The sequence below is a fragment of the Eublepharis macularius genome, chromosome 13, assembly GCF_028583425.1.
Source record: "Eublepharis macularius isolate TG4126 chromosome 13, MPM_Emac_v1.0, whole genome shotgun sequence".
NCBI classification, from domain to species: domain Eukaryota; kingdom Metazoa; phylum Chordata; class Lepidosauria; order Squamata; family Eublepharidae; genus Eublepharis; species Eublepharis macularius.
In genome coordinates, this window is record NC_072802.1 from 62,120,868 (window position 1) to 62,697,583 (window position 576,716).

Sequence of the window (576,716 nt, forward strand, 5' to 3'; positions counted from 1 at the left end):
AAGGGCACTTTCGCCGAGCGGGACGGGAACCTCACCCAAGCCAGAGACGGGCTCTGCTCTTGGGTGAGGCGCAGGCAGGCCAAGAGGGGACGCCTGTCGACAGGGGGGACGCAAGAGGGGCCCTGCCGTGCGGGTCCCTCTGACGCCCCCTCTGCGCAGGCCCCCCCCGAGGCCACCACCGGAGTGCCGATGGAGATGGAGATGCTCCGGTGGGCCCTCGTCCCCTCTGGGGTCGTGAGGACCGTGAGAGAGGATCCGGCGGAGGCGATGGTCAGGGACTACCTCGCGGAGCCCTGCGAGTCGCTCTCCACCGATCCGCTCAGCTACTGGGCCAGGAAGGAGTCGGTCTGGCCGGACCTCTCCCTCGAGGCGCAGCGGCTGCTCTCATGCCCTCCGACGAGCGTGGAGAGCGAGCGCGTCTTTTCACATGCGGGCGACATTGTCGGCCCACATCGCACTCGCCTTCTCCCATGGAGAGTCGAGCAGTTGACCTTCCTGAAGGTCAACTCTCGCCTCTTCGATTTCTCAGGACTGGACTTCCAGAGTGACTGAGGTGAGCCCAACTTGTGGCCTGCATCCTCTATGAGTCCAATCCTTTGGAATCGCGCTCTCCCCTGTATAAAACCCTGTATATACAGTTAAAACCGGCCAGTAGAGGGAGGGTGGTTAGGAACCAGTGGCAAAGGGAAAACACCCAGCAATTTGAAAGCCCCCCCCCCAGGGTATTCAAAACATCTCCCATCACTGAGACATACCCTGTGGGACCAAATTTATTATGAGAAATAATGCCCCAGAAACATGGATTGCTACTGGAGGGAGAAACAGGTTAGATAGGGATTGCTTAGGTGTTTTTATCAGATGAACTCCTTGTAAAAAAAAATTGTAGAAGAATTGTTGTACTGTTTTTTGCAAGTTGATGTTCCGTTCATGTAAAAAAAAGGAAAAAAAACCAAAAAAAAATGTTGTGATTATGTTTTTTAAAAGTTGATTGAATGTTCATAAAAAAAAAAAACCCAAAAAAATGTTGTGATTATGTTTTTTAAAAGTTGATGTTCCGTTCATGTAAAAAAAAGGAAAAAAAACCAAAAAAAAATGTTGTGATTATGTTTTTTAAAAGTTGATTGAATGTTCATGTTTAAAAAAAAAAAAATTTGATGTTAATGTTGGGTTTGCATGGTTGGGGGATGCGGGTAGAGTGGTGGATGGGCACCGGCCAATGATGATCTCTCACAGATGTTCCCAGGTAAATTCTGAGGCTGGTGTGGGGGTGGGGGGAGACCTCTGCAGAACTGCTCCAGAAATACCATTGTCCAGTGCCTTGGAAGTGCCCAGTTCAGCTTTGTGTGTCTGAACTGAAAGCACAGCCACAGGAAATGACATAGGTTCTGCTGGACCCTGTTGCAGTGGTTCCCCCCCCATTTAGTCATGTTATGGAGGGAGAGTTGTATTAGGCTGGTAGTTATGATCATCTTCTGTTTCCATGCCCTGTTGTGCCCGCTCACTATGTAACCTGCTGTAATGTTCAAAACTTTACTGTTTGTCCATTTCAAAAGAAAAATTGTGTTTAAGATTCTCTGATGTGTAGTTAATTGTGTTGTGTTGTGCTATGAGGGACAATAAGTGTAATATGTTGTGATTTGTTGACCACTTGTAATTTGAAAATGAGAAAATAAAGGTTTTTTAAACTTAATGATTGTGTGTCTGTGTTCCCTTCTTTGATGGGAGGTTGGTTCCCAGCATAGGGAACAATGGGGCAGGCTGGCCAGCCTGTTCCTGGGGTACTGGGTGTGGGGCAGCTGAGGGTGGTTTTGGTTCTGAGACGGGCTGAGTGGAGGATTTGGGTCTGTGTGTGGCAGCTGGGGTGGGGGAACTGGGTTTGTGTGGGGCTGTAAGGAGTGGACTATGGGGGATGAGAGCACTGGTTGTCCCTTGTGCCCAAGTAGGCCCCTGCTACTGTCCTGGTGTGGGCTTCCATGCCTCCATCAGTTGCTGGCCCTCCTTTGCCATCTTTTTCTGAAATTTTCCTAGGGCTGCCAAACTCCTGGTTGGGCTTGAGTTCAGGTTAGAGAGAGTAGTTCCCTACAGAGAAACTGGCTGCTTCCAAGGGCAATCTCTTTAGAGGGCAAATGCGGACCATGGATTCTGGGGGAGATCCCTACTCAGATTTTCCTTTCCACAAGTCCCACCCCCAAATTGCCAGTAACTTCCAAGGCCAGAGTTTGCCACCCCAGAGAGATCCCGTTCCCACCCTCTTAGCCTTGGCATGAAAGTTGTAGCCCCCATGGAACGCTTCCAGGTTCCTGATTCCAAGCCCAATGACACCAATGTAAGACAATCCAGACCTCCATCAAAAATGGATTTTAAGTAGCAGTGGGATTGGGCTGCATTTCAGTCATTCACATATCTGGTTGTGTTCCCAAACATTTAGCTTATGTTTTTTTAAATCAGCGTATGGCACTGAAGGACACTTTTAAATGGTTCTAAAAACATTTTTTTATTATGAAGTATTTAATGTGGCATTGATCAAGGGCAGGCCTTTTGGCCAAATGAGCAGTATCAGTACAGTAAAATTTAGACAAAGCTCATAGGAGGAAAAAGCATTCACACTGTGAAGTGGGAAGAAAGTTTCAATTTACATGTACCATGGACTCCGAAAAAGACATGTAAGTGGGATCCAGACCAAATCAGGCCTGCTTTCTCCCTTGAAGATATCAATTGATGATAGTGCTTATGTCACATCATGAGAAGACAAGGTTCACTAGAAAAGACAATAATGCTAAGAAAAATTGAAGGCAGTAGGGAAAAGAAGAATACCCTAGATGTGGTAGATTGACTGCGGTTTGCAATACATGGACAAGGTTTTTGGGATACTGTGGAGCTCAATATAATTCTAAAGTACACCACAAGTGATTTGAATGCATAAAACATACAGACACATACACATAAAATGTATATACCCCCTCCCCACCAAATTAAAGGTTTATCTTATGCCCCGGTTTTCTCCCCCATGGGAACCTAGAGTGGTTTACACATTGCTGTTCTCCCTTGATTTGTTTCACCCTCATCACAACCAGGCTAACAATAGACAGCTGCTCCATGCCTCACATTGGAGTGACTCCACCGATGGCCTTCTTAGTTGTTGGAGGGGGTGGAGGGGGGGGAGGAAGGAAACAACGCACTCCTGCCCACTCTATCTGGGGCCTAGGTGACCAAATTGCTTGGCCTTGGCAAGGAGCCAGTGGTGGGGCGGCACTGGTTCTGGGGCCCCGTCCAGAACATTTGTCCAGGGCCCCAAAATCACGTAGACTGCCTCTGGAAAACACAACACAATTGTTTACTTAGGCTGAGCCAAGAACATCCATCAAGCCTACAAGGCACAGAATCAGAGTCTGCCAGATTCTAGACCAACTCTCTAGCCATTGCACTACAGTGGATATCTAAAAACTGTTCATACCCCCACCAGCAACTTGAACATTTTTCTCCAAAAGGCACAACTTGGCTGGGTCTCAAAAAGGACTATGATGCATGGGCCTGTCAATGCATACTGGTACTAAGGCTCTGGCCGGGGGGAGGGGGGCATTGTGCCAATGCCACCCTGGCTTTGGAAGGGGACAGTAAAATAGAAGAAATAATCTAGCTTCAGTGCCTCCCCCCCTTCTCTGTCTCTCTCTCTCTCTATAATGTGAGTGAAAACATTACTATACCATCACTGAAGCCTACAGGATACTTAGGGTCTGTTCACACACGCATGATCATTTAATGGCAATGCTCTGGCATGATGATGTTTGTTCTAGGAGGTGATGTGATCATCACACAAGGCTGGGGAGCACGCACAATTCACAGCAGGCAGATTTGGGCCACAAGGGATCCTGCTTTGGCCTGTAGGGCCCAAATCAGCCCACTGCAAAGCACAGGCATACTCTCAGGGCAGCCAGATGACATCAGTGACATCACGGCAGCAGCCCCTGGAGCGTACCTTGAAGGCTCATTCACTGACTTTCCCCCTTCGGGGTGATAGGTGAGAGTGGGGGATCCCCCACCAAGGGGAAACGGATCCCTAATTGTGTCTGAGGTTGTGGAAATCAAATGGGTCATTACCTCCATATTGCTTCTGTCTTTGAGGGACTTACATGCACATTATATTTAACTCCAGATTTCTTGATTGTCAAGGAATGCATGTGGTGGGGGGTAGGGGGGAAGGGTGGGAGAAGGGCGGCATTTGGCATGCAAAATGCCACCCCTGGCAAGACAAGCCTCTCCCAGCTGTCGGTGGTAGAGATGAGAGCAGAGCACCCACTTGGGGAGGCCATGAAATGGCCCCCCCAAGTGGGAGCAGGCTGAGCCTTGGTGGGGGGATGGGAGGAAGGGTGGGAGAAGGGCCCCAGAGGGTTGGGGGGGGGATTTTGTTGCTGTGGTTCCCCCCCATTAAGTCATGTTATGGAGGGAGAGTTGTATTAGGCTGGTAGTTATTATGATCATCTTCTGTTTCCATGCCCTGTTGTGCCCGCTCACTATGTGACCTGTTGTAATGTTCAAAACTTTACTGTTTGTCCATTTCAAAAAAAAAATTGTGTTTAAGATTCTCTGATGTGTAGTTAATTGTGTTGTGTTGTGCTATGAGGGACAATAAGTGTAATATGTTGTGATTTGTTGACCACTTGTAATTTGAAAATGAGAAAATAAAGGTTTTTTAAACTTAATGATTGTGTGTCTGTGTTCCCTTCTTTGATGGGAGGTTGGTTCCCAGCATAGGGAACAATGGGGCAGGCTGGCCAGCCTTCTCTGCGGGTGGTGGGGGGGTCAGGGGGGTGGTTGTCTGTGTGCCAGGGCAGGTGCTCTTTCCCAGGGACGATTTGGCACTGCCACCATTGTGGCACCCCTTGTCTGTGCAGAACTGCCCTGGGAAAGAGAGTTTAGGGGTTCCCAAAAGGGGAGGGCAGGCCAGCCTGTTCCTGGGGTTATGGTGGGTGTGGGGCAGGTGGGGGTGGATTTGGGTCTGTGAGGGGCTACTGGGGGGATTTGGGTCTGTGTGTGGCAGCTGGGGTGGGGGAACTGGGTTTGTGTGGGGCTGTGAGGGGTGGACTTTAGGGGCTGAGAGCACCTACTTGGGGAGGCCATGAAATGGCCCCCCCAAGTGGGAGCAGGCTGAGCCTTGGTGGGGGGTGGGAGGAGGGGTGGGAGAAGGGCCCCAGAGGGTTGGGGGGCATTTTGCATGCAAAATGCCACCCCTGGCAACACAAGCCTCCCCCAGCTGTCAGTGGTAGAGATTAGAGCACCTACTTGGGGAGGCCATGAAATGGCCCCCCCAAGTGGGAGCAGGCTGAGCCTTGGTGGGGGGTGGGAGGAGGGGTGGGAGAAGGGCCCCTGAGGGCTGGGGGGCATTTTGCATGCAAAATGCCACCCCTGGCAAAGGAAGCCTGCCTCTTCATTTTTTCCCCATAGGAAATAATGAAGAGAGATCAGCAGCAGCATGCTAACAATATGCTGCTCCTTTGCTTTCTTATGGGGAGGATGGGGGGACCTGCTTTGGGGGGCCATAACATGGCCCCCCAAAGTCCAATCTGTCTGAAACTTGGGTAGTTGTTAGAGAAGGGTTAGAGGAAGGTCCCCACCAATTTTGGGCTTATTTGGTGGGAAAATGCCTCCTCCAGGCGTCCTGAAAGACGGAGGCATTTTCCCAGCAAAAAAACCCGAAAGAATCCCGAAAGAATGCCGAAATAATGCCGAATCCCGAATCCCGAAAGAGATTCTTGTTTCGGCTTTCGGCTAATGCCGGTAGAGAATCTTGTTTCGGGTAATCCCGAAACAAGAAAGCCGAAAGTTTTTTCCTTGCACACCCCTACTCGCTACCCATATAAGCCAGGGGGGGATCTGTTTTAAGGGGGGCAGAATGTCAGGTCCAGTGTATATCTAAACTGTACTGACTCCATTTTCTAATGCTTCTAGTGTTTGAGTGTTTTCTTCCCAGGTGCACCAGTTCCCAGGCAGCATTCCCACCGGAGGAGACTGTTTTGTCTAACACCGTTCCACCAAGCATTGGCCTTGAAGGAGAGCAGCTTCCCAGGACTGAGAGATGTTGTTTTGAGAACTGTGGGGGGAGGCTGATCCAGATGGGTATTGTTACTCTGTATCTTATGCTTGCTCTTCATTGGTAACAATGATCATGTACCATCCTGATTCTCCTATTCAGGACAGTGGACTATAATGGACCTTTTCTGCAGTAAAGTTTCCTTTTCCAAACAATGGACTTGTGTTTGCTTCTAAAGGGAACCCTGTAGTGAGTGCCTTATTTAGCCACAGTCTGACATAATGCACATTTTTATCAGCTGCCCAGGAGTGACATTCTAACCCACATTGGTAGTCATCTCCCCCTCTTCCCAGTGAGTATAAGGATGCAGCCAGAATATTTTTGCATGCAAGAGGGGAAAAAAACTCATTGAGGAAGTGTTTGGGAAGGGAAGGTTAAACTGCAGAAGTGGTCAAAAACACTCCAGGAATTGAAGAAAAATCTTCCAGCAGTTGGAGAAAGACTGGGAGAACGGTGAATCAGATGTCATTTAGCCACAATGGGGAGTGAGACAAACAAGAGCTTTTCAGAAAGGTCCTATGGTCAGTAACATAATTTCTAAGGACACCTTGAACCCGGTTGCCAGTGATGGATCATCAGCTGTCATGTGACACAATTGGTGCTGGGACTTTACTGAACAAATATTGCCGCTGCCTCTGACTGTAGCCAGACTGCCAAAAGGCACTGAGCCAAAAACAGAGGAGAAGATGCTCTATCCGTTCTTCTACTGACTGTATTTCAAAACAGCTTACAATAATGCAGATCTATAGTTATAAATTTAGAGTCGCTCAAAGATCCTTTACAGCATCACAAAAATGTTACTTGAAGAAGGCAGGGCTTTTTTTCAGCTGGAACGCGTCGGGACGGAGTTCCTCTTGAAAATGGTCACATGGCTGGTGGCCCCGCCCCCTGATCTCCAGACAGAGGGGAGTTTAGATTGCTGCTGCAGTGCGGAGGGCAATCTAAACTCCCCTCTGCCTGGAGATCCGGGGGCGGGGCCACCAGCCATGTGACCATTTTCTTCAAGGGCAACCCACTGAGTTCCACCACCTCTTTTCCCAGAAAAAAAGCCCTGGGGGAAGGGGTTCTCCGTAAAGTGATGGTTAGGGATAATGGGTGGTTAGGGATAATGGACAATCCTGCTGCCTCTCTTTTTGGCAACATTGATGGTATATTTGAGGAATGGGGTCTTTCAGCAGGAGATGGCTGCATGCACATGGTGGCTGCTGCTGCTGCTGCTGCTGCTCCAACTGGCTTGGGTAGCTGAAAGCTGGGGGAGAGATCACAGCTGGAGCTCAATCAAGGCATGTTGGAAGGAGGGATGCCGGGCTGCTGCCTCGTCTGCTTTTGGCCTGTCTGATGAGAGCCCTCTGTTGGAGCAGGTTTCAGGCATAAAGGGAGGATGTCTGGCTGCTGCTTCTCCTCTTTCTGGACCCAGGCCTGTTAGAGGGATGTCTGACTGCAGCCAGTGCTCCCTCTGGCCTTGCCGATGGAAGGTGGTAACTGCCAAGGTGGGGCAGTTGTTAGAGCAGCATCCAGACATGCTGGAAAGAGTGTTCAGCTGCTGCATTGTCTCCTTTAGCAGTGATTTGAAAACTACGTGGGAAGTCACGTTAGATGGGACTAGGTGGTCCAAGCATGGTGTCAAGGTGCCTGGTTATTTCCTGCCCTCCTTCTGATGGGGAAGTGTTGAGGGAGGCTCTGGGCTGAGCTGGATTTTGGCATGATGGACGGGTATCTGGCTGCTGCTTCACTCTCTGAATCCTGGTACGATGGAATGATGCCTACCTGCTGCCTCTTCTCCCTCTGGATCCCGGCATCATGTAATGACTGGCTGCTCCCTCTTCTCCCTCTGGCATTACTGATGGCACTTTCACAGGAAGAGATCTCAGCTGAATCTGGATCCAGATGTGAAACAGCAGCAGCAATTCACAGGGTGAGACACGAGGGAGATCCCCACTCCTTCCAATGAACGTGGCTGAAAAGGGAAAAGGAAGTCGGTGGCTTTTCCAGAGGATGCTGGGAGACATTGACAGAGGGCTGTGGCTTGCACCAGTGCTCAGATGCAGAGCTACTGAAAAGATGGCCGAATCTGGTGCGGGGGCAGCTGTTGACATTATAGGTACTGCTGTCCACTATGTAGTGATGCATTTTCTCAGGGCTGCACCTTTGAATCTGTTGGCCTCATCACCACCTCCTGACACCCTGTGGTAAAGGCCCCATCTTTCCATCCCCCTTCAGTGGTGGGTGGAAGTGGCAATCTTCCCTGTGCCCCTCTACGTAAGCAGTGGGTGCTGCTATGATGAAGGGGTGTCTGCCTGCTGCCTCCTCTTATACGGAATCGTTCTGGGCAGCCTGCTTAGGCAAGTCACTCTGACTAGGAAAAAGCAAGAAGAAGAATCCATCTGTCCATCCATCCATCTAGATGGTCCTCAACAGGGACTCAAAGCAGCTTTCCTTTAAGACTAACCAACTTTATTGTAGCATAAGTTTTCGAGAATCACAGTTCTCTTCATCAGATGCATCTGACGAAGAGAACTGTGATTCTCGAAAGCTTATGCTACAATAAAGTTGGTTAGTCTTAAAGGTGCTACTGGACTCTTTTTGATTTTGCTGCTACAGACTAACATGGCTAACTCCTCTGCAAAGCAGCTTACATTATTCTTCCCCCCCTCTGTTTTATCCTCACAACAACAGCCCTGCAGGGTAGTTTAAGCTTAAGGATGCTGACTGGCCCAAGGTCATCTAGTGAATTTTTGAGGCAGAGTAGTGATTCGAACTTGGGCCATAGGTTTAGGGTAAGGACACAACCAGATTCTGTCTAACTGGGATCTAAGCGAGGGATGATTTGGAAAGTTAGTCAGTATGTTTATTACGGTCAGAGACCAAAAGTAATAACATACAACCTACAATCAAGGTAAGTCATATTATTTACAGAGCTGTCCAATAAAATTCCAGAGTTCGGATTCTTAAATATTTAAAACCTTAAGACCTGAGTTCCCAATGATTTGGAAAGTCTCAATAGCTGTGATTTAATACGCAAAGCTTTTCATCTTTCAGTTGTTAGCCAGAAGAACCACAGTAAAAACTGCTTTTGTGTTTCAAACACTTTACAACAGGAAATGCATCTTTTGTACATTTTTTCCAGTGGCTACTGCAATTGTCTTTTTGACTGTTAGCTGAACACATTTGTGTATACGATGCATTCAGGAAGGAGAAAAAAACCAGTAACCAAATGGATACAATACGGTAGCTTAGAGCCAAGCAACAAGTGACAAATGACATTTGCCTGGCAAGTGAACAGACTCACGTGTATTCCTCCCTGTTCACTACGGGCCAAGCTACACATGACGAATGACACTTGAACGGCAAGTGGATTGAGTGGAGGGCAAGTGAACAGGGAGAAATGCACTTGCTGTTCAAGTGTCATTCGTCACTTGTAGCTTGGCCCTACGTGATCAAGTGGAGCACAAGTGAACAGGGAGGAATACACATGAGTCTGTTCACCTGCCAGGCAAGTGTCATTCATCACTTGTAGCTTGGCTCTTAGTGAACAGGAAAGAAAAGAGAAATGATGATGAAGGAGAGAGAAATCAGACAAGCCTGACACATATTGACATCCCTTCTGGAAGCCTGGAAGTAGCTGGGGTCCGGATGGGCTCAAAAGGCTTCAACACCCTAGGCCAGCTGTTAGCTGGCTACACAGAGCCACTGTGCCCAGAAACGAGCCTCTGTGCCTGAACTGCTGTGCCTGAGCCGGACAAGCATGGATTTTGGTGGCAGAGGAGGTGCCGCTGCACTACCAGCTGGTGGGTGGGAAGCTTTGGTGGTGGAAGCAACAGAGAAGCCACCTGCCTGCTCTTCTCCCTCCCTCCCTCCTTCATGGGGGCGGGGAAGACAGGTGGCAGGATGCTGTGGGTGCTGCTGGCCGCCACTGATATCGCCACCCTCTGGCATCCTCAGTAATTGCCTAGCCCAGCCTACTGGGTTGGCTGCCCCTGGTTGGAGTGGAAACCTTTGCAGAATTTATTCCAGAGAATTATCTCCTGCTTTTCTGTCTACGGCCTCCATGCTGGTTTGTGGACGTATTAAAACAAACATAATAAATCAAGCATTTAAAACAAATGTCATGATTAAAAACGACTCATTCCTATAGGAACACAGCCCAGCAGTTCCGCATTAATTAACGTATGAATCTCACAATCACAAGATGAAGCGAAAGCGTCTTGCTCAAATCACATAAGGATAAAATCGGGGATCTAATTGACCGGGAGTTCCAAATAGATGGCCAATCTTTTCCCGGTATTCTATCCCTTCAATCTTGCTGCCATGCCTGCTGATCGGTTAAAGGGTGTGAATTTCCCATTGTCAGGATTCATTTATAAAGGTTTGAAACTAGACCCTTATAACCTTCATTTATCGCTCGTTTCAATATATTCTCCAATTCAGTTACTTACCTAACCTTTCCTGTATTTTTTGGGATGTTTTAAAGTTAAGTAACATAACTGTTTGTATTATTTTAATAAGTTTTGATTGGTAAGATTTATAATTCTAAGTTAGTAGTATGTACGTATATTGGTTAACACTGAATTTGTTTCTGTATAGCATGTTGATAAATAATTTTTTTTTAAAAATCATGTACAGATGAGATGAGACGAATCCATGTCCGTCAATGATAGTGCGGTAAAGTGTATTATACGGTTGTGTACGTGCATATGTGCTGTCAAGTCGCAACCAACTTATGGCAGCTCCAGCAAGCAGCTTTCAAGGCAAGTGAGAAGCAGAGGTGGTGCACCATTGCCTTCCTCTGTAGTCTTCCTTGGGGGTTTCCCATCCCAATACTGACCCTGCTTAGCTTCCAAGATCTGATGAGATCAGGCTATACCAGGGGTGGCCAAACTTGCGTTAATATAAAAGCCACATAGAATAAACCTCAGATGTTTGAGAGCCACAAGACATGATGCATTGAAGTGACTTCAGATGAAGAAGTGGGTTTGGGGCAATGTCCTGAAAGTGACATCACAAGAAGTAACTGTGCTTATATACTGCTCTTCTAGATAGATTAGATACACACTCAGAACAGTGAGCGTAGTTAGTGTTATTATTATCCCCATAATACAGCTGGGGAGCTGGGGATGTGGCTTACCCAAGGCCACCTACTGAGCTCATGGCTGTAGTGGGAGTCAAAGCCAGCAAAGTGCTGATTTGCAGCTCAACCACTCACTATACTATAATTACGGCCCTTACATAGTGCTCTTCTAGACAGATTAGTGCCCCACTTCAAGCAGTGAGCAAAGTCAGTGTATTATTATCCCCACAATACAGCTGGAGAACTGGGTCTGAAAGGAGCAGATCACCCAAGGCCACCTGCTGAGCTCATGACAGTAGTGGGATTCGAACCAGCGGAATGCTGATTTGCAACCCGACCACAACCACTATGCTACAGTCGCTCTCTACAGCCAGTACTTTGGAACTGTGCCTCTGAAACATATCAGAATCTTTCTGCATTGGTGAAATGCGTTCACTGGTGGACAATACTTAATCCCAACTGTCCAAATCTATCCCTATCATATTCAAAAGGCTTGCTTGAGCATTATGAAGGCATAAACCACTCGTGCAATCCTATACAGAGTTATACCCTACAAAGTCAATTGGTTTAGAAGGCGGTAGCTCTATTTAGGACTGCACTGCATGCCACCAGAATTTTATGATAATGCATCAGGGCCACTTCTGAAACTTGCTGGATGTTTCCTGAATCATGAATTGGTGGTATGTTCACCCACCTGCGCAGAGTGGGTTAGGGATAATATTGCCTGTGTGTGAGGGTATCCTTGGACCCAGGGGTCATTTCATAGAAAAAGAGCTGGAGGAACTCATTAGCATAACTCATTAGCACAACTCATTAGCATATGCCACACCCCTTGTCAGCACTGGACGTATGTCATTGGCGTAACTGATTTGCATATGCCACACCCCCTGACATCACCTATTCTGGCTGTTTTGGACCCAATCCTGGCCATTCAGGGCCAAAATTGGGCCCAAAATGGCAAAAAGGGGCTGAAAATGGATGAAAAGGGGCCCAAAATGGTCAGGATTGGGCCGCTGCTGAGCGGGAGAGTGATCCACCACCTGTCAGAGGCCCGATCTGGGCCGTTTTGACTCCAATCCAGGCTGAAATAGGCCCCAAATGGCTGAGAGTCAGGTGGGTGAGGTCACCTGTCATGTGACCTCTTTGGGGAACTGCTGGAACTGTGTTCTCATGCATTCCCCCTCAAAATGAGCCCTGCTTGGACCCCTGCTGTATCATTATCTGGAATGCCAAACAGCTTCTGGTGTGGTGAACTAATGTTTCTGCCAATTGGTTGCCAATGCCAGCTGCAAAGAGAGGTGGTAAAGATAAGCAGAGCTCTGACAACATTCACCCTTCAGGCCCACAGTCGGCTGTGGAGAAAGCACTCAGCTGTCTCCGTCCTTCAGTCACCATCTTCTCCTTCCAGCCAAATCTCTTGTTCAACCCACTTGGGGGAACAGCCTGTTTGAAAGTACAATTCTGTCTTAACTCTGGTTACAAACGGAGATGGAAGAATTAAAGTGACTAATCCTTGTCGCGATCACCACAGTCCCTCAGCCTGTCCTTGACGTTTCTCGTACCCATGAATAATTATGAACTGGATGGGCAGTAAGGGATGCTATCTTCACATGAAAGGCAGTCGGAGCCAGTGTCTTCCCTTCCTCCTTCTTGTAAAAGATAGCCAAATAAAATAGAAATTTAACCTTATTTATCACCTCATCAGGACTCTGAGGAGGACAAGATTTCTCAGACCCGACCAAATCTATTTCCTCGCAGGCTTACAGATGTTATCTCCTGAGAGCTACTTACCCCCTCTTACTTAACACATTCGGCACTTCAGCTCTTTCCCTCTTGCCCTGCATAAAAAAGTCCAAAAGGAGAGGATTTTCCTCCCCATGTCCTCCCGCCCCTTCATTTTTATTTCAGTCACAAGCGGAAAAGCAGTGGATTCAAAATCTCAAGGGTATAAGGGATACCAAAGAACACAGATAAAAAAAACCCCACAAATTGATTACACAAGACACAGCCATCTCTGCTGCACAAAAGCTGCGAAATACAATTGGAAGTAAGTTAAAAAAAAAAATTAAAGTGGATAAATCAAGCAAAGCAGATAAGAGCCTTTGGAGTTTTCAGGGGCTTAGATCAGCCGTGGAGAGGCACGAAAGTTTTGTTGCAAAGGCACTTTGGGACTGTGCTCCGGATTCTTGATGCTGAGCCAGATCCTGTCAGCTCTCCTTGCCTGACCTTGAGGCCGGTAATCTTTCTCTGCTTCAGCTCCTAGTAAAGAAGACAATACATTTATTTGACTCTCTCATTTGCTTAGATAGTATCTCTCTGTCAAGGACAAAGCGTCACCAGCTTCATTCAGCCTGCCATGTTCTAGGGGAACAAGTCTGCCTCATCTTTGGGTTGCCATGCCAACTTTGGAATTAAAAAGAAGCCCTTCACACCTCCACCTGCGTAGGACCTGGCCTTCCCTTCCCTCCACTGGCCATTGCTGACCCCAGGAAAGTTTATCCCTAGGATCACAGGACTCACATGGAGCAATAACTGTCTGTATTGAGAGGCTGCTGTAAGGAGGGGAAAGGGGGTGAGATTGTTCCCTTCTTCCTCTTTGGTCCATGTTCAACTCTCTCAGGTAAGAGAAGAATGATTTTGCCCCCCCTTCTCTCTCCCCAGTACAGTTTCCTCCTGACCCTCATAGTTATTATTCCAGAAGCCCCAGGAATAAACTTTCCTGAGGTCAGAAATTAGGGTTTCCAGCAATGCCTCCCCAAATGTTGAGAGATTTTTACAGTGGCACATGGGAAGGGTGGAGTTTGAAAGGAATTGATGTCACTTCCAAGTGATGCTCTAGAAATTTCCCCTTAAGCTCTATGGTAGATGTTATAGAGACAAGGGGAAGTTCCTAGAGCATCATGATGGAGTCCATTTTCTGCCCTCTTTTTCTCCTCACATTCTTGAGGGTGGGGATTGGGGCCAGGGGCTTACTTGCTGCACCTGGGCAAATGGCAACCTTATTGGAAATGGCTGCTGGTGGGAGGGTAAAAGATTGGAGACCGTTTTGCAATCAACCCGTTGTTCTGAAGCCCCACTTGGAAATGTGGCAGTCTGTTTAGAGAGGTAGGCTTTCTACGGCCTTGGCAGGTCAGGGAAATGGCAACATCAGGCCTGAGGAAAGCAACAATCGATGGGCTGAACAGAAATCTGCCGATAGTGCCAATACGGAAAGCAAGCGCAAAAGGGTGAGATTAATGAGAGTGGACGTTCCTGCGCGAAGGTTAGAGGATTTACGTTGCTTTCAATTCAAGCAAGGAATGAAATGGAGCGGTGCCATTGGGCTAATTCTCAGCTGTTTGGTACGTGAGAGCAGTAAGCACAGAGGAACGTGCCGCCTTATGCAGAACACTTCGAATGCAGCTGCTCGTTTGTAAATGTATCGAGTGTAAAATGCACTTCATAGCCCTGATCACACTCGGTTAGCTTCTCCCATCCATCATGCATTGTTTCAAGTTGGGACCCTAATTGAATTAACTCAGAAGGTGCTCTCGGAGCAGGATGGTGCCAGGCAACGTCGAGGGCATTCTTTGCACCCTTCCCAGCCGCCATCATCCTTGGGCTCTGCAAACAGCAGCGATCGGGTGCGTTAAGAGTCTGAAAAAGGTGACAGGACGGAAAGGGGGGGAAAGATGCTGAAAAGAACCCTCCATGATGGAATGACACAGGGCCAAGCTACACATGACGAATGACACTTGAACGGCAAGTGGATTGAGTGGAGGGCAAGTGAACAGGGAGAAATACACTTGCTGTTCAAGTGTCATTCGTCATGTGTAGCTTGGCCCTCAGAGACACAGTACAGAGAAGTGGAGTTTGCATCTTAGATCTGAGCGCTGGTGAGTCATTTAAAACCTCCCCTAATGTTATGCCTCACGTTTACCCACCTCAAGTACCTACCCTCAGCCCTATTTTTTTTTATCCCTGAGGAACTGAGGAGCAGCAGAAAATGTAATCTCTGCATAAGGCTGCTCTGGGAATTTCTTCCTAGTCTCTATGCTAAAGATCATAGAGATGACAGGAAGCAACCTAGACCTCACGTCACATCCACCCAAACTCCACCATCCCCAGGCATTGCCTCCCAAAATTCCCTGCACTTGTCAAGTCATTGTTAGGAAACTTACCCGATGTCATTTCCCCCATACAAATCATCCCACAAAGTTGCTGTTGGCCCTAGGAAAAGAGGCGACATGTCAATGGAGACGCTGGGCATTCAGAAGGTCAGGGGTCCAATCCCCAGCATTGTTTTGAAAAATGAGTTAGAAGGTTCAAGGAAAACCGTGGGTCCGTGCTTGGGTCCGTGCTTGAGACCCAGAAGGACTGAAGTCAGTCAAAGCTGAAAATATTGGGCAAATGAGGCTCATGGTATGACTCAGCATAAAGCGGTTTTATACATTCTTGTGGTCCTGGTGGGGGAAAATACTTGCATGTTTTCTCTAGCTGGCCAAGTACCAGCTTTGTTGGGGGGGGGCATAGATCTGAAAAACAGTGTGGGGAATAAGGATGCCAGACCCTCATCAGGGGTGGGGGATTCCCCATCCCTGCCCCCACACTCTGTCCCCCCTTACTTGGCTAGCGGAGGGGGGGAACGCACCTTCTGTGCACACTCCACTGCAGCGCTGCATGCTCCCGGGCACTGCAGCTGCCTGAATTGGGCCCATTTGGGCCTGGATTGGGGCCACTGTGGAGCTCAAGAGTGCTCCTGCCCGCCACAGTGGCCCAAAATGTGCCCGTTTCGGCACAGATCAGGCTCGTTTTGGGCTCGTTTTGGTGCAGATTGGGCCCATTTTGGGCCGCTGCAGAGCGCAGGACCACAGCAGCTCAAAACAGGCCCAATCCATGCCAAAATGGGCCTGAAACAAGCCTGATCTGGGCTGAAACGGGTGCATTTTGGGCCACTGTGGAGGGCAGGAGTGCTTCCGCACTCTGCAGCGTCCCCAATCCAAGCCCCTACAGAGAGTGAGTGCACTCCCAGGGGCCGCATGATGATGGAAGTGACATCATTGCACTTGCAGGAGCGCGCACGCTGCCCGCTGCCCACTGCACATTGTGTGCGCATGCTCCCCACCCCCACAGGTAAGTATCAGGCCTCAATCCCCCGCCAGGCAACCCTAGTGGGAAAAGGGGTTAAACCCCACGCCCTCTGCCAGCACCACTGATTTGATCTACAGAGTCAGATTGAGCCTGGGAAAAACCAGGGCCCACCCCTCCTCTTCCATGAATTTCACAGGAGTGACGTTGGGCCAGGTGAGGGTTGCCATCCTGAGGGGGTGGCTGAAGATCTCCCGGCCACAGGATTGCCAGGCCACAGAGATCAGTTCTTTTGGAGAAAATTGCTTTGTTGGTAGGTGGGTTCAATGGCATTATAGCCCGCTGAGACCTCTCCCCTTCCCAAACCCCACCATCTCTAGGCTTCATCCCCTAAATCTCCAGAAGTTTCCTACCCTGGAGCTGACAACTGTAGGCCAGGCCCTCTCAGCCTAGCCTACCTCAAAGGGTCGTTAGGAAATTCACATTTGTAGGAACCCCTTGGATGGAGGATGGAGTAAAAATCTTGTAAATCTAATGAGTGACTCCTGGGTTTGCTTCCAATCAAGAAGATCCAGTGATGGAGTGTCATGGAGCTGTCACCGTCTCCAGGTCTTGATGGAGAACTGGAATCTTTCGACTGGAATCTGCAGCATGAAAGTTCCCTGTTGGATCTTTTACAGCATAGCCTATTTAATGATCCAAGAAGGTTTTGAAAATAAAGCGCAGTCATTATAAAGGGAAGCGCTGGTAGTACCTGTAGGTACATAGAAGCTGGCAGAGATGCAGAGTAGACTTTTGAAGGGTATCTTGGCACCAAAGGCAAGTTTGCTGTTTACACTCTTTTTTAAAAAATATTGTTATTATTTCTCACATTATACACCACATCACAGTCACTGCCCCCCCAAGCAATTTGTAGTGAAACTTAATTTAAAATAGTGAAGCAACTATATGCAACAACAGAAATAAAAACAGCAATTAAATCTACGATAGGAATTATCTTCAATCCAGTTAAAAGAGCACATGAATAAAATGCTATGCAATGCAATGAAATAATATGCAATATACAATACAATACAAACCCTAAGAATGAACAGGGTTCCCTCATTCCTCTTTTCCTATGCATTATACCATGTGCAGTTTGCCCACAGCCCTGAGTTGCTTGAGTACATTTTAATCTCTTTTCTCCTACACATTACCAATCTGCATAAGTGCATTGGTAAAACACAGCCCCCCCCCAAAGCAGATGTGATCTTGATCATGTTACTGTCCTTTTTAGGGTGTTGTTTTGCTGAAGCTCACTTGAACTCCTGCTCCTTGGTAAAACACAGCACAAACAGAATTGTACCTCCACACATCACATCAAGATGGTTTTTTGAGATGTTTTTTTTTCAAATGTACAACTGTGCATAGGCAAAGCAGAGGGGAGGAAAAACTACAAAGAGTTTGGAAAAATTCAGGCTGTGCTAAACTGTGCGTGCACATTGTTTTATACAAAATTTGGAAATAAAAAGCAGACCAGAGAAGGATTTGCACTGATTCCACTTCAGAAGGAAGACTAAAAGTGCAATAAGAACAACAACAATTGTGCTTATTTACTGCTTTTCTAGACAGATTAGTGCTCCACCCAGAGCGATGAACAAGTTAGTGTTATTATTATCACACAATACAGCTGGGGAGTTGGGACTGAGAGGAGTGGCTGACCCGAGGCCACCTCCTGAGATGGGATTCAAACCAGCAGAATGCTGATTTACAGTCCGACCATTTAACCACTGTGCTACGTCAATCCTATGCAATCCTAAGAAGAGTTACTCTAGTCTAAGCCCATTGATTTCTGGGTCAGACTTTCATGTCCGGCTGGGAGATGCACCTGGAGGAAGCAGGGTGCACATCAAAGCCATCACTCCCACCAGGAAATGGAAGCTCATCACAGCGGACTGCGGGACAGCCTCCCATTTGCTTTTAAGATAGTAGATGGAACAAGTATCTCTTAGCAGTAGGGTCCCTGTTATGTATTGGGTAAATAGAGCTTAGCAAAGCCTCTGAAAGTATTGAGTGTTATGCATTGTGTTGAGCCAAGGTTCCTAATGTTCTTACTCTTATTGGTTACATTCTGTAGGCAGCAGCCAAATCAGTCCTCTCTAATAAAGACCAATCACTGGCCTGCCAATCGAATACATTGTATATAGTTCATGCAAATGATAGGATTGTAGACTGAGCGTTTCTATTGGTTACTGGCTATTATTAGGGCGGAGTTTGTATGTACATATTGGCTCACACTTGAGCTTCCGAGTCTGTCTGCTGTTGTCTGTCTGTTCTGGCTTGCAATAAAGCACGTTGTTTTGAGCTAAAATCACTCTGGGCTGAAATCATTCTGAGTACCAGGCTCAGTACATAATAGTCCCTGCTGGGCCCAGAGTGCCAGAAAGTGCCCAATCCTCGCAACTCCTGAAGATGGCCTTCTGAACGCTTGACACAGCACGGTGCTTGGAAAAAAAACTCCCTCCATTTCACTATCCTCAACCAGGTACCATTTTTTTCATTCATGTCCATTGCCCATGGAACATTAAGATTCATTTGCAAAGTCCTGACATGTTCATATTTCAGGCGATAAAGCCACTATTTAATGACACCATTGTCCTTCTTACGTTCGCAGTGGCCAGTACGGCACCGGCGTTGCCATAAATCATGATTTCCACCTTTTGATGAATGCCAATGTCCACCTAAAGTAATATTTTACCATCAAATGGCCGTTCCTTCACAGTGCGTGGGTTTTTACCCTCCTTAAATATTTCTTTTTGAAAACGCAGTCCTGAAGAACGGCGATGATCTTGCACCTCTGGAGAAGAAGGGCAGATTCAAACATGCTACTTCATCACTGCTCATTGAGGAGCAAAAGGTCTTGGGTCTGGTTGACAAGGAACATATTGGTTTTGATTTTATTTCACGCTTGTGGTTCTTTATTTTCACACCAGCTTCTTTCTCCTCCAGTCAATTTTTTCTTCCTAAAATTAATGCATTGAGCACCATTGTTCTTGTGTATATAAAGATATACCAGAGGGCGTCTGATCATAATGTCTTCTGAGCTAACATGGTGCAATGATTAGAGTATCAGATTAGAATCAGCGAGACTTGAGTTCAAATCCCCTCTCTGACCTTGGGTTAATCAGTCTCTCTCAGTCTAACCTACTTCTCAGGGATGTTTTTGTGGATAAAATGGAGTAGAGTGCTCCCTGGGTGAAGGAAGAGATAAAATATAATGAAGTGCAATATGTAAATGTCATTAAATGGTGTAAAATGATACAAAACAAGCAAAAGAATAGTTAACAATGGCAGCACAAATCTGGTGAACCAAAAGCAATGACTGCCTATGACATCAAAATGGCCATACGGTTACTCAAATAGGAGGTCTCCTTGATGAGTTGGGGGAATTAACATTAAGGAGGCAGTGAGAAGGGGTAATTAGAAATCTCCACCAATGTTAACAGGGATTATTCCCTTAGACAACTCTCAAAATAAAGCAGGCAGATATTCCACCTTAAAGTTTTTTTATTAAAAAAGAAATAAAAGAGTAAACGTACAAAAATTACACACAGCACACATACAAGGATAACAAAAATAATAAGGGAGGAAAATGAGTTTCAGAGAGGGTGATAGTTACCAGTCTTGAAGAGCCGAAGGATTCATGGTAGCAGCAAAATGACCAACATTTCATGGAGAAGAGGAGATGCCCAAATGGATTTGGGAGGCATGTGGACGGACACACATGCACACAGAGACAGAGACAGACAGAGACAGAGAGCGCACTAGCCCGGGGAGCCCAGTTATAGGGCAAGCTGATGTCTTTGCCCCCAAACAATGGCTTAATGGCTGTTTCCAGAGATGGATAAGTTGGGAGAGGTTTCATAGTTCCTATCTGAGGTGGACTATAGGTGAAAACATGTTCGATGACCATTTAAGCTCCGGACGGGAAAAATTACTAGGTTTGTTGAATAGCTTTGATTAGGATAGGTGAGTGTAGGGAAGTGAGATCAGGCGTTGACAAGATAAGTCAGGAGTTTCATGGGAGTCTCATTGTTTTAAGTTATGCATCTCTCTCCAGGGCGTGGAGGGGCTTCAGTCAGTCAGCCACTCTGACTTACACTCTGGTAATTTTCCAGGCTCATGCGGGCTGGCATTCACTCTGGGACAGGCAGTGCCTGGGTCTTATGACATATGGGGAAGGAGTGTTTATGATATTCCATCCAGAAACTAACTTCTTAGCATGTCTGAATGCTAACACTACTGCCTGGCTCACTCCTCTCTATCTTGGTCAATGGTTTTCAATATCTCTAGGATATATTTTTAAAAAATCTTCCCCTCCCTCCATTCAGCTCAGGGCAGCACACATTGTTCTCCCCTCCTCCATTTTATCCTCACATCAACCCTGCGAGGCTGCTTAAGCCAAGAGAGAGCGACTGATTCGATGTCTGCTTCATGAGTGACAAACAGTGCAATCCTAAGCAGAGTTACTCCAGTCTAACCCTTTTGATTTCAACAGGCTTAGACTGGAGTAACTCTGCTTAAGAAGATTGCACTGTAAGAATACAAACCTGCTCTCCTAGATCATAGTCTGACACTAATTTCCATATCACATTGACTATATCCACACTGGAGCTCAAGTATTCATTGTGGGTTTTGTAGATTTGCTTGTATTATCAACGGATGTTATAGATTTTTTAAATATATGCAATGCACACATAATATGGTATTGATTCAAATGCAAGACTAGTTTTTTCCACAGATCGGCCATCAAAAAAAGAAGGGGGGGTGACCTTATATTTACATGCCCAATAATATTCTTTTTTAATGCATATAACGTTTTAGGGGTCATCTTCCATTTGAGTAAATCGAGTATTGAAAATGTGTATCAATTCAGCACGAGGAAACAGAAGACGGTTTAATAATAAAGAATGGTGAGTTCAGTTTGCCCAAGGGAAGACTGAAATTGAAACATAGTTTTTGCACTGAAAAAGAAGAAATCTGAAACAGTTTAGTCTAGAATGGTTGACAACTTGTGTGTACAAATAAGCCATCACAGCTTAATTCCTATTGACAAGACTTTCACATCACTCACTGTCAACACAAGCAACATATGTTATGTTGAACTTAATAGAAATGAAACTTCTGATGAGCTTGAACGGATTATTCCATATTTTCAAGGGGAAAAATGTCAGAATATTTGTAGTCCAGTTTCTATGAGGGAAGGGGAAGTTCTTAAGCTGGACAAGAATGTAAAAAAACCCTGCATAGGTGCTAGGATCAGGAGTAGTCCCAAGAAGAAGAAAATGTAAAGGGCAGCAACCCAACAAGCCAGATGATCAAAGAAAGGGTGTAACAGGAAGACTGAAATTTTTCCCACTGTAGAGTGTGAACTCCTTATACATGCAAGATGAAGCTTGCCTTCCATAGAACATATTTTGTCCCTTCTTTGCCTTCCTCCCTCTCCAAAGATCCCCGAGTCCTGCCACTGCAGGCATAGTTCATCGGAACACACAGCCATCTTGACTGATTTGTCAGCCTTTCTGTCTTCAGTGCCAAGATCTCGGCCGTCCGTGGTGTTTCTCCGTCAAGCATTCCTGGATTCTGATGGATGCCTGAGCAAGAAGTTTGAGATGACAGGTGCGGCAGCCTTCAGTTGTCAATACTGTTTTGCCATCCAGCAGATGTTCGCTGACATGCTTGTGTTGTTACTAAACTTTGACTTAAATCCCACTCAGGCCTCTGTGGGGATTGCAATCTGTCAAACTCAAGCAGTTGGGATAAAAGAAGGCCAAGGTAACTGGTCTTGAATACAAGAAGACCAGTGGCCTAACAGCGCAAAAAAAATTGCTCCCATTTGTATGAATGCATTAAGTTGGAATTCTTTCCCACGATATGGATTGATGCTCCTTCCTCACAATGTGGATTGATGCTCCTTCCTCAGAAGCTGCACCAAAAAAAGGTCCATGGTGGCATGGGCCAGCCTCAACATTGGCACTGTCAATTTTGCCCCACACCTGTTCCAACATATGGCTGAAAAGGATGGACACCAGCATGGCAGCTGTCCCTTCGCCCTGTGAGGAAAGAGACTTCACAAGAGACAGATTCAAGTCCAGTAGCATCTTAGAGACCAACTAGATTTCTAGGGTATGAGCTTTTGAGAGACAGAGCTTCCCTTTGTCAGATACAAGGAGTGCAAAAAGGTAGGAGTCTTTATAATCTGGGCAGAGGATGGGAACACTGAATTATAAAGACTCCCACCTTTTCCCACTCCTTGCGTCTGACTAAAGGAGCTTTGACTCTCAAAAGCTCATACCCTGGAAATCTAGTTGGTCTTTAAGGAGCAACTGGACTCAAATCTTGCTGTTCTTGAAACTAACAAGAGACAAAATTTTCACCAGGTTGGAGCGGTTCTCAGAAACTTTTGTGGTCTGATTAGTACTTGAGGGGGCATGTGAATATGTTGCTATGAGCGCCCTACTTCCTTGAGCACTGAGAAGTTCCATTGACAGTGATAAACTCTTTCGTTTCCTACAGATAAAAGAGCACTGGGGATGTAGAGGCTTTGTGATAGGAGATCACACTCTACAATGGGGGGGAAAAACCTGTTACCCTTTTTTTTGATCATCTAGCTTGTTGTGTCCCTGTCTTCTATCTTTCCTATTTCCTGGGACAATCCAGCATTCCTCCTAAAAAATACTGAAGCATTTGGCCTCCGTTATGACCCCCAAAGCAGCAAAACCAGGTCACTTGGAGACAATTCCTAGCTTGCCTTGACAAATGATGATTTCATTGCCTTTGGAATCCCAACCTATGAGGGCAGGGCCAGAGAACTAGCTAGGATTCAGCCAGCAGGGTTGGATCGATGGGAGGGGGGCAGGGGGGTAGTCTGCTCCCAGCACCACCAAAGAGGGGGCGCCGGGCGCAGCTGCCAGCCCCGGGGGCATGCAGGCAGCAGGACAGGGGGCAGCTGGCTTGCCATGCACCCCCTGTCCTGCGGGGCAGGCGAAAGGCAGTGCAGGTGGCTGGGAGGCCGCCTGCACCATTTGCCTGCCCCACAGGACAGGGGGTACATGGCAAGCCAGCTGCCCCCTGTTCTGCAGGGCAGGCGAATGGTGCAGGCAGCCTCCCAGCCACTCGCACTGCCGCCGCCAGCTCTGCGGCGCGCTGGGAGAGCCAGCTTGCCGCGGGGCAGCACGCACCACCCTGTGTGATGATGTCACGCAGTACTGGGAGCATGCGCGGATTGCACACACACGCAAGTGGCCAGTCTTTGGTTGCCCTGTCTTTGGTTGCCCTTCTGGCCCTGTCAGCCAGAAGATGTTCCCATGCATAATCACACAAAACTATAGTCAATAAAAAATGTGGTTAGTATAACCAGTCCATGGTTCCAGATCCTGGTGTGATCTGTGATGTACCCTAACTACCTGTAGCTAGTAGGAATGGCCCATAAATATGCCATACTTAATTTAACTCAGTGGTTCCCAAACTTTTTGAAGTGGGATCCTCCGATCTCACATCAGTTCACTAAACTCTCAGTTTGACACTGAGAGATCTCTGTCTTTTGGTGCTACACCTCTGAAGATGCCAGTCACAGCTGCTGGCGAAACGTCAGGAACTACAATGCCAAGACCACGGTGATACAGCCCGGAAAACCCACAACAACCATCACTAAACAAGTTTACACTTTTATTTTTCATGTTTAGTAATAGAGTGGGCACGGAAGATGGGGGGCATAGAAGCCCGCTATAACATTTGAGCTGAACTTTTGTTCTCCTTTCCTGTTGCCAGGTAAAAGGCCTGGGCGTGGCCAGAGAAGCGTGCCCTTGGGAGCAAGCCAAAGGTCAAAGGTCAAAGGGTTCTTCATGCCCCAGAGCCTTCAATGAATTAGCTCATTGATTCCAAGACTAAACCAAACCATCTTGAGCCCAAAGGAAAGCTAGGGTATACATCTTGTAATAAATAAATATAGTGGTCATTGTGGCTTTTCCTCCTTTGGTTGCTTCAAACTGTATTAAATTAAAACCGTATTTTTCCTATTGCTACAAACTGGTTTGGGTCTCTTTGAAGAGGGGAAAATGGCAAAGAAATCTGTACGGGAAATGCAAATACATCGAATTACTGAGCAACAAGCTATATTTCATACCCACTTTGTAAATTATGGAGAAGCAAATCCAGATTTACCAAATCTGCCTCCTCTCCCAGCTCTTCCTCCCTCCAGGCCTCGTGACCCACCTGCACTTTGGAACCACTGGTTTAACTAAACTATGATTTCATGTGAAGGCTAAATGCATCCTAAATGGATGTGTAACGTTCTAGGATAAGAAATCCTCCTTAAATGATGAATGCCTATGGATTGTCTTTATATGAAGGATCGGTGCTCTTTTACTTTATACACATAAGTCTAAGTGAGGCACCATGTTAGGAGTTAATACTAGAATAGGTTAAGTGATCTATGGAGCCCTGAATGCCTAACCATGTTGTGATTTTGACTGGTGTCGGAAGCAAATGGTTTCTTCAGACTTCTCCGTCTAGATTTTGGGTCTCATTATTTTTGCAGTGCACAAAGAAAGCCCTTTACTGGGATATTGTCCTCTGAAACGTGGCATTTCTGTGCTCTCATTATTCACAGTCCTCCTGAAAAGAATAGCGGAGCTCATCTCCAGGGTAGTGAAGGGTGCTTGTCCTATTTCCTTTTCATGACCTATATTTTCAGTTTGTATATGGGGCAAATGCTTAAAAGTTGTTCCCAATGAACTGGAGTTGGAGAAAGTGGGAAGAGACTGAAGGGCTGATGGTACCATTCTGCTTCAGATATTTTGGGTAGTGTGTGCAAATAAATTATTACTGGTTGAACACAAAGGCAGGAAGGGTTCTGTCTCTACCCAGAATGGAAATTAAGACAGCGAGAGGAAAGTGAGAAATAGAAGGAAACAAGAAAAAAGTACTCCATCCTCCCCCAAACCCCCTAAAATTCAACATTTCAAGTCCATAATGTATATCCCAACCATTTTACTGTTACTGTGTTTTGAAGAGAGTAAGCCAAACAATGGTAGTAGTGATATTTAGTGTAAGGTTTGGCATGTTATAAGGTAAAGGTAAAGTGTGCAAGGACCGAATCATTACTGACCCATGAGGGGACGCCGCATCACAACGTTTTCTTGGCAGACTTTTTACGGGGTGGTTTGCCATTGCCTTCCCTATACATGCTTGAAAACAAAGACTGTAGCACAATTACTCCATTGCTACTACTGAAAAACAAATAGAGCTTGGTCAGTGATGAAGTTCTGAAACGTCTGTGTTCATGGCTGGAGTTTATTGACAGCAGCGGTGTGGAACAGGGAAGTAAGTCTCCCAAACAGAGGTATAAGTTATACACAACTCCCACTTTCCCTTTTGATTCTTGAAAAGTAGCTTTCTCTTCAAATTCTGTATCAGGATTAGAGATGGGCATGGACCGAAAAACGAACCAAAATTAAGCATGAACCAGGCCGGTTCGTGGTTCGCGAACTGCGGTTCATCAGATCCCATTTCTGATGAACCGCCACGAACTTTAGGCTGGTTCGTTTGGTTCATTTTTTAGTTCGTGACTGTAGACAGCCTAGTGCCAATCAATCAGTTTCCTGGGCAACAGGGGATGGACTTCCTGCAGACCTTATGCTCACCCGGAAGTGACCTTCTTCTGGCTTGGAAGTGACCTTCTGCTGACCCAGAAGTGATTTTCTGACCCGGATGTGATGTTTTCACGAACCAAACGAACTGGTTCACAAACCAGGGGCAGGTTCGTGAAAGTTCATGGTTCGTGGTTTGGGAAATTTGATGAACCATGAAGCATACGGTTCTTTTTTTCCGGTTTGTGCTCATCTTGAATCAGGATCTCCATGTTAGAATAAATTTGGATACATTTTATAAAAGTATGCTACCAAATTTCAGGATCACTCTGGTTCAGTTTGAAAGTTGGAAGTTCTGATGGTGTCATGGAACACAATTGTCTTCTTCCATTCACCTTCGGCGGTAGTATATGGTTAATTGTATTCCTAAAAGTGTAGGAGAGGGGTACCTGTTGGATCAATCTTTAACACTGATACAAACTGTAATCCTGCACATGGAAATGGGGCACGAAAATGGCCAGAAGAAATTTGGGCTGAGTGACCCCCATCAGTACAAGGCAATGCTGTTGGGTTCGGACCTGGTCATCAGGGTTAACAAAGTGGATCGACTCAACAGGCAACGATGCAGGCAATGCAGCTGGTAAATGGACATCGACCACTGGAACTGGTCCTTGGCTCTGCTTGCTCTGGCTCTGCTTGCTTCTGGCCGTCAGCGCCCTCCAAGTCAGTGGCTTATGAGAAACTTTCCCTGTAAGTTAAATGGCCAGGCGTCTCCTGATCCTGCTCTGGGGGGGGGGGACACTGGGTCAGGGAAACCCTGGAAAAGGGCCCCAACTCTGGCCTGGCCTGCCCTGGCCTTGCCCCCACCCAAAGGAGGAAAGAAGAAAGAGCCAGTCTGCCTGCCCAACCAGCCTCGCACTGGGCATGGTCATGTGCTATCTTCCCCATGCTGACTCAGGCTTAGCCATGCTAAGCACTGCCTTTTCTGCATTGAATGGGGCTCAGCTGGTCACCCCTGGGCTGGTCTGGCCAAGGTGGGGGGCATGCCATCAGCCCGCTGGGAAAAGTCCTGGAGGCCATAATGGCCCATTCTCTCCTGTCCTGCACCTTACATGGGCAGACAAGATGTGGAGCGTCTCCCTCAGAGATTAGTTATTCTCACCACGCTCTCTTTTGTCAAGCTGTCAGGCAAGGCTCACAATTTTTGTGTTTCCCTAATGTGGGTAAGAAATCAAGTTTAGTTTGGACTGGAGCAGGAGATCCAACATGGAGGCAGTCAGTGTACCACTTAACTATATTTTTCTGCCTCCACTAGTCTCTGTCCAGTGTCTGATGATACTTCTGGGCATTTCTTCTTGGGTGTACCCCAATGGTGACTATATAGAGAATAGCTGCACACGTTCATTTAGCTAGATCTCACTCAAGTGAGATTTGGCTGCTCTATGGCTTCCAGTTTGTCCTTGGCTTCTCCATACCAGTTACTTAGCTGCACCCTCCAGCAACTTCGGAAAGTTATGCCTTTCCACACAATCAGAAGCCTTTCTGCATCTCACGTGGGCACACATGAAGCTGCCTTATACTGAATCAGACCATCAGTCCAACGAGTTCAGTACTGTCTACTCAAATTGTCAGCAGCTCTCCAGGATCTCGAATAAGTAATGTTTCTTATTGCCTGATCCTTTTAACTGGAGATATCAGGGATTGAACCTGGGACTTTCTGCATGCCAAGCAGATGCTCTACCACCAAGCCACTGGCACCTCTCCTGCCTCACTTAGAAGTATCTGGCAGCTCAGCTCCCAGTGCATATATTTGCCCCGGTGCACAGGCCACAGTCAAGAAAAGCAAGAGCAGAACCACACACAGAGCCTGGGGAAGACAAATTACTGGCTGCTCCTTGGGTAGCACAGGAAGGCCCCCAACTGATATGGACTAATTGCCTGCATTTGGGCTGCACTCCACACCAAAGAGCGAGCTTGGCAAAATGGCTGTTTAAATAGCAAATGCTCAGGATTCACATGTATTTCTGCACAAGCTGTTTCATATTCAGTTCTCTGCACAGGATGGTGGCCATAAGAGGTCTGTGTGTTTATGTTTGCAACTGTCAGTTGCACATCTCACCTGCTCATCTAGGTCAAATGTGCCGTACACCTCCCCTGAATTCCTTTTGACTCAGCCTCCTTTGTTATAATACTAGAATTCAGGGTCACCAAAAGAAATGGATTGGCAGCTTATTCGTGCCTGTTCCCACATTAATTTTAGCATGTGTAATGTTACTTAGGCCCTAACCTGGATAGCCCAGGTGAGCCTGATCTCATCAGATCTCAGAAGCTAAGCCAGGTCGGCCTTGGTTAGTAATTGGATGGGAGACCTCCACTGAAGACAAGGGTTGCAGAGGCAGGCAATGGCAAGCCACCTCTGATAGCTTCTTGCCATGAAAACTCCGCCTGGGGCGCCATAAGTCAGCTATGACTTGACGGCACTCTCCACCACCAATGTTACTTAGAGAGGGCTATTGTTGTCTTTGATCAAACAGGCGTTATAGCTTTTAAAGGATCACAAAAACCTTCTGTTTGGCCAGAGATGACAGTGGCAAGAATATGCATACCACAAAAATTTTTTATCTTCACGTTTCTGTATAACTAGCCTTTGTCTCCAGACACAGCCTTTCAGTGTACTATTCCTGCCATAGGATGATTTGATAATTCTGTTTTGACCGGAAAAATCCACATTTTAATTTTGTGTCATTCTTATGAGAATGGAAAACAAGATTCTTTATTTGCCTGCCATTTCCTGAGGCCTATTATGCACCAATAAATCAGCATTATGTATACAAAGGACATATACTGTATATAAAAGCTGTATACTGCATATAAAAAAAACTTAGTACCAGCATACACAATGCAAATAAATCTACAATTCCAACAGTAAAATGCAAAGTACCAAATTACCGAGCAAACAAAATATAAGCCAATATAAAAAGAAATGGAACCGTTCATTTTTGCTTACACCAAATATGTTTAAATCAAACTTCCCCAGGCCTTCCCTGGAATATTCCATTGCGGATAGCAAGGCTGTCACCAAAGTATTTCTGCTTGGCATGGATTGCGCTTATTATAACTAAGCCCTAAAGTTGGCCGACAGTGCCGGGCACGAAAGCGATCTCATTGCCAATTTCAATTGACATTTCCACAATTCATACTAGTTTGTCATATTTTAAAGCACCCATTGTCTAACTATGTATCTAGCCTGGGCTGGGCAAAATCAACTGGCAACTGTGCTGGCATCAAGGCCTTCATGCCAGCAACCTTCCTGGATGTAAAAAATTCCCCCCAACAGTTCTGCTTTCACTGATTTCTGGGGAAGGACAAATACCATTCGTGTTGGCAGGGGGGAAAGAGGATTGCAGAAACATGGCGGGCCTTTTATTTCAGTTGTATATTGAAGATTAATTCTTGTTCCAGCTCTGAAGACCTCTCCTAACTTTCTGCAGCTGCATGGATAGGGTTGTTTACCCATATGCTTATTCAGGGGAGTTGGTACAAATGGCAGCATTCCATATTGGCAAAAGGGACTGATGAGAAATTAAGGTTGCCAGCCTCCAGGTGGTGCCTGGAGATATCCTGGAAATACAACTAATCTCCAGATGACAGAGATCCATTTCCCTGAAGAAAATGGCTGCTTTGGTGTTATAACCTGTTGGACTCCAGCATCTCCCCAAAGCTCACCCTCCGCAGCTCCACAAATTGCCATGTGTTTCCCAACCTGACGCTGGCAACCCTATGAGAAATACAAAACCAAAAGGGGAACAAACTGGGAGAATAACAAGGTCAACAACTCCCAAACTCCCAGAACGGTTCTGAACCATCCAATCAATGAGCAATCTACAAAGTAATACAAAAATTGTTCTTTCAAAAAGCATATATCAGTACTAAGTGAAAACTACATCACAGCTCATGTGTCTATAAGGACAAGCCGTTACAAACACTGTAATCCACAGTCTATTTTTCAAGCAGAGATGGAGTACAGAATACAAAATACATAAATAAATCCACTGAAATACAGTAAGTGAGGCAGAGTACTACACCCAAAGTCCAGGAAATGCAGAGTGTCTGAAATGTAGGATGTTCGAGAAATATGCAGTTGTAAAATCCTTATCGTTATTCCAGAGGATAAAATCTCCTTTGTGTAGCCAACTTCTCTTGCACGGAAAGTGTAGATCAAGTTGGGTAGCCGTGTTAGTCTGTCTGTAGCAGTAGAAAAGAGCAAGAGTTAAGTAGCTCCTATAAGATTAACAAAATGTATTTATGATAGGGTATGAACTTTCATGAGAGACAGCTCACTTTTTCAGATACAGCTAGAATATGAGTCCATCTGTCCTTATATCTTGTTGAGCGGAGTGATTTCAGATGCCGAATGGCAATAGCTGGTGAATGACAATAGCAGGCGTGATTGGATAGGGTGGGATATGTGAAGGGGTAGTAGGTGTGGAGAAAACAGCATTGGTAATGAGACAAGAAGCCTAGGTCTCGATTCAATCCAGGTGGATGCATTGTCTTGAGCTTCGTTATCAGTTGCAATTCAGCAGAGTGTAGGAATACATTCCCTTTTGTTTCTTTTTGTCTCCACAACAACCTTACTAGGTAGGTTAGACTGAGGAAACGTGACTAACTTGGGTCCCCAGAGATGTTCATCATGACTGAGAGCGGAACTACAAGTGACAAAAGGCACAGGTGGGACACTTGTCAGCTTCCCTCAAGTTTTGATGGGAAATGTAGGTGTCCTGGTCTTGCAGCTTGGCTCTCCGACTGCTGTCCAATGGACTTTTCAACTGTCACTTGTCCAACATTCCGACAAGCTGCCTACATTTCCCATCAAAACTTGAGGGAAGCTGATAAGTGTCCAACCTGTGCCTTTTGTCACTTGTAGTTCTGCTCTGAGTGGAGTTTGGAACCCGGGCCTCCAACACTCTAACTACTGTACCAGTCTGGTTTCCATTTATTATAACAGACAATGAACTTCACACTGTCTCTGTCTAATAACACCCTTTAAGCCTTTTGGCAAATAAAACTAGAAGATTCTGGCTGCACTCAAGACTCCGATCAGCCAAGTCAGAAGGTCACAAATGCCTGTAATATGTAAGCTACATACAAGGCAAGGGTATCAATCCAGAACTCTCTTTCCCTTGATTATTTTAAAAAGAGCATTTAGAAAGCATTTTAGGCTAGCGTATATAATGAATACAAGGGAAATGCATTATTTGTCTCTACGGGCAGCTCGTGCTGTCTGGCTGAAAACTCTGTTTCCTCTCTGACTTATCACCAAAAGTGGTTCCTGGCATGGTGAATAATGCAGTCTCCCCTGCCAGGAGGCCCGGCATCCACAAGCCATACATCTTGAAAATGTCAGAGGGACAGAATGGTGGTTCTTGGGGCTGGTTCAGAGGCAGGGGCGAAATGGATGCGCAAAAGATGGAAAGAAAAACTCGTTGGCTGAAAGAATAATCAGTTTGAACTTTTATAGACTTCAGAGAAATAGTTGATCCAGCGAGGCAAATTACAGTAAAAGTGTACTAAACCTTAGCAGTAAATCAACAGAAGAAAAAACCCACTGAACCCTGCTTAGATTTGTGCAGGCAATAATAGAGTTGTCTCATCTTAGAACTGTAATCATAGCCCCAGCCTGTGGTCAGAAGGAACTGCCTTGTCTATAGGGGGGGAGAGACACAAACCTTAAGAAGATGAGACTTATAGGGCAATTTATTAATGATCCCCCCCCACCGTACTCAGATTTTTTTTTCTCATGCTTCGAAATAGCTACTTGCTTGTCCACCTGTGGTAAGAATCTCTTAGTGTGTGCGTGAAACTATCTGTAACTGTGTTCTTTGTTAGTTATCAACCAGCCACAAATAATAATACGCGGGATAATAAAATTATTATGGGAATCAGTAACATTTTTGAAAGTTCTAAAGGTTGAATTAGAATTGAGCAAACTGGCTGGATTCAGAATTGGCTCAGTAATAATACACTGGCCATTTCCACACGGCTTACCTTGTTCCGGAAAACAGCGAAATCTTGCACGAAATCGCGCGAGAAGACGCTGTCGTCACGTGAAATTGTGCGAGAAGATGCTGTTATCGCACGAGAAGGTGCAATAACAGCATCTTGTGTGATTTTGCACGAGATTTCGCTGTTTTCTGGAACAAGGTAAGCCGTGTGGAAACGGCCACTGTCTCAGCAAGTGTTCAGAAAAAGAAATCTGAGTACTTCCTCCCAGCTCGTAATGTTTTTTATTTGACTTGATTTAAGATATTTTATGGAGCTGTGCTGCTTTTAATTGTTTATAGTACGGTTGTGTTGCTTTTAACACATTTGTCTGGCCTTGATCAGGCCTGGTGGAATGCTCTCTCAATTAAGGGTCTCACTGCACAGTGGCCGTTTCCACACGGCTTACCTTGTTCCGGAAAACAGTGAAATCTCTCATGAGATCACGCGAGAAGACACTGTTATCGTGCAAAATCGCGTGAGAAGACGTTGTTATCATGCGAGAAGACACGATGGCTGCTTCCACACACGTTGGATAATCCACTTTCAATACTCTTTAGTGAACATTTGAAACTGAGTTTCCGTGTGTGGAACAAAAAATCCAATTCAAAAGGATTGCGAAAGTGCATTGAAAGTGCATTATTCAACGTGTGTGGAAATGGCCGATAACAGCATCATCTTGCGTGATTTCGTGTGAGATTTCGCTGTTTTCCAGAACAAGGTAAGCCATGTGGAAACGGCTAGTGATGCCTGGCATGTGCTGTATAAGTGTCGAGTTTCACAATTTTACTTGGGAGCTGTAGTTTTAAAAGAGTCGCTGAATTGGATCGCTGTAGAGAGAGAAGGATTCACTCTTTTTGTAAAACTAAGGGGCCGGGGAAGGAGAGACTGTGTAGTTCAGCAACCCCTCTGGGTGGAATATGCCAGATCTTAAAATAAAGAGGGTGGTGGAGACTGTGCAGTTCAGCAACTAAGGAGTTAAAGGCACTAGCCAACCCCCCCCTCCCCAAACTCTTTGTTTTACAAAAAAAGTGAATTGTTTTCTATCCAACAGATTCTTTAAAACTACAGCTCCCAGGTAAAATTGCAAAACCTGACACGTAAACAGCACGTGTCAGGCATCAATGTGTAGTAAGATCCTGAGATACGGGCCCTGCAGAACCTATTACAGTTCTGCAGGGCTTGTAAAACAGAGATGTTCCTCTGTGCCTTTGGTTGAGAGCCAGTGGATTGTCCCCTGCCTGTTCCCGACATTCTGTGCTCCATTGGTGGCTGCCCCGGGTTTGTGCTGCAGCTGTATCCATACCTTTTAGATATTTATTGCAGCCTGCATTGTCTATGGCACCAGTTTTGAACTCTGCCTTGTACTGGACTTTGAAATATTGTTTTAGATAGTTGTTTATGGTTTTAATGCACACTGTTTTCTTCTGTTGTTAGCCGCTCTGGAGGATGGGGTATAAATCTGGTAAAATAAAAATAAAATAAGAATGCTTGAGCACTTGCAAGTTCAGCTCCCAGCTCCCTCGCTCATCACATGCAGGGAGCACATTGTTCTACAAACAACTCAGGTTGCTTTTGAGCATCTTGAACCTGTTTGTTGGGTTGCTCTCTGCTCATGTGAACAGTCACACACAGTGCACTTTAACACACACACACCCATCACCATCTCACGGAGCTCGGGCACCGTTCAATTAAATGAAGAATACAAAAAAGAGTCATAGGCATAATTTTTTAAAAAGTTTTCATTTGTATCCCTCTGATCAACATTAGCAGCTGTCAATGGCTCTGTACAAGTTCACACTTTGGTGTTTTAGCTCTGTCCCATGGGAGTTATAGTTTTGGGCATTGATCTAGAGGAGTTAGACATGTTAGTCTGTACTAGTCGCAAAATAGTAAAGAGTCCTGTAGCACCTTTAAGACTAACCAACTTTATTGTAGCATAAGCTTTCAAGAGCTACAGCTCTCTTCCTCAGATGCATCATCAGCTTTCGGGAACCACAGCTCTCTTCGTCAGATGCATCTTCAGCTTTCAAGAACCACAGCTCTCTTCGTCAGATGCATCATCAGCTTTCGAGAACCACAGCTCTCTTTGTCCGGGGTCTGAGCCCCAGCCCCCAGACTTGACAAGAGGGAACAGCAGGGGACAAAAGGGTGGCAGCAACTCCACCCCCCAAGCCGGCAACCAGGGCCAGAACCTACCTACTCCATGGGGAAGGGGCAAAAGGCCAGTACCTCAGAGGGGTGGAGGGGGCAAGGAGAAACCAGCCAGCCCCACCCTCCAGGGGGAAGAGAGGGGGCTAAGCAGGCCGGAGGGAAAGGGACACAGCAGGGAGAAGGTGGGTCCAGCAGCAGCAACCCAAGCAGAGCCCTTACCTGGCAGGGAGAGGACGCCGCCGCTGCAGCCCAGAGCCACACCATGGCTAGAAGACAGCAGCCTGGCTCAGGAGTTGCTAGAAGCCAAGCCTCTCCAGGGGGGGCTGCCACAGGCATTCTGGGGGAGGAGATGGGTAACCCCGCCCAGCATTGCTGAGCAGGCAGCGCAGAAGCTGGCTAAGGCAGCTCCTCGTGAGCAGGGCCAGGCAAGCCCAATAGCACAGAGGCTGGCTGGGGCAGCTCCTCGTGAGCAAGGCCAGGCAAGCTCAATAGCACAAGGGCTGGCTGGGGCAGCTCCTCGTGAGCAGGGCCAGGCAAGCTCAGTAGCTCAGAGGCTGGCTGGGGCAGCTCCTCGTGAGCAAGGCCAGGCAAGCTCAATAGCACAAGGGCTGGCTGGGGCAGCTCCTCGTGAGCAAGGCCAAGGAGCCCTCAGCTGGGGATGGCTCACACTCAACCCCACCCTGCCAGCATGGCAAAAGGGCCCAGGAGGGATTAGTGGTTGGAGGGAAACACCTGGAGGAATGCACAGCTGGACCCAGTCAGGAGAGGGAACAAGCCTGGAAGGAGGGCGGGGTGGAGAAAGGAAACCCTATAAAGGGTGGCTGGGAAGAGCTCTGTGGTGGTGGGTGTGAGTGAGGAGTGATGATGTGGAGTGAGAGCAGTAGGATGCAAGGGTGGAGGCTTGGAGGAGAGTTCTGGAAGGAGGAGATGGAGGACACAGAGGGTAAGCAGGCCAGGTTGAGCAGGCCAGCGAGTGGACTGAGAGGGAGTCTGGGTGAGGTATACCGCCCCTCCTTCCACAGAGCAGGGTCCTGCAGAGTCCCTGGCCCCCCTGTGACGTCAGGAGCAGACCGCCCAGTGCCACGCCCAGCGGCAGCTGCGGCAAGCCCTGACAAGTTGGTGGCCCGTACGGGGAAAGTCGTTCCGACGCAGGCGCCAGTCGAAGGGATGTATCCCGACGCCGACGCCCCAGCAGACCTCAGACTGTGGCTGGAGGAACGCTTGGACAGGATACGGGGGAAGCTGGAGGCGGCCTTCCAAGCTCAGGCAGAGCTAATGCAAGCTGTAGAGCAGCGGATGCAAGCCTGCGCCCCCACAGCCTCCTCGCCCGTGGTATGTGCGTTGGCTTGGGAAATTAACCCGCCAGCTGGCAAGAGGGTACAGAGTCTGTGCGCCACCGTGAGGATAGGCCGGCAGAGCCTGCAGGCCCTGTTGGACTCAGGGAGTGCAGTCTCGGCGATCCACACCCAACTCGTCCCAGCTGCCACCCCAGTGCACTGCTGGATCCCGGTGATGGATGTGATGGGCCGCACCCTGCCGTATCCTGCGGTCTGGGTGATGGTGGAATACCTGGGGGCGATCCGTCGCATAGAGGTCGTCAAGGTAGCCCACTTACCCCACCCAATGCTGCTGGGAAGAGATGCCCCGGAGTTCTACAGGCTGCTCAGAGAGGCAGCAGGGGGGGTGGCAGGCCCACGAGTCGCCCCAGTTCTGCAAGTGGAGGAGGCCGCTGACCCAGATGAGGGTCCCTCTGTCAGACCAGGGGCAGAACCACAGGTTGAAGACCCAGCGGGACCCCCGGCAGACCGCCCATTCCGCGATGCCCAAGGGGCAGATGAGTCCTTGCAGCGCTTGCGAGAGACAGCCGCTCGTGAGGAGGAGCAGGTGCGGGATGAACGGAGGTCCCAGCGGCTCCCTCGCATCGAGAAGCAAGGAGGGGTTTGGGTTCGCCTAGCTCGTGCCCCAAGTGGCCAGGGGGAGGTCCGCCAGCTATTGGTGCCGGCGGCCTACCGGGCCGAAGTCCTCCGCACGGCCCATGAGCATGCGTGGGCCGGGCATCTGGGGCACCACAAGACCCTGAAGAAGATCCTTGAACAGTTCTTCTGGCCCTCCGTGAATGCGGATGTGAAGGCCCACTGCCGCTCGTGTCCCACCTGCCAGCGGGTCGCAGCCCGCCGCCCACCGAAGGCCCCCCTCTCCCCGCTACCCGTCATGGAGACACCCTTCCAACGGATCGCAATGGACTTCATTGGACCGCTGCCACGCACACCCCGGGGCCATCGCTTTGCCCTGGTGATTGTGGACTATGCCACGCGGTTCCCTGAGGTCATCCCGCTGAAAACCATGCAGACCCCGGGGGTGGTCCGGGCCCTGTCCAAGTTTTTCGCGATGGTGGGGCTGCCAGATGAAATCCTGACGGATCGAGGGGGCCCGTTCCGTGCCACAGCCATGCGCCAACTCTGCCGGAATTTGGGGATCCGGCAGGTGTTCACCTCGGCTTACCACCCTCAAACAGATGGTTTGGCAGAGCGGCTGAACCAGACTGTCAAGGAGGCCCTGAAGAAGATGACACGGGACAAGCCTCACCAGTGGGACCTGTACATCGACCCGCTCATGTTCGCCCTCAGGGAGACCCCGCAGGCCTCCACTGGCTTCAGCCCATTCGAGCTGCTATATGGGCGCAAGCCACGAGGGATGCTCTCCCGGCTGACAGAACGCTGGGGGCCCCAGGCCAGCAACCCTGCGCCCACCCCACAGGAGTACGTGAGCCAGCTCCGTGATCGGGTGCAACAGTCCCAAGCCGAGGCAAACCGCAGACTGACTCGCACCCAGGCAAAGCAGAAAGCCGCCTACGACCGGGGTGCACGGATCAGGACTTTCCAGGCTGGAGAGAAGGTCCTGGTGCACCACTCGGTATTTCCCAGAGAGGGAGGGGACGCTTGGAGGGGTCCCTACCCGATTCGAAGGGTGCTGGGCCCCACTACCTATGAAGTCCAGTGCGGGGTCGGCCGACGTCGGCGGAAGACCCTGCATGTGAACCTCCTGAAGCAGTGGCACGAGCGCCCCGAAGAGGCGTGTGGCATGGCTGAGGACCCATTGGAGCTTCCTGACAGTGAGCTGCCGTGGACCTCTGAAGCCCCGGAGTTTGAGGCGCCCAAGGTGGACCCCCAGCTTGATCCAGCTCAACGGGCCCAGCTACGAGACCTCTGCGCACGGGTTCCCGGGGTCTTCTCCCGCAGGCCAGGCAGCACCAGCCTGATTCAACATGCCATCCCAACCAGCCCGGGGCAGACAGCCCGGGCTACCTGGCGCCCCATCCCCAGGAAGCGGTGGGAGGCAGTGGAGAAGGAGACAAATGAGATGCTCCGGCTGGGTGTAATCGAACCCTCACGGAGTGCCTGGAGGAGCCCGATAGTCCTGGTGCCCAAGCCAGATGGGACCACCCGGTTTTGCATTGACTATCGCGAACTGAATAAGGTGGCCCAGTTCGACGCCTACCCCATGCCCCGAGCAGACGTGCTGGTGGACCACCTGGGGTCCGCCCGCTACCTGTCGGCCCTGGACTTAACAAAGGGCTACTGGCAGGTGCCCGTACGGCCGGAGGACCGGGAGAAGACGGCCTTTGCCACCCCCCAAGGCCTCTTCCAATTCAAGAAGATGCCGTTTGGCCTGCATGGGGCGGCGGCCACCTTTCAGCGGCTGGTGGACCAGGTGCTGGGAGAGTGCCGGGCGTACGCCATGGCGTACATTGATGATATTATTATCTTCAGCCCCGACTGGCCCACCCACCTCCAACACCTGGAAGCCGTCTTAAGGGCCCTCCAACGAGCTGGGCTAAGGGCGAACCCAAAAAAGAGCCACCTGGGGTTCCAGGAACTCCAATACCTGGGCTTCGTGGTCGGGGGAGGACAAGTCAGGCCACCACCGGACAAGGTGGCCTCAATAGCCGACGCCCCACAGCCCAAGACCAAGAAGCAGGTTCGGAGATTCCTAGGACTGCTGGGGTATTATGGGCGGTTCATCCCCCACTTTGCCTCCCGAGCGGCGCCCCTGACGGACAGCTTAAGGAAGGGGCTGCCCAACCAAGTCCGGTGGACCCCAGAACTAGAGGCAGCTTTCAAAGACCTGCGGTCCGCCCTCTCTAATGCCACTGCCCTGTGGAACCCGGACTTTGACCGGCCCTTCACACTGGCCACAGACGCTTCGGACACCGGCGTCGGGGCTGTGCTGACCCAGGAACGTGACGGAGCAGACGTCCCGATTCTCTTCCTGAGTCGGAAGCTACAGCCCGCCGAGAAGCGCTATGCCACGGTGGAGCGGGAGGCCCTAGCGGTCAAGTGGGCGGTGGGGGCCCTGCAGTACTACCTGGCCAACAACCCCTTTATACTGCTGACGGACCATGCACCCCTGCAGTGGCTCCATCGCATGAAGGCGCACAACCCCAGGGTGCTACGCTGGTACCTCTCCCTTCTACCCTTCCAATTTACCATCAAATACCGCCGGGGGGCACGGCATGTGGACGCGGACTATATGTCCCGCATGTTTGAGACTGAGCCGGACCCCCACAACTCAAAGCCAAGCGGGGGGGGGTGTCCGGGGTCTGAGCCCCAGCCCCCAGACTTGACAAGAGGGAACAGCAGGGGACAAAAGGGTGGCAGCAACTCCACCCCCCAAGCCGGCAACCAGGGCCAGAACCTACCTACTCCATGGGGAAGGGGCAAAAGGCCAGTACCTCAGAGGGGTGGAGGGGGCAAGGAGAAACCAGCCAGCCCCACCCTCCAGGGGGAAGAGAGGGGGCTAAGCAGGCCGGAGGGAAAGGGACACAGCAGGGAGAAGGTGGGTCCAGCAGCAGCAACCCAAGCAGAGCCCTTACCTGGCAGGGAGAGGACGCCGCCGCTGCAGCCCAGAGCCACACCATGGCTAGAAGACAGCAGCCTGGCTCAGGAGTTGCTAGAAGCCAAGCCTCTCCAGGGGGGGCTGCCACAGGCATTCTGGGGGAGGAGATGGGTAACCCCGCCCAGCATTGCTGAGCAGGCAGCGCAGAAGCTGGCTAAGGCAGCTCCTCGTGAGCAGGGCCAGGCAAGCCCAATAGCACAGAGGCTGGCTGGGGCAGCTCCTCGTGAGCAAGGCCAGGCAAGCTCAATAGCACAAGGGCTGGCTGGGGCAGCTCCTCGTGAGCAGGGCCAGGCAAGCTCAGTAGCTCAGAGGCTGGCTGGGGCAGCTCCTCGTGAGCAAGGCCAGGCAAGCTCAATAGCACAAGGGCTGGCTGGGGCAGCTCCTCGTGAGCAAGGCCAAGGAGCCCTCAGCTGGGGATGGCTCACACTCAACCCCACCCTGCCAGCATGGCAAAAGGGCCCAGGAGGGATTAGTGGTTGGAGGGAAACACCTGGAGGAATGCACAGCTGGACCCAGTCAGGAGAGGGAACAAGCCTGGAAGGAGGGCGGGGTGGAGAAAGGAAACCCTATAAAGGGTGGCTGGGAAGAGCTCTGTGGTGGTGGGTGTGAGTGAGGAGTGATGATGTGGAGTGAGAGCAGTAGGATGCAAGGGTGGAGGCTTGGAGGAGAGTTCTGGAAGGAGGAGATGGAGGACACAGAGGGTAAGCAGGCCAGGTTGAGCAGGCCAGCGAGTGGACTGAGAGGGAGTCTGGGTGAGGTATACCGCCCCTCCTTCCACAGAGCAGGGTCCTGCAGAGTCCCTGGCCCCCCTGTGACGTCAGGAGCAGACCGCCCAGTGCCACGCCCAGCGGCAGCTGCGGCAAGCCCTGACACTCTTCATCATTTGCATCATCAGCTTTCGAGAACCACAGCTCTCTTCGTCAGATGCATCATCATCTTTCGAGAACCACAGTTCTCTTCGTCAGATGCATCATCATCTTTCGAGAACCACAGCTCTCTTCGTCACTTGCATCATCATCTTTCAAGAACCACAGCTCTCTTCGTCAGATGGAACATCATCTTTCGAGAACCACAGCTCTCTTCGTCACTTGCATCATCATCTTTCGAGAACCACAGCTCTCTTCGTCAGATGCATCATCATCTTTCGAGAACCACAGCTCTCTTCGTCAGATGCATCATCAGCTTTCAAGAACCACAGCTCTCTTCGTCAGATGCAGTTTTTGAGCATTATTTAATTAGCAGTAACCTAACCTAACCACCCACAACTCTAGAGGGAAATCGGTTTCATGTATTGTGTGACTGCAAAAGTGGCCACAAGTCAGAAGGAAAAGAAACAGGGCTATTGTGCAGCTGCACAACCTCTTGGCACACAGTTCGAGTCTAGTGCCAAATGGCGAGGGTGAGTTGAGCCAATCTGAGGACTGACTGGTGACAGTGAGTGACTGCAGCTGATGAAAAGGGTGCACTTGCCTGCCTAATGTGTTTGTCACAAAGTTCTCAGAATCCCTGGTTCCTTTAGATTGTTTCTGCTGTTGGTTTTGGTGAGGTCTTAACATGTTACATTTGTATTTGTATTTTATTATGTTGTGAGCTGCCCAAGTGCCTTCAGGGAGGGGAGGAGGGAGAATGAAGTGCACCTGCTTGAGCTCCATGGGGCAAGAGTGAAGAGGAAAAAATGTATGTGTGGATAGACTGAGAGAAGAGGTTGCATGCGGTTACTTCTTTCCATTATGGATTGTTGACTGATTAGCTGCATTTATGAACAGAGGTGTCACAACTGAGCTGGTAAAGGCCTTTTTAGCAAAGGCTCTAGAACTTCTTGCTGTGCTGTATCACAAAGACTGAAGGGAGCTGCCATGTACATGACAGGGTCTAATCTAACAGGGCTGTCAGCAGTAGAAAAGAGCAAGAGTCCAGTAGCACCTATAAGACTAACACAATTTGTGGGAAGGCACAAGCTTTCGTGAGCCACAGATCACTTCTTCAACTGCAGCTAGAATGTGAGTCCATCTGTCAGTAGTTTAGGCGGGTAGCCAGTAGGGCTGTCAGTAGTTTAGGTGGGTAGCTGTATTGGTCTGTAGAACAGGATTTGAGTCCAGTGGCACCTTAGAGACCAACAAGTTTTTCAGACTGTATCTTTTGAGAGTCAGAGATCTAAAGAAGGGAGCTTTGACTCTCTAAAACTCATGCCCTGAATATCTCGTTCTCTAAGGTGGCGCTGGACTCAAATCCTGCAGGGCTGTCAGTACAGCCCTAAACAAAATTACAACCTTCCAAGTCAGGTGTAACTCTGTTTAGGATTGCAGTGGATATCAGTTCTGTACACACCACTCGACAATCAATGCCAAGTAGTAGTATGAAGATGTATTTGACCATAGATATCAAAAGTGCTGTTTTTAATGATTTCTAATGGGTTCACGTGTGGCAGGATCACAGCAGGACCCAATTCTGAGTTTGACCTGGAACTTTCAAAACCATGAAGGGATTATAACTTCAAAGCCATGGATGAGTCCCACTGGGAAAGCATGGCCTCTGGGAATCAGTTCTGCAGATGGGCACCACTAAGGGCTCGATAGAACATCTCCCAATCTTTGGAATAGGTGACTCAGCCTGCCTTTGGACACTGGGGGGCGCTGCATGTCTCTTTGAATGTAATGTATAAGTCTAGCAATCTGCCAGTCTCCTGTCTAAGGTGGGAACGCCTCCGTCCTGACTCCTCCTCTCTTGCCTCTGAGCCTCTTGGGAAATCTCTCTCTCTCTCTACATGGTTTTCCAAAGAGGAAAGATGTAAATTCTCCATGCTCCTTATGGAGCCCTTCTTTTGTCCACAAACCCGCACCTACAACCTCGCTGCCTAGTTTTCAGGCCGTGGCATTAGACTAGGGAATGTAACTCTTTAGATTAGGATCTTCCCCTTCTTATTACCAGAAGATATTGCTATGGAAGAAATCTGCTACAATAAAATGTAAGTTCTGTCTTTCTATGACTTTGTCTGAAGATTAATTAATGAATGCACGTTTTTAAGGGTTTAAACGCTTCTGACTAAGTAACCCTATGTTACTCTGCTAAGTTACTAAACTAAACCAAACTATATATATATATATTCCCAATACCAATGAACCAAGCAAAAAGAAGGGGCAGAGTTAGACGTTGCCTATTCATAGGCAAGCTTGTTAAAGAAAGCTGACTGTCCTGGCAAATCTTTATCAGCGCTCTTGATAATTGTTCAAAGCTCACGGACCACAATATAACCAATGCCTAATAACAGTGTTCACAATCAGACAATGTCCCAATTGCTGTCAATAAACTGTCGCTGAAGAAACAACGCTGGTGAGTTTCACAGTTCCTTCAACATAACCATTTGGAGATCTGGTTTTTTCTTTCCTTTTCTCTGCAGGCAAACTCCTGTCGGCACTTGACGATGGGAGGACACGCTCCAGGAGAGCTAAAGATGGGGAAACCCTCTCCTGGGCTGTTGGCAACGGGTGCGGCAGCCTTACCACAGCCCGTTTCGCATTGCTTTTTCAAGCCTCATCATGACTGCATCATCAGTTACAAGTATTCATTCAAAGGTTAACTTTGCACTTTCACTGATATATTAAATTTATACTTTATATACAGGATGTGGCCAAAATCGAGAGGGTGCAGAGGAGAGCGACGAGGATGATCAGGGGTCTGGAGACTGAGCCCTACGAGGAAAGGCTGAGGGCCTTGGGAATGTTTAGTTTGGAGAAGAGGAGATTGAGGGGGGACATGATTGCTCTCTTTAAATATTTGGAAGGCTGTCATTTGGAGGAGGGCAAGGAGCTGTTCCAGTTGGCAGCAGACGGTAGGACCTGAAGCAACGGGCTTAAATTACATGCAGAAAGGTACTAGCTGGATATTAGGAAGAACTTTTTCATGGTCAGAGTAGTTCAGAAGTGGAATCAGCTGCCTAGGGAGGTGGTGAGCTCCCCCTCACTGGCAGTTTTCAAGAAGAGGCTGGATGAATATTTGTCAGAGATGCTTTAGGCTGATCCTGCACCGGGCAGGGGGTTGGACTAGATGGTCTGTAGGGCCCCTTCCAACTCTATGATTCTATGATTCTACGACTGTCTCTCTGAACGGGGTCCTCCATGTATATTTGCTGTGTTAGAGACAACTTTCCTCGTGTTGTTTGAAATCTTTATCAGAACCAAGACCTATTTTCAGGCATCATCAGACCATGGTGGGGAAAGGTGTGACTGGGTGGTTTTTAAACCTTTAACTGGGCAGTGGTGATTGCCAGTAGAGTCTGAGAGCGGGACCACAAGTGACGCCTGACACAGGTTGGACACTTGCCCGCTTCCCTCAAGTTTTGATGGGAAATGTAGGCAGCTTGGCGGAATGTTGGACAAGTGACAGCTGAAAAGTCCATTGGACAGCAGTCATAGAGCCAAGCTGCCAGACCAGGATGCCTACATTTCCCATCAAAACTTGAGGGAAGCTGACAAGTGTCCAACCTGCGTCAGGCGTCACTTGCAGTCCCGCTCTCAGTGACTCCACTCTTCCAGTATTCCAAAGCTGCTGAACTTCCGCTCTGCCCCAACTTACTACCTGCTTGGCCTATGATGGGTTAAAAAGGAAGGCTAAGGAAAGGGCAAGGAGGGGGGAAGAGAAGCAAGGAAGTGGCCTTGGAGGTGCTGGAATGTGTACACTGCATAAGGACTGGCAAATGTCACAATGACCTTTGAAGTATCAGGCAAACAGGAAAGATCAAATTGAATCTGAATCAATACGTTATAAAACATTGTGGTTATTGTGACAACGGCATTCTTGCTTGACATGTCCTGTGCAGCCGAAGTGAGAAGGACTTGGATTTGAAAACGTTGGAGTTCCTATTTTATTTTATTTTTTGGAACGTCATAGCAGAAGGAATTCTAAAGGGCATACGTTGGCAGAAACTCCTGATACAGGAGAAGAGGCTATATTGCCCAGAAAGTAGGGTTGCCAGCTCCAAGTTGGGAAATTCCTGGAGATCTGGGGGGTGAAACCTGGAGAAAGTGGGTTTGGGGGAGGGAAAGGATCTTGGCATGTTATAATTCCATAGAGTCCACCCCCAAAAGTAGCCATTTTCTCCAGGTGAAGTGATCTCTGTGGCCTGGAGACCAGTTGTAATTCCGGGAGATCTCCAGCCACTATCTGGAGGTTGGCAACCCTACCAGAAAGCCTTCACACCGGTATAGGTTTCCTTTGCAAAACCCATGATTCAGTGCAACTATGAGAAAACACACCAGCATAAAACACCTACCTTTATTGGAATCTAATTATTATAGAAAGCACGGGCCGGACCAATTGGAAAATATAAACATTTCAAATGGATATTCTGCTTGATGATTGGGTTAGAACTGCAAATGCACATGTGGGGCATCCTGAACAAAACCCTTCCGGGGGTAGGATTTCTAATCAAGTATGTGTGGATGACTTCCCCAGTGTGCAAAAGGGCCCAGAGACCTCTGGACAGGCTTGCGACTATCTTAAGCAGCACCAGAGTCTTGTAAAACTACCTGAGGGGCTCACAAGACTGGATTAGTTCCCCTGCCCCAGTTGTAGGATTGGGTCTGAGGAATGATAGGGTTGGATGGGATCTCTAGGGTCACCTAGTCCAACCCCTTTGGCAAGATGCTGTCCAAGGGGGACATCTCCTAGGTGGGACTGAGACCTTAACTTTTGGGTTGGAAAATTCTTGGAGATTTGGAGGGTGTTGCCTGGGAGGACAGAGGGTGGAGAGGGGGGGGGGAACTCAGGGAGGGTGTGATGCCATAGAATCTGCACTCTGAAGCTGCAGATTTCCTCCAGGGGAACTCATCTAAGAAGTCTGGAGATGAGTTGAGATATTGAGAGAATTCCAGGTCTCATCTAGAGCTTGGTAACCCTATCAGAGGGCAGTGAAATGAACGGCCTCTGCTGCTCTCCTGGTCACTCTTGCTTCTTTCCCATCTGCCCAGGTGAACCAGCAAATATTGTTGCTGGAGGAGTTGATATTGCTTCTTTTCCTTCCCTCTCTCTCCGGTTGGAAGTGTGCACTGCTCCTCTATGCAGCCCTCGCTGTTTGCTCAGGCAGGTAATGCAATGGTAATTTCTGTTGGCCTTCTCTGACTGTCTGGCAGGGCAGGTAGAGGAAGAGCCAGCATCACCACCTGTGATAATGAAATGCAAGCCAAGGCAGGGCAGAATGCTGGGCAACAGACCCCAAGGCATCCCACAAAGGCAAACTTTGGGATCCTACTAGCTTTTTGCCTGGTGCAAAAGGGAGGAGAGGTGATCCGCACAGCCTCGTCTTGCGTGGCTTTTGTCCATGTGGTTTCCCACAATCCCTAGCATAGTCATTTCAGAGGCCCAAAGGGACTCCCCTTCCTTTTTGTACCAATGGAAAAGCTGGTGGGATCCAACCAAAAGAAAGAAAGAAGTGGTCATAACTCGACAGTAGAGTAACTGCGTTGCATGCAGAAAACACACCTTCTGACATTTCTGTTCTCATACCAAGGATCTACTTTGTCCCCTTCTGACATTACACATTAGTGAAGGCTCTACATTGCTTGTTGTGCACTGTATTCACTGGCTTTATTAGGGAGGCTGCAAATGTTGCCGCGAATGTGTTTAGCAGTCTGCCCCAGTTTAGCAGTTGATCACTTGATGTGTTCCATTCATGCTAAAGAGCCGGAAACACCTGCCGAAGTGCTGTGCGTGGGGATTTCACATTCACAAAACTGCACGTGGACAAAGTTGGAGCTGATGCAAACGGATTGGCTGCCATTAGCATCACCTAGATGAACACCTACGTGTAGGATTTTGTTGAAACCCAGCCTTTATTTATGGCAGATGTATATGATTTGCGGGAGATCTAACTGTCTATTTAAATAATTGTCTGCTGAGTGGATTAATTATACAGCAAGGATGGGAAGGTAATGGAAAATCAGGCTGTGGGAGAATGCACATGCATGAAAATAACAACATTCGATTTATATACTGCCCTTCAGGACAACTTAATGCCCACTCAGAGCAGTTTACAAAGTATGTTATTATTATTCCCATGACAATCACCCTGTGAGGTGGGTGGGGCTGAGAGAGCTCTGAGAAGCTGCGACTGATCCAAGGTCCCCCAGCTGGCTTCAGGCAGAGGAGCAGGGAGTCAAACCTGGCTTTCCAGACTAGAGTCCTGCTGCTCTTAAGTGACTGACCCAAGGTCACCCAGCTGGCTTCAAGCGGAGGAGTGGGGAATCAAACCTGGCTCTCCAGATTAGAGTCCTGCCACTCTTAACCGCTACACCAAACTGGCTCCGTACTGCCCGATGAACGAATTGCTCTGCACTGCATGATGAACGAATGTGAAGCAACATGCTGAACACTGAAAAACTGATTGAAAAACGATCAAAGTGATAATTGAAAAATCTGATCCCTGTTTACAACCGTCAAACAGGACATGAGGCAAAGCAGTGGGTGTTCCCTCCTCCTGGTTGAAAACACAAGGAGGTGATTGTTCCTTTTGGTTCACAAAGGGTTAAAGAAAATGTTGCCATACAAAAACGCTGTGCATGTCAACAGCTGCAGCGTGTGAAATGTCAGCTTGTGCTCTGTGGGGTGCCGCAGTGCTCATGGACAGGCATGTACTTGGATGGAGGCTCAGGCAATCGGCATCTATTCTCTGCTCAGAGACTGAACTCCAAGACATCCTGGGGAGGAAGCCAAAGCCTGACTATGCTAACAACTTGGCACTCAGATCATTTTACAAGGTATTCCCTGAAGGCAAGGATGGGAACAAAATGAGAACCACAAAGATTTATTAGGACCAGGACAGACCTTGGTAAACAAGAACAGTGGGTCACATGAGACAGGTTCCAGATTTCAATCCAGTTAAAACCGATAGCAGATGTTCGCAAAGTTCCTTTTCTGCTGAGAACTTTTGTCTGTAGCTTGATGGGGGTCTTTTTTGTACTTTGAGACTTCGAGCAGAGATTAGTCGGCCAGCTGTTGAGGATGCTCTCGGCTAGGATTTCCTGCACTGAGCAAGGGAATTGGATCGGGTGGCCTGCAAGGTCCCTTCCAGCTGGTACCCTTTAAGGTCCCTTCCAGCTCGTGTGGAATAAATGCTTTCCCAATATCTGCCCATAAATATGACACTAACGGGAGTATGAGAGCAGAAGCCACCTCTGTCGGCTTGCATGGGAAGTGACTTTTGCTGCAAGCAGTTTGTTCCTATTACAGGAAGCATACTGGAGAATTAGAGGTGCCGGAAAGGATAACTGGCACAATTAAAGGCCTCCAGGGCCTGGCTTTGAGAAGAGGTTAGGAAAACGAGTCTGGAATTCATTAGAAAGCAGGAGATTACTCGCAGACATGATTGAGATATAAAATGATGAAGAGCTGAGGAATTGAGGATGCCATGAAAGGAGTTGGAAAGTGCCGCCTTGAAACAAAAACACACGCACTGGAAAATGGAACAAGGAGTGAGCAATACGGTCCAAGCCTTATCCACATAGCCGCAGGCAATGTGATAGCTCGGGATACTATCAAAATTCTCTGAATTTCTCCTCACCTTTTGGAGTTCTGAATTAGCTGAGCTTGTGACTGAAGTCGAACTGATACATCCGCTGAAATGTGTACTGGGCACTGTGTATGCATGGTTTGCCACAGTGTCCGTTCGATAATTTCATTTGTGTCTTTTCTAAAGTTGCATCTGAATTTTGAGAGCACCTTTTGTTTTGATCTGAAAGGCCAGGTTTCGTTTCTGGTTTCACCCCACTTGGGACAAAATGGCAGCTGTCTTTTTGCCTGCACCCACTAGTGAAATTTCATAGAGATAGTACTGATAAAATGGATGCCCTTTTTTGTGTCAGAGGCCATAAAAGAAACTAGCAAATGATGGAAACTGGCTCAAGAAAATAAACGAGGATGTAAATTGTCTTCCAAACCATGTGCAACAATTAAACAAAAATGACTTATTTTACCGTCTTTTATATTAAATTTTTATTTTATTTTTATTTATTTATGTCATTTATAGTCCGTCTTTCTCACTGAGACTCAAGGCGGATTACACAGTATGAGATTAGTACAATCAGTATCAAGTATATTTCAATACAGTATCAAGGACATTTCATAAACAATACCATAAGGTAAATAGATACAAGTTTAAAAGACATAGTAATAGCAAGAATCCAATTCAGAGTAGAAAAAATACTGAAGCAGAACATAATCAATGCTAGGACTAACATTAGACAACATGGAGCACTGGTGGTACATAGGAGTACATATTTAAAGCAGCAGAAAATATGTAGGGCAATATAGTGATGAAGTCTATGGTCCCTAACTCATTAGCGAAGCATCTTCCCTACAATACAGCCCTCCCATTTGAGTAAAAAGCCTTTTTGAATAGTTCGGTTTTGCATCGTTTACGAAAAGCCAGGAGAGTGGGGGCTCTTCTGACTTCTTCATATACATTGACAATATGCCAGAACCGCCCCCCCGCCCCAAACCAATCTTGATGTGACCATCTGTAGGACTGCACTGCAATTCCTCTGCTGGGGTGTTTTATTGATGTGAATGTTCACTTCTACTAATACAATCCCACCTCAAGAAAGAAGTCTTGATTAACCACATGTAGAGGGTTGCCAGGTTCCCTTACCCTCTGGGTGGGAGGTGAGAGACCTGACACTAACTTTTACAATGTCCTCACACATGCACTTTGTACATGTGAGCTCCTGGCTATGCGATGACATCACTTCTGGGAAGTGACATCATCACTCAGGGCCACGTGATGCCCTGGAAGTGGTCACACGGTCCACAGCAGCCCGATTTAGTCCAAAACACGCATGATTCTGCCCAAATCAGTTTGCTGCAGAGCACAGGACAGCTGCCGGGGTGGCATAACAGGCCCTGAAGTGCTCCTGTGCTCTGCAGCAGGCTGAATCGGGCCCACTTTGGGCTGAATCAGGCCCATTTTCAGCCCAAATTGGCCTACTGCTGTGTTTGGGAGCACACTGCACCACCCACCTTTTCCCCCATATGCAAGGTAAGCAGGGACAGGGGGTGGAGGGTGGGAGTGGAGGATCCCCTGCCCCCAGCCAGGGACTGATATATTATCAAAGCATATATATGCATTGGTCATGCAGAGCAGGGAAAAATGCAAAAGAACTGAAAATGATAACAAACTGCACATGCTCAAAATCCTGAATTAATTTTGGAGCTTCTCCTAGTTAAACATTCAGAAGCAACAGAATTTCTAAGCAACCAGACAAATCCACCTCTCCTTCATCAGAGCTGTGGGAAATGCATTTGAAATGGATACTTGTGTTGGCTTCTACCAGAGCAATCCGATGTTTCCTGTGGTTCCCCCCATAAACCAAAGTTTGTCAAACTCCCTACTAAACTTATTCTATCTTCTTTCTCTCCCTTCATTTCCAACCATCTGTTCCATAGCAGACTGTTCCGAGATCCCTGCACACAATTCTGTGCATGCAGCTTGCTGCTGTGTGTAAAGACTGGCGCTCTAACCCGACACTGGCATTTGGAAGGGAAAAAGAACATGACATTTCTGGTCCTTCCAAAAACCACATACAGGAAAATATCAGAATGAGGCTCTTTCCAAGTTGGAGCTCTTTCCAAGTTGGGAAGCCATCAACTTCACATATGCAATGCAAATTTATCAGAATTCTCCGCAAGAGAGCATTCAGTCCACCCATGTTTTTGGCTCAGAAGGGGTGGTATGTTTCATCTGCCTCAAGATCCGATTCCTCCCTGGAACTTTGGGCTCAGCTTTCAGAGGTCCTATGCTCGGCCATTGGCAAACCACTGCCATAAGCCATGTCTTACGTGTGGCTTGTATGAAGATACCTGTGGTCCCATTATGGTTCTCTGTGACTTTGTTCTCATGGACAGTTACTTCTTGTCAGGGCTCATTTTGAGGGAGAATGCACAGGAAAGCAGTTCCGGTAGTTCCCCAAAGAGGTCACATGTCAGGTGGCCCCGCCCAGCTGCCTCTTGGCCATTTTGGGCCCGTTTCAGCCTGGATTGGGGCCAAAATGGCCCGGATCGGGCCTCTGACAGGTGGTGGATCACTCTCCCACTCAGCAGCGGTCCGATCCTGACCATTTGGGCCCCTTTTTGGCCATTTACAGCCCCTTTTTTCCATTTTGGGCCCAATTTCGGCCCTGAATGGCCAGGATTGGGTCCAAAACAGCCAGGATAGGTGATGTCAGGGGGCGTGGCATATGCAAATCAGTTATGCCAATGACACACTTCTGGAGATGTCAAGGGGCATGGCATATGCTAATGAGTTATGCTAGTGAGCTATGCTAATGAGTTCTTCCAGCTCTTTTTCCACGAAATGACCCCTGCTTCTTGTGTCCAGATAAGCTTCTATGACCATAGGAAACTACCTTATTCTGAATCACAAAAGCAAAAGAGAGTTACAGTAATAAGCTGACCAAACAAGTAGAAACCTTCCGTGACTTACTAAGAATACAAATTGCAAACACTGTTGTAAGAGGATTTTATTTGTAGTACTCTGTGTTTTATTTATGTTCCCCTTACAGCCAATGACTTTACACAAATCAAGGCACCAAAGGCAGTGATCTTCAAAGGAATATGGGTTTATTTCTTTATATTGATAAATCCATGACACATTGGTAGAAATGTGTAAAGACCAGTTCCATTGGGGGCTTTTTATACCCTTCATCTCTAATTGTTTACAGAATAATTGCTATTTGTTTACAGAATATAAGAACAATGGTTAATACAAATAATTCTTCAGAAGTACATTCCTCCAGGACACATGGCACCCAGCGAGTCTAAGAGACAGGACAAATCAGATCTTGTAGTATAAATATATTTAAATATCTAAAGCCATACTTTTGCTATGGATATAAAACGTAAGAGACTACTTATCCAAGGCAAAAAAGAAAATGAAAACAAAAAAGAAATATTGACATTCTCTCCTTACTGTAGGTTCATCATGACCCACAGCATTATCTGAGAGAAGGAATTTACCCATCAAGGCTGAAATTGCCTCCTGTGTAAGAGGACAGCTTCAGTAAGAGCTCATATAGGTAAAAGGTCAGAAAAATCCCTTTACAACTGCGTTATACAAAATGAATATGCTATATAATCCACAAATCCAGATAGAAATACATTTTCAAACTCAACTAACCAACGCTGGCAAAATGTGCAAGGTCATATTACAAAGGATCTCTTAAAGTGACATTGCGCAGATATGACTCAATGTACAATCAAAGAGTCATACGGCTACGTCAAGTTGATCTACTCAGTATAGGTCCTAAATTTCTCAAGTAAGTCCAGTAAAGTGTTTCCATGCAAAAATTCAAAATGTTGCTAATTCTATTCCTTTTTCTTTCTTTTTTCTTCAGAGGAGAAGACGGCCCTGCGGCCCCACCCAACGAAGATCCGGCTTGCCACCTCGTTTCCAGTCATCTTTCTCAAGAACGTGCCAGGTGAGAAGACTGCTCTTCAAAAGGTGCACGGTTTAGTCCAGAATCACAAGTCACATTGCAATGTATATTTCCAAAGGATTGCCTTACTCTGAATCACATCATTAACCCATCACGATAGGTAGTTTCAGCCTGAGAATGGCTTTCCAGAGCCTCATGTACAGAAAGTCTTTCCCAATACTTGTTGCCTAAAATCCTTAAATGCAGACACTGGAGATTGAACTAGGAGTCTTCTATATGCAAGGCATGTATTTTTACCAATGAAACTCAACTTCTCCATATACCCTCAGAGCCAAGCTACAATTGACACCTGACACAGGTTGGACACATGTCAGCTTCTCTCAAGTTTTGATGGGAAATGTAGGCATCCTGGTCTTGCAGCTGTAATGGAGAGCCAAGCTGTAAAACCAGGACGCCTACATTTCCCATGAAAACTTGAGGGATGCTGACAAGTGTCCAACCTGTGTCAGGCGTCACTTTGTAGCTTGGCTCTCAGACCATTGCTCTGTATAATTCAACACTGTCTTGTCTGATGGGAAACGGCTTCCCAAATTCTCTGGCAAAGATCATTCCCAGGCATTCAACTGTTTTTATCAATGGTAGGGACAGATCCTGGGACCTAGTACATGCAAAACATGTGCTTGCCCACTGGGCACAGAAGAAAAAATGGAGTGAAGCATTTTTTTTTTAACAGAGCAGCTGCAGAAATGGCAGTAAATCAGCTTGGAGGGGAGAGATTTGCAAAAATAAAGCAATAGGTTGTCACAAACTGACGAGCTTCAGGATTAACTAAATGGACTACAAGGTTCCAGTGGTACAGAGTTCGATGCTTTCCAGGCTCACAGTTAGCTTTTGAGTTTCCTGACCCATGCTGAGCTCGAAGCTGCAATACCTCTCTGTGGCCATCCGCTGTGGGGGCGCCAAAATGCAGTAAGGAGCAAGCAGCTCCCTCTTACGACAAACTACGACTGTAGCACAGAGGGTCCCCAGCTTAAGACCCCTGATACCTCTTAAAGAGCAACATACCTTATCTAGACACAAGTATGGTCTTCAATCCAGGCACAGCAAAATGTGACTATCAACTGAAGTCGCAAAGAAGGCGTTTTTTGAGAAGACTGTATTGGTGAGGATGTCTGTGTTTACACAGCTGACAGATCTGATTTGGAAAAGACAAATAGGTAGTTAACATGCCATGCACAGAGATGCCCTGATGGGGTGAAAGGGTTGCTGGAAAGAGCTATTCATCAGCTGTCCTTCCATTGGCCAAAGTCATACGATTCCAAGGCATGCTAATGAGTTTGGAAACAGAGGTACTGCTGGCAATCGTGTTTGGCCAGCAGCTTTCAATGAGCTTCAAAACCTGGCACAGGCCAGCCTGGCTGAAGAACAGGCAGCATTTCCCTGATGCCCTCTAGCTAACTCCTGTCTGTTTCCAGTGGGCAGCACTTCAGTGCCCGGCTGGATAAGGAAACTGCTCACAGTACACACACATACACAGAATCCGACATGTCGACATGAACTCAAGTCCATTGAACTTTGGGTGTGCTCCAGGCTTGGCTTCCGCATTGCCAGCATGTGCTTTGTGATTCTCGAAGCCTCCAGCGGAGAGCAGAGCTGAAATGTCACGGACAAACATTTTTGAAGTGGGGAAAAAAGGAGTTTTGAGGGGGCCAAAATGATCTCTGAAAAAACCACCCTTGCCCCCTCAAACACTAACTTGAGTTGCTGGTTCTTTACTGTTTGTTTGGAAGACCAGGCTGTTATTGTTTCCCATAAAAGCATCCCGGATGCAGCCAAACTCTTAAATCACATCGATACAAGAGCCGGGACCCTTAATGATAAAATATGATCATTGCCTGCATTCCTTTTCTGAGTCTGCAAGATTGGATGGGCGACTCAGCGTCAGCGTCTTCTCTGTTACAAATCTTTGTAACTAAGGGATGTGACAGGGTGGTGCACTTTACATATGAGAGGAACACCCTGTAAATCCAGCTACATTAACCGCTGAGCTGTTTGTTCCTGCTCTCTCTTTTATTTACAATCTTTCAGCAACGGGATCCAGCAGAGAACTCGGGGAGACGAAGAACAGAGCTATTAATTCCCTGTGTCAGCTTGTCCTAACACTTGGACACAGGAAAAAACTGAGTTGTTTCTTTCCCTGGTTCCTTTGTTCAAACCTTGACTTTCAAAGGACATATGTGCAAATGAGTTGTATTAACTCCAGCTGATTTTCTTTCATACACACAGGTGTAGAAGCGGGTTTCTTCACCCATGTTCCTTGCTCTCTAAGAAATCGTCTATTAAATTTTTACCATGCCCTTCCTTCAAGGAAGGCTTCCTCGGGAGGTGGTGGGCTTTCCTTCTTGGGAGGTTTCTAAGCAGAGGCTAAATGGCTGTCTGACAGCAATGCTGATTCTGTGAACCAAGGCAGATCATGAGAGGGAGGGCAGGAAGGGTCACATCAGTGCTTAGTTCTCGTGGCACCTTCTTACATGCCCAGGATAATGCTGATTGCCACTTTGGCGACAGGAAGCAATGATCTCCAGGCCAGGGATCCTGGACATTTTTTGCCATCTTCTGGGCATGAGCAGGGGGTCACTGGGAAGAAAGGACCATGAGAGTCTAGCACCCTGGGCATATAAGAAAGAAAGGGCCATGAGAGTCTAGCACCCTGGGCATATAAGAAAGAAAGGGCCATGAGAGTCTAGCACCCTGGGCATATAAGAAAGAAAGGGCCATGAGAGTCTAGCACCCTGGGCATATAAGAAAGAAAGGGCCACGAGAGTCTAGCACCGGCTCATCCCTTCATGCACGCAATCTCTTGATCTGTGTACATTCATATTAAGTCAGAGAATCATCATAACTATCAGATGATCCTCTAGCCTCTTCTTAAATGAACTATTAGTCTAAATTGCTGTAAAGTGGGCTGCAAATATGGGATGGGCTGCAAAGGGTTTCTCCCCCTCCCTTTCCTCACTGATTGGCGCTGCTGATCATCCAGTCAAGGCAACTTATGACGAGTGCTATTGTTGATGGTATGAACTGGCTTCCGAGCTTGCTCTCATTACCGCATGTGATTGAATCTGGATCAGAGCCGCTGAGTTTATTCTGACCCACGGAAGCCATGAATCATCTTACTGCACAGTGACCACTGAAATGCCAACTCACGCAATCTTCAGAGTCATTTGTGGTATTTCTGCCAATTCAGAATATGATGGATTGATTTTTCAAATTTTGCCGTGGCTTTCATCCCCACGAGGCCCTGTGAGTAGCCCAGCCCTGTGAAAAACCATTTCAGAAGGCCATGAAAACCCCGAGCGATTATTATAAATGACGGGTTGGATCCTGACTAAATCAGCAATTTCTGCTACTACTCCCCCCCAATGTCATTCCTCAAGGTCTCCTATCCCACAGGAGGAGAGCAGAATTTTGTGGAGAATTGTGCAGTGAACTGCCGTGGGAGAGAGAAGGCAGGGCAGTGGTGCCACTGCTATCAGGAGCGAGCAGGAGCACGAACATCACCCCCGTTCTGCAGTCACTCCATTGGCTACCTATCAGCTACCGTGCTCAGTTCAAGGTATTGGGTATCACATTCTAAGCTCTTCATGGCCTTGGCCCAGCATACCTATGGGACCGCCTCCCTCTCTACGTTCCTCCACGGCAGCTTCACTCACCTGAACAGGATCTCCTACAGGTGCCACCCTGCACATGGGTGAAATCAACAGCAGCCCATACATGAGCTTTCTCTTGGGTGCCCCTACCCTGTGGAATGACCTGCCTGAGGAGGTCAAAAGAACACCCAAGCTCCTAGCTTTCCGTAAATGATGCAAAACCGAATTATTCAAAAAGACCTTTATATTGTAGGGAGGGGCTCTCAGATGCTTCACTAATGAGTTAAGGACCACAGACTTCATCACTATGTTGTCTTACGTACAACCTGTTGTCTTAAATACGTCCTCCGATGAGCTACTTGTGCTTCATGTGGTCTAATGTCAGCCCTAGAATTGCTTATGTTCTGTTTCAACATTTCTCCAGCTCTGTATTGAATTCTTGCTAATGCCACGTCCTTGTAAAATTGTGTTTATTTACTATGGCATTGCTTATGGAAATGTCCTTGGAATTGACTGTGTAATCTGCCATGAGTTTCAGTGAGAAATGTGGACTATGAGTGACATAAATAAATAAAACTTCCATCCGATCATTGGGAATTTTAGTCTGGATCGAACCCAACAGCATAAAAAAAAAATCTAAGCAAACAAGCTAGAAACAAAGGCCGAGGGAAAAAATTAAGTTCAGATCAGAGATGGGAGCAGCTGTTGGTGGAACAAAAGCCGTGCAGAACATTTTTATTTAAAAAATCAGCCTTCTACAAAGCAAAGTGGAAATTACATCATGGGCAACAACCCATCAAATCGCTTCCATCTTGCTCGAAAATTAAGGCCTGTCTCCGGCCTCTGGTCTGTGTCAATTCTCAGGTATTATCACCTTCTGAAGCAAACATATAGACTCCTAAAAATGACAAGAGACAGTTGTTAAAATTTTAAGGCCATAGTAGAAAAAAAATCCCTTTATTTATAGACCACTGCGAATACCCAGTGTATGCTCTCAGTCCTGGTAAAATTACTCTCTTCTCAATGTTCCAGCCTGGAAATCCAGATTTCCCCCACAACACTTTAAAGTAGAAGGCAGAAGGCGTATCATGATATGTCAGTGGGCCACTGCTCTGGTGGATTACCTCTAGCCACTGGGTTTATTCATTTACTTAAAATATTTATATCCCACTCTGTCTCCTTTGATTCAAGACAGCTTCCAGCAAGCACAACAAGCTACGAATGCATGAAATCAACATTACAGCCTATTTGCAAAATGAAAGCTGTGCAGAAATTAAAAACACACAAATTAAAAAAAGGTCCATCTGCCCAAAGATTTTCCCCTCTACCAAATGCCCTTTGTAATAAATTGCACCTTCTTAAATTACTATTATTATTTATTAGTTTTATAGTCTGCCCTCCCCGCAAACGGGCTCAGGGCGGATCACAACATACAGATAAAAACACGTTGATAAAACAGTATAATGATGCCAGATTTAGGGGCATAAAAACAAACTCTGTACCATGTTCCTAATAACCCAGGGCAGGATTCACTTCACCCTTCCCTGTCAACCATAAGGGGAAGAGAGGGGTGGAGAAGTGAGTTGGTGCGTGATTTGCCACCATTCCTACATGGGGCAGATTACTCATATAGTCCCCCATTAATAGGAGACAGGTAGGGAAGCCAATCGGTGGATCTGAATACTGGCCTCAAACAAATGCATGTCGGAACATCCCTGCCTTGCAATGCAGCTGCCCTCCACACTCACTCTGGCAGACCGTATCGGAGAAGTCCATTTCCTCCAGAAGAAGTCTATGGCCTAACCAGGGCTTTTTTTCAGGGGGAACGTGGGGGAACGGAGTTCCGGAACCTCTTGAAAATGGTCACACGGCTGGTGGCCCCGCCCCCTGATCTCCAGACAGAGGGGAGTTTAGATTGACCTCCGCGCCGCTCAGCGGCGCGGAGGGCTATCTAAACTCCCCTCTGTCTGGAGATCAGGGGGCGGGGCCACCAGCCGTGTGACCATTTTCTCTGAGGGCAACCCACTGAGTTCCACCACCTCTTTTCCCAGAAAAAAAGCCCTGGGCCTAACTATTACGACAGGAATAATCCGAAGAGAGTGCACCACATGGAGAAGGCTGTCTGAAGAGACGTGAGGGAGTATACCGAACAATGTAGTGTTTGATGCTGAGATTACCACAAGAATGCTAGACTTCCAGCGGGGTGGATTCCAAGTGCACATCAGGGACCTTTAGCCACCTGGCCGGTCCTTTGCAGTGCAGCTCCTGCAGAGAGGGCAGGTTTGAGATGCTCCTATCCTAAAGAAGCAGGTGCCTGGGTGAGGGTTGTCATTGCTGAACCGAGGAACGGGCAGCAATATCACCAAAAAAAGGAGTGCTGTACATTGCCACTCACCTCCCCCAAAGCCTAACAACGACAACAACAACAGCATTCAATTTATATACCGCCCTTCAGGACAACTTAATGCCCACTCAGAGCGGTTTACAAAGTGTGTTGTTATTATCTTCACAACAATCACCTTGTAAGGTGGGTGGGACTAAGAGAGATCCGAGAGAGCTGTGACTGGCCCAAGGTCACCCAGCTGGCTTCAAGCGGAGGAGTGGGGAATCAAACCCGGTTCTCCAGATTAGAGTTCTATCCCTCTTAACCACTACACCAAACTGGCTCTCACACCAAACTGGCATCCGTGCGCCTGCTACAGCACAGAACTCCTCCTCTTCCTGTTTTGAGAAACTGGACGGAGTATGTGGCGGTTGCTTGCCACAATCAGGGCTGGGTCTCTGCTCTGCCTAGCCCCTTACCATTCAGAAGTGGTCTAATTGCTGCAAGTTGGCAGGTCTGGGCCCAGCCCAGTCAGCCCAGTCCTCCCAAAGTCCCAAGAGCTTCCTGACGCTCATGCCGGGCATGAATATGAGGCTCTGATCTAGCAAGGCTTGTCTTGCGTTCTTAAGCAAGTCGGCATGCTCAGAATCACTTAGGAGAGATTAGTTATGCCTTAACTGTTAAGTGGTCCCAAGTCTGCACTCTTTGCTTTGCAAATTTAAGTCACATCAGCGCACTGCAGGGCTTCTAGAAAAGGAGGAAAAAGCAGACCTCACAAGGCAAAAGCCATCAACCCCAGCTGCTTGCATTGATCCACGGCTGCAGATGAATTTTTCTTTTGGAAAGCTGCAGCAGAGAAGCTCCGTTACCTCGTATTTCCTCAAGCAATAAATTGAGATTTCACTTGTGGGGAATTCATTCCTTTCCCCAGCTCCTCTTACGGCTGTGGTGGGAGGCTTCCCTCCCACCCCCAGCTGCCTTCCAAGCAGCCTGCTGTGTCAGGAGACCGAGGAACCATCTGGCTTGTCCTCCTTTTGCCAGCTGTGGGTGGGACCGGAGGGACATTTGCAGGGTTCACAGCCCTCTGTACAATCATGCTAAGACCTTGAGGAAAAACCATGCAGCTCCGCATGAACATACCAGAACAGATGTTCTAATGCATGCCTCAGACCGTATCCTATGGAGCTTAAGCCCCAAGGTATATCGTTGCTGTGGCATACAATCTTGCCAGTACTCAGCTTCTCTTCGGATTTGGTCCTAGATCATGCATTATCCATTTTTCCACTTGGATTTTATGGCGATGCACTGGACGTTCAATTATGATAACTCAAGGTCAAGTTTTAATTTTTTCAACCGGAGCAGGAATAACTTGACTCGCCAGACTGAATGCAGACCACATGTGGTGTTGTGCTCTGACAGGCAATTGCCAACCTCCTTCCTTTTTTTTTTTTGCAAGCTTAGACAGGTAGCAAACAAAGAGCAGGTTTAATGATCCCCCTCTCCGTTAGGGAAAGAGTTACCCCCAATTTTGCAGTGCCGGGACCCAGATGTAAATAGCATTGTTATGGGGAGTGGAATTTCTTGTTTCAGAAATTACACTTCTAAAGATATATCCCCTGATGCCTTTTACTTCCTTTTTCCCTAGAGAATTTTTTCCTTTGATTTCTCTTTGTAGTTTTCTGTTATACTACCTGATGATACTCTATGGGCCCCTTTGTAATTTCAGCACTTGTAGTTTTGTTTACATCACACACAACAGGAGGTGTGTCAGGAGGGTAAGAAGGTTTGGGAAGACATTGCTGACCTCTGAGCATCTGCAGAGTGAAATTCTGAAATTTTACAGTATTTCCCTTCCCGCCCCTCTTCTCTTGAAGTTTCTCTATAATCAAAATGAAATCCATTAAAAAAAGGCTTGAAATTCCTAAAAAGAGGAAAACAAACAGCTGGTTGGATTTCAAGGACAACTCAGAGCCAAGCTACAAGTGCCGAATGACACTTGAACGGCAAGTGAACAGACTCATGTGTATTCCTCTTTGTTCACTTGTGCTCCACTTGCGCTCCACTTGATCACTTGATCACTCCACTTGAGCACAAGTGAACAGGGAGGAATACACGTGAGTCTGTTTACTTGCCGTTCAAGTGTCATTCGTCACTTGCAGCTTGGCCCTTAGATAAAGAGGATTCAAGAGAATTTCTCTTAACAACACTAGATCCAAATTGCCCCTCTGTCTGATTTGGCATAAGGTGTCTAACGGTGAAATCCTAAGCAGAGTTACTCCAATCCAAGCCCATTGTTTCAACAGGCTTAGACTGGAGTAACTCTGCTTAGGTTTTCACTGTAAACCTTTTAAGGGATAATTCCAAAGGGATCACTTAGTCTGCTGCACCAACATTAAATAGGAGTCTAGCAGCACATTAAAGATCAATTAAATTATTGCCCGCATCAGGTTGCTTGAGTCAGGGTTCATTTTCTCAGATGCAGGAAGCAAACGTCGATTAGGTGGATGCATCAATATAGCTAATTCTCAGAGTTCCCAACTGCTGCTGCATTCATGCTGCCTGAGCCCTTCAGGGTGGAGGTGGTGATTTGGGCCCCTCTCAGAGTGGGGCCCTGGGCAGCTGCCTCTAGATCTACCCAGCAGCTCCAGTGATGTGGATCAGATCATCTGCCATTTCCTGGTGGCAGTTCCGGAGGACAGGAAGGGCGAGCTGAAGCCAATCGTTGCTGCTGCCGAAAGGTCCAGGCCAAATGGTTCCTGTGGCATTTGCAGCTGCTGGGGCTTAGCTCTGTTTGTTCCTGTCTGTCAGCAACCCTCCAAGGCGACAGCCCCCTGGGAAATTTCCTAGTCAGTGAAACGGCCAGTCCACCCCTTGGGGAGATGTTACAAACAGAGTCCAGTGGAAAGCAAGAACCAAGCAAAAGCATATTCACTCAGAGTGGGTGAGGACAACTCCCAGCAATTTCCGAAGGAACTCAGGGTCTGACAGCCGACAATGTTTCCCATTGAAATGAAAGGCAACAAAAAATGGAATATAACACTGCAAAAAAAAAATCAACGTGTGTAATAGGGTATATAATCCAAAGAAATGAAGCTTTCAAAATGAAAACCAAACATAGCACATCTCTGGTGTGTTTGTGCGCAGGGGGAGGGAGAGGGTAGTGTTGCTTGGAGGTGCCAACATTCAGGGAGCAGAGATGAACTGGCACCTTCGTTTTCGATTTCTTGTGTTTTCTTTGGCTTCCATTTCCTCCCATTTCTTTGCTGTCATTAATAATACTTTACCCTTTTTACTCTATTTTCCCCCCTGCAACAGATATTGGAGAAAACTGGGGGGGGGAGTATTTTTCTGCAGCAGTCAAGTTCCGATTTCTCCTTTGTTTGCAGGTATTTAAGCCTTGGTGTGGCCAGAGGCACAAGCCAAAGGGCAACAGACAAACAGCCCTTGCCCCCTGGTTCTTAGCCCATGCTCACAGCCAGTGCATCCCCATGTCAGTTTCAGAATGCTTCCCTATATGTTGTAACCAAAGAGACTCCATTTTAATTCTTTCAGTATTCTGAGTGCTTTCTTCACAGGTGCCAAGATGTTCCCTAGCAGCTATTTCTCAGAGGAGGAATGTTTTGGCTACAGCTTTTCCAGTCCTGGGAAACTTTCACTTTCTCAGCTTCAAAAGGATTGTTTTGAGAACTATGGGGGGAGGCTGGGCCTACTGAGGCTGTCGTCACACGGGCTTTTATTTAGCGCTAAAATGGCGCTATTTCCCGGCAAACACCCACCTTATTCCAACACTGTAGCGATTTTCTCTCTTCTGCTTTGTGCTTGATAGTCGCGCTATTTTGTGCCTCAGTGTGAATGCCTCACATGGATGTATTTCACCTCGCAACGTCCTATGCCCTCCCTTCAATCCCAGAATCCATTTCTTCCTGCGACTCCCCTTTTTTTTATTTTATTATGTCCTTATAACGCCATAACGACATAACACGATGCAAACTTTCTGCTGAAGTAAAAATGACTCAATCGCCATGGCAGAGTCTTCAGCAAGGGGGATCACGCCAGACAGGGAGTTTTCTGCAGGCAAAGGGCTATTTATATCATTTCAAAGTTGGAAAGACAAAAGGGTCGTAATGTTTTGCTCTAATGGAATGTTTATATGCTGTTATTCCGTTATAGCGGAATTAAATGCAGCCTTCCCCTGAGCAGTCCTTTCTGATTCTAGAGATGCTTATTCCTGGGGCTGCAGGATTTTTGTGGACTAATAGCTAGGCAGGATAGAAGACTGCATTTAGGAGGGGGAAAGGAATGCAATTGCTTGTTTTTCTCTCTTCCACCCAGTGGAGCTGTGTACATGGAGCAGAAAGGGCAATTTCATCTCTCCTGCAGCTTCCTGAGATTTGTACTATTAGTCCATGTGCGTGTTGTGACCCTGGGTTCCTAGACTCAGAAAGGACTGGTGTGAGTGTGTGTATTGGGGATGAGAAGAGAAATGAAGGGAAAACCATGACAGTGTCTTCCACTGACAAATCATGAGATCCGTCACTCCGCTTGGTTGTTTTTCTGTGTCCATATTGAAATGGCATTTCTATGTTGCCTTTCAGATTTTTTTAAGCCACTTTGGGGCCCTCTTTGTGGAGAAAAGTGGGATAAAAACATACTGAAATCAATAAATGTCAGATCGAAAAATAGGAGGAAAGATGATGACCGCAAAAGACTGGCGGATGCCTCGCTCGCAAGGGCAAAAACTGCATCGAAACAGAGCTTGCTGAGCTGAACCAGGCAGCTTTTCAAATTCGGCCTCATCTCGGAGTGTGGTTTGGAAACACTCGGCTGCACTTTCAGAGGCTGCGTTTTCTGCCTTACAACAAAGGAAGGAGGAGGATGAAATGTTTTCCTTGGTCGGTTCTGACCCGGCGCTCAGTAAATTACTGCATATGGCAAAAGCCCACTAAAGCACACTGTGATTAGCACTTCATTCTCTTGAATGTCAGGGAGCAGCAGAAGCCCGGGACGGGAGGAAGGGAGGAGAGAACGAGTCCAGTTAGGGTAATTTAGTCTGCTCACTTCACCTGCCAGGAACAATTTGTTCAGGATTAATGATTTTTGAACTTGCCTCTCTATTCTATGTGCAGAAGCACCGTGCTTTGTTGCTTGCCTTATAAAGCGGAAGGGTGAACTTCTTGACTCTCAATGAAGGCCTCCAACACAACAGATTGTGAGTTGGAAGCACCCTGTGCATGATTGGCTCTGAGCCTCGCCTCCTCAGAGAGACCACAGGAGGCACAGCACCATTTCCTCTGACAAGCGTCCTTCTTTTCAGTTGCAAGCGGGTTACATAGAATGATCTGCCCCGTTCCTACATGCATCTCATTGGGTGGGAAGAAACTTCCCCCTTCGAAGGAGAGACCAGGTTGAGAGCATGTGGTACTCCTGTGGGGTACCGCAGGGCTCGGTTTTGGGCCCGGTACTTTTCAATATTTTTATCAATGATCTGGATGAAGGAGTGGAAGGGCTGCTCATTAAATTTGCTGATGATACCAAATTGGGAGCGGTAGCAAACACCCAAGAAGATAGAATTAAAATTCAACAAGACCTGAATACTCTGGAGAAGTGGGCAGCTGTGAATAGGATGCAATTCAACAAAGACAAGTGCACAGTACATCTGGGCCACAAAAATGGGAAGCACAAATACTGGATGGGGGAGACACTTCTGGGCAGTAGTATATGTGAAAGAGATCTTGGGGTAAGAGTGGACTGTAAACTGAATATGAGCAGTCAGTGTGATGCAGTGGCAAAAAAGGCTAATTCAATCCTGGGTTATATCAAAGGGGCCATAGCATTGAAATCGCAGGAGGTCATAGCCCCTCTCTATACTGCCTTGGTCAGGCCACACCTGGAGTATTGTGTGCAGTTCTGGAGGCCTCACTTCAAAAAGGATGTGGACAAAATCGAGAGGGTGCAGAGGAGAGTGACGAGGATGATCAGGGGTCTGGAGACTGAGCCCTACGAGGAAAGGCTGAGGGCCTTGGGAATGTTTAGTTTGGAGAAGAGGAGGTTGAGGGGGGACATGATTGCTCTCTTTAAATATTTGAAAGGCTGTCATTTGGAAGAGGGCAAAGAGCTGTTCCAGTTGGCAGCAGAGGGTAGGACGCGAAGCAATGGGCTAAAACTACATGCACAAAGGTACCGACTGGATATTAGGAAAAACTTTTTCACAGTCAGAGTAGTTCAAAAGTGGAATCAGCTGCCTAGGGAGGTGGTAAGCTCCCCTTCACTGGCAATTTTCAAGAAGAGGCTGGATGAATACTTGTCAGAGATGCTTTAGGCTGATCCTGCACTGGGCAGGGGGTTGGACTAGATGGTCTGTATGGCCCCTTCCAACTCTATGATTCTATGATTCTATGATTCATTCCACATGTGAAACGTGGAATGCCCAGGGTAATGTTGATCGCCACCTTGGAGTCAGGTGGAAATTTTCCGCAGACCAGTTTGGCTAGGGATCTTGGAGGTGTTTTGCCATCTTCTGGGCATGGAGTGGGAGGCACTGGGGCAGTCGGCTGGGGGGAGTATTTGTGAATTTCTTGTGTTGTGCAGGGGGTTGGACTAGATGACCATAGAGGTCCCTTCCAACCCTATGATTCTATGCTTCTAAGGTTGCAGGTTCGGTCTTCAACAGGGCTGGGAAAGCTGTTGCCAAGTGGAGGAGGCTAGTCATTTTCTCAAAGTCTCCTCTGACAGTATCATCATCACCAAATTCAGAGGAAGCTTTGAGAAAATGGCTAACCTCCTCCACTTGGCAACAGCTTTCCCAGCCCTGCCGAAGACTGACCCTGCAACCTTTCACATGTGGAATGCATGCTCTCAACCTGGTCTTTCCTTCAAAGGGGGAAGTTTCTTCCCACCCAACGAGATGCATGTCAGAATGGGGCAGATCATTCCACATAACCAGCTTGCAACTGAAAAGAAGGACGCTTGTCAAATCAAATGGTACTGTGCCTACTGTGAGAGGTGCTGTAGCACAGTGGTTAAGTGGTTCAGCTGCGAATCAGCACTCTACTGGTTCGAATCCCACGACTGCCATGAGCTCAGTAGTAGAGATGGGCATGAACAGAAAAAAACCGAACATGATGTTCATTGTTCGTTGCCATCCATGAACAGGGACTCATGAACACTTACGAGCATGACCTGTTCACGAACATGTTTGTGGTTGGCTGTTCGTAGGGGCCAGCAGGCTCTCCTCCAGCCATCATCCAAGTATGGTCAAGATCCCTACCGCACCACTCCCAGGAACCTTACCTGGGCAGGCAGCAGGAAAGGTACCAATAATAAATAATAGCTTGGCCCAGAGCCTGGCAGCAGCCCTGGAACCTGAAGGGGTAGATCCCTATCCCACCACACACAAAGAAAATTCAAGCTCCAATGCACTCTCTCTATCAAAATGCCAACAGCAGCTGTCACCCACTGTCTGCAAAGTCAGAGCTGGGAGCCCCCCTCCCCCCTGGTCTTTGCTTCCTTGTAACAAATTTGGAGCTCCACACTTGAAAGGAAGACCTGCCTATCAAGCTAAATTGGTCTTAGATTGGGGTTTCCAGGGCAACAGCAGAAGTTCAGACAGAGTTCAGACAATCCCTGCCTCAGTTGCCAAGGGAATTGATTGCAGGTGTCAGACTGTCTGGCTTGACAAACAGCAACGAAGGAGGCCTGCAACGACCACCTGTTCGTTTAGAATGGGGCCTCACGGACAGCTTGTTCACGAACAGCAGATTGGGCTGTTCATGGCCTTTTTTTTTAGTTCATATTGCTGTTCATGCCCATCTCTACTCAGTAGGTGGCCTTTGGTAAACCACTCCTCTCAGCTCCATCTCCCCAGCTGCAATAACACTAACTTATTCACCACTCTGAGTGAGGCACTAATCTGTCTAGAAGAGCAGTATATAAGCGCAGTTATCATCATCATCATCATCATCATCATCATCATCATCATCATCATCATCATCATCAGGGTATTGGGGTTGTTCCACCCCTCCTTCAAGGAGCCTTTCTCCAACTTGAATAGCTCTTCCTCCAACAGAAGAGCCACTTAATTTGGAGGAAATCTCCTTAAGCTAGAGAAAAGCTTCAAACTTTGCTCAGTGGAATGGGAGGATAAGGGTTAGATCCACCTCATTGTAAGTATTATAAGCCAATAGTGTATATGAAGTGCGTCGAACAATAAAATGGGCTATTGAAATGCTGAGTATTGTGACTATCAGTATCCGTGGGCAGCTGAGAAAGCAAACATGTTTATTTGCAAGTGCCATGTGTGACCCCGTTGTTAGGTGGGTGCCATACGTTCCCATTCTCTGCCTTTATATGCTTGTTGATGTTTTTGTCGATGCTTTCAGTTCTCTTCTTCACACTTTTGGTTTTGTTGATACGTTTAAATATACTGGACAGTTTTTAGATGATGTTTGTGTGTGCCCATGTATGTGTAAACACACACACATGCATATAGCTATAATGCTGATTTATTGACAGCGTTTAAATTGGCGTACATTTTACGGGCAACTTTCATTGCAAAGAAATGGAAAATAGAGTTAAAAACAAAGCCTAAAAGTTCGATTTGCAAAAAAGGAGAAGCAAAATGGAAAAGGGGATTTTGGGGTCAAAATAGCAAGGCTAAGCAATTTAAAACCATTTAAAATTTCCTTGCAAAGCTGTTCTAATACAAGTGTGGCAAGGCAGACCATAGCTGAATCCAACGTTCTCCATTTCCTGGGGATGCCAATTAGATAGATGGGACATATTACTTTCGGGCCTTATAATCTAATTGTCTAAGTGCTTGTGAGCAAACTATCTGCCTTCATAAGACTGGCACTCATGCCATATTTACTGTATACCTCCATGGTCCAGGTTTGCAGAATGTCCTAGTTGTCGGGATTTGAATAATTTACACTGCACACCATGCAAAAAAGAACATCACTCCTAAATAAAACATGTGCTATTTCAGGACTTCTGCAGACCTTTGAAGGAGAAGGTGAAAGAGCATCCATTCTGCATGGGAGATAATTTAGGAACGGTTGACATTTGCATTTTGCCGTATGTTGGCAGTTTTCCCTTTGTTACCCCTGCTTGCATTCATGTTTATTCATCTTGGCCAATAAATAAATCTGTTGCAGAGGTAGAAACGAGATCACTACGGAGAACAAAACGCTGCCTGGCTCCCCTCCTGTTTGGAAGTAAGGAATACCACCTAGAGTGGAGTTGTGTCCAAGCCACGTTTTCCCTTCTGTTTAATTGCTCTGCTGTGAGCTTTGGAAAATCCACCAGGCTACATATGAACCAACAAATGAGCCAACAAGGGAGAAAGCGTGAACCACGCGGGAACAAACAATATCCTACTGAGCTATCAAACATCAATATTAAATAATATCAAAACACCATTTATTAGCAGAGAAGGCTAGGAAAAATGTATGCGAGGTGAGCTCTTGCTGTGCCCGTGGCGGAGCAGACCCCTCATTTAAAGAAACCTGGCAGCGTTGCATGGAGAAAGAAGGCAGTAAGGAGGAAATCCTGATTACCAAGCCCAGATATCGGAGGCAACACTATCCCAGATTGATGGGGAGCTGGCATTTTTTATGAGAGCCTCTCTTCCGCCACTGTGGCGGAACAGGGAAAGGGGGGACAGACCCTGCTCTGCCTACCCCTCCCTTTTTTGCCTCTGGCCAGGCACCCGAAGGGGCTGTCTCCCTTCCCTGTCTCTGGGTAGTTGCTGCCACCACTGTCCCTGTATGGGGTCCTGGTTAGGCAGGACAGCCTCCTAACCTCCCCCCTCTGCTAGTGGTCCCAAGCGGTTGGGGGACTCTGTGGAACAGAATTGCTTTCCTCTGTCATCAGTTCCAAAACTCATTTATTGAACTGCTAACAGGCAAATATACAGTGAAGGAATAATACAACATAATCAGAACCCCCTACTCTATCTCCCTCATGCCCTAATTAGATGTAGTGTAGGGCAGGCCCAATCCTTTGGTACCTGGGGTTACACTAGAGCTACCTCTCCCCTCACAGCCATCTCTCCCTCCACTCCCCAGCCGCCAACCGCCAACTTCCAACTGCCACTGACTCGCTCTCCCTCCAATCACATTCCACTCCAGAACTCGCCCCTCCCCTCTGCAGCCCATAGAAAGGTCACTCCAGAAACCACAAGAGCATTTTTCCACAGCCACTAACCTCATGAAGTTGGTGCCAGTGGCATGCAATGGCCCTTTCTTACGTGCCCAGGGTAATGCCAATGGAGTCAGGAAGGAATTTCCCCCCCCAGGCCAGATTGGTCAGGGATCCTGGAGATGTTTTACCTTCCTCTGGGCATACAGCAGGGGGTCACTGAGGGAGGTGTTGGGGGGATAGCTGTGACTTTCCTGCATTGTGCAGGGGGCTGGACTAGATGACCCTTGGAGATACCTTCAAGCCCTGTGTTTCTATTTTGTTTGTGGAAAGTGATGGGATAAAAGGAAAGTGGAGTCACCTAGGACAGTTCAGGGCATCTTCTAGTTTTATGCCCACATGAGTGACGGGTTCAGTGCCTTCTAATTTCAGTATCTCAATCTTATTGCTGGTGAATGGCAGGCGGGCGGGCGGGCGGGCGGGCGGGCGGGCGGGCGGGCGGGCGGGCGGGCGGGCGGGCGGACGGACGGACGGACGGACGGACGGACAGACAGACAGACAGACAGACAGACAGACAGACAGACAGACAGACAGACAGACAGATAGATAGATAGATAGATAGATAGATAGATAGATAGATAGATAGATAGATAGATAGATAGATAGAAGGATGACACAGGAATAGAAGAATTGCATCACTGTCCTCCAGAAGAGGAGATTGCTCTTTTATGAGGAGGAGGGAAATGACACTTATAGGCTTCCACCAAAGAAGTAAAACTAACAATGAGTTTAAAACACCTTGTCAATTTGCAATGGATGACTTTATCTGGACTTGCTGAAGGGATTGGACCAAAACTTGTCAGTTTCATTGCCACTCTCTCAAACCTTTATATCCAAATCTTCTCCCTTGTGTGAGAGGCTGCAAGTCCAACACACACCCTCCTCTCTTTAGCCTCCCGCCCAAAAGATTGTGTATTCAACGGCTGATCATTTCTTGTCCCTCCTGGAAATTAAATTGGATAGAATGTGACTTGGGGTAGATCCAGGATATTTCTCCGCACTGGTGGAGTTGCAATGTCTGTATTGAAAAAAGAACCTGATTTGCTTTTTTGCATTGCTTTACCCATGTGCACATTAATTGTGTGTGTGCGCGGAGGGAAGAGACACACAAACGGACAGGGAAGAAGAAAGAGGTAGATTGGGGGAAAGAAACAGGGAGGTGTGGAGGGGGGAAAGGGCCATCTTCCCTCTCCTTCAACTTCCTGATGGAGTTTCAGATTTATTTTTTATGGAGGGGTGAATTTGGGTGTTAGAGCTTGCGTCAGTAACATGAGCACTTTGTTTGTTTGTGGTTATTTTGGTACCAGAATTCGGCACATGGGTTCTCAAAGCTCAGATTTCAGCACATAGGTTCTTAAAGATGTAAAACGGTTACAAAACTGCCAAACTTTTTTTTAAAGAAAGGCAAGAATAAATAAGACCACTCATTATTAATTGAGTTGCTGTCTCCCTTGTTCTGATGGCATCTTCAAAGACAGGTAATAACGGAAGGGAGTAGAATCTTGACTGGCGATATGATTGAAGGATGTCCGGCTGCTGCTTCCCTTTCTACGATGGCCCCAGAAGCAGAAGTTTGGGAGGAGGCATTCCGCTGATCCGAAATGGAGAGGTGCTTGGTGGTTCCTTCTTCCCTCTGGAGATCCATCAATGGAAGCTGCATGCTGTCCCTGAAGTCCTATCCAGATAGTCTGCAGCAGGCCCCTCTATGGCAGAACCAGCAATGGCAGTAAACCCACACAACTTGCCTGGCCTCTACGTTTGTAACATGCATCCCAGCCTCTCAGTTGCAGTCCTCCAGAATTCCCTCTGAGAGTCTCCTTTTGCTTCAATTGTGTTTCTCCCCTGCTCAAATTCTGGGCTTTGCAGTGAAGATACTGCACCAGGCCCCTATTGTTTTATGGCACAAATCCAAGCAATTAGGTGCACCGATCCAAGTCCTTGAATATCCTGGCTGACTTCCACTGCTGCCATTGTGACGTTACACCCCAGACTTATAAGCTTAATTGCACTTCAAATGAAAATAGGAAAACAAGGAGTGTGTGTGTTTTTAAAGAAACCATTATTATTTTTTTCCTATAAGCATGCAAAAGAATTATGATCTTACACGAGGAAAGAAACACAGGTCGACTCAAAGGAAGTCCCGATATTTTCTACAACAAAATATACCGAAGACTTTCCCATACAAATGAGAAAACGAATACTGATGATTCCAATTTGCCCACCCCTGCAGTTTGAACTTAAAAATCCCTCTATTGATTTTGCTTCTCCCGTGTGAAAAATTGAACCTGGAAGTCGTGGCTTTTGTGACAGTCTCTGTTTCTTTGCATCCAGATTCTACATTCCACTTACTCCATTGTTAACATTATTTTTGTATCAGTCATGTAAATGGTGCTTTTGTGCAAAAGGAGGATAAAAGAAACAAATGACAGGAGAAAGGGAACGGCTCAGAATGATGATGTACCGGAAATGAAAAAGGGCGTATTTCTCTTGTCAAAGACTCTCCTTACACCTTTGCTAAATAACAAATAATTTTTTTTTTGCCTTCCAGTGTGCTATGAATACATGCTGATTCAGAAACAAGTCTTTCTGAACTCAAAGGGAAATATCTATTTATTTACTTCACTTATACCCCACTTTATCTCCCCAATAGGAAGCCAAAGTGGCTTACGTCATTCTCCTCTCCTCCATCTGATCCTCACAACAACCTTGTGAGGTAGGTTTGGCTAAGAATGTGTGCCTGGCCCAAGGTCACTTACAGTGTAATCCTAAGCAGAGTTATTCCAGTCTAAGCCCATTGAAACCAATGGGCTTAGACTGGAGTAACCCTGCTTAAGACTGCACTGTGTGCACGTTTCCGTGGCAGAGTGGGGATTCGAACATTAAGGTGCCTGGGACTGAATCGTTATTTCCCATCTCTACTTTTCTTCCTTTTTGGCAACCTGTGTAAAATTTCTGCAGAATGTAAAAAGAGCCCTGCCGCATCACACCAAAGATCTACTTTGTCTAGAACCACTTTTCCAATAGCGGCATTGCAGATGCCTCCTGGAAATCCACCAGCTGAACAAGGGAGCAATGCTGTTCCAATTGTCGCTTCCTAGGAGCTGAAATCAATGAATGCGCTGCCTTTGAACACAGAAGTTCTATCACATCTTTGTGGCTAACGGCCATTGAGAAACCAGCCCTCCACGCTTTCATCTAATCCCCTTTGCAAAGCCATCTATTTATAGCTAATGGCCATGACTACATCCTGGTGTACCAGATTTCCTATATAAATGTGCCCATGTCAACGCACCATGTCTATTTTCCCTTGTCCCTTGGAAGCTTTTATTCAGTACAAGGATTGTTCCATTACCAGACAAAGTATATTTCATCCCCAGAGTGCTTGAGTATCGTGCGCCCTTTGAAGAGGAGGTAATAAAACAATGACCTTAAAACTCCCTACGACTCAAATTTCTGGATGTTGAGGAAGGTTCCTTTCTGTTTTGTCAAACAGGGAATTTGATTTTAGAAGGGAAAGCTTCTGTTACCCCCTCCTTCCCATGTTGCTCCTGCCCAAATTCTTCCCATATGCAAGTATGATTTAGGGATGCTTCTAATATTCACCTTTTCCAAGTTCCTCATCGGCTTTGGCATAACAAACGTTTGTGGCTTTCTTCTGATATTGGCCAGATGCATTAGGAATCTTCTATGGTTGACTTTTTAGCATTTCTGAGTTAGAATAAGGACGCAGCGTCCATTCAAGAAGTCCTGTTCCCATCTCTTCCATTCATTTCTCTGTTTTAAGCATCTTCCAGTTCTGGAATTAATTTTAGAAATTATTCGAGTTAAACTGGGATTAAGTAAGATTGGATGGAAGGATGGGGATGGGATAAGAGAAACAAACTTTCCCCTACTAGGGTTACAATCAAAATGTAGCCTACAAAAAGATCTTTTTTTTAATGGACACGGAAGCGACGATTTTGAATTTCTCATCCTTGCTGTTTCCACTTGAAAATCACCCGAAAATCACCATGTTGGTTTCACTTTCCTCATCTGCAGATTGCACGCTCAAATCTTTATTTTTATGTCTTTTGCTGTTTCCTTGCATAATTTCCCCTACATGTTCCCTTAAGAGAAAAGGGGTCCATCTTAAATTCATATACAAATTATAGTTATATACAACAATTAAAACCCTTTTGCGTATTTCTGAGATGGGAACTGGCCATGCATTGAGTATTATCTTCCTATCTAGGAAATATGGATATCCCTATTTGTGCATCATTAACTTACATTATAGCAGTATTATAAATACATTTTGCATATATACAAAGCACAGGAACTTTTATAAAGGTGTTGTTGATTGAGATATATTTTGTGGATGCTGGAAAAAGGAGAACTTTTTTAGAAGAGTGAATACATTTTCCAAATTCAGTTTGTAGGTTTTTGGTTATCCCCATTTGGGTTTAATATCTCCCTTGTGTCAAATGAAATCACCAAGTCTACTTTCATGTCATGGTAGTACTTCCAATGGAGTGGCCGTGTTAACATGTGTAAAACAATAAACAAGAGACTTGTATGTGCAGTGTCGCTGATCCAAAAGCCATCATTCTTCAGTCAGAAAACTTCAAAGGCAGACTTGGGTGTGAATTAGAATTCATCAAGAAGGCTAATACCGTATTCTAAGAAGAAGCGGGGATTCTCCAGTCATTTGGGGTATTAACAGCAAACCTAGGGATATTGATAGCAGATTTTTGTACTTTTCTTGACTGTACATGAATATCATAGCATTGCATCTGTCCCTGCCCTTCCTCTATTATCATGTCCTTTCGATCATCTATTTACAACACAACCAGTGTATTGGATAATAATAACCAGTGTATTGGATAATAATAAAAACATACTTTGTAAGCCGTTCTGAGTGGGTGTTAAGTTGTCCTTTACAGGGCTTTTTTTCAGTTGGAACATGGTGGAACAGAGTTCTGGAACCTCTTGAAAATGGTCACATGGCTGGTGGCCCCGCCCCCTGATCTCCAGACAGAGGGGAGTTTAGATTGCCCTCTGTGCTGCTCCAGCGGCAATCTAAACTCCCCGCTGTCCCGCGGGGCCACTAGCCATGTGACCATTTTCGCCGAGGACGATTTAAACTTTTAAAAACTCCCCCCCCTGTTCCAGCTGACCCAAAGTGACATCATTGGCCCTGGGAGCATGTGTGCACTTTGCGCGCGCACATGTGGTACCAGAGGCACCACCTCCTGCCAAGAGTTGCCCCCTGTGCTGGCAACCCACTGAGTTCCACCACCCCTTTTCCCAGAAAAAAAACCCTGGCGGTATATAAATCAAATGTTATTTGTTGTTGTTGTTGTTGTTATTGGACTATTATTGTCATTATTGGACTGGGAAAGAGGGGTTCAAATCTCCACTCTGTAGAGTCACCTTGGGCCAATCACGCTCAGCCTAACCGACCTCAAAGAGTTGTTGCTGCAGTTCAGCAGAGGCGTTTTGCCCTTTGAAAGGACAAGGGCAGAGGTGTTTACATTTCTGCAAGCTGCTCATGTCCAAGACGAAAGGACGTCTAGCCTCAGTGAATCTGCAGATTGAAGGGAGTCAACTGAGACTCGTGTGCACTGAGCCTTTGTGCCTTAGCAGGTACGACCCCATTCTAGGAGAAAACAGCAAAACAAGAAAGCAAAAGTTTTCCTTAACGTTGGACCTATTCAGGGTTTTTTTCCTGGGGAAAGAGGTGGCGGAACTCTCAAGAGGGAAACGAGGAAGAAACACACGGGATTCTTTGAAATAATATTATTTTCATGCACTATTGCTGAGTATTTTTAAGAGGTGCCGGAACTCTGTTCCACCACGGTCCCGCTGAAAAAAAGCCCGGGACCTATTTCTCCTCTCCGTTCCTGAAATCGCCCCCAGATTGGCTCTGCCTGGCATTCTGCTCTACCAGCATGGCTCATTTCGAGGGGGGAACGTGCAAGAATGCAGTTCCAGGAGTTCCCAAAAGAGGTCACATGTCAAGTGGCCCCGCCCACCTGACTCTCAGCCATTTGGGGCCTGTTTTGACCTGGATTGGGGCCAAAACAGCCCAAATCAGGCGCCTGACAGGTGGTGAATCACTCTCCTGCTCAGCAGCGGCCCAATCCTGACCATTTTAGGCCCCTTTTCGGCCATTTTTAGCCCCTTTTTGGCATTTTGGGCCCAATTTTGGCCCTGAATGGCCAGGATTGGGTCCAAAACAGCCAGGATAGGTGATATCAGGGGGTGTGGCATATGCAAATCAGTTATGCTAATGTCACATTTCCAGTGATGTCAAGGGGTGTGGCATATGCTAATGAGTTGTGCTAATGAGCGATGTTAGTGAGTTCCTCCAGTTCTTTTTCTACAAAATGACCCGTCTACCAGTGTTCTCCTTGTTTGGTGAGATTTTTCTATCAGCTTTCCATTTCTTTCATTCAGTCAAGTGATTTCCCTCCCCCCCACAAAATTCTGGTAAAATTCCATACCTGCTTTGTAGAGAGCCGGTGTGGTGTAGCAGTTAGGTTGCTGGATCTGAGTCCAGAAACAGATCTCTATTCTGCCATTTTCCCAGTACCTGTACATGTAAACTTTCCCCAGCAGAGCAAGTTGCATTTCCCTGGGGCCATTTTAGGCACGGGAAAGGGTGGGGGAGGGCAATTAAATATCTTTTTCTTTATATCACAGACACGAACTGGACCAAGTCTGCAAACATCTGACGTGTTTTTAAAAATGCTCATAACTCTGTGCATGTAACCCCTAATGTATTGTCCAGCTAGAAGCTCAATGAGCAACTTTAGACCAGGGCCGTTTCCAGACGGCTTACCTGCAGCCGCTCCATGCCGCAACGTCGCGGATCGTGCCGGGGAAAACGCGAAATATCGCGTTTTCTCGCGCGAGTTTTGCGCGACATCGCGCAAAACTCGCGCGAGAAAACGCGATATTTCGCGTTTTCCCCGGCACGATCCGCGACGTTGCGGCATGGAGCGGCTGCAGGTAAGCCGTCTGGAAACGGCCCAGTTGATCTCTTTCTCTACTAACCTGTCCCAAAGGGGATGGATCAAGATGGGTAGCCATGTTAGTCTGGTAGTAGCCTTAGAAAAGAGCAAGAGTCCAGTAGCACCTACAAAACTAAAAATATTTGTGGTAGGGTATGAGCTTTTGTGAGTCACACAGCTCACTTTGGTGTCTGGACAAGTGAGTTTTGAATGGTGCACAAAAGCTCATACCCTACCACAAATTTTGTTAGTCTTATAGGTGCTACTGGTCCCTTGCTCTTTTCCACTATCCTAAAGAGTCGTTTGTGAAAACAAAATGAATGAGGTCACAGATGCTGTCCAGAGGAAATTAACTAATCTCTTCATTTGCCTCTACCATTTCTCTCTTCGATTAGACAGCCAATAGCAGACACCTTTCTGATGTCACAGCAACTTAACCTATCATTGTCTTCTTTCAGCCAGGGAAAGCTTTTTTGTTTTATTTGGCATTTAGGAACCAGTTTGGTGTAGTGGTTAAGAGCACGGGACTCTAATCTGGAGAGCCGGGTTTGATTCCCCACTCCTCCGCTTGAAGCCAGCTGAGTGACCTTGGGCTAGTCACAGTTCTCTGGAGCTCTCTCAGCCCCACCCACCTCACAGGGTGTTTTGTTGTGGGGATAATAATAACACACTTTGTAAACTGCTCTGGGTGGGCAATAAGTTGTCCTGAAGGGCGGTATATAAATTGGTTATCATTATCATTATCATTATTATTTCCTCACTGGCCCTTCTCCACATTTGTAAGTTTATATGCCTCTGTTTATATGTTTTATTTATCTGTATTTTAACATAGGTTTGATTGTCTCTTACCTTGAGGACCCTAGATTGGATGGAAAGATGACATACAAATGTTTTAAATACGTAAATAATTCTTCACTACCTGGAGGAAGCACTATCCCTTAATGAATAACACAAGCAGAGAATTCAGTTCACATGGAATGGATGGAATTATTTAAATCAAGCTTGATGAATGAGAAATTAGTTCTCTTTTATGAGACACCTCTTGACTTGAATCAAAAAGAGTTCAGTAGCACCTGTAAGACTAACCAACTTTATTGTAGCATAAGCTTTTGAGAATCACAGTTTTCTTTGTCAGATGTATGTCAGCTGCATCTGACGAAGAGAACTGTGATTCTCGAAAGCTTATGCTACAATAAAGTTGGTTAGTCTTAAAGATGCTACTGGACTCTTTTTGATTTTGCTACTACAGACTAACACGGCTAACTCCTCTGCATCCTTGACTTGAATGTATCTCATAAAAAGGAAGAAATTTCATATCCTTCAAATCAAGCTATGTTGGAATGATCTGACCAGAATAGACAACGCAGGTGGTACAGCTAGAAATCTGCGGTCTAGGAGCAAATATTTTTGCCTTCCCCTCTGCACATGTGTCCACATGTGTTACCCCTTCCAATTCTCCAGTACATGCAAAGCAAATATATTTTCCAAAATGGCATCCATAAATACATGTATGTATGAAATCTGCCCTCAAGTCATAGTTGACTTATGGTGACTCCTGGTAAGGTTTTCATGGCAAAAGTCTAACAGAGCTGGTTTGCCATTGCCTGCCTCTGCAATCCTGGTCTTTGTTGGAGGTCTCCCATTCAATTACTAACCAAGGCTGACCCTGCTTAGCTTCTGAGATCTGTCGAGATCAGGCTCACCGGGGCTATTCAAGTCAGGGAACATAATGTATTAATGTGACTTACAAGTTTTCACAGTTCCTTTAGCACCACAAAAAAGATCAACAAACCTTATTTCTCTCTGCCAGCTAAGGACACCTTTTGGTACCATGAGCTGGTGCTAGAGTTCTGGAAGGACTATTGGCCTGAAATGCCAGCAGCTGCCTTTGAGAGCAATGCTAAGATCTGCTCAGAAAGAAGTTCCATTTTATTCAATGGGATTGAGTCCCTGGACAGCGTATTTAGGATTGCAGTTTGTGTCAACGCAACAGGCCCAGCTGCTGCACTGGGATATGGATCCACAGCTCCCCCGGTGGTGGAGTTGAGGCATTACAAGACACGGATACATACATACTCCGAAACTGCAGGTGCTCCAAGCTGGGAGGTGATTACACAAATAAATGTAGTGCAACAGTTGTAGACAGGACATGCTTGTGGGAGCCTCTCCACCTAGGTAGCTCCCAGAGACCCTGGCCCTGGTGCAATCACGCCACTTTGCCCTCTGTTCTGCCACTGGGCATAACAGACATGCACAGCTAAATTCTTCAGTCACATTGCATTATTCCAGGGCATGGATTTTTCACCACAATTGAAATGGCCATTTTTTTCTTAGCTGTGCTTTCATTGATTGTGTTATATTTTATTACAGTAGAAGGAGGAACCTTGAGAATCCGACGCCGCAAAATATCGGCCCATTTTCTTTGGCCTTGCTACAGTTTAGTGGAAAATCTTTACCATTTGCCCCTAGAGACAGTACACATTAACTTTAGACCCCCTCTCCCTTTAATAAAAAAGAGAGAACTGTTCTGTCTGATATTCATGCAAATAGCAGTTTTCAAACACCACACGGGGGCCATAAAGGGGATGGAGAGAATTTGCTCAGCTCGGCCACTGGGCATAAAATAAACACCTATGAATATACATTTCAGAAACAAAAGCATGACATGGGAGGATTAAAATAAAATGACAGCTGCAGCTAATCAGTGGAACCAATTACTGTGGTAAGTTGTCAGACAGCCACTACCAATAATATCAGAAGAGTGAGGAGGGGGGGAACTGGTAAAGGAGCCTTAAAGATCTCAGAAACCATCCTCACTTTTTGCTCTGTTGGTGGTTTCCAGTGGTATGCAATCACTCCTCTGCTTGGATTGCAAATTGCAAGCAGCACTTTTGAATGTTTGGGGGGGGGAAGTAACTTTTTAATCAAGCACTCAAAATTGCTCCTTAAACAAGTGATTTCAAATGTTTGTGTGTAAACATTCTCACATACTTCCTGTGGCTCTCTCCTTCTCTTTCTGCCATCTGTTCTCGGCTCATTGGACAGAAACGAATTAACTTACAAAAAAGGTATTTTCCTTAGAGACACTCTACACAAGACGTCTTACACAAGGACACTCAAGTGAAGGGAGATGCAATGTCAATTTCACCTCTCTGCAGGAAAGTTGTTAAAAAGACAGTTGTTCTTCAGAGGGTTTGTTAATTTCATCTTCACCTCCTCTAAGGCTCTGTCAATTTCACCTCCCCTTCAGGAGGTCCCCTGATTCTGTGGGGTTTGGGATAGGGGAAGCTGTGTGTATCTTGCTTTTCTTCCCAATGGGGACCCCAAATAGCTTACAAAATTGCCTCTCCTTCATAGTTATCATCACAACAACAACCTTATAAGGTAGCTTAGGCTGAGAGAGAGGGACTGTGAGTGAGTGTGATCGAGCTTCCAAGACTGAGCGGAGATTTGAATCTGGGTCTCGCAGTTCCTGGTATGGCATTCTAAACCCTACATGTGCTGAATTCTCTCTAGCATTTTGAATGCCTGACTCCTGATGGTTCATCAAGTGTTCTAAATTTAATTACACGTGCTATCTGTGTTCTTGCATTGCTGCCTGGAACTGTAGTTTGGTCCAGAGAGTTATGAGCATGCTCCAAAATGATTAATATTGCTTAATGACAAATACTGCTAACTGCAAAGGTACAGCAGAGCAGATGCACTTGAAATGCATCTAATCTTAATCAATTGACCACCTTTCCCCAGTGACAGGAATTAACCAATCAAACATGAAAGGAAGATTCCATCATCTGTTTCCAAATTTAGATAGATTCCATTTAGGATGTTATGAATAATTGTGGGCATAAGGCTTAATATCCCCTGTTCTCGATATGGTTTTCTACATCTCACTGAACTATTTCCTCCTATCTTAGTTATTATCTTGTTAGTACAACAACAACAACAATGTATTGTCGAAGGCTTTCACGGCCGGAGAATGATGGTTGTTGTGGGTTTTCTGGGTTGTATTGCCGTGGTCTTGGCATTGTAGTTCCTGATGTTTCACCAGCCACAGCTGGCCAGCCACAGCTGCTGGCGAAACGTCAGGAACTACAATGCCAAGACCACGGCAATACAGCCCGGAAAACCCACAACAACAACATTCAAATTATATACTGCCCTTCAGGATGACTTAACACCCGCTCAGAGCAGTTTACAAAGTATGCAATTATTATCCCCACAATAGCAAACACCCTGGGTGGGGCTGAGAGAGCTCCTAGAAACTGTGATGGACCCAAGGTGGCTTCAAGTGGAGGAGTGGGGAATCAAACCCGATTCTCCAGATTAGAGTCCCACGCTCTTAACCACTACACCAAACTGGTGTGCTGTTCTGTCCGTATGAAAATGGATGTTTGCTTCATAAAAATGACTTCTTTGCACCTTAATGACTGTGAATGGGTAACAAGAAGGACTGATAATCAGGGGCGAGATAAAGAAGTCCACAAACAGCCTCCAATACCACCAGGTGTTCTTCTTCAGTGTGGGTAAAAATCATTGGGGAAGCAAGTCAAAGTCATGTCATAGAGAAAACACTCGGTGATCAGTTCCATTCTAGTATCAGCTGCTGAGATGACTCTAAGGTTGCCAGCCTCCAGGTGGTGGCTAGAGATCTCCCTGAATTACATCTGATCTCCAGGCCACAGAGATCAGTTCACCTGGAGAAAATGGCTGCTTTGGAGGGTGAACTCTATGGAATTATAACATGTTGAGGTCCTTTCCCTCCCCAAACCCCACTTTCTCCAGGTTTCTCCAGGGTTCACTCCCCCGATCTCCAGGAATTTCCCAAGTTGGAGCTGGCAACCCTAACACACACACACATGAAATGGAACCCTAATTGGTCTCTGTGATTGTAGTAGCTGGTTTAGTCCACAAAGCCTAACCTAATATCAGGTATAAGGGAATTACATTTTTACAGAGCTTCTATGCCTTGAACACGACTGAAATTGCGTCCGAATTTTGGCGGGGCAACGGGTGGGGGAGGGGAGAAACTCTTCCTTCGGCATTACAAGTAAAAAACTCAGATTAAAATCAGATTAAAATCCAAGGCCAGCAAGAAATGTCAGTTCATAGTACTTGCATATTGAAGGCCATCGCTACTGCTAAAATTCATATTTTGATTGAACTTCGGGAATCTAAACCTTGACAGCATTACTGTAGCGAGATACCTTTGTACTGGGAGGGTTGCTGTTGGGCAACAGCAACTCGGGGGGGGGGCAGGCGGTCCAGAATTCACCCCCCCCAAAAAAAATCTCCAGGAATTTCCCAACTTGGAGCTGGCAATGCTAGATGACTCCCAAGTCAACAACAAAAGCCCCCAGATATAGGACCGATATGACTTTTTTTGTAAAAAAAAATGTGATACTAGAGGCATTCACCAATTCATCATCAAAGGAAGTTGTAAATAAAAGATCTTGATAACCTAGCATCTACTCTTACCATCAGTGTAGGAGGACACCAACTCCCTGACCTTTCCTTAGTTCATAACTTGTCTTCTGACATGGATAGGGTCTGACTAGTATACCACGGAACATGTGGGATTTTAATATTAACTCAACAGGGCTGATTTCCCAAACATTGATGTTGGCTGCGAAGAACTTTTAATAGTTCTTCGTGAAACACAAGAGAAATATGATGATGAAGGATCACATCCTCTCTCTGTGACCGAAAGAATCCCTGATTTGGGATCATAGATACCAACTTTTTTTTTTGAAAATTAAAATTCTGTCAAGTCAGTGGCATTTTAAGTACATTTATCACTCCGCTTAATATGCTCAGTTTCAAAGCATTAGCTACTTTCGATCTGAGGTTTTGCTTTTCTTCATAAGCTGCACAGCAATAACACGGAAAGGGTTTAGCCTGCTGTTGATTGCATTTATCTTCCTGAAATCAGATAAATGTAGGTTATCATTACAGTCTCCAGGTCCATAGAGCTTCTAATGCTCTTACTTTAATCTCCACCACTATGGATTTTGTGATTACTGCTGTGTTCGGGAGATGTGGGCAGGTAAGAAGGAATGAGAATGAAGTATTCCCATCAACTAAGACCCAATGGATTTTACTAGGAAGCTGTGAGGTCTTTTCCAGTCTTTGCTAATGAAGTGTGGTGTGAGGGGTGGGAAGGGTCAGAGATCTAGTGGGATGTTATGGTTAGAGTATCAGACAAGGATAGGGAAACTTGGCTCAACTTCACGTTTGAACCACTTTGGTGTAGTGGTTAAGAACGGTAGGACTCTAATCTGGAGAGCCAGGATTGATTCCCCACTTCTTGAAGCAAGCTGGGTGATCTTGAGTCAGTCACCGCTCTTTCAGAGCTCTCTCAGCCCCACACACCTCACAGGGTGATTGTGGTGAGGATAATAATAACACACCCTGTAAACGGCTCTGAGTCTCCGTTGTCCTAAAAGACAGCATATAAATTGCATGTTGTTATTGTCATTGTTGTTGTTGCTGCTGCTGCTGTTTTTGTTGTTATTGAGGGCCTAACCACATTTTTCCTGAGTATGTCCTTGGGCAGATATGTTCTGAGAATCTATAACTTCCAGGCACATGTGAACCTCAGCTGGACTCTCAGACCAGGGATGCAGAGGCAGGCAATGGCAAACCACCTCTGTTAGTCTCTTGCCATGAAAACTCCATCGGGGGGAGGGAAGGTCTTCATAAGTCAGCTATGACTTGATGGCACTCTCCATAACCACCATAGCTGCAAAGCACAGACTTCCAGATCATATCTGCTGACCTGATCTAGGGGATATATTTGAGAGAAAAATGTATTACGTAAGTAGGCATCCATCACCTATGAAATTTACTTAATGACCTTGGACCAGTCAAAACCTCTTTCTCTCAGCGTACCTCAAAAGGCATTGAAGGAGAGAAGAACCATTGTATGGCGTCTTGAAGTCCTTACAGGATAAAGGTTAAAGGTATAAAATCCCTGACACGGACAAGAAACAGGGATCCCAGAATCAAGTAGGCTAACCAGAAATGAAGAACATGCCTACATGCAACTGTATTTTTCCCACCTCTTGTCTCATGATAAACTCTGGAGAGATGACATAAAATATTTATTATATTTGGTCTCTGCCTTGACCTGGATGGCTAGGCTACCTCAATCTCATTAGATTTTGGAAACTAAGCAGCATAGGTGAAGGTAAAGGTAGTCCCCCGTGCAAGCACCGAGTCACTACTGACCCATGGGGCAATGTCGCATCACAATGTTTTCTTGGCAGACTATTTATGGGGTGGTTTGCCATGGCCTTTCCCAGCCATCTGCAGTTTACCCCCAGGAAACTGGGGACTCATTTTACCGACCTCAGAAAGATGGAAATCTGAGTCAACCTTGAGCCGGCTACTTGAACCCAGCTTCCACCAGGATTGAACTCAGGTCGCGAGCAGAGCTTGGGCTGCAGTACTGCTGCTTACCACTCTGCGCCACAGGGGTCTGGTTAATATGTGGAGACCACGAAAGAAGTCCAGGGTCACTACATGGAGGCAGAGATCCAGAAAAGTTAGCCGTGTTAGTCTGTGGTAGCAAAATAGTAAAGACGAGTCCAGTAACACCTTTAAGACTAACCAAGACTAGCCACAGCTCTCTTCATCAGATACATGGAGGCAGGGAATGGCAAACTACCTCGAAACCTCTCTTGCCTTGAAAACCCTCTGCAGGTCATCATGAGTTAGCTAAGACTTGATGGCACCTTACATACACATCTGATCTCACTGTAGATAAGGAGACTTATCTACACTCTAGCCCATCGCCTACTCAATGCAGGAAATCCAAAGGCTGGCTGTCCATCTTCTGCTTGGAGACTTCCAGGAAGGGAGAGGCTCTCCACCCCAGTCTCTGGTTCCACGGTCAAACTGCCTCTCAGTATTAGGAAGTTTCTTCTACTGTTCAATTGACATCTACTCTCCTTTAATATAAACTCATTAGACCTAGTTTTACACTCTGTAGCAGTGGCGAGCAAATCTTTGCCCTCTTCCATGGGAAAGTTCTTTGAGTATTTGAAGGGCAAATCTACAAATCTATATGTGTTTATTTATGTATTATTTTCTGCTTTTCCTCCCAACAGGGACCCAAAGTGGCTTACAATATAGTTCTCCTCTCTTTCATATTGTCCTCACAATAGAAACCAAGTGACTGGCTCAACGTCTCCCACAGGGCAGTGCGGCTTTTAACCTGGGTCTCCCATATCAGACTCTAACCACTACACCATACTGACATCTTCTTTATAGTGACCCTGGTTAACTAGGTCAAGAGAAGGAGTTATCCTAATTTTTTGAGCATACAGGCACCTTTGGAATTCTGACACAGGTTGGTGGGTGCAACCACAAAATGGCTGCTACAGGAGGAGCCCAACCACAAAATGGCTGCCAGGGGAGGCAGAACCGATGTCAAAATGTCAGGGAGTAAGGCAATGCATAACTCCAATAGCAAATATTCAACATTTCAGGCAGAAACTCTGTTTAACAGGATGTCTTTTAAAATGAACATATCGTTTCAATATTTTTTTTCCCTTACACACAACTTACCTTTAGGCATGCATTGAAGATCCTAGTCCTGTGGTGGCACTCGCTGCCAAAGCAATGTTTTCTTCAAAATCTGTGCAGCTAATCAGATCTCCAATGGCCAATCAGAAGCACAAAGCTCCATTAGGCCCCACCCACTTTCTAAAACCATTTGGCAAGCAGCAGGAAATGTATCCGTGAGCCCTATGGCACCTATGGATGCACGTTGGAGACCCCTGGTGTACAGAGTACAGGAAATAGTCTCTGTATGATGGTGGCTATGCCTTGTGTGGAGAACATACGGACGGCTCTCCTCTTGATTTGTTCTCACCACATGGAACATCTCTGTACCACCTCCAAAAAAAACCAAAAACCTGCCACTGTCTGACTCTTTATGTCATACATATTTTGCGATCTTCTGGGCATAGAGCAAGGGTCACTGGGATGGGGGGCGTAGTTGTGAATTTCCTGTATTGTGCAGGGGGTTGGACTAGAGTACCCTAGAGTCCCCTTCCAACCCTATGATTCTATATGGTGCCACTCCACACTTCATGGATCTTCAAACGGCAATCTCCATTCATATGGTAGTTCTGAGAAACATTGTCTCAAATGTTCCTATCTGGTCATTGCCCTGCCTGGACTGGAGTTGGAGGTCAGGGTTTGTCCTTAAGTAAGGAACAATGTAGAGCCCCCTCAAAGCTTGAAAACCACGGAAAACTCATTCTTATGCTCTATGTGTCCTTGGCAATCTCCAGTCATGGCAGAGAAAATTAATTTTTAAGTGCATGAGTGGGAGGGTAGAACTGCTCATGTCGTGTCGCTGGGGAAGTACAAAAACTTCTCAAAAATCCTACACAGCCTGATTCATTCATGTTTTCTTCGGAATGTTTTTTTCATTTGAAGTGGGAAGGAATTTCTCTTACTGCACAAGAATTTCTAGAAGTACCCCAGTTCCTCCAGAAGCTGCCCTCTATGCAGCCCAGAAAGAACATTGGCAAGGAATGTGCACTCTGTACATATTCATGCCCTTCATTTTGCTGTTACCTAAAATGGTGTGGTGGTTTCAAAGGGGCAACCAACTAGCTAAAGCTTAGAGAAAAAAATGGGGGGTGGGGGGAGTTGAGTAGCACTTTCAAAACTACAGCAAATATATTGATTTGGAGATTCTTTTGGTAGATAGATATTTTGTGTCTTCTTCAAGCCAATGGCCCTTTTCGCACTTACGGTTTAAACCGCCATTTGTGAGCATTCGCCCCGATCGCAGTGGCTTCGGCATTGCACCCATTCATTTCACACTGTCCACTGCAGTTTTCATTTGGCGTCTGTGCTTCATTTCAAACCAACTTTGAAGCCTTCGTGCAGTTTTGGGCTTTCGGGGCCTTGCGATTCACGTCACGCTTTTAAAAAAAAATTCGAGCATGCGTAGTAACGTTGCAGTGTTCGAACCCTTCCCCCCTTTTTGCTGATTGGGCTGTCCCCTGCCCACTGGAGAGGCAATTGGTGGCAGAGTTCTGGGGGGAAACATGTACCACTCTCACTTTTTTTTAATCAAGCCAGGACACAGTGGAGGCGGGGTCAGCCTGTAAGAGGGCCATTCCAGCCGAGCATCTTTAGGAGCAGCTTGTCACCCTCCCACCCTCCCTCGATTATGGACTGATGCGGGGCACTGTCACAACTTTATGGGTTTGGCGGTTTTGAGGCACTGGGCCGGATCCCAACAGGGTGAGTGGGCGTTCGGGACTGCTCACCCCGATGGATCCAGAAGCAAGGGTCGCCAGGCAGGGCCAGCGATGGAACAACGTGTGCCGAGGTGTGCCAGTGGGAGGCTGGCAGGAGATGCATCGGTCGGCAGCCAGGCCTCCGATGCCCGGCCAATGCTCCATCCAGCTGTAATCAATAAAGTTGTGGCTGTTCTCAACCCAAACAGGTATCTGGTGTGATTTATTAGCCGAAATGCAATCTGACATAGGTGACAAAACACACTCGTTACTCAAGAGGAGCCAATTGTACTGAGCTTTTGTGTGTGTGTGTGGAGAGGAAGGTTGTTTGGGGCTTTTGGAAAGGGATCTTTTGTTACATGGGGGGAACTTTTGTGCAGCCATTTTCATCCATGCAACGTCTGAAATGAAAGTCAGCAGGAGTCAAAGTGGCAGCCCAGTGGTTTTCTCCATTACTATTCTCTTTTGTAATTACTATTGCGCATTCAGCTCTTCATCTGCTTTTGCCTATGTGGAGCTTTGACTCAATAGGTTCATTTTATGCTTTTTTTATTAATCAGTTTCTCTCTCTTCCTCTCTCATACGCACACCTTTGAAAAAGAAAATGCAAATCAAATATTAAAAAATCTCACACCGCTCGGCTGGCTCATTGTGGCTTCTTTTTCTCAGTTGTTTCAAACATCTCTGCACCACGAGTCTTAATTTTTTCATGTGACATAGTTTTGTCAGAAATCAGGATTATTTAGCTAAGTCAATGCATTGCGTGAAGGGTTATATTCAGACCCAGGCGTGTAGAAGCAGAGACTACAAGTTCGAGCTTTGCGATTGCTTTTGATTAAAGCATAATTAAAACATGATAATTGTTTTTTTTGTAACAGCAACTGTGCATATGCATCGGGGAACTATCGCTCTTCGTGGCAAAACAATCCCTTTGATGGTAGTGGCAGGAAGAAAAGGGGTTCCCTAGGAAATGTGTCACACTGAAGTGCCCTTAGCTTAGCTGGATGCCGTAAATTAAACTTTGTATTGTGACACAATTACATTTATTGACAATTGCAGCATTTCAAATACTGCTAGAGCAGACCCAGAAGGGCTGATGAAAATGTTTGCTAATTACTGGAGCTTGTCTAGATGTTGCTTTCTTTCTCTCTTTCCCGCTCCTCAATTAGGGGGGAAAATGTGCATTAAAAAAAAAAGAGTCTAAAATTAACTATTCTAATCAAACATTAGAGAATTTAGCCTAACAATTGCAGTAAGTGTGGAAGCATCTGGGGAGGGGAGGAGCTTTTGACTCTGCATTTAAACGTTCTGTCATTTTATAGAGATATTTATATTCTGCTTTACTCCACAATGGGGGACCCAAAGTGGTTTACAACATTGATTTGTGGATGGATTTAGACAGGCCTTTTTTTCTGGGAAAAGAGGTGGTGGAACTCAGTGGTGGAACTCAGGACCACACAATGATGTCACTTTGGGTCAGCTGGAACAAGGGAGGAGTTTTTTAAAGTTTAAATTGCCATAGGCGAAAATGGTCACATGGCCGGTGGCCCCGCCCCCTGATCTCCAGACAGAGGGGAGTTTAGATTGCCCTCTGCACCACTTGGTGCGTAGGGCAATTTAAACTCCCCTCTGTCTGGAGATCAGGGGGCGGGGCCACCAGCCATGTGACCATTTTCAAGAGGTGCCGGAACTCCGTTCCATTGCGTTCCAGCTTTAAAAAAGCCCTGGATTTAGAGATTAACAGGTTCATCCCATTCTGTTCCAAAAGAGTCTTTTCCTTCTTTCGTTAAAGCTTTGGTATCTTGCTGTATACCCCGACTTGTATTGCCCAAGTGAGCCTGATCTCGTCAGATCTCAGAAGCTAAGCAGGGTCGGCTTTGGTTAGTACTTGGATGGGAGGCCTCCAACAAAGACCAGGGTTGCAGAGGCAGTCAGTAGCAAATTATCTTTGAAACCCCACCTGAGGTCGCCGTAAGTCAGCTATAACTTGAGGGCACTCTCCACTCTATCCTGCTGTATGGCGCTTGAAGCCAAGACTGGGGTTTCTATTTTGTCTCTCCAAGCAGGCACATGAACTATTGCAGAAGGGAGCTGATCCTTAACATGGCAGGGACTCGACTTGGATCTGAGCAGTGGCGTCATCAAGAGTTTGGCAGGAACTGATGGTTATGATCCACACCCATTACGGTCTCTTAAGCCAGTGGTGGCTTTCCTGCAAAAATATAGCCTTAGAAAACAGTTACAGAATCTCAAAATCACAGAGTTGGAAGGGGCCATACAGAACTTCTAGTCCAGCCCCCTGCCCAATGCAGGGTGAGCCTAAAGCATCCCTGACAAATATTTATCCAGCCTCTTCTCAAAAACTGCCAGTGAACGGGAGCTCACCACCTCCCTAGGCAGCTGATTCCATCTTTGAACTACTCAGACCGTGAAAAAGTTTTTCCTAATATCCAGCCGGTACCTTTCTGCATGTAATTTAAGCCTGTTGCTTCAAGTCCTGTCCTCTGCTGCCAACTGGAACACCTCCTTGCCCTCCTCCAAATGACAGCCTTCCAAATATTTAAAGAGAGCAATCGTGTCCCCCCTCAACCTCCTCTTCTCCAAACTAAACATTCCCAAGGCCCTCAGCCTTTCCCCGTAGGGCTCAGTCTCCAGACCCCTGATCATCCTCGTCACTCTCTTGTGCACCCCCTTGATTTTCTCCACATCCTTTTTTGAAGTTACAATCCAAGCCCTCAGCGAAAGGTCTTCTCAAAGTGAACGTACCATTCCAAAAGATGGGGATCGGCGATGGAAAAAGCTCCGGAGTTTGTGGCAGCAGAATGCGCCAACTGCAGAAGAAACGCTACACGGTGTGATGATTGAGCTAAACAAAGCCAACATGCAGATTCGTCTAAGTACAATTCTTCAGATATGTCCTAGACCACGAAGGGCTTTGAAGGCAATTACCGGCATCTGGAACTAAGCCTTGATTCATATTGGGAGCTAAGGCAACTATAACGACATTGGGATAGGACAACAGGTGGGTTGTGACTGAAGCTTCCAAGTTGCCTTCAATTTGAAGCTTCCAACTAGCCTTCAAGGACAACCCCAAGTGTGATGGCTAATCAAGTTTAGAAGACCTTGGGCTTTCTCACGTTGAACTTTCCAAGGACTCTGTGGTCCATGCTCCAAAACGTGTCTTGTGAATGATTAATCATTTTGCCCACTCCAGAGAGCACCACAAGTACTAACACATGAGTGCTTGCATAATGTTTTACAGTGGTCAAGTACCAGGCAAGAAGTAATCTGGCTATTGTTAATTGCTTTTTACAGCTACGCTTTAGAATTTTCCTGGGAATGCAATTAAAGCACAAAATAAAACTCTTTGGGCATATCTGAATAACAGTAATAATCATAATGATACATTGGCCCATATATTTACATTTTCAGCATGGTTTTATTACCTCAGGGGCTATTTAAGAGAATGAGAGTCACTGCGTTAGAAGTAGTTTAAGTACAACTGGTAAATCAGAACTTGTGTTATTTTTGGTTTCATACACACACAGAGAAAGCTCAAAGCAAAGGGGAAAATAGTCAGCCAAATGAAAGCGGGTTCCCCTTACTGAGTCATTTGTTTGTGTGTGTGGTGGTGTGTCCTGGTTTCCTTCAAGTCTTGTATATGTAAAGTGCTGTCAAGTTTCAGCTGACTGAATAATAACAATGTGCTCATGTACTTCTAGACTGATTAGTGCCCACCCAGAGAGGTGAACAAAGTCAGTGTTATTATTATCCTCACAATATAGTTGGGGAGCTAGAGCTGAGAGGAGGGGCTTACAGCTGAGCTCATGGCAGGAAATGGATTTGAACCAGCAGAGTGCTGATTTGCAGGCCAGCCGCTATGATACAGTATGCCCACATAAGATGTTCAAGGCAAGAGATATTCAGAGGTGGTTTGCCATTGCCTGCCTCTGTGTAGGGACTTTAGACTTCCTTGGTGATCTCCCATCCCAAGTACTAATCCGGACGGACTCTGCTTAGCTTCGTTGACAGGATCAAGCTACCCTGAGATATTCAGGTCTTAACAACAACAACATTTAATTTGTATAACAGGCCTTCAGGACAACTTAATGCCACACTCAGAAGGGTTTACAAAGTGTGCTATTATTATCCTCACGACAATCACCCTGTGAGGTGGGTGGGGATGAGAGAGCTCGGAGAAACTGTGATTGACCCAAGGTCACCCAGCTGGCTTCACCAAACTGGCAAACTGCACAGTTATCCTCCCACTCTTCTTCCTATAAAGTTTCAGGTTCCAAACTAGCCAACTGCCCATCTCAAGCAACGGTATTTCATGGCCTGTTGCATCATTAGTGAAGCAATGATGTCATCACTTCCTCTCTGGCCCCTCCAACTGCCATGTTTCTCAGAGCGGAACTACAAGTGACAAAAGGCACAAGTTGGACGCTTGCCAGCTTCCCTCGAGTTTTGATGGGAAATGTAGGCAGCTTGGCGGAATGTTGGACAAGTGACAGCTGAGAAGTCCATTGGACAGCAGTTGGAGAGCCCTCAAAACTTGAGGGAAGCTGACAAGTGTCCAACCTGTGCCTTTTGTCACTTGTAGTTCGACTCTCAGAGAGTGCTGATGGCTTCAGAGGCAGAGAATGGAGCCCTGCTTCTTTCCAAGTTGGCATGACTGGGTGAGCTCTGGAGTGGTCCTTCCTCCGGGACCTTCTTTTCTGCCTGCAGCCCATGGGTGAGCGACTGGACTTGGCAAGGTCCTATTAAGTATTTATTTGCAAGATATATACTCTACCTTTCTGCTTTCATCAGGACCAGCAAGGCAGCAAACAGATTAAAAATAGACATAATAAAACTACATCTTACAAAGCCATTAATACCAATGAAACCCCCACGTTACTAAAAACCAAAGCCAGAAAACACATTTAAAAACATAAATACAGCAATTAAAATAAAGGGCAGGAGGGAACACCGAACGAAATGAAAAAGTCTTCACCCACCGGTGGAAGATGGCAACAGGACGGGACACAAGAGTCTCCCTGGGGAGAGAACGCCAGAGTTTTGGTGCCATGACAGAAAAGGCCCTCTCCCAAGTTGCTACCCATCTAATCTCAGGAATCCAAAGCAGGACCTCCAAAGGACCCTTCGGTTAGCAAGAGATTGTGTACTTCTCTTCTATATAGCTTGTCGGTCGCAAGCTATATAGAACTTTAAAGGACATCAGTGGATGGAGGACTAGGGCTGCCAGACCCCCGGTGGTGGATCCCCTGCCCCCGCCCCCACCCCTCCACCCCTGCCCCTACCTACCTGGCCAGTGGGGGGGGCACACGCCTTCCATGCGCACCCCCCTGCGGGGCTGCGCGCCTCTGCGCACAGCAGCTGCCAGGATCAGACCTGTTTTGGCCTGGATCGGGGCCCCTGTGGAGCACGGGAACATTCCTGCGCTCCACAGGAGCCCACAACGGACCCAATCCTGACCATCCAGGGCTGAAATTGGGCCCAAAATGGCAAAAAGGAGCTGAAAATGGCTGAAAGGGGCCCAAGATATTCAGGATCGGGCTGCTGCTGAGCGGGAGAGTGATCCACCACCTTTCAGAGGCCCAATCCAGGACATTTCGGCCCCAATCCAGGCCGAAACAGGCCCCAAATGGCTGAGAGTCAGGTGGGCGGGGGCACCTGACATGTGACCTCTTTGGGGAACTGCCGGAACTGCGTTCCTGCGCGTTCCCCCTCGAAATGAGCCCTGGTTATTATTATCCTCAGTACAATCACCCTGTGAGGTGGTGTGGCTGAGAGAACTCTGAGAGAGCTGTGACTGACCCAAGTTCACCCAGCTGGCTTCAAGCAGAGGAGTGGGGAATCAAACCTGGCTCTCCAGATTACAGTCCTGCTGCTTTTAACCATTTCACTAAACTGGCTCTCAAGTCTGCTATCATATCTACCAGTCCAGACACAATGAAAATCAACAATATATAGCAGCATTTGAGAAAAGGGGGCCCCTTGACAACTGCAGAAGATTCTTTTAACCGGCATATTCTAGTTGGATCCCACATTGCCTTTGATCGGTGATTGATGGTATATCGTAACAACTCCCCTGTGTCCTCATAAATATCTGTGCTGGAGTCCAGTGTGGATTACAACTCCTTGCCTGTGCATGGGCTTTGGAAACCAGACATTTGTCATGATTTTGGTGCTGGGTTGCACTGCAGTGCTCTGTACGCTCCACTGATTGCTCGATAAAGTTTCTATTAATACAAAGACATGAGTGACTTTGTCCCAAGAGCTGGTATTTACAAGGACTGCCCTAGTTATTTGTAAGAACGAGCCATATATTATCCAACCCTACTGTTCAGCAAGTGCTATGAAATCCATTTATTTATTTTTTTAAATAGATATTTTATCATGGTTGGAAATGATGCTTGTTCTCCATTTAAAATAAATTCCTTCCAGAGAGAACTGAGGAAATCTTTTGTTAAATAAATAGTTTGAGGTTTGAGCTGCTATGATATTATCAGAAATGTATCAAACATGAATATTGATGGTATCTAAGCAAAAATGATGGCACAGATCAAGAAAAATCGATGAGTTAAGAATTTTAAAAAATGAAAGAGGTGTCAACATGACCTATCTAATCTCGCCAAAAGCAGACAGTCAGATGGGTACAGCCAAGGTATTAGGGTAGGCCGGACCTGACATGGCTGCCATTTCTTTGCTCCACTCCAATTCCCTTTTTTAAGCCACAAGTTTTAACTTTGTATGTGTAACCTCTGTGTTGCCTTACGTATTATCTGTTGCCTTAAATATGGGCTTCACATTGTCTAATGCCAGTCCTAGAATTGCTTATGCTCTGTCTCAACATTTCTTAAACTCTGTATTGGATTCTTGCTAATGCTATATCTTTGTAAACTTGTATTTATTTACCCTATGGCATTGTTTATGGAAATGTCATTGATATTGACTGTACTCATCTCATATTGTGTAATCCACCTTGAGTCTCAGTGAGAAAGGTGGACTATAAATGACATAAAATAAAATAAATAAAAAATAGCCACCCACTTGGGATGAGTCTTTGAAGAAAGAATGGGCTTTAACTGCAGTTTGTCTTTCCCATTAATTACTCTTCCATTCTTCCCCAGAGAGATATCTTGCCAGGACTGATTGAAACTGTCATTTTTTGCAGAATTTCTGCAGAAGGTTGAGAAAACCAAGTGGGCATCAACGCTCCCTCTTTATATTTTTGTTCATGTTTTCTGCTTTTTCACTGGGGCTCTGTGAGATTTGTTTGCATTGTGTACCCATATTGTGCAGTCATTATATACAATTTATATATACAGTATACTTCATTTTTATGTGTGTGTCATGCCAATTTACTGATGCATAAAGAATGTTGAATAATGTGTACAATTTACTGAGAAAAAAATCAGTGCAGATAGACCGAAGATGCCATGCAAATAAAAGAATCTTGGGTCTGATTTCAACAAGGGGGAAGTAAAATCAAAATGGGGTTGAGACATCAATAGAATTTCAAAATCATCCCAAATTGCAGCTGCAATGTAAAGCAGTAAATTGTGAGCAAGTACCAGCAGAAGCTATGTGCCCATAAATGTCCCAAATGCCACAGTTTCCAATAAACTCAGAGACCAACTCATTTTTCATTATTAAAAAAATAATCTATGTTCGTGTGCAGCAGTGCAATCCTAAAAGGCCCACTGGTCTTAGAATGTAGCAACTAAGGGCCAAGCTACACATGACGAATGACACTTGAACGGCAAGTGGATTGAGTGGAGGGCAAGTGAACAGGGAGAAATACACTTGCCGTTCAAGTGTCATTCGTCATGTGTAGCTTGGCCCTCAGATTTGGCTGTAGGTTCTCAACTCAAGGGAAAATAGACACAGTGAGTGAGATAGGGCTATTTAAGCCAAGGGACATCTCCATACATACGTTGTGCGGTGAATTCCACGTTGATTACATGCTGCATGGAGAATGGCTTCCTTTTGCCAGTCCTGAATCTATCCAAGCACTGAGATAGATTCCTTGCTTTAATTCTTAATAAACAGTATTCGAACTTCCATCTCCAGTGTAGTCAATACCGATATTGACTACACTGGAGACGGAAGTTCGAATACTGTTTATTAAGAATTAAATATTGGCCTGAAGAAGACTGTTCTCAAAATGAGCTGAAAGATATGGGGCCAGTGAAGCTCGTAGCCATCTGCTTGGGAGTACAGCCTCTGTTCCTCCCACCCAGCAGGGGAACAAGCGGCTTCCATAGACTACATGCCAAAGAACTGTGTATGCTCCACAAAAGGCAACCTTGAAAGCAAAGAAATAAGAGAACAAATAACATTTTTGTGAATGGGACTTGGTATGCTGTTGAAATTGGACTTGACTTTTCTGGTTAATTTCATTGAGATATATAAAACTGTCAATCCTTATAAGGTAGAAGGTGTTTATTTCAACTCCCTTCCTTTGCCTCCTTGAGCTTAGGCTCTCAGTGCTTGGGTTGACCAATATGAGGTTTCCCTCACATTTTGGCTTAGTCCTGAATCTATCACCAAGTAGTGGATTGGATCCAACCAGTTTTTCTGTTAGTGAAAACAGGAGGAAGGGATCCCTTTTGACCACCAGAATTCATGGGATGAAGCTCAAGACAATGCTCCACTTGGATTGAATCAAGACTAGGCTTCCTGTCTCAGTGGTGGCGGAGAGTGTCCTGCAGTCAGAGTTGACTTATGGTGACCCCTAGTGGGGTTTTTACGGCAAGAGACCCACAGAGGTGGGTTGTCATTGCCTGCCTCTGCAACTCTGATCTTCATTGGAGGTCTCCCATTCAATTACTAACCAAGGCTGACCCTGCTTAGCTTCTGAGATCTGATGAGATCAAGCTCACCTGGGCTATCCAAGTTAGGGCTCCTGTCCCATTACCAATGCTGATTTCTTCACACTCACGAGCCCTCTGCATATCCCACCCAATTCCAATCACACCTGCTGTTGTCATTCACCGGCTATTATCATTTACCTGCTATTGTCATTCGGCATCTGAAATCACTCCACTTTCCAAGATATAAGGACAGATGGACTCACCTTCTAGCTGTATCTGAAGAAGTAAGCTGTGACTCACGAAAGCTCCTACCCTACCACAAACTGTGTAAGGCTAATTCCGCACATGTTGGATAATGCACTTTCAATGCACTTTATCAATCATTTGAGGTGGGTTTTTTGTTCCGCACACAAAAAAATCTGTTCCAAATGATCTATAAAGAGGATTGGAAGTGCATTATCCAACGTGTGGATAATCACTCTAAGTCTTACAGGTGCTACTGGGCTCTTTCTCTTTTCTCCTTCGTGGGACTTGAATGGGTTAAAATGGGGGTGGGGGAATAGTAAGGAAGGGAATTAGGTGAGATTGAATGAAAAAGCTGGTTGGATCCGACTCAGCCTTCATGGACTGGCCCCTGATTTCTAGTATCATCTTTCCTACAAATACCTGCATTAGAATCTCTTTACACTACAGAAGATGTGCGAGAGAGCAGCATTTCTCACTGGTACTGTCTGTTCGCTTCTTTATGTTTCCAGGTCACTGCTTGAGTCAAATACAGTTTATAGCGCAATGCTACAAAGACATTCCAGCTTGGTGTGGGATAACAGCACTCTCTTGATGGAGCTCAGAGGGTCTACTCTCTGCGCAATGCCATGCTGCGCCATGGGCTGGCTTCCTGTCATGTCTTGTGGGCCTCCCGTCATGTATTTTACTGAAATGCCACTTTGATCTTGGTCAGTATTAAACAAAAAGCCAGGAGATAAAAGGCATCAGAAGTCCAGAGACTCAGAAAGCTTCCCAGCTTGTTCAGGGCAGAACATTTAGTTATGGTTTGTGTCAGATTCCAAATGATGAAGCCGACAGCCAGTTTGGTTTATTTTTTTTCCCCCAGGCAGTCTTCTTTGCAGTCTCCTAAATCAATATCAAAAATTACAGAGAAGAACAAATTTAATTATAGTGTGTTTAACCATGTGTAAAGTGGAAATTCATGCTAATATATTAACAATTGGGTGCATACATATTTTATTTATCTGTATAGACATTTATACCCTGACCTGGATAGTCCAGGTAAGCCTGAATTTGTCAGATCTCAGAAGCTAAGCAGGGTCGGCCTTGGTTAGTAACTGGATGGGAGACCTCCAACGAAGACCAGGGTTGCAGAGCCAGGCAATGGCAAATCACCTCTGTTAGTCTCTTGCCATGAAAACCCCACCAGGGGTCACCACAAGTCAGCTATAACTTGAGGGCAGGATTTCATTTCATAGCCGTTTGTACCCTGATTTTCTCAAAGCCGCATACGCAGTCCTTTTCTCCTTCTCCACTGTTTTCACAACAATCCAATGAGGTGGGTTAGGTTGACATAATGTGGCGTGTCCAAGGTGAGCTTCCATAGACATTTATACCCTGATTTTCTCAAAGAAAAAACGTTATGCTTAAGGGCTGTTTTGAGAGCTAGTTTGGAGGTTTTCTTGGCTGGAGAAATTCCCTCCCCCCCTTTTTGGAGAGGCTTTTCGCTTTTGCTAGCAGTAAGTTATGTATGCTCTGTCCTTGAGTCAAGATAAGCTGTTCTTGCTGGCTAATTGGTAATTAACTTCGCACCTGTAGATTGGGGTCGTGTGCCAAGAGCTGCAGACCTTCCACACGTCCCTTTTCGCACTTGTCAGGTGATGTGGTTAGGCCTGCCTCACTTTGGTTCAAGTGTGCAAAACACAGCTGGTGTGTAGTGGCTACAGTGACGGACTATCGCAGTGATGGACTGAGATGCTCAGGTTCGACTCTCCACATGGCCATAGATATTTGCTGGGTTACCTTGGGCCAGTCATATATTCTCTGCCAAAAATACCTCACAGGGTTGTTGTGAGAAAAAAAAAAGAAGACAGGAGAACTATGTAAGATGTTTTGGCCCCCATTGTAGAGAAAGGCAGCCAGTTTGGTGTAGTGGTTAAGAACGTGGGACTCTAATCTGGAGAGCCGGGTTTGATTCCCCACTCCTCCACTTGAAGTCACCTGGGTGACCTTGGGTCAGTCACAGCTCTCTCAGAGCTCTCTCAGCCCCACCCACCTTGCAGGGTGTTTTGTTGTGGGGATAATAATGACATACTTTGTAAACTGCTCTGAGTGGGCATTAAGTTGTCCTGAAGGGCGGTATATAAATCGAATGTTGTTGTTCTTGTTGTTATTATTATTATAATTAAAGTTAAAAAACACTGGAGTTGGGTCACTGGAGTTGGGTCTTTAACAATGGATTCTTTAATATCGGCAGTAAAGGTACCCATATAAGGCAATTGATCCAATAGTTATTTCCATTATGTATTATTTAGAATTTCTCATCCCTGCTGGTTTGACCGCTCCCCCCACAAGTAATTTCAGTGTTGCTTCTCTCCCTTGTGCAAACTGAACCCATGATTATTTTGTCCCATTTTCTGTTTCCTCACACTACTCCCCACTTAAAATGAGCATTTTAAACATTATTTTTGCATTGATAAATCAGTGTTTGTACATTTGTGCATATATTACACGTATAAGTGATGCACATTCTACACGTAATTACCGTATACATTTCACATAAACATCATATAACATGTATGAAAATATAGACTCAAGATGTTATCAAAAATACAAAATCGAAACAAAAGAATGAATGTTCATTCATCCCTGGCTTCCTTTGATTTTAATCAAACAGACACATTTCAGGAGGAAATATCCTGTAAGCAAAGAAAAATGCTTAGTTCTAGAGCCAACCAAGATGGGAAAATGTTTCTTCAAATCGGATGGAGTTAGATGTAAAATTGGAGAACCAGTATGGTGTAATGGTTAGAGAGTTGGAAAATGTTTCTTCAAATTGGATGGAGTTAGATGTAAATTAGGAGAACAGGTGTGGCGTCATGGTTAGAGAGTTGGAAAATGTTTCTTCAAATCGGATGGAATTAGATGTAAAATAGGAGAACTGGTGTGGCATAATGGTTAGACAGTTGGAATAGGACCTGGGAGATCTAGGTTCGAAACCCCACTCAAATTGAAGCTTGCTGAGTGGTCTTGGGCCAGTCATACCCACTCAGCCTAACCTACCTTGCAGGGTTGCTAGGAGGATAAAAATGGAGGAAAGGAGAACAATGTAAGTCTCTTTGGTTCTCCATTGGAGAGAAAGGGGAGGTATAGATGAATTAAATAAATACAGATAATGGGATGTGAAGAATGAAGAGTTCCATATGGCTCCCCACCTTCTCTTCTTCATGTCCGTATAACTCATAACCATGCTATGAAATGTGTCCTTTTAATCTCCTATGGTTATTTTCAATGAAATAATCACGACAGTGCCTCTTGACCAATTTGCACAGCTTCCTTAAAGGTGAAGAAATCCTTCATGTATTTCCTTTTCATTCAGGCTGCAGTAGCCATTTATCGTAATGACGCCCTGGCATCCAGCAGGCGTCCGGAGCGGTGCTGATAAAATGAGCCAGAATCAATACTCCATTCGCATGAATAAGATTAAGCCGATTGGGAAGTTAGGTATCCTTTCATCTTGGAAAGCAAGATTGATGCCATTTCCAGAAGCGCCTATCTAGCAAGAACCTGAGGTTGATAAGCAGCAAGGAACATGAAGGTCTGATTGGCGAGTTATGTGTGACTATTGGGTTTTTTTTCCAATTCCAAATTGGAAAAAAAAGAAATCCACAGACAATTATCTATTGTGACAATAGGATTTCAAGTTCTCACAAAGAGTTTTGACAGTATGCCATGAGATTGCAAGAACTCCATGGTTTATCAAACTTTTCTCATTTGCTTCACAGCCAACTGCCTGTGTTCTCTGGGCACGCTTAGACAGAATCCTTTTACCCTTCAAGCAAAGCAGTGGTATGAGAATCTTATGGTTTTTGTATCATGTTTTCTGTGAATGACTTCCAACAACAACACCCTTGTTTGCTACCAATAATGCTTCCATTCACAGGATATTTCTGATACCCAAGAGATGATTTGATTATATATATTTTGCCCAGGACCATACAGAATGTTCAAGTTAGTTTGCAATACTTGGGTTGCATGCCATCACCATTACAAACGAGAAAAATAGCCCCCGGATGTTCTGGGAGGAAGATGGAGAAGGAAAGAAAGTGTTGCTCTTCCTCTTCCTGTGGGGGCAGGATTGAGTTGTACAAGTGCGATCAAGAATGGTGAGTTGTACTTCGTTCAAGCACAGCAACTCTGGCCAGATCAGTACATGCAAGCTCTGCTCAGTTGACCAAAACAAAGACTCTTCTGCATAGCCTGCAAACGTACTTTGGAAGCATCCAACATTCATGGAGAGAGACTACCTGCGTGCAAGTTATACAGGCAAAGGCTCTGTGCGGAAGAACCAGATACTTGTGTGTAGGCCAAGGGCAGAGCCTGAAGGCACAGTCCTTTCTTCCTCTCCCCTGCTATGCATCAAACATCTCCTGTTTCGGTCCGCAGAACAGGGCTGTTCTGAAGACCACAATCCCCATCTGCTTCCAGTTCTTGAATCTCTTCCAACCATCCACCAACCAAATATGAGATTCTTGACTAGAGGTGGGCACGAATTGGAAAAAAACCAAACCATGTGGTTCGTGATTTGTTAAATTTCATGAACCACGAACTTTCACGAACCTACCCCTGGTTCACAAACCGGTTCGTTTGGTTCGTGAAAACGTCACATCTGGGTCAGAAAATTATCACTTCCGGGTCAGCAGAAGGTCACTTCTGGGCCAGCAGAAGGTCACTTCTGGGTCAGCAGAAGGTCTACCGGAAGTACATCCCTTGTTGCCTAGGAAACTGATTGATTGGCACCAGGCTGTCTGCAGTCACGAACCAAAAAACGAACCAAACTAACCAGCCTAAAGTTCGTGGAGGTTCATCAGAAATGGGATCTGATGAACCACTTGTTCGCAAACCACGAACTGGCCTGGTTCATGCTTAATTTTGGTTCGTATTTCAGTTCATGCCCATCTCTATTCTTGCCATAGACTTTACACAGATTGGCATAGAATACACACTGCCTTGACCCCCAACTTCTTCTGCCTGACTTGTACTCTCCTGGCTCGTCTTCCATGTATCCACTTCCTTCCTGTGGTACTGGAAACAGAGTTCTATACATTGTCTTCTGGATCCCAGTGCCCTACAGTTTCCTTCTTCAGTCCTCCTTCTCCTACACCCTCAGTCTCCCCACATAAGAGCCAATTTATAATGGATCGAAAGACAACGCAGCAAAGACAGTATAGCAGATGGGTGCCTCTCCTTGAAGTTGGAGGCCAAATGGTGGTGGGTAATGCGGAACAGATGTCCTGTCTGCCCAGATACCGTTGCCATCATTATATACTAGACATGATACAAGAGACTGCCTCCACTTTACATTTACTGGTGCAGAACTAAGTTGAGCATTGATATTTATAGGTTTATTCTTCTAAGTGAAAATAATTTGATCTCATGTGTGCTGACATCAGCAGCTCTGCCAGTTCAGAGGCTTACACGTGCATATGGTGATTAACCAGAAAAAAAAGAAAGAAACTCAAATCAGCATTAATCGCCAAGCGCCAGATCCACTCGTACAACTGTACAGGCATCCCTGTTTAATGTCGACCATCCTTCCTACTTGTCTTGATTATAGGAGAAGCATATGCTAAGGGCACAACTGTCACATTTTTTATGCCTCGGAAAATACGGTTCTCTTAAGACTGCAGAGCTAAAACAGCTTGAGTTAGTATACGGCTGTTCTCTAATGCTTTTATGTGGAATCATTTTGAAAAATAACTCTGTGCTTAGGGCACTGGAAAGCTTCTACTGTTCACTTTATTTCCCTTCAAAGGAGAGTTTCTTGGGCGGAGCCTGAACATTCAAGAATCCTTCGGGACCGCCTCTCACCCTATATACCCCGGAGGGCACTTTGCGCAGAAGGGAAACATCTTCTGAAGATTCTTGGCCCCAAGGAGATCCGTCTTGCCTCGACCAGGGCCCGGACCTTCTCGACCCTGGCTCCAACCTGGTGGAACTCTCTGTCTGAGACAACTCAGGCCCAGCGGGATCTTTTAGCATTCTGCCAGGCCTGTAAGACAGAGATGTTCCACCAGGCTTTTGGTAGTTGAGGCGGGCAGGCCTCCTATCGGTCTCCTACTGAGAGGGGAGGGGAAGAGCCCCCCTCCTGATTTTTAGCTCATTGCTGTGTATTAGCCTCCATAGACCCAGTGATCTTGCAGGACTGAGAAATTCGCTGTCTATTTCAATTTTGCTGCCAGTTTTAAATTGCTTTTAGCTATATGCTATTTATTGTATATTGTATTGTGTTTTAATCGGGTTGTGATCCTCTCTGGGCCTGCATTGCAGGGAGAGAAGACTATACGTCTAATCAATCAATCAATCAATCAATAAGAATCTCCCTTCTCAGTTTCCCCAGCTTCATCCTGCCTACCTGTGCTGAGAAGGTCAGCTGCCTTCCTTCCATATCTCACTGATGAGGGGCCACGGACTTGATCATTGGCTTAGGAACCCAAAATTAATTTCGTTGAGTGGTGCTCTTAGGACAAAGTTGAGCCTGTGGGGGAAACAAGGAGCATGAAGACATGGGGGCTGTCTTAGCTTTGCAGTTACCTGGAATCGTCTATATTCAAACTCCAGAACCCTCTTTGAGCACAGAAGGAAATGGGTGTATGCAACATCAACCCTTCTGACTGGCAGGTGGTACAAAGCCTCTGAATATATTAAGAGAATTGACACCAGTGCTTAGTTCTCGTGCCCCTTTCTTATATGCCCAGGGGAAGATCAATCACCTCTTTGGTGTCAGGAAGCAATTTTCTCCAGGCCAGTCTGGCCAGAGATCCTAGAGGTTTTTTGCCATCTTCTGGGCATGGAGCAGGGGTCCCTGGAGGTGTGGGAGGGAGGTAGTGTGAATCTCCTGCATTGTGCAGGGGGTTGGACTAGATGACCCTGACAATCCCTTCCAACTCTATGCTTTTATTGCCTGACCAACAGGTGTAGCATATATTTAAGACATCTGTTTCTAGCTGTCTGACCTCTGGGCCCTTGAACTGGAGAATACACCTTCCTTGTCCAGATTCAGGCTCCTGTTTTACAAGCAGAGGATTTTATGTTTGATTCTTGACATCTCCAGGTAAAGGGTTTCAGGTAGCAGGTGTTGGGAAAGACTACTCTCTGCTTAAGATCTGCAGCCACAAAGCGAGATTGACCAATGGGTTGTCTTGGAGTAAGGCAGCTTCATGTATCCATAGCTTCAGTCTCACCCTGGCAAGAATCAAGGCAAAACTGTGAAGATTCAATGGAGCTTTCCAAAAAGGCCATAATTTAAGAGGAAGATGAATGGAGAAGGGAGTCCAGTTGGCCTCGCTGAGCTGGAGAGATCGATCTTAACTGGCCTTGGCTCTACAAACTGCCTGGCATCAGCCACACCTGAGATCTTGCAAAAGTGCTTGTTCTCTGGAAAACGTATCTTCGGAGAGGTAAAGGAATAGCTGATGATAACTTCAGCTCACAAAGGCAAATGGCAAAGGCTTGCACAAATTAACTCATCATCCAAGAAATCAATAATGGTTGGAAACATATGTTCAGACAGTGGCAGACCTAACCTGAAGAGATGTTCTGATTCAGCAATTTGACACAAATACTATTACCCAGTAGCTTTCCACCCAGATGCTTAATGCCTTGAAGAATGCAGAAGAAAAATATGGAGTGTGATGCCGTATGGGTTGTACTGGGTTGAGCAAGTGTTTTCAAACATTATGAAATCATTCCCCAATGTGTGGTGCTGAATATCCCTCAGGTTATGCATTCAGGCAGATATTAACAAATTTGGCAGGGTAGATCTTTTGGTTGTTGTGGGTTTTCCGGGCTGTATTGCCGTGGTCTTGACCACGGCAATACAGCCCGGAAAACCCACAACAACCATCGTTCTCCGGCCGTGAAAGCCTTCGACAGTAGATCTTTTCTTCTGAAAAACACTTGGGTTATTAACATATTTAACCTTTCCAGCCTTGCTTGGCATCTTTGCATATCCCAACTGCTGCTTTTCATACTCTTCTTTCACCTTGACTACTGGGGGCAGATTGGAATGTTAAAACAAGCTGAAGCAAGAGTCTTAAGTTATGCTGACAGTCCTACAGAGGTTGCTTGGAACTAGAGATAGGCACAAACTGAAATACGAACCAAAATTCAGCATGAACCAGGCCAGTTCATGGTTCACGAACCAGTGGTTCGTCACAGCCCATTTCTGACGATCCGCCACAAACTTTAGGCTGGTTTGTTTGGTTCATTTTTTGGTTTGTCACTGCAGACAGCCTGGTGCCAATCTATCAGTTTCCTAGGCAACAGGGGACGGACTTTCAGCAGACCTTCTGCTGACCTGGAAGTGGCCTTCTGCTGGCCCAGGAATAACCTTCTGTTGACCCAGAAGTGACAATTTGCTGGCCTGGATGTGATGTTTTGATGAACCAAATGAACCGGTTCACGAACCAGGGCAGGTTTGTGAATGTTCGTGGTTCGTGAAATGTGTTGAACCATGAACCTCTCCGTTCGTTTCTCCCCTGGTTCATGCCCATCTCTACTTGGAACCCATTGTCAACACTGCTGTGGTCCAGGTATGAGCCGAGCAGGTGGGCCCCCTGCTCTGTTCTCAACATCAATAAAGTATGAAGTGCAGTAGCCAGGTCTCTCTGTCTTCCAGTAGGTGGTGCAGCCGGTGTACCAGCCGTAACTTGATCCGTATGAATCTAGGAGCTAAGAGAGGTCAAAAAGCATGCCTAAGCTGCAAAGCCAATCATTTAAGAAAAGTCAAGATAGGCAGCTATGTTAGTCTGCCTGTAGCAGTAGAAAAGAGCAAGCATCCAGTAGCTCTTATAAGTCTAACAAAATATGTGGTAGGGTGTGAGCTTTCATGAGCCACATCTCACTTCTTCAGATACAGCTAGAAGGTGAGTCCATCTGTCCTTATATCTTGGAGAGTGGAGTGACTGCAGAAGCTGAATGATAATAGCCAGTGAATGACAATGGCAGGTATGATTGAATAGGGTGGGGTAGCATTGGTAATGAGACACGAAGCCTAGGTCTCAATTCAGTCCAGGTGGATGCATTGTCTTGAGCTTCGTTATCAGTTGCAATTCAGCAGTCTCTCTAATCTCCCTTTGAAATTCCTCTGCAGGATAACTGTGAGCTGTGACTCACAAAAGCTCATAGCCTATCAGAAATGTTATTAGTCTTATAGGTGCTACTAGACTCTTGCTCTTTTCTACATTTAAGAAAAGTGTGACCCACACCTACCATAAGACATGACTTCCTTCTTCTACCCTTTCACTGAGTTTCCTGCTATCTGAATTTTGTCTGGATTGAGCTTAAACTATTCACTGTCATCCGGTCATCCAAAGCCCAGGTATGTGTTCACAGATGACACTGGCTTCCCTTGTGGAGAATGAATGAAGGAATGGAGTTGGCCATCATTTTGTGTATCGATGACACCATACCCAATAACTCTGGCTGATCTCTCCCAGCAGATATTAATAATTGAGGGTGACAAATTGCTTCTCCAGGATCCTCATAGGACACCTTCTATGAAGAAGACCCAAAGCTGTAAAAAATATATCCAGTACTATCTAACAGCAAGGAGTGGAACTGCTGCAAACCAGTCATCTCAATCTCTGTGTTAAAGATGATCCAGACGGGGCTACTGTGGTCGATGGTACTGAAAGCTGTTGCAAAGCTGAGATTAGTTTTTCTGACACATTTGGACTTAAGCTGAACTAAACATGCAGATGGGAAAATACAGGTTTCTAATGGGCCATGTCTGGTAGCAAGGAACATAATGACCCAATGCGAAAGAGCAAAAGGAAAAGGATCGCTCTCCTAAAAAGCCCTAACCCGTTTAGCCAGCCATTGCAGATCTGCGTTTTCGCTGTTATTAGTACAATTCTTCCGAGATGAAAATGAAAAAAAAAGTAACATTTAAACCCAGCAGAGAGGTTTTTTCCTATATTTAGCAAAGCACATTATTAATAATGTTATAATTGGAATATATATTAGTCACAGGTCATTTGACAAGTGACACTGCTAGAACAGCTGTTTCTTTTACAGTTTCTCATACTGGAGATTACATTGGAGTTGTACTTTTTCCTGGGCATGTTAATGAAATTTGATAGAAATACTGCAAATAAAACCAATCCCTGATTTTGCATAGAAATGGCTTTAAAATAACACTAAAATGCTGTTAGATAAGGACGGGTAGCAGTGTTAGTCTGTCTTTAGCAGTAGAAAAGAGCAAGAGTCCAGTAGCACCTCTAAGACTAACAAAATTTGTGGTAGGGTATGAGTTTTCCTGAGTTGTGGTAGGGTGTGAGTTTCCTGACTAAAATGGTGTGTAATCTGTAAATACTTTTAAAAGTACCATGAAACCAACAAGCAAAACCAGAAAATTTAACAAAGACAAGAAGGGGGTCTCTTCATTATGCACAAAAATGAAAAGCAATGATAATGAAATGAAATATTCATGCATTCCTAATTAGGAATGATTATTTACATTCCAAGAGAAAACCTGGACTGTGCAAGCAAATTACACAACACATTTAATATTATCCATCTTGCCGTTTTCAAGACTAGCTCCTCCTGAATCCTTTATGTGAAACAGCAACTGACCCAAAAGCAGAACGTCTTCCTATATTACAATGCTGCAAAATTGCTGTAAAGCTGCCATAAAGCTTTTTGCATGAACATGCAAGCAGGATTCACCAGTTCACCGAGAACTCCTCTCATTTAGCTTCCCGTAGGTCCATCAGAAAGAAGGCAAGAAGCCACCAGGCATCGCTCCATCATGCCTGTGTCCAGCTCCATCTGAGAATCTCCTCTCCATGGAACAACCTGTACTGAACTTCTGTTGTTGTGTAAGATGTCAAGATGCAATGGGTGCTTCATTATATATAATAATGAACAGGGCTTTTTTTTCTGGGAAAAGAGGTGGTGGGTTGCCCTTGGAGAAAATGGTCACGTGGCTGGTGGCCCTGCCCCCTGATCTCCAGACAGAGGAGAGTTTAGATTGCCCTCCACGCCGCATGGCACAGAGGGCAATCTAAACTCCCCTTTGTTTGGAGATCAGGGGGCGGAGCCACCAGCCATGTGACCATTTTCAAGAGGTTCCGGAACTCTGTTCCACCACGTTCCTGCTGAAAAAAAGCTCTGATAATGGGTACAAGCAGGCCAGCATTTGTTCAACACCCTGCCGGACTATCTTTCTCCCCCTCTTTCTTGTATGTGTGTCTAAAAATCTTTAATGCATCCCTTTTTCAATAGGACGATATAAGTGGGAGCACCTTGCACGCCAGATGAGATAGGTGAGCGATGCATCATGAAGGCAGCCTTAAATATTCTGCTGTATATTAGGATTAAAAACGTATCTTCTGTCCTGCTGTCCAGAAATCCCATTGCACTCTCTTTCATCTGGAAACCAGCATATCCAGAAGTAGTTGCGTAAATTCTAGTTAAAATTCTGTAGGATTGGAATGCAGTTTTGACAGAATTTCCAAAATGGGAAAAATCCATTCCTCAGGTTACGTGGATTCTCTCCTGACCTTTATGATGGACTGCGAGATATTCCTTTTTGTGACGGTATATGGTGAGGTTTGGTTGTGTCATTAGATCTGGGGTATTTTCACCTTTGTTTTGCCAGTTGCTGTAGTGCCAGTTTGGTGTAGTGGTTAACAGTGTGGGACTGTAATTTGGAGAACCGGGTTTGATTCCCCATTCCTCCACCTGAAGCCAGCTGGGTGACCTTGGGTCAGTCACAGCTTCGCTGATTCCGCACACATTGGATAATGCACTTCCAATCCTCTTTATAGATAATTTGGAATGGATTTTTGTGTGTGTGTGTGTGGAACAAAAAATCCACCTCAAATGATTGATAAAGTGCATTGAAAGTGCATTATCAAACGTGTGCAGAATCAGCCCTTCTAGGAGCTCTCTCACCCCACCCACCTCATGGGGTGTTTGCTGTGGGGATAATAATAACATGCTTTGTAAACCGCTCTGAGCGGGCATTAAGTTGTCCTGAAGGGCAGTATATAAATAGAATATTATTATTTGTTATGTTTATTGATTAGAATTTTATCCCACCAATTCTGCTAAGGAGCTTGGGGTTGTGTACACTATTTCCTTTCCCTATTTTATCCTTGCAACAATTGATTGGCCCAGGATCAGCTAGGATCATTCATGGCAGAAGAGGGTTCGAACCCAGGTGTCTTCAGTTGTTGTCTGACATTCTAATCTCTATGCTACACTCTGTTTAGGTACTAGTGTCAGGAGTGGTTTTTACGTTAGTGAGTTTTAATATTCTGCAAATTGCCTCCTGCCATGAAGAGGCAGGTTTAAAATCTTTTAAGTAAATGATTGCACAACTTTAAAAACAAATCTTTCATCATTCAGCAGCAGTCCTAAAGTGCACACTTCTCGGAGCCTGACAGCCCACTGCTGATAAACTCATTTTCTCAAGATGAAGGATAAAGACGATGCTGATCTTTGTGAGCACGCCGCTAACAGCTCATCAGGGCTGAAGATACAAAACACGACGTTAAATCGGTTTTCTCCCCAATCAGATCCCACTTTTCAGAAACGCAGAACATTAATTTTTCAAGAGTCTTACTCAGTTGCCCTCCTCCCTCTCACCAGATGGCGATTGAGGCCTCTCAGGCCAAAACGACGACAAAGAAAATGGCTGAGAGTCAGGTGGACATGGCCACCTGACATGTGACCTCTTTGGGGAAGTGCCGGAACTGCATTCCTGCGCATTCCCCCTCGAAATGAGCCCTGGTCTATAGTATTCTAAGCCTGCTGCATGGCTTTGTCTGAATCTAGAAGTGTACTGACAAGACATGCCTGGGAGCTTGGGGAAGGGGGTCAAACAGAAGGCAGGAACGTTTCATCTCAGTCTGCTATGCAAAAGCTCATTCTCCCATGTCAAGAAACAAAGGAACACCTCAAGTTCTTTCTTGCAATACAAACAACACTGACAAACCTGATCTGGAGACCAAGTCCTATGAGGAAAGGTTGAAGGATGGTGCGGAGTTGTTTTTTGTTGCCCCAGAAGGTCGGACCAGAACCAACAGGTTGAAATTAAATCAAAAGAGTTTTCAGCTTAACATTAGGAAGAACTTCCAGGCAGTTAGAGCAGTCCCTCAGTGGAACAGGCTTCCTTTGGAGGTGGTGGGCTGTCCTTCTTTGGAGGTTTCTAAGCAGAGGCTAGATGGCCATCTGACAGGCAGCAATGCTGATTCTGTGAACCTGGGCAGATCATGGGAGGGGAGGGCAGGAAAGGTTGCATCAGTGTTTAGTTCTTGTGGGCCCTTCTTACATGTCCAGGGTAATGCCAATTGCCATCTTGGGATCAGGAAGCAATTTTCCCTAGGCCAGTACAGCTAGGGATCCTGACAGTGTTTTGCCATCTTCTGGGCATGGAGCAGAGGGAGTGTGTGGGGGAAGAGGTGGTAGACATGAATTTCCTGCATTGTGCAGGGAGTTGGACTAGATGACCCCGGAGGTACCTCCAACCCTATGATTCTGTGATTCTATGAAACAATGATGATAATGACAAACAACAATAACTTCAAAGGGCTTAGACCGGAGTAACTCAACATAGGATTGCACTGACAGTCCAGTTCTGTTAGCATTTGTAGAACCTTCCCTAAACTAATTTGCATTGCCCTGTACTTTTGGTGGAGGAGAGTGCTGTCAAGTCACAGCTGATATGACTTGATGGCACTCAAGGCATTTTCAAGGCAAGAGACTAACAGGTTTGCCATTGTCTGGCTCTGCAACCCTGGTTTTCACTGGAGGGCTCCCATTCTATTACTAACCAAGGCCAACCCTGCTTAGCTTCTGAGATCTAATGAGATTCGGCTTGCCTGGGTTATCTAGATCAAGGTGCACTTCTAAGAGCTTAAAAAAGAGGCAGCAGACATCGGGGGCCCATGACTGAGTGGAGGAGCCATGCATTGCATGTAGAAGGTCCTAAATTCAATATCTCCCATCTTCAGACAGAAGGCAGCTGGGTGTTAGGAAAGAACTTCCTCAATTGGAGATCCTGGACATGTCATTGACCGTTCCGTTCCTGTGCCCACTGCCCTTCCAGGCCCTCACCTGGTAGACAGAATACACAGCATTGAATGAGATGGATGAATGGTCTGATGTGTTATAAATGTGCATAACAGTACCAGACACTAATGCTGAGTAGAGATGGGCATGAACAGCAACACAAACAAAAAAAAAGCCATAAACAGCCAAATCTGCTGTTCGTGAACAAGCTGTTCATGAGGCCCCATTCTAAACGAACAGGTGGTCGTTGCAAGCCTCGTTCATTGCTGTTCGTTGTTGTTCGTCAAGCCAGACGATCTGGCACCTGCAATCAATTCCCTTGGCAACTTAGTCAGGGATTGTCTGAACTCTGTATGAACTCCTGCTGTTGCCCTGGAAACCCCAATCTAAGCCCAATTTAGTTTGATATGCAGGTCTTCCTTTCAAGTGTGGAGCTCCAAAATTGTTACAACAAGGGAGCAAAGAGCAGGGGGGAGGGGGGCTCCCAGCGCTGACTTTGCAGACAGTGGAGAGACAGTTGCTGTTGGCATTTTGATAGAGACAGTGCATTGGAGCTTGAATTTTCTTTGTGTGTGGTGGGATAAGGATCTACCCCTTCAAGTTCCAGGGCTGCTGCCAGGCTCTAGGCCAAGCTATTATTTAATATTGATACCTTTCCTGCTGCCTGTTCAGGTAAAGTTTCTGGGAGTGGTGCGGTAGGGATCTACCCCTTCAAGTTCCAGGGCTGCTGCCAGGCTCTGGGCCAAGCTATTATTTATTATTGGTACCTTTCCTGGTGCTTGCTCAGGTCAGGTTTCTGGGAGTGGTGTGGTAGGAATCTTGACTTGGATGATGGCTGGAGGAGAGCTTGCTGGACCCCACAAACATCCAACCACGAACATGTTCATGAACAGGGCCATGTTCATGGTTGTTCATGAGTCCCTGTTCGTGGATGGCAATGAACAACGAACATCATGTTCATTTTTTTTCTGTTCATGCCCATCTCTAATGCTGAGCTGGGTAATGGTGGATAATGAACCCCGTCTCAATTGCTTTTTTGAAGTTTTTCATCAACACACATGTGCATATAAGCAGTGTCAAGGTGGAAGAAAGATGGAAAGGGACTGAAGGAGAGCCAAGCTGTGGCAAAGGGTGTGCGCTTCACTCAGTACCAGAAGTAAAAAAAAAAATTAAAATAGAATGGAAGAATGAAGGACTCCTAATGCATCCATTCCACTTCAGAAACAAGACCAATTAATTCGGGACTTCATAAACTAGAGAGAAATATGGACTATTTTAAAAGCATTCCTGAAATCAAGCAGTCAAACTGGCCTCTAGCACATTACTACTGTATTTAGAGGATTTAGAACAGTGTATGTGAGGCAGATCTTAACTGATGGGCTGGACAGTATGAGACGAAGTGGTCCTCCAGAAACTCTGTCCCCCCCCCCCCCGCCCCCACACACACACTGCAAGCCATTCCGGCCTTTGAAGGTAATAACTATTTTGAACTGTGCATGCCCTGACTACAGCAGAGCTACTAAGCTTATGTATTTCATATTGTGTAACTGCCATCCATATACTTCAGTAGAGAGCCCCATCCAGTTATCTCTATCCAATATGTACTTAAAGAGAGCTCAAATCCATTAACAGTTTAAATGATCTAATGCAGACAGTCAAAACATCAGGAGTTAATTTTGTGATTCTCCCCCCGAAAAGCAATCTAACTGGCAAACAAAGGCAAGTTCTCACAATGGTAGCTGTTCTTGTTCTTCAATACTCTCTCCGTTAAGTGGTAATTGTCTCCTTTTGTATGGATCGGGGAAACAATAGTGCTCGTTTCTAATGTGCGATGTGCCTCTGTCCGTGCATCCATAGCACATAGGGCATGTTTCATTCGACGCTTCTTTTCAAAATACTCTGATTCTTGAAAATGTTTTTCCAGTGCCTCTGCAGCATTACTTTCCTATCTTATTTTTTATTTAGAATATTTCTATGCTGCCTCTTCAGAATCCTTCTCAAGGTGCCCTACAATTAAAAACCACAGTATTAAAACACAGATCTTTTCAACCTGGAGGTACAGAATTACTTGAAGGTTTACTTAGGCTGTACTCCTACGCTCAGTTACCTGGGAGTAAACTTCATTGAACAAAATGAGTGTTTTCCTCTGGGAACACGCACATGATTTCACTGTTAAGAGTTTCATAGCTCAACCAGAAGCCCATTAAAAAACCTAGGTGGTGGGAACTTACTTCCCATCTGCTATAGTCTATCTCTCCCCACCCCCAAAGCACCTAGAATGGAACTGACTACTGGATATGTGGAAAGTGGGGGTCTGTCCCTACCTTCAGCCGCCATGTAGTCACCCAGTCTGTTACACAAAGAACCTATATATGTACCAGTTGTGCACATTTGCTGTCCATGCACGTTTGCTGTCTGTGCAATGCATGTCCACCATTCATGCATAGATTGTACATGTGTGCATTCTGAGTCATCTCACAAGGTTACACGTCTGTTTGGTGTGAACTCAACAACATACACAATCAAATGGGCATATTCAAATACACAAACATCAGACTCCTGGACTTTGAAAAAATCCTTTGGGCGGGGAGCGGCCCCCCAGAACATGGCACCTAAACAAAGAATCATATGTTCTACTGGAATGGTGGTAGAGAGTGCCCTCGTCAGAACTGACTTATGGCGATCCCTGGTGGGGTTTTCATGGCAAGAGACTAACAGAGGTGGTTCGCCATTGCCTGCCTCTGCAACCCTGGTCTTCCTTGGAGGTCTCCCATCCAATTACTAACCAAGGCTGACCCTGCTTAGCTTCTGAGATCTGATGAGATCAGGCTCACCTGGGCTATCCAGGTCAGGGCACTGGGATGGTAAGGAAGAAAAATTGAAATGGAATTTGGCAGTCAAACAGTAGGGATGAACAATGAAAAGTTATATATAATATTGGTTTAACAAACCAATTTATCCCATTGCTGTTGCTTGCACCTCCAACAATACCAAAGCTAGATGATCGGCTCAGTTTGTCATTGGAGGGTTTCTATTGCTAACCTGTGAACATCTGTTGTGTTTTGTTGAAAGTCCCTGAATTAGCAATCTTTTTTAAAAAGAAAAAGAAATATTCTTGCCAGAAGCATCTTTTGTTCCACTCTGCATTCTCTGTGTTGATCAGCAACACTTGGAGTGTGGGGAGAAAGTATATATATAGACACGCACATTCTTTGAGGGAGCCGCATGCTGGACTATCACTGATGCGCGGAGAGAGCGATCAAACACTGTCAGAAGCCTCTTTAATACAAAATGCCATTCTATGTTCTTCAAACCCTGAAATGCCACCAACGATATATGTCAGTCTGCAAAAGAAACAAAGTAGAAGGCAGATTAATTGACACAAACATAGAGCTGATCAAGGCATTGGCTGATTAGCAACTGGGGGAAGAATAATGCTGAGCATTCAGAGGTCCTGTCCTGTGGTACTGGGGCTGCTGGAGCCAAGAATCCTACATGGAGGGATGGAAATATTCCCATTCTCCATCATCATCAGCCAAAAATGTTGCCCTCTCTGAAGTGGGTTGTGGGGAGGAGGAAAGAGGTTGACCCCAGATCACCTGGTGAACATCATGGCTGCATAAGGGACATGAGCCGCTCTCATCACATTCTTACCATTTCACAGTGGGCAAGAGTCCTACCTATCAGTCCGGCCAGTTGCTGGGAATTTGGAAGGTGTCTCCTTCAAAAGGTTCTGCTCAGAGGAGTGAAACTGCTGCTGCAGAGCATAGCATGAAACGTGGTCCTGAAGGTATGTAGTTTCAAGGCTTTTAATGTGATAATTAGAGTGTATCTCAATAGTCTAGCCTCAAAATAGCCACAGCATTAATCAATCTATGTATTAGGGGTCCTATTTGCCTGGTGGAAGATTCCCCCACCCTGTGCTCCCATCGCCCACCACAGATCTGAGCGGTGCTTTTCATTTCTCATAATAAACTGGAAGTAACATAAGGTAGCTCTAGGAATCCATCTATTAAAACCATATGGGCAACTGGTAGCCCAAGCGGTGGGGCTGGCCCGCTGGATGAGCAACGAGGAAAGACACATTCTTGCTCCCCCCCCCACTGTACAGGGTGGAGTGTATTGCCCAGTCTGGCCCTATGATTAGCCTCCCCAGGATTGTCTCCGATTATTACATTTACTTTCTCGCCCCATCTACCCCACCGTCATTTCGTTCCCAAGTTAATATTTGTTGTAAATACTATTCCCTCTATGTCACCCCTTCCCCCAGCGGTTATTTCCAAAAAAACATTTGTGTGGCCTTTCTTGCCTTCAGGATAAAAGCAAAGGGTGGCGGTCAAAGCACGGTTTGAAGATTTCAAAGTTTCGTCGCTGTTATTGAGCAGGTGCATTCAAAGGTATCTCGAGCTGCATTTTCTCTCTTTAGTTCTCTGCTGTGTAGTCCCAGATAAGAGACTTCAGTGATTTGCGTGAATACCAAAGCATGGGCCTACAGCTAAGCAACATGGGGGGATGGCGGACAGGGGGACGCTTGGCTCTGTCTTTTAATGGGTATCATTTGTTCTCTTTTCTGTTTTGCTGTTTGCTTGCTGCTGTGATCTGGGATTCTTTAAGACACCCTCAGTGGCTGGTTTACACAGCTGGGAAAGCGATGTAGACTCAGAGATACAGAGGGAGCCAGCAGAATCCATTTGATCTGAGGGAACTGTGCATTTGAAGAAAAGTTATGTGCTATCCTTCCTGCTACTCCTTTGCCCCTTTGAAGCTTCATCCCCTGAGCTCCTGTGGCAATTTTTCAGGTCTGGGTGGAATAAACAGCAACGTAGGCCCATTTAACAAGGCTAAATTTTAAAGAAGAGCCCCACTGCACAGAGTGTTAAGCTGTAGTACTGCAGCCTCAGCTCTGCTCACGATGTGAATTCGATCCTGGCAGAAGCCGGGTTCAGATAGCCGGCTCAAGGTTGACTCAACCTTCTATCCTTCCGAGGTCGATAAAATGAGTACCCAGTTTCCTGAGGGTAAAGTGTAGATGACTGAGGAAGGAAATGGCAAACCACCCCATATAAAGTCTGCCAAGAAAACATTGTGATGCGACATCCCCCCATGGGTCAGTAATGACTTGGTGCTTGCAAAGGGGACCACCACAGAGGAGGGTGACCACAATCCAAATCAAATGAAAATATTGATGTGCCGACGGGATTATGCTTGCATATTATACCATTCCCGTTTCGTATACACAACTTCTTCCTGGGCACAGTTATTGGATGTACACCTTCCTAATGGTCTTCAATTAGAACAGCTCACCACATGATATTTTCATTACTGGCATGAACCACCATTTCAGTGCAACGGACAATCCCGTCGGCACATCAATATTTTCATTTGATTTGGATTGTGGTCACCCTCCTCTGTGGGACTGTCTACCTACATTCCTAAGAAGGCTCTACTGCAGCTCTCACCCAGACGTTTCTTTATGAACATTACAAAAACACGGACAAACAACTGTTACCTTGTATAATTGTTACCTTGTATTTATTATAGATTGTATTTATTATAGATTGTATTTATTGTTGACACTTTGCACTTTTGCACATTTTGCACCAATATATTGTTATAAAAATCCAAAAATTTTGACTGTATATTCCCGGTATTGTTTCTTGTAGCTTTTGACTATCCGGGGTTTCCCTGCTTTGTTTCAACCTCCAGGTGATGGCTGGAGATCTTCCAGAATTATAACTGATCTCCAGGCAATAAAAATCAGTTCACCTGGAGAAGTCTATGGTGGACTCTATGGCATTATACCGTGCTGAGGCCCTTCCCCTCCCTAAACCCCACCCTCTCCAGGCTCCACCGCCCAAATATCCAGGAATTTCCCAACCTGGAGCTGGTAACCCTACCTTTCCTGCTTCCTTTCTCCTCCCAACACACCAGCCAACCTACATTTCTCTGCCTCCCCTTCCCTAGTGTCTTCGGTTTTCCTCCTTCCCTTCTCCATGGTGCCGGCTGCTGGGCTGGGCCCAGTTGCATGGTGGGGAACCTGTAAGAAATTTCAGTGGCACCTTACTCCCCCTGTATCTCCCTCCCCACAGTATTTTCTCTTTTTCTCCTCTTGGCAGCCTCCAAATCTTCAGCTTTCCTTGTTTCCTTCTTTCTTTTCTTCCCATCCACTTACCAATCTCTCTTTTATCTGCCCCTCCATCTTCAGTTATATTATTGATTTACTTCATATATACCTCACCTTTCTTCCTAATGGGGAACCAAAATTACTCACATAATTCTTCTGTCCTCCATTTTATCTTCACAGCAACCATGTGAGTTAAGTTAGGCAGACAATGTGTGACTGTCTCAGGGACACCCAGTGAATTCTCACAGCGTAGTGGGGATTCAAACCTGGGTCTCTGAGATCCTAGTCAGAAGCTCTAACCATTACACCTCATTGGTTTTCATAGAGTGGCTCCTGTTGAACAGTAGCAAGCAACAGAGCCTGGATGAGTCATGCAAGTCATGTGATAGCAAGTTGCCTGATGGTTGCTGTGAGGTTTGGCCCAATCAGTCCTCTCTCAAAGGCCAAAATAGCCTGGAAAGGGCTCTGCACTTCCCCCCTGCTTTTATGAACAGAAACCAAGGCTTGAAGCCTGGCAATACTGTTGTGGTTGCCTAGCAACTCCCATAATAGCCACTGGAAGAGCACTCTCTTCTTACAGCTACAGGTGCTGCTTCTATTATTTGGGGGGGGGGTTAACACCCCCCCCCCTTTTTAAAGATTTCAGATTTTTCTGAGAATCCTGGACTTTGTCAGGTTTGCAAACAGATCTGTCTTGTCTGTTCATAGCTCTGATTCCTGGATTTAAGTACCCACAGCTTTGGCCTTGTTGAGAATCAGCTATATTGATAATGTCTGTATAAACACACATATTTTTAATCAACTATATATTAATTCTCAGTGTGCCAAAAATTGAGCATTCGGTGCAAGCACGCCAAAGAACTAATGCACAGTTGACAAACTATTCTGCCAGTAATGATTGCTTCTTAAGAGCTTAGAAATTGCCCCACTGGCTCAAAGTCCTCTCCAGAATGCTATTTTCCAGCAGCTGTTTCATAAGAAAAGGGGATGAGGAAAAAACAGTGATTGGTATTTACAGGATAAACGAATCATGGGGGAAAAAATTCCTCCTAAGCCTTTAGAACTTAATTGGCTTAAGTCTTGAAGCACCTGGGTTTTCCGTTCCTTCCAAAAGGATTGCTTGTTCTTTCTCGTATAGCTACCCAAGCAGAAAGAATCGCTAACATTTTCTTTAGCTTATAACTTGCAGGTCATCCTAGCTTCTTGGCGTCAGATCTTGTGGCAATGAGTTCCACCACTGTGTGTGCTTTTGCAGCCAATAATGCAATTTTTTGGCAGCCGACCTCCGTTCTTGCATCTCTTACTGTCTAAAAAATATTCCCTATCTTTAGCCTAAGGAGGACACACTGTTTTCTAAAAAAGAGAAAGACAGAAACACAACAGTAACCTTAAATGATTGAGTTTACCGGACCAGGCCCCTAACATGCAGAGAACCAGCGTTGTGTAGTGATTAGATTGTCAGTCTAGGATCTGGGAGACCCAGGTTCGAATCCCCATTCTGCCATGGAAGCTTGCTGGCTGACCATGAGCCAGTCATGCAGTCTCAGCCTTGGCTACCTCACAGGGTAGTTGTGAGGATAAATTGGAGGAGAGGACAATAATATTAGCTGCTTTGGGGCAGCTAAATAAAGTAGACCAATAACTAGAGAAATTGGGGAACGGGTGCGACCAGCACTGCACAGTAGGGTTTTTGATTATTATTTTTTTTGCATTTCTTCAAGCTTTTTTCCCCTTTTGCATATTGGCAGCATTGTGATTTCTCTGCAGACCTAGTTGTTCTGTACTCGGTTGGGCATATCATTCATAGCTCTATAGTTGTTATAAATCAAAGTGACATTGAAGCCCATTCAAAAACTGGCATTAGCTTTCCAAAACAGAACACTGGCAGTGTTGGTTCCTCAGGCAAAGAATGTCATAACCCAAAGTGCTCTCTTACACCTCGGTTTTAGGATTCGGTAACAAAAAGTGTCTTGATCTCATGCTGTGTGGCTGCGACGCAAACAAGGAACGCATGAACCAGCCAATGTTTCCATTCTTTTGGAGCATTTTAATGTTCAAAAACTCTCAGATTTCCTTCCTGGAGTTCTTTCCTCCAAAATCTGAGTTTGATGACTGTGCCAAAGTTTAGTTGATTATTTTTGCTTGTTATTTTTATGGCCGTTGGGTAAATTCCATCAACTGTTGCCTAACCAATGAGGGAAATGCATGTAACAATCCCAAACTATTTTTTCCCATTTCCTTTAAACCAAAGATTTGCACACTGTGGAATGAAGCCTTTCTCTTCCTAAACTAAACTAGCGGTTATCAATACATGCTGTGGCAGTGAGTCCCCTAAGTTAACGATGCACTTTGTAAAGAAGGATTTCCTTTTGTTTGTTCCGAATTAACTTGATTAGTTGCTTAGTGAGCGAGGGAGAAAAAAATGATTTCTTACCCACTTTCTCCAAGCTGTGCATAATTTTATAAACCTCTAATCCCCACCCCACCCCTGCCCAAGCCTTTTCTCTAACCTGAACTGAAAACTTCTGCAAACTTCATATGCTCAAGTTCCAAAGTTTATTTCAGGAATTATCTGTCACATTTTTTAATGTCATTCTTCATACAAAGTTCTCTCTGCTTTGATTTGTCCTAACAACAACTTTGCAAATTAGGTTAGACTGAGAGATGCAGACTGGCCGAAAGTTATAGAATCATAGAATCATAAGGTTGGAAGGCAGGGCTGGATCTATGGGGGGAGGTGGGTTGCCTGCCCCCAGTGCTGATGAAGAGGGGGCACCAGGCGTGGCTACCAGTCAGGAGCGTGCGCCGTGGAGCTGGTGGCAGCAGTGCTTGCGGCTGAGTGGGAGGGCTGGGAGGCCGCCCATGAACTGCCCTGGCTGTCTGCCACACCGATGGCTGCACCTGGCCTGCAGCTGCTACCCCTGGCCGAGAGCATGTGCTGGCGATGGCAGGGCGGAGCAACTGAGTGGGCGGCCTCGCAGCCCTCCCACTCAGTTGCCCTGCACTGCTGCTGCCACTGCTGCCGCCACCAGTATGCACTCCCGGCTGGGCGCAGCAGCTGCAGGCCAGGCATGGCAGGCAGCCAAGGTAGCGTGCAGGGCAGCTGCGCAGGAGGGCTGGGAGGCTTTGTGTGCATGCATGAGTGCTTGGGGAGGCGGCAACAGCCATGGAGCGGCCCCCAGGTGCCAGCGATCCTCATTACGGCCCTGTTGGAAGGGACGTCCAAGGTCATCTAGTCCAACTCCCATTAGGTCACCTAATGAATTTCCTGGTTGAGCAGTGTTTTGAACCTACATCTTCCATATCCTAGACTGACACTCTCACCGCTATACTAGACTCAGTCTTGAGTCATAGTAATTGAGCTGCAATCCAGGAGGGGCATAACTTGAGACAGCGTGAAGATCGGGAACAGGGATGCATGCATTCATCTCCAGTGACTGTTCATGGGAACCACAGGTTGAAAGCCAGCTTCCCGGCAGCCTCCCACCACCAGCAACTAGAGAACCAAGATGCAGCTTCTCCATGGCAGATGGGATCCTAATAAAGGAAATTGGCAGGTCTGGTAATAAACAACTGACTCTTAATGGAATTAGGTAACAAGTTGAAGGGATTAATTATGGAGGCCCTAAGCAGGTTTTTCTGGAACATCTCATGAAGGCAAAATGCCCAACTAAGTTTTACACAAGCTGTTTTCATAGAGGGCAATAACATTTGGAGAGTCGTGTATTTAATACAGAAAACGAGCTAGCCAAATTGGCACAGACTGATGAAGGCAGATATTACAAAGCAGCCTTGGGGGGGGGGTTGGATCCCATTGTCTCTGCAAATAGGGTTACCAGCAGGGTTCCCACTAATGTGCTCTCATGTGCAATCGTGCACAAATCGTGCTACAACCTGACAACTTTCCTTTCCCATACAGAAGCTGGACTCCATACATTTTGGGATCTTTGTTTCCTAAATATATGGAATGTTTGTGAACATTCTGTGACATTACGTCCTCTCATTCAATCTCTACCAGAGGCTTTGCCATCCCAATCACCATCCAGTTTAGATCATAGAAACTGCTAAACGTAACAAAGGCAGGGAATATGAAACACAACAGGAATCTAGTACAAAGTCTTCAGGGAGCAAAATGTCATGATTACAGAGAAGGGGGATGAAAATAAGCTTTAGTGAAAAGCTCCTTAGAGGAAGTAAAGTGGGAAGGGAAAAGGCAGTTGGATGTCATTTATTACATTAAAATATTTACATACCCACTTTTCTCCAAAGCATCTCAGGACTCAAAGCACGTAACAACAAAATAAAAACCGTATTAAAGCAATTGGATAAAACAACGAAAGAGCAGATACAAAAGGCATTAAAACCATGTTAAATGCCAATCTAAAAACACCTTATGGCTCAATAGCAGAATATACTCCCTTTGCCCAGGCTAAGCCTGTTGTCTAGAAAAGACTTGTTCCAAGTTGTGTTGCCCAGTAAGTGTCTCAATGCCAATATTTTTAAAGGTCTATTTAACACACCACTCAATAGCCAGCATTGATTTGCCATTTGTATTTCTGCCTAGTTTTCAACTATAATAAGGCTTCTGTGTTATACTCGATTCACATATGAACCTTAATTGAAGCTGGGACCAACATACTCGAGGGACCACCTCTCCCCGTATGTACCCTGGAAAGTGCTAAGATTGGCAAATAAACATCTTCTGGTGGTCCCAGGCCCCAGGGAGGTTTGGCTGGCCTCGACCAGGGCCAGGGCGTTTTCAGTCCTGGCCCCAACCTGGTGGAACTCTCTGTCGGAGGACACTCGGGCCCACCAAGACCTTGTATCTTTTCGGCGGGCCTGAAAGACAGAGATGTTCCACCAGGTGTATGGTTGAGGTCAGTCTAGGTGTTCTGGATATATAATATCTATATAATATCTGCCCCCCACACACAAGTCACAGTATGGGCATCAGTGTGTACCCCCTTCCCCCTTTGTTTGTATTATGGCTGGGAGAATGGAGGGAGCTGCCATCATGGGATTTTAAACGTATTTATTGCTGATCTGGTTTTAATGTATTTGATTGGTTTCGTTCTGTATTAGTATATTGTTGCAACCTGCCCTGAGCCCGCTTGTGAAGAGGGCAGGCTAGAAATTGAATTAGTAGTAATAGTAATAGTAATAGTAATAGTAATAGTAATAGTAATAGTAATAGTAATAGTAATAGTAATAGTAATAGTAGTTTACGTATACAGACTTCTCGAGTCCCATGACTGCTAGCAGCCTGAATCTGAAGGTTTATGCATTTATTTGTTTGTTTATTTACATCATTTATAGTCTGCCTTTCTCACTGAGGCTCAAGGCAGATTATCTATATAAATCAATGCAAGCAACAGGATGTGGCATCCAATAAGCAATGTAATAGGATTAGGAATGCAGAAATCTGCAACCAAGCAGAAATCTTTATCAAAGCGTATGTATGGCCATGCCATATTCAATGAGGCAGAAATTACATAACAGGATAATATATACTATGCACAGTAGTACGGCCCTGACTTGGATAGCCCAGGTGAGCCTGATCTCATCAGATCTCAGAAGCTAAGCAGGGTCAGTACTTGGATGGGAGACCTCCAGCAAAGACCAGGGTTGCAGAGGCAGGCAGTGGCAAACCACCACTGTTAGTCTCCTGCCATGAAAACTCCACCAGGGGTTGCCATAAGTCAGCTATGACTTGAGGGCACTTTCCTCCACCACCATACAGTACTACAGTACACAGTCCCATTCCCCTGATTATACATCTTTCTGAACCATTCCTTTGTAATATAGCCCCATTGCCTGTGTAAAAATGCACTTTTGAAAAAAATGGAGAAATATTTATCAGAAGTACCAGTTAAAAGATTTATATTAAGTCAAGGGCTAGCAATACAAGAGATGAATTATGCTACCAAAAAAACTCAAGAAGGATAAAGCACTTGGACCGGATGGTTTGACAGGAACCTATTATAAACTTTTTGAAGAAATATTATCAATACCTTTGCAAAGAGTAATGAATGAAATACATAGTTTGCGGAAAGCCAGGAAAACTACAATTGATCTTGGTGTTTGGGGGGGGGGGGATCAATGGGAGCTAGTGTCCCTTCCCCACTGGCAGACCTCCTGATGACACCTGTTTTTTTGGCCGCTGTGTGACACAAAGTGTTGGACTGGATGGGTCATTGGCCTGATCCAACATGGCTTCTCTTATGTTCTTAAGTGGAGCCTTCTTAACCTCCTCAGGTAGGCCAATCCATAAGGTGTGGACCACAACAGACAATGTGCTTGTACAAGCGCTGTTGATCTTGCCCATTTGTCGTGTGGCACCAGGAGAAGGCCCTGCTTAAATGAGGGAAGCTGTTACAGCAGAGCATAGAGGAGAGGTAGTCCTGTGGATATGAGGGGCCAAGGTCATGAAGAGCTTTATATGAGATCGCTAATACCTTGAAATGGACCCGGTAACCAATGAACAGCCAATGGAATGACTGTATACTGCCTCTCCAGACCCCTGCTTGAGGTAGATTACAAGTAAAATCATAAAATCATAAAGTATGATTCATAAAGTAAAATCATTAAAAACCATAAAATCATAGAAACATCATAAAATCCCAAACATCATAAAATCCCGAACCATAAAATCATAGAAACATCATAAAATCCCAAACAAGCCTTTGGAAATGAGCTGGGGGGGGGGATCAGCACAAAACTACAATTGATCACCCTAAAAACATCCATAAACAGACCTCAGACCAGAAGCAGATTATAAAACAGCTGAAAAGCTCAAACCCTGTGTTAAAACCTGGGTACCTTTCCTTTCTTCTGATTAAAGCTCTTTTGATCGAATATCTTGAACAGTCAGAACCCCTCACCAAAGAAGTATCGTCACCTAGATTTAATAGCGAAACAGTAAAAAAAAATGCCATAGCAAAGGTACTGTTAGGAGATCTGTCAGATAAAAGGATGAGATTTTCTTATAGTGAGGTAAAAAGGAAGCATCATCCAAAGAATGTGTTAAAAATTGATTTCTAAAAGTTGGCTCAGCTATAGAACTCTTCGTTTCCTGTTTGGGCTCTACTGCTGTACATATTTGGACAGCTCCACTTAGCAGCTCTCTGCTCTCCTGGACCTAGTTCAGTACTAGGTCTGACTGTGCAATCATAAGAATGCTTTCCTAGAAGTAAGCCCCATTGAAAAGACCAGAATAGGATTCTGAGTAGACCTGCTTAGGCTTGCTCTCTTACAGCCAAGCTACAAGTGCTTTTTTCACGTGGAGAACACTTGATTGTTTTTGCAAGTTTTCCTGGGAACTGAAGTCCGAGTGTCCTTCCCCTCTCTGTTAGAATCACTGCCTGAAGAGCCAAAGAACGCCGGCGGCAGCAGCAGCTTTTGCAAATCGTTCCTCCAGTCACAAGCTTGCTGGACAAGAGGGTTCCCAATGATCGTTTGGGGGCGGGCAGCTACTGCTTTCTCCTTGGACGTCCTGTTCCTGGGGAGCTGCTCTGGAGAAAGCTGCTGTGTCAGTGAAGCTCCAGCCACAGCGACAGCGGAAGAATCTGCTGCTGCTCTAACATGCCCTTCCCCTGCCCCTGAGCTCCTGGAGAAAAAGTGGAATGAGGGCATGTTAGAGCGGCAGCAGATTCTTCCGCTGTCGCTGCATCTGGAACTTCACTGACACGGCAGCTTTCTCCAGAGCAGCTCTCCAAGAGCAGGACGCCCAGGGAGAAAGTAGCAGCTGCCCCCAAATGATTGTTGGGAGCCCTCTTGTCCAGCAGGCTTGTGACTGGAGGAACGATTTGCAAAAGCTGCTGCTGCAGCCGGCTTTCTCTGGCTCTTCAGGCAGTGATTCTAACAGAGAGGGGAAAGACACTCGGACTTCAGTTCCCAGGAAAACTTGCAAAAACAATCAAGTGTTCTCCACGTGAAAAAAGTCACTTGTCGCTTGGCTCTCCATTGTTTGTTTCTCACGGGATGAGAATGGAAGTATTTGCTGTGCAAGCCTCAAGGAGAAAGGAAGAAATTCTCCTGAGTCCTTCCAGTACATGCAACTCATGGTGGAGAATGCCTCAGGGTCTTCTCTTCTGTTTCAGCAGTCAGCCATTCATTCAAGAGTAAGGATAATTTCAAGCCCCTCATTGAAAAAAAATCTCATTTCCACCGTGCTTTTCTCTTGTGCAAATAGAGACTGCGAGTCTTGGTTTTTGTGCTGGGTTCTGCTTCCTTGCATCGCATTCCTCCATTTATCAACATGATCTGTGCATCAATAAATCAGTATTGTGTATTAAACATGAATTATTCTAATACCAATGAGCATTATGCATATAAAATCGCATATGAAAACCCACTCAACAAGCCTACACAATGAAAATATCGCTACAAAACCAACAGGTGAAAGCAAAAATGAAATAGAGAAAGAAATAAAAAACAGAAGACATTTGTTTACCCCTTCCTTGGAAACATTTGGAATTCCTTATGTTTGCAGTTTCCATTCAAAAATCCCCATGCGGATTTTAATAATATTAATAATAACATTTGATTTATACACTGCCGTTCAGGACAACTTAACACCCACTCAGAGTGGTTTACAAAGTGTGTTATTATTATCCTCACAACAATCACCCTGTGCGGTGGTTGGGGCTGAGAGAGTTCTGAGGGAGCTGTGACTGACCCAGGGTCACCCAGTTGGCTTCAAGTGGAGGAGTGGGGAATCAAACCCGCTTCTCCAGATTAGAGTCCTGCCACTCTTAACCACCACAGCAAACTGGTTTACAAAGTGTGTTATTATTAATCTCATGACAATCACGGTGGGTGGGGCTGAGAGAGCTTCAAGGAGCTGTGATTGGCCCAAGGTTACCCATCTGGCTTCAGGTGGAGGAGTGGGGAGTCAAACCTGGCTCTCCAGATTAAGAGTCCTGCCACTCTTAACCACAGCACCAAACTGGCTTTATTTTTTTCCGTGTGTAAATTAAATTCCTGATTCTTTATTTCCACATAATTTGATGTTTCCTGGTGTGATAAAATTACCCTGTAGGCCCTTGTTTTTGCCACAGGGGGTTTATTCAGCTAGCCTCGGGCTAAAGCAGTTCTCTAATCCCAACAGGGTTTACTCTCTTCTGCCACCAGCAGGCCATGAGAAGCATTGCAGTCGGATAGCCTACAATCATACCATCTGTTCTCATTTCTCCACCCCAGGCATAAACTCTATCCTGTCTCCCTTTAGGCGTCTTTTTTTCTAGACTGAAAAGTACAAGACTCTCCAACCCCTTATCATTTTGGTTGCTCTCCTTTGTACTTTTCCCAATTCTGCAATATGGCGACCCAAACTGCACACAGTATTCCAAATGAGGCCGCACCATAGCTTTATACAAGGGCATTACACGAAAGGGTATTCTAAGAAATGTAATGAAATATGCTCTTTCTTGTGCAAGCCCCAGCAGTAATAAATCAAGCTATTTATTTCTGTAGTATATTTATATTCTGCTTTGGGTCCCCAGTGGGGAGGGACCCAAAGTGGCTAATGCCACACAGAGAGAAAGAAAAAACCAAACAAGAAATGGAAGGAGGATCCCACTGGTCAAGTATAACTTTTGTATTGGCTGATCTTCTGTCCAGCTCTAGGCCTGATTCTCAAGCGAAGAGCCGAAGGACAGAAGTGCTTTGCTTTGCACCTCTGGGATCACCCAGGCCTTGTATACCTGTGTGCAGACAGAGGGATGGACAAACTCTATGAGGTGTTATTCTGCTGCTGCTAACTAGGAGGGTCTCCCACAATTCCTCCCCTGCCAGATGTTAAGTGACCCTGAATTCTTTTCGAACTTTGGTGCGAGGGCTCCACGTGGACCCTCCTTCAGCATCCTTCATGCTTCTCTTTCCACCTGCCTGTTCATTTGGTTGCTTCATTCGCTGTTTAGTGAGATCACTCAGCATGGATGTCATTGTGGAAAGATGGATGCCAACCTCCCTTCACACTCTCCACAGTCACTTAATGAAGAACCTTCATGTCAAGCAGGGGTCATTTCGTAGAAAAGGAGCTGGAGGAACTCATTAGCATAACTCGTTAGAATATGCCACGCCTCTTGCCATCACGGGAAGTGTGTCTTTAGTATAACTGATTTGCATATGCCACACCTCCTGACATCACCTATTCTGGCTGTTTTGGACCCAATCCTGGCCTTTCAGGGCCGAAATTGGACCCAAAATGGCAAAGAGGGGCTGAAAATGGCTGAAAAGGGGCCCAAAATGGTCAGGATTGGGCCACTGATGAGCAGGAGATTGATCCACTACTCGTCAGAGGCCCAATCCAGGCTGTTTCAGACCTAATCCAGGCCAAAACGGGCCCCAAATGGCTGAGAGTCAGGTGGGCGGGGCCAACTGACATGTGACCTCTTTGGGGAGCTGCCAGAACTGTGTTCCTGTGCGTTCCCCCTCAAAATGAGCCCTGGTGTCAAGTCTTATTTCCTCTAATACCATTGTGATATAAGTGCTTTTTGGACTTGCTTCACTGTTGGACTCATGTTTGATTGTTGAATATGCTCTGTAGACTAATTCCATTACATGCTGCTATACATGCACTTTAATATTTCCATGTGCAATATGATTACTCTTTGAGGACTAGCACCTTAACTATTTGCATCCTGTGTTTCCAGTGTGTATATCCTTCACCAATTTGCAATAGCACTTTAAGAACTTACTCACTTTGGGTACGGAGACCTTATATGACAGACATAGAACTATATATTTCTATAATAGAATATTTTTCACAGAAGGATTTATTGTCTTCTTTGCTTTATTGGTCTATTGACGGTGTCTTATTACATCTTAGTCAGTATATTGCGGGCTATCTTGTTTTTGTTTTTAACAATGTTTGGCATTAATCATGCTGTAATGAGATGTCCTTGTTGAGGCTCTGATAAGTCTCTGGACATCCCATTTGTGCAGCTGCCAGCCCCCCACCAGCCTCTCTTAGCTTCCCCCCCCCCCTTTGAAGTGGGAAGAAAGATGTGTGAATTTACAGTTCTCCCCTCCTCCGTCCTTAGTTTATTGGCAACGAAAAATTATTCTGATCTGATGGAAGCTTAACCCCATTTGACCTTGAGTCTCTGGGGTTCCGTAGCAAGAGCCGATCATGTATCCTGGTACACAGTAGCCTGTAAAAGCAGCATGCAGAATTTCTTTTCAGGCTAGCTCATAGATCAGTGCATTTGTCGCTGAAAGCAGATAAGCTGGCATTACGTTTGCTAGCTGATTATCGCTTTGTTGGGCAGATAATCCAGATTGGTCAGTTATGGGCCGTTTCCACACGGCTTACCTTATTCTGCAAAATAACGAAATCTCGCGTGAAATCTCGTGAGAAGACGCTGTTATCGCGCGAGAAGACGCTGTTGTTGTGCGAGAAGACGCGATAACAGTGTCTTCTTGTGAGATTTCATGCGAGGTTTCGTTATTTTGCAGAATAAGGTGTGTGGAAACGGCCATGGTTTCCTCGATGAAAGCTAATAGCAGGAAATGATCTCCCCAAGACTGGAGAGTGCTGGGATTGGTGGAAGGAATATTTGGAGTACTTGTGTGTGCGCGTGCACAAATAATGACAGAAGGCAGCAGGCAAAAGTCCTCCTGAGTGTGGAGAAGATGAAGCTTTTGAAATGTCTTCATCTGAAGGAAGGGGCCGTGGTTTAGAGCCAAGCTACAAGTGACGCCTTACACAGGTTGGACACTTGTCGGCTTCCCTCAAGTTCTGATGGGAAATGTAGGCGTCCTGGTTTTACAGCTGTAATGGAGATCCAAGCTGTAAAACCAGGACGCCTACATTTCCCATCAAAACTTGAGGGGAGCCGACTAGTGTCCAACCTGTGTCAGGCGTCACTTGTAGCTTGGCTCTCAGTGATAGAGTCTCTGGTTTGCACACAGAAAGTCTCAGATTCAGTCTTCAGGTGTCCAGTTGAAAAGATCAGACAATAGGTGATCTGGTAGACCTCAACCTGAGACACTGTAGAGTTGCTGCCAGTCACAGGAGACCAGATTTGACTCTGGCTGCTTCCACACACATTGGATAATGCACTTTCAATGCTCTTTAATGATCATTTGGAACTGAGTTTTCATGTGTGAAACACAAAATCCACTTCTAAAGGATTGCTAAAGTGTATTGAAAGTGCATTATTCAACGTGTGTGGAAATGGCCTCTGATAGACATGTGCTCTGAATCGGGAGAAGGCAGCTTTCTAAGATAAACCTAACAAAACTGCCCCTGAAACGTCTGTTTAGAAGCGGGGAACATAGCATTCAAAGTCGTGGATCTGGACTAAGTGCAGCCAAGAGTAACCATGACAATCATCTGACCAAGGCATGGCTAGAGCATATAGGGTCAAAGGGGGCAAGCCCCCTTCTCCAATTAATTTTGGAACTGGGCTCAGCTCAATCGAACTATGCGCTGATATGTCCACAACCTCAGTTCTGCTAGTTGCTTCACTGAAGGTGCCATAGGGCTGGCAAAGTGTTCAAGCAATTTCCTCCTTGGCCACACGGCGAATTTATCTGCTGCTGATGAGGCAGGTGTCAGATACGTGTGTCAGAGGTAGGGTTCCCAGATGCCTGCCGGTAGCAGGAGGTAGCAAGCCCCCTGGGGGTTGTCTGCCACCAGCAGGCACCCAGGGAACACGGGCCATGTGCGTGCTCCCTGGGAGCACAATGACCTACTGAGAGAGCGTTCCTGCACTTTGTTTGGGGCCGATTTGGGCCCCAAATGGGCTGAATCGGCCCCGTGTGAAATGTGGGAGTGCTTGCGCTACCAGCACAGTGACATCACTTCCGGAAGTGATGTCATCATATCAGCCCTGGGGCACACATGCAAACAATAACCTCATGCCTGACACGAGGTAAGTACCAGGTACCCTACCCTCATGGCGGGAGGGGACCTGGCAATCCAAGTCAGAGGGTCTGGAGGAGGAACAAGTCTCCATGCCTCTATCTCCTCTCTATTCTACCCCGCCCTCCTGAACTATGCACTCTGTGAAATCTTGTTTCCTATACATGTTTAGTCCCCCTGGCTCTCTTCTGATTTAAGGCCTGCTCATAGAGCAAGCCTGCTGCCATCTTCTCTCTCCCTTGCTCAGCTTTTCCCTGTGTGCCAGACTGGAATGTGGGCATGTGAGCTAGGTCAAGGTCAATTGCCTGAGAAAGCCGAGGTACAGAAACTCTGATACAATAAATATTTGATTTGACGGCCAATGTGGTGTAGTGGCTGCATTGTCAGTCTAGGAAGCGCAGATTCAAATCCCTGCTGTGCCATGGAAGCTTGCTGGTAACCTTGGGCCAATCATACACTCTCAGCCTCACCTACCTCACAGGGTTCTTGTGAGGATAAAATAGAGGAGAGGAGAGTAATGTAAGCCGCCTAAAGTCCCCATTAGGAAGAAAGGCAGAGTATAAATGAAGTGTATGTATGTATGTATGTATGTATGTATGGATGGATGGATGGATGGACGGAAGGAAGGAAGGAAGGAAGGTATTTCCTGGCTCCTAGAAGTCAGAAAGTGACTCTGGAGATGATCCAAGAAGGACCTTGGATTCCTTATCAGTGGTTTGTCAAATGTAACACTCAGGGCCAGATCTAGGGTTCCCGGCGCCTGGGACAACCCAAGTTTGACTGCCCTCGTGCGCACGCACAGTGTGCGCATGCTCCCAGCACTGCATGATGACATCACTTTGTGACATCATCACGCAGGGCGGGCATGCTGCCAGCGGAGTGGTGGCAGCGCCAGCAGCTGGGAGGCCACCCATGCCACTTGCCTGCCCGGCTGAGGGGGCAGCCAGCTTGCCACGTGCTCCCTGTCCTGCTGGGCAGGCAAATGGCATGGGTGGCCGCTCAGCCGCCTGCGCTGCCACTGGCGCGCTCCCAGCGGCTGGCAGCTGCGCCCGGCAGATTGGGAGGAGGAGAGGCAAGGCTTGGGGTAAATTACATTATGACCCTAGTGAACTTCACTTCAAGCCTAGGCTCCTCCATCCCAACATATCCCATCAAATTCCCAGACCTGTTTTCCATCACATATCTGATGAAGTAAACCATGATGACCCACAAAAGTTCATACGGAAATAAATGGTGTTAGTCCTTAAGGTGCCGTTGGATTTCTGCTCCTTTTCACATAGCTTAGGCACGTCTTAAAATGTGTTAACAGGCTTTGCAGTACTTCTAACTGAAGTAGAACAAAATGGGTAGCCGGGTTAGTCTGTCTGTAGCAGTAGAAAAGAGCAACAGTCCAGTAGCACCTATAAGAGCAGGGCTTTTTTTCAGCAGGAATGCAGTGGAATGGAGTTCCGGCACCTCTTAAAAATGGTCACATGGCCGGTGGCTCCACCCTCTGATCTCCAGACAGAGGGGAGTTTAGATTGCCCTCCACGCCGCCAAGCAGCGCGGAGGGCAATCTAAACTGGAGATCAGGGGGTGGAGCCACCGGCCATGTGACCATTTTTGCCAAGGGCAATTTAAACTTTAAAAAACTCCCTCCTTGTTCCAGCTGACCCAAAGTGATGTCATTATGTGGTCTTGAGTTCCACCACTGAGTTCCGCCACCTCTTTTCCCAGAAAAAAAGCCCTGTATAAGACTAACGCAGTTGTGGTAGGATATGAGCTTTCGTGAGTCATGAAAAAGAGAGCTGCGAGATATCTGAAGAAGTGAGCTGTGACTCACGAAAGCTCATACCCTACCATCAATTTGGTTAGTCTCGTAGGTGCTACTGGACTGTTGCTCTTTTCTAACTGGAGTAGTTATATTTCTCTTGGAGGTTTTTTGCAAACCGGTAAGGCAATAGTGCACTCTCCAACCTCCAATTAAACTCACCATTGAAATTCTATCACAAACATTCAGATGCAACGATCCTCCAAACAGTTACATCATATAATAGGCTGGAAATTACACGAGAGGTCTCTCTGCGAGGGATTGCAGGGTGGGCTGGCAGGGCGTGCAACTCTTTTCAAGAGCCTGGATTTCCAATGTATTGAGCATCAGTCGATGCCAAGCCCGCTTTAACGCTGCTGATGACGCTATTAAAATGCACATGCTGCTTTTTGAATTTCCTGCGATATGGTTTGTGCCCAGCTGCCTGGATCTGAGCGGGAAGTCTCAGAGGCAGTGTGCACGATGCAGTCAATGGGAAGCCACCAGATGCCTGGCGCGGGATGCAATCATCGGAAATTCTTCCTAGAAGGAAGCCCAGAAATCTCATTAGCTCTTGCAGAGGATGCTGAGAGGAGTAAATGGGAGTGTGATGGAAATAAGAAAAGGAATTGGCATCGTTAGCTTGTAGGGTACCGTAGGAAACTCACACTTTCCATATCGCCAGAGCTCAGTGCTAGACATGGGTGTCCGTATCCATCTAAGAATAAAATCCTATTTCCCTCTTTTTTTAAAAAAAACCCTCTTGAAATCTCCACTTCTTATTCTGTAGTATTTTAAATTGTTTTTGAGCAAAATCAGGGCTTTTTTTCTGGGAAAAGAGGTGGTGGAACTCAGGACTGCACAATGACGTCACTTTGGGTCAGCTGGAACAAGGGGGGAGTTTTTAAAAGTTTAAATTGCCCTCGGCGAACATGGTCACATGGCTGGTGGCCCTGCCCCCTGATCTCCAGACAGAGGGGCACGGAGGGCAATCTAAACTCCTCTCTGTCTGGAGATCAGGGGGGCGGGGCCACTGACCATGTGACCATTTTCAAGAGGTGCCAGAATGCCGTTCCACTGTGGTCCAGCTGAAAAAAAGCCCTGAGCAAAATGCCTGAAGGGCTGGTGTGTAGGAATCCCAAGGTACCACAATTAAATTCTAAGGAATAATTTTTTGAATTTTTATATTTTATAAAGTGCAAAGTGCTAGTATAGTGCAATGGTCAATGAATCAAATACTGATTATTTACGTGTAACAACAAGAACAATCAATATTAGCAATCAATATTCATCCAAATCCGACTGGTAAAGTTCATCAGTCCATGTTCATCACGATCAGTCAATACTTATCAGCATCCAATCGATGAAGGTAAAGGCTCCAGTATTTCAAACAAATATCAAGATGGTGACCTCCAAGTCCACTATTCAACAGAAGAGCTGTAGCTGACCATTTCTTCAAACCATTGCCAGCATTGTTCCGTCTGTATACACCAACTGAGTGATGAGTTAATGTACAATTTGTGACCATCAGTTAGACACTGTTGCCTGTGAGGAAGTTATGATTACGAAACGGGTATTGGAAACGTGCTGGCTGAAACCCGTAGGCTGATGGTTTGAAGAAATGCTCAGCTACAGTTCTAGAGGGAGGATTCTAGACAACACCATGTTCCCAGTGACATCACTGGGACCCTGGTAGAGCTGATTGGGAATGGGCCTGCTTTTAAACCGATTGAATTTTAGTCATACAGTGGAACCCCTCCAAATTAATATAACTTAAACAGACACAAACCCAGATGGAGTTGAGGGTCTCCATCCATCATCATCACCAACTTTTGGTGAACTCACACATGGCATATCCTTTGTGGCTGCTACAAGGATTTTCTATCAGATGTATCTGATGGAGGGAGCTCTTGAAAGCTCATACCGTGGAAATCTAGTTGGTCTTTAAGGCATTACTGGATCCAAATCTTGCTCTTGTATCAGATGTGTGGTTGGAGTTCTGTATCCTGGTCCAAAACTCACAGCCACTTTCCTCATCAGGAGAAGCCCCCAAAATCATCTGGGCTTCTGGATATCATGCTGGAAGGAGCAATGGTTGCAAAATGGATTGTTGGGACAACCGCTAAAATACACACACGTGTGTATCCACACACTATGTAGAGAAGGATGGGATGTGGATGAAGAGGATGTACCCTGCCTCTCTTCTCTGATGTCGAGAGATGAGATGGAGAAAAAAGGTGACCTGGAACCTTCTCCTCTCCATGGCTGATTCCACAGGGCTTACCTGAAGCTGGGACGTTGCGCTATATTGCGGATCATGCCTGGAAAAACGCGAAATATCACATTTTCTTGTGCAAGTTTTGTGCGACGTTGCGCAAAACTTGCGCGAGAAAACGCAATATTTCGTGTTTTTCCCGGCATGATTCGCAACGTAGCGCGACGTCCCAGCTTCAGGTAAGCCGTGTGGAATCGGCCCAGATCTGATCCTTAAATTTTAAGTACTGCCTCTATTGGTTAGAGTTTATAATCCAATCGCAGAACATTCCATGCCCCAACAACTCCAGTACATCTTTGTTCCCTTCATAAAATTCCTGATGTGAGGACTTCGAATTCCATCATGCACACTGATTTCACGCAAATTATTATTTATTTGTTACTGTCCTTCTGTCGCCTCGTAACAGATGTATACATTCGCTGCAATCTAGAACATGTATTCTATAATGGCTCGTTTCTTTTTTCCACTTAGTTCCTTGCTAGATCCCCTCTCCTGCCGCCGCAATTGCTTTGAGCCCTCTTGTTTCCAATTTCTTCTAGGTAAAAGCTGCAGGCCTGATTTTCTTTGTACTTCCCTGGCAGCAGAAGTGGTTAGTTTGGTATAACCTTTTCATTTTGCTCTGTTCTTGTTCATTAGGAGTGGAGTTGGCATCTTGGCAGCTTAATTATCGTCTTTGCTGGAAGGAAATCAATAATTAGGGTAATAAAATCTCAAGGATAATTGCAAACCTTTTATTGATACAGTTCATAAATGCATAATGGCGTTTCTTTCTCTTTGCGTGATGCGGAAAGCGTGTTTTCAGGTGCTGACTTCCCAGCCCATTGTGCTTGCGGCTGATGGAATTGATGGGCGATAGAGACAGGCTTGGTTTGGCTCTGATGAGAGCGAAGTGGAAATAAGGGGCTATAGCTCAGCGGTAGAACATCAGCTTCAGTCAATGGCATTGATGCTTTAACAGGTGACACGAAAGGCCTGTGTCTGAAGTCCTGGAGCGCTGCTGCCGGCCAGAGCAGGCAATGCTGACTTTGGGGAGGAGCTTAGTGGAAGAGCCTCTGCTGTGCGTGCAAAGATCCCAGTCTCAATCCTTAGCATCTCCAGTTAAAAGGACCAGGCAGAAGGTGATGTGAAATCCCTTGACCTGAGACTCTGGAGAGCCACTGCCAGTGTGAGTCGGAAATTCTGACTGTGGGAAGGGGCTTTGGCTCCATGGTACAGCCTCTGCTTTGCATGTAGAAGATCCCCAGGTTCAATGCCTGGCCTCTTTAGTTAAAAGGACCAGACAGAAGGTGATGTGAAAGACCTTGACCTTAGATCCAGGAGAGATACTGCCAGTCTGCGTAGACAATACTGACTGATGAGCTGATTTATAAGGCAGCTTCATGTAGCCAAAGGAAGGAAAATGAGTAAAAAGCGAAGTTATGGGAGAATGTCAGGAGGATTAGAGATGGGCACTGTTATGTATTGGGTTGAGTTAGGGTGAGCAAGGCTTCTAAGCTATTTAGTTACCGAGTGTTATGCACTGTGCTGAGCTTTGGGTTATGTCAAGGTTCCTAATGCCTGCACTCTCATTGGTTACATTTGCCTGCACTCTCATTGGTCACATTCCGTAGGCAGCAGCCAGTCGGCCTGCCAATCTTATACATTGTATATAGTTCATGCAAATGATGGTATCGTAAAGAACATGTTGCTATTGGTTGTTGATTATTATCTGGGCAGGGTTTATGTATGTATGTTGGCTCACATTGAGCTACAGCCTACAGTCTGAGTCTGTCTGTTGTCATCTGTCTGTTCTGGCTTGCAATGAAGAATGTTGTTTGAGCTGAAATCACTCTGGGCTGAAATCAATATGAGCTCCAGGCTCAGTACATAACAGGCACAAACTGAAATATGAACCAAAATTAAGCATGAACCAGGCCGGTTCGTGGTTCAGGAACCAGCAGTTCATCAGATCCCATTTGTGATGAACTGCCATGAACTTTAGGCTGGTTTGTTTGGTTCATTTTTTGATTCGGCACTGCACTGGTGCCAGTCAATCAGTTTCCTAGGCAACAGGGGATGGACTTCCTGCAGACCTTCTGCTGACCTGAAAGTGACCTTCTGCTGGCCCGGAAGTGACCTTCTGCTGACCCGGAAGTGATGGTTTTCTGACCTGGATGTGACGTTTTCACAAACCAAACGAACCGGTTTGTGAACCAGGGGCAGGTTCATGAAAGTTCATGATTAGTGACATTTGACGAACCACGAACCATATGGTTCAGTTTTTTTCCGGTTCATGCCCCTCTCTAGTCAGGATATTGCCTATACCTTCTGCAACCTTTACATTTTCATAAAACACGAAGGCCTGGCCCACACAATCTTGTTCATATGCTCCGCTCCCTTTATTTTCTTTGCTGAAAACTCCTGCAAGTTCCTTATTAGGAACATAAGAAGATTTTGCTGGATCAAAACCAAGATTCATCTAGTTCAACTTCCTCCTGCTTCCAGCACTGGCCAATCAGACACCCCTGGAATACCTGCAGGCTTTATAAAGGCAATGGCTAAGTGGCTCTTATTGGTGAGCTCAATGGCTGGTCTTCAGTCATATTGCCATGAACATGGAAGTTCCATTAGCCATCAAGGTAATTTAGATACTTTCATGAAAGTATCTAAATCCCTTTTAAACTAATTTAAACTAGTGGCTATCACTGCCTGTTCTGGCAGCAAATTTCAAAAATAAATATGTAAATACGTTATATGAAGAGGTCTTATGCTTTTTGTCTTTCCCAAATCTATTTCCTGAGATGATATCTCAAGTTTTAGCATTAAGGGAGGACAAGGTGGAGGGAAGTCCCCTTGATCAATCTTCTCTACATTTTATGAACCTCTGTTGCTTCACCCCATTCTTTTTTCCTCAGTTGGTTCACCCCATTCTTTTTTCCTCAGTCAGTCCCAGTACCACTATCTCCAGTCACAGTGGATTCAGTTGGGATAGCGATGAGTGGATCCTCTCTCATTCCTCCCTGGAAATGACCCGGAGTATTTAATGTTCAGATGCATTTCTAAGATATTCTGTTTGCTTCTAGGAACTGTCATTATAAATTAAGATACTGCAAGGTGATAGACTGCGCCTTTCCTGTCATCTTGGTAACTAATCTTCTCTCTATATAAAGACAAGTGTCCTGACTGACTCCCCAATGCCTGGCCCAAACCTAGAAACATGAAATTTGGGGAGAACATTCCTTTCATGATGTAAATGCCCATTAAGAAGGGATTTTAAGAAATTTGCCCCCTAAGGGGGTAAAAAGGGGTCAAATGTGTTTTCCAAAAGGGATTCAGCATCCCTGTGAGGCCGGCAGGCTGCTGCCTGCTTGTGCCCCCACCCACTGCCAGCTTGGCCACTCTTCCCTGATTTGTCCAGCCTTTCAAGGTCATTTGCATATGCAGGCTGATTGGGGCTCACAACATTCCACATCGTATCCCCCCCACCCAAGACAGTTGAAACACAGATGTCATTTGTGTATGCAGCCTAAGTGGTCCTCACCCCACCCCACCCCCACATTCTAAACAGTATGCAATTGCTCTTGGAAGTCATTGAATGTGTCCTGAGGACACATGCACCTCCCAGTCTTCCCCTCAAAGTTCACTAGGGTTGCCAATCTCCTTGTGGGGCCTGGCTTTCCTGTATGGCTGACAGGCTTCTGCTTGCTTGCACTCCCCCCTCTCTCTGATTGGTCAGCTGTGGAACTCTGTGTTCTGAGGTATAAATCAGGTCAAGCAGACTGCAGACAGTTTTAGAAAGATTGTACAAGACTCCTGAATAGGGATAACATGCTTTGCTTTATTCAAGCACCTTCGTGAAGCTCGGGTACTATGCTATTATACTACAAAACCAACTTTAAAAAAAACACCCACAAACCAAAAAAGTTACATACTCATAAGTATTATAACTGGATTTAAAGTAGTTAAACACCATAGTGCAGCATGGGTATCAAGCTAGTGCTAGCATAAGAATAAGAGCAACTGTGCTGGGTCAGACCGACTGTGCATGTAGTCCAACATCTTCTTTCAAATCATAGCCAACCAGATAGCACCAGAAGGTTCATGAACAAGACAGTGGCCATTGGCTCCCTTTGTTAGGCCTCCCATTTTTCAGTTAAGGTGGGGAATTATTAGTCCTCAGCTGCAATTTCCCACCTCAAGGAATTGAGAAGCAGGAGGAAAAATGGCCTCCTCCTATTGGTGGTCTGGGAATTTCCCCTAGTTTCTATTGTGAAGACCACAGAGACCAGGGGAGGCATCCTAGAGGAAGTCAGGATGTGACATCACTTTCTATGCCCAAACTTCTTCCTCCCCAGGCACCACCCCTGAAATCTCCCAGCATCTGCTGTTGGGAACCCTACCTCTTGTTGTTCCTCAGAAGAGACAAGGTTGTTGTGAGGATAAAATGAAGAAGGGGAGATGGTTGTAAGTTACTTTATGTCCCCATTAGAGAGAACAGTCCCCATTGGGGTGTAAATGAAGTAAATAAATAAGGGAGGGATACTGGATGGTGCAGAGGGTTGTCTCTATATCTCGGCAAACTACGTAAACCAGAATTGTTCAGGAGGAAATTTTTATAAAGCCAGTAACATGCTATTATGATGCAATTTTATGACGCTGGGAACACCACCAACAAAAATAAGTGGAATGAAACGACAGTGTATGAAATGACAGAGTATGAAAGCACAAAGAAATGAAAAGAGGGGCATTAATCCCTGCGGCATCTACTCCAGTGTCTGTAAGGACTCGTTTAGACCTTGAGCAAGACACATTCGTGATGGTTAAAGATCCCTAGAGGAATACAGTGAACTGACCCAAGATAGCTGAAACCCCTAGAACTCTCTGTTCATATAAACTGAGGTCATCCCAGGCCTATTCTTTCGAGAAGAACTTCTCAATTAGTTTTTAAATAAACAGGATTGCTCAGCCAAAATGCAGAAACCGCGAGGAAGGAAGCAATCTTACCAGCCTACCATTTCTTCGCTTTCCTTTTAGCCTCCCTTTACTGCTTTTTGTTCTTAAGGAACCATCTTCTGGTGTGTGTGTGTTACACAACTGCCTGTCATGTATAGTTTGGCCCTAAGAAACCTTCCAATTTCTAGTTCAATTTTTTAAAAAATAGGCACACTTCTTTCTGCCGTGAATTAGAGTGGAAGCACTTAGATCTAATTGCTTTTGATAGCGAGTCTGATTATAAAATTATGCGCTCCTGGGGCAATTGGTTTTTGAAGACTCGTTGCTTCGCTATGTCACTATGGAGAACTTCAGAAGTTGTGGCCAGTCTTTGCCGACAGGGAATCACATGAAAATTAAGTTTGGGGCTCCGCAGAGAGTTTTGTGTGAATTAAACAATCTGGATGCCTTTATCAGAACAATTCCCTGACTGTGTGCTGGAGCATGCTGATGGACGAGGAAATGGGCAAATGTGAGAATTGAAAATTTACGCCATCCTGTTGGAGGAACTCTGTGCCAGTTCCACAAGTTGTTGTTTTGGTTCCCTTTCTTTGTCGTTGCTCTCACAGATAACTCTTTTGTTTCCTTTGCACAGTTTCTATGCACTTTTAAACCAGTTTATATGCAACTGATACCAAAGTCTTGTTGCCATAAAGAACAAGGAGGCTGGGATGAAACTAAAGACGCCAAAGATTTTTTTGTTCACAAGAAAGAAGCAACCTGAAAATGGGATACTCAAAGTGAATCAGACAGCTTTTGAGATTCGGTTTCATCCTACTATATGGAGGCAGTGATACATACGAACACATGAAGCTGCCTTATACCAGATAAGACCATCAGCCCAACATAGAATCATAGGGCTGGAAGGGACCTCCCAGATTATCTAGTTCGACTCCTGTTATCTAGGGATCTCCAGAGTCAACTAGTCCAATCCCTGTTATCAACAGAGTCAACTAGTCCAGCCCCTGTTACCTAGGGACATCCAGGGTCATCTAGTCCAACCCCAGTTATCTAGGCATTTCCAGGGTCATCTAGTCCAAACCCAGTTACCTAGGGACCTTCAGGGTCATCTAGTCCAACCCCCGTTATCTAGGCACCTCCAGGGTCATCTAGTCCAACCCCCATTATCTAGGCACCTTCAGGATCATCTAGTCCAAACCCAGTTATCTAGGGACCTTCAGGGTAATCTAGTCCAGCCCCAGGGTCATCTAGTCCAACTCCAGTTATCAAAGTCAGTATTGTATATTCAGACTGGCAGAAGCTCTTCAGGGTCTCAGGTATTCACATCACTTACTTCTTTATCCTTTCTTTATAAAGTTGGAGGTGCCAGGGATTGAACCTGGGACCTTCTGCATGCCAAGCAGAAGCTCTATCATTGAGCCACAGTGAGGAGACGATTCAGGCTGACCAAGTTCATATTATTACCTAGTTTTCTAATAGAAGCTTTGGCACCACGTGATCGCCACCTTGTATACAAGGGTGAACATTACAGTTCTGAGTCCTTTTCCGGCTCAGACAGGACTGACTTCAGGTTGGGCAAGATGCTGGGCAAGATGCTCTCCAACTGCCCTCCTAAGTATTTCACTTCCTTATGTGAGCACGCATGTGTGCATGCACGCATCCTAGAGGAGGCAATGGCGTACAATGGTTTCATGCTTTTTAAAGGCCATCAGTGTGAACACAGCTAAAATGAGAATGGAAAAAATAGTATTCTGTTGCCTCCTGTGGCTGCTCCCGGCACAAAACAGTGGGAGAATCCTGACTGTTATGGTATGCCAGGCTATCAATTCTAATCTTATGTTGACTACAACGAGGTCTTGAAGCAAGGGCTCTAGGGATCAAGTTGTCGTTACAACCATGCTATCACGTCAGAAGAGGAAACTGGTATCCAGCTGTGTTTCAGCTCTACTTCAGATAGATGGAGAGTGGTATTGCAGCCACCGACAAAAGTAAATGGATAATGATTAATGATGCAAATGGCAAAGTTCCTGGCAAGGGTGATAAAGGCCTTATCAAAACCATCTGCTACAGCTGGATAAACTTAGTATTTTGCCGACTATCTGACTGAATTGCTCAAGTTGATGCTGGTTTTAGTTTAAACTTGTGATTTTAATGATTTGTTATAAAATTGTACGGTATATTAAAGTTTTTACTGTTATTGTGATTATTGTATTATAATCCTGATGCTACCGATGTCAATTGCTAAGGCTGTGAGCGATCGCAATAAAGCTTATGATAATGATGGTACTGCAACCAACTCGGTAGTCACATCATAAGACACTAAGGCCGATAGAGATCCACTGTGTCCCATAAAGCTGCTGGCATTGGCTTCTCAGCTAAGCTAGCTCATCCTTTGGATGCCGACTGAGCTCTCAGATTCCTTTGACTGACAGCCATACCAGCTGTGGCACACAACAAGACTGTCAATACTATTTCATACCATCTGCAAGATTCTGTTAGAGTATAACTGTAGCCCTTTTTGCTGGAGTACCTGTCCATGTCAGCTCGTGCATCAGAAACACTTTGACTGTAATATAAAAAAAAATTAAGTCGTGCCCAACCCAAGCTCGTGGTCCTATTTCCCTCCCAATACCCACACCACCAGGCTTTTGATAGCACTATTTGGGGAAATTGCCTTAGCTTATTTTGTCTCCCCACCCTAAATAGTTGTCCCTACAGATGAATGGTGGGATTGAAAATTAATTGAGATTCGGCAGATGAAATTCATTGTGCTTTGGTTTACCATGCATTGGTTTAACCACTCTGGACTATTTCTTTATTTATGGTATTTCTATCCTACTCTTCAGCCAAAAATTGACTCCCGGTACAGGTCACAGGGAATCAAAAGACAATTTCAACTCAATGGTATTGCTTGGAGGGGGAATTCTCAGCTGGTTGCTTTCTTGGGTCAGGTGCGGGTTCATGGCTCAGAAGTAGAAACTCTGCCTGCAGAAGGTCACAGGTTTAATACTTGTTAACTCTAGTTAAAGGATTTCTGATAGCATGTGTTGAGAAAGAGCTTTCCCTGCTCAAGACCATAGAAGCATGCTAGCAGCCAGAGTGGGCAATTTTGAGCTAAGGGACCAAAGATCTTACTTTGCACATGTGTTTGTGTCTGTACTTCCCTTCCTTTTGATGGTCTTACCAAAGACAAATAGAAGCTGAAGAAAGGTAGGCTGTAGCTGCGATTGGCTGTAAACCACCCAACTATATCCTGCACTCCTTCCAATGGACTCGTTGATGATAGTTGGGAGCAGGAGGGAAGCGGGCTCTCTGCTGAAGCTTAATCTAGTGTTGCCTGGAAGCTCCTCCCAGGACTTGGATATGGACTTTGTATGAACTGTGCACAACTTGGCACTAAGGCCAATCCTGTGCATGGAAGGGGAACTTCGTGGGACTGGCAAGGCACCCCCTCCCAGCCAGTGCCCACAAGCCACCCTTCCTGGGATCTTTCTGGAGTAGCCACTCAGCACCCAGATCAATGTGCCTGCTTGCTGAGATGCCAGGCACTCCTGAGATCCCACCCTGAACCGGGACCGGTAGTGAGTCAAGGAGAAGCCGTGTTGCAGAGACAGTTTAAAAAGGACAACTATTTTCCTGTGGGAGCCATGACACGCCAGCGCTCCTGTCATGCAACGCTTTCCAGGCGTGCCTCCAGGAATGCAGATGTCATTGTCCAGCCAAAGACAAAGACGTGAGGCAAGACGCCTTTGGATTCTGTTAATCGCCCGTCAAGTTAATCGCTTCCTCCCATCAAGTCCAGAACTGTCAGACAATCCAATCATTCCCCACCCGTCCCTCCTCCCTGCCCCTTTTGTCCCTTCTGAGGTATCACAAAGACAAACATTAGATTCTAAAGTGTCCACCTTGGATTTCTTATGTCCCACTAGAACGGCACATTAATTACTTTTGTTAGATTTCCTGAGAACCATAAACAGGGCATGAAACCCACCGTGGGTCTTGCCCCAGGATAGAAATTAGCTATTTAAGGTGACCCTTTCTGGTCACCAGTCAGATGCTCGAGATCTCACTCCCACTCCACCCCACCTCGTGTAGTGCTGGTCACTTCACTAGGCATTCTGCCCCTCGCAGCCGACCCTCTGCTTCTCGACGGACAGGTGCGTATCATCCACCAACAATCTTTCCTGCTAATGCAACTGTCTCTAAACCCTTCCCACCCTTTGATTTCCTAGTCCTGTAGTGAATGTGTGTGTGTGATTCTTGGACCTTGTAAGCTTAAAGACTGTTAAGTAAAGCTGTGATTCATTTTGAAATATTAGTGTCCTTCTTCATTGTGCGTGCTCCGGAAACCCTGACCCTGGTATACACAGGTTATGATCCCATAATATATACCCATTGCCTATTAGTTCCCCATCTTTGAGGCAATTCAGCTAACACTAGATACGATGGAAAGGTATTTGGCTTCTATTGCCCTCCCTCTGATGGTCGTCTTAGTTTACTGCAGTGCAATTTTTTGTTTACAGATTCAATTTAGACCTGAAGGATAACGGAAGGAGTACTGAACGGGGGCAGGGGGCGGGATGTACTTGACTGTAACGGGAGACAAAGTTACAGAAGTGCAGAGAAACTGAAGGGAATAATATTGGAAAGCGATTTTTGAAAGAGATTGTAATAGAGGAGGAACATGTCTCCTCTTCTTGCTTTCCCACTGCGCCTTCCCTTTGAGAATTAGATGAGGATTTGTGACTCAGCTGGCAAAAGATCGATAGTTATTTGCGAAAAGCCAGTGCTAAAATACAACAAGTCGAGATTAGCCAGGTGATCCGTTTGGCGTCCATCACTATGGATTTCTTGTTTTGAGACAGAAGATGTTTATCTTTCGCCCCTTTCTCTCGAGACCAAGGGAAGATCTGCAAGGAGCTACACAGAGTTAGCGAGGATTTAAACGCTGCAACTCAGTATCCTGCAAACAGCGGAGAGATGGGACCAGAGGCAGTGATGGGAACAGTGAAGCACCCTGAATCGTTAAACACTTAATGTGTATTTAAGCTGGTATACATCAACTAAAGAACACCTCCGGCGTGTTTCGAATCCATGGCAACAATATGCATTCAGAGGCAGAGTTGTGTTTATTACTTTATTGTATTCAGAGTCTGCTTACTCCTGAACTTCCTCATAGTGGATAAAAAGTTCAACGTTGCATAAAACAGTGAGACCATTAAATTAAGGCGAGAGAAGAAATCCTTATGATTATATGTCATAACAATGCCCCATTTATCTTCTCTTCTTTATTTAGTTTACTGACTTCGTTTATAAGCTGCCTTTTATTTTTAGTATGCCAAGCCTGATTCCAAACTAAGCCAAGGGGAGTTCAGCTGTTATTACCAAAGATAACTGCAGCTGTGGAACCTGCATCCACCCTCCCATTCTCACAAAAATATTATCATTCTAAGACAGAAAAGGAGACGCTATCTTCTGCTCATATTTACAGTGTAATACAAAACAGAACAAAGATAAGGGTGAAGTCCATGGACTCCACCAGCCTCACTGAGAGGTTGGTACACACTGTGATGACCATAGAACAAAGGTGTGCATATACATTTCTCTTATGAGAACTGGTGTGATACAGTGGTTAGAGCAGAGTTTCCCAAACCTTCCCCCCCCCCATTAATTTTTCAAAACCTCAGGGACCCAATCTATGAAAATGTTTGCAGGCCAGAAAAAGATGGTGGCAGGGAACACAGCTAAGTTATTGTCCAGAAAATTTGTTTTTTAAAAGTGTGTGTGTGTGTGCGCTTGCACAACCTTGATAACCCCCATATTTCAACAGATATTTGGGACTTTTCATGGCTTTTCAAATTATTTATTTATCCCACAATTTCTCATAGAACCTCTGACAATGTCCTGAGGCACCCCAGTGTTCCATGGAACCCTGGCTGCGAAACACCAGGTTAGAGTGCCAGACTAGGGGTCTCTCTACATGAGATGCCTCGGTGCATGTTTGTCAAGGAAGTGTAGGGTCAAACCACACGAGACAAAATACACTCGAATTACACTCAAATACACTCGAATTAGAAAATACTCTTGAATTACCCGTGTAATTCGAGTGTATTTTGTCTCGTGTGGTGAGATCCACAGCTTTAAAAGATACGGCGGAGATCACTCCTCAGAGGATTTGTTAATTTCATCTTTGTCTCCTCGAAGGTTCTGTCAATTTTACCTCTCCAGTCTAAACTGTGTGGGATCACAACCAGAGGGCAGCGAGGAATGGAAATGGGCTGGCACTGCCTTCCAGAGCTGTGCTTGGACCTAGAGAGGTTATAAGTTTCCCTTCTGGCATTTCATAGCCCCTTCACACAGCTCGAGTGCATAGCAAAGCCTTTTCCCTGGTGCCAGCTCTGTCTTTTTAAACTACCCTTCCCGGCTAACATTGCATCTCCCGGCACATGTTCTTCACATGTCAGATGTCTCATGTGGAGAGAGTCCAGGATTCGAGAGATGCAGGTTCAAATCCCCACTCTGCCATGGAAGCTTGCTGGGTGATCTTGAGCCTATCCTATTTCACAGAATAGTTGTGAGGATAAAATGAAGGAGAAAAGAACGATGTAAACACCTTCAGATCCCCACTAGGGAGAAAGATAGAGGATAAATGAAGTAAATAAAGAAATTACCCCAGTCAATAGAAAGACCAACTCCACCAGCACGTTCCTTAGTAGCGTATAATTACACCCAGTGTTAAAGTGAATGGAGCCATTCCGGTGGGTGGGGGAAGCTCTGAAGAATCTCACTGACTAGGCTTTCCCCAGTGGAGCCTTCGTGTCTCCAGCAGATCAAAGGAACTGGGAAGTTGTGTGGCCTTGGGAAGTAATTATCTCCCAGTATCGATTCCCAATTTGTACAAATGAGTAGTAAGAGACCAAAGGTGGTTGTGGAAATGAACGAGACTCATTGAAAAGCACTGTATGATCTCGGGGTGCTACAGAAATGATAAATGGGAGGAGGGTTAATGGAAAAGATGAAGCTTCTATAGCCGAAACAGCTTTTGGAATGAATTCTGCCACTCTGACATTTTTTTCCTCTAAATTTGCCCACCCTTCCAAGTGAGATAGGGCTTTGCAACTGGTCATTTCATGGTCCAATCTGGCCCGTTGCCCATGGCCTATCAGCCTCCCCCAGTTGTCCACTCTAGAGGGTCAATAGGGCTGTAGATAAAAAATGGCAATGGAATTCAGCTGCAGGCCATGGAAGTTCTTTTCCACTGTCCTCACTCACTTGATTACATATTTATTTATTTGCATGATTTTATATCTGCCACTCTCTTATGATGGACTACCGGCAGCTTGCAATGAGAAGTAAACAGAATCAATTAAAACAGTCATCACAGAGTAAGAATCAATGAAGAAGAACGACCATCACTCAAAAAAGAGCTAACCGTTACTTGATAAGCCCTTCTGAAAACTTTGAGTAGCTTGTAAAACATGGAAGTCTTCTTGAACTATTCAGACATAGAAAAGATTGTGAATGGGCAGAGACTTATGGAACCTACTGATAAAATGGAATGTCCGGGGTCCCCAGAATTTTGTTCCCAGCTTTCCAACCTTCTTGGCAGCCTTGGAGTTAAATATGGATAATGTCAGGTTGTGGTGACATATTGAAAATGTCAGACTGACACTGGAACTGTGAAAAGTAATGTCTTGTCGCCTCTAATGGGTCTTTTTTAAAATGGGGATTGAAAGACAAGAACACAAGCCTTTCCAAAGTGTAAATGAATGGATCGAATATTTCCGAATGAAATTGGAACCGTCTGTCCATTATCTTTCGCTATGCAGGGCTGGTGTTTGGAAGGAGGGGTAGAGGGGAAGCTTAGCAGAAAGTAATTTCAGAGCCTCGACCGCTTTTGATTACAATTCAGGATTACTGTTTTAATCACTGCTTATCAAGTAATACCACAAACCTCAGAGCATGACCATCTTTCTCGGGGGAAGGCAGATTTAAAAGCCAATTTTCAGCAACCCTCCTGCTTTTCTCGCCTCCTCTCTCCCACCCCAGCCCAAATGCATCTTAACAATTCATCAGCGTTACTGGAAGGAACTTCAAAGTAAGACCTGAAATACTGCCTTTCCGAGGACCGATTCACAAGTTACACTGGCTAGCTGTACGATCGCCTCCTTCTCGGAAAAGGCAATCTGCGAAAGTGTTTGACATGAGATCAATTTCCCCCTTAATCCTTGCTCTAAGGGGGCTTGAATCAGAACTGCTTCAGATGCTCTCCGGACAAGCAGCTTATCACGTTATACAAACTACTCACTCAATCATACCAGTTCAGACTTGGGGTGAGCAAGCTCTACTCAGCTCAGGTCGGAATCATAGAAGCATAGATTCTATGGGTCATCATAGATTCCAGGGTCATCTAGTCCAACCCCCTGCACAATGCAGGAAATTCACAACTATCCCCCCATACCCCCAGTGACCCCCTGCTCCATGCCCAGAAGATGGCAATACATTGTCAGGATCCCCAGCCAAACTAGCCTGGGGAAAATTGCTTCCTGACACCAAAGTGGCAATCAGCATTACCCTGGGCATGTAAGAAGGGGCCATAAGGACTAAGCACTGATGTAACCCTTCCTGCCCTTCCTCTCGTAATCTTTTTAGATTCAAAGAATCAGCATTGCTCTCAGATGGCCATCTAGCCCTGCTTAGAAACCTTCAAAGAATAAGAGCCCACCACTTCCTGAGGAAGTTTGTTCCATTGAGGGACCGCTCTGTCAGGAAGTTCTTCCTAATGTTTAGCCAAAGACTCTTTTGATTTCATTTCAACCCATTGGTTGAATCAGCTTGATCATTGCAAGATTACCTTGCAAGCATTCAGAAACTCTGAAAATGTATTAAGGTCCAGGTACGCGGGATGTCTGGGAATGGCAAGAATGTCTAACTTCATAGAAACTGGTCATATTACTCAAGGATAGATGTATTGGTTGAGGGCCAAAAGAGAGTCATACATATGAGAAACTTGTAATCCCCAATTTTACATAGCCTTGGTTAAGATAAAAGGTAGCAAGAATGAACTAACTATTTAAGAAAATGTTTCCAATATGGATAATCTTGCTGGGGTTTGTAGTTATAAGATAACTAGCAACAGAGCCCATTTAAAAAAGGGGGGGCCCTAGAAAACAGAGCCTGGGCAGTCCCTGCCCGCTGTTCCACCTGGCGCCACTCGCCACGTACCTGCCAGTTTCCTTTTGCACCACTCGGGAAAGGGGTTGAGGAGCTCAGGAGTAAAAGTGAAAGCACCGGCAGTCGTCTCCGTTTTGCCTGCCCATACTCAACCCAGTGACAACAGATCAGCAGAGGAGTGGCGTCAGAGGTTCAGCCGGTATCGCCTCTGGGCCTGGCATCCAGCAGTGCCTGGAAATGGAGATAGCAAGTCCGACAGGAAGGGGAGCATGGTAGGCTGTGGCCTGAGCTTCCTCGGCGGTGCACATGGCTGGCTAGGCTGAGGCCACACTGATGGCCAAGCCAGGCTCAGGCTGTCTTCCCCATGCAGATGAAGAGGAGGCTGATCATGGAGGTTTGGCCTTTTCGCTGCAGCAGTGCCCTCCAAAGGCCATGTTGTCTAAGACTCAGTTTATATCCTGGTGATTATGCATACCCACACCAGGAAAAGTGAGTCATCTGAAACACGGTTTGCCTTTTATATATAAAGATAAGTTAGCAAAGAATGCAACTCCCTTTGATGTGGGACAGGTAGCTATTGTATGAAGATGGTTCTGAAACCCTACAAATATGACAAGCTGAATTGTTCATAGCTTCCTCTTAGAAGAGATTTGTTGCCGGTGAATTTCTTATTTGGGGGTAAGATACCTTTTGGACTCAAGTAATTGCTCTCCTTCAATGATCTATGCAACTATTATAATGGATGGTACGGGTTTTCTGTTGATTGAGCTGATTTTAAAAATACTAAAGAATTGTGTTGTAATAATAAAGGCTTAGAATGGAAGCAGATATGCCATAACTGTATCACTTGTGTACAATAGCCAGTAATGTACCTAAGATGTTATCTGTGGTGTACCCCTTGCCAGGAGTTAAATGATTTGATACAGGAAAGCTAACTAGACACTCAGGGCTTCTTGAGTGCATGCCTATATCTAGATCAGCCCTAGCCAGAGTCATGAAGAGCACCTGCTTTGCTGCGTGGACTGCTCAGTCAGTGAAAGAAGTTAACATCAAAGAATCTTTCTGCATATTCAGCTATAAAGCAGCCGATTGGAGGCACAAAAGAGGGATTGTGGCTCACTGCTAGAATGCCTTATTTGCATGATCTCTGGTTGGCAGGGGTTGGGAAAGGTTTGACTCTGCCTGAGTCTCCGTCAGAACAGTCAATATTTTACTAGATGGACCGATGGGCCGATTTCATTTCAGGTGGCTGTATATGATCACCTGTGCATTCTTAAGCTGAGCAAAACCCTTCTAAGTAAATGGGTGCAATGGCACTTACAATTTCGCTGTTGTGGGGTTGTGGGCCAGTGGTAAAGCAGATGCTTTGCAAGCATGGACATGAATTAATGAAATGCTGCCCTCAAGTCATAGTTGACTTATGGTGAGCCCTGGTGGGGTTTTCATGGCAAGAGACTAACAGAGTTGGTTTGCCATTGCCTGCCTCTGTAACCCGAGTCTTCCTTGGAGGTCTCCCATCCAATTACAAACCAAGGATGACCCTGCTTATCTTCTGAGATCTGACAAGATCAGGCTGTCCTGGGCTAAGCATGGAGAAAGCTCTAAATTCAACTCGTGGCACCTCAATTAAAGCATCTCTGGGCGCCGTGTGGAGAAATACTTTGTTCTGCCCAAGGCTTGGAAGGTCATTGTCCATCAGAGCAGACAATTTTGAGCATCGTACACGACAACTTCATGTAGTAATACAGACACAGAGAAAAGCTGTGGCTGAGCGAGAGAGTACACGCTTGAGGAGCAGATGCTCTGATGTACAACATGGTCTCGCTGATGAAAGACTCTTGAGGAGCAGCTGTGGGGGAAGGCTGTTTCTTATCCAAGTCCCTAGAGCCAAGCTACAAGTGACAAATGGCACTTGAACGGCAAGTGAACAGACTCACATGTATTCCTCCCTGTTCACTTGCGCTCACAAAGTAATCGAGTGGAGTGCAAGTGGAGCATAAGGGAACAGGGAGGAATACATGTGAGTCTGTTCACTTGCCGTTCAAGTGTCATTTGTCACTTGTAGCTTGGCCCCTAGAGAGCCATTGCAACCTAAACAGCAATTCTCTCCTAAACTGACCAGTGGTGTGTTCAGCAAAAGACAGTTGACTGAATGCTGATCATATATGTGCCAAATCCTGTTTTACAGCTTGATCTTGGGGGTGATGAGGAAATGCTGCTCAATTTGTAATACACCCAACTGCACTTTGTTCTGGAGGTGGGAGACAGCACAACAACATGCTGAGCACTGGGCCTTAGGAGGGACTTGTGTCCTTTGATGGTGTTCCGGTGGCTAGTTTTGTTGAAGGGCGACTGTGTAAGCATTTGATGTGCCGGCAGACCAAATTTAAAAGCACATAATCAGGGCTTGATTGCCTATCTCTAGTTCGAAGTGCGTGTTGCTGTGAAATGCTGGCAGGGCATTTATCCACATACTGTTCATTTTGTCTGGAGAGGTGTAGAGAAGGAGGGATTGGGGCTGGGTTAATGAACTGATAAATGGCTGAGAATTTGAGTCAGCCAACCGTCACAGGTTTTAATTCCTGAAGAAAGTTACTGAGAAAGTGTCGTTGACGCCTGGTGCCTGTAACTTAGTGGCATTCCATTGCTGAGCATTTTATTTTATTTATCTGGCATAGTTAGTTCTACCTTGCTTTTCTCCACAATGGGGAGTCAAAGGGGCTTATGACATTGTTCTCCCATTTTCTTTTTTATCCGAATAGCAATAACCTCAGAAGGAAGGCTAGACTGAGAGAGAGAGACTGACTCAAGGTCACCCAGCAAGCTTCTATAGGAGAGTGGAGAAGGGAACCTCGGTCTCCCAGTTCTTAGTCTAATATTCTAACCATTGCGATCAGTGTCATTGGTGACAACGACGACAACGACAACAACAACGACAACAACGACAACGGCAATGGCAACAACAACGACAACGGCAACGACAACTACAATGACAACAACAACAACAACAACTACTACTACTACTACAAACAATAACAACATTCAATTTATATATCACCCTTCAGGACAACTTAATACCCACTCAGAGCGGTTTACAAAGTATGCCATTATTATCTCCACAACAAACACCCTGTGAGGTGGGTGGGGCTGAGAGAGCTCCTAGAAGCTGTGACTGACCCAAGGTCACCCAGCTGGCTTCAAGTGGAGGAGTGGAGAATCAAACCTGGCTCTCCAGATTAGAGTCCCACATTCTTAACCACTACACCAATCTGGCTATCAGGTGGAGAATCAGGTGTGGAAAGTTACCTTCACCCATGAAACCAGTTCCACTGTTTTAGCAAGTCTCAGAGAATGCTTTTGAGGATCGCTCCCAAAATACTTGGTCACTGAATTTATTTATTTATTTAATTTATTTATTATATTTTTAACCTGCCCTCCCCGCAAGTGGGCTCAGGGCGAGGTACAACGTTGATTAAATACAACATAAAAACAATAAACACAGCATAAAAACAGCAATCAATAAAACCATTCCAAGACGGGGCAGTCCTACACTCCTGCCCATCAGCATACAAAAAGGGGAGGTAGTAGCGGACAGATAGATTACTGTACCCCTTTTTGGGGCAGCCAGCAGTGGACCCTCTATAACCCCTCATAGAGGGAGACCGGTGGAAGGCTCGGCACTGATGGACTAAAATTAGCCTCCACCATATGCCTGGCGGAACATCTCTGTCTTACATTAAATGTTCTCCATTAAATTTTCCACTCCCTCTACATGACATATTAAAGTGGTCTTAAGTGCTTTTTTTCTCCCCCGTTCAGCTCATTTCATCACCTTAGTCATGATGATAGAAAGTACATGTTCAGATCTATCCGGAACAATGTGACCATTTTCATTTCTTCAAAAATGTCGTATGTTGCCATTGTTATCCATTTCAGTTCAAATCGTTTTCTTTGCCGGTCTTGGTGATTCCTTGATTTCTTTTATGCCATCTGTTTGCTATTTATACATTAGACACCATTTATATACAATTGAAACATGCATTAAAAATGTATTCATTTTAACGGGAGATATTTGGCAGGAGGAACAATAAACTCCAGGGAAGTTGGAGAAAACCGTTTTCGGATTTTGTATCCAGTATCTGGTAATCAAAAGCATACTACCTCGGAACATGGAGGCTTCATTTTGGGCTAATGTGACTAATGCCTGCCATTAATAATTACCTTTCATATATTTGCCTTTTTCATTTTTATCAACCCACTTAGGCTATGGCAATCCAAATCTCTTTCAGAATTCCCGAAGGATAACAGTGTGTTGGGTGAAATATTTGCGATTACCTGCTCTGAAGCTCCTGCCAATCATTTTTATTGGATGACCCCACGTTCTAATATTTTGAGAGGGTATTTTTCCCCATTAATCACTCTCTCCATACCATTCATAGTTTGGAACCATTTCCACCACCTCCCTCCACTCACAAAATCAATCTTATTCATGTTCTCCACCTGTCTTAAAGAAAGGCTTTGGAGGGCTTTATAAATGAAGAGAAATACATCAATGCCAGTAGCCTGGTACCCGTGAGCAAATTTTGATGAACCAAGCATTGTCCACGGCTGATAGAAGAGAAAACCAGGTAGAGAAAGATACTACCACTTCAAATGATTGAAAGCATGGCTGAAAGCAACTGGACTCTGCGCTAAGAATGAACAAATTTCTCCTGTTCGGCTCCCTTATGGATTTGTGGGGTTTCTCTGCCCTGTGTTGCTACTTGCCGTCAACTTCACTGCAACTCAGACAACTTCTATGGCATTAGAGCATGTACTAGCTGCTGCAATTCTCACAGTGCAATCCCAAGCAAAGTTACTTCAGTCTATACCCATTGATTTCAAAGGGTATAGACTGGAGTAACTGTTCGTAGGATTGCACTGTCAGTTACTTAGTTAACGACAACGACAACAATAACAACAATAACAACAACATTCGATTTATATACCACCCTTCAGGACAACTTAATGCCCACTCAGAGCGGTTCACAAAGTATGTCATTATTATCCCCACAACAAAACACCCTGTGAGGTGGTGGGGCTGAGAGAGCTCCAAAGAGCTGTGACTAGCCCAAGGTCACCCAGCTGGCTTCAAGCGGAGGATTGAGGAATCAAACCCGGCTCTCCAGATTAGAGTCCCGTGCTCTTAACCACTACACCAAACTGGTTTGCAAATTTCCCCCTCTATGTTACCAGTACAAAGTGTAATAAAACTCAGCCAAAGCAATTTTGATGTGATTGCATCAAAATCCCTTTTTGTCCAGTGTTTCCTACGCATTGGTGAAAATACAGAAGGAATCTCCATACAACCCTAGTGTTAATCACACAAATTGGTTTCTTGCAGTGTTGCGTGGCACGCTCACATATCAGTATAGTCGGGAAGAAGAGGCGACTGTAATGAAAGAGTTGAAACCTGTAGAAAATTATGGATGCAGGGAGATTTGTACAAATAATAATAGAATAGGAAGAATCAAGGATGCTTGAACTGATTCAGTTTAGAGAACACGGCTAGGTAATTTACAGTACAGTTCTAAGCAATGTTAGAACTGCTGGAATGAAAATGTGGACATGAGTGGCGGAAGGGGTTACAAGTGGGTAGAGGAGGGATGCAAAGGTGGGTGGGGAAGTATGTGGGTGGGGCCAGGAAAGAAGGTATGAGTGGGGGTCCTGGAGGTGGGCAGAGGAGAGAAAGGGACTGTAATGATTTTAAGTAAATGTGTGCATGTGTCTTTAAATGCTTGGTGTGGTTTAGATGAAGAGTGGGGTTGAAAGAGAGGGACGAGTGAGTGATATGATTGGTTGATGACTGAGAGTGTGGGCGGAGTCAACTGCAGTTTTAGAGTGAGAGTGGAGAGAAAAGGTTCAGTCAGGGCAAGAGAGGGCAGCTGTGCGCAGCCTTAGCATATTTAAGCATTTGAGAAAAATATTGAGTCTGGTATTAGCAGGCAAGCTGTGTGCAGCCTGAATATGTTTAAGCAGTTCTGAGAGAAATATGACCTGTGTGGTAGCCTGAACTGTGTGTTTGTGAGAGAACATCCAGTCAGGGAAAAGCAGGCAAACTGTGTGTGCGCCTGAGAAAAGGTCTTACTTGTAACTGAGAGAGAAATTAATATCAAAAGCAGGCAAGCTGTGTGTGAAGCCTGAGAGAAGATCTGTGTGACTGGGTTGAAGTAAAGTAACTTTAAGAATGGAGAACTACTCTTTGGAAACCATCGAGTTTTAGAAATAATATGAAACGGATACGCTTCTTATAAAAATAAAAGTTTACTTTGTTTTTTTATATCCCAGATTATCTGTCATTCCTATATCCCTTTCCTCAGGGCCACATAGTACCACTAAGGAGCCTGACGCTTAGGCACATTACTAAAGGGGAAATTTAAATAAAATATCTTGGAATATAATATTCCTGGTGGCAGCAATCTACCCAGAGGGTGTAAGAGAAAGATGCAAGGGAAAATCTACCCAAGAGAAAGAAGGGGTCGTAACAAGGACCCTTGAGCACTCTTTGCCCAGGGACTCTCAAAATCTGGCCCTGGCCATTCCCATGCATGTGAGAAGTGTTGTGCATACACTCCTGTGACTGGCAATGCTCGGAAAGCAGGGATTGCATTTGCAGACTCGTCCTCCACATATTCATACTGTGTAGACCACCCAGTGATCACACAGATGAGCCAGGGGGGCAGGGCCAGGGCACTGTTGCCTGTTGTCCTTCCCCATGCATTGGCTGAGGGCATATAGAAGGCTACAAGGAATTGCAAATGGTTTCCAGGCCACAGAGATCAGTTCACCTGGAGAAAATGGCTACTTTGGGAGGTGGACTCTATGGACTTATGCCATGCCAAAGTCCTTTCCCTCCCCAAACCCCACTTTCTCCAGGTTTCTCCAGGTTTCACCCCCCAGATCTCCAGGAATTTCCCAACTTGGAGCTGGCAACACTACTAGGAGACAGCAGAATCACCTCCCCCTCCACTCCCAGCTTCCGAGAGGGGGGCTTCCCACGTCCCAACACTGACCCACAGGTGGGCATATATGCTCAAATATTCACATATCATTGCATTCCTTATCTGTGTTCCTACGTGGCTCTTTGAGCATTTCTGTTGCAAACTGCAGGAATGAAAACATGTACTCCTTCCACATTGGGAATATTCATCATCATTGTTAGTCTTATTGCATGAGTGATCCATCCTGGGTTTTTGCCACAGTTGGTTGGTTGTCTAAACTAAAGCGCAATCTCCTCCCATAAAACAGAACAGAAGGATGCTGTGGTTAGAAGGAGAAGAGAGGGGGCTTAACACTTCTCCACCCAGATTTCCTATACTCAGGGCTCATTTCGTAGAAAAAGAGCTGCAGGAGCTCATTAGCATAACTCATTAGCATAATTCGTTGGTGTATGCCACACCCCTTGACATCACCGGAAGTGTGTCATTAGCATAACTGATCTGCATATGCCACATCCCCGACCTCACCTATCCTGGCTGTTTTGGGCCCAATCCTAGCCATTCAGGTCCGAAACTGGGCCCAAAATGGCAAAAGGGGGCTGAAAATGGCCGAAAAGGGGCCCAAAATGGTCAGAATTGGGCTGCTGCAGAGCGGGAGAGTGATTCACCACCCATCAGAGGCCCAATCCTGGACATTTGGGGACCAATCCTGGCTGTTTTAGGCCCTATCCAGGCCATTTTGGGCCCAAAACAGGCCCCAAATGGCCCAAAATCAGGTAGGCAGGGTCACCTGACATTTGATGTGACCTCTTTGGAGAACTACCGGAACTGCGTTCCTGCGCATCCCCCCTCAAAATGAGCCCTGCCTATACTCAGTATTCTCACTAACTTCTTTTCCCCATGAGAAGTTTCCCCTACAAGGAGAGAAGCAATTGCTGGGGGTTGGGGGGTTGGCTCGTGTTGGAGGAGACAGCCAGAGGGGTATGTATTTTTCTTCCACTTTTTCATCTGCCTATTATCAGGATGCATTTTTAAAAGATTTGGGGGGGGTGGATTTTGGCTGATTACATATCATATCTATTTTGGGTCCATGACCCTATTTACAGCTATGGTTCAGAAATACCTAAAGACCAGTTAAAGCACTGTAAGCGTTATAGCATTTTATTACAGCAGGAGGGAAAGTGGGAAGAGGGGAAAGAAACATTGCAGAGATGATGCAGTTAATAAATATAAGCCAATGTTCTTCTAACCCAGATAGCCAATCACTTCTGGCAATTGTCGACAGTCACTCTCCACTTTGGATCCGAGCAGCCTATGCTCTTTCCTTATGTCTTCAATCTGAAAGTTAATGCAAAATTAAATAGAAGGATTCAGACTGGAGGGGGGCGGGTGGAGAAAAGGCTGCTTGGCATGCAGCATTTCTGGTGCATTATCAATGTTGTCTTTCTCCTTGGAACCAAATGATTTCTTTGAGAGTTGTACAAGCAAACAAAGCTTTCGATTTGCAGCATGGCTTGTCAGTACATATAATTTCAGGGAGAAAGGGATCCTAGGCCGGTAATGGGCTCTGGTGTTCTAAGAAGCTGCTGTTCTTTGTTGATTTAAGAAAGGGAACTGGGACTTGAAGCAAGGATGGGCTAACATTCCTGTATTCAAGCTGAAAAACTATTTGCATTTTGAGCATCTCTGTCGAACACCTGGAAATGTCTGATGGACATTTATGGGTGTTCAAGAAGAACCTTCCTACCAGTTCTGACTTTGCAACCCACACAGCATATCCTTTTCTGGGGAAGTAATGGTCATGTGGAATGACTTTTTAAACAGAAGATAGATTCCAGGCATAGCCTATCATTCTTTAAATTATTCTTCCCAATCTTTCACGACATGACTTCTTGTTGGGGTTGATGAGATTGCTATCTAATTTCTCATCCCTGCTGGTTTGACTTCAAAGTCCAATTTTCAGTTCCGCTTCCCCCTTGTGCCGATGGAACAACCCGCAAGTTGCTATGCACACACCACTTTCTGTTTCTTGGTGCCTGAATTTTTACCCCATTAAAATGAATGCCTTTTCAATGTTAGTTTTACATTGATTACCCGCACTTGGATGTGGGGCGGGGGGGGACTTGCCAATGGCAAATACTTAAACCCATTTTCTTAAAAAAAACAAAATGAAACCCTGGGGAGTTACTGCAGGTGGGTGGGTGGCCAAGGTCAGGCAGAGTTTGTTGTAGGCTATTGCAATTTAGTTTTGCTTATGTTAGTCGCTTCACTCTTTGTGGATAGTAATCGCATCAGCAAGGGCTGTCCTATCTGCAGCTGGCGTGATGGGTGGATTCAGCCACTTTCAGGATATGCAATCTGAAATCTTCCAGTGGCAGAAAATTGAGAGTTCAGCAGGGCACCCAACTCAGGGTGCTTTGGTAAGCCCCACCTGCAGATGAAGCATGAGTCCAATGAAGCACAAGTATTACACATAGTGTAGGTAAAGGTAAAGGTAGTCCCCTGTGCAAGCACCAAGTCATTACTGACCCATGGGGGGATGTCGCATCACACGACGTTTTCTTGGCAGACTTTTTAGGGGGTGGTTTGCCATTGCCTTCCCCAGTCATCTACACATTACCCCCAGGAAACTGGGTACTCATTCTACCGATCTAGGAAGGATGGAAGGCTGAGTCAACCTTGAGCCGGCTACCTGAACCTGGCTTCCGCCAGATCGAACTCGGGTCACGAGCAGAGCTTGAGCTGCAGTACTGCCGCTTACCACTCTGCGCCACGGGGCTCTTCTACGCATACTGTACATAGGATATAACATAAAACTGTTATAACAAATGTGTAAAAATGTTGTACAACAAACAAACAAATCTGGAACACCAGCAAAAGCAAGAACAAAAAAGGTTGAGAACAACAATCTGTACAAATGAAAAGAAATGAAATGAGATATATTTGTATGTCTCTGCCATAGACTCCAAAGCCTTATTCAATAGGTTGAGGCTCAGTTTTAAGGTCTCCTATTCTCTTGTTCCTTGTGAGCAAAGCTAAGGTCCTTGACCTTCAGAGTCTCCAATCTGACTTTAGGAAGACAACCAAGGAAAGGGATCAGATAAGCCATAGTTAAAAAATAGGAGAAACAGAGGAGGAATGGTAAGGGCAAAGGTGACCACAGTATGAGTGGAAATGAGTGCCTGCCCTTTACTCTTGATGAATTTATTATAACAAACAGTGGAGGATTCTGACTTCCTTTGACAATGTGACTTTAAATGAGGGATCAGCACATTTCCTCTGTTCCTTTGTTGTTGCATATATTTTGGTCTGTACTGCCTTCTGCTTCCTTCTAGCTCCAGTTAGAACTAAGGCCATTTCTAAAATTTATTTGGGGAGCAGAGTATTGACAGGTAACAGGATGACCGGCTGACCAATTTCAGCGGGCAACTCATACACGTGGTCCTCATCTCCCATGCTTGCACAGTGGAGTAGCAGGGAGAAAACAGTGTGTGTGTGTGTGTGTGTGTGTGTGTGTGCAACATCACTGCACTGAGCAACTCTCTAGGAATTCCCCTGATCTCTGTGGTATTTATCATAGAGATCGGGAGTATTCCTATAGCATTGCTTGGCACAGTGATTTCAGTCCCAGCTTTTCACCCAGAAATGACATCGACATGTTGTGCAATATGATATTCCCCATGCCCCTCCCCCCCCAAATTCCTGAGGATACTAGGTAAAAACTAGTTGAATTCTGAATCCGGTTCCAGGTTTTGGTTTTGATGTTCAAAGCCCTCAATGGACAGGGAGTGACATACCTGTGTGACCACCTCTCCCAATATGTCCCTTGGAGAGCTTTACGCTCAGCTGACAAACACTACTGGAGATCCCTGGCCTGAGGGACTGGCCTTGACCAGGGCCAGGGCTTTCTCTACTCTGACCACAGCCTGGTGGAACTCCAGCAAATCCATCCAAAAGCTCCCAAATCTACTCTCTCTCACTCCAAATCCCAGCAACAGCTCCTCTCTCCCCCTCTGTCTACTGGAACTGAAAGCAGGAGGCACGGAGCTGTGCTTTATATAAGAAACACTCACATAGAGCAGAACAGGAGCTCTCTGGTTGGCAGACAGGCCTGCCTAACAGGGTTTGGAGGGATGAGATTGGTTTCCCCATGGTTACAGAAGGTCCATCTTCCCCCTGCTCATTGCTCTCATAGAACAGAATGGAAACTCTCAGGCTGGCCGGGAGAGCTGCCTATCAAAGTTATGTGGGCTAAGACAGGGGTTTCCACAGCAACAAAAAGCCTGCAGACATTCCGGACCAATGTTGCCTAAGGAATCAATAGATTGGTGCCAGCCTGTCTGGCATCACGAATCAGTCATTAATCGAACGAATCAGCCCCCAAAGTCATGGATTTTGTGAAAAATGTGGCCCCACGAAACATGTTTTCATGATACACGAATCAGCCTGATTCTTCACAAAATTTGATCCCCACTCTGCCATGGAAGCTAGCTCGGTGACCTTGGAACAGTCACACACTCTCCAATTACCCTGCTTCACAGGGTTGTTGTGAGGATAAAATGAGGACAGGAGAATAAGCGGCTTTGGGTGCCCCCATTAGGGAAAAAGCCAAAGTATAAGTTAAGTAAGTAAGTAAGTAAGTAAAGAATAGGGCTTGTCATTAATAGTGCTTTAGTGTAAAACACTATTAATAACAAGCCCTACTCTTTACTTACTTACTTACTTACTTACTTACTTACTTACTTACTTACTTACTTACTTACTTACTTACTTACTTACTTACTTACTTACAAAGGGCAGTGCTTTGCACTAACAACTTCTACGTGTTTCCGTTGGAGAGTGTGCTTTTCTGTGCAATGCGCAAGCACTTTGTTTCACGCCCAAGGCAGCCTTTCCATTTCCAGATGCACGCCTCCTTGTAATTCGACAGGGGACTCAAAGGAGTACAGAGAGACTTAAGAGTTCTTGGCTCGTTTGATTTTTCTGCTGACGGTGCTCTATGTACAAAATATCTGTATTGCAAGGAAAACACAGAGATTGTTTAGTTGGGGGAACGGATGCTTCCAAGGCGTGTTTGGTGAATTCCACGACAAATACACTTGATGTTCGAGTGGGCTGGAAGGAAGGTGTTTTTCGCTCCCCGCCCTCTGTTGTTAAATTCCTGCTGCATACAGTGTTTCTTATTCAAATTCGTGCTTGCTTAGGACAATTCAGGAACAGAGCAAGCCGTCTAATTGGAGCCCATGGGACTCTTTACATTCTGCTCAGTTTAATCCACTTATGGAAAACTAATGAAAACCCATTTTTCTCCCCACCATCACCTCCGTTCCTTGCACCCATTAGTTGTTGTTTTAAGTTCTTCTGTCGTTTCCTCCTCTGTTAACATGCCAAGTGGTTATTTAAGACCAGCGTCGGCATGTCGGTTACTGCCATATAAAATGGCCTCCTCCTTCTTACACAGCCGTTCATGGGGAAAATCTGCCCCCAAGAGCAGTGAAATGTGCACGCAGCTAACTTGTGTGAGGTTACCCATACATCACCGTGAGTTAGTTGCAGGAAGGGTGAGATAACAAGATAGTCAATAATATTATGATAGGACATTTCCTACATTACGAAATTACCCACACAGAGGAAGTTAACACATAAGTCCCGTGTTCATCACCACTTGCAAGTCAATTTTTTATTTACGAAAGTGGGATACAGTTTCAAACCTGGTATAAATAACACCACATTTTCACCCTTGGGCCTTAGTCATTTTAGAAAAAAATACTGCAGTTTCCCATTAGATAAGCAATGAAATCCTAAGTAGAGTTATATCCTTTAAAGTCAATGGTGTAAGAGTTTCTCTACACGAGTCATCTTATATGGGGATGCTTAAGTGTAGGGAGACACAATGTTAGCAAGGAAGCGTAGTTTAAAAAGACAGAGCCGGCAGAGATTGCTCTTCAGAGGGTTTGTTAATTTCATCTGTACCTCCCCCAAGGCTCTGTCAATTTCACCTCCCCTTTGGGCTCTGTCTTTTTAAACTATGCTTTCCGGCTAACATTGCATTTCCCTACCCTTGAATGTCCCTGTATAAGATGTCTTGTGTAGAGAGACTCTTAGAAAGGCATAACTCTGTTTAGGGTTGCTCTAATATTTTCATAAGAATAGAATCAAATCTTAACTTCGTCATTTTTCTTGCCTTTCCTGCCATGTATTATTGTTTTTAAAATATACCACCTCCCACTGTGAAAGAGGAAGAACATTAAGAACTGTTGTTCGTACTCCAAGCAGAAAGGTTTTCTCCTGCACCAGGTCAAGGAACTAAGTGTGCTTTGGCTTGCTTGTTTTTGTACAGGAGTCATTCAAAAATAGCCTCGTCCCTATTTTGAATTTTAGAGACGTTTGTGCATTTTCTTGGCACCGGTAGCATAACAAGAAGCTCCGGTCAATAGAGATGAAGTAAAGAGGCACCTCTTTCAACACAAATATCAGCAGTAGAGCCTGGAATATCCAGGTCAGAAATAGCTGCCTCATTTATTACACTCCAGCTATGGCAGTATTTGGAGAAATGCCGATGACAAAGAGATTAACAGCAAGGAAGGACTGGTTCTGTCTTGGAATGCTTCCAGCTACCATCTTGTTTAAATATATAGCACCTTTGGCATGAATGGTTTCTATCTGTTCTCTCCATTTTTAGCTCAGCCTTATTCCAAGTTGCTCAGGGGAGACAGACATAATCCACCCCCCCTCCTCCATTTTATCCTCATAGCAACCCTGTAGGATAGGTGGAGAAACAGAGCACGACTGGCCCAAATATGCCCTGTGAACTTCATGGGAGGGTGAAGATTGGAATCCATTACTCCTCGCACTAGAGTTGCCAGGCCTAGCAACCACCGAGAGGGTTGGGGGCAGGGACATCATGGGGGGTGGCATTGCAAGCATGATGATGTCACTTCCAGGGGAAACCTGGAAGAGATAGCAGTAGCTCTAGGAATCAATGGAAACTCTAAGGTAAGCCCATTGAGTTTCCAGTTATTCTTAGAGGTATCGCTGTCACTTTTGGGTTTCCGCCAGATGTGACATCATTGTGTTTGCAATGCCAGTGATTTTTAAAAATTTTCTCTGCTTCAAGTGGCAGCGGGCAGCAGGACTTCAGGGTGGGGGATCCGGTGCCCCATCTGGGGGGATTGGCGGGACTACATTTCTCCCCCCCACACACACACACATAGTTCACTGATTATTATGCTTCAGAGAGCTTGCAGTCTTAAAATATGTCAACAGAAGGAAGAGAGGATAGAGTTGAGAGTAAATGAGAAGAAAATCTATCCCTTTCAAGTACATGTACACAAACAAATGAAGCTGCCTTCTAATGAGTTGGACTATTATTTATTTATTTATTTATTTATTTATTTATTTATTTATTTATTTATTTATTTATTTATTTATTTATTTATTTATTTATTTATTTATAATCCGCCTTTCTCACCGAGACTCAATGTGGATTACGTTGTGCGAGATCAGTACAATCAGTAGCAAGGACAAGGGTAGGCATTTCCACACAGTGTCAAGGACATTTCCATAAACAATGTCAGAGGGTAAATGAATACAAGTTTACGGAGACATAGCATTAGCAAGGATCCAACCAATACATGGTTGAAGGATTGCTGAAACAGAACATAATCCATTCTAGGATTAACATGAGACAACATGAAGCACAAGCAGTATATACAAGTACATATTCAAAGCAACAGATAATATGTAAAGCAACATAATGGTGGAGCCCATGGTTCCCAACTCATTGGTGAAACATCCGAGACCCCCTCCCTACAATACTGCTCTCCTATCTGAGTGAAAAAGCCTTTTTGAATAATTCAGTTTTGCATTGTTTGTGGAAAGCCAAGAGCGTGGGAGCTCTCCTGACCTCCTCAGGCAGGCTGTTCCATAGGGTAGGGGCCACCACAGAGAAGGCCCGTGTATGGGCTGCAGTTGATTTTGCCCATGTGCAGGCTGGCACCTGCAAGAGACCCTGTTCAGATGAGCGAAGCTGCCATGGAGGGACATATGAAGGTCAGTATTGTCTACTCTGACTGGTAGCAGGGATTCAGGGTCTTATACAGAGGTCTTTTACATTATCTACTACCTAGGATTGCCAGCCTCCAGGTGGTGGCTGGAGATCACCTGGAGATCAACTGATCTCTAGGGCATAAAGATCAGATCACCAGGAGAAAATGGCTGCTTTGGAGGGTGGGGACTATGGCATTAGACCCCACTGAGGTCCCTCCTCAAACCCTCTCCAGGATCCACCCCTCCAAATCTCCAGGAATTTCCGAATCTAGAGCTGGCAACCTTACAGTGCTACCTCATCATTTTAACTGGAGATGCTTGAAATTGAACCTGGGTGCCAAACAGATGCTCTACTGAACCACTGCCCACTTTAAGGTTAGAATCAAAAGAGATCACCGGTGGGAGAATTGGTTACTTGCTGCTGTAGCACAGAGGCTAAGTGGTTCAGCTGCGAATCAGCACTCTGCTGGTTTGAATCCCACTACTGCCATGAGCTCAGTAGGTGGCCTTGGGTCAGCCACTCCCCCCAGCCCAGCTCCCCAGTGGGGATAATAATAACACAAACTTGTCCACCTCTCTGGGTGAGGCACTAATCTGTCTAGAAGTACAGTATAGCAGCGTTGTTATTGTTGTTGTTGTTGTTATTATTATTATTATTATTATTATTATTATTATTATTACCTGCATGTTTTTCTTGCGGGGCGAATAAGTGCCCCATTCTCTTGAATGGCCTGGTATGCCATGCACCAGAAAGAGGGATGCAAAGTTTTCTTCAACACTGTGACAACTGATGAGCACTGCAGGATTAGTTGGCTGCAGCCATATGTGTTGTTATGATACCTCAGGGCTCATTCGGAGGCGGAACGTGACGGAACAGCGTTCCGGTAGATCTGAAAAGAAGTCACATGGGTTTTGGCCCCACCCACATGATTCCTTTTCCTCCTGGCTGTCCTCGTCTTTAGCAGCAGGCTCTGCTGCTTTATTTTCATTTGTGACTCATGAGAGAGAGGGAGTGAGAGAGAGAAAATGAGTGAGTGAGTGCAAGCCGAGTGGGGCTGGGCTCCAAAGGAACGTAAGCTGCTTTGAATTCATTCTGCTGCTTTATTTTCATTTGTGACTTGTGAGAGAGAGTGAGTGCGTGCGTCCATGCAAGCAAGCAGGGCTGGCTCTCCAGAGGAGGGTAAGCTGCTTTGAGTTCATTCTGCTGCTTTATTTTCATTTGTGATTTGTGAGAGTGAGTGCGTGCGTCCATGCAAGCAAGCAGGGCTGGCTCTCCAGAGGAGGGTAAGCTGCTTTGAGTTCATTCTGCTGCTTTATTTTCATTTGTGACTTGTGAGAGAGAGTGAGTGCGTGCGTCCATGCAAGCAAGCAGGGCTGGCTTTCCAGAGGAGGATTAGCTGCTTTGAGTTCATTCTGCTTTAAGGAAATACCTGGAGATTTTTGGGGAAAGGGGCCTGAGGGGTAGATGGTGCCTTCTGACACACTTCCAGTGATGTCAGGGGGTATGGCATATGCTAATGAGATATGCTAATGAGTTCCTGCAGTTCTTTTTCTAGGAAATTACCCCTGTGATACCTAAACCGTGCAATCCTGTATGGAGTCATGGCAGTCCCAGGAACTTATTTCCAGTTGTTTAGGCTAGAGAAACTCCATATAAGATTACAATTTGTGCATCTTTCTTAAAAGTGTGGTTGTACTCAGATCAATATTTTACACAGTGTAATACGAAAAAAAAATAATAACCTCACACTCTTTACATTCCAAGACTCAACCTTTCACCAGCCTGATGGAAAATGCCTATCACGTTTCATCTATGATGGATTATATTTCTATATTGGGAAGGGCTTCAGCTCAGAAAAGCCAGTTTTGATTAACTTCCTAAGTTTTGTATCAAACAAGGAAAGGAACCACACATTATTGATTTAAAGATTTATGCCCCGCCTTTCTTTGAAGATTTGGCAGCTCGCAATCTCAGTGTATGGTTGTCATTGCCAATGCCGTCTTTGGATGTCCATGGAGATTCAGGGACGGTGGCTAGGGACAGCAAAGGAAACGGGTTAACAAACAAACTCAGATGGGGATATTCAAATTGAGCTGCATAGCTTTAGAGATTCAACATCGTCCCTAAATGATCTCCTCCATACACAAGGATTTAAGTCCAGTGGCACCTTAGAGATTTTCAGGGTATAAGTTTTCAAGAGCCATCTGGAATCTGAAGAAGGTTGCTCTGACTCTCGAAAGCTTATACCTTGAAAATCTTGTTGGTCTCTAAGTTGCCACTGGACTCAAACCCTGCCGCTTTGCACACCAACATGGCTACATACCTGAAATAGCCTCCATACCCAAGCCACTTTTATTTTATTTTATTTTTTTTATTGAAAATTTCCACTTTTAAATGGGTTCCAAAGGACTGGTAAATAAGTACATGGCCCGATTTCTATCCATCTTTGAACAACTTGTTTTATTTCCCAGCTTCCCAGTGCATTCCCCGGGTTTTGAAAAATGAGGGTGTAATGACATCAACATACCATTTATTAATGCATTCATCAACGCCCGAGATGGTAAATGTCAACATGTCTTCACTGAAGGATGCAGCTGTGAAATCGACAAATTGCTTTGCATTTTGCAGCCTCCCACACGGTCTTCCCAAGCCTATAGGATGAGTGGGAAATGTTTTATATTACATCAAATGACTGTCCAGGCGTTCTGAAAATGCATGACTTGAAACAGGCATATCTGAAAGTGAGTATCTCAAAGAGAGAGGTAAACGTGATTGTTATATGCTTGAAGTCTATTTCTTCTGGTTCTCTTTGACACTCTCCTCTAACCCTTGATAGGGTTGCCAGCTCCAGGTTGGGGAATTCTTGGACATTTGGGGGTGAAGCTTGGAGGTGGTGGGGAAGGGCATCCTGCCAAAGTGGGGGCAGGGGAAAGGAAAAAACCTCACCGCCTTTGCAAGCATGATGACATAACTTGCGGGGAAACCTGGACTCAACGGCAGTAGCTCTAGGAATTGCCAGAAACACTATGCCCCGCATGTCCCTACCCCCAGACTTCTTGCCAGTTGCCGGGATAGGCCTGGCAGCCCTACCTGTGAAACAGATTAGGCAGATGGAGTGTGCCTGGTCAAAGATGACACGCTGGGCCTCATGGCTAAGTGGGGAAGTTGAACCAGAGTCTCCCTTGGCTCAAGAACGTAAGCATAGGATCAGCCCAATGGTACATCTAGACCAATATCCTGTTTGGAATAGTGGTCAGTCAGAAGCTACAGCATCTGATAAGTAGAGGCATTTTGTCCCTAAACCTTCAGGTTCCCCATTCAGCCATCAACAGACTTATCTTTCCAATCTGATGAGGGCATCATTCCCTTTAGTACGGTCTACTTTGCTAGGCAGTGGATCTTCAAGACCTCAGGCAGGGAGGGGGTCTTTTCCCAAGACCTGCTACTTGAGAATCTTTACCTGCAGATGCTGTGACTTTCTGCACAGAATGCAGGAGTTTGGCCTCAGATCCAAGGCCCCTCACACTACTTACGATTAGACATGGGCACGAACAGCATTACGAACAGAAAAAAACAACGAACAGCCTAATCTGCTGTTCTCGAACAAGCTGTTCATGAGGCCCCATCCTAAACAAACAGGTGGTTATTGCAAGCCTCGTTTGTTGCCTTCGGCAGCTGTTCGGCAAGCCAGACAGTCTGGCGCCTGCTGCAATCAATCCCCTTGGCAACCGGAGGCAGGGAGGGACTGAACTCTGTCTGAACTCCTTCTGACTTTCCTTCTGGCTTTAACCCTTCAAAGTACTTCCAGCAGAGAGTTCCGCTTTTGCCTCTGTGAACAGAAAATGACAGCCAATGGGGGGACCTGTGGATCATGCCTTTCCCAGGTTGCAATCTCTCTGAAACTTGGGGGGGGGGGGGGCTGCAGAGGACAGTGAGGACTATGTCCCCTGCAAATTTGGTGGGTATTGGACATTGGGAAGGTCAGTTTGTGGGGTGTTTAAAGGGCCCTGCCCCTTGCACATGGCCGGAAAGGGCCCATTAAACTATCAGCTGGAAGGCCGCAGTGGAAATAGTTTAAAGGGATCTTTAAAGGGCCAGGTAAGTGGGTTTGAGGGGAGGGGGAGGGGGGCCTAAGTGGGGGGGTTGAGGGTGGGGTGGGGGTTCTGGCCCCCACGAACAACAAACAACAAACATGTCCAGGAACAGTTCATGTTCGTCCATGTTCATTGTTCGTTGTTCGTGGATGGCACTGAATGACGAACAGGGTGTTTGGGGGTTTTTTTCCATTCGTGCCCATGTCTACTTACAATGCTACATTGGCTTAGGGGAAAAAAAGGACATCAAATGTTCTGCACTTAAAAAAAATGGTTCCTATTTATCTTCTATGTTTCTGATGCTACCCATTTGTAGACATGACGGCTGCCGTTTTATGACTCAGAAAAGGCCTCCAAGATTATTTCAGAGAGAGCACACTCAGATAAAGTTGTTAAGGAAAATTATCTGTAGCACTGAAATTATACAACTCTGATTATTGCTTGTTTAAAGGATTATTTTAATTTAATTGCTCAATTAAACTAAATTATATACTAGCCTAGCACTGGCGTGGACCCAGGATGGAGCAATCCCATTTGCTAATGTCCACCGTATCAGCCGGAGCACCCTTTAAACTGATGGACTTGCTCGAAAATAAGTGTATTTAATTAGAATATTGCATGTTTATCTTGAACTGATTATTTAGGCTAGCAGTTAACATGCTGGACAGGTAATGTTCTTCTGATGAAATATTCAAACTACTTTTATGTTTTCTAGATCCTGAAAAGCGCCCTGTTTGGATTATGGCTCCACACAAACACTTATAGTGATTAGAAATGAAGTCACCCCGGGAGTTTTAGCTTCGATGTATGGTTTATTGTGGTTTGTTTTCCATCTGCTTGAACATCCTGTTTTTTAAATAATCCTTGTGGCACAATATATATCAAATGGTTAGGTTGAGTATCCAATATAAGAAGGCATTTCATGAGCCCCTTAAATCACTCAGACATGAGTGGGCTGATTATTGCAGGGCTTATAAGTAGAGTTTTCCACATGGTTAGAAGCCTCTAGGTGACTGTAACAGGTACCAGCTGCTCACCTACCATAGAGTCCCTTTTAGCTTGCTCAACAACAACAGCATTGCTTGCCTACCTATTTTCCAGGACTGCCTGTCTTCCTCTGCAAGCATAAAAACAAGGTCAATGTGATTTCCCCTTTTTTGTGCCTCTGATATTCCTCTTTGCTGATACAAGATGTCCAGCACTGCAAGAGAATTGGTAGAGGCTGTCTGCAGGTAGCTGTAATATCTGGCACAGCCACTACAGTCACCTAGATTCTTCTGGCTCACTCTATCACACAGAAACTCCATTTAGGTGTCTGGGTAAAGAAGCCCTCTTGGTTAAATTCCAGATTTCATATGGAATTGAGTGGCTTTGGTGCTGTGTGGTAAGGAAGTAATGCCCATGGTGTTATTCATCTAACACTCATTATTTTAATGTGTGTGTGTGCTGTCAAGTTGCAATTGACTCATGGTGGCTTTCAAGGTAAGTTAGAGGCGGTTGGCCATTGCCTTCCTCTTCAGAGTCTTCCTTGGTGGTTGCCCATCCAAGTACTGACCCTGCTTAGCTTCCGAAATCTGACGAGATCAGGCTATACCTTCCCTCTCTCTTGTTCAATAGACAGAGTAAATTAATGCTACAACCAGATGTGTGATCTAGTTGGCATAGAGGGGAAGAAGCTCTTTTTCCTGAGGTGGGACAATCTCATGGGAGGTATCTTCCATTAGAAATACATCTGAAGCCCACCCTGATTAAGTGGTGGGGTCTTCGTACAGAAGGTATGATTGTTGTAGTCAGGAAGGACTTCTGTGTTGAATGCATATAAGCCCTTGCATAAAGTGTCTATGAGCAAAGCTACAAGTGACTTTCTTCATGTGGAGAACACTAGATTTTTTCTGCAAGGTTACCTGGGAAGTGAAGTCCGAGTGGTCCTTCCCCTCTCTGTTAGAATCGCTGCCTGAAGAGCCATAAGAGGGCTTCATTTGGAGGTGGGCAGCTGCTACTTTCTCCCAGGGCGTCCTGCAGGCCGCCTGCCCCTAGGGAGCTGCTCTGGAAGCGGCAGTGTCGGTGAAGCTTCAGGCGCAGCGACAGTGGAAGAATCTACAGCAGATCCTTCCACTGTCACTGTGGTTGAAGCTTCACCGATGCAGCCACTTTCTCCAGAGCAGCTCCCCGAGTGTAGGCAGACCACAGGATGCCCTGGGAGAAAGTAGCAGCTGCCCGCCCCCAAACGAAGCCCTCTTGTGGCTCATCAGGCAGCGATTCTAACAGAGAGGGAAAGGACCACTAGGATTTCACTTCCCAGGTAACCTTGCGAAAAACATCTAGTGTTCTCCACGTGAAGAAAGTCACTTTTAGTCACACTCTAATTCAGTCTTTAAGGGTTTGTGCAGACATCCTGCAAAACCATAGTTTAAATAGTACATTGATCCTCTGACATTTAATCCTTCCCAGTACCTACTAGAATTCAGGAGCTGAAGCCACAATTATTCATAACTATGGTTATAGGTTACAAATGAACATGCCGATACTCCAGGGCTGTCCCTGTTACGGAGACGCTTGGCAAGATCAGCTCAAAATTGAAGCTATTCTGCTGTTCATGACCTCTCATTAACCCTTCTCTTCCCAGCCCACACTTATCTTTTCTCACTCTTAAAGGTGCAAAAACATCCTTCTATGCAATGATCCAAGGATGCTTTGTTGTTTCCTGCTCCAAGCAGAGTGGTGGCAGAGGTGTGCATCTTCTCCCATTGCCATGCCACCCCCGCAGAATGTGGGGCAAGGTTGCCAGTTGTGGGGTGGTATTTGGATCTTTGCAGTTCTTGGAAGTTTGGACAATTTCGCAGCCTAATGATTCAGGGTCAGGAAAGGGTTAATGTGAAAAACTGCTAAGGGGTTTGGGCCAGCGGCTGCTTTCTGTGCTCAGAGTTCAGCTTCCTCACCTCACCGGGCTACCAACCAATGAGAAATGGCTTGGTGACATAGTGAAGCTTTGCCCTTCAGCTAGTATTGTGGGGCTTGTTGGGATATCAGGCAGGTGTTTGCAAGGAAGGAAAGGAGGGGGCGTGGCTCAAGGAAGACCACAAGCTTGGCATGCAGAGGGCTCCAGGTTCAATCCTTAGCATCTCCAGTGAGGATCTGGTGATCGGTGATATGAAAGACCTCTGTTGAGGCCCAGGCGAGCAGCTGCCAGTCTGAGTAGGCAATATTGACCTTGATGGAGCATGGCACTGATTTAATATAAGGCAGTAGTATGCATTCCTGTGACAGAAGTTCTATAACTGAGACTTCTCAAGACAGGCCAGTATTGTATGATTTACAGTGCAATCCTATGGAGAGTTAATCCAGTCTAAATTCATTGACTTCAATAGGCTTAGACTGGAGTAACTCAGCATAGAATTGCAGTATTAATATAAATCCCGATATTACAAATGGAACACAGTTACAACAAGCCATTGCCTTATGTTATTATTTTTTATTGAATTAACTCCCCCTTTCTCCCCACTGGAGACCCAAAATGGCTTATACGGTTCTTCTCCATTTTATCCTCACAACAACCCTTTGAGGTAGGTTAAGCTGAGAGGGTGTGACCGGCCCAAGGTCACCCAGCAAGCTTCCATGGCACAGCAGGGATTTGAACTTGAGTCTCCAGGTTCCTAGTCCAACACTGAGCCACCGTCTTTGGCCCAAGACTTATTCCAAACATTTCATCACACTCAAGCACAGCCAAGAAATGGAACCCAGGACAGGTCTATTCAGATGAAGCGGCAGAGCTGATTCTGAGGGTGCTGGGATCAGGGCTTTTTTTCAGCTGGAACACGGTGGAACGGAGTTCCGAAACCTCTTCAAAATGGTCACACGGCTGGTGGCCCCGCCCCCTGATCTCCAGACAGAGGGGAGTTTAGATTGCTCTCCGTGCCACTCCGGAGGGCAACCCAGTGGGTTCCACCTCCTCTTTTCCCAGAAAAAAAGCCCTGGCTGGGATCATGGAAAAGTTTTGGTCCCAACATTACTCCTGCATACAATCAGCCTTTTTGTAATTTACTTACTAACCCTCTCTGGCCTGAATTCTTCCTTTCTTCCTCATATTCTCAGTTATGTTTGATGAATACTGCTTAAGACTTATAGGTCAGAAGAGGAAGGAAGGAAGGAAGGAAGGAAATACCCCTGCATACGACTTTATTTTCTCCCTTCTCAATAAGTGTAAGATTGCTACGAGCATCCATGGAAAATACACCAGAGTATTTGAGGAATGGCACTGCTATGGAGACAGCAAAGTCCAGCTCCCTTCTGTTGCTTGCAGATAAAGGCCGATTCCACATGGCTTACCTGAAGCCAGGACATTGCGGAACATTGCGGATCATGACGGAAAAAACGCAGAAGATCGTGTTTTCTCATGCGAGTTTTGCGCGACGTCGGGCGAGTTTTGCGCGAGAAAACACGATTTTCTGTGTTTTTCCCAGCATGATCCGCAATGTTCCGCAATGTCCCGGCTTCAGATAAGCCGTGTGGAATCAGCCATGAATTCCATGCATGGTCAGGTGTGTGCACAAAGATGCATTGCACTCTGACTCTTGAAAGCTCACACCCTAGAAATCTAGTTGGTCTTTAAGATGCTACTGGACTCAAATCTTGCTGTTCTACTACAGACCAACATAGCTTCCCTCCTGGAATGCCCTTAAACCAGAGGTCTTTGCCATACAGCAGCCCCCCTTTCCATGTGCACTCTGCCACTCTTAACAAAGGAAATTTTGCTTCAACATCAGTATCACCCATAAGTGTCCTGTCCCTTCCCATTATGAGTCATGCTATTCAGGAAAATTTAAACCAAAGCCCTCTCTATGTACGAACCCCGGAATATGTCTGTTTCTTAAATGATGATATCAGTAGTTTCTGATTTATGAAAAATGCATAAGTGTGACTTGGGAACAGCTTGCGCTTTCACACTAAATAAAATGAGAAGACAGAAGAGGGAACTCAAAATGTCTATGAATATATTTGTGTATACAAATGACTCTCATAAATCTTTGTGCATGATTGCTTGGCTTTGCGGTATGTCCTGGGGGGGTTTCTTCAGGGGGAAAACAAAGCAAAAGAAAACCCACAACCTATTTCTACAGTTAAGAGGGGGGTTCAAAAAGGGAGCAAAGAAATGTATTTGTAGATGCAATTATGCAATTCATGTAGAGCACGTTTGGTCTATGACAGAAAAAATATAGTGCTCAAGTGATGTGGACTTTGTAGATATACTTTATAGTGTAAATCTGTCACTGGATCACTAAATATACACGTATTTAAAAAGAAACTCAATCATTTTGGGGATCCAATATTTGCAGGGAGGGTGAGCAATATGCATGGCATTTATCCCTTCCTCCCATACTCATTTTCTGACTCTATCATGATGACCACTAGAGATGGGCATGAACAGAAAAAAAATGAACATGATGTTCGCTGTTCATTGCCATCCACAAACAGGGACTCACAAACAACCACGAACAAGACCCTGTTCATGAACATGTCGTGGTTGGCTGTTCGTGGGGGCCAGAGTATGAGAGTATAGGAGGAAGGGAGGAAGAACCTCTACATGCTCTCAGTTTGCCCTAGCATTTCTGCATGCTCTCAGTTCTCCCTAACATTCTGGACACACCACATGAAGAACCTCTGCGTGCTCTCAGTTTGCCCTAGCATTCTGGACACACCACGTGAAGAACCTCTGCGTGCTCTCAGTTTGCCCTAGCATTCTGGACACACCACATGAAGAACCTCTGCGTAGTTGAAATGAACTTCTAGATTACAGGTCTGGAAATTAATCCCACTGATTTGAAAAATCAGGCTCAGGGGAGTTCTGTCTATTGCTGTTTTTAGCTCCCTTGGGAAGTTCTGCTAATGTTTTTAATCCGAGGAGAAACTTCCAATTTCAGATGGATGTTTAAGTGCAATTGGGCAACTCTGCTAACTTGCAATGCATTTAAGGAAGGGTTAAGAGCACCTGGGCTGGCAGAATGTCATATGTAGAGTAAAAAGCATGTCCCATGGCTTTGCACACTGGAGACGACCTGAAGATGGAGATGTATCACTTGAGGGACGTTCTGCAGCAACTGCAAAATGCTCCTTAATGGATGAGAGGGGACAATAAAGGGAAGGCTCGACCCAGCTATTCATTAAAAGCGCAGCAGTTGCTTACTTCCAAATTTTTGCAGGCACATATTTTCTGCTGCTCATCTCTCATGCTGCTTGGGACAGGGAGCTAATTACTGTTGACTCAGGCCCTGTGCTCAGCAGACTGATGAACTGAAGTTAGAAACTACGCCATAAGCAAAGTTTTATTTTATGCTGATGTTGGCTGATTTCCATTTCCTTACGAGCACCAGGGCCCTTGGGCATTCAGCCCAAGCTTGCTGGATTGGTATCTTGTCTAAGGAGCCAGGCTTGGGAACATTAGATTACCTTCCTCTGATACTTCCTATGGTGCATCGCTATGGTTGAGGGTCTGCTGGGCATGCAGGAAGAACCATATTCAATCCCCGACATCTCCCATTAAAAAGATTGCATAGCAGGTGATGTGAAAGAGAGCCTTCCGGCCTGAGAACTGAGATAGCTGCTGCCAGTCCAAGTAGACAATACTGAGCATGATAGATCAGGAGTTTCTCAGCAGAAGGCATGTTCATGCACTCACTTCCTCCCCTAGAGGGATGGTAGGCTAGCTTTTGGCCAACAGTTACAGGCACGCTTATTGGTTCTTTCCCATAATAAATATGGCTCCTCCCCCACCCCCGACATACCATGTGACTAGTCTGCAAACTAGCTGTGGCTCAGGAAGGAAGGGTCAAGCATATGCAGAAGGAAGATCCCATTGTCAGCCCAATCAATATACAGGCTTCTGAGGTTTTGCTTGGGCCTCCTGCCTTTGTGATATCTCAGGCTTTTTGTTAACAAACCTGTACCCCCCTAAAACTGAAAATGCAAACACTCATTTTTGACATTCGAGTTATTTTCAGATTTGTAAGCCAGCTTTGCTAGTTTTTTTAAGCAATTCATTTAAAGATGTACAGATGCGTGCTTTCTTTTCATCCGTCTATTACATTGTTATTCCCTCTTTCCTCCCAGGAGCTCGGGACGATCTAAATGTTTCTCTCTTCACTGGAAAAGACAATAATACTAGGGAAAGTGGAAGGCAGTAGGGAAAGAGGAAGACCGAAAACGAGTTGGCTGGACTCAATAAAAGAAGCCACATCCTCCAGTTTGCAAGATCCGAGGAAGTCTTTTAATGATGGGATGTTTTGGAGGTATTTCATTCATAGGGTTGCCAGAGGTCAGAAGCTACTTGATGGCACTTAACACACACAAGAACCCTGTGAGGTACACCAGGCTGAGAGAGGGCAACTGGACCAATGTCACCCAGTAAACTACATGGCAGAGAGGGGATTTGAACCTGAGTCTCTTTTGTCCTATTTTAACAACTACACCACACTTCCTTTCTATTTTGGCACGTTGTCACTGTTGCCCTTGACAATTAACCCATTTTAATTACCAGCATTCCCAATCTGTTTGTGTCTTTTACAGAATCTTATCAGCATTTTCATTCCCTTTTTAACCTCATTTTACACCATTTACGGCATTAATTTTCAACGGATGCAAAAACAAGTGAGGATTTTAATGGTAATTATCCTATCGAATGCCATTAGTCTCATGGAGGGGGGAGGTGTTTTCGTTTTCGTCCCAAGCAAGAAAAACCCATGTCGGAAACTGGCGCTTCTAATCGAAATGGTGCGGGCCATGCAAGTCAGCAATTCCCTTAATGTACTTCAAAGAAAAACTGCATTTAATGTCTAACCCCAACTGACGGCATCTGTGCAGTGCGTCTTTTCCAGAATGGTGTGCAAAACGCTCCCCCAAAAGGAAGGCGTAATGAACGGTCTCGAAAGAATAGGTGGAGAAATGTTCAACATCTGATTAGAGATTTGTTCGGGCGAGCAAACTGGAGTCTGCTATAATCTCCGCCTTTAATCAAGGGAAAGGATGATCCAATAAACCTCTGGCCCGTCCCTTCTCTCTCCAATTCCGCTCCTCCAGGTGATGACCAGTAACCAGTTTTGCCTCATTTGATATTTATAACAAGCTTCAATCAAGTGGCAGATAAATTTATCCCGCGATTGATGTCTTTTTACCCTGTTATTATGATAAATGTTGCCATCAAATACTCTGCTGCACAGAGCTTGTGAGAAACGGTTGCAGCAGAAAACGAGTGGAATCACAATATCTACTTCAGGGTGTTTTTTTGTTTGTTTTTAGTGCCTTTTATTCATAAGCACAATTTCCTAATTATACTAATGTGCTTTTGGATTAGGCAGTGACTTGGGGGAATCTCGTTGGTTGACACAGGGACAATGTTATTATACTGACATTCGAGAGTGTTTTGATATTGTGAAGGCCAATGGCCATATACAATAAAACGAATCTGAATCTGAATCACAGGGACAATGACGCATATCCATGCAATGGTGATTTAGGCTTTGTAGCGTGACATGATACAGGGGCAAAATCGGTGGATAGGGAATATGACATTTATTTAAAACATTTTTATGCCACCTTTCCACCTAGTTCAGGCTCCCCAAGATGGTGGACAATCAGAACTTTAGAACTCTTTAAAATAGATAAACCATAAAAATCATGAAGCAAAACAGAAACAAACATGTAAAAACGGTAAGGAGGGTCGTTGAAGGTCACTGAAGCCAGGGCTTTTTTCAGCTGGAACGCAGTGGAATGGAGTTCTGGCACCTCTTAAAAATGGTCACATGGCCGGTGGCCCTGCCCCCTGATCTCCAGACAGAGGGGAGTTTAGATTGCCCTCTGTGCCTGAGTGGCACGGAGGGCAATCTAAACTCCCCTCTGTCTGGAGATCAGGGGGCGGGGCCACCGGCCATATGACCATTTTTGCTGAGGGCAATTTAAACTTTAAAAAACTCCCCCCTTGTTCCAGCTGAACCAAAGTAACGCCATTGTGTGGTCCTGAGTTCCACCACTGAGTTCCATCACCTCTTTCCCCAGAAAAAAAGCTCTGACTGAAGCAATGCCAAATGGAACAAAAAAAGCCTTCACCTACTGGCAGAAGACAGTGTTAGAGGGGAACAAACCAATCCCCCTGGGGAGGAAATTCCACAATTTCAGTGCCATGCCCAAGAAGATCCTGCCACCTGCCTAACCTTAAATGATGGAAGCACCTGAAGCACAGTCTCTGAAGATGACTGTAGGGGTTGGGTAGGTTCATATAGGAACAGGCAGGGGTCATTTTGTAGAAAAAGAGCTGGAGGAACTCATTAGCTTAGCTCATTAGCATAACTCATTAGCATATGCCATGCCCCTTGACATCACTAGAGGTGTGTCATTAGTGTAACTGATTTGCATATGCCACACCCCTTGACATCACCTATCCTGGCTGTTTTGGACCCAATCCTGGCCATTCAGGGCCGAAATTGGGCCCAAAATGGCAAAAAGGGGCTGAAAATGGCTGAAAAGGGACCCAAAATGGTCAGGATCGGGCCACTGCTGAGTGGGAGTGTGATCCACCACCCATCAGAGGCTCAATCCAGACCGTTTTGGCCCCAATCCAGGCTGAAACGAGCCCAAAATGGCTGAGAGTCATGTGGGTAGGGCTACATTACATGTGACCTCTTTGGGGAACTGCCAGAACTGAGCCTTGGGAACAGGTAGTCCTTGGGTGCAGCTTATCTTGAGCTAGCACCTTCCTCTGTGCTCATTGGATACCAGTGTTGTAGCAAGTCATTTGTATTCACTCATCAAACGTTCCATTATATTTTTATCTGAGTCTTCCTCCAGGAAGCTCAAGGCAGCATAGACAGTTCTCTTTGCCTCTGTTTCACACTCACAAGCAACTCTAGGAGGAGGGTTAGGAGGAGGGAAATTGACTAGCCCAAGATCATCCAGTGAATTTGAGCCTGCCTTAAGTCTCGTACTCCAACCATACCACCATGCTGGTTCTCGGAGCACAACAACTTGGGTTGCTCACGATTTGGCAGTAGCTGAAAAACAAGCATACCTGGCTCATATTGCATAATTTGCTGGAGTTCATGGCCACCCTAGTTGTGTGATGACCTTAAAGGGGGAATGAAACAAAAAAAAAAAGATGGGGGAGTCCCTTCCCATGAATAACAATCAATGCAGCCAGTAAAGCTGTTTATACAAAGTATTCAAAGTGCATATTTAAAGTGCAAAGTGTCAAAGCAATAAATTCGGAACAAATAATCAAACAACTCTACAGAACAAATGGTTATAAATACAACCTCCAGCACAATACAAAATGGGCTCCAAATACACAATAATATATAATTATGCTGAACTCTCTCCAAATGCTGTTCCTAGTGAATAATATCAAATGGATGTTCCCAAACCAAGGTAGGTATGGGATTTCAGTGTTGTCCCTGCCAACTGATAATATTGTCTCTTCTCTCTTACAGCTGGAATTTATCACTTTGACACTTTGCACTTTAAATATACACTTTGAACATTTTGTATAAACAACTTTACTGACTGCATTGATTGTTATTCATGGGAAGGAAAACCCCCCCTACCCCCCTTTTTTGACCTTTTATATCCTGTGACTGTCTTTCTTGTTTGGCGGGAAATGAAACAAATCCATATTGGATGACTCTGCCAATGGCTATCTGTCCATATAGCTAACTGGAACCTCCATGCTTAGAGGAAGTAACTAGAAGTTTAGGAGAAAGAGGGAAAGCCGTTCATGGGCCCTTTTCACACTACTTACTTGCTTTCGAAACATTGCAAAATGTTGCGCAAAAAACGCGGAAGATAGCGTCTTCTTGCAAGCCTTTTGTGCAACATCGCGCAAAACTCTTGCGAAAAGATGCTATCTTCTGCAGTTTTTGCGCGACATTTTGCGACGTTTCAGAAGCAAGTAAGTAGTGTGAAAAGGGCCATGACCTGTGGGAGAAAATATCTTCCTCTCACTTTGGGAAGACTAGAAGGACTAGTTGGTCTGATCAGTGAGGTTCTTTATATGGAGATTCTCACTTTTACACTCTTCTGCTCCCAAGAACTGAGTTATGAATCATTGTAGGCTCTTAAAGGCTCTATGGCTGAAATAGTTGACCTTCAGACAGACAACCCCTGCTTAGAAACTGATGTGCAAGAAAAAAAACCCTGCTGGTCTCCACTAACTAATATCCTATCTAATATCATGTCTCCAATTCCACTCCCGCCCCTGCATTAGTCAGTGAGCTATTCTAACCATTATGCATGGTCTGCTACCTTCATTTTCCCTTAGAGCTAAAGAATATTCAGTAATGCATAATTTTTTTTCTCTACCAATGCACTGGGACTTATTTTGTACCTTTGTGCTGGTTGCGCTGGGTGCAAGTGTCTCTCTTTGCCCACTCTAGTTACATGACTGTTGGGGATATTTTAATAACAGCAACAACAACAACATTTGATTTATATACCACCCTTCAGGACATCTTAACACTCACTCAGAGCAGTTTACAAAGTGTGATACTATTATCCCCACAGCAAAACACCCTGTGAGGTGGGTGGAGCTGAGAGAGCTCTAAAAGAGCTGTGACTGACCCAAGGTCACCCAGCTGGTTTCACGTGGAGGAGTGGGGAATCAAACCTTGTTCTCCAGATTACAGTCCTGCCACTCTTAACCACTATACCAAACTGGCTGTTCTCGATGAGTTACTTGAGGATCTTACCTTTCTAGATTTGCTGCCAAATGTCTAACAACATTCAAGACATATTGGAAAGTCCTTCTTAGGTGGTACATCTATAAAAATTTTGAAGAAAGTGTGTTATATGGAGCCTTTCCCCCAGTTTTGCTTCTGAAAGCAAAGCCTCAGCAGAGGGAGGGGATAGATGGAAATCAACTCCATGTCTTCTGCAAATGGAAGGTTGGATCCATGCCAAAGGGTTCAAATCACCAGTCTGTTGTAAGGCTCAGTAGGTGACCCTGTATCAGTCCCTCTCTTGTCTTTGCCTGTAAGCTTTTGAGAGGCACAGCTCCCTTCTTCAGCCACTGTCTTCTTCATTGATTTGCTTCACAAATTAGTTAGGATAAAACTGAGGTGGGGCTAGCCATGTGTGGCACCGTGCATTTGTTGGAAGAGTAGAATAACAATATGATAGAAAGTAGGGTATTAATTTCTGATATGCTCTTCCAGAATTATCTACCTACTGAGATTTGGCATGGAATCTCGTGACCTTATAAATACTCCCAACACTAGCAGACATCCTTCGATAGGCAATAGTCTCCTCGGTTCTATCCAGAAACATAGGTTCTGGATAGGGCTAAAACAAGTTCTTTGTATCAATTGGAAATTCAGTAACATTTCCAGAACATGGCATTCCAGATCTTGCTTTTCATTTCAAATGCTTACAAAAGTTGACTTTGCAATATACTTTGACAAATATTTTTCAGACATTAACTATAATATTATAATAATGCAAATCTTAAACTTTTGGGGTGGATGAAGCCTAGTTCACCCTTGGGTATACTGCATTATTACCAAGATCTATCTTTCTGTGGTTTAATGTTGTCTCAGGCCCTTAATATAATAATAATAATAATAATAATCAATTTATATACCGCCCTTCAGGACAAACTTAGTGCCCCCTGAGAGTGGTTTACAAATTATGTTATTATTATCCTCATGACAATCACCCTGTGAAGTGAGTGGGGATGAGAGGGCTCTGAAAGAGCTGTGACTGACCAACGCCACTCAGCTGGCTTCAAGCAGAAGAGCGAGGAATCAAACCTGGCTTTCCAGAATAAAGTCCTGCTGCTCTTAAGTGACTGACCCAAGGTCACCTAGCTGGCTTCAAGTGGAGGAGTGGGGGATCAAACCTGGTTCTCCAGATTAGTGTCCTGCTGCTCTTAACTGCTACACCAGACTGGCTCTCAGTAATATGCTGGTTTTCAGTGTGGAGGGATACTATATTCTGTCTGAGGTGGAACAGTCAAGAAATAGGATTAGACTCTCCATAAGAACAAAGTTTGTGCAGAATTGGGACTCACACACACATGAAGCTGCCTTATACTGAATCCCCCTAGTCTCTCAAGGTCAGTTCTGTCTACCCAGACTGGCAGCAGCTCTCCAGGGTCTCAGGTGGATGTCGTCTGCATCACTTATTGACTGGTTCTTTTAACTGAAGGTGCTGGGAATTTAACCAAGGACTTTCTGCATGCGAAGCAAAGGCCCTTCCCGGAGCAGGTCCAGCACAGACATGCATAGTGAAATGCACTCATACATAAACATGACGCTATCAGAGAGAGTAATCAAGCTGAGGGCTGAAAAAAGATTTAGCACCAGATTTCAGCCTCTCCAGTGTGATTGTGGCCTGGTTTGAGACTGTATTTCCCATTTTTGGTTTATTTTTCATTACCGCTAGAAATTTTTTTGTTATATTTGTTTTCCTGAATGATTTGCAGTTTTATTAAAGCAATCTGTTTGTATTAGGGCTGAGGCAGAACTACTCACAACTTTTCATGTACATTCTCTGCTGCAACAAAAAAAAAATCTTGCTTTCGACAGTTTTTAGCATTCCATTGTCCACCTATTTATTAATATTTCCCTCACGTTCTCTTGCTCTCAATGCACTTCACTTGCCCTCAATTAAGTCATCATGTAGCTAAGTTTCTTTGACTGTTATATTTATTATTGTATTTATATTCCACCTTTCTCCAGAGATTCAAGGCAACTTATAATATCACCTTATTTGCTATGTAATCCCTGACTGGCTGGGATCAATCGTGTGACTAATGCAGTAAACTTTGCCCTCACCTTCAAGACCATGAAGACAATATGGATCTAGATGCATCAATGATCTAAGTATAAGTCAACTTCATATAGTCACACAGGTTTAGTGGCTCTCATATGCCCTTCTCATATGTCCTCAGTGACACCATCACATAACCAATCAGATTTGGCATGAAATCTTTCTGTCTATACTTAATCCCTGATTGGTTGGGCTCAACCATATGACTAGGCAGAGAAAGGAGGTACAGCCAGGTTTGGGGAGGAATACTGCTGAATAGGATTGAAAATAATTGCATTGTCTGTTGGGGGACGGGGGAGACTTCTAAATTACAATATCACTTTTTTACAGAACCTAAACCCGAGACAACAGAAAACTCACTGCAGCTTTAGTCTGTATTTATATTTTATGCAATAATCATGTTCTAACTGGTTCATATTTAATGCACAAAAAGTTTGACCAAATATATCAAATATATTTAGTGGAGAGGGGGATGAAATGTTTGCATAAATAGCTTTAAATTGTTTTTATAATTACAGATTATAGGAACAGATATTCCCACTGAGAGTGCAAAACCTCTGTTTAAGAATTCTCTGAGATTTGCATCTACTGGAGTAATTGAATTTGGCAATGAATGGTTGATATGCTGAAGGTGTATCTTTAATAGATCCAGCATGTCTCAGTTTATAGGAAAAATCTTGCCCTGGAGCTGCAGAAGTTTAAAAGCTACCATAAAAGGACTTCGAGTGATAAGCATCCAAATTAAATTTCTTAGGAGTTTATTAGGACGTAATGGGAGCATGCTACCTCCAGAACAAATGCTGCTGCCTGCTGGTACAGAGTACAAGACTCTCATTCTAATTGAGGCATTTCAAGGGAGTGTGCCAGTGCTGGATATCTTTCCTTTGCATGTATAAGGTACGCTTCAGGCCTCATCGTCCAGTATATTGTATATAGACATGGGCACAAACAGAAAAAAAAAGAACATGGTGTTCGTTGTTCGTTGCCATCTACGAACAATGAACATTGACGAACATGATCTGTTCCCGAACATGTTCGTTGTTTGTTATTCGTGGGGGCCAGCAGGCTCTCCTCCAGCCTTCAAGATCCCTACCACACCACTCCCAGAAACCCTATCTGAGCAGGCAGCAGGAAATGTACCAATAATAAATAATACCTTGACCCCAGAGCCTGGCAGCAGCCCTGAAACCTGAAGGGGTAGATCCATATCCCACCACACACAAAGAAAATTCATGCTCCAATACACTCTCCCTGTCTCTCTCTCTTCCTTGTAACAAATTTGGAGCTCCACACTTGAAAGGAAGGCCTGCCTATCAAGCTTAGATTGGGGTTTCCAGGGCAACAGCAGGGCACTACTGCCCTGAGCTCAGCAGGTGGCCTTGGGTCAGCCACTCCTCTCAGTCCAGCTCCCCAGCTGTATTGTCGAGATAATAATAATGGTGATTTTGTTCACCGCTCTGAGTGGAGCACTAATCTATTTAGAAGAGCAGTATGTAAGCACAATTATTGTAGTACAGTGAGTGGTTGGGCTGTGAGGATAGCTCATTGTGGGGATAATAACAACACTGACTTTGTTCACCACTCTAAGTGGGTGGCCTTAATCGGTCCAGAAAGGTGGTATATAAGCACTGTTGTTGTTGATTATGTTGTTGTTATAGCAATATGGGCATTTGTATCTGAGTCTTCCAGATCCTAGTTGGACATACTAATAACAACACTGTGTGTCTAGAAGAGATACCATGAGCTCTCATTTTGTGGCCCTTTGCTAGTAGCTTGTGCAGGAAGTAAGTCTTGCAGAGAAAGAAATCTCCGAGCGGAGTGTCGCAATTGGTTTCTTCTGTTAAAATACCAATTTATCAGAACTCTGCTATAGATGCTTTCGCAAAGAACAGCCCCGTGGACATTTAAGAAAGAAAAATCGAATGTTAAGGAACCAGAGATGCAATAAACTACGGGCTTGATTACACTCTGATGGAAATCAGTGCAGAATCATGATTCTCAATGGGACATTTGTGGTTGCCAGTTTCAGCCAACGTAAAGACAGAGTTCCTCTATATTTTTGCAACTACAGCTAAGGAATGGCTGCCCTGTGTATTATTAACCAAACAGATGATTTCATTTCTCTCCTGTCTACTTGTGCCATCTGTGTTCCAAACTATATGTTTGGACAGCTACTCAGGAAGGCAACCCAACACAAAGGAGAGTAGCTTTTGAAATACAGGATGCCGAACCTCTAACATTTTAGCTGGATCAAAGCCATTCCCCAAAGGAAAAGGGGATATGGAAAGAACAAGCATTTTAGAGCTCCGAACTGATCGTCCCTGACAACTTATTAGGAAACACAAAGAAGGAATGACAGTACAATTCGTAAGACTGATATGTTTTGTTAGCCTACAGATAAAAGTAGAGATTGTTTTGAAGTGAGAAAGGAGAAGAAGATGAAGATCTATTGAAAGGACAAACCAACTGCTAAGGAGGCTGGTAGCTAAAGTGAGCTCTCCAAACCATAGTTGAGGAGGCTGGTGTACTGTCTGTCCCTGGCTACTTTCTTTACAGATAAACTAGCCTGTCCATCATCTCAGAATCAGCTCATTTTTTAATTCAGCTTATTTATTTATTTAGCTTATTTATAGCCCGCCTTTCTCACTGAGACTCAAAGTGGATAACAGAGTACACAGAGAAGGGAAAATATTTAACCATTGAGTATGGGAGGGAAGGCAGCATGATGTGGCTTGGTCTCGTCAGACCTCAGAAGCTAAGCAGGGTCAGTACTTAGATGGGAGACCACCAAGGAAGACTCTGCAGAGGAAGGCAATGGCAAACTGTCTCTGCTTCTCACTTGCCTTGAAAGCCCCTTGAAGGTGTCACCGTAAGTTGTTTGTGACTTGATGGTACATACGTAATCATACAGAATAGGGAATTGAATGAAAATGCAATAGGGATATGAGTACAAAACTGAACAACTCAAGCAACGGCATGATCATGCAGTATATGATACCTAATAAACAATACAAATAGACAATGCAATAGGATTAAGAATGCAAAAGTAAATAATAATAATAACAACAGTGCTTATATCCCGTTCTTCTAGACTGATTAGTCCCTCACTCACAGCAGTGAACAAAGTCAGTGTTATCATTATCCCCACAACACAGCTGCAGAGCTGCAGCTGAGATGTGTGGCTTCCCCTAGGCCATCTGCAGAGCTCATGGCTAGAGATGGGCATGGAAAGCAATACGGACAAAAAAAAAGCCACAAACAGCCCAATCTGCTGTTCGAGAACAAGCTGTTCGTGAGGCCCCATTCTAAACGAACAGGTGGTCGTTGCAAGCCTCCTTCATTGCTGTTCGTCAAGCCAGATGGTCTGGCACCTGTAATCAATTCCCTTGGCAATGTAGGCAGGGATTGTCTGAACTCTGTCTGAACTCCTGCTGTTGCCCTGGAAACCCCAATCTAAGCCCAATTTAGCTTGATAGGCAGGTCTTCCTTTCAAGTGTGGAGCTCCAAATTTGTTACAAGAGGAAAAGACCAGGGGGGAGGGGGGCTCTCAGCTCTGGCTAGTCTTTGCAGACAGTGGAGAGGGAGAGACAGCTGCTGTTGGAATTTTGATAGAGAGACAGGGAAAGTGCATTGGAGCTTGAATTTTCTTTGTGTGTGCTGGGATATGGATCTACCCCTTCAGGTTCCAGGGCTGCTGCTGGGCTCTGGGGCCAAGCTATTATTTACTATTGGTACTTTTCCTGCTGCCTGCTCAGGTGGGGTTTCTAGGAGTCATGCGGTAGGGATCTACCCCTTCAAGTTCCAGGGCTGCTGCCAGGCTCTAGAGCCAAGCTATTATTTATTATTGGTATCTTTCCTGCTGCCTGCTCAGGTCAGGTTTCTGGGAGTGGTGCAGTAGGAATCTTGACCAAACTTGGATGATGGCTGGAGGAGATCCTGCTGGCCCCTACGAACAGCCAACCACAAACATGTTCGTGAACAGGGTCATGGTCATGGTTCTTCGTGAGTCCATGTTCGTGGATGGCAACAAACAACAAACATCATGTTCGGTTTTTTTTCCTGTTCGTGCCCATCTCTATTCACGGCATGGGAGTCTATTCACTAGCAGAGTGCTGATTCGCGACCACTTAACTGCTATGCTACAGTGAACTGGCCAGGCCAGCAGAGTGCGTGCAATGTAGAATGTAGTGTTCAGCTATGACTTCCTCCCTGCTCAGCGCAGGGAACACTCACTCATTAAGAAGCTCATCATTGGACAATATTTGGCATATAATTTGACTAATTATGTTATCTGTATAAAAACAGGCTACTTAAGGTGGAAGAATGGGAGACTTTTATACATCCTATATATTGAAGTTTGCTTGAATACATGGAGCTGCCTCGTACCGACTCAGACCATCGGTATACTAAAGTCAGTGTTGTCTACTCTGACTGGCAGTAGCTCTTCAGGATCTCAGGCAAAAGAGTTTCACATGGATTCTTGCAACTGGAGCTGCTCTCTTGACTTGCAATCATGATAAACTTGCCATTGATACAGATAAATCTTTGCCCCTTTTTTCTTACTACAGTGAGGGGATTGGGGATGGGGAAAGGAAGGGTTTGCCACCATTTGTTTGGTGATGGGCAGGGGAAGATAGGGTAGTGGGCAAAGAGTCAGCCGTGTCTGGGAAAGGTGGGGCTAGATTTCAACAAAATACCCCTTTCTTTGTTCTGATTCTTCTTCCAGCTTGCAGGATACTGGCTGACCTGTAATCCTTTGAGGATGAAAGTCCTGTTACAGAATCTTTGGGAGATCATTTACCATCCAGAAATTAATCTTGGATGAGGAGGAAGATCTGGTATGAATTAGGGAGACCTGGCTGGATGAACTGAGAAGAGATCTGATGTCTCCTTGCTTTGTCTACCAAGTTTCTTATTCTTTATTCAGTTTTCCCAGTTTTATAATCTTGGTCCTACTGCACGGTTTATTGTAGGTCTTCGCAGTTTGTTTGAACTGATTTTTTTTTTTAGCCTCAGCTAGAAAAGTGGATGATAAATGAAGTAAATAATATAAAACAAACTTTCTGGATTTGGGAGGTTTCATGGCAGATGGTTCAGATATGAAACAGTTACTGCCAGGATTGGCGCTAGCATTAAAAGAGCAAAAGCAAGCTGTAGTTACTAAACCAGTTCAAGAACTTTTAAAGCCAAGACCCCCCTCTTGTCATTTTGCTTTGCTGAGCCACGATGCTTTCTGGTAACATATGAGCGTGCCACAGGAGAAAACAAGAGTGAATAATACTTTCTATTAAAATACGGCAGTGTAATATGATAAAACACATTGAGCCATTATTCAAGGCAAAATCCTCAAAAAAATCGCTCTCTCCATTTGTTTTCAGCAAGAAACAATTGAATCCATCCTGAATCAGGTACTTAAAGTCAGAGCTGCCATAAATCAAAGAGGAGGAGAATTAAGTTTCAATTGACTTTCCTGACCTTGAACATCAAACGGCAGCCCACTTGAAAAATGGAGGCGTTGGGCAATCTAAAATTCAAATGTGCTGCGATCAATAGATTTTTCCAAGCAAAGGGATGTTTGGAGCCCTTTGGTTGCTGAAATATATTAGTCTCTGAAAGCTTGTTTGTAGCATCAAGGGAGTTAGACCAGCTGCTCAGTAGTAACTCTGTTAGCAGCCAGAGACAATATTTGCCTGGCAATGAACAACAACAACAAAAAATTCCCATACAAATTCCTAAAAACAAAGCTGTCCTTTGCATTTTCTGTTGCTTGCTCATCAGTATGAAAAAAAAGCAATTCTTGGAACTCTTTGGGTAGCATAAACGTAAGTCCAAAAGCAACAGCTAGAGCCAAACAGAAGAGCTATTTAGTTGCATATTCTCACAGACGGAGCACTTCATGCAGAATCTGAGGCAGCACCTGATTTTTCCTTCTTCCTCTATTTTTTAAGCTTTGAAAATTGACTTTCCGTTTCCCGGGGAGCTTCTCCTTTACTCTGGTCAGTAGGATTTATACTGGGGCCAAAAGATGTACCTTATGTTATTTTTGAAGTACTGTCTTCCTCTTTTCCTCCTCCTTTAATTGCATTTAACTAGGAGGATTACAAATATTGATTCCAGAATGGTAATCTATGCAGTTTGTCTCCACTTTGAATTCCTTCCTTTATTTGCATCTTTTCTGTCCTCTGTGTTGCCAGAGCACATGTGCATTTGTCATGATCTGGCTGTGCCAGGAAGACCTAGCAAGGCCTCAGAAGCCTGTTAGCAGTGAGAGTAGGCCTGCCTACGATTCCCAGGAGCCCCTGGGCTGTTTTGGAGCCCTTTTTGGCCAATCAGAACACAGGGGGCTGGTGCTATATAAGTCTGGGAGGGGAAAAGCCTGCATTCTTCCTCCCAGGGAGCAGGCCAGAGGAGGCATCTGCTAGGGGGTGAGGCCCTCATCCAGGTAGGGTGAGAAGACAGGCCTGGCAGACAGAGGGACACTGAGTTCAGTCGCACTAGGGCCTCTGGTTTATTTTGCTTTCACCCGTCTACTGTTGCTAAGGTACCTTGCTTCTTTGTTTGTTTGGTAATAACTGACCTCCTTGTAAATAAACCCTTTTGTTTGTTACTCTGCTGGGTCCTCGTATCTGTTTATTGGCCAACCTACAGAGGTCAGAAGGGTTGGGAGGGTACTCTGGGCCTTCCCAAGGGACCTGAAATCCCAGAGTGGTGGCAGCGTAAGGTGGCTCATCCTACCAGAGGTATGACAGCAATGATGAAAAATGACATACAAAACCCCCTTGTATGTAGGATAGCTTCAGTATTCTTTGTGCATGGAAGTATTTTATGGATTTGCTTCTGAACATTGGTAAAACAATGTCAGTATATTAAAGACTGAGATGTTTTTGTTCTAGTATAATTTTCATGGACTGCAGCCCACTTTGGGGGAGGAAGGCGGCCTGTTATAGCCCAGTCTTGTCAGATCTTGGAAGTTAAGCAGAGTTTAGTTTAGTTTATTTTATTCTGTGTTTAACCCGCCCTCCCTACAAGCAGGCTCAGGACGGGGTACAACAATCATAAAATACAATTAAATAACAAATTTTACAATAAAATGCAGCAAAAATCATATATACACAAAAACCTCAGACATTCCTGCCCCCTGCATACAAAGAGGAGGGAGACAGATAGACGAGATGGAATCGAATATTGGAGACCTGTGGGAGGTTCGATGATGGTCCTGACGCTGGCCTCAACTGTATGCCTGGCATAATATCTCTGTCTTGCAGGCCCACCGAAATGATACAAGATCTCGGCGTACCCAGGTGTCTTCAGAGAGTTCCACCAGGTTGGAGCCAGGACCAAAAAGGCCCTGGACCTGGTCGAGGCCAAATGAGCCTCCCTAGGGCTAGGGATCACCAGTAAGTTCTTACCCGCTGAACGAAGTGCTCTCCGGGGCACATATGGGGAGAGAGACGGTCCCTCAGGTATGCAGGTTTCAGCACATTTAGGGCTTTAAAGGTTAAAACCAACACCTTGAAACGGATCCAGAATTCCACGGGGAGCCACCTCTGCTTCTCACTTGCCTTGAAAGCCTCTTGCTGGGGGTTGCCAACAGTCGGTTACAAATTGACAGCACATACATATGTTTGCAGAGCCCAGTTTGTCAGTTGTAATACTAGAAAAGAGCAAGAGTCCAGTAGCACTTATAAGACTAGCAGAATTTATGGTAGGGTATGAGCTTTTGTGAGCTGTGACTCATGAAAACTCACACCCCATCACAACTTTAGTTCGACTTACAGGTGCTACAGGACTCTTGCTCTTTTCTACTGCTACAGACAGACTGACATGGCTACCCATCTTGATCTAGTTGTAATATTGTTAGGGCTCGCTAAGCAGACCCTTGTACATGAGAGCGTGAAGGAAAAAGATGCTGGAAACTGCAGGGTCAAAGGGCCATGAAATGCAGAAAAGAGGTGAGATGTAATTATGCAAAATTCAAATGTAATCAGAGCGAGTATAGGGACCTTTCACAGCAGCAGTAATTAGCAATAATGCAATTTCCCTTGTTTTGCTAGTCAGAGAGTCATAGAATGTAAGAGATGGAAGGAGTCTTGGAGGTCATTGAGTCAAATCCTCTGTTCAGTGCAGAAATATGCAACCATAATGATCCTGACAGATGGCCATCCAAACTCTGAATAGATGTCTCAATAAAGGAGAATCTATACCCTCCCCAAATTGTAAAGAGTAGCACCTTTAAAACTAACCAACTTTATTGTAGCATAAGCTTTTGAGAACCACAGCTCTCTTCATCTGACGAAGAGAGCTGTGGTTCTCAAAAGCTTGTGCTACAATAAAGTTGGTTAGTCTTAAAGGTGTTACTGGACTCTTTACTATTTGCAACTACAGACTAACATGGCTAACTCCTCTGGCTCTATACCCTCCCCAAGGCAGTCTGTTCTTCTATTCAATGGCTCTTGCCGTTAGCAAGTTTCTCCTAATATTTATTTGAAATCTACTTCCGTGTAATTCCTCCCCTGCCTCACTTAATACTAGTCCTGCCCTCTTGGAACAAGAGTAATCAGGTCTGCTCTGTCAATGTAAGCCCTTCAGATATTTGAAGATAACAATACTTTTGTCCTTCCTGTTATCCCGGCTAAATATGCCTAGCACTTTCAACCTTTCCTTGGAGAGCTTCCTTTTCAGGGGACACTTCAATCCAGCGATAAACAGCTGTTAATGGTCCCTGGTCCCTGGCCCCAAGAAGGCTCACCTGGTGTCGACCAGAGCTAGGGCCTTTTCGGTCCTGGCTCCAACCTGGTGGAACACTCTGTTTGAAGAGATGAGGGCCTGGCCGGATTTGCTATCCTTCCACCGGACCTGTAAGACGGACCTGTTCTGCCAGGTGTACGGTTGATGCTGGCTGGGCCTCCCCACCAACCAACTAGAGGAGAATGTGCCCCCCTACTGGAAGCACTTACCACCCAGCCTTGTTAAATACTTTTGGAGATGGATGGGTGGTGGTCTTTGGAGAAGTCTGCTGCTGTATGTTTTTTAAAAAAATATATTTATATGGTTTTATTGGTTTTAAAGCTATTTGTATTTTAAATTATTATACCGGTTGTAATCCGCCCTGAGCCTGCTGATGCGGGGAGGGCAGAATATAAAGTGAATTAAATAAAAATTAAAACATAAATCCTAATCACCTTTCTTTGGTCAGACTGTATTTTGTTAAGGACCTTGTTTAAAGGTGTTGCTTGGAACTGGGAACTGTACTTAATGCAGGCGAAGACTATTAAATTAAGAACAGAGTAGATCTTTCTGTGAACTGGGCAGTGTGTTTCTGGCAGTGCTGCCCAAGACTGCATTAGCTCATCATGCCAGTACCACATCCCACAGGAGAGTTACATGCACCCTTCTAATCTCGTTGACTTTAGTGGATTTAGAAGAGTGTGATCGGGGTGGGGGTTATGACAGTGAAAATGAATTTGGTTGTACCGACCGTCCTTTGGGTGCTTTGAATGAAATGCACATGAGATTTTCTGTTGGAATTGGTGAAAGTCTGTTATGGGTGGATTTTCTGTTGGCTCCTGAGGAAGTTCTTGTGGGACGAAACAAGCTGAATAACGTTGCCGGCCGCTTGTAGAGCCAGGTCTGGCATCTTTCAGGATCCTACGTTCCATCTTCTTTTCTCCACCTGCAGAAGAAAAGAAAGACATTGATGTTAATTATTGTGTGTTCTACGGTCTACTGAGGTCTGTTGAGATTCGCACTAGGCTCTAGATGCCTGCACATATCCTTTAAATTTACCACTATGCTGGACCCTCTGGCATTTGGATTATTGTGATAGTTGGGAATAAACAAACATTAATTTGGAGACTTGTTCCAAGGCTGAGGGACTTTACTGGAGGTTTCCGGTCTGTTCCATGGATTTACATCTTGTAATTATCTGTATTGATGGAAGAGTGAACTTTTGTATTGTTGGATGAATATTTTTGTACTTATCTATTGTACATTTATATAATTGCACTGAGCACTTTAAATATAAAAATAATTATTCATATTATTCATAGATTGTCAAGTCATAGTTGACATTTGGCAACCTCTAGTGGGGTTTTCATGGCAAAAGATAGAGGCGGGTCAGTAGATGATCCTTCTGTTCACCATCGAACGTTCTCACCTCTTGAAACTACAATTATAAGTTCAGATAATTTCCGTATTAATTTACTTGGTGGTGGAGAGTACTCTCAAGTCTTAGCTGACTTATGGTGATCCCTGGTGGGATTTTCACAACAAGAGACTAACACAGGTGCTTTGCCATTGCCTGCCTCTGCAACCCTGGTCTTTCTTGGAGGTCTCCCATTCAATTACTAACCAAGGTAATCTCTGCTTAGCGTCTGAGATCTGACAAGATCAGGCTCTCCTGGTCTATCCAGGTCAGGGCATACCAGCATTTTTTTTAGGGCTCTCTCAAGTCCGGATTCTAATGTGTCAGCCTCCCCTACTCCGCCAGAGAAAGGCCAATTCCTCAAAATCTACTTACTGTTTGTCTGCATTCGTTTCGTAAGAATGCAATTCGGTTTGGCTTCCTGTGATGGCATCTACTCGAATTTGCATTGGGTTTTGCTCACTGCATTACGATCAAAGTGCCTGTACTGTGTCAGAATAAATAGGGACATTGCCTGCGTCAGTGTTTACGTCTTTCCTGCCATTGTGCTTTTGGAATAACTGAAAGGTGGTTGGCTGAGGGTCTCTGGAGGGAAAGTTGAAGAAATACATTGTGAGAGCAGGATCTCCTGTCATCAGGGATTTTTTTCAGCAGGAATGCAGTGGAACGGAGTTCTGGCACCTCTTGAAAATGGTCACATGGCCAGTGGCCCCGCCCCCTGATCTCCAGACAGAGGGGAGTTCAGATTGCCTTCCACACAGCGGCACAGTCTAAACTCCCCTCTTTCTGGAGATCAGGGGGCGGGGCCACCGGCCATGTGACCATTTTCGCCGAGGGCGATTTAAACTTTAAAAAACTCCCCCCTTGTTTCAACTGACTCAAAGTGACATCATTGTGCGGTCCTGAGTTCCACCACCTCTTTTCCCAGAAAAAAGCCCTGCCTGTCATCATTCACTTTCAGCCAGGGGAGCACTTCGTGTTCTCTGCTTTTCTACTTGCTTGCATTGAGAAATTATGAAATGGCATATTTGGTCAGATTGGATCACATGCAGAGATGGGGTTAACTTGAGTCTTGGAGAGCCAATCATGAAAGAATGTCGGTGCTGTGCAGAGAATCATGCAAGAGTTCATACGGATCGCTTGTGTTATCATTTCATATTTTAAAAAAACAAAGGAAACATCGGAAAATCAACACATGGTTCAGTATTAATAGACAGATGGTTGCAGTACTGCAATGTTGCACCATTGCAACTCTTTAAAAAAATTCAAATGCCCCAACACGCCTGGGAAAAAAGGACCTGAAGAGAGGAGATCTGATTGCATGCTCTACAGAGTATTCAACATGATCACAATCAATTTGCAGTGAACTGAATTTATTTTAAAATAGATGTTGTGACATTACTGTTTTATCTCTTTTTTAAAAAAAGTGGTGGTGGGGGGGAAATGGCTACAGTTGATGAATGTTGCTTCACTGGCTGAAGATGATTTAATGCATACTACCATGACAAACACACAACACACACCTCACAGTATGATAGCAATCTTGAAGTGGGCCAAAAGCAGAGGAGGGAAGAAAGGGGTATGCGAAAATGGGATGCCAAAATGTTGCTGTTCAACCAATCAGGATGCAGGGAGATAAAGCAGTAGGAGAAAGGCAGGGCCAGAGTTTACACTGATGTAAATATTCTGCATTTCTGAAAAGCCACTCTGCTGTAAAAAAAAACACACACACAACAGGGTATGTGCTCAGGTAGAAAAGCCACGGAAACACCAGGGAAAGATACATTCTGTGGCACATTCAGCCTTTCTCTGTGCAGAACTGTTTCCACAATACAAACCAGTTTGAACTCTAAACCAAGGTATTTAGGCCATGCGGAATTGATTAAAAAAAAGGACAGACCATCAGGAACAGTCTAGTGGTGATGTGCAGTGGTGGTGGTGGTGTGTGTGTGAATTTATATTTATTTACTTCATTTATACACCACTTTTCTCCCCACTAAAAAAAAAAGGTAAAGGTGCAAGCACCGAGTCATTACTGACCCATGGGGGGGGGGATAGGATCACAATGTTTTCTTGGCAGACTTTTTATGGGGTGGTTTGCCATTGCCTTCCCCAGTCCTCTACACTTTACCCCCAGGAAACTGGGTACTCATTTTACCGACCTCGGAAGGATGGAAGGCTGAGTCAACCTTCAGCCGGCTACTTGAACCCGGCTTCCATCAGGATTGAACTCGGGTCGTGAGCAGAGCTTGGGCTGCAGTACTGCTGCTCACCACTCTGTGCCACGGGGCTCTTTATATTTATATTTATTTACTTACTTCATTTATACACCACTTTTCTCCCCACTAGCAGTTTGCAACTTTCTTCCCTTTTCCATTTTATCCATTTTAATAGCGGCTTTATGTTTGGAAATGGGCACACAGTATATTGAATGGGCTTTTCATAGCACGTAGGTAAATAATATCACGTGTTCAATAGCACTCCAATGAGTTTTTATTCAGGGGACAGGATATTTTTCTCCAGCCCAGTTGGCCTGTCTTCTGTAATGTAGAGGAGGGGGAAGAGTCAGAAGTGAACTGGAGGGACCGAAAGTTGCAGCAAATAGTACAGAATTTCATAATAAAGAATGGAACAATACGTGAGTCTTAATACACAAGTTCCACTACAGAAAAAAAGAGAACGCTGAGCTCCTTGAGCAGGCTTCTTTGCAAACTCCAAAACTTACAGTGCAATCCTAAGCAGAGTTACTCCAGCCTAGGCCCATTGCAATTAGTGGGTTTAGACTGGCGTAACTCTACTTAGGATTGCGTTGCAAGCCTAGCCTGAGCTGAGCTGCTAGGAACTCGGCAGCTTTGGAAATACGTTTTGATCACCTGGACTATTCAGGCATCACACCCTGATAGCAGGGTTTATATTCTCCTTTTGGTAGAAAACGGAACTGAAGACGCTTAAACTGTGTGTCACTTACATGCAGACAATATTATTTCTTACTCTTTATTCTCTGTTTTTCCATCATGGGTTCAGAAGAAGAGTTTGTTTGGAGTCACCGAGTGGCAAATGGCTTCACGAGGAAGGAAGGATTTCCGTAACATTCAAGTCCAGCATTCTGTCCTCAGGGCCAAGCTACCAGTGACGAATGACACTTGAACGGTAAGTGAACAGATCCAGAGGAGTTAGCCGTGTTAGTCTGTAGTAGCAAAATCAAAAAGAGTCCAGTAGCACCTTTAAGACTAACCAATTTTATTGTAGCATAAGCTTTCGAGAATCAAGTTCTCTTCATCAGATGCATGATACAAACAGATGCATGATACAAACATGATACAGTTTGTATCACGCATCTGACGAAGAGAACTTGATTCTCGAAAGCTTATGCTACAATAAAATTGGTTAGTCTTAAAGGTGCTACTGGACTCTTTTTGGTAAGTGAACAGACTCACGTGTATTCCTCCCTGTTCACTCAAGTGGAGGGCAAGTGGAATGCAAGTGAACAGGGAGGAATACACGTGAGTCTGTTCACTTGCCGTTCAAGTGTCATTCGTCACTGGTAGCTTGGCCCTCAGTATTACATATGGGGGTTGGCTACTGACATGTTTTAGATGCGGTGCCCCCTCCTGTCCTCCAGGGGGCACATGCACATTAGAAGTCCAGCATTTCCATGAAGCTGGGAAGGCAATGATATGCTTATCCTGAGAAGGGCTGTGGACAGCTTTCTCTTTGCACCAGCACTGCCTTCTTCTTTTGAACAAGCCAGTCGTGAAATGCAAGCCCAAGCCACGTCTGGAGCAGACTGGCTTCTCTGATAGGAGAAAGCTCAGCCACTGCTCAAAAATGAAATTTCTCCCACAGCCCAAAGCCCCCAGCCTTTTCTCCTCTCTTTTGACCCATCATGAAACTGGGGCCCAGAATATTATAATAGTTCTTTCATTCAGTTTCTAACTGTAAGCTGAAGCTTGTTTCGCTTCACCCGCTGCTTTGTTTCAGAAGTAACCCCCCCCCGCCAATAAAATAAAACACTGTTGTGCAATGGGGTTTTCAAGAAATGAGGTGTGCAGCTTTTAGAGCTGAGCTCATTAATTTGATTGTTGGTCTTTTCTTTTTGCTGATTGCCTTGATTTTTATTGATTTCCTCTGAGTGACAGTTGATCATTTCATGCTCTAAACCTCCACGTTGCAAAACGATTGAAAGATAACATGGAAAGGAAGCCCCAAAGGGGGAAATAAACAAAGGTGTAAAATAATGCTAATTTGTACAACATCTTAAGCTGTCGTTTGACCATGGGTATGTATGGATATTTAAATATTATTATATATAAATATTTCAGATGGGCAAGTAAGTGATTATTATGTTACCTGGCCATTTGTTGGGATTTTGAAGAGGGGGTAGATATATGCTGCATTTATTAAATTACAAAATATTTGTAATCCAGTGAGTTTTGATGCATTCAGTGATCATTAAAAAGCTGAAAATTGCAAGTATGCTCATCTGAGGACAGTGGTCAACATATGTCAAGTCCCAAAAATTCCAATGTGGAAGAGAGCCCGTTTGGTGTAGTGGTTAAGAGTGGCAGGACTCTAATCTGGAGAACCGGGTTTGATTCCCCACTCCTCTGCCTGAAGCCAGCTGGGTGACCTTGGGCCAGTCACAGCTCTCTCAGAGCTCTCTCAGCCCCACCTACCTCACAGGGTGATTGTTGTGGGGATAATATAACACATTTGTAAACCGTTCTGTGTGGGTGTTAAGTTTTCATGAAGGACGCTATGTAAACCGAATGTTGTTGTTGTTGTTGTCGTCGTCGTCATTATCCTCATCATCATTATTATAATATTGGAAACCAATGAGCAAAGACCATCTTGGACGCTCAGTGGCATTTCCTCTTGCCCTTCTTTTCTGCTCTGCTTTACCAATGAATGGTAAAAATCCTTCCATACCAGTGTGTGGGTATATATATTTATTTTTATGTATGTGTGTATTTTTTTCATTTTTCTCTCATATCTTTCATTTCTACCCAATAACGGAAAGCTTATTCCCTTTTTTCTAATCAAGTGAGTTGCTTCTCTGAAAACAAGAGTAATGGTGTGCCACAAGCTTTTTGTCTGGAGATTTTTCATACTTGTTAAAAGGAGCATTGTGAATAACTTACTGGGGCCAATTGGGACGTGGTTGTTTTCCCCCCTGGGTTAAAGTTTCCTTTGTTGTAAGTCAAGGGCCTAGGTCTCACCAGCTGTGTCTGGCCATGCCCAGAAGAGATGTAGAACTGGCAGTAAGATAAACAGCTGCCCCCTCCAGCCCTTTTCTGCTAGCAAAAGCATGGGGGGGGGTGGAAGGGAGGGAATGGTGAAGCTCCATGGGCTTCTGTGTGTGCTTGGGAGCGGACCCTCCCCCCAGGACAGTATTTTAAAGGTGAGCATCGGTTATATGTTAAATACGAGTTGGGTTGGATGAAACTCATGTTTAACATATCATCTAATCAGACCCCTAGATCAGTGGGGGCTCTCACAACTGAACGCTTCTTTGTATGAAAAAAATCCAGCCTCATAGAATATTAGGGAGCAATCAGACTAGAACCATTCTCTTGGCTGTCTATGTGCTGAGACAATATTTAGTGGACAGAGGAACTCTTGTTCTTATGAGCCCCTCCTTACAGTCTGAAACAGAACTCCTCAGAAACAGCTTTCTTGCCAAATTTAGAGTGTCTCTATATGAGACACCTCGGTGCGTGTTCGTCAAGTGTAGAGAGATGCAATGTTCGCTGGGAAGCATAGTTTAAAAGACAGAGCCAGCTGAGATCACTCCTCAGAGGGCTTGTTAATTTCATCTTTGCCTCCCGGAAGCCTCTGTCAGTTTCACTTCTCCAGTCTAAAACTGTGTGGGATAGCAACCAGAGGCTTGACATCTTCTTACACACAAAACTATTTTGCTTAAATAATTTACCCATGAAAAGTTTATGTTGCCTTATAGGAGGTAAAATTAGATATCCGTCCATTGGATTCACTCTCCAATGTCTGCTTAAAATTCACTCTGGTAGATGTTTCAAGATTACTTTCACTGTTATCCAGAAAAAAACCCTTATTTCCCAACTATGCCTTTTAACATGGATGGGCCCTTAAAGAGCCTACAGGCTAACTTAATTGAGTTATTTGTTTAAGGAAGAGAATTGTTGTAAATGGGTTGCCAACAGGCCTGGATAAAAATGTCCTATTTGCTTAGGGATGCCATTCCCCCACCTGGGGCGGGGGATCCCCTGCTCCCACCCTTCCCTGCCCTGCATCCACTCACTTGGCCGGTGGGGGGCCTGCTCCCCAGGGCACCCCCCAGGTGGGGCAGCACACCCCCGGGTGGTATGGTGTGCTCCTGCAGCCACAGTGGCTTGAACTGTGCCGTGCAGCACCCTGCAGCAGGCCCATTTCATGCCAAATTGGTGCTGCATGGGGAGCGCAGGGAGCGCCCTTCCACCAGCAGAGCCGGCCTTTGACCCACGTGATGACGTCACTCCTGGGAATGACATCATCACGGATGCCAGGAGCGTGGACTCCAAGCCTCCACGGGGTAAGTACCAGGCTCCCAATGTCCCGCTGGGGGAATTAAGGAACCTGGCAAACCTATATTTGCTATTCCTAACAGATACCAACACACACACACACACACACACACACACACACACACACACAGAGATTGGCTGTGAGTCAAACTCATGAGATTTGCAGCTCAGTTTCTTAGCCATATGGAATGAACAGAAACTCCCTCTTTTGTTCTTTTTCAGACTTGTATATAATTGTACTGATGTTTTTGATTCTCCACTTTTCACAGTTTGTTGTGTAGATTTCCCTCTCTTGAGCATACATGTTGTGTTTTGTATATGGAAGTCATATGGAGTTGATACATGTATGTCATTTTATACGAATAATGTATAGGGTTGACAGCCCTTCAACAGCAAATTCTGGCTGCTTTTGGGGTGGAGCCTGCGGAGGAGGAGTGTCACTGTCACTGTGTGGTGTGTTCCCCTAGAAGTGACGTCACAGCCCCCCTCCTCTAGGAATTCCCCCAGTCTCTATGATGAAGAACACAGAGATTAAGGTAAATTCCTAGAATGTCGCAGTCACCCAGAAGTGATGTCACAGCAGACACAATCTTACTCCCCTGCCACCCTTTTTCCAGTGCTTAGTCAAGTAAAAATGGGCAATGTAATGCAGGGGTGTGAGCTTGCCTGTCACAGGTGGGCAACTGGCAACCATAATAATGTATATTGCTGGTTGACTGGCACAGAATAACTTAGTACTTGCAGGCATTGTATGGAAAATACAATGCAAGCATACAGAAAATGGTGAGGGGAATTGCTTATTTATATATTTAATTTACCATCCACCTTTCTTGATGAAGTTATAGGTGAATTACAGAATTACAAAAACAATGCAATAAAGACCTGTATAACATATGTAATAGACAGTGCGATAAAAGTGGATCACACCATTAGGCAATAAACAATACAATAAAATTGGATTACCCCTTTAGAGATGAAATAAAAACAGTATAATAAAATGTAAACAATGCAGGGGGAGGAGAGAAAACTCCTTAAAAATGCAGACAAAACCACAACCTTATTCTCTATATAAAAAGTTATATCTTGAATGCAGAATCCCAAGTTTGATTTGTGCAAAGGAAGGGCAAAATCAAATGGGGATTTTATGGACTGAAATAAGAAAGGGAATTCAAAATCTTATACTGCACACCCTTTCATTCCCCCACCCCCCATACGGAATGAAGAGATGCACACAAGGCTTATCGCGTGAAAAAATAGGGCCTTTATTGACCAACAATAACTAAGTTAACTCAATTAATGGCAAGGGCATAACTAGCAGTACAGGTCGAGCCAAGGGGTCTACCTTACACCACTTCCCTGACGTGTCTGGGCAAGCACCCATTGCCCCAGGCACGAGCCATCCAAGCTCATGGCTGTAACCCAGCCAGCCAAGCCAAAGTTCCCCCCCTAAAAGCTCCATGCACCCCAAGCCGTGGAGCCCTGAGGGAAGGACTTGTACAGGGGGTCCCACGGGCAGTCTGTCCTCTCAGCTGGCAGCCATGAAGCCCACCAGCCGATCCCAGGCAAACCCCAATTCCCCACCAATGGGGAGGTGCCACCGGGTGCTCACCGGCCCACTCTGTCTACCTCACACTAACTTGCCAGGAACCTATGAGACCTACTCTAAATGATCATCAATGTCACCTTCAAAGGACAGTACAAGGTAGGCAAAAAACACCCCTTCCAATAGGCCAATTTAGGAAAAAGGCGAAAAAATTCCTACCTGGCCCTGTGAACCAGCAACTGGCTGCTCCTGTACTGCCATAGGGTGAGGAGGGCAGGCTGCCCTTTCAGAGCCAGCGGCTGCCCTGAGGAGGTGTGGCTGCCCTTTATAGGGCTTGGCCATGCCCCCTGAAATGCCCAGATGCCCGGTAGCGCAGCATTTGTCTCCCCCTCCGGGGGGTGGGACACCCAGGTAAGGTGCGTTTCTGCGCTCTGGGCGTGCCAATTTAGCACAGCTGCCCCGGCTCCCAGCCTGACCCCTGAGTTGGTAGGAGAAGTTCTTTTAGTTTGGTGTAGTGGTTAAGAGCACGGGACTCTAATCTGGAGAGCCGGGTTTGATTCCTCACTCCTCCACAAAGCCAGCTGGGTGACCTTGGGTGAGTCACAGTTCTCTTGAGCTCTCTTAGCCCCACCCACCTCACAGGGTGATTGTTGTGGGGTAATAATAACACTTTGTAAACCGCTCTGAGTGGGCATTAAGTTGTCCTGAAGGGCGGTATATAAATCGAATGTTATTATTATTATTATTATTAATTCTTCTTTATCCAATGTCCCCCGGAAATCCAACAATCCTTTTCTTTCACTCCGTTTGGAAATTTGGTGTCAGTTTCTAATGAATTCCATTTAGAGCAAAGAGAAATTTGAAGAGAGGAAGAGAAAGAAAGGAGGCTCTGCAAAATTTCAGAATTTCACTCTGGGGATGCTCAGACATAGACACCGTCTTCCCAGACCTTCTTACCCTCCTGCTAGAGAGAATAAGAGAAATAAGAGCCAAACTACAAGTGACGTCTTACACGGGTTGGACACTAGTCGGCTTCCCTCAAGTTTTGATGGGGAATGTAGGCATCCTGGTCTTGCAGCTATAATGGAGAGCCAAGCTGTAAAACCAGGATGCCTACATTTCCCATCAGAACTTGAGGGAAGCTGTCAAGTGTTTTTAAAATTCTGTACAGCCTATCAAATCTCCAAAGGTAAATCAGAAGCCCCGCTGAGCAAAAGCCCCATCTAGCCCCACCCACTTTCTAAAAACACTTGGCGGGCACCAGGAAAAGTGTCGATGAGCACAATTGTGCCCATGGGCACTGCATTGGAGACCTCTGCTCTAGAACACCTCCATGTTTGTAGAATATGGGTGGTTTGGTTACGCAACTCTTTAACTCACTACATTCTTTGCAAATTGTTTTGATCTCTCTATCGGTGAATTCTGAAACCTGATACAATGCCAAGTCCCGACAGAATGCCACTTTATCCTGCATGATTACTTGACCTTCCTTGTCTCTGTTCTGGTAGCTGCTCCAGGTTCTTCTGCAAAAACCTATCAGGTTCAGTGGTGTTTATTCAATTTTCATGTATCAATTTAAAGCAATGTTGCATGCAATTAATAGTAATTTAATGAATTTACACTTTCCCTGAAGAGAGCCGAGTGACTACTAAATCTATTCCTTCCAATTATTTTAGCGTCGTGATCTTTAATGGCAATGTTTCATTCACTTTTTTCTCCCTGTGGAATAGGACATTTAATGTAATTGGCTGTATGATGTTAAGTTGTCCCTTGGGCAATGTTTGTGTGTCTATGCAGATCCCTACTTTTCAGAGAAATAAGAAGATCCAGGAACAGCTACGGCAGAGACTGAGCATTGCAAGTGATTTGGGGACAGCTATTTATTTTGTTTGTGTATAATAATGTGATAGTCTACCTTTCTTACAGACTCTGCATGTAAGCAGGAAAAAATGGTTGGTTTAAAAAAAAAAATAAAAAGTCTACCACCATGTCCTAAAAAAATGAAACCCTGCCCTCAAGTAATAGTTGACTTATGGCGACCCCTGGTGGATTTTTCATGGTAAGAGACTAATAGAGGTGGCCATTTCCTGCTTCTGCAACTCTGGTCTTCGCTGGAGGTCTCCTATCCAATTACTCATTGACAATTAAAGGCAGTAAAGAAAAAAAAGAGAGATGGAAAAAAGTATTTATTTAGATACTTATACCCCACTTTTCTCCATATTGAGGACTCAAAAGAACTTCTCCCCGCCCCCTGTTATCTTCACAAAAACCATCCTGTGCGGTGGCCCAACGTCACCAAGCAAATTGCATGGCAGATTTCCATCATGGATCTTAGGCCGTTTCCAGATGGCTTACCTGCCTCCGGAACGTTGCGCCATCTTGCGTGGAAAACGTGAAATATCGTGTTTTCTCACGCAAGTTTTGCACGACGTCGTGCAAAACTCGCGCGAGAAAACGCAATATTTCGCGTTTTCCATGCAAGATGGCGCAACGTTCCGGAGGCAGGTAAGCCGTCTGGAAACGGCCTTAGTCAGATATCCCAACCCTTGTATTGTACAAATGGGACTGCTCAGTTTCCTGGGAGCTGATAGGATCCTGGAGTCAGGGGGAGATCTGTAGAACGGCATTTGGCTGCCTCCAGTCTGTGATACATTGTGCCTAGCTTGTGTCTCTAAGTCTGCAGTTAGGAAGGCTGTCCTAGGGTCGCTGACCTCCAGGTAGGGCCTGGAGTCCTCTTGCAATTATAACTGATCTCTCAAAGACAAAGACCAATTTTCCGGGAGAAAAAAGACAGTTCTGGTGAGTACATTTTACAGTGTTGCAACCATGCTGGGTTCCTTCCTCTCCCCAAACTCTAGCTTCCCCAGACAGCACCCCCAAATTTCCAGGAATTTCCCAAGCCAGAGACGGCAACCCTAGGCTGCTCTCATTGTTTCCCTTTCAACACCTTCCCCATTATCTGGTATGGATAGGGTTGGCAACTCCAGATTGGGAAATTCCTGGAGATTCGAGGATGGAGTCTGTAGAAGGTAGGATTTGGGGAGGGTTTGGGACATCAGCAGGGTATAATGCCATGCTCCAAAGCAGCCATTTTCTCAAGGGGAACGGATCTCTGTAGTCATAAGATCAGTTGTAATGAGGATTTCCAGCTCCAGGTTGAGAAATTCCTGGAGGTTTGGGGGGTGGAGCCTGGAGTGGGCAGGGTTTAGGGAGGGGATGGGCCTCAGGGGGTTATAATGTCATAGATTCCACCCTCCAAAGCAGCCATTTTCTCCAGGGGGACTGATCTCTGAGGTAGGGTTGCCATTCCCCTGCCTGGGGTGAGGGATCCCCAGATCCCACCCTTCCCCCCGTGCCCTCTTACCTGGCTTGTGGGGGGCATGCTCCCTGGGGAGCTCTCTTCCCGGGTGGCATGGCGCACCCCCGAGCAGGGGGCGCACTCCCGTGCTGTGAGAGCGGGCCGCAGCGGCGGCAGTGGCAAGAGCAGGCCACTCTCACCGCCACCGCTGCCTCTCACTGCCACCGCCTCTTGCCCGCTGCCGCCTCTCACTGCTGCAGCCCCTGTGCACCAAATGAGAGCGGGTCGCAGCGAGAGTGAGTGGTGGTGGCGGCAGCAAGAGCGAGTAGCCACGATCACAGCGAGAGCAGGCAGCAGTGGCAACAGGGCCCCCCTTTGACCCGGGGCACCCTTTGACCCCACGTGATGACATCACCTGTGGAAATAACGTCATCACGTGAGCGAAGAAAAGACGCTGGGGTATGTCCTGGCTCCCAATCCCCCGCCGTGAGACTACAGGGACCTGGGAATCCTCTGCCGAGGGACTCGAGGTCCCTGGCAACCCTGCTCTGAGGCGTGGAGATCTGTTGTACTTCTGAGAGATCTCCAGCCACCACCTGCAGACTGGCAAGCCTAGCTGTAATTTTGGGGGATCTGCGGGCCCCACCTGGAGGTTGGCTAGCATGATTACGCACCTGCAGAAAGTAACCTGTTCTGCATAACAGACAATTACTGAGACTGGAAGGTCCACCCTAATTTTTTTTGTCACAAGTCAAGTGACTTCAGTCTATTACCGTGGCTTCCTTTAACATTCCTTCTGGCAAGGGACCTCATTAATTGTATTGAACAATGCATGCTAACAGGCAGTAATGCGCTCTCTCTTGCTCTCGCTCTCTCTTCCAAGAGCATGTTTGCTAAACAGCAATTGAAACGTCTCTTTTAAGTATATTTAGTGCCTATCGGAAGCGCAACGTTGACAGTCTTGAGAGCTGCTAATCCAAGTGGGGCTTGATTTTGGCATAAAATATTAGAGCCAGAATGAATTTGGGAGGAATAATTCACAAGCAGGGTCTCAGTGCGGATGAAGGTATTTGCAGTGTCTGCTCCTGCTTGCCAGCAAGAGGGCTTCCCTGTTGCCAGTGCTTGAATCACAGGGGGATCACCCCCCACCATTTGAGACAGCCCCCCCCCCACTTAGCTACTATTTTAGGAGGCAAAGAGAGGGAGAAAAATTCCATAAGGAACACTAATACACACACACACACACACACAGCCATTGAGATGGAGCGGTTAGAGTGTCAGACTAGGATATGGAGACTCAGGTTCGAATCCCCACTCTATCATGGACGCTTGCTGGGTGCTGTCAGGCTACAATTATAGATCCAGGTGATTTCCATATTAAGTTACTTGGTAGTGGAGAGTACCCTCAAGACATAGCTGACTTATATGGCAACCTCTGGTGGGGTTTTCATGGCAAGAGACTAACAGAGGTGCTTTGCCCTTGCCTGCCTCTGCAACCCTGGTCTTTCTTGGAGGTCTCCCATCCAATTACTAACCAAGGCCGACCCTGCTTAGCTTCTGAAATCTGACAAGATCAGGTTCACCTGGGCTATTCAGGTCAGGGTATTAATTTACTTAAAGGTAGGAAAAAATGATGTGAATTTCACTCCCGCTCTCTTTGATTCTTGTAATTTCAAGCTTCCCTCTGTAGTAATAAAATTTACAGTAATAGACCTTCCCTTACATTTTACAGTTCTAAGGAACTGGTAATTGTGGACTTGCCCTAAGATTACATGACTGTTGAGGAACAAGGTTTAGAGAGCTGTAGAAGACGTTGTAGTTTCTCTTCTTATTAAAGTTGTTTTAAGCCATTCCTTATTCTGATAGTCTTTATTCCTGGACCCAGAAATATTATTCTCTCTAACAATGAGGAGACATGATCTAGTTAAGAAGGGTCACTTTCTATGCTTCTAAGGCCAGACAGTATGGGATCAGGCAAGGTCTGTGCTTATGCTGTTATTTTCCCCCAGTGGTGTATTGTGTTTATTTTAAAGTATTTGTGAACCTTCTGCATTTTTCAGAAGATGTAGAACAAAATGAAAATGAAATATTACGTAAAACCATTTAAAAAATGAATGCTGTAATACGAATACGGGAAGGGAGGTGGCATGGGATAGCCCAATCTTGTCAGATCTCAGAAGCTAAGCAGGGTGAGTTCTTCGATGGGCGACCACCAAGGAGGACTCTGCAGAGGAAGGCAATGGAGAACCACTTCTGCTTCTCACTTTCATTGAATGCCCCTTGATGGAGTCGCCGTAAGTCGGTTACAACTTGACGACACATATGCATGCAATATACAAATACATTTCATTTTTACTTTTACTTTCTGAAGCTTCTCAGCACACATAAAAAAACAACAACGAAAAAAGGTGGCTTAAACCAGGCACCCTGCAGGCCAAGTATTACAACCTTGTTCTACTGTCCTACACGACAAGAATTGGATGCCAGGCAACAGGCAACACTGATCAGAATGCTCCTAAGACAGAGACGGTGATCACAGAAATCCAATCCTATGCCTGCCATAAATTATCAAGACCTGCAAGATAGCCTTAGTCTGGCCAATTGTCAGTTGCCACAAAAGCCAGCGGTAGCCTGCTCTCATTGTCGTGTTATGAACTTTGACCTTGACATCTCAGCATCTGGGCTACAAACTCCAGTTCTGCCTTTGCCTCCTTTTCAACTCACCCAAAGCCTCACTGAACTTCTGGGACCCGTTCCTTTATGTTACTCAGGTAAGGAGCAGCACCTGCAGTGAATACTTTGGACTTGGAGGCTAGAAATCAGCTGTGCTCATCTGGATCGTATCCCGTTGCCTTCTCCCATCTGCTGGCTAACTCCAGTTGTGACTTTTTCCTCCCATTACCCCCAGTTTTGGAAAGTGAAGTTTCTGCGCCTCACCCCTGAGGTGAATTTACCAATATTGCTCCATCTTTGGTTATCTCTAGAGGCAGGCACAAACCGAAATATGAACCAAAGTTCATCATGAACCAAGCCGGTTCAGGGTTCGTGAACCAGTGGTTCATGAGAGCTCATTTCTCACAAACCATGATGAATATTAGCCCGGTTCGTTGGGTTCATATTTTGGTTAATCACTGCAGACAGCCTGGCACCAATCAATCAGTTTCCTAGGCAATGGGGGGATGGGCTCTCTGCAGACCTTCTGTTGACCTGAAAGTGAAAGTGACATTTTCACGAACTGAACTTACCAGTTCACGAATCGGGGCAAATTCTTGAAAGTTCATGGTTTGTGGTTCGTGAAACGTGACAAATCGCGAACCGCAAGATTCGGAATTTTCCTGGTTCATGCCCATCTCTAGTTATCTCCCAGATAGGGCATAGGCCTCAGTGGAGTTCCTACTAGCTTTTTCTTTCTTTCTACAGTGTAGAAATTTTATTTAAAAAGAAAAGAGATAACAATAGAAAGTGCATTAAAAAAACTTATGCAAACACTACATTTGAAATTAAATTGAGACTTAAACTTATATAAACACTACATTTGAAATTGCTTTGAAACTTATGCAAGCACTGTATTTAAAATTTAATTAAACGAATAGAAAAATACATTCAGAATTTGTCATAACTAAGCTTAATTGTGTAATGGCTCTCCTTCCCTCTCCTTAGTTACTTACACTTTGTATAATATCAGCTTTTTTGGTTAGTCTTTTCCCAGTGTTTTATCTTCTTTATACGAAGTTACCTTAATTAATGTTAATTTTGCCTAAGTAGTCAAAGAAATCCTTCCATTTCCCCCAAAATTCAGCTATTGGTCTGTTATGTACATAAGTAGTTAATTTGGCCATTGATGCATATTCATAAATCTTATCTATCCACTTATCTATCCGCTATCGGTTTTCCATTTTGCTGCATATAACACTCTTGCTGCTGTCACTGTGTAATGGAAAAGGTCTCCCTGTTCCTTTTGAGTTCCCACTAGCTTGTACCCCAAGCCCCTCTCCTCTGAGCACTAGTTCCACCCCAGTTTCTGAAATGGAGCCCCTGATTATCACCTGCTAAAAGTGAAGGTTGAGGTTAATGAAGACTTTGTGCATTTGGGGGACGGTCACTAGTTCTCAATTCTCTAGCCCCTCTCTGTCCTGCCCTACTGTCCCTTATGTCATGTATGCCAGCATACCTGCCGTGACTGCATTCTGCATTTGATTGTTTTCTGCATTTTATACTGGTGAATGCTGTTTACTAGAGTTATATGCTGTATTCTGTACAGATCATCTGAGAGTGTCCTAACTGCTGATATTAATGGCAGGAGAGCCAGTGAGCCTCTCCGTTACCTGTTGAAAATAGATACTTTCACTTCTTCCAGCAAAATCGAAGAGAGTCCGGTAGCACCTTTAAGACTAACCAACTTTACCGTAGCATAAGCTTTCAAGAGTCACAGTTCTCTTTGTCAGATTCATCTGACAAAGAGATGCATCTGATAAAGAAAACTGTGATTCTCGAAAGCTTATGCTACAGTAAAGTTGGTTAGTCTTAAAGATGCTACTGGACTCTTTTCGATTTTGCTACTACAGACTAGCACGGCTAACTCCTCTGGATCTTCTTCCAGCAAGTGTCCACGAGGAGAGCTGCTAGCAGCGAACATTGTAACTTTCCCAGAGACTGGGATATTTTCCTTTGTACTTCATGTAGTCTTAGCTAATCTGTTCCCATGCAACCTTTTTGGAGTTCTGCGCCAGAATGTCAATGGACCCCAAGGGGTGGGGAAGTTTCCTTATAATTAATAATGCCTTTGTTTGAATTGTCACTTCTGCCAAGTGCCACCTTCGGGTGAACACCCGTACTGTATGGATCTCAATAAAGCTACTTCAACTGGAACACCTGCGTGTTAACTGTGGAGGGCTTGAGGGACCTAACTGCTGGGGACTGACACCTAGGTTCCTGGTCTTGACTTTCAGAGGATTTAGGCTGCTGCAGGAACACATTTTCTTGTGGTTCAGCAACCGCTCAATCCAGTTGCAAGCTACTCCCTGCCCTGCTACTCTCTCCCTCTCCTTTGACTGGGAACGGCTGGACAAGCATGGGGGATTTGAGGGAAGTTTTGGGTAGGGGTGTAATATCCAAGCAGAAGCTCCTGAGAAGGCCACAAGTGCAACAGTCTAAACCCTACCATTTTGCATATGTTCTGTGTCACTTATTTTTATAATCCTTGATATTTGTGTTGGCAGTTTTTCTTCTCAGCTTTTTGCCATCAGTCTATCCCATCTGTCTATCACATTTCAATCGCCCCCTTCCTCCAAGGAGCACAGCTGTTGCTGTCGGTTTTGTAGGCTCGTTTTCTGTTTTCATGTTGTGATAGTGGTGGGCAGTTCTATGAAATTTCTATATATGTGCAATGGACATCATGTCTCATAATGTATATGCAATGGGCCTTACACCAACCAGTGTGGAGTAGTGGTTATAGTCTTGGACTTCTGGGAGAACCAGGTTCAAATCCCCTGCCACAGAAGCTCGCTGGACTGGATGACTTCAGGCCATTCGGTCAATTCTCAGCCTAAGCTACTTCACAAGGTTGTTGTGAGAATAAAATGGAGGAGAAGAGCATGATCTAAGCTGCATTGGGTCCATTGAGGAGACAGGTGGAGTATAAATGAAGCAAGCAAACAAAGATATCTTTTAGATGTACATTGGTAGAATGCTGACTTACCCATGTGCAAATAACTATTTTAAGGGGAAAATTTAGTGCAAGGAAAAATAAAATGTCATGAAAACAGACATTGGTTAGATTTGCTTAAGGAGTATGTGAAATTAACCTGGGGCTTTTTCGGGTGGAAATATCAGGGAAGAAAAATTCCAACATTTTCTCTGCTAATCCTCTGTTCCTTATCCTTTAGAAGGGGGTTGAATCTTCTTAGCTTATGATGGGGATTTCACAAGCCAGCCTCCATTTCTCGGGAGGGGTACCACTTTGGGGATCAGGCCACTAGCAGTTCTAACAGTGCCTCGGAATGGCAACTGCACCTCAGCACTGAAAGGATCATTGACCCTTGGATGCTGGAGAATTCAGAGAGGCTGTTTCATCCCAGCAGGTGTTGGATGCCTTTCCTGAAGTCTTTGAGCTTTCAGTTGTTGTAGTTTTTTTAAAAAAGCAGATTCTCAGAATCGCATTATTTGTATTGTTTAAAAACAGCAGGAGGTTGTGCTGTCTTGGTCGGAATAATCCTGAATTCAGATGTTGTGCTCGGAATACTGAATCAGGTGAGACTTTGTTGCCTGGGGGTTGCCGGGCTCCTTTGTTTACTTGCTTTCAAATTTGTCTTGAGGGCCTTGTGCTTCGTCGTTATCCTATATATTACTACATTGGCATTTGAAGATCTCATCAGAACTTGGAAGCCAAGCAAGGTTGGCCCTGGTGGTTACATAGATGGGGGCTCACGAAGGAAGTCCTAGGTTACTATGCCAAGGTGGGCAATGGCAGACCACCTATGTTCCTCTCTTGCTTTGAAAACCCTATGGGGTCACCATAGCTCAGCTGTGACTTGATAGTACCTTACACACACACAATGTCTGCTATGGGATGGAAGGTGACATGGTATAGCCTGATCTTGTCAGATTTTGGAGGCTAAACAGCGTCAGTACTTGGACAGGGGGCCACCAAGGAAGACTCTGCAGAGAAAGGCAATAACAAACCACCTCTGCCTCTCACTTGCCTTGAAAGCCCCTTGCTGGTGTTATCCTAAGTTGGTTGTGACTTGAGAGCATGTATGTAATGTCTTGAGAGCATGTATGTAATGTATAGTAATGTAATGTATGTAATGTCTAGTAAATTGGAAGTCCTGTGTCTTCAGAGAAACACCAAAGCCAGTAGCATACCAAGCAGAAAGCCTACTGAATTTCATCCTCAATTTGAACAGCAAATTCTACCAACCAACTTCTGTGTTGTCCTAGGGCTACCTATGTTGCTACTCTAGGTAGAAAATAATTTTTATCCAACCAGCATTTTCTTCCTTCTGTGTTTCTTTAGTTTATTTGTTGATGGGCTTTCAACTGAAAAAAGTGTTTCTGATAGAATTTACAAATACACTCAACTAGGTAAAATAAAATCACTTCTCAACATCATGTGTGGGTAGCTCTCACAATCAATCTGTATCCCTCCCTCCATGCTAGCATTTAACTCAATCGTCCACCTCCAAAACCCTCTGGAAAAGGCAAGTCTTAAAATCCATCTGAAAGCCTTTAGGGGAAAAGCCGCTCTCAGGTCCAGAGGGACGGCATTCTACAGTTGGGGGAAACAGCTGACAAAGCCCTTCTCTAGGTTCCCAACAGCTGAACTTTGGCTAAGGCTGGTTATCTGAAGAAGGCTCAGGTTTTAGGCTGATTGTGTATTTGTGTGGAGGGCTGTTCAGATACTCTGGACTTAAGCTGTTAAGGGCTTTCAAGGTCCAAACCAGCAAGATGCACTGAGTCCAGAAACGAACTGTAAGCAAGTGTAGCTGGCGTAACATTGACTTGGTACAATTACTCCAGTGGGTCCTTCTAAGTATGCCAGTTGCCACATACGGAACCAATTGCAGTTTGTGAAGCATCTTCCTAGGGAGTTTCAAGTAATTAGGTCAGAAGGTTACTAAAGAGGCAGTAATGCTTCCACGTGGAAATGATTCTCCATGTAGCTCTTGTTGTTGCAAATGCAGAGGCATCTACAGTGGCAAAAGAGCATCTACACAAAAGATTACCCGTATGCTGCCGGCAGAGGGCTTTTTTCTTAAATCAGAAATAGCTAGATCACTATAGCATTATTATAACATTATAACAATGCATTGTGATAATGTATTAGTCCCCAGATTTTTTTTTTAAGTAAGTCTCTTTTCCTTTTGCTAGCAGGGTTAAAAGGAGAAATGTGTGTCCAGTACCTTCCCCCTTATATCTTCACAGTAAGAAGGGCTAGAAACTTCCTCTTTTAAAAAACTAGTGTGTTGTTGCAATTGTTTGTTATAAGCTTATAGCTAGTACCTATTTTTGAAGGAAACCTTGTGGAGGAGGGAGAAATAGTTGCCACAGGGGATGAGGTATGAAAAATGGCATGAGTTGTGGGCAGGACCTGAAAAAGTATGATCAGCAAAGGCCCCCTGCTTTCACCTGATGCTAGAATTAAACATTGTTAGTCTCAAGGTGCTACAAGACTCCTGTTAATAGATCCAAAGACACAGGTCCCAACTTTTAAAATTTCACTTAAGTTGCCTTTTTAAAGGCGGGCCGCAATTTGCCCACCCCTGGTATATGGAATAGTGTTTTAATATATATTTATAATGTTTTAATTGTTTTTAAATTGCATGTTACCAATTGTATGCTGTTACACCGCCCTGAGCCCGTCTGATGGGGGGGGGGCAGCCTAGAAATGCAATAAATAAATAAATAAATATTCTTTGACACAGTTACTTCCAAGCTCTGCTGTAGTGCTGACCCAGGGGAGGGGCAATGGTTCAGCGGCAGAGCATTCGCCTTGCATGCAGAATGTCACTGCGTCATCTCGAGCTAAAAGAATCACGTGGATTTAGCATCTCTGGTTAAAAGCGCCAAGAAGGAGGTGATGCAAAACACCTCGACCGGAGACCCCTGGAGGGCTGCTGCCAGTCAGAGGGCACAATCGGTCTTGGAAGACCAACAGTCGGATTCCATCTCAGGCAGCTTCCTGTGTCCATATAAGTTAGAGCAGAGAGCATAGAGATCACCTGCTGGGGATGCAGCTGTTGTCTGGTTTGCCAGAATCCTTTCCAAACAAACTCTCGATTCTCCCTCATTCAGGCGTTCTCTTTCATGACGCAAGGTATGCGTGTGAATAAAAGATCCATCTGCTGGATCAATCTGGTGGGTCCATCTAGTCCAGCATCTTGTTCCACAGTGGCCAACCAGGTGCTCTGGAGAGCCAACAAGCAGAGCCTAGACACCAACGCCTTTCCTTGATATTGCCTCCTAGCACTGGATTTCAGAGGGTAGCTGCTTTTGAATGCGAAGGCTCCCTTTAGTCACCGTGGCCAGCAACCACTGACAGACCTGTATGGATGGGAGTTGAAGGGCATTTCTGTGGGAGAAAATGCCCCACATATAGAAAGCTAGCATATCAGGGACAAGGCTTCTTCTGCCTGCATGCAGGGAACTTTCGTGGTTGCTCTTTGAAGCTTAAAAGATTCCTCAGTGCAACAGAAAATGATTCTGTTGAAGGAGAGACAGCTGTACCACTTGATTCTGAATTGCACCATCATGTGTAGGAGCTATTCTGTGAGCCTGGAATAGAAAGGCGCATGCTGCAACATTGGCACATATATCTTGCACTTCTTGTGATATTAGATTGCATGATAAGAAGACATTCAATAAAGCACCCTTGATCATTTATTCAGGGTATTTCCCTGTGCCATCCGAATCTAATTGGCATAACAGCTTTTACATGGCATTACAGCTGTATATACACACACACACACTCAAGATGACCATTGTTCTACTGCAGGGGGATGTTTTCTGGAGAGAGGGGCTGTGTTGTGTCTATTGCAAAGAGATGGCACAGTACATTTTTATGCTCAGAACGCAGGCGTGTGCCCTCCCCCTCCGTCTCTGTCAGTAGAACCAAGCTATTCAGTGTCAGGAGGAAAAGGGTATGTTTTCTATTGCTGCAATGTAACCCCCCCAGTTCAACAAGTAGTAAATGGCCTCTTTCATGGGAGAAAATAAAGAGGTACACCCAATTTGGGGGGGGGGGGTATTTAAACTGGTGGAATTAAACCGAAATGCGAATGCTGAACTTGTGTCGCTGCTGTTGACCTCCACAACAAAGGGAAATCTGTTGCAGTCATTCCACAGCAGCATGCCATGTGCTTCTACATCTTGTAGAAGATACAACATAGAGAATGCCCATTCATAAGCTCATTGGGTCCCAAAAAGCAACACCTGGTGAATGCTGTCCTTCAGTCTGAATCACTTCTGCAAGTATCTGCAAGATCCTCCGTCATATGGAATTGAATAATCCCCCTCTACTACCACTCTGAATGCATATAAACAAGGGGTACCGGCTATAGAATTTCTGTTTGCTCAAGAGAGTCAGAAATCTGGAGCCCATCTTTTTGGTGGGAGAGCGGTGCTCTCTCCTCCTCATAGGAGAGAGAGCACATACATTGATGCTCAAGCTTGCCTGAAGCCCTTAATCTTAGTAGTTGGGGAGCAACAGAGTGTGTGTTTGTGTTGGGAGGACATTCTGTTATGATGTGGTGGGGGGAAGGTTCTGCTCTTCAGCTGAGGCTTAAAGACCCAGCCTCTCTTAATACCCTCCCCCACCTCTGTAGAATTAGTAAGCAACAAAATCAGTACAAATTACTGATGATAAACCTCGTCAATTTTTTATCCTGCCTTTCCTCCAATGTACACAGGGCAGAGCATATGGTTTCTTTTCTTCACAACAGTCCTTTAGGGTAGGGTAGGAAGAGAGAGGCAGTGTTTGGCCCGCTGTCAAGTAATCTGCTTCCTGGTTGGAACGTCTAAACCCAGATCTCCCCAATATCTCAAGTATAACACATAGTTCAATCCTATGCAGGGTTATTCCAGTCTGAACCCATTGATTTCAATAGGCTTAGACTAGGGTAACTCTGCACAGGATTGCACTGACACTGTCAAGTACCCCATGTAGACAAATGCAGTAAAATTAAATGGGGAGGGGGATTCCCTCCTGTATATCTGAAGTAGGGAGCTCTGACTCTGGAAAGTTCATACCCTGAAATCTTGTTGGGTCACTGGACTCAAATCCTGCTGTGCTATGTAACAATTAAACCTGCGTGTGCATGTAGCAGAATTTGAGTCCAGTAGCACCTTCGAGAACAGCAATTTTTTTCAGGATGTACGCTTTTGAGACTCAAAGCTCTCTTCTTCAGATATCTGAAGGTATCGGAAGAAGGAAGCTGTGACTCTCGAAAGCTTACACCCTGGAAATCTTTTTGGTCTGGAAGGTGCCACTCGACTCAAATTCTGCTGTTCTACTGCAGACTAACATAACCTACCTGAAACTATCTCTGTGTGCATGTGTATGTGAGCGTGTTCACCGAAACTAGATCCCTTGTCATTTGGATCTCTTTCTGTGCCTCGTCTGTGAGCGCTGCGCCTTGGAGGGGAAGAGGGGGCGTCCAGCCCACTGGCCTCTGCCAGCCCAACCTTGCAGGGGGAGAATGGAGCAGCTCGCCTGTATGAATGTAGATGAGTTTCGTCTCCTCGCTCCCCCCCCATATAAAGCACGTGACTTCGCACCGGCGCTCTGCGAGTGGGAGAAACCGATGCAATTGCAACACACACACAATCGCAGGGAAAGAGGGAGGCAGCGATCCAGCGCGCTGCTCTCTCCCTCCCGCCGGCCAAGAGCGCCTTGTGCGCCTTCAGGCTGCCGCACCAGCCGAGCCGGCCTGGAGGGTCGAGCGGTGGGAACTGCCCGGGCCGCCGTCCTTCCTCCGGCACCCTCCATTCCCACGTTGCAAGCGCGTCTTCCGTCCATCGCCGAGCCGCGGAGAGGGGGCGGGAGGGGTCGTCTCGTCTCTGCCTGCAAAGCAACGCCGGGCTAGGGGAAGGTGACCGGCTCCGCCAGCCGCCGTTCCGCCAGCGGAGGCGGCGAGCGCCGTGGTGCTGAAGGACAGCTCCTTCCGTGGTGCTGAAGGACAGCTCCCTCCGGCTGCCTCTGCTCGCTCCCTCGCCATCCGCTCCTCTCGCCTCCCTCTAAGCAAGTGGAGGGGTGGAAGGGGGTGTGGAAGAGGGGTGAAAACCTGCCCAGAATCCCCCTCCATCCTCGCCCCCGCAACCCCTTCCGCAGGCAGGTTCCACTGCCTTAGATGCGCCTACAGCTCCGAGGGCACCATGCCTTGATGCCCACTCCTCTACCCAGCGGCTTCCATGGCGGTGGCAAGGAAAATCAAAACTTTGTTGACTGTCAACATCTTGGTCTTCGTGGGGATCATCCTCTTCTCGGTCTACTGCAGGATCCAAGACCGGTCCCAGGAGCTGGTGCAGATTGTCCGGAGCGCCGACAGGCGGATGAGGAGCAGGAACGCCAAAGTGGGCGCCCTCTTGGACAGGGAGTCGATCCTCCAGCGGCTGGACCACCTGGAGGAAGTTGTGTACAACCAACTCAATGGTAAGAAAGGGACAGTGGAGGAGGGAGAGGCTGGTCGGATGGGATCCAGGGGATCATATAGAGTACAGTCAAATCTAGCTAGGAGTCAGGTTATGCAGTGCTTGGATCCTGTAGAGTTTTCTGTGTCTTGGATGAGGAACATGGTGCCCCCATTGGAGACTGATAGTGAATTACTAAGAGTTTCTCAGATGCAGTCCCTACTTTTTCAAACAGGAAAAAGGAATTGCTGGAGAATGGAGGAAGGTATGTGACCTTTTTAAAGTTGTGCGCCAGGTAGGCATGGTCTCCAACTGAATGTGAAGTTGAGCAGCTAATTCCAGAAGCTAACACTAGAAGGATGTAGGAGCACACCCCATTTTTATACTTTGCTCCCAGATTTTTAAAAGGCTCCAGAAATCAGTCATATTGAACTATTTAAGAATCTAGTACTGTAGATTAATTTTTTTAAAAAAGACCAATACATGCAAACCAATTGCACCCTACTTAGCAAATCAACTGCACTATCATATATAGTTTCCAAATGGACCCACGACCCAAGGGTTTCATTTTCATCCAGTAGAGCACCAGTGCCATGTGGTCAGAAAGCTCAATATCTCAATATCTCCATCTCCATTCCCCATCTATAAAATGGGTCCGCTGGTTCACATGTGCACTTCTGTGACTTGATTTCTCAGTTATTCAGCACTTGCTATCAACAAGTCTGCACCAACCTCATGACTTAATGGGCCACTGAACATGTGAGCTGAAGGTATGAGGCCAACAGCTACCATGGCATGAAAATGCACGGCGGGCAGTGTTAGGGAGATCATCACAGGCCTGCAGCCAGTCAGAGAGAGGAGCTCTGTTGTCCTGGCAATTGGAACACATCAATCTGAAGCTAGGAGTTTTGGTGAATTGAGGAGTCTATGCCAGTAGGCACAATGACGAGGGGAACGGGATGCAGTCCCATATTGTTGTCACAGGGCTTGAGAATCTTTGCAACACTTTGAGAAGTACCATATAAATGGCCATGAAGCATTCCCAAGAGTGGCAGGCAAGCAGAACTGGGTAGAGGACTTGCTCAGATGCAGGCAGAACCTCTTCCTGAAACCAGAGCTCATGCTAGGAGGTGTTACTACCTTAAAAAGTTCTATTAAACGTACTGGTTAATTCACTTGCAACTGGCTACGTGATTCTCCCGTCAATGAGAACTCGAGAGAAGTGTGCAGGTGAGCCCTTCGAGGCTGGCTGCTGGAGGTGGGACTGGACACCCTAGTGCAGTGAGATGGTATTGAAGTTACATCTGTGCTGCTTGACTTGCGGTGGTTTGCTCTCAGGCCCAAGTCTCTGCTCAGTGCTTTATGATGAACCAACCACAGTGAACTATCTGTTGTGATTGTCAACTCTGTCACACGCTTTTCAAATTGCCATTGAAATAGTAACAGAAGCTTGTGTTGCTGTGCTGGGCATAGATTTCGTCTCCATCTATGATGTTCTTCCATAGCTTATTTCCACAATCTTTTTTATTACTGGCATTGTTGTTTAGAGTTCCCATGAAAGGCAGAGACTGGGGAGAGTTACCAAGAATCCTTTTGATTTTTATTACGCCATTCCCTCAGTTTGGGGGGATTTTAAAAAAATCACATCGGGTATACAAGTGAGATCATGCATATCGGTGGGTTTAAACCAAGTTAGCTAATAAAACCTAGCCTTTCATTGAGGAAGTGGATGATGCTTGACAAGTACTTTTCAAATTTACAGTGATTCATAAACAGTTAAAGACGAACCCTGAGGGATTCGTGGTGAGCAGTAATTAAATTTGCAATAGTTTGGAAGCACAGCATAAACTGCAATGCTTTGTTCTTGTATATTTAATTAAAATACTTGTAACCTCCTTCCCTCCTTCCCAAATTTTAGGGATTTTAAAAAATACATTTAAAATCAAATAAAGCTTCTAAAGTAGATATGATTCAAGCCGCACTGTTTTGAATTAGAATCACAATGCTGGTGTGGACCAGAGTTACCGCAGACTCCAAATGCAGACGAAGTGAAATGCTTTTGTACCAATGGGGACTTTCTGGTATTGCTGCATGATCCAGTGCTACTGAATCCTTGAGCGGCAGTGTTTTAATGCAGTATACTTTGTAGGAGCTCCTAGTCAGCCCGCTTGAAGGGCTTGAAATCAAATTAAATAGATCAAAGCAGGTAGCACGGAAAGCCTAGATACATATTATGGGTCGAGCCCTCCGGAGAATCATAGGCAGGGTCACTAAGCAGGGAGGGGCAACTCTGATAAAATTCCAGGGTCCCCGAGGGCCCCTAAAGTCGGGAAGGTTGTGGGATTTATTTGTATGTTGATTAGAGTTGGTCTGGGCGTTTGAAGAGGGGTCGAGAGGTGCCTCTTGGCAGCATGGGTCCCAACGCACCTGCAGGGAGGTCAGAAGTGAAGACTGAAAGCGAAGCATTTCTGATCAAAGAGAAACTGAGACTGGGGATGGTGTTTCATCCAATGCATGATTCATGTGTGGAACTCATTGACCCAAGGTGAGGGTTGGTCATTCGCTTCAATAACTTTAAAAGGAGTTCTGCTAATGCACGGACAGTTGTGGATACGGGCTGTGATTGCTCTTTGGAATATCTGTTCACTGACCTCCGGATCTGACCTGCAGGAATGGGGTATTGCATTCCTCCTTGGTGGAGACTCTTGGTGCCATCTGGCTCGGAAACAGGATGTTGCCCTAGGTGGCTGTTTGAGTATCCTCTCAGTGGTCCTATGGAACTCACTACTACAGGATGTAGCGGCCACTCATTAGGAACTTTACATGCAGGAGCTGTTCATTCCTTTGGCGTTTTGGATTAAAATCTGGACTTTTTGTCTAATCCCTTTTTATTACCATTGAACGAGTGGCCGTCGCTACATCCTGCAGCAGTGAGTTCCGTAGGTTTCACGTGCGATGAAGTAATTCTTTTCTGAACCACAATGATGTCATTCTCTTCTGGACATCGGCCACAATGATTAAATAGCACCCCTGTGATCGAAAATAGTATGGCTCTGAATGCCAGCTGCTGGTGGGCACAATAGAGAAAGTTCTGGCCACTGTGCCTTTCAAGTGCCTTCAGGTGTATTGGCTTCAAGCTCGGTCACTAACAGAAACAGGATACTGTGCTGGAGGGAACACTGGTCTCGTCTTATGTCCTTACAACCTCGCAGCTTTCTAGTCCTCCTGCTATTGATTGCCAGTGGCTGGAGGGCTCCGGACTTCACGCCTTGCTTGCACACTTCCCAGAATCTTCTTGCGGGCCACCAAGGTGTGTGTGGGAATGAGGGGAAAGTGTTAGATTAGATAGATCTGTGTTCTAATTCAGCCCAGCTGTTCTGAGGAATGGTGCAAACGGGGGCAGTAAACTAGTTCAGTCGGGGTTCAGGTTGTCGGAGCAGCACCAAGTTACAGGCAAGTATAATTCTGCATATTGGTGATAGTTTAGTTTTCAGGATCTAAAGGAGGGTTTGGTAATATCACCCCACCGCCAGCCCTGATGCCCAAGGTACAATGTTATTCATTTTTAACTTCATAGGGAATTTGCAGGGAGAAAAAAATAAATCAACAGGGCACTTGCATTTTGAGAATGCCTTTGGGCTTTAGAAGGGGATCGGAACATTCATGGGTAGGATCAGGGCTTTTTTTCAGCTGGAACGTGGTGGAACAGTGTTCCAGCACCTCTTGAAAATGGTCACATGGCCGGTGGCCCCGCCCCCTGATCTCCAGACAGAGGTCTCAGACCTCCAGACATGCCGCTGCGCGGCGTGGAGGACAATCTAAACTCCCCCCTGTCTGGAGATCAGGGGGCGGGGCCACTGGCCCCGTGACCATTTTCGCCAAAGGTGATTTAAACTTAAACTCCCTCCTTGTTCCAGATGACCCGAAGTGACGTCATTGTGCGGTCCTGGGAGCGTGCGTGCACTTTGTGCACGCGCATGTGGTACCAGGGGCACCACCTCCCACCAAGAGTTGCCCCTTGTGCTGGCAACCCACTGAGTCCCACCACCTCTTTTCCCAGAAAAAAAGCCCTGGGTAGGATCATCAACAGCTGTTTACCTTGGAGGTAAACAGGAGGTAGACATGGAAGGTCTGTTCAGCTCGGAAGGCCAGGTATGTGCCTTGGATGAATACTAGGGGATGGGGTCAAACAAAAGGTGGGTCACCTTCATGCCTGCTTGGATGCTTGTAGAAAGCATCTGTCTGATCACTGTGGAAACCAGGATGCTGGACAAGGTGGACTTTTTGACTGGATACAACAGGCGACCTGACATTTCCCAGCTTCTGAATCTGATCAAGAAAACTCTCCTCTGAAAACGGACAGTGGGGCTGAAATGTTTGCTTTAGCAACCCCTGGCCCTATTCCTAAGTCGAAAGCCCTGCCATCTGTCATGTGTCTTGTAGTACGACTTCTGTAACCTTAGAAACCATTCAGATGAATGCTTGCTAACAAGTTACGTGTGTTCTCTCTCTCTCTCTCTCTTGGCTGATTAAGTAAATCATAAATCCTTGCCTCTTTCTTCTTCCCATTGCTACGTGGGAGCAAAGCTCATTTGAGCCATGCATTCTCTGAATGACTTCTCCGTATGATTTATATGATCTCTGTGACAATCATAATATTTCTAGCAAAATGTCTGTCATTGTGATAGGCAGGTGGGAGGGAAGGCAGCATGGTATAGCCCAATTTTGTCCAATTTGGGAAGCTAAGCAGGGTTGACCAACAAGGAACCAACAGGGTCAGTACTTGGTGCATAAAGAAACACTGCCTCCTTGGAATCTCCAGAAAAGGTCATGCCGCATTGTGCCAGAGGTGGTAGGCAACTGTGCTTTTACCACGATGCACAGCCCAAACTTTTCCCGGAGTAGCTGTGTGTCAACTGCCCTCTTCGGGTTTGCACTTTAAAAAAAGGGTAGATTTGTTTTTGCAGATAGCAGGTGATTGAACGGGCGGTAGTGGAGCAGCTGCAGGCTTTCTTGGAAGGTGCATCGGTTCTGGACCCATTCCAGTCTGGCTTCCGCTCAGACCATGGGACTGAGACAGTGTTGGTCACCCTTGCAGACGATCTCTGTAAACATCTGGATCGAGGAGGGTCGGTGCTGCTGGTGTTATTGGATCTTTCAGCAGCGTTCGACACGGTTGACTATGAATTGTTGACCCAGCGCCTTGCCGATGTGGGGATACAAGGGACTGCCTTAGTGGCTTGTCTCTTTTCTTTACAATCGGGGACAGAGGGTGGCGCTAGGGGAGAGGGTGTCTGCACGCCAACCATTGGTATGTGGCGTCCCCCAGGGGGTGATTCTCTCCCCATTGTTGTTCAATCTGTATGTGCCCCCTCGCCCAGCTGGCATGGAGTTTCGGACTGGGTTGCCACCAGTACGCTGATGGCACCCTGTTGTATCTGTTGTTGGATGGCCAGCCTGGCTTGGCTCCAGAAGCCCTGATTAGAACTTCGGATGCCATGTCTGGTTGGGTGAAGCACAGCAGACTGAAGTTAAATCCCATGAAGATGGAGGTCCTGTACTTGGGCCATGGGGCGTTGGAGGGGGGGATCCAGCTTCCGTCCTTCGATGGTGCACCTCTTGTGCCCGTTTCGCCAGTCAGAAGTATTGGTGTGATGCTGGACTCCTCTTTATCAATGGAGGACCAGGTCGCGGCAGTTGCCCGGTCTGCTTTTTTCCATCTTTGACTGGCCAGGCAGCTTGCTCCCTATCTCTCGATCATTGAGCTGGAAACAGTGATCCATGCAACGGTCCTCTCCAGATTGGATTACTGTAACTCGCTCTACTCAGGGCTTCCCTTGAGTCTGACCCGGAAATTACAGCGGGTCCAGAACGCTGCTGCCCGTGTCTTGATAGGTGTGCCTTTCAGGACACATATAACTCCAGTTCTGCAGCAGCTACACTGGCTTCCCATGGAGTTCCGGATCAGGTTCAAGGTTTTGGTATTAACCTATAAAGCCCTAAATGGACTGGGAGCAGCATACCTGAGGGACTCTTCCCATATGCTCCCTGGAGGGTGCTGAGATCAGCCGGTAAGCACATACTGGTGGTTTCTGACCCCAGGGGGCTCGATTAGCCTCAACCAGGGCCAGGGCCTTTTTGGTCCTGGCCCCAACCTGGTGGAACTCTTTGAGGACACCCAGGCCCGCCAAGATTTTGTCTCCTTCAGGCGGGCCTGTAAGACAGAGATGTTCCACCAGGCATATGGTTGAGGCCATCAGGGTTTCCACCCAATGAGCCTCTCTCCCAGTCTCCTCTATGTCTGTAGGGGGTATTGACCATCTACCCCCCATATATGAGCGACCACACATGGTTAAGCCGCACCTCCACCTCCGTCAGATGTTATATGATTTTTATACGGTGAGCAGGGGGTTTATTAGAAAGCTGTTAATTGATTGTAATTTTATCTTGTATATTTTATCTTCTGTTGTAACATGCCCTGAGCCCGCTTGCAGGGATGGTGGGATATTATTATTATTATTAACAACAACAACAACAACAACAACAACAACAAAAATGTGGAATGCAACAAATCTGGGAAAGGTATGCATCATTCAGAAGAGGTTACCGTTATCTGAAACTCTCAGTTCTGCTTACACTCAGTAGCAAACTTAGGTTTTAAAGATCATCTAGATTTCCAAGGTTTGAGCTTTCCTAAGTCAAAGCTCTCTTTGTTAAACATCTAAGAGAGCTTTGACCCCCCAGAACTCATGCCTTGGAAATCTAGTTGGTCTTTATGGTGCTATTGGATCCAGATCTTGCTCTTCTACTGCAGACCACCTGAAACAAACTTAGGTTTGTTGCTGTGTATATGCAACCTCTTCTGTATGAGAGAAAATAAAGGGGAATATTCTGGGATATAGCTGCCATTGTGATGGTGGCTAAATGTGCCCCTGGTGAACTTTGGCTATTGAGAATTAAAGCAGCTTTTATGTATATAACCCCTCCTGGCTGCATTCTCTCAGCTGTGCTAGGGTATGATGGGATGTCAGGAACCAGCTTTGAGACAGAGATTGTGTGTCACTTCTGATCCATAGGCTTGCTGCATGCATCTGTTTTCATAGCCGGGAGATTCAGGTTCAAGTCCCTGTCTTGACTGAGAATGGCTGGATGGCCTTGGGGCAAGTCACTCTTCCTTAACTTCAGCTCTTTGTGAAGATAAATGAGAAAAAGGCCCATCTCATACTTGATGTGCTGGGAGGGATATGGAAATCACGACGCATTCTTCTCCAAAGGAATGTTCTGTCCTTTCCCCCTCCCGCCATTTGAACAGATATTTTAGCAGAAACAAATGGAGTCAGCTGTGCCGGACGTGCTGCAGAGAATTCGGATGTTTTGCTGCAACCTGGAGGAAATGGAAAAACACTTAAAAGCCTGATTCTTGTGCCCAGGTCAGTCGGGAAAGACAAAAGCAGATTTTATTCTTATTTTATTCACTTTATTCTTTATTCCCAATATGGAACTTAAAAAAAGAATTTTGCTATGGCAGCCTCCTAGAATCACAGAATCTCAGAATCACAGAGTTGGAAGGGGCCATACAAACCTTCTAGTCCACTCCAAACCTCTGCCCAATGTAGGATGAAGCACCCCTGACAAATATTCATCCAGCCTCTTCTTGAAAGCTGCCAGTGAAGGGGAGCTCACCACCTCCCTAGGCAGCTGATTCCACCTTTGAACTACTCAGACCATGAAAAAGCTTTTCCTAATATCCAGCCGGTACCTTTCTGCATGTAATTTAAGCCCATTGCTTCAAGTCCTACCCTCTGCTGCCAACTGGAACAGCTCCTTGCCCTCCTCCAAATGACAGCCTTCCAAATATTTAAAGAGAGCAATCATGTCCTGCCTCAATCTCCTCTTCTCCAAACTAAACATTCCCAAGATTCTCAGCCTTTGCTCGTAGAGCTCAGTCTACCTATTCTAACCAGAGCTTGATTGGGGAACACTTACGGCCTGGCCAAGAAGAATCATTGAGCTTCCAGTGTCTGGACCTGAGGGAGCAATGCTTCCTTTTCTTGGCAGCCTTTCAGTGGTGTTCCAGGGGCCTCCTGGTCTGCATCTGCTGGTCCCTTTTCTAGGAAACTTGCTCAGTGGAGAAAGCAGGGGCAGTGCTGCCTTGCAAGTAGGGTTGCCAACCTCCAGGTGGTGGCTGGAGATCTCCAGGGCAACTGATCTCCAGGTTACAGAGATCATTTCCCCTGAAGAAAACAGCTGCTTTGGAGGGTGGACTCTATGGCATTAGACCCTGCTGAGGCCCCTTCCCTTCCGAAGCCCTGCTCTCTCCAGGCTCGACCCGCCAAATCTCCAGGAATTTCCCAACCTGGAGCTGGAACCCTACTCGCAAGGCTCCCACATGGCTCTGCTCGCCCCCCCCCTCCAGGCATCTCATTCATTTCTCCTAACTCTGCCTGGTTACTTCCGGATCAGCCTGGGATTGCCACCTTTGGCGTTGCCTGTACGGCTCCCTCCCTTCATCCTGGATGTCAGCCCTCCTGTTTGCATATCCCACCCTTTCCCAGCCCCTTTCAAATGGACTTTGCAGCTGCCTGTGCCCCGGCACTCTGCTCCAACTCCTCTCCTGCCCGTCGGATTCTTGTACAGCTTACAATGGAATGGTCCGTTCCCCCCTCTGATATTTTTGTGAGTTGGTTTACTCTCATAGGGGTGGGGGTGGGGAGTCCCTGCCATGTTCTGTTAGTTAGAATTGTAGAGTGCATGAACTCCCTTGTCCCCAAACCAGTTGATTCCATCCCTCTCTCTCCTTGTTAATAAACAGATGTTTTGAGCACTCCTATCTCTTCTGCTTGAAGCTGAGAGCAGGAATTAGAACAAGCTTTTGAAAACCACAGCTCTCTTTGTCAGATCCATGCATCTGACAAAGAGAGCTGTGGTTCTCAAAAGCTTATGCCACAATAAAGTTGGTTAGTCTTAAAGGTGCTACTGGACTCCTTGGTATTTTGCAACTACAGACTAACACGGCTAACTCCTTTGGAATTAGAACAAGTACCTAAATCCAATCTGCAAGTAAAAGGGACTAGAGTTCAGTGTTGAAACTGGGAAAGTGGTGAGATTAATCTAACGGACTGTGTCGGGCCTAAGGGAAGGCAACGGTGACATCTCCATAGCGTCCAGCCTGATCCCTGGATCTCCTACAGTTTGCGTAGGGTTAAGAAGGGGAAGACGCCAAGACTTTTTCATGCTTGTTAGAGAGTTTCTCCCCGGGGTTCAATCTGGCAAACAAGAATGGCTCTTCCAGTAAATAAAGAGCTCACAGGTTGTGCAAAGGTGCCTTAGGGAACACGCTGTCTGCTGCTCGCACCTGCTGCCTATTGATACTGCAGTTCAGCTGTGATCCCGGGTTTTTTCCAGCTTACATTTCACTGCAATCCATGGGACTGATTTGAGATTTCTATGAGAGACTGTGTGGTATAGTAGCTAGAGTGCTTGGATTTTGACCCGTGAGGTTCCAAGTCCCTTTTGTGCTTCAGCTCACTGGCTGACTGTGAGTCAGAGTATCTCAGCCTAGCCTACCTTTTCGTATTATCCTTCCAGTCTTCTGCCTGACTTTCCATCTACCGATCGTCTGCTCTGCCTGAAACCCCTGGGGACCTGCTGCAAGTCTGACTAAACAGTAGTAACTCTGATGGACCAACGGCCTGATAACCTGATTCGGTATCAGGCAGCTTCATGTGTCTGTGTGCTCTCCCCACTGAGCCACCACCCTACAATGGCAACATTAAAAGCTCTTTTGTATTAAGTCAGTCCACAGCTTCATCACTCTAGCTCACCATTGTCTATTCTTGCCGGCAGAGGCTCTCCGGAGGCCTCAGCAGAGAAAAGGTTCTTTCGACTCTGTCTGCTTAGATTCCTAAATCGGACGCCATCTAAGTTAACTAGGAGGCTCCAATTAGTGCCAAATGCTGCAGCTCGATTGTTATCAGGAGCGAGCAGGAGCCTGAACGTCACTCCCATCCTACAGTCGCTCCACTGGCTACCCATCGTTTACCATGCTCAGTTCAAAGTATTAGTTATTCCATACAAAGTTCTTCAAGGCTTTAGTCCGGCATACCTACGGGACCGCCCCCTCCCTACGTTCCTCCATGGCAGCTTCGCTCATCTGAACAGGGTCTCCTGCAGGTACCAGGCTGCACACAGGTGAAGTCAGCAGCAGCCCGTACACGGGCTTTCTCTGTGGTGGCCCCCATCCTGTGGAATGACCTGCCTGAGGAAGTCAGAAGAGCCCCCACTCTCCTGGCTTTCCGTAAACAATGCAAAACCGAACTATTCAAAAAGGCTTTTTACTCCAATGGGAGGGCTGCATTGTAGGGATGGGGTCTCAGGTGCTTCACTAACAAGTTGGGGATCATAGACTTCATCACCATTTTTGCCTCATATATTATCTGCTGCTTTAAATATGTACTCCTATGCACAACCAGCGCTCCATGTTGTCTAATGTTAGTCCTAGAATTGATTATGTTTTGCTGCAGTATCTCTGCTATGTCTTGGATCCTTGCTAATACTATGTCTTTTAAACTTGTATCTGTTTCCCTTATGGTATTGTATTGAAATGTACTTACTTGATGTATTAACCTCATACTGTGTAATCCGCCTTGAGTCTCAGTGAGAAAGGCAGACTATAAATGACGTAAATAAATAAAATAAAATTCCAGTTAGTAGGGTGGCCTTGCTAGAGTGTTGCAATGAAAGAGGGCCAAGCTAGAAGTGACGACTGACACTTGAACGGCAAGTGAACAGACTTGCGTGTATTCCTCCTTGTGCACTTGCGCTCCACTTGCACTCCACTCGAAGACTGAGTGGAGTGCAAGTGGAGCGCAAGTGAACAGGGAGGAATACATGCGAGTCTGTTCACTTGCTGTTCAAGTGTAATTCGTCACTTCTAGCTTGGACCAGAGTCTTGTGGCCTCCGAAAAGAGGATGGATTCAAGAAGGTGCCTTTAAAGTGCTGCAAAAGTCATTATTGCTTTAACCGGAGATGTTAAGGATTGAATCAGAGACTTTCTCCATGCAAAGCATTGTTCTATCATTGGACAACCCTTTCCCCTGCCTTCCTTTCATCAGAAGCTGCTGGATCATGGTGAAAATTGCTAGTTACTGGGTTTTTAAAAAAAACAAAATGCTGGGCTGCATGTAATTCAGACTGCCTGATTTGCATCGTTTATTCCGAATGCCATAATTTGAGCATCCCCGGTTGGGCAATTTAGATTTCTCTCTGCAAGTAGCTACACTGGAAGTCTCTTTTTCTTCCTTCTATTTTGAGAAAAAGTGCTCTCATAAGAGATTTTCCTTGACTAGCTCACTCTGTCTCTCTCTGTTCTGCCATAGCACCTGAAACAATTGTTCCCAGTGATTGATTCTTTCATTTCCTGCATTCTTGGAAAACTCATATTTCTAAAAGCTCCTGACATCTCGGACCAGCTGGTGTTCTCGCTGCTGCAGGAGAAGATGGGGTGGAGATAATCTCACAAGGGTGGAGCTGGCTTTTAGAAGCAGGTTCATAGCTATTTGCTCTTCTTTGAGTTTGAAGATGGCTGCAGGTGGCCATGGCTTTGATTCAAGGTCTATAAGCTAGGACTTGAGGATATATTGGTGTCCAGCCCTCAGCTATGGGAGCTTGGCTGAAAGAACTCTGCTCAACTTCTAATTGCTCAGGATTACCCTTGAACAAGGTAGGTAGCCCCGTGGCGCAGAGTGCTAAGCTGCAGTACTGCAGTCCAAGCTCTGCTCATGACCTGAGTTCGATCCTGGCGGAAGCTGGGTTCAGGTAGCCAGCTCAAGGTTGACTCAGCCTTCCACCCTTCCAAGGTTGGTAAAATGAGTACCCAGTTTGTTGGGGGTAAAGTGTAGGTGACTGGGGAAGGCAGTGGCAAACCACACCATTAAAAAAAAAGTCTGCCAAGAAAATGTTGTGATATGACTTCCCCTCATGGGTTAGTAATGATTCGGTGGTTGCACAGGGGACTACCTTTGCCTTACCTTTATGGAAGGATTACAGAAGGAGGAGGATGCTTTGGTCTGAAGGACATGAGATTGTACCTGTTACCTTCTTGCCAGGATGACACCAGCAAAATCTGCTTAACCCCAACTGGATAGAAATGTTTCCTTCTCTCCCCTATGTGCCTTGCCTTGCCTTTTTCAATTGGTAAGCCTGAGGGCAAAGTCTGGTGTCTTTTGAACACATGAGCTACTTTAAACTGAATCAGAAAACTGGTCCATCAAGGTCAGTATTGTCCACTCAGACTGGCAGCTGTTCTCCAGGATCTCAGGCAGAGGTCTTTCAAATCACTTACTACCTGATCCTTTCAACTGGAGGTGCCGGGGACAGAACCTGTGACCGTCTGTATGCCAAGCAGATGTTCTACCATTAAGCCATTGCTCTCCCCACTTTTGACTGATGTGAGCCACTATGGAAGACAACCATCTGAAAAACCATCTTGCCAAACTTTTACGCCAAGCGTATGGGGTTGGATCAGTGGGAAAGTACATGGATGTGGTTGGCAGAGTGGCTATATACCCCCAGGGCTTTTTTCAGTGGGAACGTGGTGGAATGGAGTTCTGGCACCTCTTAAAAATGGTCACATGGCTGGTGGCACTGCCCCCTGATCTCCAGACAGAGGGGAGTTTAGATTGCCCTCCGTGCCGGCAATCTAAACTCCCCTCTGTCTGGAGATCAGGGGGCAGGGCCATGGCCATGTGACCATTTTCGCCAAGGGCAATTTAAACTTTAACACCCCCCCCTTGTACCAGCTGACCCAAAGTGACATCATTGTGCGGTCTTGAGTTCCACCACTGAGTTCCACCACCTCTTTTCCCAGAAAAAAAGCCCTGTCTACCCCTATTCCCGAAACAGACTGTTTGGGGGGAAATCCTTTTGAAGGGTCAGCCTTGCAAGGAGAATGTACCACTGGAGGGAGGGGGAGCTGAAGCAGCAAGGGGGGATCAGGTAAAATCATCTCCTCCCCCCTCCTCTGCTGATCCTAATGGAGACTTGAACCTTGCTCATCAACAGTAGCCCAACACAGCTACCCACCTGAACTATCTCGGTGGAAGAGGGCAAAGCAATAATGTGACCTGATTCCCCATCATTGTTGCAGTTTCTTGGCAAGGCTGGCTTGAACTTCTGAGGATATTATCAAAGCTCAGGGAAGAGAAAGTCGGGAAAGGTCTGCTCGGGAAAGGTCTGCTCCGCCATCTTTTCCCTTGGACTTTTGCACTGGATCCAACCAAGGGAATGGTAGAAATGGTCACAACTACTCTTGTCACTCTACTCCTCACTCTGAGCTTTCTCCTCTATCCCAATATTTGTCAGGAAGTGAGGGGGTCTGGCTTTTTTCCCCCAACCTCCCCTTTGCCTGAGCTCCAGTAGATAAGCTGCCACCATCAAGAGATCCCTCTTCAGGGTTCATTTTGAGGGGGAACGCGCAGGAACGCCATTCCGGCAGTTCCCAAAAGAGGTCACATGTCAGGTGGCCACACCCACCTGACTCTCGGCCATTTTGGGCCTGTTTTGGCCTGGATTGGGGCTGAAACAGCCCGGATCGGGCCTCTGACAGGTGGTGGATCAATCTCCCGCTCAACAACAGCCCAATCCTAACAGTTTTAGGCCCCTTTTCGGCCATTTTCATCCCCCTTTTGCCATTTTAGGCCCAATTTCGGCCCTGAATAGCCAGGACTGGGTCCAAAACAGCCAGGATAGGTGATGTCAGGGGGTGTGGCATATGCAAATCAGTTATGCTAATGACACATGTCAAGGGGTGTGGCATATGCTAATGAGCAGTGTTAATGAGTTCCTTCAGCTCTTTTTCTATGAAATGACCCCTGCCCTCCTTTATGTTTTTGTCATGGCTTTCTTGCACACCAGACATTTAGGGGTTTATTTGGGTGTGTGAAACTGAGTCAGAGCTCGTGGGTTTCTATCCTACCTTCCATTCTCTTCTCCTGTGTCTCTCAGGCAGAGATAGCCTTTCAACACCTGACTGAGCTGTATAACGGAGCAGCTTGGCTTCACAGACATGGGATTTCTTCAAGCAGACATTTCATACTCCGAAACCATGAGCATAAGAAACGTTAACAACTAAACCTAAATCCTAGAAAGCACAGATAATTGGGAACCGTCAGTATATGGACAAGTCAGGCAGAACGCTGGAAGGAAAATATTAAATGGTATCTTGCTAGCTAAAAGGTATTTTGCTAGCTAACAGTTTGACAATTTAGCCAAGTGGCAAATCGAAGCCAAGATCCTGTCTCCTTTTGGTTAGTTCACATAAGATCACCATATACCTGTCTCTCTCTTTCCTGTGTTGTAACTTCAGGATTAAATTGTCCCCATCTCACAATTCAGCCGATGTTATTCTATGGGCACATATCCTATTGTAACAGATATCTCTATGATGAACTAATAAAGGATGGGATATGCAGAAATACTAATGAATGGTAATACCAATATGCTTGGACAACCCTTACGGAGTGAACTGGTTTCTCATTTCCTGTGCTGTGTAAATTTAAGCGTGTTTTCTCAGGAGAAACCACCACGGAGCTTGATTGGACATACTTTTTATTAGGAATGTTTTCAAACGGATGTGAACTTCTACAGAGAGTCTGGTGTTCTGAATTGCTTGTCTTATTGTTTTCAAAGTGGAGCTAATGCATCGTTAGGTTTTTTTAAAAATTTGTGGTTGCTGGGTCTGTGCCGTATGTCTTATACATCTCTTATGCATCTCTTTTTTTCTTTTCCAAATTGCTGATGTGCACACACATACATTTCGGTTGTTTTAATGGGCTCTATGTGCGGCTGTCATTGAAGGTTACTGGAAGCTTCCATTTGGGCAAAATGCGCTTCTTTTTGACAGGTGTGGGATGGGGTGGCTTGCACAGGAGGCCAGTTTTAAGACCGCTGGACCGGTCATCTATTGTTTCCATGCTCGATTCAAGGGCAGTGGCCTCCTCTCCTGACGGCCAGATGTCCGTTTGCTGCTGGCCCAGATGCCACTTCCATTCAAGACTTGGAGGAGATAATTCTCCTCCTTCCTTCAGGCCCCTTTAGTAGTGTGGCAAGCTGTGTGTACCAATTCCCAAACTCTCACAAGTTATCTGCCTCGACTACCATTTCTGGCTGAATGTTAGCAGGACAATAGATCCGATCCAAGCCACACAGTCGTGTCCGACCCCCGGCTACTCCGTAGATCGTCTCCCTCCAGGCCTGTCTGTCCTATAGCGCATCGAGAGAGATCCGCAGAGTCTCGCAGTGAAGTTTTTACAGGGTAGTTCACCATTGCTTTCCCCAACCCAACACACTTAGCTATACAACAGCCACGGATGGTAAGTCATACGTTGCCACCCCCTTGGCATTTTGAGCCGGTGTGGGATAAGGGGGCAGGACAATAGAAATGGTGGCCAAACCCTCCTGAGAGGAAACACTCTTGCAAGAGTTCAGGAAGTTGTCTAGGCATGCAGAATTTCCCATACTGTTTTCAAAGAAGCTGTGGCAGAATTTCCCATACCGTTTTCAAAGAAGCTATGGCAGAATTTCCCATACCGTTTTCAAAGAAGTTGTGGCAGAATTTCCCATACCGTTTTCAAAGAAGCTGTGGCAGAATTTCCCATACCGTTTTCAAAGAAGCTGTGGCAGAATTTCCCATACCGTTTTCAAAGAAGCTGTGGCAGAATTTCCCGTACCGTTTTCAAAGAAGTTGTGGCAATGATGATTTTCTCCTCTGCTTTTTGGCTGTGGGAAAGAGCAGCAGAGGTGAGGTTTTAGTGTGAGGGGTGAGGTAGACTATTGCTGTTGTCTTGGGGGCAAAATATCTTGAGTTGCCACTGTGTCTATAATGCATAGAGCAGTCCTTTTCCAGATGGCTTCTCAGAGTTATATTCATATGGCATCTATGTGATTGTGTTCTTTGTTGGACAATTGCAAGCCATGTTTGGCTGTTAAACTGGTTGATCTGTTCTATTAACCTAAAACATTGTATTGTCTTTATGGCTCTGGTTCATGTTTAAATTGAATGGGTGTTTTTTTGAAAGTGGCTGTGAAGAAATGTAGAAGGTGAAGCCTTCATTTTTAAAAAATACGTAAAAATACACTGCAAAAAAGCAATCATGGTGCATTGTAAGTCAGTTGCACCAAGATTGTTTTTGTGTTGTGTTTCATCAGATGCTTTGGAGCACATAAGTGCACCCATAAAATGATATCCAAGGAGATCCCAATATGTATTTACAATTCCAGCAAGGTTTTGCAGTTTTTCATCAATACTCAAATGAGCTTTGGTAAGATACAAAATAAACTGCCTTCTGCTGAAAGCTCTGCATAATCCAATTCCAGATTTTTTAAAGAAAATTTCTAATGAAACCAGAATTAAGGAGGATTAGAATACAGTACCTTGACCTGGATAGCCCAGGTGAGCCTGATCTCATCAGATCACACAAGGTAAGAAGGGTCAGCCTCAATTAGTAATTGGATAGGAGACCTCCAATGAAGTTCAGGGTTGCAGAGGCAGGCAATGGCAAACCACCTCTGTTAATCTCTTGCCATGAAAACTCCACCCGGTTGCCATAATTCAGCTATGACTTCAGGGCACTCTCCACCACCAGAATACAGTACAGAAAGAAATTGTAGAACGATAAACAGATAGAATGAGAGAAATCCTGCTCATAACTATGTTTCTAAGCGAGCATGTTTAGGGTTGTGATCTTAATTGACTAACCCCCCCTACCCCCACCTCTTGAAGACTTCTGCACCCAGCAGCAGAGATAATAGTGTAACATCGTGTTGTTTTTTAAAAGCTTAATATGCCCAACTCATGCATAGCCCTTTTATGCCAAAAGCAATTGAAAGGGTCAGCTTGCAATTTTACTGTAATTGCTTCCCCCTCCCCCCCTCCCCCGTTGCCTTCCAGGAACACACAACAATCAATATGGCATGTAATTAGATTTCATTCAATCCAAAAAAGATGAAGAGAGTTTTCATCTTCTTGTTATGCATGCTCGGCTCACGCCTTCCTACCCATGGTTTTCTTATTAGACCTCTTTGGCCTATTAGGGGTGGCAGATGTAGAAGAATAACTTTTTGAAAATTCTGGCAGATTATCATTCTTGCACATCATAATAATTTGATTGTTCTCTTTTGGGGGGAGAAGATTAAATATAGTGGCAATTTTGGGCTTGATGAATGAATTCTAAATGGCCAGCATGGTGGAGAGGAGAGGGGAGGGGAAACATTCAAACAAGGCCACTGTGGAGCTTTCCTTAGGACCCCACCGGTCTCATTTAGCTGGAAGGAGAGCAAGAGAAAGATGCTCAATGGCAGAGCACATCTCTAGGATGCAAAAAATCCTGGGTTCAATTTTGGCCATCTCCATTAAAAGGATCTCAGGGCCAAGCTACAAGTGACGAATGACACTTGCCTGGTAAGTGAACAGACTCACGTATATTCCTCCCTGTTCACTTGCGTTCCACTTGGAGAGCAAGTGAATGGCAAGTGAACATGGAGGAATATACGTGAGTCTGTTCACTTGCCAGGCAAGTGTCATTCGTCACTTGTAGCTTAGCCCTCAGCTAACAAGTGTAGGTAAGATTTGTCTCTACCTGAGATGCTTCAGAACTTATGAGAGTCTGCAATACATGGACCCAGTGGAACTGTAGTAGGTCCTGCAGGTATGGTTGCCAGCTTCCAGGTGGTAGCTGGAGACGTCCTGGAACAGTTCCAGAACAGTTCCCCTGGAGAAAATGGCTGCCATGAAGGGTGAACTCTATGGCATTATACCCCCTCCCTTTCCCAAACCCCGTCCTCTCCAGGCTCCACCCCCCAAAATCTCCAGGAATTTCTGAACCTGGACCTGGCAACCCTACCTGCAGGCCCTTGGTCTCGATGGAGAGAGAGTTCCACCAGGCCGGTGCCAGGGCCGATTAAGAGACGCAATGACTTCACTGAAGAGCCCCACGTGGAAATGGAGACCCAAGAGGAGTGTGGGCTGGTAGCTGCTGCTTGGTTGGGAGTGTGAAAGCAGTGATCAAGCAGCTTCACAGTAACTTTGAGGGGGTCTCCTGTAGCCCCAATGGCTTGATCTTACGAAGGAAACAGTATCTCTTCTAGGACCAATCTGTCTAAAGCATTGGAGACCCAAAGCTGTGATAATCATGGCTTTCTAAAAAGCGTTGAGAAGCTTCCCTAGGGAGTGGCAACTGTTGTCAGGCCAACAGTGGGCTTCTCACACCTTGATCTTCAGCTTCAGTGTATGGCATTAATTTGCCAGGGCATCCTACCTCAACTTAAGCCTTGAGATCTGCATGCTTTTTTCATTGCTGGTGCTCAGATCAAGAACTACAAGCGCCATTTGAGCATGTTCTAAGTATGTCTCCTTTTGCTACTGAAGAATAATGCTGGATTCTGTTCAAACGGGAATTTGTGCCTGATTTATAAATCGCAACGATCGTGAATGAGCCCTGGGACAGAGCACAACTTCATGAAAACCATTCTTGAGGATGCGGCAAGCTTCCTTGTACATATGTGGAGGCTTCTAACAGATTACTTGAAAAGATAATATTGCATCAATACATGATTGTTGGAGGAAAATCTTTGCACATGTGCAGGAAAGCCACCAGTGGCTGGCGGACATACACTCGCCATGCTATGCAGAGGCCCTTGAAGACACAGCAGATTTTATGGTATTATTACTAGGAGGACACGAAATTTACCTCTGAATTTCTTTCTGGAGTGTCGAGTTCTGAGTGATGGGGACTTGCTTCTAAAGAGGAGCCAATACTCTGGGAATTTTCTATTGTTCCCTACTATATTTGCAGATTTTGTACAGAACACTGTGCGTACGTCATTTGCTACAACTTTCTTTTTTTAAAAAAATTTTTTTTTATTGGATTAGATTATAATATTATTCAAAACATACATTACCCCCTTATAGATCTTTTTCTAACCCCCTCCCTTTCCTCCCCTCTTTTTGTTGACTTCCAACAGTTTTCCAACCCTAAGTCTATCTTATTATTTAATTACGTAATATCTCATATATCCTATTATACACACATTTAATACTCTTTTCTCTAAGATTATTTAATCTCTACTAAAATACTCTATAATATAAATTTCCCTTTGGATGCCTCAATTAAACCACATATCCTACATAAAATAATACTGGCATAATAATATATATTAGCAATCAAGATATTAAAAGATATAACATTGTATTCATTTTACTTTCCAATCACCTATGCTCTTTGCTTTCCACCATCATCCTAACTCTAATATTAGCTTAGACTCTAATACTCTATTACTCATCCATCTTTTACTATTTTTGTTCTAGGCTTCTTTTAAATCTATAAGGTAATTGTTATATTCAAATATCTCTTACATACACTTTACTTAAACTATATATTGTAAATAATATCTAACTATCTTAATCTTATATATCCATAGTGAAACATCCATTATTTAGTACTCTATAGTTTTTGATTTTATCATAACTCCATTAATAGCTTAGATTTTTATAATTAAATTCCCCCCTCGGTAAAGTCACTTCTCTCTTCTTCTGTTACATTTCAATAATTCTCGAACTGCCACAGTTCTCCTTTCACGTCCCATTTTTTTCTAAATATTGTTTCAATTTCACCCAGTCTGCATTATACTGTCCTGGATCAAGATCTTTAAGTTTTCTGGTCATTTTATCCACCTCAGCCATGTACAACAATTTATACATCCAATCTTCTATAGTTGGTATTTCTTGTACTTTCCACTTCTGCGCATACAAGAGTCTCGCTGCTGTAGTCATGTAAAATAACAATGTTCTATTCTGTGTTGGAATACCTTCCATTCCCAAGTTCAGTAGCAACAATTCTGGGTTCTTATTTATTTGGGTTTGCAAAACCTCATTAATTACTTCAATTATATCTCCCCAGTATTGCTTCGCTACCTCACAAGTCCACCACATATGATATAGTGATCCTTCATGTTTTTTACATTTCCAGCATTTATTTGACATGTTAATATTTCCTAATGCAATTTTCTTCGGTGTCAAATACCAACGATAAATCTGCTACAACTTTCAATTTGTTCAGTTCATGTACATCTCTCCTGCTCCCATTACTGATAGGTATATGTATGTTGACAATACTGAGAAAAAAACGTCTTGAAGTGATGATACATACAGCTGTATCAAGATTAGTTTTGTGTAGTGTTTTACCAATGAAATGATGGGACATACAGTGGTATCAAGGTTCTTTTTGGGTAGTGTTTTACCAATGAAGTGATGGTACATACAGCTGTATCAAGGTTCTTTTTGTGTAGTGTTTTACCAATGGCCAGTCACGCATATGTAGATCAATAAAAGCCCTGTAGAAAAAGAATCTTGATACAAGTGTATCAACAGCTCATTGCTTTTGCTCAGTATTCTCATTGTTAACCAGAAGGGTGGGGGAAAGATGTATATGAATTTACGGATAAATGGAAAATTTGTGATATTCAAGTACAGTTTAAATTGCATGTAAAATGTATAATGGGCATACCCAATTCAATCTACAAAACCCAACAGCGAAAAGCAGAGAATTGAAACCATTACCAAAACTGATCAACAAATATTGAAAAATGAAATGATCAAGGGAAGATGTATTGTCGAAGGCTTTCACGGCCGGAGAACGATGGCTGTCGTGGGTTTTCCGGGCTGTATTGCCGTGGTCTTGGCATTGTAGTTCCTGACGTTTCGCCAGCAGCTGTGGCTGGCATCTTCAGAGGTGTAGCACCAAAAGACAGAGATATCTCAGTGTCACAGTGTGGAGAAGATGTTGGCAGGTCATTTATATCTACTCAGGAAGGTGGGTTTGGGCTGAGTCATCCTGTAAGAGTTTCCCAGGGTGTGGAATGCTAATGGAGGGAAGCTTCACTGTATCCTGAGGAGGTTCTTTTGCATATGGACCTGCCAACATCTTTTCCACACTGTGACACTGAGAGATCTCTGTCTTTTGGTGCTACACCTCTGAAGATGCCAGCCACAGTTGCTGGCGAAACGTCAGGAACTACAATGCCAAGACCACGGCAATACAGCCCGGAAAACCCACAACAGCGATCAAGGGAAGATTCACACATCCCAAATTCTGGGCTCTGTTTTAAAATCACAAAATGGCTAGTTGAGAATCTATTGGACTCTAGAAATTGTCTTGGAAGTTGCAGTGGAATCCATTAAACGAAACACGTTCCAGTTGGGATGGACCACGTATGCTACTCTGAACTGCATGGAGGAAGGATAGGATTAAAAAGCAAATTTTATTCTATTAGTGAATGAAATATTTCTGGAATAGAACCTTTGTGGATTCCATCCATCTTTGCTTTGGAATCACATCCAGCTTCCGTTCATCTGGGACTAGGCTTTCCGCCAGAGTTCTTCTGAACACGCTAGGACCGTCTCCCTCTGCTTTTAGACTGAAGCATTGTTTTAGAAAGAGATTGATGGAGATAATTTAGAGTCTTTTGGTTATAGAAAGATTCATGGAAATAGTTATAGCTTTTTGGAAGATGAGGCAAATGAATCATAACCGCATGTGTTTTCATTGACGGACTATTAAAGGTTGCTCTTGCCTGGAATATAGCAACACTCTACCTGTACTGGCTTGAATACACACAGCGCAGTGGAATGAAATATCAGCCTAGCGCCCCCTTTTCTGTTGCGGGGGAAGAAGGGGGTGTTTAACTCTTCCCTTACCAATAGAGTGGCCAACCTCCAGGTGGGGTCTGGAGACCTCCTGGGATTACAGCTAACCTCCAGATGAAAGAGATCAGTTCCCCTGGAGAAAATGATCTCTATGGCATTATACCCCACTGAGAGCCAACCTACAAGTGACGCCTTACACAGGTTGGACACTTGTCAGCTTCCCTCAAGTTTTGATGGGAAATGTAGGCATCCTGGTTTTACAGCTTGGCTCTCCATTACAGCTGCAAGACCAGGACGCCTACATTTCCCATCAAAACTTGAGGGAAGCTGACAAGTGTCCAACCTGGGTCAGGCGTCACTTGTAGCTTGGCTCTGAGTTCCTTCGCAAACCCCTCTCTCTCCAGGCTGCACCTCCATATATCCAGGAAATTCCCAACCCAGAGTTGGCAGCTTTACCTCCCAGCTTCCTCTCTCCCCATTTCCCCCCAGTACTCATGCTCTCGATTGGTATATTTACCTTGCAAAGACAGATCTGGCTACTTGGGTGGGGGGAAACAACTGAGGGGACAGGGAGTTTTGCAGAAATACTGCCCGGCAAGGGGATGACTGAGCTGCCATTTTCTCTCACAATCTTTTCTGCCAAGTGTCCCACTGGGCCATCCAAAGGGGCTTTGCGTAAGAGAATTTTTCGGGAAGCCCCCTGATTTCTAGTTAAAACTCATTGATCTGGGCTGCTCAAAGCCTGTGAGAAAATCTTTCTTGCACCCTATGTTGTGCATTTCTGTTCCTGCAATCACTATTATAATATGGAGGCCACGAGAAAGACACAGCAAGTTTACTTCCATTATGCACTGAAGGTTAAGAATCGTTTATATCTGGAGATATCCAGTCTCAGTCTTGGATATTCTTTCCCAGTTATGTTATGAAATTACTGGTGCCATCCAAGAATGTCATTCTTACTGTGTTCCTTTTGATTGCTGGCTGCTATGACCCGTCAATCCACACGGTTCGGAAGATCGTGTACCTCAACTTGATCATTTGAAAGAACTGGCTGTTTGTTTGCAGGACTGTATGAGATCTTATGAACTGTATACAATTTTTTCTGTGTCGATTGAAAAGTATACAGTACAGGTGCTGATGCTTTCGTGTGTGCATTCAGTTACCTAATTGACTGCATCAGGCTTATGGCTAAATAAACCTTTCATTTCTACGATCACCAAGTTTAAATGCCTTGAGTTGTTTCTCAGACTCGTAGTGAAGTGGGGAAATCTGAAATTGGCTAAGGGTGTTAGTTTATTTCCTCCATTACTTTGCTACAAAGAAAAAGTAATCAGGCTAACATGCCACAGCGCTGCAGCAGATGGAATGCGTAACTTGGCACGAAAATACAGGACGCACTTCGGCAAATCAGAGCCAAGCTACAAGAGACGCCTGACACAGGTTGGACACTTGTCAGCTTCCCTCAAGTTTTGATGGGAAATGTAGGCATCCTGGTCTCGCAGCTTGGCTCTCCGACTGCTGTCCAACGGACTTTTCAACTGTCACTTGTCCAACATTCCGCCAAGCTGCTTACATTTCCCATCAAAACTTGAGGAAAGCTGACAAGTGTCCAACCTGTGTCAGGCGTCACCTGTAGTTTGGCTCTCAGACCAAAGGTCCATCTAATCTGGCATTCTCTTTCCAAGAGTTATCTCTGAAAGTCTCCATTCTGAATTTGAAGGCAACAGTCTTTCCCAGTTCTTCCTTCTCAGTATCAGGCATCATATTTTATTCTGAAGTATGCTGTTCCATCTTGCTGTCCTCCTGACTAATGAATGTTGATCCATCCTTTCTGAATTTGGTTCATCTTTCCTCCACCCTAAAACAACTAAACTAGTCGTTGCCACAGTTTCTTTTGACCTTCTACATTTTGTTTCCTCCAGAATAGATCCTGGCGCAGATTCCCCATTCCAGGTTTAATTGGCTGAAGGAAGAGGCGCGGCTGCCTGTCTCAGAAAGCCACTTGGCGCTCCTTGGTCTCATGAAGGAACACTTGCTAACATTTTGTTCTGAACTCAAGTATATTTATAGAAAGGAGCATCGCCTGAAATTTTCTTCTGGGGAAAAGGGCTCTTCCTATAAATATGTCTCAGTGCGGGTTTATTCTGGAGTCCACAGTGACCTCAGTAGGTGTCTGACTGCTTTCACTAGGAAAAAAAAAGTACTGGATAAATCTGTGTACCGATTTCTTTTCCTACTTCTACACTGTATGAAGTTTTATTTATTATATGTGAGCATTCTGGTCCTTTTCTAATAGAAAATTGATCAGCGTTGCCTTGTACTGAATCAGTCCCTTGGTCCCTCAAGGTCAGTATTGTCTACTGGGTCTCCAGGGTCTCAGAAGGAGACTTTTCACATAACAACAACAACCTTCGATTTATATATCACCCTTCAGGACCACTTAACACCCACTAAGAGGAGTTTACAAAGTATGTTATTATTATCCCCACAACAATCACCCTGTCCAGTGGGTGGGGCTGAGAGAGCTCTGAGAGAGCTGTGACTGACCCAAGGTCACCCAGTTGGCTACAAGTGGAGGAGTGGGGAATCAAACCCAGTTCTCCAGATTAGAGTCCTGCCATTCTTAACCACTACACCAAACATCACCTACTGCCTGGTCCTTTCAACTGGAGATGCCAGGAATTGAACCTAGGACCTTCTGTATGCAAAGCAGAGGCTCTACCACTAAGCAATGGCCCCTCCTATGAACTATTCTACATGAGTCAAGACATGGGTACATCTAGCTCAATTTTGCATACACTCACTGGTGGTATTTCTCTGGGATATTCAGCAACAACAGGCTTACCTAAGACCACTCCTTCTCTTGCTATGATCTGATATCTTGGCCAAGAGCAGGCAGAGGGAGCCATGGCCGCAGAGCCAATAGTAAGCAACAACACCCCTTTAAGAAGAGCACTCAGCCAATGAAAGCCAGGGTCCCATCTTCATGCCTCTCCGAGACAAGTTGGCCAATGACAGGCTTTGGTTTCAATGGACTTAGAAGGAGATAACTTTTAGAACTTATTTATTACGGCACCGTGCCAGTATAACATACATCTAAAAAAGCCAAGAGGCAATAGTAAAATAGATTAAAAGTATATGGCAAATTATATATGGTTAAAATATAGGGTAGCCACATACAGACGTATTAAAATTCCCCAAAGAGACTTGCAAACAGGCCTCATCCGCCAACATCAGGGAATTGAAACGATCTTTTCAGGTAATGTAGCAAGCGGCACAGAATTTGGCTACGTTAACAGTAATAGCCTGAGATTCATCAGTGCCATTCAGCGTCACTGTTATCAGTACAAATTTCCTCAGTGGAGTATCAAGCACATGGTTTTCCAATGGAGAATTTTAAGCATGTGCTGAAGTTTCTCCCATTGAAGTCAGCGGGTCGGATCCAGCCAGCTTTTTTCATTCAATCTCACCGAATTCCACTCCTTCCTACCACCCCTCTCCCATATGGATTGGGTCAAGGCATGCTCCAAGATCTTCGGCATTGCTTTTTTGTGGACAAAGGGCAGCTCCTCCCTTTTCCACCAGCGAAAAAGCCAACACAGGAAGATTTATTTTATCTGCATCATGCCCATTATGCTTTAATTATCTGCACACCTAAAGAGTTTTTCTGCCACCGGATGTAAATCGTGGCCGAGCTTTTCACTTGGTTTGTTTTCTTTTCTCTTCTATTCTTTTAAAGGTGAAAATTATATAAATTGATTTTTTTTCCTGGAGACTATAAGTCTTGCTATAATTCCTTGCTTTGACAGCTCAGGGCTCCCTGAATCCTTCAGTGCGGCACCCGTGTGTGAGTTATATTTTTTAATATTCAAGCTTTAATTCATGCCATCTTCCTAGCGGCAATGCAATGATTAAAGAATCCAAGCCTAAGGGAATGTGTAGGTTGTACCACACATTGCCTAAAGTCATCTTTCCTAACTGCTAATGCTCACCCGTACATATTGGCCACCTTTTCATCCTCAGTACAACTTTTATAACAAGTGAGTAGGATCATTTCCCGAGGTGTTCCTATTACCAATTGATTGTTTCCCCTGGATCCTATCTCATGCTTCCTAAGTGTCATGGGAATCTGCTTTCCTCTGAGGAGACCCAACCCATCTGATGTGAAGATCTGTATACTGACAATGCATTGACTGGGATCCATAGGATGTATTCTCCTTACCTGATTATCACCTGGCCAAAGAAAGAGGGTGATGATAGGATGGGGCAATCCTACCTATTTGCCCCAAGCAATTTGCTTATTTAATTTTTAATTTAATTTATTCAATTTATAGTCCACCCTCCCCACACTAGTGGGCTCAGGGCGGATCACATCAAAGCTTAAAAACACACTACACAATTAATCAACATTACCATTAAAAACATAAATAGTACATATCATATTATGTCTGCTTACTGTGCCTGCATGCTGTTGGAAAGTACCTACCATGCCATTAAGGCAAAGTAAGGGATCAAGTTGACATTAGCTGATGCGAAAAAGAAGACAGAACAGTTGAGCATCCTTCCTGTTATGGGAAACAGGCTTCAGTTGACACAACCTTCCATGCCACAGCTTCCTTCTGTCTTTCATTTTGGTGGTTCTGTTCAGAAACCCATGGGTCTACCAAGGACACTGATTGGTAGCCACCACAAGCCGTTCATTTTTATCCCTCATAACCAGAAATCACATGTATTGTTGTGTCCCCAAACTAAAGAAATACACTGGCTTTGTTCAGGCATCATGTAAAACTGTGGTTTCAATTGAACTAACTATGGTTAGTGTGGTTGTCTGAATGCAGGTAAGTCTACCGACTGGAGTCCATGCGATCAAGATCTGGAATTGGTTTATTAGCCATCGTTAGTCTCAATTATGGTTTGGGGGGGTGGTATATATATGCCCTGGCTTAATCCTAGTTTAATCCTGGCTTTTGATGCTGTCTTCCCAGGCAACAGAGAGAAGGAAATGAAATTAGTGTTGTTGCTACTTTGAGTGACTTGAGTAGGATTTGAATGATTAACCATAGTTACAATAATAAAGCTAGGAAAAGTGGAAGGCAATAGGGAAAGAGGAAGACCTAAAATGAGATGAACATAGAACTAAACTTCAGTTCTTAGGAGTTATGATTGGAATTATGTACAATTTTGTGGAGCTGGCAGAATTATGTTACTGTCTTCTAAAATGGGACCTAGTTCAGACATTTTGCAAAACTATGGCTTAATTCAGCATGTCCTCCAGTCTGCAAAATGTGAGTAAGGCTTTTAACAATAAAATATTTTGGAGGTCTTTCATTCATAGGGTCGCCATAGGTCAGAGGCGACTTGATGGCACATAACACACACACACACACAATTACAATAAACCACAGATTCATATTATGACTGAACTAAGCCTCTGTGGCTCAGTGTAGACATCGCGTGAACCCTTCGTTTAATTAAACTATGTTTTGAGTCTGAATGCAGGGCACTCCACATATTATGGTTCATTTCCATCTGTCTAACCAAGATCTGAAGTCAAGTTCTGGCTTTTTTTTTTTAACCACAGTGAATTAACTATGGTTTTATGCCATCCAAATGCAAAGATCCTGGCTTAATCTTGGCTTGTTTTCTGGTAATACACTCCCAGGCTACAAAGAGAAGGCAACGAAACTGCCATTTGTCAAGACAAACCAGAATTTAAGTGGTTGTCTGTAAGCTAAATCCTTCTTTCACAATCTGGCCCTAGTTAAAATAAACCTGAGTTTCATGTTATATCCGAATCAAGCCGGTTACTCACATAATTGCCCACCTGCCATCCCACAGTGCTACATATCCTCTTCTGCACTTTGAGTAGATGGAAGACCCTGCCTCCTTGCTTAGCTCGTGTGGTTGCGTTCCATGGGGTGGTGAGGTTAATTGGCTGTTTTTCATTTGGCTGCATTCTGCTGCTTTGTGTGTTTTATTTGGCGAGAAAGCCACGTTGCCCTTTTCAAAATTGAGTGTCTTTTTCCACCGCTCTCGGAGGCCTGTGGGATATAATGCTTTTTATAAATCAAGATGTATTTTTATTGCATTAACTCGTTTTCCAGTCGGTTTTGTGTTGCGAATGGAGGGAGCTATCTTTTCCCAAACATGTTCAAGCAGCAGCCGTGATAAGTCTAAAAATAGGCTCAATTGAGATGGAATTGTGTAACCCAAAGATTAGTCTTCCGGGGAGATGATTGAAATTTTGCTGTCACTTCTGGACCCCTAGGCGGAGATTCCTGGTTAATCAGCCAAGTGTATGATGAACTGAGTGATAGCAACGCTGTATTTCATCTGAGAGAGAATCAGCAAGGTCCGTCGCTCCTGTACAAGCAACGCATTCTTTCTGTGTCTGAATGGTCTCACTCCCCCACTTCTCTTCCTTTCTTGTTCCAGAATGTTACTCTGCACTGTGGTTTATAATGTGGTTTAAGTAACAACCTAAAAATCTATTAGAAACTGTTTATTATAAATGTGCGCAAATGTAGATTAAAAACAAGTTTAAAACATAAGGCCTGAACGACAGGCTACGTGTGTATGCTAAAACTTGCTAAAACATCTCAAGGTACAGATGATGGTACAGTGCAATGACCAACACAAATAGACCAAGGTACAATAAAAAACCATAAAAAGACGCGTTCCCCTACTTGTTTGGGTTGAGTTTGTGGGGACTTTGCCCCACACCCCCTTTTTCTTCCTTGTTATAATGTGGTTTACCTAGGTGCCAGCGTAGTTTAGATGTTAAAGGATCAAACTAGGATCTGGGGGAACTGGGTTCTGTTCTCCACATTGCCATGAAGCATGCCGTGTCAATTTGACCCAGTTACGTTCTGTGACCTACTTCACAGGGTTGTTGTGAGGAGGGAAGGAAGAGGGAGGGCAGAAAGAGATGCGCCCGATCTCAGCTCTCATCGCCCTTTCTTATGCACCCATGGTAATGCTGATAGCCACATTGGGGTTGGGAAGAAATTTTCCTCCAGGCCAGGTTGGCCTGGCATCCTGAAGGTTTTTTTTTTTCACCTGAGCACTAAATTGAGCAGGTGGGGAGTAGGGAGTGAATTTCTTGCATTGTGCTGGGAGTTGGATCAGCTGGCCCTTGAGACACACCTCTATGATTTTATGAATAATGTATATCCCCTTGTGCAGGGTAGGGTACAGTAAAATTGCACCATATAGGAGAATGTTTACAGCGAATTTTAGAATCGGCATATGTTTATTTGTATCTCTCTCCTTTTTGGCATACATGCTGGGCAGATGTGCTGGGCTTTCCCCCAAATGTGCTTTGGAATTATCATTCCTGAAAGATTGTACTCAAAGCAGTCTCGGTTCATTGCTCATATCTGACGCCACAATTGGCCCCCCAAAAGTCACACCCACAGGGAGAATGCCCAGTGTGCGCTTTCCTGAGTTGCCTGCCGGTGGTGGGCGATTGCTGGACAACCAGGCAAATCCCTGGGAGATTGCCCTCCACCAGTCGGCAACTGATAAGTCTATCCAGAAATGACGTCATTGTGCCGTGCCGGGAGCATGCCCGGGAGGCCATTTCTCCCGTTCCCACCCCCTCCCCCCGCCTGGCCAGGTGAGCAGCATCGAGGGGCAGAGGCTGGGAGTGAAGGATTCCCTGCCCCCACTGGGGAACCTGGCAGCCCTACTCTGTAGTGCTGGTCTAGGGATTTCCCCATGACTTTGTGGTCTTTATCACCAAGATTTGTGGAAATTTCTAGAGTGTCACTTGAAAGTGACATCACATCCTCCCCACACTTGACTCCCTCCCAGCACTTCCTTCAAAATTTCCTAGCGTTTGTTGAGGCAGTACTGACAACAACCTTATGTGAAAGTAACCTAATACATCATTTGATGTTGCAATCATGAAAGGATGAGCTGGCCTGTTATGAATAAGTGGTAGTTAGATGGGCACCTACATAGTGGAGACTTTTTTCAGGCCTTACTGGCATCTAATGACATAAATTTCCCACATGACTTCTTTCTCACTGCTCCATGAACCAGGGCTGGATCTGGGGGGGGGGCAAGGGGATGCTTGCTCTGGGCACCGCCAAACAGAGGGTGCCAGAGCAGCTGCTGGCCAGAAGCAAGCCAGAGATCCGCAGCAGCCAGAATGATGGGCACACTCCCGGGGGCGCCCTGCATGATGATGTCAGGGAAGTGACATCATCACACATTCTTGGGAGCACGCACACACTTTGCACATGCGTGTGTGGGGACAGGGACGCTGCCAGACTTGGATTGCCCTGGGTGCTGGTAACCCAAGATACAGCCCTGCCATGGACTTCCTTCTGTTACCAGAGACATGATTCATGAACTAAGAGTCCCTATTTTGTTTCCATCTTGGTTTTCTTCAGCAGTTTTTGCTTTTTCAATTTTGGTTGCTGGCGGCATGGGTAGGTTTGTATTGCGTATGCACAGTGTATGATTTTGTATACACAGTGCTGTGCTCTATCTATGTATAATGTATCTCATTTGTGTATAGAATATATGTATAATGCTGATTTATTAACAGCATGTTGAAAGGGGCATATATTTTATGGGAAGAATTCAGTGCAAGGAAACAGAAAATGGTGTGAAGACAAAGAACTGCAGGTTTGATTCACACATGGAAGAAACAGAATCTAAAGAAAGATCTGCGGGTTGAAAGAGCAGAGATGAAAAACTACAACCATTCCCAAATGACAGCCCCAGTGCAAAAGGTTGGACGATATGCCCGCTGCATCCTTCTCGTTACATGTTTCAAATAATTTTTATGTGAAGTGTTCACTCAGCCTTGGAGCCTCAAGAAACACTTCTGCACTAAGGAGCATTGAATGCACACCAATGGCTTACCTGGCTACTGAATTAATTGATGTGAGAATAATTAAGTAAGCAGTTTGGGTGTCGTGGTGACAGCTAATTATCCTGAAAAGGCTCATTCTGCTGTTGCTGGGATCCTTTCTCGCTGGGTGGTATGTTTCTTCTGTCCTCCAATCACGAGTAGAGATGGGAACGAACAGCAATACAAACAAAAAAAAGCCACAAACAGCCCAATCTGCTGTTTGCGAACAAGCTGTTCGTGAGGCCCCATTCTAAATGAACAGGTGGTTGTATTGTCGAAGGTTTTCACGGCCGGAGAACGATGGTTGTTGTGGGTTTTCCGGGCTGTATTGCCGTGGTCTTGGCATTGTAGTTCCTGATGTTTCGCCAGCAGCTGTGGCTGGCATCTTCAGAGGTGTAGCACCAAAAGACTTCAGTGGTGCTACACCTCTGAAGATGCCAGCCACAGCTGCTGGCGAAACGTCAGGAACTACAATGCCAAGACCACGGCAATACAGCCCGGAAAACCCACAACAACGAACAGGTGGTTGTTGCAAGCCTCATTCCTTGCTGTTCCTTGCTGTTCGTCAAGCCAAACAGTCTGGCACCTGCAATCAATTCCCTTGGCAGCTTAGGCAGGGATTGTCTGAACTCTGTCTGACCTCCTGCTGTTGCCTTGGAAACCCCAATCTAAGTCCAATTTAGCTTAATAGGCAGGTCTTCCTTTCAAGTGTGGAGCTCCAAATTTGTTACAAGGAAGCAAAGAGCAGGGGGGAGGGGGGCTCCCAGCTCTGGCTTTGGAGAGGGAGAGACAGCTGCTGTTGGCATTTTGATAGAGTGCATTGGAACTTGAATTTTCTTTGTGTGTGGTGGGATAGGGATCTACCCCTTCAAGTTCCAGGGCTGCTGCCAGGCTCTGGGCCAAGCTGTTATTTATTACTGGTACCTTTCCTGCTGCCTGCTCAGGTCAGGTTTCTGGGAGTGGTGTGGTAGGGATCTACCCCTTCAAGTTCCAGGGCTGCTGCCTGGCTCTGGGCCAAGCTATTATTTATTATTGGTACCTTTCCTGGTGCCTGCTCAGGTCAGGTTTCTGGGACTGGTGCAGTAGGGATCTTGACTTGGATGATAGCTGGAGGAGAGCCTGCTGGCCCCCATGAACAGCCAACCATGAACATGTTCGTGAACAGGGCCATGTTCGTGGTTGTTCGTGAGTGCCTGTTCGTGGATGGCAATGAATAACAAACATCATGTTCGTTGTTTTTTTATGTTCGTGCCCATCTCTAATCACAAAGCAAGACAGCAAACTCCCAGAAATCATTTCTTATTGGATGGGTTTGTCAAGTTTCAATCCATCATGGGCCTTTCTAAGAAGAACTGGAGCAGAAATCTGTTGAGCTCCTCCTTTTCCCAATCTCTGCCCTCCTGAGGCTCCACCCCCAGATCTCCAGGAATTTCTCAATTCAGAGTTGGCAAGACCTCTTTTCTCTGTTTTATCCTCATAACAACCTGGTGAGGTAAATTGACCTGAGACTGGCCCAGTGTCACTCAATGAACTCAGGTCTCCTCCATTGTAGCTGAACACCCTTACCATCACACCACACTGGTGCTCTCATATCTTGGTACATACTGAAGGACTTGCCAAAACCAGAATGATTTCTACACATCTGTTGCCTTTCATTTGTGTTCCCTGAAGCTAATTCATATCTCTTTCAAGTGTCGTGAAGTTCTTGAATTTTGCCATTTCATTGGTTTGAACAGAACCAATTTTGGTTCTCGGAAAAAAACCTATTTTGGTTCTTGATTGCGGTGATTGAATTCATAGCATTTCTTTTTTGCATCATTCTCTGTTTCTTCATGTCAAACATCTTTCCTAAAATGTGCACACTGTTCAGTACATTCAGTGATGCGTATTTTCATTTACGCTTGGAGTCCATCAATGCTGAATTCTCATCAAAGAAAATTAATATAAGGAGCTCTTCATCGTCCATTACTCCTGACTTTGAGATAATAATAACATTTGATTTATATTATAACTTTTGATTTATATACTGCCCTTCAGGACAACTTAATGCCCACTCAGAGCAATTTACAAAGTATGTCATTATTATCCCCACAACAAAACATCCTGTGAGAGAGCTGTGACTGACCCAAGGTCACCCAGCTGGCTTCAAGTGGAAGAGCAGGGAATCAAACCTGGCTTTCCAGATTAGAGTCCTGCCGCTCTTAACCACCATACCAAACTGGCTCTCTTACAGAAACTTACAGCAGGATGACACACAGACTTGGGAGAAACAAGTTTCTGAGGGATGGTCTCAATGGCATCCTTGTCTGTTTGGAAGAGTTACCATGTGCATTTGGCTTGTTGATTGCTTGCCACCTCAGGAATCTCCCCCAATGAATCTGTAATACTTTCAAGCCCATGGCATTCGGGATGTTTGCATTTTGTTCCCAGGGAATGAAGCATTTCGTATCTCAGAGTTCTGATTTCAAACTGTCTGAGAGAATGGTGACTATCTAATTATCTGTGTTCCTCGAAAGTAATGATTTCTACAACTCTCTGAAGGAAGCTTGCAATGAATAATGGGCTAAGAAACTTGTGAAGATTCACATTTACTGTGATCAACACTTGTGGCAGGAACTCATTCTAGACACTGTCACCAATGGGAATGTGGTGAATTGTATCATCTAGACCAGTCCTGAGATAACATGAATATAAGCATCAGTGCTACTTGTAAAGCAGAATTGGCAAGTGGGATTCGCTCCTGAAATTTCTCCACTACTGCATAATCTCAGTATTCCTCCCCAGGCTGGACTTACTTCTGTCCTGCTTTCTTAGGGTTGCCGGGTACCCATAGGCTCCTTGGTACACACTGAAGGTATGATCTTTGCATGCACTCTTTGCATGCATGCTACTGGACCCTGATTCAATGATGTCACTTCCAAAAGTGATGTCATCGCACTGCCATGGGACTGCTCCTGCACTTTGCATTGGGCCTGTTCATTTACAATCAGCTCATTTGGGGCCAAAATCAGCCCCCGTGAAGCACAGGAACACTCCTGTGGCTGGCTGTGATGATGTCACTTCAGGAAGTGATGTCAATGCACCCCTGCCGGGAGTGTGCCCAGCACTAGAGTTGCCAGCCTCCAGGTGGTGGCTGGAGATCAGGAATTACAACTGATCTCCAGGCCACAGAGATCAGTTCACCTGGAAAAAATGGCTGCTTTGGAGGGTAGATTCTATGGAATTATACCGTTCTGAGGTCCTTTCCCTCCTAAAACCCTGCCTTCTCCAGGCTTCATGCCCCAAATCTCCAGGAATTTTCCAACTTAGAGCTGGCAACCCTACCCACCACACACTTACCCAGGTTGCCTGCCAGTGGTGGATGATCGCTGGGCAGCTTGTCACCTTCCACCAATTGCCCGTAATTGGAGAGCAACAGGGCAAACTGCCAGGAGTTTGCCCATCACCGGCGGGCACCTGGGAACCTTATGAGCTCCACAGGCAGCCAGGCCCAGATCCCTCTGGAGTAAGGCCACAGGCTTGGTTGGCTAGACAGGAGGATGCAAACTGCAGACTGGAGCTTGAAGCTGAAGGCAAGGGGCTGAAATGCAGATCGTGCACCTGCTGGACCAGTTGACCCAGCAGGGCAGCCTTCCCAAGCCTCAGCCTAAATAGGCTGGGAGTTGATCTGGAGTTATGTCATGCTGAGGTCCTTTCCCTCCCCAAACCCTGCCTTCTCCAGGCTTCACCCCCGAAATCTCCAGGAATTTCCCAGCTTGAAGCTGGCAACCTTTGTCAGAGAGGGTCATATCGACTTCACAGCACTGGCAACCTTCCTTCTGATTTACAGCTTGGTTCATAATGGCTCCCTGACACCATTTGCTGTCCCTGCTGCTGGTTTTTCTCCTGCCCACTTGTGCTTAACTACTGCATGGGTAGGGAGGAAAACTAGTGGGAGAGCATACTGGCAAAAGCTAAGAGCCCCTCCTATGCACTCAGCAGTGCAGCCTTCTGAGCTCAGGCCTCTGTTGTCAACAGAAAATCTAGGACCTGTACCTTTAAATCCTTTTGAGAATTTCTGGACGGCTTCCAGGATTTCCCATTGAGGCTATACAGGAATAACTCAGCTTTCAGCAGTGAACAAGATGCTTCCCTAGTGCTTATATCTTGATGTGTGCACATATGAAGAGATGGCCAATGCCTTCCTACTCAGAGCTGCCAAGGTCAATTTGACTTTATACAACCAACGAGCCAGAAAAGATGAATTGACTGTGCAATCCTAAACAGAACTGCACCTTTCTGTTGAGGGAGTTTAGGATTGCAATCCAGAGACTTCTACTCCTTTTCATTTTTTTTTTAAAAACACACTAGCTTACATATCACTGTTGATTTTTAAGTAACAAGTCTCACACGCAGATACCAATTCTCTGGTTTTATTGTTATCTTGATGATGATTGTGCTTAATTTTCTCCGTTATCACTCTATTTTCCCCTGTGATTTTGATTCATCGTTTTGACATGTCACTTTGACCTCTGAGTGCTTTAAAATATATATTTTATCCACTCCTTCAATTTTCCTGCAAGTATTCATAGAATCATAGAATAATAGGGTTAGAAGGGACCTCCAGCGTCATTTATTCCAACCCTCTGCACAATCAGGAAATTCACAACTACCTCCCCCCCACCCACACACACACACCCAATAACCCTAACACCATGCCCAGAAGATGGCAAAACACCGTAAGGAGCCCCAGCCAAACCGGCTTGGGGAAAATAATAACATTCAATTTAATAATAACATTCAATTTATATACCACCCTTCAGGATGACTTAACACCCTCTCAGAGCGGTTTACAAAGTATGCCATTATTATCCCGTCAACAAAACACCCTGTGAGGTGGGTGAGGCTGAGAGAGCTCCAGAGAGCTGTGACTAGCCCAAGGTCACCCAGCTGGCTTCAAGTGGAGGAGTGGGGAATCAAACCCAGCTCTCCAGATTAGAGTCCCACGCTCTTAACCACTACACCAAACTGGCTCTCAAAATTGCTTCCTCACCCCGAAGTGGTGATCGGCATTACCCTGGGCATGTACGAAGGGGCCACGAGAAGTAAGCACCGATGTAACCCTTCCTGCCCTCCCTCTCATGATCTGCCCAGGTTCACAGAATCAGCATTGCTGTCAGATGGCCATTTAGCCTCTGCTTAAAAACCTCCAAAGGAGGAAAGCCCACCACCTACCAAGAAGCTTGTTCCTATTAATAAAGTTTATCCATTTATTTATTTACATTACTTACTTTTCACAATGCCCAAGGTGGCTAACCAAATACAAACACACACACACACACAAATGATTTTAAATACATCAGGTTACAACAGTAACACTGTCAGTACCAGCTACCAGCGACATTCATTAGCTAAATAGAAAAGAGTCCAGTAGCACCTTTAAGACTAGCCAACTTTACTGTAGCATAAGCTTTCGAGAATCACAGTTCTCTTGCATCTGACTAACAAAATTTGTGGTAGGGTATGAACTTTCGTGAGTCACAGCTGTATCTGAAGAAGTGAGCTCATGAAAGCTCACACCCTACCACAAATTTTGTTAGTCTTATAGATGCTATTGGACTCTTGCTCTTTTCTACTGAGTCATATGGGGAAAGGCGATCCATTAGTTTCATCAGAGAGGGGTTTGGGGTGAGTAGCCATGTTGGTTTGCAGTAGAAGGGCAAGGTTCGAAGACCAACCAGATTTCCAAGGTATCAGTTTCCGAGAGTCAAGTTCCCTTTGTCAGATACCTTGGTTCTCGAAAGCTTATACCCTGGAAATCTTGCAAGTTTTTAAGGTGATATTGGACTCAAATATTATTGGAAAGGGGGTGTCATAAAATCATGTGATTAAAGGTTATTATGATCAACGCTTCTTTTGATGCTTTATGTATGGCAAAGCTGGGATGGTATCTTCAGTTGGGTAGGTGTCAAGAAGATACATTTACTTTACAGCTTCTGGTAAGCATTTTAGTGATGAACACAAGTAGAAATCACAGTTATATGCAGATATAATCCACCCCCCCACCAGTCTGCCTGCCAGACATCCTGGGAAAGAAAAGGAGTTTAAATCGGAAGCCATATGGGATTGTTCACTGCCAAGAGACCCATCTTTGCCTGGTTGGCAAAAGATAAAGAGAAAAGAGAAATTACACTTAAATAAACCACATGGCCTGTCTGCCGTGCAAAGAGCTCTTTACACCAATCCATGTGGTGGCTGTGAAGTTGTGGTCCGTTCATCTGATTGAATGGCCATTTTTGTTCCCCCAGACTACAGCATCCCTTTCATTTGAGGACGTTCGTAGAGCAAGCTGAGCTGTCCATGTGGTGAACGGCCACATGCATGAATGGCTCACCCTGTACTTGTGGCAATTCAAAGCAAGCTCCTTGTAACATGCAAGCAAACCCTTCGGTGGTGGAATGTGAATTAAGTTTGCATTGGAAGAAAGGTAATAGATGTGCGACTCGGTGCCTCTGCAGCCTGCCCCAACATGCTGCCTGCTATCACCCCGTCTTTCCTTGAAGTAAATTAAATCATATTCTTATTTTTTTTTTAAAAAAAATAGGAGGAATAATAGGAGGTGGCACATCAGGCCGGCCTGCTGAGTAGCAGATAAGACGTTTCAAACATGTGCGGGAGCGAGATAGCAGAAGAAAGGTAAAGGAATAAGAGACAGAGAGGTAGGCAAAGAAGGATGAAAGTTCTGTCTGAAGATCTGCCGCTTCAAAACAGCAAACTCTGCGAGGAGTCAGAGACATGTATTGTATTAAAAAAAAAAGTGCACAAATGTATTTTCCTTGATCTACAGAAATGTACAAGTGTAAAATATAGAGTCTGTCAGGGAAATGAGGGTGTGGGAATAACTTCCAATGGTATGAAAGGAAATGGTATCATAAGGATGCCGATGATGAAACATAGAAAGAAAGAATGCCAATGATAAAAACAGGTTCTAGAAGAGCAAGAAATCTTCGATTTAGGAATTCATTAAGATAAGCTTGGAACAGGGCATGTTTGCTGTTATTTTTCCAGGGATCTATTCCAGGGAAGGGACTGTGAGGATCAGACACAAGCGAAGGCTAGGATATGGATGCAGTTGAGTCTCATTCCCCTGCTTCTCAACTGAAAAATCCTCATGCCAATCCTTCTTGTGCAAATCAAACCAGTATGTGCATTTTTTGCACCATTCCCCCCCCCCATTGTATTATTTTAATACAATGAAAAAGGACTTTCATAAATCCCTACACAGGGATCTTGTCTAGCAGTTGCAGACAGTTATAGTTGCATGGATGACGTTCTTCATTTGATCCAGAGGAGTTAGCTGTGTAAGTCTGTAGTAGCAAAATAGTAAAGAGTCCAGCAGCACCTTTATGACTAACCAACTTTACTGGAGCATAAGCTTTCGAGAGCCACAGCTCTCTTCGTCAGATGCATGCATCTGATGAAGAGAGCTGTGGCTCTCAAAAGCTTATGCTCCAGTAAAGTTGGTTAGTCTTAAAGGTGCTGCTGGACTCTTTACGGTTCTTCATTTGAAAATTTCTCCACATTTTGGAGTCCGAAATTACCTGAAGTGGAGCTGGAGCACCAGGAATCATCCCGAGCACGGCACTTGAACATTTTGTCATGCTTTTCAGTTCATTCTGATTGTTGCCTCTGTGCTATTGATTCAAACATATACATTAATAAAACACCACAAGAAAGCAACCTTCTTGTAATAATGTATGATGGAAGTACAGAGCCAGTTTGGTGTAGTGGTTAAGAGCGGCAGGACTCTAATCTGGAGAACCAGGTTTGATGCCCCACTCCTCTGCTTAAAGCCAGCTGGGTGACCTTGGGTCAGTCAAAGCTTCTCGGAGCTCTCTCAGCCCCACCCACCTCACAGGGTGATTGTCAAGAGGATAATAATAACACACTCTGTAACCTGCTCTGAGTGGGTGTTAAGTTGTCCTGAAGGGTGCTATATAAATCAAATGTTATTATTGTTTGTTGTTGTTATTAGGTGCCTTTTTCACCCCAGTGTGCTGAAATACATCAGTGAATCAGTAAACATCACATACCCAAGAATCTTGTTGTAATTATGAATACATTCCATTAAGCGTGGGGAAATTTGGGGGGGTGTTTTGTCCCTGTTCTTTTCTTATTCCTAATAATGACATGCTTTGTAAACTGCTCTGCGTGGGCATTAAGTTGTCCTGAAGGGCGATGTATAAATTGAATGTTGTTGTCGTTGTCGTTGTCGTTGTCGTTATTCTCTGAGGTAATTCAGCTGGGGGTTACCAGGGGTTGAACTTGGGATCCTGTGTATGAAAAGCACATGTTCCATGATCCGTCACAGTGCCACACCCCATTCCTTAAGAGCAAAGTATTAAATTCAGTGAATCCAGGTCATGTTACGCTGCAAGATACAAACTGTGCTTTTGCAGCAGCTCTATCATTGCAGAAAATCAGCGAAGCCAAATGTTAGTGTTTGGGAGTGGCTTTTGGCTTTTCTAAAAAATGCCTTAAAAAGAAGGGATAGATAAACTGGAGCCTGCTGTCAACATATCTCGCTTCCTGGCTTCATCTAATGATATGAGGCAATAGGATATTTTGCTTCAGGGTGAATGCTGTTTACCTATGGGGTTCTAGAAACGAAAGTTCCTTTCTGCCACTGTGAACTTCACTGTTTAATTGGCATGGCTCTTCATTCGGCTTTGCTTGCCTCTGAAGGTCCCAGGTATCAGCCAATCAATGGTACGGCCTCATTTGGAATACTGTGTACAATTTTGGTCACCACCCCTCAAAAAGATATTATAGCACTGGAAAAAGTGTAGAAGAGGGCAACTAGAATGATTAAAGGGATGGAACACTTCCTCTATGAAGAAAGGTTAAAGCACTTGGGGCTCTTTAGCTTGGAGAAATGACGACTGAGGGGTGACATGAGAGAGGTTTACAAGATTATGCGTGGGATAGAGAAGGTAGAGAAAGAAGTATTTTTCTCCCTTTCTCACAATACAGGAACTCGTGGGCACTCAATGAAATTGCTGAGCAGTCAGGTTAGAATGGATAAAGTACTTCTTCTTCAACCAAAGGGTGATTAACACATGGAATTCACTGCCTCAGGAGGTGGTGGCAGCTTCAAGCATAGACAGCTTCAAGAAGAGATTGGATAAACATATGGAGCAGAGGTCCATCAGTGGCTATTAGCCACAAGGTATAGATGGAACTCTCTGTCTAGGGAAGTGATGCTCTGTATTCTTGGTGTCTGGGGGGGCAGTCTTTGGGAGGGCTTCTAGTGTCCCTTCCCCACTGGCAGACCTCCTGAGGACACCTGGTTTTTTGGCCACTGTGTGTGACACAGAGTGTGGAACTGGATGGGCCATTGACTTGCTCCAACATGGCTTCTCTTAAGTTCTTATGTTCTAATGCTAGAGGTCAAGTAGGAGACTGATGGCATTTAAAATGCTGGTTTCCTTAGGGGGGGTCCCTGGTTGCCTAGCAACAAGTAGGAGCACCACTGCATCAGTACCATTTTCTTCTCACCGTTGAGGCCATCACCATCTTGGAGACCTCTGGCTGTTTCGTTATCCTCCCCAATTTGTAGAGAACTATCAGTTATAAATATTTCACTTTTCTGATTCATACGTGTGGTGGGATTTCAAAATGAGCAAAAGGAGACTTGGCATGAATTATTCAGGTCTGAGGGAAAATAGAGGGGAAATTTTCATTGCTTGGCTGTGGCAGATGGATGGAAGCAACCGGGATCGAAATCCTAAACATGTCATGCCTCTAATGAACACTGCATTATCTGTGCCCTAGGGTTGTTAAGAGAAATACTCTTATTATTACTGGGCTTATCTATCGCTCTTCTGGACAGATTAGTGTCCCACTCAGAATGGTGAACAAAGTCAGTGTTGTTATTATCCCCACAATACAGCTAGGAAGCTGAGGCTGAGAGGGAGTGGCTGACCCAAGGCTACCTGCAGAGCTCATGGCAGTAGTGGGATTCAAACCAGCAGAGTGCTGGTTTACAGCCCAGCCACTTAACCCCTGTGCTACAGCAGCCCTATTACCTTTTGCCCTAAATCAGATAGCCCAGGCTCACCTGGTCTCCTCAAATCTTGGAAGCTAAGCAAGATCAGCTCTGGATAGTACTTGAATGGAAGATAACAACAACAACGACGACATTCGATTCATATACCACCCTTTAGGACAACTTAACACCCACTCAGAGCAGTGTGTTATTATTATCCCCACAACAATCATCCTGTAAGGTGGGTGGTGCTGAGAGAGCTCTGAAAGAGCTGTGCCTGACCCAAGGTCACCCAGCTGGCTTCAAGTGGAGGAGTCGGGAATCAAACCTGGTTCTCCAGATTAGAGTCCTGCCACTCTTAAACCCTACACCAAACTGGCTCATTAAGGAAGTCTAGGGCTGCTATGCAGAGGCAGGCAACAGCAAACCACTTCTGTACCTCACTTGCCTTGAAAACGCTACAGCATCACCGTAAGCCAACTGCAACTTGATGGCAAAAATTTTTACCTCTGTAGAAAAGCAATCCTGTATATGCAGTTTTTTGCATGTCAGTGAAGTGCCCTGGTACATATGTGCATGACTTAAAAGTACAACACAGTGAGAAAGATTCCCTTTTTTGGCACTGTGATCTATGGAGCTGTTGCCTTAGTATGCATCACTATGAGACAGCAAAAAGGAAGGTGCTCGTTCATCATTTATATATGATATACTTAAACACTATATTGCATTTTAAAAGTGAACAGTATGCATAGAAAACTTATAAATTCAAAAGTTAAAAAAGAAACAAAACAGGACAAAAATATTAACAAATATATAAAAATAACAACATAGGGAACGTTCACTCATCTTGGGTCTCTGAGTAAGAAGTGAAGGATCTTGACCTTGATGAAGTGAATCGGGTAGAGGATCTCTCAGTGCTTAGAGGAGAAACTTCCTAGGAATTACCTTGTTGAGTCTTGTGGAATAAAGGTCAAATGGTAAGGATTTAAACTTTAGAGGGGGCATGACAAAGGTTTATAAAATTATTCCTGGAATAGAGAAAGTGGAGAGAGAGAACTTTTTCTCATGCTCCCGTAATACTAGAACTTGGGTGGGGGGAACCCAAAGAAGTTGATAGGCAATAGTTTCAGGATGGATGTAAGAACATAAGAAGAGCCCTGTTGGATACATCAACTGAAGGCCAAGCTACAAGTGACAAATGACACTTGAACGGCAAGTGTATTTCTCCCTGTTCACTTGCCCTCCACCCAATCCACTTGCTGTTCAAGTGTCATTCGTCACTTGTAGCTTGGCCCTGAGTAGTTCATCTTGTACAGCATCCTGTTTCACAGAGTGGCCAATCAGTTACCCCAGAGAACCAACAGATAGTTCACAGAGGTCAATACCAAGGAAAACAGGAAGTCTTCTTTCACCCCATGAGTGGGGAATTCACTGCCAGTTAGGGATCCCAGACCCCCCGGTGGGGGCAGGGGATCCCCCGTCCCCGCTCCCCCACCCCGCCCCCATTTACCTAACCGGCGGGGGGCACGCACCTTACTGCAGGCTCCCTCATGGCTCTGTGTGCTCCCATGCACAGCAGCCACCGGGGTTGGGCCCGTTTTGGCCCGGATCGGGGCAGCTGTGGAGCGTGGGAGTGCTCCTGTGCTCTGCAGCGCCTGAAAAGGGGCCCAATCTGCAGCAAAACAGGCTCGTTTTGGGGCACTGCAGAGCGCAGGAGAGCTTCTGCAGTCCGCAGTGCCTCAAAAACAGGCCCATTTCAGAGTGGATCAGGCCCATTTTGAGCCCCTGCGGAGCCTGGATGTGCTCCCAGGGGCTGTGCGCTGACATCACTTCTGAAGTGACGGCATCATGCCTGTGGGGGCGTGCACGCACACCCCCTCTCCCCCAAGGTAAGTGCCAGGCCCCTATCCCCCCCCCGGAGGTTGAGGGGGCCTGGCAACCCTACTGCCAGTGGATATAATGATGGTCTCTAGCATAGTTCATTTTAAGAGACGGTTAGACTGATTCATGGAGGGCAGGTCCATCTACATTCGTAGAGCTCTTCATAGATATTAACTCAATCATTTTTACAACAACCCTTTGAGGTAGGTTGTTACAAGCCCCCCACCCCCATGGTGCAGAGAAAGGTTGAAGAGGATACAATGGATTGTCTTGGGCCGTTTAATTAATTCATGGCTGTGGCGTGATTTGAACTGGAGCTTTCCTGGCTCATATCTCACCTACTTGCCGAATTTAGGCAAACTCTGTGCTTATTATAGTTTGCTGCAATGTGCTTTAAGTATTCTTAGAGCCCTCTGTTAGCAGTATCAAGGTCTCCAAAACCGTGAATTAGTTTTCAGCTCTTGTCTCGATGTGGAAGTAGCATTTAACCCATAATATATATATATAGATGGGGTTGCCAATCGCCTCGTAAATGCAGACTTTAGTCCTACCTCTCAGAGCATCTTTGCCTATTAGTCATTGACCTTCATGATCTTCTGATATTTGTTTATCTTCTTCCAAATTATCTCTTGTAATTAGACTCCATAGTCTCATCTCCGGGGGCAGCAGGCTTCAAATGAGGATTGCTTAAAAGCAATTACATTTTGATATTGGAGATCTGTACACATAAATGTAGTATCGTTTCCAATTAAAAATAGTAATGAATTCTGTGTCCGGAGAGACGGCGGGCTAAACAGCGTGGTTGTGTCTGGTTGTTCTGCTGGGAGGCAACAGAAGCACATGCTCAGACTTGTGTGTGATTTGATCGATTGTGTGGACATTGTGTACACCTGGGAACGGTCTCAGCTGGGGTTCGAGCCAGGAATCGGCTTTGACTACTGGGACTGAACTCTGAGAGATGGCCGTTCCCTCTAAGCTTGGCATTTTTCTCATCACTAATAGGTGAATAAGCATAGCTCACTGCCATGCCTGCAGAAGCCTTTGCTTAGAGCCTGTTGCTTTGCATCTGACTATGGCTGCTTCCACACACGTTGGATAATCCACTTTCAATACTCTTTAGTGAACATTTGAAACTGATTTTCCATGTGTGGAACAAAAAATCCACTTCAAAAGGGTTGTGAAAGTGCATTGAAAGTGCATTATTCAACGTGTGTGGAAATGGCCACTATCTGTGCTCCATTAAGTACAAATGTAGCAGAAAACAGGTTATATAACTGGCTAACAACAACAACAACATTCTATTTATATACCGCCCTTCAGGGCAATTTAACACCCACTCAGAGCGATTTACAAAGTATGTTGTTATTATCCCCACAACAATCACCCTGTGAGGTGGATGGGTCTGAGAAAACTCTAGAGAGCTGTGACTGACCCAAGATCACCCAACTGGCTTCAAGCAGAGGAGTAGGGAATCAAACCTGGCTCTCTAGATTAGAGTCACGTTGCATCAGAACATGGTGGTCTACACAGTGGAAGTTGGTGGCACTTCTGGAGTAGGCTGAGACCCAGTTTCACAGGCAACATTTGAATATCCCTTCCTCAAAGCCCAGATCCAAAATTACAACATCATTTTTCTCAGCACACACCTCTAAAGTACATTGCCTGTGAATTTGGGGCTGGATCTAAATGTCATTTTCTGCCAAGAGAGCCGTTTCCCTAATGTAAGTTTTCTCCCTCGCACTGAGTCTTCAAAATGATTCTCCCGAGCAACAAGAAACTTGGGAACAATGTGGGGCAGACCAGTGAAGTGGGTATGGCAGACCAGTGAAGTTTTCCCCACCTTCTAAAAAAGGTAAAGGTAGTTCCCTGTGCAAACTCTGAGTCATTACTGACCCATGGGGGGGACGTTGCATCACCGTGTTTTCTTGGCAGACTTTTTACGGGGTGGTTTGCCATTGCCTTCCCCAGTCATCTACACTTTACCCCCAGGAAACTGGGTACTCATTTTACCAACCTCAGAAGGATGGAAGGCTGAGTCAACCTTGAGTCGGTTACCTGAACCCAACTTCTGCCAGGATCGAACTCATGTTGTGAGCAGAGCTTGGACTGCAGTACTGCAGCTTACCACTCTGCGCCACGGAGCTCATCCCCACCTTCTAGCAGTGGGAAACAATCGTACAACCCCCGGTGATTTCATTGGACCATCATGGCTAAGAGCCATTGATCAATCATTAATTTATCAAATCATATTTTAAAGCTGTCTTTGTTTACAAATCTGAAGGTATACCTTCTTATTTCTTCCCACAACAGGCTGACGTCCAGTAACTTGCTGCTCCATGGGTACATCCCTAGATGTATTGCATGGGAAAGGTAGTGGTGTGTGGTGAGCACACAGACATATTTTGTGATGGAAAAGCAGACCATTCACTCTCAGCAGGGATGGGGGCTTGGGTGATTCTGGCCAAGCAAAGCCGATTCAGGCACGTGGGTCTCAAGATGGCAGCTCTGGTTAAGATTCGGGCTTTGTGTTTCCATCTCCGTCAGCAAGTTCCATATTTCTGGCTTTCTTTAACTAAGCTGCTCTCTTGAGATTTCAATAAGACTATTTTGCGTGGATGTCGTCAACTGCTCTACCTGTGCCAGCCAAAGGTTTTCATTTTTCTCTAACCGCAATTTCAGTGTGCTGGGCCAGTAATGAATTCCGTGACCCTTCTCCCAATCTCTGTCCTAGGGACTAGACAATTTCTGGATGCCCTCCAATGCAATAATTTCAGGGAGCCATTCCTTAGTTCTGGATCTCTTTTTTCATTAAGCAAAGAGTTCGTGTAAGATTTATGATTCTTGATGGAAGAAGCAGACTGCACAGTTTGAGCAAGCAAAGTTCTTCAGTATCTATCAGGTGACTAGGGGATGGGAGAAAAACCAGATTAAGGGACAGAAGCACCCTATATCATCCTTCATTCTGTAGTACTTTGGACCCCTAACCTTAAAGCCCTTTTGCCAGCATTCTTGTTCTGGAATAAGTGCAGAAAATTGTACTCATTCAGAGCCTTCTATACCATTCACTATGAGAAAATGATATAGAGTTGGGAGCTTACACATGTAGACAGGGGTCATTTCGTAGAAAAAGAGCTGGAGGAACTCGTTAGCATAAGTCATTAGCATAACTCATTAGCAAATGCCACGCCTCTTGCCATCACCGGAAGTGTGTCATTAGTATCATTGATTTGCATTTGCCACACCCCCTGACATCACCTATGCTGGCTGTTTTGGACCCAATCCTGGCCATTCAGGGACAAAATTGGGCCCAAAATGGCAAAAAGGGGCTCAAAATGGCTGAAAAGGGGCCTAAAATGGTCAGGGTCGGGCCACTGATGAGTGGGAGAGTGATCCACCACCCGTCAGAGGCCCGATCCAGGCCATTTTGGCCCCAATCCAGGCTGAAATGGGCCCAAAATGGCCGAGAGTCGGGTGGGCAGGGCCACCTGACATGTGACCTCTTTGGGGAACTGCCAGAACTGTGTTCCTGTGTGTTCCCCCTCGAAATGAGCCCTGCATGTAGAAAGAGGGTTAAGAAGATTATACATGGCAAAGAGCAAACCTTTTCCCCCATATTAGCAGTCCACACAGGACAGACCGAAGAAAGTAATGTATTTATGGAATTTGCTACCACAAGATGATCTGATATGACCATTAACTTAAATGGACTTGAAGGACTTTATAGTTACATTCAAGTTCCATTAACAGCTATTAGCTAAGATGAACGTGTAGTGCTGATGTACCACTGAATACCCGCTGCTAGGAGACAATTGAAGGAAAGGGCTATTGCCCCAAGTTCTGCTTATGGGCTTCCTGGAGGTATCTGGTTCACCTGCGTGGGAAATAGTTTGTGGAAATCGATGGGTGTTTTTTTTATGATCTTATATTCTTACCAGTCTGCTCTGCCCCTGAAGTTTGAAGAGTATTGTTAGACTCGAAATGTTCTTCTTTATGGAATTGAAGTGCATTGCAATTGTAGCCCAACTTGAGGAGCCCTTTCAAGTGTGATTTTCACATGATGTGGTGGCACTACTACCATAAAGGTGACATCAGAAGCCCAGGGCCACGTGGGAGGAGCTCAGAATCCTCCTGGCAGTTCCATCTCTCCTGAAACCTAGAATGATAAATGGTTTAGGAAGGAACTCCAGTGTGACTTTGACATGGCCCAAACTTCTTAGATTACCTGAGAGTTAGCAGAGAAGTGCATGCTGCTGCAGTTCTCACATCCTAAAGGCCCTTTGGCTTCTCCCTCCCCTTGCTCTTCATCTTTCATAGAGCAGTGGTTGCCTCTCTCAACATCACCAACCTACACCTTAGCATCACCACTCAACTCCCCAACATTCTCAGAAACATAAAATCATTGGAGGCTCGTAGTACGTACCACCAGTAGGAGATCTGATATGCAGCCAACACTTCACCCAAGCATGCAAGCATTTCATTGTCTTTTGCATATAGTGATTTCTTTCTTCTTCATTACCTTGGACAAGTTAGCCAAAGACATCACTAGGAGTAAATCCAGATTGTTTAAATTGCTCAAGGAAGTCTCTTCGGTGAGGTTGTGCTGGCGGAGTGCAATATTGCAACTGTATTTCCTTGCCAGTGGTGCCCTGTCAATCACTCCAGGCATTGAGGCGTGCGGGAGCTACGAACAGTGAGGAAAAGCTCCAGAATCTGAATTCAGGCTGGAGAGGTGCCTATTATTTTTTTCGAAGCAAGATGTGATTACCAGCATGAGTGACTCAAACACTAGATTTCGGTGTAAAACACATGAAATCCTCATAATTATGTATGGCTGAGCAAGGCCACCTAGCCTTCTCTCTCCCCAGAAAAATAATAAGCTGCTTGATACCCACTGCAGGCTGAACATTTGATGCATTGTGTCTTTGTTCTTTTCTTGGTACAGCCACCGTGGTGCTGTGAATAGTCTTACACAGTTAAATGTATATTGTTAAAAAAAATTGTTGTTAAAGAGACATTGTCTGCTCTTGGGAAAATGCAGCCAGAATTGTAGGAGCTGATCTACGGGCTACTGATGAGAACGTGGTCTTTGAGGAATTAGACACAATGCACTGAGGTCCCTTCCAACATGGATCTGAACGAGTGAGTTGATCACAGCAAGCAGTGTATCTAGACACTTGCAATATCCCTGGCCCTAGAAAACAGGCATTTGTCTTATTCAAACTCTTTCGACTTCTCTAGAATAGCTCAGCTGTGCCACTTAAGGATGACACATAAGCACCCATTTGCTTTGACCTTTGCAGGGAATGAGATGTGGCATGACTCAAGACACAGTAGTATTTTAGTCTCTTTCTCTTTTGATTTTGTGATTCTAGTGAAACAATTCAACCACTATTAGAAGCCACGTACAACCAAACAACGTCTTTAAAGATGTGGCCATCTAACGGGAGAATTTGCTAATCTCAAGATTCTTGCAACTTCCCTCAAAAATCCTGTAGATGATAGATGGACTCTCCATATTCCTGGTGTGTTTTACATTAGGAGAAAATTTGGTGACTATTGATGGGATCAGTAAAATCCACTGCAGGGTTTTATAGACTGTAATCTTTTTTAAAAAATATGCATAGGTATTCACTTTTCTTTAGTAATAATGCTATAGAAATCCACCTGAGCAGGAACTGCCAAATCTACCTATATTGTTAGCTGATTTTAACTCTTTCAGAATTGGATGAACACCTTTAAATGAAATCAAGTTCTCAGGACCAGATGAATTTCACCCTAGGGTACTAAAGGAACTTGTTGATGTAATTGTGGAGCCTCTGTTTATTATCTTTGAGAATTCTTGGAGAACAGCCAAGGTGCCAGAAGATTGAAGGTGTGCAAATGGTGTCCCCATCCTCAAGAAGGGCGAAAAGGAGATAATTATCATCCTATCAGTTTGATGTCCATACCTGGAAAGGTCTTGGAACAAATCATCAGTCAGTCCTTGAGCATTTAGAAAAAGGTAGCTGTGATTACTAAGAGCCAGCATGGGTTCCTCAAGAACAAGTTAGGTCAGACTAACATCTCCTTTTTTGAGTTACTACTTTGGTGGATCAGGAGAATGCTGTGGACATACTTTATCTTGATTTCAGTAATGCTTTTGATAAGGTTCCACATGATATTCTTGTTGACAAGTTGGTAGGATGTGGTTTGGATCCTATTACCGATAGATGGATTTGTAATTGGTTGACAGATCATACCCAAAGAGGGCTTGTAAATGGTTCCTCATCTTCTTGGAGAAAGTGACAAGTGGAATGCCTCAGAGATCTGTCCCAGGCCCTCTGTTGTTCAACATCTTTATAAATGACTTTGATGAAGGAATAGACGGGATGCTCATTAAATTTGCAGATGATACTAAATTGGGAGGCGTTACAAACACAGACAGAAGCAAGATTCCAGGTGATCTTGATAGGCTGGAAAACGGGGCTAAAACTAACATAATGAATTTCGACTGAGATAAATGTAAAGTCCTGCATTTAGGTAGGAAAAATCAAAGGCACACTTATAGAATGGGGGAGACCTCTCTTGGCAGTAGTACATATGAGAAGGATCTAGAAGTCTTAGTAGATCATACGCTGAACATGAGTAGACGTGGGCATGAAACAACAACAACAAAAAAGAACTATGAGGTTCGTGGATTTTCACGAACTAGGAACTAGACATGGGCATGAATGGGGAAAAAACCCGAACACCCTGTTTGTTATTCATTGCCATCCATGAACAATGAACAACGAACATGGACAAACATGAACTGTTCCCGAACATGTTTGTTGTTCATTGTTCGTAAGGGCCAGAACCACTCCCACCCAACCACCCCCACTTAGCCCCCCTCCCCTCAAACCCACTTATCTGGCCCCTTAAAGATTCCTTTAAACTATCAGCTGGCAGGCGGCAGGGGGGAATCCTGGCAAAAACAGCAGTGTCTGCTAGCAGCTAGTTCGAGGGGTTACAAAAGTGTCCTTCCCAATGTCCAATACCCACCAAATTTGCAGAGGACATAGTCCTCACTGTCCTTTGAAGATCCTCCAAGTTTCAGAGAGATTGCACACCAGAAAAGGCATGATCCATGGGTCCCCCCTTTGACTGTCATTTTCTCCTCACAGTGGCAAAAACAGGACTCTCTGCTGGAAGTACTTTGAAGGGTTAAAGCCAGAAGGAAAGCCAGAAGAAGTTCAGACAGAGTTCAGTCCCTGCCTGTTGCCAGGGGAATTGATTGGAAGGTGCCAGACTGTCTGGCTTGACAAACAACTGACAAAGGCAATGAATGAAGCTTGCAACAACCACTTGTTTGTTTAGAATAGGGCCTTATGAATGGCTTGTTCGCGAACATGGGTTTTTTTTCCATTCGTAATGCTGTTCGTGCTCATGTCTACCAGGAACCGCAAACTGGCACGGAACTGGGGCCAGTTACGAACCATTTTGTGATTCGTGGTTCGTGGTTCATGAGGTTTAAATACCCCCTTCTGGCTGCTTAGCAGCGGCAGGGAAAGGGGCATTTAACTGTTTAAAGGGTCCTTTCCTGCCTTGCAAGCGGCAGGTCCCTTTAAACTATCAGTTGGCCGGGCGGTGAGGGGGATCTCCCCCCTCGCCACCTGCCAGCTGATAGTTTAAAGGGACCTGCCAGTGGCAGGGCTCTTTAAACTGCCCAACATATCAACAAAATTACAGAAGGTCTCAAACAGTGTAATCCTAGTGACTGGGACAACCCAAAAGTAAACACAGAAGGGGCAAAAATTCCAAAGCTAAAACACAAGCCCAAATGCATGGCGTTATTGCAGACAATGATTTCATTGTTTCTTTTGCAGACCAAATTGTCAGGAAAAAAGCTCTATTTGGTCACTTCCTAATTCCTAAAGCATCAACAATGATCATTTTTGATGTGCTTACAGAATGCAGAAACGCACTGCTGATGCCCGTACAGGGCTGGCTAGTTTATTATGAATGCTGTGAGCATCTTCTTTCATAAACAAGAGGACGTATTCAGTGCAGTTCAAGTGGATAAGGGGTAGCTACTGGCAATTTCCTAGAAACGAGGAGAATAACTCAAGGAAACCAGAATGTGTGTCATTACTTGGGCTGCATGTTTGAAAAGGAAAAGCATGCCAATTTATTTCCAGCCAGGGGGAAAAAAAGAGACAATTTCTTATGGGATGCTATTAAGATTTGGACAGCTGAGAAAAGAATGAATCTATGGACAGATTGCAGACAAGTGTGAGCCAGTGCAATACAGTGGTTAGAGCAGGGCTTTATTTCAGTGGGAATGCAGGGGAACGGAGTTCCGGCACCTCTTGAAAATACTCGGCATTCGGCAATAGTGCTTGGAAATATTATTTCAAAGAATCCCGTGTGTTTCCTCCTCATTTCCCTCTTGAGAGTTCTGCCACCTCTTTTCCCAACCCCCACCCCCACCCCCGGTTTAGAGTATCGGTTTGGGATCTGAGTTCAAATTTGCACTGCATGATCCTGAAAATGATGAGTCTACAAAGAATTTCCTTCTGATGTTCAGATACTGGGTGATTTACCTCTGTAGTACAATTGTGTTGGGATGGATGAAAACGTGGAGAAAAATCAATACAAATAGGTTTTATTTTTACATTGATCATTTTGCACGTCACATAAATAAAGCGGAAAGTGCATTTTAGACTTTTCCTTTCCCCTTGATATTGCATGGGGGAGCGTCATAGTTCACCAAGGGCACCAGAAACCCGTGGCTGGCTCCCTACTGAATCTTCCTTCCAAATGTACCGCATTTCTCAATTTTGTAGAATCTAGTCATTAAGTGATGACTATCCATGATTAGGTCAATAGGCCACTTTGTCTAGCCACAGAGGCCAACCAGATGCCCCCAGGAAGCTCACAAGCAAGAAACAAAAGGAATAAGCTCTTCCTTACGTTGCTACCGCAGCATCTAGTATTCAGAGACATTCTGCCTCTCACCCCAGAGGTTCCTAGCTGTCACTGCTAATAGCCATCGATGGATCTCTTCTCCATGAATTTGTCGAGATCATCTAAGTGAGTGGCCGTGATCACAATCTGAGGTGAGGAATTCTTCCTTAACTTAGCTGTGCCCTGGGTGAAGGAGGTACTTCCTTTCTGAGTCATCTGCCCATCGGCTTCTTGTGAGTTCTTCGTAGATCTAGCAATTTGCGGGAGGGAGGAAGGGCACGCCATCCATTTTCTTCACACCTTGTATCTTTTCCTACACTTCTATCATGTCCCCCTGTAGTAATTTGTTTTCTGCATTTCAAAGTGCCAATCTGTTAAGCCTTTCCTTGTAATATCTGTCTGTCCATCCGTCCGTCCGTCGGTCCATCGGTCCGTTGGTCTGTCCGTCCAATGCTTTTTAATATTTGAAATGTTTTTAATGTTTTAATGTTCACCACCCTGGGGACCCTGAAGTGGATGAAAAAGTGCTGATAGAATTGTTTTAAAGAATTAATAAATAACCCCTCAGTCATTTGTTTGTCCTTTTCTATATCTTTCCCAGCTCCGTTGTATTTTTTGAGAATGGACGGCCGAAATGGTTTATCATATTCCAAGTGTCCCACACAGTAGATTGACGTAAGGAAACTACAGTACTGTCCATCTTCAAGTTCTCTGAGTGTCAATCAGCCTCACCTATTGCAGTGCCAAGGGAAACTTTCCTTCCCTTTGCTTGCTGTGCTTGTTTTCAGTGTTCAATCTCCCCAGAGTGTTGTGAACACACTTTTCCTTCCTGCAGTGCTTAGCAACACAATGCATTCTAGGGAACTGGACTTGGAGAATTTTTCACATCCTGCTCGTAGATCGAGATGGGTAGCCATGTTTGTCTGTCTGTAGCAGTAGAAAAAAGCAAGAGTCCAGTAGCACCCATAAGACTAATTTTTAGTCTTATAGGCACTACTGGGCTCTTGTTCTTTTCTACTGCATGCTAGTGAACCGGTAAAGATATCTCAGAATAATGCCTGTGAGGTCTGGAAGTATCTTTGGGAAAGGCTATAGAAGAGCATCGGTTTTGCATGCAGAAGGTCCCAGGTTGAATCTCCGGCATCTCCCAGTTGGAAGGACCAGGATGGGACAACCTCTGCCTGAAGAGACCCTGAAGAGCTGCAGCCAATCAGAGTAGACAATACTGGCCTTGATGGACCAATGGTCTGATTCAGTGTAAGGCAGCTTCGTGTGAATCTGTTTGCTCGGCAAAGCCAAACGGTAATGCCTTTGCCTTGTTTATTTGTCTTGAAGGAAGTGCTGCTGGAATTCATGATCAGACTGACTCCGTGAGGATTTTGCTTCATATTTAGAGAAAGCCACTTGCTACCCTCAGTACCTGATGAGGAAGAGCCCAAGAGGCTCTATACACAGACGGGATCATTTCCTCAATAACATAAAATAAAATTGAATTTATTTCAGGTTGATCGTCACATTTTCCCTGAGTTTATTGAACTGTAGCTCGCAGGCACAGGGGATATACAAAATATATCTCTTGTCGTGTGTTCGTTTTTCATATTGTTGTTGTCTTTTCTTTTTCTCAACAATTTTTATTTTATTGATAAATTTAAAATTCCATTAAAAAGGGAGAAGAAAAGAAAAAGAAAAAAAAACAGAAATAGGGGGGGAAAGTATAAAAAGGAAAAGAGAACAGAAACTAGAAAAAGTGATACATATATACAAAATCATCTCAATTTTCTCTACAACTCCTATAATACCCTTACAAACATTATACTTATAGTCCTAATACCTCAAAATTTACCTTTTCTATATCACGCCCCCTTTCATTTAATTTTCTCCAATTTTATCTTTTTAGAAATCAAATCCACAAATCATCAGTTCATCTTTTCCCGTTTCACACAGGAAGTCAATAAGGGGTTCATAACGTCTTTCTGAACCTTTTTCATTTGATCAATTTTCAGCATTGGTGTTCCCACTGTGTATCTTGCTGCCAGTTTTTCACCAATTTACACCATTGACTACACAGAGCTTATTCTTCAGTGTGACTTGCAATAGCTCTCTGGATTCTCCATTAGAGGACTATCCCATCATTAACTTCCTTTTTAGTTGGAGATGCTGAGGACTGAACCTGGAACTTTGTGCACGCAAAGCATGTGCTCTGCAGCAGAGTCGTGGTGTGGTACAATGTTTTGGACTAGGATCTACAGATCTGGGATCAAAACTCCACAGTGCCACGACGGTTGCAGAAGGATCTTGGGCTTCAGTACCTCTCAGCCTAACCTAGGCCGATTCCAGATGACTAACCGGAAGGCGCTTCATGCCGCCATGTTCCGGATCGTGACGGGGAAAATGCGATATTTTGCGTTTTCTCGCGCGAGTTTGGCGCGACATCGCGCCAAACTCGCGCGAGAAAACGCAATATTTTGCATTTTCCCCGTCGCGATCCGGAACATGGCGGCATGAAGCACCTTCCGGTTAGTCATCTGGAATCGGCCCTACTTCACAGAGTTGTTTATGCAGATAAATGGAGAAGAAAGACCCTGCGGTCCTTGAAGGAAAGGCACTCATCATTGTATTAGAGGGCTAGAAATGAAAGAGAGGGGTGTCTAAAATAAACCCAGCGTAATGAAGGAAACTGGTGGTTTATTCAGAATGATCAGTTTACATTGGAAATGTTGGGAACAGTTTTGATGTGTTCATGTAAACCACTTGAATATGTGGTGTAGAGGTTAGTTTCCCAGACTAGGGGTGGAAACACATGAGATGAATTACACGTGAAGATCACAGTTTGGGTCATGCAAGCTTCCCTGGGAGTGGTAGTCTTATCCTCCCCCCTCTACAAGCTCCTGGAGAGCTGAGCTGAGTGGATTTTCTTACAAAGAACAGCCGCTCAACTGGACAAATTCTCTGTTTCAAAAAAATCCATCCACTTCGGTTTTCCTTCAGAAGCTCAGAGACAGGGAGGGGGGGTGGAATCCATGATGCAATTCCCTGCCAGGAGAAGAAGACTGGGAGGGACTGGGTTCTCTCTCGTTTGCAAAACACCTCGGCTTTTTTCCTGCCTCTTGTTACATCACTCCCCACCCCTATCTTGAGCTCCCAGAGAATTTTTGAGAAAGAGAGAGAGAGAGAGAGAGAGAGAGAGAGAGTCCCTCCAGTTGTGATTCTCCCCAGCTGAGAATTACATTAAGTGGCTGGGTTTTTTTAAAGACTACATTTCCCAGGGATCCTTGCAGGACCAACGTGCACCCATGTGTCTAGTGTGGTTCCACTCTAGGTTTCACAAGACCTGGGTTTAAATTCCCACTCTGCCATAAAGCTTTCTGCGTGACCAGTTGCACTCTCTCTCAGCCTAACCTACCTCACAGGGTTGTTGTGAGTATAAAATGAGGAAGGAGTACAAAAGAGTATAAAATGTCTGTCACCTTGTGCTCCTTAGAGGAGGGGTGGGATAGAAATGTGCTAGACAAATACCTTTTGGTGATGGTGGGATTCCACCAGAAGGTGGCAGCACACAAGACTCCAACCAAATGCTTCTGTGAGCTGTCAGGGGAAACAGGGGTAGTACTAGGCCACCCACGACACTCTTTGGCTGACTTTAAGCCACTCAGTCTCTCAGATTAACCTATCTCACAGGATTGTTGTGAAGGTAAAATGAGGAAGGGAGAACAACATACGTCAGTCTGAGGTACCTGAAGGAAAGATGGGACCAAACACACAAATCATGGGTTGGCTCAACCAGCTTCTCAATTGATGAAAATGGGAGGAGGGGTTCCCCACCGGCTACCTACAAATAATAAATAAACAAACAAACAAATAAATAAATAAAATTCATTAATTAAGGTAAGTAAATTTAGCTTATTTATCCGTTCACTCTTCCCTTGTGAGACCATCTTTCAGTTCTGCATATTTTAGAAGCTTCTGTTTTCTTTATGATATATTTTAATTGCTGTATACTGCTTGGGGAACCAGTCTTGACTGAAAAGCTAAATAATAATGTTTTGCTGTAATGTTTCTATCACTTGTAACTGCAGAAGATGATTGATGACTTTTTAAGAGCCCGAGTCGACCTGACAATGGGAAATCCTTCATCCGATCTAAAGATAGCCACGGAAGAGGGCTGTATATGTCCATGGGCAAGGGTGGCCTAAATTGTACTAGAGCCAGGCTACTGGTTAAGGGGAAGTTAGTAACCATGTATTCTCCTTCCCAGCACATGTTAGCTTTGAGAGGCCTTTAAATTAGGGATACTTTTTAATGTGATTAGATGCCTCAGGATATCAAGATAGACACTACCTTAGTTGGTTTTACAGGGACTAGACATATGCATGAAAGAGATTTCCATCCGAGGATGTTTACCATGATCACAAAATAGAGCTTCCAAATTCAAAGGCTGTATATCTCTGAATATCAGCCCCAGAAGGCTTTGGCTTTTGCTCCTTGTTTGTAGGCCTTTTGTGGACATCAGGTTGGTTATTGTTTGAAACAGAAAGTTGGCCTAGATGAACAACTCGTCTGATCCAGCACCGGCCTGATCTTACATTTTCTTGCGTTCTGCACCAACTTCAAGTTTTTGTACCTGCATTGCACCAAAGCTGAACAAATACAATTTCAAAACAGCTCTTCTTTTCCTACATTCTACTTGTTCTCAATATTTTCCATTGGGAAAGATATATCTCTCAATTTTTTTGTAACATTTTTGGAATGATTTTTCACTGCTGGTACTGCATATTGGCTCCAAAAGTCTATAAGGAACATATAAAACGTATACAGATTTTTAAAAACTGTTCAAGGAATGCAACAAAATGCCACACTGGAAATTAATAGAAAGAGAAATGAAAAGGTTGATGAAATGATGAACAGATAAAGAAACATGGTGCAGTCGACATTTCGTGATTCAAATACAGCAAATGATGTCAGGGGGAGGGTTAATAACCTGTGTTCCCCCCTCCCTTGCTGTGTCCCGATCTGATCCAATTTGGGGTAGTGGCTAAGAGCGGCAGGACTCTAATCTGGAGAGCCAGGTTTGATTCCTCACTCGTCCTCTTGAAGCCAGCTGAGTAACCTTGGGTCAGTCACAGCTTCTCGGAGCTCTCTCAGTCCCACCCACCTCACAGTGTAATTGCCATAAGGATAAAAATAACACATTTTGTAAACCGCTCTGAATGTGGCATTAAGTTTTCCTGAAGGGCAGTATATAAATTGAATGTGATTATTATGATCTATACTCCCCAAGCCTTTTAAAAAAAAATACATGGGAGATCTGATAGGGCTGCCAGACCCCCGGTGGGGGCGGGGGATTCCCTGCCCCCATCCTCCCACCTCTGCCCCCACCTACCTGGCCAGAGGGGGGGTGCGCACCTTCAATGCGCACCCCCCTGCAGTGCTGCGCACCCCCGCGCACAGCAGCAGCCAGGATCAGGCCTGGATCGGGGCCCCTGTGGAGCGCGGGAGCATTCCTGCGCTCTGCAAGGGCCCACAACGGACCCAATCCACACCAAAATGGGCCCGATCCACGCCAAAACGGGTGCAGATCGGGCCCATTTTGACACGGATCGGGCCTGTTGTGGGCCCCTGCGGGGCACAGGAACACTCCCATGCTCCACAGGGGCCTTAAACGGGCCCGATCCATGCCAAAATGGGCCCAGATTGGGCCCATTTTGGCGTGGATTGGGCCCGTTGTGGGCTCCTGCCGAGCGCAGGAACGCTCCTGCGCTCTGCAGGGGCCCACAACGGGCCTGATCCGTGCCCAAACGGGCTGCGTGGTGACGTCACTAAGTGACACGCTCTTGGAGGAGCGCGCACATGCGCGTTCCGCACACGCGCACCCCCCCCCCCTTCCTCAGGTAAGAGCCAGGCCCCAATCTCCCGCTGGGAGATCGAGGGGGCCTGGCAACCCTAGAGATCTGACCACAGACCTCTCACCACCTTGTCTCCTTTGGCCCTAACTCTCTGAAACTCTAAGTGGTCTCATGTCATCGCAAAAAAGCTGCATTTTGTTTATGATGATACTGAATCCAAAATGTCCTGAATGTCAGTAGGGAGCACACGGGGTGGGGGAGAGGAAGCCCGCCGCCTCGAAGTTTCAGGCTCATCATGAACAAATTCTGGCTTGTTTGTGTTGTCCAAATGCCGCTCCAAAGGGTGTACTCTAAGAGGGCCCTTTGTGTGTTACCAGGAATAAATTAAGCAATTAATAGTTCCGGTGGATATTTTAGGATCTACACCCACCCACAGAGGAGGCAGCCTGCTCTATGTCATTTACTGATTTAGCCTTTGAAACACCCTCAGCTGCGGTGGGTGACGCTGGTACATTTGTTAGTATTCAATCACTCCTGCTTCACAGATGGAGCAGAATTATCTGCTGTCTGAAGAGGTTGCCTGTTGCCTCTCTGTATAAGTTTTTTAAGGCTTGCACCTTTCCTTTCAAGCCAAAACAGCCTTCTGTGTGAACTGCTCATCCTTACTCTTCTACGCTCTTCAAATTTTTTTTTCAGGCAGAATAATAAGGTTTGTCTCCAGCTTTAATCAAGAAGAGAAAAATGTGTCTTGGCTAACAGAATTTTGGGAATGGCAGCTGTAAAACAGCTTTCAACTGATAATATATTTCTGGTATTTTCCCTCCAGGTTTAGCCAAACCCATGGGATTAGTTGAAGGTCCTGGAGGTTTGGGTCAGGGAGGAATGGCTGCAACCCTGAGAGATGACAGCCACGAATCTGAGACTAAGTATGAAGAATATGGATATAATGCCCAGCTGAGTGATCGGATTTCACTGGACAGGTCTATTCCTGATTACAGGCCAAAAAAGTAAGTATAGCTTTGACACTGCCGTTAGAGGAAACAATTCTGGTTCTTGTTCTCATCTTGAAATTGTTCTAAAGTGGTGATTCCCATTTGGTAGAAACTTAACAGGTGACAAGCTGGGAACCAATAAGGGGAACGGTGATCAGTTAAGACTCTCCCACATGCACACACTGACTCTATAAACTCACAAGGGCTCAAGCCAACCAACTGCTACCCACCTCTCAGCTTTCTGTGTCTCCTGGAGCATGCTCAGATTATTTTGACTCCCCCCCCCTTTGAGCTAATTTACAAAACTTATATTTTTCAATGTATTTGGAGAGTTCCATGACCAGGCAAGGGGACATGGCCAGGTTCCAGTATAGTTGAACCTGCAGGCTTAATTCTTCCTCTGAGTCACAGGTGCTAACGTGGCATTCCTTTGCTTTTTTCCTCCGCCTAATGAGGATCTGTAAGGCCTAAGCAGGCATAATTCATGGTAGCTAACAAGGCAGGCTGAAGCTGTCTTTTGGATAGGGTTGCCAGTTGCCTGCGGGGTCGCCATAAGTCAGCTAAGACATAGCACTTTCCACCACCACATCAGTGCCGGTGCACATGTATGCTCCTTTACACGATTAAAAAAAGTCCCTTGACTTTGGCTGACTGGCTAGGAAAGGGTCTTCTGCTGTTGGCAGCAATTGACCCCCAGTAGGCTAGCCTCTCTAGTAAAACTGACAGGTGAGTAAAGCTTTGTCAGTTTCACTGCTTCCTGGTTAGCTTGGGACACTACCTCCCTACTGAAACTGACATGGGATAAATGCCTTGTCATTTCTACTAACTGTTGATCGTATTGTATTTTTGCTCTGTGAATGTCCTAGCCAGGGCTTTTTTTCTGGGTGGAACTCAACTCCCAGGACTGCACAATGATGTCACTTTGGGTCAGCTGGAACAAGGGGGGGAGTTTTTTAAAGTTTAAATAGCTGTCAGTGAAAATGGTCACATGGCTGGTGGCCCCGCGCCCTGATCTCCAGAAGAGGGGAGTTTAGATTGCCCTCTGCACAACAGTGTGGAGGGCAATCTAAACTCCCCTCTGTCTGGAGATCAGGGGGCGGGGCCACCAGTCATGTGACCATTTTCAAGAGGTGCTGGAACTCCGTTCCACCGTGTTCCAGCTGAAAAAAAGCCCTGGTCCTAGCTATTGGTTGTATTTATTGGCTTGTAGTATGTAATTCGCCTTGGATCTCAGTGAGAAAGGAGGACAATAAACAATAATGATAAATAATAATTATAATATTTATTACTATTTCTAGGACATACTGGGTTTGGGATGAGTGGTTGGAGGGATCATTGGACTCATATTTAATTGTCATTAAAACATAGTTGGAAAAGTCCTGTGTAATCAGGATATTTACTCTACTTTCAGTACAATTCTAAGAAAAGCTACTCCAGCTTTTTGGAGCTAATTGAAGTCAATGGGCTTAGACTGGACTAACTCTGGTTAGAATTGCACTGTTTGTTTGGAATTGCTATAAAGAACAGAATAAGAGATCCTTAATTATAGTCAGAAAGGCCCTCAAACATTTTTCCCCTACTGCACGACATACGCATTTACAAACCAATGTTACTGTAGCATCGTATTCTCTCTTTTGACATTACAATGATATGTTTAAATTTCTTTTGCTGCTTAAGTACTGCTTTTGCTAAGTGCATTTCAAAATATTTCTCTCCTTCTGATATCCTCCAAGAGAAGCATCCTCCTTCCATCGTCATTGAAATGACAGTCTGTAATGTCTTAATGCAACCAAAGGAATGCAGCAATTCTAAACTGCTCTCCATAGACAAGACTGAAAAGAATACTTAATTAATTTTCTAATAATAATCCTCTGTTTTAAAATCCCCATTGGGGATTTCCCAGGCACAGCTGAAAGTTTAAATAAAGTACCTTATTATGTGTGGAGAAAAGTTAAGTCAAGCACGACAGATCTTCTCAAAGAGCTCGCTCCAATTTAAATAAGATGTGAGGCATTTTTTAGGTGGCTGAGAAGAAAAAGTGCCACACAACAGAATCCAAACAGATAACTCCCTTAGATCCTAGGGGTTAGTTTAAGAATTGGCGCATACTAATATTGACATGCTCCTGGTAGAGGAGGGAGCTGAAGCTCAGTAGGAAAGTATCTGATTTGCATGCAGAAGGACCCAGATTTAATCTTGTGTATCTCCAGGTAGTAAACAATGTGTAAGATCTCTGTGTGAGCATCTGTTTTGCATACAGGACTCAGATGTAATCTTGTGTATCTCCAGGTAGTAGGTGATGTGTAAGATCTCTGTGTGAGCGCTGATGAAGAGAGCTGTGGTTCTCAAAAGCATATGCCTTGATAAAGTTGGTTAGCCTTAAAGGTGCAACAGCTTGTTCGGGTTTTTTTTTTCCGTTCGTGCCCATGTCTAGTCCCCTGTGCAAGCACCGAGTCATATTGACCCATGGAGGGATGTCACAACGTTTTCTTGGCAGACTTTTTGTTACGGGGTGGTTTGTCATTGCCTTCCCCAGTCATCTACACTTTATCCCCAGGAAACTAGGTGCTCATTTTACCAACCTCGGAAGGATGGAAGGCTGACTCAACCTTGAGCCGGCTACCTGGACCCAGATTCTGCCGGGATCGAACTCAGGTTGTGAGCAAAGCTTAGACTGCAGCACTGCAGCTTACCACTCTGTGCCACAGGGCTCCAAGAGGTTGTGTAATAGTTCTGTGTATAAACCACAGAGCAGTAGCTCAGTGGTAGAGCACACACTTTGCATACATAAAGTCCCAAGTTCAGTCCCTGATGTCTTCAGTGACAGGATCTCCAGAGAAAAACTTTTCCAGCCTGAGTCCCAGGAGAATCATCGCCCAGTCAAATTAGACAGTGAGTAAGGCAGTTTCTTGTATGTCATAGGATCCCTATGAAAGGCAGTCATCACTTGATGTTACAGATTTCAGTCAATGAACTAGTTGCATATGTTTGGACTAGACCTTAGTGATGGTTCTGCAAATTGGCTCAGTTGAAATGTTTTGCATTGGAGTTGGCTGGAAAACGCCGTTTCTGATAACCACTGTCCAAGCATCCCTTGGTACAAAAGCCAATGAACAATGAAATTGCAGACAGTCCTTAGATAATGCATGACCGAGGAAAAGTATTGCTTTGAGTAATGCAAGGAATAGTTCTGAAAAGAAGTAAAATCCGCAGCTATACCGAGCAGAGAAGTCTTTCTGGGAAATCACCCTGCACATTGACTCTTTTGGGGGGGGGGAACGCCAGATATTTCACTGGCCTTTTGTAGACCCTCCGCAATAACAAAGGAATTGGATCTCATGGGGCTGTTCCAAAGCATCATCTGTGGCTCATGCAAACCAGGGAGGAAAAATTTAGGCAGACTCAGTAAATAGACTCCTGAATTTTCAATTCAGAGGTTTAATCAAATCAGCCAAAACAATGGATAGTAGTGAAAACCACTCACTAAGAGCTTGTGCTTTAGGGATTGGTATTCTGGCTTGATTCTTCATGATGTTTTTTAAGATGCCATATAGAAGATGGCAAATGCTTCTCCATCCCCACCCAATAGGAACCTATCTTCCACTTTGGTTAGATGGGGTTTCCAGTGCTCAGTTCCTGAATACATGGATGGATGTACTGTAAGTAGTCGGCCCTGGCATCCGCCATATTTAATAGCTGTTTGATAGCTGCTTGTGATACAATAATCATAGGGGCTCCCCAGCCTCAGGACACGTTTTGCCCTATAAGAACCAGGGCTCTGGCCCCATTCAAACCATGCATGCTCCTTTAGGGTCACTGTCCCTAAGACTCTCTCACGGGACATTTGAAGCTCTTCTGCTATGGACTACCCTACTCTCCGGATAGGTAATTATTGCCCTGAAATTCCTCAGATCTATTTCCCCTTCACTCCTCCTTTTCCTAGGCATCTTGTGCATTTGTGAACAATCTCTTGTGTGTGCATGTGAGTTTTCTCTTTTTAATAAAGATAATCTTTTATTTAAGATTGCCAGTCTTGTCTGCTCCTTGGGGAAGGGACCCCATAAATACCGGTGGAGCTATCCCATTGTTATCCTTCTCACATAGCCTTCCTCCTTGCCTCTAATTCCCCCATTTACTTGCAAGGAGATCCATTCCTGGTAACAATATGAAGCTGTCTTTCAGTGAATCAGGCATTGGTCCCTATCCCCTACTTCTGACAGCATCTCTCCAAAATCTAAGACAAGTGTTTTATCCCAGCCCTGTTTAATTGGAGATTGAATTTAGGACCTTCAGCATACAGAGTATGTGATCTGCCATTCAGCTACTGTTCCTCCCTGCATACATTTGAGTAATATCCAGGAAGGAGGTGAGAGGTTATATCCTTCCACTCCACTCAGCTAAGTGTGGGGTTTTCCCTCTGCCCAAGGAGTCTTCCTCTGATGGAAGAGCCACTGGAGGGAGGACTTTTTCCATTGGATGAAGACTCCGTAGACTGGAGAACAGCTCAACACTTAGTTTAGGAGTAGAGATGGGCACGAACCAGGGAAAAAAGTGAACCATGAAGTTCACGGTTTGTCACTTTTCATGAACCATGAACTTTCACAAACCAGCCCCGGTTCATGAATTGGTTCATTTTGGTTCATGAAAATGTCACTTCCGGGCCAGTAAATCACCACTTCCAGGTCAGTAGAAGGTCTGAAGGAAGTCCATCCCCTGTTGCCTAGGAAACTGATTGATCGGTACAAGGCTGTCTGCAGTGATGAACTGAAAAATGAACCAAGCGAACCAGCCTAAAGTTCATGGTGGTTCGTCAGAAATGGGATCTGACAAACTGCTGGTTCACGAACCATGAACTGGCCTGGTTCGTCACGAATTTTGGTTCATATTTCGGTTCGTGCTCATCTCTACTTAGGAGCATGGTGAGATGCAATCTAAAGACAAGTAGATTTTGGCACTGCACATCGGTTAAGGCAACCCTCCCACAGTGTGTAGGAGATGCTACCCTGCCACTTCTTCCTAAGTTGTTTCAGGCTAGGGGAGCTTTCAAGCTTTCCTCATCCCAATTCCCACTGGCTTTTGGAGTTGCCAGTTGGCCTGGTTTCCTTTCCAAAGTGGAACTGCTCCGTTTGGGATGCTCCATCATTCACTGGCTCAGTTTGTGATCTGGCCACAAGGCTCCACTGCCTTGCAACCAGATGCCCCAGCTGCTGCCCCAAAGGCCCCTCCCCTTGTGGAGTTCCTGCTGATCCCCTCTGCTGTATGGCACTGATGGAGGGCAAGTCAATCAGCTGTAGGGCTCCTGTAGCTCCACAACTGATTACCCTCACCCAATACTGGGGGCCCATCCTTGAGTTTTTGCTCAGCCCCCAGCTTCATGTATTCATGTGAGGACCTTTTCCCTTCCTTCTTACTCTCTGCTTACCTATCTGTAAAATACAGCAAATATTAGACTCCTTTGGGCAGAGTGTTCTGCATTCTGGGAGTCTTGTGGCTCTACAATTAGCACAGAAGGAATGCCGGATCACATTATCTTGCCTAACTTTGATGCCTCCCCCCCTCCGCCGAGTTTTCTTCTTTTTTGTCTCTACCTTTTCCCATTAGATACATTATTGATTCCCTTTTGTTTGGCCCTAGCTAGGTTTTCTAATTAAGCAGCGGGGTGGTGGTGGTAATGTAGGCTTCTTGATTAGTAACTGTGGCCATTGGGATTATGAAAGGAGAATGGGCAAATTGATACTATCAAACCAAATTGTAAAACGAAAAAAGGAGTGGCCGTATCTGAGAACTCTTGCCATGTTGTGGTACAGAAAAATTTCCCCTTGCTGCATCTCATGTATATATTTATTATCTGACCAATATTTGGCAAGGCTGCCTGCTTTAACACAGGGGTGAGGTGATATACAGGCATTTTAGTTTCTTTTTGATTCTGTATGTTGCCGTTTGGGTTCTCTGTGGTTACGCTGATATTTCTTTTGTTTTTCTTGTGCTATAGCACAGTGTTTAAGTGATTTGGCTGCGAATCAGCACTCTGCTGGTTTGAATCCGACTACTGCCATGAGCTCAGTAGGTAGCCTTGGGTAAACCGCTCCCCTCAGCCCCAGTTCCCCAGCTGTATTGTGCGGATAATAATAATCCTAACTTGTTCACTGCTCTGCGTGAGGGGCTAATCTGTCTAGAAGGGCGGTATATAAGTGCAGTTGTAGTGATGATGATGATGATGATGATTCACAACTAGGGTATCTGGAGGATTACCTTGTCTTCTATGAACATGCCCAACAGCTGAGCTCCCCAATGAAGGTTTGTTCTGAAGCTTAGTGGATGTGCACTAGAGATACAGCCTTATCAATTGTGCCATCTAGGCTGTGGAACTCCTTCTTTACAGAGACTAACCTGGTGCGAAATCCATATTCCTTTCATCCAAAGGCAAAGATATTTTTATTCTTTCTTCCTGTTTAGACTGCTTCAGTTGGTTGACCCCAAGAACTGTGGAACTCTAGGGTGCAAAAAGCATAGCCGCTTGGGATGTTTTAAACAAGACACTGAGAGCCCAATTCAAATTCGCACTCTGCCATGGAAGCTTGCTGGGTGACCATGGGCCAGTCACACATACTTGGCCTAACCTACCTTACAGAGCTGTTGTGAGAAAAAAAATGGAGGAGGACAATGGACACCTCTTTGGTTTCCCATTGGGAGAATAGAGGGGTAAAATAAACAGAGAAGCTCTTGTTCTTGTTAGTATTATGTTGAAATCAGCATCCTTTGATTATCATAAGGAAAAATGGAGCAAGGAGTAATATATGCAACCGGGAAGCCCTTGGAAGACGGGCATTGTGATAAAAGAGAGAGCCTTCAGCAAGTTTCAGTGGGAACCTATCATATGGGTGCTTAGCCATTCATGTTCTAGAGTTCCATACCTAGGGTTGCCTCTGTTCCCCACTGACACTCAATGGGACAGTGGCGGGGGAGGATGTATGGGAAAAAACAACCCACAAACCAGAAGTGGCATTACAATCTCATATGGTGCTCTAGGAATCCTCTGAAACTCTGTGGGTTTTAACCATAGCGTTTCAAAGTAATCCTAGAGTGTCCAACAATGTGGTGATGTCACTTCCAGTTTTTCAGTTTTTATCATTTCTGCACATCTCCACCTCATCAGTCCTCCTGACATTTGCCAGTCAAGGTCCAAGGGCTGGCAAATCCTATCTGTGCCACCCAACTGAACATTGCTGGTTGAATTTTGTTTCCACCTGCATGGAAAGCTGATTCGGGCCACAACCCATCTTTTGCACTCAACCACGGCAGTCTTTTTATAAGACTCTCTTCTCAAGTTCTTGCTTCGAGAAGCGTTCAATAACTTATTAAGTCCCTCACTGGCACAGAGCCTTTTCCCAGGGATCAGGTATTTTATTCAGTGTGCACAATTCCTGCAAGCTGTAAAGTCCCAGACGGAGAGTCTTATGACTTATTAAAAATATTTACAGCCCGCTTTCCCAAGAAAATGCTCAAAGTAGCTTACAACCTTAATAAGGCACCCTCATAATAAAAAAGGGAAACTAACAATTTAAAAAATGTCTATGCTACAAAATCTGCCGCCAGAAGAGATAAAAGCTAAAGGGTTTTACAGCATCAAACCTATGCATAGGAGCCAGGGAGCTGGAGGGTACAGCTGGTGTATAAGAAGGGGCTGATGCTTGGATATACAGAAGGCCCCGGTTTCTATCCCTGGCATCTCCAGGAATCAGGTAGAAGGCGACCTCCACCTGAGACCCTGGAGAACTGCCGCCAGTGAGAGTAGACAATACTGATATTGATAGACCAATGGTCTGACTCAATATAAGGCAGTTTCAAGTGTCACTGTCTATGAACAGAATTACTAATAGATCCAAACAAATATTTGTTATTTTGTTCATTTGTACTTCTGCCTATATGGTCAATGGTTTCAGTTCTCCACTTTTCATTGCTGGTATTTTAGATTTTCCTGTGTTATGCACTTACGTTATTAACATGCACCCCCTATTGTATTGGTAATGCAGTGTACAGCAGTTCAGTTTCTATGGTTTTATGCTGACTTATTGGTACCCAAGTAAAGTTAACAAAATACATGCATTTTGCAAGAAAAAAATATATGATGTGCAAAATTCAAGAAGCACAGAAACAAAATCACAATGGGAATTTTGAAGTCGAACCAAAGGGGAAAAAATTGAAAATTGTCCCTAGAGATCATGTCTTATGGTTGCAATATATATTTCAGGATTTTGGAATTTTTTTCTCCAGAAAAAGGATTAAAATTTTAGGAGGAAGAGTCAGAATCAAGAGGGATTTAAAGATTAGCTCCACCTACATATGCCTTAAGCTTCACCCATATCCACCTGGTATAGCCAAGCTTTGCCCCCTTATCTGCTAGATGCTGGAACCGCACCTATCTCTACAAGGATCCATTAGATCTCATTTCATCTTTCTATGAGACATAAACCATTCAGCTCCCAGTTCTACTTCCCACATCTCAGAGTCAGATCTGCTGTAAACCAAACCCTAGAAATAGGAAAGAAGAAACAGAAAGTACAAGTTTAGTTTCGTTTACTTTATTCGGTGTTTAACCCGCCCTCCCCACAAGTGGGCTCAGGACGGGGTACAACAGTCATAAAATACAATTACACAGCAGATTCTACAATAAAATTCAGCAATTAAAATTATATATATACAAAAACCTGATATAGTTGGCGACACATTCCTGCCCCCAGCATACTAAGAGGAGGTAGACAGACACACGAGCTGTACGGAGACCGGTGGAAGGCTCAATGATGGTCCTGACACTGACCTCAACCATAAGCCTGGTGGAACATCTCCGTCCTGCAGGCCCGCCGAAATGATACAAGACCCTGGCGAGCCCGAGTGTCCTCAGACAGAGAGTTCCCCCAGGTAGGGGCCAGGACCGAAAAGGCCCTGGCCCTGGTCGAGGCCAAACGAGACTCCCTAGAGCTAGGGATCACCAGTAAGTTCTTACCCGCTGAACGAAGCGCTCTCCGGGGCACATATGGGGAGAGACAGGTGTGCTTGTCCCAATCCGTTTAGGGATTTTACAAGACAGTAGAAGACAGAAAGTAGTAAATTCCTAATCCTGCTTCTTCATGTACTTTGGGTTCTCCAAGGATCAGCAGATACTTTGGGGCAAGGTAGCACAAAAGAGACTTCATCATCATCTGCCATTAGAATATAGTGCTAAACTCTTCCCCAGTCACCACCACCATCTGTAAGGAGAGGTCATCACAAGCAAGACTTTCTTTTGTAATTGTCAAGTTCATTTCAGAGGCAGGCCCTCCTTGAATGATGTCAAAACATTAGGTCATCAGTGGGAGGTCTTGATTTTATATCTCAAAACAAGATGAAGAGAGGCAGCAGCCACTTTAATCTCAGCTTCCCTTTGACTAATAGTTTGCACAAACTTGCATTTTTTTGCTAACATAGCCAATCTTTTGAGTAGGCAAACTAGCAGGTGGCGTATGCAGAATTGCACATCAAGTTTTTGCAGAACATATGCAAGAATTACTGCTTGCGAATTAACCTTCTACATCAACTGCAGAGAGGAAGGCGCTTGTGGCCTATTCTTCCTGCACCAGAAGTCTTTCAGCCAAATAAAATAAAATAGATTTTAAAACAACAATTTGTAAAGCTATATTGAATTGACAGCTGTCCCGGGCAATTTCATAACTAACATGCAAACTCTTAAGAGCCTGTAGCTTTATCAGTGGTAAGTTGATGATCTTAATTGTACATGAAAATCTTCCCGTAAAAGGTTTCTGGAAGACTAAGAGGCAGAAACATTGACTAATGTGTACAATCTCATTATGTCGTTAATGACAAGTAACTTTGTTCAATCTTTTGGTATGGATTGATGTAGCAAATCACTGTCTATTTATTTATGTAGATACATAGATATGTAGATAGTCCAGATATCAATATACATAGATAGATTCATAGTCTATCTACAGAGCCAGCATTGTTAGGGTGTTGGACTAGGATTTGGGAGGCCCAAGTTCAAATCCCCATTCTGTCATGGAAGCTTTCTGGATGACCTTTGGCCAATCAAAACTTCTCAGCTGAACCTACCTCATAGGGTTGTTGTGAGGGTATAAATAAAGTAAGTAAATAAATAAATATGTAGAGAAATCATGTGATGTGTCCTTACTGGAACTTTACCACTTCAGACTAGACACAGGCATGAAACGGAAAAAGCCCGAAACAAGAGTTTCATGTTTCATCATGATCCACGAATCGCAAATCATGAGACTTCACAAAATTGACACATTTGCCGAAATGATTTGTTAGTTTCGTGATCTGTCAGAACCCAGGGCATTTCAATGTCCCCCTTCATACCCGGAGATGTCAAACTCGCAGGGAGACTTCAGCAGACTCTCCTCCGCCCACCCTCCCAGTTTGCAATACGTTGATCGGGAAGAGTGAGAAGGGAAGTGCTGCCAGAGTGCATGACTGAAATGGGGACCAGGAGTTGCTGGATCAGAGGAGGACGAAGGACTGGCTGTGGTGGAGCTGGGCCAGGAAGACAGAGTGAGTGTGGGGTGAGGTGGGGTGTAGGAAAAAAGGCACCCTCACCCAAAGCCCTTCCCACAGCAAGGCCAAGAGCTGTAAATAAGAGGCTTCTTTCAGTCTCTTTAAAGCAGCAGCAGCCAAAAGCACAATCCCAAATCCTTCCATACACTCTCCCACTCTAATCCCAGCAAAACGCTGACATAGATCAGAACAGGAGGCCTGCGGTTGGCTGACAGACCTGCCTAACAGGGTTTGGAGGGGTGAGATTGGTGTGCTCATGGCTACAGGAGGCCTACCTCCTTGGTTGCGTAGGGGACTGACCCCCAGCTCCTGGCTGTATAGGGCAGAATGGAAGCTCTCTAGATGGCTAGGAGAGCTGCCAATCAAGGGTACGTGAGCTATGATTGGCATTTCCAATGGCAACAAAAGGGCCCACTGTTGCCTAGGGAATCAATGGATCGGCGCCAGCCTGTCTGCAATTATGAATCGTTCACGAAGCTAACAAAACAGGCCAAAAAGTCATGAATTTCTTGATAATTTCGTGATAGCAGTGGCCCCATAAAACGCTGTTTCACGACACACGAAATGGCCCGTTTCGTGATGAAATTTGCTTCGTATTTCAATTCATGCCCATGTCTACTTCAGATTGCTACTGAAGGACAATAATACACCAGAAAGAGAGTTAGCCTGTTGGCATGCTTGTTTTGTTTGTACAGTGTTTGGGGGGAGAGCTATTACACCATGAGATCGCTGCATTCTAAAGTAGTATATTCCAGGAAAGATGCAGTGTGCGCTCAACTTTTATTATTTATTTAATTGTGCAGGCATTTCTTACTCCCCTTTTCTTCTCATTGGGGAGGATTAATAATAATATAAAAATGTACAATAAACTACATGAAAGGTAATAACTACAATAAATTAGAATAGACTGCTGAACCTAGATTTACACTCAAGTCAGAGCTATACCCTGCAGGCCACATGCTAAGTGTCAAGGCCTTTTGGCTCTTTGCAACAAGTTTGCGCCTCTGGCCACATCCAGGTTTTAAATCCCAAAAGCAAGAAGAGAAACAAGCTCATCCTAGTTGTAATGCAGTTGGCAGACATGTTCCCAAGAATTCCCCTCCCCACATGTATGAGATCGACACTCATCTGCCCCTAAAGACTCTCAGGTTTGATGACATGACTTACTGGCCTCCGGAACGTTGTGCAAAACACGTGGAAGATAGCGTCTTCTTGCGTGAAATCGCGCCAGGAAGACGCTATCATCCGGGTGTTTTGCGCGACTTTGCGTCTTCCTGGTGCAATTTCGCGCGAGAAGACGCTATCTTCTGTGTGTTTTGCACAACATTCCGGAAGCTAGTAAGTTGTGTGAAAACGGCCCATGAGACGTTCTATATCTCTAAAAATGCTTGAGGTATTAACCCTGTATTGGATCATGTAAAGGTGTACTATCACCCTTCTGAAATTATTCTCTCAGGATTGGTGGCTTCTGAAAAGGCAAAAGAGACCAGGAATTCTAGGAAGGTATTTTAATTGCATCCAGTTACACTTTTAGGTCTTCCATAAGTCACTCAAAGTTCCTATGAAACTGTGATCTTCACACAAATAATAATAACAGTGTGCTTATATACTGCTCTTCCAGATAGATTATGCCCCACTCAAAGGGGTGAACTAGGTCAGTGTTTTTATCATCCCCACAATACAGCTGGGGCTTACCCAAGGCTGCCTGCTAAGCTCATGGCAGTAGTGGGAGTTGAACCAGCAGAGTGCTGATTCGCAACCCTACCACTTAACCACTTTGCTACAGCAGTTCTCCAGTGCTGAGAACCCCACTGGACATTTCATGATCACTTGACTCACAGTAAGAAGACATTTTGACAAACTTCCAATGAGCTATTTTAGGCACGGTTTGTGGGTCTTTGTACAGCAGACCTGCATGGAGTGAACGTTGCAGACTGCTTTTGAAACTCAAATTTCAATATTGGCTTGCCATGTACCAAGGGAAGACAGAGGGTAATGCTGTTCAAAAAACACATGCCCAGAACTTTACAGGGCATTTAGAGCTGTTCAAGCTATTCTTTAGATCTCGAATTTTACCTTGCCAGACGTTACTGACTCCTATGCTGAAATCATTGCAGATTCTAAATCCCCCTGTCCCCCTTACCCTGTCCCCCATTCCTAATGTATCTAAGATCATGGGAAGTATCCTGCATAAACCAAATTACCTTTCTTTCTAAGATATAAGACAAGCCCTGTTTCATCAGATGTAATCTCATTTTAGTCTCACATCCTGTTTTCCATGGTGGCCGGCTCTCTCCCAACCCCTTGTAGCTGCAATCCATTTCACTGGAGATGCAGGGAGCTTCATGGGCTCTTCCACAAAGCTATGGCCCTTCATCATAGCCCCGTTGTCAGTTCTCGTGTCCCCAGATTCTGGTTTCCTTGGTAAAAATAATTCTGAGCCTACAACTGTTTTGCAGCTAAAACCAGTGCTGTGGCATTTGATAGCTCATCTCCTGCATGGTCTCGGGAGAACGTTTCTGACTGTTGCCTCCTATCAGTTTCAGAAAGAGAAAAGGCTCTCCTGTACATTTTCAACCTGTCATGTTATTGTTATGCTCCACTGTGCCACATCAAAGGATGAGTGAGGAAATGGGATGCGGCTGGCTGTGACTTCGGCTCCTATCCCCTCTGCAATGTTTCGAGAAGTACATCCCTGTTACACGCTGGATTCCTAAGCCCATCTTCCCTTTCAAAATATTTCCTTTCATGGTCCCAGGATAAAATTCCACCTGCCCTCCCCCTTTTGCTGGCTTCCTCTTTTGCGTGTAAATTCTTCTGGCAGCTTCAGGCTTAAATATGTCCTACTTCAAAACGGTTTTAACCATTCTTACTGGGACAGACCAATTGTCAGCCCAGCACTCTGTTTCCCACAATAACTACCTAGGGTCCCTCTACGCACTACTTGTTTTACAAGTTCTCCACCGAGCTAACCTGTACTCCGCGCTGTTACATGTCAGCTTGGGCGGGATTGGCTTCTATTAAAAACGAGAGTGCAAATGGGCTCAGAAAGCTGCCTCCAGGGGAGGGAGAGCTCCTACCTTTCTCCCAGGCATTTCCCCCCATGAAAAAACAGTGCAGTGGGGAGACATTTCCCCATTTCTGCTGCTCCACATGGAGGTATTGTGTGCACGTATGGCAGTGGAAATTGGAGCTGATGTGTGACTGCAGGGAGAATGGGTTGGCTCCATAGAGAATTCATAAAACAAGTAACATGAGAACAACAGATACTTTCAGGCAGGGGTCATTTCATAGAAAAAGAGCGGGAGGAACTCATTAGCATAACTCATTAGCATAACTCATTAGCATATGCCACACCCCTTGCCGTCACCGGAAGTCTGTCATTAGCATAACTGATTTGCGTGTGCCACACCCCCTGACATCACCTATCCTGGCTGTTTTGGACCCAATCCTGGCCATTCAGGGCCAAAATTGGGCCCAAAATGGCAAAAAGGGGCTGAAAATGGCCGGAAAGGGGCCAAAAATGGTCAGGACCGGGCCACTGCTGAGTGAGAGAGTGAGCCACTACCCATCAGAGGCCCGATCCAGGCCATTTTGGCCCCAATCCAGGCTGAAACGGGCCCAAAATGGCCGAGAGTCAGGTGGGCGGGGCCACCTGACATGTGATCTCTTTGGGGAACTGCCAGAACTGCGTTCCTTTGCGTTCCCCCTTGAAATGAGCCCTGCTTCCAGGAAGCCCACATTCAGGGTATTAGAGCATTATCAGCCCCCTCCCTAACTTGTATTTACTAGGTGCACTGCTTCTGAATATGGAGGTTCCATTTACCTATCAAAGCAAATACCCAGTGGATGTTTTCAAAGAGCTTTCGTCAAAGGCCCCAAGCCTAAATGTTACTGTTTCCAGTTCATTTCACTCTGTTTTGTTCATATTTATTATCTCTCTCAGTGGTGCCATTTAAAAACAGGTCTCTGTGTTTCATGCTGCTTGTACAATCCGGCCACTTCTCACACCATGAAGGCAAATCAGATGAGACCAACATTTTCTGCCCTCATTCTCAAGGGGGCAACATTTTTTTTGCCTGTTTCTGACCTCCTCCCCAACAACTGACAAAACAGGCAGTACTGATTCAAAAATGTTATGATCTTCCTCCATACACGTTTCAGCTCCACTTTATTTTTTATTTATTTTATTTATATTCAATTTATACTCCACCCTCCCCACACCAGCAGGCTCAGGGCGGATCACAACAAAACTTAAAAACACATTTCACAGTTTAGGCCATTAAGACCATTAAATGCATAAAATACTTACATAACGTAGTTTAAAACGTTATATCTATATAAATATAAAAACAAAAACATAGCAGCACATAATCTGGACGACCACCTTTTTCGCCACCTCCAAAGCATTTTTACCAGGAAGATATGTGGGAGATGGAAGGTGTCACTGGAAAGGAGGGCATATACTTTATTCCCCCCCCCCCCGCTTGGGGGAGGGGCACCGCCTAGCATCAACCATATGCTTTGTCTTGCAGGCCTGGCAAAACGCTAACAAATCTCGCCGGGCCCTGGTCTCATTGGACAGAGTGTTCCACCAGGCTGGGGCCAGGACTGAAAAGGCCCTGGCCCTGGTCGATGCCAGGCAGGCCTCCCTAGGGCCAGGGATCTTTAATAGACGTTTATCGCTCGAGTGAAGAGTCCTCTGGGGTTCATATGAATCATCTACCTGACATCTACAGACAACTGCCTCTCCTACTGAGCACTGGCGCCATAATAAAAGTCCTGAGCACACAACCTTTCCGTTTGTTCAGTCAACTCGTGCAAAGAGAGAGAAACTGGATATGAGTTTAAAGGGCATGCCACCTTAAGAACATAAGAGAAGCCATGTTGGATCAGGCCAATGGCCCATCCAGGCCAACACTCTGTGTCACACAGTGGCCAAAAAACCAGGTGTCATCAGGAGGTCTGCCAGTGGGGAAGGGACACTAGAAGCCCTCCCACTGATTGCCCCCCCCCAAACACCAAGAATACAGAGCACCACTGCCCTAGACAGAGAGTTCCATCTATACCTTGTGGCTAATAGCCACTAATGGACATCTGCTCCAATAGATTTAGAATGGTGTAAGCATGTCAAGGAAGGCGGTATTAGATGCTTACAGTGGCCCAGAGCACATGACCCTTTGCACACTTAACGATGCATCAGACCTAGGCCTACATGTGAAGGAAGTGCACATGCTCATACTATGACTCTGTGATCAGAGATGTTAAGAAAGCAGCATCCCTGATCACAGGGTGGGAGTGTACATGTACACACTTCCTCTATACATTGGCGCAGTGGCCGATCCAGGTTAGCATATGGCAAAGTGGGGCAGCTGCCAGGGCCCATGGCTTCTGGTTGGGGCCAACAGCTCCTGTCTCCCAACTCACGCATCACCTCTGATGTCTGCATTCACATCCTTCCACCACATCACCTCTGATGCCTGCACTCACATGCTTCCACCACCTGCTTGTGAGTGCTTTGCCGCCTCTGCTCCCAGCTACATATTCTGCCTAGCGCTGCTGGAGAAAGGAACATGGGTGGTGCACAAACTATCAGCATTCCTGGTGGCCGTGGCAGTGGCACACCTAACTGCATCCTCCACCCCGCACCATTGGGGAAAGGCATGCAGGCATTGTGGGCAGCTGTGACTGCAGGTGATGGGAGAGCTTGCAAGTGAACAAAGGAAGGACGCACGGGCAGGTGAGGCATATGGGTGGGAGGGCAAAAAAAAAAGACCCTGGTAGAGGGCATGGGCGGCCCTGAGAACTGTTTGCCCAAGATGTCCCCTAAACCAGGAGCCAGCCTTTCATACTGGTGACAAGCCAGCAATAATGCAGAGGCAGGGAATGGGACCAGTGTGTTCATGCCTGCTTCCCCTCTCCATGCAATGAGTAGTGTTCAGATCGGTCATGTGCTTAGGGTCACTGTAAGCATCTAATGCCACCTTCCTTGACATGCTTACACCATTCTAAATCCATTGACATCCATTCCTCTGATTTCACCCTTGCTCTGACTGTCTGTAACAGGTTGATTTTGCCCAGTATTTCCAGAGGACCATTACGTCTTTCGAGAAAAGAAAAGAAAAGAAAAAAGAAACGCAGCTGAACATCATCTCAGTCCTTTCCAGATCTGTCTTTTTTTATGAAGGACATTACTGGACAACACTAATGGGCAGAGAACGATTTTTTAATTTTCTCAGGTAACGGAGATGAGATTTAAAATGCAAATGTTATTTTAAGTGCCTGTGATAATTATGAGCTAGGAAATGGCTCTTTATATTAGCTTCCAAATGCCTGTATGCCTGAAGGCATTTGCTACTGTACCCTATAGCTCCAATTAGCTTTTAATTTATGCAAAGGTAGCAAGTGCCTCTAGACGTGTCCTTGGAGACCCTGCCCTCCCAAACTACTTTAAGGAGTGCTTAGTTTTAAAAATGAACCGCAGCGGCTGGATCAGGGCTTTTTATTATTCTAAAGGAATCAGGATAGCATCAAGTGGGGGCAGAGCAGCGGCATGCAAGCTGTCCTCGGCTCGATTAGGAATTGGCTCAGGAGCGACAAGCTTTCTTTGCAAGTATCCAGGAAGGGCTATTTTCTGAGAGTCTCTCTACACGAGACATCTGACATGTGAAGAACACGTGTTGGAGATGCAATGGTAGCTGGGAAGGGTAGTTTAAAAAGGCAGAGCCGGCCGCAGGGCAAAGGCTTTGCTATACACTGGAGCTGTGTGAAGGGGCTGTGAAATGCCAGAAGGGAAACTTCAGCTCATTAGAACCTCTCCAGGTCCAAGCCTGGCTCTGGAAGGCAGCTCCAGCCCATTTCCCTTCCTTGCTGCCCTCTGGTTACGATCTCACACAGTGCTAGACTGGAGAGGTGAAATTGACAGAGCAAAGATGAAATTAACAAACCCTCTGAGGAGCGATCTCCGCCAACTCTTGACTTTTTAAACTAGACTTCCCGGCTAACATTGAATCACCCTACACTTGACGAACATGCACCAAGGCATCTTGTGTAGAGAGACTCTGAGAGTTCATGTCCAGCTCATAATGGCAGTGAAAACCTTTGCCCATATCTCTACCAAGCACATAATAATGTTATGTGATTGTATCACATGATAGAAGACAATGGGGTATAGCCATTAAAATGCATGGCTCAGATTGATGATTTGATTATTTTTATTTATTAACTTCATTTATACCCCCACTTTCCTCTCCAGTTTAAATCCAAAGCAGCATTCCGTTCTCTTATGTTGTATCCTTACCACAAGTATGTGAGGTAGGTTAAGCTGAAAGTATATGACAGGCCCAAGGTCACTCAACCAGCTTCCATGGCAAAGTGGGGGATTCGAACCTGGATCTCCCAAATTGTAGTCTGACATGCTGACCACTTCATCCCATTGGCTTCTGAGATATGGCTTCACATCTTCACTTAGCCATTAAACTCTCTGTGGTGACATTGGGACAGTCTCTCTCTCAGCCTAATCCTACATTGCAGTGTTGTAGGAATAAAATGGAAGGAAGGAAGGAAGGAAGGAAGGAAGGAAGGAAGGAAGGAAGGAAGGAAGGAAGACTAAACCTTCTTCTGTGAATTCTCTGGAAAAAGCTTGAAAAGGCCAGTGTCCTTCTAAACTGAGATGGGGGCATTTTGTCCATCTTTCAATTTCATTTGCAAATCTTGAACGTTCCGTAACACAAAAATGTGTCTTTCAGTGAAATCTTAAGGAGAGCTGAAATCAATAGGCTTAGATTTCACTCTGCTTAGGATTTCACTATTGGTAACCTAAAGACTTACTGTGCAGTCCTAAACAGAATTGTACCTTTCTAAGTTCATTGAGTCAATGGAGTTTGAAAGGGTGTAACTCTGCTTGGGATGGCATTGTGTAAGATTCTTTTATGTGAAGAGCAAGTCCTTTTGTTGGCTGTTGTAAGAATAATTGACTATTACATTTCCCGATGCCTGAGGGGGTTGGCTTTATAAGGCAGTATATTTGCTTGACGGGGTACAAAACTTTATGTTTCTGTCCGTCTTGTCGATATGATTTGACCTACAGTCGAGACAATAAATAAACACATTCAAATACACACAACCAATTTAGAAAACCGTTCTTGTTCTGCAAGGAATCGTAATTCTAGGGAAGGTTCTGGGAGGACCCTTATAAAACATGACAATTCAACAGGTATCAAACAGACAGAAGTTTGTCCAGAGTCCAGAGAGTACTCAAACAGGACACAGTATCTTATTCCAGGACACTAAAATACTGGACAATACTTCCAACTATTTTGTCAGATTGCACAGGGAAGCCATTGAAATTCATAAGCATAAGCACAACTTCAACAGGAAAGAAGAGACTTTAAGAATGAATAGAGCTTGGTTTCCAGTCCTGAAAAACACCAGGCTAACAAAATACTCTACATCTTACAATAGCCCTGCAGATAAGATTAGCATATCAAACACCAATCCATATGCAAAAGAACCTCCTCAGGATACAGTAAAGCCTCCCCCCATTAGCATTCCACACCCTGGGAAACTCTTACAGGGTGTCTCAGCCCAAACCCACCTTCCTGAGCAGATATAAATTACCTGCTAACATCTTCTCCACAGTCTGACACTGAGAGATCTCTGTCTTTTGGTGCTACACCTCTGAAGATGCCAGTCACAGCTGCTGGCGAAACGTCAGGAACTACAATGCCAAGACCACGGCCATACAGCCCGGAAAATCCACAACAACCATCATTCTCCGGCCGTGAAAGCCTTCGACAATATATCTAAGGAGAGTACTATTTATTCGCTTGAGACGCCACTTTTCTCCCCAATGGGGACCCAAAGTTGCTTACATCATTCTGATCTCCTCCGTTTTGTTCTCACAACAACCCTGTGTGGTAGGTTAGGCTGAAAGAGCGTGACTGGCCCAAGATCCCCCAGTGAGCTTCCATGGCAGGGTGGGGATTCAAACCTGCATCTCCCATATCCTAGTCCTTCACTCTAACCATTGCACCACACTGCCTCTCTAGAGGCTATGCAAAATATGAAGCTGCTGCCAACTCCCCTCCCACCCCGACATATCTTGATGTTGGAGAGTGCCCTCAAATCAGAGTTGATTTATGGCGATCCCTGCTGGGGTTTTCATGGCAAGAGACTAACAGAGGTGGTTTGCCTGCCTCTGTAACCCCAGTCTCCCTTGGAGGTCTCCCATCCAGTTACTACCCAAAGTCAACCCTGCTTAGCTTCCAAGATCTGATGAGACTGGGCTTACCTGGGCTATCCAGGTCAGGGCTAACCTATCTGAATCCATTGCAAATGTTGGAAAGGCTGTGGCTCAGTGGTGGAGTTGTTCAAACATGTTGTGAAATCCTGGAGCAGGTTCCTGACCTATCTTCATTGCGGTAGATAGGCCAGTGGTCTGACTTGGATCATATACACTTTAAATCCTGTAGCAATTTGGAACAGGGACGAAAGGTAAGCACCCTCCCTCTCTGGCTGCTCATCTTCAATTCCATCTTTCCAAAGGGGTTTTGCTACCTTAAAAATAGTTACATGAATTTGTGTGCAGTGTGTTCCCGGTCTAGATAAAGAGGCCCTGTGTCCAGATGCTGGCCGCATCTGCCATACCCATACCTGAGCAGTTGGGGCTGGAGGTTATGATGTTATGACTGTCTGTTGCAGCTGCGTTTCATTACTCTCCCAGAATGTGAATTCTTCTTGCTCCTAGCCGCTGGGAAACGAGCCCATATAACCTTGAACTCCTGCATCCTCCCCTGTGCAGATAGTTCCCAACAGAATTATCAGCCTCTAGGAAGGGGCAGGAGGATGTTAGCCTGTATATGATATATGTTCTTGATATTTGGATGTGCCTCATTCCTGCCAATGAACCCAGTAAGATCATGAACTAGCAACTTTTCAATAAAGCTCTTGCTAACAAACAGTGGAGTCTTTTGAAGGTTACTTGGCAGTTCTTCCTTACACCCGGCATGCAAGGGGGAAGGTTCATGTCATTTCTTTATTGCTCCATGAACTGCTTTTGCTCTGCCGCCGCTGCTCCTAAATTTGAGCTTGTGGTGACATTTCTAAAATTATTTCCAGAATGGAAACTTGCGTGGTTTGCTACACAAGTCAGTTCTTTTCGTTGGTTTGCTTTTCTTCCCTCTTCCATGTTCCTAGTGTGCATGCGTGCACTGATAAAATAGCCTGGATGTGATAAGATGTGTGATTTCATACAGGTTGTTTTTGTGAAGTTTTACATGCACACTGGGGATATGCCAGAAGGAGAAGCAAAGCAACTGAAGAAACCAAAAAAAAAATAATAACGAGCATCCCCAGACCGAATTGAGAAGGGAACAGAATGTAAAGAACATATTTTCAATGTGAGCTTATATTCCCCAAAGAGGAAAGTTAGCTGGACTGTTCGTGGGCTTGACTTCATGCAGTTTATTCCATGGAGTACCCGTGTTCTTTTCTTTCTCAGCTCAAAGTAGGGGCTGCCTTTTTCTTTCTATAGGAATCAGCTTGTCACTTGCAGATCATCAAGTAAGTAAAGACATTGTGCCTCAACAGTTGCTAAACAGGTTAACTAGCAGTTCCATTTCTGAAAGCCACTCGCAGTTACTGTTTTCAGTGCGCAGCCAATTTCAATGAATCATCTTAGCTTTAGAAAATCTAACAGCACGTCAAGCTTTTTGTTTTGCAAGTAATATGACAAAATGACACTGAGCAGATTTGTAGATTCACATACCAACAGGGGCGCAGTGATAGAATTTGCAGATTTGGAAAGCCCTGTAATTGCAGAGAAGGCTGGGGAGCGACACAGGATGAATTAAAGTACCGCTTCTGACATTTTGAGTACAAGTTTCTCCCTGGCTTTTGGAATTCTAATAGAGCAATCCTTCTCAGGTGTATTCAGTGGGAAAGCATTCTTAGAATGGCATTTTTAATTATTTTAGCTTGTTCCCAAGGAGAACTGATGCACTGAGAATCCTCTGATGATGATGGAGAGTGCCCTCAAGTCATAGCTGACTTATGGCAATCCTTGGTGGGGTTTTCATGACAAGAGACTAACAGGGGTGGTTTGCTGTCGCCTATCTCTGCAACTGTGGTCTTCGTTGGAGGTTTCCCATTCCATTATTACCCAAGGCCAACCCTGCTTAGCTTCTGAGGGCCAAGCTACAAGTGACGAATGACACTTGAATGGCAAGTGAACAGACTCGCGTGCATCCCTCCCTGTTCACTTGTGCTCCACTTGCGCTCCACTTATGGAGCGCAAGTGGAGTGCAAGTGAACACGGAGGAATACATGCGAGTCTGTTCACTTGCCGTTCAAGTGTCATTCATCACTTGTAGCTTGGCCCTGAGATCCAACGAGATCGGGCTTGCCTGGGCTATCCAGGTCAGGGCGAGAATCCTCTAATATCATTTCTTTTTTTCATTTCTAATCTTTGTGCAGAACACACCCATGTGTGTGCAATGTGTTGCTGTTTGCTGTTCCTTCCATTCACAGCAACCTTGCAAGGCAGAGAGAAACTGAAGTGTGAGGCTGAGAGCCTCTTTACAGATTACAAAATCCTTGTGTTTGTTGAGCAAGGAAATGAGGGCTCCGAAGCAGATGTTCAATGGGAGGACCGTGCCTCTGAGAGTCACATGTGCCCTTTGCTCCTCGTGGCCAGGGCATGCTGGAAGAAGTGTCAGCTGCCTTCCCCTCCACGCTGGTTTCTCCACCTTAAAGTGCCCCAGGGAGCTGCTAATGACTTTGTTTTTGAAATCATGTTACTTACGTGACTGCACATAAGTTTTGCAATGGAGTAAACAGCTGCTTCACTGGGCGCTTTAAGGAAATGTCAACAGTGCTCTAGTCGGGAGGAGAAAAAGTCTTCCGTGAGTTAGAAGACGAAAACCTTCCATTGAAGGTCTGCTTTAAAGTCCCATAAGTTGGGGAAACAAAAACCTTCAATTGAAGGACTACTTTAGAGTCCCTGCATCATTATTCAATTAACGCAAGTTAGTGAGAAAGGGAGAGAGAGAAGCTTTAAATCACTACGGCCAAGCGTGGTTCTTTCCACATTTCTTGGTCAGCATTCTAACTACTAGCTCATGCTGCCTGGTGCTATTTGGCCTTCAGCTTTCTAGATATAAGAACTGAAAATAACAGGAAAGAATTAAATGAAAACAGGAAGATTTATTTTTATTTATTTATTTTCGACTTTTATTCCGCCCTCCCCACATTTCCAGCAGGCTCAGGGTGGATTACAAAATACATAAAGGTTAAAATATATAAAACAGTTATTATAGTTAACAATTCTAAAAACATCCAATTTACACAGTTAAAATACAATTATAAATATCAACATAGCGGTAGAGAATTCCACTGATCAAATTTAAAACAACTTCAGAGCACCTCTACATTCAATTGGTTTTTTTTTTAAAATGGGGGTATTGGTGCTGGGGAGGGCCCAATCCCTTATCAACCAGCCAGGGGGGCTCCGCCTAGCACTGCCTATATGCCTGGTGGAACAGCTCCGTCTTTCAGGCCCGGTGAAAGGATAACAAATCTTGCCAGGCCTTAGTCTCTTCAGACAGAGCGTTCCACCAGGCTGGGGCCAGGACGGAAAAGGCCCTGGCCCTGTTTGATGCCTCTGCATTAAAGAGTTTTTAAAAATGGGGGTATTGGTGTCCAGTAGCATCTTAAAGACCAACTTGATCTAAATCTAGTTGGTCTTTAAGGTGCTGCTGGACCCAAATCTTGCTTTTCTGCTACAGACCAACACGTCTACTCATCTGAAGCTATCTAAATGAAAACAGTATACTCTTGTGGACGGGTACTCTGATTTTGTGATTAAGCAAAATTTATTGCAGAGCTGCATTTCAATGGATTCTTTTCTCCTGTTTCCTCTCCTTCGTGCCCTCCTCTTTCCTTGAGCTGTTCAGGTTACCTCAAGCAAGCTACCTGCCCAATAAATTATGTATAAGTCTTAATCATCACGGTACCTGAAATATTAATTTCTTCACACCATAACATCAGCAGAGAAAGCAAAAACTACAGGCAAGCTTCTCTTGGTGTTTTCTCATACCGCCTCTTTTTTTCCTCTTGCTTTGATAAACTGCCAAGCAAAGGTCATGCCAACTCCAGCTTAGGAAATTCTTGAAGATTTGGAAACGGCGTCTGGGGAAGAGTTTGGAGAGGGGAAACATTTCAACCGGGAAATGATGTCATAGAATAGCAAGATTCAAGTCCAGTAGCACCTTAAAGAAGAGCCCCATGGCGCAGAGTGGTAAGCAGCAGTACTGCAGCCCAAGCTCTGCTCACGACCTGAGTTTGATCCTGGCAGAAGCCGGGTTCAGGTAGCCGGCTCAAGGTTGACTCAGCCTTCCATCCTTCTGAGGTTGGTCAAATGAGTACCCAGTTTCTTGGGGGTAAAGTGTAGATGACTGGGGAAGGCAATGGCAAACCACCCCATAAAAAGTCTGCCAAGAAACGTCGTGATGTGACGTCCCCCTCCCCCATGGGTCAGTAATGACTTGGTGCTTGCACACCTTTACCTTTTTTAGCACCTTAAAGGCCAACAAGATTTCCAGAGTCAAAACTCTCTTTATCCAGTGTGTTTGTTAGTTATAGGTAATAGCAGTGATAGACCCATCCTCCAAATATTAGTCCAGAGCCTTTTCCATCTGTCTAAGCCAGTGGCCATCACAACCTGTGGCAGTAAGTGCCAAAAACGAACTTCACATTGGCTGTTTCCACACAGCCCATTGTTCCCTCCTTTCTCCCACTTTAGGTGTGCGTGTTTGCTGAGTCGTTCCAAATACTCATCCTCCACATTTTGAGGTTGCAGGACAGCCTCCAAACAATCCAAAACAAAAGCAGTTTTGGAGGGGAAGTTGGGCACTTTCGTCATCATAACCTTAAAGCGCCTGCCCCCCCTTTAATTTTTTTTACGTTGCACATCCGTGATTGCCTGCAGTTCCTGTTGCAAGCAGGCTTCTGTGGTTGAACAAAAATGGGAAGGAGGAAGAAAAAGAACTTCGAGGGAAGAACTGGGCAGAGATTGAGAGGATTAGGAGGTTTCTTCAGAAGTGAACTGTTCATATGCAAGAAAATGCAAAAAAAAAAAAAAACCCTGCACGAAAGAAAACACCAGAGCACGTGCAGTCCCAGTAAAGACAGAAAACGCAGTAACAAAACAATATACATATGGATGCTTGGGGGGAAAGCCATCACAGTTCCAAGGTCATAGATCCAGAGGAGTTAGCCGTGTTAGTCTGTAGTAGCAAAATCAAAAAGAGTTCAGCAGCACTGCAGCACAAGCCCTCGATAAGGACTGTGGTTATCGAGGGCTTGTGCTACAGTGCTGCTGAACTCTTTGATTTTGCTACTACAGACTAACACGGCAAACTCCTTTGAACCTTTACACAAGCAAACTGATCCCCACACCAAAAGGAGCTGTCTGCATCTCCATATCAAAGGAGTTGTTTACATCCCCCCTCTCCCCCTTCCCCCCTTCCCCCCCTCTCCTCCTCTATATTTGGCCAGTTTCCTCCTGCCCTCCATGCATCTGACGAAGAGAACGTGATTCTCGAAAGCTTATGCTACAATAAAATTGGTTAGTCTTAAAGGTGCTACTGGACAGTTCCAAGGGTGAACCATACCACTAAGGATGCATGGAAATGACCATTGTGTGAATAAGTGCTTCCTTTTGTGCCTCTGCTAACTAGTTTTATAAGGTGATGCCTAGTTCTAGTGGTTTTCTGGAAAAGATTGGAGTAAACTTGTAAAGAGCCTAATGACTAGTGATGATTTAATTTTTTTTGCAACTACAGTGTTTTGCAAATCAAATCCTACCAATGCTCCATCTGTGGTGTTGGGTGTCTTCCCTTGTTTTTGTACATCTTAAGAGAAGTTGCTCTCCTCTTCAGAACTGGATTGGTCCAGAGATCAACGAGTGCGTGAAAATATGCAGTAGGCTATTAAAAAAAGGAAAATAGCAAAGAGTCCAGTAGCGCCTTTAAGATGAACCAGCTTTACTGCAGCATAAGCTTTTGAGAGCCACAGCTCTCTTCGTCAGATGCATGCATCTGACAAAGAGAGCTGTGGCTCTCGAAATCTTATGCTACAATAAAGTTGGTTAGTCTTAAAGGCGCTACTAGACTCTTTACTATTTTGCTACTGCAGACTAACACGGCTGACTCCTCCAGATCATTAAAAAACGGAAATTTGTTTGTCAAGGATTCTTACACTGCTTACAGAGGAGAAGCTAGTTAGGGGAACTCAGAGAGGCAAATAATTGACTTCTCTCCGGGCCTTGTGTCTTTTCTCCACCATATTCCTGCCATGAGCCCTCGACAGCACAGATTTAATGAAATCCCTAGTGAATGTCCCAGGTCACGAAAGGCTGCATCTGAAGTCTTTTCCTATTTGGGAATACCACATTCTAGACAGCATCATAGATCCTCTTCATTAACATGTGTATGTTTCGAACTCATCCTGAGGACATGTGGTAGGCGGTAAAGGAAGGGAACAAAAGCAAATACACATTGCAGGTCATTTATACGGTACTTTGGAATGCCCAGCATATCTCTCGTATGTTTTTGAATAAACAATACAGATAATTAGAACTATAATAATATGCCTCTTTTCTGCCCCCAGGGGCGTTCCAGGCTATTTGGTGGTAGAAAGTTCCATCAAGTCACAGCTGACTTATGGCAATCTTGTAGGGTTTTCAAGGCAAGAGGAGATCAGAGGTGGTTTGCCATGGCCTGCCTCCATGTAGTGACCTGCATTTCTTTGGTGATCTTCCTATCTAAGTACTAACAATGGCTGACCCTGCTTAGCTTTCGAGATTTGATGAGATTGGGTGAACCTGGGCCATGGAGCTCAGGGGGTCAAAGCAGTTTACAATACATAAAAAAACTACCAATCCTATACATCGAGCTTTGGAAACATCTAAAAGAAGGGTGGAAGAAGACATGCACCCCTTTATCATTCGTGCTTGAGTCCAGCTCCAGCTCAGTATCTCATCTTGAAGGAACATTTGTACTGAACTTCCATTATCATTTGTATTTTTGTTGGACACAGATACGCAATAGGTATGCATAAAATTTTGTCCAGTATCTTCCAGACAAAAATGGAAAACGTTGTTTTCAGTCAGGTGCAGAAGCGTCTTACTTTTATTGTGTTGTTCTTTCAACATGCTAGTAGGAATGGCTTTGCTGAGAGCCAAGCTACAAGTGACGCCTGACACAGGTTGGACGCTTGTCGGCTTCCCTCGAGTTTTGATGGGAAATGTAGGCATCCTGGTCTTGCAGCTTACTGAAGTTTACAGAGCGGCAGTCTATGGGAGGGAGAACATGCGGTCGGGAGGGGAGTGCAGGCATCGGGCTCTTGCTGGGTGCCCCCCTTCCCCTCCGCTGTGTGTGTGTGTGGGGGGGGGTTCTGTAAACTTTAATTAAATGGAGAGCCAAGCTGCAAGACCAGGATGCCTACATTTCCCATCAAAACTTGAGGTAAGCTGACAAGTGTCAGGCGTCACTTGTAGCTTGGCTCTGAGTCTTTTCCCCCCATAGCACTGGAGTGATGACAAAAGCCAAGAGCCACTGGCCACAGAGAAAGCTTTCGTTCTGCAGGATTGACATTTAAGAAAAATACTTTTTTTGAAAAGAATCTAGTCTAAAGCAAAGAAGCAAAATTCAACCCTTTGCATACTTCTGTTGTTGAACTGAATTTACAATGATCTGTTATTGAATTTATTTGTTGTTTAAGCTGTTGTACATTAAAAAACTCAGAAAATAAAATTAAATAAATTGTTTTTTTAAAAAATAAAGGGCACTTTAAAAACGTGCAGTGGTTGGAATTGGAAAATCAATATTGCTAGTGAAAGATCTTTGAGTGGGGGTGGAAAGTTGGCTAGACAAAGGAAGAGATTTCCCACCACACAAAGGCAGAAGTGGGAGCTCTCTTGTCTTTTGTGGTGTGACATCCTTGTAGGAAAAGCAGTTGAGCTTCTCTTTCACAAGTCTGCCAACAGGCTTAGCAGAGGCCAACTGTTCATTGGTGGTGTCCCTTATGGGATACAAACATTTAGACAGATCCGGCATATCCGGGGGTCTGAGGCTCAGCCTCTGGACTTACCAAGAGGAACAGGCAGGGGACAGCTGGGAAGCAGCTACTCTGCTGCCCTGACAGACCAGGTCCCAAACTTGCCAGCAACAGAGGGAGGTAAAGAAGCACCCAAGCCTCAGAGGGCTAGACAGGGCATGTGGAAGCCAGCTAGCTGCACCCTCTGCAGGGAAGCTGGGAGCCCAGGCAGGGAGAGTGAGTACAACCAGGAGGGGATCAGACCAGAGGGAGAAAGCCCAGGAAACAGGGACAGCCAGCCAGCAGCAAGACAGTTAGCAGCCTTACCTACAGTAAAGGAAGGGCAGCACAGAGCCACACCCCAGCCTGCAGGCAGGCTAGAAGGAATCAGCCAGATTCCTGGTGGGGCTAAAAGCAAAGCAGCCACAGGTGGGGCTGCCTGAGGCCCTTAGCAGGGAAAGCCAAGGCAGCCAGCAAATCAACCACAGGTGTGGCTGCCTAGGACAGCCAAGGCTGTGGGTAGGGTGCTGGGGTGTGGCTGGCAGGTGGAGCCAGGAATGGATGAAGGGATATAAGGGAAGTCCACCCACAGGATGGGGTGGGTTGTGTAGGAGTGAGGAGGTTAGGAAGGATGGAGGAGCTAGAGAGATGAAGGAGAGAAGGAAGAGAGAGCAAGGAGGAGTCAAGGAGGGTGGAAGCCATGGAAGTCTGGAAGTAGGAAGATGCGGCAGGGACCCTGACTGGTTGAGCAGGCACGCAAGTGGTAGAGAAGGAGCAAGGATGATGTATACCTTTCCTTCTTCCACAGAGCAGAGACCTGGGCAGTCCCTGTCCACAGCCAAGGACCGCAGTTCAGGCACACTGATGCCCTGTGCAGCTACTCCCCGGCCAAGGCATGATATGGCAGACAGCACTGAAAAATTATCTCCAAATATATCCATGTGTATTGGCAGAAGGGATGTAATGAACAAGGAAAAGGGAATTACTGTTCTTGGCTCTCTCTCTCTTTTTTAAAAAAAATCAAGATCTGCCCATTAGTGTAGGAATTCCCAACATAGAGTGGAATCACATGAGAGGCATGGGCGTGTGTCAGACTCTGCAAGGATCCCTGGGAAACGTAGTCTTTAAGAAAACCCAGCCGCTTAATGTGATTTTCAGCCAAGGAAAATTGCAACTGGAGCTCGGGATGGGGGTGGGTGGGGAACAACATAACAAGAGGCAGGAAAAAAGCTGAGGTGTTTTGCAAGCGAGAAAGAAACCCAGTTTCTCCCATTTTTCTTCTCCCAGCAGGGAATCCCAGTGCAGATTTCCCCCCCATGACCCAACCTGTGCTCTTCACATGTAATTTGACTTGTGTGTTTCCCCCTGTAGTTCCCATAGGCACCACTGTACCCACCATCACCTTTCCTAGTACCCACCTGGGTAGGGTCAGGTGGGGCTTTTGCCAAGCATGACTACTGAATAGCCATTGGAGATTTGATCAGCTGTGCAGATTTTTATAAATATTGCTTTGCCAGAAACTGTTTCCACAGCATAAGTACCTTCACTCCGTAGCTGAAGGCAAGCTGTGGCAGCCATTTTGTGGCTGGCTCCACCTCCTGCAGCAGCCATTTTGTAGTTGTGCCTACCACACTGTGTCGGAATTCCAAATGTGCCTGCAGGCTCAAAAAGGCTGGGGACCCCTACATTAGTGGCTCCATGGACCAGGCCAGAATGCAAGCATCCTTCTGAATTGCCCCTTCCCCAGGATTCCATTGTTTACTGTATTAAAGCCTAGAGAAGTTTAAAAAGTTTTCTCTCGGTAGTTAGCTTGGGCCAGCAATGAAGGTCAGTTCTATCCCTCAGTCCTATTCCTTTTACATGGAACACCTAGAAAATACAGTACATTTTCTGGGGTTTTCCTCTAGAAATTCTTATTGAGTCAGGGCCAAGCTACACATGACGAATGACACTTGAACAGCAAGTGTATTTCTCCCTGTTCACTTGCCCTCCACTCAATCCACTTGCTGTTCAAGTGTCATTCGTCATGTGTAGCTTGGCCCTCAGTTGCTGAATTTGAGATCTGTGACTGGAAGTAGAATTTTCAAGCGTGTGTCAGTAAGTTTTCATCCTGCTTTGTCAGCAATTTCAGAACTTTTATTCAGTTGAAGATCTACTGCTCTAATATGCTTGCTATTTTGTTTTTGTGGTTTACCACATGGAGTTACTTTATGCACATTATATAGCAGGATTTTAAAAAGGCCCCTTGTTTGCTTATTAATGCAAATGCTATGCTAGTTTTCCAGTAAATTGTTGAAGACCACTCTAAGCTAGAAAATCAGATCCAAAATGTGAACTTCCGGGGCTCAGTAGATTGTCAAAGCTGCTCTGCGACTGAAACCATACTGAGGGGCTAGAGTTGGTTGCCTGCACCCCTTCTCTTGTTCAGACGCTTTTGTAATTCCCTTGATTCATATTTCCAATATACCTTACCATTGTACAGCTGAAGTTAGATAAACATTATGGTGTGACATAGCGGCTAGAGTATCAGAATAAAATGGCAAGAGTCCAGCAGCACTTAAAAGACTAACCAAATTTGTGGTAGAGTATAAGCTTTCGTGAGTCACAGCTCACTTCTTCAGATACCAATAAAACGGGGAGACCTGAATTCAATCACCTGTTTACCATGAAGCTCACTGGTTAATCTCGGGTCGATCATTCTTTTTCAGCCTAACCCAGTTTACAGCTGTGATGGACTCAGCTTCAAAAGCTGGGATTGCCAGACTGTAAAGAGGATGATTGACATGTCCCCCTCTCTTTGTGACTAGCCTGAAATGGCAGTTGGGGGTGGAATGTTGGGGGATTGACAGTTGGAGAAAACAAGAGAGTGAAGAGATGTATTGTCGAAGGCTTTCACGGCCGGAGAATGATGGTTGTTGTGGGTTTTCCGGGCTGTATTGCCGTGGTCTTGGCATTGTAGTTCCTGACGTTTCGCCAGCAGCTGTGGCTGGCATCTTCAGAGGTGTAGCACCAAAAGACAGAGATCTCTGGTAGCACCAAAAGACAGAGATCTCTGAGAGAGACACTGAGAGATCTCTGTCTTTTGGTGCTACACCTCTGAAGATGCCAGCCACAGCTGCTAGCGAAACGTCAGGAACTACAATGCCAAGACCACGGCAATACAGCCCGGAAAACCCACAACAACCAGAGTGAAGAGAGTTGGAGTCTGGCTTCTGACCAGAGAGGGTCAGCCAGAGAATCCTCTGTGATAGGAAGTAATGTTTATGAAGTACTTTTAGTCCTTGGACTAGAGTGGGGGAAACCAGCACTAATTTCTGCTTAGACTTAAGAGATCTGGAAATTATAGTGAGCCAAGGGAGTGGGTAGAGAGGCGTCACAGGATCAGGGTTATCACTGGAGCATAACTATGATGCCTGCCCAGTAATTTGAAAGGGTTTGACTCAAAGGAGTCCCCTAAGGTCTGCTAAAGAGGAGAAGTCGTGCTGTGTGTATATTAGAAGTGGAGCACCTAACTTATAGGAGAGCCAGCCGCCGAAAGCGTTTAATGTAATACCTGTAAAGTCTGATTATAACACCAACCGCTCTAATACAAGCCTGTAACTTAAGAACAGCATTTTGTGCCTCACATCAAGCGTTTTGTGACTCACATCAGTGAAGTGTTCTGTTTAAAAACCTCTATGTTATTTTCAGTTTTGAACACCTGCCTACCTGCCTTCTTATTTTACCTTCTTGTAAATAAACCTTCTGTTACACTTTGAATCTCCCCAAGCCTTGAGTGCCAGTTTCTGTTTAAGAGAAGTGCAAACCCCTGATCTTTCCCCTACTTGGACTTGGCTGGGTAACCATACTACTTATATGTTACTGAAGGGTGGGACAAGAAATAAAGTTAAAGCTTAACATCAACCACGCTACTAAAAGCTTCCCAGCCTGGTATACAGCTTCATAGGCTTAGAAAGGAGAAGTTTTACCTCAGGGTAGGGGAAGGTCAGCCCAAGCCTGAGTTGGACGTGGGTTTGTGAAAATAGCATTCTTATGAGAATAATGTGGAAGAAGAGTGACATGAGCCATACTTGCCACCCTGAGCACCTTGGCGTAAGGGTGAGGTGGAAATGTGACATACAGAAAGAACCATGAATGATGCAATTGATTGTTTTGCAAGATTTTAAAAAATCAATCTGCATATGTACATTTGAGACAGAGGAGTTTCCACATGTCCTTAAAGGGGCACCCCACTCACCCTCCACTGCTGGCTTCTCCCCTTCACTCCACACGTTTCTGATTTCAAAACGGTAGCAGGCTGCCTGTATTCCGTTTTGTCGGCGCCTTTTGGGGGACCACGGGAAAGTGCATTCTCAGAAAAGGCACTGAAAAAATAGAAGCCAAACAACCAGCTACCATTTTGAAATCAGAGACGTGTGGAGTGAAGAGAAAAAACTGGCAGTATACAGTGAGTGTGCCGTCCATTTAAGGATGTGTAGAAATAGCCCTTGTGAAATGATGCATGCACAATGTTCCATACAAAATTCAGATATAAAAGATGGATTTATAGAGGATTCCCAATGCATGGGTTTCACTTTGGAAATGCGACCAAGTAATTTGCCGGGATATTCAAATGACTCTCTCCCTTTTGTGGTGTCTTTCTCATTACTCTGTGGCCATTTTCACATGTCTTACCGGCTCTGGTACATCGCACAAAGCTCCTGCAAGGACAGCATCTTCTTGGCGCAATTTCCCGGTTCTCGCACAAAATCGCACCAGGAAGATGCTGTCCTTGCGGGAGCTTTGTGCAATGTTCTGGAGCTGATAAGACATGTGAAAACGGCCTGTGTTGCTGCAGTGAGCCTTTTCATTTTGCCCAGATTTGTTGATATATTCCCACTTAGGGGTTTTTTTTAATGCCCTCTTTACACCATTTTACACAATTTTTATGCCATGAATATATATCAGGCACTTTGATACACAAGAGAGGCAATATGATGTCAAAGAGTGTATGCTCTGCGAAGGGAGCAGGGCGAGGAGGTAAAATTAGCACAAGAAGATGGAATGGTACAAAAATAAAACTCATAAGTTTGATCTGAAGTGAAATTGAAAGAGGGATTTTGCCCACTTGAACAGCAGGGATGAGAAATTCAAAATCTTCCATCAGTTTTGAGAGCTGGGATATTATCATAGACCAGGCTTAAATTCTAGCAACACATTCTTAAAGGGATTTGCACCTTTCAAAACCCATGCACTTCACTGGACTTAAAAGAGTGTCACGTGGCTTAGATTTGCCTGGCTAGTCAGCTATAAAGCTTTGGGCCAGTTGCTTTTTCTAAACCTAATCTACTATGCAAGATTGTTGTGAGGCTAAGACAGAGGATGATAGAAACATGTATGCTTCCCTGGTTGCCTTGGAGGAAAGGTGGGAGAAAATGTAATTTAGCACACCAAAAATCTAGGTAGAAATTCAGATGATGAGGATTTTAGAAGCAACCCTAATTCCTGGTCCAATGCCAAAATGCTTCCTGCTCTACCTCTGTCACTCAGTTGGCAATTCCAGGAAGTCAATCAAATGTTCTGAAATTCTCTAGAGGTTCAAAAGAGACAGCATCCTCCTGACTCCCCTTTAGATTGTCTCTTGCTTATCAGGAGTAGCAGCATCTTCCATCTTCCGCATGCAGGACCTCTCCTTCTCATTAGCGTCTCATCACGCCAGTTCATTATTTTTCTCCTTTAAAAAAAATCCACAGAATAGAGAAGAAAAGGTTCATCAGTGTTGAGGGGGGAGGGGGAGGGAAGCCCTGAAATGCAGCCATTAACATTTTCCCCAGGAGCAAGAACAAATTCTCATTATGTTGATTAGGAGACATAAAATGGAGACAGCAGGTTTGCCTGCCAGGTTCGGCAGCCAAAGAGCGGCTGGGTTCTGTGTCCTTGCTTGTGGGAAAGAAACAGAGATCAAGAATTTGAATCTCACCTACATAGAATCACATTAGGCTTTCAGCGGAAGGGAGGTGGAACAAGGTGGAAGACGTTTGGAGCTAGCTAATGCAGCTTAGCAAGCCTTATCTGGAAATCTTAAGAGGATACAGGGAGTATCACCTCAGTAGCTCTGGCCTGTTGATGGAAAGGAGTTACTTGATGTCTGTGATGAGATGACAGGCGCCTTGTCCTGTCAAAAGCTCATACCCTGGAAATCTAATTGGTCTTTAAGGTACTACTGGATCTGAATCTTGTTTGTCTGCTACTACAGATGATATCACAGCCAAGCTTACCTTTCAATTAATTGAATGCTGATAGACCTAATGCAAGCAGTGATTTCTTATGTGTCTGCTATAAGCAATTCACAGTTGCTTAGTTATTCTGAGAAGCTGTGTTTACTTACATTGGTTACTGAAGACAAGGATTCAGGGTTTTGTCTCAAAAGATAACGGTGTAATGGCATTGCGTGTTTGCCAGATACATTCAGGCAGAAAGGAATTCTTGAAAAGTAACATATTCGGACAATGGCTTATTCTGTAGGATCACAAGTGTGCAAATGTAACATGAGCTTGATTTTGCACTAAAAATGGTGATACGTGTACTAAAATGTCTAAATACGACATAACTGTAAACCAATCATATTGTAAAATTAGGTACAATGATACTGTGATTTCATCATTGCTATAGATCCAGAGGAATTAGCCGTGTTAGTCTGTAGTTGCAAAATAGTAAAGAGTCCAGTAGCACCTTTAAGACTAACCAACTTTTTGTAGCATAAGCTTTCGAGGACATTCAGGACATTCCATCAGGACATTCCATCAAGGACTTAAAGGCCACTGTAGTTCAACAGAAACCTTTCAAAAACAGAATCTAGTGGGAAGCTGCTGAACTGGAATTCATATGTAAATTTGACTCAGTCAGGCTTGGATTGAATAGGGACTATGAATGGTTATCTCATTATCAGAAGTAACTGATCCCATTATCAGAAGCTACTGATTGCATCTACTCCCCCCTCCCCTCTCCACCTATATATCTGACCAGTTTCTTCTTACCCTCCATGCATCTGACGAAGAGAACTGTGATTCTCGAAAGCTTATGCTACAGTACAATTGGTTAGACTTAAAGGTGCTACTGGACTCTTCGATTTTGCAACTACAGACTAACACGGCTAACTCCTCTGGATCTTTCAAGAACCACAGCTCTCTTTGTCAGATGCATCTGACAAAAGAGAGCTGTGGTTCTCGAAAGCTTATGCAACAATAAAGTTGGTTAGTCTTAAAGGTGCTACTGAACTCTTCACTATAATTGCTATAAGGGAGGAGCCAGAGAAAACCATTTTTGGCATTTTATTCTCTCTCCTACAATTGCACTTTAGAACTTTAATTGACCATTCCCTTCACTCCAGCCCTTTTCATCTAATTGGGAACAGCGGATTAACTGTTTCAGGCAGCCCCGGCGCCAGGGTTTCTGGTGCTGGAGGCCAACCACGCACGTGCATACTGCACGTGCGTGGCCCTGGACTGCATAATGACATCATCACGTGATGACATCATCATGCAGTGCCACCGGCGGATGGCTGGGGTGGAGCGAGGAGGCCACCACGTGCCGCACGCCCCCCCAGCCACCTGTCATTCCTGGCCCGTGTCTGCTGCGCCCGCCTGGGGGTGGGCGGCGGTGGCAGCACAGGGTTGACTGGCAGTGTGCGAGACATGTGCCTCCGCCCCTGGGACCCCCTCCAGCCCCACGGCGCCTGCAGCCCCTGCCTCACGGCCTCAACGGTGGCGTCAGCCCTGGTTTCAGGCATAACAAAGGCCAACATGGCTACTCATCTGAAACTTCCTCCAAAATAAGTACCCAAGGCTTTTCCTGCCTACCCATTCCAAACCTACCCAAGATACAGAGGAAGCCTCAACAATCAAGCCTGTGAGAGTAAATCAGATTCAGGCAGGCTTCTCCCCAACTTCTGTTGCCTGGCCAGGTTTTCTTTTATTATTTTGATTTTTATACCCCCCACAATTTCCTCCCCAGCTGAGACTGAGCGGCTTATAATAGCATTCTCTCCTGTTCGATCTCGTTTGTTGGTTGTCTGCCTTTCTCACTGAAACTCAGTGTGGATGACATAGTATAAGTCAAATACGATCAACAGAATGGAGCATCCCATAACAAGACTAGAAGGTTTGGAATGCAGAATTCTGAAACGAAGACTCACAGCAGCCATTCTGTGGGGTAGCTTAGGTTGAAAGTGTGCGACTGTTCCAGCAAGCTTCGATGGCAGAGTAGAGTTTCGAACTTGGGTTTCCCAGCTCAGTGCTCTAATTACTATACTATGCTGGCTCAAATATATGAAATATGCCTAATATATTTCTATATATCTATCCCAATTACCTGAAAGTTTGAAAGTGACTCCTTTGTGTAATAAGAAGTTGGATTCTACCAGCTTTTCCCCAGACTGGCTCAAGAGAAGGGAGAAGCAATCTGTCCCAATTCACCACTTTGTTACAGTGTCCCTAAATGGGTTTTTCGCCTGTCCTACAATTCTTGGCATAGCTTTTTCAGCGATCAAAAGAGGCTCTTCTTCCCTCCTGGGCCAGTGGAAATGCCAATGGATCCAACCCCAAATGCGCTTAATAAAAATAACCTGCCAGCCCTCTCATAATTGCCCGAAGTTGCTTCTGACAAAATTTCATAAATACATAAACAATGGCTCAGTGGAACCTAAACAATGGCACAGAATCGGAATAGCAGCCAAAACACAAACAGCAAATGCAAAAGCAATTAAAAACCCTACTAATTGAGAGTGGATTTGTGCTTGGATCCTTTGTGTCTGGAGCTGCAGGTGCCATTACAGCTGTTGCTGTGAAGCTGAAGAGTAACCTCTCCAGTTACCTTCAGCCCCCCTCTCCCACTACCATCTTCAGTATTGAATACCTTAATTCTAAATTCTTTAATGCCATTTACATTTTTTTTTTGAGTGTCAGGCTGCCAAAAATTTGTAGTGATTTGCCTAATCCTTTCCCAAACCCAGAGCATTAAAGTCTAGGAGCAAAACGTGTTGTTGTTAGAAGATCTATGTCAGGGAGCGGAGGGGAAAGGCATTGGGGAAAATCCTCCCCCCTTATCTGCTAATCCATTGAACTGCCAGCAAGTGCTGAACTTCAGCTGATTTGGAATATTAAAAAATCAGCCTTGTCTGCAACAGCCACTACTGTCGGTTTATTGAGAAGGCTCTTTTAGAGATGAACACAAACCGGGGAAAAAACAAATTGTGTGGTTTGTGGTTCGTCATGTTTCACTAACCACAAACCATGTACTTTTACTAAGTTGCCCCGGTTCACAAACTGGTTCGTGAAAACGTCACTTCCAGGGCAGCAGAAGGTCACTTTCGGGGTTGCAGAAAGCCCATCCCCCCCATTGCCTAGGAAACTGATTGATCGGTGCCAGACTGTCTGCAGTAACGAACCAAAAAATGAATGAAACAAACCAGCCTAAAAGTTCATGGGGGTTCGTCAGAAATGGGCTCTGACAAACCGCCGGTTCATGAGTCACGAACTGGCCCAGTTCATGACGAATTTTTGTTCATTTTTTGGTTCGTGTCCACCTCTAGGCTCTTTCTGTCCATGTGACAAAGTATTTCCAAAATTTAGATGTGTTCTGGCAAACCTGTAGCTAAAGTATAATATTTATTTATTTAGGATGGTATATATGAGATATATGGGCCATTTCCACATGTCTCTATAGGCACAGTGTATCCTCTGAACGCTGGCAGCTTTTCCCAGGCTTCCTCACGTCTACGTTTGCAAAAAGTTTGTACATTGTTTTGTTACAGTTTTTTCAGGGATTGCCCTTTCAATGGTGTTTTCTTTTGCTGCGGGTTGACAGTGTGGTTCCTTTGCATTCTTTGGCATCTGAATGGTTAAAGTGTTCTGAAGAATCCCCCTATCTCTGCCCGGTTCCTCCCCCAAAACTCTTTCCCTTTCAGTTCAACTGCAGAAGCCTCCTTGCAAAATGAGCTGAATGCAATTGCTTATGTGCCAAGTAAAAAAAAAATTGAAAGGGAGACGGGTGATTTCAGGATTTCAGATGACAAAAGTGCCTGACCTTCCCTCCAAACCCGCTTTTGTTAGGGACTGTTTGGAGGCTGTCCTGCGAATTCACAGTGCAAGATAAGCGCTTGTGTGGAGTGTGTGTGGAGGATGAGTTGTTGGAGCAACTCAGCAAAACACACACACCTAAAGTGGAAAAAGGGCAGGAACGATGGGCTGTCGAAATGGTCATGGTGATATTTTTACCCTGCTTAATGGCCAAAAAAATGGTTCCCAAAGGGGCTTCCTACTCCTCCCTCTGATCGTCCCATTGAAACCATGGGGAGCAAAATGCACTGAATCGAAACTAGAGTTGCTCGTTATCTGTTGCCAGTGGGAGATATCCCACCTTCAGCTCTTATTACCAGCTGCTACTCCAGTAGCCAGCAGGAGCAAAACAAAATAAAATATTGCCCTGAATCTTTCAAACAGTTTCAGAAATAAGTTTTAGATAAACACAGGGATATCTCAGATTGCTCCCGTTCTTCCTGTAATATATCTATCAATAGTAACCATGCTCTGTCCACATTCGTGTTCTTACCAAGATGCATTATTAGACTCCACGAGGATGTATTTTACAGCAGTGTAACACACAGTGGAACTCTGCGTGGTATAGATAATTCACTAGCCAGACTTTAAATTGTCACAATAAGGATATCAGAATCGGTAACAGGTTCTCTGACTCTTCCCATAAAATAAGGCTAGGAATAAGGAGGAAAATTACTTCTGCCAGGTTTCCCCCCCCTCGGGGTTACCTACTAGTCAAGCACCTTCTACCCTCACCCCACCCTTCCAAAGATAAATTGCTAATGGTTTTTAAAAAATGTAATCATTATGTTGAAGTGATGAGCTAGGAGGTCACCGAATTTGACAAGAGCAAGGAAAGTCATTTCCTGTGGTATCATTAGCTGTAGTTTAGAGAACGGGCCTCGTAATTGCTATGGTAATTGGACACTGGATTTGCCTGCGAGAGCATGTCGGTTATTTTTAACATTAATTTCTATGCGAAGGAGAGAGTTGGGCTTTTTATTTTCATTCTGTGGTGGTGCATTGGACTGGCCTTTCCTACAGTGTCAGTTTATTCTAGAGGTGAGCCGAAAGTTTGTTTCCAAACTTTTTCGCCTTGATACTGGGCTACGTGGCATGTGTGAAAGATTCTACAAAACCATACACTGCGCTGTTCTAATGTCTGAGGCTGCGATGCTGCCATTACTGTAGAGAGCTTTCCTTCGATAATCCAACAGGACACCAGAGTGAACTCTCAAGACGAACAGCTCTCTGCCCTCCCACTGATAGCTTGATGATTCCATGTCGCCAGATTTCATGGGCTGGATGTAGGTTTGCCAGCCTCCAAAATGCGCTGGAAATCGCCCAGAAGTGTTACTGATCCCAGACCACAAAGATCCCAGACCCCTGGAGAAAATAGTTGCTTTCGAAGGTCTATAGCATTATACCCTGCTGAGCTCTTTCCCCCATCACCAGGAATTTCCCAAGCTGGACTAGCTGTATGGCATTATCAAAAAGATACGACAGAGTGAGGGCAGGAAGCATTTCTTCTTGTCTGTCACTCTGGTGTCCTGGTTGTCAGGCACTGGGATGCAGTGTGAAACAGCTGAAGGCGATAAAAGATTTTTTACCCTGTTCATTGTACACATGACATGAAGTGGATTTCTACTCAGTTAGACCATTGATCTATTAAGGTCTATGCTGACTGGCAACGGCTGTCCACAGTCTTGGGCCGAGGACTTTCCCATCACGTATTACCTGATCCTTTTCACTGAAGATGCTACAGATTGAACTTCAGATCTTCTACATGCAGAATGGATGCCCTATCACTCAGCCATGGTCCACTCTGTTCATTCTCTCCTTCCCAGTCTCAGTGAAATGTATCCTCAGGGTTGCTGCCTTTGCAAGGGTGGTGAAGTTGGCAGGAGGCTGGGGAGATGTGCAGGCACGGAAAAACAAAGCACAATATTTGCAGCAGTTGTGAGGCTTAGGCAAGGGCAGGGCTGCCTAGCCAAGGGAAGCTGATGCAGGCCACCGGTGTTAACTTGCACTTAGGTACTGAGATCTTAAATGGGAATTGTGTTGCAAATGAGCCATGTAATATTGTTGGGCCAGAGGCTGACCCCACAGCTGAGTTGCGTGCCTTCCTTTTGGAGGGCAGGGGGGAAACACTGGTCATGTCACACCAAAGAGATGAATTCTGACTTGCCTCCTGTGGTGGTGGAAAGTTCCATCAAGTTATAGCTGACTTAGGGTTTTCATGGCAAGAGACTAACAGAGGTGGTTTGTTATTGCCTGCCTCTGCAACCCTGGTCTTTGTTGGAGGTCTCCCATCCAATTACTAACCAAAGAAGTCCTGCTTAGCTTCCGAGATCTGACAAGATTGGACTTGCCTGGACTATTCGGGTCATGGCCTTTGTGATGGGACTTGGGTATAACTCATGTGGTTCAGAATTTTAGATTATAACATTTCAGTCTGCAGATGTTTATGAAGTAAGTGGATACAAATGATGATAACATGAGTTTAACAGCAAAGATCCCTAGTAAAACAACATAATGCAATGTGGTTGGGACTGAAAAAGTGGAAGAAAAAAGATAGACCATTTTCATACGTCTTTCGCCTCGCACAAAATCGCACAAAACTCACGGGACAGCATCTTCATGGCGTGATTTCCCATCATGATTCCATTTCATGGTGTGATGACGTCAGAAATCACACCATGAAATGGAATCAAGATGGGAAATCATGCCTTGAAGACGCCGTCATTCTGTGTGTTTTGCATGATTTTGCGCGAGGAGAAAGACGTGTGAAAACGGCCAATGTATCCCTAATAGAGGTCATTTCCAAGCGGATCCATCATGTTACGGTTCTAGTTCCTCTACAAGAACGCCCTCCTGACTTGCCACCTAATGAACCTAGTTTGAGGTTTTCCATAAATACATATAGCAGGTCAGACAACTGATCCAGCTAGCTCATAATGGCCTGCTGTGACTGGAAGCAGTTCTCTGGGGTCTCAGGTACAAAAAAGTCTTCCTCGGTACCTGCTACCCAACATCTTTTAAGTAGAGATGCCAAGAATTGAACCTGGGACCTTCTGTAGGCAAAGCAGATCCTCTACCACTGGGCCACCGCTTCTAATGGGGCTTGTTTAACCTACTGCAGCCTCCTGTTTGCAGTCAGTCCTTTGTGCAATGAAGAGAATCTCCTTTTTAAAATGAGGGATGGTTTTCTATCCATTGTCAGTACACATTGGATATGCATATGCACCCCATATCTTATTTATGAGGTTTCAGGTTGCAGTAACCCCTTATGGTTACTCAAATTACTGGGTACTAGTAGTAACTAATCTCTGATTACCAGTAACCAGTTTTGGCTCAATATTAACCAGTTTTGGCTCAAAGCTATTGCTACCTTCCCTATACTATCTGGGACGGCAATAAAAGTTTGCATTTTGCATTCTCCATGTTCAAAATGCCATCATCTTGTGGTTTTCCCACACATCTTGTTGTAAACAAGCCCCTGATCTGGTTATAAAGATCTCGATGTTGATATTTTGTTCGTACGGCACGCATTTATCCCCTGGCATTCGTTTTAAAAGCTCAAATATCACATTTTCCATGCTTGAAGAGCAACCTTGCCCCAGAGATATGTTGTGTAATGTCTCAAAGTACTCTTTCCTGATGGCCAATGCATTTCGTTGTGATTTGCTTTATTGCTGTGATTTTAGTACTGACTCTGGAGCTGACACAAGGAGGAGACATTCCCAGATTTGCAAGAGAAAATCTTTGTCTTAAAATCCAAATTATGAAAATTTGCTGGGTTACAAACTAGGGTTGCCAACTGCAGCTTGGGAAATTCTAGGAGATTTGACAGCTGTGCCTGGGAGGGTAGAGTTTGAGGACCGAAGGAAATTCAGAAGATAGGTGATGCTCTCTGATAGAAAGCTGGAAGTTGGCAATCCTATCACAAATACATGTTTAAATTTGCCTCCTCTCTAAGAGTGGAAATACACATTGGGAATTACCTGGGGATGCTCCAGTGCAGGATTTTATGTGTGGTCCTCAATTCATGTACAGGCTGTTCTTGCTCAGTGCATGTGTATGCTGCTTTCACAGAGTTCCCTTTGTGTGACTGCATCTGCAAGTGAGTACAGAGGGCAGAGCGCCAATTCAGCTCTGTTTTCGCTACAAGAACAAGTACTGTAGGCTCCTTTGACTTGCCCATTTGCATTCCTTTAAGGTGTGAGAAAGTGTCCAGATCTGCATTTCAATGAATGGACGTGGGGGAAACTGGGATACTTTTAGCAGCTGAGGAGGGATTGATATCGAACGCATGAATGTATTCACGCAGAGCAAATTAAAATGTGACTGTACAAACAAGTGCTTGTGAAATTGGAGGGGAGACACATGAAATGAGCATCCCTAGGCACTTAGTAACGTGTATTTCCACCCTAAGAGCAGATTCACGTAGGGAAATCAGTCCCTGATTTTCTTGCATGCAATCTCAGTGTGAATTCTGCAACTATAGCCGCTGTCCATTCCTGCCGATGCATTGGCAGAAAATGATGGGGCCTGGCTGACATGGAGGTTTCTCATTATTAGGGATGATCAAATGCTTCTGATTCAATTTCTTTTTCTATTCATTTATATTTTGGTCGGTGGTTCTGGTTCTTTCCTTCTTAACTATTCTATTGCTTGTATAGGTCTGTCTTTCTTGTGCATGATGCCATACTGTTTTTCTATGCAATGTATACAGCACGTCCTTTATGTGTATAATGTACATGCATGGGTTGCTAATTGATTGATGCACAAACAATGTTGAAAAATGCATTTTACTGGGGAAATTGAGGAAATAGAAAACAGGACACAAATAAAGAATTATGGGTTTGATTAATGCAATGGAGAAGCGAAACTGAAACTGGATTTCTGAGCTGAAGCCATCAGGGTGAAAAGTTAAAAACTGTTCCTCTTCTCTGCGTGGTCAAATACACCAAAGTGACCATGTGGTAAAACATATAGACAGTTTGTATGGGTCATTCAGCCACTATTATTAGATATGTTATTTTCTTGGGGGAAAGATGAGATTGAAGAGTTTCTTCCTCCAGTGCACAGAGGCTCTGGGTGAAGATTTTCGTCTTTCCAATGTACAATGGCTCTTAGCTCTTCCTTTTTTCTTTCCAGGTGCAAACAGATGTCCTACCCTGAGGAACTGCCCCAGATCTCGGTGGTCTTTATTTTTGTAAATGAGGCCCTGTCTGTCATCTTGCGCTCAGTACACAGTGTTGTGAATCACACCCCATCCCACTTGCTGAAGGAGATTATTCTGGTGGACGACAACAGCGACAATGGTAAATAATATACATAACATCTGTTTGTTTATCTGTTTCTGTTTTTTCGTATAGGTCTGTTTGCCATCTCTTGTCCCTAATGAGAGAAAGCTGTTAATTAAAAATAATTTGGATGCATGTTCGTGCTGCTTTACATATGTTGTCCTCCATGGAGATGGCATGCCAGTCGTGAGCTCCGCCGTTGAGTTCTGGCCCACTGTTGGTTATGCATAACCTAATTTCTGCACATTGCTCCTGCAGAATTCCTGTTTCACATGAATAGAAAGGGTAGTTATGCACTACCCTTCTCAAAATGAATACATGGAAATGTTCTTTCTGTGGAAGTAAATGGATATTCTGTATGTGTGTGTTATGTGCCATCAAGTGGCTTCTGACTTACGGCAACTCTATGGATGAAAGACCTCTAAAACATCCTATCTTTAACAACCTCCAGCTTGTGTATGCAGGAACAGTATATGTTCCTAGGATACACTGGATCAAGTTAGAGATTCCCGATTATTTTATCTGTATTATTTAGGGTTGTCAGTGCAGAGAATCTTGTTAGGACAGGGTATGGGTAGGGAAACCATCACAGATGTGGCAACGTCACATTAGAGTGATCTTCTGGAAGTGATGTCAAATACACACCACGGCAGTGACGGCACTCTAGGAATTCTCCCAATCTCTATAGTAAAAAGATCATAAAGATTAGGGATATTCTTAGAGTGTCATGGATACGGTGGCTGGAAGTGACATTGCAGCATCCATGATGTCATTCCCCCTGCTGGGTCACACAACACTGACCCAGCAGGGTCAGTAGGGGATAGTGTGAGAAAGCCAGTGGGGGCAGGAGGGTGCTGTGGTGGGCAATTAGTAAGCCTAATATTATTCCATTTCCTCTACCAGTTTCCTTTATGTAGACTAAATGTACTCACAGGAGAGGGGAATAATTCGAATATCCCACTCCCAGAAAATCAGGATTCTTTAAGCTCTCAGAGATTTGAGCAGGCTGATCTCTCTCTTAATTGACATTTAGATACCCTCAATATTTCATCCCTTTTGGAGAATATTTCGCCCTCATCGGGCCAGTGGTTAAGGACTTTTAAAACATTTTAGTTAGTTGTAAAGGTTATATTTTTCTACATATGTGGAGAATCCTCCAGGTAAAGACTGCTAACTTTTCTTGGGATAGCCCTGTTGCATTGATTTCATTATCTATATAATGAAATGGAGTGATAGAAATGGAAGGTGCAAATTTAAATAAAAATAAATTCCAGTCAGATCTGTTTATCTCTTTGTTTTATAGTTGAGTTGAAGTTTAATTTGGACCAGTATGTGCACAAGAGATATCCAGGACTGGTGAAAATAGTGCGAAACAACAAACGGGAAGGGCTAATCCGAGCCAGAATCCAAGGTTGGAAAGCGGCAACGTCCCCTGTGGTTGGTTTTTTCGATGCTCACGTTGAGTTCAACACTGGGTGGTAAGTAGGGATGTTTCAGTTGGCAAAATCTTCATTTTCTGACAGGTGCTCTCCCCTATCTTTCCCCAACTGTACAAACAAAATCAATAGAATTAGTGACATTTTTTGTGCATCAGCCGCTTATAAACCTCATATATATGGTGTACAAATGGTGTAATTAAAACAAACAAGTCAGGAAAAGCAGAAACAAAAAAACAGATGAAGTGGAAAAGCTCACAATGATATACAAAAATCCCAAAGGTATATTTGTATATCCCTATTGGGAAAGCTTTGTTATAACTCCCAGATTCATTGATTTGCCCACACAATTAGAGGTGTGAATGTGGTTCAAGGCAGCTTGGTTGGTTGTGACTTGATGACACATATTATTGTTATTGCTGTTGTTGTCTGATATTATCACAGTCCACTGGATGTTTGGGTGGACTTTATTGGTCCTTCATCAATTCAGATTTTATCCAAGAATCTAGGAGTCAGTGTGGTATCGCCTTACTATGTGGCATGTTCCAAGTAGTGCAGTTTGCAACTGACAAGTTGTTATCTTGTTTATGCTGCTGCCACTGATGATAATAATGATGATGATGATTACATGAGGTTAGTTGGTTAGTTAGTTAGTTAGATAGTTAGTTAGTTAGTTCGTTCGTTCAATTTTTAACCCATGCTCCCTGCAAGCAGGCTCAGGGTGGGTAACAACAACAGGAGAACTGTGTGACTAGGTCTAGGTGGGGAAGTTAATCAGGGGAAACTGAGTGCAAAAATCTGATGCATTTCTTTTTTTGGCAAATCAGGAAGCAAAGAGAATTAACGTCTCTTCTTATCTCTGAAGACAATGAATATCTATATTCCTTTGGAGTCCCAAACATATTTATTTGAGGACTGTCACCCAGTTAAAGAAGTCAATGAATAACATTTTTGATGGCGTAATTAGCTGATTAAATCTGCATGGGTTCCCTTATTACAATCAAATAGAGCCGAAGGGAGAAAAAATATTTTTATTAGCCTGTGAATGATTTGTATACCTCTAACAACAGGCATGGTTTGGATCAAGATAGTAGCCTTGTTAGTCAGTCTGTCATAGTAGAAAAGAGCAACAGTCCAGTAGCACCTGTAAGACTAACAAAATTTGTGGTAGGGTATGAGCTTTCATGAGTCACAGTTCACTTCTTCAGCAAGCTGTATGACTCATGAAAGCTCATATGCTACCAAAAATTTTGTTAGACATGGTTTGAGAAGAGATATTTGCTCCTGCATGAAAGAGGAAAGTGTCTTCTAGTTTAGCTCTCTTCCAGATGCCTCCAAAGATTAGGTGGGTGATGTTGGGGGGGGGGCAAGACCTTCTGTTTGGGAGCACCCCTGTTGTGAAGAGAGAGACGCCCCCCCCCTGTTACATATAGAACAAGTTTGGTGTAGTGGTTAACAGCAGTAGGACTCTAATCTGGAGAATCGGGTTCAATTCCCCACTCCTCCGGTTGAAGCCAGCTGGGTGACCTTGGGTCAGTCACAGCTCTCTCAGAGCTTTCTCAGCCCCACCCACCTCACAGGGTGATTGTCGTGAGGATAATAATAACACACTTTGTAAACCGCTCTGAGTAGGTGTTAAGGTGCCCTGAAGGGCGGTATATAAAACGAATGTTATTATTATTATTCTGTGAGGGAGTGCAGACTATGAGAAGTAAGGATTCAGAGGGATGAGAAACCCCTCTCTCTTGGCTGGTTTTCTTAAACCCCAGAAGAAAAAGAATCACTCCCTGGGGAATGTTCAATCTGAGCCTGGGTTCAGGATAAGAATGTTTAAAATATTAATTTGCAAAAATGAGTATACAGTCTCTGAGCCTTAGCTCCAACGTCTCTCCCTCTCTCCTCTGCAAGCCTGTGGCTCCCTTCCATTCACATTCCATCCCACTTCACATCCAATCTTCACTGAAAAGGCTTATCTCAGTTTTCATAACAACAAGGCACTTCTAGCCTTGACTCTCAGCCAAGCCTTAACTGTCAAAATAGAAAAGGGTACTAGGAAAGCTATTGCAATAACTCAGCAGCGACTACGGTCTTCACAAGGCAAAAACGATCAAATCCAAAAGTTGTCCGGTGTCAGTCACATTAGAGTCATAAGAGGTCAGGTTGGCACGTATCTATTACACACTCAGACAGCACCCATTCTGTTTTCTTTTAGGTGACACATTAAAACACTTTGATACTCCCAAACTTTTGATAGTTGACCTGATTTTAGTACATACTGTATGTGTTTCACTTGGTGAGTGGGAACGTTATCTAACTAACCAACCCATAAGTGTGTGGAATATAACAATATGTATTTTATAAGTACTTTAATTAAAAACAGTTACCTTAAAAAAAAAAAGTTACCCAGTTACTTGGCAAGGGGAAACGTTATCAAACTAATCGACCAACACTGCAATCTTAAGCAGAGTTTCACCCTTCTAGGTCCCTTGCTTTCAGTAGACTTACGGATGCTCGAACACATACTAGTTCTGCTCACATCTTGTTTGCCAGTAGATCAAGATGGGTAGCCATGTTAGTCTGTCTGTAGCAGCAGAAAAGAGCAAGAGTCCAGTAGCAGCTATAAGACTAACAAAAATGGTGGTAGGGTATGAGCTTTTGTGAGTCACACAGCTCACTTCTTCAGATACAGCTAGAATGTAAGTCCATCTGTCTTTATCTTTGTCCTTTGAATGTGGACATACATTCTAGCTGTATCTGAAGAAGTGAGCTGTGACTCACGAAACCTCATACCCTACCACAAATTTTGTTAGTCTTATAGGTGCTACTGGACTCTTGCTCTTTTCTACTGTTTGCCAGTAGTGATCAGGCTGCCAATTAATCAGCATGGTGTTCACTTGTTTGCAGTCTGTTCATGTGCCTTTGCAAGAGGAAGCTACTTGCAGTCATCAGAAGCTGACTACCAGCTGATAAGGAATCGGCTGGGAGTCAGCTTCTGGTCTCCTCTTGGGGAATTTTTACTCTGTACCCAACAAATTTTTCACAGGGTCAGAGGGATCAGAGCCGACTCCCAGCTGATCAACTGGAAGTTGGTTCTTCTGATTCCCCCATCCTAGGCACTTTGCTGCCTCCCAGACTTGCTGAGATGTAGCAATTTTAGGGGGGGGGCAGTTAGACCCCAGCTTATTTCCCTTTTCTCCTACTCCCCTGCAGGCTGGTCTGCAGGAAAAAAAGAGAAACAAGATATCAATCCTCTCCCTGCCTTGTTTCTGCCTCTGCCTAGATTGTGTATGTGGGGGGAGATGTTCTTTCTCATCCCCTTTTTGCAGTACAGAGATTCAAAACATTGCTTCTGTTCCCACCCAGCTTGGAGAGGAGGGAAGAGAAAGAATCTCTTTCTTCTCTCCCTTTTGCAATTTCACCGTTTAGGTATTTTACCGAATGGGCACAGTCAGAACCCAAGTCCCAGTTGATCCTCTGAACATCTGTGCATGAGCTTCTGACCAACTTGTTTGGCACCTACTTGAGTTGCATGATATAATCCAAACATATCCCTCACTAGCTCATGTTCTGATCATGAGTGTCAAACAAGGTGAGTTCGAGTTCGAGTTACTCGGGTTTTACCATAGAGTTTCCAATGAATCCTAGAGTGGTGTGATGTCACTTCTGGGTTGGCCCAGAAACAACATCATGCAGTTAATGCATCAATATTTTTTCTTCATCCCTTCCCCTTTCCACCAGCCTACCAAGCAGCATTGGGGTTGGAGGGTTGCCAGTGAGAGGTCTGCCACTATAGACGTGGCAAGTTAGCTTATGTGCTGAACAGGTTTGCTGAAAAAAATTGCAACATCTCTCATTGTCTTCTCTCCCCCTTTCCCCAAAGCTACTTCTTTCAAGTCAATTCATGGCATGGCAGGTTGGGGCATGAGAAGGGGGCAGCAGTGGCAGCAAAAGAGGAGAGCATACACACCCACTCAGCTGCGAGGTAGCCTTGCAAGGGAAACACCCGTACTCTCTGTCCATCTATTTCTCCCTCCCTCCTCTTCCTTCTCCTTCCAGTCCCTTTGCTCACCTCCCCAAATTTGGTGTGGTAGAGATTCTGGCTTGTACCTGGGGATGGGGGCAAGAAAGTGGAGACCACGATCAATGAAGGCAATAGTGGGGCAGAAATTTGCCATTTCAGCAGCCACCTGTCTAGAATACCCAGATGTTCAGGTATACTTATCGCATGACTGCATTTACCTAAAAAGCAACGTCTGGTCAGGCCCACCTCGTGCATCAGGATTTTTGCAGCGCTGCAGAAAACATAAAGAAAATTTGCAAAACATGATGAGGGAAGCTCCACTTGTGCCAGGATTTACTGCTGTCGTAATCACAATCCTTTTGGGTGTGTTTATAGTGCCCTTGCTATTTTATTGCATTTTTATTGCAATTTTTAAAACAGTTTTACAATAAGGAGTCTAACATAAATACAAATTGGAATCATTTTTATTCAGAGCCTTTGTTCGTTCAGAGTTTCCGAGCTCCATTCTTCCCTCCCACTCCAGTCCCTTCCTGGTTCTTTGGTAGTTCGCTGTCCCCAGAAATCGACAGCCCTTTTCAGATGTTCATTTCTGGAGCACTGACCCCACTTCACAGGAATGCATACTACCCACAGTCCTCACAATATGCACAGTTAAGGTTTTGTGTGAATAGAGGAAGTTGTGTATTTTTCTGTAAGCATATCACTTTGGTCATTGATCCAGAGGAGTTAGCCGTGTTAGCCTACAGTAGCAAAATAGAAAAGAGTCCAGTAGCACCTTTAAGACTAACCCAACTTTACTGTAGCATAAGCTTTCGAGAACCACAATTGCATCTGATGAAGAGAGCTGTGGTTCTCGAAAGCTTATGTTACAGTAAAGTTGGTTAGTCTTAAAGGTGCTACTGGACTCTTTTCTTTTTTTATATCCCTTTCGTGCCCTGACCTGGATAGGCCAGGAGAACCTGATCTCATCAGCTCTCAAAAGCTAAGCAGAGTCAGCCTTGGTTAATAATTGGATGGGAGACCTTCAAGAAAGACCAAGGTTGCAGAGGTAGCAACGGCAAACCACCTCTGTTAGTCCCTTGCCATGAAAACCGCACCAGGGGTCACCATAAGTTAACTCTGACTTGAGGGCCAGATTTCATTTTCATCACTTCGGTAGCCATAGATAGAACAGTAGAAAAGAGCAAGAGTCCAATAGCACCTATAAGACTAACAAAATTTGTGGTAAGGTATGAGCTTGTGTGTTTCACAGCTCGCTTCTTCATACAATGGACAGTACTGAAAGTCACTCAATAAGAGGTTGTGCCTTAGTGGTTGGTATTCTGGCTTGGCTTCCAGAAGCGAAGCCAAATGTATCTGAAGAAGTGAGGTGTGACTCACAGAAGCTCCTATTCTACCACAAATGTTGTTAGTCTTATAGGTGCTACTGGACTCTTGCTCTTTTCTATCTGAAGACGTGAGCTGTGACTCACGGAAGCTCATACCCTACCACAAATGTTGTTAGCCTTACAGGTGCTATTGGACTCTTGTTTTTTTTTACTGCTACAGACCGACAGACAAGTGGTTCTGTGTGCCTGCACATATGCTGGGGTAGCATTCAATGTGTGGATAGTGGAGGGAATCTTGCCCAGTGACCCCCAGTTCAGCAGGACAAGTAAGAAAAGAAGGAATTCCTCAGCTACTTTTCCTCACAACCCACACTTGTGCCGCTCGATTTAAGGGCAATGGAGGAGGCCAGGGGGATGCCAATTTAGACATTAAATATTACTGTTAAAAGTATTTCCAAAGTAAAGCTTGAGGTTTTTGTATTCCATTAGCCCAGCGTCTGGAATTCATCGGGGCATGTGTTAAAAACAAAAAAGGGCGGCTTGATTTATGTGGTAATCGATAACTGACCTTGAAATGGTGCTGAGGTGATTCTGCGTTGACACTTTTATTATCCTCCGCAAGATGATGCTGTCGTTTAAAATCTTGTCTGCAATCTGCACTAAAACTCTCACCCCTGACAACAGCTTTCCCAAGACTGTTTCTTCGTCAAACTCTTCCAGCGTCGAAACAATTATTTTGTCCCATCCAGCGCTGATATTAAGGGCAGTGGAAAGCCTCACGTCCCAAAGTGCCAAAGCGTTACTGTCCTTCCTCACCGACCTGGCTAACTCCAATTCAGACATTACGGAATACACAGGTTGGGACTGCGTTTTCCACCTCGTGTGACAGTCTGACATGAGTTGCAGGTTACCTTCATTTCCCGTGTGCCCGATTCAGATCATGACTGTAGCATGTGCGGGGACGGAGTTTCACCTTCTGTCTCCTCCACCGTTGTTGGTGGCGAGTGCCATCAGGTCATAGATGACTTTTAGCAATGCCTAGTGGGGTTTCCAAGGCAAGAGACTAACAGAGCTTCACCATTATGTCAACCTAGGCCGTTTCCAGACGGCTTACCTGCATCCAGGACGTCACGCCACGTTTCGGATCATGCCGGGGAAAACGCGAAATATCACGTTTTCCTCGGCACGATCCGAAACGTGGCATGACGTCCCAGGTGCAGGTAAGCCATCTGGAAATGGCCCTATAGTAGTCCAAAGAGATACCATTTCTCTCATTTAGGGAAAGCTGTGATTAGGATCACCTGAAGTTTACAAAAAGTCAAAAAACAGCCATGGGATAAGATGGGGAGTGGAGCACTGGGGAGCACTGGAGCACACACAGATGCACGCATGCACGCATGCACACGTGCACTGTTTCTGATCTCAATTACTGAAACTCCTAGTGCGACTTAAGGATGATATGGAATTTCTCATTCCTTCTCTTTTGACCCCCTAAATCTCCGCCTTGATTCGACATTTCCATTCTGCAAATCCAAACCCATGATTCTTCATTTTTGTTGCATTTTTCGTTTGCATTTTCCGTTTGCTCACACTGCATTTTGCTCATAAACTACACATTTTTCAGCTTTTTTCCGGCATCAATAAATCAGCATTATATACACATTATGCATATATAATGACACATGCGATTTATAAAATGCCTGCAATGTATAACAATCAAACAGCCTGAATGCATAATCCAAGCCAATGCACCGAACCAATAGCAAAAGTTGGAGAACTCAAATAATTGACGAGAGCAGATAAATATATACCCAAAAAAATGAAAAGGGGAACTTTAGCACATCATAGACAGCTGCTGCGTGCCCCACAGAAGAAAATATGGAAGCATCACACAGAGGTGGCCACCTGCAGTTCCCCTCATGGAGTAAGCAGCTGCTGGGCTGAGGGATGGAATTTCAACTGGAAAAATGAAATGCGGGATTTAAAAAATATGCCCAGTTTTTTTTTAGCACTTATTTGAACACCTGCCCCCTGGTGGTTGCTTTTAAAAAGTGCAGGAGATCCCAGAGATGTGAGTTTGATGAGATTTCATTAACAGCACACTCAGTTAGGATACTAAGAGCAGAACCACAAGTGACAAAAGGCACAGATTGGACACTTGTCAGCTTCCCTCAAGTTTTGATGGGAAATGTAGGCAGCTTGGCGGAATGCTGGACAAGTGACAGTTGAAAAGTCCATTGGACAGCAGTCAGAGAGCGAAGCTGCGAGACCAGGATGCCTACATTTCCCATCAAAACTTGAGGGAAGCTGACAAGTGTCCAATCTGTGCCTTTTGTCATTTGTGGTTCTGCTCTAAGTCACTTATGGGTCCCTCATGGCTTTAAGAGTATGATACTGAGACCTAATGTTGTGTAGTGGTTAGAGGGTTAGACTGGGATCTGGGAGACCCAGGTTCAAAGCCCTACTCTGCCATGGAAGCGTGCTGGGTGACCCTGAGCCAGTTACAAAGTCTCAGCCAAACCTACCTCACAGGGTTCTTGAGAAGATAAAATGTAGGAGAGGAGAATAATGGCAGCCAGTTTGGGTCCCCTTTGGAGAGAAAAGCAGGGTATAAATGAACTCAAGAAAATAAATATATTTGTTTACAACCTAGTCTGTTCATACAAGTAGCATGTCTTAAAACATCTTAGCTGCTGCTACCTGTCGTATATGAAAGAACCCAGAGCTCTCAAGTTCCAGTGCCGGAATGGGGCTAGGCACAGATGAGAGGGGGTCATGGCTTAATGCTAGAACCACTACTTTGCATGCACAAGGTCCCAGGTTCAATCTCCTGGCTCTCCAGTTAAAATAAGATTGTATTTGATGGATCATCAACCAACAGGGAGACTGCAACAAGGACATCAGAAGGAGATTGAGACTTGGAAGAGCAGCTGTGAGGGAGCTAGATAGAGCCTTAAAGATTAAGATGTCTCTCTGGGGACCAAGATCAAGATAATCCAGACTATGGTATTTCCCTTAACTATGTACGGATATGAAGGTTGGGCAGTGAGGAAAGCTGACAGGAAGAAAATTGATTCATTTGAAATGTGGTGCTGGAGGAAAGTTTTGCGAATACCATGGACAGCCAGAAAGACAAATAAGTGGGTTCTAGATCAAAACAAGCCTAGGGCTTTTTTTTCTGGGAAAAGAGGTGGTGGAACTCAGTGGTGGAACTCAAGACTGCACAATGACATCACTTTGGGTCAGCTGGAACAAGGGGGGAGTTTTTTAAGGTTTAAATTGCCCTTGGCGAAAATGGTCACATGGCCGGTGGCCCCGCCCCCTGATCTCCAGACAGAGGGGAGTTTAGATTGCCCTCTGCACCACCAGACAGAGAGATCAGGGGGCGGGGCTACCGGCCATGTGACCATTTTTAAGAGGTGCTGGAACTCTGTTCCACTGCGTTCCCGCTGAAAAAAAGCCCTGATCAAGCCTGAATTCTCCCTAGAAGCTAAAATGACAAAACTAAGGCTATCTACTTTGATCACATCACGAGAAGACAAGATTCTCTGGAAAAGTTAATAATGCTAAGAAAAGTGGAAGGCAGTAGGAAAAGAGGAAGACCTAAAACGACTTGGCTTGACTCAACAAAAGAAGCCACGTCCTCCAGTTTGCAAGATGTGAGCAAGTCTGCTAATGATAGGAAGTTTTGGAGGTCTTTCATTCATAGGGTCGCAACTTGATGGCACATAACACACACACATTTGATGTGAACAACCTCTACCTGTTACCCTGGACAGCTGCTGCCAATCAGAGTAGACAATAGTGTCAATGGTAGACCTGTGGTCTGACCTGGTTTGAGGCAGCTTCTTGTGTTTATGTGATCCTACTCAGATGATACTTTGTCGGGGGCATTCAACACTTGATAAGGAACACTTGAGTACTTTCCCCCATTTAATGAGAAGTCTTCTCGACCCATCTGTCCATCAGTCCTGGCATAGATCTTGGTCAGAGCAGTCCCATATTCAAATAAATGCAGTATAGCACAAGGCGCTCATTTTTTCCTCTGTATGATTAGATGGGGGATGTATATGTAAATTCCTCTGCTCCCCTTCAAATACTGATTGATCACAGTGGCTCCTGTTACTGGTTTGCCACCATGGGCTATGGAAGGTAGGAACCACAACTGGGAATTGCCCGCATAAAGATGGTAGGTGGGATCCAGACTGTTTCTATGGGCAAACATTTCTGTCCATGGAGTGTAATTTTCCTGACTTTCCCTCTCATGGCAGGGCAAAGCACCCCTGTATCTTGTTCCTGGGGGTCCGGTCTCAGCCAAGTGCAGGATTTCAGGGGGTATTTCAGGCTGCTGTTGGTGAAGGATAGGAAAAATCATGCTCTTTGTGCACACAGAAATGCCTAGTCTGGATCTGTGTCTGTGTCACAAAATCCTCAAGAGCCAGTTTGGTGTAGTGGTTAAGAGTGGCAGGACTCTAATCTGGAGAGCCAGGGTTGATTCCCCACTCCTCCACTTGAAGCCAGCTGGGTGACCTTGGGTCAGTCACAGCTCTCTCAGAGCTCTCTCAGCACCACCCACCTCATAATAACATACTTTGTAAACCAGTCTGAGTGGGTGTTAAATTGTCCTGAAGGGCAGTATATAAATTGAATGTTATGTTAAGTTAATGTTATTCAAGGAGATCAGAAAGGCTGGCTTGTCTCTGAATCTTACAGGTGTACTTCTCTATGCAATTATTTCTAAACATCCATGGGTAAATGGCCACGTGGAGACACGTAATGTGGAATCTGTTAGAGCCAAGCTACAAGTGACGAATTACACTTGCCTGACAAGTGAACAGACTCACATGTATTCCTCCCTGTTCACTTGCCATTCACTTGTGTTCCACTTGATCAAGTGGAGAGCAAGTGAATGGCAAGTGAGCAGGGAGGAATACACGTGAGTCTGTTCACTTGTCAGGCAAGTGTCATTCGTCACTTGTAGCTTGGCTCTTAGTGTGCAGATATGCTAAGCAATCATTTCCCTCATGAGGCAACCCTTTTTTGGAGTTGCTACCAATCTTATGATGGGCAAACACACTTTCCTCCTCAAGTTCACCCCACCCCCGCCACCCCCAAATCATTGATTGGCAACCTTTAATGTTAAATACTTGAAAGCAAATCCAGGCAGGAACAAGTACAAAGAAGGAATTCCATAGATGTTGTGCCACAACAAACATAATCAACATCATCATAATGGTGATGAAGATGATAACAAGAACAATTACATTGCACTTATATACCACTCTTCTGAACAGATTAGCACCACACAGAATGGTTTACAAAGTCAATGTCATTATTATCCCCACAAAGAGACACCCTGTGAGGTGGGTGGGGCTGAGAGAGCACTGAGAGAGCTGTGACTGACCCCAGGTCATTCAGCTGGCTTCAAGCAAAGGAGTGGGGAATCAAACCTGGCTCTCCGTATTAGAATCCTGCCGCTCTTAACCCCTACACCAAACTGGCTCTCACTCACTCACTTAAAACAAGACCTCTGTTGAAGAGTTTAAGAGATTAAGAGAAGATCTCTGTTGAAAATCTTAGCAGAACCAGGTAAGCTTATTAGAGAAGTAGGTGATCCTTCACGCCTTCTGGCCCAAACTGTTGAAAGGTAAGAACTTTGAAATGTGCTAAGAAATGAATTGGAAGTCTGAGTCCTCTTAGAATTGGCATGTGGTAACCTCAGTGATCTTGGTATTCTCTCAACTGGGTTCAAGAGCATCTGAGGTTCTGCAAAATACTTCAGGAGCATCTGAGGTTCTGCAACATACTTCAGGTGCATGTGTATAGAGAAGCATGACTACAGTTTACTCAGCCTTGCTTTTGCCCTTTCATTTTCTCCATTTCCACCTCCCCCCTTCAGCGATCCATTACCTCATCCCTGCCATTGCCAGTTATTTAGGATCTCTTTGTTTGGCTTAATGGACTCCATCTTTCAGTTGCCAAAATTTGTAGGGGCATTACTTAGTTGGATTAAGAGAGACAGCATCTCGCACGTGCCAGAGGGGCCTTTTCCAAACCACAGGGCAGCCTGGAAAGATGCCAGCAAAGCGACTTCAAGTATTCCTGTACCTAAACAATCTAAAGTGTTCACTGAAGCGTCCTCATTACTTTTCAGCCATGCAGAAAAGACCGATTCGTATTTGGCAGTTGAACAGCTGATCTTTGACTCTGCGGCAGGCATGCTCTGTCGCATTCCCTCGGCTCTGGCTGGCGGGCCATGTGACTAGGCCTCAAAGGACACCCAAGGAACATGGAGAGACGTTAGGTAGAACAGATGGGAAGATTTCTCTCTTCTGATGTGAGAAGACGTCCACATATATTTTGTTTAGACTTTAGTTTCAGCAGATGCAATATGTTTCCAAATGAGGAGATGATACTCCTTCTGTAAGATTGCACAATAAAATATCCGGTGATAATGAAATAGCCTGCTTTAAGCCCGAAACTGCTCACATTTTTGTTTATGCCTTTCCATCATTTATCATCTGCCTTTCTTGTTGAGCCTCAAGGTGAATTATAGAATTATAAAAACAATGCAAAGAAGACTAGTATAATACGTGCAGTAGACAATGGAATAAACTGGATTATACCATTAGGTGATAAACAATGCAATACAATTGGGTTGCCCCATTAGAGAAGACAAATGCAATAAACAATGCAGTAGGAGGTGGAAATAGAAGACAAAAAAGAAAACTTCCCCCCTTGAAGTTTAAACAGAACTGCAACTCTGTTTCTAATTTTAGGTGAGACATCCAGTTTTGTTTTACTCTCCTGAACCAATCTGTTTTATACATTCTGTAAAATGGTAGATGTATATGAATAGCCCTGTCAAACACTTGGAAATGTTACCACCATTTGTGACATGCTCATAAAATTCCTCTCCTAGCTATGTACACCATGAAATGCTTCCCAGAGCAAAGCTATAAGTGACTTTCTTCATGTGGAGAACACTTGATTTTTCTCGCAAGGTTACCTGGGAAGTGAAGTCCGAGTGGTCCTTCCCCTCTCTGTTAGAATCGCTGCCTGAAGAGCCACAAGAGGGCTTCGTTTGGGGGCGGGCAGCTGCTACTTTCTCCCAAGGTGTCCTGCAGGCTGCCTGCTCCTGGGGAGCTGCTCTGGAAGCGGCAGCATCGGTGAAGCTTCAGCTGCAGCGACAGCGGAAGAATCTGCAGCAAATCCTTCCACTTTCACTGCGGCTGAAGCCTCACTGACGCGGCCACTTTCTCCAGAGCAGCTCCCTGGGAGCAGGCAGCCCGCAGGACGCCTTGGGAGAAAGTAGCAGCTGCCCGCCCCCAAACGAAGCCCTCTTGTGGCTCTTCAGGCAGCGATTCTAACAGAGAGGGGAAGGACCACTTGGACTTCACTTCCCAGGTAACCTTGCGAGAAAAATCTAATGTTCACCACGTGAAGAAAGTCACTTGTAGTCACACTCCCCTCTGTCCCTCACCCTGCTCCACAAAGACGACCTTATCTTTCTGAAGTGGATCTTCAAATATCTTTCCTGTAAATTACTCTTCCCAGTCTTTCAGTCATGATTTCTGGCTAAGGCGGATGGGAATTGTAGTCTTTGTGGCTTCATAAACCGAACCAGGCATTTCCATCAACCCCAGAAATCTTGGAGCTACTATGATGACGAAATCTGTCAACAGTGGAGCTGCAGATACTCTCACAATACTACTCAATTTTTAGTTGAATCAGGACTTGGGGGCTACAGTTTGTCAGGATAAGTACTAGGAAAGCCCGCAGAAGAAAGCAGGATGCGAGCTAAAGGCCAGACCGGAGAAGCAATTCCGGGATAGATTTGCTCCCAAACAACTCAGACTCTGGTGACAGCCCTTGAAAGAGAAAAGGCTGCCAAGTTGAGTCCTCAGGCACAGCAGTGCCTTTCCCGGCACCTGGACATGTTGGGAATTGAACCTGGGGCCTCCTGCATGCAAAACTGGTACTCTATCACTGAGCCACAAGCCTTTCAATGGCAACTCATTAAGCCACTGGTCTTCGTAGCTCTCTTCCGCCTGCAGCTCTCTAAGGTCTGACGCCAATATCCTGCTTCCCCAGGTTCTTTATCTGGAGATGCCAAGGCCTGAATGTAGGACATGCAAAACCATAGCTTCTCCTTGAAAAATCGGGAAGCTGCTTTATGTCAATCAGATTGTCAGTCAATTTAGCCCGGTATTGGCCGTTTCACATATCTTACCTGCTGCCGGAACATCTCGCAAAACACCCAGAAGACAGTGTCTTCTTGCGTGAAATCACACCAGGACGATGCGATTTCATGCAAAACACCTGGAAGACAGCGTCCTCTCGCACAAAATTGCGCCAGGAAGACGCTGTCATTCGAGAGTTTTGTGTGAAATCACGTCTTCCTGGCGCGATTTCATGCAAGAAGACTCTGTCTTCCGGGTGTTTTGTGTGATGTTCCGGTGGCAGGTAAGACGTGTGAAAATGGCCATTATCTACATTAACTGACTCTCTGGCGTCTCAGGCAAAGGAAGCGTTCTCCCAAGTTAAAGTCAAAGTCAAGAGCAGCACGTGGGGCACAGCGAACCCAGGAAACAATCAGAGAACAAGCAGAATCCATTCATCCCTGCTATATGCAGTTAAATGTACATGAATGCTGCTCAAAGGGAGACTGTCTCGTTTTAAGGTCTAAAGGAGAGATGCTCGGCGTGCTTCCAACCAAGCATCTTCTGCAAGATACATTAAGGTGCCTGTGGGGAGCTCCCATGAAGCAGACGACCATCAAAATGGGTGAGCAACCACGAACGGCCACACTCAGGGCTCCAAGGAAATGCTGCAAGCTCACAGCAGTGTTTTCTGATCTCCTTCAGAGAGCTAATTCGCAATGGAAAAGATGACGGGCCATTAGGCTAATAAGAGAACGTATGAAGATGCTGTTTAATGGCGTCTGCCCTTAGCCTGAAAAATCCACCACTTCACTATTCAAGTAGGAAGAGGAACTGAAAAGAAGAAGAAGACAAAGAAGAAGATGAAGAAGAAGAATTGGACCAAGCCAATGACATGGACTCCAGCAGTCCTAATTTAGCCATAATCTTTTTTTTTTTAAGCTGAACACTATTTCCTAAGGAAAGTCGTAATTTTTGTGCCAAGGGTTGATTGTTTATTGCATGTTTCCATGGTGAGTAAGCACCCTAACTATGTCCTCCTAGACCTGTTACCGGTTAAGCATGTTCGAGATGTGGCTGTTCACCATCATTTTCAAGGCCTTCCTGCCCAAAAAGCAAGTAAAGCTGTCGCCTAGGGAACGAGCCTTTAAGGAGTGTCTCCAAATTAGTTGGGAAGTGAATTTCTTTTTGCTCCTTAAAATATTGATATAATAATATGCTCTCTCTTATAAACTAAAGTGTTCAGGTGTCAGCTACTGAGTGGTTTACCCTGTACGGTATAATTGTGGTGGGATTAATGAAACCGGGGAAAAAAATTAAAAATCTATTTTTATTTTTACATTGTTAATGTAAAATACCAAGTATATAAAGGGAACAGTTCATTCTACGCTTCTAATTTTCCTCTATATTGTGTGGGTGTGCCAAGGTCAGTTCAGCTAAGGTTCTAAAAAAACACTTGGGCATTCCCTGAGTTCTTTTTTTAAAAATTGGAGGTGGTGAGATTATTTCCATGCTTTCTCTTCCTTCAAAGTAGGTGCTACCTGGGCTTTTTTTCTGGGAGAAGAGGTGGTGGAACTCAGTGGGTTGCCCTGAGAAAATGGTCACACGGCTGGTGGCCCCGCCCCCTGATCTCCAGACAGAGGGGAGTTTAGATTGCCCTCCACACCGCTCTGAGGCACGGAGGGCAATCTAAACTCCCCTCTGTCTGGAGATCAGGGGGCGGGGCCACCAGCCATGTGACCATTTTCAAGAGGTTCTGGAACTCCGTTCCACCGCGTTCCAGCTAAAAAAAAGCCCTGGGTGCTACAATTGGTCCAAAATTTGGCATCCGTGTACATGTGACCCTAATTCTTAGCTTGTGGCCTAGGGTGCCCATTTATTTCTGTGTTCTACCTCTACCCATAGTCCACTCTGCAAGGGTCTGAATAGCCACAGCAAAAGAGAGTCCCCGGACCACCTCTCTGCTCCTCCGAATATTTCTCACCTCTCCAAAGAACGGGAGAGTACACATACTCAACCAAGTCCTGCCATCCCATCCCCTTAACAGCCTGCCCTCTCACGTACTGGTAGAGTGCTTTAAAAGGGGGGAGACATGGGGGGCCGGGTTCTAGAACCAAGGGAAGAGGAGTGGAAACCAAGAGCGAATTTGTGTTTGAAAGGAAGGGATTCTTTACTCGTGTACTTGAAAGGACTGCCTAAGTTTGAACTCAGAGGCAACTTATTTCTGAATTCTGAATGTGTTGGTGGTAGACTTCAGTTTATCAGAGGTGATGGAAATGCAGTCTGCACGTGCCCAGGAATATCATTGTATTCCTGTTCTCTGGAGACAGAAGCATGGAGAGCTTGCTTATGAAAAGAAATGGGCAGAGCAGTACAAAAAAAATGATTAGTACGTGTACAGAGTAGTTGAAAAGGAAATGTGGGGAGGGAATTCGGATGCATTTCCTATGGAGAGAAACTGCAAACAGAAAAAGATGATTTTAAGATAATCTGGAATGGTTTCAACATTTATTTAATGGAATTTCCAGAATGTAGCTCTTTTAAAAATATTCTTTAATTGGATGGAGACCCTTATCTGAAATTTGACTAAAGTATTGAAGAGTTATACTGCAGGATATTATCATTCCAAAATGGATTTAATGAATCTATCTTAAATTATAGCCAAATTGGATGGAAGCTGCCTCCTTCTCCCTTTTTCCCCTTGTGTTTCGCTTTATCTTCTTGTGGCTATTTGTTGTTGTATAAAAGATAAAACAATAAACAAAAATTAAAAAGAAACTGCAAACAGAAGCGAGAATCGGTCTGAAATTTGACAACATGGTAGCGTAGGATGCCCATTTGCTTCTGCATTCCCTTTGAGGAGATGATTTTACCACTGAAGCTCTTCATAAGCTGGGAACCTTCATACCTTAGATACTGCGCTTCCCCAGATACACCCATAAAGAACCTCTGGTTGTCATTCCAAGTTTTGTTGTATCAGGAAAGACTCTTTCCACCAAAGGAAAGTGCCTCCACTTGTGTAGCAGATCTGTAGGGCCCAGCTTGCAATGCATGATTTATGTATATTAGAGCTGTGTTATAATCATCTATGCTATGCTATACTAGGTACAGGTAAAGGTGCAAGCACCGAGTCATTGCTGACCCACAGGGGGACGTCGCATCACAACCGTTTCTTGGCAGACTTTTGTATTGGGGTGGTTTGCCATTGCTTTCCTCAGTCATCCACACTTTACCCTCAGGAAACTGGGGACTCATTTTACCGACCTCGGAAGGATGGAAGGCTGAGTCAACCTTGAGCTGGCTACCTGAACCCGGCTTCCACCGGGATTGAACTCAGGTCATGAGCAGAGCTTGGGCTGCAGTACTGCAGCTTACCACTCTGCGCCACGGGGCTCTGTACTGTACTGTACTGTACTGGTAATAATGATGTTGATGATAATGATACAAATGTTTATCCACTGTGTTCAACCCTCCTCCTCCCAAAAGAACAAACATTCAGGATGCACCAACAATGAACCTAAAGAATAAGCCGGCAACTTCCATTTTGTAACACTGGCCATTTCCACACACATTGAATAATGCACTTTCAAAGCACTTTGGCAATCCTTTGGAAGTGGATTTTTTGTTCCACACATGGAAAAACAGTTCCAAATGTTCACTAAAGAGTATTGAAAGTGGATTATCCAACGTGTGTGGAAGCAGCCACTGGCTGTGTGTATTGGAACAGCATGTTATGGACTGAATCCTGGCAAAAGTTGGAAATGTCCCTATTTTCAGCTGTGTCAGAATCTCAGAGCAAGGTAAATCACCTTGCCACGCACCGGAGTGTTACAAACTGGACAAGTTCCTATTTGGAGCACGTAACTTTCAGACTTTTTCGGTGCTGCCAAGGCTTCGCCGGCACGTCTGTTTTAGCACTCTGCTTCAGATCGAAAATAAAGCAGCAACATGATCTCATTCTTTTTGCAAACTCAAGGGACTCTTCCTTCGCTGTTTCGTACCTGTGAAATTTCACACTTCGGAGTGCCAATGGAGCGGGAATAGAAGTGTTCAAACAGTTATCATTGCAAAGAATTGGACTCGAGGTTTTTTTTTAATCTGTAGGAACTCTCACAGTGATCCTACGCACCCCTCTAAAACTCCGAGAGATTTCCTGAAGTGGTGTGGGCAGTAGGAGACTCGGGTCAAAAATTCAGGAGAATCTTGGGTAGGATAATGGGGAATAGATCAGGAGACATATCAGCATATCACCAAAGCTATCAATTCTAGATTTTCTCCTAAAGGGGCATGAACGTGCCCCCCTCCCATTCCCCCAAGCAATAGGAAGCACTGGGCCACCTGTTACAAGGCTTATTTCCTTGTGATGAAGAGAACATATGGCGTTTCTGAACTCTTTAAAATTTACAAGTATTCATACTGAGTGGGAGGGTCCAGGCAAGTATGGATAAACAGTTCTAATTTTTAAAATGGCATCAGTTCCCCAGATACACACCAGCTTGTCTTCAAAGCCTTTCTCTACAAGACTCTTTCTTGCTTGGCTCCATAATTCAGATTCCCTCCCACCCCTTCATGGGCTACATTACAGCTTCTTCCATCATCCTAAATTCACTACGTGGGGAAGGGGGGTACCACAAAAGTTGGCAGATAGCAGCCACCAGCCATCAAAGGTCCTTCAGCTTACCTTTTCAGCTATCCAACTGTGCAAATATTGAACAAAGACAGATCATATCAATCTGTCTTATACTATGGCAGACTCTTTTCGTCTATCAAGGTCAGTACTATTGTCTACACCACCAGCCAAGGCACTGCCAGTCAATGTAGATAACACTGACCTTGATAGACCAAGGGTGTGACTTGGTATAAGTCAGCTTCACGGCTCAGTTATTCTCTCTCAGCCCAATCTAAGACCTGAATACTCTGGAGAAGTGGGCAGCTGTGAATAGGATGCAATTCAACAAAGACAAGTGCATAGTATTACATCTGGGCCACAAAAATGGGAAGCACAAATACTGGATGGGGGATACACTTCTGGGCAGTAGTATATGTGAAAGGGATCTTGGGGTAAGAGTGGACTGTAAACTAAATATGAGCAGTCAGTGTGAAGCGGTGGCAAAAAAGGCTAATACAATCTTGGGTTGTATCAAAGGGGCCATAGCGTTGAAATCACAGGAGGTCATAGTCCCTCTCTATACTGCCTTGGTTAGGCCGCACCTGGAGTATTGTGTGCAGTTCTGGAGGCCTCACTTCAAAAAGGATGTGGACAAAATCGAGAGGGTGAAGAGGAGAGCGACGAGGATGATCAGGGGTCTGGAGACTGAGCCCTACGAGGAAAGGCTGAGGGCCTTGGGAATGTTTAGTTTGGAGAAGAAGAGGTTGAGGGGGAACATGATTGCTCTCTTTAAGTATTTGAAAGGCTGTCATTTGGAGGAGGGCAGGGAGCTGTTCCAGTTGGCAGCAGAGGGTAGGACCTGAAACAATGGGCTTAAATTACATGCACAAGGGTACCGGCTAGATATTAGGAAAACCTTTTTCACAGTCAGAGTAGTTCAAAAGTGGAATCAGCTGCCTAGGGAGGTGGTGAGCTCCCCCTCACTGGCAGTTTTCAAGAAGAGGCTGAATGAATACTTGTCAGAGATGCTTTAGGCTGATCCTGCACTGGGCAGGGGGTTGGACTACATGGTCTGTAGGGCCCCTTCCAACTCTATGATTCTACCTTACTGTGAGCATAAAACCTAGGGGGGATCATATATGCCAGCTGGAGCTCCTTAGAGGAAGGGCAGATTTTTTTTTGAAAAAGTGTTAAAAAGGATTATTGAATGTGAAATGCTTTTGAATTCTTAGTAAAAAAACATGGTAAGGAAACCAAGGTGGTGTTACGGCAGTGACGTACCCATCCCTCTCAAAGCAATCGCTCCTACCAAGGTGCTCATCATGAATAACAAGATTCTCCTTTCTACAATGACAAGACACCACCACCACTCCCATGCTCATCCCCCAGGTAGTTGTCACTTGGCAAGCAGTCATCCCATGGTGACTCCCCACTCCCAGTAAGTAACTAACCAATCACAACCCTCCAAGCCTTTCTCTTTCAGGGAAAAAAAATCTAACAGTATGTCATTAACGAAATCTACATCTGTCACTTGGTATTCCAAGCTCTTTGACTTTCCAGGCAGGGAGCAGAGCTACAGAGCGTCTGCTTGTGCCTCCCTCCTGCAGGGAGCATCCTTGAAGATTATTAATACTGGAGTAAATGGAGAGAGACGCACATGGGCTATCCGCAGAGCTAGAAGCAACGACAAAGCCGGTGCCGAAGCCGTTACCCTTCTGCGTTTCCATAGATGCCTGCAGCGTGGCAAGCAGTTTTGCTTCAGAAACGGCAAGGAAACTTGGCCGTGTTTGCAAAATGGAGCTTTCCTTTCTTGGAGAATATCCAGGCCTACCACCCCCGCCCCCCACTCCCTCTTCATCCTTCAAAGGCGGAGAGTATCATCCCTCTCTTCTTGTCAAACGACTACAAGCTGTTTGTGCTGAGTTGCCAGCCTCATTCTTCAGATGGTGTGTGAGCAAGTTTCAGGGTCTACTAATCTCCTACTAGTCTAGAGATCCAAAATCTGAGCAGATGTCCCCTCCCCGAAACACAACATCAGGAATGCAAAATTGGAAATTATCTCATTTATAGAATATAGAACAGAATAGGGATATACCTCATCAGCCCAGTTTCAAACCAGAAACAATGGCATTGGAACCTATCTTCCTTAGTCCCTGCATCTCAGGAGCAGAGGGGGGTGTAGGCATTGTATTCTTTTTTTTTGTCCTCTTCCTTTGTCCCTTTTTTCACTGTATTTCCTTTTCTGTTTTTAATAAAATAAAATTTTAAAAAGAAGCAGAAGCAGAGGGGGGGGGGTCGCTGTTGTACTCTCCGCTGCACTACAGCGCCACCGGTAAAGGTGGTGGAAGGGTGTATTGCGGTTTACGGCCCAACTGGCATCAGGTGATGTGAGGAGCCAATAAGGAGCCATTAAGGATCTGGACGTATGAATCTAGCCTGGCTCTTTGGATTCTGTGACTTGATGTTCTCATGCTGCCTGAGCAGCAGGCAGACAGTTGTGCCGTGGGGGAGAGAGAGGATGAGCCTCTTCCACGCTATTAAATGTATTGTTATTATTTTTAATTACTTTATTGATAATTCGCTTTTCTCACTGAGACGAATCTGATTTTTGACATGAATAGATTTTCCCTCCTACCATTCTTTTACGGTTGTGGACTTTCATTTGGTCTGGCATTCTGGTTTAACTAAAGCCAAGGTAGTAAAGGAATCGTGGGGAAGTTTTGCTTTGCAGATGACGTATTTAGGTTCTTTAGAATACTCACTGCATGCACTTGCCTGCCACCTCAGGAATCCCCCTCAACTGCTCCGTAAAGGTTTCTGTCCAAGGGTGGTTGTCCCACTCCTGTACTTACCTACTTCAGAAGAGCCTCTGGCAGAAAACAGCTTCACTTGAACTTGGAACTTGGGAAACAGTTTCTCCAAGGCACTACTAAACCAGACAGCCCGGACAGGAGATTTGGGGAAAGGAGGAAGGGTAGGGCCATACTCAGAGGTGTGCCAGCTGCAATCGGGCCTAGTATCTTCCAGCCTTGTGATGGAGACTGCCCTCAAGTCATAGCTGACTTATGGTGACCCCTGGTGGGGTTTTCATGGCAACAGACTAACAGAGGTGGTTTGCTATTGCCTGCCTCTGCAACCCTGGTCGTCCTTGGAGGTCTCCCATCCAATTACTAACCAAGGCCAACCCTGCTTAAGTTCTGTGCTGACGAAGACAGGTTCACCTGGGCTATCCAGATCAGGGCATCCTCCAGCCTCAGCCTCTGAGAATTAATTGCAGAATTGCTTATTGCCCCAGCCCTGAGTTCTTTCTGCCTGCTTCTCTCTTTCCCCCATTTAACACTCTTTTGTTTTCTTCACAGGGTGGAGCCTGCTCTTACACGAATCAAGGAGGACAGGAAACGCATCATCCTCCCGGCTATTGACAACATCAAGTACAACACTTTTGAGGTGCAGCAGTATGCCAATGCGGCTCATGGCTACAACTGGGGACTGTGGTGCATGTACATCATCCCACCTCAAGACTGGCTGGACAAGGGGGATGAATCGGCCCCCATCAGGTGACTCTCTGCCATTGTTCATCTCTCTTGCTTTCTTGAGCAGCAGCAAGCCAGACCTCTGCTGCATCTAGTTCAATGTGGTCTACTCCGGCCGGCAGCAGCTTGGCACAGTCTCCAGTATAAAAAGGTCTTTCCTGACACTTGATAGCTAATATCCATTGGACAGCCAAACTAAATTTTCCAATAGCACGATGGAACTTTCCTGCCTCCCTCCTCCCACTGCAGCCCACTGATCAACACAAAATTCTGCTCCTGGAGGACAGGGGACCCCACATAATGACATAAGAGGGAAGTCTGCAGCAGGGAGAGGGAATTGGTCAAAAATGGCTAATTTAGGCTGTTTCCACACACTCTTATAGGGATGGCCCACTCAAGGAACACTGGCGGCTGTTCCTCAGGAATCCAGATGTCTCCATTTTCAAAACGTTTGCGTGCTGTTTGGCTTCTGTTTTTTTGGCACCTTTTCTGGGAACGCACTTTCCACCGACCCAGAAAAGGTACCAAAAAATGGAAGCCAAACAGCCTGCAACCATTTTGAAAATGGAGACGTCTAAATTCCTAGAGAAAAGCTGACAGCATTCCGTGAGTGGGCCATTCCCGTAAGAGCGTGTGGAAACGGCCTTAGTCCGGATCCCACCTTTTCACTGAAGAAATGCCGGGGGTTGAACCTTCTGCACAGAATGCAAGTATGTTGCCTCTGAGTCAGACTTATCTCTTAAGTAAATCGGTCCATCTAGTTCAGTATTGTCAACTCTAACTGGTAGCAGCTTCCCACCACTTTCACATCTTCTACCGGAGATCCCTGTGATGGAATTTGGAGCCTTCAATAGACAAAGCATGTTAGATGAATATATGGAACTGCCTTATACCAAATCATACCCTTGGTCCATCAAGGTCAGTATTGTCTACTCAGACTGGCAGTGGCTCTCTGGGATCTCAGGCCTCGGGGTCTTTCATATTACCTACCACCTCTTTTAACTGGAGATGCTGAGGATTGAACCTGGGACCCTCCGTTTGCTAAGCACATGTTCTTCTGCTGAGTCACTGGCCCCTCCCTGATTCCAGTGATTTCAGACTTATGCATTGGTATGCAACATTGTGCCAGGGTCTAAAGAATGTTTTGCAAAATTAAGCTTTCATTTGGATGCATGCACCATGTTATGATCCTTTGAGAAGAAGGCCTTTCGCCATTTTGATCTCTCTGTCTTGACACATCAGGTCCTATTGCTGAGCACTGATTGGCTAGGGGAAAGGGTGGGTTGGCCACCGAAAGGTACTATTGGGCCACTTTGCAGATGGAAAGAGGAGGATGGCTGCCCGTTCAGCAAGCTGACTGAAAAAGCATATATGTATTTTTCGAAGTGGACGAGTGCAGTGTGCCTGCAATTTCAGTCTAGAAAAACAATACTGTGCTGCAGTATGAAAGCTAGCAGATAGGACGTGATCAATGGCTCAGTCATTTGGGCAGGTCTTCCCAAGAGTAATTGGCAGAGCAGCCTATGCTGAGTGATGAGTTGTTCAGTTAGGGGCCTGAGGCAGCAGTGATATGGGGCCAGATGGGGTTTTATTGACTCCTAAATCTGCTGGTCTAATGTCTGCAGTACACCTAATGGCCACAGGCTGTGGTGGCACTGCAGAGCACGAGAAATCAAAGTGAGAGTCCAGTTTTCTCAACCTGCAAGCTATTACGTTAATACAGAGAGTAAGAGGACTGGGGTCAGCTGCTGTCGTCTACTGTCCCAGCACAAGTATCAGAAGTCTGGGGAATGCTAGCAGGTTCCCAAAGATGCAATACGATGTTGCTGCTGCTGAGAACCTGACATAGGCCATTTTCCCACGTCCTTAAAGGAACGGCACACTAACAGAATGCTGGCAGCGTCTCCATTTGCAAAACGGATGTGGGACATTTAGCTTCTGTTTTTTCAGCACCTTTTCTGGGACCACAGAAAGTGTGTTCCCCAAACAGGTGCCAAAAAACCAGAAGCCAGACGATCCACAACTATTTTGCAAATGGAGATGTATGAGTTCATGAGGAAAAGCCACCAACATTCGATGAGCGGGCCGTCCCTTTAAGGGCATGTGGAAGCAGGCATAGTGGACAATACCTGACTTGTATTCTAAGAGTTCAATTCCTGGAACTAAAGCTGGAGGTCCAAAGTTGAACTCTAGTCTAGCAGACATCCTTCCCCATTTACAGGGCCAATTATATATTGATGCCATGCCTATACACAAGACATGGTATTCATGCATCAGAACATCTAGGATTTGTTCTCAGTTTGGTACATATTTCATATTTACCAGGGCTTTTTTTCAGTGGGAATGTGGTGGAATGGAGTTCCGGCACCTTAAAAATGATCACATGGCCAGTGGCCCCCTGATCTCCAGACAGAGGGGAGTTTAGATTGCCCTCCGCACTGCTCAGCGGTGCGGAGAGCAATCTAAACTCTCCTCTGTCTAGAGATCAGGGGGCGGGGCCACTGGCCATGTGACCATTTTCGCAGAGGGCAATTTAAACTTTAAAAAACTCCCCCCTTGTTCCAGCTGACCCAAAGTGACATCATTGTGTGGTCCTGAGTTCCACCATTGAATTCAACCACCTCTTTTCCCAGAAAAAAAAAGCCCTGGTAATTACCATGTGCAAGCGTGAGTCACTCAGCATTCAGTATCCTGAGGTTCTCTTTTTTTAAAAAAAGAACAATCATATTTCTAGTCCCTAGGACTGAAAAGAAGCAGTATAGTTTCAAAGGAGGAGGAGAGCCAAGTACGTTTCTGGGGTTCAGGAGATCCCTCAGGATTGTAAAAGTTAAAAGGAATCCCTGATGCCAGCTTTCCTAATGGACATGGAGCAATCCTCGCCCTGATCTACTCCTTTAGTTGGAACTTGCAAATGTGGCGTTCTTATGAGAAATCCCTTGTAGGAGCTGAGAAGCTTATAGGGAGAAATAGCCCACTCACGCACCGACTTTCCACTCTTTTCATCAGTTGATTTTTTCCCCTCCCTGACCAATTAAACTTACATCCCTTGCAATCTTGTACCGGCTGCTAAAGGTCTAGTTCTGTCCAAGGTCCAAACTTATGTGTTAGGTACATGATCTTGACTTTGTTTTTTTAACCGAAATGCAATTGCGGTGAGTGGGGTTGTGGATTTCTTTGGATAAATGCCAGGAGGCTACGTAACCCTTCTCCCTTGCAGTGTATCCTTGACCAAAAGAGTCCCTTCTCTGTTGCCAATTCCCCTATAGGGGAAGAAAATCCATGGAGTTAATAGTTACTAGTAGGGCTTTTTTTCAGCGGGAACGTGGTGGAATGGAGTTTCAGCACCTCTTGAAAATGGTCACATGGCCGATGGCCCCACCCCCTGATCTCCAGACAGAGGGGAGTTTAGATTGCCCTGCACACAGGAGCGCGGAGGGCAATCTAAACTCCTCTCTGTCTGGAGATCAGGGGGCAGGGCCACCAGCCATGTGACCACTTTCGTCTAGAGTGATTTAAACTTTAAAAAACTCCCCCCTTGTTCCAGCTGACCCAAAGTGATGTCATTGTGCGGTCCTGAGTTCCACCACCTCTTTTCCCAGAAAAAAGCCCTGGTTACTTGGATACAATTTGATTGGGGAAATGCTACAAGGGGGGAAGGTTAATTTAAAAACTCCCCTTTTGCCACTCCTCTGAAAAAAGCAGAAGCCTCGCTGATTGTATTTCCACGAAAATAACCTTGGGAGACCCAATAGTGAAGTGACCCTATAAGACCTAGACTGGCCCTTAGTTGGAGCTGGTGGATATTCTTTCTGCAATCTTCCTTGCTGTTTCCACCTCCCCTCCCCTCCAGCTTCGAAGGTTCATAAAGGATGCAAATTACTCTTAGCCTTACATTTCCTCTTATCACAGCCAAACAGAGGGATACGGCGACATTCACTTTATTTATCACAGAGCGGCGAGTGCCCGTTATCACAGACCTCCTGCTCTTTGTGAATCTGCAGTATGCAAGCAGGTAATTGCTTAGGAAATCTTAATGCTCCTTGATAAACGTAGCTTGCATGACATTTTCCCTTTTCAAAGTGCTGCTCTTCCCCCCACCCCCATTGTCATTCTATACATTTGGTCATTGGGAATGTTTTATTTGGGGGCTGGATCCAGCAATCTGTCAACTGATCTCTCCCCAACCTTCCCCCTCTCCAACAACAGCCATTTCTGACCCTAAGACCCACATGGAGACTTGCTCAGGAGATGGGCTGCAGCGTGGAGAGTGGATAAAATCATCTTCCTGCTTCTTCTCTGAGCAGTTCTGCAACAGAATTAGGCTGGAGTTAGAGCAGGGACTCTTTTAGGGCTAGAGAAAGTTGCCAGATTCCCACTGCCCGCCGCCAGCCCTTTGTGCCTCCACACATCTGGGCAGCAGGAAAAAAATGGTGGGGAGTGAAGGCCGATCAGCATCGACACTACGGCATGATATCCAGCATGACCAGAAATGATGTCATCATGTTGATGGTGATGCTCTAGCATTCAGGCAAAACTCTGTGGCTAAACCACAGAGTTTTGGCTGAATGCTACAGTGTTGCTGGCAAGGCAACAACATCACTTCTGGTCAAGTGGGAAGTGGTGTCATTGTATGATGTCACCAGCAAGCTTCCCCCCCCCCCCCCGCCGACTGTTGAGTTTCCCACTGGTTACCACCCTTGAGCTTGCAACCCTAGGTTACAGAGTCCAATGCAATGAAAGAGGGTAGAAAAACCTGCAAGAGCTGCAGCTGGGTATCTAAACCCACACAGCTCCTGACTGAGGAGGACTCTCTGGTCAGTTGTGTGTGAGAGACAGTAGAGGTGACCCGGTGGGAGGAAGAGGATCTTGGGTATAAGCCAACCCCCCTCCTGAAATAAGGCCTGCAGGGAGGGCCTTGAGGTCTATTAGTAGCAGCTGCTCCCTCACAAGCAGCCATTACATCTACTCCTGGCAGGTTCATCAGGAGGGGCTGTAGCTCAGAGGCAGAGCATCTGCTTGACATGCAGAAGGCCCCAAGTTCAATCCCTGGTACGTTCAGTTAAGGACCAGGTGGTAGGTGATGTGAAAGGCTCCCATTTGAGACTCTGGAGAGCTGCTGCCAGACAGAGTAGACAATACAGAACCTGATGGATTGATGGTCTAATTCAGTTGCATGCAGCTTTATGTGTTTGTTTGTATACTACACACATGCAAAAGGGGCTGGTTCTGGGCATGCTCCAAAGGAAGAAGAGGCACTCAGGTTACCGTGCCATGGCCTGACTTAAAGCCATACTCCTGGAATAGCCCTGCCTCCGTACTTAAAGACCAAGCTTGTGCACATTGTCTCCTGCCCCCCCAAAAAGCCACACAAAAATGAACATTGCCCAGCGCATGGAGTCTTTTTGCGCTTCTCAACTATGTCCATTGATGGAGTGCTCTGTTGAGTTTCATTATCAACAGCTACTGGCCCCATTAGTCACCTGTCTCCAGTCAGGCTCTGCTCTGCCTAGGATTTTATCTCCTTACACCAGCAGCGACCTGTTAAGGCAACACATACGTTTCTCACTGATTGCTTAATATACCGAGGAATGGGGCAGGTGGAGCGCTGTCAGGGATACACAAGCAAGCGTTCTGCCCACTCCACAAAGTGTGTTTTGACACGCTAATTTATTTTAAAAAAAGAGATTTCAATGCAAAGCCCCCCTCCCTTGGCAAGCTCCCACTTCGACCGCCTGTGAAAACTCAGCTTTTGATACATATTAAGGTTTTTGTCCTCGTCTCATTTACGCACCTGTCATCCTCTTGACTTTAATGGAGCTGATGTAGCTTTGCTTGGCTTTGATTCCAATCGGAAGCTCTCCCCCCTCGCCTGTAAAGACGGCTGGGAAATAAAATCTTACCTGTGTTAGAATAGCAAAAAAGAGAGAGAGACAGATGGCAAGCCAATTTTGGACTCCCCTTGGACTGTCAGATTAGATTAGTGCATTAAGGAAGACGAGATCTGTCAGGACGGATCATAGTTATGATCCATCTCTTCTCTTGGCCTGTCTGTCAAAATGAGGCACGCCAGGCACCTCTCAGAGAACAACTAATAAGGACAGAGGACATGATCCCCTTGAGTTTATTGGCATGCATAAAATATATGTCAGCGGTGGCTGTCTGTGGCGGGATTTGTCCCAGATACAACATATTCTGGGATACAGAGGGTAAACTATTATCAAAGCTGAATTCTTGTGCAATTTCAAGGGAGCAAGGAAGAAGACGAGGGAGGCGGCCTCTAGCCAGCGATAGCATGTCTAACCCAGAAACTTTATTTATTTTATTTATTTCACATTTCTATTCCGCCCTCCCCGTGAGCAGGCTCAGGGCAGATAACAACATATTAATCAGGTGTCGTGCTTTCCGGGGGCAGGAGAACATTATATGCAGAATTTATTTTGTATATTTTCATCCTGCCTTTCCTCCAAGGAATTCAGGACAGTATACAAGACACTTGGCACGTGAAGATCACGTGCGGAGAGATGCAATGTAGTAGTTTAAAAAGACAGAGCCGATGGCAGGGCAAAAGCGTTGCTATACACTGCAGTTGTGTAAAGGGGCTGTGAAATAATAATAACGGCACTTAATAATATGTAATAATAAATGCCAGAAGGGAAACTTCTGCCCATTATAACCTTTCCAGGCCCAAGCCTGGCTCTGGAAGACAGCTCCAGCCCATTTCCATTCCTGGCTGCCCTCTGGTTGCGATCCCACACTGTTTTAGACTGGAGAAGTGAAATTGACAGATCCTTGGAGGAGGTGAAGATGAAATTAACAAATCCTCTGAGGAGCGATCTCTGCCGGCTCTGTCTTTTAAAACTACCCTTCCTGACTAATGTTGCGCCTCCCTACACTTGATAAACAAGTGCCAAGGCTTCTTGTGTAGAGAGACTCTGTGTCATCCTCCTTTCTTCCACCACACCCTCACAACAGTCTTGTGAGGTTGGTTAGGCTGAGAGGGTATGACTGGCCCAAGGTCTCCTACCCAACTTCATGGTAGAGTAGAAACCTCAGTCTCTCAGATCATTGTAACCTGACCCTCCAATCACTATGCTATGCTGCCTCTCAATGTTCGGTGTCCTTGTAGACAGAGCAGGATTTGTGTCAAGTGGCACCTTAGAGACCAACAAGATTTTATGGCTGTAAGCTTCCGAGAGTCTGAGCTCTCTTCTTCAAAGCTTCTGACTCTGGAAACATTACACCCCGAAAATCTTGTTGGTTTCCAAGGTGCCACTGGACTCCTGCTGTTCTACTGCAGTCTTAGAGCCAAGCTACACGTGATGCCTGACACAGGTTCTACACTTGTCAGCTTCCCTCAAGTTTTGATGGGAAAGGTAGGCATCCTGGTTTTACAGCTTGGCTCTCCATTACAGCTTCAAGACCAGGGCTGATTCCAGATGGCCAGAAATTGCGGTTTTTCTGCGGAAATAATCGCTTACCAGCCACACGTTCACTTTCGTCTCCATCCGTTTTGTCTCGCAGCTTGCCGTGCCATCCCGCTTCCGGATGTTCACACGGCCAACTGAGGTACCCGGGATTGGTTGTTTCCTCCCTATCACAGTTGACGTCGGGGGCCTTCATTGGTTCACATTTCAGTATTTTTAAAAAAAATTTTTTTACATGTTTTGCGCAAATGCGCAAATGTGCAGGTATGCGAATACGCAGCGTCAACTTTTGTGCATTTGTGCATTTGTGCGCATTTGCGCAGTTCGATGTGCGCAAATGTGCGACTGCGCAAATGGTGCCCAGTTTTTTAAAAAAATTAAGGGAATATTGTTGCCGGCCGGCCGGCAAAGGAAGGAGGGAAAGGGGAGGGCCACTCCACGGTGACGAAGCGTCCAGAAGTGTGCGAACCCGCAATACGGCGTTCACACCGTCCGCTTCTGGAGTGCAACACAGCGCCATGAACCGGAGGTAAGCAGGGACGGGACATTACGGGTTTTTACAAGTGAGGTCACTGGAAAAGCGAAAGCACTCGCTTTATTTGTGCCCGTCTGGAACCGGCCCAGGATGCCTACATTTCCTATCAAAATTTGAGGGAAGCTGACAAGTGTCCAACCTGTGTCAGGTGTCACTTGTAGTTTGGCTCTAACACAGCTATCTACCTAAAACTATCTTTATAGACAGAGGGCAGCAGGAACAGTACGTCAAAATTTTACTCCAGGGAAGGTGGTTGAAATGGGTTCCTTGCCCTACCCTCCCTGAAGTCCTACCAGCCCCTGGCCAGGAAGACTGTTGGAATCACGCTCCTCAGCTGTGGGGGTCACCTACAGTTGGTCCACAGAGTTCCTTCTTCTCTCCCTCATTTTGCCTCTGGCGCTTCTTCGGGCTCTCTTCCTTGGTGTCAGTTCATGGAAAACTGGCTTTCTCCGAACTCCTTGCTTTCCCAGTTCTGAGCCTCACTGGACTCAATCCTGTCTGATTCTGCCCGCCCTTCTTCCCCCCTCCCCCCTTCCCCTCTGTGCCCTTTCTGTACAGATCCCATTGGATCGAGACTTATTCTTTTAAAGGGGCAAGATGACTACCCCAGATGCTTTGGGTTTCACGGACCACGGAACTGGACCAGTTACAAACCAGTTTGTGGTTCGTGGGGTTTAAAGCCCCCTTTCTGGCCTTAACAGTGGCAGGGAAAGGGGCCTTTAACAGTTTAAAGGGCCCTTTCCTGCCTTGCAAGCGGCAGGTCCCTTTAAACTATCAGCTGGCAGGCGGCAGGGGCGAATCCCCCCCATACTGCCTGCCAGCTGATAGTTTAAAGGTCTTCCTAGTGCATTGGATGAATGCACATGAACATTTTTGAATGCATTATAGAATTGTGTGACTGTTTTGGTGGTACAGAAGTGGCCCCTGATGAAGTGGATATTTCGTGAAACAAGCTCAAAGAACGAGCCGGCAGCTTGTAGAGCCTGGGGAACCCCCTGCAGGGTTTTTCCCTCTCTTTTTCCCTCTTGACTTCCACCTGGATTTGGAGACCAAAGAATAAAACATCAACAGTCAGTTCACTTTCAGCTACAACGTCACACTTACCTGTATGTCTTCGGCTACAATGCCACACTTACCTGGAGTTGTCCACTTGGGAACCCCTTTGGTGCTTTTGGGGGTCATTTGCTTCATTTGATTTGCATTTTGAACCTACTGCATATCAATTAGAGGGAGTCTAGAGCTCTTCAAGCAAGAATACACGCCAATAGAAGGACTTTGATAGCTCTATGAGACTACCTCAAAGGGATGTTGTGATATTCATGTTTGTATTTGGGACTTTGAATTATGGGTACATGTTTGTACTTTGTAAATAATTGTGTATAGCACATTTTGCCACTGAGCCCTCTAAAGAAAAAGTAACTTTTGTTAATTATAGTATCTTAGTCTGTTATTTATAGCAGCAAGTACTGTTGTTGGGTGGATAGTTTAAAGGGACCTGCCAGTGGCAGGGCCCTTCAAACTGCCTATACTCCAGTCCTCCTACCCCCCTACCCCCACCCCCTAGCCTGAGCCCCAGCCTCACACTTACCTTCCCCTGCAGCACAGCGTCCTTCCTCTCCTCCCGGGAAGGCTGTTTTTGGCCTCTTCCGCGACCCTGGGGGCCTGCCCCTCAAATGGCCACAACGGAGAAGGTAAGTGTGGCGGAGAGGAAGGACGCCACTGCAGGGGAAGGTAAGTGTGGGGCTGGGGCTAGGACTGAAGGGTGGGGGGTAGGGGGGTAGGGGAGCTGGGGTTTGGGCAGTTTAAAGGGACCTGCCCTTGCAAGTCTGTTAAAGTGGCAGTTTAAATGGCCCTTTCCTTGGGGAAATGGCCATTTAAACTGTCCCTCTAAATACAACCCAACGAACCAGTATACAGTTTGTGGAAGTTCCGTGAAAAGGAGTTTCCACGAACCCTGGTTCGTGAACCCCGAACCAGCCTGGTTCGTGGGGTTTTTTGGGTCGTATTTAGGTTCGTGCCCATCTCTACCCAAGACCCAGTCATTGCCACCAAACAGCAAAGCAGGGCCAACTAATAATCTCATTCAATATCAGGCCACTTCATGTTCAGATGAGACTGGGTTTAGAAGGCTTAGAGAGCAATCCTAAGCAGGTCTTTTCAGAATCCTGCTCAGGTCTAGTTAGTGGGGCTTACTCCCAGGAAAGCGTTCTTAAGATTGCACTGTTCAAGGTGGAATAAAGAGGTTCTATCAAGGGGAAATTCACCATCCTGACCCTCTATTAGTTGTATCTCTGGCTCATAGAAACGAATGATAAAGGAGAAAAATCTTTCCCTTGGCAGAAAAATGAGAATAATTTCTGACAGAAAGGACTCATCTTCCAACTTCATTCATTAGAGATTCACTTTAATCCTGAAACATGATCTTTCACTCTTCTTTCAAGGAATTAGGCTGCATTCAACATTGCATTTGCATATTATTAAGAGACCTGTGAAGGTGCCGGCGCTCATTTCCATTCAGCTTTGACAATCGGTTGCTCTAGGGGCTTCGCGGCTAAGTGCTCCACTTTAGGACCAAATGACCTTTGTGGAGCTGTGCTTGCGGCTCGGGATTTGAACTGGCAAAATTGGGATCAGGAGATCCGCTCCCTCATGTGGCAAGTGACTGAAGCTGCAGAGTGAACTGCTCCGAGGGACTTGGTAAAGCGGAGGTTCTCAAGCAGTGGTATGGGGACCATGGTTGGGACCAGGGGTCATTTCGTAGAAAAAGAGCGGGACGAACTCATTAGCATAACTCATTAGTATAACTCATTAGCATATGCCACACCTCTTGCTATCACCGGAAGTATGTCATTAATATAACTGATCTGCATAAGCCACACCCCCTGACATCACCTATCCTGGCTGTTTTGGACCCAATCCTGGCCATTCAGGGCCGAAATTGGGCCCAAAATGGCAAAAAGGGGCTGAAAATGGCCGAAAAGGGGCCCAAAATGGTCAGGATCGGGCCGCTGCTGAACAGGAGAGTGATCCACCACCCATCAGAGGCTCGATTCGGGCTGTTTTGGCCCCAATCCAGGTCGAAACGGGCCCAAAAGGGCCGAGAGGTGGGCGGGGCCACCTGACATGTGAACTCTTTGGGGACTGCTAGAAGTGTGTTCCTGTGCGTTCCCCCACAAAATGAGCCCTGGTTGGGACCAAGAAGTTGTCTAGGTGGAACACAGTGTTTTCACAACAACCAGGGCTTTTTTTCATCTGGAACGGAGTGGAATGGAGCTCCAGCACCTCCTGAAAATGGTCACATGACTGGTGGCCCCGCCCCCTGATCTCCAGACAGAGGGGAGTTTAGATTGCCCTCCCTGCCGCTGGAGCAGCACGGAGGGCAATCTAAACTCTCCTCTGTCTGGAGATCAGGGGGTGGGGCCACCAGCCATGTGACCATTTTCACTGATGGTGATTTAAACTTTAAAAAACTCCCCCCTTGTTCCAGCTGTCCCAAAGTAACGTCATTGTGTGGTCCTAGGAGCGTGTGCGCACTTTGCCAGGGGCACCACCTCCCACCAGGAGTTGCCCCCTGTGCTGGCAACCCACCACTTCTTTCCCCACAAAGCCCTGACAACAACTGTTAAGAATTCACTTTCCCTCAGTCCCCATTTCCATCTGCACATTTGACATGCTGATCCTACATACCATGAATTGTCCATCTGTGACTGTTTGGCATGCTAGTGGTAACTTTTAAAATTTTTACTTCATTATACCCCGCCTTTCTCCTCGACGGGGACCCAAATTGGCGTACATCATTTTCCTCTCCTCCATTTTTCCCCTCACGACAACTCTTTGAGGTAGGTTGGGCTGAGAGTGTGTGATGGGCTCAAGGTCACCAGTTGAGCTTCCATGGCAGAGTGGAGAATCGAACCTGGGTTGCCCAGATCTCAGTCCACTACTCTAGCCGCTCTACTACACTTTTCAGTCTCGGACACTGGTGTTTCTACTGGTTCCTTGTTCCCTTACTCATTAGCTTTGACGGGCAGCTCCCTGGTGACCTTTCCTGCCAACGTTTATCCTTTGTGCTTCTGCCTCTTCTTTATGTTCTTGAAATTACCATAAATGACAAATAAAATAACGGGATGCCTATAAACATAACTATCCCTCTCAGACAAAGTGGACTTTTTGTTTCAATCACGGTGGGACTCAGATTCTTTGATAATGATTGGTGGGACGTAAGGTATGAAAGGTTGAGAACTACCATTGAAAAGGAATCTGAGCCTCAAGGAAGCTCCAACCACAAAGATAGCCCATTGGCTGTCTGAAGCAGGAAGTAGCTATTTGAGCCCCCCAAAGTCTAATGATCCCTGTTTGGTCAACAGCCTCTGTGCTGATCCTGGCATTGCCTCTCCTGTGGCCTGCTTCAGCGCTGACCCCTTTGACTTTGACTTCTAGCTACGTCTCTGCTGCAGATCTTGCGGCATTTGAACTCTCAGGTTGAACTTCCCTGTGAGCTTCTGGCTCATGTTGCGATGTAGTCTTGGCTTCTGCTTTTCTGGCTGTTGATTGTTGGGCCACTCCTTGATCTTGCCCTGACTCTTGTGCCTAGTCGCTGCCTGTGATCTTGGACTGGGCACGGAAGGCATATTTTGTATGCAGAAGGTTCTAGGTTCAGTCTCCGGTTCCATCAGCTGGAGGGTCTTGGCTGTTCACAAAGACCTTCTGTTCCTGGAACCTGGGAGATCTGCTGCAAGTTTGAGCAGATGATGCTGAGCTAGGTGAACCGAGAGTCCAAGGGGTCGGTGGAGTGCTGGTTTGTTGGATTGAGCCCTATCTTCCCACCCATCTGATATGCCAACTTTGTTTATGCCACCTGCAAGTTATCCCTGTTGTTATGTCCCAATTTGGCTAACATAAAATGTATATAAAGCCTAACGACACTGGATAATCATGGCCAAATGTGAATGCCTTGTCATTGAGGGGTTGCCTGCAGGTGTTGGAGGAGAGCTAGGTGCACTGAGTGGGTGCAGAGATCAAGTAGCATAGTGGTCAAGTGGTTGGGCTGTGAATTAGCACTCAGCTATTAGCATTCTGCTCAATAGGTAGCCTCTCTGGTCCTCTAAGGCTTGTCTGACATATATGTAATCTGTGTTTTCTCCACAAAGTACAGGGTGGCATTCTGGTTGACAGGTCCCTACCTCCTGGTGGGAGAGGGCAACCTGGTACTTACCTTGTGCCTTGTACCTGGTTGTTTTTGCACATGCATGCTCTCGGTGCATGTGTGATGATGTCACTTCCGGGAGGTGATGTCATCATGCCAGCCACAGGCGTACTCCTGCACTTTGCGAAGGGCAAATTCAGTCCATTTGGGGGCATAATTGGCCCAGTGAAAATTGGCCCCACTTCAGGAAATGCTGTCATTGTGCCCCACTAGGAGCACACCCAGTATGTGCTTTCCGGGTTGCCTGTTGATGGTAGATGATGTTTGGGGGAGCTTGCCACCTCCCACTGATCGCCAGCAATTGGCGGGCCCTGGGGTCAAACCCCTGGGAGATTGCCTACTCCAGCAGGCAACTGAGATGCTTAAGTGGCATACATGGGCCTCCCACCACAGATTTATTGTCATAGCAACCTGTGTGGTAGATTAGGTTGAGAGGGAGTGACTGATAATGCCATCCTAAACAGAGTTCCACCCCTCTAAGCTCTCAATGGACTTTGAAGGGTGTAACTCTGCTTATGGTGGCAATGTTAGTGATAGGATAACCCAGGGCTTTTTTTCTGGGAAAAGAGGTGGTGGAACTCAGTGAATTGCCAGCACAGGGGACAACTCCTGGCAGGAGGTGGTGCCCTGGTACCACATGCACACACGCAAAGTGTGCACACGCTTCCAGGATCGCACAATGACGTCACTTTGGATCAGCTGGAACAAGGGGGAAGTTTTTAAAAGTTTAAATTGCCCTCAGTGAAAATGGTCACATGGCCAGTGGTCCTGCTCCCTGATCTCCAGACAGAGGGGAGTTTAGATTACCCTCCATGCCATGGTGCAGAGGGCAGTCTAAACTCCCCTCTGTCTGGAGATCAGGGGGCGGGGCCACCAGCCACGTGACCATTTTAAAGAGGTGCCAGAACCCCATTCCACCACGTTCCAGCTGAAAAAAGGCCCTGGGCTTACCAACTTCTAGGCGGAACCTAGAGATCTTCCAGAATTAGAACTGATGTCTAGACTACAGGGATCAGTTCCTCGGGACAAAAAGGCTGCTTTGAAAGGTTCTCTCTCTGACATTATGCCCACCGAGTTCCCTCCTCTCCTCCAATCCTCCCCACTCTGGTTCCACCCCCAAATCTCTGGAAATTTCCTAACCTGAAACTGGCACCTCCAGTTAGTGAATGGGTTGGCCTATGAACCCTGCTCTCTGCAATCTTAACCTGACACATTGGCCTTTTCACCATATACCTACGAAGCCAATATTAAGATTACCAATCTCCAAATGGGGCCCGGAGTTCTAGAATTGCAACTGATCTCCAGTCCAGACTGCAGAGATCAGTTCCCCCGGAGTAAATGGCAACATCAGAGGGCAGAATGTTTGGTGTTACATCTCCGCTGTAGATCTTCCACGTTTTTTGCGCGATGTTTCGCAATGTTCCGGGAGCAGGTAAGTAGTGTGAAAAGGGCCACTGTTTTGTTGTGCCAAATAAGCCTGTGAAGGAGGACAGATTCCAGATGTTGGGCCATAGCTGGGGGAAGAGAGTAGGTTCCCATCCACAGGAGGTCAAGCCCAGTTCAGCTCTTTCGTCCTTTCTGACTTTGACGTTGCTGTCTCCCCCACCCCCGATTACCTTGCAAGGATTTCACGCTGTGTGCTCGCTGAAGAATATCTTAAAGCAATTCACACAAATTGACTGCACGGTGTCTTTTCCCCCAGTACAATAATATCGATTCGCCACGTAGCACTTCAAAAGCTCGAGCCGTGCCAAAAACCAAAGGCCGTTTCATTGTTCCTCACAAATGTGAGATTTCTGCCGCTATTCTTAATGACACTTTGCACTTTTAAGAGATCTGAAAAGGCGCCAACATTCCTCACCAGCTGCTGTTTTCCCTCCATCCTTCCCTCTCCCTACCTCCTCTCCCTACCTTGGTAGGGAGTCATGAATTAAAAATGAAAATAATTCATCATAGAAGATATATTTCATTCCATCTGTTCTCCTAGGAGCTCACGGCATTGTCCCTGTCCTTGTCTTCTCCTGTTTTATTCTCACAACAACCCTGTGTGGTAGTTTAGGCTGAGAAAGCATGACTTGTGCTCCTGGTGAGCTTCAGGATGGTGAAGATTTGAACTTAGGTCTCTCCAGTCTACACTCTATTATACACGTTGGCTCCCAGTTTATCACATACCAACCATGAATGCGTCTCTAACAAGCATGCCTAAGATTTCCTCCCCTATATTAATAATAACTGCACTTATATACTGCTCTTCTAGACAGATTCGTGCCTCACCCAGAGCAGTGAACAAGTTAGTGTTGTTATTATCCCCACAATGCAGCTGGGGAGCTGGGGCTGAGAGAGAGTGGCTGACCCAAGACCACCTGCCGAGCTCATAGCAGTAGTGGTATTTGAACCAGTAGAGTGCTGATTTGGAGCCAAACCAATTAACCTCTGTGCTACAGCAGTGGTTAAGTTTATCCTCACAAAAACCCTGCAAGGCAGGCTAGTCTAAGAGTAACCCTCCCAACATAGTTAATCACTTACTGCGCAGGTTCTAGTCGATTGCAGATTATGGTGAAGTGAGGTGATGCTTTTCATTGCATGCATTTATTTGTTGTTTACTATCACTCTCATTTGCCATCCTTCCCCTCCTCTCCTGCCACTGCTGTTTCCACTATTGTTTCAGTTACAACTTGCATGTGTGGTAGAGAATGCTGTCAAGTCATAGCTGGCTTAGGGTGACCCCTGGTGGGGTTTTCATGACAACAGACCAACAGAGGTGGTTTGCCATTGCCTGCCTCAGCAATCCTGGTCTTCGTTGGAGGTCTCCCATCCAATTACTAACCAAGGCTGACCCTGCTTAGCTTCTGAGATCTGACGAGATCAGGCTCACTTGGTCTATCCAGGTCAGGGTACATCTTGCATATGGTCAGACATAAATTGTACTAGGAATGGGGATGAGGCTGTCTTAAGGGTTCTGGGGCCCTGGCCAGGACTCGAGGACGGGGCCCCAGAATCACTCAGGTGGAGGGGAGGGCAATCAGCTGTAGAGGGGTGAAGATCTCCCCCCCCCCCGGCCTGAGTCTCAAGTAGTGCAGGTACAGTTGCCAACTCTAGTTTGGGGAATTCCTGAAGATTTGGGAATGGATCCTGGGGAAGGCAGGGTTTGGGGAGGGAAGTGACCTCTGTGAGATTTAATAGTATGGAGTCTACCTTCCAAAGCAGCCATGCTCTCTAGGGGAACTCATCTCTGTTGTCTGGAGGTCTGCTGTAATGCCAGGAAATCTCCAGACCCCACTTGAAGCATGACAACTCCAAATGCAGGGGGTCAGCAGCGGGGGCGGAACTTCAGGGCAGCAGCTGGTTGCAGGGCAATGGGGCTTAGGGTTTCCAGCTCTGCGTTGGGAAATATCTAGAGATTTGGGGGGTGGAGCCTGGGAAAGGCAGGGTTTGGAGAGGGGAGGGGCCTCGGCAGGGTATCATGCCATCGACTCCACCCTCCAAAGCAGCCATTTTCTGCAGGGGAACTGATCCTTGTTGGCTGGAGATCAGCTGTAATTCCAGGAGATCTCCAGATTCTGCTTGGAGGCTGGCAACCTTAGTGGGACACCTGGTGCAGCCCCGCCCAGAATGGGCCCTGTGGCAGCTGCTCTGGATGCCTTGGCACCAGGGCTCATTTCGAGGGGGAACGCACAGGAACGCAGTTCCAGCAGTTCCCCAAAGAGGTCACATGTCAGGTGGCCCCGCCCACCTGACTCTCAGCCATTTTGGGCCCATTTCAGCCTGGATTGGGACCAAAATGGCCCAGATCGGGCCTCTGATGGGTGGTGGATCACTCTCCCGCTCAGCAGTGGCCCAATCCTGACCATTTTGGGCCCCTTTTCAACCATTTTCAGCCCCTTTTTGCCATTTTTAGCCCAATTTCAGCCCTGAATGGCCAGGATTGGGTCCAAAACAACCAGGATAGGTGATGTCAGGGGGTGTGGCATATGCAAATCAGTTGTGCTAATGACACATTTCTGGTGATGTCAAGGGGAGTGGCATATGCTAATGAGTGATGCTAATGAGCTATGCTAATGAGTTCCTCCAGCTCTTTTTCTATGAAATGACCCGTGCTTGGCACTAAGACCCTCCCTGGGTGTGGAGCCTGAGCAGTAAACATTCGTTCACTAGATATCATTGCTTTGTTCGCAGACTACAGAATTGTCCATTCAGGGAGAGGACACATGGCCATAATTTAGTATTGGGACGAGAGGATTTCCGCTACTCCATTCCTCAGACCCTGGAGAGCCACTGCTATTCAGAATATTGAGCCTGACAGAGAACAGAAGAATTAAGAGTAGAACAGTGCAATCCTATGCAGTTTTCCCTTTTGAAGTCCACTGAAATCTGTTTATGATCGCAATATAACATGGCTCCCTCACCGGAATTTCTTAAAAATTCTATGGGTTGTTATATATCCGCGTGTGGGCTTTTCAGCTGTCCGTTTGTAGAGGCAGAAAGAACTTTTTCTTGAGTACGTATTTGGCTCCCGTTTCGGTGTTGATCACTTCTGCACTGGCTCTTTATTTTATTGTTTTAAAGAATCCATTTTGGGTCACTTTGAAGAAAACGGCAGCGACTGCGCTTTTGCCACCGACAGCTGCCTTTCTCGTTTGTGCCGGAGAATTCTTAATGTGCAATACAACCGGTAATGATGTGAGAGTTGGAAAGCTTGTTGCCGGGGACGGGGGAGAAGGCTGTGGAATCTTTAAGCAGTAACAGGAATACTAGATCCATTACCGATAGATAGCAGCCAGGCCTCGGAAAAATGAAGCTGTTTGCGGGTCTTGTGTAATTTCTTTCCTCCTCCTGGCTGGTTTTCTCCAATAGTATCTACAGTTTCACATGCAATGAAGGGTTGGTTTATCTACTTTTGCTGCTTATAACATTTTGTTATATAGGAAGGAAACTATTTTATTTTTTAAAAAATATATTGAGGATGTGTAGGGGAGGGTCTGTGGATCAGTGGCAGATCATATCCTTTGGATGCAAACGTCCCGGGTTAAATCTCCAGCATCTCAAGTATCAGATATTGGGGAAGACCTATTCTTTCTGGTAATGGTACCTGCGTATGTTAAAGTGCTATGGAAGCACCAAGAACGATTTTAATAATTCTTGAAATACAGTGTGAGAGCTATGGCAAATTCCATTAATTTCCACAGGACTTGTACATAATGGATTTCTCTCTGATCTAACCCATTCTTCCATGTCTGTAGTGTGACCTCCATTATGGAAGCGGTGCTCCACTGCAGCCCACATTTTTCCAACACTAGGCATTTTCTACTCAGCATCTTGCATTGAGTAGAAAGCACCAAGCACCAGAGGAACGTTCTGTGTAATAAAACACCATTTCCACAATGGAGGGCGTGCCATGGAAATGGAAGCAAGGGTTAGATCCAGGTGCTTTCCCTCAGCTTATTCTTGGAACTAGGAATCCCATTCCCTCAGAGGGGCAGTGGATCCCACACTTCCAGCCTCTGTCCCCTGCTACCACTTACCTGGCCAATGGTGGGGAAAGGTGCAAGAATGGGCCTCCTGGGCATGCTCCTAGGGTGGTGTGATGATGTCACTTCCTGGGAGTGACATCATTGTGCCACCCCAAGAGCGCTCCTGTGCTTTGCAGTGGGCTGATTTCAGCCCCAAATGGGCCAAATCAGGCCCATATGGAGCCCAAATCAGCCCACAGTGAAGCACCCCCCGCACCTACATAATGACACTTCCTGGGAGTGATGTCATTGGCAGGCACGGGGGCACATATGCACGAAAAGCACAATGGGACCGGCAAGAAAATTAAGCACTGGATCCCACCCCTCCTGCCAGGAAGGTAAGGGGACCAGGCAACCCTACTTGGAACAGAAGTCAAAAAGTAGGGGTGTACACTTTGTATTTGGAAATATTCAAAGTCCTCAAATTATGCTGTTTGGATTAGTAATTTTTCCAAATCTGAATTCTATAGTTCCAGATATTCAGAATAATTCCTGATATTCAGAGTTCTATTGACTCTTGTAGAAAGCAGGTTAGGCTACTTGCAAGAAGAAAATGAAACCTATGACTCAGACAGTATGCCCTGACTGCTTGAGAAAGGAAACTATGGGCCAAGCTAGAAGTGACGAGTTACACTTGAATGGTAAGTGAACAGACTCAGAGCCAAGCTACAAGTGACGAATTACACTTGCCTGGCAAGTGAACAGACTTACTTGTATTCCTCCCTGTTCACTTGCCCTCCACTTGCACTCCACTTGATCACGGAGCACAAGTGAACAGGGAGGAATACACGTGAGTCTGTTCACTTGCTAGGCAAGTGTAATTCATCACTTGTAGCTTGGCTCTCACATGTATTCCTCCCTGTTCACTTGCACTCCACTTGCACTCCACTCCATCTCATAGTGTAACTCGTCACTTCTAGCTTGGCCCTGAAACAGTCCTCGAACAGGCTATCCCCCAGGCTTGTGGGAGCAGAGAGGTCAGCGTCCCCTCCCAGAGTCATAACCGTGGTGGAGGCTTGGATGCAGGACCTCAGAAGCTGAAAAACTGCAGCCATTTCTCAATGCCTGGGAATAATGGGCTGTTGCTGTGTATGCTTGCCACATCTTCTCAAGTCTTTGGGATTGGTGCACGCATTGGGGAAAGGTCAGAGGGCTAAGGGAAACTTTTAAAAAAGTGGTTTGCCTTTTTGTGTTTTTCTTTCGTTGGAAAATGGATATTCCGATTGGCTTTCATGGAGTTTCAGATATTCAGAAATTTCGGATTTTCTAAATTCCGATTTCTAAATCTGACGGATCTTAATTCTGATCCCAAATCTAGATTTTGGTGCTAGGGCACACCCCTACCAAAAAAAGACCGTCAGATGTAAGCACAAGTGGAGCTGCAGCTTTCTTTGGAATTCATTCATTAAAGTTTATTTTAGAACTTTGAGCGATAATATCTATTTTTAAAGCCGTTCCAAGCTGCAATAGACTTGGCAGGGGACTCTCTGATTCAATTTATCAGCTCCACACGTGATTTTTTTTTGTATTGAACACAAGGCAAATTGATTAGAATGTTTGTTGCGTGTTGGTGAAATATTGTTTCCTCAGTAAGAATGCGGCTCTCTTTCGGTTGTTGTTGTTTAAAGGCAGTATTAAAAATTTCATTAGGGGAAGTTGTAATAAAGGAATAAATTGAATGAGCATGCGAATAAAAAGGTAATCGCTTTCCAATGCTCTTATTGTTTTATTTTTTCGCTGGTTATAAAGGCTGTGTTGCATTTTTTTAAAGGCTCCAGTGCAGTCTTATGAACAAGGATTGCACATGTGTGCAAGTCAATTTGCAGGAACCGTTGAGATCCGTGTGCCTTCATGATAATGCCAGCAGGAATGGTTGCCAGCAAAGAGTCCTTTGCTCAGTGGCAGAATACGTGTTTGCACAGAGAATGTTCAGTGTCTGTACACAGTATCTTCTGTGACAAGACTTTGAGGGACTCAGGTTGGAAAAGGCTTCGGAGCCTGGAAAGTCATTACTAGAGATGGGCATGATCCGCATTACGATCGGAAAAAACGCACGATAATGGCGACCACACGATCGGGACCCGGCAGATCGTGCTCAGCCATGGCCAACGATGCAGCGATTGGGGGGGGGCTTGGGGCTTGATCGGGGCGATTGTGCTCGGATCGGGAAGCCAGACACTCAGGCACCAGAAATCTATTCCCCTGGCAACGGAGCCAGGGGAATGCCCGTGCTCTGTTTGCCCTCCTTCTGTCGCCCTGGAAACCCGAATGGAAGCCCAGCTTTCCTTGATCAGCAGGGCTTCCTTCCAACCACGGAGCAGCAAAGCAGTCACCAGTTGGGAGAAGACAGCCAGGGGAGGGAGGGGGAAGGGAGTGTTCTGTAGCCATGGGTACTCCAATCGCATCCCTGCAAACCCTGATAGGCAGCTCTGACAGCCAAACACAGGCCAGACCCCCCCCCCCGCCCCCTGAGGGGAGGCGGCTCGCCGCCATCTCCCCGTGCCCACCGGGCCCGGCCGCCGCCGCCAGCACCCACCTTTCCACATAGCTGGGAATAGCAGCGCGCCCCACTTTGGCCTCCACGATCCACAATCCACAGATCAGGAATGGGAGATGATCGGTGTGGATTGTTTATTGGGGATCATCATCGGTGCCGATCCATGATCGGCTGGATCATTAATTTATTTTGGATTGTGCCCATCTCTAGTCATTACCAAGCAAAATAGACAGCACTTGGCTAGAAGGATATGAAGAAACCACATATGTGGAGAGCTGATTGTAAGCGTAATGGGCATGGATCACTGGTAGAACATCTGCTTGACATGCAGAAGATCCTGGGTTCAATCTCCAGCATCTCCAGTTAAAAGGACCAGGCAGTAGGTGATGTGAAAGACCTCCACCTAAGACCTTGGAGAGCCACCGCCAATCGGAGTAGACAGTTCTGATCTTGATGGACCAAAGGTCTGATTCACTATAAGGCAACTTGATGTGTTCATTTGATAAATTGATTCAGAGATTATCAGGCAGATTCTTATGTTTGATTATGATCTATAATTTGGGAACTCATGGGGGGACCCAGCATCTTGGCAGGAGGTAAGCCCAGATGTCCTTTTCGTAGCTGCCATGATGCTTTCCGAGAGACCTTGGGCCAATGACTGACTCTCTCTCTCTCTCTCTCTCTCTCTCTCTCTCTCTCTCTCTCTCTCTCTCTCTCTCTCTCTCTCTCACCTACCTCACAGGATTGTTGTAAAAATAAAATGAGGAAAGGAGATGCATGTATGCTCCTGTGAGCTTTTAGAAGAAGGATAGGGTAAAAATGTTCTAGTTAGCTAGCTTTTGTTCTAGAAATGAACTGAGCATGGGGGCATCATGTACAATCGCTGCATGTTCTATCAATTCGGAGTGACTCCGAATTTCAAGTCACAGTCTGGTTTGATTCAAGTATCCATCCCTTTTTTTCCTTCATTGATCCCTTGTGAGAGACTAATCTCACCAGGTTCTCTTGCTGAAATTTTCTCATTGAATTTGACACTAACTCATTGTACTTAAAATATTTGTGTGTGTGTGTGTCAGTTGCAGATGTATGACTTATAATGGCATAAAAATGGGGCATTAAAAAGGCATAAAACCCCAACATTAAAATACCATAAAATGATGTCCAGGAATCAAAGGAATCATCAACAATAGCCATGAAAATGAGGGAAATCACAATCAGGGAAAACAACAGCCTGGGGAATCAGAGAAAAGATGGTCTCCATGTCCTTCCTAAAACTATTACCCTCTCCCTGTTTTTGTTGCAAGGTCTCTGTTGCTTTAACCCCTCTGTCCTTCTTCCCTTCTTCACCAACAGGACACCAGCCATGATTGGCTGTTCATTCGTGGTGGACAGAGAATACTTTGGTGAGATTGGGCTACTTGACCCTGGCATGGAGGTTTACGGAGGAGAAAACATTGAACTTGGCATGAGGGTGAGTGGCAAGTTTTTGGCTTTATGATCTGCTGATTTTTCCCAGGTAAGAACTCCAGGGATAAATGCTTCCTCTTGGATGACTTAAGCTTGGCTTCCTTGTGGCCCCTATGGAAGGCTCCTTAATGTATAATCTGGCCATAGCTCTTTAATTTTTTAAAAGGCTGAAATCCCAAGCACAAGTATTAGGAAATGAATTGCATCGAGAGTTCTACTTATATATGAACCAACTTAGGATCCGGTTGTAAGGTTGGCTTTGGCTGATGGATTTAGTCTAAGAATATCTAGGTTCAATTCTCTACTCATATATGAAACTTTTAGTGGCTTAAAGCCAAGCTACAAGAGACGAATTACACGAGGAGGAGCACGTGAAGGGAGTCGCAATATTAGCCGGGAAGCTGAGTTTTAAAAGAGATTGGAAGGCTTTGTCAATTTCCCCTCTCTACAGAGCCAGAGAGATCCAGGCTCATAGGGTTTGTTAATCTCCTCTTTGCCTCTGGAAGGCTCTGTCAGTTTCACCTCTCCTTCTAAGAGGTAAAGAGGAAATTAACAAACCTAAGCAGTGATCTCCCTGGCTCTGTAGAGAGGGGAAATTGACAAAGCCTTCTAATCTCTTTTAAAACTAATAATAATAACAACATTCGATTTATATACCACCCTTCAGGAATACTTAACACCCACTCAGAGTGATTTACAAAGCATGTTATTATTATCCCCACAACAAAACACCCTGTGAAGTGGTTGGAGCTGAGAGAGCTAGAAGCTGTGACTGACCCAAGGTCACCCAGCTGGCTTCAAGTGGAGGAGTGGGGAATCAAACCCAGTTCTCCAAATTAGAGTCCCTCGCTCTTAACCACTACACCAAACTGGCTCAACTCAGCTTCCCAGCTAATGTTGTGACCCCTTCATGTGCTCCTCCTCATGTAATTCGTCTCTTGTAGCTTAGCTCTTGTAGTTCAGAAGTAATGTCCTATGGTTTGGTCCATCAGGAACAAGTTGTGGTCTTGCACGTTCCTTCTTCCCCTCGCATTTTTTGTTTCTCTTCCTGACTTCCTGTCTTGTACAAAACACTGCTTGGTGCTATGTCCAAACTTGCACACTATCATTTGCACGTGGACTCCAAAACAGAAATGGCAGCTTGAGTTCAAGGGGATTTCCAGTGTTGATTAGGCGTGCTGAGAATTTTGACATGAGCACAATTGTCAGGTGAATTTATCTTGCTCCAGCTCCTTCGTTTACACACAGAGAGGCTCTCCGTGAACAATCTCAAGGTGAAATTCGTCTCAGGGATAACACTATGTCAAGAAGCTTTGTGCCTGTGCACACTTGTGGTGCTAGGCCCGGTTTCAGCAGCTAATGGCTGCTTTTGGCCAGTCTGAGGACCAAATCATTTACTTTACCAGAGAAGAGGCAGTATTCCCTAGAGTGATAGCTGTGTCATTTCAATTGATCGTCAAGTTCAGAGTTGCTTGCAGTTTGTCCCCTCTTTGTACCTGCCCAGTCAGATGCATCCTTTAAATGACTAACACCGGACAGATGGCTGTTCCTGCATTTTGTGTCTGCACAGTCAGTGGCATCGATTTGAGAAGTAATTTTAGACATGGATCATAAGATTAGCTGGGTTCATGGTTGGACACCAAAGCCATATAAAGACACCTAAGTAGTAAATCTCAACTCAAATATCTCGCCCTGTTTTCCCCCTTTTTTTCTATGCACCTTTGTGGGGAATTCAGGGGTTCTGCAACTGCTTTGTTCTCCCTGCTCATCTCTGTGGTTCTGGCTGAGACCCCACACCCTGGAAAGGCCTCAGCTGCAGAGAGGGAAGGGAGTTAACCTCACCTTGTTCCTCTTCCTCTATCCCCAAGTCTCTGCTCCGTAGCCTGGAGAAGACAAGATGTTACCTTTTTTTGAAGAGCTGTGAATGGGTTTCCCAGACCCAACTCTCTTTACCCGCAGCCACACAGTAGCTGTGGGGAATGTCTTTTTTATAATGAGGGAGAGCCTAAGTGAACTCAGATCTGTCATGTGGAGGGAGGGAGGGTGAATGGCATGGGGGGAAATCAGAGGTTCCTTCTCTCCCATGCCACTACTCTGAGCCAAATCAGGCTCCCTTCAGATTAAAAAAGATATTCTCCACAGCTGCCGTGTGGCTGCGGGGAGAGCGTCAGATTCAGGGAACATGGAGTAGATTCTTTTAAAATAGTAAGCGAGCTGGGCCCTGTGCAACCAGGTGGCCAGTAGAAGGCGCTGCTGGCCCTAAAGGTAGGAGAAAGCATTCCTGTCTTGGGAAGGTTGGTGGTGGAGAGTGCCATCAAGTCATAACTGACTTATAGCGGCCCCTGGTGGGTTCTCATGGCAAGAGACTAACTGAGGTGGTTTGCCACTGCCTGCCTCTGCAATCCTGGTCTTCGTTGGAGGTTTCCCATCCAATTACTAATCAAGGCCGACCCTGCTTAGCTTCTGAGATCTGATGAGATCACACTCACCTGGACTATCCAGGTCAGGGCACCTTGGGAAGATTATCATTTGGAAAATAAGCAGGCCACCAAAGGAGACCTGGAGCTAGGGTTGCCAGCCTCCAGGTAGTGGCTGGAGATCTCCTGGAATTACAACTGGTCTCCAGGCCACAGAGATCAGTTCACCTGGAGAAAATGGCTACTTTTGGGGGTGGACTCTATGGAATTTTGCCATGCCAAGGTCCTTTCCCTCCCCAAACCCCACTTTCTCCAGTTTTCTCCAGGTTTAACCCCCCCAGATCTCCAGGAATTTCCCAACTTGGAGCTGGCAACCCTGCCTGGAGCTGCCCTGGATGATGTTTGTGTTTAGAGACTGATGCAGATGGAAGCGGGGAGGAAACCACCGCTTCAATGATGCAGAAAGTTCCAAGAGCCTGGCAAATAACCGATATTTTGTAGCATTTATGCCAGCGAATGAAGGCATTCTGCTCCTGTGCTGTGAACCGATTCCCCAGATAAATTCTGACTTACTTCCAGAGCATTACCCCTAGCTGTTGCTTAGAGGAAGGCAGGGCAGCTCCCCAAGAGGTATGCATTGCAATTGATTCTTAGTGTGGCAGCCCAGGGATGAAATGTAATTTGTGCGCAGACTCGAAGCTCCAGGGCTCTGCAAGACACTGAAGAGTGGACTCTGAGCAGGGAGTTGTCCCCGAGAGACTGGTGCTGAGGATAGCAGTGCCATAGAAACAGTGGAGAAATGCCCCAGAGACACAGTGAGATACGGCTGACTCTCAAATGGCTGCCAGACCATCGCAATGGCTAAATTGGGAGCCTGTCAGCTTTAATCCAACTCCCCAGCACAGACCAGGCTTAGCATATTCAAGACTGTTTGCCCTGATTTTTCAGAGCTGATCTTTGGAGGTACTGGAATACAGTCCGGGTCTTTGTACAACAAGGGTGCTGTGGGTTTAAGAGATGTGTGGTATTGCTACTCAGCCCAAGGTTTTGGGCTTGGGGGGTCACACGTTGTGGCATTCAGGCTGGTACTGGGGGTTGTTTTAATTGCAGTTGTTCCCTTATGGAGGAAAACAGTCATATATATATATATATATATATATATATATATATATATATATATATATATATATATATATATATATATATATATATATATATATATATATATGATTTCGCCCATGTGCAAGGGGGCACCTGCAGGAGACCCTGTCCTGCCATCCCTACTTCCCTTCCTTAAAGACCCTGCCACGTTCACCATCATAGGGGCGAAAGTTTGGGATCACTTAAGTATATATAAATGAACAAAAAAATGACATACTTAAGTGATCCCAAAATTTCGCCCCTATGATGGTGAACATGGCAGGGTCTTTAAGGAAGGGAAGTAGGGATGGCAGGACAGGGTCTCCTGCAGGTGCCCCCTTGCACATGGGCGAAATCAACAGCAGCCCGTACATGAGCATTCTCTGTGGTGGCCCCTACCCTGTGGAACAGCCTGCCTGAGGAGGTCAGGAGAGCCCCCACTCTCCTTTTTGGTCCTGGCTCCGACCTGGTGGAACTCTCTGTCTGAGGAAACTAGGGCCCAGAGTGATGTGTTATCTTTCTACCGGGCCTGCAAGACGCAGATGTTCTGCCAGGCATTTGGTGGGGGCTAGGCTGTCCTCTCGCCGGTCATACCATTGAAGACCATCAGCAAGATTTTTGTCCCGTGGCATCTTAGAGACCAAGAAGATTTTCAGAGTGTAAGCTTTTGAGAGTCAGAGCTATATTTATCAGATACAAGTAGAAATGTAGATCCTTGAGCCTTTATATCCCAGCTAAAGGTGGGTGGAGTGTTACAAGGGAACGTATCAGGATGTAAAAGTACAATGCAGCTGATTAGAGAAGAAATTGGCATGAAGAAGTTATTTAAGATAGATCTAGATGGGTAGCCATGTTAGTCTGTCTGTAGCAGTAGAAAAGAGCAAGAGTCCAGTAGCACCCATAAGACTAACAAAATTGGTGGTAGGGTATGAGCTTTCGTGAGTCACAGTATCTGAAGAAGTGAGCTGTGACTCATGAAAACTCATACCTACCACACTCTCCACCACCATGATACCAACTCAAATAACAGAAAACAGTGTGTAAGTAGGGCTGCCAACTCCTGGAAGGCATAAATCTGGAAATGGGTGGAGCCTAGCCCAGGAACCGCCCACCCAGTGGTAGGATCAGAGGGGTCAAGGGGCAAAGCCAGCAGATATTAAAAATCTATCACCTCGGAGCAGCCCACTGATCTTATAATAATATAATAACATTTATATACCGCCTTTCAGGGTAACTTAATGCCCACTCAGAGCGGTTTACAAAGTATGTCATTATTATCCCCACAACAAAACTCCCTGTGAGGTGGGTGGGGCTGAGAGAGCTCCAGAGAGCTGTGACTGACCCAAGGTCACCCAGTTGGCTTCAAGTGGAGGAGTGGGGAATCAAACCCGGCTCTCCAGATTAGAGTCCCGCACTCTTAACCACTACACCAAAATGGCTCTCTTCCAGAAATGCTTTTCCTAGCAAACAGGGGACCCTTAAGAATAGCGAGCAAAGTGAATTGGGGGTCTGCCGTAAGAAGAGGAAGTCTGTGGAAATTATCTCACTCCTTCTTTCAGCAGTAAATGTAGCCTGCTTCTAACTCGTGGTCTTTTTTTCCTTTTTAGTTAATGGAAAGCTGCATTTCACAGGGTACTGAATGAGTACAAAGCAGTGCTAAAGGAGCTGGGGGAGGCGAGCAGAACGCGGAAAGCTCAAATTTCTTAGTAAATCGCCATTTAATCCTTTAAAACTCCTTTACAAATTAGCATTCTGCTCGTGCTAAAAGAAACCGGATTACGCCAGCGGGCTTGAGATAGATATTTGTTGTGTCTGATAAACCTTCATTGAACTCCTTTTAATCATGCAGAATCAAGAAATCCCATGCAATTAATGAGCTTGATTGGGGCAGAATATTGCCTGGTGACCCTGCTAATCCTCTTTAAGCAATATCCGTTATTACAAACATGTCCCTGCCACCACCAAGATATTTCATGAAGGGCTTGTTCTAGTTCTAGGACCTCTGAAATGCGAGTCTACCTTCGGGGAGGATGTTTGTGTGCAAAATGTGGTTTCGGATAAATGGATGAATCTTTTCATGGATTTGAAACTGATGAAGTAACTGGAAGCGAAAAAGTGGGACGAACAGCAGTTCTTGGTGTGGAGGGAAGTATGCGTCGGGGGTCTCATGGAATCACTAAGGAGTGGTGTTCTTTAGTTTGTTCAGAGCACGGAGTGCATTTAGGGGATCAAGAGGAGCATGCCGGCAGCGTCCAGAGGGAGCCAAGCAATGCTCCAGCCTGTGGTCCTAGACAGGCGGCGGAGTGTGTGTGGTGGCTGAGGGAGGAGGAGGAGGGAGCGCTGAGCACCACTGCCGCATGGCGAGGTGGGCATGCAGGGGGCTGACTGGCTGCTGGCTTCCTGGGCTGCCCTCCTCAATATAGTCGTTGAGCAGTGGGAGGGATTCTCTTCCTCTTCTCCCTGGCAGAGATTTACATTGAGCAGCCATTCTTTCTCACTACACTTCCCATGGAAACTTGTGAGAAACCGACACGTGTTCTTCATGTGTTGGGCATCACGTATAGTTTCCCTCAAAGTCTCTTGTGAAAGAGCTTCCAAAGGACTCTTTCCAAACGGGGTGAGTGATGGAACAGCAAGGGGAAATAAAGCTTACTGTGAGTGTAAAGTGATCCGCTTGGAGGTGAAAAAAACCATACTGATGGGGTCTGAACTGGATTGCCAGGGGGGTCTGGAAACCAGCAGGATGGTTGGGAGGGATGGGAACATGATGGGGCAGGGGGGGGGGGGATGACAATAGATAACTCTAGAAAAGAGACAATAGGTAGCTCTAGGAACTGTAAGGGTTGAAATTGCAAAAAGGTTCATTCATTTCTTTTCAAAGAGAAATGAAAGAGGAAAGCCCCTCTTTTAAAAAGGGGGGGAAGATAATAAAGTGAATAAACGGTTTTGTCTAAAAAACTGAATTTTGGAAAAAGGAATTCCGCTCCCCGTATCAATGCTACTTAAAAACCTACAGAATTCGGCTTCTTGAGCTTACCTACAAAATATAGTACTGAATCCAGCTTATCTTCTCAATTGTTAAGCAAGTTTCTAGCCTTTATGGATGCAAAAGTAAGGTTGAAAGTACATTTAGAACACAGTGGTTGAAGGATACGACTTTGAGTTGCGAAGCTCTTTGCCTCCCCGTGACTAGCAGAAGTGGAATAAATTGTGCAAGCTTATGTAAATGGCTTGCATCGTTGATACAGTGTATGCTTATAAGGTGGATGAAAATCCCTTTCGGTAATAGTCATGAATTTTGAGCACACCGACCGTCCAGCAGTGCCTTAGAGGGTTAAGACGACAGGAATCAATAACGGAGACAGACTGTGTGTTATTTACTCCCCAGCTCATTAAAGAACAGGAGTGCTTTATAAGCCATACCGAAGCCCCTTTATTAGCAGGTGCTTTGGAAACTCTTGATTGTTTAGAAAGGGAACATATAAACATTAAAGGCCTTCTTTATGATTTGACCTAATAGGAGGAATTTATGAACCATCTTTTTATAACAGGGCTGTTAATCATCCCAGTAAAGATCTCTCCCCATCAGCTTGCAAGACGGAGAAATGAATCGGTTCTCTTCGGATTCTTTGCTCCAAGCATTGAGCCACAGAGTTCATGCAATGCACTGCTCCTGGGAGGAGAGGATTCAGGGTGCAGGAGAGACATCCAAATGTCCACTCGAAGGGGAAGGCTTGGGGACTCTGTGCCTGTTTGTGGGCTAGGGATGCCAGACCCCCAGCAGGGGTGGGGGATCCCCCACCCCTCACTCCCCGCCCCCACTTACCTGGCCCGTGGGGAGGCACGCACCTTCTGTGCACGCTCCCCTGAGGGGCTGTGCGCTCCGGTGTGCAGCAGCCACCTGCATCGGGCCTATTTTGGCCCAGATTGGGGCTGCTGTGGAGGGCAGGAGCACTCCACAGCGGCCTAAAATGGGCCCAATCCGTGCCAAAACGGGCCTGAAACTAGCCCAATTTGGGCCAAAATGGACACGTTTGGAGCCACTGTGGAGGGCAGGAGCACTCCCGCACTCCGCAGCAGCCCCAATCCGAGCCCCTGCAGAGCGTGGACACGCTCCAGGGGCCGCGTGATGATGTCACTTCTCAGAAGTGATGTTATCGTGTTTGCGGGGAGTGTGCGCTCACACTGTGCACGTGCTCCCTCCACCACCACAGGTAAGTGCAAGGAGCCAGTCTCCCGCTGGGAGGTTGAGAGGGCCTGGCAAACATATTATGGGTCTTCAGGGGGATGCTGGTCTAAATGGACCCCATTGATCTGATCCAGTTACAGACGGACTCTTTGTGATATAGCCACCAAGCAGTAACCAGTCTGGAGTAGTGGTTAGAGCGATGGACTAAGATCTAGGAAACCCAGATTTGAATCTCCCACTCTGCAGTGGAGGTTCACTGGAGGCCAGTCACTCCCTCACAGACTTTTCTACCTTGTGGGGTGATTGTTTAGAGGATAAAATGGAGGAGGACATTGTAAGCTGTTTTGCGTCCCCATTTGGGGGGAAAATGGGGCAGGCAGGCAGGCAGGCTGTGGTTGGGTCAGCACCAGGCCCAGCTTTCTTTCCAAGCGAGCTGCCTAATCTTTCTTTCCCTTGGCTGCTGCTTGCTCCATTTGTCTCAAGCGATCTTTATCTGTAACCTTATGCCTTAAGAGAGGAGCCATCATGGATGTATTTATTGATTTATTTACTTTATTGATGCCACAACTTTCTCAACCAAGGGGGACCCAAGGCAGCTTACGTTGTTCCTCCATTTCGTTGTCATAGCAACCTTGTGAGGAAGGTTAGGCTGAGAGAACGTGACCAGCTCAAGGTTACCCTCACAGAGTGGGCCTCCCCTGCCTCAGTTGAGTACTCTAACCACTATACCATACAGGAGCTGTGATATAGAGCATTTCTGCGGTGTTGCAGCTCAAAAACAAACAAAAAACAAGATAGTGAAATCTACAGTCGCTCAGTCACCGCATGTTGGAGGGCCGGCCCAGCACAACAACCACGCCAACAAAAAGTGACTCGATATGATCGGGAGTGTGGCTGGCTGCAATTGGCTGTGGAAAGCGAAGGCACTGCCATGCAGTACTGCTGATATGTCTACAGGGGGCATAGCTCTGTAACTGAATGCTAGGAGATGTCACAACTACATCCAGTGACATAAGCATCTGTGTGATGCTGTCATCAGGTGTGGTAAGCCAGCAAGCCTCGAGTGCTCCCTGCGTAATAAGGACCAGGGCTTTTTTTCTGGGAAAAGAGGTGGTGGAACTCAGTGGGTTGCCAGCACAAGGGGCAACTCCTGGTGGGATGTGATGCCCCTGGTACCACGTGTGCACGCCCAAAGTGCATGCATGATCCCAGGGCCAATGACGTCACTTTGGGTCAGCTGGAACAAGGGGGGAGTTTTTAAACCTTTAAATCACTCTCGGCGAAAATGATCACATGGTTGGTGGCCCCGCCCCCTGCTGCAGCGGCACGGAGGGCAATCTAAACTCCCCTCTGTCTGGAGATCAGGGGGTGGGGCCATTTGCCATGTGACCATTTTCAAGAGATTCCGGAACTCCGTTCCACCGCGTTCCAGCTGAAAAAAAGCCCTGCATAAGGACCAAGCTCCAGAGTGACTCCATCTGTCCAGACTCCCCTTGATCTGGAAGGGATTAGAAACTTTCCTAGGTCAGGCTGGGACCTTGCATGAATAGCAACAGTCTTCTTCTACTATGTTTTTGTCCTGCACTACTTCCGGGGAGCTCCGCATAGCTCTCCCTTCCTCGTTTTCTCCTCCCAAATGCCTGATACCAGGCTGCGAAAGTGACTGGACGAAGGCCACCCAGTGAGCTTCATGGCCAAGGGGGGATTTGAACTCACTTCCTAGTCCAACATGCTAATCATGATGATACCCACAGTGACAGCCAAGAGAGAAAGGGCCTGGTGCATTGCCCAGAGGAGGTGAGACTCAACACAGCAGCCAGTGGGGTTGTATTATTAGAGAACTGTACTGGGGAGACCCAGGTTCAAACCTCCAGTCACTGGGTAGCTTCAAGCCGGTCACTCTCTCTCAGCCTAACCTACGTTGCAGAGCTGATGTGAGAGCAAAGTGGAGAAGAGACTGTCCACATATAACAACAACAACATTCAATTTATATACTGCCCTTCAGGACAACTTAACACGCACTCAGAGCGGTTTACAAGGTATGTTATTGTTATCCCCACAACAATAATCACCCTGTGGGGTGGGTGGGGACAAGAGAACTCCAAAAAGCTGTGACTGACCCAAGGTCACCCAGCTGGATCCAAGCGGAGGAGCGAGGAATCAAACCTGCCTCTCCAGATTAGAGTCCTGCCGCTCTTAACCACTACACCAAACTGGCTACATTGGGGTCCTTGGAACAAGTGTGGGATAAAAATGTAATAGCTAGATAGAGCTCCATATTTGGCTTGCCTTTTCTCCCCCCTGAGGCTGAGAAAAATATACCTCACATCACAGCGCCATCATGTCATGCATCTCCCCACCTCATTTGCGCATCAAGATCGGTGTGATACAATCACAAGACAGCTGGCGGGGCATAAACTTCATGACACGGGGCTGCCACTGAAAATGGCAGCATGGTGTGGGGTGCGTTGCCTTGTTTGCCTGGTGCCTTTAGACTCCACTGGATGGCACTGCCATCCAGGTATCTGCCAAGCGTTTTGTTCTTAAAGTAAGCACTTTGTCCTTTGAGTACTTTATGGTTATCTCTGATTTTTTAAAAAAGGCAAGCTTTGCTTTCTTCTTGATTTGATTTTCCTGCTTAAGAATAAGGAGATTTCATGCTCCTTTGAACACTGACTGCATTTTTTTTAGATGAGGTCCCCTTCTACCACAGTCACTTATAATAGCTTCACAGTTTACCTATGCTGAATTTAAACTCTGAACTATTCCTTTTGTGGCATTAACTGATAATGGAGCTGCTTCTGAAAGGCTCGGCGTGCTCTCGGATCAAATCCCGTACATTTAAAAGTAAGGTCACCGTTCCCTATTATGTTTTGAAGGCAAGCAAGGCACTCCCATGTTTGCAAAGAGGTGCAGCTGCTTTGTCGGCGTGAGTAGTGCACCCGTCTGGCTCCCCTGCAGGCTGGTGAACTGCAATGAGAACTCTTTGTTCATAGCGAGGCAAGTGATCCTGAATTCTGCAAGTCCCTTCGGGAATCCGGTGGCTGAAACTGTTTAGAAACTGTCTCCTATCTTTGCTTATTTTGGTGCAGTGTTGGAATGGGACTTAAGAGATGTGGTTTCAAATCCCATTCTGCCCTGAAGCTTTTTGGGTGACCTTGGTCGTTTCCACACTACTTAACTTCATCCAGAATGCTGCAGAACGTCTCGAAAAAACACAGAAGATAGTGTCTTCTCGCACGAGTTTTGCGCGACATCACGCAAAACTCGCACGAGAAGATGCTATCTTCCGCATTTTTTTCGCGACGTTCCACAGCGTTCCAGATGAAGGTAAGTAGTGTGGAAACGGCCCTTGAGCCGGTTGTTCTCTCTCCGCCTAACCTACCTCACAGGGTCATTGTGTGGCTCAAGGAGGGATCATTGAGTTCCCTGGAGGAAAGCTGGGATTAAAATGCGCTACTTAACCAGTTTGGTGTAGTGGTTAAGAGTGGGGATGCTAATCTGGAGAACCGGGTTTGATTTCCCACTCCTCTGCTTGAAGCCAGCTGGGTGACCTTGGGTCAGTCACAGCTCTCTCAGAGCTCTCTCAGCCCTACCCACCTCGCAGGATGATTATTGTTGTAGGGATAATAACATACTTCGTAGACTGCTCTGAGTGGGTGTTAAGTCATCCTGCAGGGTGGTATATAAATCGAATGTTGTTGTTGTTGTTATTGTTATTATTATTATTACTACTTTATTTACTTCATTTATTTCCAGCTTCCTCCCCAATGGGGACCCAAAGAGTCTTACATCATTTTCCTCTCTCTCATTTTATCCTCACAATGATCTTGTGAGGTAGATTAAGCAGAGAGTGTATGACTGGCCCAAGATCACCCAGCAAGCATCCATGTCCAAGTGGGCATTTGGACCTGGGATTCCTGCTTTCTAACTTAGCAATGATGAGAAAAAGTCCATTGAGAAAAAGTCCATTTTCAGTGTCTCCTTTGGTTCCATTGCTTCAGACCCCTTCCTCAGCCATGCTTCTCACCATCAAAAAATGATTCCAGCTTCCGGCATGTCTGAGTAAAAGACAGCTGGAAAGGGGGGAAAGCTTTTGAGGTTGTGCACTTGCTTCCTACTCAAGATCCCTTGTGGCTGACCTTCGCTTCACTCGGAAGAACAGGTTCACTCAAGGTGTTCCTCAAGTGTAGTATTCCAGTCACTGAAAGAGATTAAGGAACAAGGAGTGCAGGCCGATGCCACAGAAACTGATAGTGTATGCCAAGTTTTAAGTAGCAGATGATAATGAAGAACAATTTAATAATGTCTGTAATGGGGGTGCCAGTCAAACAGGTAGAGAACTGGACTAAACTCTGTATTTCGATGAGGCAACCACGTTCGTGATTTCTTTCTGAGAATCCAGACAAGGGCTGAGCCGCATTTTCGGCAAAATCACATCCCAAGATCTGTTTGGACAGTTGAACTCGAGTGCAAACGTTCATTTGGAATGCACACCTATGGCTCTTTGTGTAGAAAACAAACAAATCAGGAAGAAAGTTTTAACCTGGCCTTCTCTAATTAATTAGCTTCCTGCATTCAAGGATGATTATTACACATTCATGGGGGTGATCCTTCAACCTGCAGTCTGGAGAGGTTCAATCCTTCAACCTGCCGTCTGGAGAGGTTCAGTCTTAATGGGGCTCTTTTGTCCATCTGTCACTGGATATTGCAGTAGCATTCTGCTGTAGCAATCATCCACAACTGGCTGCATTCCCAGTAGATATTGTGTTATTGTTGTGCTGCTGCGATAATTCACAGTTGGATTGTCTTGTCTACACAGGATAATCTGCTTGTAAGTGACTGCTGTAGCTCAACAGAAATGCAATATCCACCTATGTGGATGCAGCCCTGGCTTCTTTTTGTCCACAGAGGAAGATTCAGTTGCAAATTTTTGTTATAGTGCCAGGAGGATGGAATTTCAGTTGTACGCTGGTAGATGGACCTTCTCACAAAAGCTTCTGCCTTCTCACAAAATCTTCTCCAGGGGTCTCCAACATTTTCAAGCCCATGAGCACCTTTGGAATTCTGACACAGAGTGGTGAGCACAACCTCAAAATGGCTGCTACAGGAGGCGGAGCCATCCACAAAATGGCTGCCACAGGAGCTGCAGCCAACCACGCAGAGCAAGCCCAAGTGCATGGGAGAAGAGGGGTAATATTTGAAAATACACTGGGAAAGAGGAGTGTGAGAAAATAAAACAAACACTGTGGTGGTGGCAGCTGCTGCTGAAACAACGTTGTTTTAAACTGCACAATGCTTTGGATCGTCAGTGGCCAGTCAGAAGCCTTGATGGGCAAAAACCCCAACTGCCCCCCCTCCCCACCTTCTAAAAACACTTGGCAGGCACCAAGAAAGATGTCAACATGCACCACAGCACCTTTGGTCACCTGTGTTAGTCTTTAAGACACATGTGTGTTATTTGGGTTGCTGCAGACTAAAATATCAATCCCTGTGGAATTTGCCATTGATGAAAGTTCTCAAGAATCGGTTGAGATGGGTGAGAGCTGTAGGTACTGTGGAAATGTTTTTCCTGAATCTCTGGCCAGAAGTTGTGCCCTCAATGTCCTTTCCTTTATCTCTCCTGGACCTACTATCAGTCAACATCATTGAGTGACCCCCTCCCCCCGACCAAGTTCTAACATTATGGAAGTGGAATAATTAATTTCAGATTTCAGTGTATTTCATTACAGTTTCTCTCATTTTGAGTCTCATTGGAAGTACAGCAGAAAAGGGTCCTTAAGACCTCAGCTATCCCCGCATCGCCGTTTGTAGTTCATGCTCTGTTTTTTTCAGCCTGCCTGATGGTTTTGCTGACACCGTGCGTCTCGCCCAAAGGCGAGATCTCTCGGGCTTCCTCAAAGATGCTGACAAGTTGCCTCCACTTAGCAGCTGTTCAAGGTCAAATGGGACTTCTAAAATATAAGCAAGTGTCAATCTTTGCCGTTGCGCCCGTCCCCAGCTTTTGGATGACTGTCAGATCCTATGAATAAATTAGCCGTGATTGGTGTGATACAGTGTGGAGGCCACTGGGTTGGAAAAGTACATGTTAGAAGAGGACACAGTGGCACTGTGGGAGGGGAGTGGCATAGGGTGTGCCGTGGATCAATGATAAAGCATCTCCTTTGCATGAAGAAGGTCCCCAATTCAGTCCTGGCTAGAGATGAGCACGAACTGGGAAAATTCCAAACCATGCCGTTTGAGTTTCGGCGCATTTCATGAACCATGAACCACAAACTTTGACAAACTTGCCCCGGTTCACGAGCCAGTTTGTTCAGTTCATGAAAATGTCACTTCCGGGTCAGAAGAAGGTCTGCAGAGAGCCTATATCCCCCCCCCCCCCGCCCCACTGCTTAGCAAACTGATCTGTGTCAGGCTTTCTGCAGTGACAAACCAAAATACAAACCAAACAAACCAGACTAAAATTTATCACAGATCATGAGAAATGAGCTCCCACAACTTGCTAGTTCACGAACCATGAACCGGCCTGGTTCGTGACAAACTTTAGTTTGCTTTTGGTTCATGCCCGGCTCTACTCCTGGCATCTCCAGTTAAAGTAAAGAAAATGTGGAAGACCTCATCTTGAAACCCTGGAGAACCACTAGCCCTGCTCATATGTTACAGTGAATGCATGTACATCCTCCTGCATGTACGTGCGTACATCAGTAAGAAAGAGGCCAATGTGCATTTGCTTCAAAAATGATACCAGGGACCAGTACCTAGATAAACATGGGGTTTCCAGCATATGTTCAGCTGTATATATGTTGAATGTAATATTAGCACTCGTATACAGAAAAATCAAGTGTTGCACTGTACACTGGTTATACCTATGTTCACTGTAATACATGAACAGAGCTATTGCCAGTCAGAGTAGACAATACTCAGCATGAAGGACCAATGGGATGACTAAGCAGAGGGCAGCATCATATGTTAGTGACAGGGAGCAGATATCATTATGTGTATGAAATCTGGAACCCAGTTCGCAGGAAGATTCCATCACACTCTAGTGTCCACCCAAAAAATGAAATTGTGGTGTGTGTGGGACAAATGTGCCTATTTGTGTCTGCACTGATAGGAACATAGGAATTTGCTTCTTTTGGAGTCAAACTATTGGTCTATCCAGCTGAGTGATTGGCAGGAGGGTCTTTTTCAATGCTTGCTACCTGAGGGTCTCTCTAGACATGCAGGTTTTTAAAGAGTTGGGTCTGGGGGGAAAAGACCCAACTCAAGTTTCTGCAGCCATACAACCATTAAAAAGTAAATAGCTGTTTAAAAAAAAAAGGAGAGCCCAGAAGGCCTCAGAATGCCTCCGTAGGGGCAAGAGTGGCCCCTCCTTTCCCCCTCAAGCCATTTCCCCATGACACAAGAGAACAGGATGAGGTTTTCCCCATTTTTACTGGTCCATGTGCACAGAATACTCCAGGTAGAGCAGAAAAAACCTCCCTCCCCTGCTATTTTGACTTGGGAAATGGCTTGAGGCTGTTTAAGGTCTCCTTTATTTTTAACAGCTATTCCCCAAAGCTGGGGTACCCAGACCCAACTCTTTAAAAACCTTCATATCTAACTTGGCCCTGAGCTCCTTTGGACTGAGACTCTCTCTACACGAGATGCCTCGGAGCATGTTTATCAAGTGTAAGGAGATGCAATGATAGCCGGGAAGCGTAGTTTAAAAAGAGAGAGCTGGTGGAGATTGCTCCTCAGAGGGTTTGTTAATTTCATCTTCACCTACCCGAAGGCTCTGTCAATTTCACCTCTCCAGTCTAAAACTGGGTGGGATCACAACCAGAGGGCAGCGAGGAATAGAAATGGACCAGAGCTGCCTTCCAGAGCCGGTTTGGACCTGGAGAGGTTATAATGGGCTGAAGTTTCCCTTATGGCATTTCACAGCCCCTTCATACAGCTCCAGCTTATAACAACACCTTAGCCCTGCCACCGGCTCTGTCTTTTTAAACTACCCTTCCCAGCTAACATTGCATCGACATGTGTTCTTCAGATCACTTGTGTAGAGAGACTCTAAGAGACAATGCCGGTCTCCCCTCCCCGCCTTCCAGAGCTAATGACCGCCTGACGGAGAAATGTTAAGCTCCTTCTCATCCCAGCCACATACCTGATGTGGTTGTGACTTGTGAGTGACTGCTATTTCCCTTTATCGTGCAAGACCCATCCAGTCATGGGTCTCCCAGCACCATATCTGGTTTGACGCTGGCCTGAACTCTTCTCTTGATTTCAGCGCAATTTATTGAACATCTGGCTAGTGCTTTAGGACTGTATTTTTTATTTTTTACAATTATTGTTTTGCAAAGGTCCTACGAAGCATAGTGGTGCGATCTGAATATTCTAAATGAATACAGGAATCTATATTTCTGAAAAGGGTTCAAAACCTTCAAAGGAATGCAAAGCTTGAAAGGTCAATGTTAAGGGCTGGGCGGAGAGAAAAGAGAAACTGTTACTTTCTGGTTACTTTAGTTGTTGAAGGAAAGTTTACGGGGCAAATGGAGAACACATCAAGGCTGATATTTGTGACTACCGAGAGAAAGCGTAGCACTAAGCTGGCAGAAGTTGTTAAAAGTAACCAGATAAGAGTGAGTGAGACTTCGGGAGACTCGAGACTCACAGCTCTTTGAACGCCAGCCAAAAGGAATCTTGGGGGATTTGCACCTACAGGTCAGAGAGCCTGCACAGACTTTAGTCGAAGTGGCGGCGCAGATTACTAAGGGATTTCTTATTCCCCAGCATGCCTGCAAAAGTGTTTCTCACTTCCTCACTCCAAGTTCCCCTTTGCTTTCAGAAACCAAGCAGATTCATTCCATAATACTTACATATGAACTGAGAGAGGCAGCAGTTTAACTCATGAGCGTGCCAGGCTCTCCCTGGCCAGGGTCTGATCCTGGGCTATCGGCGGCCTCCAGCCTGGATCCCTCATAAAGTGCTGGGAATAATAATAAATAATAACATTCAATTTACATACCGCCCTTCGGGACAACTTAATGCCCACTCAGAGCGGTTTACAAAGTATGTCATTATTATCCCTACAACAATAATCACCCTGTGAGGTGAGTGGGGCTGAGAGAGGTCTGAGAGAGCTGTGACTGACCCAAGGTCACCCAGCTGGCTTCAAGCGGAGGAGCGAGGAATCAAACCTGGCTCTCCAGATTAGAGTCCTGCTGCTCTTAAGTGACTAATCCAAGGTCACCCAGCTGGCTTCAAGCAGAGGAGTGGGGAATCAAACCTGGCTCTCCAGATTAGAGTCCTGCTGCTCTTAAGTGACTGACCCAAGGTCACCCAGCTGGCTTCAAGCAGAGGAGTGGGGAATCAAACCTGGCTCTCCAGATAGCATCCCGCACTCTTAATCACTACACCAAACTGGAAGAATTTGTCTCAGGCATAGAGGATGAAGGGGCAGTCCCTCACTCCCCTGTATGGTTACAGATCCCCTTACCCTCCTGGCGGGAGGGCAGGTACCCGCATTCACTTTCTCTGTATAATTTGTGCCTGCGCAATGATGCGACTCCCAGTAATGTCACCTCTGGGCAACGTCATCATACAGGCGCAGGAGTGCATGTGGGCTTCTCAGCAGGCCTCGAATGGGCCCAATGTCATCGTGCAGCCCTGGGAGCATACTAAGGAGGTCCATTTCCACACCTTTCCCCCTGCCAGCCAGGTGAATGGGGCAGAGGGTAAAAGTGGGGGATTCCCTGCTACTACCGGGGGACTGGTAACCAGGGCTCATTTCGAGGGGGAACGCACAGGAACGCAGTTCTGGCAGTTCCCCAAAGAGGTCACATGTCAGGTGGCCCCGCCCACCTGACTCTCAGCCATTTTGGGCCCGTTTTGTCCTGGATTGGGGCCGAAATGGCCTGGATCGGGCCTCTGACAGGTGGTGGATCACTCTCCTGTTCAGCAGCAGCCCGATCCTGACCATTTTGGGTCCCTTTTCGGACATTTTCAGCCCCTTTTTGCCATTTTGGGCCCAATTTTGGTCCTGAATGGCCAGGATTGGGTCCAAAACAACCAAGATGGGTGATGTCAGGGGGTGTGGCACATGCAAATCAGTTATACTAATGACACATTTCTGGTGATGTCAAGGGGTGTGGCGTATGCTAATGAGTTCCTCCAGCTCATTTTCTACGAAATGACCCCTGCTGGTAACCATACTCTCTTGCCAGGTTCCTCTCCTCACACTGCTGGCAGAGGCCTGGCCTTTCCTCTTCTGGAGGATCACTGAGGCCTCCTCCACCCCCCAGCTCACCTTGCATGGCAAGTAAGTGCAGGGCTGGTGTGACAGGCTCTGAATACTGCTATACGTCATTTTTTTAAAACCTAGTTCAAAATGCAGGTGAAACACGAACTTTCTAAGGTTGCCAACTGCAGGTGGTGGTGGAGATTTGCCAACCAAGGGATGCCTCTAGAATTTATTTATTTAAAATGTTTTAATGCTCCTTTTCCAACCAATTATGTCCCTCAAGGCAGCGAACAGTTAAAAACACATTAAAAATCAACTTGAAAAACAGTATCTATGTAGAAACAATAGTTTTTAAAAAGAAGGGACAATAAGGAAACGCTACGTGAAACAGTAAAGTCATTAGCAGCTGGCAGAAGACAATGAGAGAGGAGAACAGGCAAATCTCCCAGGGGAGGGAATTCCATCGTTTTGGTGCCACCACAGAGACGGCCCTTTCTTCAACGGCCAAAAATTCTCTTCCTCTGTCAGTATTTCTCCCTGGATTTCCCGGGGCTGAGCAACCTCTAGATATGCCAACCTCCTGGTAAGGCCTGTAGTTCTTGTGGAATTACAACTGATCTCCAGGGATTGGTTTCCCTGAAGGAAACGGCAGCTTCCATGTGGCATCGCCTTCCTCCATCCCCAAACGTAGTCATCCTCAAGCACTGCCTCCAGATCTCCTGTAATTTGCAAATGCACCGTTGGCAACCTTAACAGACCCCCGAAATCCATTGGCAGGCTGTGGGGGTAGGGTTACCAGCCTCCAGGTGGTGGCTGGAGAATGATCTCCTGGAATTACTAGTGATCTCCAGGTGACAAAGATCAGTTCCCCTGCAGAAAATGGCTGCTCTGAAAGGTGAACTCTATGGCATTATACCCCACTGAGGCCCTTCCCCTCCCCAAAACTCACCCTTTTCAGGCTTCACCCCCACAATCTCCAGGAATTTTCCAACGTGGACCAGGCAACCCAAGGGGGAAGCAACCACCAGGATGTGAGTGCAAAGCACTGGAGGTTTGACTGCAGTCACCATCTGAAGGGAAGGAAGAACCAGCCATTTGGGTACATTAGGAAGAGGGGGCAAAATGGCCATCGTGTGGGTTGGAGACAGACAAGCAAAATGAATGATTGGCATGGTTTGCAAGTGGGGAACTAGACGATTAGGAAGTGCGAGGGAGGAGGAAGCATGGGGGTGGAAAAACCCTGCCCCTCTTGTTAATACTAATATTTTGGAGGGTATTTCCACCGGTTGGAACATTTGCAAAAATGGATTTCAAAGGCCCAGCTGAAAGCTTTGCATTTACATAAGTGCCATGATTCTAGCTTGCAATACTTCTTGGTAAGAGATGGCATGCGGTGGCGTCTGAGGGCAGCCGCATCCTTTCTTTCTTTCTGACTAAGCTGGGATTAATATTTCCTCCAGGTGCAAGTGTCACAGACGGTGGTGAAGCTCTGATGCAGTAAAAGGATCAAGGCTGAGAGCAACCCCCTCAGGGCATTTTAATTAAACTTAGCAGTCCGACCACACAGCCTGCAGAAGCCCTGCTTTCTTTCATGTGGCTTCTAGGGGTCACTTTCATCAAACTGGCATGCAGCCTTATTATCTTGATGTGCATGAAAAGACAGCAAGTGTTTTCTAAGAACCCGTCAATATCTTCTATAAAGCTTGGGGCGGGGGAGGGGGTGTAGAGAGTGAGATAAATTTTCTGGATATTTATCTTCAGGGCTTTTTTTTCTGGGAAAAGAGGTGGTGGAACTCAGTGGTGGAACTCAGGACCACACAATGACATCACTTTGGGTCAGCTGGAACAAGGGGGGAGTTTTTTAAAGTTTAAATCGCCCTTGGTGAAAATAGTCACATGGCCAGTGGCTCCACCCCCTGATCTCCAGACAGAGGAGGGTTTAGATTAGGAGTTTAGAATCTAAACTCCCCTCTGTCTGGAGATCAGGGGGCGGGGCCACCAGCCATGTGACCATTTTCAAGAGGTTCCGTAACTCCGTTCCACCACATTCCCGCTGAAAAAAAGCCCTGCTTATCTTTAATGAAAAGAGAGCTTCGCTATAGGAAACCAGCACCACCCCATAATGCTTTGCTACTTTTAAGTAGGAAAGTAGTTATGCGTTGGATTCATTTGCCTCTATCATCATCTTCCGCCAGTGGGTGAAGATGTTTTTGTTTTGCTTAGCATACACCCAATAAATGTTATTGGCCCTCCTCTTTAGTTTTGCTGTGATGTGTGATTATGCTTTTTCATTGAATTATTTTATCTATACTTTATTTGAAATGTTGTTTTAATGTTGAAATGTTTTAATGTTTTTACATTTGCTGCCTTGGGGCTCCATATGGGTGGAAAGGTGGCATTAAAATGTTTTAAAGAAATTAATAATAAAAATAAATAATTGTGATTTCCTGGGTCCAGCTAGATCGGCTAGAGCAGTGGTTCCAAATCATTTTGTTCTGGTGACCCACAAGTCACTAGAAAAAATAAAAACCAGGCAAATCTGTTCAGCAAGCATTTGAGTTATTCAGTGCTAAACCAAACATAATAACTATAGTAACATTCCATTTATAAACCACCCTTCAGGACAACTTAACACCCACTCAGAGCAGTTAACAAAATGTGTTATTATTAGCCTCACAACAATCACCCTGTAAGATGAGTAGGGCTGAGAGAGCTCTAAAGAGCTGTGACTGACCCAAGGTCACCCAGCTGGCTTCAAGTGGAGGAGTGGGGGATCAAATCCGGTTGTCCAAATTAAAGTCCTGCCGCTCTTAACCTCTACACCAAACTGGCTCTCAGACCTGGGGATCATCTCATGTTAGGACATCATTGTTGAATACAATAAGTCTTGCAATATGCAAGAGTTCGGGAATGTCTGCTTGGAATGCACAACTTGCCATGCTTCATTTAAGGATAAATGGGGGGAAAGGTACATTGGAGGCAACATCTCCAGGGCAGTGATGGTGGGAGGTGAGCAGTGATGGAAAGGAATGGCAGCCGAGGGTGGTGCCCTTCATCAAACCACTGCTGTTTCATCTGCATTTTGTTTTTTTCCCGGTTCTTTCTTAGCTCCAGCATTATAGTAGCTAGACAGCCTTCCAAAGAAGAAAGAAATAAGCAAGCTCAGCGGGAAATTATTTTTGGCTCCGTCAGTGTGGCTAACTGATGAGCCTAGTTTCACCAACAAATGATTGGGATGTCGAAGCTGCTGCTCCCATCTCCTTTCTCCCCACCCTCACTCTGCCTTCTACCTGCAAACTGCTGTGGTGATTGATGGCTTGATGGTCAATTTATGGTAATTGATGGTCAAAGAAAGGTAATCCCTTGTGGGTCCGTCTGAGGTTGAGCTGCCTGGGCAGCTGCAGAAGGATGAGTCAGCTGGGTGGCTGAAGGTTGTTCCCTAGGGATGTGCCTGGGCGTCGGCTGCTGCTGTCCTAATGGTGAAGGTGGCCTGGTGCTCTGTTGAGGCACCTACGGCTGCAGTATTGACAGAGGTGGCACTTCAGGGCCTGAGGATGGTGCCTGCTGCTGCAGGGCTGGTAGGACGAGTGGATAGGAGGACGGCGTTGCCGGACAGTTACTATATAGGTAGGTATGCTCTAACCTGGTTGGCCCAGGCTAGGCCAATCTTGTCAGATCTCAGAAGCTATGCAGGGTCAGTGCTGTTTAGTACTTGGATGGGAGACGACCAAGGAAGTCCAGGGTTGCTATGCAGAGGCAGACTATGACCAACCATTTCTGTTCTTTTCTTGCCTTAAAAAACCATGGGGTTGCCAGAAGTTAGTGATGATTTGATGGTACTATACACATATAGGTATAGATTATGGGTAGTCCATAGTAAATGCAAAAGTTGTGATTCAACAAGTCAAAAATAGACAAATGTTGGAGAATCATATCCTGCTAAGACAGGAGCAACTCAAGTTCAGATGTCTACTCTGCAATGAAGTTTACTGGGTGACCTTATGCCAGTCACTTGTCCCTGAACCCAACATCACAGGGCTCTTGTTAAGGTAGAGGTTGGCTGTGCGTGATTCCCTATGTTCCTTGGTGTAAAGGCAGGATGAAAATGTACCAAACAAACTATGGACCTCTGCCACACATCAGTTTTCACAGTCTTGGGCAAGCAGGAAAACAAAAACCTGGAGGTTGTAAGTAGACATGGGCATGAACAGAAAAAAACCGAACACGGTGTTCATTGTTCATTGCCATCCATGAACAATGAACAACGAACATTGACGAACATGACCTGTTCATGAACATGTTCATTGTTTGTGGGGGCCAGCAGGCCCTCCTCTAGCCATCAAGATCCCTACCACACCACTCCCAGAAACCTGACCTGAGCAGGCAGCAGGAAATGTACCAATAATAAATAATATCTTGGCCCCAGAGCCTGGCAGCAGCCCTGGAACCTGAAGGGGTAGATTCCTACCGCGCCACTCCCAGAAACCTTACCTGAGCAGGCAGCAGGAAAGGTACCAGTAATAAATAATAAGCTTGGCCCAGAGCCTGGCAGCAGCCCTGAAACTTGAAGGGGTAGTTCCCTATCCCAACACACATAAAGAAAATTCAAGCTCTAATGCACTCTCCCTGTCTCTCTCTCAAAATGCCAACAGCGACTGTCTCTCCCTCACTGTCTGCAAAACCAGAGCTGGGAGCCCCCCTCCCCCCTGCTCTTTTGCTTCCTTGTAACAAATTTGGAGCTCCCCACTTGAAAGGAAGACCTGCCTATCAAGCTAAATTGGGGTTAGATTGGGGTTTCCAGGGCAACAGCAGGAGTTCAGACAGAGTTCAGGCAATCCCTGCCACCGGTTGCCAAGGGAATTGATTGCAGGTGACAGACTGTCTGGCTTGACGAACAGCAACGAACGAGGCTTGCAACGACCACCTGTTCATTTAGAATGGGGCCTCACGAACAGCTTGTTCGCGAACAGCAGATTGGGCTATTCGTGGCTTTTTAAAGTTCATATTGCTGTTCGTGCCCATCTCTAGTAAGGTTATGGTGGGCCACCATGCATCACTGATAAACTGAGAGCCAAGCTACAAGTGATCCCTTACATAGGTTGGACACTTGTCAGCTTACCTCAAGTTTTGATGGGAAATGTAGGCATCCTGGTTTTACAGCTTGGCTCTCCATTACAGCTGCAAGACCAGGATGCCTACATTTCCCATCAAAACTTGAGGGAAGCTGACAAGTGTCCAACCTGTGTCAGGCGTCACTTGTAGCTTGGCTCTGAGTTCAGCTTGATAGGTCCACAGTTGCTTCAGCATAAACTTGTGTATGCAGGTCTATATATCTGCAATATTTGAACTAGTCTTCAGTTGACTGGCTGACCAGGCATTTGATTATGCTGGCTGCATCCACCCTCTTGCAGTTGTACCAGCAGATGAAGAAAAATGGGAACTATCTGCTCTCAGCGATAACATTATATGGGCTGTATCAATTCTGAGATCTGTCTGCAGCATATCCAAGTTCCAGCTCTGTTGTTGTCATAATCAGGTATTGAAGACAAGAGAGTTCAAATCTGACTTCTCAGGATCCTTTGCTCCCTTGGCCGTCTCACCCTCACCCCTTCCGGCGTGAAGGCTCCACACATATCTGAAAAGACAGCCCACGGGCTACAAATTCAAAGAAGAAAAAGGTCTTAAGCCACTCTTTGAAGCGGGCTGTAGCATTATGATTAAACTGATGGGCCACCATGAACATCCCAGAGCACAGTCCAGAATCAATGGCAGCCCTTCAGGCTAAAATGCTAATGTATAGTCCCGCTGCAGGACCGTGTCATCCTGCTAATGAATTCTCCAGTGAGGGTAGGTGCACAGAACAAGATAAATACTGCTGTGCGGGTGGGCATAACATAGATTTACCGTCCTCTGCTCAGTACGGGACACACATGGCTTTGCCTGGAAGCCAGCTTGTTTTATGAAATTTTGCAGGAAGGGCTATTTGTATTCTAACGAAGGACCACTTTTCAGCAGGGCTCGGAAGGGATAAAGTGGAGCTCATTGGAACATATTTTAGTGCAATGCGGATACTCGCCTGTCATCTCTGCTGGTATCATAACACTTTCGTGTGTCTCTCAACAGCTGTCAGCGTCATGTAAAAAAGACCTCCGTCTATGTGTGCTAGCAACATCTATACAGTAATTATGCTGCATTCCAAATGGCCTGAGAATATCCCAATTATGAGATATTTATAGCAAACTAGAGAAGGCAGAACCACATGCTTCTCCTCCCAGAAGGTTTTAGTAGCTCTGGAGTTCTTTTTTTGGAATCCACCGAAGCATTTGGCAAGGGGGCCGTGGCTGAGTATTGGAACATCTGCTTCATCCACAGAAAGTCCCTGCCTCAGTCCTCGGTATCTTTCGTTAATGGTTCCTGGGTGCTGGGAAGGAAAGTCCTGGAAAGTCACTGCCAGTCTGAGGAGACAATGCTGAACTAGATTGACCAAGATCCAGCTCTATGGCAGAGCAACAACTTTGCATGCGGAAGGTCCCAGTTTCTGTCAATGGCATCTCCTGTTGGATAGTAGATGTTATCTGGTCATCTGAATAGACAATGTTGAGCCAGATGGGTCTGGCTTCCAAGTGGTCATGCGAAGTCCTGGAATGACTGCTAGATGCATTTATGGAGTCCCCCACTGATCTTGATATACTACACCAGCTGCATTAGTTACCAGTTGAGTACCGGGTCCGGTTAAAGGATTTGGTGTTGACCTATAAAGCCCTATGCAGACTGGGCCCAGCATATCTGCAGGACCGCCTCTCCCCATATGTACCCCAGAGGATGCTTCGTTCAACAAATAAACAACTGTAGGTGGTCCCTGGCCCAAGGGAGGCCCGCCTGGCCTCGACCAGAGCCAGGGCCTTTTCGGTCCTGGCACCGACCTGGTGGAACTTTCTGTCTGAGGAAACCAGGGCCAGGCGGGATTTATTATCTTTCCGCCAAGCCTGTAAGACAGAGATGTTCCGCCAGGCATATGGTGGAGGCTAGGTTGGGCCCCCACTGGCCACACTAAAGATCTGTCCACCACCCCACATATGAGCCAGGGCTTGAAAAGCAGTATTTTATCATTGCCATCTGAAGAGAAGCTGTATTGTATAAAGTTGTTTTAACGTTATTTGTATACTGTTTTATCTGTTTTTAACTGTATTTATGTAATTTGAAATGTTGCACTCCGCCCTGAGCCCGCCTGGTGGGAAGGGCGGACTAAAAATCTAATCTAATAAATAAATAAATAATTGATCCAGGGCTGGACTTACAAATACATAACCATCCAGGGTGCCATGCTTAGCGGTTTGGAGAGTGCCAGGACAAGTTTCCAGCTCAACTATCTAAAACTGCTGTGCTAATAAATAACAAAAAGAATTCTTTTTCACTTGCAAAGCTAGACACTTCTACGCTGCTGCTATTTCGTGTTGGTCTACCCAATGCAGTGCCGCAGTTCAATTTTTTTAAAAAAAGAAAAATGTAAACCCAATTAAAATGCTTCACTAAGCTTTTCATAGTAGCCTTGTTTAGAGGAAACACATTTGTTTTTATTTGCATGAATTAATAGAGATTTAGAGAGCCTAGCATGCATATTGATTGTCTTATATGACCAGGATAAATCATGCAGGAAAACGAAAGGTGTGTGATGGAGGATTATAACATCGTACAGAGAGGATGTGTGCAAAGAGAGAACTGTCTTTCACAACGCTAGGACTCCGGCTTCACTAATGTAGTTGATTGGCAGTGGAAGGGAAGCACTTTCTCGCACAATCCTTAATTAACTTGTGGGAGTTACAGCCATGAGATGTCAAGAAGAGACCCTGTGGCTTAACTGACTATTTAAAAGGCGTTGACAAGTTCATGGAGGATAGGTTGTCACAATAGCTGTTGGCCACGGCAACGAAATGGAACCTCCCTGGCCAGAGGCAGTATATTCCTGAGTACCGGAGGCTGCAGGTAAATGATAGGATTCCCATCATCTTCCTACTGTGCTTGTGCATTTCAAGAGACATCTGATGGGCTACGGTCCATTATATCTCGATCGGCTCCTTCTAGGCAGAAATCCTGCTGAATGTTGCTAGCTGGCAACCAGAGACTGAACTTAACCATGTTTGATAAACTCAGAAACATCCCATGGAGATATATTGTCGAAGGCTTTCACGGCCGGAGAACGATGGTGGTTGTGGATTTTCCGGGCTGTATTGCCATGGTCTTGGCATTGTAGTTCCTGACGTTTTGCCAGCAGCTGTGACTGGCATCTTCAGAGGTGTAGCACCGAAAGACAGGGATCTCTCAGTGTCAGTGTGTGGTGAAGATGTTAGCAGGTAATTTATATCTGCTCAGGAAGGTGGGTTTGGGCTGAGTCATCCTGTAAGAGTTTCCCAGGGTGTGGAATGCTAATGGGGGGAAGCTTCACTGTATCCTGAGGAGGTTCTTTTGCATATGGATTGGTGGTTGATATGCTAATCTTATCTGCAGGGCTATTGTAAGATGTAGAGTATTTTGTTGACCCTTACCCAAGAGCCCTTCAAACGTGAAAGTGAACTCCCCTCCTCAGATCTTGTTTTTCATCTGTATAGAACCCAGATGAAGGATCTTATCACTGCTTCTAATCACTGCGCTCGGCTAGCTTTCGACTGCAGTTTCCAAGGACGCCTCCTTTTCTACCCAGTGGTTACAGTTCGTCATTTTGCCTTGCACTAGCCTAGAGCAGTAAGACAAAATAACCTCTCTGCTGTACTTGGCTGCTGGTCCTTTTCTCGGCCATTCAGTTGCAGCTGGTTACAAGAAGTGGATTGTATCTGATTTGTACTCAAACGCAAAGCCGCCTGCGTAACCTTTCTGATCAATTCAAGCTAATTAAAAGAGTAATTCGCCAGGTTTTTTTTTTTCCTCCCCTGAGTCAATTTACCTTTCTGGGATTGCATGAATGCCAGCAGCACGACTAATAATGAGGCAACGTCTTAGAGCCAATTAAGTGAAAATGAATCAGGAGAGCCCATTAGGCTTGATAAAGGCCAGTGAGAAAGAAAGCAGGTGACTTTCCCCCTTATTAAAAACTTCAGCACCGTGGCAAAGGAAGAGAGGCCATATTATTGCGTGTGGTCTGATATTACTGCTCTCATAAAACACAGGCCATTTCCACATGCTCTTATAGGGACGGCCCACTCATGGCCCACTCACTCTGTTTTCAAAATGGTTGCGGGCTGTCCGGCTTCTGTTTTTTCGGTGCCTTTTCTGGGTCGGCAGAAAGTGAGTTCCCAGAAAAGGTGCCAAAAAAAAAAAACGGAAGCCAAACAGCACACAACCGTTTTGAAAATGGAGACATCTGGATTCCTGGGGGGAAGCCATCAGTGTTCCATGAGTGGGCTGTTCCTATAAGAGAAATGGTGACAATATTGGACTTATATATCATATAGTCCAACCTCTGGCTTCATGCAGGAAATCTATATCTAGAACATCCCCAACAGAAAACTGTCCAACAATTACAGTTGTGGATAAGTGAACTTCCATATTAAGATGTCCAATCGAGATGGAGATCTCTTCAGCCATATTCAGTGACCCACTCCCTTTTTTTTCATCTTGTCTGAGAGGGCTGAGGCATTGCTGATCTACTCGCTGGTTCTTTTAAGGTTGCAAACTTTTAGGGTTGAGAAATTCCTGGAGATTTGGGAGTGGAATCTGTAGAAGCAGGGTTTGGGAGAGGGTAGGGAACTCAACAGGGATCTAATGCAATAGAAGCCACCCTCAAAACTGACATTTCCTCTTGGAGAACTGATCGTTCTAGTCTGGAGATCAGTTGTAATTCCAGGTGATCTCCAGGCCCCACACAGAGGTTGGTTTACTCAACAGTGAGGCCTTATGGAGGACTCCCAACTCAGCCTGAGCCTGTCCCTCACTTGCCATAAGCTCTCCAGACCCATGGGCTTTCTGGAGCCTTGATTATAGGGCTGTTCTGATAACAAGGCCCTGCTTGGCAACCAGCAGGAGATTGGGTGGGCCATAAGGGGACATCAGTGACAGTGTGATGTCACTTTTGGGAAAAATCAGAAGCAATATCAGTCCTGTCTAGGAGCTGCTGAAAACACTAGGGTTTTACCATAGAGTCTCTAGTAATTTCTAGAGAGGTGTGATGTCCCTTCTGGGTTTTCCAGAGAAAATTCTGGTTGCATGTCACAGAAGAGCTGAACATTGGTCAATGGCTGACATGGTTGGTACAAAACTCTTAAGAGTTATCACGATGTGGAAGTGCCTTATCTTAGATCAACTGTTGATACATAGAGCCTGAAGAGAGGGGTGGAATGGTTAGCAGGTCAGACCAGATCAGGACCTCAGGGGCCCGGATGCTGAGCCCTACTTAGCCTCAAAGTGCACTGGGTAACTTGAGGCTAGTCATTCCCTATCTACTTGGCCTACCTCAAGGGGTTGTTGTGCGGATAAAATGGGAGGGGAAGAATCCTGTAGGCTTTCTTGAGCATCCTGGAAGAAAGGTGGGACAAAAATGGACAGATAGCCAAGGCCTCAGGAATAGAGTTGCCAACTCCAGATTGGGATATTCCTGGAGATTTGAGGGTGGAGCCTGGGGAAGGCAGGGTTTGGGAAGGGGACAGACCTCAACAAGGTGTAATGCCATAGAGTCCACTCTCTAAACCTGCCATTTTCTCCAGAAGAACTGATCTCTGTCATCTGGCAATCCATTGTAATTCCAGAAGATCTCCAGCCCCACCTGGAGATAAGCAGTTCTACTCAGTCAGGAATTGATCTTTCCAAGCCCTCACACCTAAAATCCTTTTGATCAAAGATAGTAGGAACTGAATTTGGGAACTTCTGTAAGCAAACTTCTGTAAGCAAACCCGTGTCCTTTCTTCATGTTTATAGGTCTTCTAATTCATGTCTGATTATAAAAAGTTGGCCTGAGCTTTTTCTGGGAAAAAAATGTTTTAAACAAATAAGAGACAAAACATTTCCCAAGTGAGAAGAACTACTTTTTCTTGTGCAGCTGGGAACAAACATCCAATATGGACTAAATCTCCTTTACTTAATCCATATTTCCTCCACATTCCTGAAATGTTATTTAAGCTTCCATAACGTATGGCATCACTGTGCAATTATTTTCTAACAGTTTCTTATCATAGCAAAAGGAAGTTAGCACCTTGTGGTGAATTTTTGGTACATAATCCTGTAGATTCTAGAGAGTATTGGTCAGTGGAGACCACATTTATATCTTTGTTCTTTGACATTTGCTCCTTGTGGTCACCCAATGTCTTCTTCCAATTAAGTTATATACTTTCCCCAGTACTTAGCCTGACTTTTGGATCTATGGCCCTTTTCCATTTGTTGAGCTTGGCAACCCTTTTAGCAGCCTACTACAACTCCATTTGTTTAGTTGTTTTCAGAAAGGATTTGTTCTGAACATCAATAAACAGCAACTATAATTTTTTTAAAAAAATGCTGGTTTCCAGCCAGAAATGATTTGATTAGCATATTTTAATGAGACCTTTAGTTTTGGTAAGCTTTAATTCAGGAGGAAGTATATTTGCATTCTAATTTAATATATTTACATGTGTTTAGAAATGGCATGAATTTGGGATAACACCTCCTGAATGTAAACTCCAAACATCAATTTGTGGTGTTCTTCTTCTTTTTTTTTAAACAGTTTTTCTCAGTGGAGAATAAACTAGAATTTAGTGCTAGTTTTCGGGGTCTGATTGCTGCAAATACATTTGGGAACAGACTGTAGATCTCATAGAGACTGTCCAATCAGGAACCCTCTACCCTATGGACAAAAAATGGGGCAATTGCCTTGGGACCACCACGTTCAGGGGCCCACTTCCAAAACCAAAAATGATGCTTAAGCGAAATAGGTTTGTGAATGACCACGACTGCACATTAGGTACATGGTGCAGTTCAACTGAAAACCAATATAACAATCTAAGCATTTATTGGTACATGAATCCTGCAGAATTTAAGAATTGCCCCATCATCTTGCTCTGTTCTTAGAAGAAAGCAGAGAGTAGCTTAAGACATTAGAAAAAAACTCAAAGGAGTTTTGATCCTTGTAGTGCATTTAGGGTGGCCAGCTCTGTGTTAGGAAATTCCTGGAAATCTGGGTGTGGCACCTAGAAAGGGCAGGGTTTGGGGAAGGCAGGGACCTCATGCCACATAAAGTCCATCCTCCAAAGCAGCCATTTTCTCCTGGGGAAGTGATCTTGAAGTCTTGAGATCAGTTGCAATTTTGGGGGATCTCCAGACCCCACCTGGAGGTTGGCAACCCTGGGTGCATTTTTATCTTTTCCTTCAGAAAGCACATGTGCATTGTGAAGCACTGTAAAAAAATAAAATCTTGTCATGAGTGTGTATCATTGTGTTAAGATTATTGTGCAGCGTTGTATTGATGGCCATATATACTTCTATTCATTGGTGACACTAAACAGAAATATTTTTGGTGCAACCGTATGTTCAATCACTTCAAAACTGCTTTTTGCAGTGCTTAATCAATTCAAATGCAGAGGAGAGGAAAGATACAAAAAGAAGTATCTGAATTCTGTGACAGGCAACTGTGCATACTTACTGCTACGGACAAAATTCGGAAATAAGCCATTTCATGTTGCTAACTCACTGCTTCTACTTCAGACCAGGCCGTTTGAAATTCCAAAATCCAGACACCAGAGAGCAATTTCAGTGAATTTCAGAAGCAACCCTATACTCAAGCTGCACTAATGATCTAGTACATTTTTATTCTTCTCTTTGTCCAAAGCTCAGGGTAGCATATGTGGTTCTTCCTTGCCCATTTTATCCTCCCAACAGGAGGATAAGGCTTACGTTAGGCTGAGAGAGTGTGAATGGCTGAAAGTCATCCAGCAAGTTTCTTGGAGATTCCAACCTGGATCTTCCAGATCCTAGTCTGACACTCTAACTGCTTCTCTACACATCTCTTACCCCCTGGTCTAAGGAGAGGTAATACAAAACAGCATGTGCATCTTCCAACTAGATGCTCAAGTATATCTTTGGAAGGGGAAATGCTTGTGTGTCTTCTCGCTTGCCTGGGCTTTGAACACCTGTCATTTTTAAGATCACCAGTTTGCATTTCCCCCGCTTCTGGTTAATTATACCTGGTTTTTTGGGAAGTTTTTTGTTCATATGATCATCATAGATCGGAGGCAACTTGACAGCATGTAGCGCACATACACACCTGGGGTTTGAACCTGCAATAAAGATGGGCACAAATAGCAATACGAACAAAAAAAAGCCACGAACAGCCCAATCTGCTGTTTGTGAACAAGCCGTTTGTGAGGCCCCATTCTAAACGAACAGGTGGTCGTTGCAAGCCTCCTTCACGGCTGTTTGTCAAGCCAGACAGTCTGGCACCTGCAATCAATTCCCTTGGCAATTTAGGCAGGGATTGTCTGAACTCCAGCTGTTGCCCTGGAAACCCCAATCTAAGCCCAATTTAGCTTGATAGGCAGGTCTTCCTTTCAAGTGTGGAGCTCCAAATTTGTTACAAGGGAGGCTCTGGTTTTGTAGACAGTGCAGAGGGAGAGACAGTTGCTGTTGGCATTTTGATAGAGAGTGCATTGGAGCTTGAATTTTCTTTGTGTGTGGTGGGATAGGGATCGACCCCTTCCAGGGCTGCTGCCAGGCTCTGGGGCCAAGCTATTATTTATTATTGGCACCTTTCCTGCTGCCTGCTCAGGTCAGGTTTCTGGGAGTGGTGCAGTAGGGATCTTGACTTGGATGATGGCTGGAGGAGAACCTGCTGGCCCCCACGAACAGCCAACTATGAACATGTTCGTGAACAGGGCCATGTTCGTGGTTGTTCATGAGTCCCTGTTCGTGGATGGCAACAAACGAACATCATGTTTGTTTGTTTTTTCTGTTCGTGCCCATCTCTACTCTGCAAAGGTGACTATTTGATTTTCACCCGCATGTGTCTCTCTTATTGACATAAGTGTGGTGTGTTGAAGAGTGGTCTCTTGAAAGTAGGTGTTGCGCCAACTATGTTTTTTTTTTAATCACCTATTCCAAAAGAGCTAACCTGCACTGTGGATGATTTCTCTCCGAGCTCATTTGACTGTCATTTTCCCCCCATTGTGTTTATCCAGCGTTGCAAACTACTTTCATAACAAATGTCAGATAGAGGACCCGCGAGGACAGTGAATACATTTCCAGCTCTCAAAGTCAATGATTCCATTTGCTTTCCTGCTGCTAATATAATAGGAACATTTAGGAAGCGAGTTACATCAGTGCTTAACGATTGTCCAATAGATGCACCTGTGCAGCTCAGCAGCAATCCTTGAGCAAGCTAAAAGAAGTGACAGAATATAGCCAGAGGATATGGCCGGTGCCAGTTCCTCTTTTCAGACTGACCCTTTATGCCAGGGTAATAATAATAACAGAAGGAGAGGCAAAAATGCTAACAGAGAGGTGGGCATTTAATCCTTGCTAATACAATTGCATCAGGCTTGCCAGGTCTTCAGCTGTGGGGACCTCTAGCAATTCCCATCATTTCCTGCTGGCCAGGAGGAGAAAAATGGGAGCAAATTGGGGGTGGGGTGACTTGGCATTGTGCTGGCAAGCAACTGCACTTTGGGCAAAAACGGGAAGTGACATCATGATGTATGGCGGACAATCTAGGATTTGCCAAAAATTCTATGACTTAACCTCTGTGACCTGTCCCTGCCCCCCAATTAGGGTTGCCAGTTTCCCTTACCCTCCTGGTGGGAGGGGGGACCTGGCACTCACTGTTGCACCATCTTGGGTGTCCTCCTTGCACTCGTGCAAAGTGCATGCATGCCCCCACACTTACCCAATGATATCACCTCCTGGAAGTGATGTCATTGTGCAGGTGTGGGGGGCATGCACACGCTTCACAGCAGGCTGATTTGGGCCCCAAACAAGCCCAATTTGGCCCTTTGGGGGCCCAAATCGGCCTGCTGCAGAACACGGGAGCACTCTTGGGATGGCACGCTGACATCACTCCCGGAAGTTATGGAGTTGTGCTGCCCTGGGAGCGTGCCTGGTAAGCCTGTTCCCTTGCCTCCCACCTGCTGGCCAGGTAAATGGTGGCAAGGGTAGAGGATAGAAGTGGGGGGCCTTGCCCCCACCAGGGGACCTGGGATCCCTACCCCAAATATTCCAAGAGATTCCAGATTGTGGCCTTGAGACTCCAATTGTCATATATTTAAATAAGCAAAGGCATAGAATAAACAGTGGTGATTGTCCCAGGGCCTGGATTCCTGGTGGCCTAACCTAGTGGTATAGCTGCCGTAGACTTTTCCTATGCACTGCTATTGACCTAAATTTATTAGTGTGAAACCCCTCCCAGATTTCAGGAGCAGTGACCTAATGATGTGTGATCCCCAACTCTGTAGTGACTCTTCACCACCACTGGGTGTGCTGTGAGTCTAGCCTGGGCAACTACAGAGCAGCAGCAGCTAACCCTGATGGACTGATTCAGGCAGCTCCTGGCCACCCATGTAGGGTTGCCAACTCTGTGATAGAAAATTCCTGAACATTTGGGTGTGGGACCTGGGGAGGACAGGGTATGGGGAAGGGACAGACCTCAGCAAGGTATAATGCCATGCAGTACACTATCCAAAGCCACCATTTTCTTCAGAGGAACTGATTTCTGTAGTCTAGATATCAGTTGAAAATCTAGGAAACCACCAGACCCCACTTGGAGGTTGGCAATCTAGCAGCCATGCCTGTGGTCTGTCTAGGCTGCCCTATCCCTAGGGCAGCCTCCCAAACCTGCAAGGATGGCAGGTTTGTTATTCCATTTGGATATTTTGTAAACTATAAGTTCTCCATTCTGTAGAATACAGATTATTTTCATATAGGGAGTGCATGAGGGCCATAATATGTTTTTCCTCCAGTCCCCCAAATCCTTCCTATAGTAGAAACCAAGAGCTAGATTTGTTGTGAATTGTTTGCAGAGGTATGCATGTCAATAAAGTTAATAGTATCTGAAAGCAATTTCCTAGTACTATCTCCACATGTTATAGCAGTGGTACTCACTCAGTGGCTCAGACATCACTAGGGTTGCCAGGTCCCTCTCACCACCCACTGGAAGGGAGGGAGAGCTGGCACTTACCTTGTGCCGCTCATGAGGATCCTCTTCATGCACATGTCCCAGGGCTGACATGATGACATCACTTCTGGTAGTGATGTCATTGCGCCAGCCACGAGAGTGTTCCCCATGCTCTGTATAGGGCTGATTTGGCCCATTTGGGGCCCAAATCGGCCCCAAACAAAGCACGGGAATGCTCCTGCAGCTGACGTGATGATGTCACTTCCAGAAGGGACATCACTGCACCAGTTGAGAGCGTGCATGCGGCACGGGTTCCTGAGGTGCCCGCTGGTGGTGGGCAACCTCTGGGAACTTGCCCCCTCCCACCAATCACTGGGCGATCAGCAGATGAGGGGGCAAATTTCCGGGAACCCTAGGTCACGTCACACATGGTTCTTTGACATGATACCTGTGTCTCTTCTGAGCACTGTTCCCCAGTGTGGCACTCGCCCCGTGTTCCAGGAAAGTGGGCAAGGCCAGTTGGATTTGTGGTTAGCAAGCAGTTCCCACCTTGCAAGAGCCAGCTCCAGAGGGACTGGAAGGGTTAGAGATCTTCCCTAGACTGTGGGACCTGAGACAGTGATGGAACGAAAGAGCCCATCCTAGGTTTGCCAAGTCTCCTGGTATAGGGAGGAAACCTCAACCCCCAAATGCCATTGCTTGCTACCACTCAGTGGGAGGAAATTCCCCAGTGAAATGGGGACGGATCAGCATCCCCGATGGGATGACATTGCTTCTGGCGTGACCTGGAAGTGACATCATCACATTGAGAGTTGCTCTAGCATTAGCCTCAAACTCTGTGATTAAACCCCTGTGCGACCTTGTCACTTATGTGTTGCGCCAGAAGTAAAGTCATTATGCCAGGGACTCCAATCGCCGCCTCCCCCAACTGTAAGCCCCCACCTCCTGGACCTGACAACCCTAGTCCATCCTTCCTAAAAACCTCCACTCTTTGCAGACTCCCTGCACTCTCATCCCAGCATCTAGTTATAGTTATATCTTACATTAGCATGTGTATGTGTTTGCGGTGGAGTGCCGCACAGGGCATACATGTGTCATGTGGCTCTTTTGATTGATCATAATTACAAATGTAGCTTTTCCCAAGCTGGGGAGTGGGTACCACCGTGTTACGGGTCTGAAATCTTGGTCCCTGTCTGTTTCTGGACTCATTTCCAGATGTTGAAGTGACCTCGTTCATTATTGACCTGTTCTCGGTCAGTGGGGCACAGCTTCTGCTGAGCTCTTCCATCTCTTTGAGAAGATGGATTTCTGCTTCCTCCATGTGTCTCCTTTGAACTACAATAGATGAGGGTTAGTCACAGCTGTAAGGAGCCAGATTGATGATTGGTGATGTCAAACCACTGTAACCAGAGTGAAGCGAGCCGGATGGCGCACTGATTTGCTTTACCTAAACCTTTTTTTTAAGATAAAAAAGGTGTTTTAGTTTGTGGCATTTACCATTTAGTGAAGTTCATGATCCTAGCTGGTTAAAAAATTCATTGGCAGCTCATGCTCCCCACAGTGTTAGCGGTCTGCAATCCACCCATGGTGACCCCTGGAAGATTTTTCAAGATCTGTCTAGTTGAAGGCAAGTGGAGTGGCTGGAGTTCTCCTGGAATTATAACCAATCTCCAGACTATAGAGATAAGTGACATAAGAACATAAGGTGGTCCGGCTGGTCCAGCATCCGATCACACAACCAGATGTCCTGGAGCGCCAACAACAGGGCAGAGAAGCTGAGGCCGTTTCCCGATGTTGACTCCTCACTCTGGTATTCAGCAGTTTACTGTCTCTGAATGTGGAGGCTCCTTTTAGTCACCATGGCCAGTAGCCACCGATACACCTGTCCCTCCGTGACTCGGTCTAATCCCCCTTTAAAGCTGTCTTTTCCTGTGGCCGTCGCTTCATCCTCTGGAAGTGAATTCCATGTCATAATCATTCATTGTGTGGGGAATCGAACCCGGTTCTCCAGATGAGAGCCCTGCCGCTCTTAACCACTGCACCAAACTGGCTCTTCAGTCCGATCTCTCAAGGCTGCTAATATGATCACAGAAATAATTCAATAAACATATGATTGAAACTTCTCTTTTGTCTACTTTCTCAACACCCGTGAGATCCGTAGGATTGTGGCCCAAATCATGGGCGGCCAACTCATTTCGAGGCAGTTTTCTGGGCATGATAAGAGAATAACTTTCTCAGCCCCCTCCCCCAACATTACATTTTTAATGGTCTAAAATTATCCTTGCAAAATCTTCTGTGTTTGTTTTGCAGGGCAGATCTGGGTTAAAGGCCGCCCGCTGGCTATCCCTTTGCTAAATGAACACGCATCCATTCGCTGTCACCGTGGAGTGCGCTTTTGGCAGTCCACCAGCAAACATAATAAAGCAATTAACCACACTGATCAGTCGATGAGCACAGTTAAATTTTTAAAAAATATATAATTGCCAGCTCCCTTTTCCTATTGTACAGCGTTCCCTCCCGTGAAAAAGAAAAACAAAGCTGCAGACGTCGGCTTGAATGAGATTCTCCATTGTTTGTTCGCTTACTGAGAACTCGTTGATTAAATATTTTGAATGAGCAGAACCCATATTTTTCTCCAATTAGATGATGATTCTTCATCAAATATAAAAAGAACGAGACAGTCGTGCAGGTGGCTCTCTTTTTATGATGCAAAGTTCTTCTCTCTTTTTTTTGCATCAAGCATTTTTGTTGTTTTTAGCAAGAATGAACTGGCATGCGCCATCAGAGAGTCCCCTCCCAAAGAGCCATAGGCATCGGTCTGATAGCAAAATACTGGCAAACGACAAGAGATGCTGGGGAGTGCAACTGCTGGGAAGGCAGGGTGGGGGTGTGGGTACATATCTTACCCCAGATCATGACTGGTAGGCTGGAAAGTATGGGAGGAGACAGTTCTTCATGTACCCTGGTCTCAAGCCATTTAGGGCCTTAAAGATAAGAACCAACACATTGAATTGTGCCTGCAAACTGATGGGTAACCAATGTAGATCTTTCAGTACATTGTGTGAGTGAGTGAGTGAGTGAGTGAGTGAGTGAGTGAGTGAGTGAGTGAGTGAGTGAGTGAGTGAGTGAGTGAGTGAGTGAGTGAGTGAGTGAGTGAGTGAGTGAGTGAGTGAGTGAAATGTATGGAATCAGCAGGAAAAACCACTCATTGATATGCTTGTGAATTAGGCCCAAATGTTTAGCAAGCAAGCAAGCACAGAGCAGTGGTGGTTTATAGCATAAAAGGCAGAGTAATCAACTGTGAGTTGGGAAATTCCTGGAGATTTAGGGGTGGAGCCAGGAAAAGGCAGAATTCAGGGAGTGGAAGGAGTTCCGTAGTAAAGTGATGCCAGAGAGCTCACCTTTTGAAGCAGCCATTTTCTCCAGGGGAACTGATCTCTGTTGTCCAGAGCCCAGTTGTAATTCTAGGAGACCGGCCACGGCCGGATCTAGGATTCCCGGCGCCTGGAACAACCCAAGTCCGGCTGACCTCACGCGCGCGCACAGTGCACAGCATGCACACGCTCCCAGCGCTGCATGATGATGTCACTTTGTGACATCACACAGGGCGGGTGTGTCACTAGTGGAGCAGCGGCAGCGCTGGTGGCTGGAACACCGCCCGCGCCACTCGCCTGCCCCGCTGAGGGGGCGGCCAGCATGCCGTGCACTCCCTGTCCTGCAGGGCAGGCGAATGGCGCGGGCGGCCTCCCAGCCCTCAATGCCACTCACTTGCCCAGCAGGACAGGGAGCGCGCGGCAAGCCGGCCGCCCCCTCAGCAGGGCAGCCGAGTGGTGTGGGCGGCCTCCCAGCCCTCTGTTCCATTCGCCTGCCCAGCTGAGGGGGCGGCCGGCTTGCCGCGCGCTCCCTGTCCTGCTGGGCAAGTGAGTGGCATGGAGGGCTGGGAGGCCGCCCGCGCCACTCGCCTGCCCAGCTGAAGGGGCGGCCAGCTTGCCGCGCGCTCCCTGTCCTGCTGGGCAGGCGAATGGCATGGGCGGCCACTCAGCCACCCGTGCTGCCACCGGCACACTGCCGCCGGCTGGCAGCTGTGCCCAGCACCCCCTCTTTGGCGGCACTGGGGGCAGACTACCCCCTGAGTCCCCTCGATCCGGTCCTGAGACCGGCAACCATAAAAGCATGTGGCAACCAGAAGAGGGATGGGTAAAAGTTTCCTATTCCATTTCCTTTTCTCTTCCTTTACAGAGACAGCCTGTCCACCAAGCACACCTAGGGAATTCCCTAGGGCATCAGTCTCTCCCAGAACTAGAGGGGCCCCAAGCCCTTCGGTATCAGGCAGCACTGCACAATGGCATTTGGTTAGTGATTCGAACCTTCCCCCATCCTTGGGCATGGCCATGCTGCTCTCCGGCATTTGGGCAGCAGGCCAGGCCTTTCCCCATCAGCAGGGCAGGAGGAGTGGTGCTGGGTTGCCAGCTCTGGCTTGAGAAATTCCTGGAGATTTGCAGGCAGAACATGGGGAGGCTATAAATAATCCCTGATGGCCCAGCCACACAGTGATATCATGAGATGATGCTGGAGGCAGGCAGTGAATAGCAAACTGGCAAACAAGTGGCCAGAATGGATGGGGGAATAACCACCAGAGCCCTGACACAGCCAGTAGCTGAAATGATGCACCTAAAAATATCACTCTAGGATCTGTCTCCTGATTTGCTGGAGTGTATTGAATCTCTCTGCACTCTGGCCGATGCACATCGGATAAGGTAAGTCAGTCTCGGCCGGTGCAGAACATGATATAATTCTATAGAAAGGCCCTGGGGCTTTCCCCCCTCCCCCTCTTTCTTGGTTATACAAATTCCAGGTTCTATTCTTTTTCCATCACCTCCATCTGCAATTATGTTACTCTTTATAATATCTCTGGGCTGCCTTCGATAAGTAAAAATAGTCATAGACTTCTGAATAGTTAAAAGCAATGATTTTCACGCATTACCATTAAGTAATTTTAGGTTCTTTATTATCAGTGGTGTCCTATTTTCCTAAATGTTAAGGTTGGAGAGGCATTGTGAGATGGGCTTGTATTTGGCAGCAGTGGAAATGGAGTAGCTTTAATGCTGCATTTTGACTACCTTCTTTTGGAATGCTGTCCTTCCTCAAGGGATCACTGTTCCAATTGACTTGGGGTGTATGTATGCCCCTTTTCATTTCTCCTCCTCCTCCTCCTCCTCCTCTTCTTCTTCTTGTTCTTCATTTCTTCTTCTTCTCCTCTTCCTCCTCCTCCTCCTCTTCTTCTTGTTCTTTTCTTCTTCTTCTACTCCTCTTCCTCCTCTACTTCTTTTTCTTCTTGTTCTTCATTTCTTCTTCTCCTCCTCTTCCTCCTCCTCCTCCTCTTCTTCTTGTTCTTCATTTCTTCTTCTCCTTCTCCTTCACCTCCTCCTCCTCCTCTTCCTCCTCCTCTCCTTCTTCTTCTTGTTCTTTTTTTTCTCATTTTTATCTTGTTCCTGTTTTATAAACTTATATGCTATTTACGTATCGTTTGTATGTAACATACAAAAAATAATAATTGAATTGCCCTGGAGGGCCAAGAAAGAGGGCCTAGAGGCCCCGGTGTTACTTCCTACCATTCTTATTCAGAAGATTACTGCCTTTGTATATGGACATTCCCTATAATTCTCATTGTCACCACGTCCCATGCTGCTACCCTCAAATTCTGGTGCTGCAAATGGCTGCTTGATAAGGTTACCAGCCCAGCATTGGCACCCCTGGACAATCCAGTGGCAGAGTCACAATGAACGGCATCTTGCCAACACCATCATTTCTAGCATGGACTTGGAAGTACATCACCACACCATTGGGTTACTGAGCCTGGGGACCACCAAGAGGGTTGGTGGAGCAGAAACCTATGTGACTAGGGTTTCCCAGGTGTCCACTAGTGGTGGGCAAACTCCTGGGGATTTGTCTCCTTGTCCGCCGATCACCCAGTCTAGAGTTTCCCTGTGTGCTGAATATTCCTGGGAAATCCTGGAAGGCATTGCACAGAAGTTTAGATGGCATCTATTATGAATGTTGTTAATTTAAGTCTCCATGCTGTAGCTGGATCTGGCTTCCAGCTTCCTGTTTGTCCTCCCAACTAACCTATTTCCTCACCCAATGCTTTCCTCTATTTATTTAAGTGGTTGGGCTGTGAATCTGCACCTTGCTCATTCAAATCCCACTACTGCTATGAGCTCAGCAGGTGGCCTTGGGGAAGTCGCTCCTCTAAGCCCCAGCTCCACAACTGCATTGTGATGATAATAATAACACTGACCGCGTTCACTGCTCTGAGTGTGCACTAATCTGTCTAGATGAGCAGTACAGAAGCATAGTTGTTATTGCTATTGTTATTGTTGTTATTGTTGTCTTTGTTGTTAGCAGCCTCCACTGAGCAGATCATGTCCCTCTGATTCTTTTCCTGGTCATGGCTAATTCTCCAGGAAATCATGCGATGATTATTAGATAGATTTTTAGACTCAGGGAATGTCGTTACCCCAAACTCCTTTCTGTGATCTAGGGAAGCTCCAGCTTCTTTTATTTAGGAATAGGGATCCCATTCTTCTGGTGGGGGCAGGGGATCCCCTGCTTTCACCCCACACACACAAACTCAACTGGCTGGTGGGGGAGAAGGGCACAGGAACGGGCCTCCTGGGCGGGCTCCCATGGGTGGTGCAATGACATCACTTCCGGGAGTGACATCATTGTGCCACAGTAGCACACACATGCTTTGCAGAGGGCCAATTTGGGCTCCAAATGGGCTGAATTGGGCCCATTTGAAGTCCAAATCAGCCCGTTGCAAATTGCATGTGTGCTCCTGCAGCTGTGTGATGACATCACCCGGAAGTGATGTCACTGGAAGTGACATCATCACATGGGTGCGGGCCACGCATGGGGGATGGTAAGGGGACCTGGCAACCCAATTTAGGGAAGTACATTCTAGAACTGCACTGGGCACAGCATTTGTCTCCATTGGTGGAAGAGACTCATAATGCAACCCGGACATTCCCCATTCCTACAACTGTTTGGGCAGAAAGAAATGACTGTTATCTTGATGTTTTTTAAAGGCTTTCCTGTTCCGTTTTTATTTAGTATCTCTTAACTTGCTTTGGCTTTTAAGAGCTGGCAACATTTATTGCCGCCTTTGCTCCTGCATTTTTCTACAGTTTGTATTCTGCATTTTTATTGTTTGACCTTTGAATTGGTTGGTTACGTTTCACCTTGAGTGTTTTATGGAAAGGAGTTTTGTAGAATGTAGTAAATGCACAGCGTACATTTGCCTCGGGCTCCATCTCCAAAAGCGCTTCTGTTTCGCCCTTAGTTTCAGAACTGTTCTAATCTCAGCCAAGGAGTCTGAGGAAATATTTGCCATATTAACCCTCTCTGTGCAGGATTGGAAAAGCAGGTACTAACTTTCTTCTTGGCTGAAAACCAATGGTGGGGTATTGAGGAGCCAACACGGCATTGACAATAGCCATAAACAGGAGCATGGTCTCCCAGGAAGCAGCCACCAATTGCAGAAATGACATCCTTAACCTCATTTATATGACTACCTATACAATGGCCCTGACAGTCAAGAAGAACACATAGCCCTGGGTGTCCAGTCAGAAACTAAAATACCTCAGGAGACCTGTGCAATATTTATGGCAGGCAGAGTGTAAATAGGAGGAACAGGGGGCCCAATCTTGTTGAACCTGTGAGCAGTTTGAGAATTTTGAGAACAAGGGTTGGAACAAAATGGCTGCCATCTAAGTGGGGTCAATCACAAAATGGCTTCCGTGGGTGCAAGGTCTAACAACAAATCTTTTGAGGCGTGCAGGCTTGGCAGCTCAGGAGGACCTCCCACACGCTAGCCTCTTTCAGGAGAAAGAGGCAACTCCATAGCTCTTTGCTGCATTAAGGACCCAGTCCCTGCTACAGGAGAAGGTGGGACACCCAGTTCCCTCTATAATCCTGCAGCTTTGTCCTAGGCTTTGCTAGCTCATCATTTCCTTTTCATTTGCCTATGTTTTAACCTGGAGAGTAGCTGACTGCCAAGCACCAGCTTTCTAGGGCCCACTTACCTCTTGTGGAAACCTCTACTCTCCAGCTTCAGCTCCTGCATTTGACCCTTGGAACCTAGCCTGCTTGTTTCTTGCCTGCCTGCTTGCTTGTGATCTTTGACCCTTGCTGCCAACTTGTGAGCAGTCGACCCCAGGCTCCGCCATTTTAAGAGCTGCCTCTGATATGTAAATCACAAGCCCCTTGAATCTGATGCACCTTAATTCGCTTTAGAGTCCCAGCCGGCTGAGCAAAGTGTTGCCAAGTCCTGCCTGGGAGAGTGAGTTATGCATGGAATGTAAATACAAATGTCGAGGACTGGGCGTGACTGGTTCCTGCCTCTTCAAGCTGCGGAATGTGCAATCTGGACAATAAGTGTACTTGTGAGTCACCACCCAAACATTCCTGTTTCCCCTCACTCCTGTGATTTAAATCCTATCCATCGATTGAGAGCCATCAATCAGCTCCGATAAGTTGTGTGATTCATGCCTGAGAAAATTTAATTAGGAGACTAAATTCATTAGCCAAGCTCCGGGAACATTAATTAGCAACCATTTCTTTGTGAAGCACCAGGAGAGCCCAATCTGAGTTCTTTGTCCCACCTCGGTAGCACCAATCAAAGGTACTCAAACCTTTGTCACTCCCAGGAGGTGACCTTTAAGGTCTTTGTCCTAATGGCTGAGGGGGCTCCCCAGCCTCAGGACATGATTTGCCCCATAATAATCTGGGCTTTGCTCCATTCAAATCATACATGAGTCTCTCTCTCTGAACCCTCTTCCCTGGCCAAAGACGCAGGATGTTTGAAGCCCTCTTCCTCAGTGGATCACCCCCACTTCCCAGATAGGTTATTATTGCCCTAAATTCCTCAAATCTATTCCAGTTTCACCATTGCTTTCCCTAGGAATCTTGTATGCTTGAGAGTTACTTCTTGAGTGTGTGAGTAATGAAATTACTCTTTATTTGAAGAACACCCATCTTGTCAGTTTCCTTGGGTAAGGGACCCCATAAAAATTGATGGAGGATCCCGCTTGTTACCTCTCTCACATAGCCTTCTCCTTGCCACTAATTCCTCCCCTCTTACTCACAAGGAGTCCCATTCAGGTAACAAACTTGCCAGAACAGAATACTATGATGGTAGCAGCTATTTCCAAATGGGTGCTCCCAGTAGAGCCTTCTGAGGTTACCAGACTCCAGGTGGGGCCATGGAGATCTCCCAGTACTACAACTGATCTCCAGATTACAGAGATCAGTTTTCCTGGAGAAAAATGACTGCTTTGGTGGATGCTTTCTATGGCATGACATCACAGCTGAGCTCCTTCCTTTCCCCAAACTGTCTCTCCAGGCTCTGCCCTCAAATGTCCAGGAATTTCCCAACCCAGAGTTGACAACCATATCTGAGACACCTCTCACTTCACTGCTGAAGAGGAAAACCAGGATGGGCTTTGGTTTGGGGAAGAATCAAGGGGGCACAAGGAAACACATCAGTGGGTACCACTTTGGGGACCACTAACCTGGCGTATAAATTTCCTTACTAATCACACTTCTATCCTACCTTTCTTCCAAAGTACTCAGGGAGGCACACATTATTTCCCCTTCCTCTACTTTATCCCCACCACAGCCCTGTAAGGTAGGCTAGCCTGTGAGAATGTGACTGCCCCAAGGTTACCCAGTGTGCTTCTTAACAAAGAGGAGATTGAACCCTGAGTGTCCCAAAGCGCAACAGCCCACTGGCTATAGAAATGGCATAAATGACATGACAAAGGCTGAAGACATAGTTGTAGTTTGAACATTTCCCACAGTTACAGCTTTTTTGTGCAAATTAATTATTTTAAGGTTAATTCTTCCACTGCACTAACTGTCTCTTGAGTCTCTGTTCCACTCTGAAAAAGCCCATCCAAGAATTCTCTTGAATGAATGACATCCTGCCCTCAAGTCATAGTTAACCTGTGGCAACTCCTGGAGGGGTTTTCATGGCAATAGACAAACAGAGGTGGTCTGCCATTGCCTGTCTCTGCAATCCTGGTCTTCATTGGAGGTCTCCCATCTAATTAATAACCAATTCTGACCCTGCTTAGAGCCAAAACACACGAGAAGAAATGCCTAGATTCAGCACGTGTTCTCTTACCTCAAGGTTTGACGGGATCTGTAGGTGTCCTGGAAGCTTAAAGTTTAGCATTTACAGAGCAGCAGGAAGGGAAATACAGGCGCCTGTATTTCCCTTCCCCTTCCTGCTGCTCTGTAAATGCTAAACTTTAAGCTGCCAAGACACCTACACTTCCCAACAAACCTTGAGGTAAGAGAACAAGTTTAGCATTTACAGAGCAGCAGGAAGGGGAAGGGAAATACAGGCGCCTGTATTTCCCTTCCTGCTGCTCTGTAAATGCTAAACTTTAAGCTTCCAGGATGCCTACAGATCCCGGCAAACCTTGAGGTAAGAGAACACGTGCTGAATCTGGGTATTTCTTCTCGTGTGTTTTGGCTCTTAGCTTCTGAGATCTGACAAGATCAGGTTTTCCTGGGCTATCCAAGTACAGTTTGTCATATTAATGGACATGCGCTGTTGCATGCATACACATCATTGCACTGCCCTCGAGGAACTGTTGGTGTGGTAATACATGCACAATTGAAATCACAGTGGGCACCAGGACTCCAAGCTCCCTGCTCATCTCTTTATGCTGCCACTGTGTGGTCATCTAGCAATTAGAGGAAGTCAGCATTAAGCAATTTCTGTACATGTGCCTACACAGTTAACTGCCCTTTGTGTACCTGGCGAGCAGAAACCAGACTGTGTATGTACAGGATCTCATTTACCACTGAACACACGAAACTACCTTCTACTGCGTCATACATCATCTACTGTGATGGACAGCAGTTTTCTAGGGTCTGAGGGAGGATTTCCACCTACTACCCAAACCTTTGAACTGGAGATGCCAGGGATCGAAACTGGAACCTTCTGCATGCTCTACCACTGAGCCGTGTACCTTCATCAAACATTCTGATTCAGAGAAAAACTTCTGGAGGAACTGGCAATTGATAGGTTCTAGAGCTAAGCATTATTAGCTTCCCAAAGGGTAATTATCCATCAGGTAATTACCAGCTTCGGCACCATCTCCGGTTCATACACAGTTGCTATATTTCTCCATCATGATTTGATGTGTGAACATTCAAGTGCAGTATAAAAAAATGTGGTTACATTGGCAGGACACTCACTGGAGCGACAGATGCCTTTTTTGTATTGGGAAGAACCAGCCCAAGTTAGATGCTTTTAAAAGCTGCCTTTGATGTGCTTCTTCTTTTCCCTTTGAAATCGATACGAAGAAGAGGGCTTCTGAGCAAAAAAATCCATGCACAAAAAGTATGCACAGCTGGGACTCAGTGGCACAGCACATTATTTGCAAGCAGGAAAGCCCAGATTCAATCCTTGGCGATCAGTTAAAGGATCTCAGGTCACCGGATTGTAAGGGGGGGGGAGGAATCTGAAATCATGGAAAGTCAGGGGAAGGGCGTTGCATTGGAGGAAGAATATACGCTTTTTACATACAGAAGGTTTTGATCTGTGATATCTCCAATTAAGAATCTCAGGAAAGAGGAGGTGGGAAAAGCCTTTATCCCTGGCAAAAGTAGACAGTGAGTCTGATTTAGGATAAGGCAGCTACATAAGCGCTGGAAACGTTTTTTGAAGGGATGGCTTAAACAGCTGTGTAGAATTGGAAAGGCTGCATGGATTTCCTATGAAAACCCACAGCTCAGGGGGTACAGAATAGATTTGCAAATGGAGCTGTTCTTCTGGTTTCGACATACCCATTTTGCCAAGGCTATCCATCACTCATCACCAATAACATCTATGTCAACAGAGGATGCTGTTGGAAATCCCCGATTTTCCACTTCCTGAATGGACACCATTTATTCACTAATGTTTTTCTGTGTTCTGAACAAGCAATATCTTTGACATTAGATCCACAAGGAGAAGTTGCTAATTCCCATCATTAACTGCATTAAAAAATGCTGGGCTTTTCATTAGAGACCACGATGCACAAAGAAATCAACTATGAGGAAAAACAGCATATGCATATTACGTAATGATTCAGATCTGTATTGTAAAAATTGTGTTTCCACTTGCAGATAAGCATCCCAACTACACAATGTCAGAATGAAGAAAGGCAAAAATTATAATAATAATAACAACAACAACAACAACAACAACAACAACAACAACAACAACAACAACAACATTTCTAGACTGCTCTCCCCGTCAGACAGGCTCAGGGCGGTGTAACAACATCCAATTTTTACGTAAAGTTTAAAAACAATAAAAACGTTATAAAAACATTAAAACACTATTCCATATACAATTAAAATTTCTCAGTTGGCGGACATAAATATTCAAATACAGCATTTTAAACGCAAAAATCTTTAAGGAAATCAAGGAACAGGCCTCAGGTATCACCCACACAATCTCACCACATGCAAAGAGGTCTTAATGAATTGGTGGTGGTGGAAAGAGCCGAATTACGGCACCCCCTGGTGGGGTTTTCATGGCAAGAGACTAACAGAGGTGGTTTGCCATTGCCTGCCTCTGCAACCCTGGACTTCTTTGCAGTTCTCCCATTCAATTACTTGCCAAGGACGACCCTGATTAGCTTCTGAGATCTGATGAGATCAGGATTGCCTGGGCTAACCGGTTCAGGGTCTTAATGAATTAGCACGTCTGTCTTCTGCTTCTAGCATAGGGTTGCCAACCCTTGGTTCACAGCCTCCAGGAGTAATTTAGGGACGGAATCTGGGGAGGGGCCATGTCTCAATACTATGAAATCATTTATGGTTAAGCAGGAAGGAGCAGGGTCAGGGCCTTGGAGACGCTCTAGGACTTCCAACCTCTTTGCTAAATTCGGCCAACTCCTAGTGTGTTGCTGACACCGTGCCATCACTTCTGCCCACTTAACCAAAAGTGACATCACAGCATTGTGTTGACTCCTCACCCCAGTTTTTCCTCCCACTGCTCCCAAAGCAGGGCAAGAGCTGGAATCCAGGAATGGAAGGTTGCAACTTCATAAGACTATCCCAGAGGGAGCCTGGAGGGATTCATACACCCTCTATTTAGGTACTTCCACTGTAACTCTAAGCAAAGTCACACCCTTCTAAGCTCATTGATGAATTTGGAAGGGTGTAGCTCTGTGTAGGATTGCACCATGCTTCAGCTACTTGAGGGGGGATGAAGAACAAGTAAAGCCATTAGGTCAGTTGCTCACCTAAAAGTAGCAGTTGTCCTGCAGAGGGAGATTAGAAAGAGAGACTGCTGAATTGCAACTGATAGCGAAGCTCAAGACAATGCATCCACTTGAAGTGAATCAAGAACTAGGCTTCCTGTCTCATTACCAATGCTGATTTCTCCACACCCACTACCCCTCTGCATACCCCAACCTTTCCAATCATGCCTGCTATTGTCATTCCCTGGTTTATTGTCATTCAACATCTGAAATCAAGATATAAACCAAGATATAAGGAGAGATGGACTCACATTCTAACTGTATCTGAAGTGAGCTGTGACTCTGAAAGCTCATACCCTACCACAAATGTTGTTAGTCTTATAGGTGCTACTGGACTTTTGCTCTTTTCTACAAGTAAAACCAGTTTGCCTTCTTGCTTGTGAGCTTCCTGGAAAATCTGGCTAGCGACTTTTAGAAAGCAGATGCTGTTCTAAGGCTGCTCCCACACAATGTTGGATATAACAACACCTGCACTTACGTACCACTCTTCTAAACAGATAATCCCCACTCAGAGTGGTGAACAAAGTCAGCGTTTAATATTATCCCCACAATACAGCTGGGGAGCTGGGGCTGAAAGGAGCAGCTTCACCAAGGCCACCTGCTGAGTTCGCGGCAGTAGCAGGATTTGAACCAGCAGAGTGCTGATTTGCAGCCCAGGCACTTAAGCCCTGTGCTACGGTAGCTCCCATGTTGGTACAGATATTGCTCTAGCATCTCATAGTCACAGTCATTTGCAACTGGATCGTCACGTACAAACAAGCAATCCAATTGCAAACGATTGCTATAGCTCAACGTGAGCGCAATAGCTAGCCCGGCATTGAGGCAGCCTAAACGGACTGAATATGGTGGGACTTTGCTACTCTGCTTAATATGCGCCATCCAGATCAGAGAGAAAAAGACGGTTGGCAAATGCCCTCGCTAAACTTTTGCTGATCTTTTCAGCACCAGCTTCTTGACCTAAGCAAAGTTACAAGGTTGTTATCAGACGGCGCAGCTCCTCTGGGAACGACGTTCCTTTTCAGGGTGTGCGTGCCGATGAATTGATTGCTAAGAATAGAGACAGACTGTGCAAGAAGCCCCAAAAGGGAGAAAGATGCAGCTGGGGAGGGGGGGCATATTTCTGCTGCTAGTTCATGAATCACAGTTGCTCACTTACCATCTGCCATGGAATGAAGTGTCTCTTTACTGTCTATTAATTTGTCTGAATTTGACTTAATTGAGGCCTTTAAGCAAAGGAGGCTGAGCAGAGTTAAGGTAAGGGGAAGGGGGGGTCATTAGGGATACACATAGTCATCCCTTGCAAAATGAAACTGACACTTTGTTTTGTTCCTGGTTCCCCCCTCCGATTATGCCAGATGTACTTATCAACAAATCAAATACTGGTTAAGCCATCTGTTCCACTGCTCTTTCTTACACTTAAAACAGACTGCCTGCTTTATTGTTCTTAAAGCATCACGCATTTAACCTTAGTTATTAATGAAGATATTTATACCTTGACTTTCCCACTGCCCCTAGTGCAGACTGGTGGGAGATGTCCCACTGGCAGTGCTAGTCGTCTGCCACCTCTGCAAGTGGCAGCAGGGGGGGAAGTTGGTGTTTCCCGCACGGTCCTTTTACACTGTTTCAGAATCTATTCTGCTCCCCATGTTCTCCAGAATTCCACATGAGTTGATTCCGCACATGTTGGATAATGCACTTTCAATGCCCTTTATTAATTGTTTGAGGTGGATTTTTTGTTCTGCACACAAAAAAATCCGTTCCAAATGATCTATAAAGAGGATTGGAAATGCATTATCCAACGTGTGCAGAATCACTCATGTGCAAGCGAATCATGGGAAGCAGAAATAGGTTTTGTCCGTCTTTTCCACGTTTTTTTTCCCCTGTGCACATTCCACGATTCTTTTGAAACTGCTGTCCAGTCACTGCTGGCGTACATTCTGTCCATGAAGAATCAAAAACTCCCGTTCTGCTTCTCTTGCCCCTGCCCCCTTCTTTTCACCAGGAGCTGATTGGTCTGTCTGCCAGTAACTGCTCCCACCCTCCTCAGATCTCTGAACTTCTTTTCTGCCATTTTTATCAGTAAAGCGAGGTAAGGGCCATAAGGTTGCTTCTCCATCCGATTCCTTCCTCCCATGTATGGCGATGCTAACATGATGGTGGTGATTTTATTATTGTGGTCCTTAGACCAGATCTACAGGAGAAATACATATTTAAGAAATTTCACAATTTGGATAAAAAGATTAAAAACAGTTTAAAATGGAGACTGAGCCCTACGACGAAAGGCTGAGGTGCCTTGAGAATGTTTAGTTTGGAGAAGAGGAGGTTGAGGGGGGACACGATTGCTCTCTTTAAGTATTTGAAAGGCTGTCATTTGGAGGAGGGCAAGGAGCTGTTCCAGTTGGCAGCAGAGGGTAGGACCCGAAACAATGGGCTTAAATTACATGCACAAGGGTACCAGCTGGATATTAGGAAGAACTTTTTCACGGTCAGAGTAGTTCAAAAGTGGAATCAGCTGCCCAGGGAGGTGGTGAGCTCCCCCTCACTGGCAGTTTTGAAGAAGAGGCTGGATGAATACTTGTCAGAGATGCTTTAGGCTGATCCTGCACTGGGCAGGGGGTCGGACTAGATGGTCTGTATGGCTCCTTCCAACTCTATGATTCTATGATATAAAATCTAAGTATCATATCATAACATTTTCTTAACCTAAGTATCGCCATACAGAAATTGGCTACTTGATCTTTGAATCTTTGTCTGCGAAAAAAGAAACACTATATTCAGGTGACCTGTCAGGGGGCTGTCATTGCAACTTCCAGTGAAGTATATATGGGGTGGCAAATGCAGTTTTCTCACACAGATTGTATGAGCTGGAAAAGAAGAGCCAGTTTAGTGTAGTGGTTAAGAGCACGGGATTCTAATCTGGAGAGCCAGGTTTGATTCTCCATTCCTCCACTTGAAGCCAGCTGGGTGACCTTGGGTCCGTCACAGCTTCTTTTGTGGGGGATAATAATAACATACTTTGTAAACCTCTTTGAGTGGACACTAAGTTGTCCTGAAGGACAGTATATAAAACAAATGTTGCTGCTGCTGCTGCTGCTATCATCATCATATGTCTGTTGCAGCAGCCAAAATCATGCCCGGTCTTTAGCAGCCACCAAAGGTCACCAGAGGGTGGGTCACCCCTAAGAGGAGAGCTCTGTGCCTCTGAAGACTTTCAAGCAGAGGCCGGAATAGGCCTCTCTTGGGAATGCTCTGATTTGGATTTCCCACTTTGAGTCGGGGGTTGAACTAGCTGGCTTACACGGGGCCATTTCAAGATGATGGTTCTGGTATCGCTGAGAGGATTTCCTGAGCATTTTTTCACCTAAATGCCAAGGATGACCACTGGATTAGTCAGAGTGACAGGTGAAGAAAATTCCGGCTGCAGTTTCCTGGTAAATCTGGCACCAGGGTTAGGGAACAGGGCAACCATATTACATGTTACCAGCTGGCACCGTGGGGTAATATTTTTTAATATACAATAGCCAGCCCATCAGTTATTATTGGTAGAGTGTCCCCGAATGCTAGGGGTGAGCAAATGTTCCCTATTTCATTTCTTTTTAGATTCACTTATATTTTCGGCTCTCCCATTTGCTTTGGAGAGACTTTTCTACTGTGAGTGCATGTTGTGTACGGTTGGGTTTGCAGCGGGTGAGGGAGGGGACAATATGTGCATTCGATGTATGTCCCTGGTAAGTATAATATGATCTTTAAACAGGGCTCATTTTGAAGGGGAATGCACCGGAACACAGTTCCGGCAGTTCTCCAAAGAGGTCACATGTCATGTGGCCCCGCCCACCTGATTATCGGCCATTTTGGGCCCGTTTCACCCTGAATCACGGCCAAAACAGCCCGATTCGAGGCCAAAAAACAGCCTAATTTGAGCCCAGGATCGGGCCCAAAACAGCCAGGATTGGTCCTGAAATGGCCAGGATCAGGCCTCTGATGGGTGGTGGATCACTCTCCCGCTCAGCAGCGGCCCAATCCTGACCATTTTGGCCCCCTTTCAGCCATTTTCAGCCCCTTTTTGCCATTTTGGGCCCAATTTTGGCCCTGAATGGCCAGGATTAGGTCCAAAACAGCCGAGGTAGGTGATGTCAAGGGACGTGGCATATGGAAATGAGTTGTGCAAATGAGTTACGCTAATGAGTTTCTGCAGCTCTTTTTCTACAAAATGACCCCTGTCTATAAAGGTTAAAATGCATACATTTTACAGGAAAGATGGGGTGCAAAAAATCAGAAAAGGGCATGAGAATAAGGAATCAAGAGTTAAGTTGTATGGGGAAGAAGTGAAATCGGAATAAGGATTTTCAGGTTGCATTGTTCTGGCAATGAGCTTGAGCTCCAGTTACTGTTTCCGTCCTATACAAACCTGTAGGGATATCACCCTGCCTATGACAAGTGAGCCATGATGGGGAAAGAATTATTTGAAGCCCTGGCTCTGTCTCAAGAGGGCTACGTTCCTTGGTTTTCACAACTAGGCACCTCTGGGGTTGAATTAAACAAAGGCAAAGCTTCACAACATGATCCCATCATAAACAATAGCAGGTTGTGTTTGCTCTCTACTTCCTGCCTAGACAATGGGCACAACGAATTCAGGTACTGCAAATTAGTTAGTACTTACTGGGGGAGCTTGCCTTTAATAGCCGACTAACTGTCAGATAAGCCTCCAGACTATCTGCCATGGGTTAAATGTTCCAGCATATCTGTCATGTGTTATGAGTTTCTTGCTAGAGTAATTAATATGCCTCTGAAAACATGCAGAGTAAAACCTGTTTTGCTGAATGGTTGCTAGCTGCTTATCTTGCAGGAGTTTTGGTTACGACTTCCTGGCAGGCCTAGGAACGTGGCCTTGAAGTTACAGCAGAGACTGCACCAAGCTCCTAAGCGACTGAGTAGAACTCATTCCTTCCCTCCTCCCCTCTTCCCAGGCTCTGCGTGCCAAAATCCTAATGGACTTTCTTTCCCACTGGGAGAGGGGACGAGGACTTTGACCTGTAATTAACCTTGTTTTGCTGCCTTGGGCCATTCCAGCCAATACTCCTGTCCTAGCATCTTGATACTGGCATTTTTCTTTAATAAAACAACTTTAACTCACACTACTCAGTGATGCAGTGAAGTGTATGGGGGAACACCTGGCAAGACCTGACACTAACCATGTATGCTTATGGCATACACACCAGACTAAAAAGTGAGAAAGGGTGGTTTTGTGCGGGAGTGTGTACACGTGCCTTTGAGCCACCGTTTCCTTACCCTGTCCTTTAATCCCATCGACATTTTCTCTAATAGCACAGGGGAGATGGCAACTCTAATAGGATGTGGAAGCATTTAACGGCAACCGTTATTCTTCGGTGTCTGAGCAAATCTGGTTCCATTCTGCTTTCCTTTCCTTTTATTGGGCTATAGTTGAACTGCATTTGCTGAAGTAAAGGCTATAGAAATGATCCGAGGTCGTAAAGTGCCACAGTTCATTAAGTGAACATTCTCTTCAGTTTATCCAAGCTAGTCATGTCTGAGCTCTGTCAGAGTTCAGTGATGTGTTGGTCCCGGAGCTGCTAAAACCCTTTTGAAATTGGAACCACACGGGGCTTAAGGACATGAGAAGGTAAGAATTGTCTTGTTATATCAGACTACCACTTGGTTTCCATGGATGTGAAAGTAATAGGCATAGTTCTTGTTTATCCCCAGCCTTCCATATTCAGAGCTACACTGCCCTGTGCACATAGATTCCCGTTAGCTATTCTGTATTAAGCGCCTGTTTATTCTGCCCTTCTTCCAAGAACACACAAGGTGGCTATATGGTTCTCACCACCTCTGTTGTCTTTTCACAACAACATTGTGAGGGGTAGGTTAGGCTGAGAGAGATTACCTGGTTGAGTGGGGATTTGAACCTAGGTTTTCCAAGTCCCAGTCTGATACCAAACCATACTGCCTGTACATGCTTTGCAGTTTGTGTTTTTTATGTGCTTTACACTCCAATCTTTTATTGGCTGGGTTTTTAATGGCTTGATTTTATGTTTTTTTATGATTTCACCTTGTTTTATTTTGTGAGCATCCTGGAATTTGATCTTAGCTTAGCTTTGTGAAGGGTTGGGAATCTCATCTCTTGCTTGCATTTTACAATGTGGTGAACTAAAGCCTGCTCACACACATATGTTCATTTCATGACTGTATCACCATGGGGATGACTAGATACCCTGGAGCAAATGGCAGAAGGGGAGCTTGCATTCTGGTTCTCCTGGGAACAGAGCTGGTACCCAAATCTTGAGTTACTTGACTGGCTCTTCTTAATATTCCAGTTCCACCCTTCCATATTATGACTGGTCCCTACTGCCTGTGTGATCATCACCCAGTCCTTCCTATGAATCCCTGGTCCATGCAAGAAGTTATTGATGATCATGCAGTTATCTAACCCTGCTTGCCCTTCCTGATCTTACCTGTTTCTACTCCTCCCCCTGGCTCAGCAGGTATCTCCTTAGATTCTTGCTATCTCCCTATTGTTGTATGGTTCAGTGATCCCATCACAGGTTCTAAGGAGAAGGGGACATTAGGTTCAGAACCCATTCTGGTACTAATCAGATTGAGGAAGCCGGGAGAAACTCAACTTCCCTGTCCAAAAGAGGAATAATCTAGAAGAAGAGGAGTAGTACCTCCAGACGCAAACTTTGGAGCCAGTTCCAGATCCACCTGGGTCTTACGCCATCAGATCCACAAAAGATCACCCCAACACCCCAGAGGCCACAGTCACCATCATTATCTAGAGATGCCATAGGTCCTGGCAGGAGATGGCAACCACTGTAGGAGTGCAGCAATCCAAGTTCAAAAGTAGGCCATTGAAGGAAACTCTCACCCAGGGAAGGCAAGGCTGGGCTTGTCATTTCAGGTCCTGCACCATCACACAAGAAGCTTGATAGAGCCATATCCATCATTTAGAGGAAGTTGTGAACTTTGGTGTTTCTGCTGATGTCTAACTCTTCATATGCAACCAACTCGCTTGAAAGAGTATCAAGAAATCCCTGAGTGATTTCTTTGGGTCTTTTTGGTGGTTAGAGCTAGAGATGGGCATGAACCGAAATATGAATCAAAATTAAGCACAAACCAGGCTGGTTTGTGGTTCATGAACCACGGTTCGTCAGATCCCATTTCTGATGAACCGCCAAGAACTTTAGGCTGGTTCGTTTTTTTGGTTCGTCACTGCAGACAGCCTGGTGTCAATCAATCAGTTTCCTAGACAACAGGAGATGGACTTCCTGCAGACCTTCTTCTGACCCGGAAGTGAAATTCTGCTGGACCGGAAGTGACCTTCTGCTGACCTGAAAGTGAGGATTTTCTGACCTGGATGTGCCGTTTTCATGAACCAAACAAAATGGTTCGCGAACCAGGGGCAGGTTTGTGAAAGTTCATCGTTCGTGAAATTTGACAAACCACAAACCACATGGTTCGGTTTTTTTCCGGTTCATGCCCACCTCTAGTCAGAGCATGAGGTCTGCTGCCCCTTTCTCTTGACACTCATCTGACCTCACGGAATAGAAAATACTTCGACTCTTTGTGGAAGAAAAGCATTCAAGCTGAGGCCCCAGATATCCCTAGCATCTGAATTATTAGCAATTAATGTCAGTTTTGTACCATTTCAGTGTTAATAGGGAGCCATTACTTTAATGGCCTTTGTTTAGGATTCATTAGCATAAGTAGATCAGCATGGTAGAATTTGCATTGCAAAAGACTGTTGCAGAACAAAGCAGAATCTTCACAAACCTCGAGCAAATCCCTAGGCTCTTAAAAATAATAATGCTTCCTGATGAACAAATCCTCTCCCGCACAAAAGCATTTTTGATTCCCCCTCTTGAAGATCACTAAAAGAAACCCAGGATTTTGTGCCAATGATACATAGAGGCGGGACGAGAAAACAAAGGGACAAAGCGGCTATTACAGTCTTCTGGAAAGGACCGTTAGTGATCACATTATTAGGCTTCAATATTTTTATAGCTTTATAGATGCTTTTCAACAGAGCTTTCATTACCATATGGACATTCACACACACACACCCCACATCGCCTTGCATGAGTGTTATCCTGGAAGATATTATTTTAGGGATCCTTTTAGAATTTCTAAGATCTTACAGTGTTATGTTAGAGAATATACTTTCTGTAAGATTCTTCTGTCTTGATTTGGGACTGAAATCATTCTTTGTAAGAAGAACGGAGGAGGGAATGGATCATTGTCAATTATCTTGATCTTCCAGTGTTTTTTGATATATTATCTATTGGTTTAGTCGAGTCTTTCTTACTACCTCAGATCCTTCAACTGGAAATGCCAGTGTTTCAACCCGAGACCTTCTGCATGCAATACTGAGGGTCTATCAAACAGATATGAATCCCCCTGCTTTTCTTTCCAAAAATATTCCTACCTTCCCTCATGCTGGCATCACTCTTATCAACAAACACAATGCAGATCTGAATTGTTGTGCATTGCGTATTGTCGACTTAGCCATGCACCACATTTTGCAGGAATGTTTATAATGATCCTCCTCCACTTAAGAAACACTCTGGATCTTGAAACTCTTTTGACTTCCTTTAAACTTCCTCAAAAGTTTTACCAAAATGGGGATTTCAGAATCTCATCACATTTATTTCACTTTTTTGGAATAAATCAGGTGCTAACTAATGTTGTACACCTCGTTACCACATCGGGAAGAAAGCATGGTTCAGTGGTAGAGTGCATGTTCCGGGTGCAGAAGATCCTAGATTCTATTCCTGGCATTTCCTTTTCAAAGGTCTCTGGTTGGGGAAATACCTTTCTCTAGCCATAACTCTGAACAGTTGCCACTAGTCACAGTACATAGAGTTGCTGTACATGAGACATCTAACATGAAGACGCTCAAGTGAAGGGAGATGCAATGTTAGCTGGAAAGCGTAGTTTTAAAAGACAGAGCAAAAAGTTCTGTCAATTTCACTTCTCTACAGAGCCAGCAAATATCGCTCCTGGGAGGGTTTGTTAATTTCCCCTTCGCCTGACATAGCCTTCAGGGAGGCAAAGATGAAATCGTCGAAGGCTTTCACGGCCGGAGAACAATGGTTGTTGTGGGTTTTCCGGGCTGTATTGCTGTGGTCTTGGCATTGTAGTTCCTGACGTTTCGCCAGCAGCTGTGGCTGGCATCTTCAGAGGTGTAGCACCAAAAGACAGAGACACTGAGAGATCTCTGTCTTTTGGTGCTACACCTCTGAAGATGCCAGCCACAGCTGCTGGCGGAACTACAATGCCAAGATCACGGCAATACAGCCCGGAAAACCCACAACAACCAAAGATGAAATCAATGAACCCTCTGAATAGCAATCTTTGCAGGCTCTAGAGAGGTAAAACTGACTGTCTTTTTAAACTACGCTTTTCGGTTAGCATTTTGTCTCCCTTCACTTGAAGATCCTCGTGTAATTCGTCTTGTGTACAGAGACTTATATTCAGGGCCATCCCAAAGATTGTTGGTGTCCTAGGAAATGACTTTGCTTCCCCCTTGCTATTGGGAAGCTGCCTCTTGCCCTCCTCTCCGCTCCCAACCTCACAGGGAAGTTACCTCCATTCACATCGCCCCTCACTGAAGCAGGGGTTGTGACATGCCAAGTGCCACACCTCCCATATATTGGGATGCAAAAACAATGCCTGGAAAAGGGCCCCTGATGGAGGAAGAAGGAAGAGGGCATGCCCCTGCCCTCATCCCAGGGGCAAGGAGGGAGAGATTCAGCAGTCTCACTGGTGGCAGCCCACTAGACCCAGGGACACTGCCCAGGGCTGCTACTTGCTACTCTAAACCCTGATGCTGTGGGCAAGTGGGGTGGCAACAGAGCTGTTTTTGACACCCTCCCACTTCTGGCACCCCAGCTGATTGCCTAGATGTGCCGAACGGACAGGTCAGTCCTGTAGACAGTATTGAACTAGCTGACCCTTTACTTCCGTCTGGTATATTGGCAGCTTCCTCTGTTCAACTTTCTACTTAGATCCCACAAAAATATTCTCCAACTTGCTACCTCTTCAGATTATTTGTTCACAACATCAAGTCTGCAGTATTGACAGTGCGAGTGGATCATCATGGCTATTCACATCCCTAGGAAGAAGTACAGATTTAGGAGCTCTCCCTTTCTGAGCTTACCAACAAGTCTGGCATTATTTTTTATCTGGATTTTGCTCCCGCCTTGCATGAAGTGTTAGTTTTTGGGTCAACTGTGGAGCTGGCTGAACGGCTGATCTGCATTATAGCAATGCAGAGCACAGCAGAACGGGCCTTTGTATTCACAAGAGGTTCAGGAGTAGATTTTCTGGTTTAAGTGAAATGTCTGTTTCTTTATCCCTCGCTGAGATGTAAACTTGCAGGGAGATTTCGTTTCTGCTCCTTTTGTCCTTTGGGAGGGGGGGGGACAAAGGGTGGGGAGGGGGAGTGACAGAGTTCATCAGACTGGGAAGTTGCAAGCCTGGAACAACTGGATTGCTCTTGCAGGCGCAAGCTGCGTTCGGATACCAGACAAACCAGTTTGTGATGAGAAGGAGAGACAATCTCTGTCTCATGTCACCCCTCTTCTTTCCTTCCTCCCTTCACACACAGTGTGAAAAGTGTAAATGATCAGATCTTTAGCATTTCCCGCAACAACTCAGCTGGGGACTTTCATGAGTGATTTGTATCTTGCTTGCAGGGAAAGATTGTAATGCAGTGCTTAGAGTGTCACGTTAGAACCCAGGGGACTCCGATTCAAATCTCCGTATTACCGAACCACAGCCTTGCCGCTACAACCAAGTAAATGTCAGAATTCTGATTTATTTATTTTTTAGTGCCAAGGGGAGAAGAACATTAACTCTATCATGCACACATTTTTCATGCAGCAGGCTCCAGGGCTCCCAATTCTGCAGTCAGGGCAGGGAATCCCCTCCCTCAAGCCCCCATTGCCCACCAGCACTCCAAGCCACATTTGGGAGGGGAGATAATTTTTAAAAACTCACTGGCAGTCAGTATAGTATGATATCATTTCCAGGGAAAAACTTGAGGTGATGGCAGTAGTTCTAGGGATCTCCAGAAACTCTATGGTTTTACTTATTGTTTAGAGTAAAACCATAGAGTTTCTGGAGATTCCTAGAGTTACCACTGTTGCTTCTGGGTTTCCCCCAGAAGTGACATCATCATACTTGAGACACTGCCTCCCCACCATGTCCCTGCCCCCCTAACCCTCCCACCAGTTTCAGGCAGGTTCCAGATTCAGTCACTGCCATCTCCAGTCCACAAAGATCTTAAGTAGCAAGTCTGGGAAAGAGATTGGCTAGAGAACCTGGAGAGCTGCTGCTAGTCGGAGCAAACTATTTTGGACTGGTAGGGCAGCTTTATAAAAATAATTGCTTAAATTGGGGCAGATTGCAGCCTTTATTTATAGTACCTTTCCGTCGTGTGCAACATTAAGCTTCTATCTTTTTTTTACCCCTAAGTAGAATTGATCGTATTAGAAAGAGAGGATTTGATTGTCTCTACAGAAGAGAATCTTAGCGAGCTCGTAAAAACCCATCAATTTCATCTCTGGACAAGCAACGGTCAGAAGAGCCATGTTCTTTGTAAAAATTGGGCAGAATGGGAGTTTATGGAGATCAGATTAGTGGTTAAAGTATATGGGTCATTTTTTCAAAAAATATCATTCTAAACCTTATCTTCTTCTCCCTCCCATCGTGCCAGACTATTAATTTGCCTGATTTATCTCTCCAGTCATAAAGCTTCACTCTGCAGAGAGATGAAGATTGCTGAGTACAAGTTTCTCCAGGAAATATTTCAATTTTGGCATGATTAAGTGCTCTCCTTCTGTAAGAAGGTTAACAAAAGACCTTGCCCTGCCTCGGTGCCAGGACTTCTGAATTTTTCCCCAGTTGCCAATCTTTTTTTTTTTTAAGTATTTTCTCTGAATAATATTGTGAAGGACATCTTTTAATTCCTTTTGAGGAGTTAAAAGGATAAAATATTCAAGCAGGTTTATGGCTAAGTGGCTATATTCCTTCAGTTTTAAGTCTTGACATCCTGTCCCACTAGTGCTAGAGCCTGGAGATGGTAGTGGGCAAAGTGCCTGCAACCTCGATTCAGAATTGGCTCAGTAATTATGAGCTTTCTCAGCAGCAGTTCAGGGAAAAAAATACATCTGCAGTCGACATGTTCCCTGCTGCAGCATAGTGGTTAAGTGGTTGGACTAAGAAACAGCACTCTGCTGGTTCGAATCCCACTACTGCCGTGAGTTCAGCAGGTAACCTTGCAGAAGCCATTACTCTCAGCCTCAGAGCCCTGGCTGATATTGTGGGGATAATAATAACACTGCAAGTAAACAAGAATCTTAGCCAGCAAAGAACAAAGGGCAGAGACTGAAGGGAAGAAGGGGCAGTCTGTTGGCAATTTGTTGTGCAGTGGAGCACAACTGCAGCAAGCAGTCCCTGTGGTAACCAGGTGCTGAGTGGTAGGTGACCAGGTATGAGGCAGGGCCTCCGAGGGGCAAGCCTCCACAAGGGAAAGGGGATTTTTGGCCCTCCCCATGGGCCTTTCCTGAAAAGGCCAAGTGGTGGCAACAGGTACAAGAGAGGAATGAAAACCTCTTGATGGGTTAGGACGCACAAGTTGAGTGGCTGTGACAGGTGCTCTCAGTGAGCGCTAATCTATCCAGAATGGCGGTATATAAGCACACTGTTATCATCATCACCATCACCATCACCATCACCATCATCATCATCATCATCATCATCAATAGAGTCATGCACATCTAGTTTGTTCTATCATCCCCTGCTTGTTCCCAACACCAAGTGTCGAAAACTACTTGGAAGTTCTACACCGCACTCCGAACAAACACAGAACGAGAGGTTTAGGATAACAACCGGAACAAATGGTTGCAACAAACTTTACTGAGAATTGACCCAAACAGAAACCAGGATGTGGAGGAGTTCACCAAAAATAATGCATTGGGCGTCCATGCTTGTGTGGTTTGTAGTGCATTTGTTCTGTTGAATTGGACACCTGGCTTGCTCGCCATTCAAAATGAGCAGCATTTCAAGAAGTTCTGCATCTGCTCAGAGGCCATCAAAAAGGCAATACTAAAGATCATGAGATCTGCCATTTGGGACAAGGGCCGTAGTTAGGAGGGGAATTAGGTGAGACCGTGAGAAAAAGCTGGCTGGATCCATCCTATAGTCTCTCAAATGCTGTTGTGTTTCTTGTAGCAAGAACAGTGTAATGAACTGCTTTCTAGGCAATGTTCCCAACATCTGTGCATGTGTTTCTTTGGGTCTATATTCCATCTCATCAGATGCCAGCCGGAACTGTATCCCATTATCTCGAAAGGAAACATATGGAGGAGTTCTGGAGCCCGAAGAATTTTTAAATAAGGAATTTCTTTCTTATAGCTCTGGGTTTGAGTCATGCCAGTTCTATTCATCCCCAAGAGTTGGCTGTCTTCTTTGTGTAGCTATGTCTTTGCCACTTTGGTGTCCGACTCCTCACTAAATGCAAAGAACATTTCAGGATTTGCATTATATGTACGTTGTTTCAAAGGAGAATAGAATGCTGCCGGGACTGGAGATGAAATATGTAAATTGTGAACCTAAATGACTTAATGTTGGCAATCTGCTTGCATAACCTGTTGACTGCAAACAGCACCTGACACAAACAATTTTTTTAAAACATATTAATGGAGAAGAGGTCCATGACTAAAGGGAACCTCGATATCCAGAGGTGGTAAACCTCTGAATACCAGTGCTGAGGCAATGTCAGAGGAAGCCCGTGTTTGTTTGCCCTCCAAAGCATCCAGTATAAGACAGAATCCTGGATTAGATCCAAGGATACACCTCTTGTGTTGATATCTTCTTAACATATGGCAATGCCTTAAGTTGAATCAGTCCATTGGTCCATCTGGCTCACTAGTGTCTACTCTGACTGGCAATAGAGCTTCAATATCTCAGGCAGAGAATGGTCTATTTCGGTTCCTCTTGCCTGAGATTTGTTAACTGGAAATTTCTTGAGATACAACCTGGCACCTTCTGCTTGCAGAACAAGTGGTCTAACCACTAAACGATGTTTCCTCCCAAACACAGAATGTATGCATCAGAGGTGATGATAAGAGATACTTCTCTTTTGACTGTTCCGTGTGCAAATAGACAATTCAGCAAAGCAGTCGTTAAGTGCGGGCTCTTAACTTCCAATGACACAGAAGACAGCCTGTACGGCAGTTGATAATTTCGAATGTTCCTTCTTGGGAATAAATTATATGCATATAGTGAATGAGTGTGCCAGCCAAAAGGGCTTAGCACGCACTGCTTCTTAATGTAGTAACTTCCTTGTACTGAGGAATTTTTAAAAAAATCTTGTAGGAAAGGTGACACCATAACCTCACCCTAACTTGGAAATATCTCTTTGGTTTTTGCATCCTCTTCATGGAAATTGAATCATCATTACTATTTTTTTTCTTTGAGCTAGAACTTCCTGGGAAAGGAATAACTGTTGAAATCATAGTGTACATCTATCCTTTGTTTGACTCAAAGCACATGAAGTCAGCTCCCACCCACACATTGGGAAACACCTACCCCAGAGGGTGAAGTCAGTAGTTGATCCCACTTGGGAGTATGACTCAGAGCCAAGCTACAAGTGACGCCTGACACAAGTTGGACACTTGTCAGCTTCCCTCAAGTCTTGATGGGAAATGTAGGCCTCCTGGTCTTACAGCTTGGCTCTCCATTTAATTGAAGTTTACAGAAACCCCTCCCAACTGCATGTTCTCCCTCCCATCGACTGCCACTCTGTAAACTTCAATTAAATGGAGAGCCAAGCTGCAAGACCAGGACGCCTACATTTCCCATCAAAACTTGAGGGAAGCTCTGCGTCCGAGGCCTAGGGGGGGGAAGAAGATTTAATTTGGGCTGTAATTTGTATTTTGTAAGGTCAACCACTCCATCATTACTTTATGAAGGTTTAAATTTTTAATTATGGCAGTATGAAGGGAAAGCATTGTAGTGTAGTGTTTATTGTTTGTATGTTACCTCCCCCCCCCTTTCCCAGCCCTCCTTCCCTTTTTCTTTCTTCTTCCCCTTTTCCCCTTCCCTTGTACTTTTGTAGTTTTTTTCTGTAGGTTTCTGTCTTAGTAAAAAAATAAAAATAAAAAAATAAAACTTGAGGGAAGCTGACAAGTGTCCAACCTGTGTCAGGCATCACTTGTAGCTTGGCTCTCAGATTTCAAAGACTCAGGCAGAAATCACAGCCTTTTACATAGGTCTCTGTTGCCCACCTCCCTGTTTCCTTGCCTTTCTAGCATACTTTCTTTAAAAACAAAGCACCGGTACCACTGAATGCTTCCTTTCTCCATTCCCCAGTGAGCACGGATCTCTTTTTGTTATATCTCTGAACATTCACATGGTCAATTTGAAGTCATGCCAAAGCCAAAGTCTCTTTAGATGGTCCATCATATGTTTCCAGGGGCTAATTAAACATACTTGAGTGTTCCACAAATAGAGGACATTGTATCGCAAGCTCACAGGTCTGGTTTCGAACTGGCCCTAGTCAATCCGCAACGCGCAAAATGCAAATGGTACCAGTCTAGGCTGTAATTCCTCATTGATGTGGGTTCTTCCTGATACTTAGTGTGTCTGATGGAGTTGAGCTTTGCCAGCTTGATTGGGATAATTAGCAACACAGCAACATTAAGATAATGTAACGGCACATATTGCTCTCAGGTTTGTTTACAGTAATCAAAAGAGCAATATTTATATTGGGAATTAATGATAGTGATTTCTCCTTATATTGACATAATCATCTCTCTATCCACATCCATTAGGCTAGCTGGATATTAGAAGATGCCAATGTCAATAACTAAGTTGATGTTGCTTGGAGCTGCCATCAAATGTAATGTAAATCAAAATTGGAGTTGAATTGGGTAGTTGTACCTCATTGAGTCCTACTTAGGTAAAACATGATTCAAACCAATGTTAAGGAAAGTTAAAGACTGTGGTTCCCCAAATGATAAACCAATGGCTGATTTTTTGGGATAAACAGTGTTGTATGATCTCAGCCTTTTGGCTTTGAAGCTAAACATTCTCTACCCAGTTCTTATCAGTTCAATGGGGTGGCATGTCCCTATTGGCTGGTGGACAGGTCTTACGTACTTGTTGTATCCACTGCTTCTCTCTTGTGCTGAGATGAAGCGATACAAACAATCTCTGCCTAGTCAATCTGTTCTTATCAGTTCAATAGGATGATCAATGGGGCAATCTTGTATTCTGTGCTGAGATGAGATGAAACAAACATTCTCCATGAAGTCAATTGAGAATGCCATGAGCATCAGTGGTTCAGAAACTTAAGAAATCACATCACAAATGGAAACTGCATCTCAGTTTGTACTAAAGATGTTTCAGAAATTCTCCTTGCCCCAGTTTCTCACTGGATTGTGATATTCCAAATTCACCTGGTCTTGTTTCTGTCAGGGAACTGATACGTTAGGAATTGCCTGTGTTTTATTTTATATTTCCAAATTTTGTACAGAGATCTGGGTATCCTTAGTTTGCTACAGTTTTCTGTTTCTTTGGTTCATTTATGCCCTTTTTTCATCCTGTGATTACTAATGTGTTCATATGCACTGCCAAAACACCATAAAAAGCAGTTATGGTGTTATGGTACATATGGTCATATCAACAGTATTTTGGTATTGTCTCTTGCCAATGCACAACGCATCAGTAAAACATAGCATAAGCATAATATAGATGCAATTGTACGTACATGACTATTATTTTAGTAAGGACTGAGCAATGCACACATGCACATCAGCAATATAGAGCAGGATGATTTCTTGCAAGTGTCTCTGTGTGTTCTTCTATCAGTCCGAATCTATTGGCCATAGCCAATGGGTTGGATCCAGACAAAATTGTCCAGTGTATCAGGGGCTGGTTCAGTAGTGTAGTCAAAGTCCATTCCAAGATCAGTATTCCAGATCGGGAGCTGTTCCATAATCCAATCCAAGGGCAGTTCAAATAGCAAGGTCAGGAGGTTCGAGGGTCAGTTACTGGCAAGTTCAAGGGCAGAGTCAAGGTCTGGTCCGAAGGTCACCAAAAAACAAGGCACAGTCTGGAGAAGTGGCCGAAGCAGTAGCAAGATTCCAGTGTGTTTCTTCCATGCCTGGCAGTTCCTCTAGACTATCCTTTATAGCCATACACGGTTTGTAGCCAGCTGCTGGCGTCAGACCGGGAGGCGAGCACTGCCCCTGCTCTCCTGCAGCTCCATTCTCTACCTTTGTCTGCAGCGCTCTCTGGGTGTGGGCGAACCTGGCGGGTTGGAAGCCCCTGGCTGAGCTTCACCTGCAGAGTTGGGGCTGGAGGGTGCTGGTGGCTCTGCCTCAACTGCTGGCTGTAGACTTTGACCAGCTGGCAGCTGCTCTTCCCCATTGCTAGCTTCCAGTGACCCAGAGCTGGGTACCTGAGTCTTCCCTTCTTCTGAAGAGTCCTGGGTTACACCAGGCTCCTCATCTCCTGAGGAGTCCTCCTGGGCAACACTGGGCTCCTTTTCTCACGAGGAGTCCTCCTGGGCTGCACCAGGCCCCTCTTCTTCTGAGGAACCCTCCTGGGCTACAGTGCAAGATGGAACTTCCCTATCTTCTCCCTTCCACTGCAGCAATGTCGTATTCACAAAATGCTGCTCTTACGGGGAGACCTGGAAGAATGACTTGAAGGGGGTCTGCAGCAGGAAGGGGGGTGTGAATCAGTGGGAAATGCTCCTGTAGCTGCAGAGTACTGTAGCATGCAGGTGAAGTGGTTAAGTGGCTGGGCTCCGAGCCAGCACTCAGCTGGTTTGAATCCCACTACTGCCATGAACTCTGCAGGTATCCTTGGGTAAGCCACTCCTCTCAGCCCCAGCATCCCACCTGCATTGTTCATTTATTTATTTAGTCTGGATCCAATCCAATAACTTCTGTCTTCCCAGCCATCTTCTGCTTCTCCTCTTTCCCTTGCAAGAAATAAATAATACATTCAGAGTCGCTCGTAGGTGATAGTGGTTATGGAACCAGGAAAAAAATGCCTGTTTTGGAAACGGTCACAGTCACCATAGAGATTCACAGCTCAAGAACACTCCTGGGTCCAGGTTTTTTCTTGGATTTGTGGGTGGCAGCTATGATGTGTTTGAGCAGCCTCAGCCTATACTCCAGCTTCTTGGGGAAGAATGGCCTCTCCACATTTGTGCATGCACTAATATTTAATATAAATAGAGTCTGTCTGTCCATCTGTCTGTCTGTCTGTCTGTCTGTATTCTACCTTTCTCACTGAGATCTAAGACAGATTACACAGTGTAAATCAATAGGTTGAAACATCTAATAAGCAATGTAATATGACTAGGAACTGCAGAACAGAGCTGTCATCTGAACAAAGCATAAGTATTAAGCCATGATGTGTTAAACAATGCAAAATGTAATATTGCATCAGCAGAAACACAGTGCATTTTCCTGGACCAATTTGTTATGATGTAGCCCTAATAATAACCTCTCTACTTGTCTACTGAAAAGGGCTTTAAACTTTTGCCCTTGCGTCATTTTCCTTTCTGGGTATGAAATCACTGGGGTGCAGCTTACTCTGTGGGACCAAAATGGCTTCAGAAACACGTTCCCCGTTTAGTTCTAAGTCGCTTTGAAATGTTAAGTATGGGTCTGTGGTGCCTTTTAGAAAATCTCTCCTGCTGGGATCTTTGTGTTTCCTTGTGGATAACGATGCAGTTTGGTTGACGCGTTATTGTTTTTACGGCTCTCTGCTTGAAGCATTTTGAATCGGAAAGCAGATTATACATTTTTAACCATGAGTAAGGAAATGAGAATTTCCTTCATCCCGCACAACATTTTGCTCCGACTGGACCCACAATCGATGCTCAGATATCTCTGTTCCTTCTTTCATGGGGGTAAAAAGTTTCCTTCTCGGGTCGTATCGATCCCAGCTCATGACGGGTCCTTGTAAATCATCATCAGTAAATCTATAGATTTGTTCTGCATTGAGATTGGCAGAGTGGGCAAGGCAGGGAAGAATCATCGAGAGACCAGAATTTTGCAGCAAGCGCCGCTGTGCAGATTTGCACCCGCTGCTGAGCCACAAAGAATGCACAACAGGGCGAGCATCCAGCATCCTGCGGCAGTTTTCTTTTGCTTTTTCCGCTTTCAGAAAACAGGTGTCCAGCTCTCACATCTGCACAAAATTTATCTTGAGCAAAGAATGATTTGTCTTCCATTTATAGATGAGATGGAGAGTTTCCCTTAATGTTGTGGTTTCATGCTTTTGTGGGTTTCAAACTATTTCACAGTCATCCATCTCCAGAGGGGTTTTTGTGTGTGTGTGTGTGTGTGTGTGTGTGTGTGTGTGAAGCAAAATTAAAATGAACAGAGTATTAAAGTTATCAGATCTTAATTTGCAAATGAAAGCTTGTTCTCATGTTTTATTTATTTGGGGGGGAAATGTATATTTCCGCTTTCTATTATAAATATCCCTTCATTTGGCAAGCAGACCTCCCTTTAAAATAAGCACATACTGAGAAGTCACAATATTTAACAAACCCAAAAGAACAATCCAAAGCGGCAGTCCAAAATTATCCCAGACATAAATGTAAACTAGCAGCCAGATAATCTAAAATGCAGATTAAGTAGCAGTACATAGCAGTTAAAAAAAAATAACAAGAGCAACTCAAACTCACGGCAATAAAAATAATAGTTCTTCATAATGCAAATAGCAAAATAACACAATGGGCAAAACCATCAGTGCAATTAGACAATTCTGCAAGCGAAGGGAGAGGAAAACATTTTAAAACTTTCTAAAACAACAATTTAAAAAGTTTTCAACAGTCTTTCAGAGAAACCTTGGCAAGCCTGGGGTGTTCCCTGGGCTCAGAGGTCCATGGTTTGGGAGCAACAGGTGAAAAAGCTCTGACCCCTGGACCTTCCCAACCCACCTGACTTAACACAAGCATTTGGGACGGGGGCGGGGGGACAGAAGCTGATTTCAAGCATATTCCTCTCTTTACTAAGAAACTCAATAAAAGAAGCCACTTCCTCCAGTCTGCAGGATCTGAGCAAGTTCGTTAATGATAGGACGTTTTAGAGGACCTTTCATTCATAGGGTCACCATAGGTCAGCGGTGACCTGACAGCACAGAACACACACACAAACCAAGGAACGTATCTAATAAAGCCTCCATATCCTTGTAATAGTTTCAGATTTCAATTCTTGGTGTGCATTAGGATAGTAACTGATCAAATTATGATTTGAAAGAATCATGATACTAATGAAAAATGTTAGAATTGGTCTAAATTAAAATCTTAACAACAGTTGTTAATAATAGCTAATATCCATATCTCTTTGCTGTTCCAGTTCCTTGTAGTCTGGGTGAGCATTCGTAGAGGTTAGTGCAGGGATAAGAGGGGGAGAGGAGAGAACGGAACAGTTTCTTTTTAGTGTGCTGCACGATGGGATAGGGTTGCCAGTTGGGACATTCCTGGAAATCTGGATGCGAACCCTGCGGAGGGATGGGACCTCAGCAGGGTATAATGCTCAGTCCACCATCCAAAGTAACAATTTTCTCTAGGGGACCCGATCCCTGTCATCTAGGGATGCCAGATCCCCCTACCTTATCTGGCGGGAGGGCGGGGGATCCGGCTTTACCTTTTTTTTGTTCCTGGGTTGTCCTCTGGGAATTGACATCACCAGGGCTTTTTTTCTGGGAAAAGAGGTGGTGGAACTCAGTAGGTTGACCCCAGATAAAATGGTCACATGACTGGTGGCCCCGCCCCCTGATCTCCAGACAGAGGGGAGTTTAGATTGCCCTCCGCGCTGCTCGGTGGTGCGGAGGGCAATCTAAACTCCCCTCTTTCTGGAGATCAGGGGGCGGGGCCACCAGCCATGTGACCATTTTCAAGAGGTTCCGGAACTCCGTTCCACTGCGTTCCAGCTGGAAAAAAAAGCCCTGGACATCACCATGCAGGCATGGGAACACATGCGCGCTTCTCAGCAGGCCGATTTGAGCCCTAACCAGACCCGCAGAGAAGCGCAGGAGTGGTCTCATGGGTGGCACAGTGACATCACCCCCATAGGTGACATCATCACACCACCCCAGGAGCAAGCCCAGGGTGGCATTCCCGTATCAGCCAGGTGAGTAGAGGCAGGGGGCAGAGGGTGGGAGTGGGGGATCCTCTGCCCCCATTGGGGGAATGGCATCCATACTGTCTTCTCAGCTGTAATTCTGGAAGATCTCTAGGCAACATCTGGGCGATTGCTATCATTGCTGCTGTCCCAACCTGGTTGGACAAGATGGCAATGTAGATCTGCAATAGGTTGCCATCCTCTTGGCATCCTCCAAGTTGAACTTGGAGTTTTCCTGCCATTAGAATCAATCTCCAGACCAGAGCACTCATTTTATTATAATAATAATACAATTCAATTCATATACTGCCCTTCAGGACAACTTAATGCCCACTGAGAGCAGTTTATAAAGTGTGTTATTATTATCCTCATGACAATCACCAGGTGAGGTGGATGGGGCTGAGAAATCTCCAAGAAACTGGGACTGACCCAAGGGGGGTAGGTGGGGCTGAGAGAGCTCTGAGAGAGCTGTGACTGACCCAAGGTCACCCAGCTGGCTTCAAGCGGAGGAGTGGGGAATCAAACCCCGTTCTCCAGATTAGAGTCCCATCGCTCTTAACCACTACACCAAACTGGCTTACAAAATGTGTTATTATTATCTGCACAACGATCACCCTGTGAGGGGGGTGGGGCTGAGAGAGCTCTGAGAGAGCTGTGGCTGACCCAAGTTCACCCAGCTGGCTTCAAGCGGAGGAGTGAGGAATCAAACCTAGTTCTCCAAATTAGAGTCCTGCCGCTCTTAATCACTACACCAAACTGGAGAAAATGGGGCTCCAGAGTGTGGATTCTATGGCATGAAATCCCCACTGAGTTCCCATCCCTCTCCAAACTCTGCTTTCCTCAGGGACCACCCCCAAGTCCCCAGGAGTTTCCCAAGCTAGAGTCTGCAACCCTAACCAAGAACTTCCTCTCAGTTGCAAGAAGACCCATTCACTGACATCTCGTATATATTTCCCGTTCACCTATTAAGACGAACGGATGTCTTTTTCGCAACCTTCATTCCTTTCACTCCAGAAATTCTAGGCCACGTTCCTGTCCAGATTTATGGTCCCCGTTGGAGCTCCTTCCCCCACCCCCAATGCATTTCATTAATCAAATGTAAATTTGAGTGGCCTGTGATTGACCATGCCTTCGCTTGAGGATGGCAAAAGAGAAATAAATACCATTTAGCAAAATAAATTTTTTAAAAGCAGCGTTGCCTTTTATGTAGCCTTTTGCCACCTCATTTCTCTTTGTCGGCAAGAAAGCAAACGCGGGTGTTTTTTCTTGTTTGGCACGTCACATCACTGGCCAGTCAATGAGATTTATTTTTCAGGCAGGAGAAGAAATAATGAAATGAAATGCTACCAACATGTTTGTTTATGCTTGTGACTTGCACGACCAGGTGGGTAACGATACATTTGTGAAACTGTCAGTGTGAAATCCCACTCTGTCCACCGGTAACCATTCAAATGCAGTTCAAATGAAAGATTATTTTAAATGTTTCCCAAAGATTCTTAAGACGGGACCGAAAAGGGAGCCATAGTCCACAGCACAGGAGTGGATCCTTGCTGAGTTAACCCAAGGGGGGGGTACTTGGGGCACCAAGGGGTGGCAACCCCAGCCTGGGGAAATACTGTTAAACTTTTGGAGGGGGGAGTTTGAGGAGGGAAAGGGCTCAGCAGGAAAGTGATGCCATAGAGTCAACCCCGGTGCCACCAGTGAGGCGGGGGCTGCAGGTGACGTGGGGCCAGAGGGGGTGCCGGGGGTGAAGCCATGCTGCCACCGGCCAGCCCCGCACCACCACTGCCAGGCACATGCCGACACCGCCACCACATGCCCCCGGGCGGGTGCAGCAGCCGTGGGCCAGGAGCAGCAGGTGGCTGGGGTGGCGTGAAGAGCGCGGGCAGCCTCCTCGCGCCATCCCAGCCACCTGCCGGCCAATGGCCCCAGCGTCACTGCATGATGACATCATCACATGATGATGTCATCATGCAGACTGGGGGCATGCGCGTACATGCGCGCACGAGGATGGCCTCAGGCGCCAGTAACCCTGGTGCCGGGGCTGCATAGAGTTGTCCCTCAGTAGCTTCCATTTCCTCCAAGGGAAACTGATCTCTGTCGTCTGGAGATCAGTTGTAATTCCAAGAGAACTCCAAGGCCTTTTCCACATGTCCTTAAAGGGAAGGCCCACTCACCGATCACTGCTGGCATTTCCCCTTCCAAAACAGTAGCAGGCTGTTTGGCTACCGTTTGGCTTCTGTTTTTTCAGCGCCTTTTCTGAGAACGCACTTTCCCGCACTTTCTTCGTGTCCCTGAAAAGGCACCAAAAAAAAGAGGGAAGCCAAACAGCCCGTAACCCTTTTGAAAATGGAGACATGTGGAGTGAAAGGGGAAAGCAGCCAGCATTTGGTGAGTGGGCTGTCCCTTTAAGGACATGCAGAAATGGCCAGAGCCCCACCTGAGGTTAGTGACCCTATGAGGAGAGAGCTCCAGTCTGCTAGTAGGGTTCTATTTGCTCCCAACCAGTGTCAGTATGTGAGGACACCAGGGTTGTGGCTTACACTCACTGTCACCTCCAGGGTTTCTGTCACCATCGCACAGTTTGAGGTGATCCCATCCAAAAACCACACTTCCATTGAAGGTGTATCTGTCTGGAATGGCAAACTGCCTTGTGTTGGCCCTGGAGTCAGCAAAACCAATTCTAACTAGGAATGGTGATAATCTCTTTCTCTCTCTCTCTTATATGTCACAGTTCCTAGCCTATAGGCTGTGAGCTAACCTCGCTGAGCTGCAAAGCAGAATGTATTTTTTTTCCTTTTAAGTATTTTATTTTCTATAATTCGTTTATTTAATTATTCTTTAGATACTCCTTATCTCTCTTATATTCAAACAGTCCCAAAATAAATTTCATTACTGGGATTGTAATAACTGGATCAAAACCACGGAGCAAAAATGGGAGCTTTTTTTACTATGGGTATGTCTATATCAGGAACTAGTAGATCATTCAATTGTGTTTGTAATTGCTTATATCTTTGACAGAAGGCTAAACCATGTGGTGGTAAATTTTGGAAAGCCCCAGGTGACTCCAATCCCAGCGAACACCCTTCCAAATGTTGCTAATTTTCTGCAGTTCGCACCCCTGCTCTTATCAAGCTAATTACAACATGCATTGTGGTTCACTTCCTGACACTCCAATGTACAATACCTCCCCCCACCCCCCTCTGCCAGGACCCCTTCTGTTTCTCACCCCTTGTATCTGACGAAAGGCGCTCTAACTCTCAAACACTCATACCCTGAAAATCTAGTTGGTCTTTAAGGTGCTACTGGAACCAAATCTTGCTTTCTTAGAGCCAAGCTACAAGTGACGCCTGACGCAGGTTGGACACTTGTCAGCTTCCCTCAAGTTTTGATGGGAAATGTAGGCGTCCTGGTTTTACAGCTTGGCTCTCCATTACAGCTGCAAGACCAGGACGCCTACATTTCCCATCAAAACTTGAGGGAAGCTGACCAGTGTCCAACCTGTGTCAGGCGTCACTTGTAGCTTGGCTCTTAGTACTGGTTTCTCTGCCTTCCCCTCTCCTAAGGAACAGAAAAAGGGACCTGAGAAAGGGTTCCTTCTAAAGTTTTATGGTTCCTGTTGCTGAGGGTCTCCGGAACATGGTTGAAGCTTCTGTTGCCAACAGGAACTCTGGAAATTGTAGCATTTTATTCCCCAGATTGATATTATTATCCTCATATTGCAGCAGGGTTGATGCTTGGAGATAGGAGCTTGCTAGAGAATATTTAGGGAGTGCATAACTAAAACATCATTTGAAGAGGCAGTTTTCCTGAGCCATAACACAACCTCTTAACCACTGTGTCTGCCACACCAGCTCTGATGTGTCTGCTTATCGTCTTACTCCCTTCACAGCTTATTTTCCCCTTCTTGTTTTTCGCAGGTATGGCAGTGCGGAGGAAGCATGGAGGTGCTGCCATGTTCTCGGGTGGCGCACATCGAGCGCACCAAGAAACCATACAACAACGACATTGATTACTATGCAAAGCGCAATGCCTTGCGTGCTGCTGAAGTCTGGATGGACGACTTCAAGTCACATGTTTATATGGCATGGAACATACCAATGACGGTAAGCAAGAGGAGGTGATGTTTCTGAAAGAATGAGCGGTTTGGGGTGCTTTTTTATTTGACGTGTATCTTCTCTTACAAACTCGCAAACGTGCATTTGGCATGGGTGGGTAGGAATGACTGTCGGTGGAATCTGAGAGAGGAAGCTTGGGGGTTCAGTTGGGCCAGATCCAGGGCTTTTTTTCTGGGAAAAGAGGTGGTGGAACTCAGTGGGTTGACAGCAAAGGGGGCAACTCTTGGCGGGAGGTAGTACGTCTGGTACCACAATCATGTGCGCAAAGTGCTCGCATGCTCCCAGGACTGCACAATGACGTCATGTTGGGTCAGATGGAACAAGGGGGAAGTTTTTTTTAAATGTAAATCGCCCTTGGTGAAAATGGTCACATGGCCGGTGGCCCCACCTCCTGATCTCCAGACAGAGGGGGGTTTAGATTGCCCTCTGTACCAGCGGCGCGGAGGGCAATCTAAACTCCCCTCTGTCTGGAGAGCAGGGGGCGGGGCCACCAGCCATGTGACCATTTTCAAGAGGCGCCGGAACTCCGTTCCACCACATCCTTGCTGAAAAAAAGCCCTGGCCAGATCCATAGAAAAATATGCCCAGAAGTGCAGGGAGAATAGGCAAATACATTGAGAGGGATATTCTTCAAGTGCCAGCTGTTGAACGATAAGAATTGTTGGCAAGAGGAAGTCATTTGTTAATTTCCCGAAGGAGAACGTGCAGAGCGAAACACTTGCCTAACTGCAAAACTGATGATGGAATCTTCATTCTTTCCACGTCCTATAAGAAGTGAAAGCACACATGCTCTTTGAAGACCAGGCTCAATGAATATATAAAGATGGTTTTAGGTGGGTAACCATGATGGTCTGCAATAAAACAGTAGGATTTGGGTCTAGTGGCACCTTAGAAACCAACAAGATTTTGGTGTAAGTTTTTGCAAGTCACAGTTCTCATCTTCAGACACAAGTCTCTAAGGTGCCACTAGGCTCAAATCCTGCTGGATATATAAGTAATATCAATCAAGAGTCTATCGCTGTTGTCAACAGGGTCTCCTGAACATGGTTGAAGCCGACACAGTGCTTTGAAGGGGGCTGCCCCAGACAAGGGCAGGTATGGCCCCCCAACATGAACCAGAAGTCCTCTCTCCATGCAACAAAGGACAGGCCTGGCCGTGCCCCTGTCCTTAGTAGGCACGGGGCGTGGCCATTTTTTTCATCCCAGCCTGCTCCTAGCTGTTGCAGCTCAATGAGCATACAAACACTGGCAGTACACCAGTGTGGTGAGTTTGCCATATAAAGTGGCTCTTTCATAGAAAGAAAGGTACTCAATGCATGCTCAGTGACACTCTCTCCAGGGAATTTGCTGTGGAAAAATAATCCCACCTGATGTTTGCTGAAGTGACCTCGTCTTGCAGGGCAAGCCCCTAGATTCCAGTCTACATTCCCTATGTGTCATTTTGCTACAGGATGCCTTCTTCTGATCCCAGTCATTGGTTCCTCTAGCTCGAGAGTTGCCAGGTCCCCCTGTCCTGGGGGATGGGGGACCAGGAACCTCTTGTGCACGCACGCACTACCAGGCCTGCACGATGATGTCACTTCCTGGAAGTGACATCATTGCATGGGTCTCCGCTGCCCTAGGAGTGCTCCCATGCTACACGGGGGGGGGGGGTGAATCAGGCCAAATTTGGCCCGAATTGGGCCAGATTGGGCCTGAATAGTCCTGGATCAGACCTGAATCAGCACAGAACAGGCTGCCATGGAGTGTAGGAGTGCTCTCACGCTCCACAGTGGCCTGATTGGGCCGTTTTGGGCCTGACCCAGGCTGGATCAGGCTGGATCAGGCTGCTGTGGAGTGTGAGAGTGCTCCCCTGCTCCACAGCAGCCCGCTCCACATCGGGGCACTTGGATTCAGGCTGATTCAGGCCCGCAGGAGCACACCATGTCACCCAGGAGCGCGTCCCCGAGAGGCCCGTGCCTCGCTGGCCAGGTAACCAAGAGCAGGGGGTGGAGGGTGGAAGCGGGCAATCTCCCACCCCTAGTGAGGGACTGGCAACCCTTTCTAGCTCAACAATAACTGCTATGTCTGACAGTGGTTTTTCTGGGTCCTGGGCAAAGAGGGATTTTTCCCAATGGATGCTTCCACTGGAGATGCAGGGACTGAACCAGTTACACTTCTGCTTGCAAATAATACTCTCAAAACTCTGATGGGGAATGGCAATTGCAAGTTTGCGGGGGTGGTATGCTCAGCAACCCAATTTGAACCAAGCTAGGCTTGATATTTTAAGAAAGGCCATTTCCGTGAGCAATTGAGATGTGACCAAAATCTCTTCCATGCAATTACTTTCCAGCAGCCGTTTTCTCCAATGAGCTACAATGCAAGCTTTGGGGGAAAGAAAATAAAGACACGTTGCTTTATCTGACATAAAATCAGCCATGGTACATTAAAGTCTTAGCTTCCGGTATGGAAAATTGTTTTTAAAGAAAACCATAAAAAATACGTTCTGATTTTATTCTTGAACATATCTACTGTGCAAAACTTTGATGCCTATCGGATTGGATGAAAAGGGGACTTACCATGTGCAGAAGTCCTCTTCCATTCCCAAAAGGGCTGTTTTGCCTCTGTTGGGATTGTGGGAGAAAAGTGACACAGAAGCCAAACACAGAGGGCAAACACGGAGCTGCCCTGGGGTCTCCAGACGAAGATGCCCTCTGGGCTCCTCCTTTGCATCACCCAAGTCCAACCCAACCATCTGTGAAAATAAATCATGTAATGCTCCAGGCTCCATAAGCTCCATGGAGACTAGGTCCTTGAGAATCCTCTCTTGGCCCCCACCGTCTCCCTGATTTTGAGAACACTTGCCTGGCCTGTTGTGTAAGCTGAAGTATGCAAGTTGTGTATTGTAGCACAGTGGGAAGCCATGTTAAGAAAATCATTTTGAAAAAGGCACAAGCGGCTATTTTCTTCCTACTCATGGTTCTTTCATTCCAGCCCTATGGCTCTCCGTCGGTGTACAAAAGCTAATGATGCTGCTAAATCCATCCTCTGTAGACCTTGGCAGATGCCTACAGGAACCTTCTCGGCCCATGTGTAAGATCCTCCTGCTACATGCCGTCACCGTAGTGCTGGGGGCTTAGGGAACTCCAAGCTGAGTAAAGGCATAGCATTATCTACTTTCTGTCTCCTGGAGATTCATCCACTCCAACTCTCCCTGTTTTCCAGGGACAATCCTTATTTCCTGGTACCCAACCCTGACAACTTAGGCTAGAAAGTAATTGGCTGTGCGTATATTTCTAGCTCTTGTTCTGTGCTTCTGGAAAACCACATAGTCTGGATTATAGTAGATTGATAGTAATAAGGCCTCATGTCACCTATGGGGGCCAACCCAAGCCTAGTGTACCTGGATGTGCATTGTCTAGTACAGGAAACCCTTGGAGCCAGTTTGGTGTAGTGGTTATGACCAGCAGGACTCTAATCTGGAGAGCCAGGTTTGCTTTCCCACTCCTCTACTTGAAGCCAGCTGGGTGACCTCAGGTCGGTCACAGCTCTAAAAGAGCTCTCTCAGTCCCACCCACCTCACAGGGTGATTGTCGTGAGGATGGTAATAACACACTATGTAAACCACTCTGTGTGTGACATTAAGTTGTCCTGAAGTGCAGTATATAAATCAAACGTTACTGTTATTATTTACTACGATAAAGAGCTAGAACATTGAGAACAAGGTCAAGGGAAGGAGGGAAATGTGTGGCAGAGCGTCTCCAACCAAAGATGAGGCTCCATGAGGCTTGTTGAAGAACAGAAATACTGAGTGGATGGGAGGGATTGAAAGGGAGAAGAGGAAGGTACTGAAGCCAGAGAGGTGGATTGGAGTACGGCACATTTTTGGAGTTCTAGGGGGCACTTGGTGCATATCAGCAGACGGGGCCCTCCATGTTATCAAAAGTCCTGGCTGGCTTCAATGGAACAATCACTCTCTAACTCATGAAGGAGCTCCGCATACTCCTTGGAGTGCACGGAGGTTTACAGGGCTGTGTTGCTGTGAGTTGAGCCTGTGGGTTAGAATTTTCTGCTCCAGTGGTGGGGGCGGCGGGTTTTGTGCGCCTGTTCTGTATAGCTTTATCTGCAAGGTTGTCACCGAACAGACAGTAAATTGAATATTGCGGTATTCAACTTCATTGAAATGTCATTATTCTCGTGCCTTTCCTCCCCCCTCTCCCTTTCCTTTGGTGGAAATGTCATTAATATTTATTTCTTGTTCTCAAGGACAGCCGTAGTGCCTTAGAAGGCAAGAGAGGTGAAGGAGGGAGGGGAGCCAAGAGCAGGCATAAGAATCGGTTTGTAAACAAAACGGAGTGTTTTTCAGGGAACAAAATCAATGGAAAGGCGGAAGTAATAGAATTTCTGTGTTCGTACCTTCATGCTTTTGCAGAACCCCGGAGTTGACTTTGGAGATGTTTCGGAAAGAATAGCTCTACGTCAGCATCTTCAGTGCCGGAGTTTTAAGTGGTACTTGGAGAACGTCTACCCTGAAATGAGGATTTACAACAATACCATCACTTACGGAGAGGTAACATAGAAAACCGAGAACGGATTAGAATATTGAGATTTACTTTGCTTTGTGGGTGGACATTACACAGTAAGGAATAGGCTAATGACCAGAATAACTTCACTGTGCTTTGTAAACTAGGAATACCTCTCAAGTCTCCACATTTAGATTTTTTCCTGGATTTTAGAGTATCAAATTACTTGGCCTTTTTTTTGAAGGGGATCCAATGCATTAGGAACCTCCCATTATTCCTCTGTTTATTTCCCCATTTTCGAAAGAATGCTGTACGTATGCTCCAGTATATTCCTGCCCTACCACTGCATTCTCTTTCATGGAACCTGCTTCGAGTTTCCTACCTTCAGTGCTGAGGCAGGTAGCCACAAAGGCCTGGGCTTTCTTGGTGGTGGCAGCTTCTACCTAGAATATTTTTGTCCTTATCTTCCCTCCAAACAGCTCAGAGCACTTTACAGTGCTCAGTTCTCCCTTCTCCATAGGTCAGTTAGGCTGAGACAGAGTGAATAGACCAAGGTCACCCAGCAAGTTTAATGGCACACTAAGGGTCTGCACCCGCGTCTCTCAGGCTCATTCATTCAGGCATTCTTACCCATTCAAGGTGGACTTCAAGTGGTTAAGAGCGGCAGGACTCTAATCTGGAGAGCCAGGTTTGATTCCCCACTCCTGCACTTGAAGCCAGCTTGACCTTGGGTCAGTCAGAGTCATAGCTTCTTGGAGGTCTCAGCCTCACCCATTGCGCAGGGTGATTGTCATGATGAGGATAATAATAACACACTTTATAAACCACTCTGAGTGTGGCATTAAGTTGTCCTGAAGGGTGGTATATAAATCGAATGTTGTTGTTGTTATTACAATATCACCACTTTCACCCACCAGAAAAACAGTAAGATTTGGACCCAGGTTAATTCTATCCTCTCTCAACAAGGACAGTGGAAAGGCAGAGTCAGTGGTAGCAGCTCTGCCCTTGATGGTTAACAGGCAGGCAAGACTATTTCTTCAGAATAACCTTCACTTTCCCCTTTGCCTGACTCCATTGCTGACCATACCAAGCTAAGAACTTTGGATTGGGGACAGGACAGGAGCGGAATGCAAGCCTAGTTGTTCGTCTTCCGAGTTGTCTCTTTGATGACAACCATTGTCTGCAGGCTTCAGTGATGAGAGCAAGTAACTACGTTGAGGCAGATATAAAACATATTGAAATAGTTGTAAAAATATATTTCCTTCACAATTTTTAAGGCCGAGTCGTAAACTTGCCTTCATCCCTCTGTGCTCCAAATAATGCACTCGTCATAAATGAAAACTCTAACCGCTTAATGGTTGCTGTGCTTTAATCGGCCGCAGCGTGGGATTATCTACTGGGTTGCCTCACAATGTGGTGCACCATTAGGCAAAAAATAATAATAATAATATAGAAGGATAGATTTAAGATAAATAAATATTTCAACCCTAAGAATAAATTGGAGGAACTTTACAAAGCTCAGTCCAATGATCTGAGGGCAACTTATGGAATGGCTCGGCAAGGGAAAAGGACCTCGTGGACAATACACGGAAATCCCCAAGTGTGCTCAGAATGTTCAGCCACTAGAGTGCCACGCACAGATTCAGTGCAGAGATCTGGGTCACTTGCACATGCACGTTATTTGGCGCAGCTTGGATGCTGTTGGGAAGTGGGGAAGGGGCGTTTCCCCATAGCTTTGTGGTCTTTCTGTGCACCCCCTGGGTTTTCCGCATCCGTTCTGTAATATTTCCCAAATCTGCTTTGCTGCAATATTTGGGGGGGGGGGGGCTAGGCTGGCTGCCCCATGGACAAGAAAGTCTAGATTTTCCCATCGGTTCCCTGCCCCCTCTGTGGCAGCCAATTTGGGTTCACGTGGTGGCCATTTCCCCCTGTGCATGTGCCACCAGGGTGCTTTTTGAGTTTTGTTTTTTTTAAAGGAAATTTACATATTGATGTAATGGTCTATCGATAAAACTCAGAAGAAGATCCACTGATAATGCAGGGTGGAAAATAGCCACCAAAGGACCGGGGCTGGGGAAATATGGGGAAGCCAGCCACAGTAAGACGGATGCTTCTACACAAAAGGGTTGTCGTGTGGAAAAACTCACACTTGCACATGCATAAAGGTCCATGAGCATGCAGAACAATCTCTGAGCAACATGATGCACCCAGAAGTTGGCACGCAAAGGTTCCAGTGCACTTACTTGTCAGTAAATCCTGTGGGAGTCACAATTAGAATTCCACTGCATATACGGTTCAGTCTCGGCAACTGCAAACCTTCTACTGAGCAACTCTGCTTATTGCTGTACCCTTGTGCAGAGTTATGTGCGCTTATCTCTCGGCAATGCTCCCAGCGTGATAGATGGCAGCCAGTAGACGGAATTCAGATTTCTCATCAGTGTTTGGACCGGGCTGCTTACGGTGCATATTGAGACTTCATCATCTTTCACATTGTATCCTGCAAATGATATCTGCTTCGAGTTATCTGCCCTTTTAAAATTGCTGCCGGTAAGGATAATCCATGTGTGCCTTCACAGAAGAGAAAGCTATATTAAGCCCCTAAGATGCCCAAAAGAAGGAATAATGGGGTGTCAGGATGGGTGAAAGAGTGTGTTTTTCTTTTCCTCAAAGAAGCACCACAATGTTTCTCTTCCTATTTGCTTTAATGATTGCCAGTGGACCAGATTTAAAGTAGGGCTGATCGGAAGCGAGAGGAAATTTGGTATGGTATAGCCGTTACGGCATCATGCTAGGAGTTGGGAACACCGGGTTCAGATCTCTAGTCTGGCATGAAGTTTGCTGGGTGATGGTGGGCCAATCACTCTCTCAGCTTCACATAACTCAAGAGGGTTGTTGTGAGGACAACATGAGGAAAGAAGAAAGATGTGTACTGTCCTGGGTTTCTTGAAAGAAAAGCAAGATGGAAATAAACTTAGGAAATCAGAACGTTGAATAAGGATCAAATCTCCACCCTACCATTTAACTGACCAGGACTGGGCCAATCAATGTCTCTCAGCCCAACATACCTCATAACAACAACGACAACAACAAGAAGTCAAGATCTTGTAGGATTTCAGAATTCAAACTGATGCACACCTTGAACATAATACACCAGACATAAGAGTCATGGAAAATCGAAAAGTCTGGATAATCGACATTGCAATTCCTGGGGATGCCAGAGTCGAAGAAAAAGAACAAGAAAAAATGATTAAATATGGCAATAGAAACCACCTGACTATGAAAGAAGAATGCAACATTAGTCCCCATTGCCATCGGGGCACTTGGAACCAGCTCGAAAAACTTTGCAATTCATATGGAAAAACGACAGCTTTCTGACATAACTGCAAAAGATGGTGCTACTTGGAACAGCGTACATATTACACCAATAATGGAACAGCGTACATATTACGCTGCTTGGAACAGCGTACATATTACGCCAATAATACTTAGGTCTCCAGTGGAAACTTGTATCAGCTTAGCAAGGCCAATCAATAATAACATATGACCTCTGCTTATTGTTGATTGTGTTTTGGATAATTTGAATAATAGTAGTGGTAGTGGTGGTGGTGGTGGTGGTGGTGGTGGTGATAATAACTGCGCTTTTATACCATTCTTCTAGACAGATTAGTGCCTCACCCAGAGCGGTGAACAAGTTAGGGTTATTATTTCTAAAGTGGTAGCAAAGTTTTTAGTGGGTGTGCTTAAGATTCATACAAGTTTTGTATAAATATATTGACTTCTGACATTTTATGTAATTTTATAGTGACTTGTTTGCTGTCTTAGATCTTTGTATGCCATTAAAGGTATTTGAATTGAATTGGTTATTATTATCCCCACAATACAGCTGGGGATCTGGGGCTGAGAGGAGTGGCTGACCCAAGGCCACCTGCTGAGCTCATGGCAGTAATGGGATTCGAACCAGTAGAGTGCTGCTTTCCAGCCAAACCACTTAACCACTGTGCTGCAGCAGCTCTCTAGGGTGCTGTGAGGATAAAAGGCATACAGTCTTTGAAGATGGCTTGGAGAAACAACAGGACTATTTTCAAGACGATTTCCACCCATTCCAAACGTGCCCGTCTCAGAATATTTGCCCACTTCTGTCTAAAACTGATGAGCTGGTCATGCAGAAGGAAGATAATGTGACATTACATGATTTGTGACTTCGTTTGCCATGTCGCCATGCAGTTTTCCCTTTGCAGAATCTTATTTAGTGAATAACAACACATGACCTTGGTGTCAAAAGCGATTGCCGTATCAGAGCACTTTTTCCTAATAAAACTATATTACTTGACCCAACAGCATGATTAAGCCAGTTCATTGTGTACTCTGCAAAAATAGACTGCAATCATGGGAAGGAGCCACCATATAAGGAAAAACTTTCCCTTTCTTACCACTCTTGGTTTCAATTTCAGGTACGCAACAGCAAAGCGAGTGGCTACTGCTTGGACCAAGGAGCAGAGGAGGACGACAAAGCAATCCTTTATCCATGTCATGGAATGTCCTCCCAGGTAGATAAAACTACACTTATTATTCCTTAGCTGATCATCTAGTCTAAAGGAGAGATGGTTGAGTTTTCTGAATAAAATACATCTTTGTCCATATTGCTGTGTTGCGCTACAATCAATGAGTCAAAGAAATCAAATACAGTGAAAAACATACATAAGCAACAACACTGGATAATACAGTAAATCACAGAGAAGTCGCATTATGAAAGACATCGAACAGGTAAGCTTCCAGTGGAGAAAGAGAATAAATCACAAAAAAGTCGCAATAAGGAAAACATCCATGTTTTTGATTTTGTTATTTTGTTGCTTTGTTTTGTCATTATTACCCCACTCTCTCTTGTTAGTTATCGTATGAAGACACACTTCCTTTTCTTTATCCTGAATCTACCACCCATCTGGGGACCCATCATTCCGTGGGTCCAGGTTTTTGCCCCTTTTCCAGAGGATGCTGCCATGAACAGATCCATTGTTCTCTTCTCTTTTAAAACTCCCATTTGAGGCTGCAAATGGATACAAGAAGCGTGTGCGGCATATCTTTTGTCAGAAAAGCCAGAGAACTGCATGACGCGTTTTAACATGCAAAGAAAATGCTAATGGGATGCGTGGTTGGGTCATTTCCATGAGTAGTCAAAACATTTCAGCTATTCATACAGTAGCAAGTTTTATGCAAAAAAGAAAAGAAACGATCCTGCCATTTCAGCAGACGGTATTCTTTAATTTAAAAAAAATGTACATGCATTTTTTTCCTGATACTAAAAACTGACTGGCTGAACATCTTGAGGAAAAGATAATGAAGAACTGAGACAGCGAGAAGTGCAATTTTCCGTCACAAACAATAAGGGGAGACAGGCAACTTGGCTGCAAAGAATTTGCAATGAATGTGTGGGATCCACCTAAAACAGCCGTGCAATAGGAAAGCCATGATAAGATTTCCTGGACATTTTTCTTTAAAGCAGCGGAAGGGAGCTGATTTTGATCAGACCAGTGGCGTAAAATGAGGGGTTTTTTTCCTCTTGCCACATAATTTTCTTAATGTAAATACCCCCCACAAGCTACCTTCACAGACTGGGACCTGCATACCTGTGGGACCGCCTCTTCCATTACGTCCCCTTCAGGGTGTTGCGCTCTGCAGACAAGCAACTCCTGGTGGTCCCCAGCCCAAAGGATATCCATCCTGCCTCAACCAGGGCCAGGGCTTTTTCCGCCCTAGCCCTAGCTAGGTGGAACGCTCTCCCACTGGAGATCCGGGCCCTGCGGTACCTGTTACAGTTCCGTGGGCCTGTAAAACGGAGATGTTCCGCTGGGCCTTTGGCTGAGTGCCAGCAGGTGTCCTCCTTCTTCCATCTAAGACCACTACTTTTTCTGGGGCTGCCCTCGGCCATCTGCTATGCCCGTATACGGACTCCCCATATTTGTCTAAATAGCCTGCTCCTGGACTATTTTAATGATTTTTTAAAAAATTATTGTTGATTTTATGTTTTTGTGATTTTAATGTATTTTTTAATGTTGTTAGCCACCTTGAGCCCATCTGTGGGGAAGGCGGGGTATAAATCAAATCAAATCAAATAAATAAATAAATATTAGCTCTGCAAAGGGAAAAGAAAGAGGCATTTTGTATTTGCCTGGTGGGTGGTGGAGAAAGCCCACAAGTCATAGTTGACTTACGGTGACCCCGGCAGGATTTTCATGGCAAGAGATTAATAGAGGTAGTTTGCCGTTGCCTGCCTCTGCAACCCTGGTCTTCAGTGGAGGTCTCCTATCCAATTACTATCCAAGGCTGACCTTACTTAGCTTCTGAGGTCTGACAAGATCAGGCTCACTTGGGCTATCCAGGTCAGGGCTTGCATTTTCCTGATCAAGTTTGATTTGGATCAGAAAAATGGCACAAAGGAATAGGGTAAAGACTCCTTCCTCCAGCATTTCTGCTTCAATCAAAATCTGAGCCCCAAAGCCAGCACTTTGTGTCTCCTAGCACCCCTATCCCAAACGAGTCCCCCAATATACATATATGTGTGATTTCAGTTTTCATCCAGCCAAACACTTATGAAATATCGTATCAAGTAGCAAAAGTAAAATATGTCATCAAATATATGTCCAGATATATTTTTTGCCAGAGAAAGTTCTAGCAAAATATGTATTCAAATACATATCTTAATATGGCTCAGGGATAGATAGGGTTACCAGGAGACAGGGAGGAGGGAACTTACAGATGGGGGGGGCACTCATCATCCCTGGTGCAACGATGCAACTTATATGGCATGTCCTGGAAGTAATGTCATCTTGCCAGGGGTGATGCTGTAGCTCTCACCCAGTAGAGTTTTGAACAAGTGTCCAAGTATCAACCCCAGATGATGTCATTTTCATCCCAGACTATAAGTTGCATCATTGCATCAGGGACAACAGTTAGCAGCAGCAGCAGCATCATAACAACAACAACAACATTCGATGTATATACCGCCCTTCAGGACAACTTAATGCCACTCAGCGTGGTTTACAAAGTATGTCATTATTATCCCCGCAACAAAACACCCTGTGAGGTGGGTGGGGCTGAGAGAGCTCCAAGAAGCTGTGACTGACCCAAGGTCACCACCTGGCTTCAAGTGGAGGAGTGGGGAATCAAACCCGGCTCTCCAGATTAGAGTCCTGCCGCTCTTAACCACTACACCAAACTGGCTCACATCCTGAGGGCAGGAAGTATTGCTGTTGCTCTGATCTGACTTTCTGGTGCTGTCTACCGGAAATGAAGGACTGTGCAATGTTCCTTTGTACAGATTTACACAAGCCCATCAGAGGGGGCAGTAGAGTTAGCAAGGTCAGTTCCTGTACCTTTCTTCTTGTCTGCTGTGCTGCTGTCTCTTTGTTTACCCAGAATGCCGCTCTTAGGAGTTCCTTCCTTCCTACTAACTCCTCTCTTCCTCCCTTTTGTCTCACCACCGTGAGGGCACGTTATGCTCTCCATCCTAGTTTCAGGACAACTTAACACCCACTATGAGCGGTTTACAAAGTATGCTATATTATCCCCACAACAAAACACCCTTTGTACGGGAAAGCCAGTTTGGTGTAGTGGTTAAGAGCATGGGACGCTAACCTGGAGAACCAGGTTTGATTCCTCATGCCTCCACTTGAAGCCAGCTGGGTGACCTTGGGTCAGTCACTGCTTCTAGGAGCTTTCTCAGCCCCGCCCACCTCACAGGGTGATTATTGTTGTAGGGATAATAATGACATACTTTGTAATAATGACATACTTTGTAAAGTGGGTTTTAGTCATCCTGAAGGGCAGTATATAAATCAAATCTTGTTGTTGTTGTTAACTGTGTTAGTCTGTCTGTGGCAGTAAAAAAGAATAAGAGTCCAGTAGCACCTCTATAAGACTAACAAAATTTGTGGTAGGGTATGAGCTTTTGTGAGTCACAGCTTCACTTCTTCAGATAAAGCTAGAATGTGAGTCCATCGGTCTTTATATCTTGGAAGGCAGAGTGATTTCAGATGCCAATGACAATAGCAGGTAAATGACAATAGCAGGCATGATTGGATCGGGTGGGATACGCAGAGGGGTAATAGGGGTTGAGAAATCAGCATTGGCAATGAGACAGGAAACCGAGGTCTTGATTCAATCTAGGTGGATGCGTTGTCTTGAGCTTTGTTATCAGTTGCCATTCCGCAGTCCCCTGATGACTCATTAAGGACAGGCCCAGCAGCAAGCAACTACCAAAAACTTGGCTATACAACTTGGCCTGAGGTCAGTGGCCAGGCCACCATGCAACTGGACCCAGTCACCATGCAGCCTCACCTGCAACAACAGATTTTTCAGGCTGGAGTGTCAAGGTCTGATCTTGCAGGCATCCTGAGAGAGCTGCAAGCAGGCAATTAGCTGAATTTCATTGCTGGGGTTTTGAGCCACACTGTGGTCCCATCTCTAGGAAGCTGCATCCTGTCCATGTCCTTCATTCTTTGTTCTCTCACTGAAATACAGAAAACACCTCAAGTCCATCCAAAAAAGCATATCAAATGCCAGACAAGGGATTGTTTTGCCTGCAAAGCATGTCACAGATGCACCATACAGGGTCTATATTAACAGTGTCAATATATTACCCGAAGGTAATAGTCAGTTAAAGCCAAATCCAATGGTGTCACCTTGTTTTAAGAATCATCCAGGGCCAGATTGAGGGGGGGCAGGGGGGTAGTCTGCCCCCAGCGCCACCAAAGAGGGGGCGCTGGGCGCAGCTGCCAGCCACCAGGAGCAAGCGGGTGGCAGTGTGGGCAGCCTCCCAGCCCCCCGCGCTGCCTTTCGCCTGCCCCGCAGGACAGGGGGCGGCCAGCTTGCCATGCACCCCCTGTCCTATGGGGCAGGCGAATGGCGCGGGCGGCTTCCCAGCCCCCTGCGCTGCCTCTGCCAACTCCACCGCATGCCGGAGTACCCAGCTTGCCGTGCGGGCAGCACGCTCCGCCCTGCATAATGATGTCACGGAAATGTCATCATCACACAGCGCCGGGAGCACGTGCGTGCACTGCGTGCATGCACAAGGGGCCAGACTTGGGTTGCCCTGGGCACTGGCAACCATAGATCCAACCCTGGAATCATCTGCCATTGCTGCCAGCCAGATCCAAGTAGTAATCACTCCGGCTGGTCAACAGTAAGCACTTCTAAGGTCCTGTCCATTGAAGCCCGGCTGAAAAGTCAGCGTTTTTCTCCTTTTTCTCTGCTCCAAATAATAATTCAGATCTTTGTTCGCAAAAAATGCTGTTTCTTTGTCCCAGTATGAAATTCGCACTTTTAATCCTGTCAGAATCAGTAAGGATTTTAGCCTGGGTTTCTAATTCAGGGCCTGAATTTTAAGTAATTTATTTAACGGTGAGGATTTCTTTGCCCGAAAATTTCATCTGTGTTTAGCCCGAACGATTCAATTTTTTTTTTTTACTTCGTAAGGCTTGAAGTTTTAAAAGCGAATCTCCTCGGATCATGCTTCTCTTGCTCTGCCTTGTTTTTTAATGAAAGTCACATAGTGTCAAAATCCCAGATGGTCTTCCGCCCCGGCAGGAAGCCTTTAATGTCGTTTTACTGCTTTCTGATGCGCCCGTCCAAATTGGAAGCACATTAATGAACTGTCACTCATGCGTTCATGCATAAATAATCCTGACCTTATCACCCATCAGACAATTACCTGCAGTTTAGCCGGATACGTTATTGGTTTAGGATTGGAATGCTGCTTGGAATGTTAAGACTGAAGGTCTGGAAACATTTGCAAACTAGAACTGTCCTTTGTTCCTTGTGGATGCTCCTACGGTCCCATCAAAATGCCCATTTCGGATAAACTCTTTTGTTTCATTTCTGATAAATGCACGCAAGGGGTGGGGGACAGGAATCCGAGCCGCTTAATTAGACTCAAACGAGGCTTTTGCAAACAATCCTGTTTAATGAGATGCTGACAGCGTTCACCTAGTATCCAATTACTTCTGCTATTTTCTTTTTGACGAACAGAACGAGTCATGTGCAATTTTCTGTACCCTACATCGTGCTAAATGAGCATAACGGGGGTCAATGGTTTGAGATGGTCTGTATTTTAGGGATACATTCTTAACCCGGGGTAGCCAACTCGGTTGAGGAAGTCCTAGAGATTTGAGAGTAGAACCTGGGGAGGGAAGGGTTTGGGTACAGGAGTAACCTCAACAGGGTATAGTGGCATGAGGTTAACCTCTAAGGGAGCAGTTTTCTCTAGGGGAACTGATGATCTCTGTAATCTGGAGAGAAGTTGTAATTCTGGGAGACTTCCTACCTTCCTCTCCTGTTCTTTTCAAACAAAGATTCCGCTACATTTTGTTTTGCTTTCTTTCTGCACCGCAGAATGACAAATATCAAGAGGCTCTGATTGTTTGAAAAGGTCACATTGTAACACCAAGCTGAGTAAAGGCATAGCGTTATCTACTTTCTGTCTCCTGGAGATTCATCCACTCCAACTCTCCCTCTTTTCCAGGGACAATCCTTATTTCCTGGTACCCAACTCTGACAACTCAGGCTGGAGAGTAACTGGCTGTGCACATATTTCTAGCTTTTGTTCTGTGCTTCTGGCATGTCACATAGTCAGGATTAGGTAGATTGATACTAAAAGCCTCATATCACCTGTGGGAGCCAACCCAAGTCTAGCATACCTGGATGTGCATTTGTCTAGTACAGCAGACCCTATATATAGCAACAACCTACAGTTGCCAGGCCAAGCCAGGTGACTGGCAGGAGGCTGAGGGTGAAGACATGGTGGAGGGGCAGTGTTCTGAGCATGAGAAAACCCATAAGACATTTCTGTCAAAAACTTAGAAGGAAAACCATAGAGTTTTCAGTGATTCCTAGAGCTATCACATCACTTCCAGATTTTTCCTGGAAGTGATGTCATTGTGCATCAGATTCCAGGGAGTTCTCTTGTTGCTACTCCAAATGGTGGCAGGCAATGGGAGCTCAGGGTTGGAGCTCCCACCCTGAGCACCTTCAAAGAAGGGAAGGATAAAAATGTGATTAATAGCATACTCAGCTCCTGTACAGGGCTGAGGAAGGAAGTGACATCACATGTCACAGGGCTGAGGAAGGAAGTGACATCACATGTCACTGAGGGCTTTGCAGTCCTGCAAGTATTGTTTAAAATAATGCCCAGTTGGGGGGAGGCAGCACTGGGGAGACAATTGAGGTAAGGTAAGTGTGTAAGACTGTTACTGCTGCAAATATCACTTTATTGTGCTTTATTTATTTATTTGCTATATTTACAGTCCATCATTCTCACTGAGACTCAGCAAAATCAATAGGGTGAGACATTTTATAAGGAATGTTATAAGACTAGGATTACAGAAATCTGAAACAAAGCATAGTGTATGCAGAAAATGGTATTACAAAAGTAGAAATCAATTCAGTGAGAGCATGATAACACACACAGCAAGCAAATTATACATGCTAGCAGTACCAACAGAGGCAATGAAGTCGCAAGAGAAAATTATCACACCATGAACATAGGGCCAGATTATCAAAATCCTCTGGAAAGGGGACTTTAAAAAAAAAGTCACGGCTTATTTTGTACCAGAGCCCAGTACTCAGCATAGAGCAAGACAAGTCACTAGACCAGATTGTTGAACTCTTTTAATTGGTACAGCTTGGCGGAGGTGGGAATCTGCAGTGGCAGGCAGGTACATCTCTCTGCTTGCGGGATACAAGCTGGACTGAAGCATGTATCCGTGCTTTCCTATCATCTCCTGCTAGCTGTCAACCTCTTTTTTCCTCTCTTCCTGAACATTGTTGAGTGAAGTTGGTGCGGCCAAAGCCATCGCACCAAATTAATTTTGTAAACTGTGGTGAGATGATAGCAGCTTTCCAGCTGTGTGATCATTAATTAACTTGGCTATCTGCAAAAGGTTCAGTTGAGATTTCAAAAGGAAAAAAAAGCCACCTCCTGATGAAGCTCAGTATTTTGTGCAGAATATGTTTGCAGAAGGAGGGAGGTGGTCCCCCCCAAACGGCAAACAGAGATGAGTATTAAGCACTACTCTCAGAAGAGGAAACTGCACGTCCCAGATTCTATACCCTAAAACTCCACATAGAAATAGAATAGCCCTCTCCAAAACTAGGAGCTTTGATTGGAATGAAACAACAGTGGCTCATGGGATCACTTTTTCTTACTTTGGATTGAGATGGGATGGCAGTCTCGCATAGTGGGCATCAGAGACTGTGAACTGAAGCTGGGGCTCACAAAAGCTCATACCCTACCACAAATTTTGTTAGTCTTATAGATTGCTCTTTTCTACTGCTACAGACAGACTAACATGGCTACCCATCTTGATCTGTGATCTGGGAGACTCCGTTTTGCTCTGAAACTCAGAGCCAAGCTAGAAGTGACGAATTACACTTGCCTGGCAAGTGAACAGACTCACGTGTATCCCTCCCTGTTCACTTGCCATTCACTTGTGCTCCACTTGATCAAGCCCTTGAGTCAGTCACATGTTCATAGGCTAACCTACAGTGGTTGTGCAGGTAAAGGGGAGGATATTCACATAGGCCACCCTGAGCTCCTTCAAAGAAGGGCATGATAAAAATGTGATAGACAGCATATTCAAATCTCAGTCACAAAAATGTGATTGATAGCATACTCAGGTCAAAAGATGCTTTCGATCTTTACACACACTCAGCTCCTGTACAGGGCTGAGGAAGGAAGTGGCATCACATGTCACAAGGCTGAGGAAGGAAGTGATATCACATGTCACAAGGCTAAGGAAGGAAGTGACATCACATGTCACAGTGATACATAATGTTGGCCAAAAGGGAAACTAGCACAGAAACAAACAAATCTGGAGTCCATGTCTAGGGGATTGATGTATCACGCCCCTTTGAGGAGGAAACACCATGCATTTGCAGATATTTTCAGCCACACGTGTAGCCAACCCATTCATGAAGGGAAGATTGCACAGGCTTAATTTTGCAAGAGGGGGCTGTTGCTGGATGGGCAGTAGGTTTTCCACTCTGCAGGGAGGCTTGGAGATCTCCCAGAATTACAACTGATCTCCAGACTCCAGAAATCAGTTCCCCTGGAGGAAATGACTGCTTTGGAGGATGGACATTACGGCTTTATGACCTGCTGAGGTCCCTCCCAGCCCCACACCTTATCCTCCTCAGGTTCTACCCCCAAATATCCAGACACGTCTCCACCCAGAGCGTGCAACCCCAGTAAGCATTTGAGATGATTTTGGAAGGACTTGAGGTGGTTTCTGTATTACAAATAAACAACAAAGAATGGAGGGCGTGGATTGGAAACAGCTTTGGCGAAAACATGCTGTAGCTCAACACCCTAGCAATTAGAGAGGCCAACCCCACGTTGGGAAATTCCTGGAGATTTGGGGGGGCTATGCCTGGGGAGAGTAAAATTTTGAGGAGGGGAGGGAACCTAGGGAGGGTGTCATTCATAGGAACACATGAAGCTGCCTTATATTGAATCAGGCCGTTGGTCCATCATGATCGGTATTGTCTACACAGACCGGCAGCAGGAGGTAGAGATCTTTCACATTCTTTATTGCCTGATCCCTTTAACTGGAGATTCTGGGGGTTGAACCTGGGGCCTTCTGCATGCCAAGGACATGCTCTACCACAGAGCCGTGTACCCTCCCAATTCCATAGAGCCCATCCTCTAAAACTGCTGTTCTCTCCAGTGGAAGTTATCTCTGTACTCTGCAGATCAGCTGCAATTCCGGGAGAACTCCAGGCTCCACCTGGAGGTTGGCAACCCTATCAACAATAAAGTTAGGGTAGTCCATTCCCATCAGATCTCTGAAGTGAAGTATGTTCAACCCCGGTTAGGACTTACACAAAAGAAGTCCAGGGTTGCCTCACAGAGGCAAGCAATGGCAAACCACCTCTGTTCGTCTCTTGCCTTGAAAACCACGAATGGTTGTCATGAATTGGCTGCAACTTGACAGCACTTTACACACACACACAGGGGTCATTTCGTAGAAAAAGAATTGGAGGAACTCATTAGCATGACTCATTAGTATAACTCATTAGCATATGCCATACCCCTTGCCATCACCAGAAGTGTGTCATTAGCATAACTGATTTGCATATGCCATGCCCCCTGACATCACCTATCCTGGCTGTTTTGGACCCAATCCTGGCCATTCAGGGCCAAAATTGGGCCCAAAATGGTCAGGATCAGGCCGCTGATGAGTGGGGGAGTGATCCACCACCCGTCAGAGGCCCGATTCAGGCCATTTTGGCCCCAATCCAGGTTGAAACGGGCCCAAAATGGCCGAGAATCAGGTTGGCAGGACCACCTGACATGTGACCTCTTTGGTGAACTGCTGGAACTGCGTTCCTGCATGTTCCCCCTCGAAATGAGCCCTGCACACACATACAGTTACCTGTTTACATCCCATGGAAGATGTGTGCAAGGTCAGACCTTAACATCATGGCCTGAAAAATCTGTGTTCTTCTCTTCTGTCTCTTTCAGTGTTCTAACATCTGGCCCAGTGAATACTTCTGGTTAGCTCAAAAGCTTGCACAGTGTTTGGTATCAATTTCATTGGTGCTGATAAAAAGTACTGTACAAATTTCGTTCTTGGTTTGGGGTGGCAGGCGACCTACGACAGAGCCGGAGTTCAGTGCGGGGTCCAAGTTCAAGAAGTTTGAGAAGCCTTGCCTTCACAGGGATGCTGCTGCGTTCACCCCATCTGCATCGTTTTATCCCCCTCCCCCCCCCCCAAGTCTCCAGCGCTGTGGATATAAAAATTCTCACATCCCCGTGGCAAGTTCAATTTCCCTGCCTCCTGTGGCAGAGAGTTTGCTCTGCAGATGGCCTCTTTATTAAGAACAGCTTCTGACAAGCAATCTAGGCATTTGAAAAGGAGAACAAAGAAGGAATTCCAAAGGGCATTAGACTCCGACAGGAAATATTAGCATATTATGTGCTGGTTGTGTTAAGTCATTACCGCTTACGACTAGCGGCATGTGGAAACCTTCTCATTTTTAGCTTCCTTTAAAAAACAAGATCCACAATAAAGATCCAGCTAGATAGGATGCTTGGAGAGCATCGTGGTTTGGGGTGGCAGGCAACCTACAAGAGAGGCGTGGTTCAGTGCAGGGTCCAATTGTAAACTTGCATTTATTTATCCTATAGTGTTATTTATTGAAACGTCCTTGGAACTGACTGTACTAACCTCACACTATGTAATCTGCAAGAGTTCCATGGTGCAGAGTGGTAAGCGGCAGAACTGCGGCCCAAGCTCTGCTCACAACCTGAGTTCGATCCTGGCGGAAGCCGGGTTCAGGTAGCCGGCTCAAGGCTGACTCAGCCTTCCATCCTTCTGAGGTTGGTAAAATGAGTCCCCAGTTTCCTGGGGGTAACATGTAGATGACTGGGGAAGGCAATGGCAAACCACCCCGTAACAAAAAGTCTGCCAAGAAAACGTCGTGATGCAACATCTCCCCATGGGTCAGAAATGACTCGGTGCTTGCACAGGGGGCTACCTTTACCTTTACCTATGTAATCCACCCTGAGTCTCAGTGAGAAAGGTGGATTATAAAATGAAATAAATAAAACACAATCAGAGAAGTACCAAAATTGTTATGAAGCACATTTTGCTGTTGGGATTTATATCAGTACTTCCTATTCCACCCCACCTCTGTTTCTGCAAATGGAACGGAATGTGACGCAAATGGATTTTTGAGGGGGTCCCCCAGCAATGTTTGTTTATTAAAAGAGTAATTAAAATAATTACCAATCGCCTCTCACTGAACCCTTCGCAGGAAATTGTATGGCAGTCTTTCATTAATATCAGTTTCCCTTGAGATGGATTCCACTCTGGCTATAACCTGCATATTGATTGCTTAATTTTGTTAGTTGGGACAAAGGGTGAGTGGGAGTATGGGTGCACCTCTTGCAAGCTTGCAGGCTTCCATCTTGCTTCTTGCAAGACAGGCAGGAGAGATAGAGCAAAGCGACAGATAGAGAAAGAGGAGTATGCAGCTTCCTGATCACACAAAGACAGGCATCAGACAAATACAGTCTGCTTCTAAAGTCAAAGGAAAAATAGCCCCCCCCCCAAGTTTGCATGCTGAGTCCAAGAGTAACTGTACAATGTCCTAATATTGCTGACAGGGAACGGTTAGAGACTGGCTATTTACTGGGGGCAAAGAGCGTCCCTGAACATTTTTAATGGTGGGAGCAGCCAAAAAACCCTTTTAAATAAAGACAGCAATGAAGACCGCCTGCCAAGCTTGAACTATGGCATCTTTTGTGTTAGAAATCGATTGCCGCGTACCTGTCTTCATTTTCTGTATTTTGTGGTTTTAGCTTGTTCGTTACAGCACTGAAGGACTCCTGCAATTAGGCCCCCTGGGATCTACAGCATTTCTGCCTGACTCAAAATGCCTTGTCGATGACGGGAAAGGAAGAACGCCCACACTAAAAAAATGTGAAGACACTTTGAGGCCTGCACAGAGGCTGTGGGACTTCACCCAGGTAATGTAAGCAGACTAAAGTATGTGTGGGTGTGTGCATGGACAGATGGATGGATAGATGGATAGCCAGATAGACAGACAGGCAGACGGGGCTTGTGAGCTACATGCAGGTTTTCTTGGGGAGCCATGCTTTATGCCAGGGGTGGGGGACCTTTTTTCCGCCGAGGGCCAAGTTTATTTTCTGCCCTGCGCAGGGAGGGGCCTTTCTCCCACGTGCGTGGCGTCGCTCCCAGAAATGACATCATCGCATGGCGTGCATTATGACGTCACTTCACAGAGAGAAAAGTGGGATATAAATAAGCAAGCAAGCAAATAAATAAATAAATAAATACTATTTTATTTCTTGTCTGCTTTCCCCATAAGAACTTAAGGCAACTTACCAAGCTATAAAAGATGATACCAAAAAAAGAAAGGAAGTTATAGTACATACGTAGAATGAACAATGCAGTGACAGTGAATTGCACAGATTAAAGAACAATGAAATAGAAGCAGTGTGATAACAGCGCATGAAGTAGATTTCACAGTTAGAGAACAATGATCCAATGAACTGAAATAGAGTTGTGCTGAAGTACAAACGGTATAATACATCTGGTATGCAATGCAGGAAAAACGGGGGGGGGGGGGAGACTAAAAAGTGACTAAACATTTTCACAGGATGCAAAAACAGAGACCCCTCCAAATGAAACTAGAACAAAAAGTGGGAACTCCCAACTGGAGAGAAAATATAAGTAACCCAATAGAAAAAAAAATTGGAATTTAATGAACAGTAAATTGGCTAGTGCTCTAATAAGTTAAATAACATGTATGAATAAATATATCATAAATACAGACTATGCCTATAAACAAGATGTAAACAACAACAAGAACCAACCACACATCCAGACAGAAGCAGAAGTTTAACAAACTACAGGAAAAAATACAGACAAGCCCAATGCTCGACAATGCACGCATTGTCATCAATCTGACAGACCGTCAACTCTCACCAGAAGAAACCTCCATCTTGGCAAAGGGAGGAAACTTTGCAGTCACCCCCACCAGAATTCCTGTGGAAGACATCATTGCAAATGTAGAAGCTGCCATCCGTCATCTACCTGAAGAGGAAGCTGAGGAAATAAGAGGAGAGACAGCCAGGATTCTACGAAAGGCAAAGCTTCCCACCAGCAATATAACACGCAAGGAGAGAAATGCCATCAAGACCCTCAATGCAGATCCAGACATCATCATTCTACCAGCTGATAAAGGCAATGCTACAGTGATCATGAAAACGGAGGAATACAAAAAGAAGATTAAGGAACTCCTGGACCCCTCCACCTACAAAAAACTAAAACGAGATCCCACTTGCAAAATCACCAGGCTAACAAATGCGCTGATCAAGAATTCCTCACTACATCCCGACACGCACAGCAAACTATGCAAGACAGAAGCACAGCCACCTAGACTATATGGACTCCCCAAAATACATAAAGATTCAGTCCCACTCCGACCCATTGTGAGTGCCATTGGTTCACCGACATATGAATTAGCTAGACATCTGGCAGATCTCCTGCAGGACCACATCGGGAAAACCTCGTCTTACATCAAAGATTCAGCAGATTTCATCAACAAAATCAGTTCTCTGAAACTCAATCCACAAGACATACTTGTCAGTTTTGATGTTGTATCCCTGTTTACCAAGGTTCCAGTAAAAGACACTATTGCACTGATTAATCGGGTTTTCCCAGAGGATGTAACAGCCTTATTCCATCATTGTCTGACAACCAGTTACTTCCAATGGGACAACGAATTCTATGAACAGATGGATGGGGTGGCCATGGGGAGCCCACTCAGCCCAGTTATAGCAAACTTCTACATGGAACATTTTGAAAAAACAGCTCTAGAATCAGCACCCCACAAACCCAGTGTATGGTTCCGGTTTGTGGATGATACATTCATCATTTGGAGCCATGGGGAGGAAGAATTGATGGAGTTTTTGAATCATCTCAACAACATCCACCTGAACATACAATTCACAATGGAGAAAGAAAGTGAGGGAAAACTCTCATTCCTGGATACCTTGGTCATCCGCAAAGCAAACTTTCAGTTAGGTCACAAGGTCTACAGGAAACCAACTCACACTGATCGGTACTTACACAAAAACTCCAATCACCACCCCCGACAGAAAAGAGGCATAATGAAAACAATAGTGGATCGTGCAAGACGGATATGTGAGCCGCGCTTTCTCAATGAGGAAATTAATCATCTAAACCACGCACTTCAGGCAAATGGCTACTCCAGAAATGAAATCCGAAGAGCAATCAAACCCAGGATGAATCAAACAACCAAAGAAAAACAGTCTCCCACAGGAAAAGTGTTTTTGCCATATATCAAAGGAATTACTGATCAGATGGGAAAGCTTATGAAAAAGCATAACCTTCAAGCAGTATTCAGACCCACCCGAAAAATACAACAGATGCTACGATCAGCAAAAGACAGCAGAGATCCCCTCACCTCTGCAGGAGTATACCGTATACCCTGCAGCTGTGGACAAGTTTACATCGGGACCACAAAGCGTAGCATCCAGACAAGAATAAAAGAACATGAAAGACACTGCAGACTTGGACAGCCTGAAAAATCAGCAGTGGCTGAACATAGCCTAACTCAAACAGGGCACAGTATCTTATTCCAGGACACCAAAATACTGGACAACACTTCCAACTACTTCGTCAGACTGCACAGGGAAGCCATTGAAATTCACAAGCATAAGCAAAACTTCAACAGGAAAGAAGAAACCTTAAGAATGAACAGAGCATGGGCTCCAGTTCTGAAAAACACCAGGCCAACAAAACACTCCACACCCGACAATAGCCCTGCAGAGAAGATTAGCACATCAAGCACCAATCCATATGCAAAAGAACCGCCTCAGGATACAGTGAAGCCTCCCGCCATTAGCATTCCACACCCTGGGAAACTCTTACAGAATGACTCAGCTCAACCCCACCCCTCCTGAGTAGATACAAATGACCTACATCTTTTCCACACTGTGACACTGAGAGATCTCTGTCTTTTGGTGCTACACCTCTGAAGATGCCAGCCACAGCTGCTGGCGAAACGTCAGGAACTACAATGCCAAGACCACGGCAATACAGCCCGGAAAACCCCCAACAACCAACAACAAGAAATTTTTGTATGGCCACCAGGCAAAAATGCTCAAAGCTGCAAAGTGACAGAAATACAGTCTATAAATAGTTGAGAGTGATGTCACTCTCAAGTATTTATAGACTGTATTAGAGCACTAGCACTTTACTAGTCATTAAATTCCAAAAAAAAAATTCTATTGGGTTACTTATATTTTCCCTGCAATTGTGGGTTTCCACTTTTTGTTCTAGTAAACATTTTCACAGGCAGTCAATTTTTCTTTCTTTCTTTCTTTCTTTCTTTCTTTCTTTCTTTCTTTCTTTCTTTCTTTCTTTCTTTCTTTCTTTCTTTCTTGGACTTTTATCCTGCCCTCCCAGCAAGCGGGCTCAGGGCAGGTTACAACAATAAAACATAATTTACATTTAAAAACATCAATAAAACAGCGGAATTCCCATTGACACCACCCCCAAACAGCAGCCTTGCAAAAAAAAAAAAACCCCACACACACACCAGTAAAACACAAAGGGGTGGGTAAAAAGAGGGGGGACAAGCCTTTTCGATCAGGCGGTAACTCATTTGGGGAGCCATATGATCAGGGCCGGCTCCAGCGTCACCAGCACTTGAGGCAGCTTAAGGGCTGCCTCTGTGTGTGTGTGTGCGCGCGCGCGCGCATGCGTGCACTGGACTGCATGATGACATCACTGCGTGTGACATCACACAGGGACTGGGTGCATGCATGGGGGGGCCTTCCAGCCCTCCCATTCAGTTGTTCTGCGGGCCAGGAGTAGCCGGCTGCCCTGGCTGCCAGAGCAACTGAATGGGAGGCTTCCTGCTCAGCTGCCCCACACTGCCACCACCAGCACACGCTCCTAGCTGGTGATGGTGGTGGCAGCTCCGTGGCGCATGCTCCTGCCCCCGGGCCGGTGCCCCTCTGGCACCTTAGCGCCCTGAGGCGGCTGCCTTGCCGGTCTCAGTGGGTAGGCCAGCCCTTCATATGATCAAGCTGTAACTCATATTGGGGGGGCAGATGATCTCATAGCCCCCCTACCAGGAGGCCGGTTGGGAGACTTTCCAGATGACTGTTGATCCAGCCTCAACCATATGCCTGGCAGAACATCTCAATCTTGCAGGCCCACCAGAACGATAAAAGATCCTGGCGGGTATGCATATCCTCTGATAGAGAGTTCTCTGATAGAGTGAAACCTTATCACCTAAGCAGAGAATGCCCTTCCTGCCAAATTCCATTTTACTACATCTCAATTCCCTGAACATTTCTGTCTTAGACATTCTACAAACCAATAGGAGAGTGAGAACATTTCTTTCCACGTCAAGCAAGCTGTTCCATCAGGTGGGGGCCTGTAGGACAGAAAGCTACAGTATCGACTGCTGTTTATACTCTTCGTCCTAAAGGGGGCAGGGTCACTTTCCATTTGGGACTGGTCGGTTCTAGGAATCCCCATGGAGTCTCCTGCTTCCCATGTCCCTCAACCATATTAATTGCATATAAACAGGGTAAAGAACTGCATGGCCAAAACAAACGAATCTGGCAGAGAACAAAGCAAGGTAGAGAATATTCCCTCCTGGCTGTTCTCTCCCTTCTCTAAATGTTATGGGGGATGATACACCATAACATAATAAAACAGTGAAGTGGTTGAAAGCCAACACAGGCCACTTTCACACGTCTTTACCCTCGCACCAAATTGCGCAAAACTCATGGAATGACGCCGTCTTCATGGCGCAATTTCCCATCCTGATTCCATTTTGTGGCGCGATGACATCAGAAATTGCACCATGAAGACACCATGGTTCTGTGAGTTTTGCACGATGTGTGAAAATGGCCACAGTGTAGTAGTTTAGAGTGTCAGACTAATATCTGGGGAGGGGGGGTCCAGATTCAAATCCCCACTCTACCATGGAAGTTTAATGGAAGAGCTTGGACCAGTTACATACTCTCATCCTAACCTACCTCACAAGGTTGTTATGAATATAAAATGGAGGGGAGGAGAACGATGTAAGCTGCTGTTCTCACTGAAGGGAAAGGCTAGGGTGTAAATGAAGTGAATAAAAATAAAGATAAAACAATACCACATCACATCTGCACTTAGGATACTACCTGTTTTCAGCTGCGAGCTATTTTGATTTTAGTCTATGGGCCAAGCTACAAGTGACGAATGACACTTGAACAGCAAGTGTATTTCTCCCTGTTCACTTGCCCTCCACTCAATCCACTTGCCGTTCAAGTGTCATTCGTCACTTGTAGCTTGGCCCTCTATCAACAAGTGTACACCTCATTTTCCAGCTTCTTTATTTTAATATATACTAGAATGATAGCCAATGGATTTCATGGCAGCGCATATATCCTGCAATGCCCTTATTTTTTAGCATAGCTTCAATAATTACTTAATTTGTTTTCTAATATGAATTCGCCACGTGTGAGATTTCTGTATGCTTTCTCTCCTTTCCAGAACGGTCCGATCATCAGCCGAGACACGGGACGGTGTCTAGAGGTAGAAATGTCTAAGGATGCTAATTTTGGGCTGAGACTAGTAGTACAAAGATGCTCGGGGCAAAAATGGATGATCAGAAACTGGATAAAACATGGCCGACACTGATTTCTGTTTGGGAAGATGTCATTTCTTCCAGAGTCCTTTGACCAGTATGGGGCACCCTGCCAAGACACTTGGGTTCAAGAGGACTACTGTGTTAAGAAGTCAGATAACAGAAGAAGACAAGAGCCAGAGTTGTGAATTATTGGACTCTTAATTGTTTTTTTCAAAGAAATGATGGGAGACTGGCACCCTCATCTAAGGCCACTGAAGTGCAAAACTCTACCTGGGCCATAAATCTTCAGACTGCAGGTGTGGGCTTCCATGATTGAACACTGCTCCATTCAAAAGTTCCCTGCATGTAGCAAAGAAGTTTGTCAGGAAAGCAGGCTCTGCTAGAACTCTGCTCTCTGATACGCAGAGGGGATTGTTTTTTATGGAGGAGTGTACGAAGGTTGGGGCCTTCCCTCTGAATTCTAAAGGGGCACAAACCCATACACAGGATTTTGCACTAGGCCTCGCTTCTCATAGTATTGAGGTGCCCCAGGAAGACTCACACAAGCATTTGCTTCTTTAGGAAACCCTGAGAAGGTCAAAACAGACCATTGAACCAGACTTTGCTGCCTGCCCTCTCGGAAGAAATGGAGGACAGTCATATTTGAGACATGTTTGCAAAACTGATAACTCTCTTGCCTCGGAGACAAAGGTCTGGGAGGGTGGAATAAATTTGTTAGCTTTAAGTTGCTGACTGATGCACAACTCCTGTGGTGAACAAAACCATGTGCCTTTTCTACTGTACTTCCTATCCAAGCGGACTGGGAAATCCCACCTCTTCAGCATGTCTGACTCACTCTCTGAACAACCTCCACTAAAGTACCCTGTAAATAAATTACACTACCAAAATCTAATATATAATGCATTTCAAGAGTATTTTCCTGAATGCCTCTCTTCAAAGTAAGAGAAACATGATCGATTACTGTAGGGTGAAGGCAGAGGTAACATTCTGAGACCAGAGAAGCTGATCTAGAAGCGCCATCAATGCATTTGATCCAAACTTCTTTTCCTCTCCAGGGATAAACTTGGGAGCGGGGGTTACAACAATTCTGCTAAAAACGGTATGGGGGGATGAAGGAGTAGTTTTTGCAGCTGGAAGGAGAGATCCATGTGCAGCCATATTTAGGCAGATCCTAGATTGTGCTTCAGAGAAGTGGGATATGCATAACTATAGGGAAACAGGAACCAGAGAGAATGGACACATTGATATAGGTGCTTCCCTCAACAAATCCTGTTCTGCCTTCACTACGTTCTTCTCATAGTGGAGACCTCTAAGTGTGCAAGGTGGGGACCAACTGTAGCATAGGAACTAGTAATCCTAGCCCTGTTACATTGCTTACTAGATCTCCTGTGCTATTTGATTACACTGTTTTACCCCATGGAATTTGCCTTGAGTCTCAGAGAGAAAGGCAGACCCATTGAATGAATGAATGAATGAATGAATGAATGAACGAACGAACGAACGAACGAACGAACGAACAAATGAATGAACGAATGAATGAACAAACAAACGAATATATGAATGAATGACCGCGCAAACGAGCAAGTGAGTAACTGAAGATGAGCTGCCAACCATTATATTCATTTGCCCTCTTCACAAAAGCTAGTATTATTTACTGTGCCTGGCAGTGGCTTTCCAAGGTCTTTCCCAACTAGGGTTGTCAACTTCCAATTGTGGTCTGGAGTTCAGGTACTAAGACAGGTATTGTTTCCGGAAAGATATATCTAAGAAACTGAGGGGCACCTTCTCCATGTAGCATCCAGTCCCTAATACCGAAAATGAAATTTCGTCAGGACCACCATATCCACAATTCTGCCCCAGCTGACAGTTAAGGCTACAGTTAAGGTCTCGTGTCTAAAGAAGAGAGCTCCAACTCTTGAAAGCTTACACTCTGAAAATCTTGTTGGTCTCTAAAGTTCCACTGGACTCAAATCCCGCTGTTCTACTGCAGACCAACACGGCTACCCACCTAACCATCCTTAAGGCTATTAAGTGTTTATTATTATAGTTCCTCAGCATAAAAAATGAGCATGCTAGGCAGAGATATTGATGCTCCTGAAGAAGAGCCACATGGGATCTGAAACAAGAAGGTGGAGTGCAATCCTATGCAGAATTTCTCCAATCTAAGCCCATTGGTTGCGAGGCTTAGACTGGAGCAATTCCATTGTTAGGGAAGGTTCCTTGCATAAAGTGTGAAATATACCAGCAGAACGGAATGGAATCATGTAAGCTCCTCCAGAAAGCAGCCGATCGGCATTCTGCCGCTGATCCCGGAAGTGTACGTCCTGCCCACATGACCCATCCCACAGATTTCCAGGCTCCTGGAATTACAGAGGTTCTCCAGACTACAGATATACGTTCCCCTGAAGAAACTAGCTGCTTTGGAGGGTGGACTCTACGGCCAATTTGGTGTAGTAGTTAAGAGCGGAAGGACTCTAATCTGGAGAACCAGGTTTGTTTCCCCACTCCTCTGCTTGAAGCCAGCTGGGTGACTTCGGGTCAGTCAAAACTCTTCTGAGGTCTCTCCCCTCCCCAAACCACGCCCACTCCAAGCTCCACCCTAAACCTCTAGGAATGTCCTAACTTAGAGCCAAGCTACAAGTGACGCCTGACCACATGTGGGAGACTTGTCAGCTTACTTCAAGTTTTGATGGGAAATGTAGGCATCCTGGTCTTACAGCTTGGCTCACCATTTAATTGAAGTTTACAGAACCCCCCCCACAAACACACACACCCCCAGCGGAGGGGAAGGGGGGGCGCCTGGCGAGAGCCCGACACCTGCACTCCCCTCCCAACTGCATGTTCTCCCTTCCATAGACTGCCGCTCTGTAAACTTCAGTTAAATGGAGACCCAAGCTGCAAGACCAGGGTGCCTACATTTCCCATCAAAACTTGAGGGAAGCTGACAAGTCTCCAACCTGTGTCAGGTGTCACTTGTAGCTTGGCTCTTAGTTGGCAACACTACCTCCTACCCAGGTTGCTTCCAAACCATATAAAAATCTCCCAGCTCTCTGGCAGTTTATGTTGTTTTACCACTATCTTTTTGCACCCCTCCATTGCAGCTGCTGCCCCCTACCCAGAAGCTGGAGGCGATAACATGATTTTCCTCCTTTCGGCCTAACTCTCTTTAACAATAGCGGGACAAACCAGAAATGCCTTAATGGGCTGCCTGAAGTGGTACAAGTTCACTTCCTCTCATGAGAATTCAGTCACCGTTCAGGTTGCCCTGGCAACAGACGACCAGAAACAGCGACCAAAGTCCTGCAAGAAGAAGGCCTCTCCCTTTGGGAAGAGCCGAGTGTGGATTGCAATCCGGCTTTGAAAAAGGCCTGGAAGGGGAGGGGAGGAAGTTATTATCTCTGCTGGCTTCTGGACAAGAGTGAGAGCCAAATGGGCAATGGCAGGTTGGCTGGCTGGCAGTACATGGGGATGGGAGATCGCTGCTTGAAAAAAATCTGCTGTTCGAAATGTAAAAGTCCTGGGTCTCTGATGAACATATTAACCCTCTCTAAAGTCGAACTTGCTCCAAACAAGAACCCTTTCTGCTAATGGGAGGATGTCCCCTTCCAAACACTGAGGAGACGTTCCAGGTTATTAAGACGGAGGAGTTAGCTGTGTTAGTCTGTAGTTGCAAAATAGTAGTACAGTAGCATCTTTAAAACTAACCAACTGTATTGTAGCATAAGCTTTCCAAAACCACAGCTTTCTTCGTCAGATGGATCATCAGCTTTCGAGAACCACAGCTCTCTTCATCAGATGCATCTGACAAAGAAAGCTGTAGTTTTCAAAAGCTGACAATGCATCTGATGAAGAGAGCTGTGGTTCTCGAAAGCTTATGCTACAATACAGTGGGTTTGTCTAAAAGGTGCTACTGGACTCTTTACTATTTTGCAGGTTATTAAGGAAACCGCAGGGTTACCAACACCTCCTCCGGAGGGGCCTGGAGCCCCCCTGAAATTACAACTGATCCCCAGAGTTCAGAGATTAGTTGCCATGGAGGAAATGGGAACTTCGGAGAGTAGATTGCATCATACTCCTAATGTTCTCTCTCCCCTCTCCAAATACCGTCTTCGCTAGGCACTGTCCCCAAATCACTAGGAATTTCTCAAATTTATCTATAAAGAAACATGAGCAACATTTGACAAGATTATGGATCTGAATGGGTCACCTCCCGTTGCTAGTCTGACTTCTAACCTGATTAGTTTTTAATTTTCTGTTATCAAACTCCAGCCCAGCATCCTCCAAGCTCAAGTACCATCAAGGGAGAAGTGCTTTTCAGAAGCAGGTCCTCTTTGAGCAGAACCACAAGTGACAAAAGGCACAGATTGGACCCTTGTCAGCTTCCCTCAAGTTTTGATGGGAAATGTAGGCAGCTTGGCGGAATGTTGGACAAGTGACAGTTGAAAAGTCCATTGGACAGCAGTCGGAGAGCCAAGCTGCGAGACCAGGACGCCTACATTTCCCATCAAAACTTGAGGGAAGCTGACAAGTGTCCAGTCTGTGCCTTTTGTCACTTGTGGTTCTGCTCTTTGTTAATGAGATGGAAGTTGGCAGACCCTTCCTGGTGCTCAATCAATTTTTTACCATCCCGTTTCTGGCATCCGCCCACCAGACTTTCAGGCCAGGCTTCCAGCTGTCCCAGCACTTCTTTCACTGGCTTGCAGTAAATTCTCTTCCCTCTCTATCCAGGTCTTCAATCAGAAATATACGAGGGCTGTGGAGGTTTTTTTTCCCCCCAAACTGTTAAGAAGGAAGCAAATTGGCAACAGACCTGTTTAAAAAAGGGAACAAAAGGAAGGGAAAAAGGTTTTCTAGGCCAGGAAATGTCATAGCGTGTCTCTCTGTCACAGACTGAATAAGGAATTTATTATACAGCAAAGAATGTTATGCAGTTTGGCCTGAGGAAATTGTCTGATTGTTAATCTGAAAAATCTCAGTCTGAACGCAGAGGCCTTTTGTGAGGGGAAGGGAGGCATGCCAACTTCATGGTGGGGCCTAGAAACCTCCTGGATTTACAACTGCTCTCCAGATTACAGAGATCAGTTCCCCTGGAGAACATGGCTGCTATAGAGGACTAGGGCTTGCCAGCCTCCAGGTAGTGGCTGGAGATCTCCCGGAATCACAACTGGTCTCCAGGCCACAGAGATCAGTTCACCTGGAGAAAATGGCTACTTTTGGGGGTGGACTCTATGCAATTATGCCATGCCAAGGTCCTTTCCCTCCCCAAACCCCACTTTCTCCAGGCTTCTCCAGGTTTCACCCCCCAGATCTCCAGGAATTTCCCAACTTGGAGCCGGCAACCCTATAAAGGACTGAATCTATGACATTATATCCCGCTGAAGTTCCTCCCCTCCCCAAACTCTAGGTGAGAGTACGGCAAAATCAAAGCTACTAAGCATATATTATTTTTAAGCCCAAAGTCCCGCACCTTCCAGGAAGTGACATCATCAAACAGGGCATCGTGCTGACCCAGGGAGCACTCCTGCACTCCACAGCAGCCTGAATCAGGCTGAAATGGGCCCACTGAGGAGCTCAGGAACACTGTTGGGGTGGTGCACAGGGCCCTGGAGTGCTCCTGTGTTTCGCAGTGGGCCAATTTCAGCCCCAAACGCACCAAATTCAACCCACTTGGGGCCAAATTGGCCCACTGCGAAGCACTGGAGTGCTCCGCACCACCTGGGAGTGCAGCTCAGGAGGTGCATTCCCCTTCCTTTTCCCCCCACCAGCCAGGTAAGTGGGGGTGGAGGGCAGATGGTGGGAGCAGGGGATCCCCCACCCTCAGTGGAGGACTGGTAACCCTAGTGGAACCAGCAAGCACATAACCCAATCCCAAAACTTTACGAGAGGCGGCTCACCAAGGAACACCCTCTGAGGCCAGCCCCTCCCCACCGCTGCCTGCCTTTCCCCCCATGTCTCATCCCTTCTACATCCTCCCTGGTGCAGCTAAACTTCCTTCCCTCCTCCTTCCTCCAGGCATTTTAAAGCACAGAACTGCTGCTGGTAGAGGTGTGCATCTAGAAAGTTTCCATTTCAATTTCAGTTATGGGGTCTCATTACCAGTTTGTTCCAGCTGGGGCAGTGGCAGCTCAGAACTGATCCCGTTTTTTTGTCCCATTTCAGCCTCTTTTTCAAAAATTCCTGATTCAGTGAAAAAGTCGATAAATTTTACCTGAGCCTTGTAGTTTCATTTCCACGATGATGGTCCATTCAGGTGAATCCTTCTAACTAATCTGCATGTGGAAGCAAGCTGTTTTGTGTACATTGGGACCTCCTTACACACCATGCCAGAATCAGGACCACAGAGAAAGAGGAGAAGAGTCTAGGGTACCAGAACCTTCAAGACTAGGCACTGCAGCAGTGCCACAATCTTAGAGCTGAACTACAAGAGACGAATTACAGGAGGACGCTCACATGAAGGGAGTTGCAGTGTTAGCCAGGAAGCCGAGTTTTAAAAGAGATCGGAAGGCTCTGTCAATTTCCTCTCTCTACAGAGCCAACAAAGATTGATTCTCAGAGGGTTTATTTCCTCTTCACCACCTAGAAGGGGAGGTGAAACTGACAGAGCCTTTGGGAGGCAAAGAGGAAATTAACAAACCCTCTGAGGAAACATCCTTGCTGGCTATGTAGAGAGGGGAAATTGACAGAGCCTTCCGATCTGTATTTTAAAACTCGGCTTCCTGGCTAACACTGCAACTCCCTTTACGTGCGCATCCTTGTGTAATTCATCTCTTGTAGTTTAGCTCTCAGCCACAGAGGCGGACTCTGGAACATTCTGGAACTTTCATGAACTTGCCATGGTTCACAAACCAGTTTGTTTGGTTCGTGAAAACGCCGCTTCTCGGTCATCAAATTGTCACTTCCAGGTCAACAGAAGGTTACTTCCGGGTCAGCAGAAGGCCTGCAGAAAGCCCATCCCACATTACCTAGGAAACTGATTGGCCCCAGGCTGTCTGCAGTGATGAACCAAAAAATGAACCAAACGAAACAGCCTAAAGTTTGTGGTGGTTTGTCAGAAATGGGCTCTGATGAACCACTGCTTCATGAATCATGAACCAGCTCGTTTCATTGCAACCTTTAGTTTGTAATGCAGTTTGTGCCCATCTCTATTTGGGAGTCATTTTGGTGATGCTCCAATCATTTGCTTAAGTGGCTTGGGTGGGGGGCTTGTTTGCTATAGAATTCGAGTTGCTTGCGGGCACAACTTGTGAAGACTGTTGTCTTCACACCTGGTGTATGGGATTCCTCAAAACACCTAACTGGCCACTGTGAAAGGCAGAATGCTGGACTAGGAAAACCTTTGGCCTGATCCAGCTGTTATGTTGTAATGGAGGTACCAATGGGTCAGTCTGTTCATCACTGCTCCCATAAGGCCCAGACTTTGTAGAATAAGACTATCCTATATCCCAGACTGCATAATTATCTTTTGTGTGATTGTTAACAGGTATGCCCCACCTTTCAGCATTTTGCTCCCTAGCTGACTTACTGAGAAGATTCATACCATCCAGTTTCTTTACACAGGGATATGAGATCAAGTCCAGCCAGGATCCAAACAGTGGCTTATAGGTTTCTGATTTGGGATCCAATCTGTAAAGATTCAGGTTTTACAAATAGGAACCAGCATGCTGGCCCTGATTTGGAAATCCCAAATCAAAGCTTCTTGAAGCTTTCGGGTTGCTTCAGGAAGCCTCGGGCCGGGGCTGGCTTCAGTTGGCAGGTGGGGGGAATCCCCTCACCTGCCGGCTGAAGTTTAAAGGGCCCTTTCCCTGCTGCTTGCAAGTGGCAGGGCCCTTTAAACTTTGCCCAACCACCCCCAGCCCCCAGCTCTCACTTACCTGGGCCGGCAGGGCCGCTGTGGTGGTGGAGGAGGTTGCTCTGGGCCCTCCCATCTTCCCACTGGCCTCTGTGGCAGCGAAGGTAGTGGCTCCGTCCTCCCCCACTGCCCATCTGGCTGCTGCGGGCCCCAGAGGCAGAGGCATAGTCACACAGAGGTGGCTCCAGACTTCACCGCCAGCCTGCTGGTGGCTGCAGGCCCTGGTGGTGGCAGTACAGGGGCAGAGGAGCTGGCTCCAGGCTGTCCCACCACTCAAGTGGCTGCTGCCATAGCAGAGGAGGCCCTTCCTGCCCCTCAAATGGGACAAAGCTTCCCCCTTCACTTCAGTATGCTCCGAATCTTTACAGAGCATACCGAAGCAATTTCAATACCCCAATTTCCCACCCCTTTCGGTAAATCCGAAGCAGGAAACCCAAATCTTTCGGCTGTGCACACCCCTAGTGGCTTATGCTCATCCAAGAGAACAAGTGTCAAGAGATATATGCTGGGCCAGGCTTTTCAAGTTCTTTTTAATGGAGTCCTAGACTCCAGCTGTCTTTATTGACCAGAGGCAGCCTCTAATGGCTAGTATCTGTCCCTGGTAAATCACTGTTTATATTTATCCCTCATTTTGTCTTGGGGGGATGCTATGTTAAAATGTTATTAATGCAGTAAGAGTTGTACATGAGTTGCCTCACATAATTATGCAACTTTCTCTGGATTCTTCCTGAGTAGTAAATTCCACCATGGGTTAGCAGTGGGTGGGTTGCTGGGTCCTGGTAATTGTCTCTGTGGGACAGAATAAATGCCAGATCAGACCAGAGGAGCACAACTGGAAATCTGTTCCTGTTCATTTCCACTTTATTAATACACACTGCTCCTACCTGTCTGCAATCCAAAGTAAGAGCTCATTAGCTAAAACTTTCCATCTGTGGGTATCAGAGGTTAGAACCCAAACAGGTGTATGTGTGTGCCCAGCTGAAATTTATTCCAACATTGCTCACTTCTGGAAATCTTTGGCATGTACAAAATAACTCATTGAAGAATACCTTATTGGCCTGTAGAATTTTAATTAAAGGTTCAAAAAAGGCGAGTATCTAAAAAAGAAGTCACTGGGTGCAATAATATTAATCTCAAAATGCATATTCCGTTTCAGTTCCAGCACTGCACTTATATTTTAATAATACCTTCTTGTTTGTAGATAACATTCTAAATGCCGTGTAGCTTCTGAATATTGATTTGTTTGCTTTAGAAATTGCTTTCCTCCTCGGAGAGCATTGCTAGGGAGTCTCAACCATGACCGGAATGGCCAAAGACGGATTCTGATTAAATTAACCCATGCTAAATTAATTTTTTCTCCTATGTTGAAATATACTTTTTTCGGTACAACTTGTTTCCTCTGCAGAGATTTGTCAGATGAGGCCTGAAATCGAATCCGTAGTTAACGAGAGATGAATCCATTTCCCCGTTCCGTTCCTGCAATCACCCTGAAATTCTCTCTGCACTATATTCTCCTCCTTAATTCCAGTTTAACGCAGATTTTGCTAAAAATTTAATTCTGTAATTGCTGTGGGGGGTCCTTATCTTTGCATCTCCTCCCCGCCACCAATGTGCATTGATAAAAGATTGGATCATATGTCTGGTTGCTTCCAGTTTCTGTTCGTGTGCACAGTGTAGCGCTAGCTCAAAATATTTTGCAGGTGCCCCGAACTGTTAAGAGAGCAAGCTCTTTACCTTACCCTTGCTCTGTTTAAACTAGCATGGCAAGCATGCATGCTCCCCATAGTTTTCTGAACTCTCGGGAGATTACTTCCTCCGGTGAGAGGTCAGCTATTATTTTGGTTGCCCTTGGCAACAGGAAGCCAGAAATGGCGTCTGAACTCTTGCCAGAATGAGGAATCTTACGATTTTGGAACTGTCACACAGAGCTTGTTACACCGTGTGTAATGAGCTGTGAGAGAGAGAGGAGGGAAAAAGGATTATCCCCTCCAGCTTCCAGGTGAGGCGAATGGTTAAGGGGCAGCTGGCAGCAGACAGGGGAAAAGGTTGCGGACCACCCCTGAAAAATCTGCCACCTAAGCTGACTGGCTCAAACGGCCTCAAGGGCAACCCTACAGTCTCTTGTGGTTGCCTCCTCTGACCTGCTTTATGCAATTTCAGTATTTAGGTTGCTCGGGAAACATGTTTGCTTTCTATTGGCTAATATACTACATCTGTGAATTCAGCAGAGGTATGGCACTGACACTGAATTTATACCAAGACTCGAGAGACGAAGTTCCTTAGTAATTATTTACTTTCTGCTAAACTCAGAACAAACATAATTATTGCATAGTGTAAGAATTATACCGTAGCATAGATCTTAAAGGCTTAGTATTTCAAGAAGCTTAAATAAGTTGAGGAGTGTGACTTGTTTACAGCGCAATCCTATTCAGAGTTACACCTTTCTAAGTCTATTGACTTCAGGGGGCTGAAAAGGGTATAACTGTCTCTAGGCCTGGACTGTTAAAGAGCATAACAGAACCTTAGCAGAGTTGTTAAAACTGCCCAGAGCCACAATCTGTAGTGTGGTTGTTCTTGCCATACAGTCTGGACTTCACAATCTGTTTGGATTTTTATTTTTCATAAATGAGCTGACATAATTACTTACCTATGCTTAAACAAAAGAGTGTTTCTATCTTATTTTGACAAAGGGTACAAGGCAATATCATTCAACGAAACCTAGCTAACTAACAGCGTCGTCCTAAATAGAGGGACTTCCAAATTCACGTCCATTATCTGACAAAGTGAGCTCTGACTCTCAAAAGCTTATTCCCTGGGCAATTCAGTTGGCCTTTAAGGTGCTTTCTATCCTTGCAAGCCACTTTGAGCACTATGATTGCACAAGTGGGACATAAATTGTGAAATAAATATCTAGATACACATACAGAGGACGTGGGAAGGCATATTAAAGTTATAACTCCAATCCACTGCCATGTCATTGATTTCAATGAAAGTTAAGCATGCCGATTAAGCTTGCAATAGCAGTTAAGACATTTACAATATTACATCTTTAGAATCTTTTCCCGTTTGTTTTTGTTTTACCGATAAGGCTATTATTGCTTTACCTGAGAAATTCAATCAAGTGAGAACTTTTTGCGCACAGTTGACAAATCTCTACTCCTTGTGTGTGTGTGTGTGTGTGTGTGTGTGTGTGTGTGTGTGTGTGTGTGTGTGTGTGTGTGTGTGTGAGAGAGAGAGAGAGAGAGAGAGAGAGAGAGAGAGAGAGAGAGAGTAAAAGTTCCTAGATTTAGGTGCTTTGTCTTGCTACTTTATTCTGTAAAAAAAAGACTTTCAACACAGGTTATGGCTATGCAAACGAAGTGGCAGGGCTATGTAACTTAAGGCTGGCTCGGTTCACAACGTGTTCTAAACAGAACAAAGTGAGCAAGCTGCAATTTGGGATGCAACCTCAGTTAGTATTCCTTTCACTGCCACGCCTTCTCTGGTGCTGGAAGATGCCAGGCAAACGGCAACAAATGGCAGCACTAAAACTCAGACAGGGTGGGGGGATCGGGGGCTCCTCGTCCAAGGGCAACTGTCAGAGTCAATAGCTGTTACTGGCACTCAGAGGCTTCATAATCTGTTTACTGCCTGCTAGGTGAACCTCCCTTCAGTTGCTTAAGTTAGCTTGATTGAGTTAGATGGACCTGAGCAAGAAGCCCTTTCAACTTACTTATCTGCACCGCCTGATGGAATGCCAAATGATTTTTTCCTGTAAGTCTGTGGCTGGGAGAGGAGACTGGGGAGAAAGATGAGCTAGTCATAAACTGTGCTGGAAGATGGTGCTACATAGAAGCAGCCTATTGGTGTATGTACATGCTGTCAAGTCACAACCGACTTCCGCCCACCCCATCGAAGGATTTTCAAGGCAAGTGAGGAGCAGAGGCGGTTCTGACATTGCCTTCCTCTGCTGAGTCTACCTTGGTGACGTCCCATCTGAGTACCAACTCTGTTTAGTTTCCAAGATTTGATGATACTGGACTATACTATGTCACCCTCCAGATGCATGCATCTGACGAAGAGAGCTGTGGTTCTCGAAAGCTTATGCTACAGTAAAGTTGGTTAGTCTTAAAGGTGCTACTGGACTCTTTACTATCTTGCATCTGACGAAGAGAGCTGTGGCTCTTGAAAGCTTATGCTACAGTAAAGTTGGTTAGTCTTAAAGGTGCTACTGGACTCTTTTTTATTTTGCTACTACAGACTAACACGGCTAACTTCTCTGGATCTTCTTCTTTGTTGTCGTTGTCGTCTTCATTTAACTATGCTGGCTTCTGCACTCCACTTGCCTGAAGTGCAATTGGGGTTGCTTCAGTAGTTCCTTGTATGTATGTGGAATGATTTTTATGTACAGTTCATTTGAGGTGTGCATGTATTATATAGATCACAACAGAGAATCCCTCAGATTATGCTGAGAGCTGGTAAATGGTCTATGGTGACTGGTCTAAGATCCCACACTGAGCTTCATGATTCAGTAAGGATTTAAACCTGACAGCAGAACCACAAGTGACAAAAGGCACAGATTGGACACTTGTCTGTTTCCCTCAAGTTTTGATGGGAAATGTAGGCACCCTGGTCTTGCAGCTCGGCTCTCCGACTGCTGTCCAATGGACTTTTCAACTGTCACTTGTCCAACATTCCGCCAAGCTGCCTACATTTCCCATCAAAACTTGAGGGAAGCTGACAAGTGTCCAATCTGTGCCTTTTGTCACTTGTGGTTCTGCTCTGAGTCTCCCTCCTCAGAGGCCAACATCCTAACCGCTGAATGACAGTCTCTCTACACGAGACATCTTACACGGGGATGCTCAAGTGTAGGGAGACGCAATGTAAGCCGGGAAGCGTAGTTTAAAAAGACAGAGCCAGCGGAGATTGCTCCTCAGAGGGTTTGTAAATTTCATCTTTGCCTCCCTGAAGAGGAGGTGAAATTGACAGAGCCTTCTAGGAGGCAAAGATGAAATTAACAAACCCTCTGAGACTCGATCTTTGCTGGCTCTGTCTTTTTAAACTACTCTCATGTAGAGAGGTGAAATTGTAGAGAGGTGAATTTAAACTGCACTTCCCGGCTAACATTGCATCTCCCTACATTGAATGTCCTGTGTAAGATGTCTTGTATAGAGAGACTCAGTGTCTTGCTCTTCAGAGTTTGATGAGCATCATCCAATCAGAGCAGACAACTCTGGGCAAGAGGGAGCAGTGCATTGTGGGGGGGACATGAAATAAAGATTCAGGAGTTGAAACAGAAGAGAAGAGAAATATGAAATCACGCTTATTGTTTTATGCATTTTCTTCTGGTATTAAGAAGCTGGAACTGGCTGCTGCTTATGGTTTAGGTTGCTGATTCGTCCTTCAACTTGAGTGCTATAAAAATATATTTTGTCAAGTTGTTGAAATGCTTTAATCCATTTTTATTTATCTCTTTGAGCACTTTTAAACAGAAATATTGGAGGGAAAAAACAAGAATTTCTTCATTTGGAAATAAATATATATATATTTTACAGGCCTGAGGAGTACTTCCCTTCCTTCAAAGAAAACAAACCTTACAGAGGCGCTGTGAAATCCCCGCTATTCAAAAGAGCAGGAACCGAAAGATGGTGCATGTTCTTTCCACAATGCAAACAGCAGGGCGATCCCATGGATTAGTCCTTCCAACACTGTGTGCTATGAAAAACAAGTTATTTTTCTAAAGCCTTTTGTGAGTTCAAAGTAGCCACGGAGGAAGTTGCTTGTTGCATCTCTGCATGAGATTCTGCTCTGCCCTTGGCTTCTTCCTTTCAGACTCTGTAGGGAGGTGGATAAACCTTATCCATCTCTCTACTCCGCCTGCCTGAATCCGTCCACCACTCCAGATGCAACAAAAATTAACTTTGATCCTCCAAGTTCTATTCTTCGGGCAGGGCCTCGTGGAGTTTGCTGGAGGAGCCGCGTGGGCGTGAGAATATGCCCGTCTTGCTCGGCTGCTGTCTTACTTTTCTTCTGCTACTTTTCACTATTTTTTGTACGCTCAACAGAGACACTGCAGGCAGCAATATATGGATGGGAAAGCTGCACCCCCAAAATTCATGTACCTTACAACGAGTCAGTCCATTGTTCCATCTAGTTCGATCTTGCCTTCTGTGAATGATTGATGCTCTCTGGGGTGTCAGGCAGAAAAAGGTCTTTCCCAACATCTGCTATCTGAGATCCTATAACTGGGGAGACCAGGGGTTGAACCAAATATGCTCCCTATATATGCTTTCTCTGGCTGGGACAAGGTTGGCTTTCCTGAGGGTTGCCATCCATGCACTGGCAAATGCAAGGAGATTTTGCCCTGGAGAAGGTGGAGTTCCAGGGGGAAACGATGCCATGTCCAGGTGGCACCCTAGGAATTTCCCCGATCTCTGTGATCCTTACCACAGAGATAGGAGAAATCTCAAGAACGGTGTGGAAAATGTAATGTTACTTCTGAGTGGAGGATCAATGGATATGACATCACTTCTAGATGACACTTTAGAAATCCCCCCAATCTCTATGGTCCATACCATAGAGATTGGGGGAAATTCCTAGACTGTCACCAGTGCCATCCCCTCTCTCATTTTTTGTCCGACTTTTCAAATTATCAAGCACAGGGGACTGGGAGCAGGGACAGGAAATTGCCCACCATCACCAGGTAAATGGTAAACCTAACTTCCCTCTTGATTCTAAGAGGACTGGGCATAGCCTCTTGCTGGCCCATTATTCCTTTGGCTGTTGACAAAATACCTCTACAGCTTCTACAGAAATCTTCTAGAGTCTATATTCTACGAAATCACATTCAGGCTGGCTAGTCATGCCACAGGTCTAATGAGGAGCTCCCATTCAGTTGGCTCCCAGCACAGAACTTAACAAACACTCTACCTATGTAAAAGGCGGCCTCCATTTTTTAAATGAGGGGATTGCTATAACACAGGGGTGGCCAAACTGCAGCTTGGGAGCCACATGCGGCTCTTCTAGACATATCATGTGGCTCCCGGAGGTCTCTGAGCATCGCCGTGGCTGTACAGTTTATTTTAGCAGGGAAGGAGGGAGAAATAGGCAAGCTTGCAAGCTCCCCCCATAGAGGTTGTTGGGAGAAAAGAGAGAGCAGGAAAGGAGAACCCACCCTTTCCTGTGATGTCACTTTCACGGCACTCCCCCAAACCCGCCTCTTCCTCTAAAGTTACTTTAATGTTGACTGTCTTGCGGCTCTCAAACATCTGAGGCTTATTCTCTGTAGCTCTTATATTAAGCAAGTTTGGCCACCTCTGCTATAACACCATCTTCAAATTTATTATTTTTTGCTTTCAGTCCCTTGCTCAGCTGGGTTGAAGCAGTTTTGTGATTCAATGTTGTAAAAAAGCCGCTGAAGAATTGGGAAGCTGAAGTGTATGTTCTTCCCCCCTCTCCACATTTTATTTTTTTAATGTCAGCTCCTTCTACTTGGCTATGTAAAACACAATTGCTTTCTGCTTCAACGAGAACAGATTTCTTCTGATTTTCCAGCCTCCAAGAATGGGCCGACTATCTTCTTTCACGCGGAAACTGAAGTACAGTGGCAGGCCTTCTTTTCCGATGAAAGGTACACTGCATCTCTTCTTCACAGTGAAATCAAAGGGAGACTGGATAGCAAGAATGTAAGACATTACAGCAGTACCTTTCAGGATTGGGTTAGCGACAGCATAGAATTTGTTTCATGTGACATTTTACAGAATGTAGCAGATCTTGCTGCCATCCTTGCCAACATCAATTCAGCAGAAGCTCTTTGAATATTGAGTAGAAAACTTTCTGAGAGAAAGGTTTGGGTTAGAGGTGGGCATAAACCAAAATATGAACCAAAGTTTGTGACGAACCGGGCCGGTTCATGGTTTGCGAACTGGCGGTTTGTGGGAGCGCATTTCTGACGAACTGTGACAAACTGTAGAGTGGTTTGTTTGGTTCATGTTTCATCACTTCCTGGGGCTGTAGAATGGCCTCCTTGATAGTCAGAGATGCCAAACTCACAGGCAGTCTTCAGCAGGCTCTCCTCCAGCCACCCTCCAAATTTGGCAAGTATTGAACTTTGGATGTCCAAGTTATACACCTCCGAAGTGGCTGCCCCCAGGAAAGTTCCATTGCCAAATGACTTGCATTGGCTCAATTGAAATACATTGCAGCACCAAAAAGTTGCAATGAAAACATGGGATGGAGTTATACAGAATCTTCCTCTTCATCTCATAACTCAGACATCTGAAATCCAATCTTCACCAAACTTGAAGGGTGGCTGGAGGAGAGCCTGCTGAAGGCTTCCTGCAAGTTTTGATATCTCTAACTGTCAAGGGGGGCATTCTACAGCCCCCAGAAATAACAAACCACAAACCAAACGAACCAGTTCTCAAACTGGGGCAAGTTCATGAAAGTTCGTGGTACATGAAATGCGACGAACCACGAACAGCGGTTCATGGCATTTTCCTGGTTCATGCCCATCTCTAGTTTGGATAGTTTCTGAGAGAAGAATTCACAATGGCCTTGTCAACCGAAGAATGCATCTTTGGGGCAATGTAGCAGGCGCTTTGCCGAAGTTAGGCCTATTTAGTGTGGGGGTGAGAGATCATCTGGAACTCATGAATAAACTGCCTGGAGTCCCTCATGGAAGAACTACAGTATAGAAACTAAATATATGAATATGTTCAAGAGGCACAGGTTTTCAAGGATGTTCCATTCCCATTTTAGAGCTAAGCTGAAATTTGATGGACATCCACTTTAAATACAAAAAATATTGTTGAGAGGACCGAAGTTTTTCCTGATTTTACCTTCCTGGTTGGGCTACCAACCTCCATGTGGGGCCTGGAGATCTCCTGGAATTACACTGATTTCCAGATGACAGAGATCAGTTCCCCTGGAGAAAATGGGAGCTTCAGAAGAAGGACTCTATGGCATTACAGTTCTATTGCGCTCCCTGCCCTCCCCAAACCCCACCCTCTCCAAATCTCCAGGAATTTCTCAGCTCAGAGTTGGCAATCCTATTTCCTGGCACAATTTTCTTCACTTTCACTTCTGTTGGTTGACTTTCTTGGCAGTTGCCTTAGTGCCATTTTTAAAGGGCTTTTTTACATGCCAGCTTCTATAATCCAACCAATCAGGGATCATGTTGCCAGTGAGATGAGATCATGGGGCCACACAGCCAATCAAGGTTGATAGTGTTGGGATTTAGAGTCTGGTCTGCACTGCAGAGGTGGGGATACTGCTTTAGGAATAAAGTTCAGATGAAGATGGTTGCTTTTGAAAAGAAATATAAGTTCTTTACTGTAAAGGAAATCGAACTGGATAGGAAAGGTAGAGAAAAACTATACTTGCTATCTAAGCTAAGGTGGAGAGCGTAACGTGCCCTCATGGTAGTGAGACAAAGAAGGAGGAAGAGAGGAGTTAGTAAGAAGGAAGGAACTCCTAAGAGCGGCATTCTGGGTAAACAAAGAGACAGCCGCAGAGCAGACAAGAAGAAAGGGACGGAAACTGACCTTGCTAACTGTACTGCCCCCTCTGATGGGCTTGTGTAAATCTATACAAAGGAACATTGCACAGTCCTTCATTTCCAGAAGATAGCATCAGAAAGCCAGATCAGAGCAACAGCAACACTTCCTGCCCTCAGACTGTGAGCCAGTTTGCTGTAGTGGTTAAGAGCGGCAGGACCCTAATCTGGAGAGCTGGGTTTGATTCCCCACTCTTCCACTTGAAGCCAGCTGGATAACCTTGGGTCAGTCACAGCTCTTTCAGAGCTCTCTCAGCCCCACCCACCTCACAGGGTGAGTGTCATGAGGATAATAATAACATACTTTGTAAACCACTCTGAGTGGGTGTTAAGTTGTCCTGGGCAGTATATAAATTGAATGTTGTTGTTGTTGTTGTTGTTCTTGTTGTTGTTCTTCTTCTTGTTGTTGTTGTTGTTGTTCTTCTTCTTCTTCTTCTTCTTCTTCTTCATGGAAGAACATTTTTACTCTGGTAATTAAAATAAAACCCTAAAGAGACATGGTAGTCTTTCCTACCATTCAGTGACAAACTAAGATCTTTCCCATTGTTCACAAGTTCACAACACGCAATCCACTCGATAAAATTCTTGTATCAAGGATTCCTGCCAAGGCCAACCAGCCTTGCATATAAAGTTGAAACCAAGTATTGCAATTTTGCTGACTCAGTTTGAGCATTGCCTTTTCAATTTCAGTTTGAGAAATTAATCTTTTTTTCACATTATTTTCTTTTTTCTCAAACTTTTTTTGCATCGAGATGTATGCATTTTCAGTGTCGCTCGTGCATCAATGCACACACGTTGCCAGTCAATGTCATAAAATTAGTGCGTGTGTATAAATGGCCTTGAAATAAAGTCAAAGGATACTCAGTGACAGCATCCTGAAAGAGAGGGACCAAAGACAACGACCGCATCTGGAATCAAACAGTAACAAAAACAGCCCTCTCAGCTCCTCCCTAACTACACCCTGCTGGAATGCCTTATTCACTTGCTGAATGCAATATTCAGTTACTATGCAATAGCAAGTATTCAAAAATACACTTCAACAGCTGCAAGACACGAAGCAGCAGGCTATGCATGCTTGGCACATTAGTGTTCACGTGCATGCATTTAAAAGCAGGTGTATCCAGGCTTGATGTAGCCATGCCCCACTGAGCATTTGTGGGTGACAGCAGAACCACAAGTCATTACAACTCTACCAGCTTGCGATTAAAAACATTCGTCACCTATGTGCTATGCTCGGGCTTGGTTTCAACAAACGATAGACAGACACTTCCTTTTGGCTGGAATGGCCACAACTTTACTGATTACAGCCAGGTTAGAGCACTGGCCAGGCATGTGGGCAGCGGATCCTTAGGCATTGAAAAGCTCCTTGCTGTTTGATTCATAACACCCCAGCCCAATGCTGTCCCATGGGACGGCAATTGGTGTTCCACCACCAGCCATGCTGGCTGGCTCTTGCATCCCTTATGTGCAGGGGTGGGCTGCCCAAATGCCCTGCTCACCCGCTAAGGATCCGGCCCAATGCCTCAAAACTGCCGAGCCCCTAAGTTGTGACAGGTCCACTGGCTGCTCTGATTGAGTGGAGGGTGGGTGGGAAAGTGACGTGCTCCTGCCAATGCTCTGCTGGAATGGCACCAACCACATTGTTGCCTTGGAAAAGGACCTCCTGCCACCCCTTCCTTTTCCTGCATTGAGTCACGCCTCCACCACAGCATGGCCCTCGGTGCCAACACAGCCCGTGGTGAGTCTGCGAGCTTTCATTTCACAAGGCATTCTATGAGGCCATCAGAAGGGACAAGGCAGGGGCAAGCATTCTGATGCACTCAGATACAGTTCCTTTAAAAAAAAAAAAGATTGCCCATAGATCAAGCGGTCGGAAATCTTTGAGAATTAGGGCACAGACACTGAAACAATAGCTATGTGTTTGTTGAAGCATTTTATATCCTGTTTCTCAGTCCAAAGACTCTTCCAGCTTACAACATTTTAAAAAATGCACAAAGTACCATATTGCTGTAATACATACATCCAAATATAAAAAACCATAACCCGATTTAGAGTTGCCACTTGCCAGTCCACAGAATTTGGGAGGGGAATAACATTCTGCAACATTGTCCCCCTCCCCTTTTGCTCCCACCTCCCTAATGAAGAAGGGCCAGAGCAACATGCAGCCTGCCATGGAGGGCAACCAGAAAGATCTAACCTCATCCCACTTATAGAGCCAGTTTAAGAACGGCAGGACTCTAATCTGGAGAGCCAGATTTGATTCCCCACTCCTCCGCTTGAAGCCAGCTGGGTGACCTTGGGTCAGTCACGGCTCTCTCAGAGCTCTCTCAGCCCCACCCACCTCACAGGGTGATTGTTGTGGGCGTAACAATAACACACTTTGTAAACTGCTCTTAGTGTAGTATTACGCTGTCTTGAAGGGCAGTATATAAATCAAATGTAATTATTATTGTTATAATCTCTCTCTCTCTCTCTCTTTGTGTGCGTGTTTGTGTTTCCAGTTTGTCACATTTTTAAAAAGATTTTTGTAAGCTGCCTTGAAGGCTAGATAGGGTTAAAAGGCAGGGTGAAAGTATTTAAAAATAAATAATGTCCAGCTAGGGATTCCAGCCTCCATGAGGGTCCTGGAGATCTCCTAAATTACAACTGATCTCCAGGCTACAGACATCAGTTCCCCTGGAGGAAATGGCTGCTTTGGAGGGTGGAGTCTATGGAATTATACCATGCTGAGGTCCCTCCCCTTGCCAAACCCCACCTTCCTGAGGCTCCACCCCAAATCTCCTGGCAATTGCCATCCCAAAGTAGCAATCTCCATGGTCACCAGAAGATCCTGGAGGTTTTTTGCCTTTCTCTGGGCATAGAGCAGTGGTCACTGAGGGGGGAGGGATGTTGGGCATTGCTGTGGCTTTCCTGCATTGTACAGCGGGGTAGACTAGATGACCCTTGGAGTCCCTTCTAGCTCTATATTTCTATGTGTCTATGAAACTTGATTGCTTTCCACCGGCAGAGAAGATGATGCTTTTCAATCTCTCCCATCCCTCACCTCTCCAGCTTGTGTAAGCCCTGCCAATTGTCAACCCCTCAAGTGCTTGGTTCATCTTTTGGCCCATTCGCAAGCAAAACTCGGAAATCCCTACCCACAGATATGCTTCTGATGGTGCTTTCATGAAGCTTATTGACAGAGCAAAGCCAAGCTCCAAATCCCAAATCCAGCTTGCAAGCAATATTTCTTTCTTCTCTTCGACATGAATCCTGATGATCCCCGCCAGCAAAATCTATATTATTATAGATTTTTGGCGGGGGCAGGAAGGCTGGCTGAGAAACTCATGAAAGCAGCCTTGCTCCTCATTCTTAAATAAAGCACAATGTTCTGTTAGGATTTAGCCATTTTCCACACCTGTGGATTTTGTCTCTTTCACATGATGCAACCAAGCGCTGCTGCTTCCTTCCAACACCTTGACTCTCAGAGTCTTTCTACACAAGATGCCTCCGTGCGTGTTCGTCAATCGTAGTTTAAGAAGATCTGGCAGAGATCGCTCCTCAGAGGGTTTGTTAATTTCATCTTCGCCTCCCGGAAGGCTCTGTCAATTTCACCTCTCCACTCTAAAACTGTGTGGGATCGCAACCAAAGGGCAGTGAGGAATGGAAATGGGCTGGAGCTACCTTACAGAGCTGAGCTTGGACGTGGAGAGGGACTGGAGTTTCCCTTCTGGCATTTCATAGCCCCTTCACACATCTCCAACGTATAGCAAAACTTTGCCCTGCTGCTGGCTCTGTCTTGTTAAACTACCCTTTGTGGCTAACATCTCCCAACAGGTGTTATTCACCTGTCAGATTTCTCATGTAGAGGCTCTCAGGAATGTAAATTCTCTCTGCACTTAGTGTTCTTCTGAATTTTGGCTTATTTTAACAATTCTCTTCTCCTGCCGGCCACAGGATCCCTTGCCCATTGAGCAGGAAAATGGGAGTCCAACTGCAACTCACCCACCCTCAAATGCTGTGCCGATAGGTCATATGTCACCTAGGAAGAGCATTTGGGGGGATATTTGGGGATGTAGCAAGCAGTAGAAAGTGAGAAGTTTTCACTCCGAGTAGAAATCTTTGAGGGGAACTCTCCAATTTCCCAATTCCGGGAGACTCCAAACTGGTTTCACCACTCCATTAACCAAGGCAGAAATATTGTCAAATAAGAAAAAGTTGATTAGTGTAAATGGACCCAAATAAACTGATGCAAAGCCGAGATTTCTGACAATGCAGGGCAAACTCACTATCTTACAGAGATTTTTACAATGAAAGACATTTAGGAGATCAAGTTTCTTCTTACACAAATAGAAAAAAAAACCCTACTAAAAAAACTCTAAAAGATTGACAGGTCATTTTAGTCTGTTGTGTGTTACATCTGACACTCTTTAGGCACCTCTTGTTATCTTTTCACATAGCAAGAGGGATACATTCTTGAGACAGTATGGGGAGTGAAAAAGGAACAAAGCCGTAACATTTAAACACTTTGGAGGCCGTCTCCTATCATAAGTCACAATGCACTCGAACACCCTTATCTCCCACAGTCTACAGCTAAACTGCTAGCTTTGCAAGCCCAATTCATGTAGGGGGGAAAGTGTCAAGACCAGTGTTCCCGCTAATGTGAGCACATGAGCAATCGCTCACAGATTCTGACTCCTCTGCTCACAGCTTCTCAGATGTAGCTCACAGATACTAACCCTCAGGCGGCCCCGCCCTCCCACTCAGCCAGCATCTGCAGGTGGGCCCTATAGGGATGGAGCCTCATCCCACTTCTCCCTTCCTGGCTGTGGCTGGTTTGGCCCCCAGGGTGGTGCCAGAGAGCGCCTCCAGCTGCTGCTGGCTCTTTAGCTGGGGAACAGAGCAGAGCTGAGTGATCGGGTCTGGCCTGACCCATGCAGCCTGAAATTGCTAGGATCCCCTCAGCCCCAGAGAGCTGAAGAGAGGAGGTAGCGCCTCAGCCGCCACCATGGTGAAGGCGTCATTTAACTTGGCCTTGGCACAGAAGGAGGCTGAAGAAGTAAGCACTGGCTCACAAAAGCTCATCTTGAAATAAACGTGCTAGTCTTTAAGGTGCCATTGCGTGTCTGCTTTATTTTGCAGCAACAAACTAATACAACTACCCCTTTGTAATCAGCATGGACATAGCCATTTTTATACAGAAGTATACTCTGATTTTTGTGGCCCTTTCACCTAATGGCTTTTATTGTTAAATTGTTTTGATTGTAATCAAAACAATTTGATTGTAATTTTTTTTTAAAAGAAAGTGCACTCAAAACTTTAACGGAAGTTGTTGTTTCGGCTCACAAAGTAGGTTTTTAGCTCACAACACTGCAAAGCTTAGAGGGAACATTGGTCAAGACCCCAAGATCTTCACTCCCAGTCCTGAATGCTGAAGCACAGCCACTTCAGGACCGCTAGGAGTACCCAGAAGGCTTTGGTCTATGGCCCTTTCCACACATCCTTAAAGGGACAGCCCACTCACCAAACACTGGTGGCTTTCCCCCTTGAATCCAGGCGTCTCTGGTTTCAAAACGATTGCAGGCTGTTTGTCTTCCATTTTTCGATGCCTTTTTAGGACCGTGGAAAAGTGCACTCCCAGAACAGGTGCTGAAGAAATGGAAGCCAAACAGCCTTCAACTGTTTTGAAAACGAAGACATCTGAAGTCAAGGGGGAAAGCTGCCTGCATTCGGTGAGTGGGCCATCCCTTTAAAGATGTGCGGAAAGGGCCTATGTTTTCTGAGGCTTTTCAGCCTGGGTCTGCACTGGTGTGACAAGTAACTCTGGAGACAGGCAGGTAAAATATATTATTGTAGTTTGTTAAAGAAAGAACATAAGAGGGTATGCAAAGCAGGAATTGCTCTTCAAAGACATTTAGGCAAGGCACCAAAACAAATAAGGCTTTGCTATTCTAAATACAATCTGTCTAGCTAAAATACTGCAAGCTGGCTATCTAACAATTCTCTGACTTGGTTCCAAGGCGGGTTGTTCTAACCAAGGCATTGGCAAAGAGTCCATCCATGCCAGCCAACCCTAGGCATGCTGATGAAGTGGCATGGAACTAAGAAGTTCCTCTTCTCACATAGTGATAGGCAATAATGGCTTGAAGGTACAGGTATATTGACTTTTGTCTGGAGTCAATGAGACTTCGACCGTTTCCACACGCCCTTAAAGGGATGGCCCACTCACCGAACACTGGTGGCTTTCCCACAAGAAGCCAGACATTTCCATTTGCAAAACAGTTATGGGCCATCTGGCTTCCATTTTTTTGGCATCTTTTCTGGGAACGCTCTTTCCGCAGTGACAAAAAGGCACCGAAAAAACAGAAGCCAAATGGCCAGCAAACGTTTTGCAAACAGAGACGTCACCAGCATTCTGTAAGTGGGCTGTCCCTTTAAGGGTGTGTGGAAACAGCCTTCTTGAAATCTGAGGTAGTCAGCCCACCAAACCACGGAGCCAATAGGGTCTCAGCAACTTAACTGACATTACAGCATGAGAAATTATGGGGAATACAGATTACAGATTACTTCTGCTACCAGGCTCCAAGCTCCTCTAGGACATCTTCTCAAGAGAATTGAACAACCCACAGGTGTATATCCAATTAGCAGGCCAAGAGACTTCTTTTCTCAAAACAGGCCGAGTGCAGATCTGCACAGGCAAGAGGCTGAACCAAAGTATCAAACTTGTACCTTTAGGAGCCTGTTTGAGCATTTTCCTTACAAAAGGACAATAAGGGAGGGAGGCAGCCAAAGCTCATCCCGACATGCCTTTTGACAGAACCAAAGCAAAGTCTCTCTTTTGCTATAAGAACATAACTAAAGCAATGTGTCCAAGGGGGATTTCCCCCTAATGAAATCCTTTCATCTATGGAAAATTTCCAAGGGATCCAAGCGTTTACCTTTAGGGTCCCAGGATTTGATCTTTGCCGCACTGCCCTCCTCTTTAACTTAATTCCAGTTTAACCAGAAGAATTAATAACATTAATACCAGAACTGGGTAAGGGAGACTTTCTCACAACTTTCATTTCTTGTTCATTGACATCTTTTCCATCTCTCTACTGAGAGATAGAACAAGATGGGGGTTGGGGCTGGTTAACCTGGGAGCTACGATTTATCTGATTTTTATCTTACCCTCCTTCCAAGAGGCGCCAAGCCTATGTACCTTCCTGACCCCATTGTGTTCCTCCAACAATCTTTTTTAAGGTTAGGAAAGAGTGACTAGCCCAAAAGCAACCAGCGCTTCACTGGATTTGAATCCAGGTTGTCCATAGACTGACTGTCTAACCATTACATCTCACTGTCTGGCTGTCATCTATTATTTCTTTTCATTTGAAGGGCGGGGTTGGATGGGGGTGGTTTCAGGGGAACATAGAGGGAATCTCTGTGTGGTGGTTCTTAGAAGCCGTGCATGAGACCAGGCAATATTGAACCATGCCAGTTGCTTCAAGTATCCGAATAGGTCTTGGAAGATCTGAGTTCAAATCCTCGCTTGACCATGAAGCTTACTGGGTAAATTTGAATTAGAGCGGGACCACAAGTGACGCCTGACACAGGTTGGACACTCGTCAGCTTCCCTCAAGTTTTGATGGGAAATGTAGGCAGCCTGGTCTTGCAGCTTGGCTGTCCAACTGCTGTCCAATGGACTTTTCAACTGTCACTTGTCCAACATTCCGCCAAGCTGCCTACATTTCCCATCAAAACTTGAGGGAAGCTGACAAGTGTCCAACCTGTGTCAGGCGTCACTTGTGGTTCCGCTCTTAGTTACTCACTTTATACGGTTGCCATGAAGGTAAAATGGATTGAGGGAACATACTTGGCATCTTGAAGGAGAGAGATTATAAAGCTGAAATCAATGCATAGACCTGTAAAGTGCATCTGGCAAGGAGACGGAGATGTTGTCCTCTTCCTCGTTTTGACAACATGATCTTAAACATGATTGTAAACACTTGTGGGGATTGTTGACAACTCCCCCCCCCCCCCACACACACAATAGCTTTGACATCCAGCTCTCAAGCAAAACAAAAGAAAATAGTCAGTGATGCATTGACTTGGGGACAGAACCAACAGCTTCTGTGCTGATAATAATACTTAGCCTATAATGTTCATTCCAAGTGTCCCAAACACACCACAGATGTCATTTACGGGCCACCCGTGTGTTGGGAATCCAGTCAGTGCTAGAGAAGGTTCTGGTGACTGGAGTTTCCAGGGCTCAGAGGGCAAAGCAACTCAGTGGGGATAAAGGAGGAGTGGAGAGTTTAGTAGGCCTGTGAAAGTAAAGAGGGGCCTGGGGTTGTCTCCAAATTACAACTGAATCCAGACTACAGAGATCAGTTCCCCTGAGGGAAATGGAAGCTTTAGAGGGTGGACTCTACGGTATCACATTGCTGCTGGCTCCCTCCATGTTTTAGGAAAGTCCTGGAGATTTGGGGGGGGGGGGGTGCCTGAAGAGGGCAGGATCTGGGGATGGATAGGGTTGCCAGCCTCCAGGTGGTGGCTGGAGATGTCCCAGAATTATAACTGATCTCCAGGTGACAAAGATCTGTTCCCCTGGAGAAAATGGTGGCTTTGGAGGGTGGACTCCATGGCATTATACCATTCTGAGGACTCTCCCCTCCCCAAACCCCGCCCTCTCCAGGCTCCACCCCCAACATCTCCAGGAATTTCCCAACCTAGACTGGGCAACCCTAGAAGGGGAGAGACCTCAGTGAGGTATGCCACAGAATCCACCCTCCAACGCAGCCATTTTCTCCAAGGGAACTGATCTCTGTGTCTTGGAGGTAAGTTGTTAAGTCTAGGAGATCTACCTCTACCACCTAGAGGTTGGCAACCCTATGCCTTCCCCAGGCACTACCCCCAAATCTCCAGGAATTTCCCAAGCTAGATTTGCTACTTCCCTGATTGAAAATGAAACTTGATGGCTTGCTCTCAAAGCACTTTTCCCCACTCCACAATCTTTTCCCCACTCCATTCATGTTTCCTTCTCTGCCTCAACAGGGGACAGGTTATAGACATAGGAGCACTGCCAAGAAGAAAGGAACAGGTCCACAGGCATCAAGTCAGCAATGCACGTGGCCCTGCCAGAAGTCTGTCTCCTCCTGGCAACTATAAGCTGTCTCCTTTGTTCTCCCCCCCCCCCCCGCCACATCTTACCATTCCCTGTGGAAGTATCTCCAATTAATAAAACAGCATCTTTATCTAGGCATTATCATAATACAAAGGCTCAAGGGGGACACAATTCTTCCCTGCCTTCACTGATTTCAAATGCACTATCCTCCGGGGGGGCCTTCCTGGGAAAGAAAGGGAGAGGATAAAGGGCACTCGAACATTTCATCAGAATGAGAGCTTACACTCGGCAAAGCACAATAGAGCTTGTTAAATTCAGAGCGTTTATAGGAGCCTTATTGCTATTAGATCCGCCGATAGGGCTATCATTATAAAAAAAAGCCCTGTCCACTTAGGCAGAAGCTCTGTGCGGCATATTTTAATTGCTTCTGGGAAGAATCTGCTGGAAATTAGATCAGGCAAGCGCCAGCAAATGACCAGAGATGTTTTAATTTTCCCCTATGGATGCAGGCTAAGATACTCCCAGCAGTAGAGAGAGCTGAAGCAGCAGGAAATATATATATATATATATAAGTAATGGTCGAGCATTGCTCATCCGTTCTCTTATTCCATTTCAGCAAAAACAGCAGCTTACATTATGAACAGGCTTACTGACCAGTTGAAATTTTCTTGGCAGGATTGCCACATCGGCATTCGGAAACTCTTTTCTTTTTGGCCTTTGTCATAGAAAAAGCCTCTGGCTTGCTCCACGAAGGAGACAAGTTAGCAGATTTCTAATCCCAAGTATCTGCTCACATTCTTAGCTGCCTTTTATGGAGTCAAATTCTCGACCTATTGCACTAAGTATAATTGGTGGAGGTTCTCCGGGATCTCAGGAATAGGTCTTTCACATCACTTCAAGCCCGATCCTTTTTACTGGAGATGCCAAGAATCGAACCTGGGACCTTCTGCAGATGCTGTGTCATGGAGCCTTATCCCCATATTGTGCATTTGAGTGTATTTGTATATGTGAATGTCAGGCTGGATCCAATGGGCCAGCCCCTTCTGTACATATATATTGACCCAAATGTGTAGGGCTAAAGAAAGAAGCATTTCTTCAGGTCCCTGAAAGAATGAAAAAGCTTCCTAGAGCAGTTGTTTTATTATCGTGTTAACCTTAACTTTGCACAAAGCTAGGATTCTTTTCAACTCATTATGATGCACGTTTACCGAAATGTAAACCCTACCAAATTCTCTAGGCACTTGCTTCTGTGTAAGCATGCAGAGGATCATAGCTTCGACTTCGTTCTCCCATTTCATATTTTGCTAGGGATTATATTTACATTTATCCTGCATTTCAGCCAACGGAGTCATCCCCTCCCCCGCCCCCCCCCCGCTCCCCACCCCCACCGCCGCAGCAAATATTAGCGTCTGGTAAAGCTGGGAGGAAAAACCAGTCCCCTGGAGCGGCCAAGAAAACCTGGCATGTGAAGGGTTAAGTGGAGAGCTTGCCCTTTCTGGTTCTCTTTATCAGTTTGGGGTGTGCTGTGCCCATTGGTCGCTTGAGAGCCTGAAATTCCTGGAGATTTGTAAATGGAACAGGTGAAATGGTAACTGATGATAATTGATTGTTCATTATCTGTAATTAACATTTGGTAAACAGGTGTTTAGGGCTATATAAAATGAGAGATGGGAGCAGGGAGAAACCATCTATATTCTGAGAGTGGCTTGCAGGGAAAGTTCAGTGAACAGCAGACTTGAATGGATGAGATGGGAGGAACTGTTCCTGTCCCCTTTGGACTTTAGCATTGCTTTAAAGTGGGCACAGGAGAGTGGAAGAAGGTTTGTAAAAATCTCATAGGCTGTTGTTCCGAGGTGCTTGTGATCTAAATTGAGATAGTAAAGAGTCTAGTAGCACCTTTAAGACTAACCAACTTTATTGTAGCATAAGCTTTCAAGAACCACAGCTCTCTTCATCAGCTGCATAGCTTCGTCGAGCTGTGGTTCTCAAAAACTTATGCGACAATAAAGTTGGTTAGTCTTAAAGGTGCTACTATTTTGCAACTACAGACAAACACAGTTAACTCCTCCGGATAAATTGAGGGCCAAGCTACAAGTGACGAGTGACACTTGAATGGCAAGTGGATTGAGTGGAGTGCAAGTGGACAGGGAGAAATACACTTGCCGTTCAAGTGTCATTCGTCACTTGTAGCTTGGCCCTGAGATAGTGGTGGAGAAGCCATTTTCTCCGGTAAGAGTGGTGGAATGACTGACTCATAGACTGAATGTCTTACTGGGTTCAGCCCTTGGAATCTCTGTGTAAAAGGTCTGTTATATCACGACAGGAGACCTTCTTTATTTTAACCCAAGAGCTGTTGTGTCAGTAAAGGGACCAAGGGTTGATTTGGTATCTGGTAGCTTCCTATGGACATATAACCACATTTTATGAAAGTCCTGTAGCTCAGCGATAGACTAAGTGAAATCCTAAGCAGAGTTACTCCCCTTTAAGCCTATTGAAATCAGTGGGCTTAGACTGGAGTAACTCTGCTTCAGATTTCACTGTAAATGCCATGAATGCAAACGATCCCAAGTTTGCTCAATCCTTGGCATCTCTAGTTAAAGGATAGCGAGGATTGTGAAAGACTTTTCTCATTGAAAAGAAACCACTGCTTTTAGAAATTTTCACCTCTCAGGGGAATGGGAATCACATAACAATAACCTTCATGCAGGCTGAGGGTGGAGAGTGGCTGGGTGGTATCAGCAGTCAGACCCCCTCGTCCCACTGAAGGGCAGTTTATAGATATGAAATCATAAACACCCTTCCTCATATAGCATAAGCACAAGGCACTGCCAGGCCTGAAATAAAACAAAATGGACACCAGCTGGGCAAGAGTTCAGAAAAATATTTTAGAAGGAGAGTCAGAGCGTCTGACTGACTAAATTCCCCCTCCATGACCCGGAGAGACGCATAACTTAGGACAATGAGGTACTCCAAGAAACTCCTGACTAATCTCATCCATGCCCTGCCTCACTTCACCTCACTCATTTACCCTAATCAAGCACCACTTAACGCTATTCATCAAACCTGGTAGCTTTTCCCATCCTCACTTCACCTCACTCATTTACCCTAATCAAGCACCACTTAACGCTATTCATCAAACCTGGTAGCTTTTCCCATCCAGTACTTGCAGGGCCATTGAGCACCATTTACACCTATAGTCCACCTTCACTGGACCCATCAAGCCTCTTCCAACTTAGGCTGAATCCACACACCCGCGGAGTGTCCCAGTGTTGTGCTAAATGTTCGCTAAACACCTGGAAGTGTAGCGTCTTTCTAGCGCGATTCTAGTGAATCGCGCTAGAAAGACGCTACACTTCCGGGTGTTTAGCGAACATTTAGCGCAACACCGGGACGCTCCATGGGTGTGTGGATTCCGCCTTATTATCCACCTCTGGAAAACCCATCAAGTTATTGTTTTGGGGGTGAGTACATCAGCTTGCCACAGGGAACATTTTGCCTGGAGTCCCTACCCTCCAGTATATGTGGTCTCGCAAATACACTGTACACACGCCCCCCCCCCATCCATTTGGGCTGTCTCTTCTTCTCTGTGAAATGCTGGTCATTATGCTGCTGCTTCCGCGGACGTCTGTCTTTCAGATTACTAACTATAGTTTTCCCTGAAATTGTTTTCTCCCCCTTTTCCTCTCTGACTTTCTTAATTAGCCTCGTATGTGTTCTGTGGGTGATGTTTGTACATTTGCCCTTTTATTTCTCATTTAATACAAAACCTTTCCAGTTGAACATCTGGCTGTTCTCTTAAGGGAATAATCCCTGTAAACATAGGTGGAGAATCCCAGTTAACTCCTCTCACTTTTCTCCTTTAATTCCCCCAACTAATTAGGAGACCGCCTATTTGGGTAACAGATGGGCAGGTTCAACAAACATTTCATCAAAGTTGTTTGTTCCCTTTCCTCCAAATTGCTCAGGGCCGCATGCAGAGAGCTGATCCTATTTTATTCTCCAGTAATCCTGTGAGATAGATTAGCCTGAAGGACAATGACTCTAGCAAGGCCATTCCAGGAAGCTTCACAAGGAGACCGCAATTTGAACTTGGGCCTCAATGACCCAACCATGATGCCTCTCAAGACGTGCGACATGAATAATACATGCTGAATGGCCTGCTAATGAATGTTAATACATTTGGCCACGCATATAGATAGTCTTGCTAATAAAGGGCTATGGAGAAGGGGAGGTCTGAAACAAAGGAGATTCATCACGGTCTATAAAAGTTCTGCTGTTCTGGATTAAGAGTTGCCAGATGTCTCTTCCTTTAACTGTATTGCTCTGTAATTTTTAATATAGGCTAGAATTATTCATTGTGAATGATTTCCATTCCAAGCTTACAGTTTGTGGTGGAGATTTCTGTTAATGGCTTTTGGATCGTGAACATCATTAACTATTATCCGTTCAGGGCACACTTTGGATAGGCTTTTTCAGCATGTAGATATATTTGCAAATGGTTGTGCATTCCGGTGACAGGAGTGTTTGAGTATGGGGTTGGACAGTATGCGCTCATTTACCAATCTGAATTAGGATTATTGTATTTTTTAATGTGCATGGTATAGGGTTGCCAGGTCCCCCTTCCTCTCCCAGCAGGAGGGTGGGGAGTACCCAGTACTTACCTTCCCAGTGCTCCTTGGATTGCCCTCATGTGTGCAAACCCTTGCGTCAGCATGATGATATCACTTCCGGGAAGTGATGTCATTGCACGAGGCTAAGAAGCATGCACACTTTTCAGCGGTCCAATTTGGGCCCCAAATGGGCTCAATTCAGCTCATTTGGGGCCCAAATCGGCCTGCTGTGAAGCACATATGTGCTCTTGGGGCAGAGCGCTGACATCAGTGATGTTATTGCACCGACCCCAAGAGCACGCCCAGGAGGCCCATTCCCTGCCTTCCCCCTCACCGGCCAGGTAAATGGTGGTGGGTCATAAAAGGTGGGAGCAGGGGATTCTGCCACCCCCACCGGGGGAATGGGAAACCTAGCATGGTGCTTTTTTATTTATTTAGAAATTTCTATATGCTGCCTCTCCTGACACCTGCTTGAAGCAGGTCTTTTTGCAGAGTAATATTTTTTTTTAAAAAAAATACAACTTTCTGCTTTGAGAAATTTCTAAAGTTATTTGATACATGGATCAAAATTATCAATTAAATGTGGTAGATGGGTTTAACAGGGGATTGGAAAGATTTATGGAGAAGCGGACCCTCCATAGTTATTAACCCAAGGGGGACTAAAGAGAACCTCTATTCAGAGGCAACAAACCTCTGAAGGCCAGTGCTACGAGGCAACGTTGGCGAAGGTCTTCGCCTCTCTGGCTCATTTCTTTCTTTCTTTTTTAAAGTGTTATTTAAAAGAAAAGAAAATATAAGAAAATAAGAAGTGCATCATAAAAATTATACAGGTACTAGATTAGAAATTAAGTTGAGATTTATACAAACGTACATAAACAATGCATATAGAATAGTTTAGGGAGTTAAACAAGCAGTGTGTTTAAATTTACATTGACCTAGTAAACAATAATATTGTAATTGTCGAAGGCTTTCACGGCCGGAGAACGATGGTTGTTGGGGGTTTTCCGGGCTGTATTGCCGTGGTCTTGGCATTGTAGTTCCTGACGTTTCGCCAGCAGCTGTGGCTGGCATCTTCAGAGGTGTAGCACCAAAAGACAGAGATCTCTCAGTGTCACAGTGTGGAAAAGATGTAGGTCATTTGTATCTACTCAGGAGGGGTGGGGTTGAGCTGAGTCATTCTGTAAGAGTTTCCCAGGGTGTGGAATGCTAATGGCGGGAGGCTTCACTGTATCCTGAGGCGGTTCTTTTGCATATGGATTGGTGCTTGATGTGCTAATCTTCTCTGCAGGGCTATTGTCGGGTGTGGAGTGTTTTGTTGGCCTGGTGTTTTTCAGAACTGGAGCCCATGCTCTGTTCATTCTTAAGGTTTCTTCTTTCCTGTTGAAGTTTTGCTTATGCTTGTGAATTTCAATGGCTTCCCTGTGCAGTCTGACAAAGTAGTTGGAAGTGTTGTCCAGTATTTTGGTGTCCTGGAATAAGATACTGTGCCCTGTTTGAGTTAGGCTATGTTCAGCCACTGCTGATTTTTCAGGCTGTCCAAGTCTGCAGTGTCTTTCATGTTCTTTTATTCTTGTCTGGATGCTACGCTTTGTGGTCCCGATGTAAACTTGTCCACAGCTGCAGGGAATACGGTATACTCCTGCAGAGGTGAGGGGATCTCTGCTGTCTTTTGCTGATCGTAGCATCTGTTGTATTTTTCGGGTGGGTCTGAATACTGCTTGAAGGTTATGCTTTTTCATAAGCTTTCCCATCTGATCAGTAATTCCTTTGATATATGGCAAAAACACTTTTCCTGTGGGAAAGGCAAAGCTTCCCACCAGCAATATAACACGCAAGGAGAGAAATGCCATCAAGACCCTCAATGCAGATCCAGACATCATCATTCTACCAGCTGATAAAGGCAATGCTACAGTGATCATGAAAACGGAGGAATACAAAAAGAAGATTAAGGAACTCCTGGACCCCTCCACCTACAAAAAACTAAAACGAGATCCCACTTGCAAAATCACCAGGCTAACAAATGCGCTGATCAAGAATTCCTCACTACATCCCGACACGCACAGCAAACTATGCAAGACAGAAGCACAGCCACCTAGACTATATGGACTCCCCAAAATACATAAAGATTCAGTCCCACTCCGACCCATTGTGAGTGCCATTGGTTCACCGACATATGAATTAGCTAGACATCTGGCAGATCTCCTGCAGGACCACATCGGGAAAACCTCGTCTTACATCAAAGATTCAGCAGATTTCATCAACAAAATCAGTTCTCTGAAACTCAATCCACAAGACATACTTGTCAGTTTTGATGTTGTATCCCTGTTTACCAAGGTTCCAGTAAAAGACACTATTGCACTGATTAATCAGATTTTCCCAGAGGATGTAACAGCCTTATTCCATCATTGTCTGACAACCAGTTACTTCCAATGGGACAACGAATTCTATGAACAGATGGATGGGGTGGCCATGGGGAGCCCACTCAGCCCAGTTATAGCAAACTTCTACATGGAACATTTTGAAAAAACAGCTCTAGAATCAGCACCCCACAAACCCAGTGTATGGTTCCGGTTTGTGGATGATACATTCATCATTTGGAGCCATGGGGAGGAAGAATTGATGGAGTTTTTGAATCATCTCAACAACATCCACCTGAACATACAATTCACAATGGAGAAAGAAAGTGAGGGAAAACTCTCATTCCTGGATACCTTGGTCATCCGCAAAGCAAACTTTCAGTTAGGTCACAAGGTCTACAGGAAACCAACTCACACTGATCGGTACTTACACAAAAACTCCAATCACCACCCCCGACAGAAAAGAGGCATAATGAAAACATTAGTGGATCGTGCAAGACGGATATGTGAGCCGCGCTTTCTCAATGAGGAAATTAATCATCTAAACCACGCACTTCAGGCAAATGGCTACTCCAGAAATGAAATCCGAAGAGCAATCAAACCCAGGATGAATCAAACAACCAAAGAAAAACAGTCTCCCACAGGAAAAGTGTTTTTGCCATATATCAAAGGAATTACTGATCAGGGAAGCCATTGAAATTCACAAGCATAAGCAAAACTTCAACAGGAAAGAAGAAACCTTAAGAATGAACAGAGCATGGGCTCCAGTTCTGAAAAACACCAGGCCAACAAAACACTCCACACCCGACAATAGCCCTGCAGAGAAGATTAGCACATCAAGCACCAATCCATATGCAAAAGAACCGCCTCAGGATACAGTGAAGCCTCCCGCCATTAGCATTCCACACCCTGGGAAACTCTTACAGAATGACTCAGCTCAACCCCACCCCTCCTGAGTAGATACAAATGACCTACATCTTTTCCACACTGTGACACTGAGAGATCTCTGTCTTTTGGTGCTACACCTCTGAAGATGCCAGCCACAGCTGCTGGCGAAACGTCAGGAACTACAATGCCAAGACCACGGCAAGACAGCCCGGAAAACCCCCAACAACCATCAATAATATTGTAAATTTAACATCTCCTTTACTCTCCTTCCCTCTTCTTAGCAAGTTTTAGTTATGCAAACTTGGCAATGTTGGGGAAGGTTTGGGCCTCTCTGGCCCATTTCTTGGCCCTCTAGGGTAACTGTTATCCACTGCGTGAATCAGGTTACCACGTTAGATGCAGTGCTGGCCTGATCCAGGAGGGATCTTCTTATGTTTTACGAAGAAGATCCTCTTTTTCGGTCCTGGCCCCAGCCTGGTGGAATGCTCTGTCTAATGAGACCAGGGCCCAGCAGGTCTTATCTTTCTGCCAGGCCTGTAAGACGAAGCTGTTCAGCCAGGCATATGGTTGATGCTAGGCACAGCCCCCCTATCTGGTTGAGTATGGACTGTGCCCTCCCCACTGTTGACATCTCCATCTGTTGAATAGTTCCAAATGCTCTGGTGCTGACTAAAGGATTATGCCCTGTGCCTATGTATAGTATATTTTACCGTGCCGCTGAGTGATGTTTTTAATTTATGGTTTTAAATGGTATCTGATGTAATTTTAACTTTGTGTGCAAATTGTGATCCGCCCTGAGCCTGCTGGCATGGGGAGGGCAGAGTACAAATCTAATAAATTAAATTTAAATTAAATTGTTATCATAAACTGATACTTTCAACTGTGGAAGGATCTAACTGCTAAAACTAGTTTTGGGGGAAATCTTCTCTCTCTGAGTCTGAACATTTCAGACCTGGGCTCTTGAATTCTAGTACTGACAATCAGAATTTAGATTTCAAGATTTTATTTTGACGTTCCATAAGTATTTTCCATGCACTTATGCAGATAGCCCAGGTGATCTTGATCTTGTTAGATCTCAGAAGGTAAGTAGGGTCGGCCTCAGTTAGTAATTGGATGGGAGACCTCCAATGAAGACCAAGTTTGCAGAGGCAGGCAATGGCAAACCACCTCTGTTAGACTCTTGCTGTGAAAACACCACTAGGGGTCACCAGGTTAACTCTGACTTGAGGGCACTCTCCAACACCACCAAGTATTTTCCATGTTTGGAGGAAAACTGTAAGGGAATTATTTTATGATCCTTTCCATGTTTAACACAGGAGCTTTCTAAAACGCACACCCACTGTTCTTCTAACGGATGCTATAACTGATAACTGTGTGGTTAGAGACCAGAACTTTGTAATATAACCCAGGGCAAAACAGGTAATTCATAAACAAATTGGAAATGTTTATTGGTGGAATCTAGGAAAGAACATAGCATCATCAGACATATAAAGCAAAAGAGAAAAAGAGTAGTGCGCTAACTCTTCCTTAACTAGGTATGAAAAATGTCATTGCATCAGGGCAAAATATACCGTCTTATTATAATTTCAGAAACATTCTTTAACTGCTTTAACTCCTGCCCTCTGTTTCTTGATACTGTTTCTGGCATTTGTTAAAACAATAAACAACACTCCAATCACAGGTAGAGCTCCCTGAGTAAAGCAAGGTATTTGTGGCACCCTTTTTAGTAAAGGTTAGACATTTTTAAGGTGATTGCCAAGGACAACTAATTGGCTTGCAAAGCTTGTCGTCCCTTTAAGAAACATCAGATGTGCAAATCAGGACATTGTAATTCTTTTCACGTCTGACCAATTAAAGCTTTTTACCTGAGAGTGCGAAACAATTCTACATCTAGAGCCAGGAGTGAAAAGGAAAGTTCTTGGAGGAGACAAATGGTGGCTGAGTCGTGATGAGTGTAAGAAATGTATCTGTGATGCATCGCTGAACCCACATTTGGTTTTGCAAATCCAAATTGGATCCCACGATTCAGTGCATGCAGTCTTATCTCCCTACACAGGTGCCCTGCGTAGCCCTCTTGTTCTGAAGGCTCCTGCCTTCCGGCTGCAGATCCAATAATGACTTTTATCACTCCCTCTAGTAACAAAGAAAGCAGTGAAACAGGCAGCCCGACAGACAAGGCAGGGAGTTCTCTGAGCTTGAGGACTTCCCGGGGAGATAGAAAAGTATTACTCTTCCATTTAGAAAGGGCATACACATACCCAGGGCTTTTTTTCAGCCGGAACGTGGTGGAACGGAGTTCCGGAACCTCTTGAAAATGGTCACATGGCTGGTGGCCCCGCCCCCTGATCTCCAGACAGAGGGGAGTTTAGATTGCCTTCCGCATCACTGGAGTGGCGCGGAGGGCAATCTAAACTCTCCTCTGTCTGGAGATGAGGGTGCAGGGCCACCAGCCATGTGTCCATTTTCGCCAAGGGCGATTTAAACTTTTAAAAACTCCCCCCTTGTTCCAGCTGACCCAAAGTGATGTTATTGGTCCTGGGAACATGCGTGCACTTTGCAAGCGCACGTGTGGTACCAGGGGCACCACCTCCCGCCAAGACTTGCCCCCTGTGCTGGCAACCCGCTGAGTCCCACCACCTCTTTTCCCAGAAAAAAAGCCCTGCACGTACCCAAATAAGAACTGTACCCTAGGAGGCACAAAATGATGAGAGCGGTAGAGGATCAGCTGGAGAGAAAACGGGCCTGCGGAAGCCCTGAGGAGTTGTTCCTTCATGGCAACACCTTCCCAGAAATGCTCTCCTGTCCTTCAAGGACAAGGGTGTGAAAGTCCACTCTTGCCATGGTGGCGGCAGCAGCAAGCAGTGCGGAAGAAACAACCTCCATGTAAGTAAGATTCAGCTCCGGTAGCACCTTACTTGGGCTCTTCCCAAATCTTGCTCTTCTACTACAGACCAAAATGGCTGCCCACCTGAAACAACCTCCAGGTGGGCCCTGAAGATCTCCTGGGGTTACAATTCATCTCCAGACAAAAGTAGGTTTGCCGGGTCCTCCTGTCCTCCTGGCGGGAGGTTGGGGCCCTGGCACCTACCGGCTTTGCTGCCCGTCATGCATGTGCAAAGTTCATGTGCACTACCAGGCCCACGTGATGACATCACTTCCAGGAAGTGACATCATCGCTCAGGCCGCAGCCACCCCAGGAGTGCTCCCACGCTCCGCAAGAGGGGCCAAATTGGGCTGGGTTAGACCCACAGGAGTGCTTTGCGTCCTCCAGAGAGCACCGACCAGGAAGCCCATGCCTCCCCTGCTGCCCAGGTAAGCAGGGGCAGGGGTGGAAGGTGGGAGCAGGGGATCCCCCGCCCCCAGCGAGGGAATGGCAACTCTAGACAAAAGAGATCCGTTTCCATGGAGAAAATGGCTGCTCTACAGGGTAGACTGGATGGTATTATACCCTGATGAGGCTCCTCCCCTCCCCAAACCCTGCCCCCTTCAGGCTCCACCCCCAAATCTCCAGGAATTTCTCAGCCAAGAGCTGCCAATTTTACAACAGAGCTACAGCAAGCTTCCCACACACCCATTTCCACACCACTTGATGCTGCCATCATTCATGCTACCCAGCCTTTCCCCTTACATTGTAGCAGAACAGTACATGGGGATCCCTGGTCTCCCAGTGGGGACGGGGTATCCCCAACCCCACCCTCTGCACTCTGCCAGCACTCACCTGACCAGCAGGGGGGAAAGCCTGGAGAACAGGCCTACTGTGTGTGCTCTCAGGGCAGTGTGACGATAGTACTCCCGGGAGTGATATCATCACGCTGCTCTGTAAGCACTCCCAGGCTTCACAGCAGGCCAATTTGGCCCTCAAATGGGCTGAATTGGGCCCATTTTGGTCCCAAATGAGCCCGCAGTGAAGCATGAGAGCATTCCCGCCCGCTGCATGATGACATCACTTCCCAGAAGTGACGTCATCACATTGCCCAGGAACACGCACGCAAAGAAACCCCAAAAGGTGAATCCTAGCAGTACGACTTGGTAGGGAAATGAGGAAACAGCCTTTAAAGGGCCATAAGGGACTGCTACTTTTTGCCTTGTGCCATTTTGAAAGTGGAGCTTTGCTCTGCCCTTTTCCTCATACAGGCGAGTGACCTGACCACTAGATCAAGTCTCCCTGGACTGGAAAGTGGGCCAAACCCCTTCTGCTCCAAAGCTGAAATCAAACGAGCAATTAAATATCTGTCAAATGCATTTCAATAAACCTTTGGTGTTCCTGTGAAAAATGGATGGCAAGTTAATGACATTTGAAATGGGATGCTAGATTTTAGTATCAATCAATGGCTTTACTTGGATTCTCTCTCTCTCTCCCCCTACCCCCTCCAAAACGTTATATTCTTTTCAGTAATCTTCTAATTGGAACAAGAATCAATATAGTTAGAAACTGGAGATGAGCCCCCTTCCTCCATTTATGTGGTTCAATAAAAGATGAATGATTAAGATGTCTGTCTTGGAAAATAAAAAAACGGAATGACGATGAAAGACAATTCAGCATCTGAAATCACTCCACTCTCTAAGATATAAGGACATACGGACTCACATTCTAGCTGTCTCTGAAGAAGTGAGCTGTGACTCACCAAAGCTCATGCCCTACCACTAGTTTTGTGAGTCTTATAGGTGCTACTGGACTCTTGCTCTTTTCTACTGCGACAGACAGACGAACATGGCTACCCATTTTGATCTATCCCAGTTTTGCAAAGTTTGGAGAAAGCCAGGAGAGTGGGAGCCCTCATAACCTTATCAGGCAGGCCCTTCCATAAGGTGTGGGGCCACAGCAGAGAACGTGCATGTACGGACAGTCGTTGATTTTGCTCATCCACAGGGTGGCACCTGCAGTTATAAGGCCCAGATGAGCAAAGCTGCTGTGGTGGAGCATAGGGAGAGAGGCAGTCCTGCAAATATGAGGAGCCAAGGCCATGAAGGGCTTTGTATGTGATAGCTAAAACCTTGAACTGAGCCCGGTAACTGATGCACAGCCAATAGAATGACTGCAGAAGAGCAGTAACATGTATACTCCTCCTTGCTCCTAGTAACAGCCAAGCCTCAACATTCTGGCCTTTCCTCGTACTGGTTCCTCTCCTTCTCACTCTCCAGGGGAAAAGAAAGCAGAGAAAAGATTTGTTCTAAGTTTCACTGGTTGATTTTGTCAACAGAGCCTCTTGAACATGCTTGAACAGGGACTCTGGGAACAGTTATATTTTATTCCTCAGCATCTGCTTTATCCCCAGAGTGCAGCCGGGCTGCCACTTGGAGAATGGGTTCTGTTGACACGGATCAGATATGAAACTTTATTTAAACATAGATGGGCCCTGCCCCATCATTTTCCTAAATGGCTGCTGCTCTTCACGGGTTCTTCCGTAATATCATGGACATCTCTGCCAATAACACCACAGTTTGCACCAACTGGTTTGCTGTGTCCAGGGCTCATTTCGAAGGGGAACATGCAGGGATGCAGTTCCAGCAGTTCCCCAAAGAGGTCACATGTCAGGCCATTTTGGGCCTGTTTCAGCCTGGATTGGGGCCGAAACAGGCTGGATCGGGCCTCTGACAGGTGGTGGATCACTCTCCCACTCAGCAGCGGCCCGATGCTGACCATTTTGGGCGCCTTTCTGCCTCTTTTTGCCATTTTGGGCCCAATTTCAGCCCTGAATGGCCAGGACTGGGTCCAAAACAGCCAGGATAGGTGATGTCACAGGGTTTGGCATATGCAAATCAGTTATGCTAATGACACATTTCCAGTGATGTCAGGGGGTGTGGTATATGCTAATAAGCAATGTTAATGAGTTCCTCCAGCTCTTTTTCTATGAAATGACTCCTGTTGCCAGGGACCCCCCCCCCTCCTGTTATGGGGCCTGCTATGAACTGTGTCAGGGGTGATGTCAGGGGTGTGGCATATGCAAATCAGTTATACTAATGAGCTGTGCTAATTAGTTCCTCCAGATCTTTTTCTACAAAATGACCCCTGACTGTGTCACATCACTTACGGCACAAGTGAGATACAACGCACCAAAAGGAAAGTTAATCAAGTCAGCCAAGGTGATTAAGCATAGTGTCGGGGGGGGGGAGATATAAAAAGTGGGGCAGAGTTATTTTTAACAAGGACAAATGAGGTCCATTTATATTCTGGGCCTCCTTGCTGGGGGAAAAGATGACAAGAAGCAGAGGCAGAAGGCCACCCAACTCCCTCTGAAGTGACTTCCAAAGGCCACACTGTGTGAAATTACGATAAATAATGAGCAAAAGAGGCAAAAAAAACCCAGGGGTGTGTGAATGAAGCAAATGGAAACCATCACAAATATTCACATATTTTTTTTCAATTGAGCTGAGATAGGGGAGGAAGAAAGCACTTTCCTCAGTACGGCTCTCTGGAAGACACTGGCCGTTTCCACACGGCTTACCGCTGCTCGTAACAACCCGGAAGATCACGCAAAAAACGCAGAAGATCGCATTTTCTCGTGCGAGATTTGCACGACGTGACGTCGCGCAAATCTTGCGCGAGAAAACGCGATCTTCCGCGTTTTTGGCGCGATCTTCCGGGTTGTTACGAGCAGCGGTAAGCCATGTAGAAACGGCCACTGTTGGGGCCTGACTCAATCGAGCCCTTCAAACTGGGCCTCAGAAAGGGCTTTGCAGGTAATAGGGTTTCGTTTGCCAGTGTCCTATGTTCGGTCATGAAAGAGTTAAATTGTTATTCTGTTTGTTTAGTCAGATAGCTAGTTAGCATAGGACCACTTAAGCTTTGAGTAAAAGTTCCCGCCAGAAAAAGTGGGAATCTTTAGTCTTAATGAGGGAATCTAGGAATGTCCGTTGGATGAGCTGGTTTATTACGGGGAAATTAGCTAGCAACATATACTAAGGTTTATTTGCTCTTTGTTCAGTCTAAGCTCAATGATCTCTAAGTTCTAGTCTCAATCTCTAAGTTTTTCTCTGGGCCAAACTACAAGTGACGAATGACACTTGAACAGCAAGTGTATTCCTCCCTGTTCGCTTGCCCTCCACTTGCTCTCCACTCAATCCCCTTGCCATTCAAGTTTCCTTCGTCACTTGTAGCTTGGCCCACTGTCTCTTTTACTAGCCTGGCCATCAAGATGTAGTCAGTCAGGTGTTTGTTGTTTTTCCTACCAAACGTACCCTTTTTATCCTATTATGTAGTAAAGTATTTTTTTAGAGCTAGAACCGCAGAAGTCTGTCTACTTATTTCCACTGCGCTAATATCATACTCTGCTATCTTACTTATCTTATTAAACCCCCAACAGCAAGGAACCACGGGTCAGTGGTTAAACATGGGCTTTAAGAGCAGCAGATCACAGGGTCCAGTTTCAAAATCTCCATTTAAAGGATTTTAGGCAACAGGTTTTGAGACAGCCATCTCTCTATCTGAGGTGGCGGAGACCAGCTGCTTGTCAGAGTAAACAGCGCTGAACTAGATGGACCAATGGTCTCACTAAATTTAAGGTATAGGGTTGTCTATCTTCAGGTGGAGTGTGAAGTTCTTCCAGAATTAGAATGGAACTCCACACTACAGATATCATTTCCTCTAGAGGAAACGGCAGCTTTGGAGGACATCACATCCTCTCTATGGCATCACATCCTCTCTATGGCATCACGTCCTCGTTGAGCTCTGCTCTCCCCAGGCACCATCTCCAAATTTCCAGGAATTCCCCTATCTGGAGTTGGCAACTCTCAGGCAACTTCATAACACAACACAGAGACCTTATTAAACAGGAAGAATGTGTAAGAGGAGGGTTAAAACTTAAGAGAAGTGTAAAGAGAAGGTGGGGAAACCACAGAAGGAGGGAACAAAATGCAACTCAGAAAAGAGAAAGAGCACAAACAACTATGAGAGTCCACAGAGGACTCGAACTACAGTGTAAAGTCAACATGGCAATTGACTCTCCATCAGAGTGATCAAACCTCAGGAGAACTAGCAACTTGATTCGCAATCAGCCGGTTTAAGATTTCATTAATATAAAGTAAGGCAGAACACTATAAAAGAACCTCTTTGTGCATTTCTTCTAGGGGTGACTTTGCCCTGAGATACTTTTAAATGAGTTCTTTTCCAACAAATGGAAATTAAAAATAAGAAATATTAGAGCATAAAGAGACAGTTTGCCAATGACAAATCTGAGATGCACGTCCAATATTAATACAGAAAGGCTAAGTGTATGAAGCCGGAGTTATCTCGGCAGAGATGAATAGCAGAACACGCCAAGCTATGAAAGAGAGAAAGAGAATTTATAAAGAGGAGTTAATGCGTTTTCTGTGGGTTTTTTCCTTTAAAAGATGATTATTGAAAATGGAAAAGCAAGAACGGTAATTAAAAATGAAATTATATTTCACAGAAAGGCAAGGAGCTCAAATTGTTTAAAAACCAGGGGAAAGGGAAATTAAAAGACTAAAATACTATACGCTATTCATGTTATTTATTTATTTGTTGAATTAAAAAAAGAAGAGGCAAAGTTATAAAAGTGAGGGAAAGTGCAAGTGGGGTGAAAAAGTATTAAGAATCAACAATGTTATCTTTCCAGATGAGTAAGGGATGGTTGTTATTATGTATAAAAACACATCACCAGAGGAACATTTCAACTTCCCAGGCCACTTAATAATAGTCTACAAGATGGGAGACTTCAGTGAAATGCTTCTAATTTGAAATTATGGGCACAATCAAAAATGAGACCAATATCTAATCATGTACCTATCTATACCTGACCTGGATAGCCCAGGTGAGCCTGATCTCATCAGATCTCAGAAGCTAAGCAGGGTCGGCCTTGGTTAGTAATTGGGTGGGAGACCTCCAACGAAGACCAGAGTGGCAGAGGCAGGCAATGGCAAACCACCTCTGTTTGTCTCTTGCCATGAAAATCCTGCCAGGGGTCGCCGTAAGTTACCTATGACCTGAGGGCACTTTCCAGCACCACCTATCTATATGCCCAATGGGAACCCAAAGTGGTTTCTGGTGGGTAAATTAAAGTTGCAGAATTTAATATTATCACAGTGGAAATAAGTAGACAGACTTCTGTGGTTTTAGCTCTAGAAAAATACTTTTACTACATATCAGGGGAAAGGGTACATTTGGTGAGAAAAGAAATGAATGGCTAACTAATGCCTACATCTCTACATCTTGACGATCAGACTAGAAGAGAAGAGAGACTGGACAAAGACAGAGACTGAACAGAGAGCAATAAAACCTTCGTATATGTTGCTAGTTAATTGCCCCCCAATAAACTGGCTACCCAATGGTGAATCCTATAGCTCTTCATTAAGCACAATACTTCCTCCTTCTCTGGCGGGAACTTTCACTCGAGCCCTAAGTGGTCCTATTCTAACTAGCTATCTGACTAAACAAACAAAACAGCAATTTAACTCTTTCGTGACCGAACGTAGGACCCTTGCTAAAATCCCAACAGTCTCCTTCCATTTTGTCCTCACAGCCAGGCAGTCTCGGTTGAAAGACAGCGACTGGCCCATGGTCACCCAACCATCTTCTTGGCACAGTAGAGATTTGAACCTGGGTCTTCCAGATCCTAATCTGTGACACTCGGCCTTTTCAGATGTTACAGTTGTGCGTACTGAACACCTACCAATCATACATACAGGAAGAGGGTACTATTCACAATCCATTCGATTCACTGAGGTCCTGAGAGAGTGGGGAAAAATGTACTGAATAAATAAAATGCTGGCCATTTCCACACATGTTGAATAATGCACTTTCAATGCACTTTCGCAATCCTTTTGAAGTGTATTTTTTGTTCCACTCATGGGCCATTTCCACACACGTTGAATAATGCACTTTCAATGCACTTTAGCAATCCTTTGTAAGTGGGTTTTTTGTTCCACACATGGAAAATCAGTTTCAAATCTTCACTAAAGAGTATTGAAAGTGGATTATCCAACGTGTGTGGAAGCAGCCATGGAAAATCAGTTTCAAATGTTCACTAAAGAGTATTGAAAGTGGGTTATCCAAGGTGTGTGGAAGCAGCCGCTGTGTCCAAGCCTCCACTACCTAAACCTACAAACAAATTCCTCGGTTAGTCCAATGCTGCCTAGATGATTGACAATACAGGTTAGCCCTCTGATCCTTCAGCCTCAGGTGACTGTCTCTGATGTACGTAGCCAAGGACTGATCCTGCCTACTAACACCTAGTGGGGTCCCTCAGGATCCCTTAGGCTTTCGAGGCTGCCAATGGGAGCAGGGGATGCCCGGCTCCCACCCTCCGCCTCCACCATCACTCACCCAGCCAGCAGGGGGGAAAGATGTGAGAACGTGCCTCTCGGACAAGCTCCCGGGGTGGTGTGACGGCATCACTTCCCAGAAGTGATATCATAGTGCCGCCCCAAGAGCACTTCCATGCTTCACAGCGGGCCAATTTGGGCCCCAAACAGGCCAAATTGGACCCATTTGAGGCCCAAATCAGCCCACTGCAAAGCATGCACACTCCCCTCTGTTGTGCAATGACATAGCCCGGAAGTGACGTCACTGGAAGTGACATCACTGCGCAGGTGCGGGGGGACCCAGAGAAGGTGAGTGCTGGGTACCGGCCCTCCTGCTGGGAGGGTAAGTGGACCTGGCAGCCCTTAAGATGTAAATTTAGAGAAAAATTAGGATTGCTGCAGCACATACCTTTGCTCGCCGGAGGTCACACGGCATTGACCAGTGACCAGTTAATTACATCGTCTGAAGTGTCAGAAGAAAGTCTGAGAGCGCTTTTAAGAAGTTAAGTCTATTGATCACCCAACATGAAGTATTGACGAAAGATGATGGCAATTTAACGGAAACAGTGCTTTCGATCCCATTATAATTAAGATCAAAGAGGTGGAGAACTTGAGGGGAAAACAAAGCTAATAATCTAGTACTAACTAGAGAAGTGATTAATTAAGGGAGAAGAAAAATGCATTACGTGAGTCTGGCAGGTCTTAAGTGCAAGTCTGGAAGATTGCACTTGGCGGGGTCAGTTTAGCATGGCGCTTAACCGCTGGGATGATCCTGACCTTTTGGGACAGCTTCCAGATTTCTCCTCAACTTTCAGATGTTTGAATTAGGAGTGTGCAAAGAGAAACAAAGGAGCCAGGATTACACACACACCCTTAGGCAAAGCCCTTAGGGGGAGGCATGCAGGTACTTTGTCTTTCATTCCTTTTGTAGACCTAGAATCGGATGGCCTCTCTCCGTTTACTATGCCACAGCAGCTTTGCTCATCTAAACTGGCCAAACACACACGTTCTCTGTTGTGGTCCTACCTTTTGCAATGGCCTGCCTGATGAGGTTGGGGAGGCTTCCCCTCCCCTTGCTTTTTGCAAACTATGCAAAACCAAATTATTCAGGAGGGCTTTTTTACACAGGTTGGAGGCTATGCTGTAAGGAAAAGGTTCAGAGAGATACTTTGGTAAAGGCACAGGGACTGCAGACTATGCTACTGGGTACTCTCCATTGCTGTAAATATGCTCCTACTTGGAAATCACTGCATTGTTTAATATGTCATGTTTTAATTGTTTATGCTTTGTTTCAGCTCTGTATCAGATTTCTTCTTGTTTTCAGATTTCTGCAACCCAAACCCTATTGCACTGTTTATTGGATGTCCCAGCCGTTCGTCATATGGACTTGCACTATGTAATTCACCTTCAATCTCAGTGGGAAGGCAGGCTATATACAATGTAAATAAATAAATAGATCATTGGACTATCAGAGAAGAATAGCAAACAATAAAGGGTCTGCCCCCATGGTAAATAATTCACACTATAATATACAATAAGTAAATATTTTTGAAATATTTTCAATATAATAAAGCGCTGAAGTGCAAAGTGCGAAGTACAATAAATAACAGCATCAAAAAGTCATATATAAATAAACAAGTCAATTGCTATGAAGAATAATGACCAAGACACACAATAACAATAAACATAATCCTATTTACAATGTAAGGGCAAGTTGGTTTTACTCTTGCTTGTACATATAAACAATATGAGGGCAAAACTACACATGACGAATGACACTTGAACGGCAAGTGTATTTCTCCCTTTTCACTTGCTCTCCACTCAATCCACTTGCTGTTCAAGTGTCATTCGTCATGTGTAGCTTGGCCCTAAGTTCCTTAAAGGAACAATGTATCCCTTACAGTGTAACAAAAATCCTTCAACTGCAGAGAATGTAATCACAATGGATCAAGGTAAGTGACTAATTCATATAAAGAGTCCTATTAATCTTTGTAATTCTTGTTTTGTAGGTCACCCTCAGGTCCGAAAAGAGCTGAAAGAATCAAAGATGTCCCCAACAGGCTGCTAGCGGGTGGCCCGTTTCGCAGAGCTTCCTCAGGGGATCTTTCAACTGCAGTATTCAATCAGATAGTAACTAGCATGGATGTCATCTTCCAAAAGATTCGACAGATAATGCCCATCACGGCATTATCTGTTGAATTTTTTGGGAGATGACGTCCAATAGGATACATTGTACCTTTAAGGAACATACATTGTAAATAGGAGTATATTTATTGTTATTGTGTGTCTTGACCATCATTCTTCATAGTAATTGACTTGTTTATTTATTTATCTATGACTTTTTGATACTGTTATTTATTGTACTTAGCACTTTGCTCTTCAGCACTTGACTATATTCAAAATATTTCAAAAATATTTACTTATCGTATATTATAGTGTTAATTATTTACCATGGCGGCAGTCCCTTTATTGTTTGCTACTCGAACCGTAGTAGCTTCTTTTGTGTTGGTAGTTATCAGAGAAGAATGGCTGCTGGGAAAGGACCAGGGTCGCCATAGGGTCAGAAACGACTTGATGGCACATAACACACACGCATTTATTTATTAAACTTTGATTTCACTCACCCCACAAGCAGGCTCTGAGCAGATTACAACCGTGTAAAAATTAAAACATGGTAGCATAATAATAACATCTCAATAAACAGGGGTCATTTCGTAGAAAAAGAGCTGGAGGAACTCATTAGCATAACTCATTAGTATAACTCATTAGCATATGCCACACCTCTTGCCATCACCGGAAGTGTGTCATTAGCATAACTGATTTGCATATGCCACACCCCCTGACATCACCTATTCAGGCTGTTTCGGACCTAATCCTGGCCATTCAGGGCCAAAATTGGGCCCAAAATGGCAAAAGGGGGCTGAAAATGGCTGAAAAGGGGCCCAAAATGGTCAGGTTTGGGCCGCTGATGAACAGGAGAGTGATCCACCACCCGTCAGAGGCCCGATCCAGGCCATTTCGGCCCCAATCCAGGGCGAAACAGGCCCCAAATGGCTGAGAGTTGGGTGGGCAGGGCCACCTGACATGTGACCTCTTTGGAGAACTGCCGGAACTGCGTTCTTGTGTGTTCCCCCTCAAACTGAGCCCTGTCAATAAATATCATTAAAAGAGCAGCACACAATTACGGCAACAACCCTCCAACAATGACAGAGCTTGTGGGGCAGGGTGTCATCATAACAGCACAAGCGAGGGGGACTTGCGTCCCCCTATGTCAGGAGGCTGGTTTGACAGCTCACCTGCCTCAACCGCCGTATGCCTGGCGGAACATCTCTGTCTTACAGAGCTGACAGAATGATAGCAGATCCTGCTGGGCCTTGGTCTTCACAGACAGAGAGTTCCAGCAGGTTGGTGCCAGGGACGAGAAAGCCCTGGACCTGGTCAAGGTGAAGCATACCTCCTTGGAGCCAGGGATCACCAGTTGATGTTTGTCTGCTGAGTGGAGCACTCTCCAGGGAACATATGGTGAGAGGCAGTCCCACAGGTATGCTGATCCCAGTCTGCTACGGGCCTTAAAGGCCAGAACGAAAACCTTGAACCTGATCTTGAACTCCACTGGGAGCCAGTGCAGCTGCCACAAGACCGATGTTACGTGTGATCGGAATGGAGTCCTGGTCAAAAAACCCGCACTGCCGCATGCTGCCAGTTAATATTGGGCTCAATTTGCATCAACATGTATTTTTATCTTGGATATAACTCATTGTTATTCAGCGTTTGATGAATTTTTGTTTACCGCTTTGAACACTGAGAAATAAATATTTCCAGTCTTTCTTTTTTTTTTCTTAAGGAGGGATGCTATAACTGCTGGGCTTTCATTCGTTATTACTATCCCATTAAGTGGTTGAATGAAACGTTATGTGTATGAATGAGAATTCAGGAACTGATCAGATAGAAATGAGATCACAAATTAACTAAGGAGTTTTTAATTGTAAATCATAAGGTTCTTATGAACTGATGGTATGGAAAGGAGATAATTGATTAACTGAACATAAATGTTAAGGCTAAGAGCTCCTTAGGGAAGGAATCCACTAATGATCTGATTAATCACAGCAAGGATTGGTAGACTTATAAGGAATTGATTGGTAAAGTGAACATAAAATGAAACAGCCTAAAAATAAGGAACACGATACTGAATACATAGATAACGGACGTATCAAGTGATGGGAGGAGAGAGAAGCCCTGTACAGATGCATTGGGAAAGAGTAATTGCTAGGTCATCTGCACAGTGTGAGCTCACAGTGTTACCCAATGAGGAGGGGCTTCTTGTAATTTAGGGGAATTAGCATGCCAGGACAAGCTGCAAGAGGAGGGGGAACTTAGGGATCTTTTGCGCCTATGTATACAAGGATCCCTTCCTCTAGAGAACTCTTTCAATAAACAGGCAGATGTTTAATCAAAAAGGAGGTTTTATTTAAAAGATCAATTTCACACAAAACACACAGCACACACACAGGGCTAACTAGAAAAACAGGGAGGAAAATTGGAGAGAGTTGCAGAGCCGGGTTATATTTATCAGTCCAGAAGAGGGCGTCCAAGGAAGAGCAGCTTCACTGACCAGCACTTCCTGGCAAGAAAAGCGAGAGGGGCTCGGACATGCAGTCTGAGGGTGCCCGAGTGGGTTCACAACACACACACAGAATGAAGCAGTGGGCAGTCCAATTATGCTGTGGAACATACTCTGTGGCAGTACTGTACCTTCTGCCCCAAAACAATGGCTTAATGGTCATCTCCAAAACAGGACAAAGGACAAAGAGGCTGCATCTGATGAAGAGAGTTGTGGTTCTCGAAAGCTTAGGCTACAATAAAGTTGGTTAGTCTTAAAGGTGCTACTGGACTCTTCACTATTTTGCTACTACAGACTAACAAGGCTATCTCCTCTGGATCTGAACTGGGAAGGTTTGATAAGACCTTCCTGGGCAAAATGAAAGTTATCAATAACATTTGACGGCCTGTGATGGATAGGTGGTTGAGTCTATCAGTGCCCTGAATTGCCTGAAAATAGGAGGAGGGATAAGGATAGGATTGGAGGGGTGTGTGAATGGATTCATTCAGGTACTTCAGGAGACCTCCATTGTTCTATGGTTTTGCACCTCTCTGGGGCGTGGGGCTGAAAGTTAGTCTTACCTCACTGCTCACAGTCCCATACTTTTCCGTTTCCTGCCTAGCCAGGCAGCTTGTCTGTGTTTTAAATGCATAGGAAAGGGGCGTACGCTGTTCCATATTCTTAAGCCTTCGTAATATCGTGAGGGCAGGTCTGACCACAAACAACAGAGGCAGCGCCCATGCACATGTTCCCTCCCCATGACCAGCGATGCCACTTTCCAAACATCGCTTGGCAACCAAGTGGAAGCAAGGCCTGGACATTCATACCTACTCTTCCTCCCTGCTCTGTGGGTCAACACAGAGATGGATTGTCTGCACAGGATTTTTTTTTGTGATGGTTGGGGGAGGATCTTTTTCCAAGACACGGAACTCTTCAAATAAGGATTACATCATAAAATGGAAGGGAGGAAAATTAGAACAGCAATCAGGGCTCATTTCGAGGGGGAATGCACAGGAATGCAGTTCTGGCAGTTCTCCAAAGAGGGTACATGTCAGCTGGCCCCGCCCACCTAACTCTCGGCCATTTTGGGCCTGTTTCAGCCTGGATTGGGGACGAAATGGCCCAGATCAGGCCTCTAACAGGTGGTGGATCACTCTTCCACTCAGTAGCAGCCCAATCCTGACTATTTTGGGCCCTTTTTCATCCATTTTCAGCCCCTTTTGTCATTTTGGGCCCAATTTTGGCCCTGAATGACCAGGATTGGGTCCAAAACAGCCAGGGTAGGTGATGTCAGGGGATGTGGCACATGCAAATCAATTATTCTAATAACACACTGCTGGTGATGTCAAGGGGCATGGCTTATGCTAATGAGTTATGTTAATGAGTTATGCTAATGAGTCCCTCCAGCTCTTTTTCTACAAAATGACCCCTAAAGGCAATAATAGAGGTTACAGAATGTAAGAACGGAACCGTGGTCCATCTGGTTTCGTATCCTGTTTCTCATAAAGGACACGTTTTGTCAAAAAAATCTTCTACTTATTAAATAAATAGTCATAGATACAAGTACAAAGCATGTAAAGTGCATAGAAATACAATTGCTAAAGCAAAAAAGTCAATTGTATATTGCATGAGAAAAGTCCTGTGAGACATTAAAGTGACTCGTGCTTTTTTGTCTCTTATTAGTTGCAGGAAAAATAAGACTATGACTATTTATTACTATTTATATATTAGATTGTCAGATTGTTGTTTAGCATGAATATATACATGATTACTTATTCTTAATGAGTTGCTAATATGAGCTCCTTTGGGAGTTATTTCTGTGGATTGACTGGTGTTTATTTTGTTTATTGGCTTTAACTACATTAGTTAGCATATTACAGTGCTGGTCTTTCCTTCTCATCATTGTTACCGTAATTCTCTCCTTGGCTTGTTACAGAAATGTTGAAATTCTGCAGAACTCCCTTCCTGCCCCTCTTCTCCTCAAATTTCGCTTTGATCAAAATGGAATTGACTAGAAACAGACACCAAATCCCTAAAAAGAGCGAAAGAAACAAATTGTTGGATTTCAAGAGAAGTCGGGTAAACATCACTACATACTGGCTGACTTTGAACTAGTCATATATTCTAGCATCCTGTTTTCCACCATAGCCACTCACAGGCCACTAGAAGACGTAATGTATAGTATACAAACAGGACAAATCCCGGAGCAATCGCTCAATAACAGAGTGGAAAAAACCACCCGGGATTAAAGAAACAGTAATATAATCTATTTAAAGTGCTAGTACTCTCAAAATCATGTACATTTTCAATGTGCAATTCATACAACAAGTACAATGATCATACATTACATACAAAACACAAAGTTTTAAGAAGAAGGGCTACACATTCCCATCCCGTTCATTCCAAGGAAGCAGGATGCCAGCTCCAAGTCCAATAGTCAGGTAAGTGCTGTGCCTTTTACAAAAGTGCAAGTCTCATCTAGTTCTTTCTTTCTTTCTTATAGGTTTTCTTCAATGCACCATATAAGGGTTCCTGAAAGGTGGTTGCCCAAACTGGGGGCCGGCTGCAATGCCAGATTTCGTCTTCCGACTTCTTCAGGGGCAGGCAAAGGATCACCATATAGAGATTAATTATTTCATGTGTCCATTTTCTCATGGACCCCGGAGAGTGACACAGACATGAAGATCCCGGGTGGTTCTTTCCACTCTGTTATTGAACTAGAAGACGTAAAGCAGAACATCAACAGCCGAACAGCAGAACATCCTTCTCTTAACAATGCTACCTAGAAATAATGCTGGAGAACAATTGGCTGAAAGGCAGCAAGGGTGCTTCATGGTCGGATGCAGACTTGCACCCATGCTTCTCCTGCTCTAGTTCTCTGCCACTGCCTGTATAATACTTATTTCGATTAATTGCTACAATGTAATACTTGGCAAGTTATCAGCATCTTCACATTTTTAAGGAAAGGCTTCAAGAACTCTTCAGTAGATGTGTGGAGATTGAAGCTTTCCTAGGCGGCTAGAGTATCTTTCATAAAGATGAATACTTGCTGTAGTTAATGTATCTTTTTATTACGATCTCAGCCCAACTAACGCTGGAAAGTCTGCAAAACACAGCCAATGTTAAATGAAGTCTATTTCGCGTAATAAACCAGCATGAGTAAAACAGAGCATTTTATAATCATGCTATCGGGCTGAAGATGTGCTTTTACTTAATATCAGCTTAATATTATCATGCATCACAGTTAATGGCAAAGATGGATCGTTTCAAACTGATGAGAGTGAAATATGGATAAATTAAGAACAAAAGCCTTTTAGAAGTTCCTTTAAAAGCTTTACTATAGATGGAGAACAAAGATAGAATCAGAATGATAAGAAGAAATCTGATACTATTTACCATGCTGAAAACAAGGAATAAATATCATTAAACTCTCTTTTGTCACGGATAATGCATTGTATCACAAGATTAAAACGCCAAGCAATTTTGAATTCTTCGAGCAAACTAATTTGTCGTATATAGAGGATATTTAGGTGGAACAGTAATTCGTGTCATTTGATGAATCAATAAGGAAATCAGAAATCCCCCACCTGTTTTCATTTTGCAATGGTTAAAACATAGAAGCTTTATAAATTAACTCTTATGAAAACATCATGTAGAAAGACACAATCTGAGTAAGCAAGTAAGTAAATTTATTGTCTATAGCCATAGGCCATCACAAGTTAACAAAACCATACAGCACATCTGCTAAAAACAATTACATCTAGTGTAAAAGTTAAAATAAAATAAATCAGTACAATAGACCATGCTGTCCCAGATATCATGAGGCCAACGCATTCAGTACCATCTTAGATCTAATCTTCTTGGCTGCAAGTGCAAACTGAGGAGCTCTGTAAGGTACACAGTTATTGATGTCTGATAACAAAAACACAATCTTCTTGACTTCATACAATCTGAGTAACTGATATTAAAAACCAGGTTTGTCTACACCAGTCATCCCCAATGTGTTGTCTGTAAGTGTCGTGGTGCCCATTTCCTTCTTTGAGAAGCATCTCTTCCCCCAGACAAATACCCAGTCCAGACCTTCTTCTGCTTCATTAGAACAGGGGGTGCTTCAGAAAAGCACATAGGAAGAACACCTTTGTCTGCAGGGAGTACACAACAACCACCTCATCTATCATAGAAGGATGCTGGGATTACAACCTCCCAGCAGCTTGGGATTGTTCTCAGCACCCCGTGGCAACCATGTTCTGACTACCCCTGTGGCAGCCATTTCACGGTCGGCCCCAGCCCCCAGGGCAAGCATTGCATGATGGTGTCCACTGACTGTTCTCAAAATTACAACACATAGTACGAAATAGTGCTATAGAGCCATTTTCTCCAGAAGGCTACGACCTCCTTTCTTTCTCTCAGTTCAATTTTGCTTTTAACTCTTTTCTTTTTGCCCCCTCTGGGTAGAATGCTGCCACCAGGAATTATATTCCAAAATCATTTAAATTTCCCTTTTAATAACGTGCCCAAGGGCCAGGCTCCTTTGTTTGACTATGTGGCCCCGAGGATAGGAATGGGATATGAGAATAACAGATACTCTGGGATAAACAAAAAAACAAAACAAAACAAAACAAAACTTTTATTTTTACAAGAAGAATATCAGTTTCATATTATTTCTTAAGCTTGATGGTTTCAAAAAGTGTTATCTGTTCTTAAAGTTATTTTACTTAGGCACAATCACTCAGATCTTCATAAACTTTCTCAGGCTGCACACACAGTTTTCCTGCTTCAGCTATCAATTTCTCACTCAAATACCCATAGGCATTCTCTCAGACGCACATACAGTTTGCCTGCTTTAGATAGAATGAATGGGTTTCTCTCAGACACACAGAGTTCAGATTTCCACACAGGTTATATTGCTCTCAGAAATGCTTAAACACACTCAGGCTGCACACAGCTTGCCTGCTTTCCCCAGATACAATATTTCTCTCAGAAACACACAGTTCGGGCTTCACACAGATTGCCTAACTGAACTAGAACAAGAATCCTTTCAGGTTTCCACATAGGTTGCCTGCTTTTCCCAGTTGCAATATTTCTCTCAGAAATGCTTAAACATGCTCAGGCTGCACACAGCTTGCCTACTAAAACCAGGCTCAATATTTCTCTCAGAAATGCTTAGACTCACTCCGGCTGCACACAGCTTGCCTCTCTTGCCCTGACTCAATATTTCTCTCAGAAATGCTTAAACACTCTCAGGCTGCACACAGTTTGCCTGCTTTCCCCAGACTGACTCTTTTTCCTCCACTCAGTAACTGAAACAGCAGTTCACTCCACCCACACTCTCAGGGCCAAACTACAAGTGACGAATGACACAGGTTGGACACTTGTCAGCTTCCCTCAAGTTTTGATGGGAAATGTAGGCAGCTTAGTGGAATGTTGGACAAGTGACAGTTGAAAAGTCCATTGGACGGCAGTCGGAGAGCCAAGCTGCAAGACCAGGATGCCAACATTTACCATCAAAACTTGAGGGAAGCTGACAAGTGTCCAACCTGCGTCATTTGTTACTTGTAGCTTGGCCCTCAGTCATCAGCCAATCATATTACTCACTTATCCCTCTCTTTCACCCCCACTCTTCATCTGTACCACACCAAGCATTTAAACGCACACACATACACACACACGCTTAAAATCATTACAGCTATCGTACCTCTCCGTAGCCCTGTGGGGACCCACTTGAAGGTATCTTGCTAAACACTTCCCCAAAACAGGAGCCAGTTGAGTTATAGAGACCAAAAGTTGTAATTTAAGGAAAAACTAAGACAAGACGGTTAAAGGTACAATTTACAGAGGACGGATGAACGCTCCCATAGGGGATTTATTGGTCCAAATAAGGATACAACCAGATCAGTGGCTGGCTTTGCTTAAGCCAAGAGCCACTGAAGTTCTTAGGTCCTATGAATTGGATTTGTGTGACAATTTTATCTTAATTTTCATGCTAATCTTTTATGAATGGGCTGTGTTCATTTGGACGGTCGTGATTTGTATATGCAGTATAAACTAAATTATCCATCAAGGGCTTTGGGCCAACACAGAATAAATTCCTCAGCTGGAAAAAAAGGTTACATTCACAAATGTGAAATTCAGGATGTCTCGATGGCAGCCATCTAGTGTGAACGCTGAAATAATCACAGCCAGATGCTCAGGGAAGTGGTTCTGACATTGCATGAGTAGTTTCTTTTCCCTTCTTGTTCATCCCAAAGTGCCCTCATTGATCTTTGTGAGTGGTAATAACATGAAGACATCTACAGTACACACTCAACAGGAGACACATATACACAATCTCCCTGTGAGAATAAATCTGCCCTACAACCTTGTATCTGTTTTATAGGATTGTAACTTCTCACAGAGATGGAATCATGGGTTGGAGAACATGAAACTTACCTTATACTGAATCAGATTTTTGGTCTATCGCAATCAGTATTGTCTACTTAGAACAACAGTGTCTCTCGAAGGGGTCAGGCAGAGGTTTTTCACATCACCTACTGCTAGATCCTTTCACTGGATAATAGAATTCTCTATTAGAGAATCTTCCCCCACCCTTCCCTGAATAACAGTGTAATCCAAAGTAGAGTTCCACCATTCTAAGTCCATTTAAATCAACCAGCTTCAATGGCTATGACTTGCACTGTAAAAATCCCTTCTTTTTTTAAGGCACAACCTGTGGATTCCAGTGCTTAGCAAAGACTATAGGTTAAGAGCAAATACACAATATCAGTTTGAAACATACAACAGAGCACTTAAAAGAAGTAGTTCAGGAACATAACAGAAACCTATATTCCAGCATAACAGAAACCTATATTCCAAGACATTCAGTTGCTAACTTAAAAGTAGGAGTTATCTTGCAGAGGAATTTCAAAGGGGGATTAGAAAGAGAGACTGCTGAATTGCAACTGATAGTGAAGCTCAAGATAATGCATCCACCTGGATTGAATCGAGACCTAGGCTTCCTGTCTCATTACCAATGCTGATTTCTCCATACCCACTACCCCTCTGCATACCCCACCCTATCCAGTCACACCTGCTATTGTCATTCACTGACTATTGTCATTTGGCTTCTGAAATCACTCCAGTCTCCAAGATATAAGGAGAAATGGACTCACCTTCTAGCTGTATCTGAAGTAGTGTGCTGTGACTCACGAAAACTCATACCTTGCCTCAAATTTTGTTAGTATTACAGGTGCTACTGGACTCTTGTTCTTTTCTACTCATTTCAACTATGTGATATTCTCTTCGGCACCCTTTCCCATTATTCTAGGGCTCTTAAACAATACCAACCCGAAATGACAACCTTTTGCCTTTTCATGGCTTCAAATGCTACAGTGAGCGAAACAAATAAACTGGTAAATCTTCCAGACCTACAGAATTTTTTACAAAAATGTAAACCAGTTGGGTGATTGTTAGCATTCAATGATTTACCTAAATGAAATTATTCGAATGAGTGATATGTGATGTATTGGTATATATGCAGAAAATCAACTTTTCAATTACAAGAGGCGGGGATTGTAATATAAGTCTGAGATATTGTAAATGGGCATTTCACTGTTGAAACGGCTCTGCTATTGTCTAATTCGGGAGAGCCCCTGAGAGACCTCTGGATGGTATGAGAAACTGCTAATAGCATTTTGGCAGGGGGCATTTATTTATCGAAACCATTTTTACTCTGTGCTCTCAGCCAAATTAGCTCCCAAGATGCCTAAACAAACTCTAAGAAGAAACAATAACGCCAACTCCTACACAATTAAAACGTCCATCAAAAAATCTTATAGATGTTCAGTTCTTCCCTTGCCCAGGCACTCTGCTCAAATGTGCCTGCATATGTACAATGGGTGACAATCCCACTTTGACTGCAGTGATTTACCTGTTAGGAGGAAGAGTTAACAAATTCGACTAGGCTTGGAGACTGAGAATCTTGCCGTTATGATCAGCAAAACAGACCGTCCAACCTCGAGGTGAAATGGGTTCACCAGTTGGTGATAGATCAGATTGAATTGTGAACATCAGTCTTCTTTGCTTCTGGCACCTGGTCTCTCATTAACCTGTCCATGTGTTCCCCCTCCCCAACAAACATCTATCTTTTAAAGTACGGAAGGATTTGGGGTTGAGGAAGCAGCTACCAATGACTGACATAGCTGCAGAGAGGCTAAGCAGGTATCAGTTTGCTGACCCCACGCCCCATGTGATTGCCAAGTCATCTGCATGGCGCAAAGGAGTGGAGGAAGAGGCTGTGCATACATATCCTCCTAGGGTTGCCAGCCTCCAGGTGGTGGCTGGAGATCTCCCAGAATTAAAACTGATCTCCAGGAGACAGAGGTCAGTTCCCCTGGAGAAAATGGCTGCTTTGGAGGGTGGATTCTATGGTATTATGGTATTATTCTGAGGGCCCTCCCCAAATCTTACCCTCTCCAGGCTTCACCCCTAAAAATGTCCCAACCTGAACTTGGAAACTCTACTTCCTCCCCAGGATTGGCAACATTGTTTTGCAAACACTGCTGATCACAAGGAGAGAGCAGACACTTCATCCATACATTTATACCACAGAGATGACTCGGTGACTATACGAACTCTGGTTTAGTGTGGGAAGATGAGTCCTCATAGGAAGAGGAAGACCTGCCCCTGAGACCCTTCCTGTGTGGCAGACGTTCTCTGAAAAACAGAATTAAAAGGGACCCTTCAAATGGCCCCTTCAAGGCTCCAACACCACCAACGTGGCTCCCAAGCCAGGAGGCTCCAGTATGGACCCCCACACACTTCCAGACTAGAGATGGGCACGAACAGCAATATGAACAAAAACAGCCACGAACAGCCCAATCTGCTGTTCATGAGGCCCCATTCTAAATGAACAGGTGGTCGTTGCAAGCCTCGTTCATTGCTGTTCGTCTTGCTGTTTGTCAAGCCAGACAGTCTGGCACCTGCAATCAATTCCCTTGGCAACTGAGGCAGGGATTGTCTGAACTCTGTCTGAACTCCTGCTGTTGCCCTGGAAACCCCAATCTAAGTTCAATTTAACTTGATAGGCAGATCTTCCTTTCAAGTGTGGAGCTCCAAATTTGTTACAGGGGAGCAAAGAGCAGGGGGGAGGGGGGAGCTCTCAGCTCTGGCTTAGTTTGCAGACAGTGGAGAAGGAGAGAATTGCTGTTGGCATTTTGATAGAGAGAGTGCATTGGAGCTTGAATTTTCTACCCCTTCAAGTTCCAGGGCTGCTGCCTGGCTCTGGGCCAAGCTATTATTTATTATTATTTCCTGGTGCCTATTATTTCCTGGTGCCTGCTCAGGTCAGGTTTCTGGGATTGGTGCAGTAGGGATCTTGACTTGGATGATGGCTGGAGGAAAGCCTGCTGGCCCCCACAAACAGCCAACCATGAACATGTTGGTGAACAGGGCCATGTTTGTGGTTGTTTGTGAGTCCCTGTTCGTGGATGGCAACGAACAACAAACATCATGTTCGGGGTTTTTTCTGTTTGTTGCCCATCTCTATTCCAGACTTCTCATGTTTTCCCCCATGAGCAAAGAAGGCAAAGATCTAGGGCCGAGGCCTGGACCAGGTGCAGGAGTGCATACCTGGCAGTCTCCCTTCTACTGAGGAAGCACCAGGAGAGATCAGTGAGTCACTGCAGGATCTGGGCCTGCAACTCCTCAAGAGAAGAGAAACTGATAGCAACTGACAGGGCAATGGGAGCTTACTGGGTTGTAGAGGGGTTCACTAATAATGCCATTATATCATTGGCAATGCACTGACATCACTCTCTGTGTGGGCAGAAGTGACATCAACATGTTGCTGGGTGGCACTCTAGCATTTTGGGGGAACTCTATGGTATATGATATAGAGTTTTCCTCAAATGCTAGAATGTCCTCAGTATCCCCCAGCAACACACTGACATCACTTCCAGGCTCATGAGAAGTAACATGAGCACATCAGGATGCTGACATTTCCTCCTGCCATTCCTGTCATTTTTCCTCTACCAGCCGAGTATTAGTAGGAAGTACCAGGGAACCCCTGACTTGACTGGGGGAGATGGTAAGCCTATGACTCAGCTTGCTGTATGATCCTAATGCCAAATCCAGCATTGCCTGCAGTCAGGTGGAAGCCAGTTTAGGAGCAACTTGTCTGCAACCTTGCTACTAGCCTACCAGCGGCTTGCATGTACATTAGCAGTTTTCCAAACTTTGTTGTCAGAAGCCTGGGCTTAGTTTTGGACCTTGCCTCTGGTTGACACTGGCTGACCCTGGACTTGACTTTGGACTGTGAACCTGACTGCTTAACCCGGCCTGCCAGCTCCTGTTGCTGCTTAACTCTGTCCAGCTTGGAAAGTAGGTCACCGCTGTCTCCCCCTGTACATACAGTCACCATGAGAATTGGTGGTCTCTGCAGTCAATGCTAGAGGCACTCCTCTCTCTCTCTCTCTCTCTCTCTCTCTCTCTCTCTCTCTCTCTCTCTCTCTCTCTCTCTCTCTCTCTCTCTTTCTCTCTCTCTCTCTCTCTGTTTGCCCTCCTGGGTTTCTTACCCGCTCAGCTGGAGTAAGACTCATATTTCTGCCTCTTATTCCTTTGAACCTCTCCCAATCATCTTTCCTACAGTTCATTTGGCCCCCTTTCACTGATTCCTTCTTCCATCTTCTCTAGACCCTTGTTTCTTTCTCTCTCCTCCTTAGGGATCCCATTCCTCTAGTGGGGATGGGGCACCCCCCGCTTTTACCCTCCACCCCCCCACCACCAGTCACCTGGACAGTGGGGGGAAAGGTGCAGAAACGGGCCTCCCTGGCATGCTCCTTGGGTGGCGCAATGACGTCACTCCCAGGAGTGATGTCATTGCACCCCCCCAAGAGTGCTCATGCACGTGCTTCACAGCAGGCTGATTTTTGCCTCAAACGGGTTTGTTTCAGCCCATTTGAAGCAAAAATCGGTCCACTGTGAAGCGTGTGCATGAGGAGCATCCTGGGACACGCAAGAAGGTAAGCACCAGGTCCCTCATCTCCCACCGAGAAGGTAAGGAGACCTGGTGAAACTCCTCCTCCAGTTTGCCTGTCCTACCCTGCTGTAAGATTTGTGGCTGTCTCCTGCTTGCCCTCTCTGACACGGAGACAGCTAAGACAATCGCCACTACAAGAATCCACCAAATCTCCCAGTCCTTTACAAGATAACTGCTCAATCGGGAGGGGAAAATCTTCTTCCACTGTGACAGCTTGCAGTTTTCTATCTCCCTTGTGTGAGATCTCGATATATTAAGGGGGAGGGGGGACATTAGGAGTTGTAGAAGCCTTCCACCCCAATAAGCATATTTTCAAAAATGGATTACGTTTTAAAAGAGCACTCAGCACTATTAAGTACAAGCCGTACGTCTTACTTTCTAAACTGAAATGGAACGTTTAAATAGGAAGCGATTATTTTGACTGCATCCATCTCTGTGCATTGACACACTAATGTTGCTTTAGGAGTAAGCCTGTCAATTATTTTGGAAAAAGTAATTCTGTCTTCCAAGAGGAATAAAACTCTAATAAATAATATTTATAGCGTAGCATAATGTTGTCGAATGGAGGCCACGTGAAGCAGAGGCATATTGCTCTTACTGTAACTAAGCAAAACATTTCCTAAAGCCATTACAATTCATTTCTGGGATGCGCTGGCAATTAACTTTTTAAAAACGCTCCGTTTTTACCGAAATGAGAAATGATTATTACTTCAAGGGATTTTACCCCCCTCCTTCCTTTCAACAACAAAAGGACAAAAGACCAATCTTGCTTTCATTATGGCAACACTTACCTGGAGCAACTGCCTTTGGAAGTGATGCGTTTCCATCAACACAAATGTGTCTCAGACCCAACTCCTGTCCATTTGAGGACAAAGCCAAAAGAAAGGCCCACAAGAGCAATTGCTCAAATGAGCAAGCTATGGTCGGTTTTCCCCTTTCCATTGCAACTGGTGATCATGGATGAGATGAAAGACTATGAGTTTTGAGAGTATCCCAGATGTGAACTCTCAAAAATGTTCAATGGAGATTTGCAACATTTGAGATGTTGGGGAAATGTGGGCATTTGCAAATGCACACATGGGTGCCTGCCCCCTTCCCTTGCAAACTGCATGTCTGAAAAGTCGACCTACCGTGTTTGCAGAGTTCCTTTTCTCTTGAGTCTGAAAACCTTTACTGTAGAATTGCAAATTTGCAATTTAAACGGAGCAGAATTTCAGGTATGTTGTGCATGTGCAGTCTGTGGCATTCATGCTCACAAACGCACCCAGCACATTGTGTGCTAATAATTTCCTGGATTGTTGCATTTGATAGGAACTGTATTTTTCTGGGCCTTCCAATTCAATTCAGACTGCCATTTAAAAAGCTACAATTCCCATCAAACTTGAGAAACAGTAAGGGAAGCTTGGGAAGAGAAACTTATTAAATATAGATAGGAGATTACTTAATATTATTTTAAAACTGTCTACAGCCACTACTTGCCAAATCAAATGCTCATTGGCAGGAAAACTTACACCTAAAATTCCAACTAACAAAGATGTCAAGCAGGGCCGCTTATTAGCACCTTCTCTGTTTAACTTGTTTAACAGACTCAGAGCTAAGCTACAAGTGACACCAGACGTGTTTTTTAATGTGTCGGGAATGCAATGTTGCCTGGGAACTGTAGTTGAAAACAGTGTTATGTCCCTAGCACAGGGAGGCAGGGGAGGGGGAAAGCTTTTCAAAGATAGTTTTCAAAGACAGCCACGTGGGATCACTGGAGGAGAGGAACTTTAAAATTGTTTTCTTGCAATTTCAACAGAGAGGTGAACTACCAGTTCTTCCCCTCCCCTGCCTCCCTGTGCTAGGGACAGGGTCCTGTATTCCTCTCTCAGCTGAGATTGCAAGAAAATAATTGTAAAGTTCCTCTCCCCCAGCAATCTCAAGCAGCTCTGTCTTTGTCAACTGTCATTGAAAAGCTCTTCTCCTCCCCTGCCACCCTGTGTTAGGGACATAACGCTGTTTCCAACTACAGTTCCCAGGTAATGTTGCGTTCCCAATACATTAAAAAATGTGTCTGGTGTCACTTGTAGCTTAGCTCTCAGTTGTGGGAGACTTGACCACACAATGTGCAACCGATATATACAATATCAGTAAGGGGAATGAATCCAGGCATTGTTCTTACTTGTTTTAAATGCCAGGGATATTAACAACACACAGCATTTGTATAATGCATTCAGTGTCCAAAGCTTTCAGAAGATTATCTCAATAATTACACAACAGCCCTGTAAGGTAGGCCAGCATTATTATCACCACCACCCATTGCAGATGGAAGAAAAGCAGTGCAATCTTATGCATGTCTCCCAATAAGTAAGTCCCTCAAGGTTCAGTTTACTGATGATCCGTTACTGATGATTTAAAGTGAAGACTTTTTGTTACATTTACAGATGGGAGTGGTAAAAAATTACATTGCCCTGACCTGAATGGCCCAGGCTGTTCTGATCTTGTCAGACCTTGGAAGCTAGGTAAAGTCAGCCCTGGTTAGTACTTGGATGGGAGACCACCAAGGAAGTCCATGCGGAGTCGGGCAATGACAAGCCACGTCTGTTTGTCTCTGGCCTTGAAACCTCTACAGGGTTGCCCTAGCTGAGCTGCAAATCGACAGCACATATTGACGGAAACTGCATCCATGGAAAGCGAAGAAGGTACATCTGATTTAAGAATAAGAGCCACCACTATACTGTTGCTCTTGAAAAAACGTGGATAGTGAAACAATCACAGCGAGCAGATTGTTGGGTGGAGCCTGGCCCGGCAGTGTCCCGCGCACATACAAGCAGGGCTCATTTCGAGGGGGAACGCACAGGAATGCAGTTCCAGCAGTTCCTCAAAGAGGTCACATGTCAGGTGGCCCTGCCCACCTGACTCTCAGCCATTTGGGGCCCATTTCAGCCTGGATTGGGGCTGAAACAGCCCAGATTGGGCCTCTGACAGGTGGAGGATCACTCTCCCACTCAGCAGTGGCCTGATCCTGACCATTTTGAGCCTCTTTTCGGCCATTTTCAGCCCCTTTTTGACTTTTTGGGCCCAATTTTGTTCCTGAATGACCAGGATTGGGTCCAAAACAGCCAGGATAGGTGATGTCAGGGGGTGTGGCATATGCAAATCAGATGTGCCAATGACACACTTACGGCGATGGCAAGGGGCGTGGCATATGCTAATGAGTTGTGCTAATGAGTTCCTCCAGCTCTTTTTCTATGAAATGACCCCTGCATACAAGATATATTATACAGGATAGATTGAAGATTCAGTTGTACTTTGCACTTTCCTGTGGGAGCTTCGGGAGGATTCCAGATGACGATACCCCTTTTACACAAGTGGATTGACTGTTCCATCTATTGTTCAGAAGGACTTCTTCTATACATATTGTACATATATTGTCATGTACATGTATTGTCATCCATGCCAATTTTGATTCTGAATATAATGTTTAATCCAGTGGTTGTAAACATAATCTTTCCCTTTGCTGGTGTTCTAATTATTTCTCAGGCTTTCACTGGTGATTATCTGTTGGACTCCAGTGTTTATGACCTTGTATTTTCTCTCAGACTATGATATGTCTTTCTTCCTAACAACCCATCGTGATATCACAAATGTTCTCACACAGAAAGAGCAGTAAAATATTGTTTATAATTGGGAGGGGGAGAAAGGAGTACACTAGAAAAGAGAAGTGTCTCTCACATGTTGTCATTCCTGTCAAATTTTTACTCATGCTTGCTTCTAAGTAGTCCTATGGACCTGTATATGGAAATGATCTGATTTCTGAATAAAATCCATTTGACTACGTACCTGTGTCTTACTGCAAATGGGCCAGAGATTAGTCTGCTGTATCCTGTCATCCATAGCCTGACATATATGAGCTATTATGCTGCTAATGTTGTGGGTGTAATTGACTAATTTTGTAATGAACTATTTATTAATTGTATTTATTACTATTTATTATACGCATGGAGCACTTTACACGTTCATTTCACAAATCTAAAAATATTTAAATATTTGTTGGGAGACTTCTCTTTGGATGTACTAATGTATTCCCCTTTGGGGCTTTCTTTCCACGATATACCTCTACAGGGTCGCCATAGGTGAGCTGCAAATTGACAGCACTTTGCACACACACACAAAATTACATTAATAGCTTTTAGCAAATTGTTATCAGCTCCTGCATCCTCCCCCCCTTAAAGAAAATCATTGCATGCCATATTTGCAGATCCCACTGTTTAAAGTCCCCAAATCTGACTCTGTGAGTCTCACATTTTTGTCTCATCTCTGTCAAAGGACATCTTTCATTCTCTTTCTTCCCAGCTCATCCCTTGCTGTCTCAGCCTGTGGAGAAGCTGTGACAAATGATCGAATCCCAGGAGGGAGCCTCCACTGCAGGCATCTTGTTGAAAGAATCAGAAAACATTTCAAAGGCCACAGGAAACAGGGAACCGGCAAGTCATGAGTGAAGGAGTATGCTGTGTGGATGAGCAAAGGTGGGTCTTTGGCTGAGGAAACAAGGAAAATAATGAGTGTGCCTGAATGAACCTGCCTTGCAATGCGGCATTGGGGGGCGGGCGGGGGGGACAGTATTCTACAGATGACTGTGAATGTCTCAGCTCCCAAATTTCTTGACTCAAAAATCCTTTTTGGATTCTGCTTCCCCTTTTTATGTCTTGAACTGGCAATCCTTTCTTTTCAGTTTGCTTGAGTGAATTTTTCGTGTTATATGCATTTTTCAATATTTCGTGTTAAATACATGCATTTTTCAACAGCGGGACCAAAATGACTGTATACAGGACTAGAGATGGGCATGAACCGAAATACAAACCAAAGTTTGTGATGAATTGGGCTGGTTCGTGGTTTGCGACCCGGCAGTTCGTCAGAGCCCATTTCTGATGAACTGCCATGAACTTTAGGCTGGTTCATTTGGTTCATTTTTTTGGTTTGTCACTGCAGACAGCCTGGCATCGATCAATCAGTTTCCTAGGCAACAGGGGATGGACTTCCTGCAGACCTTCTGCTGACCCAGAAGTGGCCTTCTACTGGCCCAGAACTGACCTTCTGCTGACCCAGAAGTGACAATTTGCTGACCTGGATGTGACATTTTCACGAACCAAATGAACCGGTTCATGAACAGGGGCAGGTTCGTGAAAGGTCATGGTTTGTGGTTCGTGAAATGCGATGAACCACGGACCATAGTTCGTGCCCATCTCTATACAGGACTGGCAATGTGTGCTGCTGAGAGTGGACCTATGAATTGTATCTGCTCTTTTATGCTACCAGTTTTATCTGTTTTATTTTATGTTTTTTAAACTGATATGATCCACTCTGAGCCTACTTGCAGGGAGAGTGGACTATAAATATAATAAATAACTAAATAACAATATAAATCTTGCATAAATTATGTCAAAAATCCATAATGTGCATGGTGGTGGTGGAAAGTACTGTCAAGTCATAACTGACTTATGGGAACCCCTTTCAAAACAAGAGACTAACAGAAGTGGATTGCCATTGCCTGAATCTGCAACCCTGGTCTTTGTGGGAGTTCTCCCATCCAATTATGAACCAAATCACAAAACCAATAGCAAAAGCAAAGAACTGAAAACATTGGAGAAAAAATATAAATGCATCTTTGAAAAGGCAAATGAATAATAATTCATCCCATTTCAGTTCTTTCCACACTGATATGTAAAGAGCAACACAATGTTACAGAGCAGTAAGGTTGGTTAGGAAACATTCTCATGGCATTTGCACACATACCTTTTTCCCCATGGTTTGGGGGGGAGGTACTGCAAAACTGCAGCAAAAAAGCAGCTGTGGATAGTACTGATTGGTTAGTGGCTGTGACATCACCTTAGACACTTTCAGCTCTCTACAACATTTTTTCAATGTTTTAATTATGTTTTTGTGTTTTACAAAAACGACAAATAAAAAGGTGAATATATAAATAAATAAAACCCACTCAAAGCCTGGTGGCATAGAGACTGATAGTTAATTACCAAGCTATAGTAAGCCAAGAAGTCAGATAAAAGCTGGGATCATGCTGTGGATAAAAAAAACCACTGTGACTGTCTGATAAATACTACTTTTACCTCCATATTATGTTTCCATGAGTTGAACTGTATGTGGATGATGCATATTCTTTTAAAGGTTTTACTTCTGCACAACAGCCTGTGTTTGTTATCAATTCTTGGAAAACTGATACATAAGGAAAGCTACTGGGGCTGTTATACTTCCATGTGTGTGTGAGGCGCCATGCTGGGCATTTCCATGGTAAGATCATCCATACCTGAAGTAAGCAAAACATTGCTCCCAGTAGTGAGAAGTGCATAGAAACATTGGACATGCCCCTTACCCTGGATTGAAGATGGACAGGGAGCAGAGAGAGCTGAGATAGTCTGACCACAGACCAGTTTGGACACAAGGCCTTACCTTTCTCAGATTCCCAGTCCCTAACCCTTTCCAATCCTGCTTTAGCCTTTGAACTTCAACGGAGACTATCCTGGCGAGTTATCTTCAGCTATTATTGAGTAACCATCTGCCATTTTGACTTTGAATTTTGTGGGAGAAACGTGTCTGTTCCCTGAGAACTCTCCATGGTGCTGAATTGCCTGTTTCCAGCCACTCTTGTTTCTGGTGATAAAAAGCAAGTGTTTCTCTCTTGTGCTGTTTTTAATCTTACACTGATCATACAGACAAGATGCAAACAACTGAGAATAATCTGCCAACCTTTTATTAGCTGCTGTGCTTTTCAAATTGCACATCATTTTATACCCTGAAAAATAACAAAGCTGTTCATTCGTTCATTCAGAAACGATTCCTGGGCAACTCGAGAAAGGTGTTTGAGCACATCAGGCAAAATGTTATGTTTACCATCAAGGAATTTGTGCCTCTAATTTCTGAGGAAACCGAGAGCCCTTTTTAATACTATTTTATAAAGAGGAAGCCTATTTCAGCTTGACAAGGACAGATTGCCCTTAATGATGTGCTTGGTTACCTGGAAGTGGCTCACAGTGCAGCAGAAAGAGATGAAGTGGTGTTGCTAGTCGTGGGGAAATGTTTGAATTATACTGAACAAAATGGACAGGAGGGGGAATTCAATCTACTGTGGGGGGAGGGTGGAAGAAGAGCCATAGCTGTCATCACTAGGTGGCACTGTTACGTGAGATCACACAAGCGTTGCCTGCATGCCCCATAAGAGAGGAAGTGCTGCCTTGTTCTGAATCAAACCACTGGACCTTAAATTTAAATTTCAAAACAATGGGAGAGGAAAGGGGGTATCAGAAGTCACGGAGCCAGGTAAAGAGGGAGTCAGGTTATGAATAGAGCCTGGCAAAATCTTTAATGTACTGGTTTTTCAGTCATATGGTACTGTGGCTATCTGAAAGAACACTTTTGCGTTTATTGAATCACAGATATACTTGCCATCCAAATGGGTCTCACTTCCATCCTGCAGTCACTCCACTGGCTACCTATCAGTTACCATGCTATCACATACAAGGATCTTCACAGCCTCAGTTTGGCCTACATACAGGACCGCCTCTCTTCCTATGTTACTTTACTGCAGCTTTGCTCATCTGAATAGGGTCTCCTGCAGGTGCCATTCTGCACATGGGTGCACATAACAGTTGCTCATACATGTGCGTTCTCTGTGGTGGCCCCTACCCTGTGGAACAACCCGCCTGAGGGAGTCTGGGGAGGCCCCACTCTCCTGACCTTCTGCAAATGATGCAAAACTGAATTATTCAAAAGGGCCTTTTACACAGCATTTTTTCAACATTTCTTCAACTCTGCATTGGATTTTTGGTAATCCTATGTCTCTGCAAACTTGCATGTATTTACCTTATGGCATTGTTTATTGAAATGTCCTTGATATTGACTATACCAATCATACTATGTAATCTGTCTTGAGTCTCGGTGAGAAAGGCAGACTATAAATGACGTAAATAAAATAAAATAAAAAAGGGGCTGTCAAAAGGTGGGGTGGTTACGACTGGGGAGACCAGTCTTCTAATCCCTTTTCAACCATGTAACACCCTGAGCAACCTTAGACTATCTCTCAGCCTAGCCACACAATTATATGCAGAGCTAGTCCAGTCAGAAGTTATTCCAGTCCAGAGTTATTCTCAGTGCTGGCAGCTGAGCAGGAGGGCTGGGAAGCCACTCGCATGCCACCCCGGCCGCCTGCCACGCCTGGCCCACAGCTGCTGTGCCTGACCACGAGTGCGTGCTGGTAGGAGCAGTGTGGGGCAGTCTGAGCAGGCAGTCTCCCAGCCCTCCCGCTCAGTTGCCCCATGCTGCCACCGCCGCCTACACACAGCTGTGGGCCAGGCACAGCAGGCAGCCAGGGCAGCATGGAGCAACTGAGCGGGAGGGCTGGGAGGCCGCTCATGCGCCATCCCAGCTGCCTGCCACACTAATGGGGCAAGCTCACAGCAGCGTGCTGCGTGATGATGTCACACACAGTGATGTCATCATGCAGTTCGGGTGTGCGCACAAGCGCTTCGCACACGTGCATGGGGGGACAACAGCCCTGAAGCTGCCCCCGGCCTCAGGTGCCAGAACCTCAGGCACTGGCCCTGGCTGAAAATAAAACCTGGACGGGCCTACCCAGCTACAACTGGGCCTGCGCTTGTGCCAGATACCAGCATGGCTTCATGCCCCCTACAGTACTGGATACCAGGATGAGCAGTTCAGAAAGTATTTAATCCTTCCCCATTTAAAGGTATGTACAAGTCATCAAGTTTTGTTTTGATCTTTTGACATCAGCTGCTTCGCACCTTTCACCCCGCTCTGGTTGACCTACTGCTATTGCTACTCTGGCAGTGCCTTCACACAGGAGCTAAGCCTCCATATTGGAGCTGATGGTTGTAGGGACATGGTGAGAAGCCAGTAAGGCTACAACTGCCACCTTGATATTGTCCCCCATCCTGATTCCAGTCTTTGCAACCCCCTGCCCCCCACACATCCAGATTAGGCTATAAGGGCTCAGGGATCTGCATTCTTACTTGTATCTGACAAAGAGAGTGTTTACTCTTGAAAGCTTATTTCCTGGAAATCTTATCGGTCTTTAAAATGCTAATCTAACCAACTAACCAACTGCTTGCCAAACGCTTCTCAGGCCGCTTAATCAAGCCAGTTGACATTTGCCTGGAAAACAGTAAGAGTGCTGCTCTTCAGCCATTTGTTATGAAATTACGCATTGTGAAATAAAACTTGTTATGCAACATGCATAGAAATTCATTTCAGCTGAGGAGGATGTTACCCCTGTAACATATATATGTCGTTCATCTTTTTCTGCAGATGAAAGATTGCTTTCATAATGTTTGAGTTCTGACTGATGTTTGATTCCACTTTTGATAAGTAACTTCAAAGATCAGTCAGAACATAAATGTTATGAAGCCATTCGCAAGTGAAAACTTAAAATTGTTCAAAATATGATGTGCGCATACCTTAAAATTAAATTGATTTTCCTACTAGATTTATGACTCCATCTGGCAGGAGACTCGTTGGTGACAGTCAGCAGTTGTCCAGGTTTTCATTGGCATCTTCTGGGAAGGAGAAGCAGGGACACATTGCTAAGCAGAGACTTGGGACAGCCATGGATTCTTCCAATCTCCCAGGGGTCCAATTATAAGGAATAGGGAGGGGCCTGTGAACCCATTTCTTCACAGGGACCATAGTGTAACAATGGAGGGCATAGTTTCAGGTGGGTCATCATGTTGGTCTATAGTCAAAGAGCAAGATCCAGGTCCAACAGCACTTTGAAGACCAACTAGATTTCTAAGGTAAATGCTTTTGAGAGTCAAAGCTCCCTTAGTCAGATACGAAGTGTTCAGAGGTCTTAACTAGAGATGGGCACGAACCAAAATACGAACCAAAATTAAGCACGAACCAAGCCGGTTCATGGTTCATGAACCACGGTTCATCAGATCCCATTTCTGAAGAACCGCCATGAACTTTTAGGCTGGTTTGTTTGATTCGTTTTATGTTACATCACTGCAGACAGCCTGGTGCCAATCAATCAGTTTCCTAGGCAACAGTGGATGGACTTCCTGCAGACTTTCTGCTGACCCGGAAGTGAACTTCTGGCCCGGAATGACCTTCTGCTGACCCGGAAGTGGTGGTTTTCTGACCTGGATGTGACATTTTCATGAACCAAACAAACCAGTTCACAAACCAGGGGCAGGTTTGTGAAAGTTTGTGGTTCATGGTTCGTGAAATTTGACGAACCCCGAACCACATGGTTCTGTTTTTTTCTGGTTTGTGCCCATCTCTAGTCTTAACCCACTCACCAACCCTCACCAATCAATCCAAGACCACACACAACGAAAGTGATTTATAATCAGTGGAGGCGAGGTCTCAGGTGATGGGTTTGACAGCACAGCTGCCACCTGCTTGCCCCCACCTCCATTCTGCTCAACACTGCCTGTCCCTCACCCCCTCCCAGGAACAAGCATGGACTCAAGAAAGCCAGGCGGAGCAGCCTCTCCAGTGCTAAGCAGAGCTCCTGGAGCACCTGGCTGCCAGCAATCCTCCAGAGCAATAGCCTCATCAGGAACATTCCCTGTAAGTTAAACGGCTGGTCCACCCCAGCCCAAGAATCAGAGCAGCAAAAGTTCCTTCTGTCCTCCTTCCCCTGAGCATCCTGAAACAGAGCACAGCAAGCCCTATAGAGCTTCCCAAACTTTTGCAAAGCATCTGTGACTGAGCTTTCTCTTCACACAAGCTGTTGTTAGTCCTGAAAGGTAGAGAGAACAAGCAAAAAGAAGGGATTGTCCATGCACATTTGGAAGTGGGCGGGCGGGGGCGGGGGGACCAAATCTTGGAAGATTCCTAATCTGACAGTTTTTCTGAAACAAGACTAACAGGGCAATCCTTAGCAGAGTTATTCTAGTCATAAGTCCATTGATTTCAATTAGCTTAGGCTGGAGTAACTCTGCATAGGATTGCACTGTCAGAAATTCATAACAGCAAAACCCAAAGAGAAATTCAGAAGTGGTGAATTGGAGGGGGGAAGGAGAGAGAATTACTCTTTTTTTATATATTATGTATTATAAGAATCTTCGTCCTAGGATTTAATTCTAGATAATTTCAGAGGCTGCTTCCACACACGTTGGATAATCCACTTTCAATACTCTTTAGTGAACATTTGGAACTGCGTTTCTGTGTGTGGAACAAAAAATCCACTTCCAAAGGATTGCTAAAGTGCATTGAAAGTGCATTATTTAACGTGTGTGGAAATGGCCGATGTTAGACAAATCTCACTCATTTCATTCCTTATCTTTTCAGTACTTTGGCAACATCACATTTTCTGCTCCATCTCCTTCTTTGGACAATAGTTTCAGATTGGTAGCCATGTTAGTCGGTAATAACAGAATAAAATTTGAGTCCAGTAGCATCATAGAGAATTTTGTTTTTCTGACAAATCAACCACGGATTTTTAGTAACTTTAAATGCATTCAATGAAGTAGACTTTGATATGCATTTTGTTCATGTTCTATACATTTTGGACCCTGCAGGATAACTGTCATGTATGCACACATCTGTGCCATTTATGTATTTTCTGTTCTAATGTATTGATCTCATGTCATGCTCTTGTAATTGTACTTTGGAATATAGTCATACCAATGTTGGCCTGCTTAAAACCGAAAGTGTCTTGCTTGCTAATGCTGATTTCACAGTAACCAGCCTGTTATCTCTACAAAAATGTGCCTCACTGACCTTGCAGCTGCAAACCGTTTCTCAGAGCAGAGAAAGACTTTGATCTCTTTGTAATCTTCTGTCATTTTCTGTCTAGACTAAGCTATTGTGTTCTCGTGTAACTTCTTAGATTTTCGCGCCTAAATGCAATCTACCCCAGGGGAAGGGGGAAATGATGCTCCGTATATCAATAGTACCTTTGCCTGTAAAATCATTCCTGCCAACTTTCTCATCTATGGATGGGAACTTAATGGATCGCTAAATAATGGATCTTTCAACCAAAGGACTGGAGTGCTTGCTGTGAGGGGCTTGGGGGTCTATCTGCTATGGACTGCCATCCCTAGAACTGACAATAACTTTGGGCCAGTCACATACATTCTCTGGCTAACCTACCTCATAGGTCCGTTGTGAGAATAAAAGAGGAGAGGAGAATGGCATGTGCCACTTTAGGTCTCCACTGGGGAAAGACTGAGCCCTACGAGGAGGGAGACTGAGCCCTACGAGGAGGGAGACTGAGCCCTACGAGGAAAGGCTGAGAGCCTTGGGGATGTTTAGTTTGGAGAAGAGGAGGTTGAGGGGGGACATGATTACTCTCTTTAAATATTTGAAAGGCTGTCATTTGGAGGAGGGCAGGGAGCTGTTCCAGTTGGCAGCAGAGGGTAGGACCCGAAACAATGGGCTTAAATTACATGCACAAGGGTACCGGCTGGATATTAGGAAGAACTTTTTCACGGTCAGAGTAGTTCAAAGGTGGAATCAGCTGCCCAGGGAGGTGGTGAGCTCCCCTTCGATGACAGTTTTCAAGAAGAGGCTGGATGAAAGCAAGATATGAAGTGAATAAGCAAGCAAGTAAATTATATGAGAGCAACATTTCCATAATAATATGTACTCAAACATGCATCTAATGTCTACCCAGACCCCAAAAGTCCCAGATGCACCATGGAAAGATGGATGAAAAAATACTGGTGCCAGGCCATCGAGTCCATATTCCAAAAATTCCTATCAGGCAGTTATATGGAGGCATCTGCAGCCAATTTAAAATGCTGTACAACGGGTTTTCCCCTCTTAAATATTTGTTGCCTACAAGGGAAAAAGATGTGATCAAGAAACCTCCATGCTAGAGAGGTGCTAATCTGCTACTTAACTGGAGAGTGGGGAAAGCCAAACATCATTGACTGACTGTCTCCTTTTCAAGTCCTCTTTCTGATGCTAACAAGAGTTCTTCTCCAGCATTTGAAATGCAAATGAAGACACCAGCCCCAGAGACTTGGCAGGGTGAGAGAGGCAGGCTTTCCTTTGCTCTCTGTCTGCTGCCACTGCTTCAGCAAAATAGCACCTGTCTGTCTCCAGCACCCAATTGTGATTAACATTGGTGTCCTAGGGAATAAGGAAAGACTTTTCTTTGTCTTAGCAAAGACAGTAGACAACGCATGTGAGCCAAACTACATGTTATGGATTAAGACAAGTTGTGCCCACCGATAGGGGTGTGTGATTTGAGTTTCCTAATCGGACCTGATTCGCAATGATTCGGGATTTCCAAATTGTGCCCAGCATGCTGGGCCCAATTCGAAAACCCTGAATCAAAGCTTCCCGAAGCAATTTGTATCACTTTGAGAAGCTTCGGGTCAAGGGGTTTAAACGTCCCTTTCCATGTCAGTTTGCTCCCCCTCACTTCAGTATGCTCCAAATCTTTACGGAGCATACTGAAGCAAGCTAAATACCAGAATCCTGAAGTCGCAAGCTTCTGGGATTCTGGTAATTACAGATTCCGCCCCCCCCCCCGCTTCGGGTAAACCCAAAGTGAGAAACCCAAATCTTTTGGGGGTGCACACCCCTACCCACCAATGTCATGCTAGAGAAGATTTTGAAAATGAAATCATGCCCTCAAGTCATAGCTGACTTACGGCAGCCTCTGGTGGTGTTTTCATGGCAAGCGAATAACAGAGGGGGTTTGCCATTGCCTGCCTCTGCAACTCTGGTGAGAGCCCTTTCAAAATCCGCTCCACTCAGGTTTTCCTTGAGCTCTTGCAAAAATCCGCTAAGCTCAGGTTTTCCATGATGGCAAGTAATTTTACATTCTCCTGTACTGGGATGCAGGCCTCTTCACGCCTTCCATATTTACAAGCCAACTTGATGCTGCAGCCATATGCTTGACTACTAGATGGCAAGCAATTTCACTTAAAGAGGAATGTTATTTAAAGCCCGCTTGGGCTTTCCTCCAGAGGCAGGGCTAAGCGGAGCAGATGGCTTTCTCCCATACTGGGATCCAGGTCTCTCCTCCACTTCCATATTTACAAGCCAACTTGATGCTGCAGCCATATGCTTGACTTCTAGGTGATAAGCAATTTTACTTAAACAGGAATGTTTGAAGTCCACTCAGGTTTTCCTCCAGGAGCTTAAGAATGGGGCCCGGCTACACTTCCCAGGGAAACATGAGAAAATCCGGCACATGTAGATCACATGCTGGGCGTCTTGTGTGGTTTAGCCCTGAGTTTCATGGCACTGAATAAGACCCCATGGTCTCCAATCAGAACCCCTCTGCTGTTTGCAAAGAGCGGGGCTTTTTTTCAGCTGGAACACAGTGGAACGGAGTTCCGGAACCTCTTGAAAATGGTCACATGGCCAGTGGCCACGCCCCCTGGTCTCCAGACAGAGGGGAGTTTAGATTGCCCTCTGCTCTGGCGCTGAGCAGCGCAGAGGGCAATCTAAACTCCCTTCTGTCTGGAGATCAGAGGGCAGGGCCACCGGCCATGTGACCATTTTCGCCGAGGGCAATTTAAACTTTAAAAAACTCCCCCCTTGTTCCAGCTGACCCAACGTGATGTCATTGTGCGGTCCTGAAATCCACCACTGAGTTCTACCACCTCTTTTCCCAGAAAAAAAGCCCTGGCAAAGAGCCAGCGCAGCAAGCAAGCCTAAGTATCATTCAATCAAAGGCCCCTCACCCTGTTGAATGGCCTGCCTGAGGAGGTCAGGAGAGCCCCCACTCTCCGGGCTTTCCACAAACGATGCAAAACTGAATTATTCAAAAAGGCTTTTTACTCAGATAGGAGGGCTGTATTGTAGGGAGGGGGTCTCAGATGATCTGCTAAGGAGTTAGAACCATAGACTTCACCACTGTGTTGTATGGGATTCCTACTACTGCCATGTCTTTGTGAACTTGTATCTATTTACCCTGTGACATGGTTCATGGAAATGTTCCTGATATTGACTGTACTAATCTCACACCGTATAATCTGCCTTGAGTCTCAGTGAGAAAGGCGGACTACAAATGACATTAATGAATGAATCAATCAATCAATGGATCAATCAATTAATTCGTTAGTTAATTAATTAAAAACCAAATGAGCCAGTGGAACTGTCACCTCACCAAGATGGTGACCTGTCCATCTTGGTCCATCTGACCCAAAGGCAGCTTGTTGCTTTTCTGGTGTGAATCACGCCCCTTCCCTTCAACTTTTGGAAAGCGGTCAAGATCAGTTCAGTGACGGACCTTCTGAGTAATGAGTCGTTACTCACGCTGGCATCCTTTCGTTGTCTTTGAGAGAAGGAGAGGTGCTATATTAGGAAATTATATCAGAGCATCATTGCTCAGAAGAGAACAGGCCGGGTCACACATGTATACTGCAAATAATATGGCTTCCAATTAATAGCTGGGGGGGGACAAGAATTAATTCATGCACGCAGTTGTCCAAAATCCGTACCCGTTGTCAAGCGGTACCTGGGGGGAAGGGTTCCTTCTGCCACGGCAATGAAGCAAATCCTAATTAAGGAAGTAGTCTTATAATTACAGGAACCAACACCTGTGGCTCTCTGTGTGCTTTAGAGCAATGTGCCGAGCTTGTTAGTGGACAGCCTCTCTTAGAGGCAGATGGTAACGACTTTTTGAACATTTTGCAAGGGCGAAAGTTCAGACTCTTGGAGGGGGAGGTTATACAGTAGCGTTTGTGAGGATGTGTTGCCATGCGTCAAGAGGACTCAAAGGCAGATTCCAGTGATAAAGAACAGGGATGCTTTAAACTCTGCAGGAAAATAACGTGATAGACATTTGCACTCACTGCAAGGAACTGCTCCTCTTTATGAATCGAGCCCCTGATTGGATCACCTCACTGGATTCCCTCAATCTTTTGGATCTAAGGTGGAATGGGAAGCCTTGCCAAACTTCTGCATAGTACAGCTTTCCTATATGAGGGTTTCCGGCATAAATTATTTGTATGGTACATAGTCGTGGCTAGATTATGCCTTGCTAAATAAGCTACATTTGCCTTTTATGTGTTGCAGCTTGCAGTAGTGTTTGCATCTGCTCAGACAATGGACAGAACTGCTTTGATCACTAGCAAAGACATGTCTTCTACAGGATTGTGGTTGGGTCATATCAATGACTCAGACCCCTCAGTGTTTGCCCCCTCCTTTAAATGGCCTTCTGTTGGGGAGAGTTTTTTTTTAAATAAAACACTACAATTCCCAAGAGGCAGTGCAAGAACGTTCATGCAGAATTCTTCCAAATCTGGCAACTTATGACATCAAGAAAAGACATGGAACTAAATCCAAAGTGAAAGATTCCTAATGAATTGGTTCTACTTTGGAAGCAAGATCAGGCAATTCAGAAGTCCAAAATCCAGGAACAAATTCAGACAAGCAAAATTTCAAAAGCCTCAAGCCCTAACAACATTCAGCATATAGCACCATCTTGACCTTCTTCGGGGCATCAAGACGCAAAGCTAGATAGACTGTAGTGATATAACCCTTGATGCTCTCATGTTCCCTTGCTGATGAATGGGAACTCAGTGCTTGTCCTCGGAAAACCTCCCTCTCTCCTTGTACATCAACAGTGCAAAACAAATCACTTCCCGGGTGTAAGAAAAGATTTCCTTGATTAATATTCTGATGTACTACTGACATTCTGTTTGACAGCGAGATTATCCTTTTGTGATTGTAGGCTAATATTATAGCTCTTACTTGTCGATCAAACCTGTGTCCCAAGGTGGCTTTGTGCTGTATATCAGTTCTTTTTTCATCTTTCTATCTAGCGCCATTGATTGAAAATTCCTTAGAGACCCCCCTCCCATGGTTGGCAAAAGGTGACCATTGCTAAATAATGCAACCAAATCTCAGGGAATATGTACTGCTTATAAGCCAGGCTTCTTCTTTTCCCTTTGATCTTTTAAAATATTCACTCCCCAAGTTTAAGAAGACGCAGGAATCCTCAGGACTAGAAACTTGGTTTTAATCAATGATTATTTGAATGCTCAATGCTCTTCCAGAAACCGGATATTGCATATAGATGGAATGTAGGTTTGCCAGTTGCTCACTTATGGCCGGCTGTCTCCTGGCAACTGGTGCCTCTGTTCACTGATTGCCAACTGATTGGTGAGAGGAGGCAGGCCAGTGAAATAGTGGGGGGCTTACACCCATCATCCCCAACTGATGACATCACTTCTGGTGTACTGTTTTTGGCCAATCGTTAAAGAATCAGCTCTGCTGTGATACTGTTTCTTCCAGGTCACACCAGAAATGATGTCATTGGCCAGGGACAATGAATGCACACTCCTTGGTGAGCTCTCACCCCACCTCTCGCCATTGCCAGGGAAACCTGGCAACCCTAATGGAATGCATAATACCGCGCTTTTAGTTCATTTGGTTTTGCACATAATGCTTAGAGTTAGACCATTCTGGTTGATTTGTATTGCACGAGGAATCATCTTTCTAGCCCCTCCCCCCCCAAAGAAAGAGCTAATAAGCAAATGAAGAATGTGATTTACTGTGACCGTCACCAGCCAGTGCTTCCAGGGGTGGATCTATATTTGGGGGGCCCTGAAGCTTGAACTGTTATGGGGGCCCCTTCGCAACCAGCAACAATAGGGCAAGATCCAACAAGGTCCAAAGGGCCTTGCTGCCCTTGCAAGGACCACGAGGCCCAAATGGTGGAGAACAGGGTGGTGGGGTGGAGCCCTTGAAAATGAGCCATACAGTGAGCCCCTTCCCACCAGCAACAAGATCTAGGTAACTCCTGTTAGCTTCTTCAATTGGGTTGGTTCCATGGTAGATCACCACAATTTTTTTAAAAGTGTAACTACTACATCTCAGATTTTGATTAAAATTGCTGTACTGGGTTATCTCACATGTCAAAGTCACTTGTGTGAATAAAAATTTCCTTGAAGCAGCAAGATCCGTGCAGGCCTTTCCCCACCCCCTTCTGGTGCAGTTGCTTCTTCCTGGGCCAGGCTGGACTGCTCGGCCGCTGGGAACAACCAGCCCACTTTAGGGGAAGCTACAACACTGAGCATGCTCCATTCAAAGCTCAGCATTAAGCACGTCAACCCATTGGCTTATGATTGTATCACTAAAATAGCCTTTATTTTAATAACAAACGCCTAATCTCCATTATTTTTTGTTGAAAAAAGTTTGTTGGAAAAAAAACAATTTGCTTCAGGGGCCCTCTGAGATTAGGGGCCCTGAAGCTTAAGCTTCATTAGTTTCACAGTAGATCCGCCTCTGAGGGCTTCAGAAGATTTCACAAGCAGAGTCCATTCTACTTCCCTTTCCCCAAGTCCTGATCATTCTTTCTCTCATCCAGTTGGACCCTACTAATTGAGTCAAGGCCCTAGTGCTCAGTGAGGCAGAAACCCTGTGCATGGGCTCCTGCAGAATGGACATGGGGGTAAGTGTTGCCTGTCAACCAGCAGAAAGCTTGGAGGAAGGGGACAAAGGTAGAGGTGATGTCAGTGATGGCATTGGTGTCACTACATCACTACTAGGAACAAAGCAGATGTGACAATAGCTAACTCTAGGAATTGCCAAAAACTCTATGGTAAACTCTATTGTTTTACCATAACGTTTCTGGTGATTCACAGAGCTGCTCTTTATCCTGCACAACCTGGAAGTGACATATTAATGCAGAGGTCAGCAATTTTTTTCTTTATTTTTCTCCCACTGCCACTCAGAGTGGTGGCAGGCAATGGAAATGATGGGCAAGAGACTGCTCACCATAAGAAGGCACAAGGGAACCCTAACTGGAGACCATATGACAGAATATTTCTCTGCACACATGTATGTACACACAAAACCCTGCACAGATAAAATTAGCAAGTCAGTAAGAAGTAGGGTTGCCAGGTCCTCTTACCCTCCTGGCAGGAGCAGGGAGGACCCGGCACTCATCTGTTTCAAACTCGTGCTCCTGGCGCCAGTGTGATGATGTCACTTCTGGAAGTGATGTCATCACACCAGCCGCAGGAGCACTCCCACACTCCATGCAGGGAAGTGACATCACCGAGTCCACTGGGAGCTTGTGCACTGTGTGTGTTCCCAGGGTGACTGCCAGTGAGGGGGAGATCTCCGGGCAGCCAGAAATCACCTGCCAGTCATCAGTCACCAGCAGAAAATCTGGTAAACAGCCAAGAGATTGCCCACCACCAGCAGGCACCTGAGATCCCTAGTAAGAAGTCTGGGCTAAAGTGCTTTTCCCTGTCTTACTAGTTTCTATGTGCAGGGAAAAGTCTTTTTTTTTTTCCAACTGGGGAAAATCAGTGAAGTGAGAACCCCCCCCCCCCGCAAACACACACACATGAAGTATCCTGAAATAAATAGCACCTCCCCTTCTAAACAGCCCGCTGTTTGCCAGTCTCTAATATTAAAGACACGGTACTGAAATGTAATCTAAATATACAAAATCTTTATATAATATGTTAGTGACACACAACATTAGAAATAGGTGACAATAACACAACACAGTCCTCAGTAGACTTTTTTGTGTGTCCAGTGTTGTTTTAGAGACTGTAGTTGCTTGATGCAAACGGTAGATGTAATTTTCTGCAACAGAGCATTTCCGTAAACTTTGTCATAATTATTTTTAAACAAACAAACTTCTTTTTCTACTTCTGGATGGGCCATTGATTATCCTCATCAGCTTTTCTAGAAATACCTAATTAGCCATGCATTTTATTTATTTATCTCATGTTTATGTAAGGGGAACTTTTCCTTTTTTAAAAAGAAAACGTCTCAAGAAACAGCCCTGGTCAATAGTTAAATTATGAGGATTGTAACCTGCCCCTCCCTTCCAATGAGTTGATGAGTAAATAACCCTATTGGATTAACCTATTGATCACTCACGGCTTCCTGCAGAAATGCTCCACTCCATAACAGTATCTTATTCCAAGAAAGGGACATTGATGGGAATCTCTCCAGGAAAACAGGCACAGAGGTCTTGGCAGATTTCAGTTCTTGGCCGGCAATGCAGCAGGGCATCATTTCATGTATTATTTTGCTGATTTGTGATGCAGGGCTTTTTTTCAGCGGGAACGTGGTGGAACGGAGTTCCAGAACCTCTTGCAAATGGTCACATGGCTGGTGGCCCCGCCCCCTGATTTCCAGACAGAGGGGAGTTGAGATGGCCCTCTGCACCACTGGAGCGGCACGGAGGGCAATCTAAACTCCCCTCTGTCTGGAGATCAGGAGGCGGGGCCATCAGCCATGTGACCATTTTAACCAAGGATGATTTATACTTTTAAAAACTCCCCCCATGTTCCAGCTGACCCAAAGTGACATCATCGGTCCTGGGAGCATGCATGCACTTTGTGCGCATGCATGTGGTACCAGGGCCACCACCTCCTGCCAAGAGTTGCCCCCTGTGCTGGAAACCCACTGAGTTCTACCACCTCTTTTCCCAGAAAAAAGCCCTGCTTTTAATTATGATTTTTAAGCCACCTTGAGCCACAAGGAAACATTGGGTGCAAATATTTAATAAATAAATAATATGTGCATGCCATCTTTCAGGGTAGCTAAGTGTGAGAGCACCTGCTTTGCATATAGAAGGTCCTAACATCTCTACTGAAGAGATCCAGGGTCATCATAAGGCAGATGCTGTATATGTATGTGTATGTGCCATCAAGTCACAATCAACTTATGGTGACCCCAGAGAGGGGCTTTCAAGGAAAGTGAGAAGCAGGGGTGGTTTGCCATTGTCTTCTTCTTCAGAGTGTTCCTCGGTGGTCATCCGTCCCTGCTTAGCTTCCAAGATCTGACAAGATCAGGCTCTACCACACTGTCTTCCTTCTAAGAGGATCTCTACACAAGACAAGACACCTTGGCTCATGTTCATTAAGTGTAGGGAGACGCAATGTTAGCCAGGAAGAGTAGTTTAAAAAGAGAGAGCCTGCAGAGATCACTCTTTAGAGGGTTTGTTAATTTCATCTTTGCTTCCCAGAAGGCTCTGTCAATTTCACCTCTCCAGTCAAAACTGGGTGGGATAGCAACCAGAGGGCAGCAACGAATGGAAATGGGATGGAGCTGCTTTCCAGAGCCAGGCTTGGACCTGGAGAGGTTAGAATGGGCTGAAGTTTCCCTTCTGGCATTTCATAGCCCCTTCACACAGCTTCAGTGTATAGCAAAGCCTTTGCCCTGCCACCCGCTCGGTCTTTTTAAACTACCCTTCCCAGCTACCACTGCATCTCTGGACCCATGTTTTTCACATGTCAAATGTCTTGTGTAGAGATATTCACAATCAGCTGCTACTTGACCACGAAAAAGTACATACAAAAGCCACTCTCAAAGGGCCTGTGGAAGAGATTATGAAAACTGGTTTCATGCAGGTAAAACTGTGAAATGAGGTATTAAAAAGTATTTCTGGCAAAAGGCAACTTGATTTCTCATTAGGGAGAAAAGCAGGATATATTTAGATATTTATTATCTGCTTTTCTCTGTCAGGGCTTGCTGCAGCCCCCACTGGGCGGGGCACCAGGCAGTCTGCACCTGACATCAAAGGGGTGCCAGGGATGCTGCAGGACCCTGCTCTGTGGAAGGAGGGGCAGTATACATCACCCAGACTCCCTCTCAATCCACTCGCTGGCCTGCTCAACCTGTGCCACTCACCCCCTTTGACCTCCGCCATCTCCTCCTTCATCCACTCTCCTCCTTGCCTTCACTCTCGCTCCGCTCCATTACTCCTACTCAAACCCACCACCTCAGAGCTCTTCCTAGCCATCCTTTATAGGGCTTTCTTTCCCCGCCCCACCCTCCTTCTAGGCTCGTTCCCTTTCCTGACTTGGCCCAGCTGCACCTTCCCTCCCATCGCTAATCCCTTCTAGGCTTCCTTGCCTTTCTGGCAGGGTGGGGTTACATGCGAACAAACCCCAGCTGAGGTTTCCTTGGCCTTGCTCCCGAGGAGCTGCCCCAGTACGCCTCTGAGCTGCTGAGCTTCCCTGGCCTTGCTCACGAGGAGCCGCCCCAGTCAGCTTCTGTGCTGCTGAGCTTCCCTGGCCTTGCTCACGAGGAATTGCCCTGGCCAGCTTCTGGGCTGCCTGCCCATTGATGCTGGGCGGGGCTGCCCATTTCTCCCCCCACCCCCCAGAATGCCTGTGGCAGCTCCACCTGGAGTCGCTTTGCTCCTGGAACTCCCTGAGCCTGGTTGTTGCCTTCTAGCTGGTGGATAGGCTGGGGCGTAGTTCTGAGCTGTTGTGGCTGCTTCTCCTCCTCGGCCGGTAAGGGCTCTGTTTGGGCAGCTGCTGGGTCCCTATTCCCCCTGCCTTTGCCCCCTCCCTCTGCCCTGCTTAGCTCCCTATCTTCTCCCTGGAGGGTGGGGCTGGCTGGCCTCACCCTGCCCCTTCCAGCCCTCTGGGGCCTTGGACCTTTGCCCCTTTCCCCTGGCACAGGCAGGTTCTGGCTCTGATGGCTGGCCGGGGCAGCAGGGCAGCTGCCTCCTGGCTGTCTCCCATTGCTTCCTCCCGGCGAGGCCAGGGGCTGTGCCTCAGACCCCGGACATTCTCCTCTGTGGGAACTCAGAGTGGCTTATAAGATTGTTCTAGAGAGAGCAATTAAAGTGATGGCAAAGTCATTCAGGAGGGAAAAGGTGGACGGCAGTACAAAGCATGATTTGTACAGCTTCTTCTTTGTACTCTTTTTTTAAAAGTATCACTAATCTTTTATGGCTGGAGAGTATATTATTGCCCAGAGAATTACTCAGCTCTTTTACTGTAAGATACTTGTAGATCTTTTTGTGAAGCACAAGTTCTTCAAGCCGTTAAGAAACAAATTTATAAGTGTCATTCAGGAGAGAAGAGGGCTGGAAGAGAACAGAGCAGCAGTTGAACTCGTATTGAATTTTGGCAGCTGGTTAAATGTTTGAAATTGCAGTTGTATTCATGGAATGGGGGGGAAAAACCCACTCCACCCTCCATCTCCTTAAAGAATGAAGTATTTTTTTATATTCTTGATTATAGGGCAATGCAATCTTTTCTTCTTCTTTTTTACCTCCTTTTGTAAGGAAAGAACCAATTTCCTTTTTGTACAAATTTCTGTGGCTCCCAGAGTGCTTTGAAACAGTTAAACATCAGTTCTATTATCTGGCATTTTAGAAACTATTCATATTGGCTAGTTATTTCTCTCAGCAATTTGGGTGGTGTTTTTTTTTTAGGACAATGTTGCATGGAAGGAGCAGATTTATTTGCTAGGAGACTGGAGGGGATTATCTAAGTCAACTGGAAAGCACATGTTTTGCAAAGAAAATTGTGCACATACGCCCCAGTCAAAATTGGTAAAATCACCCCACCATTATTTCTCCATTTTGCTGCTTGCATGACCAGGTTCAACTTCTTTAATTCCTGCACATTTTTCTTCCCCTCCCCCTATTATTGATATACATGTGTGCAGTAATTATATATTGCACACAAAAAAAGAAAACCTCTGGTCTTGATGTGATAGCGTATATGATTGAACCAATGTTGGTTTTTGTGGCATCACATAAAACACCAGACAGAAATAGTTTTAATCTCCCTGTACATATGACCCTGACCTAGATGGCCCAGGTGAGCCTGATCTTGTCATATCTCAGACGCTAAGCAGGGTTGGCCTTGGTTAGTACTTGGATGGGAGACCTCCAACAGAGACCAAAGTTGCAGAGGCAGGTGATGGCAAACCACCTCTATTAATCTGTTGCCATGGAAACCCTGCTAGTTAGCTATGAGTTGGGAGGAATCTCCACCACCACATACAAGCAAACTGAGATTGCTTTTTGGTGGCATTTTACCAGCACATGCATTCATAAGATGGAGCTGGAAAGACACAATCACATCCAGATTGCTTTTTTGTGGTGTTTTATTACTGTGTACATGTGCCTCAGTAATATGGAGGGAAGGGGGCAGAAAGGTACTAAAAACGAATCACACATAAAATTTTGAAACAAAAAAATATGAAACTATGAAGAATTCCTAAGGCATCCATTCCCCTTCAGAAACTAGACTGGGTAATTCAGGTCTCCAACAGTCTGGTAGAAATTTGGTCAAAGAAAATTTCAGAAGTGTCTGTATAGAAAAATCAGCTTTGGTCATTATAATAATTTTCTTTCACCTTTCTTGCAATTACATGCTTTCAAAAGTTGACACAAATCCACTTCATTTAAATATAGCAATAAGTGCCGTAGCCTTCAGCAATTCAGTCTTTAGTTACTAAAATTTATATTTCCATATTTCCATCACTATTTCCCTCCCACTGATTGCCCTTTCTGTGTTTGATTGAATCCAGTCTGACATTTAGCAAGGATTGCATTCCTCTTATATGCCACCTTGTTTGAGGGCAAGAGAAGTTGTGCTAGCAAATATTTTTAAATTTAAACTTAACTTAGAGAGCCCCCAGATGGTTTCAAATTTCCCACGGTTTCTTTGGCTGACCTCTACTTGCATGAGAGGCAACAAGGAATTTATGGATATGTGTGCACATAGCAACCAAGAAGGGGGACTACAAGCTCCTTTGAGTTTGATGATACTTGGTGTGATACCCTGCACCTGGCACTAACAGAAGCTTGTTGGGGTGCTTCATGTGGCGGTGAAGCATCGCAACATGTATAAAAATCACTTCTGAGTGAAGACTCAGAAATTACATCACCACACCAAGCAACTCTCTAGGAATTTCCCAAATCTCTATGGTAAAGACCACGAAGATTGGGAAGATTGCTAGAGCGTCACTTGATGCAGTACCATCATTTCCAGGTGAAGGCCACATTGTACAATGTTGTCCCCCTATCCTCCCCACACTGTTCCAATGAGCATTGGCAGGAAATGTGGAGCACTAGCATGGGTTTGCCCATTTTTGGCACATAAAATAGCGACCCTAGTTCCACAGCACCCATTTGTTTCTTCCCCAATACAAACAGTCAACTTGTACTTTCTCCACCTCGTTGTGTCAGGAGGTACCCCAGGAGTCATCACCTTTGAGTCTGCAAGGAGCTCCCATTCAGAAATAGTTGCCCCCAGTGCTTGACTTAGGACGCCAAGCAGTTTGAGATTGATCCAGCCTCCCTTGGTGACCATTTTGCGGTGCTGGCACTCACTGCCCTTTCTTAAAATTCCAAAAATACCCACAGACTCCAAAAGGTTAGGGAACTCTCTGGGCTATGTGATAGCTCTCCCAAGTCGAATCCACCGTGAGGGCAACACTTTCTGCCCACACCGAATTTCAGATCTCCCATCTTTAAAACTTTCTTAGTAATTTCCAAATCAAGTTAATCATGGTGGGAAGAAAAATCATTGGCAGCTAGATAAGGTGGCTTGCAATTTGCAGACAAATGGATGATTTATTGACAATAGTCACCAGGAACTAATCGTTAGGTGCTAAGTGAGATTCAGGTTTATAACCTCCAGACACTGTCAGAGGCCCCTTCTAAGCAGTTCCATAAACATGACATGCACTTTTATTTCATAATAAGCAACAAAACAATACTTCCCGTTGTTCTGTGTTTGTTTTTACTCTGCTTCTTCCTTGTACCCGCAGAGCACAGAATGGGGAGGGGGGTTGTAGCTTATCCTGACGGGTTGTCTTTCAGGAAATGAATTTCAGTGCAATAAGGGTGCGAACTAATCTGAATTCCATTGACATATTCCTGTTGGAAATCAGAAATGATTCACTGTTAAACAATGTGAACTTTGGCATAGTTTTCTCTAAAACAACATGGAAGTAAAGCATCACATTGGATTTAAAGCTCAGGGCCAAACTACAAGTGACGAATGACACAGGTTGGACACTTGTCAGTTTTCCTCAAGTTTTGATGGGAAATGTAGGCAGCTTAGCGGAATGTTGGACAAGTGACAGTTGAAATGTCCGTTGGACAGCAGTCGGAGAGCCAAGCTGCAAGACCAGGATGCCAACATTTACCGTCAAAACTTGAGGGAAGCTGACAAGTGTCCAACCTGTGTCAGGCTTCACTTGTAGCTTGGCCCTGAGTTGGATAGGGAGGAGGCATCTGAAGAGTTCTGCCCCTTCCTGCAAACACTCCTATGTTGTGGCCTGGCAACACCGAATAAGAATAAGAAGAACTTTTGAACTCAAAGGGGAGATGTGAGATTGGTCAGCAGAAGATTGCTGGTTCAATTCCCGGTGCCTCCAGGCTAAGCATCTCATAGGGCATTTGTTTTTCCTGAGCCCCCAGAGAACAATTGGCCATCAGATTAGAGAGCATTGGATTTGACGGGCCTTCTGTGTCCATTGAGGTAAGGCACACGGTATATGCCCAATTATGTGTCCCCAAGGATAAATCGTGTACAACTTGATGGCACTTTCTGTTAGCAGTCAGTCCCCTCCTCTCGCTGAGGGGCAGTTTATTGATATTACCTCAGATATCATAAGCATGAGACACTGCCTGGCCTGAAATGAAACAAAATGGACGCCAGTCAGCTAAGAGCCTGGGGAAAATATTTTAGAAGGGGAGTCAGAGCAGCTGACTGACTGAATGTGAAATGCTAGAAGGGAAACTTCAGCCCATTCTAACCTCTCCAGGTCCAAGCCCAGCTCTGGAAGACAGCTCCAGCCTATTTCCATTCCTCAGTGTCCTTTGATTGAGATCCCACACAGTTTTAGACTGGAGAGGTGAAATTGACAGAGCCTTTGGGAGGAAAAGATGAAATTAACAAACCCTCTGAGGAGCCGTCTCCACCTGCTCTGTCTTTTAAAACTACGCATCCTGGCTATCATTGCATCTCCCTACACTTGACGAACATGTGCCAAGGCATCTCATGTAGAGAGACTCTCAGAGGGCTTCCTCCCCAGAGCCATTTTGAGTAACTGACTCATGGCCCCCACCATGCTCCGAAGAGAGACATAATTTAGGACAAGGGGTCTCCCAAGAAACTCCTGACTAATCTCATCCACACCCAGCCTCACTCCCCCTCACCCGTTTACCTTAATTAAGCAACACTTAACATTATTCACCAATCCTGGTAGCTTTTCCCATCTGGTACTCACAGGGTCATCAAGCCCCATTTACACCCATTATCTAGCTCTGGAAAAACCATCAAGTTATTGTTTTGGGGAAGCGAAAATGTCAGCTTGCTCCAGGTTGCATTTTTCCCTATATCTGGAGTCCCTAGCCACCAGAGAGAGAGAGAGAGAGAGAGAGAGTGTTCTGGGACCCATACATACACCCCCAAATTTGTTTGGGCCTTCTCTTCTTCTTGCCATGAAATGCTGGGCAATTTACTGCTGCCTCCACAGACCTCCATCTTTCAAGACTTGAATTATAGCCTTCCCCGAAATTGCTTTCTCCCTTCTGCTCCCTGATTTCCTCTTAGCCTCATATGTGTTCTGTGTGTGATCGTATGTTTGTCTTTTTATTTCTCTTTTAATAAAAAAAAATTCTGTCTGAACATCCAGCTGGTTTATTTTGAGAGTTCTCTTTAGGAAAAAATCCCCATAAACATTGGTGGAGAATCCCAGTTATCTCCTTTCGCTTTGTCTCCTTTAAGCTAATTTCCCCCAACTAATTAGGAGACTGCCTGTTTGAGTAACGCTTTCCACCACCACCACCACGAAAGAAAAGAAGCTAATCTGTAAACAATTTATTCACAATATAGGGTTGCCAATAGGAGTGTGCACCCAAAAAATATTCGGGTCTCTGCTTCAGTATGCTCTGAAGAGATTCGGGAATCTTTACAGAGCACACCAAAGCTCAAAGCAGCACTGTTCTTGCCATTTGCAAATGGCAAGAAAAGTGTTGCTTTCAAATGTTGGCCTCTTTGATGGGAGAGGAGCATTTAAGGCCTTTTTTCAGCTGATGAGAGGGGGATCCTCCTCTTCTCCACTGAAAAAAGCAGCTGGCATTTAAAAGGCTTTTTTCAGCTGATGAGAGGGGGATCCTCCTCTTCTCCACTGAAAAAAGCAGCCGGCATTTAAAAGGCTTTTTTCAGCTGATGAGAGGGGAGTCCCCTCCCATCAGCTGTGAAGTGGCCAGCATTTTGAAAGCAACACTTTTCTTGTCACTTGCAAGTAGCAAGAAAAGTGTTGTTCTTTGCCTGAAACTTCCCAAAGTGATGCAAATCACTTCGGGAAGCTTTGCTTCAGGATTCTCAAATCAGCTCAGCAATGCTGGGGCCGATTCGAGAACCCCGAATCTTTCCAAATCAGAAACCCGACGTGCACACCCCTAGTTGCTAAGCCCTCAGTTGAGGGGGGCGGTTCATTCAGTCTCAAGATTTTGAAATGAATTTAGAATTTGGTGTTGGGAGTTACTTCTGGGAAGACATGGACTTTAAAAATCTTCACTGAGCCATGAAATCTGCTTTGGAGTGGTCACTGCCTTCTGTCCTCATTTCACAACGGTACTGTGACACTAAAGTGGGAGGTGGATGGGGATTCCCATACAATTCCTAGAGATAAGAGTGAGATGCTACCGAGTGAACAGGGAGGTTCCCCCCTGCCCAGACTCTCTTTTGTATTTCCCTGTCACATACACTGAGGACTTCAGCAATTTGGGCAATCCAATGGAGGCCTTCACCGGCCACTTAATTCCCCAGCAAGATGGCCGGTTTAGATTTTGCTCAGGCACAGCTATTCTTCTCAAAATGCACCCTCAGGAAACACCTGCTAGATTTTAATTAAAGTAGAATGGAACGCAGCTGTCTGAGCAGGTGGGGAGAGATGGGGGCGACCCAGGCTGCTTGCTTCTCACCGTGTGTTCAGGGGCTCAGTAAATTCCTCCACAGCCCTTCCATCAAACGATTATGGAAAGTGTCAGAAATGATCCGATTAGGCACCAGATCCTGTTTTTGGAAAGCATTTCACTCACGTCCAGTGAACTTTAACAGGGCTATGACGTATTTTTTTTTTAATCCAGGCTTCCTGCCCAGATTCAGATATACGCATTCAAGGTACATGCATAAGTGTTCTGTCACTGGCCCAGACTTTCAGGACGGCCACCAGAAGAACACTGAACGAGTTCAAATGATAGACTGCTTTGTGGGATGAGAAGGAGGTAATGGGGAGAGAGCACGGCTTCTGCACTCGAAAGGTCCCCGGCATCTCCATTTGAGAAAGTCTTTGTAATCCCTTAACGTTCTGCAAAGCTGCTTCTGGAGCAACACCAAAAATCTGACTTGCTATGCAGCTGCACATGTTCAACCCCTCACACTGATGGCTAGCGTAGACGCCTTTGAAAGGGAATTGGACAGATTCGTGGAGGGTAAGTCCATGACAGCTAAATGGAGCCTCCATGGTCAAAGGCAGTATACCACTGAATGCTTGACAGGCGAAAACAGGATGTAGGACAAAGTGGATCTTTAGGTATAGATGCAATGGGCTCTTTTATAATAGCCTCGTAATAAAAGAAGAAAGAAAATCCATTTTAGGTAAGCCTTAAAGTTAGAAAGCAATGCTATATAATGATCAGTGTTGAACTACAAGTTCAAACATCTGCTAAGTGACCCTGAGCCGATCACACTCTCTCGGACGGAGAGACAGTGTGTTGTAGTAGTTTGTGTCAGAGTAGGATCTGGGAGACCCCAGTTCGAATCCCCACTCAGTCACTGACGCTTGCTGGGTGACCATGGGTCGGTCACACACCCTCAACCTAAGCTACCTCACAGGGTTGCTGTGCGGATAAAATGGAGGCGAGAACAATGAAGCTATTTTAGGTCTTCATTGGGAAGAAAGGCAGGGTAAAAATGAAATCAATCATTAAGGTTGTTGGGAAGATAAACTGTCAGAGAAAATCACGTGTGCTGCCTTGGGCATTATGGAGAAAGGGTGGGATAAAAAGTCCGGGTTGTGCAATATGAGTGCGGTTTTATTGAATTGAATTGCTGAAGGTTTTTATCTATTTCCTGTTGTTTATGTAAATTATTTACTGTTGCTATCTGCTCTGAGCCTGCCTGCGGGTTGAGCGGGCTATAAATTTAATAAAATGAATTAAAAAATGAAATAACATCTTTGCTCTGCACGTATAACTCAAGAGACCCACACGGCATTTCAAAATATAAATTATCTTCATTGTATTAGCATCGTGTTAGGAATTATTGTCCAGAATCCGAACATTAACAAACCAACATGCCCCGTAATGTGTGCTGAAAACAGAAAGCTCCGTTGGTTGAAAGGTCAAACCTTTAACTCCATCTGCTAGAGTTTGTGAGCCGGGCATCAATCCTCAGAGCTGTTCTGAATGAAAACCTCATTAAGCGGCTACACGCCATATGTTCGCCTCACCCTTGGATGCTAAATAGGAATTTTGCAGGTCGTTTGGTCTTTATAGGCTTTGGACTCTTGGGGGCTCGAAACTTTTTAAAAGGCCAAGTTTGTTGCCACTTAGAAAGCAAACTGCTGGATGTATCTGCAAACAAATCCTCGTGGTTTGTTCGGAAAGAGTACAGGCCTTGCAGCTTTTTTTAGCTTTCGGAAATCATTCATGTCGGGCAGCAAAATTGTCCCCAGAGATGACTCTTACCTTTCTGAAACTTGGCAGTCCCCTTTGCGATATCTTGGCTTGGATATGATTGAGACAGAAAAAAGATTTTCTCCCTATAGACTATCAATATTGAACCCAATGATTGTAAACAATTTTAATTTTAATAAAGTGCTAACCGTGAATAAAGTGCAAAGTGCTACTAACAAATATATTCATTACACTCAATCGGGTCATTTCGTAGAAAAAGAGCTGGAGAAACTCATTAGCATTACTCATTAGCATATGCCACGCCTCTTGCCATCACTGGAAGTGTGTCGTTAGTATAACTGATTTGCATATGCCACACCCCCTGACATCACCTTTTCTGGCTGTTTTGGACCCAATCCTGGCTATTCAGGGCCAAAATTGGGCCCAAAATTGCAAAAAGGAGCTGAAAATGGCTGAAAAGGGGCCCAAAATGGTCAGGATTGGGCTGCTGCTGAGTGGGAGAGTGATCCACCACCCGTCAGAGGCCCAATCTGGGCCGTTTTGGCCTCAATCCAGGCCGAAACAGGCCCAAAATGGCCGAGGGTCAGGTGAGTGGAGCCACTTGACATGTAACCTCTTTGGGGAACTGCCGGAACTGCGTTCCTGTGCGTTCCCCCTCGAAATGAGCCCTGCAATCAATACAGAATATATAAATGATTCAATTCAATAAATACACTTCAATCAGTCAATAAACATCAATAAATATCAACCGAGATTCAAATAATTAACAATCTCATTTCTCAATAAATAACATCATAAATAGATCACAACCAGAATCCAAATCATTAACATATCGATAACCCAAATGTCAAACGTACATTCCGTGTAAGGTGACAAAGGAAACAGTCATTATCCCACATATAAAAGAATCTGTGATCTTTGATATAATCTTTGACAATAAACTCCCCCAACATCGTATACTGGCAGAACGTCCAAGGTTCTTGGAGTGGTCATGCCTTCTCCATGGGGAGTTGCTTGCAGCCTGCCCGACAAATCGCTAGCTGTATTTGTTTCGCAGCAATAGCTTTCTCACGGGCGGCAATGTCTACATTAAATGAAAACAATTCTATTGAAAGCAAACCTAACAATATAATCTGTTAAATTTATCAGGCATAACATACTATACTTACGGAAGACTTCAATTACCACGGAAGTACCGGGTCTGGTCTCGGCGGAAACAGTCCGTAAAAGTGGGCACTTATCAGACAGGAATATATACTCATCACATTTTAAAAAGTCACATCCTATATTTTCATCAAGACCACATCTCTTAAAGATACTGGGACTAATTCATTGTTAGAACCCTTAGCACAGTTGCCAGATGGCCACCTACAACCTGCCGCCTTTTAAAAATGTGATTAATTTTCTGTTTCTTCGCACCAGTTGTTTTCTATCGGCAGTTTTCAGCATTATCTGTGAATCGGTACAACTCGTTTTAAACTGTGGATAATGGATTGTGGAGGGCCAAGCTACACATGACGAATGACACTTGAACAGCAAGTGTATTTCTCCCTGTTCACTTGCCCTCCACTCAATCCACTTGCTGTTCAAGTGTCATTCATCATGTGTAGCTTGGCCCGTAGTTTATCTTTGAGCTAAAGTGCAAATACCACCTCGTCCTTGAAAAACAGGGTAGGGCAAGTTATTGAAGAGTATGATCATCTAAAACACCTGAGCTGTGGACAGACTTTTATGGGAGCAAACAATCCTATTTAGGGTTGCCAACTCCACGTTGGGAAATTTCTGGAGATTTGGGGTAGAACCTGAGGAGGGTGAGGTTTAGGGAGGGAAGGGGACTCAGCAGGGTATTATGTCATCGAGTCTACCCTCCAAAGCAGCCAATTTCTCTGGGGAAACTGTTCTCTGTTGTCTAGAGATTAATTGTAAAACTGGAAGATCACCTGGAGTTTAGCAACCCTAGAGTAAATGGCCTTAATCCTAAACTAGCCCCTTATTCCCTCACGGTCTTCCAAGACTCAGGAAAATCACAAAGCTGCCTTCTGTTGAGTTAGGCTTCTGGTCTATCAAGGTCAGTACAGTCACTCTGACCAGATGTAGCTCTCCAGGGTCTCAGGCTGGGGTCTTTCTCACCCTCTATTATCTGATTCTTTTAACTGAAGATGCAAAGCAGATGCCCTACCTCCAACTCATGGCTCCTCCCTAGATGAAGCTGCCTTATACATGTCAGTCATTGCATCTATTGTGGTGAGACCAATCCATCTAAGAATTCAAGGGGGGTTCTGGATGAATCAAAGCTCTCTGTGGTCTTAGTGAGTTTTGTTCATAAGGAACTGTGCTTGTAGGCATATCCGGTTAAAGAGGACAAAGTATTTATTTAGAAAGTTGCATTTCTAACTGGACCAAAGTCTTCTTAAGTCAGAAAAATGTTAGATCGCACTTTTTGTGAGTGGAAGGGAAGTGGCAGTCCTAACAATATATTTTTTTTCTCAGAGTGAGCCCTGTTGAATATTATAAGACTTCCGGGTAAATCTGCTTAGATTGCCCCCATAGATTATTTCTTTCCTTGTGGTTATCTAGGGTTCCCCATGTTCCCACTTCCAGTGGGGGATCTCCTGGTTTGAGCCCCCCACCCCCTCTGTCACTCAGCAGGCTTGTAGAGGGGAAGAAAACAAATCCCCATCTGAGGAACAGCATGATGTCACTTCTGGAGGAAACCCAGAAGGGATGTCACATCACTCTAGGAATCAGCAGAAACTCAATGGTCTTACTGATGCCTTCTCATTTCTTCTCAGTCCTCAGGCACCAGCTCTATGATCATCTGCTCTTCACTACTAGCATGATTGTGCTGGACTGGTTTTTGGGTCTTCCTGCTCATAGTTTATTTCAATAACTTTCTTTGCTGAAGACAAAAATGAAATTCTGCCTTGCAGGCATGAAAGTTCCTTGTTGTTAAAGCACTAGGTACTTTCGACAGGTCAGTGAGGCCAGAATAAGTTTTCAGAAAGCAGATGGCTGCAAGCTCCATTCTTTAAAAAAGAAGGGAAAAAACCTTTCTGAGTACCTCAAAATGTCACAGGAGCCACCTTTGTTAAGAGCTGAGTGAGTTAATTAATGGCTATAAATTCCCAGTATATTAAAGGGAAGGATGGGTTTCGTTGCACGGTGTCCTTAGCATGGATGTCTGACTCCAAGGATTCTGTTTTATTGGAAACGCAGCCTTTCGCTTTAAGCAAATTTCAAGCAACGTGACAGGTCCATAAATTACTCTCTAATACTTGCTTTGCAGGAAAGTTGTGCAAACTTTTTCCATGCGGCTCTTGCATTTGGAAAGTTGACACTAAACTCCCAAGAAAAAAACCATTAGTCTGTGTGATCATTAGCCGTGTTATTCTGTAGCTCCAAAATAGTAAAGAGTCCAGTAGCACCTTTAGGACTAACCAACTTTATTTTAGCATAAGCTTTCGAGAATTTCCCTTCACCTCTCTTATAATGAGAGAGTATACATTGATAGCCCTCGTAGGGGATTCAGAGCTCATGCAAGGATAGTGCGATGTGTGCAGGCCCTCAGCCCAAAGCGAAAGAAAGGCTGCTCCCGTATCGAACAATGCGGAAGAGAGAGAGAAAACCTCACGGAAGCCACAATATTAAAAGCAATACTAGTTTTCTATTATAAGCGTTAAAGTATTTTCTAATACATTTGCTAAGCTTAATACCGCATAACATACATAGAAAGAGCCAATAAAGATTGTCCAGGACTTCCACAGCCTATATATGTTTCTTTGTAGCAACGTTCAGATGAATCTTCACAAAGACATCTTTATGTTGAACCAGTTAGATAAAAAGTCATGCCCATGGAAATGGCCACGCCCAATCTGGGGCCGGCTACGTATGTCTACAAAGAAACATATATAGACCGTGGAAGTCCTGGACAATCTTTATTGGCTCTTTCTATGTATGTTATGTGGTATTAAGCTTAGTAAATGTATTAGAAAATACTTTAACGCTTATAATAGAAAACTAGTATTGCTTTTAATATTGTGGCTTCCGTGAGGCCCTCAGCTAGGGGTGTGCAAGCCAAAAATTTTCGGCTATAGCCGAAAGTAGAAAGCCGAAAGAAAATTCTCTATCGTTAAAGCTGAAAGCCGAAACAAGAATCTCTTTCGGGATTCGGGATTCGGGATTATTTCGGCATTCTTTCGGCATTCTTTCGGCTTTTTTCTATGGGAAAATGCCTCCGTCTTCCAGGACGCCTGGAGGAGGCATTTTCCCACCGAATAAGCCCAAAATTGGTGGGGACCTTCCTCTAACCCTTCTCTAACAACCACCCAAGTTTCAGACAGATTGGACTTTGGGGGGCCATGTTATGGCCCCCCAAAGCAGGTCCCCCCATCCTCCCATAAAGGAGCATCTTCTTCATTATTTCCTATGGGGAAAAAATGAAGAAGCAGGCTTCCTTTGCCAGGGGTGGCATTTTGCATGCAAAATGCCCCCTTACCCTCAGGGGCCCTTCTCCCACCCCTCCTCCCACCCCCCACCAAGGCTCAGCCTGCTCCCACTTGGGGGGGCCATTTCATGGCCTCCCCAAGTAGGTGCTCTAATCTCTACCACTGACAGCTGGGGGAGGCTTGTGTTGCCAGGGGTGGCATTTTGCATGCAAAATGCCCCCCAACCCTCTGGGGCCCTTCTCCCACCCCTCCTCCCACCCCCCACCAAGGCTCAGCCTGCTCCCACTTGGGGGGGCCATTTCATGGCCTCCCCAAGTAGGTGCTCTAATCTCTACCACTGACAGCTGGGGGAGGCTTGTGTTGCCAGGGGTGGCATTTTGCATGCAAAATGCCCCCCAGCCCTCTGGGGCCCTTCGCCCACCCTTCCTCCCACCCCACACCAAGGCTCAGACTGCTCCCACTTGGGGGGGCCATTTCATGGCCTCCCCAAGTAGGTCCTCTCAGCCCCACACAAACCCAATTCCCCCCCAGCTGCCGCACACAGACCCAAATCCCCACATTAGCCCCTCACAGACCCAAATCCACCCCCACCTGCCCCACACCCATAACCCCAGGAACAGGCTGGCAAAGGCCAGCCCTCTCCCTTTGTTCCCTATGCTGGGAACTTCTAAACTCTCTTTCCCTGGGCAATTCTGCACAGCCCAGGGGTGCCACAATGGTGGGCACACTTCTGAGTGCCAGCTGGTCCCTGTGAAAGAACACCTGAACCACAGACACCCTCCCTCAAATTCCCCCACCACCTACAGAGATAGCTGGCCAGCCAGCCCCATTGTTCCCTATGATGGGAACCAACTGCACAACAAAGAATAAAACAAGAACAACACAAAATAAAGTTTTTAAAAAATTATTTTCTCCCTTCCAAAGTACAAGTAGGCAAAGCATTATGACACATTACACCAGCAGTCCCCCACACAGAAAAATAACACAACTCACTTAACATCAGAGAATCACAAAGCACGATTCCTGTCAAAAACACTTTATTTCTTGAACAGCTTTAGGTTACACAGCAGGGGGGAACACCAAAGGGCTTGGCAGCAGTATCTTACACAAAAATAACACAACTCACTTAACATCAGAGAATCACAAAAGCACAATTCCTGTCAAAAACACTTTATTTCTTGAACAGCTTTAGGCTACACAGCAGGGGGGGGACACCAAAGGGCATGGAAGCAGTATCTTACACAAAAATAACACAACTCACTTCACATTAAAGAATCACCCCAAAAAATTGCTGTCAAAAGCACTTTATTTCTGTAACTGCTTTAGGTTACACAGTAGGAAGGCACCACAGAGCAGGAAAGCAGTGTACTACACAAAAATAACACAACTCACTTCACATCAGAGAATCACACAAACACAATTGCTGTCAAAAACGGTGAAGTGGGTTGTATTATTTTTTGTAGTACATTGCTATCATGCCCTTTTGTGCCCTCCTACTGTGTAACCTAAAGCTGTTCAAGAAATAAAGTGTTTTTGCCAGGAATTGTGTTTTTGTGATTCTCTGATGTTAAGTGAGTTGTGTTATTTTTGTGTAAGATACTGCTTCCATGCCCTTTGGTGTTCCCCCCCTGCTGTGTAGCCTAAAGCTGTTCAAGAAATAAAGTGTTTTTGCCAGGAATTGTGTTTTTGTGATTCTCTGATGTTAAGTGAGTTGTGTTATTTTTGTGTAAGATACTGCTTCCATGCCCTTTGGTGTTCCCCCCCTGCTGTGTAGCCTAAAGCTGTTCAAGAAATAAAGTGTTTTTGACAGGAATTGTGCTTTTGTGATTCTCTGATGTTAAGTGAGTTGTGTTATTTTTGTGTAAGATACTGCTGCCATGCCCTTTGGTGTTCCCCCCCTGCTGTGTAGCCTAAAGCTGTTCAAGAAATAAAGTGTTTTTGACAGGAATCGTGCTTTGTGATTCTCTGATGTTAAGTGAGTTGTGTTATTTTTCTGTGTGGGGGACTGCTGGTGTTATGTGTCATAATGCTTTGCCTACTTGTACTTTGGAAGGGAGAAAATAATTTTTAAAAAACTTTATTTTGTGTTGTTCTTGTTTTATTCTTTGTTGTGCAGTTGGTTCCCATCATAGGGAACAATGGGGCTGGCTGGCCAGCCATCTCTGTAGGTGGTGGGGGAATTTGAGGGAGGGTGTCTGTGGTTCAGGTGCTCTTTCACAGGGACCAGCTGGCACTCAGAAGTGTGCCCACCATTGTGGCACCCCTGGGCTGTGCAGAATTGCCCAGGGAAAGAGAGTTTAGAAGTTCCCAGCATAGGGAACAAAGGGAGAGGGCTGGCCTTTGCCAGCCTGTTCCTGGGGTTATGGGTGTGGGGCAGGTGGGGGTGGATTTGGGTCTGTGAGGGGCTAATGTGGGGATTTGGGTCTGTGTGTGGCAGCTGGGGGGAATTGGGTTTGTGTGGAGCTGTAAGGGGTGGAATTTAGGGGCTGAGAGGACCTACTTGGGGAGGCCATGAAATGGCCCCCCCAAGTGGGAGCAGGCTGAGCCTTGGTGGGGGGTGGGAGGAGGGGTGGGAGAAGGGCCCCAGAGGGTTGGGGGGCATTTTGCATGCAAAATGCCACCCCTGGCAACACAAGCCTCCCCCAGCTGTCAGTGGTAGAGATTAGAGCACCTACTTGGGGAGGCCATGAAATGGCCCCCCCAAGTGGGAGCAGGCTGAGCCTTGGTGGGGGGTGGGAGGAGGGGTGGGAGAAGGGCCCCTGAGGGTAAGGGGGCATTTTGCATGCAAAATGCCACCCCTGGCAAAGGAAGCCTGCTTCTTCATTTTTTCCCCATAGGAAATAATGAAGAAGATGCTCCTTTATGGGAGGATGGGGGGACCTGCTTTGGGGGGCCATAACATGGCCCCCCAAAGTCCAATCTGTCTGAAACTTGGGTGGTTGTTAGAGAAGGGTTAGAGGAAGGTCCCCACCAATTTTGGGCTTATTCGGTGGGAAGATGCCTCCCCCAGACGTCCGGGAAGACGGAGGCATTTTCCCATTGAAAAGCCGAATAAAAGACGAAAGAATCCCGAAACGTTTCGGCTTTTTTCTTTCGGCTACCCGAAACGTTTTGGGATTCCCCGAAACGTTTCGGCATTCCCTGAAAGAAGCCGAAACACTTTTGTTTCGGCATTCTTTCGGCATTCTGAATGCCGAAACGCACATCCCTACCCTCAGCCCAAGGCATCTCTGTATGTTCAGTAAAGCTAGGGTTACCCGTCTCCGGGCGGGGCCTAGAGATCAAAGCCCTTCCTGAAATAGGTTTTCAAAAGCTGTACTTGAGGGGCTGGGGTCATGATGAAGCTCTTGAGGAAGTACAGTTGCCAGTTCCAGGTGGGGACATTCCTGGAGATTTGGGGAATGGAGTTTCTGGAGGGTGGGCTTTGAGAGGGGAGATTTTGGGAGTGGCGCTCCGGAAAGATGGGATTTGAGGATGGGAGAGCCTTCCTCAGGGTACAGTGCCACCTTCCAAAGCAGCCATTTTCTCCATTTCTGGAGATCAGTTGTAATTCTGGGAAATCTCGAGGCCCCACCTGGAGGCTCGCAACCCTAAAGGAAAGGAACTCCACAAGTTAGGGGCTGGTGCTGAAAAGGATTTCCCATGTGTCCCTGCAATGATGGGGGTCCCATTGAAGAGCCCCCCCTTGGATGTCCTTGGAGCAATGATGGATCCTGAGAAGCGTATCTAAACATTACAGAAAAGGACTTCTGAATAGTTTTTCTGCTGCTCTTAGAGAATCCCTAAGGTGCACATCAAGTAGCCTCCTCTTTTCAACCTCTGCCTTTATACCTGGTCATGTTTCCTGTCAAAAATGGGAAGATTGGGTAGGCAGATGTTTTTTGGTGTTCTCTTTCCAGATGTTCCTCCTGCTGCTGCTCCAGACAGATGGTATGGATGGCAGCTCCTTTGCCAGGCGCTGGGCTTCAGTTCAACCTTTTTGCTAACATTCATCAACAGCAAACGTATTCCTTTTAATGCTCATGTAACAGCATGATTAAAAGGATTTGACAGATCTGCTGCTAGTGCCAGCTTTGCAGGGCCCTTTGAGCAAAATGCCCTCCGTGCTGCTGCCAGCTAGCTAGCCCTGACTAGAGTTGCCAGTTCTCTTAGAATTACAACTGAGCTCTGGTCTACAGTGATCCCTTGGAGAAAATGGCTGCTTCGGAGGGTGGACTTTATGGCACAATAGCCCAGTAAGTTCCTCCCCTCCTCAAACCCCACCCTCTCCAGGCTCCACCCCCCAAATCTCCAGGAATTTCCAAGCCGGGAGTTGGTAACCCTATGAACCTGATCTCCTCTGCTGCCCAGAGGGAAAGGGGAAGCGTGTTAACTGCTCTTTCTCCTTATTCCTGTAAAGACTGAGGGCCAAGCTACACATGACGAATGACACTTGAACAGCAAGTGGATTGAGTGGAGGGCAAGTGAACAGGGAGAAATACACTTGCCGTTCAAGTGTCATTCGTCATGTGTAGCTTGGCGCTCACTTGCTCAAGACAGACAGGCAAGCAGGCAGCAATTGTGCACAGAAGGGAAGTAGCAGGGTCAGCACCAGGGGTTGGCTTGTGCCCTGTGATGCCAACCCCTGATGCCGGCTGTGCCCAGATCTCTCCTCCATTCGTTTTCAGACTGGCATATGCTAAACGTTCAGAGAATATTGGTTTTAACGTCACGTTCCTGATCAACAAATTAATTTTATTTTCAAGCCCATCATGTCTTGTGCAGGCATCTGTTTAAAATAAAGCAATTATTTGATGAGCTTTGGGAGGAAAGGAAATGCCTTTGGGATGAAGCATGTGCACATTTTCAAATACTGCATTGCACATCCGCTTTTTCTTCATTTGGTCAGTCATTTGGGAGAGAAATCTGCATATCGCATTGAAGAAAATCATTTTCACTTGGACAGTCGTCTCGCAAAACTTCCCCATCTAGCAAGGCAATCGTGCGCAGAGCAAAAAAAATAAATAGATGAAAATGGAGATAATGTGACTTTAAGGCAAATGTGCACATTCCCTTAAAGAAGTCTTTAGACTCACTTTATTTATTTCCCAGACAACATAACCAGAAACCAGACTATGGCTGCAGTGCTCCAGATACTTTTCTGGGAGAAAGCCTGATTGAATAATACGGGACTTGGTTCTGAGTAGACTTGCTTAAGTTTGCCTCCTAAGCATCATGCACTTATATGTGGCCCAATGATTGAGACTCAGTTTCCCACTCTAGGTCCAAACTATAACAACAACAACAATAACAACAATAACAATGACATTCAATTTATAATAATAACATTCGATTTATATACCGCCCTTCAGGACAACTTAACGCCCACTCAGAGTGGTTTACACAGTATGTTATTATTATCCCCGCAGCAATCACCCTGTAAGGTAGGTGGGGCTAAGAGCTCCGACAGCAGCTGTGACTGGCCCAAGGTCACCCAGCTGGCTTCAAGGGGAGGAGTGGGGAATCAAACCCGGTTCTCCAGATTACAGTCTTACTGCTCTTAACCACTACACCAAACTGGCTATACATTGTATTAGGCCACAGTGTTGTTAGGTAATTTGAGACACTGGATTAATGGTTTTACAGATGGTAATGTGTATTTGAAATGTAAATTTACAGCCTGTTTTGGGGAGCCTCTGCTGAGCTCATGGGCTGGACCCAGGCTGTCCCCCACAAAGTACTGCTCCAATGGCACTACTGACACAGACTCCATGACACGTAATAAGCTGAGTTGCCAACTCCAGGATGGGAAATTCCTGGATAGCTGGGGGCAGAACTTGGTGAGAGTGGAACTTGTGGAGGGGGAACTCCACAGGGATGTGATGCCATAGAGTCTGCCCTCGGCAGCTGCCATTTTTTCCAGGGAAACTTTTCGCTGTAGACTGGAGATTAGTTGGCAGCCCTAGTGTGGTGGAGAGTGCCCCCAAGACATAGCTAACATGGCTACCCCCTGTGGGATTTTCATGGCAAGAGACTAACAGAGGTGGTTTGCCATTGCCTGCCTCTGCAACCCTGGTCTCGCTGGAGGTCTCCCATCCAATTACTAACCAAGGCCGACTCTGCTTAGCATCTGAGATTTGGCGAGATCAGGCTCACCTGGGCTATCCAGGTCAAGGTGGCAGCCCTAGTAGTTACCCTCAAAAAGCAGCCATTTTGGTTTAATGGTCTGAATGATGTGTTCTTGTTTACTTTTAATGGTCTTTAAGATGCTTTTTTATTCTCGGTTAGCCTCGGTGGCCCTGGTGAGGACAGAAAGGCGGGGTATAAATTTTGTAAATAAATAAAATAAAAACTTGTCTCCTCCCCAAGCATTGCCCCAGCTGAAAAACCTTTCTCACATACACAGAGACTAGCATCCCAGAAGTAGCCCTGGAAAGGAAAGAAGTCAGGTAAAAGGAAGATAACCAGAGCTTTTTTTCAGCAGGAACATGGGGGAACGGAGTTCCGGCGCCTCTTGAAAATGGTCACATGGCTGGTGGCTCCTGCTCAGCAGCGCGGAGGGCAATCTAAACTCCCCTCTGTCTGGAGATCAGGGGGCGGGGCCACCAGCCATGTGACCATTTTGTCTGAGGGCAATCCACTGAGTTCTACCACCTCTTTGCCCAGAAAAAAAGCCCTGAAGATAACCTTTTTTCTCTGTTTTACGATGACTGGAATCTGCAGTTAAAAATATCCCAGACAGAGCAGATTGGAAAGTCTTCTACCTTCACCCTTGCAGAAATACTCCCTGTCTCATCCACCATCCAGTTGCTTGTGAAAGGCCTACAAGCCAGGAGAAGTGTGAGCCCCTTCAACTGCCTGCTTCCTGGAAGCTAGTAGACTTCAGATGCTTACTGCCTCTGAACATTGAGGTTCCGTTTAGCCAATGACAGACCTCTCCTCCGCATGCCTAGTCACTTTTCAGAATCACCTCAACTAGTGAACATTGTTACAGCCTGTGGTAGTGAGTTCCACTTGTTAAATTATTGTCGTGATGATAATAACACGCTTTGCAAACTGCTCTGAGTGGGCATTAAGTTGTCCTGAAAAGCAATATATAAATCAAATGTTATTTCCCCCTCCCCACAGTCGAAATAAAAGGCAGACACAAAGCATGGGTATAAAATTGGGCCACTTTATTAATTTCAACATAAACTGTCAATATGGCAAGGGCTCTAACTAACTAGCGGTACAGGTCAAACCCTGGGGTCACCCATGACCTCCGCCTTGACCTGTCTGGGCAAGCCCCCACTGCTGCAGGGGTGAGCCATACAACGCATGGCTGGTACCTGACCGGCCAGGCAAATGGTTCTCCCGCCAAGCCTGCAGCATCTTGCCGTACACCAGAAGGGCCTTACTTGTACAGGGGAGCCACGTGGCAATCTGCCCTCACAACTGGCTGCCGTGGAGCCCACCAGTCGCTCCTGACAGACCCCAATTCCCCGCCAATGGGGATGTGCCAAGGGGGTCACCGTCCCACTCATTTTCCCATCCTAATCTGCCAGTGGCCAAAATATTTACAGCTCCACAGTACCAATTACTAGGACTCCATCCTGCAGTACAAGGTAGGCAAACAACACCTCTCCTTATGCCAATTGGAAGAGGAGAAAAAATTCCTACCTGGCCCTCATAAACAGCAACCGGCTAATCCTGCACTGCTTTAGGGAGGGTGGGTGGGCCAAGCAACAAAGACAACTGTGTGCTGGTGAAGGGCAGAGCAGGCAAATATGCCTTTGGCTCCGCCCATCCAGCAAAGCCCTCGGATGCCTAGGAAATGCCCAACTGCCTTTCCTTCTTCTAGGGCTGCAAACGCTGCCCCTGCCTAGCTGCGGTACTGCCATCCAGGTGGGCCGAATTATTATTATCCACTGCAAGCATTTTTCCCTTTGTCTCCAGCCCAGTTTCCACTCCATGGTCTCCTTTATCTACTGTCCAACTGGAGAAACTCATAGTGGAAGGCAGTTTCCTCTGTTACCTGATTTCTCTGGATGCAGCTCCCTTCAGTGCCTAGGTTTTCTTTCTTTTTATGATCACATTTGACTGATCATGAAATTCAAATTGCCTTAATGCCTCCAGCCTCCCCAAAGAACATCAGTGCTTAAAAACATGATGCCGGTTGGCTTTGATGTTAGCATCTGTCTTGCCGAAATTTCCATCTAAACTCTTCAGAGGGGGATCAAACACTTTGTCGTTATCAAAATCCTGTATCTGAAAGTGTCTGTCTTTGGGGTAAGGAAGCAGAACAGACAGCTCAGGGTCCCAGTATCTGGGTGGTACTCGGTTGCTGAGTACCTTTCCTTAGACTTCTACCTTGGTAATATCTCCGCCATGAACACAAGTGCATGATTAAGAGGCCAAAGGAGCAGATCTGTAACTTCCTGCTTTTTAGATGGGGCATTTGGCTTTTCAAAGGGCTGGCCATTACATCAAGAACTACCTTGGTGGTTTGGAATAAGGCCCCACCTAGTTCAGCAACCTATTTCCAGCAGTAGCCCCAGTAACCAGATCATGAGAGAGAAGGCAGGAAGGGTTGCATCAGTGCTTAGTTCTTGTGGCCCCTTCTTACATGCCCAGGGTAATGCCGATCAACACTTTTGGGTCAGGAAGCAATTTTCCCCAGGCCAGTTTGGCTAGGGATCCTGACAAAGTTTTGCCATCTTGTTCATGGAGCAGGGGTCACTGGGGGTGTGGGGTGGAGGTGGTTATGAATTTCCTGCATTGTGCAGGGGGTTGGACTAGATGATCCTGGAGGTCCCTTCCAACCCTTAATGTGGTTTACAAAGTATGCTATTATTATCCCCACAACAAAAGACCCTGTGAGGTGGGTGGGGCTGAGAGAGTTCCTAGAAGCTGTGACTGACCCAAGGTCACCCAGCTGGCTTTGAGTGGAGGAGTGGGGAATCAAACCTGGCTCTCCACATTAGGGTCCTGCCCCTCTTGAGTGACTGACCCAAGGTCACCCAGCTGGCTTCAAGTGGAGCAGTGGGGAATCAAACCTGGCTCTCCAGATTAGAGTCCCGCACTCTTAACCACTACTACAACAAACTGGATGTGAACAGGGAGTCAATTGTCTGAAAGTCAGCTCAGTATTTGGGAACAGTTGAAGCCTGTTTGTCAGGTACAAAGCAGTGCAGTTCAATTGATATACACACTCATAGAATACAGTCCTACACCACCACCACCCCACACACACACAAGCCACTTGGCAATCGATGCTATATGTAAGAGATCCAGCATGGGGTAGTGTTAGAGTGTCAGACCTATATCTGCGAGACCCAGGTTCGAAACTCTGCTATGAAACCTGGGTGACCTCAGGCCAGTTGCACACTCTCAGCCTAACCTTACTCACAGGATAGTTGTGAGGAAAGGAGAACACTGTAAGCTGCTGTGGGGGCCCATGGGAAAGAAAGGCAGTGTGCAAATGAAGTCAACAAACCAGCAGTGATCAAATCATTCATTCAGCCAACAATGATAAACAATCAATATTTTTAAAAGTCTCGTCATTTAGTATTTATTGATGTTACTCATGTGCTTGTTTTTGAACTGCCTTGTGGGAGGCACGTTCCCCCTCATGTCATATCATCATCGTCGTCATCATCATCATCATCATCATCATGTAGTCATTTATGTTGGAGAAGCGACAGTATGCTATGAGCCTAGTTGCCGTAAATACTGCTGGAAAAGTAGTTTAGTCCACTTGTACCCTAGGGGGAGCTGTGGAGCATTCTCTAGCATTTAGGGTTCATTGAATGTTTTCTCTTGCAGCTCAACCTACCTCTCGTTGTTTTCCTCTCTCTCTGCTGTGTGCTAGTATGTGTTGGCGCTTGTGTTCCGAAGGCCTCTCTCTTGCAGGAACTGCAACCTGCAGTCAGTTATTGTCCTTTGCAAAAATCCTGTTGCAGTAAATTCATTGAAAACCAATTCCAAAGCCTGGATTGGATTATTTCCTGAACTCTGCCAACAATTTAATGAACTGGCCCAACCATCCATGACCTGTGGCAAAATCGATCTCGCCCCCTGCACATGTGCAAAAGCCATCGCAGGGCAAGAGAAAGAAACACCACCAGTTTAGCAACTGAGCAGTTGCAAAGCTGTAGGATGACCATTTGAGGTGGCCAAGGGACAGGTGGAAAGATAGACTGTTCATCTCACAGGTAACGAGAAACAAGAAACATTCCACTATTGAACAAGAAACGTTCCTCTATTAAATGTGTTTGCTCAGAAATTAACATGATCCATCGCTAGACGAAATGCCCCATTGATCTCATCTAGCAGAGCTCTTCTGGTGCTCTAATGGTGATCTAGTCTGCCATCCAATCCTGAGTTCTAGAAGTGAGAAAATATTCTGTCTCTCTACTCACTCCGAGTCATTCATAAGTTTAGAAGTGGCTATAAACGTCCTCCTTTTGGGCCAAGCTAGATGTAGCACTAGGAGAACTGTGAACCAAACTTCCCACCACTTTTTGAAAGGGTAATAAGCGTTCCATCCAGGGCTCATTTGGAGGCGGAATGCGCCGGAACGGTGTTCCGGTAGATCTGAAAAGAGGTCACGTGGGTTTTGGCCCCACCCACGTGATTCCTTTTCCTCCTGGCTGTCCTCATCTTTAGCAGCAGGCTCTGCTGCTTTATTTTCATTTGTGACTCGTGAGAGAGAGGGAGTGAGAGAGAGAAAAAGAGTGAGTGAGTGCAAGCCGAGTGGGGCTGGGCTCCAAAGGAACGTAAGCTGCTTTGAATTCATTCTGCTCTGCTGCTTGCTTTATTTTCATTTGTGACTCATGGGACAGAGAGAGAGAAAATGAGTGAGTGAGTGCAAGCCGAGTGGGGCTGGGCTCCAAAGGAATGTAAGCTGCTTTGAATTCATTCTGCTCTGCTGCTTGCTTTATTTTCATTTGTGATTCATGGGATAGAGAGAGAGAAAATGAGTGAGTGAGTGCAAGCCGAGTGGGGCTGGGCTCCAAAGGAACATAAGCTGCTTTGAATTCATTCTGCTGCTTTATTTTCATTTGTGACTTGTGAGAGAGAGTGAGTGCGTGCGTCCATACAAGCAAGCAGGGCTGGGTCTCCAGAGGAGGGTAAGCTGCTTTGAGTTCATTCTGCTTTAAGGAAATACCTGGAGATTTTTGGGGAAAGGGACCTGAGGGGTAGATGGTGCCTTCTGACACACTTCTGGTGATGTCAAGGGGTGTGGCATATGCTAATGAGATATGCTAATGAGTTCCTGCAGTTCTTTTTCTAGGAAATGACCCCTGGTTCCATCTATCTAGCAAGTGGGACAGCCTCGTTCTTTCCCCAGTGGACTGGATTGTCCTGCAATCCAACAGACTGCCAATCATTTGTATTCAGGTGCTTTTATAGACAACATTTACTTGAAACTGAAAAAGGGTTTTAAAAAAAAATTAAAACCCTCAAGGTTATTAGTTTTCCGAAACATTGCCAGACGTCTGCCTCGTGCCCTCCAGCCCTTGACTAGAATTGGCTCCAGTGCAAGAATGTTAGACTGTTCTAATCTCTGTACTTCCTTGTTAATATAGTTTTTTGTAGCAAAAATTCAATTTGGAGAGCATTCCGAGGAAACATGCTTGCAGGGTTTACACAAGCAAACAATGGCACAGAGCCACAGACAATCACCAGGGTAAATTTTTAAAAATTAAAAAACGGGGCTGCATGCCAAATTGACAGGAGTTGTGCATGCTGTTGGGGCGCACAGACTTAAAAAATGAGTGAAGAATATACGAGCGAGCGTTAAATGTATGTAAGCCAGTTGCAAAGATTCGATCTCATTCAAGCCCCAAGTCCTGGCTAAGTTATCAGAGTAAAAATATATGTTATCTATAGTCCTGGATCAAAGTCTGAAATTTACTCTTTTCCGGTTTCCTCGTGTATTAAACAATTTGAGTAATTATTTGGGTACATTCCTATGCCTGTCTGTCTATCACTCCACTCCACTGCATTTCCTGTTCGCTGCCTATATTTATTGCCACGTCAGTTTTGTTGCACTGTTTTGTATGGTGGAAACGCAGCGTTAAAGATATTTTTAAAATTTTACATCAATTTGTCTTGCAAGTTCTGTTGCCGAATTACCCCCCTAGAACCACATAGAAGGAGGTTATACATGCAGAATTTAAAAGCACAAAAACCAAACAAAACCTGAACCATAAATGTTTATGATAAAAGAAACTTCAGATTTCCTTCCCCTCGAGCAAATTAAATGACAATGAGTTGGTGCAATGGACTACTTTTCAGCTACAACTGTTTCAACAGTTTTATAACCAGTTCTATTTGTTCAAATTTGCTTGCAAAAAGATCAAATTTAGATTCTCTTTATGAGATCGATTTTTTTCCCCACTGAATGAGTGACTTACGTGTATGCACTTCTGGAACTATAAATGCAAATATGAGCCCATTGGGTGATGAACAGGGACTCTTCCAAAGCCTCTTTCAGAGATCTTTCCCCAATTTTCATCCTTTCCAATCCACAACCCCCCCCCCTTTGTCTGCAAAGTGTTCTGAAAAGGCAATTTTTAGAGCAATGACTTTGGGGGCTGCATTTGCCAATATTTTCATCATAGCTTAACAGGGGATTTGAATTATTATTGAGCCCTCCTTTGCAAAGACAGCGGAGTGCGCAGAAATTTGATTAGACTAAGTCTCTAACTGGATGCCCGGGAACTCCAGCCCCAGTGGACTAATTCCATTAAGAGCAAAGCTATCCATCTTACACGGTGCTGATGAATCCAGACAACTGAGGTTGGCAAAGCAGTTCACATATTTGTGTGCCATATAATGAAAGCACACAATATTTACAGAGATTGTTTTTTTAAAGCCATGGGTCTGGTGTTTAAGCACTCCATTGTCACTCTGAATTTGTCACGTGCCCCTCTTCATTTGAGCATTGTTCTTTCCAGCATTGGTGTACTCTCACCCACCCACCTATGGAAAAAAAATGGTTTTGACATAGCTTGGACCATCTGAAAGGTTTGGGGGTCATGGGCAAGATGCCCACCCAGATGTGGCCATAACTCAGAGAAGAGGGCAGGCATGTGAATTACAGCTGCTGCCCCCAGAAGGGGTAGCTTCTCATTCAGCTGAGATGATATATCACTAGAGATGGGCACGAACCAAGAATATGGTGGTTCGTTGCGGTTTGTGGTTCATGCGTTTCATGAACCACAAACGGGCAATTGCCCGGTTCGCGACGCAGTTCGTTTGGTTCATGAAAACATTGTTTAGTTCATGAAAATGTCACTTCCGGGTCAGCAGAAGGTCTGCAGAAAGCCAACTCCCACCCCCCATTGCCTAGGAAACTGATTGATCAGCTCCAGGCAGTCTGCAGTAACGAACCGAAAAATGAACCAAACAAACCAGGGTAAAAATCAGAAATACCTTCTGACAGACCGCCAGTTCTCGAACCAAAAAACAGCCCGGTTTGTGAAGAACTATGGTTCATATTTCAGTTCATGCCCATCTCTATCACTATAGGCATCTGGTCACTTTCCAAGTATATTTAGTTCATTGTAGTGGTACAATCTAAATATTCTAAGCCCCTAGGCTTATCAAAATGACTACTGGATAACTTTGTGAAGGAGGAAAGATCTCCTGACAGCTATTCGCCAAGGATGGCTAAATGTTCAGAGGTAGTTTGATTACTACTGGCTGGGAAGGGACCACAGCAAGGAGAAGACTATGTCATCATGCTGTCCTCTCGGGCTTCTAAGGATGCTCACTGGTAAAGAATATCATGCAGATGAAAAGACCAAGTAGCAGGTGATGTGAAAGACCTCCACCTGAGACCCCGGAGAGCCGCTGCCAGTCTGAGCAGATATACGGGCCTTGGGAGACCGATGTTCCGACTCAATAGAGGGCAGCTTCATATGTGTGTTCCCAGCCTCTCACTGCATCTCTGTGAAGGTGCATCATCCTGTGTACTGCCAGTGGTCCGTCTAGCTCAGTGGCATCACTGCTCCAGGATCTCCAGCAGAGAAAATTCTTTCACAGCCCTTTCTAGCTGAATACCTTCTAGTTAGGGTTACCAGCTTCCAGGTGGTGGTTGGAGATCTCCTGGAATTGCAACAGGCCACAGAAATCAGTTTCCCTGGAGAAAATGGCTGCTTTGGAGAGTGGACTCTATAGAATTATACTCCTCCCCTTCCTCTCCAGGCTCCACCCCCCAAATCTCGAGGAATTTCCCAACTTGGAGATGGCAACTCTACTTCTAGTGGTGCTCTCTATTGGCAGAGTTCAGGAAATAATCCAATCCACACTTTGGAATTTGCTTTGAAAGAATTTATTGCAACAGAATTTTGGCAAAAGACCATAACTGACTGCAGGTTGCAGTTCGTGCAATAGAGAGGCCTTCAGAGCACAAACATGAGCACATGCTGATACCCAGCAGAGAGAGAAAAACAACAAGAGGTAGGTTGAGCTGCAAGAGAAAACATTCAATAAACCCTAAATGCTAGAGAATGCTCCACAGCTCCTCCTAGGGTGCAAGTAGACTAAACTACTTTTCCAGCAGTATTTACAGTAAGTAGACAGTTTTAGCAGGCTGTCGCTTCTCCAACAGTCTCCACTCAACCATACTAAGGTGCCGCAATCTGATGCCAAACTGATATTTGGATCCAGAAACTTGCTCTTCTACTTCAGACCAGCACAGCTACCCACTTAGAAACCAAATTAACATTCTGGCCGATGCCGTGGGCTGCTTTAAAATGCTGCGGGAATGGAGTCTGCCGTTTGTAATAGTGGTGGCTTTGTAACACTTGATAAAAATAGCATGTCTTCTTCCCCCCTCCACTACAGTCTAGCTGTTCCTCCAGGAGACGCACAGATCTGACTATGACAATTGAGTCAACTGATGTAAGCAAATTAGATTCTGCTTGCCTGAAGGAGGGGAGGGAGGGGCTCTTCCTTTTAGCTTAAAATGCACCACACTGCGTCCTCCCACCAGGTGTACTGTGGGTTTTGAAGTCATTAATGTGGATCAAAGGATAATTAGGCTTTGGCAAGCAGAAGGGGGTTTGATTAATCTAACCGAACAGTATTCCTTTATCTCAGAATATTAACTGCTTGTTGATTTAGCCTGGTGTGCTCGAGGTTTTTTCTTCTTTTTCTTTCTCTCTTGAGTGCTCTTTTTTCAATCAGGAAAAATTCTAGATGATAGTACATGTTGGGGGGGGGGGTAATTGCATCATCTTATTTCTGCCCGACTAGCAACAAGCCTGTGAATGTAGACGAGATCAGAGGGCAGGAGCAATGGGAAAATCAACCACTATCTAGCAGAGGAATTAGTATGAGGATGCTTTTTGTAAATGTTTTTTTTTAAAAAAAATTCTTTATATCCAGCTCCTCCTTTGTCCTCCAGATGAAAACAGCTACTGGCTGCAGCCTGAAAGCAGCGTGTATCATGTTGTGCTGAAAAATATTATAAAACTGCTATAAACTACACCACAGAAAAAGAATTCCGGAAGATTCAGCGGCAAAACCTATTCCATCAAAGCTTAAGGAAAACAACAACAACAATAAAGAGTATGTAAATTTGACTCTGTCAAGCTGGGACTGAATAGGGACTATGAATGGTTATCTCATTATCACAGGTAACTGATTTCCTTTACAGAAGCAAGATCAAGGGGAGTCCAGTGGCACCTGGTGTGGGCTTTCGAGGATCACAGTTCTCTTCGTCAGAAGCATCTGGCGGGGAGAGCGGTGATTCTTGAAGGCTTGTGCTGCAGTGGAATTGGTTGGTCTTGGAGGTGCTACTGGACTCTTTTTGATTTTGCTACTACAGACTAACACGGCTAACTCCTCTGAACCTTTACAGAAGCAAACTGATCTCCATATCAGAAGGAGCTGTTTGCATCTCCATATCAGAAGGAGTTGTTTGCATCTACTCCGCCCTCCCCTCTCCTCCTCTATATCTGACCAGTTTCTTTTGGCCCTCCATGCATCTGTGATTCTCGAAAGCTTATGCTACAATAAAATTGGTTAGTCTTAAAGGTGCTACTGGACTCTTTTTGATTTAACAAAGAGTTTATTACGGTCACAAGACCAGCCAAGTAAAATACAGATAAAAAGAGATAAGAAAGAAGAAAGCTCAGTCTAGCTGCTTCGCAAGTGCAAGATGTTCTCTCTGGGACTCCGTGGGCAGATTTGAATAAGATGCAATTTAACGTGGAGAATTGCCAGGTTCTCCACCAGGGTAACAAAAATGCAAAGCATGCATACTAGATGAGGGATACACTTCAAGGCAGCAGTGTGTATGAACAAGATCATGGAATACGGGTGGACAGGAAACTAAGTATAAACACTCAGTGTGATGCAGCAGCAAAAAAGGCTAACACAATCTTGGAGTGTATTAAAGGCATAACATCCAAATTACAGGGTATCATAGTTTCACTATATACCATATTGGTCAGACCTCACCTGGAGTATTGTGTGCAGTTCTGGAGGCCTCACTTCAAAAAGGATGTGGACAAATTGGAATGGGTACAGAGGAGAGCAACCAGGATGATCAGGGGCTTGGAGACCAAGCCCTTCAAGGAAAGATTGAGGGACCTGGGAATGCTCAGTTTGGAGAAAAGGAGGTTAAGGGGAGACATGACTGCTGTCTAAGTATTTAAAAGGCTGTCACTTAGGGGAGGGGAGGGGGGGAGGGAGCTATTCCTGTTGCAGCAGGGGATAGGACTCAAAACAATGGGTTTAAACTACAGGAGGGAAGGTACTGGCTGGATGTTAGGATAAACTTCTTCATGTTAAGAGCAATTTAACAGTGGAATCGGCTGCCTGGGGATGTGATGGGTTCCCCACTGGCAGTCTTCAAGGTGCAGCTGGACGAATACTTTGGGTGGGAGGTTGGACTAGATGGTCTGTAAAGCCCCTTCCAACTCTATGATTCTATAATACTTGACCCCAAATATTCATCCTGCTTCTATGTTTTCCCTTGCTTGGGTGAAATTTCCCTAAAAACAAATGTTGGTACAATCTTTTTTGTAAGTTTTTAGTCAAAGCACCATTGGATAATATGTGGATGGAAAGATACATTTTTGCATGTCCCACTCACATTGGCACAATTTTCCTTCTCACCCCCCACTGCCATCATTTCTCAGTCCCTACCGCTCACACAGGAAGGATTTTGAGGCCTTTGTTAACAAATGGGGAATTGCTAGATCGCTCTCGTTTTACAATGATGTCCCCATCTTTCATTTTTGAAGGTATGTCTCTAGTCCTTTTCATTGCAGTGTTATAAAGGAAAAAGTGTGGGCTGAAATTATTAGGAGAGAACACAAGGATTCTGACTTCTACAACAGCCTTCTACAACAGCCTTGGAGAAAGAAGTCATTTTATTAGAAAATTTGGATCCACACAGTGTGTGAGAGTCAAACTTGGGTTTGTCTATGCCATTCATATATGCCTTCATTCATCACAGATGGGAAATCTGGATTTTAATCACATTCTCTCCCCCTCCAAAGTTGTCTCCTAGGAAAGGGTGTTCATTGCCTAGTATTATTCCAACCAATCAATATTTATCCCTTGCATCCTGCAAAGCATTTAAAGGTGATTTTTCCCTAAACAAAAAAGGATTTGTCTTTCTTATCTAGAGGAGAGAGACTGTTGTCCTTATTAAATTATCCTTAAATGATCATCTATATCAAGTGACTATCTGCTACACGCTCCTTTTCAGTGAATTCACAGTTGTTGTTGTTTTTGAAAAGCAAGGTACAGAGTTAATTCTTCACAAAGCAATTAAGGGATGTAGGAGTTCAGACAGTATCTTTAAATGACGAGAGATTATTTTCATCGTCTGATGCAACAGCTCCCCATTTGATACTTTGCAATCTAATCCTACGCTTCAGTCTCCAAAGCACACTACTACAGGGTTTCTGGATCAAACTACAGATAGTTTTCAAAAGGGTAATTACAGCTCTGTGTGGCCCCGATTCGCATTGGGACCACGTGGGCAGGGCGCTTGAGGGACTGTATTCTTTTCAACCCTGCATGGTTTTTGTTAATCAAAACTGCCACCACCTGCATTGTTCTAAGCCCTTCTAAGCCAGTTTGGTGTTGTGGTTAAGAGCGGCAGGACTCTAATCTGGAGAGCCAGGTTTGATTCCCCACTCCTCCGCTTGAAGCCAGCTGGGTGACCTTGGGTCAGTCACAGCTCTCTCAGAGCTCCCTTAGCCCCACTCACCTCACAGGGTGATAGTTGTAGAGATAATAATAATATACTTTGTAAACCACTCTCAGTGGGCATTAAGTTGTCCTGAACGGCAGTATATAAATTTAATGTTGTTATTATTATTGTATTATTTCTCTCATTAGTTATAGCAGTGGAGAAGTCAGTTTTTGATTCATTAATCCATGCCAGAGTGAAGAGGTTAAACTCCCTCTCCTAGCCAGATGTGATGATGATGTGAATTAGGGCTCCATGGCTAAAAAGACACTGATAAGATCCAGCCACAGGTCTCCTAGCATGATGTTTGCTTTGAATCTCAATCTTTATGACCAATGGGTCAGTTATTCCACTGTTCCAATCGCTACCCACTGAGCCTTTTTGCCACCCCCTCTGTGTATCTCCTAGCTGCTCCACTTCTCATCCTCCTGTCATGTGGGACACAACTACACCTATTCTTAGGCACTGTATAAATTTTGCAACTTGCCCTTGCCAATATTGCATGATTGACTAACTAACTCTTCCCCTTCAGCAGACAGAATATTCATGAATGTTCCATAGCATCACATCATTTGATTGTTTCTTGGTTTGAAAGATTTTTTTCACCCTTACCTTTCTACCATATACATATGGATTTCCTGAAAGTTACAAGATCCATAAAAAATTAGCAATTATACACACACACACACAGCTGGTGGACAGATGTTTCTTTAGTAATTTTCTTCCTAATCCTCAAGATCTTCCTACCTCTGCCTTAATACATCTAGTTCCAGGCATGACAGAAGGACAGCTAGCTGCTTTCTCCTTTCCCTCTGACAGATTCAGCAATAGCAGTTAGAAGCTGAAAGGAGGAGGCTCTCTACTGGAGCTGCATCCAGGCCCGATGGAGAGATGCCTGGCTGCTTTCTGCTGTCTATCTGGCTTGCAGATAGACAACTGACCACTTGCTGGAGCCTTTTAAGAATGGAATAATATTGCAAGCCACTTTGCATCCCTAATAGGTCTCTAATTGCCACCCATCTCACTCCTGAAGGCAAGAGGGCACAGAGAGCAAATCTTGGGAGACAGACCTTCGATGGTGTGCTGGACAGCATGGGAGAAGGCGATGATACTCTAATTCGTCTAATTTGGGCTGAATGGTATGTACAATCAGATCAAGATGAGGGGATCGGGTTGGCCATATTAAAGACCCACCCAGAGCAACAGCTCCAGGCTCCTCCCTGCTGGTAGGAACACACAGTCCAGCAGCTAAGTTCGGTGATGCTGAGGCACGTAGAGCGCCAAGCTACCCTACGGAGAGAAGAGCAGGTTGCCATAGCACCCATCCTGCCTTTGGCAGAACCCATCCTAAAGGAACGCTTCTGGCCAGTTGCCACGGTAACTAGGCCGGATGAAGGGCCTAGGAAGGCCCGGACACCTCGTGGGAGGCTAAGGAGGTCAGTGAGATTGCAAGGCTCAAGCAAGAGAGAGCCAGAGGACCGACTCCTGAAGCAACCTGAGGGAGTAGAAGGAGCAGGTGAGAGGAAGAAGGCCTGGGTGCTTGCTAATCCCTCCCCTGGAAAACGGAGGCTTGGAATACCCATGAAAGCCTACCAGCTTCAAGGCAGGGGCCTGGAGTTCTCCCCAAATTCCAACTGGTCTCAAGGCTACAGAAACCAGTTCCTCAGAAGGAAATGGCAGCTTTGTATAGCACCTCATTCTTGCTGAACGTCCTCCCCTCCCCAAACACCGCCCTTCTCAAATCTCCAGGAATTTCCCAACCTAGAGTTGGCAACCCTATGAGGCATGAGCAGCACAAAGTGGGGCTAGTCCAGCTCATGCAGTGTCCCCTCAATGTGCCCAAGAAGGAAACAGATGCCAAAGAATTCATACAAGTGAAAGGCGCATGCGCTGTGCACGGTACAAAATTGGAAACCTTAAAAAGCCAGGATAATGAGTTCCCCAGGTGCAGACGCTGCTACAGAGCCCTTTCCAGGTAATTGAGAACTCTAAAATCTGAAGGGAAACTGAGGGCAATTTGTACAAAATCTGTACAAAATTTGAAGCCTTAAAAAGCCAAGATAACGTAGAGTTCCCTAGGAACTGATGCTGCTACAGAGTCCTTTCCAGATAATTCAGAACTTCAGAATCCGAAGGGAAATTTGGATGAGGGAAGAGCCAGTGTGGAGTAGTAATTGGAGGGTCAGACTAGGATGTCAGAGAACCAGGTTCAAATCCCATGGAAGTATGTTGGGTAACCTTGGGCCAGTCATGCTCTTGGCCTAACCTACCTCCCAGGGTTGTTGTGAGAATAAAATGAAGGAGAGGAAAAGGACATAAGCTGCTTTGAGTCCCCACTGGGGAGAAATACAGGATAACAATGAAGTAAATAAATGCATAAATAAATGCATAAATACATACATACATACATACATACATACATACATACATACATACATACATACATACATACATACATACATACACAGCTCGATGAAAGCAAAGTTAGGACCTGGCTTATAACACACCACCGTGGTTAGCTCGATTTCTTGGAATATAAATAAATTATGTCCTTGGTTCCATTTCAGTTCTTCACATCCATATGGTAAAGGGGGAGGATTACGTTCACAACACTTTTCTAATCTTCCTTGTTTACTGCCCATCTTTTTGGTTCCAGAATCATTACCACAGTCTTGGAAGATTCCGAATATGATGCAGTTATTGAATTTTAAATGAAAACTAAATTGACTGTGGGAGAAGGGGGCGAAAAATATTTCATAATGCTGTAATTTTTCCTCCGGGTACAGTTGCTACATTTTATTAGAAATAAGCAATTTTCACCATGTCTCCAAAATGTATGGAGGAGATCTATGGGAGGGCATTAATCTAGAAAAGAAGCTTTTTACAAGCATTTAACATGAAAACCACGGTATAAGGTTTGCATGTTTTCAGCATTTCTCCAGAATCCTGAGGGTACAATTTATTAATTTTATGGAAAGGGGAAAAAATCTATCTGGGCTGTTTCTCAGCATCTTCCATCGGTCAAACTCCCTCCCTGCAGTATCCTAAGAAAGAAGCTTTATGGAACCGTTTGGACGCTCTCTCTTTGCTTTGGTGGAGAAGAATAATTTTATATAGGCAGAAGCAAATGAGTCCCGTTATGGCTGCAAAAGAGCTCTATATTTCAAAGAGTTACCTGCTTAATTTCTTTCAACGAGAGACACTCAGATGCAAGGCCATAGCCCAACTACCTTGTTAGGTGGGCCTTGATTCCAGGCAGTCCTACAAAAAATGATAGGAGGTTCTCCAGGGTCTTGAGTGGTCTTTCACATCACCTAATTCTTTAGCTATAAATGCCAGGGACTGACACTGGGACCTTCTGCATACAAAGCAAATACTCTAAAAATGAGCGGCAACCCCTCCCTGGAGTTCCAAAGCTTTCTAGTACTTGGAATGAACACCTTTTGACAAAACGGAGCTTAAACAGAGAGTTAGCTGCACAAAGAGTAAGCTACACAAGGTATCTTAACACAGGGATGCTCAAGTGTAGGGAGATGCAATGTTAGCCAGGAGGTGTAGTTTAAAAAGACAGAGCCAGCAGAGCTCGATCCTCAGAGGGTTTGTTAATTTCATCTTTACCTCTTTGAAGGTTCTGTCAATTTCACTTCCCCTTAGGGGAGGCGAAGATGAAATTAACAAACCCTCTGAGGCGCCATCTCCAGGGGCTCCCTAGTGTAGAGAGGTGAAATTGGCAGAGCCTTTGGCTTTGGCTTTTTAAACTACGCTTCCCAGCTAACACTGTATTTCCTTACACTTGAGCATCCCCGTGTAAGATGTCTCACGCAGAGATACTCTGGAATGCCTTGATGTTCACTCTCCCTTTGTAATAGTCAGAAGCTGTAGTGTTTTGACATTTTAGCAGTACTGTTTATCACTAGGAAATTATGAGGATCTTTTCAAAACAAGCTTGGGAGGAGAGGCCCACCCCTCCATATCCCCCGTGATGATCACTACAGTTCAGACATAATTGGCGAACACAGGGGGCAGTTGATTACATCTCAGTATGAAAGGTGGGAAACGAGAGTTTTCAAAAAGGCAGTAAAGAGTAAGGTAATCATTGTCTTCCTTGCCAGATGTCACCCTTTGAAAACAATGCATGGTGATTGCAGGGTAGTTCGAGAGCTTGTTATCCTTTCGATGAAAGGGATGCCAACGAGGTACAAAAAGAACAGTTCCTAGTGAACAGAAGTCTGTGTCCTGAAAGCGATGGCGGTATCTTCCCAGGAGCTCTGCTTAGGACAGGAATTCAACACGGCAGAATGCTTCTTCTCTTCTTCTCTTCTTGTGCTTCTTCTCTTCTTCTCTGCTTCTCCTATTGTGTGAAATGTTTCTGTGGTTTGAGTCCAGAAGGGAGCTCTGTCTCTCGAAAGCTCCCACCCTGGAATTGATCAAGGTGGTCTGTAAGGTACTACTGGACCAGAATCTTGCTTTTCTACTACAGACCCATCAGAGACGACAGGTTTATTTACTTACTTATTTTATTTACTTCCTTTTCTTTTGCTTGACTTTATTTACTTACTTCATTGTTATCCGGCCTATCTCCACAAGGAGGACATAACGTAACTTACATCACCCTTCTCACAACTAGGCTTATCTTGTGTCTGCTTATGGTGGGCAATTTCCTGGTGCTTTTTTCTATTGCCCACTGCCATTCGGAGGGGCATTAGAAGGAAAATAAAGGGGGGGAATCAAAAAGAGTCCAGTAGCACCTTTAAGACTAACCAATTTTATTGTAGCATAAGCTTTCGAGAATCACAGTTCTCTTCGTCAGATGCATCTGGACTGTTTTTGATTTTGCTACTACATACTAACACAGCTAACTCCTCTGGATCTATGACCATGGAAAGGGCGGAAAGGCTCTGTCCTCTGCTCTGGTACGTCACTTCCAGATACAACTTGGAAATGATAATGCGTAACTCTAGGAATCGCAAGAAACTCTATGGTAAAACTTTAGAATTTTACCATACTGTTGCAGTGATTCTTAGGGCTACCCATTGTCACTTGTGGATTGTACCCTGAAGTGACATAGTGATATTGGCAGAGACACTGACATCACACACACACACACACACACACACCTCATGTCCTTGCCCCTCAACCTGGTTGCCCTGGTCCGGGAAATTTGCTTGGCTTTTTTTTTGCAAATACTTTGAAAGAATTTGAAAACATCCCTGTAATTAGTGCTGCCATAGTATTTGATGTTTTCCTTTCTAATCACAGTTTGTCGTTACCTATTGAGTGTTTTAATCTAATCACGGTTTATCGTTATCTATTGAGTGCCACTTTTATTTGTATGCTTCTTTGAGGCTGGCAGAAAGCAGCATTTGGATAAATAAAATGTTGGATACATAAAATGTACATCACTTTCAAGCTGTCCACAGTGATTTATCAGGGACAGAGAACCAGAAAAAACAGGGACAGCCGGATCCTGCTGCCGCACACAGATCTCGATGAACCCCCTGTCTGT

The 576,716-nt window shown here is 45.4% G+C and overlaps 1 protein-coding gene across 1 annotated transcript; it reads left to right on the forward strand.

The window, feature by feature from the left end:
* Positions 1–211,445: 211,445 nt before the first annotated feature.
* GALNT9 (polypeptide N-acetylgalactosaminyltransferase 9) lies at positions 211,446–458,075 on the forward strand. The gene is made up of 11 exons (XM_054996830.1): positions 211,446–211,686; positions 269,734–269,914; positions 312,799–312,965; positions 314,251–314,425; positions 335,863–336,060; positions 358,559–358,676; positions 431,126–431,311; positions 435,735–435,872; positions 440,277–440,372; positions 452,183–452,350; positions 457,929–458,075. Exons 1-11 carry the CDS (start codon positions 211,446–211,448, stop codon positions 458,073–458,075), a joined length of 1,815 nt encoding a protein of 604 aa, XP_054852805.1.
* Positions 458,076–576,716: the final 118,641 nt, after the last annotated feature.

Coding starts and splice junctions, on each gene's coding strand:
- GALNT9 (XM_054996830.1), top strand. CDS start 211,446: ATGGCGGTGGCAAGGAAAATCAAAACTTTGTTGACTGTCAACATCTTG. Junction 314,426..335,862: donor GTTGAGTTCAACACTGGGTG/GTAAGTAGGGAT, acceptor TTTTCTTCACAG/GGTGGAGCCTGCTCTTACAC. Junction 336,061..358,558: donor GATGAATCGGCCCCCATCAG/GTGACTCTCTGC, acceptor CTTCACCAACAG/GACACCAGCCATGATTGGCT.